The sequence below is a fragment of the Neoarius graeffei genome, chromosome 4 (genome assembly GCF_027579695.1).
Source record: "Neoarius graeffei isolate fNeoGra1 chromosome 4, fNeoGra1.pri, whole genome shotgun sequence".
NCBI classification, from domain to species: Eukaryota; Metazoa; Chordata; class Actinopteri; order Siluriformes; family Ariidae; genus Neoarius; species Neoarius graeffei.
Genome location: NC_083572.1, coordinates 100713562 through 101285671, shown reverse-complemented (window position 1 = coordinate 101285671; position 572110 = coordinate 100713562). Strand labels below are relative to the sequence as shown.

Here is a 572110-nt window from a genome sequence, read left to right as displayed (position 1 = left end):
GGAGATAATGAGATGAGATATATTTATAAAGCTCTCCTTTGTTGTTATTACATCACATCACATATTACATTATATCGCATCGCATTGCATATACCCGTACATCGCATCACTCCTATGGAGGGCGGCCCCATGTGGACAGTTGGGAGTCGCGCCTGGAGGATGCTCTGGACTCTTGCAGTGGTGGTGTAGTGGTTAGTACGGTTGCCTCACAGCAAGAAGGTTCTGGGTTCGAACCCACCAGCTGGCAAGGGCCTTTCTGTGTGGCATTTGCATGTTCTCCCCGTGGGTGTGCTCCAGTTTCCCCCACAATCCAAAGACATGCAGGTTAGGTTAATATGGATGGCCTTGGGCTGAGATGCCCTTGAGTGAGGCACCCAACTCCCAATTGCTCCCTGGGCGCTGTTAGCATGGCTGCCCACTGCTCTGGGTATGTGTGTGTGCTCATTGCTCATGTGCATGTGTGTGTTCACTGCTTCAGATGGGTTAAATGCAGAGAGGAAATTTCACAAGTGTGTGATAAATAAAGTTGTGCTTTCTTTCTTTTGTGGCTGGGGACTGCAGTTGACTTGCTGACTTTGGGACTACAGTTGTCGTGGACAGTTTTGCACTTGGGTTTCCATCGGTGGGGGGTTTATAGCATCAATGAAGCTGACTTTATGCTACCCGCCTTTTGCCTGTAGTCAGCTGGGATACACTCCAGCTTGCCTGCGACCCTGTAGAACAGGATAAAGCGGCTAGAGATAATGAGATGAATGAGATGAAATCTGAAAAGATGTCAATAATTATGGATTGTCGATAATTGTAGCCGCCACTCTAGTTAAAACAGATAATCATGCCCATTTTGTCAGTTTGTGCAAGTGGGTGTGACGTGTAGATGATCTACATTGTCAATTGTGCATAGCCTTAGCGTAGGCTCCTGTGGAGGACGGCCCCATATGGACAGTTGAAAGTCACACTTGGAAGATGCTCTGGACACTTACAGTAATGCTTTTATGGCTGAGGACTGCAATTGTCAAGAACAGTTTTGCACTCAAGTCTCCATCAATGAAGAGATATAACATCAACGAAACAGACTTCATGTTAAAACTGTTAATGTTATAGTCATGTTGTCTGTTGTTACCCAAATGAGGATGGGTTCCCTTTTGAGTCTGGTTCCTCTCGAGGTTTCTTCCTCATGTCGTCTGAGGGAGTTTTTCCTTGCCACCGTTGCCACAGGCTTGCTCATTGGGGATAGATTAGGGATAAAATTAGCTCATATTTTAAGTCGTTCAAATTCTGTAAAGCTGCTTTGCGACAATGTTTATTGTTAAAAGTGCTATAGCAGCGGTTCCCAAACTTTTTTGGCCGCGCACCCCCTTCTATACGCCAACCAGGTTGATACACCCCCAGTTCCCCAGTTTCAAAAAAACCACACACTTTCTTATAAGGGAAGCATCTTTAATCGTGCTAAATGATAACAAACATCGTTTGCCACACCTGCAGGAAACCACAAAAGTGGGGAAAAAAAAAAACACCAAAGCTTTCTTACAAAGGCAGCACGTCATGCTCGAATGAGAACATCGAATCACATTAACATATCATGCGCTCTGGTATTTGAATTAGATAGAATTTGATTGAAATGTAAGTTTTAAAACGTTGCAACATGGTAAATGCGCAAATTCATTACAAAGGGAGATCACATCGAGGCATGTAGTCTACCAGCCAGATATGGGGAAAATATATGATTTTCATCCGTGTTTAAAACACTAGCAACACAACCCTGTCATTACAAGGTTATGAAAATGAATTGAGTGAATTTAATTTGCAAAAAAGTTAACATAATAACAGTAAAAATAGCAATGATAATTATGAACATATGCATTTTAAAGAGATACAACAATTAAGGAGCATATCAGGAACAGATAAAGAAGAGGATCCATCTGATTGTGAAGTGCAGCGCTGGCGGCTCAGTCTGCAGCAAGAGAGAGACAGACAGACAGACGGTGGGTGGGTCAGTAGGCTATATCGGTCCTATTTTCAGTAGCAGTATATATTTTTAGCAAGATCAATGCCATTTGGCCAAATACATACCAATATTAATGCGACGGATGGGCCTGCATCTTGGCACAGAGCTCTCCGATGTTTGGGGTAATTGAAGACAGTCTCAGCCTCAAATCTTTCTCAACATCTCCCAGTCTTTGCCAATGTTTAGTTGCCGATCGGCATTTAGTTTTGCTGATTTCAACCAGTTGAGCATCGCGAATGAATGAATGAATTAATGAAGCCACAAACTACTGCAGAACCGTTACGGCGTAGAAGAAGAGTTAAAAATCGCCATTACATTTTTTATCTTGCGCACCCCCTAGTGACAGCTCGCGCACCCCCGGGGGTGCGCGCACCACACTTTGGGAACCCCTGTGCTATACAAATAAACTTGACTTGACTTGACTTATTGTTTTTTTGTGTAGATCTGGAGGGTCCTCAGACATAGAGTGTTTTGGTAAACTGGGATGTATAGATGCTGTCAGTCCCCCACTCGCTTGCTCACTCGAGTTAGTTGATGGTGTAGTGACTGCTGCTTTATGTCCCGGGGCTCCCTCATGCCTGTTTTACCTTCTGGCTCTCCCCTTTTAGTTATGCTGTCATAGTTAGTTTTGCCAGAGTCCCTGCTTGTACTCAGCGCAAAATGTATACTGTTCTTACTTATTCAGGTGACATTGGGCATACCTAACAACCTGTGTTTTCTCTCTTCTCCCCCCCCCCATCTGTCCCTCTGAGTTACATATCAATCCTGGGATCGAGATTCTGACCTCTTCTGCTCCTCGGACCTGCCTGATCCATCCTGATGCCCTATGCCTGGTTGGAGTCTCATCACATCGCTCCTGTGGAGGACGGCCCCATGTGGACAGTTGAAAGTCACACTTGGAAGATGCTCTGGACATTTAACAGTAATGCTTTTATGGCTGAGGACTACAGTTGACTTGCTAACTTTAGGACTGCAGTTGTCATGGACAGTTTTGCACTCAAGTTTCCATCAGTGAAGAGTTATAACATCAACGAAACTGACTTCATATTAAAACTGTTAATGGTATAATCGTTGTCTGTTGCTGCCCAAATGAGGATGGGTTCCCTTTTGAGTCTGGTTCCTCTTGAGGTTTCTTCCTCTTTTGCTATAATTATTTTTACAGAGATTATTTATTTGTACAGGAAAGCATATATCAGACGCCATCCAGGAAATAAGCCATTGACTAGGAAATGTGGCCAACCCTGATTTAAGAGTAATTATCAACATACTTGCACTCAATTTAAACTAAAATCATGTAGAGCGGCGGCTACAATTATCAACACCTTGATGAGCTTTTGGCCATTGCAAAAGTAGAAAAGACTTTCAATACGTAAATTGTGCATGAATAGTTACTCAAACTTCCACCAGAAAAAAATGAGTTGATTCCCGATTACTTAGCATATCAGATCATGTGACACTGTTCCACAACTATTAGCATCTTTATCCACAGTTATCGACACGGTTCCACAATTATCAACACCCAGATGATTATTTATAAAAAAATTATTGGTATGTGGTATTAAGTTAACAAAACAGTTTTTATTTAAAATTTGTTTTATGTAGACTTATATTTAGTACAAAATATCTTTTATACAACCCCGATTCCAAAAAAGTTGGGACAAAGTACAAATTATAAATAAAAACTGAATGCAATGATGTGGAAGTTTCAAAATTCCATATTTTATTCAGAATAGAACATAGATGACATATCAAATGTTTAAACCGAGAAAATGTATAATTTAAAGCGAAAAATTAGGTGATTTTAAATTTCATGACAACACCACATCTCAAAAAAGTTGGGACAAGGCCACGTTTTTCACTGTGACACATCCCCTTTTCTCTTTACAACAGTCTGTAAACGTCTGGGGACTGAGGAGACAAGTTGCTCAAGTTTAGGGATAGGAATGTTAACCCATTCTTGTCTAATGTAGGATTCTAGTTGCTCAACTGTCTTAGGCCTTTTTTGTTGTATCTTCCGTTTTATGATGCGCCAAATGTTTTCTATGGGTGAAAGATCTGGACTGCAGGCTGGCCAGTTCAGTACCCGGACCCTTCTTCTACGCAGCCATGATGCTGTAATTGATGCAGTATGTGGTTTGGCATTGTCATGTTGGAAAATGCAAGGTCTTCCCTGAAAGAGCCATCGTCTGAATGGGAGCATATGTTGCTCTAGAACCTGGATATACCTTTCAGCATTGATGGTGTCTTTTCAGATGTGTAAGCTGCCCATGCCACATGCACTAATGCAACCCCATACCATCAGAGATGCAGGCTTCTGAACTGAGCGCTGATAACAACTTGGGTCGTCCTTCTCCTCTTTAGTCCGAATGACATGGCGTCCCTGATTTCCATAAAGAACTTCAAATTTTGATTCGTCTGACCACAGAACAGTTTTCCACTTTGCCACAGTCCATTTTAAATGAGTCTTGGCCCAGAGAAGACATCTGCGCTTCTGGATCATGTTTAGATACGGCTTCTTTGAACTATATAGTTTTAGCTGGCAACGGCGGATGGCACGGTGAATTGTGTTCACAGATAATGTTCTCTGGAAATATTCCTGAGCCCATTTCGTGATTTCCAATACAGAAGCATGCCTGTATGTGATGCAGTGCCGTCTAAGGGCCTGAAGATCACGGGCACCCAGTATGGTTTTCTGGCCTTGACCCTTACGCACAGAGATTCTTCCAGATTCTCTGAATCTTTTGATGATATTATGCACTGTAGATGATGATATGTTCAAACTCTTTGCAATTTTACACTGTCAAACTCCTTTCTGATATTGCTCCTCTATTTGTCAGCGCAGAATTAGGGGGATTGGTGATCCTCTTCCCATCTTTACTTCTGAGAGCCGCTGCCACTCCAAGATGCTCTTTTTATACCCAGTCATGTTAATGACCTATTGCCAATTGACCTAATGAGTTGCAATTTGGTCCTCCAGCTGTTCCTTTTTTGTACCTTTAACTTTTCCAGCCTCTTATTGCCCCTGTCCCAACTTTTTTGAGATGTGTTGCTGTCATGAAATTTCAAATGAGCCAATATTTGGCATGAAATTTCAAAATGTCTCACTTTCGACATTTGATATGTTGTCTATGTTCTATTGTGAATACAATATCAGTTTTTGAGATTTGTAAATTATTGCATTTCGTTTTTATTTACAATTTGTACTTTGTCCCAACTTTTTTGCAATCGGGGTTGTATAAATATATCAATGTTGGTGGCGGCACGGTGGTGTAGTGGTTAGCGCTGTCGCCTCACAGCAAGAAGGTCTGGGTTCGAGCCCCGTGGCCGGCGAGGGCCTTTCTGTGTGGAGTTTGCAAATTCTCCCCGTGTCCGCGTGGGTTTCCTCCGGGTGCTCCGGTTTCCCCCACAGTCCAAAGACATGCAGGTTAGGTTAACTGGTGACTCTAAATTGATCGTAGGGGTGAATGTGAGTGTGAATGGTTGTCTGTGTCTATGTGTCAGCCCTGTGATGACCTGGCGACTTGTCCAGGGTGTACCCCACCTTTCGCCCGTAGTCAGCTGGGATAGGCTCCAGCTTGTCTGCGACCCTGTAGAACAGGATAAAGCGGCTACAGATAATGAGATGAGATGAGATATCGATGTTGGTGTTTACGTACATGAGGAAGTAATTCTAATGTTTGTAAATAAATGAACTGATAATGTTTAACCTGTGCCAGAAAATCTTTTTGTTCCACTTTCTCCCCAGTTTCTAAGTATTTTCGTGGATCACATTTTGTTAATCATTTGTTGTTGTTTGTATTAATTTCTAGTTTTATAGTTTACCAATAAATGTCAACAGACAATTGATATTGTAACCACATGAAAATCCAGGTTAAAGGTCGATTTTTTTAAATTGAGATTTTAAATTTACATCAAAACATATACAGTGGTGCTTGGAAGTTTGTGAACCCTTTGAATTTTCTATATTTCTGCATAAACATGACCTAAAACATCATCAGATTTTCATACAAGTCCTAAAAGTAGATAAAGAGAACCCATTAAAACAAATGAGACAAAAATATTATACTTGGTCATTTATTTATTGAGGAAAATTATCTAATATTACATATCTGTGACTGGCAAAATATGTGAACCTCTAGGATTAGCAGTTAATTTGAAGGTGAAATTAGAGTCAGGTGTTTCCAATCAATGGGATGACAATCAGGTGTGAGTGGGCACCCTGTTTTATTTAAAGAACAGGGATCTATCAAAGTCTGATCTTTACAACACATGTTTGTTGAAGTGTATCATGGCACAAACAAAGGAGATTTCTGAGGACCTCAGAAAAAGCGTTGTTGATGCTCATCAGGCTGGAAAAGGTTACAAAACCATCTCTAAAGAGTTTGGACTCCACCAATCCACAGTCAGACAGATTGTGTACAAATGGAGGAAATTCAAGACCATTGTTACCCTCCCCAGGAGTAGTCAACCAACAAAGATCACTCCAAGAGCAAGGTGTGTAATACTTGGCAAGGTCACAAAGGACCCCAGGGTAACTTCTAAGCAACTGAAGGCCTCTCTCACATTGGCTAATGTTAATGCTCATGAGTCCACCATCAGGAGAATACTGAACAACAATGGTGTGCATGGCAGGGCTGCAAGGAGAAAGCCATTGCTCTCCAAAAAGAACATTGCTGCTCGTCTGCAGTTTGCTAAAGATCATGTGGACAAACCAGAAGGCTATTGGAAAAATGTTTTGTGGACGGATGAGACCAAAATAGAACTTTTTGGTTTAAATGAGAAGCGTTATGTTTGGAGAAAAGTAAACACTGCATTCCAGCATAAGAACCTCATCCCATCTTTGAAACATGGTAGTGGTAGTATCATGGTTTGGGCCTGTTTTGTTGCATCTGGGCCAGGACGGCTTGCCGTCATTGATGGAACAATGAATGCTGAATTATACCAGCGAATTCTAAAGGAAAATGTCAGGACATCTGTCCACAAACTGAATCTCAAGAGAAGGTGGGTCATGCAGCAAGACAACGACCCTAAGCGCACAAGTCGTTCTACCAAAGAATGGTTAAAGAAGAATAAAGGTAATGTTTTGGAATGGCCAAATCAAAGTCCTGACCTTAATCCAATGGAAATGTTGTGGAAGGACCTGAAGCGAGCAGTTCATGTGAGGAAACCCACCAACATCCCACAGTTGAAGCTGTTCTGTACGGAGGAATGGGCTAAAATTCCTCCAAGCCAGTGTGCAGGACTGATCAACAGTTACCAGAAATGTTTAGTTGCAGTTATTGCTGCACAAGGGGGTCACACCAGATACTGAAAGCAAAGGTTCACATACTTTTGCCACTCACAGATATGTAATATTGGATCATTTCCTCAATAAATAAATGACCAAGTATAATATGTTTTGTCTCATTTGTTTAACTGAGTTCTCTTTATTTACTTTTAAGACTTGTGTGAAAATCTGATGTTGTTTTAGGTCATATTTTTGCAGAAATATGGAAAATTCAAAGGGTTCACAAACTTTCAAGCACCACTGTAAAATGCCTAATAATATTGTAATATGTGGTAGACATTTACAACAAACTGCAAAAAAAAAAATTCTGATTGGAATAGAAAAATCTGAATATTTCAAGCATGTAATTTTTTATATACTAGGAATTTAATTCTGGTCTAATTCTATTTATTGCAATAGGGTTCCAAATACTCTATAAGCATTCCATTCTGTTATGAATCAGAAAAAAAATTATTATAAATTTCAGGACTTTTTTTTAAAAGCACTTCATCTACTTCAACAATGTTACACAAAGATCAATGCATAACTGTTGTAAGTGTCACTTAATTCCACAGGGTGTCAATAATCGTGGACACCAGTGAAAGTGATCACTATTATCAAAACATCATGTGACTTCTCAAACGCACATTTAGATACAAAATGGTGACTGTCAAATGAAAGAGTAAGAAATAAAGTAGGTTTCAGCAAGGATATCATGAAATATCAGTGACTTTGATAAGTAAAAAGATGTCCACTATCTTTCCTCAACTTGCTGATCATGCTGAAAAAAATTCCATCCCAGGTAACAAGCTGTGTCATCAGGTGACAAGATCAAAGGGCAAGGGGCGGGGGTCTTCTAGTTGATTAATTAACCAATAATAACTGTTGTAACTAAAACTCATCTTTGTAAAATTGTTTTTTATTGGTAAACCTGAAAAGATGGGCGGAACGGTGGTGTAGTGGTTAGCACTGTTGCCTCACAGCAAGAAGGTCCAGGTTCAAGCCCCGTGGCCGGCGAGGGCCTTTCTGTGCGGAGTTTGCATGTTCTCCCCGTGTCCGCGTGGGTTTCCTCCAGGTGCTCCGGTTTCCCTCACAGTCCAAAGACATGCAGGTTAGGTTAACTGATGACTCTAAATTGACCGTAGGTGTGAATGTGAGTGTGAATGGTTGTCTGTGTCTATGTGTTAGCCCTGTGATGACCTGGCAACTTGTCCAGGGTGTATGTACCCCGCCTTTCGCCTGTAGTCAGCTGGGATACACTCCAGCTTGCCTGCGACCCTGAAGAACAGGATAAAGCAGCTAGAGATAATGAGATGAATGAGATGAAATCTGAAAAGATGTCAATAATTATGGATTGTCGATAATTGTACCCGCCACTCTAGTTAAAACAGATAATCATGCCCATTTTGTCAGTTTGTGCAAGTGGGTGTGACGTGTAGATGATCTACATTGTCAATTGTGCATAGCCTTAGCGTAGGCTCCTGTGGAGGACGGCCCCATATGGACAGTTGAAAGTCACACTTGGAAGACACTCTGGACACTTACAGTAATGCTTTTATGGCTGAGGACTACAGTTGACTTGCTAACTTTAGGACTGCAGTTGTCATGAACAGTTTTGCACTCAAGTTCCCATCAATGAAGAGTTATAACATCAACGAAACTGACTTCATGTTAAAACTGTTAATGTTATAGTCATGTTGTCTGTTGTTACCCAAATGAGGATGGGTTCCCTTTTGAGTCTGGTTCCTCTCGAGGTTTTTTCCTCATGTCATCTGAGGGAGTTTTTCTTTGCCACTGTCGCCACAGGCTTGCTCATTGGGAATAGATTAGGGATAAAATTAGCTCATCTTTTAAGTCATTCAAATTCTGTAAAGCTGCTTTGCAACAATGTTTATTGTTAAAAGCGCTATACAAATAAACTTGACTTGACTTGACTAAATGAAAATAGCTACTGACCAAACTAAAACAATAACATATCTCTTTTTATTTGCATCCCTCACTGCCATTTCTACCTAAGGCTATGGTCCTTATTTCATTTAGGCTCCTAAGGCTAATTTACTCCGTTCATTTTTCTTTTTGAATTTGTGCCATTGAGCTTGAGGTGCCACATTCAATATCAAACATGTCTAGACTTTGGCTTTGATCTAGTCTGGGACTTTTCATTGAAAATCTAACGCAGTCAGTGTTCATCCCAGATATCAATGTCAGATTTTCAACAAAAACAAACAAGACGATAAGACAGATTTTCTGGGGGTTTTTTTCTTTCACTCTTGCAAACCATCATAAAATGCTATAGGGGTCCACACAAATGACACTGTGCACACGTGTAAAAATTATCACACACTGTCAATACTCACAGGTGAAATGTCTGTCCACAACTTTTGACTTGACAGTTTGTGCATTTCACTGCAGCACATGCTGTAATTTTTGTAATCTTGTAATTTTTCTCACCAACTACAGAAATAACTTGTGCAGTTTTGTGTAGCTTCCAGTAGCCGAAATGACCATTCCACTCCGCAGTGTGAGTGGTAAGATGGCAGCCAGATGGCTTCACTCTAACAAGCCTATGGGCGCTCCAGATTTTTACGGAGAGCTCAGTGGTTTCACGGCAGTTGGCATCCATTTGTTGCCTTACTGCCCCTTCTGGTTTTATTTGCCCATTACTCTCTTGTGATTAGCCCGGTTGTTTTAAGAAACCTGAATAAATACTTTCTCCCCTCCATCGTGTCCCTGTCCTGCAGCACATATTTAGTCCTGGACGGTTCTTGTCTTCATCTCTGTAGCTCTGTATTAATTTCCCTTCTCTCCTCTTTGTACTTTGCACATGACATCAGGACATGATCCACTGACTCCACTGTTTGACAATACTTGCAGTGACCAGTTGGATGTTTCACCATGATGAAAAATGTATTCATGACTGCTTGTTCCCTTCTGCTAGTTTTGCCAATCCTTGCCCCCACCCCCCCCACCCCCACCCCACCCACACACACACACACTTTATTCTGAATTATATGTCGGTGTCTTCATTTTGTCACACAGTCCCAGTATCGCTGCCATTATTTGATTATTTCCTTCCAGCCAGGGCAGTGGGCATGTGCCATCCTTGACCACCATGCAATGGAGTAGTAAGGCATCTCCTTTCCTCCACTAGTCTGGGGTAGTGCCTTGAGCAAGCACTAGCAACCCCTCGCTCCCCCTGGTCAGGGTTACAACCAAAGACTGGACTCAGCAGATTGCGCAGAGGAGGCCATCACCTGGTGGTTCAACAGGCAGGAAGGCAGACCCAGCAAAACATTTGTGGAGCATGATCAGGGCACAGTGCAACATGTAGAACACTGTTGGCCATCCACTGCATTCCAACCTAGCTCCAGCTGTCTTGATTCTGTCTTTCCCCTGGACCCAATTAGGTCATGATGAGAGAGTGAGGCTGACAGCTGCACAATTCTCCCTCACTCTAATCCAAGTCACATCCAAGTCATAACTTCAAATTCAAGTCCTGTGGCAATGGGCAAGTGGTGAAGCAGCAGGTGTAGAAACACTGGAAGCTGTGGTCACAAACCTGTACACAGGTGGCCCAGGGCATAGGGTCGCTGTCTGCTGGAACAAAGCAGCACCGGAGTTCAGTAGCCCCCTGGCTGTCTGAGCAGCCCTGTTTCGGTGCCCTCTGCTCACCTCTATGAAGGATGAGGCTAGAAAAGGTTCCCCAAACATAGCCTTCTTCACCTCACCCTGGCCAGCACACTGCAGCTGGTGGGGATCCCACTCAGCAGTCAAAATACAACAAATAAGAAAATAAATAAGATAGTGAAGGTACTCAACCTTGGCAAGTGGGACCATGCACACTCTACTGGGGGCTGGACTTCCCACTGTTCTGTAGAAAGACAAAGCCAAATGGACCGGCCATGTTGTCAGGATGCCAGACAGTCAACTGCCCAAACAGTTGTTGTATAGGGAGCTGTGCCAAGGCAAATGCTCATCGGGGATGCAGAAGAAATGCTTCAAGGACAATCTCAAAGTGTCCCTCAAAACCTTAGAAATTGATCTCAACTGCTGGGAGTCACTTTCTCAGGATCATCCAGCATGATGAGCAAAGCTCATTAGTGGCGCACGTGCTGCAGAGATAAAATGCATTGCTGAGGCCCAGAAGAAACGAGCTGTATGGAAGGCTCGAACTATTGCCACCCCCACTACAGCACCTATCCACATGTGCCCGACATGTGAGCGTACCTTCAAAGCCCAGATTGGCCTCATCAGTCACCTCCAGACCCACAACCACCACCCAACAAATTGAAGTCATGGTCTTCTTTGACCATGAAGGATGAACATCATCATTTCCTTCCAAACAATACTTGTCCCCTCTGATTTTGAAAGTTTAATCCTAATTTCCGCACTTCTCTTTTTGCCTGCCTCTTTTGCTAACTTGTCTACTTTTTCATTCCCAGGAATTCCTGAGTGTGCTGGAACCCACATGAACATTACATTTTCCCCTTGGCTAGCTAGTATTGAGTTAGTAAATGGCAGTTTTATTAAGTCTTGATGGCTTCTGGCTGTTCTTGTTTTAATATTTCACACTGCTGACACTGAATCACTACAGATGAGTATATTATTTGCCACCATCTCTTCCACTCACTCTCATGCTAGAGAACTGCAAATAGCTCAATAGCATACACACTCAAATTATCTGATATTCTCCTGCTGACAAAAGTCTGGAGGCTGGGGATCACCACTGCTGCCCTTGTCGCATCTGTAAAAGAATCCTTTAATCCAACAGCAAATACCTGCAGATAACCACTGTAGTTCCTATCCACATGGCTTTAGGGCTCCTGGGCTAGATCTGTTGTCTTATTTCTGTGCTTAATATTCAGTAGTTCCAAATCTAGTATCACCAGCAGCATACAGCATCCATTCTGGTTTTACTAGCCATATCATAGTTGGGCAAAATTCTACTTCAAGCATGTTCATTTGCTCTGCAATGCCATTTCCTGTCCATCCGAGGCTTGTTGTTTGTGCTTTTCCCCTCTCCCAACAGGCCTCTAAAACCTTCTTTGTTGGATGACTTTCTTTATGTTCCTTTAGGTTTATCCAGTAGTTGGCCATGTGTTGCTTCCTACAGAACCAACATGGCATTTCTCCTGCTTCAGCCTGAAGAGCACACACTGGTGCTGTTTTCACTGTACCTAAGCAGGTTCTCAGTGCTCTAGCTTGAATGACATCCAAGTCTGATAACACAGAATTGGTTGCAGAGCCATACACTATGCAACTGTAATCAATTCTTGGTCGAATTAATGCCATATCAATATATTTTCAGTGAAGCAACATTGGCTCCCCAGTCTACCCCTGTCAGACATCTCAAGACATTTATAACTTTCTTACTTTTCTTCACTGTACTTCTTACATACTCTCTCCAAATTAGTCTTGGGTCAAAATGTATTCCCAGAAAGTGAAAGCTTTCTAGTCTTTCCAAATCATTTCCATATAGTTCAAGTTCATCCCTTCCTTTACTTTCCAATTTGTAAAAAGCATAACTTTAGTTTTTTCCACCGAGAATTTACAACCCCTTTCTGTTCCCCATCCTGCCACTTGAATTATCCCTTCTTGCAGTTTCTTGACTATACGTTCCACATTTCATCCCCTTTTCCAAACTGCCCCATCATCTGCAAACAAGGATCTTCCCATGCCTGGTGATATGCTATCATACAGTGGTGCTTGAAAGTTTGTGAACTGTTTAGAATTTTCTATATTTCTACATAAATATGACCTAAAATATCAGATTTTCACACAAGCCCTAAAAGTAGATAAAGAGAACGCAGTTAAACAAATGAGACAAAAATATTATACTTGGTCATTTATTTATTGAGGAAAATGATCCAATATTACATATCTGTGAGTGGCAAAAGTATGTGAACCTCTAGGATTAGCGGTTAATTTGAAGGTGAAATTAGAGTCAAGCGTTTTCAATCAATGGGATGACAATCAGGTGTGAGTGGGCACCCTGTTTTATTTAAAGAACAGGGATCTATCAAAGTCTGATCTTCACAACACATGTTTGTGGAAGTGTATCATGGCACAAACAAAGGAGATTTCTGAGGACCTCAGAAAAAAACATTGTTGATGCTCATCAGGCTGGAAAAGGTTACAAAACCATCTCTAAAGAGTTTGAACTCCACAGATCCACAGTCAGACAGAGTGTGTACAAATGGAGGAAATTCAAGACCATTGTTGCCCTCCGCAGGAGTGGTCGACCAACAAAGATCACTCCAAGAGCAAGGCATGTAATAGTCGGCGAGGTCACAAAGGACCCCAGGGTAACTTCTAAGCAACTGAAGGCCTCTCTCAAATTGGCTAATGTTAACATTCATGAATCCACCATCAGGAGAACACTGAACAACAATGGTGTGCATGGCAGGGTTGCCAGGAGAAAGCCACTGCTCTCCAAAAAGAGCATTGCTGCTCATCTGCAGTTTGCTAAAGATCACGTGGCTCTTTATTGTACTGTCGCTTTCCTTTTTGTACTTTCCACTTTCACTTTCCTTTTTTCGTTTTTTTTTCCGGAAGAATGCCGAGACTGGAAGCTTTCTTTTTCTTTTTTTCTCCTCCTGTGTAAAGACCACAAGTGGAGGCCATCTACATCAGATCTGCTTTAATATCAACAGATCTTCAATTACGGTACGTGAATCTTTTCATCATGGCACACCTTCAGCCTATTCAGTGTGCTGAGTGCAGGATGTTTAGTCATTCTTCCTCCGTCACTGGCGATAGCTTTATTTGTGATAAGTGCAGATTAGTTAGCTCTCTGACGGAGAAGAGTATAGTGCTAGAAGCACGTGTCCAGGCTTTAGAGAAGGTCAGTGAGCGTGAGAACAGTGTAGTTTCTGTAGAGGAAAGTCTGGATGCCCTAGGTGGAATTAGCAATCCCCCAACTCCAGCATTAGAGCCTTTACAGCAGGGCAAATGGGTGACGGCTCTGCGGCATAAGCGTAGAGCCAAAGCTACCACTGAGGCTCGCCCATGGGAGCACCACTCCCCTCCACATCATGTGTCAAACAGGTTTGCTCTCCTTAGTGATGCACCCACTGAGAAACCTGAAAGAGCTCTGGTTATAAAGGACTCTATCATATGGCACGTGAAATTAGCTCAGCCTTTATGGGCACCAGCAGCTTTAGTCAGGTGTATACCAGGAGCCAGGGCGCCGGACATAGCAGGTAATCTTAGGTTCCTAGGCAAGCACAGGTTCTCAGAGATAGTTATCCATGCAGGAGCTAATGATATACGCCTTCGTCAGTCTGAGGTTACTAAGAGTAACTTTGTAGAGGTGTTTAAATTAGCGAAGGTGATGTCCGATGCTGTAGTATGCTCTGGCCCCATCCCAATGTGGTGTGGCAATATAGCTTACAGCAGGTTATGGTTGCTGAACTGCTGGTTGTCCAGGTGGTGCTCTGAAAACAGTGTGGGCTTTATAGATAATTGGGCTAATTTTGAGGGCACTGCTGGCCTGTTAGGGCGGGACGGTATCCATCCCACTCGGGAAGGTGCTGCTCTCATTTCCTGCAGCATAGGTCATAGTCTCAGAACAGGCCTAGTTAATTTCTGACAATCCAGAGCCAAGGCCAGGGAGCAGACAAACAGGCTAAAACAACTGTCTGCTAGCTGCACAGAGTCATCACTCAGGGTCCACTACATCGAGACTATGTCTGTTCCCCAAGCTAAACAAAAAGGTAGAAATATTCAGAGAGTTTGTTCCAGTAACCTAATCAATATAAAATTAGATCATACTGACTGTACAGCTGCTGCCAGCACCTTTGATCTAAAGGTGGGGCTATTAAATATTAGATCTCTTACATCTAAAGTGCTAATGGCTAATGAACTCACTACTGATCAGGAGTTTAATGTACTTTGTTTTACTGAAACATGGATTAAGCCAAATGAATATATAGCATTAAATGAAGCGAGTCCTCCTGGATACAGTTATATACACCAGCCTCATCTAACTGGCAGAGGAGGAGGTGTTGCAGTTATTTATAACGATTATCTAGGTGTAACACAAAAACCTGGTTATAAATTTAATACATTTGAAGTTCTTCATACTCATATAATGTATGTAGCCTCGAAAAATAAGTCTACCCAGTTCATTCCGTTACTTATTATTTACAGGCCCCCGGGGCCTTATTCTGAGTTTCTTTCTGAGTTTGCAGATTTTATCTCAGATCTGGTTATTTCCTTAGACAAAGCTTTAGTTGTGGGAGATTTTAATATTTATTTCGATAACCCAGAAGACCCTTTGAAAACAGTGTTTGTGTCCATTTTAGATACAGTAGGGATTAATCAGAATGTCATCGGACCGATCCACAATGGTGGTCACACCCTCGATCTAATACTAACATTTGGGTTAAACGTAGAAAATATAGTCATACTTCCACAGTCTGAAGTTATCTCAGATCATTATCTCGTCTCATTCAAACTATGTCTGAGTAATAATATATGCACCTCACCACGCTACTGTATTAAATGTACATTCACGTCAACTACTGCACAGAGCTTTATAAATGATCTCCCAGAGTTATCAACTTTGATTGGGTCACTGTCAGCCCCTGCAGAACTTGATCAGGCAACTGAATGCTTAGAGTCAACATTCCGCCATACCTTAGATACGGTAATGTAGCTCTTCTTAAAAGGAAAATAGTCAGAGACAAAAAAATTAGCACCCTGGTATAATGATGACACTTGCACATTAAAACAGATCACTCAAAAATTGGAACGTAAATGGTGTCAAACAAAGTTGGTAGTGTTCAAATTAGCGTGGAAGGAGAGCTTCCTGAAGTATAGAAAAGCTCTTTGTGCTGCTAGATCAACATATCTCTCCTCCCTAATAGAAGATAACAAAAATAATCCTAGATTCCTATTTAATACTGTAGAAAAATTAACCAGGAATAAGTCCACTATAGACACATGCATACCAGTAGTATGTAGTAGCAACGATTTCATGAATTTTTTTAATGACAAAATTGAGAATATCGGACAAAAAATTCAAACTACTAATTTAAGGTCAGACAATTTAAGTGACCCTGTAGTTAACAATATAACTGTATCAGATCATCAATTAGAATGTTTTACTCCCCTAAAAGAAACTGAATTACTTTCATTAATCTCGGCATCAAAAGCCTCAACTTGTGTACTAGATCCCTTACCTACATGTCTATTCAAACAGATAATACCTGAAGTAATTGAACCGCTTCAAAAAATAATAAATTCTTCTCTTACGATTGGCTATGTACCCAAATCCTTTAAACTAGCAGTTATCAAACCCCTGATTAAAAAACCTGACCTTGATCCCTGTCAGCTGTCCAATTATCGGCCAATATCAAACCTCCCCTTTATCTCCAAGATCCTTGAAAAAGCAGTGGCACAGCAGTTATGCTCATATTTACATAGGAATAACATCCATTAAATGTATCAGTCAGGATTTAGACCTAATCATAGCACAGAGACAGCTTTGGTTAAAGTAGTAAACGACCTACTGTTGGCGTCTGATCAGGGCTGTGTCTTGCTGCTTGTGTTGCTTGACTTTAGTGCAGCATTTGATACCATTGATCATTCCATTCTTCTGGATAGACTAGAAAATGTTGTGGGAGTTAAGGGAACGGCCCTCTCCTGGCTCAGTTCTTATTTAACTAATCGCTATCAGTATGTTGATATAAATGGTGATTGTAGCAGCGGGGGCGTGGTCAAGCGTCGCTCTGTGACTGGAGGGCAGAGTCAGGGAAGGTAAGTGGCAGAATCACTGCACCTGATGTTAATTAATGTGTTTGTGTGTCTTCCCTAGTGACCGTGCCCTATTTAAGGAGAGAGAGTGAGAGCAGAGGGAGCTCTCTCCCCAACCAGACGACTGGAGTGTGTGCATGTGTGTGTGGCTGAGAGAGTAAAATTTGCACTGAAAAGTGAAAATAAAAGAGTTTTGTGAACTCAGTTCTGGCCTGCCGTCCTTCTGTTTCTGCGCTCCAAGTCCCGGGTTCCGGCACCACTGTAGCAGTTCGCATGAGTGGGTGGAGCACAGAAGGACGGCAGGCCAGAACTGAGTTCACAAAACTCTTTTATTTTCACTTTTCAGTGCAAATTTTACTCTCTCAGCCACACACACACGCACACACTCCAGTCGTCTGGTTGGGGAGAGAGCTCCCTCTGCTCTCACTCTCTCTCCTTAAATAGGGCACGGTCACTGGGGAAGACGCACAAACACATTAATTAACATCAGGTGCAGTGATTCTGCCACTTACCTTCCCTGACTCTGCCCTCCGGTCACAGACCGACGCTTGACCACGCCCCCGCTGCCACAGTGATATTTCTAGATGCACTGAGGTAAAGTTTGATGTTCCACAAGGTTCTGTCTTGGGTCCACTGCTTTTTTCTTTATATATGTTACCTCTGGGTGATATTATTTGTAAACATTGTATTAGTTTCCACTGTTATGCTGATGACACACAGTTGTATGTTTCTGCAAAACCTGATGAGAGACACCAGCTTAATAGAACTGAGGAATGAGTAAAGGGCATTAGACACTGGATGCTTATTAACTTCCTTCTGCTTAACTCTGACAAGACTGAAGTACTTGTATTAGGACCACATGCAGCTAGAAGTAAGTTTTCTAATTACATAGTAACTCTGGATGACCTTTCTGTTTCTTCACGTGCAGCAGTAAAAGACCTCGGAGTGATTATTGACCCCTGTCTTTCATTCGAAACTCACATTGATAACATTACCCGGATAGCTTTCTTTCATCTCAGAAATATTGCTAAGATAAGAAATTTGATGTCACTACATGACGTGGAAAAACTAGTTCACACTTTCATTACTTCCAGGTTGGATTATTGTAATGCCTTACTGTCTGGATGTTCCAATAAGTGCATAAACAAGCTCCAGTTACAGTGGGGCAAAAAAGTATTTAGTCAGCCACCAATTGTGCAAATTCTCCCACTTAAAAAGATGAGAGAGGCCTGTATTTTTCATCATAGGTACAATTCAACGATGAGAGACAGAATGGGGGGAAAGAATCCAGGAAATCACATTGTAGGATTTTTAATGAATTAATTGGTAAATTCCTCAGTAAAATAATTTGGTCACCTACAAACAAGTAAGATTTCTGGCTCTCACAGACCTGTAACTTCTTCTTTAAGAGGCTCCTCTGTCCTCCACTCATTACCTGTATTAATGGCACCTGTTTGAACTCGTTATCAGTATAAAATACACCTGTCCACAACCTCAAACAGTCACACTCCAAACTCCACTATGGCCAAGACCAAAGAGCTGTCAAAGGACACCAGAAACAAAATTGTAGACCTGCACCAGGCTGGGAAGACTGAATCTGCAATAGGTAAGCAGCTTGGTGTGAAGAAATCAACTGTGGGAGCAATTATTAGAAAATGGAAGACATACAAGACCACTGATAATCTCCCTCGATCTGGGGCTCCACACAAGATCTCACCCCGTGGGGTCAAAATGATCACAAGAACGGTGAGCAAAAATCCCAGAACCACATGGGGGGACCTAGTGAATGACCTGCAGAGAGCTGGGACCAAAGTAACAAAGGCTACCATCAGTAACACACTACGCCACCAGGGACTCAAATCCTGCAGTGCCAGACGTGTCCCCCTGCTTAAGCTAGTACATGTCCAGGCCCGTCTGAAGTTTGCTAGAGAGCATTTGGATGATCCAGAAGAGGACTGGGAGAATGTCATATGGTCAGATGAAACCAAAATAGAACTTTTTGGTAAAAACTCAACTTGTCGTGTTTGGAGGAGAAAGAATGCTGAGTTGCATCCAAAGAACACCATACCTACTGTGAAGCATGGGGGTGGAAACATCATGCTTTGGGGCTGTTTTTCTGCAAAGGGACCAGGACAACCGATCCGTGTAAAGGAAAGAATGAATGGGGCCATGTATCGTGAGATTTTGAGTGAAAACCTCCTTCCATCAGCAAGGGCATTGAAGATGAAACGTGGCTGGGTCTTTCAGCATGACAATGATCCCAAACACATCGCCCGGGCAATGAAGGAGTGGCTTCGTAAGAAGCATTTCAAGGTCCTGGAGTGGCCTAGCCAGTCTCCAGATCTCAACCCCATAGAAAATCTTTGGAGGGAGTTGAAAGTCCGTGTTGCCCAGCAACAGCCCCAAAACATCACTGCTCTAGAGGAGATCTGGATGGAGGAATGGGCCAAAATACCAGCAACAGTGTGTGAAAACCTTGTGAAGACTTACAGAAAACGTTTGACCTCTGTCATTGCCAACAAAGGGTATATAACAAAGTATTGAGATGAACTTTTGTTATTGACCAAATAACAAAATAGCAAGAGTCCTTACTAGAACTAGAAAATATGACCACATCACCCCTGTCTTAACCACACTGCATTGGCTCCCAATCAAATTTCGTATTGATTATAAAATACTACTATTGACCTTTAAAGCACTGAATAGTCTCGCACCACAGTACCTGAGTGAACTTCTGGTCCTCTATGACCCGCCACGCCTATTTAGATCAAAAGGTGTAGGCTATCTGCTGGTACCTCGTATAGTGAAGCCTACATCAGGGGGCAGAGCCTTTTCTTACAAAGCCCCACAGTTATGGAACAGCCTTCCAAGTAGTCTTCGGGAATCAGACACAGTCTCAGTGTTTAAGTCTAGGCTGAAAACATATCTGTTTAGTCAAGCCTTTTGTTAATGGTGTTGTGGCAGTGGGGGCGTGGTCAAGCATCAGTCTGTGACCGGAGGGCGGAGCCAGGGAAGGTAAGTGGCAGAATCACTACACCTGATGTGAATTAACCTGTGTTTGTGTGTCTTCCCAGCAATCACGCCCTATAAGGAGAGAGAGGGCAGAGGAAGGGAGCTCTCTCCCGAAACAGATGTCTTGTGTGTGTGTGTGTGTATGCGTGTGGCTGGGAGAGTGTATGTGTGTCACTGAAAAGTGCAAAAATAAAGAGTTTTTGGAACTCAGTTCTGGCCTGCCGTCCTTCTGTGCTCCATCCACCCGCTCTGAAGCTTACAGTGGTGCCGAAACCCGGGACCGAGCACAGAAGAGAACAGCCCCATGGAGTCCTCCCCCTTCGCAGACCTGATCCACGCCCTCACCACGGCCCAACAGAGCCAGCACCAGGCACTGCTCGCCCTCCGAAAGGAGCAAGAACAACGGTTCGAAGCCCTGGTGCTGGCGCAACAGGAAGATCGTCAGGCATTCCGGCACCTCCTCGCGTCGGCGGGGTCCACCATCTCCACCGCTGCGGGCCCACTCCACCTCACCCCAACGAAGATGGTGGAACAGCGCGCGGCGTGCCTCCTCCCCCTGCTAACGGGCTAGGCGCAGCTGGCCACGCTACAGCTCCCCGCCGACAGCTGGCTGGTCTACGCGGACCTGCGCTAGGCCGTCCTCCAGCGTGTAGGGCGCACCCCCAAACAACATCATCAGCGCTTCCGCGCTCTGCGCCTAGAGGAGGTTGGCTGCCCATTCGCATTTGGCCAGCAACTCCGGGACACCTGCAGGTGGTGGCTGAGGGCTGACAACCGCGACGCCGAGGGAGTCGTCGACCTGGCGGCACTGGAGCAGTTCATCGTGCAACTTCCCAAAAGAATGGCGGAGTGGGTCCAGTGCCATCGCCCACCGTCGCTGGATCAGGCCATCGAATTGGCGGAGGATCATTTGGCGGCTGTTCCCGCGGCAGGATCACAGATCCCCTCTTCACTTCTCTCCTCACTCTCTCTCTCCCCCTCCCCTTCTGTGTCTCGTCCTCGCCCCATTCCCCCACCGCGGAGACGGGGCCGGCTCCCTCACAGCCGGTCCGCCGCACCCGCGGTGTCCTCCCATTTCCCACTTCCGTGTCTGTCTCTCCCCTCCCCTCAGGTGAGTGAGCCCCAGAGTACTAGTGCAGAAAGAAAGCCCGGGCTGGTTTGCTGGCGCTGCGGGGAGCTGGGCCACCTCCAACAGTAGTGCTCGGTGATGGAAGTGGGCACGGTGGTTCGGATTCCCGACACGCCAGGAGCCGCCCTCGATCAGGCCGGAGCGTATCGCATACTGGTGAGTATCCAAGGGGATACATATCAGGCTTTGGTGGACTCTGGCTGTAATCAGACCTCAATCCACCAAAGCCTGGTGCAAGACGAGGCATTGGGGGGAGAACAGGGGGTGAAGGTGTTGTGTGTGCATGGGGATGTTCACAGCTACCCTTTAGTGTCAGTCCACATTTTTTTCAGAGGGGAAAAATTTAGAGTAAAGGCGGCGGTTAATCCTCGCCTCACCCACTCGATAATTTTGGGGACTGATCGGGTGAGATTCGGGGAATTAATGAGTCATTTACTAAAGAGTGGGTCCTGCCGTATTTCAGCAAGGGGAGGTCCTGGTGTCGCTTTGGCGGGAGCAGCTGTAACAGAGTCGTCTACGTCATCTCCGCAGCAGAGTGAGGAGCCACCGGCTCCTCCTCCCTCTCTCAGGGAATCCCTTGCGGATTTCCCGTTAGAGCAGTCGCGAGACGAGACTCTGCGGCATGCGTTTGACCAAGTGAGAGTAATCGATGGTCAAACGCTCCAGCCAAACGCCACCCCGTCCTTCCCCTATTTTTCTATTATGAAGGATAGATTATACCGAGTGACGCAGGACACTCAAACTAAAGAACAAATCACGCAGCTCTTGATTCCAAAAAGCCGCCGGGAATTGGTATTCCAGGCGGCTCACTTTAATCTCATGGCTGGACACTTAGGGCAGGATAAAACACTAGCCCGAATAATGGCCCGGTTCTATTGGCCAGGGATTCGCGGCGATGTCCATAGGTGGTGTACGGCGTGCCGCAAATGCCAGTTAGTAAATCCAGTGGCCATTCCAAAAGTACCTTTGCGCCCTCTACCATTAATCGAGACCCCGTCCGAAAGAATTGGGATGGATCTCGTCGGGCCATTAGATCGGTCAGCACGAGGGTACCGCTTTATATTAGTTCTAGTGGACTATGCAACGTGATACCCGGAAGCAGTGCCTCTTCGCAATATCTCAGCACACAGTATTGCAGAAGCGCTCTTCCGTATTATCTCCCGAGTTGGAATCCCGAAAGAGATTCTGACTGATCAAGGCACCTCGTTTATGTCACGAACACTGAATGAACTTTATGGGTTACTAGGTATTAAGCCGATCCGCACCAACGTTTATCACCCACAAACAGACGGTTTAGTCGAACGATTCAATCGCACCCTCAAAAATATAATTAAGAAATTCATAAGCGAGGACACACGTAATTGGGATAAATGGCTTGAACCCTTGTTGTTTGCAGTGCGAGAGGTCCCACAAGCCTCCACGGGGTTCTCCCCGTTAGAATTGTTATATGGGCATAAGCCGCGCAGCATTTTAGACGTGCTGCGAGAAAATTGGGAGGAGAGACCTTCACCAAGTAAAAATTAAATTCAATACATTATTGACCTGCGCACAAAACTCCACACACTCATGCACCTAACCCAGGAGAATTTGTGGCAGGCCCAAGAACGGCAAACCCGCCTGTATGACAAGGGTATGCGCCTTAGGGAGTTCACACCGGGAGATAAAGTACTCGTACTGTTGCCCACATCGAGCTCCAAATTAATTGCCAAGTGGCAAGGACCCTTTGAGGTCACATGGCGAGTTGGGGACGTCGACTACGAGGTGAGGCAAACGGACAGGGGTGGGGCGCTACACATTTACCACCTCAATCTACTCAAACTCTGGAACGAGGAGGTCCCCGTGGCATTGGTGTCGGTGGTTCCAGAGAAGGCGGAGCTGGGGCTGGAGGTTCAAAAGGGAGCATTGGCATCGCGTACCTCTCCGGTCCCTTGTGGAGACCACCTCTCCCCAACACAACTCGCGGAGGTTGCCCAGTTGCAGACCAAATTTTCGGACGTGTTCTCACACCTGCCCGGCTGCACCGACCTCATAGAGCACCACATTGAGACGCTCCCGGGGGTGGTAGTGCATAGCCGCCCTTACAGGCTACCCGAACACAAGAAAAAAGTGGTTCGGGAAGAACTCGAGGCCATGCTCGAAATGGGCATCGTCGAGGAGTCCCACAGTGACTGGAGCAGCCCGGTGGTCTTGGTACCCAAGGCCGACGGGTCGGTCCGGTTCTGTGTAGACTCTATGTAGACCAGCCAGAGCAGGTCATGATATATTTTTTTACCATATTAACATGCCATTGTTGTGTGTTATGCCTGATGTAAAGACTCTCATCTCTGCGAGCCTACCACACAGATTTAATACTTGTCATTTTTAGGGCATACCTAACAACGTGTTTTCTTTCTCTCTCTCTTCCCCCCCCCCAATCTGTCCCTCTGAGTTACATGTTGGTCCTGGGATTGAGATGCTGGCCTCTTCTGCCCCTCGGACCTGCTTGATCCATCCTGGTGCCCTGTGTCTGGTCTGAGTTTTATCGCACCGCTCCTGTGAAGGACGGCCCCATGAGGACAGTTGAGGGTTATACCTGGAGGATGCTCTGGACTCTTACAGTAATGCTTTTATGGCTGAGGACTACAGTTGTCTTGCTAACTTTAGGACTGCAGTAAAGTTATCATGAACAGTTTTGCACTCAAGTTTCCATCAATGAAGAGTTATAACATCAACAAAACTGTCCTCATGTTAAAACTGTTAATATTATAGTCAGGCTGTCTGTTGTTGCCCAAATGAGGATGGGTTCCCTTTCGAGTCTGGTTCCTCTCGAGGTTTCTTCCTCATGTCGTCTGAGGAAGTTTTTCCTTGCCACCGTCGCCACAGGCTTGCTCATTGGGGATAGATTAGGGATAAATTAGCTCATGTTTTAAGTCGTTCAAATTCTGTAAAGCTGCTTTGCGACGATGTTTATTATTAAAAGCGCTATACAAATAGACTTGACTTGACTATAGAAAAGTCAACACGGTGTCTAAATACGACGCGTACCCAACGCCTCGTATTGATGAGTTGCTCGATCGACTAGGCACGGCTCACTTTTACTCGACACTGGATTTGAGAAAGGGTTATTGGCAGATCCCCTTGACTCCATTATCCCAAGAAAAAATGGTCTTTTCCACACCGTTCCACTTACACCAGTTTGTCACACTTCCTTTTGGGCTGTTTGGGGCGCCCACTACGTTTCAGCGGCTGATGGATGGGGTCCTCTGCCCCCACGCCACCTATGCTGCCACATACCTTGACGACATCATTATTTATAGTAATGACTGGCTGCAGCACCTACAAAACCTGAGGGCCGTCCTTAGGTCGCTGAGGCGGGCGGGTCTCACAGCCAACCCGAAGAAGTGTGCGATTGGGCGGGTGGAAGTACGGTATCTGGGCTTCCACTTGGGCAATGGGTAGGTGCGTCCCCAAATTAACAAGACAGCAGCAATTGCGGTCTGCCCGAGGCCCAAGACCAAAAAGGGGGTGAGACAATTCCTGGGGCTGGCTGGCTATTATTGTAGGTTTATACCTAATTATTCGGATGTCACCAGCCCGCTGACTGATCTCACTAAAAAGGGGCACCAGATCCGGTCCAGTGGATGGAGCAATGCCAGGGGGCTTTTTCTGAGGTAAAGGCTGCACTGTGTGGGGGACCACTGTTACATTCCCCTGACTTTTCTCTCCCTTTTATATTGCAGATGGACGCATCGGACAGAGGCCTGGGGGCTGTTTTGTCCCAGGAGGTGGAGGGGGAGGATCGCCCAGTGCTGTACATAAGTCGAAAGCTATCTGTGCGTGAGGGGCGCTACAGCACCATAGAGAAGGAGTGCCTGGCCATCAAGTGGGCGGTCCTCACCCTCCGTTACTACCTGTTGGGACGCCCTTTCACCCTCTGTTCGGACCACGCGCCCCTCCAGTGGCTCCACCGCATGAAGGATGCCAACGCGCAGATCACCCATTGGTATCTGGCACTCCAACCCTTTAACTTCAAGGTGGTCCACAGGCCGGGGGCGCAGATGGTCGTGGCGGACTTCCCCTCCTGTCAAGGGGGGGGAGTCGGCTGCGGGCCAGATGGCTGCCCGGCCTGAGTTGGGTGGTGGGGGTATGTGGCAGTGGGGGCATGGTCAAGCATCAGTCTGTGACCGGAGGGCGGAGCCAGGGAAGGTAAGTGGCAGAATCACTACACCTGATGTGAATTAACCTGTGTTTGTGTGTCTTCCCAGTAACCACACCCTATATAAGGAGAGAGAGGGCAGAGGAAGGGAGCTCTCTCCCGAACCAGATGTCTTATGTGTGTGTGTGTATGCGTGTGGCTGGGAGAGTGTATGTGTGTCACTGAAAAGTGCAAAAATAAAGAGTTTTTGGAACTCAGTTCTGGCCTGCCGTCCTTCTGTGCTCCATCCACCCGCTCTGAAGCTTACAGGTGTTTATGAGGTAAAGGTGTAGATCTGAAGGGTCCTCAGACATAGAGTGTTTTGGTAAACTGGGATGTATGAATGCTGTCAGTCCCCACTCACTTGCTCACTCGAGTTTGTTGACAGTGTAGTGGCTGGCTGCTTTATGTCCCGGGGCTCCCTCATGCCTGTGCTATTTTCTGGCTCTCCCCTTTTAGTTATGCTGTCATAGTTACTTGCCGGAGTCTCTGCTTGTACTCAGTGCAATATGTATGCTGTTCCTACTTATTCAGGTGACATTGGGCATACCTAACAACCTGTGTTTTCTCTCTCTTCTCCCCCCCCAAAATCTGTCCCTCTGAGTTACATGTTGGTCCTGGGATCGAGATGCTGGCCTGGTCCATCCTGGTGCCCTGTGTCTGGTTGGAGTCTCATTGCATCACTCCTGTGGAGGGTGGCCCCATGTGGACAGTTGGGGGTCATGCCTGGAGGACGCTCTGGACTCTTGCAGTGGTGTTTTTGTGGCTGGGGACTGCAGTTGACTTGCTGACTTTGGGACTGCGGTTGTCGTGAACGGTTTTGCACTTGGGTTTCCGTTGGTGGGGGCTTTATAGCATCAATGAAGCTGATTTTATGTTAGGACTGTTAATGTTATAGTCATGTTGTCTGTTGTTGCCCGGATGGGGATGGGTTCCCTTTTGAGTCTGGTTCCTCTCGAGGTTTCTTCCTCGTGTCATCTAAGGGAGTTTTTCCTTGTCACCATCGCCACAGGCGTGCTCGTTGGGGATAGACTGGGGATAAAATTAGCTCATATTTTAAGTCGTTCAAATTCTGTAAAGCTGCTTTGCGACAATGTTTATTGTTAAAAGCGCTATACAAATAAACTTGACTTGATGTGGACAAACCAGAAGGCTATTGGAAAAAAGTTCTGTGGACGGATGAGACTAAAATAGAACTTTTTGGTTTTAATGAGAAGCGTTATGTTTGGAGGAAGGAAAACACTGCATTCCAACATAAGAACCTTATCCCATCTGTGAAACATGGTGGTGGTAGTATCATGGTTTTGCGGCATCTGGGCCAAGACGGCTTGCCATCATTGATGGAACAATGAATTCTGAATTATACCAGAGAATTCTAAAGGAAAATGTCAGGACATCTGTTCATGAACTGAATTTCAAGAGAATGTGGGTCATGCAGCAAGATAACGACCCTAAGCACATAAGTCGTTCTACCAAAGAATGGTTAAAGAAGAATAAAGTTAATGTTTTGGAATGGCCAAGTCAAAGTCCTGACCTTAATCCAATCAAAATGTTGTGGAAGGACCTGAAACGAACAGTTCATGTGAGGAAACCCACCAACATCCCAGAGTTGAAGCTGTTCTGTATGGAGGAATGGGCTAAAATTCCTCCAAGCTGGTGTGCAGGACTGATCAACAGTTACCGGAAGCATTTAGGCTACATCCACACAACAACGGCAACGAGATGTTATTAAAAAAAATATCGCGTCCACATGGGCAACGGATCAGTAAAATATCAGGTACATACAGTATGGCAACGCAACGCTTGCTGAAAACGATGCAATACATATGCCACACCTCTACTTGCGCTGTAAGACGGTCCCATCGGAGACACCAGAACAATAGAAGAAGTAGGAAGCATGCGCATAAACCCCTTCTTCTACCCGGCGTGACGCACTCACAGGAACAAACACACAACAACAAGAAGATGGCTGCAACTACGCGAGGAAATCGTGCCTTCTGTGTGTACAAATTAGTTTTATTAGTGTGCATAGTTTTATATAACTTAATTTTCTTATTGTGTGTGAACATTTTGAAAAGCATTTTTATATAATTTATATAACTTTTTATATTGTGTGTGAACATTTTGAAAAGCAGTCTTATCCAATAAAAAAAAGAAATTCAAGAAATGGTTCAGTTACTTGTTTATTTAAAAGAAAAGCTGTATACAAAAGTGAATGCAATGCAGTGGTTCATACAAAACAGAGAGAGTGCTGCTTGTTCTAGTCATGTGGTTGTGATGTCATCGTAAACAAATCCGTTCTACTCATCCAGACGACTTCGCAACTCCGCCGTTGCCAGATCTTTCCACTCTAGAACCCGTTCTCAAAAAATTTCGTTTTGGGGCACCCAAAACGCCGGTGCCGTGTGGACGCCAGGCCGAAACGATAAACAATTTTATCAGATTCACCTGAATCCGTTGCCGTGTGGACAGGGCCTAAGTTGCAGTTATTGCTGCACAAGAGGGTCACACCAGATACTGAAAGCAAAGGTTCACATACTTTTGCCACTCACAGATATGTAATATTGGATCATTTTCCTCAATAAATAAATGACTGAGTATAATATTTTTGTTTCATTTGTTAACTGGGTTCTCTTTATCTACTTTTATGACTTGCATGAAAATCTGATGTTTAAGGTCATATTTATGCAGAAATATCGAAAATTCTAAAGGGTTCACAAACTTTCAAGCACCACTGTACCTTCACCTTTTTGCTAAGGTGTGATATGTCTAAGACTCCCTTTGAGCATGGTGTGCACGTGTTTGTTGACAGCTCTTGTTCAAAACCTAATGATTTAATTTTTCTATGTGAATCTTCTATTTATACAGATTCCCATTACACCTTTGGGGTAGCTCATGATTTTGAGAAAATTTGGCACTCACGTGGCTTTAAGGCCACTGATGGTAAACGTACAGAGGCTCCAACTCTCCCCCCGTGGTCGGGAGATCTCCCACTGTAGGGAACATTTAGAAAATCCTCCCGACCTCCTGCTGACAACATAAAAATCTCCCGCCCGCCCTTACTACACATGATTAGTTAAAAAAATATATAACTTGATACATTTATGTTAATGAAAATTAATAGTTAACTTTCCGCTTTTCATGTGTCTGACATTGTATGGGTGGACTCAAGTGTGTACCCCGCGGTATATGGCGATTCCCTGGTAGGTACACCGATCGGCATCACAGGGAGATTGGAGTGAATGCTGGAGGCGTGCGAGCGCACATCAAGTGCGCATTTGAATCGAGCAGAATTCGGTACGCTGCGGGGTCACACTGAGCCACCCAATGTCTTAGCAGTTACCGATAAAGCATACAGATGGCGCCATTAATAATACATGCGAGAGAACGAGAAAACTCACGACACTCAACCATTTTGTTTGTTTTTTTGCATCTGCATTTTGTCTGCATTTCTCACCTGCTCATCTTTAACTTTATGTTCTCTTGAATGAGATAATGAAATGAAGTTCTGTTGGTGGAAATGGTGAAAGCCAAACTATGAAGAAAAAATATCAGAAAATCACCAAGATAAAGTTCGGATTGCCCGCCACAATGGTCGCCAGGGACGAATGGCGGACTATTTTGGACAGCAGCAAAACGACCCTATATCTGACAAGGTTAGATCACCAGACCAGACATTAGATTCTAATGAACTTGTCTGACTTTTTTTGTCTGACTTTTACTAACTTAGAAATAGAATATTATTAGAAGAACATTATCATCAGAGGGTCTACCATTGGCAATTTATAATAGTCATTACTGACATTAACATTGACTTTAGGCATATTAAAGTTTGGTCTATAGTCACTGGATTTATCTAGATCTGTTACTATTAATAAAATTTAATTGACATGAAATGTGGTGAATTATTCATATATATACACGCACATATTATATATATATATATATATATATATATATATATATAAAACTAGCCTTCGTACCTATGGCGCTCAAACTTGTCTCTGAGAGGGAGAATCTCCCTCTTTGCAATTTCCCAAGTTGGAGCCTCTGAACATATCGCATGTCTCTCTTGTCATGGATCTTTTAGAAGCATGCTCCCTGCCCAAAACAATTGTCCATCATCAAAACCAAAGGTCATGTCTTGTGACTCAACTGAGACCAGTGGGAACCACTTGCAGACTAAGTTGCTAAGCAGGTGTCCAAAGAGGACAAACCTTGCTTAACTGTTTCTGAATCACCCATTTATTCAATGTTTTCTAATTTTTCTTTGTCTCATGACAGACCAGACATAACTTTTCTACAGACTCAGGCTACTAAGGCTGACTTGATCTTCTATTGTCCATCCCTTGCAAAATTAGAATACTTCACAATTTGATATCCAAACTGTTTCCTTTGAGGTAATTACGGGCTGACCATTTCCAACCCCTTAGACCAAAAGTAACCCTGTAAATCACCATTTACAGGTGATCTGGACATGATTGTTGGTGACTACTTTAGCTTTGATTGAAAACTTGAACAGTATACTTGATGTCTCCTTGTCGCTCCCTCTGCCCACAGAAAAGCCTACTCGCACATTTCTTCCAGGTGATTGAGTATTAGTGAACTGTCTGAACAAGAACCGCTGATGAAAACAGCCATCCTTGCTGACTCCCAGCCACAGTGGATACATGCCAGTCATCTGAAAAGGTGTCCTCCAGCATCCCTAACTCCTCTCATCTCACCTGAAAAGACAGGGCCAATAGAGCAATCAAAAAGTCCTGAGGGGACCTCATCTCATTTCATCTTTGACAGGAGTGATTCAGCAATCAAGAAGTCCTCTTCTCATCTCACTTTTTCAAATACACATATAGTAATCTTTGTATTAGCTTTCTCATAACACTTACTTATGGCCCGTATGCTGGCATGACTTGTGAATGCCACTTATATAGCCATTCCATTGCAAGACGTCAAACTTAAAGACAAGGAAAGTCCAGAGTGATCAAGCATGCATCAGATCCTTTAAGGATCTAAGAGGTCATTGACAGAAATATATGTTTGACATGCTTGAACTGGTATAGGCTGGTCTGATTGCTACTTGTTCTTGAAACTGGTGCAGACTGTTCTACTTGTTGTGGTTAGTTAAATCCTTGAGATTTATCTTTGCTTGCACATTCTGCTCTCTGCTTAATGAAGGTTATGTTGACCAGTAATGTCTTTCTTCTTTTCATAAGACTATGATCCTAATGGGTAATGTAATGGTACATAATGTCTCTGTTCTTTCATATAGTAGTGTAGTCTAAACTAGTGATGTAATGCTTTGTCACCCATTCATTCAAAGTCCAGGTTCACTGGCAAAGATGGTGGTACGCAAAAGTGCAGTAGCACTATACTCTTTAGTTTGTTGTTTGATTTGATTTATATAATGTGAATCTGCATATTTTCCTATCTATTCATTTGCCATTTGTGTAGAGCAGTGGCGGCTGCTGGTTTTTAAAACAGGGGAAGCCCATTTTACGTATTCATCGTAAAACCTGTAGGCCAGATATCAAAGCATAGAAAGGTGTGCCCCATTAGCATAGTGAACTAGACAACCCTACCTAGTGGCAGAAAGTATTTTTGCTTGTACATTTCATGTTATAGTCTGGCTTGCCAGGCTAGTGCCTCATATCCTTAATCAAAAATATCAAACATCCCAAAATCACTGGCTATTCAACGAAGAGCCTTGAACAATCATACCCTGATATGCAACACAGAGTCTTTAACACAACACCCAGCTGTGCAACACATCCTTGAACATCTTCTGCAACACAGTCTGGAAATTCATAACCAGGTAGGCTATGCAACACACAGAACCTTGAATATCATACCCAGGTATAACCTATAACACAGAGCCCACCATTCTCTTAACATTACTGAACAATATACACACTTCAGATTCATGAACATTATATGATGCACACTATTTATACACAAATTCTGCCCTCCGCTCCTTTTCCAGAAAATGGTCAGTGACCCTGTCATACTAGCTGGTTGTGCTTTCCAGAGACTTCACCAATTTCTGTTAGCAGCTAGCACTGCAGATCCCAATGAGGCTCAAGCTAGCCTACAACCAGATTGAACTACAAATGAAATAAACGAGTGAATTCGCGAATGATCAAACTGATAGAATGGATGAAAGTTAACGGAGCACAATGAGTAATATTTACATTTATTTACAGAGTAATGTACAGAGACATCAATGAGAAGAAACGTTTATATGAAAAGAAATTCGGACAGCACTTTGGCACACGACTACACTTTCTCAACATCCGCTAGGGACTGATCATACTTCCGTGTTCCTCGCCGACGCCGAAGTACAGAGCCCGCCCTCCTCACTACCTCCAATAATCCTTCATCAGCCCGGCTTCTTGTCCCTCCCACTGTCTCGTTTAGTCCCAGAGAAGCCCGGCTTCCCTGGGAGTGACGATTTTGTCAATTTTAACCAATAACAACTAGCCGAAATTGGCTGTTCAGAGCCGTCTCATAGACTGCAACAGAAACCCGGCTGCCAGCGCATAGAGCCCATTGAAATAAGAAAGGTTACAGCGTGTTGCCAGATTGGGCTGTTTTAAGTGCATTTTAGCGGGTTTTGAACATATTTTGGATGGAAAACGTCAGCAGTATCTGGCAACGCTGGTTACAGCCTGGCAGCAAAGGTGATTCTCGTAGCGAACTGCAAGTTCGTCAGACATCACTCAAATAAGTTACAGGATAGTTATGAACGTAAATACAATCTTGGGCATATATTATGTTATGCAAGTTATTGTTTTAATGAGAATTCAACGTCATAGATGCCGCAGTTTGGGGAGAGAATTTTAGGGGAAGCTCGGCTTCCCTTGTTGTCTCTGAGAAATCGCCCCTGGTGTAGAGATGCCTATGTCTCACAAAAACAGCAGTATAATAATTTCCATTTTCCTGTTAATGAAGTATCTGTTGAAAACCTGTAGAGGAGGGACAGGAAGCAGAAAAGATGTATTAGGGAAAGTTTTTTGCTTTTAGGTATAAAAGAATTGATAAAAGGGGGAATGTTTAGAGGAAAATGTAATTTTTAGATTTCTAGAGAGTAGTGATCTTTAGAAGGAAAGAAGGTCAGACACTGTCTCATATTTATATAAGATGAAGTATGTTGTTTTGTGTTACACTGTTCTATCCTACAGGGTTATCTATCCTACAAGGTTATCTTAAGCTTGCATACATAGCAGAGATAAAGATAGCAGAGGAGATGTCCCTGGTTGTGAGAGGAGATAAACAGGGGAACATCTGATATGCAAGTTCATGTTAAGCTGTGTAAAACAGGGTATATGAATTCAGAGGGTGTTACTCTGGGTGAAATGCTGTTGTGGGTTTTCATTTCAGAGAAGCCCTCTTGCAAGGGTATTAATAAACTCATATTTCTGTCTGCTTTCTTCCTAACAGCCTCAAGTCTTATGCTTTTCTACCACACGTCCTGGTCATTAGCCACAGTACCATCCTGCAGAAAGTCATCCACCATAATCCCTGTTACCAAAAAGCCAGTCTCTGTGGACCTGAATGATTACAGTGCAATCATACTCACTCCGGTGGTTATGAAGTGCTTCGAGAAACTAGTGCTTTATCACATCCAAACTAGCCTCCCTGTCATGCTCCGCCCCGGACATCCACTCCGGAGATTACGGATCTCTCACACCAGTGCCGATCCGGATCCAGGACGGGAATTCCATCTCACCTGCATTCACTTCCTGGTTTTCACCACTGCCTATAAATACGCCATTCTCAGACTCTGACTTCGCCAGAATGTCTCATTTTGCTACTCTAGCCATTTCTGTGCCTCATTGCGGTTCATGGTTTTTCTCTCTAGCTTGATTTTCTAGTTCATGGTTTTTTGCACTAAGGTTTTTTTTTTCTTGTTCACTGTTTTTTGCACTAGCATTTTTGTCCTTACCTGTCTCGTGTTTTTGTCAAGTTTTTTGTCTCTTTTTACCCGGACTGTTTTTGCCATTTGTGTTTTTGTCCAGTTTGTTTACTTTTTTGCCATGCCCTTTTTCCCTGGATTAAATCACCTTATTTATTGGATTACTGTCCGTGTTCTGGTTTTGGATCCTTATCTCACCACACCTCCACCACCCCTAACAGTACGTTCTGGCCAACATGGATCCAGCGGAACTCACCCGTCTGAGAACGGCCATTCAGCAACAAGGGACTCTCCTTGGGACCCATCAATAAGACCTCCAGTAGATCACCCAGAACCTCATCACCTTGTCCAACTCACTCAACCTCCTCACCACACAGATGCAGTGCTATCAAGCCGTGCCTACCCCTACCCAGCCATCTCCTACTTCAGCTCCTGCCACTGCTTTTCTCCGTGAGCCGAGACTCCCAGCACCTCAGCCCTATGATGGAGAGCCAGGTATTTGCAGATCGTTCCTATCTCAATGCTCATTGATCATGGAGCTGCAACCTCTGACCTTCCCAACAGAATGCTCCCGGGTGGCATACTGTATATCATCACGCTCCTCACTGGCAAGGCCAGGGAGTGGGGAACAGCGGTCTGGGATGCCGATGCTTCCTATTGCTCCAGTTTCAAAGATTTCTCTGAGGAGATAGGGCGAACTTTCAATCGCTTTCTGTCCGGCCGGGAGGCAGCTAGGGAACTCATGGAGCTGCGGCAGGGGTCCCGGTCTACCTTGGACTATGCCATCAAGTTCAGGATGTTGGCGGCATCATGCAGTTGGAACGAGAGCACCCAGGTCAACATGTTCCTGCATGGCTTGTCCAACGCCATTAAGGACGAACTGATATCGCGGGAACTGCTGTCGGACCTCTCCAGTCTTATGGACCTCGCCAACTGTATCGACGCCCGGTTCCAGCAACAGAGGAGAGAGAAGACCCACCCCAGCTTCACCTCCTCTCCACCTCCCGCCTCGTCTGTTGAACCCATGCAGGTAGACCGGGCACAGGTGTCAGCAGAGGAACAACAGCACCGGCAGAGCACAGGGGCTTGTTTCTACTGCGGTCAGCGAGAACATATCTGCTGAGCCTGCCCACTAAAAGGAACGAGACCACCAGTGAATCGAGGGGCCCTGGTGGGCAACACTCGGAACCAGCCCCCCCACTGATTGACCGTTACTCCCTGTCATTGTCATCCATGACAACCAGCATCACCATCTCCAGGCCCTTGTCGACTCAGGGACGGCCAGGAACCTGATCTGCTCCGCCATCGCCAAACGTCTGGGAATCCCGCTACTCACCCTCTATGTCCCTCTCACAGTCCTGACATTCAATGGCACCGGCTTGACCACCATCACCCACCTTACCGCCCCGCTCACCCTGAGGATTTCCGGCAACCACTCTGAAACCATCTAACTCCACGTCATGAACAACCCCCATGTACCCATCATCCTAGGATTACCCTGGTTAACGCAGCACAACCCCCACCTAAACTGGGCCGATAACACCATCCTAGGCTGGAGCCATTCCTGCCTAGCTTCCTGCCTGAACTCCGCTCTGCCTCCCGCCAAACCACTGTAGCCTTCAGCCAGTGAGTTTCCCAACCTCTCTCACATGCCTCCGAAATACCTGGACTTAAGACTCATCTTCAGCAAGACTCAAGCAGTGTCCCTCCCTCCTCACAGACTCTATGACTGCGGAATTGACCTCTTGCCTGGGACAGTGCCACCCAAAGGGCGACTCTACTCTCTCTCTCTCCCATCGAAAGGCAAGCTATGGAGAAGTACATCTCCGAGTCTCTGGCAGCTGGGATCATCCGCCCTTCCTCCTCCCCAGTAGGGGCGGGATTCTTCTTTGTGGAGAAGAAGGACAAGTCGCTCCACCTCTGCATTGACTATCGAGGTCTCAATGCCATCACGGTCAAGAACTGCTACCCACTACTGCTCATGACCACGGCCTTTGAACTACTCCAGGGAGCCAAGTTGGACTTACGCAATGCCTACCGTCTCGTCAGGATCAGGGAGGGGGACGAGTGGAAGACAGCCTTTAACACCACCACTGGCCACTACAAGTACCTCGTGGTCCCTTTCAGCCTGACCAATGCGCCCACAGTCTTCCAGGCACTCGTCAATGACGTCCATCCCTGCTCCTTCTTCTCTCGCCGGCTGTCCCCTGATGAACAAAATTACGACATCAGCAACAGAGAGCTGTTGGCTGTCAAGCTAGCCCTGGAGGAGTGGAGGCACTGGCTCAAGGGGTCAGATCTCCCCTTCCTTGTCGGGACCCACCATAAAAACCTAGAATACCTCAAGTCTGCCAAACGCCTTAACTCACAACAAGCCCGATGGTCTCTCTTCTTCTCCCAGTTCCGATTCACGCTCTCCTACTATCCAGGCTCCAAGAACGGCAAACCCAACGCCCTGTCTAGGATATTCTCTGCCCGTCAGGAGGAGCCTAGTATGCCCGAAACCATCCTCCCTCCACGCTGTCTGGTGGGGGCCGCCCTACTTGAGGTAGAGACATTGGTGCAGAAGACCCTGGAGCAGGACCCCGGAGAAGGTAATTCAAACAACATACCACCTAACCATCTGTTTGTTCCCTGTTCTGTGCGAACCCAGGTGCTGCAGTGGGGTCATGGCTCCAAGTTGGCTTGTCACCTGGGAGCTGCTTGAACCCTGGCACTCATCCAACAGCGCTTCTAGTGGCCATCCATCAAGGAAGACGTCCAGGAGTTCATGGCAGCCTGCGACACGTGCCTGGAACAAGACAGCCAATCAACCCCCTGCCGGCCTGCTAAGACCTCTCCCGATTCCTCATTGACCCTGGTCTCACATCGCCCTGGACTTCGTCACAAGACTCCCCAACTCAGGTGGCAACACATGCATCCTTACAGTTATTGACCATTTCTCCAAGACAGTCCATTTCATCCCTCTGCCCAAGCTTCCCACAGCTAAAGAAACCACCAAATTACTCATCCTTCACATTTTCCGCCTACGTGGACTCCCCAATGATATTGTCTCCGACTGGGGTCCTCAGTTCACTGCGCAGTTCTGGAGGGCCTTCTGCAAACTCATTGGAGCCTCCTGTAGTCTCTCCTCAGGGTTCCATCCTCAAACCAATGGCCAGGCGGAACGGGCGAATCAAGATTTGGAGGTGGCACTCAGGTGCATGGCATCCAGGGATGCCGGTTCTTGGAGTAAGTACTTACCTTGGGTCGAGTACACTCACAACACTCTCCCTTCATCTGCCACAGGTCTCTTGCCCTTCCAGTGCTCCCTAGGTTACCAACTGTACTCGAGTTGAGGGGGGATGGGGGGGATGCCCCCTGGAATAAAAAATTGTCAAAATCATCCCCCCTCTAAAACGGGCATCCCCCCTCCCTTCCCTTGAGCAATTTTATCAATAAATGTGGACATTACTTCTATTTAACATTGGAATTAGACATTTAACATTGGAATTTAACATTGGAATTGGGTAGGTATGTCAGCCAGGAGACTGACTAAATATGACACGACATCCACACTGTGCATGTTTTACAGTAAAATACCAGTGTATTATGTTTTTTTACAACAATAAAAAGGGTACACAGTGTGTACTACACACTTTATCAGCACAAAATACTGTATGTCTGGTAAATGAACAAGGTCCACAGACCTACGTTGTGTGCAAACCCTCCTAAAAGCAAACCAGTTTCTCACCGACGGACCGACCGATGGGTCGACACGTGACTAAAAATTTCACCATCCCCCCTGGTTTGATTTTACAACTCGACCACTGGTTACCAACCACCACTCTCCCCCAACCAAGAGGAGGAGGTTGCTGTACCCTCAGCCCAGACCTTCATACGCCGCTGCAGGAGGACGTGGGCATTGGCCCAGAGAAGACTCATTCGCTCCGCCCTAGCGTCCAAGAGGCAGGCCGACAAACACCACTCTGAGGCACCCACCTACCGGGTGGGGCAGCGAGTCATGTTCTCCACGTGTCATCTGCCACTCAGAACCATCTCCTGCAAGCTGGCCCCCAGATACCTAGGACCCTTCCTCATCAGCAAGGTAATCAATCCATGTTCCGTCAGACTGGCATTACCACTCACCATGTGACGTATTCACCCCACTTTCCACGTGTCACAGCTTAAACCTCTGGTCTCTAGTTCTTTGTACCTGGAACATCGAGAGAGCTATATCAGGATGTTCTTCATTGACTATAATTCTGCATTCAATACTGTCATCCCAGAAATATTAATCAGCAAACTACAAGACTTGGGCCTCTCCATCCCCACCTGCACATGGATCAAAGACTTCCTCACAAACCACCCGCAGAGAGGCAAAATAGACCCCCACCTCTCCTCTTCCATCATACTAAGCACAGGCACAACCCAAGGCTGTGTCCTGAGTCCAGTCCTTTACTCCCGCTACACCAATGACTGTACACCAGGACACTCAGCTAACACCATAATTAAATTTGCTGACAACACAACTGTCATTGGACTCATCATAGGGAAGACAAGTCAGCATACTGATGAGATGAGAAGATGAGATACAGAGACTGTCAGAGTGGTGTTCAGTGAATAATGCGACACTGAACACTACAAAAACCAAGGAGTTAATACTGGACTTCAGGAGGAAATGAGACTCCGAGCTGGCCCCTCTCTGCCTCAATGGGGCAAGTGTGGAAAGGGTGCAAACTTTTACCGTAAGTTCCTGGGAGTCCTCATATCAGAGGACCTCTCCTGGTCAGCCAACACCAGGGAAAACATCAAGAGAGCACAGCAAAGACTGCACTTCCTGACAGTGCTTTGGAGGCACAACACTGAAAGGAAGCTGCTGGTGGCTTTTTACTGGGCGACCATAGAGAGCCTACTAACCTACTGCATAACAGCGTAGTGTGCAGGCTGCTTTGCTGCAGATAAGAAAGCACTCCAGCGAGTGAAGTCAGCAGAGAAAATAACAGGTTGCCCACTCCCCTCTCTGGAGGACATTGCCACGTCACACTACCTCAGCTGAGCTACCAATGTCATCAAGGACTACACCCACCCTGGCCACCACCTCGTTGAACTGCTACCCTCTGGCAGGTGTTATAGGTCAGCCAAAGCATGCACCTCCAGATTCAGAGACATTTTTTTTTCCAAAAGCAATTTGCACTTTAAAAAATAACAAGCACAAATAAGAATATAATTAATTCATGCTGCTTTGCACCTGCACTTTATTTTTATACAGATTATTTAATTTCTAGTATCACAATTCTCATTTTGTCTTTAGTGTCCTGTGTTTGCACCATGGAGTGGCAATTTTAATTTCATTCTATACATTTACAATGACAGCAAAGGCAATTCAATTAAACTTACATTATACATAGATAATTTAGGCAGCACGGTGGTGTTTAGCACTGTCGCCTCACAGCAAGAAGGTTCTGGGTTCGAGTCCAGTGGCTGACGGGGGTCTTTCTGCGTGGAGTTTGCATGTTCTCCCCATGTCTGTGTGGGTTTCCTCTGGGTGCTCCGGTTTCCCCCACAGTCCAAAGACATGCAGGTTAGGTTAATTAGTGGCTCTAAATTGACCACAGGTGTGAATGAGAGTGTGAATGGTTGTTTGTCTCTATGTGTCAGCCCTGCGATGATTTGGCAACTTGTCCAGGATGTACCCCGCCTCTCGCCCATAGTCAGCTGGGATAGGCTCCAGCTTGCCCACGACCCTGCACAGGATAAGTAGTTACAGATAATGGAAGGATAGATAACATAGCTTCATCAATTAAATCATTACCATCCAATCACATAGCTACAACACACTCTTCAATGTGAATATATATACTCATGTTTGACCTACAATAAACAGAGAAACATCTCTGAGCAACTGTGTATGAGTCAATGACTGCTCTTGGATCGATCCGTGAGGTAGAATCTCTTAGGTGGCATTAGTCTACATTCCTAGATCATACTCTGTCAATTCAACCTCCTTTGGTACAGACAGATCAAAAACTACGGTAATAGACTGTTTCTTGTGCCTCAGCTGAATGTGGTTTACCTTTACACAGAAAGGTTTATCTGGTACCACTTAGACTTAAACCGAATTAAATTAAAAGCAAAACAAAGATTCTGTCCATACTGTTCTTGTGATGTTCAGTGTAGCACCATGGTCCTGGAGAAATGTAGTTTCATTTTATCTGTGTACTGTACCAACTGTACATGGTTAAAATGACAAATAAAAATACTTTGACCTTGACTTCTGATCACCTGCCCAATACAGGCTTCCCATTGGCTGAAGCAGAACTTCCACTGAACTTGAAATAAAACTGACTCGCTCCTATTTCCCACCATATGACATCTTAAGGTTTTAACTGCATAATGGAAAGTCTGTGTTCAACACACTAAGTGTTTTTACAATGATAATCAGTGATGAAGAAACAGAATATGGTGACACACAAGATCCTCTAAGTATGTAAACTCATACATTGTTCCTAGGCTCAGCTTAATGGAGCCTCATGTCAGAAACTTCCTAAGTAGAAAATTAGAAATTCAGCCTAAGTAATCCAACATAATTTCTACATAATCTTAGAAAAATATTTGTAACAATCTAATGCAGTTGTGTGTGTCATGTCCATAAAATACTGGAATGAGAGCGTACTAACTTTGTAAACTGGCTAACAAAGATACATTCCACAGTCTGACCTACTGACCCATATCACATAAAAAGCCTGGCACAAAGATAATTGTGGCCACAGAAACAGAAACCGTCACACATTCTGAAGCTCTAAAGAGTAATCTTGAGGTATAAAATAATACTACAGTCCCATATATAAAATACATATTCATAAAATAAATGTATGTTTTTCTTCCAATATTACAAAAAAAAACAGAATTCAGAAAGATAATTTCTATTTCTATTTTAGAAAGTGTTTTGTGGATACAATAAACATACAATTTTAAAATGCACTTCATTATTGTTTAAAAAAAAAAAGTTCTTCTAAGTCAAAATCAACTCCCAATTTATGTTTCCAAAATGGTTTTTCCAATAGTGTTTGCAACAAGAAGTTGCAGGGCAATGAATCATGTTGAAAAAAATCTGTTACTACACAAATTGTCCTTTATATTGATGCCATTTACCAGGACATCTAGCACTAGTCCAAAGCATAGACATACCTACTCATCCGCATATTTTTCTATATCTGGACTATTTTCTACATTGTAGAACAATACAAAACTGAAGATAGCAAAACTCTGAAATAACATATGGAACATATTTAAAATTATGTAGTAAACAAAAAAAAAGTGTGAAAAAATGTTCACATTTTAGATTCTTCAAAGTAGCCAGCATTTACCTTGATGACGCTTTGCACACTACTGGCATTATCTTAACAAGCTCCATGAGGTAGTCACCTCGAATGCTTTTCAATTAATACGTGCGTCTTGTCAAAAGTTAATTAGTGGAATTTCTTGCCACCTTATTGTGTCTGAGATCATCAAACAGTAAATATTAAATTATAAAAATACAGTAAATATCTGTCTTCCACAACTGTAGTAATCCATATTATGTCAAGAACCACTCAACTAAGTAAAGAGAAATGACAGTCCATCATTACTTTAAGACATAAAGTGACTATCAATTAAGAAAAATAAATAAAAACCATTGACTTAGAAGGTGTCCCCAAACTTTTGACTGGTACTGTAAATGATCCACAAAAAGATCCCACATTTAAATGTTACTACACACATTCTGTGGAAATTGTGGATTTCTCATCACAAATTTTCCTTTCTCTCAAACCCGTTACATTATTAATATGAGAATTACTTCAGCTCTTTGGTGTCATTAGTGTCATGGAAGTCAAGCAACTTTTCAATCATAATTTTTACCTCACAAACATTCATCTGCATGGTCACATCTGCATTTTTACTCACTAAAAAGGAATTTACCTTCAATCCACAGCTATCCAAAGGAATCAGAAGGCATTCATCATTTATTATTTAGACAAGCATTTTCAGGAATATCCAAAAACCTCCACAAGTTGTACAGTCTTCTCCCCAGAGCACTTTTGCGTGTCAGGGCCGACACGCTTTAATTTCATGCCAACACACTTTAAATTTGCCGACGCACTATTTTTTTGCTCCGACACTCGCTGAAAAACCATGTTAGATTTCTACCTTGCAATGTTTGGGGCATAGTTTGAAGGAAAATTAGTGTTTTGGGCTGGTTTGCTGCCATGATGCACTCAAGCAGACTGGAAATATCCCTGGGAAATCCCCAATCACAACAAACACCCTCAATCACTTTGCTGCTGTGCTGGTACCAAGACACTTCAGTGAGCAGGCGAGCACCCTTGCACTGACGTCACATTTACCTTACCAACTGCAGCTACCCTATGCCTGGGGGACAAGCAAACTTTGTTTACATACTGTTCACATACTGAAGCCAAGTGAAGAGGTCCGGTGTCTGTTGCCTGAAGAAAACTACAGCTAAAAAAAGCTCTACTGCTGGATTACTTGGAAAATCTTAGTCAGAAAGAAGCAAAGGATAGATATACATGGAAATTGGAGTTTATTAGCAGTTATGAGCTGTACAAAATTCCTTGAAATGACCGGATTGACACAGAAGAACAATTAATAAAACTACAAAAGCAAGAAAACTTTCTTTGTGTAAAGAATTTTTCCTGACATCAGCTTTTGGGAACATAATGTTGCAAAAGCCAAAGCATTTACTCTCAAAGGACTCTGATCTGAACTGTGGGCTAGATGGTATTCCAGCCCTCCATGTCTCAGCAACTCCACAGACATCTAGTTACACAGCTACAGTGGTGCTTGAAAGTTTGTGAACCCTTTAGAATTTTCTATATTTCTGCATAAATATGACCTAAAACATCATCAGATTTTCACACAAGTCCTAAAAGTAGATAAAGAGAACCCAGTTAAACAAATGAGACAAAAATATTATACTTGGTCATTTATTTATTGAGGAAAATGATCCAATATTACATATCTGTGAGTGGCAAAAGTATGTGAACCTCTAGGATTAGCAGTTAATTTGAAGGTGAAATTAGAGTCAGATGTTTTCAATCAATGGGATGACAATCAGGTGTGAGTGGGCACCCTGTTTTATTTAAAGAACAGGGATCTATCAAAGTCTGAGCTTCACAACACATGTTTGTGGAAGTGTATCGTGGCATGAACAAAGGAGATTTCTGAGGACCTCAGAAAAAGCGTTGTTGATTCTCATCAGGCTGGAAAAGGTTATAAAACCATCTCTAAAGAGTTTGGACTCCACCAATCCACAGTCAGACAGATTGTGTACAAATGGAGGAGATTCAAGACCATTGTTACCCTCCCCAGGAGTGGTCAACCAATAAAGATCACTTCAAGAGCAAGGTGTGTAATAGTCGGCAAGGTCACAAAGGACCCCAGGGTAACTTCTAAGCAACTGAAGGCCTCTCTCACATTGGCTAATGTTAATGTTCATGAGTCCATGATCAGGAGAACACTGAACAACAATGGTGTGCATGGCAGGGTTGCAAGGAGAAAGCCACTGCTGTCCAAAAAGAACACTGCTACTCGTCTGCAGTTTGCTAAAGATCACGTGGACAAGCTAGAAGGCTATTGGAAAAATGTTTTGTGGACGGATGAGACCAAAATAGAACTTTTTGGTTTAAATGAGAAGTGTTATGTTTGGAGAAAGGAAAACACTGCATTCCAGCATAAGAACCTTATCCCATCTGTGAAACATGGTGGTGGTAGTATCATGGTTTGGGTCTGTTTTGCTGCATCTGGGCCAGGATGGCTTGCCATCATTGATGGAACAATGAATTCTGAATTATACCAGCGAATTCTAAAGGAAAATGTTGTCATCTGTCCATGAACTGAATCTCAAGAGAAGGTGGGTCATGCAGCAAGACAATGACCCTAAGCACACAAGTCATTCTACCAAAGAATGGTTAAAGAAGAATAAAGTGAATGTTTTGGAATGGCCAAGTCAAAGTCCTGGCCTTAATCCAATGGAAATGTTGTGGAAGAACCTGAAGCGAACAGTTCATGTGAGGAAACCCACCAACATCCCAGAGTTGAAGCTGTTCTGTACGGAGGAATGGGCTAAAATTCCTCCAAGCCGGTGTGCAGGACTGATCAACAGTTACCGGAAACGTTTAGTTGCAGTTATTGCTGCACAAGGGCGTCACACCAGATACTGAAAGCAAAGGTTCACATACTTTTGCCACTCACAGATATGTAATATTGGATCATTTTCCTCAATAAATAAATGACCAAGTATAATATTTTTGTCTCATTTGTTTAACTGGGTTCTCTTTATCTACTTTTAGGACTTGTGTGAAAATCTGATGATGTTTTAGGTCATATTTATGCAGAAGTATAGAAAATTCTAAAGGGTTCACAAACTTTCAAGCACCACTGTATGTGCACTCTATCATTTATACAGTGATACTTATTATTGTTAAAACAATATCTGAAGTGTTATTTGTAAAATAACAGAGAATTTTGCTCTAGACTTTCAAAAAATATTGTAAGATTTTATTTTAATGTTATCTAATAGTGGATGGTACAATAATTACAAACGCTAATAGAATCAGCACATTCCAATCGTACCGATAGTCATATAGCAACTATAATCACTAGGGTGCATCAGTTGCCCCCTAAAAATGAAAAGTTCCTCTGATCATGATGCATTTTTGTTTTTATGTTCCTTTTGGTAAGAAAACACACTGGGTGAAATATTTTGACAAAATTCAAAAGTTTAATGGTGGCACCAGGAGCTCAAAGTTATGGAAAAAGCTGCTATTTTATGACTTTTATGACAAAATTTCGATCACTTTTCATGAAACATTATGGCACCTTATAGAGTATACCAAATATCTTAGATACACATTTTTAGTACATATTCTAAACATATTATCAAGCACAGTTTGAGTTTTAGCTGTCCATTGAATCATTGTTCAACTACTTTTAAACAATACAAATGTATTATGAATCACATTAATGCTTCTCAATCCCATGCAAAGGTTCTTAACATGATCTCTGGGTCACAAGAAATCAATAAATGGAGTCCAACATTGTGATTCAAACCTTACATGAAAACATAAAATAAGCGTTTTTTGGCAAAAAATGAACCTCATTGTGCCACCATTAGACTTTTGAATATGGTCAAAATTTTACAGGATGCCTTTATTGGTGAAAAGGAACACCCAAACAAAAATGCATCAGATTTTATGAAAGTGAGGGCAACTGATGCACCCTAATAATCACCCTTGTAATAATAATTTCAATAAACAGTTAATGTTCGGGGGGGCGGCACGGTGGTGTAGTGGTTAGCGCTGTCGCCTCACAGCAAGAAGGTCCTGGGTTCGAGCCCCGGGGCCGGCGAGGGCCTTTCTGTGTGGAGTTTGCATGTTCTCCCCGTGTCCGCGTGGGTTTCCTCCGGGTGCTCCGGTTTCCCCCACAGTCCAAAGACATGCAGGTTAGGTTAACTGGTGACTCTAAATTGACCGTAGGTGTGAATGTGAGTGTGAATGGTTGTCTGTGTCTATGTGTCGGCCCTGTGATGACCTGGCGACTTGTCCAGGGTGTACCCCGCCTTTCGCCCGTAGTCAGCTGGGATAGGCTCCAGCTTGCCTGCGACCCTGTAGAAGGATAAAGCGGCTAGAGATAATGAGATGAGATGAGTTAATGTTCGGTTCCCTCTTCATTTATTCTCTATTCAAAAGGCACAACTGAGTCACACAGGTTAATAAGTGTGTAACAGACAATAACAAGTTTATCCAAAAATAGTTTTTCCTGCCTTAGTCGATTTAGTTCCATTTCACATGCGTGCAGCTGTTGTAAAGTTCAGTCTGTTTGTGTACAACTCTCTCAAACTGGAGGTTCATTACTACACTCTGGTTCCATGGTGACATTTTGCACAGGACTGGGATCTTCTGATAACAGAAACAAAGCTTCAGCGCTCTCTGCTCTTAATCTTTTATGTTCTTTCAGGATATATTGTGCATGTCGCTCCTTGTTGGATTTTTTACTGAGTTATGTCTGAGTTGTTCGAAACCAACCTGGGTTTTCCGTGTCGAATAAGGAAGCTGCTTCACTTGTAAGAAAATCAAACACTCATGAAGAAGCTAATTCGAATGTGAGCAGAAAAAATAAAACGTGATTCAAGATGTACTACTATATAGAAAGTTTCAACTAATTTTCTGATCAACTCACATAATAAGCATAGTATACTCTTAACTACCTGATATTGATAACTCTGCTTGCAGATTGCGAAAGAGGTTTCAGTGCCCTGAAAAGAATAAAAAGCAAACAAAAGGAACCGGATGACAGCAAAAACCCTGAACCACCTCCTCATGATCTCCCTATAAGGCCCACCATGTGAGGAGATGGACTACGCTGTGCAGCTAATACTTGGGCTAACAAAAAAAAGAGGAGACTCCAAATGATCAACTAATGGCTTGAACTCTGGGTTGAGGACAGATCATCCAGCTAACCACCTCCGAGTGTTGTATAATTACCCCAGATTTAGTGCTTGTTTCAAGAACCATCTTTTATGGTTTACACCGTCCATATGTGTACTAGTAGCAGTATTACTGCGCAAACAGGTTGTTTATTCTAAGGTGCTTTTGCCGTTTGAAGTGTTAAGTAGGCCTAAGTAGAAAGGGCATTTGTGCAGTAAATGCAGTCTGCAGGGAGTATTATTAATGTTTTTTAAACTGCAACAGAACTCATTTAAACTTTTGGTTAGTGTTCTGGTAGTGCTTCGGTAATAAAACAGCATTATTATATAATACATTGTTGTCAGACGATGACTTTATTTATTGCTTATGTGAACCCCATGCTGCAAACTACAGCATCACAGACCTCCACTTGTTGGAGCAACCTTTTCAACCATGTTAACAGTAAAAAGTGACAGTGTCAGTATTGCCATAAAATACTCCTAAAGGTCACCAGATGCCACCAAATGGGCTCCCTTTTTTTCAAAATTTTCTGGGGGAGGCCCCCAGGACATCCTAACAAGAGGGGGAACACCCCCCCATCATACTCTCCCCCTGTGCACCTACGTACTCTCCAACCTACAGCCCGTGCAGGCCACCCAAAAGTTAGGGCTTTATTTTAATCCTGGGGAGAACACTGTGTATAATGAAAATGTTTATCCAAAGTGGTTCACAGATCCCATTTAACCCAAAATGAACTACTTTAAACGAGGCTCACTAATTACAATACTTGTTTACAAATTACAGCAAAAAGCATAGATGAGTAAATTGGGACTTGCTGTGTATCAGAGTCCTTTGTGATGAATTACCGGTTCTTACCCGATCAAACATTCAGTCTTTTTCAAAATATCAAGTCAAGATCAGGAGTGATATGAAAGGCATAGTTCAGAAATCACGTTTGCAACATACAGGCATTTTAGCCAACTTTGGAGCTCTATTTCTGATTAGAATTTTGTCTCGGGTACTGCTATTTATGCTATTATGTTGCTTATTATGTTTCAGAACATAATTTTTCCCCAGTCAGAGATGTTGTTTATTCAGTCAGATTTCGAGAGAATTTATAAATGTATTTATTCATTTTGAAGATATGGTGAAAGTTTAGCACATTTTGTTTACAATATTAAACATTTTTCATAGCAATTTTTGTTTTAGTTTTATCCAGAAAAATTGTTTTGCATGGTTTATTATTCAGAAATAATAAAGTAGTTTTTTCAGTCAATTTTTCTTAATTCACTGTTGTTCAAAATAACCAATTTGAATTGAATCATGAAGCCAGTAACATGAATCAAAACGAACTGTGTATCATTACACCCTGAATAATAATAATTATATTTCTGACTTAACAAACTCATGTGCTACATACCAACAGCTCCACTGTTATGCACTTGTGTTTCTTAAGTGCACTTGAACAACTGAAGCACAAACCACAATGTGAGCAGTAATACGGCTTCACTCCTGTGTGAATGCGCTGGTGTATTTTGAAACTTCCGACCTGCCTAAAGCTTTTTCCACACTCTGTGCAATGATACGGCTTCTCTCCTGTGTGGATGCGCTGGTGGATTTTGAGTGTTCCTCCATCAGCAAAGCTTTTTCCACACTGTGAGCAGTAATACGGCTTCTCTCCTGTGTGAATGCGCTGGTGTTTCTTGAAATTTGCTCTATCAGAAAACCTCTTTGCACAGTGTGAGCAGTGATATGGCTTCTCTCCCGTGTGAATGCGCTGGTGGTTTTTAAGTGTTTCTCCATCAATAAAGCTTTTTCCACACTGTGAGCAGTGATATGGTTTCTCTCCTGTGTGGAGGCGCTCGTGTTTTTTGAGAGATCCTCTCACCCTAAAGCTTCTTCCACACTGTGAGCAGCGATATGGCTTCTCTCCTGTGTGAATGCGCTGGTGTGTTCTGAGAGATCCTCCATCACTAAAGCTTTTTCCACACTCTGAGCACTGATACGGTTTCTCTCTTGTGTGAATGTACTGATGTCTTTTGAGAGAGCCACCATCACTAAAGCTTTTTCCACACTGGGAGCAGTAATATGGCTTCTCTCCCATGTGAATGCGTTGGTGTTGTTGGAAGGCGTCCTCACGGGTAAAACTCATCCCACACTGTGAGCAATGATACGGTCCTGTGTGAATGCGCTGGTGTGTTTTGAGAGTTCCGAGGAGACTAAAGTTTTTCCCACACTGTGAGCAGTGATATGGTTTCTCTCCCGTGTGAATCCTCTGGTGTTGCATGAAATGTCCTCTCTGAGTAAAACTCTTACCACACTGGGAGCAGTGATATGGCTTCTCTCCTGTGTGGGTGCGCTGGTGCGTTTTGAGATTTCCTCCATTACTAAAGCTTTTCCCACACTCAGAGCAGTGGTAAATTTTCTTTTGCCTTTGTTTGTTCGTGTGGTGAATACCAGATGAAGTTGGCTGACCACTGGAGATTCTTGCAGATACAAAACTCTCATCATTAATCTCTTCCGAGTTCATCATAGTGGATTCTCCTGGCATGTTTGCAGAATTACAAACAGATGAAGACTTGCAAATAGGCATTTATTCCTAGAACAGAAAAAGGATAAACAATTAGTTTGGCATGCTTTTCACATGTGAAAAGCAACAAAATTTTTGAAAGTCAAGAACCTTGACCATGTCAAATTAAATTCTTGTCATATTCTGTGTGCAAATTTGGTTAAGGCCTACGTATAGTTCTGTGGACATGGTTTCACATAACGAGTCTCCAAAATATGCTAAATTTCCCGCTGTTGCGGATGCATCGTAGGGCACAAGCTGAACACTTGCACACTATGGCTCCTGCATCACCCTGTCAGGATTCATTTCTAATAAACTAAGAATCAGATTTCTGAGCACTTCAGAAAGAAGATGTGGTGATTTTATATGTACATATGTAACCACACACACATACCTTGATGTAATCATACAAGCAATAATTTGGTTTACGATGACCGTATTATGATTCAAAGCCAATTATGTTGATTTTCAGTAGTCAATGAAGCTGATATTACAAATAGATTGGTCAAAACATTATACTTTTATGGAACACTGAAGCATGTGTTGAACTAGAATAACTTTAACAAGAATGCTCTAAGAGCACAATATCCTCCGCTGACAATTATGCCATAACTCTGGTAAAATATGACTGAATTGAATGAAATTGCAATATGCCTATTATCGACATATAACAAAAAATCCTGTCAAGTTCCATGAAATTGCTCCAAAAATTGTGAGAGGAGTTTATTTCAGAAGGTAAGTACCCTTCCCAGGACGGACAGACAGACAGACATTGCCATGACATAATTCCCCTTTGGGCCTTTTGGCCAGCGGGGGATAAAAATTGTGAGTCAAGTCAGTTTATTTATATACATACCAGGAACAAGGATCAAGAAACCAGGAAACCACGAACACGGGAAGAAAGGCTTGGTAATGCACACTTAATGTAGCGTAATACTTTGCATCACCTTTGCATCAGCGCAGTCCTTAAGTAGCCATACACATAGTTCTCTAATTGAGTTCAGGTGCGCCTTGTTCATGGCGTGCGTGCTGGAGCTCACGGCGCATGCACAGCCCAAGGCACGCCTTCAGATGCACGCGCCACAGCGCGCAGGACTGACAGAACCCTCTCCCAAAGAGCTCCCTCTGGGAACAAAAATCCATCATAATAGACCCCGATGGGGGCTCAGGCTCTGGAACGACTTGGGTTCTTGGCTAGGAGTAGGCTTGCCCTCGGGACTTGACTTGGACTCTGGACTGGACGTGGGCTCGAGCTCTGGAGATGACTCAGGCTCAAGACTGGACTTGGACTCAAGCTCTGTAGATGGCTCTGGACTCGACTCAAGCTCTGTAGATGGCTCTGGACTGGACTCGGGCTCGAGCTCTGTAGATGACTCAAGTTCTGGACTTGGCTTGAACTGTGGACTTGGCTCTCTTTTGAAATCTGGACTTGGCTCAGGTACAGGTTCGAGCTCTGTCAGCGCACTGCTTTGGTCCGGGTTAGGACCTGGCGACGAGACGACGCAGATGTCTTCGTGGCCAGCTGAGGCAGAGGTCATTTCAACGTCATCTGACACCGGTTCAGGAACAGGCTCAGGTTCTGCCTTAACCCTGGCACCGGCACTGAAGCTGGCGCAGGTGTCGACTCTGGCACTGACTCTGATGCAGGTTCTGATGCTGGCTCTAGAGTAGACTCTGACGCAGGCTCTGGAGTAGACTCTGACGCAGGCCTTGACGCAGGCTCTGGCACTGGAGCGGGCCCTGGCGCAGGCTCTGGCACTGGAGCGGGCCCTGGCGCAGGCTCTGGCTCCGCCTCTGGCATGGGAGCAGACACTGGTGCTGACTCTGGCTCCACCTCTGGCACAGGAGTAGACATTGGCACTGACTCTGGCTCCACCTCTGGCATAGGAGCAGACACTGGTGCTGACTCTGGCTCCACCTCTGGCACGGGAGCAGGCACGAATTCTGATACAGACATGGGTTCAGGCATTAATTGAGGTGCTGGTTCTGGCTGAGAAACCAGCTCAAAAGAGACGGCCTCCAAGAGGGGCTCAGGAACAACAGCCTCCCCTGCTGTCTCTATATCAGCCACTAGGGGGCGCTCTGGAGCAACGGACTCCTCCGCTGAGTCAACCACTGGCATGATTACCCCTCCCCAAAAACTTTCATGGGGTTCCTCCTTTACTAATGATTCAAAGATAAACTTGAGCATGGTAAAGAAAGTCTGAGAGCTCCAAAGACACGAGTGCTCAACATGAATCAGGTAGTCCATCCATCTGCGTGCTCGTCCAGTAATGAATGTTAGGATGAAGCTTACCCAGATGGGTTCAGGTGGCTTGGGCTCTGGAAGACATCATAGAGGACGCCACACTGGATGTGGAATCCACACGGGTGATATTCTTCATCGTAGGGTGTAGGAGGGTAAGCATTGGTACGCCGGCGGATATATGAGGCTAGCAGCAGGGACAGGGAAACTCGGAAGCGGCGCGGAATCATGTATTGAAACAGGTCTGCTATATTCATTGTATGGTGAAGTATTCTGTTAGGTACGCGAGGGAGGCGGATGTACGTGCAGAAGTGTTTAGTTTAATAATAAAATGTGTAGGTGCAATTGGTAATTAAGTGATCAATCTCATTAAATCATTGAATCAGTCTCATTAATAATCTCATTAATTTTGGTGCTTAATAATAAATTACCAAACAGCTAAATTATGGTATATTCCAAATTATTATGATCACTTACCGTATTACATAACTCATACGCACCTTGGAATTCTTTGAGATTGGGTACTTCAAAGATATTGGAACACAAACACAGTTTCAATAATAAATGAATTTATTATAACAAAGATAAAAATGGATAATATCAGTTGGAATCTATATACAGTGTGTGTGTGTGTGTGTGTATGTGTGTGTGTGTGTGTGTGTGTGTGTGTGTGTGTGTCCACATGCCCTGAACAAAGAGTTAGCCTGGATGGCTAGCTAAGGTGTGCCTGTGTGTGTCCACGTGGCCTGAACAAAGAGTTAGCCTGTGTGTGGCCTGAACAAAAGAGTTAGCATGGATTGCTAGCTAAGGTGTGTGTGTGTGTGTGTGTGTGTGTGTCTACGTGGTGTAGGCCTTGTGGTAATCAAAAGGTTAGCCTAGCTTGCTAACGAGACAAAAGAATTAGCCGTGTGGCTAGCTAAGGCCCCAAGAATCCTACTTGGGGGAGTTAAGAACAAAGGAATGTTATCTAAGGTGTATGGGAGGATGACCACGTGTTGGAGACAAAAGATTAGCTCTGTGTAGCTAGCCCCCTAGCTTATAGCGTTACTAAATCCCCTGAAATCTTGATGAGGTCAAAATGTGTGTAAGAATGAAATTAAAAGTGTTAGGAAAGAATAGAGAAAAGCATGCAACCTATCTATTAAACAATTGCGAGATCAAAACAAAATAGAACAATCAATTCAACACCGAGTGTCTACAGTGTACACAATTAAACTGTTCCTGAGTTTAATTCACACTCCTTAATAAAAGCTAATTCCTAAGACTAGGTTTTGCCCAAAATTGCCAGTCTTACTTCAGTATCTCGCCTCTACGCGAGATTATGAGAAGATGTTCCGAGACTTTTGGAGTTTCACCGTTGTGAAGCATGTGAAGTGCAGAGAATTTTTTGGTCCGACACGTGGTCGCTCGTGATGAAAAGAAAGTCTCTGATCAGACAATGTGCACAGCTTTTTAATATTAGAAGGATCCGGTCGCTTCTAACTTTTAAATTAACTGCTTGGCGGCAGTTTGGTACGTACTTGATAATAGACAAACAAACCGGCTGTAGCTCAAGCTGAGTTTAAAATCGCGCGATTCTAAGATCTACCGTGGCCAAAGGTGAAAGAAAAGTGCGAAACTCTGATTCTTGAAGAAAAGAAAAGACGTCTTTATCTGGTTTGCTGGTGCGGGGTATCTCTTTGTGTCCAGATGGCTTGACATCCAAGACGAGAGAGAGACGGAAGCGTTGTTCCGTTACTTATGCCTTCAGGGAGGAAGTGACGTAGGAAATCCCGCCCAGGCGTGACGTGGGTCAATGCCGAAGTTGGCTGATGGGAAATGTAGTTTCTTAAAGAGACGGGCTGTCGTAGTTCTTAGACAGTAGGTGGCGACTGTACCTACAAGTGCATATATATACAAAAACACAAAAGGGAAACAATCCAAATCGGCAGGCAAGGTCATAAATGAGAATACAGGCAAAGGGTCAGTCGAGGCACAAACAGTATGTCGGAGGCAAAACGAGAACGAGAATGAGAAATAGGAACAATGATCGAGAAACCAGGAAACCATGAACACAGGAAGAAAGGCTCGGTAATGCGCACTTAACGTAGCGTAATACCTTGCATCGCCTTTGCATCAGCGCAGTCATTAAATAGCCATACACATAGTTCTCTAATTGAGTTCAGGTGTGCCTTGTTCACAGCGCGCATGCTGGAGCTCACTCGGCGCATGCGTAGCCCGAGGCACGCCTTCAGGTGCATGCGCCACAGCACACATGACTGACAGAGTGATCAGCCAACCAAGATAATAGCTAATGTAATGCCGCTTTTCCACTACAAACGCGGCTGAGCCGTGCCGTGCCGAGTCGAGCTGAGTCGAGCTGAGCGGGGCTGTTGGAGTTGCATTTCGACTACAACCGCGCTGAACCGTGCTGGCTGGAAGTGGGTGGACACATTGGGTGGAGTTAGCGAAAGTGGGTGGACGTGACGTGATGTCGTTAAGCAGCGCAAACAGTGACATCAGTGACAGTGGCGGAACAAGTCAGAGCCGGGCCGGGGGCGGGGCAAATGACCGGGCCCTTTATTAAAGCTTATCATAACATCATTTTAGGCTACAAAATGTCCGCAACTGCGGTGTTTACCAATTTCAACACTACCGGGTGCAACTATGTTATTTAGTACATCAAGTCCTTCAAACGAACATGTAACTCAGAAACAAAAAACATTAGGATACTGTACATGGCTCATAATAAAACATCAATAGCCTATACTGCGCACATTATTTGAAGGGCATACGAATGAGCGCTCAGAAGTTGCAACGGTGACAGGAAGAGTCAGAAATAAAAGGAGGGCGGTGCAAACCTCACTGAATGCACTGTGTTTACCAATTTCAACGTTATTTTGTACATTAAGTCCTTCAAACGAACATGTAACTCAGAAACAAAAAAACATTAGGCGACATACTGTACATGGCTCATAATAAAACATCAATAGCCTACTGCGCGCATTATTTGAAGGGCATACGACGAGCCTTGCGCTCCGCGAACTCGTCCACGATGCTCTGTATGTCACTGATTCAGTGATCTTTTAAGCGGTAGTCTCACGACCCGGATAGTAAACAATAAACATGGATGACATGGAGTCGTTAGTGTTGCTGGTCTTGGTGCTGTGGCTTGTTGTCACCGACAACGCCAACAGATACTGGCAAGAGCGTATAGATGAGGCGAGGCGCATAAGGCTTCAGAAATTCTCGTAATTCGTAATTATTCTTCTTCCGGGTTTGCGGTGTTTACAGATCCCAGCGCGCTCGCGGGGCGTGTGTGGGCATGTGAGGACACGCCTCCTCACCAATCAGTGCGCAGGGGAGTGTCTGCTCACGCCCCCAACCTCAGTCGGCACGGCTTGGCTCGCTTCAGCCCCACTCCAAAACGGTGCGAGTTTTAGGGGCTAAGCAGGGCTGAAACGAGCTGAGTCGTGCCGGTTTTTGGTAGTCGAAACGCGAGCCGTGTCGGGCTGAAGTGAGCTGAAGCGAGCTGAAGTGAGCTGAAAAAGGGTAGTGGAAAAGGGCCATAATAGTCAGTGAGGTTTGCTTTCCCAGGAATTCTTCTTCAAGCTAAATTTCCAAGAATCATTTAAAAGAAAATTTGTTCCACCCATACAAAATACTTGTACAAAATACAAGTAGGTTGGTCAGTGAAACTACTGAAAATCTTTTCTTTATACTTTTGTCAGTTAACTAAAGGTTCACACGAATTAAAAAAAAAAATCACAGCTTTTTGTTTTTATTGCATTTTGGAAAAAATCCCAACTTTTCTGGAAACGGGGTTAATACAAATGGCCAGTGCTCAAGAACAGACTCTGGGCTAATTTCAAACTAATCAGTCATAGATATTTCCAAGTGTGAAATCTCAGCATCACTTCTAACTAATCATTGTGTATTAGGGCCCGATGAATAAATAAAAAGGCTAATAAGATTGGCTGATCATGGTGCTTTATAACCTTATCAGTATCAGCTGGAATGAGGCCAATTAAGGGCTGATAAGATGCCTTGATTCCCAAGTTATGCAGCTGGCCAATTACCCTGAAGGATTCAGTATACAAGCAGCTTTGATCAGCAGTGAGCAGAAATGTGCCACATCCGACAGCAGGTTTGTGAACATCAAGTGAAGGTAAATGCTGTTTTATTTATAAAGGTGATACAGGTTATATTAGATAGGCCTTTTGTATTTACAAGAAAAATACACCGCTTGCATATATTTACAAAGAAGTTTACAAAGTTAGTAAGCTAGATGGCATCCTTTGGCATCAGACTTATGTCATGTTTTATCGCTCTTACGATATTGTGTCAGTAGTTCAAAACGTTTTGAATGCACACTTAGGCCTGCCTAAGTATGTTCATTCTAGTCACAATATTTTCAGACATTTCTATTTGAATGTAATATTTTGAGGGGTGTGGTGGGTATTAGCTGATAATATCGGTTATTGGAAATCGCAGGCATTTATCGTTGCCAATACCAAAAATCAGTCAGGTCCAAGATTATGTAATCTTGTTGTCCTTTTCGTTGTGTAGGTAGCCTAAATGTTTATCCTTCACCCTACCTGGAAATGTAAGAATAAACTTTTGAAAAATATAGATTTTTTTTGTGAGGAAATCAAACATCAGACTGAAGAAGTTGTTGGGAAATGTCAGGTTTGACTAAATGGGAATGGTTCAAACAACACACTCCTCACTTTCACCCAGTGTGTGAACTATCCCACCAGAGAGAATGTCACTGAATTTACTGTATGTTAATATTATAGAAGCATACAGTTATACAGCTATCACACCTCTTGGCAGATCTGACCATAACCTGGTGCACGTCTTTTCCCCTGCACAAGCCACCTGTGAAGAGGCAGCCAGGCACAGTCAGGTCCATGATAAGGTTGTCAAAGGAGGCCAGTGCAGCTCTGTAGGACTGTTTAGACACAAAAGACTGGGATGCTCCTTTACCCCTTTTGACCAACCGGGAACAAGTTTCAGAACCAATTCCATTCAGGATTCATCGAACCTTGGTGCCAGCTAGCAAACCGGCCCACATTTTCACCAGTTTTGAGCAGAACCATTGTAATCAAGGATGTATTATGAATGGATGGCATTGCACAACACACAATGGAAGAAAACAGTAGTGGCAAGATGGCAGAGCACACTGATTACCTGCAAGCATTTGGTCTGTTATTGCAAATATTTATTTTCATTCCAGTTTTTTTTCCTGAAGATGTATCCTTTTCCATTATGTTCTCCGTTGCTGTGCTCTGTTTCCTCTCCAAACTAATGACATGTCCTTTGGTGTCATCATGGTTGATGCTGGAAAAACCAGCTAGATTTTGGTTCCAGCTGGGAACCAACTTTTCAGGTTCTGAACTAATTTATTTTTGGTCAAAATGCTCTGGACGGTTCAACATTTGGTGCACAAACCAGAAAGGAATCTGTTCCCTGTTGGTGGAAAAGGGGCATCAGTGAGATGCACGGTGAGGACAGTGATTATCTCACAGACTGTGTCATGGAAGACATCAACTTTTGTGTCAAACACAGCACCTTTAAAACCTGTACACTGCTTCCCCAACAAGATGCCAAAGGTCACTAAAGACATCAAAGCCCTTCTGAACAAGAAGGAGGTGCCATTTGGGTCAGGTGACAGGGGGGCAGTGAAAAAGGTACAGAAACTGCTGTCAGTGAAGATAAAGGCAGGGTGGGACAAGTCACAGGAGGAAGCTGGAGAAAAGCTTTCAGCAGAACATGATAGAAGTGTGGAGGGCTGTGAAGACAATCACTGGCCTTAAATCCAGCAGCCAGGAGACTGATGGGGATATGGTCCCCATAGGGATATACAGTTAGGTCCATATATATTTGGACACTGACACAAATTTTGTTTTTTTTACCTGTTTACTGAAACATATTCAAGTTATAGTTATATAATGGACATAGACATAAAGTCCAGACTTTCAGCTTTCATTTGAGGGTATCCACATTAAAATTGGATGAAAGGTTTAGGAGTTTCAGCTTCTTAACATGTGCCACCCTGTTTTTAAAGGGACCAAAAGTAATTGGACAGTTGACTCAAAGGCTATTTCATGGGTAGGTGCGGGCAATTCCTTCGTTATGTCATTCTCAATTAAGCAGATAAAAGGCCTGGAGTTGATTTGAAGTGTGGTGCTTGCATTTGGAAGATTTTGCTGTGAAGAAAACATGCGGTCAAAGGAGCTCTCCATGCAGGTGAAACAAGCCATCCTTAAGCTGCGAAAACAGAAAAAAAACATCCGAGAAATTGCTACAATATTAAGAGTGGCAAAATCTACAGTTTGGTACATCCTGAGAAAGAAAGAAAGCACTGGTGAACTCATCAATGCAAAAAGACCTGGACGCCCACAGAAGACAACAGTGGGGGATGATTGCAGAATAATTTCCATGGTGAAGAAAAACCCCTTCACAACAGCCAACCAAGTGAACAACACTCTCCAGGAGGTAGGCGTATCAATATCCAAATCTACCATAAAGAGAAGACTGCATGAAAGTAAATACAGAGGGTTCACTGCATGGTGCAAACCACTCATAAGCCTCAAGAATAAAAAGGCTAGATTGGACTTTGCTAAAAAACATCTAAAAAAGCCAGCACAGTTCTGGAAGAACATTCTTTGGACAGATGAAACCAAGATCAACCTCTACCAGAATGATGGAAAGAAAAAAGTATGGCGAAGGCGTGGTACAGCTCATGATCCAAAGCATACCACATCATCTGTAAAACACGGCGGAGACAGTGTGATGGCTTGGGCATGCATGGCTGCCAGTGGCACTGGGTCACTAGTGTTTATTGATGATGTGACACAGGACAGAAGCAGCCGGATGAATTCTGAGGTATTCAGAGACATACTGTGTGCTCAAATCCAGGCAAATGCAGCCAAACTGATTGGTCGGCATTTTATAATACAGATGGACAATGACCCAAAACATGAAGCCAAAGCAACCCAGGAGTTTATTAAAGCATAGAAGTGGAATATTCTTGAATGGCCAAGTCAGTCACCTGATCTCAACCCAATTGAGCATGCATTTCACTTGTTAAAGACTAAACTTCAGACAGAAAGGCCCACAAACAAACAGCAACTGAAAACCACTGCAGTAAAGGCCTGGCAGAGCATTAAAAAGGAGGAAACACAGCGTCTGGTGATGTTCATGAGTTCAAGACTTCAGGCAGTCATTGCCAACAAAGGGTTTTCAACCAAGTATTAGAAATGAACATTTTATTTACAGTTATTTAATTTGTCCAATTACTTTTGAGCCCTTGAAATGAAGGGATTGTGTTTAAAAAATGCTTTAGTTCCTCACATTTTTATGCAATCATTTTGTTCAACCCACTGAATTAAAGCTGAAAGTCTGAACTTCAACTGCATCTGAATTGTTTTGTTCAAAATTCATTGTGGTAATGTACAGAACCAAAATTAGAAAAATGTTGTCTCTGTCCAAATATTTATGGACCTAACTGTAGAGACAATGAGTTTAACCTGTTCAACAGGTTTGACAACGGGCCTCAGCTCAATCTTCCCTGCAGCCCCACTAGGACCTCCATGGTACCCAAAATATCCCAAGGTTCAAAGTCCAAAATCCAAATAAGAAAAGAAGAGCCAAAAACTCAAACGCTCAGAAGATAAAAAGGTCAAAACAAAATCCACAAAGTCCAAAAGAAAGGAGCAAAAAAACAAGAATACAAAGACACAGGCAAGATACATGGGACAGAGGGAACTAGCACTAACAGCATAGCAAAGGAAAAAGACTCCGTGACAAGGGAACAAACAGAGGGGTATTTATACACACACTAATTAAGGAACAGGGCGGGGCAGGAAACAGGCAATGAAGACAAACACAAAAAACACAGTGGCGGCCTCTAGAGGCCAAAACAAACATGACAAGATGGAAATAACAGCGGCCTCTAGAGGCCAAAACAGTCCCAGTCCTAACAGGACCCCCCCCCCCCCCCCCCAGGAGCGTCTCCTGACGTTCCCAGGGCGAACCGGATGGGCCGAATGGAAGTCCCGGCATAGTCCTTTATCTAGAATGTCCCGGGCGGGGACCCAACAGCGTTCCTCAGGGCCATAGCCCTCCCAATCAACTAGATATTGAAGCCCGCCGCGGACCCGGCGGGAGTCAAGCAGACGATGCACGGTGAACACAGTCTGACCCTGGAAGATGCAGGGGGGTGGGGGGTTCCTAGGGGCAGGGGCATACGTGGATGTCAGTACGGGCCGCAACAGGGAAACATGGAATGTGGGGTTGATCCTCAGAGTCCGGGGCAACTGGAGTCGGTAGGCGACAGGGTTCACCCTGCGCACCACCTTGAAGGGGCCAATGTAGCGAGGAGCAAGCTTGCGGTTCTCCACCCGCAGCGGAAGGTCCTTAGTGGACAGCCAAACCCGCTGCCCAGGGCAGAAAGCATGGGCAGGTCTTCTATGGCGGTTGGCCTGAGTCTGGTTGGTTCTGGAGGTCTGGATGAGGGTCTTCCTGACCTTGCTCCAGGTCTTGCGACACCGTCTCACATATTGGTTGACCGAGGGCACCCCCGCATCCTCCTCCTGGTCCGGGAACAGAGGTGGCTGGAACCCGAATTGGCACTGGAATGGCGACAGCTTGGTGGCTGATGACTGCAGGGTGTTGTGGGCGTACTCTGCCCATGGCAGCCAGGTGCTCCACGATGTCGGGTTATCCATAGCCAGGCCTCGCAGGGTGGTTTCCAGGTCCTGGTTGAGCCTCTCCGTCTGGCCATTGGACTGTGGATGAAACCCAGAGGAGAGGCTGGCAGTGGCTCCGATGACCTTGCAGAACCCGTGCCACACTCGGGAGGAGAACTGGGGCCCTCGGTCTGAGACGATGTCCTGTGGGAGACCAAAGGCTCGGAAGACATGAGTGAATAATAGTTTAGCAGTTTCAAGAGCAGAAGGGAGCTTGCACAGTGGTAAAAAGCGGCAGGCCTTGGAGAATCTGTCAACTATGACCAATATGACAGTGTTACCTTGTGACTCAGGGAGACCCGTGATGAAGTCGACTGCCACGTGGGACCAGGGACGCCGGGAAATGGTCAGAGGATGCAGGAGACCCTGGGGACGCTGTCGCGGGTTCTTGGTTCTGGTGCAGACCTCACAGGACAGGACAAATGACCTTACTTCCTTCTCCATATTAGGCCACCAGAAGTGTCTTTTCAGGAAGTCTAGGGTCCTCTGAGCTCCCGGGTGGGCGGTGAGAGGGGAAGAGTGACCCCACTGGAGAACCTTGGCCCGGGCTTGATGTGGGACGTACAAGAGGCCCGGTGGCCCCGTCCCAGGACCGGGGTCCTGGCGTTGGGCTCGTCGGACGGCCTCCTCAATACCCCAGCGGGCAGCGGCCACAATCCGGGACACAGGGATAATAGGCCCGACTTCACTCTCCCTGTTAGTGGCAGAGAACAGCCTGGACAGTGCGTCAGGTTTGGTGTTCTTGGAGCCGGGGCGGTACGAGAGGGTGAAGTCAAACCGACTGAAAAACAGGGCCCACCTAGCCTGTCGTGGGTTCAGTCTCTTGGCTTGCTGGAGGTACTCCAGGTTCTTGTGGTCTGTCCAAACCAGGAATGGATGTTGCGCTCCCTCCAGCCAGTGCCTCCACTCCTCAAGGGCCAGTTTGACCGCTAGCAGTTCTCGATCCCCCACATCGTACCGGGACTCCGCAGGACTCAGGTGGTGGGAGAAGTAAGCGCAGGGGTGCAGCTTTCCTTCCGAACATTGAGAGAGCACCGCGCCGACACCACTGTCCGAGGCGTCCACCTCCACGATGAATGGTTGGGAGGTGTCCGGGAGGACCAGAATGGGTGCCGTGCAGAAGCGGTGCTTGAGGTCTTTGAACACCTTTTCCGCCTGAGGAGACCAGACATAAGATCCACCTTTCCCTTTGGTGAGGTCCGACATGGGTGCTGCTACAGAACTAAAGTTCCTGATAAACTTGCAGTAGAAGTTAGCAAATCCTAAGAACCACTGAACCTCTTTGACGGACTTGGGAGTGGGCCAGTCCCGGATGGCCAGGGTCTTGGCTGGGTCCATTTGGAGTTGGCCTGTCCGTACAATAAAACCCAGAAAGGAGACCTCGGGAACATGAAATTCACATTTCTGGGCCTTGGCGAACAGATTGTTCTGTAGCAGCCTCTGGAGAACCTGGCGGACATGGTGGCGGTGCTCCTGCACGGTCTTGGAAAAGATAAGGATGTCGTCGAGGTAGACAAAAACGTACAGGTTAATCATGTCCCTCAAGACGTCGTTGATTAGGGCCTGAAAAACAGCTGGTGCATTGGTGAGTCCGAAGGGCATCACCTGGTATTCGTAGTGCCCAGACGGGGTGTTGAAGGCAGTCTTCCACTCGTCTCCCTGTCTGATACGGATGAGGTGGTATGCGTTCCGTAGGTCCAACTTGGTGAAGACGGTGGCGCCTTGGAGCAGGTCGAATGCTGTGGACATCAGCGGAAGGGGATATCGGTTGCGCACAGTGATCTTGTTCAGGCCCCTGTAGTCAATACATGGTCAGAGCCCCCCATCCTTCTTGCCGACAAAGAAGAAGCCGGCACCAGCAGGTGAGGTGGAGGGTCAAATAAACCCAGAGACCAGGGCGTCTTTGAGGTATTCCTCTATGGCCTTGTGTTCTGGCTGAGAGAGGGAAAACAGTCTGCCACAAGGAGGGGTAGTCCCAGGGAGCAAGTCGATGGCACAGTCGCAGGCGCAGTGCGGAGGAAGAACGGCGGCCCTGCTCTTGCTAAAGACCTCTTTGAGATCCCAGTACTCTGTGGGAACTTGAGATAACTCGGTGGGATCAGGAGGCTCGGCAGGAGACACAGGAGAGCTAGAGAGCAGACAAGAGGCATGGCATGCAGGGCCCCATTCCACAACCTGGCTTGTTACCCAGTCTATGCGAGGGTTGTGGCGAGTAAGCCAAGGAAGGCCTAGAATGACTGGGAACTCTGGTGAATGAATAAGGTGCAGGGATATTTCTTCCTTGTGACCTTAAGACTGGAGGAAGACTGGAGAAGTAACTTGGGTGACTCTTCCATCACCTAACGCTTGGCCATCAAGGGCAGACACAGACAGTGGGACTTCAAGAGGCGCAGTCGGGACATTGATGCTTTGGGCGAAGTGGATATCCATAAAGTTTCCAGCCACCCCTGAGTCTAACAAGGCTTGACAAGAGTGGACGGACTCACCCCAGGAGATGGAGACCGGGATGTAGATTCCTTGGCCAGGGAGTCCGGGAGAGAGGGTAGGCCCCGTCACAACCCTCCCTCGGCTGGATGGGGCGGTCCTTTTCCCAAGAGCTCGGGACATGATGCTCGGAAGTGACCAGGCTTGCCACAGTAGATGCAGCACTTGTCCCTCCTTCTGCGCTCCCTCTCGGCTACGGAGAGACGAGTACGGTCAACTTGCATGGGCTCTGGACAGTCACTGGAGGAGGTAGACAGGCTCCATGTAGAGGCAGTGAGGCTGGGGAGACTCAGGACTTGGCGGCGTTCTCTAATCCTGTTGTCCAGACGAATAGCATGTGAGATCAGAGTTTCGAGGTCACTTGGGCATCCAATAGAGGCCAGGCCGTCTTTGATGGGGTCAGACAAACCATGGTGAAAGGCTGAAACCAGGGCAGCCTCATTCCATCCGCTGACTGCTGCGAGCGTCCGGAATGATATGGCGTAGTCTGCGACGCTTCCTCCTTGCCGGATGGACATGAGCTTTCTGGCTGCGTAGGTACTGATGTCCGCCTGGTCGAAGACCCGAGGCATCTCTTCAGTAAACAGTTCAAAATCAGAGCACTCGGGTCCCCGTCTCTGATAGCTGATAGCTCAGATAGCTGTTGCCCAAGCTCGTGCCTTACCAGCCTTACCAGCTAACAAAGGCGATCTTGCACTTTGGTAAGCACTGGGTAAGGAACTCCCGGCACTCACCGTGCTTGCCGTCATACCTCTGTGGTGCAGGAAGGCTGGGTTCGCGAGGTGAAGGAGACAGTGTGGCGGGAGGCACTGGAGCAGGAGCTGGATCAGGAGATGCAGGCAGAGGTGTCAGCTGTGCAGGGTTTTCCCAATTTCCTGAAGCAGTACCTCGTGGCGAGCAAGGGCCTCATGTTGGCTTGTGAGCGTTCGTCCATGGTCGCTCCGAAGCGTGTCAAAGCTGCCATAATTCCCTGAAGGTTGGCCGGGTAGACAGTTGAAGCAGAGTCGGTCATGACGGAGTCTTTCTGTTAGGGTTTTGCTGGGATTCGAACCTGGGTCGCTGGTGTGATAATCCAGCAAACCCCCACTAGGCCACCAGGGGGATGACTAAAGTGCAGAGGCGTGAGGCGAAAGTAGAGTATCAAAAACAGTTTATTTACAATATGTACAATCCAAGGGAAAAAACAAAAAGAATAATCCAAAGCTCAGAAGATAAACAAAAATAAAATATCCCAAGGTTCAAAGTCCAAAATACAAATAAGAAAAGAAGAGCCAAAAACTCAAACGCTCAGAAGATAAAAAGGTCAAAACAAAATCCACAAAGTCCAAAAGAAAGAAGCAAAAAACCAAGAATACAAAGACACAGGCAAGTTACATGGGACAGAGGGAACTAGCACTAACAGCATAGCAAAGGAAAAAGACTCCGTGACAAGGGAACAAACAGAGGGGTATTTATACACACACTAATTAAGGAACAGGGCGGGGCAGGAAACAGGCAATGAAGACAAACACAAAAAACACAGTGGCGGCCTCTAGAGGCCAAAACAAACATGACAAGATGGAAATAACAGCGGCCTCTAGAGGCCAAAACAGTCCCAGTCCTAACACATATATCACAATGACCACATTTCAGAGGGAACTAAATTTCACCGATTGTATGAAATCGAAAGGCCGTCTTGCTTTAACGCCATTAGTATTCCTATTATTATTCACTAAATGTTAGAGCTCGTCGGGGCTCATTGCAATTGGATTGCAACAATTAATTTTTAATTTAAAATACACTTAACTGTTAGGTCTGCCATTAATATTATAATACAGCAATTTCTGGCCTCTCCCAGAAAAGTAAAAAATTTTAGATGCTCTCTGGTTCAATCTGGTGCATTCTAGGCCCCATTTTCACTGCTGATAAGGAACATTTTTATTAGAGTTGAGCCAGATACTTGGCTGAAACGAGTATCCGGTACGGATAAAGCACTTTTGCCAAGTACGAGTATTATACAAGTCAATATCTGTGCTCGGCCTGAATGAAAATCCTCACACAGCGTCACAGCACCCCTCCCCTACACACACCGCTCTGTTCACTCACACAGAGAACAGCTCTCTGTCTCTCCCTCAGTCACTCAGGTTCGCGTGTATTTTCCGTTAGTGTGTCGGGTTTCTTCAGCTTCAAGTTTGTTTTTATTTCAGTTTGTACTTACTTACAACCAGTAGAGTTCTGGTAAACATGGGTTCGTTCAGACGTGGTGCTTGGTAGAAAGCGACTCGCGTTGCGTCTCTGCCTGTCGGAGATTTTTTTTCTTTTTTTAACCGTTGGTTAAAAACAATTTTTTTTACTTCACGCATTGAGTGTCTGACACTTTCTTGCTGTAATTCATGTAAAAATAAAGGTAGTAGTGGTATAAGTATTACAAATTAAGCTACACACACACTCTCTCTCTCTGCTGGTCGTCGGAGTTTTTTTTTTAAACCGTCAGTTGGCTCTCACCAGTTTTATTTTACTTCACGCACTGAGTGTCTGACACTTTCTAGGTAGTAGTGGTATAAATAATATTACAAATTAAGCTACACACACACACACACACACACACACACACACACACACCTGGTGTGGAAATAAAAAAAAATAAAAAAGAACCAAAAAAAAAATCACACTGATCATAAAAAAAATTAAAAGTTAAAAAAAGAAAGTTATGTTGAGTATGAAAACTCTTGTTCATTACATTTCATTTCATAATTGCAACCGCATGCGTTGTATTCATTGTTGCAAAACTTGTTCTGTAAATAGTTCGTTTGCTATCGTGATCAAAACCATTGATCTGAAGCTCAATGCTGATGCTGTCCTGTAAATAGTTTTCTAATCAGCAATAAATATAACAATTTCTGATCAACCCATATCAATTGCATGTTTAAAATAACATACTGGTTAAAGCCCCGCCCGTTTCAAGACAACTAGACCCACTTCCGGGTTAAATCCCGCCCACTTCTGGGTTAGGCCCCGCCCACTCTGAGTACAGCTACGGATACAGATAATTCATATGGTTAACAGATACAGATAATGCTGTACTCGCTCATCCCTAATTTTTATTATCAGTTTGTGCACGAAACTGAGTGTATGGCATAACATAGTCCAAAATAATAACATGCTCGTGTAATTAATAGCCTACACATGCAGTTGGAACGTCAACCAATAAAACATGAATTATTAACTACACCTATGTTGTTTAAATAATTTATTAGCATTAAATTAACCTGCAGAGAGAAAAACGCTTAATTATTCATATTTATTAATAATAAATACAATGCCACATCACTAAAGCATAGATATATGTTCCAGATCAAACCTGAAAATTAGAAGTAGCATGATTAAAGCAGGAAAGGCTGTCCAGAGGGGCCAGGCTCCGTTCAGAGAACAGAATACATACAGCAGGTACTGAAGCTGTCATCTATTCACCATGACTATTGATTGACAAGTCTAAAACAAAAAAAAACTAACTACTGACTAGCAAAAAAAAAAAAAAGGGCACTTAACAAGGAGACACAAATAGATGTCAGTTCCCACCACCAGCAGATTTGGTATCCAGTTGTGAACTACAAGTATCCGGGCAGCATGGTGGTGTAGTGGTTGGCACTGTTGCCTCACAGCAAGAAGGTTCTGGGTTTGAGCCCAGCAGCCAACGAAGGCCTTTCTGTGTGGAGTTTGCATGTTCTCCCCGTATCTGCATGGGTTAGGTTAACATGGGGCAGCCATGGCCTGAGGTTGGGCTGAAGTGCCCTTGAGCAAGGCACCTAACTACTCCCCGGGCACTGTAGCATAGCTGCCCACTGCTCTGGGTATGTGTGTGCTCATTGCTCACTTGCGTGTGCATGTGTGTGCTCACTGCTTCAGATGGGTTAAATGCAGAGGAGGAATTTCACTGTGTGCTTAAGTCTGTGCTTGAGTGTACATTTTCATTTACCTTAACCTTGCAACACTGCCAACAGAACTGTAGTGAAAAACATCGTCCGGCACTGTCACTGTCCCCTGACAGTCTGCCTCCAAAATTATACTGGAAAAAATAAAAAGAAATGTGTCTACACAGTTGTTCATTTTTAAATTAACCTCGGCCTATTAGATAGGATAATCTTATCCAAATGTCCTGTGTTTGTGTGCTACCACCAACGTCATTTCAAAGGAGTAGTTTTTAATTCACAGTCTCACACACACAGACCATCACGGCATGAGACGGTTATGGAAAGACTCAACAACTTCACCAAAGTCAGCATTTTGCATTGGAAGACCAACTAGAAATTCACCATGTTCAAGATCCACGGTCATTACTCTTTCATAAGAATAGTTATTTGTTTACCCATAACTCCTCATTTGGGCACCTTTCTTGCCAAACTTGGAAAGAATCTGGACAAGGTTAGCTGGTTCTGTTGCCTTTTCTTTGGTACTTCTGGAGCCAAGATGACATTCAATTCATAATTAAATAAAAGTTTCACATGCTCGAGCGGCGGCTACAATTATTGACAACTTAATGATCTTTTGGCCGTTGCAAAAATAGAAAAGACTTTCAATACGTACATTGTGCATGAATAGTTACTCAAACTTCCACTGGAAAAAAAATTAGTTGATTCCTGATTACTTAGCGTATCAGATCACATGACACCATTCCACAAGTATTGATACCTTTGTCCACAGTTATCGACACCGTTCCACAATTATTGACACCCAGATGATTTTTTTTTTAAACATTGGTACGTGGTATTAAGTTAACAAAATGTAGTTTTTATTTAAATTTTGTTTTACAAAGACTTATATTTAGTACAAAATATCTTTATCAATATATCGATGTCAGTGCTTACGTAAATAAGGAAGTAATTCTAATGTTTGCAAACAAATGAACTGATAATGTTTAACCTGTTTCAGAAAATCTTTTTGTTCCACTTTCTACCCACTTTCTAAATATTTTTGTAGATCACATTTTGTAAATCATTCATTGCTGTTTGTATTAATTTCTAGTCTTGGAGTTTACCAATAAATGTCAACAAGCAACTGATATTATAACCACATGAAAATCCAGGTCAAAGGTCGATTTTTTTTTTTAATTGAGATTTTAAATTTACATCAAAAAACATAAAATGTCTACTGATATTGTAATACTTGGTAGATATTTATAACAAACTGCAAAAAAAAATCTGACTGGAATAGAAAAATCTGAATATTTCAAGCATGTCATTTTTTTCTATGCTAGGAATTTAATTCTGGTCTAATTCTATTTATTGCAATAGGATTCCAAATACTCTATAAACATTCCATTCTGTTATGAATCAGAAAAAAAAATATTATAAATCACAGCACTTTAATTTTTTTAAAGTACTTCCAGTGCCGTATTAAGCCAATGCGGTGCCCCTGGGCACTATACCTCAAGTGCCCCCCCACCACCACCCTGCGCACACGCGTTCAGTAACCTCCTGCACACACTCACAAACCTTGCCCTTTGCTGTCAAAAATAGTAGCATATACATAAACAATAGTACACATAAATAAGGTCATTCTTCCTCATTGAAAATTTATTAAGTAGGCTACATCAGCCCATAAAATTCACTGAAAACAACCAACGATATGCATGTAGGCATATTGAAATGTCTTATTCAAAAATGAGCAGCATATATTTGTATGTCTCAATAAAAACCTTCAAAGCATCCATACTCTATTCTATCCATATTAAAATGTCTCAATTCAAAATGTGTATCAATTCAAACAGCATCAGCAATTTAAACAGCATCCATCTATATACAATACAGCCTATTCAAATGTGTCAATTCAAAATGTGTATCAATTAAAATAGCATCGATCTAGGCAACATATTCAAATGTCTCAATTCGAAATATAAATTCAAATAACATCCCTCGTCTTCCTTCTCGTCACCATGGTGTGAACTGATCTCTACCTGGCTTAAAGTGGCTTCGCACATATCCTCCTCCCTGGGGTCTCCCTCACTCCCATCTTCCTCAAGGGGATCCTCGTCGTCGCCGACCCCTCGGCTAACACTGGCTGTGGTTGTAGCATCTCCCCGGCTAGTGCTAGCAGGGCCATCTCCCTCACTAGCATCGCTGATTTCACTAGCTTTGGCTTCAGCGCTGGTAGTGACAGCAGTTGTCGATGTTTTTATAAAAAAACAATCTAACACTGGAACATTTTTAATTGCAGCTACACGCCTGGAGTCTCTCTTTTTTTAATTTTCTCTTCGCACAACCACTCAATTGATGTCTGTCCATTTTTCATTTCTACCGCGGTTTTTAAAAAATTGATAAATTTCACCGTAGGTGGACTGGCTCAACTGACAGGTTGAGGAAAGAGGGGTTAATGGTCACATAGGCCACTCTTGCTCAGAAATCAGAATTATGATTATTGTTGTTGTTCTTATGAAATTAGTGTTCATAATGAATTATATATGACTATTTAACAATGTCAAGTGTATAACCATTTTAAGTGTACAAACATTCACGAAAAATATTTTTAAAGTTTCTGTCATGTGGTGCCCCCCCACTGGCTGTAAGTGGTTAGTGCCCCTGGGCACTGTGCCGCAGGCCCATATAGTTAATCTGGCCTTGAGTACTTCATCTACTTCAACAATATTACACAAAGATCAATCCGTAACAGTTGTAAATGTCACTTAATTCCACAGGGTGTCGATAATGGTGGACACCGGTGAAAGTGATCATTGTTATCGACACCTCACGTGACTTCTCAAACACGCGTTTAGATACAAAATGGCGACTGTCAAATGAAAGAGTAAGAAACAAAGCAGGGTTCAACAAGGAGATCATGAAATGGTGAATCTGAGAAGTAAAATGGTGAATCTGAGAAGTAAAAACATGCCCATGATCTTTCCACCATGCTTACCTGTGATGATAACATCCGGGTTTTTCTCAAATTGTTAATCGTGCAAAAAAAAAAATCCATCTCAGGTAACGAGCTGTGTCATCAGACGACAAGTTCAAAAGGCGGGGGGGGGTGTCTTCCGGTTGATTAATTAACCAATAATAACTGTTGTAACTGAAACTCACCTTTGCAAAATTGTTTTTTATTGGTAAATCTGAAAAGGTGTCGATAATTATGGACCGTCAATAATTGTAGCTGCCGCTCTATATGTAATTTAGAGTGGCAAGACAAACCATATGTGGTGCATTGAGTTACTGTTCATTAAACTGATGATTAACAATATAGTGAGTTGACTTATTTTAAATTCTAATATATCTGAGTTTTGACTGATGGGTTCAGTGGATCGCTAGCAGTTATATAATTATTGTCGCTAATCTAGCAGCATAGATTATAGATTAGTGGCATAGGTGGTCATGAAAATTTTCATAGATTTAGATTATAGATTAATGGCAAAGGTGGTCATGAAATTTTTCATAAATTTAGATTATAGATTTAGATTATAGATTAGTGGCATAAGTGGTCCGACAGCACAGTGGTGTAGTGGTTAGCACTGTTGCCTCACAGCAAGAAGATCCTGAGATCGAGTCCAGCAGCTGGCGAGGGCCTTTCTGTGTGGAGTTTGCATGTTCTCCCCGTGTCCGTGTGGGTTTCCTCCGGGTGCTCCGGTTTCCCCCACAGTCCAAAGACATGCAGGTTAGGTTAACTGGTGACTCTAAATTGACCGTAGGTGTGAATATGAATGGTTGTCTGTGTCTATGTGTCAGCCCTGTGATGACCTGGCGACTTGTCCAGGGTGTACCCCGCCTTTCGCCCGTAGTCAGCTGGGATAGGCTCCAGCTTGCCTGCGACCCTGTAGAACAGGATAAAGCGGCTAGAGATAATGGATGAATGGATGGGCATAGGAGGTCATGAAAATTTTCTTAGATTTAGATTATAAATTAGTGGCATAGGTGTTCATGAAATTTTTCATAGATTTAGATTATAGATTATAGATTAGTGGCATAGGTGGTCCGGTGGCACGGTGGTGTAGCAGTTAGCACTGTCTCCTCACAGCAAGAAGGTCCTGGGTTCAAGTCCAGCGGCCGGCAAAGGCCTTTCTGTGCGGAGTTTGCATGTTCTCCCCGTGTCTGTGCGGGTTTCCTCCGGGTGCTCCGGTTTCCCCCACAGTCCAAAGACATGCAGGTTAGGCTAATTGGTGACTCTAAATTGACCGTAGGTGTGAATGTGAGTGTGAATGGTTATTTGTCTCTATGTGTCAGCCCTGTGATGACCTGGCGACTTGTCCAGGGTGTACCCCGCCTCTCGCCCGTAGTCAGCTGGGATAGGCTCCAGCTTGCCTGCGACCCTGTAGAACAGGATAAGCGGCTACAGATAATGGATGGATGGATGGATGGATGGATGGACATAGGTGGTCATGAAAATTTTCATAGATTTAGATTATAGATTAGTGGCATAGGTGGTCATGACCACCTATGCCACTAATCTATAATCTATGCTGCTGGATTAGTGACAATAACTAATCAGTCAAAACTCAAATATATTAGAATTTAAAATAAGTCAACTCACTATAGTGCTAACCATCAGTTTAATGAACTGTAACTCAATGCACCACATGTTCACCAAGGATGAATACAAAAAGGAGCGCTATTGGTTAAATAGTGCACTACATAGGGCGCATAGTGATGTAGTCTACTATACTATTAAATCACAAACTTTCTTTAACTTCACGTGATCTAACTATGCCTTTATAATTCTGCTAAAAATATTGTTTTTATGTTGAAGTCAGAAACCTTACCTGCCTGGACGACAAAATCGTCGCGCTGTTGTGTCCTCTCCACTCAGCTCTACATAAAATGTGGAGAGATCACAGCCCATTCCCGGATGGAGAGAGGAGTGAAGCCCTCTGGCCGCCATCTTACCACTCACATGGCGTGTATTTGGCTTGTGTGTTAAACCATTGTATCCGATCAAATTTGTCCCAAGAAAAGTATCTCCTGACTTTTTCCCCCTTTCATCACCTCCTCTTATTTTCTCCACTTTACCCCATTCCTTACATATCTTTATAGCTCTCCCCTTCACCGTTACTGTTTTTTTTTCTTTCCAGTCCGGTCTCTGATCATTTTTCTTGAACGGCTCTTTTACTCTACTCTACTCATCTCATCTCATCTCTAGCCGCTTTATCCTGTTCTACAGGGTCGCAGGCAAGCTGGAGCCTATCCCAGCTGACTACGGGCGAAAGGCGGGGTACACCCTGGACAAGTCGCCAGGTCATCACAGGGCTGACACATAGACACAGACAACCATTCACACCTACGCTCAATTTAGAGTCACCAGTTAACCTAACCTGCATGTCTTTGGACTGTGGGGGAAACCGGAGCACCCGGAGTCCAAAGACATGCAGGTTAGGTTAACTGGTGACTCTAAATTGACCGTAGGTGTGAATGTGAGTGTGAATGGTTGTCTGTGTCTATGTGTCAGCCCTGTGATGACCTGGCGACTTTTCCAGGGTGTACCCCGCCTTTCGCCCGTAGTCAGCTGGGATAGGCTCCAGCTTGCCTGTGACCCTGTAGAACAGGATAAAGTGGCTAGAGATAATTTTTAACTCTTCTTCTACACCATAATGGTTCTGCAGTAGTTTTGATGCCCTTCGCAACAACTTATCTGGGCGAAGCTGGGTTCTCCGCTTTGGCAGCAATTAAAACTAAACATCGGCAAAGACTGGGAGATGTTGAGAAAGATTTGAGGCTGAAACTGTCTTCAATTACCCCAAACATCGGTGAGCTCTGTGCCAAGATGCAGGCCCATCCGTCGCATTAATATTAGTATGTATTTGGCCAAATGGCATTGATCTTGCTAAAAATATATACTGCTACTGAAAATAGGATCTATATAGCCTACTGACCCACCCACCGTCTGTCTGTCTGTCTCTCTCTCTCTCTCTCTCGCTGCAGACTGAGCCGCCAGCGCTGCACTTCACAATCAGATGGATCCTCTTCTTTATCTGTTCCTGATATGCTCCTTAATTGTTGTATCTCTTTAAAATGCATATGTTCATAATTATCATTGCTATTTTTACTGTTATTATATGTTAACTTTTTTGCAAATTAAATTCATTCTCAATTCATTTTCATAACCTTGTAATGACAGGGTTGTGTTGCTAGTGTTTTAAACACAGATGAAAATCATATATTTTCCCCATATCTGGCTGGTAGACTACATGCCTCGATGTGATCTCCCGTTGTATTGAATTTGCGCATTTACCGTGTTGCAACGTTTTAAAACTGTTACATTTCAATCAAATTCTATCTAATTCAAATACAAGAGTGCATAATATGTTAATGTGATTCGATGTTCTCATTCGAGCACGAAAGCTTTGGTGTGGTTTTTTTTTTCACTTTTGTGGTTTCCTGCAGGTGTGGCAAACGATGTTTATCATCATTTTAGCACGATTAAAGATGCTGCCTTTATAAGAAAGCGTGTGTTTTTTGAAACTGGGGAACTGGGGGTGCGTCAACCTGGTTGGAGTATAGAAGGGGGTGTGCGGCCAAAAAAGTTTGGGAACCGCTAATCTAATCTAATCTAATCTAATCTAATCTAATCTCATTATCTCTAGCCACTTTATCTTGTTCTACAGGGTCACAGGCAATCTGGAGCCTATCCCAGCTGACTACGGGCGAAAGGCGGGGTACACCCTGGACAAGTCGCCAGGTCATCACAGGGCTGACACATAGACACACACAACCATTCACACTCACATTTAGAGCCACCAATTAGCCTAACCTGCACATCTTTGCACTGTGGGGGAAACCGGAGCACCCGGAGGAAACCCACGCAGACACGAGGAGAATATGCAAACTCCATACAGAAAGGCCTTCTCCAGCCGCTGGGCTCGAACCCAGAATCTTCTTGCTGTGGGGCTACAGCGCTAACCACTACACCACCGTGCTGCCAATAATAATAATAATAATAATAACAGATTAATAGATAGGTGGCACAGTGGTGTAGTGGTTAGCGTTGTCGCCTCACAGCAAGAAGGTCCAGGTTCGAGCCCCGTGGCCGGCGAGGGCCGGCGAGGGCCTTTCTGTGTGGAGTTTACATGTTCTCCCCGTGTCCGCGTGTGTTTCCTCTGGGTGCTCCGGTTTCCCCCACAGTCCAAAGACATGCAGGTTAGGTTAACTGGTGACTCTAAATTGACCGTAGGTGTGAATGTGAGTGTGAATGGTTGTCTGTGTCTATGTGTCAGCCCTGTGATGACCTGGCGACTTGTCCAGGATGTCCCCCGCCTTTCGCCCATAGTCAGCTGGGATAGGCTCCAGCTTGCCTGCGACCCTGTAGAACAGGATAAAGCGGCTAGAGATAATGAGATGAGATGAGATGAGATGAATAGATAGGAAGGAAGAAGAAATATATGAAAGAGAAAGATACACTGTATAAGAGAAAAACTGAAATAATCCTCGTAAAAATAATTATAGTAGTAAAAGAGCTGTTCATAAAAAATGATCAGAGTCTGAACTGGAAAAGGAAAAAAAACAATAACAGTGACGGGGAGCGCTATAAAGATATGGGGTAAATGTGAGAAAATAAGAGGAGGTAATGGGGGGGAGTCAGGAGATACTTTTCTTGGGGCAGATATGATCGGATATGATGGTTTAACACACAAGCCAAATACACGCGATGCGAGTGGTAAGATGGCGGTCAGAGAGCTTCACTTTGACGAACCTATGAGCTCCCCAGATTTTATATAGGGCTCATTGGTCAGTGGTCGGCTCTTCTTCTGCTTTCTCTTCTTCTTCTTCTTCTTTGAAGTTTTAGGACAGCTGGCATCCACAATGTTGCATTGCTCCCATCTACAGGATTTTTTTTTAATTCTACATCATTGTCATTTCATTTTAAAGCTGTCTTTCCAGTCCAGTTGTTCTAAAAAATTTAACCGTTTCCTCCTCTCAGCAGTGTCTCCACATTTTAATATACTTTTCATATTGTCCTCTACCTGTCCTGGCACGCTGGTGTAGTGGTTAACATGGTCACCTCACAGCAAGAAGGTTCTGGGTTCGAGCCCAGCGGCCGGCGAGGGCCTTTCTGTGCGGAGTTTGCATGTTCTCTGCGTGGGTTTCCTCCGGGTGCTCTGGTTTCCCCCACAATCCAAAGACATGCGGTTAGGTTAATATGGGACGGCCTTGGGCTGAGGTGCCCTTGACGAGGCACCTAACTCCCAACTGCTCCCCGGGCGCTGTTAACATGGCTGCCCACTGCTCTGGGTATGTGCATGTGCTCATTGCTCACGTGTGTGTGCATGTGTGTGTGTTCACTGCTTCAGATGGGTTAAATGCAGAGAGGAATTTCACAAGTGTGTGATGAATAAAGTTGTGCTTTCTTTCTGTGCTTTCTTCTGTAGCTCTGTCATCATTTCTTGCCTCTTCTTCTTCTGGCTGCTCCCATTAGGGGTCAGCACAGCTGATCTGTTCTGCATATTTTGATTTGGCATAGATTTTACATCAGATGCAACCTTCCTGACGCAATCCTCCCCAATCTCAAGATCTGCACTAAGTACACACTGGCTTGTGCAACCCCACTGGCTGGGTATTTTTACCTAATCTACGTGTCTTTGAACTGTGGGGGAAACTACAGCACCCAGAAGAAACCCATGCAGACACAGGGAGAACACACAAACTCCACAAAGAAAGGCCCCCGTCAGCCATGGGGTTTGAGCCCAGAACCGTCTTGCTGTGAGGCAACAATGCTAACCACTACACCACCGTGCCGTCATCATTTTTGCCTCTCATACTTAAATTTCCTCATCTCATCTCATCTTATTATCTCTAGCCGCTTTATCCTTCTACAGGGTCGCAGGCAAGCTGGAGCCTATCCCAGCTGACTACGGGCGAAAGGCGGGGTACACCCTGGACAAGTCGCCAGGTCATCACAGGGCTGACACATAGACACAGACAACCATTCACACTCACATTCACACCTACGGTCAATTTAGAGTCACCAGTTAACCTAACCTGCATGTCTTTGGACTGTGGGGGAAACCGGAGCACCCGGAGGAAACCCACGCGGACACGGGGAGAACATGCAAACTCCACACAGAAAGGCCCTCGCCGGCCCCGGGGCTCGAACCCAGGACCTTCTTGCTGTGAGGCGACAGCGCTAACCACTACACCACCGTGCCGCCCTACTTAAATTTCCTGCATGATGTAAAGATTGGGGCGGCACGGTGGTGTAGTGGTTAGCGCTGTCGCCTCACAGCAAGAAGGTCCTGGGTTCGAGCCCCGGGGCCGGCGAGGGCCTTTCTGTGTGGAGTTTGCATGTTCTCCCCGTGTCCGCGTGGGTTTCCTCCGGGTGCTCCGGTTTCCCCCACAGTCCAAAGACATGCAGGTTAGGTTAACTGGTGACTCTAAATTGACCGTAGGTATGAATGTGAGTGTGAATGGTTGTCTGTGTCTATGTGTCAGCCCTGTGATGACCTGGCGACTTGTCCAGGGTGTACCCCGCCTTTCGCCCGTAGTCAGCTGGGATAGGCTCCAGCTTGCCTGCGACCCTGTAGAAGGATAAAGCGGCTAGAGATAATGAGATGAGGAATGAGATGAGATGTAAAGATTTGCTCAACTGTCTCAGCTTAAAGGGAGACTGCCTTTCAGATTTTTCAAGTGTAGGTCATAAAAAGAATTATCCCTGACACACAGTTATTTTTGTTTAGTGGACCGAAAGCTACTGAATTTGAATCACAGACTTCCAATTTTATTAGGTTTTTTTCATAGAGCAATTAATGTGCCGCTATTTTTTTTCTTGCTTCACCATGACCCAATTCAAGATACAGCATCATGAATCACGTGGTGGACTTTCCCAGTTCGCACATGGCATTGTGGGATACAAATTTGAAACAGGAGAGAAAAATGGAGGACGCGAGTGGGCGAACGAAACGTGAAAAACCAACTACAGTAACGGGAAGCGAGAAGAAAGTATGTGATGTTGCAAAGGAAAGGAAAGAAACGCAGGACCAAACTAATAAATACTGGCAGTCAGCGAGCACCTTGGTGTAATCAGCTGTTCGTTTAGCGACAGAATGATGCAACTGTCAGTGCACAGTCAAAGGTAAACCTGTAGATGGCAGTAATGCAACATGCCAGCTGCTGTAAAACCCAAAAGAAGAAGAAGGTAAATATGCGCATGTGCACACGGACTTCTTTTGTCTCCTTGACTATGCGAAGCGAGTGATTTCATGTACATTATTTGCTTGGGAATCCCCTCAAATTAAATAACTTCCCAGCCACAGAATGGCCTGTTTGTTTGGTTTTTTGTTTGTTTTTGAGATATTACAGAAATAAACATATATCACAATGACCAAATTTCAGAAATCAAAAGGCCATCTAGCTTTAATGATATAGATTGCAGAAACCTGTTGGATGTTTTCCCATGACGTTAAGTGTGCTGTTGTGATTGCTGTGTCCAATCCTCAGCCTGCTTATTATTATTTGCTCTCTCCAGTTTGATCCCCTACTTCTCAACATACCTACTTTGTTTTGGATTGAGTGCAAATGTTTCCCTTTTGTTTCATTATCCCATTGCTGTTGCCATTGTTGATTTGCCTTTCTCCACATGATGCTTTTCTCCACTGATTTTGATAATTTGATGCTAACTTCAGCAGTTTGTTTTTGACTGCTTCTTTTGCTAGTTTGTTCACTCTCTCATTCCCTTGGATGCCTGAATGTCCTGGGACCCAAATGAATGGGATATTTTTCCCTTGATTAACCATTCTTGAATTGGTAAACAAGATTTCATAAAGCAGATCTTGATGACTTCTGGTTGAACTTGTCTTAATGCTTGTAAGTGCTGACGCAGAATCACTACATATTAATATATTTCTGCAGTCAACCTGTTCAGTCCATTCTAATGCAAATAATATGGCAAACAGTTCCACTGTATATACACTCAAACCATCAGTAGTTCTCTTACTAATTTCCACCTGGTGACTGGGCACAGGGGCGGCACGGTGGTGTAGTGGTTAGCGCTGTCGCCTCACAGCAAGAAGGTCTGGGTTTGAGCCCCGTGGCCGGCGAGAGCCTTTCTGTGTGGAGTTTGCATGTTCTCCCCGTGTCTGTGTGGGTTTCCTCCGGGTGCTCCGGTTTCCCCCACAGTCCAAAGACATGCAGGTTAGGTTAACTGGTGACTCTAAATTGACCGTAGGTGTGAGTGTGAATGGTTGTCTATGTGTCAGTTCTGTGATGACCTGGCGACTTGTCCAGAGTGTACCCTGCCTTTCGCCTGTAGTCAGCTGGGATAGGCTCCAGCTTGCCTGTGACCCTGTAGAACAGGATAAAGCAGCTAGAGATAATGAGATGAGACTGGGCACAGCAACTGCAGAACCCATTGCATCTGTTTGCAAATCCTTTGAACCATCTGGAAATATCTGAATACTGTCTTTATACGGGCGGCACGGTGGTGTAGTGGTTAGCGCTGTCGCCTCACAGCAAGAAGGTCCTGGGTTCGAGCCCCGGGGCTGGCGAGGGCCTTTCTGTGTGGAGTTTGCATGTTCTCCCCGTGTCCGCGTGGGTTTCCTCCGGGTGCTCCGGTTTCCCCCACAGTCCAAAGACATGCAGGTTAGGTTAACTGGTGACTCTAAATTGACCGTAGGTGTGAATGTGAGTGTGAATGGTTGTCTGTGTCTATGTGTCAGCCCTGTGATGACCTGGCGACTTGTCCAGGGTGTACCCCGCCTTTCGCCCGTAGTCAGCTGGGATAGGCTCCAGCTTACCTGCGACCCTGTAGAAGGATAAAGCGGCTAGAGATAATGAGAATGAGAATGTCTTTATACGGTCCCTATAACTATAATCCCTTCGGACACTAGGAAAAATGCTATGGAATTTCATGTGTACAGTTGTACACGTTATGTCCAAAGGGGATAATATTCACTGGTGAGATCGGTATTCTTATTAGTGAGCTTAATCCTCAATATTTCCATATCCACACATGGGTTTTCTAACACCCAGATCAGTCTAACAGGCCACACCACAGTTGAGCAAAATTCTTTGTCATATACTCCCAAATCTTTAGCTATTTGATCTCCTGTCCAGCCAAAGCTCTCTTTTTGTGTCCGCTCCATCTGCCAACATGATTGCAGAACCTTGTTTGTGGGACTTTGTCTCCAAGCTGTCCCTCTAATATGCTCATTTCACATCCTGTCCAACTTTGTCACTCCCAATGAACATCTCAGTATCTTCAACTCTGCTACCTCCAGTTCAACCTCCTGTCTTTTTGTCTGTGCCACTGTCTTCAAATCATACAACACAGCTTGTCTTACTACTGTCTTGTACACTTTTCCTTTCACTCTTCCTGGTACCCTTCTGTAACAAAACACTCCTGACACTCTCCTCCATTCATTCCAAACTGCTTGCACCCTCTTCTTCATTTCTCTTCTGCACTCACCATTATTTTGTACAGTTGACCCCAGATATTTGAACTCCTCTGCTTTGACCACCTCTATTCCTTGTAGCTGTACCGTTCCATGGTCCTCACCCTCATTCATGCACATGTACTCCATCTTGCTCATACTGACTTTCATTCCCTTTCTCTCTCATGCATACTTCCATGTCTCCAAGTTTTCTTCCACTTGCTCCCTGTTCTCACTACAGATCACAATATCATCTGCAAACATCATTGTCCATGGGGCCTCTTGCCTGATGTCATCTGTCAACCTGTCTATTACTACTGCAAACAAGAAAGGGCTTAGGGCCGAGCCCTGGTGCAATCCAACATCCACCTTAAATGCTGCCGTCATTCCCACAGCACATCTCACTACTATCACACTGTCCTCATACATATCCTGCACCAATCTCACATACTTTCCCACCACTCCTGATTTCCTCATGGAGTACCACAACTCTTCTCTTGGCACCCTGTCATATGCCTTCTCTAAATCCACAAACACACAATGCAGCTTCTTCTGGCCTTCTCTATACTTTTCCATCAACATTCTCAAGGCAAATATTGCATCTGCAGTACTCTTTCCTGGTATGAAGCCATATTGCTGCTCACATATCTCCACCTCTCCAGAAGGGGTGGAGATATGGTAGTCCATTATTATAGATAAAAACACACCATAAATATGTTTCCCTTCATGTTTAAGGTGGTAGTACATTGCTATAGATAAAACCACTCCATAAATATGTGGTTCCCTTACTGTTTAAGGTGGTAGATTATTATTATGGATAAAAAACACACAATTTTTTTTTAAAAAGCGACTCGTGGCAAATCTAGGACAATTAAAAGTTTTCTCTACCGCAAGCTGGCCTAGTGGTTAGCATGTCTGCTTCTCAACTGGGAGATCATGAGTTATACTCACGGTCAGGTCATACCAAACACCATCATAATAATAGTGCCTACTGCCATATGGCGAGGCACACTGCAATGCAAATGTTCATAGGGAGTCAAACTCTCATGGTTACCAGAGGACTGGCCCCCCACTGTAACCCTAGCTATGTAATAGGCGAGAGGCTGAAGGTTATAGTTTGGCGCCACCCAGTGTGCTTTAAGGGCCTGGTTAATACTAAGATGGGAGACTGCCTAGGAAGACCAGATCCTGGCATGGGAGGGACTTGGAAAAGGTTTATCTATTAAAGGATTCTCTACTGACTGAAAACAAAACACAATTCTTGTGGTTTGTTACCCAGGACACAAGTTCTTTACTTCCAACACAATTATGTACTATATTGGTTTGCTGATTCTTGTCATAGATACTCCATTTTGTATATTGCATTGTTGAATACATGGACGAAAACAGGTGTTTTATCACTGAAATGTTTAGCAACAATGAAAATATGTAAGGTTTATAATCAAAGTTAATCACAAAGCATTCATGCCCCTTCCAAGGAATTTCATCTGCTTGCTTATCTGAAATCTTAAAGGATGCTGAAAAGTCAGCTTTCCAAGATGGTATCATGCCTACGAGCCCACGGCTCACCAACACATTCAACACTGTGCATCTGTTCTGGTGTATTACAGGATTTCTGTGTCCAGAGAGGCAGAGGTTGTGTGCTGTATGAGGAAAAAATAAATAAAGAAGATATCCTGTCACTTCAAACTTCCTTTCTGAGTGAACATTTTACATATAAATATGGCTGAAATCACAGCACAGACGTTGTCTTTAAATTGTGCTTACAGTGATTTTGCCAGACGATGTTAGAATCAGAATTAAAGCAATGCAGAGCAGCAGCTTGAAAATGACTTGTAAGTGGGTGCTAATTAACATGTAGTCTTAATGGGCCATGTTTCAGTCACTATTTCATACTCATGCCGTTGTCTGACAACAGAAACAGAAAAAATGTAAATGAGAAGTTTTATGGGGAATTTGGCTGTAGATTAAAATACGGTATATGTGAGCAAAGTACGTAGAAGACAAGTAAACAGATGTAAGATGCTGACACCATCTGACACTAGACAGAATGCAAGTATGATGCGATGACATCACCAACATGCTAATTCGTGCATGATAGTGACATTTAGCTCCTTTTCGTGCAGCCTTTAGCTATTTTCCATTGAAAGCAGTTGGCAACACTGTGAATCATACCAAGTCCCAGTGAAGATATTTACAGATCTGACATCAACACAGATGTTGCCAAATTTACAGATATTTATATTAAATTAATCCATACTTATTATTCAGAAAACCCACTGGTAAAGCAACAAACATTATTACACATTAAAACCTCTACACATGTATCACCAATAAATGCTGAAATAATTTGTTCAGCTTAGGGTATATAGATATAGCCACCTAGCTACTTGAACAAGAGCAAGACACTCATGGACAAGAGCTGAGAAGACTGGACTGTTGGAATTCTACTATGCAAGTAACCCCATAGTTACATACAAAGGCTGTGAGACCAGTTGATGCTTTGATACCCAATATCTACAGTAACACCAAAACAACTAGTATCCACAAATGCACACAACTATCTATCACACCTAGAGATTGATGAGATACATCACAAATGCTATGGCAAGGATGAGTCAGGATGCCAGGTCAGGGGGGGTTATCATCATCCCCCAGATTAGAGATTGAGACTGAGAACCCCCCAGCAGCATACCCTTGTGAGCAAGAGCTTAATGCATGAGCAGCTGACCTGAAATTGAAGACACCTTGAACCACAGTGCCTGACAACCACGACTGCATGAAGTACATCCTGAAAATCTCCTAGAAGATGTGAGCGCAGCAGTGTGAACAATCCCTACTACAACCATCACTGAGACCAACAAGCTGATATGCATCGCAGCAACAGTGATCCTGGAAATGCTTAGCAATATCCACCATGGAAGAGAAGGTTAGAGGCCAAGATCAAGGCAACCTGGAGAGAAGTTAGCCAGCTATCAAAACTCCAAAAAGGTATGAAAAGGAAAGGGCTACCTAAGAAATACAGCAAGCTGTCCATACCTGAGGCCCGAGAGGCTGCCAAACAAAAACTCACAGCCCTGGCTACCTGTCTAAGGAGGTGCACAATCAAAGCTGAAAGCAGGAGAATAAATAGGATGTTTTCCACCCAACCATCAAAGGTGTACACCCAGTGGCAGGGTAATAACAACATGATTCCAGATCCACCAAGGCTGGAGACTGAACAATACTAGAAAGGGATATGGGAGAAGGAAAAATCACATCATGACAGTGCTCAGTGGCTAATAGACCTGAGAGCCAAAGACAGCAATCTCCCTGAACAAGATCCCACAACCATCACTGTGGCAGATGTCTGAGAAAGAGTCTCAAAAATGAAGAACTGGACAGCACCAGGCACAGATATGGCTCATGCCTACTGGCTAAAGAAGCTAACCTCACTATATGAGTGCTTGGCAGCACAGACGAACCAGCTGCTAGTAGATGAGACTTACCCGGAATGGCTGAATGAAGGTCAGACAGTCCTGATCCTGAAAGACCCGCAGGAGGGAGCAGTCCCATCCAACTACCACCCGATAACCTGCCTCCGCACAGCATGGAAGCTCCTGTCAGGCATCATAGCAGATGAGTAGGTACATGACTCAATACATGAGCGAGACCCAGAAAGGAATTGGTAGGAGCACCAGAGGAGCAAAACATCAGCTATTGGTAGACAATGCAGTAGCTTGAGATTGCAGAACCAGACGTACCAATCTGTGCACTGCCTGGATTGACTACAAAAAAGCCAATGACTCGATGCCCCACACATGAATTCTGGAATGCTTGAAACTGACCAGCATCAACAGGACTCTCAAAACCTTCATCAAAAACTCAATGTGGCTGTGGAAAACAGCCCTAGAGGCCAACTTCAAACCAATAACACAGGTCACCATCAAGTGTGGCATATACTAAGGAGATGCCCTGTCCCCGCTGCTGTTCTGCATAGGACTGAACCCCCTCAGCCAGATCATCACCAAGATCAGTTATGGATACAGACAGCAAAATGGAACAACCATCAGCCACCTCCTCGATATGGATGACATCAAGTTGTATGCCAGGTCTGAGCAAGACATTGACTCACTGAGCCACACCACCAGGATCTACAGCAACGACATCGGAATGTCATTCGGGCTAGATAAGTGTGCCCGGATGGTAACAACGAGAGGGAAAGCACTCAGAACTGAGGGGGTGGTGCTACCAGATGGCATAATAGGAGATGTGGAAGACAGCTACAAGTACCTTGGAATCCCACAGGCAAATAGCAATGATGAAGAGGCCACTAGGAAAGCAGCAACAGCCAAATACATACAGAGGGTAAGGCAAGTCCTGAGAAGTCAGCTGAATGGGAAGAACAAGGTCCAGGCCATCAACACCTACACCTTGCCTGTCATCAGATACCCTGCTCGCATAATAAGCTGGCCGAAGGAGGCAATAGAGGCCACCGACATCAGGACAAGAAAACTCCTGACAATGCACAGAGGGTTTCACCCCCAAGTCCAGCATCCTGAGGCTGTACACTAAGAGGAATGAAGGAGGCCAAGGGCTAGTGACTGTCAGAGCCACTATCCAGGATGAAGCAACAAAGATCCACGAGTACATCAGGGAGATGGCCCCGAATGATGAAGTGCTTAATGAATACCTCAGGCAGCAGAAACCCAAGAAGGAAGTGCAAGAGGAACCATCAAGGAAAGGCAAACTACTGCACCGGATGTTCCACTGGCAGATAGAAGAAGTGGCTAATATTGAAAAATCCTACCAGTGGCTGGATAAAGCTGGACTGGAAGACTGTACAGAGGCACTATCATAGCTGCACAGGAACAGGCCCTAAGCACAAGATCAATAGAGGCTGGAGTCTACCACAAGAGGCAGGACCCAAGGTGCAGACTGTGCAAAGATGCCCCTGAGACAATCCAGCACATAATAGCAGAGCATAAGATGCTTGCAGAAAGAGCATACATGGAATGCCATAACCAAGTTACTGGCATAGTGTACAAAAACATCTCTGCCAATATGGACTGGAAGTCCCAAGGTCAAAGTGGGATACACCTCCAAAGGTGGTTGAGAATGACCAAGCTAAGACTCTGTGGGGGCGGCACAGTGGTGTAGTGGTTAGCACTGTCGCCTCACAGCAAGAAGGTCCGGCTTCGAGCCCCGTGGCCGGTGAGGACCTTTCTGTGCAGAGTTTGCATGTTCTCCCCATGTCCGCGTGGGTTTCCTCCGGGTGCTCTGGTTTCCCCCACAGTCCAAAGACATGCAGGTTAGGTTAACTGGTGACTCTAAATTGACTGTAGGTGTGAATGTGAGTGTGAATGGTTGTCTGTGTCTATGTGTCAGCCCTGTGATGACCTGGCGACTTGTCCAGGGTGTACCCCGCCTTTCACCCATAGTCAGCTGGGATAGGCTCCAGCTTGCCTGCGACCCTGTAGAACAGGATAAAGCGGCTACAGATAATGAGATGAGATGAGATGAGATGAGATGAGATGAGATGAGATGAGATGAGATGAGATGAGATGAGATGAGATGAGATGAGATGAGATGAGATGAGAAGACTCTGTGGAACTTCCAGATACAGACAGATAAACTGGTAATGGCTAACCAACCAGACATGATAGTGGTGGACAAACGGGAGAACAAGACTGTAATGATAGATGTGGCAATACCAAGTGACAATAACATCAGGAAAAATAAGCTCAAGAAGTATCAAGGGCTGAAAGAAGAGCTAGAAAGATGTGGAGGATGAAGACAACAGTGGTCCCCATGGTGATAGGAGCCTGCGGTGCAGTGACCCCTGTGAAGGAAATTTAGTGAATGAACATTCCTATTCCCTGTGTTTCTGTGTGTTGAGCTCAAGTGGCCTAGTGTACTGAGAAAAATTATTTTCCCACAAGCTGTAATCACTTTTCTGTGTCCTTGGCTCAAAGGCTGGTGATAACAGAAACCAGGCAGCCTGCTTATGTTATGCCTAACCACGCATCTGCTGCACATCTCAGAGCACACCAGGTGCATGCTCTAACAAAGCTTCAAGGGAAAGCCTCAAGCCAATCACGTGAAGATGCGAGCAGTAAAGTGAATTCCTTTAGAGTATAATAGATAACAGCCACTAAGACACAACTTAGAGTGTGCACTCTCGGCATCACCTGAGATGTTGTCTTCTTCTTCTTCTTCTTCTTCTTCTTCTTCTTTCCTTTTCCTGTTTTATATCTCTGTTTTATATGATCTACTATAATAAATAACTGAAAAGACAACTGCTAAGCATTCTGAAGTGTTTATTAGAAGTTTCCATTACACTCCCAAACTGGAACAGTGGCTCCAACAGATCCCAGGAACAACATCAAAGATCTCTGTCCAGAAAAGCACAGTCCTAGGAACAGCTAAGATACTGCACAGGACCTTCAAACTCCCAGGTCTCTGGTAGAGGACCAGAGCTTGAGGGAAAAAAAAATATATCATCCAAAGGAGGAGCGAGTGGGAAATTTTTTATACTGTTTTCTCAAGTCATTTGGCACACCTGGCTATTTGAGAAGGGTCTGGCTGCAGACTGGAGCTCCACTCTAGATAGGAAACACATGACCTACAGCAGCCTGGAGAATGAGTCAGAGCAACTCTTGTAGCCCCACCCAAGAGTTATGTTCAGGATAGGGTTGAAAGTGTCTGAGAAGATATGATAAGGAGATGATCAGTGCAGCTAAGACATATTTGATGCCAGCTCAGGCTCCACATTCTGAGTTCTGGTTCATGGACATTCTTAATATTCATCTGGCACTTGAGCATGGAACACATTTTTTTTGGTTAAAATCATTTATTAGTCCATAAGAAATTGTCTTCTATATAATAAATTTATTAGGAATAAAAATGTCTCATCTCATTAACTCTAGCCGCTTTATCCTGTTCTACAGGGTCGCAGGCAAGCTGGAGCCTATCCCAGCTGACTATGGGCGAAAGGCGGGGTACACCCTGGACAAGTCACCAGGTCATCACAGGGCTGACACATAGACACAGACAACCATTCACACTCACACCTACGGTCAATTTAGAGTCACCAGTTAACCTAACCTGCATGTCTTTGGACTTCGGGGGAACCCAGAGCACCCGGAGGAAACCCACACGGACACGGGGAGAACATGCAAACTCCACACAGAAAGGCCCTCGCCAGCCACGGGGCTCAAACCCGGACCTTCTTGCTGTGAGGTGACAGCGCCAACCACTACACCACTGTGCCACCCAGATAAAAATGTATTAGGGTTAAAATTAGTTCATATGTTTAAAGTCTTTCTTTTTCTGTAAAGCTGCTTTGCAACAATATCCATTGTTAAAAGCACTATACAGATAAACTGACTTGACTTCTCAGCTGATATCTAATTTTAATGCCTTAACATTGAAAATTCAGTTGGTACTTTAACATATAGGCCTGGATTTTGTCTCATTATCTCTAGCCGCTTTATCCTGTTCTACAGGGTCGCAGGCAAGCTGGAGCCTATCCCAGCTGACTACGGGCGAAAGGCAAAAGGCACATAGACACAGACAACCATTCACACCTATGGTCAATTTAGAGTCACCAGTTAACCTAACCTGCATGTCTTTGGACTGTGGGGGAAACCGGAGCACCCGGAGGAAACCCATATGGACACAGGGAGAACATGCAAACTCCGCACAGAAAGGCCACGGGGCTCGAACCCAGACCTTCTTGCTGTGAGGCAACAGCGCTAACCACTACACCACCGTGCCACCCTGGATTTTGTTACTATAATAATTTCATTAGTGAATAATAGAAGAAATATGCCTTTCAAACTGACAGTTTTGATGGTTTTTTTGAAAATTTTAATTCACAGGAGAAAATGTGTGTTCAAAGTTAAAAAATGTCCTATTAAACAATAGTATATGAAACTTTGAACAAAACACGCCTCATCTTTTCTTTTCTTCGGAGCTGCTCGAGAGCCGTCTGAAGCCAGGTCCGGTCAATTACAAAGAATAACCATAAGAAACTGAAATGGACCAGTCAAAAGAACTAAAAATATAGACACTTCAATTTCACGCTACAGTTTAAGCTCTGTGGTCTAGGATGTCGCTGAATTGTTGCAGATTGTTTTTGGAATGGGGCAGCATGGTGGTGTAATGGTTAGCACCGTCACCTCATAGCAAGAAGGTTCTGGGTTCAAGCCCCGTGGCCGGCGAGGGCCTTTCTGTGTGGAGTTTGCATGTTCTCCCTGTGTCTGCGTGGGTTTCCTCTGGGTGCTCCGGTTTCCCCCACAGTCCAAAGACATGCAGGTTAGGCTAATTGGTGGCTCTAAATTGACTGGAGATGTGAGTGTGAATGGTTGTCTCCAAGTGTCAGCCCTGCAATAATCTCGTGACTTGTCCAGGGTGTACCCCACCCCTCACCCATAGTCAATCAGGACAGGCTCCAGCTTACCCACAATCCTGCACAGGATAAGCAGTTACAGATAATGGATGGATGGATGTTTTGGGAATATCACTAGCGTAGACAATGGCTACAGAGCATTCTGGGAAGGGTGAGCCAGCCCCTTTAAAGTAGGGCACTGTTAATCATTTCAGATATACAGTTCCTGTTTATCATTTTCACTCTATAAGCTCCAAGTGTGGCTTTAACATCCAAATCTAGCCACTTTATCCTGTTCTACAGGGGTGCAGGCAAGCTGGAGCCTATCCCAGCTGACTACGGGCGAAAGGCGGGGTACACCCTGGACAAGTCGCCAGGTCATCACAGGGCTAACACATAGACACAGGCAACCATTCACACTCACATTTACACCTACGGTCAATTTAGAGTCACCAGTTAATCTAACCTGCATGTCTTTGGACTGTGGGGGAAACCGGAGCACCCGGAGGAAACCCACGCGGACACGGGGAGAACATGCAAACTCCACATAGAAAGGCCCTCGCCAGCCACGGGGCTCAAACCCGGACCTTCTTGCTGTGAGGCGACAGCGCTAACCACTACACCACCGTGCCGCTCACATCCAAATCCATTCAGAAATATATTTAACATACAGAGGATAAGCAGGAGGACGACTTCTACGGTTTATTCGTAGCTGACTTTTTGCCTGCATTACTGCCCACCATTTTTAGGCCGCTGTCAGAACGCGCTATCGTTCAATCCCGTTCTGAGAATCGGGGCACTACATTTCAAACACACCATGACATTACTTATACCCACAAGAATCGTATATAAAAAGTTCTCCACTTGAAATCCTGCAGTTAATCAAAGAAATTATATTAAGAAGCGAACTTTCTTCAAGTGCGTAAGGTTCCCGATTCAGTCGTTATGCGGCTACCAGTAACAGCTCGGCCAATCAGAGCAAGCCTAATTGGGTTGCCCCAACTAAGTAGGTCAATCATTGCACAGCGAGTTCACACTTGTAAACAAGCATGGCGAGTGACACGAGTGATGAAAATTCAGTTTCAACGTCAGTTTCTAGAGGAAATACAGCTCTATCAACACATACAAATTGTATACTTCATATTGGAGATGGTGCAGAAAAAGATTCTGAGCCGTTCAGGAAGGTTAGGTGGAAGAAATTTCAAGAATGTGCAAGACAGTGGTTGGAAACATCGGACAATCATGAGGTAGATATAGCCAACACGTGGGTTGATTACTTGGATACATCATTTGCCAACATCCCGAACAATTGTGGCTTCCATCCAGCTTGTTATAGACGTTTTATCGACAAGAAAAGGATTACAGGTGCTCTACGTAGGTGTCAGAAGGCTTCCTCCTCCAAAAGGACGGTTTCTGATGTCGACGAACCTGCCCCTTCTCCCAAGAGACTGCGGTCAAAAGTGGGTTTGCTTGGGCAAGTTGGAACTCCACACCGTCACCGAAGTCGTCATGTACTGCCGAAAATTTGCATTATATGCAGGAAGACTGACAGATTTATCACTGTCCACAAAAAGCGTGAGAATGATAGACTGATACAAGCTGAGACAAAAGATGCAGGTAGGCCTATTAGAGACTTTATATATCTTCGCACAGTGAAATAATGAAAAATATATTATCTCACAACTAATCTGTACCATATAATATTGTTCTTTTCTTTACCTAAATACATGTAGTCTTTTCAAAAATAACTTTCCTTACATTACAGTTAGTAAAATGTTTTCTGAATGTTTTTTGATTATTTAATTCTTGAATTATGAATGGGCGGCACGGTGGTGTAGTGGTTAGCACTGTCGCCTCACAGCAAGAAGGTCCGGGTTCGAGCCCCGTGACCGGCGAGGGCCTTTCTGTGCGGAGTTTGCATGTTCTCCCCGTGTCCACGTGGGTTTCCTCCGGGTGCTCCGGTTTCCCCCACAGTCCAAAGACATGCAGGTTAGGTTAACTGGTGACTCTAAATTGACCGTAGGTGTGAATGTGAGTGTGAATGGTTGTCTGTGTCTATGTGTCAGCCCTGTGATGACCTGGCGACTTGTCCAGGGTGTACCCCGCCTTTCGCCTGTAGTCAGCTGGGATAGGCTCCAGCTTGCCTGCGACCCTGTAGAACAGGATAAAGCGGCTAGAGATAATGAGATGAGATGAGATGAATTATGAATTCTGTGTTAAACTCATTCCTTTCTTTAAAAAAAACCTTGGCAAAGCCTAAAACCTTAGTAACCTTAGACGTATTCTTTTTTCAGGGCTTCTCCGTAAAGCAGCCTAAAGAAAGTCTGATGAAAGTATCCTGGCACATATCCGGGACAAAGACTGTGTTGTGATTGAGGTGAAATACCACAAAACCTGCTATAGAGAATATACTCGCTTTCTCAGTAAAAAAGAAAAGGCTGATGGAAAAGAAGGGTATGTAAATGATGTCTATGTAAATCAATTAAGTTATCTGTTAGGGCTACTGAAAGATTCCAATCCAATATTCAAAAGATAGAAATGATGAGATTATTAAGATAATACAGGTAGGCACATATACCAGTATTTCTATTTCTAAAAAGAATATTGTTACTCAGGATGTGCCTGGACGGTGGTGTAGTGGTTAGCGCTGTTGCCTCACAGCAAGAAGGTCCGGGTTCGAGCCCCGTGGCCGGCGAGGGCCTTTCTGTGCGGAGTTTGCATGTTCTCCCCGTGTCCGTGTGGGTTTCCTCCGGGTGCTCCAGTTTCCCCCACAGTCCAAAGACATGCAGGTTAGGTTAACTGGTGACTCTAAATTGACCGTAGGTGTGAATGTGAGTGTGAATGGTTGTCTGTGTCTATGTGCCAGCCCTGTGATGACCTGGCGACTTGTCCAGGGTGTACCCCGCCTTTCGCCCGTAGTCAGCTGGGATAGGCTCCAGCTTGCCTGCGACCCTGTAGAAGGATAAAGCGGCTAGAGATAATGAGATGAGATGAGTAGCCTTATTTCAAGAATGACCAAATAGTGTTGACAGTCAGATTTGCTTTTAATTCTCTATCTTGAATGTGAATAATCAACCTTCTTTTCCTGGAATGAACAATTTGAGATGAGACATTCCTGATAAAATATTATAATACCGTGGATACCAAAAATTAAGATTAGCTGGGTTGATTTCGGTATCACAAGCTAAAAGGTTGTTCTCTAAAACCAGATGACAAATTTTCTTATCTCATTATACCCGACCAGTTAGCAACTATAATGAATATGATTTTTCCTTTGCAGGTCAGACAAGTTAAAAAATTGTCTTCGTCGTGACTTTCCACAACTGCAGTTTCACAAACCATCTCGAAAGAATGTTAGTGAAATGGTATACTGTGAGAGTTTGACAGCAGCTGTATAATAATATTCAAGGTTCTGTGTGTTGCATAGCCTACCTGGTTATGAATTTCCAGACTGTGTTGCAGAAGATGTTGATGTTGAAGATGAACATCATACCCTGATATGGAACACAGAGTCTTTAACACAACACCCAGCTGTGCAACACATCCTTGAACATCTTCTGCAACACAGTCTGGAAATTCATAACCAGGTAGGCTATGCAACACACAGAACCTTGAATATTATTATACAGCTGCTGTCAAACTCTCACAGTATACCATTTCATATTATTGAATGACGAAGTGGAAATTGACACAATTTCCACTTCATCATCAACAGAGACTGAGACTGATACTGGCTCACAAACTCCGGAGGGGCTAGAGCAGTGGCGGCTGCTGGTTTTTAAAACAGGGGAAGCCCATTTTACGCATTCATCGTAAAACCTGTAGGCCGGATATCAAAGCATAGAAAGGTGTGCCCCATTAGCATAGTGAACTAGACAACCCTACCTAGTGGCAGAAAGTATTTTTGCTTGTACATTTCATGTTATAGTCTGGCTTGCCAGGCTAGTGCCTCATATCCTTAATCAAAAATATCAAACATCCAAAAATCACTGGCTATTCAACGAAGAGCCTTGAACATCATGCCCTGATATGGAACACAGAGTCTTTAACACAACACCCAGCTGTGCAACACATCCTTGAACATCTTCTGCAACACAGTCTGGAAATTTATAACCAGGTAGGCTATGCAACACACAGAACCTTGAATATTATACCCAGGTATAACCTATAACACAGAGCCCACCATTCTCTTAACATTACTGAACAATATACACACTTCAGATTCATGAACATGAACACTATTTATACACAAATTCTGCCCTCCGCTCCTTTTCCAGAAAATGGTCTGTGACCCTGTCATACCAGCTGGTTGTGCTTTCCAGAGACTTCACCAATTTCTGTTAGCAGCTAGCACTGCAGATCCCAATAAGGCTCAAGCTAGCCTACAAATTGAACTACAAATGAAATAAATGAGTGAATTCACGAATGATCAAACTGATGGAATGGATGAAAGTTAACGGAGCACAACGAGTAATATTTACATTTATTTACAGAGTAATGTACAGAGACATCAATGAGAAGAAACGTTTATATGAAAAGAAATTCGAACAGCACTTTGGCACATGACTGCACTTTCTCGACATCTGCTAGGGACTGACTGATCATACTTCCGTGTTCCTCGCCGAAGTACTGCCCTCCTCATGTCTTTCAAACACTACCTCCAATAATCCTTTATCAGCCCGGCTTCTTGTCCCTCCCACTGTCTCGTTTAGTCCCAGAGAAGCCCGGCTTCCCTGGAAGTGACAATTTTGTTGATTTTAACCAATAACAACTAGCCAAAATTGGCTGTTCAGAGCTGTCTCGTAGACTGCAACGGATACCCGGCTGCCAGTCAGTGTTGCCAGATACTGCTGACGTTTTCCATCCCAAAATATGTTCAAAACCCGCCAAAATGCACTTAAAACCGCCCAATCTGGCAACACTGCTGCCAGTCCATAGAGCCCATTGAAATAAAAAAGGTTACAGCCTGGCAGCAAAGGTGATTCTCGTAGCGAACTGCAAGTTCGTCAGACATCACTCAAATAAGTTACAGGATAGTTATGAACATAAATACAATCTTGGGCATATGTTATGCAAGTTATTGTTTTAATGAGAATTCAACGTCGTAGATGCCGCAGTTTGGGGAGAGAATTTTAGGGGAAGCTCGGCTTCCCTTGTTGTCTCTGAGAAATCGCCCCTGGGCTAGAGGAGACTGAAACACAGAAGCCTCATGAAGTCTACAGCACTGATAAAAAAAGAACCCTTTACTCTGCTGGTGTCATTGTCCGTCAATCTCTGAAAGGTAATACAGGCATGGAAATACTATGGCCACCTTTATCATGTGACTTGAACATTTCAGAAGCTAACAAAGTGGTGCCTGTAGAATTGTACAATTTGATTGCCTGGATTGTTGGGGCTTCTGATGACCCTGTATTGGCTGATAGAGTTAAAGTTGAAAATGACACAAACACTAGAATACTATCCATTTGCCAAGACATTGCCTATTTAGCATCAAGTGGTAGAAGACCAACACCTAAATCACTAGCCTTAGGACTAACAGTAAGGCACTTAACAGGATCCTCACAGTTGCTGAACATAATCAGTAGATTTGGACACTGTATATCCCCCTCAAGTGCAGTGGGGTATGAGACTGCTTTGGCACAGTACCAGTTGGCGGCCGCTAGTGAAATTCCAAAAGGTATGGTTAAAAAATCACCAACTGTCCTTGTTTGGGACAATATTGATTTTGGTGAAGAGACACTCTCAGGCAAAGGTACGACTCATCATACCAATGGGATCATGGTCCAAGGCAGAGTACAATCTACTGAAAATCCAAGAACAGTCATCATCAAAAAAGGTGCCAGGACACTGAAGCCTCTGACTAGTGTTCTTGAACATTACTACCAAACTAAAAGACAGGGTCCTCAAGATCTTCATCAAGATACTCCACTGTTGGACATGGAATTCTCTCAAGTCCTGAATGTAGCAACAAAGATTGAGTTTATTTATATTGTCCTTAAGTATGCTGCTCATCACAACTTATCTGATGAACCATTGCCAGGTTGGACAGGTTTTAACTATGTGGTCAGTGATGGCTCACTACCCAAGTCAGCACTGTATTACTTACCAGTCATAGAAGCTTCCCCTACTGAGATGGCAACAGTGAACACTATACTATGGAGAAGCGTTAATATAGCTGACCAAATGGAGCTTGACACTACTGTATTGTATTAGTGTTTGATCAAGCCATATATGCTAAGGCACAACAGATTAGATGGAAAGATAAAGATCTCATGCAGCGGACTGTGATACGGCTGGGAGAGTTCCATACATCAATGTCTTTCTTGTCAGTCATAGGCAAAAGATTCAAGGAAGCTGGGCTGCAGGATATTCTCATTGAGTCAAATGTTGTGGCTACTGGCTCAATCAATGGTGTGATGACTGGGCACCAGTACAATAGGAGCATCCGTGCACACAAGTTACTTTTTGAGACTATGGAGATTTTGCGATTGAAGGCATTTCTTCAGTCACTTCCTGTTAATGAACAATCAGACTATTATTCACTGTTTGAGGATCTATTGGAATGCTACTCCTCTCGAGAGTTGTCACTTGACTCTACATCTGAGAAAACTTCAGATTTGCTGTCCAGATACAACAGATATGTTGATGACATGAGTGCCAACAATCCAACGTTTGCACTTTGGAGCTCATACATTTACCTTGTCAAACTTCTGCTAACTTTTATACATGCTACTAGAGAGTCAGACTGGAATCTACACCTAGCATCAGTTAGGAAGATGATGCCCTGGTATTTTGCCTACGATCGTCAAAATTATGCAAGGTATCTTCCAGCTTACTGGGTCGAGATGGTGAATCTGCCAAAGAGCCATCCGCTTAATCACCAAGACATGACATCAAAAGGCAATTGGACCATTCAGCGGAAGAAAATCAACAAGTTTTCATCAATAGCATGTGACCAGGCTATTGAACAGACCTGCAATCGAGATTCTAAGACCAAAGGAGGGATAACTGGTATAACTCTGAATCGTGGTGCTGTCCAACGGTGGATCCTCTCCCATCCTGAACGTGCTGCCATAACCAGACAATGCGAGATGATGGCTGGTATCTTACCTGAGGAACGAGATCATAAAGAGTTAGACAAGACTAGGATGATCAAGGACCGCTTGTCTGTGGAATCTCTGCTGGTGACCGTTGAGAGCATGGTCAATCCATTCCAAACCAGTGAAGATTTGGTCTGTATCAGCTCTGGTGTGGTGGCCTCAAAGAAAGTGAAGGAGGACATTCTGAATGCCTTTGATAAAGGGGAAGTAGCCCTTAAAGACTTTGTACAGGATAGAATCCTATTATCAAAGACTGACTTTTTCTCACCGATAAAGTCCATGAAGCTTGCCACCTTTGGAGATCAGATGAAGAAGTCTACAAAGACAAAAGAGGGAAAGAGTGTGGTCCTGAAAAATGACCACAAGCTGTTTGCCAGACTACTTGTTATCAGCCAGAATCGTGCCATAGACCTACGAGATATATTATCCTATTCTCTTGGGAATATCTCTTTCTCACTGGCAAGTACTGATGGATCTTTAGCCAAAACACGAAAAGCTGCTCTCTTGGCTGCTCTAGAATCCAAGGCTGACAAAGACTGTTATGTGGATTGTGCTGCTGGCTATAATGGAGCCCTCCTTATTGATGGTATGGCTTTGATCCAGAGCCTCAAATCTGTGCCAGAAACATTAGGGGAACTTGCTGATCAGGTTCTTCAACAAGTTATCTGTCTTGCAAGGAAGCATGATTGTATGAGAGTGGATTTTGTGACAGATCGCTATCCTGAGATCAGCATAAAAAATCCTGAATGCTCAAGACGTGCTGGTAGTGGAACCCAGTTGCTGCACTTATACAGTTCCAATCAAAAGACACCCAGCCAATGGAAAAAGTCCCTTTCATCAGGTGAAAATAAAGAAGCTCTGATTGACTTCCTCTATGAGACTTGGAAGGATGCTCACATAGAGGTAGCTGGGAGAGACATAGATATCTTTGTGACACACCGAGAATTGTGCCATTTGATTAAACTTTGTAGTGGTGTTGTGAATGTGACCAAGGTGGACAGTCTGACATCTGACCATGAGGAGGCTGATATGCGACTGCTTCTACATGCTAGGCATGCCTGTGATGAACTCTATGATAAAATCATCATTCGTAGTCCAGACACTGATGTTGCCATCATAACTCTGAGTCTCATGGAAAAGATGTCCTCAGCAAAGCTTTACTTCCTCACTGGCACCAAGGACAAGCACCGTATGATAGACCTTCAAGTGATTGCCAATGCCCTAGGACCTAACCTCTCTGCAGCCCTCATAGGATTACACTCATTTACTGGCTGTGATTCCACCAGTGCTTTCTATGGAAAAGGGAAAGAAAAAGCACTGAAACTAGTAACAAAAAATGACAACTACCTCAGTGCCTTTCAAGCTGTTGGCAAGAACTTCGAGGCAGATAGTGATGTTTTTGTGACAATGGAGAAATTTGTATGTGAACTGTATGGGGAGAAAGTTTCAAGTATCAATGAGGCTAGATACAACAGATTTTGCCTTAGTTCCTCTTCTGAACAGGCCTTACCTCCAACTCAGGATGCTCTTAAGGAACACTTTAAGCGATCTAACTACCAGTCTGCAGTACATAAAAGAGCTCTTCAACCAGTCATCAGTGCTCCTAGTCCAGATGGATATGGTTGGAAGGTAAGGGATTGTGATCTGGACATTGTTTGGATGACCAAGGACCCTGCTCCTAAAACACCCTACACACGATCAAACTTTGTATCAAAATTTTGATGACTTTTTTGAACGTGTATGGGGCCCTTGAGAAAGCCGAGCTGCTGTCCATGGCAAAAGCACGTTTAACTGAGCCGGATGACGAGTACCTCAACCAAGCCAAGACATGGGCACATGAATTGAAATATATGGATACCAGACAAGCGCTGTTTGCAAAGAAAGCCATAACCGACATACTGTTTGAAGGTCGATGTGGCACGCTGCACAGAAATTTGGTGCAAATAAATTGCGAAACCTCCACTCCATCCAGTAGTCATTGCAGTACCCCCCAGGGTTCACTTGGCAACTATCCATTTCAGCCTGAATCTACATCTTCTTTCATGAGCAATTTCCAGGGCAGGCATTTCTCTCGACCAGAAACGGGTGGTGACCAAACCGAAATGTCGGAATTTTTCAGCAGTTTCGATCCCAATGCTTGACTTTCATGACATACCAAGATGAGGTGTGTCAATATTGATATGTCAAGATTGTTCATGTACAGTATGCACATGATTTCGTGATCCTGTAATATCGAACTCAGATTGCCACAGACAGTGCGTATTTTCAATTTTCAATTTATTTTTATACTTAAAATACTATATGTTCAGTTTATTTTTATGTTCATAAATTTGAAACATAATATGAATGTTTCTTGAATAAAAGTTTACTCACCTTTATTGTTTGTTGACGCTTCAGACAAAAGATGATGGCCTCGCAAATTTCAATAACTATCTTTCCAATGGCTTGCGGAGACGTTGCAGTCAGGAATTTCAAGTCTTCAAAAGAATTTCCAGATGCCAGATACCTCAGTGTGATGGACAAGCGTTCACTTGGTGGTATAGATGAACGCATCACAGTGTCTTCTTTCAATATCAATGGCTTGACAAGGTCCAATAATTCATCGAAGGATGGGGCATCCATCCTAAGGAAATTACAGAAGTCCTCTGGTTCTTTGAGACGAAGTTCTCTGAGGAGGTTGACGTGACCGTACGTTCGCCGTTTCAAAAACCAGTCTTTCGACCATTTCCGTCGATGCCGAGGCGGTTCATTGTCCAAAGCGAACACAAGTGCTACGGCCACTGCTGCGTCCATGTCAAAGTTTTTGACAATACTGAATTTTTGATAGAAAAAACATTGAATCGTGTGTGGACATTTTACATCAAAATTTTGACGACTTTTTTGAACGTGTATGGGGCCCTTAAGGCTATCCTGGAATCTCTCCACTGTGCTTGTAAATCGAGTGCTTGCACTGGTGGACGGTGCTCTTGCTACAAGGCAAAATTGTCTTGCACGGACCTTTGTAAGTGTTCAGACCGTGAGAACTGTGACAGATCTGATGTATCACCAGAGGAGACACTTGGGATGGATGAAAATCTATCGGATAGTGACGACAGTGATTTTGACATTTGAACACATACATATTCCAGTGGCTAGTTTACATGTAGATTGTTTTGTTTAAGATATTATTCTCTCTTGTTTTCACTGTAAATTGTTATACTGTGTATATTTAAAATCTAATACCCATTCCACCTCTCTTAATTTGAACATTTTTAAAAGCAATTTGGTCATTGTGCATATGAACTTAATACATTAAATTAACAAGTAGATGATATTGTGTTTCTATGATAGGCCTATAATGATAGCAAACCATCTTTTTAAAGAAATTCTTAATTTGTAATTTTTGCATCCAGCCAGAGAAGTATATTATTTTGTTAAATATTGTGTGTCAGGCCTACTATATACTGGTATTGCTAATATTGTACTATTCGAACTTTGGTTCTTGAGGCAAAATTAATTTGATAAATTCATTAAAGTTTTTATGTTTCATATTTGAAATCTTATGGCAAACTTTTTTTTTCATAGTTCTTTTTTTAGAATCTGATTTTAAAGTGTTTCTGTAAGAAATCTTATAGTCTAGACCATCAGTCCTACTGAAATGTGGAATGAGATTTAATTTCGGTTCACAAGTTATAACTACAATTAACCTTTATTCAATGAATACTTAATTTCAAATGCTAGTTATCTTTCTGAATTAACGGACTGACATTGGTTTCAAGAGATATTCAAAAAATTTGGCCTGGAAAAAATGAGTTGCATAGAGAGTGAAGTTGATCCTGCTCAATCTTGATGGAGTGCCGTATTACACTTTGTGTATCTTTTATTTGGTTAAAGATAATTGACTCGTATTCACAGGATGTATACATGGTGGGATTGGTAATGGCCACAGAAAAAAATCAATGCTGTGCGTTTTATATTAAAAAAAGATATGCACCATCAAAAAGAGATATAGACCCTAAATTGTCAATTTTTTTCGCTAGATCGACAACTTGGGGGATCATTTTCTCAAATACTGCAGGTTTTTTCATGGAGAACTTTTTAAATATGATTCTTCATTCACTTGAGTCTCAGAAAAACCAAAAGTTAGGTAGTGCCCGAATTCTTGGAACGAAACTTCATTTCTAGGCTCATTTTCAGCTTTTGACTGCGGCCTATTTACTTCACCCTTGCCTGCCAGTGTACATGAAGTCAAAATTTTATTTTGTCAACAATATTTGACAACGCTCATAAATGATTCTGGTGAAAAATAGAACTGAGCTGCCAAAACACAGGCTGAGCTAGTCAAGCTGATAGAAAGGAAACAAAGTTTCAGGAATTGCCACTACTAAATGCTAGTAATAGGTGGTATAGTGGTTAGCACTGTAGCCTCACAGCAAGAAGGTCCTGGGATCGAGCCCAGAGGGCCTTTCTGTGCGGAGTCTGCATGTTCTCCCTGTGTCTGTATGGTGGGTTTCCTCCGGGTGCTCCAGTTTCCCCCACAGTCCAAAGACATGCAGGTTAGGTTAACTGGTGACTCTAAATTGAGCGTAGGTGTGAGTGTGAGTGTGAATGGTTGTCTGTGTCTATGTGTCAGCCCTGTGATGACCTGGCGACTTGTCCAGGGTGTACCCCGCCTTTCGCCCGTAGTCAGCTGGGATAGGCTCCAGCTTGCCTGCGACCCTATAGAAGGATAAAGCGGCTAGAGATGATATGAGATGAGATGGGGGGGGGGGGGGGGGGGGAAGCAGACAATATACTGTATATTTTTTTTAATGCTTTATTTAAAAATAACAGGAGGCAACAAAACAGCACTGATTGGCGTTTAGACAGGACAACAGTCATATCTCTGTGCTTTTCAAATGAATATCAAACACATCTTCATAACCAGCACATCATCTCCATCGCTCACCTGGCGTGTCTAAGACGCAAGAATGAGGGAGAGGATCTGTGTGGCTAAGACGCACTTGGTGCCAGCTCAGACATGTTCTGTGTCCAACACTGGTTAGTTTTGTCCTGGAGCTACTCAGCTAGTCTTCCAAAAACTTTTCCAGAAATATACGTCATTAAAACACAGCGGGACTTGCTGTGCATCATATATAAACATGAACAAAATATCAGGCGACTTGGGCAGCCATTTTGGACAACCAGAATTTTATCATTTGAAAGCCTTACAACAGAAAGCTGACATTTTACTGTGGTTTAAACTTTAAACCTCATTTTCTGAATTGTAGGCTATGCTACCCATTTGTTAAAAATGGTGTACTAAAAATGTAATTATCTTTGTCATTTGAGAAAGTATATATAAAAAAAAAAAAAAAATTGTGCGCATGTATACACAGAAAAGCTTTGTGCTTATTAGCAACATTAGCCTTGTAGCTCCAGTGCCAGACTAAATTTGGTGTAAACAATTATTTAATATTCCATCATTTAATTTACTATTACAAACATTGATCACAGAGCCAATCGAATCCAAATTATACGCTGTGCTTCTTTGCAACAGTCCAACATTGTGTAAATCCTGTACAGTACAACACATGGCAATAAATTCATTCAGCAATTTATTTAAGCAATATTAAATGTGATAAATATCTCAAGCCAGTATCTTGGGGACGTTACAAGCCCCGCCTTGTTTCAGTGCATTATCCAATGGCTATTAAAAATGGCACAAAAATCAAGACTTTGCAACAACATACTGTACATACAAGTTTAGTTTACAAAAAAAGAATGACAATTATAAAAATAACAGTAATAAAGCCCAACCAGCAAAAGCGCTGGCCAACTCATGTTTCATTTTGGTTTGGACCATCGCAAAAAGGTTTTAAAAGTGAATCCCTTCTCAACTCACCAAAATAACATTCATTAGCAACATATATTATGAAATATCTCTGCTAAATCAAAGTGCTTCATAAAATTACTTCATGCCACTAGCTTATGGTTACGTTCTCTTGTTTGTAGATACTGTGTCGTAATTTCATAATAAAAATAATTAGGAAAGTGGATTAAAATAAAAAGGTGCATTGAATGGGGGGAAAGAAACATCAACGGCAAAGCACAGACGGTAAAAAGGCAGCACTGCAACCAAGTGTTATGAGAAAGTACCATTCAGACTGGCTGGTATTGATAATCGCTGTGTGTTATGTTCCTGCTCTCAGCTGATCACAACACACTGGATTGAAGTCGCAAAAATTGAGTGCGTTAATGACCTGGTCAGAGTTGTGGAGTATTTGGAGCCTATCCAAGGCACCTGGATGGGATGGCAGGCCATCACAGGGAACAATGAGGACTCCCGAAAGTGAATGACGCATGAAATGGAATGACGAATGACAGGTAGTAAATTTGAACAATAAATGGTCCCTTGTCATCTTACAAATGGAATAACGATTGAAATCTTTAGTTTTAGACCTCCCTAGGATAAGTGGGTGCTTGGTGGGATATCAGCTTTTACAAATGGAATGACAGGGTTTCTATATGTATTGACTTACTTTGAGCTAATGTTGTCAGTGATATCACCTTTTACAAATGGAATGATAAGGTTTCTAGGTGGAATGACATACTTTGAGGCAATGTTATCAGTGATATCAAATTAACAAATGGAATGACATTGTTTCTAGGGTTAGGGTTAGGTTATAGGTGACATCACTGATAACATTGCCTCAAAGTACGTCATTCCACCTGGAAACGCTGTCATTCCATTTGTAAAAGGTGATATCACTGATAACATAACCTAAAAGTATGTCATTCCACTTAGAAACAATGTCATTCCATTTCATGAGCTGAAAGCATGTCATTCCACCTACATTTCAATCGTTATTCCATTTATAAGAATCTGAATGACAAGGGACCATTTATTGTTCAAATCACTAGCTGTCATTCGTCATTCCATTTCATGCGTCATTCACTTTAGGGAGTCCCGAACAATGCAAAAACGCATTTCACACAGTCATTTAGATCTGGGGCGATTTACAGTAGCCAGTCCACCTACTAGCATGTTTTTGGAAGGTGGAAGGAAGCTGGAAGAAACCCACACAGACACGATGAGAAAGAGCATGTAAAACTTCAGGCAGACAGTAACTGGAGCTCAGGATTGAACTACTGTGCCACTGTGTGCGCGCGCGCGTGTAAAAATGTGAAGTAAACTCGTACACATTCCCTTTAGAAAAAACACAATACAAATTAAATATGCACGGTAATTCATCGTCATTTTTTATTACTAGGCTTTTTTTTTTTTTTTAATTCCTCATTTGTATGCGTAACCTCAAATGACATGTAGAGAAAACAAAAACAAACAAAAAAACCCACATAAACAATGGATAATGCCATGGCCTTAGCAAATGTGTATCAAGTCACAAGGAAAACTCATTTGGAAAACCGATTTCCAGTCCGGAACGCTTGTTTGGATATGCTTCCGGTCGGTCATTTTATAAAACACTCGACAGGCCGCCACAGATCCTGGGGGCGGAGCTTCGTAAATATGAGCAGGCACCGTTCAAATGTCGAACCTACCCAATCTTTCGGGAAAAAAAAAAGCTTCTTCCCTAATGCATTTAAATTCCTGATAGACTAGTGATCATGAAATCAGGGTGTAAAATGTGCTTTGGGGTAAAATTATGACTAGGATGGCAGAATGGGTGAGGAGTTACAGACACGGTAACAACATTACGGAAACTAACCGGCAGTGAATTCAAGTACTACTTCCATTCTAGAGGCTCTGCAAGCTCATCATTTCACGTATTCCTTCCATTCTTATTGCTCTTTTTAAATCACGTGTTCCTCTCCTTCATGATCCATCTTTATCTTGCTTCCTGTTCAACTTAACCACAAGCCATCTACGCGTTAATAAATCCACATGAAAAGTACCAATTTTCATTCCGTCACACACTTTCTTTATTCCTTTCAATCACTCCACCCTACATGCAGTATCCCTGATCGACTTTCTCTCACCTTTCTCGACCCGCAGAGCCTCGAGCATACAGTAAACGGACAGCACGAATACAACTGCAGCTAAACTGCGGCTGAGACATTTAAACGTGGAAAGAGTGAATGGTGAACGCAAGAGTCAAATTTGATGGGGGAAAATAAAACGTTAGCGCAAAAATTTCATCAATGGTTCCTGCACATCATCATTCCTGAGTTAACAAGGGCCTCACCAATGGTAGCTAGTCATGTTTACTTACAAGCTAGCGATGGTCAAGTAAGCTATTTAACAAGATACCATTGAGCTAATTATCATATTGTGTGATTAGAACCTGGTACCAAGGTCGCTAGAATGCAAAGTTAGGCCAACATATTGTAGAGTTCACGAGTAAGATAGCTACCATTAGATATTTAAATAATATTGGCTGGCATCGAGTGGTATATCAGATATATTCCATTCAGCTAGCACAATATTGAACAAGTTGCTGAATGGAATATATCTGATATACCACGAAAAAGCCATTATTATTATTATTATTACACATTCCTTTTGGGTGTTCAACGCGTCTTTCTCTTTCAAAATTCTCTCAAAATCCTCTGTATTTAACGACGCAAACCTGGCAGCCATGTTTGTTTACGTACAAATTGTCAGTCACTCGCTAGCGTGGAAGTTTTACGTCTTCGACGCGTGACGTCATGTCATCTTGACGACCATGCAATATCGTAAACCATATTCAACGCTCATTCTCCATTGGATAGAGTGACATAAGACACATAGGATAAGCGATATGCTAACAATATTGCATGCTATCAAACCAAATGAATGAAACCCGCTAGAAGGGAATAGAACACATGTTTTTATTCCATCGTATGTATAATAATATACTGTATTATGTAATGAAACTAGTGTTTATACTAAATGGAAAAAAGATCATGGTGAGGTCATGTGCTCAAAGCTGAGCTCTACCACTTAAATTCCACCCTTGCTGACGTAAATCAGGACATGCAACGTTTCCTGGTGATGCGTACAACTAGACCAAAAACGATGCCAAAACATTATTTACACAATTGTGCTTTTTAAAATAAGCCACAACACAGAAGAGCGGCCGTCTCCTTTTCATGCCTTTTAGTCTGTTAGTTTATAGAAAGGTGAGCAAAGGTCAAGAAAGGTCAGCGATTATCCCATCCATGCCCACAAAATACATTTTTCATCCGATCACCACCAGTCCCTTTTTTGCCCCAAACCCTGAACAACTCTTTAATGCTCATGAGGAAGAGGAGCTTGAGAAAGCGAGGCATGTCTACGAGTTGGACGTGGTTTCAAGTTACCCCAGGGTGGTGTAGGTAGAGCAAGGGAGGTGGGGTGAGGGGGTGGATTAGGGTAGGACGGGCTACGTTGACCAACCATAACAGGTAGGCTTTGGTTCCGTCTCAAACCCACCAATAAGCTTCCTCCTCCTGTTGGTAACAGAGTGGATGGTTGTTGAGCAGCGTCCGAATCCGTCCGAATGACATTTTTGTCCAATCCGAGTTTGCGCAGGCGTTCGACGAGGTCTGGTTTCACACCGTATACGTCTTGCAGGAAGATCTCGGCAGGCCGTGATGCCAGGAAGTTGTCAGAAAGCGTGGAGGTTGAGTCAAAGGGTACAGGGGAAGAGCAGGGGGAGTTGGGAGGGGTAATAGGGGGCAGATGCAGGGGCCGGGGCAGTTTGAAGGGAGCAGGAACTTTCTGGGCAGAGATGCCTTTCTCCAACAGGAGCTTAGCCAAACCAGCAGGGGGCACTGTGGTGCGACGAGGAGGAAACGAGTCACCCAGAGTCAACCTGCACGGAGTGACAGGGGTGGAGGGAACGGAGCGGAGAGAACTCGGGGTGGAGGCACAGCTGAGAGAAGAGAAGAGAAGAAAGAAAGAAGTCATGAAAATGGGGGGGGGAGACGAGGGGAAAAAATACAAGAACAAAAAAAGCAAAAGAAAGAATAGGTGAAAAGGAAAAAAGCAAAAGAGAAAATATGGAACATGAAAAAGAATGAAAACAAGAATGCAAGAAAGAAAAGTGATGGAAATGACAGGAGAAAGTGTCAAAGAAAGAAAACAGACAAAAAGAAGAACAATGAAAGAGAGAATGAAAAGACGAAAGACAGAACGCAACGAAACAGAAAAAGAGAAATATTAGAAAGAAGAAAAGGGACAGCGATTTTAAAAAGTATAAAACAAAAAGAGTGATGAAAAAGAGGAAAAAAATGTTACAGAAAAAGGGACAAATGAGAGAGAAATAAAAAATAAAGCACGAGGCAAAGCAGACGAAAAAGGAAGAGAAGATGAGATAATATTAATAGTAAATTAGTCTCACACATTAATCCAACAACACTAACGCACACAAAAGTCTAGTTGATTAAACACTGCAGCAATAAAAACACCAGCCAATAAGAGAGTAGTACCTGGGTGTGACCTGCGTGACATCACTGGGGTGCAGGATGCGGCAGGTGGTGAAGGTGTAGGTGGAGAAGGTGGTACTCTGAGATTTACCAGGATTCACTGTTTTAGAAAAACAAAAACAACTCACACATACGATCAGAATGAGTGGATTAATATAAACCTGGAATTTGGAGCTGCACTATCATCAGACCTGCTATTAGAACAATAACCTACACCTCACCTACAGAGGGCGCTGCTGTAGTAACACCCAGGCTTGTCTGGGACACGGGAAGTGTCGTTGAACCTGCCGCTGATTTTGCTACGGTGTCCAAGGTCACAGCTGCGGCCACTGAGACAGGAGATGCTGTTACAGATGGCGAAAGAGGCAGGGCTTGAAGTGGCGTGAAAACACTCCTCTTGTTCCTTTCCTCTGGAGTGGAGGACAAGCGCACATTGAATGTGATCCCTTCATCTTCACCCTCCTCTCCTGTCTTCCTCTCATCATGTCCCTTTGTGTTGTCCACCCACGGCACTCTGTCGTTCTCGTCATCCTCCTCCAGGTCGTTCAGGTGATACACGGCATCCTGGGGAAGCGGCCGAAAGCCCTTAGTGACCACACCTGGGTGCAGGTCAAGGATGGAGGCCAAGTGAGGTTTTGCCAGCTGCTGCCAGTGATGCAGGGTCAGAGAGCCTTCAAGAGGACAAGGGAAAACGTCAAAGGGGGTGTGGTTTGGGACACACCCATGGTGTACTGATGATGTGCCCGATACAGTGATTAGGGTGCATGGTTTGGGACACATCATACATAATATATCGTGTATTGATAAGGCTGCAAATACATTCAACTGAATATCTGTTCCCGATATGAGCGAGTACACAATAGTGTTCCACTGTAGGGTGTAGTGAACATGGCACTCATCTCATCTCATTATCTCTAGCCGCTTTATCCTGTTCTACAGGGTCGCAGGCAAGCTGGAGCCTATCCCAGCTGACTACGGGTGAAAGGCGGGGTACACCCTGGACAAGTCGCCAGGTCATCACAGGGCTGACACATAGACACAGACAACCATTCACACTCACATTCACACCTACGGTCAATTTAGAGTCACCAGTTAACCTAACCTGCATGTCTTTGGACTGTGGGGGAAACCGGAGCACCCGGAGGAAACCCACGAGGACACGGGGAGAACATGCAAACTCCACACAGAAAGGCCCTCGCCGGCCACAGGGCTCAAACCCGGACCTTCTTGCTGTGAGGCGACAGCGCTAACCACCACACCACCGTGAACATGGCACTATTTACGCCTTTTTTTTTCTTTAACAAAACAAAAAAAAAAAAAAAACTCACCTTCCATGGGCTTTACAATCTGCAACTTCTCTGGCAAAAATGTCTTAAAGCAGCTCGAGGACACAGAGAACTCCGAGAGGTTGGTGAAGGACGAGCAGACGCTTCCCATTGGAGAGCTACAGCCACTCCCACCACCTTCTGACTCCGCCCTGTCAGACAGCTCATGAAGCTTCCTGTTCCTTTCAGCCTGAAAGTACTGACGTTCACACAGGAAATTCTGCCTCCTCAGAGTGAGGCGACGCAGCGCAGAGACGAGGTCATTTCCTCCAGGAGAGCCCGGGCGGCCCACATTCACACTGCTGAAAGAAAACACGACACACACACATCGGTACAGAACTGTCACACAGAAAAACGTACAATGCACAGTGACCCCACACACACACTCACTCGTCTGTGCCGTGCTGTGTGTCTCTGTCAGGTGTGGGGTGTGTGCTGGAGTGAAACGGCTGTGATGTCATCACCACACTGCAGTGGCAATAGGAGGCATCCCTGCCGCGGCTCGCATTATTGACTCATTTGTTGACCTCACCGTTTGAAACACACGCTTCTGGCTCAACCTGCAACACAGGATCGAAAGTCATGGGTTAATCCTAGGTGTGGAGATGAGCTTGACTATATATATATATATATATATATATATATATATATATATATATATATATATATATATATATATATATATATATATTTAACAGCTATTCCACAAAACTGAGTCGTACATGAGCTGATAGCCGACGAGGCACGTAACACCCAGTTGGCTAGACAGTGGTGCTTGAAAGTTTGTGAACCCTTTAGAAATGTTCTATATATTTCTGCATAAATATGACCTAAAACATCATCAGATTTTCACACAAAGTCCTAAAAGTAGATAAAGAGAACCCAGTTAAACAAATGAGACAAAATTATAATACTTGATCATTTATTTATTGAGGAAAATGATCCAATATTACATATCTGTGAGTGGCAAAAGCATGTGAACCTCTAGGGTTAGCAGTTAATTTGAAGGTGAAATTACAGTCAGGTGTCTTCAATCAGTGGGATGACAAATCAGGTGTGAGTGGGCACCCTGTTTTATTTAAAGAACAGGGATCTATCAAAGTCTGATCTTCACAACACATTTGTGGAAGTATATCATGGCACAAGCAAAGGAAATTTCTGAGGACCTCAGAAAAAGCGTTGATGCTCATCAGGCTGGTAAAGGTTACAAAACCATCTCTAAAGAGTTTGGACTCCACCAATCCACACTCAGACAGATTGTGTACAAATGGAGGAAATTCAAGACCATTGTTACCCTCGCCAGGAGTGGTCGACCAACAAAGATCACTCCAAGAGCAAGGCGTGTAATAGTCGGTGAGGTCACAGAGGACCCCAGGGTAACTTCTAAGCAACTGAAGGCCTCTCTCACATTGGCTAATGTTAATGCTCATGAGTCCACCATCAGGAGAACACTGAACAACAATGGTGTGCATGGCAGGGTTGCAAGGAGAAAGCCACTGCTCTCCAAAAGAAGCATTGCTGCTCGTTTGCAGTTTGCTAAAGATCACGTGGACAAGCCAGAAGGCTATTGGAAAAATGTTTTGTGGATGGATGAGACCAAAATAGAACTTTTTGGTTTAAATGAGAAGCGTTATGTTTGGAGAAAGGAAAACACTGCATTCCAGCATAAGAACCTTATCCCATCTGTGAAACATGGTGGTGGTAGTATCATGGTTTGGGCCTGTTTTGCTGCATCTGGGCCAGGATGGCTTGCCATCATTGATGGAACAATGAATTCTGAATTATACCAGTGAATTCTAAAGGAAAATGTCAGGACATCTGTCCATGAACTGAATCTCAAGAGAAGGTGGGTCATGCAGCAAGACAACGACCCTAAGCACACAAGTCGTTCTACCAAAGAATGGTTAAAGAAAAATAATGTTTTGGAATGGCCAAGTCAAAGTCCTGACCTTAATCCAATGGAAATGTTGTGGAAGGACCTGAAGCGAGCAGCTCATGTGAGGAAACCCACCAACATCCCAGAGTTGAAGCTGTTCTGTATGGAGGAACGGGCTAAAATTCCTCCAAGCCGGTGTGCAGGACTGATCAACAGTTACCGGAAATGTTTAGTTGCAGTTATTGCTGCACAAGGGGGTCACACCGGATGCTGAAAGCAAAGGTTCACATACTTTTGCCACTCACAGATATGTAATATTGGATCATTTTCCTCAATAAATAAATGACCAAGTATAATTTGTTTCATTTGTTTAACTGGGTTCTCTTTATCTACTTTTAGGACTTGTGTGAAAATCTGATGATGTTTTAGGTCATATTTATGCAGAAATATAGAAAATTCTAAACGGTTCACAAACTTAAGCACCACTGTAAGCCATGTACAACAAGACTGAGTCTAATAATTGTTTTATTCTATCCACATTCATTCACTGGATTTTGAGAAACAGAGCATTTTTATATTTTTGCAAATTCGATAAACAAAAACTTGATACAAAATGTCCAACAAACTCATTTCCGCTTAGAATGTAAACAAACCGTCGAAAGGACAGCAACAATTTGTGAACAATGCTAAAATAATTCTTGAAAAAAAAGACATGTTCTTACCATCAAATACTTTTGTTCCATATTTTGTTGCTTTTTTTTGTCTTTTTTGGGGTTTTGTTTTCGAGTAGTTTTTATTTCGTCCTTGGTTGGTTCAGCAACACACTCCGCCATTTTGTTTTTCTTGACTCACGGTATATGAACTGATATCCTAATAGTAGAGTAGCCAATCAATCAATCAATCAGAGTGCGCAATTGTTCATATCCAGTGAATGTGGATAGAAATATTTTATTTTTATATATCGGACGAAAGCCCAATTTTACCAAATGCAGTTTATTTATAGCCATGTGAATCAATATAATGCCAAGTGCTGAATATTTAATCATATAGTCCGAGGACACAGAGGATCTGCTTACAACCTGACTTCGTCACCAAAATTGACCAAAATCTAGGTAATCATGTATGAATGTCAAAGGTTAACAAACAAAAACAAAAATTTGCCCCATTTAAATGTTAATACAGTAGAAGCAATATACAAAATCAGTTTGTTTTAAAAAAAAAAAAAAAAAAAAAAAAAAAAGAGTTATATATTGTACACATGGATTTTTTTTTGGGATGATGACCTCCATCATGAGTACCACCATCATGAAAACACTCCCATCTCTCCGATTTACAGATCACACTTATCCCATCCAAGTCGATCATAATTTCTCCAGACATCCTCCTGCAACAATACTTGAGACATATCTGGAAATCTTATTCCGTCTGAACAGTGTGTCTGTATTACCTCTGGTCCTGAAATGCGATCTCCTCCTCTACACTCAACTCCTTCCTCATGGTGCCTTCAATCTCAGCTGCCAGACACTCCTGAAAAAGAGAGGCAGGCAAACATGACATTTCAAAAAAGTTGCATAAACTATTACAGAAAATAATTAAAAAAAAAAAAAAAAAAAAAAAGTGTGTTTTAACTTTCGGTACTTTTGCTCTGTGGGGTGATGGTGAAAGGTGGGGTTGTAAGAAGATGATAAAGGTATGACAGAAAAACGCCTTTTTTATTCTTGATTGCATTCTGTATAGATGTTGTTGTTTTTCCATTGTTTTACTGTTTTATTTATTGTATTATTTTACTATTTATAGATGGCATTGAGTACCGAGTTGGAGTAGCAGCATAATTTTGTTGTACTTGATGTATAATGACAATAAAGGCATTGAATTGAAACGTTTCTTCCTACTTCCTGCAGTAAAAGGTAAAGTTTGGTTTGTGTAGTATAATGAGAGAGAGAGGTGTAACTCACCATGGGGTACAGGCTGTGTGAGAGATGCCTGCGCAGGCCTGCAGACGGAGTGTTTTTACTGCGCAGCTCCTTAACCTCTTCCTGAGACTCGTGCAGCATCCCAACACACTCTGCATTCCTGTCGGCCAACTCGTTTAGCTAAAACACACACACACTTGACATGCCGCACTGTGCTTTCTTCACCATCCAATCCCAGCCTTACTCCTTTGTCCTTCAGCGTCACACACATTCAGGTTTACATACACAGCTAAATTAGGCTAACGTAGTAGTATTTACTCACAGTACAAAATACTATCTTCAGTATCTTGGTAAATTATTTCCATATTTAATTGCATTAAAGTGCATATCCTGGACCAAATTCGTTTTTTTTTTTTTTTATATGAAAGTATGTCCCTTTACACACTCATCCAGAAGGGTAATTTTGCACAAGGCCATCTGTCTACAGCAGAAAAAAATAAAATAAAACGCGCCTGTAAAAATCCCAAGGGAGTCTGGAGACAGATTCATGACGTCACGTGCAGATCCTCCACCAGGCTGCGCGAGCTTTGCACGGTTTCAGTGCACAGCCTGTGTAGACCAAGCGCTCCCATTTCTCTCTCATTGTCCGGTCTTTTGGGAAACGATGCGTACTAATCCCATCAAGATTACTGTTGCTACACCCTCCTACGATACATCTGTTAACCATTTTAATAATTACGCGATAACGTTGAAGAAATTTGCAGAAAACCACCAGGTCGTTTTCTCATAAACAAACCAGCGCTGACGTAGGATTCAGAAGGAGGCGTCCCGCACGCGACGTCACGAAAATCAATGTTTGCCGGGAAATCCAAATGCCAAGTTTTTTCAGAGGCGGACCAATTCGCCTCAACTGGCTCGATTTCAACTGAATTTTTCTGGTATTGCGCAAGGTAAAAAAAAAAAAAAAAAAGCGCCCAAAATACAAAATGTTACAGATATTTGACCAAAGTTTAATATAAAATAGGACAATTACATTGATCTTGCTCCTGAATTTACCCGTGATATGCACTTTAATGTGTGTGTGTGCGCGCACGCGTACCTCAGCAGTTAGCTGTCGCTGGGCTTCCTTTGAGGCTTGCAAATGAATCCTTAACTCTTCTTTCTCCAGTGCTAACTGAAAACATCAACACACATCACTTTTCTCCATCCTCATCTCCATCTGAATTTCCTGTTTTCTCTCTCAATCTTGATTCCTCTGCCTCTCCGAGTTTTCCCTCTCCATAAGCTCTCCCTTTGTTTTATATACATCTCTCACCTGTCCCCTCTTCATTTCCTTCTTTTCACTCTGTTTTTCACCCCGTCTCTTTTTTTTTTTTTTTAAACAAACATTTTTTAATTAATTTACTTATTTTTTGGTCTGCCCACCTCATCCGTGTTTCTTACCTGCTTGAGGCGCTGTTGGAGCTCCACTATCTGTGACAGGAGCTGGGAGATTTCCTCCTGCTGTTTCATAAGATCCTCATTCTTCTGAGAAAGTTCTTCAGTCAGGCTCACCATCTGACTATTCGACTCGCCTAAGAAAGACACACACACTTAGCTTCAATTATTAGTCACAAAGAGCTACGTTTTTTTACATCCACTCCAGAGGGTTCTGAGATCAGCCTTCCCTCAAGAGTTACCAACAAATGCACCACATTAGACAGACTGTTACCAACTTACGGAGCTCTTTAACACAATCGCTGACCAGCTGCTGCTCTTTCTCCTCATACGTGATGGTCTCCCTCTTTAGCTGACTTGCCTGCAGAGGTACAATTGAAATTATAGGTTGTGATCAAGGGAGAGCAAGATCAAAATTTTCTTCACCATCATGTTTGGCAGAAGTGTGAATAAATTAAGATACACCATTCATTCTTTGCAGCCAGTGGTACAGAGGCAGCATATTTAAACCCAAAACCTGGTTGCCTTAGTTATGCACTGACAGGGCCCTCCCAGGAAAGAGCCACACAGCCAGTCAGAGAGGGCCCCCTGGAGGAGCCACACAGCCAGTCAGAAAGGGCCCCCCTGGAGGAGCCACGCAGCCAGTCAGAGGGGGGCCCCCTGGAGGAGCCACGCAGCCAGTCAGAGGGGGGCCCCCTGGAGGAGCCACGCAGCCAGTCAGAGGGGGGCCCCCTGGAGGAGCCACGCAGCCAGTCAGAGGGGGGCCCCCTGGAGGAGCCACGCAGCCAGTCAGAGGGGGGCCCCCTGGAGGAGCCACGCAGCCAGTCAGAGAGGGCCCCCTGGAGGAGCCACACAGCCAGTCAGAGAGGGCCCCCTGGAGGAGCTACAGTCAGTCAGAGAGGGCCCCCTGGAGGAGCTACAGTCAGTCAGAGAGGGGCCCCCTGGAGGAGCCACAGTCAGAGAGGGGCCCCCTGGAGGAGCCACACAGCCAGTCAGAGAGGGCCCCCTGGAGGAGCTACACAGCCAGTCAGAGAGGGCCCCCTGGAGGAGCTACACAGCCAGTCAGAGAGGGCCCCCTGGAGGAGCTCCATATTGAGGGCCTCCTTTCACAAGTTTAAAGACAGAGCCGTCTCTTCAGATGGTTAACCAATTATTAAACGTGAGGTCCCAAATATTTTGTAACCAGCATCGTGCAGCAAAAATTACCTTTTGCATTAAAATTTAACAATAAAAAGAGTCTTAATTATTAGCAATAGCATTTTTGGTCATTTTCATGGAGGGTGCCAATAATGCTGTCTGTCTGCCCATCCAACTATCTTATTTTACCTGTCCATCTCTCTCTCTCTCTCATCTGTCCTGTGTGTGTTTAGTCATGATGTCCCTCACCTCCACCCGTAGTTTGTTGTTCTCCTCCTCGAGCTCCTGCAGTTTGGCCTGCAGTGCCTCCAGCTGGCTGAGCGTCAGTGTGTGCGCAAGTGTGTGATTCGACGGCACGTGGGGGAGCGCCGGAGACGAGCTGGAGTCCGTCTCACTCTCTTCACTCACACTCGACACCATTCGCAAAAGCTCGTCCTTCTTCATCAGCTCATGCTGCAGCTGATGGACCTGAAGATGACCACAAGACCAAAACCTCCATTTAATACGCAACACTGTCTATGTGGTTATAGCTCTGCTGTGTGTGCACGTGCGCACCTGATCCAGTGCCTGTGCGAGCTGCTCCTCCAGTGATTCGTTGCGCTCTTGAAGGACATGGTTCCTCTGCAGCAGCGACTGACCAATCCGAGCAGCGAGCTCCAGATCCCGATCCCGCTGTCCAATTGAATTGAAACAGAGCACAAGAATCAGAATCGGCTATGAGGAACAGTTCCAGCCGTTCAAACAGTTCAACCGGTTACGCACCTCGGCCAGCAGGTGTGTCACCACGTCGATGTCGTTGTAGGTCTTGGACATCTGCTCCACACGGTCAGAGGTGAGAACTATAGAGAAAGAAAGAGAGAGTCAGATACACACACACAGATATACATGTGCGCATGCACACACACACACACAGGCATGTGCCAACAAATGATTCAGTAAGGAGATTTTATGGAAGGAGTCTCCAGTATCAGTGCTTGGCAACAGTCAGAAGTAAAGCTGTAACCAAAAGTTTAAGCATTTTTTGTATGATTAACTATTGAGGGAACAACTGATAATATCTGCTGAAACATAAATGATATAAAAACTAACTTGTTTTCCAAACAGATATAAATTATAATGCGTCATTGTTTAATACGGTAAATACTGTAACTGTTGGCATGTTGCCATGGTATAACACCACCACCACACTTCGGGGTGTGCGGTTATTAACTACTTATAAACTGAACGTGAAGCCTTTACGGGAAAATATCAGACTGAGGTCTTGACGGTACAGACCGAGCCCTGATATTTTTCCGTAAAGACCGAGGTGAATAAAGAGTTTGTGTCTTTTTTTTTTTAATTTCTAAGATTAAAACAGACGCTTATTATAACGAGGCGTGACGCTGCTTTCAGTCATGTCATGTCATATTCATAACGTAGTCGTGCCACGCATGCACAATAAACGACTAGCGGTTTCAAAACTGAATTTCTGTTAGCGGTTAGCGCTTTCCGGATGCTCTTCGTTCCTTATTTCTTGAATAACTCGGTGACTTGTTTGTCTTTAGGCCATTTTTGATTCCCAATGAATTTTTTTGTCGTTTTGTCTTTTGCAACACTGAAAACCGGCATTTTGGAAAGTCAATCTGTAATCGCCCACGGGCATTACGGGGAAAATTCTGCCCACCAAGGAACCAATCAGAGCGCACGATTTTACTGGAAGTAGCTCGTGCCATATAATAAAGCAAAGTAATCAATTTCCAGGTGGTAACAGTAACTCCGTTTCATTACAGCCACCCGCCGCTGATCATTTTCCTATTTGAGAGACCTAGTATCAGGATTGGGCTGATACCAGCAAACAAACAAACAAACAAATGTGCACTGGATATCGGAAAAAACACATCAAATATCCTGGAACAAATGTCAAAGATTGGAAATGGATTTGGGGGGAAAAAAATAAAATTAAAAAAATAGGACCTGGAAATGTTTACATATAGAGAGATTTGACTTATTTCTTATGTTAAGATTGATTTTTTTTTTGTTATACTTACAATGCAAGATTTTTTTTTTTTGTGTGTGTGTGTGTGTGTGTGTGTGTGTGTGTGTGTGTGTGAGAGAGAGAGAGAAAGAATAAAAGTTTTTGGTCTCAGTATCAGAAAAGAAGTGTGGTATTGTACCATTCCTATTTCCTATCACACTACAACAGTAATCGTTTTATCCCATATATAATACATATTGATCTAAAATCCAAACGTTGAACCGTATAATTCCAGTCACCGAATAAAGAACGTATAAAAACTGCATATTTTACAGCGTTATCGCTCGGCCCTTCGTTTTCTTTACAGATTTATGTTTAAGATGGTAAACGCCGTTTCCGTGGTGACATACTGTACGCCAACTAGCTAGCAGTGATCAAGTAGCTAAAAGCAAAGTTTAAATGAGATACGACAGAGCGGAAATGTAAACCAACTAGAAACATCAAGGCAAATAATGAAATATTATTATTTAAATACGACTTCAGCGAAAAGACCATCGGTAAGCGCAATCATTAAGCTAGCAGATTAGAACAGCTACAGAGAGAACGAAACTGGATAGAACGCTATGCAATGATAACAGACAAAATACTAACTAAAAAGAACAGCTATAAGTAAATGTCTATTAAGAAGAAAAAAAAAAAAGTGTGATAGTGCTGGAAAACTTTACATAATATGAATATTTAATATTGGCACATGCCTGCACATAACATGTACACACACACACACACACACACACACAATACTACCTACAATTCCTTGCATGCAGGAAACAATCTAGGCTCTAAATGCTTCCCACATGCCGGAGTCATGCTGGAAAGAGCTACAATTAACACAAAGCAGCAACGATCAGCTACTAAAACGGTCACTGCGTAGCTACGAAACTATACACAGATACAATTCTAGGAACACGCACTAAACTGAGCATGTGGGCAGAGCCAAGTTACATGCACAACTATAATACAGAGCAGGAGGAGGGAGAGGGAGAAAGAACGAGTGAAGGCGAAGAGAAAGACAGAACACAAGGCGTATAAATAAGAGGAGTTCTAAAGCAAGATACCTTTGGAGAAAGTGCGAGAGCGGGAGAGAGAAGAGGAGGAGGAAGAGGAGGGTTCCAGGGCGAGAAAGGCTGGAGAGAGAGACAGAGATGTTAAATGCTGGGCATTGAGAGTATAATCAGCTGAAGCAGATGTGAGACACCCATTCACCAGAGAGAGAGAGAGAGAGAGAGAGAGAGAGAGAGAGAGAGAGAGAGGATATAAAGAATGGTTAAAGTGTATGTAATGTCCCCAAACCCAATTTTTTTTCCTTGTACAAAGCAACAATCATGCTGACCAGGCATTTTTTAACCATAGCTGATCCAAAAGGCCATAAATTGATGGAAAATCAATAAGATCAGCCAAATTTTCACAGAATCTGCCGAGACTGAACCGGAAGATCCCGAAGGGATGCGTGATGTCACATGTGTAACAATCCAGGTATCGATGGTACACATCGATGGTAAATAATTAAATGATGATTGCACGTGCGCATTTTTCTTCCTGTTAAAGTGCATCAGATATGAGATCGGATGTTGTGAGCGTGTAAATGTTGCTCATAATCCGGCACCTGGTGCACTGTGTGTGTGTGTGTGTGTGCGCGCGCGCGCACGCGCACACGGGAGACAGATAATATGGGACTCGACAAACTGTCCAAATATCAGATCAAATGTCATTTATTAAATAAATGGGTTTCTTTTTTGCTCCAGTAATTCCCATGTGGTCGTTCTGGTGGTGGTGGTGGTGGTGATCACTTGATGAATCAGATTTATTATGAATCAAATTAACACGAAATCTGCCGACTTTGTTTGCACAAACTTCACCCACTGTCGCTTTAGATTAGAGTTATTTCTCGGAAACTTGAGAACTGAATGTCCTGTTGTATATGGATTTGAACATTCAAACACAACACAGCGCTTTCACATCATTATTTTTGTAAGATTTCAACAACAATATCCAATTTCAGTGAGTAAACAAGCACGGAGTCAGATGAACCGAAATGACCCAGATAACTGCGGTTCCACGTGTGACGTCATGCGAGATTAGCCCTGGAGCAAGGCTGCCTTTTTCCGGGATCCGGAAACCGAGATTTATTGATAGATAAATAATAAATTATTTCTCCCCCTATTTTATTAATTCATTTTGTTTGTTACTAATGATATTCATTTTAAAAGCATTACATACACTTTAAGAAAGAGAACAAAGTAAAGAGAGAAAATGGAGGGATGAGAGAGAGAGAGAGAGAGAGAGAGAGAGAGAGAGAGAGAGAGGCTAAAAGTAAAGCCAAGGGAGAGAGGATATAAAAATGGTTAAGAGAGAGAACAAAGTAAAGAAAGAAAGAAAGAAAGAAAGAAAGAAAGAAAGAAAGAAAGAAAGAAAGAAAGAGAGGCTAGAGAGAGAAAGAGGGAGGACGAAAAAGAAAGGGGGGGGCTAGAGAAAGAGAGGGAGGGCGAAAGAAAAAGAGAGGGAAGGCGAAAGAGAGGGGGCTAGAGAGAAAGAGGGAGGGTGAAGAAAGAAAGAAAAAGAAAGAAAGAAAGAAAGAAAGAAAGAAAGAAAGAAAGAAAGAAAGAAAGAAAGAAAGAAAGAAAGAAAGAAAGAAAGAAAGAAAGAAAGAAAGGGAAGGCAAAAGAGAGAGGGGGCTAGAGAGAGAAAGAGAGGGAGGGTGAAGAAATAAAAAGGGGGCTAGAGAGAGAAAGGGAGGGCAAAAGAAAGAAAGGCTAGAGAGAGAGGGAGGGTGAAAAAAAGAAAGGGGGCTAGAGAGAAAGAGAGGGGGTGAAAGAAAGAGGGCTAGAGAGAAAGAAAGGGAAGGCGAAAGAGAGGGGGCTAGAGAGAGAGGGAGGGTGAAAAAGAAAGAGGGGGCTAGAGAGAGGGAGGGTGAAAAAGAGAGAGGGAGGGTGAAAAAGAAAGAAAGAAAGAGCTAGAGAGAGGGAAGGCGAAAGAGAAAGAGAGAGGGGGCTAGAGAGAGGGAGGGTGAAAAAGAAAGAGAGAGAGGGGGCTAGAGAGAAAGAGAGGGAGGGTGAAAAAGAAAGAAAGAAAGAAAGAAAGAAAGAAAGAGGGCTAGAGAGAGGGAGGGTGAAAGAAAGAAAAAGAAAGAAAGAAAGAAAGAAAGAAAGAAAGAAAGAAAGAAAGAAAGAGGGCTAGAGAGAGGGAGGGTGAAAGAAAGAAAGAAAGAAAGAAAGAAAGAAAGAAAGAAAGAAAGAAAGAAAGAAAGAAAGAAAGAGGGGGCTAGAGAGAGAGAGGGAGGGGCTAGAGAGAGAAGGAGAGCGAAAGAAAGAAAAAGAAAGAGGGGGCAAGAGAGAGAGGGAAGGCAAAAGAGAGGGGGTTAGAGAGAGAAAGAGGGAAGGCAAAGAAAGAAAGAAAGAAAGAAAGAAAGAAAGAAAGAGAGAGGTGACTAGAGAGAGAAAGAAGACGAAAGAAAGAAAGAGGGGAGCTAGAGAGAAAGAGGGAGGACGGGTGAAAAAGAAAGAGAGAGAGAGTGTAAAGTAAAGCTAAGGGAGTGAGAGGATATAAATGGTTAAGAGAGAGCGAGAACAAAGAAAGAGAGAAAATGGAAGGATGAGTGGAGAGCTGGAAAGAGCCTCAGCACCTGACCACAGGCTCCGCCCCTCATCCAGAGGGAGAGCACACCTGGGCAAAGAGAAAATTCATCATGTGATATTCATGTAATGCTTATATTAAACTTCAACACACACACACACACACACACACACAAAACTAGGTAGCTAGCTAAAATAAACAAACACACTTTTCTGAAATCTAAAGATTTACAAACTAAAACATGCATGTATGCACGAAGGGGGGGGGACAGAACCCTGCATACACACACCCCTCTGTATGCAATATTAAAACCTCCCCACACACAAACACCCAAAAAAGAGCAAATCTACTTGCTCAGTGTTTACATTTTTCCACAATTATTCTGATTTTATTTTCACTATTACAGTTACATTCTACTGTCTCCTTCCTATAATTAAAGCAAATCAGATAAAGATGCATCCAAACTCAAACACCTCAAGCAAGTGTCAAATGTGCCATTATTTCCTTTTCCTTTGTTTAACTCTGATCACTCCCAAACGCAAGAGATTTTAAAGAGAACTCGGAGCTCGAGAAACTCAGATTTTCCGAGGAGCAATTATAAGCTGGAGTTGGGTTTCTCAGTTCCTGCTTAGTCATGAACACAAAATGACTTTTTGGAATGAAGGCAGACAAACAAAAACCCCGACCCACAATCCCAGTGGAACTGAATCTTTCGCCATGTACAGGGGAAAAAAAAAAAAAAAAACAACAACTGCAGAGCCTCGTCTGTTTCTTTAATCACAGGTCTACCTTTAGAGGATCTTCATCATATATTCTGACCTGTATTACATGACTAGAACACATCTGTTATAAAAGTGTATAACTGGCTGTAGATGCCTCTTATACAAACATTGTGAGAGAATTTTCTCTCTAGCTTGTGGTTTTAAGCTACAGAATGTGTTGGGATTCCCGTAGACTTTCTGTCTCTGGAGGCACCAAAAGGTGTGAAGGTCTCTGCAGCCACGGTCATCTCCTTGAGCCATTGTTGACTAGGTTAGAAAGACTGCTCTCCCATTTCAACATTTTATGGGCCTCATACCTCCAGGTCACATACTGGAGAGAGGCGCACACAGTTTTAGCTTGCTACAAACTTTTTTGAGAGCATGGTGAAGTTGTTGTATTTTTTAGCATGAATTTATGACTGATATACTTGGGAAGTATTTAACCGTCAAGCTCCTTAAAGGAGACATGCAGAGCCATGGCCTCACTTTTTGTTTATAAATGCCTTGAGACCTCAAGAATGACACAGGAATAGTTTTAAGTGTCAACAATAAATCTAATATAGCAATTTTTACGATTAAAGTGATTTATATAGGTAGTGGTCTGAGTGAATGACCTCGACATCCGTAACGTCACAGCAGGAAGTCTATCGGTCTCATCGCCATTTCCGCTATACTAAAACCACAGAGCTGACTGAAACTCCGATCCTCCATTTTGAGCTAATTTATCGCCATGCCATGTAGATGTGTTGCTGGCCAGTGCAGCAACACGACAGAAGGTGGATTTATGTTGCATTCATTGCCCAAGAATGTTCAAACTGCAAAGATTTGGACGCGTTTTGTGAGAAGTTCACGGGCACATTGGGCGCCTACGAAGTGGTCTCTCCTCTGCTCTGCACATTTTACTGAAGACTCGTACGAGACCTCAGATCTGTTGAGGAGCGTTGGCCGGTATTGAAAGAGGGTGCAGTACCAACACTTAAAGGAAAAGAAAACTACAAGAAAAGGAAAGCAAGTTCAGTTGCACCAGTTCTCCCGGAGTGTGAGCCGAGGGTTGTTGGTAAAACCCGGGACGGAACAGGACGTGACATACCGTATTATCGCTCGGGCAGTGACCTCCCTGCGGCTGTTGCTAAAACCGGTGATGTCCCGTTCCGTCCCAGATTTTAGTAATTGCCTGAGCCGAGCAGTAATGGCGGAGTACTCAGTATGGAGAAAATGAAGAATGAGTGAAGCAGCCGTCTGATTTCTCCACTGGATATACTTGCCTCAGCAGCAATATCTCGCCCTTACATGGAAGAAGCGAATGAACGGAGAACTGAAAGTCAGACTGTTTCAAAAACAATCGGCCACAAGATCGGCCTTCAAGAAGCGAGAACACAGACGGGTAAGCTCTGACTCTCATTTGGATACAAAACAACAAAAACGACACGTTGTTTACCTGCATTTAGATTAATACATGTAACTTGTATTGTGTGTTTAAGTTACCAGTATAAGATTATTTAATTTGCTTCAGAATGTGATTGTCTCAGTTCATCTGATTATTTAATGAGCCTTTTACGTTTAAGCAGTGAAAATGCATGCATGTACATGTATGTTGCATAAGTTATAACACCTATCCTGTTTTAATGAGAGTCAACCCACAATCAGTGAAGTCAAAATCAGTCTTAGTTGAACAAGTCGGGGGGCGTCGTGGCTCAGGTGGATAAGGCGCCATACCATAAATCCGGGGACCTGGGTTCGATTCCGACCTGAGGTCATTCCCCGATCCCTCCCCATCTCTCTCTCCCGCTCATTTCCTGTCTCTACACTGTCCTATCCAATAAGAAAAGGTGAAAAAGCCCAAAAAATATCTTTAAAAAAAAAAAAAAGTTGAGCAAGTCGGTAACGGTATTTCTTACCTTCACCATAAATTACTTATGACTTTGATCTATAGCTGTAAAAGGCCTCGGCCTTAAAACCGGCTACCGCTGTGACGTCGTGCACTCAGGGCTGGCTGGCAGCTCGAATGCCAACTTTGAGGTCGATTTTAACTCTCAAAAATATACTTCTTTTAAATTCCCATTCAAGCAGCATACAAGAGTCAAGGATGGAGATACTATCCACTCAGAAACGTATTTAAAAATAAAGGTTCTGCATATCTCCTTTAAGCTGAGCCCAAGTACACAGAGTTTAAATGTTTACAGGACTTCATGTATATATCTTGTATTCTCCACCACTGATCATCACTGGAAAGGCTTTTCGCGTGACAAACACAGACTCATCATTAAAGTAGTTAAACTATTAAAAGGCCATATGGTAAATGCTAGATAGATAGCTTTATTAAACACAAGATCCACTCAGGGGGCGGCACGGTGGTGTAGTGGTTAGCGCTGTCGCCTCACAGCAAGAAGGTCTGGGTTCGAGCCGCGTGGCCGGCGAGGGCCTTTCTGTGTGGAGTTTGCATGTTCTCCCCGTGTCCGCGTGGGTTTCCTCCGGGTGCTCCGGTTTCCCCCACAGTCCAAAGACATGCAGGTTAGGTTAACTGGTGACTCTAAATTGAGCGTAGGTGTGAATGTGAGTGTGAATGGTTGTCTGTGTCTATGTGTCAGCCCTGTGATGACCTGGCGACTTGTCCAGGGTGTACCCTGCCTTTCGCCCGTAGTCAGCTGGGATAGGCTCCAGCTCGCCTGCGACCCTGTAGAACAGGATAAAGCGGCTAGAGATGATGAGATAAGATGAGATCCACTCAGCTGATGCCGGTTTTCATTGGAGATGTATATAAACTTATGCTAATAATCTATATTTACATTATTAAAACGTGTATATAGAATATAAAATAAGCAATACACAATATAGTGAGACAAACATTATTACAATTAATAATGAATACCAGAAAAAGTGTTTCCAATAGTTTGTTCTAAATTTCTTAATAAATCTCCGTTTTTAACATCGTTGGGCAGAGAATTATATAACATGGCAGCTGAAAACGCAAAAGCCCTGTGTCCTGATTTTGAATTTATTTTCATATGAATATTGTTCTTTACGCTTGTGCTATAATTACAGACATCAGAGTTTTTAAACAAAAACTCTAGCATGTCTGTTTTCTTTTGAAAAATAGCAGGAAATTTTTTAGCCAGTCAGAAGTCTGTGTTTCGAACAAAGAAAGTCCTTTTACAAGTCAAGTTTATTTGTATAGCGCTTGTAACAATAAACATTGTCGCAAAGCAGCTTTATGGAATTTGAACGACTTAAAATATGAGCTAATTTTATCCCTAATCTATCCCCAATGAGCAAGCCTGTGGCGACGGTGGCAAGGAAAAACTCCCTCAGACGACACGAGGAAGAAACCTCGAGAGGAACCAGACTCAAAAGGAAACCCATCCTCATTTGGGCAACAACAGACAACATGACTATAACATTAACAGTCCTAATATAAAGTCAGCTTCATTGATGCTATAAACCCCCCACTGACGGAAACCCGAGTGCGAAACCGTTCACGACAACCGCAGTCCCAAAGTCAGCAAGTCAACTGCAGTCCACAGCCACAAAAGCACCACTGCAAGAGTCCAGAGCTTTTACAATGATTTTAATAAGAGCTGCCGTTTTGGTTTGGGGGTGGTCCCGGGGTGGGTCTCCCAAAAAGGGACCCAATTTAAACTTATGGAAAAAAAAAAAAAAAAAAAAATCTTAGAGCTCAGTGTTCTCCTGGGAAATAACTTATGCTTGTATTGGTTCTGTACAATAAAAGCATTTAAGGCAACTTCTTTCATGTAAGTAAGTTTTTGGTTATTTCGGAGTTACAGACTTCCATGACAACATACACCTCTTAACTGCATCACCCTGTAGCACAGCATATACCAATCTGTGTTACCAAGTCATTTTTATGATACAAGTATGTATATATGCATAATTTTATATAATATCTCATCTCATTATCTCTAGCCGCTTTATCCTTCTACAGGGTCGCAGGCAAGCTGGAGCCTATCCCAGCTGACTACGGGCGAAAGGCGGGGTACACCCTGGACAAGTCGCCAGGTCATCACAGGGCTGACACATAGACACAGACAACCATTCACACCTACGGTCAATTTAGTGTCACCAGTTAACCTAACCTGCATGTCTTTGGACTGTGGGGGAAACCGGAGCACCCGGAGGAAACCCACGCGGACACGGGGAGAACATGCAAACTCCACACAGAAAGGCCCTCGCCGGCCCCGGGGCTCGAGCCCAGGACCTTCTTGCTGTGAGGCGACAGCGCTAACCACTACACCACCGTGCCGCCCTTGTATATAATATATATGCATAATTATGATATGGTGTCTGTGTACGTGTGGATGTGTATACTTATAGATGTGTGTATATATGCATGTACTGTATATATGTATTGTATGTGTGTATATATGCATAACATAAGTATCCGTATACCCGTATATGATTTGATCGATATTATACCATGCTGGTATGTCTTGGTATGTTTTCTTTTTTGTTTGTTGCTTTTGTATATATAGTTTATAATGGCGGAAAGTGACGTTTGATTAGTGGTGGTATAGAGGGTTAGGATTGGATAAGTTATTTACTTCTTCCTAATTCTTTCCCAACATTATTATGTTACTGCCTCGTGGCTACGCTATTCTGTTTGTTATGACGATGTTTTGATTATTGCATTTTTTATTTTTATGTCTTCTTTACTGTTCGGAATAAAGCAAAAATCAAAAATCAAGAAAAAATAGTTTAGGTTTTATTAATTCCTGGTTTGTCTTTTTTCCAGTCTCCAAAAATTGCAATTCTGTCCAGGACTGACTCTAAAATGTTGGCTAGTTAGACAGCATAACGCTCAGATTATTAACATCTACAGGCTTGAACATCCAGCATCCTAAAATAACACCCTTAGAATTCTCTCTTTACTTTCGTGTGTGTGTGTGTGTGTGTGTGTGCGCGCGTCAGAATCTCAAATCTTGGCTGGTTATTATTTAGAAACTTGGTTTAACCTTTAAACCTTTGGCTGTGCTTGTATTTATTCCACATACGAAGTCAAAATTTTATGAGTGCACAAAGTTCATCAATGGTCATGTCAGGTTAAGCCCATGAAAGTTCAGTTTGTAGTCCATGTGAAGTGCAGTTATTGTCATTGGAGTCAAACAGATTGTTTCCGGAGCAATTTACCAACATATCAGAGAAATACAGGGCCCCCTACAATTATTGCCCCCCGTAAAGATCGGTAAAAAAGGGTGAGGAAAAAAAAAAAAATCCACCTTTTGGTGAAGTCGCTTCATCTCACACTGAAAAAAAATGAGAAAAATCCAACCTTTCATTGAAATTAATTTATTCTGAGAAAAACAAATCTCTCATCAAGAAAACTGAAAACTGCCACTATTATTGGCACCCCTGGAAATGATAGTGAACAAAATGTAACTGAAGCAGGTTTCCCATTTAAATTGTACATTTCTGAGTTGACTGGAACATGTAGGAACTTTCAAGCTGGAATCCATACGTTCCTGATTAACTGGGGAACAAATATGAGGTGACCCAGGGCCCGTCCACACGAGTACGCGGCCTCACCCAATACACCGTCGTTTTGAAAAAAATCTCCGTAAACACGGCGTCGTTTCCAGAAATATCTGCGGCCACACGGATTCATTGGAAATGACCCAAAACGCTGTAGTACATATGCCAGGCCTGTATGTGGTGCTGTGACGCCGCCACACCAATACACTAAAACTGGAAGAGAAGCCATGAAGCATGCGTATAAAGGTCACGTGCTGTTTACTGGTTACTCCGCGAGGTGGATCCAAGAGCGTGTGGCGAATGTTGTTCTCCATGTTCTTTTGTTGCTCCTCGCAGTAATATAAAAGCAGAAGGTTTTGTTGTACCAGACGTAATAGACCGAGTTGTTTCTGCAGTATGAGCACAAGCCTGTAGTCCGCCATTGTTGTTATGATGCGTCTCGCGGCGGCGGCTGAGGTTAAAGGTTAGAGAGGTGGGGCTTATACGTCATCGTTTCTGAAAAAATCCGCATTCGCCGTCCAGACAACTCCGGGCTATCCGGCGTTTTCGGATTTTCCCCACTCTGGGACCCGTTTTCAAAAAATACCGGTTTCACACCTCGAAAAAGCCAGATCCGTCTGGACACGAGGCCGAAACGATAAAGAATTTATGCAGATTCGACAAAAACGTACTCGTGTGGACGGGCCCCCAGAGGCCAAATTCCATTAACCATCCATCAACATGGGAAAGATAAGAGAACACAAAAACCAAGTGAGAAAGAAGTGTGTTGACCTTCATAAGTCAGGGAATGGTTATTAAAAAAAAGCTGCTCACCTGAAAATGTCCATTTCTACTGTTAGGACAATAATAAAATAAAACTGGACACCAACTGGAATGGGGCGGCACGGTGGTGTAGTGGTTAGCGCTGTCACCTCACAGCAAGAAGGTCCGGGTTCGAGCCCCGTGGTCGGCGAGGGCCTTTCTGTGCGGAGTTTGCATGTTCTCCCCGTGTCCGCGTGGGTTTCCTCCGGGTGCTCCGGTTTCCCCCACAGTCCAAAGACATGCAGGTTAGGTTAACTGGTGACTCTAAATTGACCGTAGGTGTGAATGTGAGTGTGAATGGTTGTCTGTGTCTATGTGTCAGCCCTGTGATGACCTGGCGACTTGTCCAGGGTGTACCCCGCCTTTCGCCCGTAGTCAGCTGGGATAGGCTCCAGCTTGCCTGAGACCCTGTAGGACAGGATAAAGCGGCTAGAGATAATGAGATGAGATGACCAACTGGAATGGTTACAAACTTGCCTGGAAGAGAACCCAAGTTCATTTTGTCCCTCCGAACAGTGAGGACGATTGCAAGAGAGGCAAAAAATAATCATCTCCAAGAAGGCATGAAAAGAAGGATGGCTATAATGAAAAGAACCCAATCCCAACTGTAAAATATGGTGGAGGTTCTATGATGTTTTTCCTCCAAAAGCCCTGGAAACCTTGTTAGGGTACAGGGCATCATGGATTCCATGAAATACCAGGACATTTTAAAATCTGGCTGCCTCTGTCAGGAAACTAAAACTAGGCCATCACTGGATCTTCCAGCAGGACAATGATCTGAAGCATGTGTCCAAATCAACACAACAATGGTTAGCTGAGCACAGAATCAAGCTTCTGCCCTGGCCATCTCAGAGGGCTTCAAATTTCCTGTATGACTTAACACGCAGCCACAGGCTGTCCCTTCAACTGTCTTTGAGCCAGATAATCAAACTTAAGGTACGTACATAATACAACGTACAGATTACAGCAATTTATAACACTCTGCAACAATTATATCCCTCATCAAAAATTCCCATGCAGGGATTGGCCAAGGATGGCTCACGTGACAAAACAGTTCCACCATTGATTAAGCAATGTATCTCAGGATATCAAAAAAAAAAAAAAAAAAAATGGATATGGTGCGAGTCAGTCATGGTATATCCTGGTATATCCCGTGAACTGACATCACAATTTCAAGCTGTATGGCCGACTCGAGTCACAGCTGTGGCTCTGGGAGCATTTCTGTGCGCGTAGATTTATGTACCGTACCATGATCACGCCTAGCGAGGCAGGTGATAGCATGGTACGGTACATTGCACATACGCAGGTTGAAGGTCGCTCTGATGTAAACAACAAACATGGCTGCCTCCGGTATGTTTATGCAGAGATTCAATCTAGGAGACGAAAGTTAACACTTTTAGTTTGGAATTTTTTTGATGAGGGATTTTAGAAGACAGTACCGAAGAGAATCCATAATTTTCAACCGGAGCCTCTCCGTGCATGATGTTAGATTACTATACGTCAAACTAGAAGGGCACTCGGTAGAGTGCATACCGCTGCCAGGCCACATATTTGGATTTGCGTCAAAATCTAATCTATTGTTCCTTAGCCCAATGCTCACCTTTCCTCAAAGTTTCATCAAAATCCATTCGCTCCTTTTTGAGTTACGTTGGGAACAAACAAATGGTGGCGAAAACAACCTCCTCCAACAAAGTTGTTGGAGGTAATCGGTGGATAGCCAGCAGATTCACGGTTATAAGGTTAAATTATAATATAGGTTACACACCCTGTTACTGCAGGTCAACAAACTCCAGGATATCAGTTCGTTGTAAAATAATCCATCTTTCAAAACCAGCTTCATTCCCCGACAATAAAACCAAACAGGTTCAAGGACCGTAAACAAGTTCGGGCTGAGATGATAATCAAGTTTAGAACCGTTTATTGTATAATAACACCACACACCATTTCTGCAAGCCTGAATACTGGAGGAGTTTCAGATTTATGCAACGCACAAACTCTGACCTTAGTCTGACCCTGGTGGTCAAAGGTTAAAGGCAAAACAGCTTTGCAAAACAGATCTTAACCTGCAAAAGCTCTGAATAGGACACTTGGTTCACAAAGTGGATCAAATAAGACGTGAATCACTGACTGGAACACAGTTGTTACACAGTTATTTCACACACTATTTTCATCCTCTTTCATCACCATCCTCCTCCTCCCCAGTTAGCTTTTTATTGTCTTCAAGTTAAAGCTTGACCGCAAGATGGCCTAGTGGTTAGCGTGTCCGCCTCTTGAGCGGGAGATCGCGGGTTCTACTCACGGTCGGATCACACCAAAGACCTGCTGCCGTCTGGCAAGGTACGCTGCAATACACATGCGAGTGGGGAGTCAAACTCTCGCCGTTACCAGAGGACTAGCCCCCCCCACTGTAACCCTAGCTATGTAACAGGCGAGAGGCCGAAACGGAAATCGGCGCCGCCCTATGCGGCGTGGGAAGGACTTTCAAGTTAAAGCAGTGACCTCTATCTTCTCAGCCCCCATTTCTTCCCCGTCCCTCTAGAGTGGTGCATACACAGTGATGGTTCACCCTACTCCATGACCCTGCGCTGCAAACACAACATGAGGTCGATAGAGGACACAACCCCAGATCTTTCTCTGTACCAAAAAACACCAGGTGCCAAAATATGGCATGAGCACAGGTATACATGTACACTACTGCGGAAAAGTCTTCAGCACCCTATTGTTTTTTCATACAAACTTTGTTATAGATTTCTATTTTATGACTTCTACATTGAGTCAAAAACATTTGGAGTTCCAAACATCCGTTTTCCCAGCACAAAATTAAATCTCATCTCATTATCTGTAGCCGCTTTATCCTGTTCTACAGGGTCGCAGGCAAGCTGGAGCCTATCCCAGCTGACTACGGGCGAAAGGCGGGGTACACCTTGGACAAGTCGCCAGGTCATCACAGGGCTGACACATAGACACAGACAACCATTCACACTCACATTCACACCTACGGTCAATTTAGAGTCACCAGTTAACCTAACCTGCATGTCTTTGGACTGTGGGGGAAACCGGAGCACCCAGAGGAAACCCACGCGGACACGGGGAGAACATGCAAACTCCACACAGAAAGGCCCTCGCCGGCCACGGGGCTTGAACCCGGACCTTCTTGCTGTGAAGCGACAGCGCTAACCACTATTGAGGTATTTCACCTGACGTCACAGGGTCACGTGACGCCCCGGTGTCCACCATTTTGGACGGCAAGCTAGCTAATGTCAACAACATAGTAGCTGGTATGTTACTGTAGCAATATTTACGTTCAGTCATTTGGATGACTGTTAAAACCTTTCAGTCTCAAGTTTTTCCTTTACTGGATTTACTAGTTTACTGAGCTAGCGCGCCATGGCTCCGGGCTCGGCCGGAGAGCGCGCCATGGCTCCGGGCTCGGCCGGAGAGCGCGCCATGGCTCCGGGCTCGGCCGGAGAGCGCGCCATGGCTCCCGGCTCGGCCGGAGAGCGCGCCATGGCTCCCGGCTCGGCCGGAGAGCGCGCCATGGCTCCCGGCTCGGCCGGAGAGCGCGCCATGGCTCCGGGCTCGGCCGGAGAGCGCGCCATGGCTCCGGGCTCGGCCGGAGAGCGCGCCATGGCTCCCGGCTCGGCCGGAGAGCGCGCGATGGCTCAGTAAACTAGTAAATCCAGTAAAGGAAAAACTTGAGACTGAAAGGTTTTAACAGTCATCCAAATGACTGAACGTAAACATTGCTACAGTAACATACCAGCTACTATGTTGTTGACATTAGCTAGTGCTAACAGCTAGTTGCTAATACACTGCTACAACTACACCGACCCTAATAATACAGTTCTTGGTCATTGCCTGGTAACAGCAAATTTATAACGGGCCATGTCTCAACAGACTAAGAAGTTATTTCAATGACATTTAATAACATTTTGTTTATCCTGAGGACCGAAAGTAAATGAAAATGTGAACAAACCTTAGCTGTAATCAGATGGCGACCACCGGCTCCAGGGACGACCCGCTGATGTAGGCATGTTACCCAGCCTGACACAAAATATTTGTAGGTATCCAAACTCTTATACGCTTTCAGATCAATACCTGTGTATGGCGATGGGTTTTTAACGGCATAGGTATACAGATCATGTGGTCCGAAGTCAGGTAAAGACGAGGGCTTCGTGTACTTCTGTACGTCAGTGAACAATCCTGGTGGAAGCAGGTAAACGTCGTTCTCTAAGCCTGCTAACCTCAATTTTTGCAAATACCTCTCCCTCTGCTCGCCCTGTAAATGCCCTACGTCGCTGGATAGTGAAGGTGTTTTCTGCATCTCGCTCCTTTTTCTTTTATGTTTTTCGTTTGTCGCCTTCCTCGCATTCAAACTGATTCGAGCCGTGACGTCCAAAATGGCAGCGTCACATGACTTGGTCACGTGAGTGAAATACCTCAATACCACCGTGCCACCCCACAAAATTAAATGTTACAGAAAAAAAAAAAAAAGTTTGTATCTGAGCAGCATATTCCATAAGAGAGCACTTTTCAGATTTAAAAAAAAAAAAAAAAAAAAAAAAAAACACATAACGAAGCCTACTGGATTTTGGTGCAAAATGAAGAAGCGAGTGTGACAGTCAAAGTGTCCAGAAGAACTGTGGCTGGTTCTGGAAGATGCTCAGTAAAACCTACAGCTCATTTCCTTCCATATAAAACTGCGCTCACTGTACCAGAGACTACTTTTTTTTTTTTTTCCTTTTAAGCAAAGGGTCGTCTCACACCAAATACTGACTTTGTTTCATTTATTATGGCTTACTACTTATCGGGGGGGGGGGGTTATGTTGAAACATTTCATTTCATTATTTTTAAGCCATTTTTGGTCGACAGCATTTCTTTAAATGTGCCTAAGACTTGCACAGTACTGTATATAATAATTCATGAGCTATCTGGTTCAAACTGGTAGGAAATTTCAAACTAACATTGTACACTCGCTCAGATCCAGCCAAATGTTACCATTCGTGAAAGTAGCACAGCTACTGCAAGACTCCAAATTTCCAGTCTGACTTAACACGGAACCACAGGCGTCGTAACGACACTTTAAAAAATAATAATAATAATAATATTTGCAACCATCTCTCAGTCAGATGAGAACTTTCTTATAAGCATTTCTGTATTGCTTGTTCTCACTAATGGTAGTAAATATAATTATACACTCCATGGCCAAAAATATGTGGACACCTGCTACCATCAAGAGGCGCTTCTTCCCCAAACTGTTCCCACGTATTTAGAAAAACACATCTGTATAGAATGTCTTGGTATGCTGAAGCATTACACTCTCTCATCACTGGAACCAAGCGACCCAAAATTGTTCCAGCACGACAATGTTCCTGTGCACAAAGCGAGCTCCATGAAGACATGCTGTGTTAAATTTGGAGTGGAAGAACTCGTCCTGCACAGAGCCCCGACTGACCTCAACCCCACTGAACACCTTTGGGATGAACCAGAACACCAAATGCACCCCAGACCTCCTCACCAAACATCAGTACCTGATCTTATTAATGCTCCTCTTGTGGGTGAATGAAAACAAATCTCACTTAAAATAGGACATGGCACCAGACTTGCACCAAAGACAGGCCAAAGTGTACCGATTTTAATGCTTATTCCTCACCACTAATGCAAGTCAAAACACACACACACTACTGGGAGACCATGTAGTGTAACATGATGCATCCAAATACAAACACAAACTCTAACCTTCAGCAACAAAACAGTCGTAAAGCTCCTCATTCTGAAGGTGTAAAACTGCCATGGCTGTTGCTCCTCTCTTTCCAACTCTCTCTTTCTCCGTGTGTCTGTCTGGCTCTCCCTCCCTCCCTCGAGCCCGTGACTTTAGCCCTGGATCTGCTGTCAGATGTACTTAAGAGACCAGCAATAAATTCCTCTGACCTTCCCACACACACACACACTTGACATTGAATAATATGTATATAAATAGCAGACCTCAATGCACCATTTCATACACAGAACAGGGTGCACACACACACACACACAGTACATACACACACAACGAGCAGTGGAGTCCCATTCTTGCCTTCTCACAATCAGACAGAAGGAGAATATAATAGATAAAAAGCAGTTTAAATGACACAGAGCACATACATACCGTACATTACATACATAGCTGGTATAAACAAGCTAGCAGGGCTTTCAAAGATGAAAATACACACACAAAAGGTTCCATCTTCCACCATCCACATCAGATTATTTGCTGTTAACAAATGTGTATTAGTTGGGACTTTCGCGGAACCAATGGTCATAAATGTATGATCAATTGTATGAAGACTCGAGTCTGGGGCCGATTTCTTTCTTGCCCAGACTGTAGATTTAGTGCCACAGTTGCAGATGTAATGATCTTCAACAAGGCAGATTATCTACTCTCATCCATTTGTCTCACAAAATGCATGAGGAGAACGAAAAAGTACATGACTCAATATTAGGGCGTACACGGCAACCCCACTATAAGGAACTCTTACTATGAAATTTTGCAAATAAACTAATTTTGTCCCCCTCACCTTTAATGACGATGACTCAGTTTTTATTTAAAAAAAAAAAAAAACACATCACTGTCATGTCCACGTGCTCAGAGCATACAGCGCGCACCACAGATGATTACAACGCACACGCAGTACCATTAGGACTAATTACTATGCACCTGTTCCAGATTAGAGCGCAATCACAGCGTGCACTTATAAGAACTCTCTAAATACACAGACTTGGCGAAGTATACATGCTGTACCTTGCATCTCACGTTACCAAGCCTTGTACAGTGGCATGCAAAAGTTTGGGCACCCTTACTGAAAATGTCTGTTACTGTGAACAGTTAAGTGAGCAGAAGATGAACCGATCACCAAAAGGCATAAAGGTAAAGATGACACATTTCAGCGTTTTCTGCAGGATTTGTGTATTATTTTTGTTTTGTACAACTGGAGAGTGAAAAAAGAAAAGGAACACCATGCAAAAGTTTGGGCACCCCAATACATTTGAGTTCTCAGGTCACTTTTACCAAGGTTCCAGGCCTTAATTAGCTTATTGAGCTGTGGCTTGTTCAAATTCTTCATTAGGAAAGGTCAGATGATGCAGATTTCAAAGCTGTATAAATTCTCTGACTCCTCAAACTTGTCCCTAAAATCAACAGCCATGGGCTCTTCTAAGCAACTCCCTCGCATTCTGAATGAGAAGGCTACAAGAACGTAGCAAAGTGTTTTCAGGTAGCTGTTTCCTCAGATTGTAATGTTATTAAGAAATGGCAGTTAACAGAAACAGTGGAGATCAAGGTGAGGTCTGGAAGATGAAGAAAACTTTCTGAAAGAACGGCTCGTTGGATTGCTAGAAAAGCAAATAAAAACCCCTGTTTGACTGCAAAAGACCTTCAGAAAGATTTAGCAGACCCTGGAGTGGTGGTGCACTGTTCTACTATGCAGCAACACCTGAACAAATATGACCTTCATGGGAGAGTCATCAGAAGAAAACCTTTCCTGCGTCCTAGCCACAAAATTCAGCGTCTGAGGTTTGCAAATGAACATCTAAATAAGCCTGATGCATTTTGGAAACAAGTCCTGTGGACTGATGAAATCAAAATAGAGCTTTTTGGCCACAACGTGCAAAGGTATGTTTGGAGAAAAAAAAAAAAAAAAGATGCCAAATTCCAGGAAAAGAACACCTCTCCAACTCTGAAGCATGGGTGTGGATCGATCATGCTTTGGGGTTGTGTTGCAGCCAGTGGCACAGGGCACATTTCATTGGTTGAGGGAAGCATGGATTCGAATAAATACCAGCAAACTCTGGAAGCAAACATCACACCATCTGTAAAAAAGTCAAAAAAGAGGACGGGTCCTACAATAAGACGATGATCCAAAACACACCTCAAAATCTACAATGGAATCCCTCAAGAGCCACAAGCTGAAGGTTTTGCCCGGGCCCTCACAGTCCCCTGACCTAAACATCATTGAAAATCTGTGGATAGATCTCAAAAGAGCAGTGCATGCAAGACAGCCCAAAAAACTTGTAGAACTGGAAGCTTTTTGCAAGGACGAATCTGTGAAAATCCCCCAGGTAAGAACTGAAAGATTATTAGCCGGCTACAAAAAGGGTTTACAAGCTGTGATACTTGCCAAAGGGGGTGTTACTAGGTACTAACCATGCAGGGTGGCCAAACTTTTGCTTCAGGTCCTTTTCATTTTTTTGTAATTTTGAAAATGTAACCTCAGTCACTTCCATAACAGACAAAGAAATCCTGTTCGTGATCCTTTAACTCAATCAATGAACTGTGATAGTGACTCAGAAGGAGAACTTTGGGGTAAAGAGAATGTGCTTAAAATTTCGCATATAATGTGAGTGTTTGGTGTGACAAGTAGGTCCATTTCAGTATTGCCAACTTTTCAGTAGAATGAACTATTTGGATGTCTGCCAAGGAGTTTGTTATAGTAGGGTTCCAACGTAGTTAACTTTGCATTAGGACATTTGTGTTTCTCACGCTGGTTACCTAGCTTGGTATGAAAATGCCCATTAGCACATGGGGATCTTTTCCTAAAGCTAGCATCTCTGATACGTGCCATGTTTGGAGATTTTCTATAACACTAGCCTTTTTTTAAATGTCTAGAACTGCCCGTTTTTGTCTTTGAGCTTAGCAAATACAACCCTGATTCCAAAAAAGTTGGGACAAAGTACAAATTGTAAATAAAAACGGAATGCAATGATGTGGAAGTTTCAAAATTCCATATTTTATTCAGAATAGAACATAGATGACATATCAAATGTTTAAACTGAGAAAATGTATCATTTAAAGAGAAAAATTAGGTGATTTTAAATTTCATGACAACAACACATCTCAAAAAAGTTGGGACAAGGCCATGCTTCCCACTGTGAGACATCCCCTTTTCTCTTTACAACAGTCTGTAAACGTCTGGGGACTGAGGAGACAAGTTGCTCAAGTTTAGGGATAGGAATGTTAACCCATTCTTGTCTAATGTAGGATTCTAGTTGCTCTACTGTCTTAGGTCTTTTTTGTCGCATCTTCCATTTTATGATGCGCCAAATGTTTTCTATGGGTGAAAGATCTGGACTGCAGGCTGGCCAGTTCAGTACCCGGACCCTTCTTCTACGCAGCCATGATGCTGTAATTGATGCAGTATGTGGTTTGCCATTGTCATGTTGGAAAATGCAAGGTCTTCCCTGAAAGAGACGTCGTCTGGATGGGAGCATATGTTGCTCTAGAACCTGGATATACCTTTCAGCATTGATAGTGTCTTTCCAGATGTGTAAGCTGCCCATGCCACACGCACTAATGCAACCCCATACCATCAGAGATGCAGGCTTCTGAACTGAGCGCTGATAACAACTTGGGTCGTCCTTCTCCTCTTTAGTCCGAATGACACGGCGTCCCTGATTTCCATAAAGAACTTCAAATTTTGATTCGTCTGACCACAGAACAGTTTTCCACTTTGCCACAGTCCATTTTAAATGAGCCTTGGCCCAGAGACGACGTCTGCACTTCTGGATCGTGTTTAGATACGGCGGCTTCTTTGAACTATAGAGTTTTAGCTGGCAACGGCGGATGGCACGGTGAATTGTGTTCACAGATAATGTTCTCTGGAAATATTCCTGAGCCCATTTTGTGATTTCCAATACAGAAGCATGCCTGTATGTGATGCAGTGCCATCTAAGGGCCCGAAGATCACGGGCACCCAGTATGGTTTTCCGGCCTTGACCCTTATGCACAGAGATTCTTCCAGATTCTCTGAATCTTTTGATGATATTATGCACTGTAGATGATATGTTCAAACTCTTTGCAATTTTACACTGTCAAACTCCTTTCCGATATTGCTCCACTATTTGTCGGCGCAGAATTAGGGGGATTGGCGATCCTCTTCCCATCTTTACTTCTGAGAGCCGCTGCCACTCCAAGATGCTCTTTTTATACCCAGTCATGTTAATGACCTATTGCCAATTGACCTAATGAGTTGCAATTTGGTCCTCCAGCTGTTCCTTTTTTGTACCTTTAACTTTTCCAGCCTCTTCTTGCCCCTGTCCCAACTTTTTTGAGATGTGTTGCTGTCATGAAATTTCAAATGAGCCAATATTTGGCATGAAATTTCAAAATGTCTCACTTTCAACATTTGATATGTTGTCTATGTTCTATTGTGAATACAATATCAGTTTGAGATTTGTAAATTATTGCATTCCATTTTTATTTACAATTTGTACTTTGTCCCAACTTTTTTGGAATCGGGGTTGTACTTTTCTTTGGGGATTTTCTTCAGTGTTCGCCAGCTAGTTTTATTTATGAAATTTTCTCAAACGTCAGACAGTGTTCGGAAATTTTCTGTGATGTTCGCTAATTAGCTTTGTCTGAAAATATCCTCCAACAAATATTAATTTTTTTCTAAATGTTAGCTCGCTACATTTTGGTTGGATTTTAATTCTCTGCCGTTTGTTAGCTAACTCTGGGGGTGTTTCTATTACGCTAGCAAGTTTTTGGAAATTTCCAGTAAGGTCAGTTTTTGATATCGTCAGCTAGCTAGCTTTGTTTTACAACAATCTCTAACAAATAGGAATCTTCTTTAAATGTTAGCTCACTAGGTTTGGGTTGGATTTTATTCTTTTACTCTGGAATTTGCTGCCGGGTTCCTATTGTGTTAGCATGTTTTTGGAAATTTTCCATGATGGCAGTTTTTTTTTGGAAATCTTAGTTGGTTCACTAGCTAGTTTTGTTTATGTGTTTTCTCCAACATCAGCCAGTAAACGTTGTGAGGAATTTTCTATAAGGTTAGCTTACTATCTTTGTCTTAAAATATCCTTTAACAAACAGGGGTTTTTTTTGCTAAAAGGTTACCTAGCTGGCTACCAAGTTTTGGATGCATGTTACTGCTAGCTAACTTTTGGGGCGGTTCGGGAGTTTCTAATACGCGAGAAAGTTCTCTTTGGAAATTTTCCTTGATGCAGTTTTTGTTTAGAAATCTTCGTTTAACTAGCTAGTTCTGTTTATAGGATTTCTGTTATGTTAGCCAGGGTAAAGACACATTGTCTAATCAAAGTTCACAAAAGGACATATTAAAAGTTTCTGGTTGAAACTAAAGGGTTACAAATTTTCTGTTTCGCATGTTTGGTATTCAGAGGAAGCCAGTAGGGCAAGACAGTGATGTGAAACACTTACAAATAACTTCTCACCGGAGCTTTTTTATTTATTTTTTTAATTTTCTCTCCTTTTTTATTTCATTTTTCTTTTTTCTGTATTTGATGTTTGAGTGTTTTGTCCACCGGTTGTGGTGTAGCTCCGGACCCAGTTTTAGGCGTCGGTTCCCTCCAGGCCTTGGTTCGCTGTGCGTGATGCCTGTGCTCCCAGCTATGGACTGCACTGAGCTCGTTGCTCATTTTAACATCGTGGTTGTCCAGCGCTCTGCGCTTTAATGCTTGGCGTGATGTTCCGAGCGATGTTGCTCGGTGGCGTCACAGCGGCTGTGCAGGCGGCTTGGGACACGCCAGCGCTCTGCGTGGTGGTGCTTCTGTGCTCGCTTTGTGGATCCATGGCGTGGTGTTCGAGCGATGTTGCTGGCGGCGTCACGGCAGCTGTGCTGGAGATGTGGGACTTGTTTTTGTGCGCCTTTTGGTGGGACTGTGGCTGCTACACCACTGGAATGATATCCTGACTTCTATTTGGTGGACTTTTTTCTGCCCATTATTGTAAAGCGACCTTGGGTTTTGAGAAAGGCACTATATAAATTGAACTTATTATTAGAAAGAATAACCATTAAACCAGCATCTCCTTCAGCCTTTTCATTTCCTATCCATGTTTCTAATTTTCCACCAAATCATCATTCATGTTTTTGCATTCAAGCCGTCCATCTTTCAACTGGGCGGTTTCTAAAACCAGTTATTAATACAAAACAGTTCTCTGAACAAACACACACACACACACACACACAGATGACTCACTCATATAGCGAAACGTCTCCTCAGCTAGCAGTGGAGAGATGGAGCTATGTTCATCTGGAGAGCAGGCAGGAGAAACCATCCAGTCCTGAGTCTCGTACACATACACAGGGTCTGCACTGCTCACACACACACTACATCCCTCATCTTACAGGGGCGCGTACACACACACACACACACACACACACACACACAAAGGAAGGACATATTACAACCCTTCATAACTGTTTGATTCTTATCAGGACTCAGAACTGCACAGTATGAAAACTATAACCCAATATTTTGTTGTCCCCCAATACATTACAGCAGTGTTTCCCAACCTTTCTTGAGCCACGGCACATATTTTACATTCGAAAAATCCCATGGCACACCACCAAACAAAAATGTCACAAAGTGTGTATATAATCATCTCGTCTTAATTTACTCACAATTTACTTACTCAGTGTGAAACCTGGGCCTGTTTAGTTGAACACAAAGCTGATATACTCGCAGGAATTGAAAGACACACACGAAGATCTTCCTCAACAGCTCTGAGTCACTCTCCTTTTTTAGTTTTTATAGCAGTCATGCTTGAAAAGCCCAGCTCGCATAGATAGGTTGTGGAAAATCACCTTTTTTGCTTTCTTCTGACCTCTACTCATACTAGGGCCTTCATCTGGGTCAGAATTTTCTCCAGGACCCAGTTTGGATTGTGTACTTTTTCTTTTCAAATATTTATCCATCGCCATCACCGCTGTCACACCCGAAGCATTACTAATTCTATTGTTTGAACAGCAGGTAGATACACAGGTTAATTAGCTACCTGCTGCCATCTAGTGGAAGATTATTTAATCGTTCTGCCTGTCACTATACATCGCTGGCATAGACGAACGAAGACACATTATTTGCAGTAAATAAATAATTTTTGGAACAGTTAAGTGAAATTAGATAATTTCCCACGGTACGCCTGATGATCTCTCACGGCACACTAACGTGGTTGGAAATCACTGCATTACAGTACAACTGCTCCAAACTAATCAAAACAAACAAACTCACCTTCCCCTAACTTTACTGACTCACTCCTCTATCTTTAAATTAAATCAGAGTCCGAGCTGTCTGGCTGAATCACCAACAGCAAGTTAGCTGTGCATCAGGACATTTTCTAATGTTAGCTCACTAGCTTTGTCTGAAAATATCCTCAGAAAAGAGGGGGATTTCCCTCTAAAGGTTAGCTAGCTAGCTAGAATTTTACTTTGACATTTGCTAGCTTGCTTTAAGGATTTTCTCCCAGGTTAGCAAGATTTTTTTTTTTTTTTTAAATGATCTGTGGCACCAGTTTTTTTTATTTGGAAATCTTAAGTTTTGTAGCTTAGGTTTGTTTGAGGATCTTTTCGAATGTTATTAGCGAGGTTTTATTTGGAAATCACATTTGAGCTTCACCAAGTAGCTTTTTTTTTTGGACGGAGATTTTCGTCAACGCTAGCCAACTTTGTTTCAAGAAAAAAAAAAAAAAGTTCGCCAGTTTTTGTTTTTGGAAATTGTGTATGAGATTAGCCAGCTAGTTTCCTTTAGGGAGTGATGCTCATGTTGTTAGCGAGCTAGCTTTGTCTTTGGAGTGTTTCTATCATGCTAGCAAGATTTTGAAATTTCTCTTTGATGCCACTTTGCTAGCTAGCCAGTTTTGCATTTGAATTTTCTTGACTGTTATCCAGGGTTTGGACATTTCTGTCATGTTTGCTAGTTTTGTCCAAAGATAGCCTCTAACAAATAGGATTTATAATACTAATGATTAAGATTATTCTTCAAAACGTTAGCTAGGCAGCTGTTGGTTGGATTTTATTTCTCGGACAGTTTTTAGCTAACTTTTGGGGACTTTCTATAATGCTAGCAAGTTTTTTGGAAACTTTTGGTGCAAGTTTTGGTTTGGAAATCTCCACTGAGTTTAGCGCCTTAACTTTGTTTCGGAATTTTCGATAATCTTAGCCTATGTTTGGAAGTTTTCTGGGATGGAAGCGAGCTAGATTCATTTGAACACAAACAACTGGCTAGCTAATATTTTTGTGCAATGTTTCACTGCAAAAATGATGAACTTAGTAAGTGAAAACACCTTAAACAGTCAGATTTATCCGGTATTTCCATGCAAAATATTACTTTAAACTTGTAAACTTATTTCTAGAAATTTTTTTTTACCAATTTCAAAGTTGAAATCGTCTCATGTTCTACTGGCAAATCATTTTTCTATTCTGAAGCATGTATCGATAAAACAAAGCTGCATTCTCATGTAATGCCTCGGTAATCTTTAATATTCAAAAAGTGTTGATTAATTTTCTATAGCAGCAGTTTTGACAGTAGTGTCAGCTTTAATTCAAAATCGCCGGTCAATATTAACGTGCTCATTCCAATATCGTTATCGTTCCTATAGCAACAGATCATTCACAGTAAGTTTTTATTCCTTACCGATTGCTCTTTGTGATCAGTGGTCTATAATACCAATACAGAAACAACAAATTTAGTATTGTATAATGATATACCACTAACATCACAATCCCTAATCAACAAGCGTCCATCAGTTGTGGATGATCTGAGACACAGCACCGTCTTTCTGACTGAAAGACTGTTAATCATGGCTGGGTGAATATGTAGTTCACTGGGGCAAGAGATAAATATAGCTGCTGGCGCATGCATCTCACACACACACACCTGTTCCCACAGCAGTCTCCTTCTTCTCCGTGCTCATATGCTTCACTTCAAGCATCCTGATTGGCTGCTGGGTGGAGAGGGGCGGAGCTCCTCAATCACACCCTAGCACAGGATGGTGCGTTGGAAAAGGTTAATCATGACCTCACATCCTGTCGCGCGGCCACCTCATACACACCCTCATCCACCTGAAAGAGACCAACAACACACTGCAGGTGAAACGATAACGGCAGAAATGATAATGATTTTTAATCACCAGAGTGATAATTAAGTGATAACAGAAATGGATTTGTTTTACAGACGCTCCAAAAACGTTACATGTAACAATCAGAGGTGGACAGTAACGAAGTAGATTTACTCGAGTAAATCTACTGTAGTCCTGGAATACACTGCCAGCTCATATCAGACTGTGTGACAACATCAACACCTTCAAAATGACCCTTAAACAGTGGCTGAAAATAAGCCAGACCTGCTCCCATTAATGATCTTAATTTCCAGGTGTATATTGTGAACTTGGTTTTACTTTCTGTACTTTTATATGCATTTTGTGTTTGTGATGTACGAGTATAATGTCTGCATGTTTTGTGATGTTGAATTGTTTGTTTTATTGTTGTTTGGTTTATGATTTATATTGATGTTTTATACTGATGTATTGATTAATGTGCAATGTCCTAATCAAATAAATGGAATGAAATGAAAACTGTACTTGAGTACACTTTTTGAGTATCTGTACTTTACTCAAGTTTTTTTTTTTTTTTTGAAATTTATGACTAACTTCGGGCGGCACGGTGGTGTAGTGGTTAGTGCTGTCGCCTCACAGCAAGAAGGTCCTGGGTTCGAGCCCCGGGGCCGGCGAGGGCCTTTCTGTGTGGAGTTTGCATGTTCTCCCCGTGTCCGCGTGGGTTTCCTCCGGGTGCTCCGGTTTCCCCCACAGTCCAAAGACATGCAGGTTAGGTTAACTGGTGACTCTAAATTGACCGTAGGTGTGAATGTGAATGGTTGTCTGTGTCTATGTGTCAGCCCTGTGATGACCTGGTGACTTGTCCAGGGTGTACCCCGCCTCTCGCCCGTAGTCAGCTGGGATAGGCTCCAGCTTGCCTGCGACCCTGTAGAACAGGATAAAGCGGCTACAGATAATGAGATGAGAATGAGATGACTAACTTCACTACGTTTGAAAGACAAAATATCGTACTTTTCACTCCACTACATTTCTATCAAGGTCCTCGTTACTATGAAACAGCTTTGAAAGTGGATGTTTTTTACTTTTCTTTTCTAAAATGTGATGGGTTTTTTTTTGCAGGTGACACTGAGACAGCCAATCAGTAATCACTAGGGTCACGTCACGTCCACAGACTGGATAAAATAAAAGTTCAGTGATTTCTCAGCAGCGTTATTTAACACGATCAGTTGATGGCAGAATGGAAGGAGGTGGTTCTTCTGGGGAACGCACATTCATGGCCATATCTAAAACCCATATTTCAGTTTTCTGAAAGGATTAAAAAGTCGTTTTGTTTTAAATGTTTGCCGAAAACAAACAAACCATATCACAGCCTACAAAAACTTGCCGTCCGACCCGTCGAAGCATATCGAGGGACGTAAACGTTTTATTCCAAGAGAAAGCTTGCAGTGACATTGTGTGCTTTTAGAGCTAGCGATAACACTGCAAACGTAGCTATGCAGTCTGGTTAGTCAAATGACTTTCTATGGATTTGCCCGCCAAGCTGCCGTAGCCTTGTCCACGGCTAACGATAACACATAGCTAGTTAACTTGGACACTGTTAGTTAGCATGTAAAAATGGAGTTACGCTAACATGAATAACGTTAACTTATCTGAAGTCCTTTCAGAAATGTGTTTTAGCATAATCTTGCCAAAATGTAGAAATCTTTCTTTTCTAGTAACATTATCTACACAATATGATTTCGACTTTGAAAAGAGTTTGATAGCATGCAGGGCTTAATTTGAGCCGGAACATGACGGAACAAGATCCGTAACCTCCGTTGTCGCATCCGGCAGCTATTTTCATTTCATTCGGTGTTCCGGCAACTATTTAAATGGATCGGGTCACCTCCGTGACCATCACAAAGGGGAAAAAAAATCAAACAAATTAAATAAGTAAATAAAAATTTGCTTAGTGTGCGGTTTTGATTTTGATATCTGTTGTTGATTTCTCTCCTATAACATCCACAAAATCTATGCGAAAGGGGAAGGGGGGGGGGACATGGGGTGTATACTTCCGCTCAATAGAACACCGGGTTTTTTGTAGCCGTTAGCTTGTGCTGTGGAAAAAATGGCGAAAGCTTACTAAAATTTTTAAAATGAATTCTCCAACTTGTTTTGTAAACCCTTTATTTCTTAACTATTACTTGAATTGATTGCACTTATGTTTGCTGGCACTGCTTTTAATGAGCAGGAGAAAAACAGGGAGGGCTCGGAAAATGACCGCAGGTTGGAATCGAACCCGGGTCCCCGGATTTATGGTATGGTGCCTTATCCACCTGAGCCACGAAGTCCCGCTGGCACTGCTTTTAAATGAGTCATTTAACTCATGTCTTGTGTGATCTGATCTCCAATAGTGAAATAAACCAGTTGTGATATGAGTACAGTCTGTTATTTTAGAAGATAAATTTAATATAAAATTTAATATATAGCCTAATAAAAAATAATATTTTATAACATAATATCACGACATATTACTGTCTGTAACTATTCGTCACTAAAGCGTTTTCTAAGATCATAATGTCTGATATATATATATATATATATATATATATATATATATATATATATATATATATATATATATATATATTTTTTTTACACACACAATAGGCGTGTGTGCGTAAAGTTATAGTAAACCACCCCCCGCCTTTTTTTTTTTTTTTGAGTCGCCAGACCCACCCACCTCCTGTGTCCCGGGACCTCCCACTTCACAAATTAATAACTGCTAGCATGTCAGGTGGAGCTTCACTGACTAGCTAGCTTAACATTAAACCACCATGATGGCACAGCATGCGTTCATTTTGTGAATTCACAAAATAATCCAGTAGGTTGCTTCAGAGGCGTGAGGTTTTGTAAGCGTTGTGGCAATAATACAACAATGCATTGACAGAAAACGTACTTTTAATACTTCAGTACTTTAACTTAAGTAAAAATTTGACCGTACAATTTTCACTTGTATCAGAGTAACATTTGACCAGTGGGATCTGTACTTTGACTTAAGTAATGAAGTTGGGTGCTTTGTCCACCTCTGGTAACAATAAATGGATAAAAAGTAGAACATCATCTCATCTCATCTCATTATCTCTAGCCGCTTTATCCTTCTACAGGGTCGCAGGCAAGCTGGAGCCTATCCCAGCTGACTACGGGCGAAAGGCGGGGTACACCCTGGACAAGTCGCCGGGTCATCACAGGGCTGACACATAGACACAGACAACCATTCACACTCACATTCACACCTACGGTCAATTTAGAGTCACCAGTTAACCTAACCTGCATGTCTTTGGACTGTGGGGGAAACCGGAGCACCCGGAGGAAACCCACGCGGACACGGGGAGAACATGCAAACTCCACACAGAAAGGCCCTCGCCGGCCCCGGGGCTCGAACCCAGGACCTTCTTGCTGTGAGGCGACAGCGCTAACCACTACACCACCGTGCCGCCCAGTAGAACATCATTCAAGAAAAAAATTAAAAACTGCAAATATCTCCAAATTGTTGTGGTGTAAGAGGAATAAAACACTTCATGACGTGCTGCTACGGGAAAATAATCAATGTCAGGGTGGTAAGAGTAACTCCATTTCATTACACCACTCGGTCGTTGATTATTTTCCTAAAATGGCATGCACCGCTGGGTTTTATTCTGCATTTAATTCAATTCCAAAGGCAATAATCGTGGTGACTTGTGCAGCCCTGATTAGGACTGAATGCTTGAAAACAAAGCGAACACATTTGGGGGAAATCTTCTACTCAGACAATGTTTCTGTTATGACTCTTCTCTCTCTTTGTTCATTCTCTCTCTCGCTCCCTTCATCTCCCACTCGGTGACATTTATCCATCCACAGCTGTGTATCAGCCAAACAATCGTCCAGCTCTGTGTGCAGGCGCATGTGCGAGAGCTCCCAGAGTCGGGGTATTTCCTGTTTTTGAAGTCTTACCATAAGTCACTGCCACGAGTTAGAAGAGCCACAAGCAGGAAATGATGTCAGGAGCGGTAAAGAAAGGAGAGTGATTTGTGGGGAAGGGAGAGAGAGAGAAACAGACAGTAAGACAAAATGGACACAGAGAGAGAGAGAGAGAGAGAGAGAGAGAGATGGACTAATAGAGAGAGAGCGTAATAGAAAGAAACAGAGATGGAGCTGAAGAGATCACTAGCTAAACAGATCTAGAGAATGAGAGACACAGGGAGACGCCGCCTGAACACACACACACACACACACACACATACACACGAAAGAGGAACAACTGCTATTTTTGTAAATATGTTCAATCTTTCTCATTCATACAGGACGTTGTCAGTGTAGCTCCATGATGCCACTCCCAGACCTTAAAGTGCATATCACGGGTAAATTCAGGCGCAAGATCAGTGTAATTCTCCTATTTTATATTAAACTTTGGTCAAATATCTGTAACATTCTGCATTCTCTGCAAATTTTGTTGTTACCTTGCGCAATACCAGAAAAATTCAGTTGAAATCGAGCCAGTTGAGTTTAATTGTTCCGCCTCTGAAAAAACTTGGCATTTGGATTTCCCGGCAAACATTGATTTTCGTGACGTCGCGTGCGGGACGCCTCCTTCTGAATCCTACGTCAGCGCTGGTTTGTTTGTGAGAAAACGACCTGGTGGTTTTCTGCAAATTTCTTCAACATTATCAGGTAATTATTAAAATGGTTAACAGATGCATCATAGGAGGGTGCAGCAACACCAATCTTGATGGGATTAGTACTCATCGTTAGGGCTGAACGATTTTAAGAAAAAAATTGAATTGCGATTTTTCTGGCAGATATTGCGATTTCGATTTCAACCACGATTTTTTTTCTTTAAATCAAGTTTCAGTGCAAATTAATACAATGAATTCCATAAAGCTAATGCAAGAATGAAAACTGAGGTCAACAGATTTCGAATGTAGGCCTGTTTATTAACATTGAGTGCCTGAGGAACAAGTTATAATAACTTAAAATAAAAAGAGAGCCATCTTTAAGTAAACTTTTGCTTCTTTTACTTTTCCCATCGACAACATATCAGACATAAAAAAAGGTTGATCAATGGCTCAGCAGCATCAAAATATTGCACTTTTGTAAAAGAATGTACATAAGCATTATAAATTATAACTAGAGCCAACAATTCCCCTGTGGGAAATAAGAGTGATGCAGTGGCTGTAGCAGTCGCTATTGCAGGGCCCCTCCCTCCTGTGTGTGTGAGAGTGAGCGAGCAGCCCCTCCCCCACCCACGCGCTCAGACACAGAGACAGAGAAAGCGCAGTTTCTCCTCACAGTGCTCCCTCCAAACAACGGGGATTTACACGAAAACGGAAAGAGATATTCACAAAATTCTTTCACACTGAGTGCCACAAGGCTTTCCTGAACGTAATTTGTTTTGTCTGTAGTGTAAAAAATGAGGACAATTTATTGACGATACAAAACATGGGTCAGTTTAGGAGCACTGAGAAAAACCGCGGCTTTGACGATCCCAAAATCGTGTTGTCTGAGATCGCGATTTTCGGTCGAAAACGATAGATCGTTCAGCCCTATTCATCGTTTTCCAAAAGACCAGAAAATGAGAGAGAAATGGGAGCGCTTGGTCTACACAGGCTGTGCACTGAAACCGTGCAAAGCTCGCGCAGCCTGCTGGCGCTTCCGCAGGTGACGTCACGAATCTGGCTCCAGACTCCCTTGGGATTTTTCCAGACGTGTTTTATTTTATTTTTTTCTGCTGTAAACAGACGGCCTTGTGCAAAATTACCCTTCTGGATGAGTGTGTAAAGGGACAGACTTTCATAAAAAAAAAAAAAAAAAACACGAAATTGGTCCAGAACCTGCAGTGTTCCCAATCTCACATCTGGACCCTAAGTATCACAGGACACACCACACCGATATGAAACTGATGTCGTCATAGCAACCGAGAGAACACTTTGCCAAACTCTAGAGTGATTTAAGACAATCTGTGGGTTCAACACATAAAATACGTCATCAAGTGGATCAAAAGATATCTGGGTAGCTCTTCGGTAATGGAATTATATTCACAGCAAAACGTAGTAACTTTTTTTTTTTTTTTAATTGCAGCCCTCAAGATAATGGTATTAAATAAAAATTTCACACTGTATGGGGCATCTTTTGACCCTAAAAAAAAAAAAAATCGGAAAATTGGCTGTTTAACTCTGAACACAAATCTTTTATGAGAAAAGTCGAATAGAATTACATCAGAAAAAAAATTGAACTTCCATTTCATAAAATTCAAACCGAGATTTCTCCGAAGCGACATGATTATTCTTAAAATATGGTTTTCAGTACATTTTGCCTTGGATTCCATACTTTAGCAACATCACTGAGCTGACAAGTTAAGGCAATCTTAATAATTTCGTAATTCTGGCCTTTCTGCTGAAGAATTACCTACAAACAGACCCCAATCCAGAGGTTTAGAACATTAACCAGACTTGACAGCGACAGTGTCGGATCAGCAAATCAATCATTGGCCCAAGCTTCAGTAAACAGTTTATCCTGGTCAGGGTGGATCTGGAGTCTTTCACCAACATACACGCCAATTCACTTTTGGAAGGTAGGAGAAAACCACATGGTCCATGTTACTTCAGTTCCCCAATAATCAACTTCAGTTCCTACATGCCATCAGTTCCCATTTATGCACTTGCTACACACCCTCAAGAGATGAACAAGTGACGAGTGAGACGACATTCTGAGGTTGCTTCTCTTCCTTCTTAAAGTCTGTCCTACTCAAAATTCAGCACAACGCAACAAACTGACGACTTAATGATGAGCCGCATTGGATATAAAACATCTACACACCCCTGTTATCAATTACGTAACTCGATTTAACCCCAATTAAAGACCACCTCTTTCTCTAGGATTTTTTTGGCATCATCTTGGTTTCATCTGACAAAGCTGGATGGGATTGGAAATGAGAACATTAGAGGGACGGTTCATGTACAGTGGTGCTTGAAAGTTTGTGAACTCTTTAGAATTTTCTATACTTCTGCATAAATATGACCTAAAACATCATCAGATTTTCACACAAGTCCTAAAAGTAGATAAAGAGAATCCAGTTAAACAAATGAGACAAAAATATTAGACTTGGTCATTTATTTATCGAGGAAAATAATTCAATATTGCATATCTGTGAGTGGCAAAAGTATGTGAACCTCTAGGATTAGCAGTTAATTTGAAGGTGAAATTAGAGTCAGGTGTTTTCAATCAATGGGATGACAATCAGGTGTGAGTGGGCACCCTGTTTTATTTAAAGAACAGGGATCTATCAAAGTCTGATCTTCACAACACATGTTTGTAGAAGTGTATCATGGCATGAACAAAGGAGATTTCTGAGGACCTCAGGAAAAGCGTTGTTGATGCTCATCAGGCTGGAAAAGGTTACAAAACCATCTCAAAAGAGTTTGGACTCCACCAATCCACAGTCAGACAGACTGTGTACAAATGGAGGAAATTCAAGACCATTGTTACCCTCCCCAGGAGTGGTCGACCAACAAAGATCACTCCAAGAGCAAGGCGTGTAATAGTCGGCGAGATAACAAAGAACCCCAGGGTAACTTCTAAGCAACTGAAGGCCTCTCTCACATTGGCTAATGTTAATGTTCATGAGTCCACCATCAGGAGAACACTGAACAACAATGGTGTGCATGGCAGGGTTGCAAGGAGAAAGCCACTGCTCTCCAAAAAGAACATTGCTGCTCATCTGCAGTTTGCTAAAGATCACATGGACAAGCCAGAAGGCTATTGGAAAAATGTTTTGTGGATGGATGAGACCAAAATAGAACTTTTTTGTTTAAATGAGAAGCGTTATGTTTGGAAAAAGGAAAACACTGCATTCCAGCATAAGAACCTTATCCCATCTGTGAAACATGGTGGTGGTAGTATCATGGTTTGGGCCTGTTTTGCTGCATCTGGGCCAGGACGGCTTGCCATCATTGATGGAACAATGAATTGTGAATTATGCCAGCGAATTCTAAAGGAAAATGTCAGGACATCTGTCCATGAGCTGAATCTCAAGAGAAGGTGGGTCATGCAGCAAGACAACAACCCTAAGCACACAAGTCGTTCTACCAAAGAATGGTTAAAGAGGAATAAAGTTAATGTTTTGGAATGGCCAAGTCAAAGTCCTGACCTTAATCCAATCGAAATGTTGTAGAAGGACCTGAAGCAAGCAGTTCATGTGAGGAAACCCACCAACATCCCACAGTTGAAGCTGTTCTGTACGGAGGAATGGGCTAAAATTCCTCCAAGCCGGTGTGCAGGACTGATCAACAGTTACCGCAAACGTTTAGTTGCAGTTATTGCTGCACAAGGGGGTCACACCAGATACTGAAAGCAAAGGTTCACATACTTTTGCCACTCACATTATGTAATATTGGATCGCTTTCCTCTATAAATAAATGTCCAAGTATAATATTTTTTGTCTCATTTGTTTAACTGGGTTCTCTTTATCTACTTTTAGGACTTGTGTGAAAATCTGATGATGTTTTAGGCCAGGGGTGTTCAAATTGATCCATAAAAGGCCGTGTGGCTGCAGGTTTTCATTCCAGCCATGCAGCAGCATCCTGATTTGGCTTATTCAATCAACTGACACACCCACCCTTTAATCAAGGGTGGGTGTGGCTGCAAGTATGAGACTGTGTGAAGACAGTTCAGTTGATTGAATGAGCCAAGTCAAGTGTGCTGCTGCATGGCTGGAATGAAAACCTGCAGCCACACGGCCCTTTATGGATCAATTTGAACACCCCTGTTTTAGGCCATATTTATGCAGAAATATAGAAAATTCTAAAGGGTTCACAAACTTTCAAGCACCACTGTAGGACGGCTTGGAGACAAATACCCCTTTTCCACCAAATCAGTTCCAGGGCTGGTTCGGGGCCAGTGCTGGTGCTGGTTCACAACTCGTTCAACTTGCGAGCCAGCTGAGAACCAGTTTGCTTTTCCATAGCTCGTGGTGTTAAGGGAAGCCACATCATTACGTCGCTGTATACGTCAGTTACGCTGCTACGTTTGCATAAACCTTGGCGCGAGTATCGAAGCAAAAACAACACAGAAGAAGCAGCAGCAACAACAGCAATAATAATAATAAATGACTTCGCGTTTGTACAGCTGCTGCTTCTCGTCGCTTAAAAATGGCGACCTTTCGCGGTCTTGTTATTGTTGTTGGTCTTAACAACTCCGCCCCCCCCCCCGCTGACGTAAGCGGTTCTTTCCTCTGGCCCAGCAGAGAGTTGGTGCTAACCTGGAACCGGTTTTTCTGGCCCCAGAGCCAGTTCTTCGTCAGTGGAAACAGAAAACCCGGTTCCAAACTAAGCACTGGCTCCGAACCAGCCCTGGAACTGCTTTGGTGGAAAAGGGGCAAAAGTGAGAGAGGCGAGATTGATATGGTTTGGAGATGTACGGAGGAGAGATCCAGAGTTTATTGGGAGAAGAATGCTGGAGATGGAGTTGCCAGGTAGAAGGAAAAGAGGAAGAGCAAAGATGAGATTTATGGATATAGTGAAGGAGGACATGAGGATGGTTGGTGTGACAGAAGAAGATATGGAGGACAAGAGGAGATGGAGGGACATTATCTGCTGAACAGCCAAAGGATGATGATCTTGGTTTGATCTGTCTGAAAAGACCTTACGAAGTACGGTATACACTGGATCTTACGCTCAACAGGTCGCACTCAGAAGAGGAATACAAAAGATTTGCCAAAACATTAAATTGTATGATGAAACACCGTGAATGTCGTCATTTTCTTGAGAAAATGGAGCGCCGTCCAGATCAGGACGCTTCTCCAAAATTGACAAAACGATCAAGGAAGCTGTCAAGAGCCCTAAAGCAACATTAAAGGAGCTGAAATATTTGACAAATACTGGTCACTCCCTGCATGTGACAACAACCGCTCATATTCTTCACGTCTCCCTAAATAACCCCAAAATGTCTTACGTTCTGATAAGACCACAGTAGAACTCTTTGGGAATAATTCTAAAAAGATACGTTTAGTCCAAAACAAGATGGCTTATCACTCAAACACCACCATATCTCTGGTGAAGCATGGTGGCGGCAGCATCATACTATACAGCTGCTTCACTTCGGTTGGGACTGGGGTTGTATTCAAGATGGAGGGAATGTGACATGATTTACAAAGCAAACACACTCTGTTCTAAGGATATTTGTGCTTTTAAAGCCCCAGAAATTATTTCCACAGCTGCATTTAGCAATCGTTTCACACCTCATGATGGGGAAACATGGGACGCCTTCGAGCTCTTTACCAAAAAATATCTACTTGCTTGAAAATGTGTCAGTGCTAAATACATCACTGTGATTAAAAAGAGCCTACCAAAGCTGAACAGAAATATTACTAACGAAATGCATCAAGGCCAAACATATCATTACATTCAAAACTAGAAGGGCACTCGGTAGAGCGCATACCTCCACCAAGCCTCATGTTTGGATTTGTGTCAAAATCTAATCAGTTGCTCCTCAACCCAACGCTCACCTTTCCTCCGAATTTCATCCAAATCCGTTCACTACTTTTTGACTTATGTTGGTAACAGAAACAAACGGAGGTGAAAACATAACCTTCTCCAGCAACGTTGGCAGAGGTAACAAATCAATAGGAAATGGATCACTGTATCAAAATACATCACTGTATTAAAAATGCATCAGTGCTAAATATAAGTATACCGAGTTGTATAAATGCTACATATGGCCCAAAACTGTATCAAACGCATTACTGCTCAATATATAAACATCCAGTATCCAAAAATGTACTCCGAGTGCTAAATATACATTTATAAAAGCAAAGAACCATCAACTACTGACTAGAGCTTGTTGTGCCGTAATATTTTGTTAAAATGTTTTTTTTCTGCTGTGTGTGTTTGTACGTGATAAAGTACATGTACATTCTGATTACCTCTGCCAACTCTGTTTGACTTTCCCAACGTAACTCAAAAAGTAATGAACGGATTTGGAGGAAACGTGGAGTATGGACAAAGGAACAATTGACTGGATTTTGACGCAAATCAGGATCTGTATGTGGCTCCAGGACCCAGATATACTGTATGTATGCAGATCTCGGAATTTATCATCATGTTTCCCAACATATCTCAAGAAGTAGTGGGCTGATTTTGATGACATTTGGAAGAAAGCTGAGCCATGGGCCAAGGAACAATTGACAACATTTTGATGCAAATCCAGACATGTATGAGGATCCAGTATCCAGATATATATATGTGGATCCAGGATTTTTTTTTTTGGCCTCTTCTCAATGTAACTCAAAAAGCAGTGAACGGATTTTGATGAAATTTGGCGGAAAGGTGGGCCATGGACTAATGAACGATTAGATTTTGATGCAAATCTGGATATGTACGCTAGAGCCCTGCACTCCCGCGGGAGTCCCGCGGGACCCGACGCAAAGCAGTGCGGCGCGGGACAAATTTTGAAAGCTCATTGCGGGCGCAGCCGGGAGGGGGAGTGCACAATGCGGGAGCGGGCGGGAGAGGTGATAAGCTGCAGTCCCGCTAACTAAAAACGTGTTTAAAATAAAATTTATAAATTATTAATTTATGTCTATAATATATAATTTGTGCTGGATATTTCATTTGGCATTAATAAAAACATTTTAAGATGCCTAAATTTGCAGATGTGGTCTAATCTCGCGTACGTTTCCGATTCCTTTCCGCTCTACCGTGTTTGAGATCTACAATCATGGCAGAAAAGCAGAGCTCCTCTAGTGAAGCTCACAGTGCTTCAGAAGTAAGTGCTGCTTTAAAAAGAGGTACATTTACCGTTAAAAAGTCAAGAGTCCTGAAATCAGACATTTGGACGTCGTTCTCACTCGTGTACGACGCAGAGGGAAATCAGCTGCCCTTTGCTTGTTGTGATAAGTGCCAAAAGGTTCTGACATACAACGGCCATAAATCAGGTACATCAGGCCTGAATCGCCATGTATGTACTGTGTTAAAAGGACAACAATTGTTGGAGTTCAGAGGGAACAACGCAAAAGTGACAGATGCGTTGAAGGCAAAGACCGTGGAGAAATGCGTTGATTTTGTTGCTGCGGACCTCCGACCGTATGACAGCATCGCTGGTCGGGGATTAGTTCAGTTAGCCCAACACTTAGTTGACATGGCAGCCACAATAGGCAAATTCGATGTGCGAGATATTCTGCCCCATCCAACAACTGTGTCACGTCATGTAGATGATAGAGCACTCATTTAGAAGAGCTGTTGTTGATGACATGAACAATGACAAGAACTTTCGTGAGAAATAACACGAACATCTGCATCATGCAGGATTTACGGACAGGAGCGGGACAAAATATGGCAGGCGCGGGCGGGAGCGGGACTGAAAATCATAATTCTTTGCGGGAGCGGGACTGCACAATGCGGGAGCGGGACTGAAAGTCATAATTCTTTGCGGGAGCGGGACTGCACAATGCGGGAGCGGGCGGGAGCGGGACTGAAAGTCATAATTCTTTGCGGGAGCGGGCGGGACTGCACAATGTGGGAGCGGGACTGAAAATTCTGTCCCGCGCAGACCTCTAACGTACGCAAACACAGTAAACATCTGGATATTCTCATATGTGGCTTGGCCGAGGTATGCACTCTTCCGCAGGCCTTTCAATTACATGAAACCTGCGACATGAAACAGCTTTTAGGTGCATTACCGCCACCTTCTGGACTGGAGTGTGAACCAGAATGTTTCACGCCCTATTGTGCCAAATTCTCCTAATAATTCCTGTATCACTTAAAAACCTAAAAATAGCCCTATATCCCACATTATCAGACCTCAACTGCAATATCTCTCCGATACCTAGTATCATATGATTTAAACCAGGTAAAAGACTGAATAAAAGAGAGCTATTCGGGACAACTGTGTGTATTTAAGATACAGCTTGCATCTTAAACCCACACAGTTGTGTAGGTGTGGGTGGAATCAGTGACTTGGAGCTCAGTCCGCTTGCTGATGACAGTCTTAGACACTGGCCTTCCATTTAAATTAAGATCTTTTACCTGACTACATGCTGTGAATTGCGCTGCCGAGTCTTGTGATGTGACTGAAAAACCTTTTGTGTCGCACGTCTGCTACAGGTTTGTCTCTCTTGCAATTTTTCATTCCCAGGCTCCTTTCCTCAGGCCCAACACATCTTTTAAACACTAACTGTATTCTAATCATTTTTGTCATGTACATCAAAAGGGATTAATGCTGTAGACACTTTGCAATAAAGGTAAAAATAACATTCATAGATTTCTTGATTTATTTATCCATAACCTTGTAGTTAAAAAAGCAGCAGCAGCAGGTTTAAACACAGAACACGGGGAAAACAGCACTTTGCGCGTGCAGAAAAGCCCAACGACGGAAAAAGCCCAAATTCAGAAATACAGGGTGTAGCCCAAATTATGTAATTGAAAGGCCTGTTCTGAGTGCTGTTCTTGCTGCCTTTTGCTTTTAATTGGCCGAATAACTGATATATGCTAAAGCGCACACTGAATCTGGAAAAGAAAAAAAAAAAACATTCAGATCTGAACGCAAAACCATAAACCAAATTCAGTATAAATATAACACATCTAGACCAATTCCTGTGCATTGCTTTAAATTAGGAGGAAAGGTGATGGGTAAAACACTGCATGTGCCATGCGTTGGTGTACGAATTTATGGAATAGATGTTTTACATGCACACAATACCATACTTACAATATCAATACGAAATATATTTATCGACTGGTGCGCCGAATGCAGCTGTGGTGGTATTTATTTGTTTACACATGGTGCATCCAAGTGTGACTAAGTTATACAGTATATGAGCAATTCCAGCGTTATGGACGTGACACTTGAACTCAAAATGGCAACAAATGACCCCGTGCATGTTTTATTGTCTCCCAGTATTTAAACAGGTGTTGCATATTTTAAGGCTGTACCATACTGGAGAAGTGATAGAACAAGAACAATTCCCATAGTACATCTACGGCATGCCAGAAAATGCCAATAAAAGATGCGTTATGGATGTGACAGAAAAAGTATCACTTTTCTTGGGTGACTGTACATTTTTATCAAACTCTGTGAAATCGTAAACCTAATGTCGAAATGGAGATATCCATTTGATAGAGGGGTCCAAGGTGAATATTAAAAAATCTTTGTTTAAAATATTTTGTATTTCATGCAGAGTTTCGGAAGGAAAAGTCAGCGTTATGGATGTGACGAAATTTCGTTATGGATGTGACGATATGCAAAGCAAAAAAAAAAAAAAGTTTCTAATGTGTGTTAAAAAAAAAAAATTGTGAATACAAATAATAGCGCGCAGTTGTTTCAGCTCCTAACTGGCTCTTTAAAACCACTTTCTAGTGTGAACACAAAACTACAAACCTAATTCAGCACAAATGGTCCAATGCTACATATAAACGGGTCCATCTCAGAAACTGCTCTCTCATTTGGGACATTATGGTCAAAAGATAAATTTTCTAATTTTTTTTTTTTTTGCATTTCCCTAACACTCAATGGTTTCTTTTGTCATGTTTAATAAGAATAAAGATAGCGTCTTGCTTTACCTGGCCTCCACTGTGGAAATTTTTTTGATTACAATTCAAATGCTTTTGTAAAATTGATTTCCATATAAAATAACTACACCATGAAGAATTAAAGCCCGTCCTTCACAAATGAGTGAAAATATTGAATAAATTTCCTCTTCCTGATTGCTTTGGTTAAAAATGCCAAGTTATGATGACTGAATTGATTATTCACTTAAATATGAATAATAGGATACATTTTGGGGATTTGATATGGCGAAATAGGACACGATGGAAAAATCAACACCACGCCGGAAAGATGAGAATAACGGCGGTGGTAAAAGAACAGCGACTGTACCGGCTGAAGGTCACGCGGGTCTCTGCTGCGGCGCATGAGCAACGGGACATCACTACCGCACCGGACGGAGCGCGAGGCGGGGGCGGGGCAAAACGACTGGCCGTAGATTCTATCAAAAGTTCGATCTAAATTGACCGTGGTTGCACAATATTGGCCAAAAATACGCAAACACTACGAAATATGAAAGCATGGATTAAAGCAAAAAAAAAAAAAAAAAAAATCATCTGACTGAAAAAAAAAAAGCTCCATGTCGTTGGCCCCTACCACGTCAGCGATGCGTCAAATTTTAAACGCCGTGTTGTCCATTATCCCCTCGGCCCCTACTTATAGTACATTTACATAATTTTAACAATGACTAAAGCTAAGGCAAGACTTTACCATTGTCATTACTGGCTATAAATGATGAAACATCAAGTTTTCAGCACAAAGTGCAAATTTATTTCAACAATACTTTAGTAATGCACAACAGTGGTTAAGAGAAAAGTGCAAGTGCAGTCGAACTTGAACCATGCTGTGCCTTCATTTAAAAGAAGCGCGTCCATGCTGGCAAAACCGAAGTAATTTGACGCGCTCTAGTGATGGAAATCGAAGGGCCTATGTCTGGTGAAATATGGCTTTATACGCAGTACTCGAGTTGAGGGGGGATGTAGGGGGAGGCATCCCCCTTCTGAAATAAAAATCTCAAATCATCCCCCTTATAAAACGGCCATCCCCCCATCACATCCCTTGTGCCATTTTACCAATTAATGTGGAAATTAGCCTACTATTATTTTAACAAATATTACTACCATTTCAACATTAGAGGCTTTGCGCAGTGATAGCCTACATGTAGCCGGATAAAAAAGACGCATATTTATTTATTCGGTTGCACCTCTCATTCACACCTACAGTACCAGTCAAAAGTTTGGAAACGCCTCTAATTCAGTGGTTTTTCATTATTTTAAAATTTTCTGAATTGTAGATTAATACTAAAGTCATCGACATTATGAAGAAATATATATGGAATTATTTGGTAAACAAACAAACAAAAAAAAGTGTTAATCAAACCAGAATATGTTTTATATTTTAGATTCTTCAAAGTAGGCACCTTTTGCTTAGATGACAGCTTTGCACATCTTGGCATTTTCTCGGTCAGCATTACGAGGTAGTCACCTGGAATGGCTTTCAGTTTACAGCTGTGTCTTGTCAAGAGTTGATTTCTTGAATTTCTTGACCTCTTAATGTGTTTAAGACCATCAGTTGTGTTGTGAAGAGGTAGAGTTGGTATACAGTGAATGGCCCTATTTGAGTCCTGCTCTAATCCATATTATGCCAAGAACTACTCAACTAAGCCCATGTTTACATTAGACCGTATCAGCGGATCATCAGATTAACGTTTTTAAAACGATTAGTGTGCACACAGCAACACCAATACACGATTTGCGTGCACACAGCAACACTAATACACGGATACGCTCGGCTCCGCAGGCATCCTGCGCTCCAAATCACTCCGCCCTGAACAGCGAGTGCCCTCTGGAGGGTGCGCACTCCGGCCCTGCGCAGCTCACAGAGCGCGCGAGTGTAGTGCACAAGCTGTGATTCGGGACTGAGCCGCTGTGTGTGTGATCCCAGCGCATATCACTTACCACTTGCAAGTGTTAGGATGGCAAGCCTAAAGACAATCATAACCACACAATGGGCAGTATTTGCATCAGTATTTGCAGTATTTTCATACTTTTATACTCTTTAATGAAAGGTGATACAAGGCGGAAGTCCGCGCCGTTTTTCAGCAGTCGCATCACATGACCAACGCCAGCGAATCAGGAAGGTGGATGTCACAGTGACGTTGTCCAATGACGACGCCAGCTAGAGCTCAGCACAGCGTATTCGCGTATTCTCAATGTTTACACAGCACCGGAGCTGACACGATCTGGATTGAATACGTGGACCCTGGCGGATTCCCGTTTCCCGGCGTTTCCAGGCGGTTTAATGTAAACGGACAGTGCATCCGCGAAGAAAACGAGACAGATACGGTCTAATGTAAACTTGGCCTAAGTAAAGAAAAACGACAGTCCATCATTACTTTAAGAAATGAAGGTCAGTCAGTCCGAAAAAGTTTGAGAGGAGTTGGACCACAGAGTGAAGGCAAAGCAGCCAACGAGTGCTCAGCACCTCTGGGAACTCCTTCAAGACTGTTGGAAAACCATTTTGAGTGATTACCTCATGAAGCTGATTGAGAGAAATGTCAAGAGTGTGCAAAGCTGTAATCAAAGCAAAAGGTGACTACTTTAAGAATCTAAAATCTAAAACATATTTTGGTTTGATTAACATTTTAAAGTTTACTCAATGATTCCTTACGTATTGCTGCATAGTCTGGATGACTTCAGTATTCATTTACAATGTAGGAAAAAAAATGTAAAATAAAAACATTGAATTTGAAGGTGTTTCCAAACTTTTGACTGGTACTGTATACGGAGGTTTCAGTCACTGAAAACAGCTACTTTCGCAAACTCGAGGCAGAGTGGAGATTTCTGAAAACTCCATCTTCAGACACTCGTGTAAATCGGGAAAACGAAGCAACAGTGGGCGAGAGGGCGCGCGCGAATATAATGAGTCATAGGTGTCAATCTTTCACTGAATGCCAATTGTTCTGGTTCTTCATGAAATCGCACGCGCACGCACAAATTCATCAGGTTAACTTTCAAATAACTGTTCTTGTGCACTTGCGGCACCGGAGCCACTTTCCTGAATTTTGAGCTTCGGAGTATTCGCTTCTTTATCTATTTAATCAATGAATTTATTTGTCACATATATTAAATTACTAATGTAAAACATTAGTAGCCTATTTAAGCAATAGCTGTTTTCTCCACTGTTTTCCGACCTTTTGTGCTTAGTGAATGAGACACTTCATTACACTCCACTGACCGACTTCCAATTCCGGACTTTTTTGAAAATGTAAAATATAGGCCTACGAGATGGTTTTTTGGGACTTAATTCGCGTTGCTCCTTCACTATTAATTTCTGAGACTGACGAGGCACTAAATACTGTGGAATTATTTTCTCCTTACGATGAAGTTTGGCATCTTAAACAAGTGTCGGGAAATCTTGCAGCCCGACTCTGCAGCCTCCAATGTTTAAGCAACTGCTGAAACCATAATGTTTAAAGGTTAAATCGTAGGCTAATCAAACCAAAGAAAAACACAGCCTTTCCAGAACGTTGTCTGCCGAAGCCTGTTTAACCTACAAAAGGCTTAATAGCATAGATCTTGTTGCGGCTTCAACAGGGCGGTTTAGATTTTTCACCTGATCACCTTTCAATAGGCAAATATCATTATTACTACTACAACAACAGGCCTAGTATTAGTAGTAGGCAAGTAGTTGCCTAGTAGTAGGACAGCCAAATTGTTTCATCAGTGGCCTACACCGAGCCTCCCCGGGACTAGACAGTAGCGGAGGCTGTATTTATTTATTTAGGCCTATCTAGCACAACAACTTATTCCTTTACATATACTCAAAAACATAGCACAAGAAAGGCTTCAACAACAGGCAATCACAGCAGCTTGGTGAAGTTCTAAATCACATTGGTGTCAGACCTATGGACCTACCCCCCCCCTTTTTTCCCTCGGATCTGCTTTATCTGCTTTATCGCTCCCAGTTGACGGAAATCCGTCATAGTGACGGAAAACTTTAATCCATGTGAAAGTAAGATGAAAAAGAAACATTCTATTGCCTTATACTGCATGACTAAAACAAAATAATGTCAAAACTCACCTTTTCGGTGATAACGTCCGAACAGATCACCCGCGTAACACAAAGACCGCAAATGGAAGCACGATCAACTTCTAACTGTTGGAGTGGAAAATTCCATTCTACACATGCAAATTGTTAATGTGTGTCCTTCCCCGCACACAAATAACACGATACAGTAAAAAATAGACCACGACTCATTTTATAGCTCAGAAATTCATACAAGACCAGCTACCATCGTAACATAGCCTATTCTATACCTAACTTTCAGCTTTCATTTTAAAAAACAAAATCGCAAATTTATAACAATTTTTATACGGTATAGTGATTTTAAGTTACTGCTTTTGGTGAGGTAGTGACCTTGAGGTAGTGAGGCTTTCCGTTTAAATCAAAACACACGATCGTATTGGGTTTGGGTTTGGGTTTGCGGAAAATGGAGTTACGACGGTGATGAAATATTTTGCATGATGTTTTATTACGGTTATGATTATTCTGTGAGCGCACCAATCTTTAGATGGATAAAGTTACAACTTAAAATACAATTAGTGATAACTGTAGACTTTTCAGTGGACTACAACCTTTTTAAGGGAATGCAATGTCATCAACCATTTATCATGTCCCAGATCAAGCCGCCATTTTTCCACAAATTTGCAGAATTTTTGCCAAATTCTGAATAGAGTATTCACATCAAAGATTTAGTTTTATCTGTATTATTTCTTTCATCATTTTATTTCAAATTAAAACCAACATCACCATTCAAAACCGTATAGTTTATTGACTGAGTATATTTAGTGGGGGACCCCCACAGTACCCAGTTTCTGAGACAGACCCAGATATTACTGGGTTGTTTTACAATCAGGGTACAAAGTTTGTGTCACAGGGGTCCAAAATTCAAATTGATTCAAACTGGTTCTTGTACCAGTTTTTAAGTGAAGGACAAGTTAAAGAACAGATTTCAGGTAATTTTTTGACATAATGTGTCTGGTAGTTTTGTGTAATCTGCTATAAGATGGGAGAAACAAATGAAGTGATTCTTGGAGAGGACTTTTTTTTGACAATTGAGAATCCACTACTTCCATAGTGCTTTTAAATATAAGGCTGTAAGATTTGTGTTAGTTGTGTCTAATATTTATGTCCCAATATCTTGACCACATTTTAGGATGAAAATAATCATTTTAGATATGTTATTTTATATTGAAAAATTAGCTGTCTCGGAGAGGACTTTTTTTGACACAATTACATACTAATTTGATCAAAATAGTCTGAAAACTTACTGGCATTCAACATTAAAACTTAACTATGTTTCCAATGATATGGAACCAAATATTTGTTTTATGGTATAAAGAATGATTTAAGTGCATCCCTTTTGGAGCTACACTACCGTTCAAAAGTTTGGGGTGACTTTGAAATGTCCTTATTTTTGAAAGAAAAGCACTGTTCTTTTCAACGAAGATCACTTTAAACTAATCAGAAATCCACTCTATACATTGCTAATGTGCTAAATGACTATTCTAGCTGCAAATGTCTGGTTTTTGGTGCAATATCTCCATAGGTGTATAGAGGCCCATTTCCAGCAACTATCACTCCAGTGTTCTAATGGTACAATGTGTTTGCTCATTGCCTCAGAACACGAACTCTACGTTCACACTGCAAGGCTGAATGCTCAATTCTGATTTTTTGTGAAATCCGATTTTTTTTGTGAGGTCGTTCACATTAACAAATATATGCGACTTGTATGTGATCCTCAGTATGAACGAAAAGCGACCTAAAAGTGTTCCGCATGCGCATTGCAGGATACGACGACGTCACACGCAGTGAGCATGGCCAGTGTTTACGGAAGTAAAACCGCCCGGTTGCGGTATGACCCATCTAATCTAGCTTGAATAGCTGTATCCCCCCAAATGGAAATCAGCTCCCTAACCTCTGCGTCCTTCCATTGAGAAGATTCAGAACCTTCACAGCCCGAGGCGTCCCTTGCATTGATGTCATGCGCCATGTTGTTGTAACTTTTTTTGAGAGACCCGCCCCCTACTTCAGCGCAGAATAGTGACGTTTGTGGCTTGTTGATGACGTGTAAGTCAGATGAATGCGACCTGGCAGTTCAGACTGAAGTCGCATATGAAAAGATCGGATAGGAATCATTATTAGGACCACATATCCAAACGGCCTGGGTCGGATTTGAAAAAATCGGATCTGTGTCGTTCATATTGTCAATAAAAGATCGGATACAGGTCACATATGGGCGAAAAGATCGGATTTGAGTCACTTCAGCCTGCAGTGTGAACGTAGCCTAATGGATGATTAGAAAACCCTTGTACAATCATGTTAGCACAGCTGAAATCGGTTTAGCTCTTTTCACTACGTTCACACTGCAAGGCTTAATGCTCAATTCCGATTTTTTTGTGAAATCCGATTTTTTTGTGAGGTCGTTCACATTAACAAATATATGCGACTTGTATGTGATCCTCAGTATGAACGAAAAGCGACCTAAAAGTGTTCCGCATGCGCATTGCAGGATACGACGACGTCACACGCAGTGAGCATGGCCAGTGTTTACGGAAGTAACCTAAAGTTTCCTGTGTATGACAGTAGCCAACATGGAGTACCTGGCGATGATGCAGTTGTTGTTGCGACGGAGCCAGAACATGCACAATAGCCTGATGTTAAGGAGGAGGTTGAGAAGGAAGAGGGCAAGGGTTTTGGCTCAGGCGTTCTGCGGGGTAGTGACTGCAACCTCCGTTCAAAGGAACATCAAAGCCATGTTGTTGTAACTTTTTTTGAGAGACCCGCCGCCTACTTCAGCGCAGAATAGTGACGTTTGTAGCTTGCTGATGACGTGTAAGTCGGATGAATGCGACCTGGCGGTTCAGACTGAAGTCGCATATGAAAAGAGCGGATAGGAATTGGAATTAGGACCACATATCCAAACGGCCTGGGTCGGATTTGAAAAAATCGGATCTGTGTCGTTCATATTGTCAATAAAAGATCGGATACAGGTCACATATGGGCGAAAAAATCGGATTTGAGTCACTTCAGCCTGCAGTGTGAACGTAGTGTTCGAGAAGCTATAAAACTGACCTTCCTTTGAGCAGATTGAGTTTCTGGAGCATCACATTTGTGGGGTCGATTAAATGCTCAAAATGGCCAGAAAAATGTCTTGACTATATTTTCTATTCATTTTACAACTTATGGTGGTAAATAAAAGTGTGACTTTTCATGGAAAACACTAAATTGTCTGGGTGACCCCAAACTTTTGAACGGTAGTGTACCTGTGGTAAAAAAAAAAAAAAAAAGCACTTTTTCTAAATGACACGAGTAATTTTGCTAAATATGACATGTATTGCCATACATTCACCAAAAATAACGTTATCACCCAATTTTTTTTTTTTGCATGGTAAATAGAGCTATCACAGGGCTACAATAAACAACCAAGTTTATTTAGTCAAGCCTTTTGATATTGAAGATAATAAGTGTTAAATGTGACTTTTAGCTTGCCTACCCTGATTGTAAAACAATATTGCATTCAGAATGTAAGCATGCATTTATACAAAAATTATACACAGAATGAGAATTATTAGGAGGTGGTCCACACTGTATCTATCTGTGTACCATGCATGAGTGTATTCATCCAAACTGGATCTATATTTAATATAATAATAATAATAATAATAATAATATAATAATAATAATAATAATATAGACTCATGCAGAATATATATATATGTACAGTCTATTTGAGTTGCATCACTGATTCGCACGAGAGCAAAAGCGAAACATCCGGGTCCTTAGTACTGTCATCCTCCTTTTATTCGCATTTATAAACTCGGACACATTCAGATTTAAATTATTATTTAAAAAATAAGCACAATAAACAAACAAACAAACACACACTAACCTTCAGTAAAGCCCTTTTAATAGAGCCGTTTTCCGACTTCCGGTCGCGCGCGAGACACCACTGCTGTCAAACCCAAACCATGAACAGACAAAGCGCGAGCAGGGCGGAAGTCTGCAAGGAGGAGTCTGCGCGTGCTTCTGATGACGACATCAAAAATGGACGCCGTGGCGTTTCCAATGGTTATAACGGCTCTGAGAGTAAGAGTCCTGAGTCTAAATCTCAAAAACTATTTCAGGCCTCTGTTTTTAACTAACTAACTAACTAACTAACTAACTAACCTGTAAATAAAATCGTATGGTTCCAAAAAATAAATTCTATCCATCCATCCATTATCTGTAGATTGATTGATTGATTGATTGATTGATTGATTGATTTTCATTCTCATCTCATTATCTGTAGCCGCTTTATCCTGTTCTACAGTAGAGATGGGATTTATGGCTCTTTGATGGGATCCGCATCTTTGTGATCCGTTCTTTGAAAAGAGCCGTTCAAAAGACTGGCTCATTTGGCTCTTTTTTAAAATATTTATTCAGTTTTAAGAAGACAGCGTCTAAAGGCCAATCAGATCTACCAGATCAAAACAGAAAAATTTACTATTAAAACCAGTTGTTAAAACAAAGTGTGGTGAAGCAGCTTTTAGCTACTATGCAGTACAGCTATTGCCGCTTTTCCACTACAAACGCGGCTGAGTCAGACTGAGCCGTGCCGTGCTGAGTCGGGCTGAGCGGGGCTGTTGAAGTTGCATTTCCACTACAACCGCGCTGAACCGTGCTGGCTGGAAGTGGGTGGACACACTGGGTGGAGTTAGCGAAAGTGGGTGGACGTCAGGTGATGTCGTTAAGCAGCGCAAACAGTGACATCAGTGAGCTTTTAAGCGGTAGTCTCACGACCCGAATAGTAAACAATAAACATGGAGGACATGGAGTCGTTAGTGTTGCTGGTCTTGGTGCTGTGGCTTGTTGTCACCAACAACGCGGACAGATACTGGCAAGAGCGTATAGATGAGGCGAGGCGCATAAGGCTTCAGAAATTCTCGTAATTCGTAATTATTCTGCTTCCGGGTTTGCGGTGTTTACAGATCCCAGCGCGCTCGCGGGGCGTGTGTGGGCATGTGAGGACACTCCTCCTCACCAATCAGTGCACAGGGGAGTGTCTTCTCACGCCCCCAGCCTCAGTCGGCTCGCTTTGGCTCGCTTCAGCCCCACTCCAAAACAGTGCGAGTTTTAGGGGCTAAGCAGGGCTGAAGTGAGCTGAGTCGTGCTGGTTTTTGGTAGTCGAAACGCGAGCCGTGTCGGGCTGAAGTGAGCTGAAGCGAGCTGAAGTGAGCTGAAAAAGGGTAGTGGAAAAGGGCCATATGGAACCAACTGCCAGAGGACATTAAAAATGCTCCTGCTGTTGGCAGCTTCAAATCTAGGTTAAAGACCAAGCTGTTTTCAGATGCTTTCTGTTAAATAATTAATATTTTTACATTTTTTATAATCTTTACTTTCTCTGCATGTTTTAAATTTACTTTAATTTTATTCTATTTTATTCCGCTGGTTTCTTTTTCTTTTCTCCTTTTTTTTTCTTTTTGGCATTTTATTATTTTAGTTCTACTGTTGTTTAATTCTTATTATTTTCTTTTAATTCTTTTAATTAATTGTTTTAGATTAAAAATAAAATTATTTTATGTAATTTTATTTCTCTATTGTTTACTGTTTTTGTTTTTGCTTCTGTAAAGCACATTGAACTGCCATTGTGTATGAAATGTGCTATATAAATAAACTTGCCTTGCCTTGCCTAAAGGCCCGGTCCCACTGCACTTACGGATGCAAAGAGGATGTAAAACGTAAAAAAATCTTTGCCATCCGTTGGAAAACGCTATGCATCCGTTGTGTACTCATTGCATACGTGCTTCATACGCTCTATCCATCGAGCATCCGTCCACTGTGATTTCATCCGCGCAAAAAGTTTTGAGCTGCACAAAACTTTTAGAACGGATGAACTTTCCGCCGTGTACGATGTAAATCCGCGACATATACGAGCAACAAACGTTCTATGTCCGTCATCATCCGTTAAACGTCTGCTGTATCCTCTCTGCATCCTCTGGGCATCCTCGCAACTCACATCCGCTGCAGCTGAAAACGGAAAGAGGGAGGAAAGATAAGGTATATGAAACGTCTATTCATCGTTAGTAGCATGGAAATAGAAAGGATGTAAGCGTATGCATCTCGTATATAAAGTATTCAAAACGGACAAAGCGTTTATATCTGGGATGTATCTCGTATATTTAGGATGTCTGGAGTATGTCTAGAGTATGTAGAAGGACACCTAGCGGACAATCGATATTTTGTATAAAAAGGGGGAGAAAATCATCTGGATCTCTCGATGTAGCCGCCAGCACGTCTTTCCGCTTTATGCTGACGGCGTGCGTGCTGCATCCCTTTATATCCGTGGAGCAGACGCAATTCATACCCCCCGCATGCGCAGTGAACGGTCTGCATCCGATATACATTCGCGCAACATCCCCTTTGTTTCCGTTAGGCGTACGTGATGCATCCCCTTCATCCGCTATGCATCCGCTCTTTCTGCTATGCGTCCGCTTCTCAGTTATCACCGGTAACCCCTTCGGAGCTGTCATCCACTTCCATCCGCTTTCATCCGCTAGGCTTCCTATGAACATGCGTTTAACATCCCCGCTATATACTACCCACGTCCGTTCTTTTCCGTTCTGTTTTCGCAAATTTTCGCCAATTTTGTCCATTTCTGGAGCGGATGAAAACGGATAGAGCCACCCCCGAAATTTTGCTCGTCCGCTGTGTCCTTTTTGCATACGTTTTGTGTCCATCGGCCAGTGGGACCGGGCCTTAAAGAAGCCAGATCCCTCTGCTTAGACAGTGACATCAATATTTCTGGACATACCTTTTATATAAAGCAACCTAGACTTACATTATTGTAACCCCTAAACGCTCATAAATAACCATTAAAAAACAATGAGGGCTTCAATGAATGTCCATGCAGAACGGCTTTTCTGTAAAAAAAAAAAAGAACCCACTCAAGAACATAGTTACCAAGAACGCAAGAATATTTTATAGAAAAACACTTGTTTTACAAAAATATTTAAGTCTGAGATACAAAATAGATACAACTAGACAAACAGATAAATAAATAAAATACACAAAAATAGAACAAACAAAATGACGATAGAATAAATTAAATGAACGTCCGTGCAAAGTAGTTTTCCCACAATATTATCATTAATATCACACAACAACATTATAAACTATCTGAAACACAGTACAGAAAAAGAACGACAGAAAGAACGGCTCCCCCAGCTCGAGACTCGGTTCTCATCGTTCATGCCTAGGAGCCGTTCAAAAGAATCGGTTCGTTCGCGAACGTCACAACACTATTCTACAGGGTCGCAGGCAAGCTGGAGCCTATCCCAGCTGACTACGGGCGAAAGGCGGGGTACACCCTGGACAAGTCGCCAGGTCATCACAGGGCTGACACATAGACACAGACAACCATTCACACTCACATTCACACCTACGGTCAATTTAGAGTAGGGTGACCAGACGTCCCGGTTTTACCGGGACAGTCCCGATTTGGGGTTGTGTGTCCCGAGTCCCGACAAAAGTCTGTCGGGACACGGATATGTCCCGGTTTTCGCCACTCGCGATGTTTGCGACTGAGCAGCGTGGGAATCATTAGCGGAGAAATGTCTGCATTTACTATTTTGATGAATTGACAGGAATCGCAAACTTTCCTGGTTACTGCCCCCTGGCCCTGTGGCATGGGTGTTTATTTAGCCACATTATTCCAGACAACAGAACGTGTTGCCATGCAACAGTAAAATAAACATTAACTGGCGCAAATGTTCTTTGTCTAGCAGCTAGCAGCAGTAATGCCGCAGCAATTATGCCGAAAAGAAAATGTACCTTTTCCAAAGATTTACAGGGCACCTACCCCTTCCTCCGAGAGGTGCAGAACAATGCGCACGAAGCCGACTGCACACACTCTAAGTGCTTTGTTCTTGTACTGGTAGCCTGTGTTGCAAATGCTGTGCGCTCCTGTGGGGGCTTTCCTCGGGCTGTCGCCCCTCTCCTCCTTTATTGCTGAGAGAGGCCCTTCATATAATCTTTTTTATTCACCTTGTTATCCCAAGATAACGACATAATTAATTCAGGATCTCGAGAAAACAACACAACTAATTCGAGATCTCGAGAAAACAAAACCGTTATTCCGAGATCTCGAGAAAACAAAACAATTATTTCATGATCTCAGCTGGATCACTGTATCTCCGTCGGTAGAGACGAAGCCGGGCCAGTCTTCTGCAGAGGTGCCGCGGACTAATTTTGAAATGATCCCTTATTAAAAGACTTAATGCAATCTCTCCCTGTGTCAACCCCTGATCAGAATATTGCCTTATTAGGTGATCGATTATTCCAGACATTCTATTGACCGTCAGCATATCACAAGTCTCTTGGCGCACCTGAATGAACCATTTCTCAGCTGTTTACTCGAAATCATGAAATAATTGTTTTGTTTTCTCGAGATCTCAGAATAACTGTTTTGTTTTCTCGAGATCTCGAATTAGTTGTGTTGTTTTCTCGAGATCCTGAATTAATTATGCATGGATTAAAGCAAAAAAAATATATATATTATTTGACTGAAAATTTACGGGGGGGTGTTATGGGTAGATTTCGATGAAATTCTAAGAATGGTTAACTTAGAACTGATAACTTTATTATCAATTAATTAACGGATTAATATATTCAATTTATTGCACTTTCTTTCCATTGCTTCCGTATATTATTTTTTTGTGGCAAACCACACAAATGCAAGCGCCTGGAATGTTTAGTTTTTTGCACCATGAACTAAGGTGGGGTTTACATTAGACCGTATCAGCGGTTCATCAGATTAACGTTTTTAAAACGATTAGCGTGCACACAGCAACGCCAATACACGATTCCCGTGCACACAGCAACGCCAATACACGGATACGCTCGGCTCCGCAGGCATCCTGCGCTCCAAATCACTCCGCCCTGAACAGCGAGTGCCCTCTGGAGGGTGCGCACTCCGGCCCTGTGCAGCTCACAGAGTGCGCGAGTGAAGTGCACAAGCAATGATTCGGGACTGAGCCGCTGTGTGTGTGATCCCAGCGCATATCACTTACCACTTGCAAGTGGAAGGATGGCAAGCCTAAAGACAATCATAACTACACAATGGGCAGTATTTGCATCAGTATTTGCAGTATTTTCATACTTTTATACTCTTTAATGAAAGGTGATACAAGGCGGAAGTCCGCGCCGTTTTTCAGCAGTTGCGTCACATGACCAACGCCAGCGAATCAGGAAGGTGGATGTCACAGTGACGTTGTCCAATGACGACGCCAGCTAGAGCTCAGCACAGCGTATCCGCGTATCCACGTATTCTCAATGTTTACACAGCACCGGACCAGACACGATCTGGATTGAATACGTGGACCCTGGCGGATTCCCGTTTCCCGGTGTTTTAATGTAAACGGACAGTGCATCCGCGAAGAAAACGAGACAGATACAGTCTAGTGTAAACTTGGCCTAAATGGCTTTCTGTTTTCACCTATATCGTACAGCCAAGCCCACCTCCACTTGTTTTTTACACCTTTATCGATGGCAGACACATCAGTGCCTTTTTTCATGTAAAGCACATCCATGCTGCCGAAACCGAAAGCAGAACGACATGCTCCTCTATGCTCGACGTCAATATAGAAAAAAGTTTGGATCTTCGCTTAAATTAAAATTGGGGTTTGACCTTACTTTGTGTTGAATACGACTTCAAAAACAATTCAAGATTTTATTAAGAGAAATATTGTGGCCAACACGAGTGTTAAGTTACCTAAAAGATGGCGTGAAGTTGGCTGCTATCTACTTTGCGTTCGTTCTCATTTTCCTCCATCATTTCATAGGCCAGAAACAGATGTTTTGACGTAATTTAACTTAGTAGGCTATGATTATTATTTAACCGTAGTCTTCTAGACATTTTGACTGTTTGGGGCATTGAACGCTGGTGTATGATTTTCAGGGAATAAAGTTTAGCGCATGTCGGAACATCATTGCGCTCGCAGCCTCCAACTCCTCAAACATCCTTTAAATTGTGATATAATGTAGGCTATAAGCCACGGTTCTAACATACCTTACAAACTGGCCTAACGAAAATAATAATTGTTGGGGCGTCTGCTGATTTGTTAGCTATAAATTTAGGTCTAATTACTTCTGACAGTCTACAAGCATTGCACCGTCGAGTCTTCAAGTCTGGCTGAAGCAGAGGAGCGGGCTTTCCGGGGTTTATTTTTTCGTTTTTTTTAACATGCTCCATTTCTATATGTCCAGGTTTGAACTAAGTCATTTTGGCAAGATTTGATTTAATACAAAACAGAAATGGTCAGACACAAGCACGCCAAGCACATGGGAATGTATTTTGCCAATTTTGACAGCGCATGTTTTTTTTAATGCCGCACCGTAGACAGCGAATGTTTAAACATGATCAAACATAGGAAATGAACGACACAAAGCATGGCTCAAAAACAAAAAAGTTAAATAAACCCTGCTGATAGTTGATGGTGTTGCAACACATCAGTGTTATAACCCAATCTCTACCCAACCACCCGTCATTTTAATTCTCCTCGGATCAGCACCAACCTCACATTTGGCCTTGGGAGAGTTCAGTTGATGGAAATCCGTCACACGACGGAAAACTTTAATCCATGATTATGTCGTTATCTCGGGATAACAAGGTGAATTTAAAAAAAAGGATTATATGAAGGGCCTCTCTCGGCTTCCGTAGTATATATTCTCAAATCACTTGTCTCTTTTTTGTTTCTGTTTAACATACCATTCTGACAGTTTGGCCATATTGCTGTGTTGAACAGCTTGTTGCACCTTCCGTTAAAGTGTTTACTTTTGTACACATCTTCTTGCTTTATTCATTCAGTTGTGGGGAATGGTTAGTAAGGTTGATTCTGACCTAGGCTATGTTGAGGTCACATATCTACTTTTTAAGTTCATGCTATAGTGCATACAATTTTAGAGATATAGCCTACATGTGCATATGCATTCTTCTTGGTGTTCTCACAAACAGGTGAAATAAATCAGTTTAAATTTGGCCTATGGACATAGCCTGGCCTATTCTCAGCCATTACAAAATCTGTTGTCTGACCATAATTTAACTGATCTGTATACCACTATGCTACTAGATAACAAAATGCCTGTTTGTTTTATTTCATGTGAGATGCTGATAAATGTGAGCTTCAACAAAATGATAAGAGCACCTCTCTGAGTGTCACGTTTACGCAAAAAAAAAAAGGTGTGCGTGCACGAGCGCGCGCAAAAGTGTCCCGGTTTCAGACTAGGGAAATCTGGTCACCCTAATTTAGAGTCACCAGTTAACCTAACCTGCATGTCTTTGGACTGTGGGGGAAACCAGAGCACCCGGAGGAAACCCACGCGGACAACATGCAAACTCCGCACAGAAAGGCCCTCCCCGGCCACGGGGCTCGAACCCGGACCTTCTTGCTGTGAGGCGACAGCGCTAACCACTACACCACCATGCCGCCCCCAAAATAAACTCATAATACTTTAACAAAAGTGGTAAATACTGTGTCAGAGCAATGTTTGTGTGTGTTAGTGATGTTGAGGATTTGGTGAACTTTTGGAGGAAATATTTCATCACTCTGGCACATCAACACCAGATTATTATTAGTATTAGAACTTTTGAAACGTTGTGTAAGAAAAATATTCCCACTTATTTATTCTCATACTATCAGATAGAACAATTTTTTTGAGAAATATCAAGTTTATTCTTGAATTCTGGTATTTGTTTAAAAATTATCCATAAATTGTACACCACATTGCCTCCCTAGTACACTATAAAATACTCTGGGAAGGGGAATTATGTTAAAAGTAGACGGCCTTTCGATTTAAAAAAAAAGGTGAAATTTAGTTCCCTCTAAAATTTGGTCATTGTGATATATGTTTATTTCTGTAATATCTAAAAAAAAAAAAAGGAAAAAAAGGCCATTATGTGGCTGGGAAGTTATTTAATTTGAGGGGATTCCCAGGCAAATAATGTGCATGAAATTGCTCGCTTCGCGCAGTCAAGCAGACAGAGGAAGTCTGTGTGCACATGCGCACAGGCGTCATCATCTTCTTCTTCTCTTGGATTTTATGGCAGCTGATATCCAGTGTTGCATTACTACCGTCTACAAGTTTACCTTTGACCGTTCCATCATTCTGTCACTAAACGAACAGCTGATCACACCGAGGTGCTTGCTGACCGCCGATATTTATTAGTTTGGTCCTGCGGTTCCTTTCCTTCGCAACATAACGTCTTTTCTTCTCACTTTCCGTTACTGTAGTCGGTCTTCCACGTTTCATTTCCGTCCTCCATTTTCCTCTCCTGTTTCAAATTTGTATCCCCCAATGCCTTGTGCAAACGGGGAAAGCCCACCAGGTGATGCATGATGTAGTCTCTTGTATTGCGTCACAGTGAAGCAAGAAATAATAGCGGAGAATTTTGGGCCACGGTGCCCTAAATTCATGAATTGTTCTATTTTAAAAAAACGAATAAAATTGGAAGTCTGTGATTTGAATTCAGTAGCTTTCGGTCCACAAAACAAAAATAATTGGGTGTCAGGGAAAATTCTTTTTATGACCTAAATCTGAAAGTCAGACTACCTTTAAGATGCTGCTTGTGGACTATAGTTCTGCATTCAACACAATAATCCCCTCAAAGCTCTTCACAGAGTTGAAGGATCTGGGACTCAGCAAATTACTGTATCATTGGATCCTCAACTTCCTTTCAGATAGCCCACAGGCAGTAAGGGTGAGGAAACACATCTCCCCCATCACCCTCAGCACTGCAGCCCCCCAGGGCTGTGTTTTGAACCCCCTGCTGTCCTGTCTGTACATGTACGACTGCGTAACCTCAGCAGACTCCACCACCATTGCCAAGTTTGCTGACAACACTGTTGTGGTGGGGCTGATCTTATAATAATAATTCTAAAGTCTGATTCTAATAATCAGACTTTATTTTCAGAAGGTTAATAACCAGTTTAGCTCACGCTAATCTTACATTGGGCCTTCTATATCTATCCGGGCTTGGGACCAGCACTAAGTATGCACTGCCTTGTACAACCCTAGTGGCTGGGTATTTGACCTAATCTGCATATCTTTGAACCTACACCCTATGTAGTATACTACGGAGCCCCTAAATGACAAAAAGGTGAAAAAAATTGTTTGTGAATGTTTCTTGTGTGCACAAAAAATGACCTGAGAGAAGTATCCATCCATCCATCCATTATATCTAGCCGCTTTATCCTTCTACAGGGTCGCAGGCAAGCTGGAGCCTATCCCAGCTGACTACGGGTGAAAGGCGGGGTACACCCTGGACAAGTCGCCAGGTCATCACAGGGCTGACACATAGACACAGACAACCATTCACACTCACACCTACGGTCAATTTAGAGTCACCAGTTAACCTAACCTGCATGTCTTTGGACTGTGGGGGAAACCGGAGCACCCGGAGGAAACCCACGCGGACACGGGGAGAACATGCAAACTCCACACAGAAAGGCCCTCGCCGGCCACGGGGCTCAAACCCGGACCTTCTTGCTGTGAGGCGACAGTGCTAACCACTACACCACCATGCCGCCCCTGAGAGAAGTATGAACTCCATAAATATGATGAAGCGTTCCTGAAAGGAGAATAACCGTACAGCGGGATATATGCAAGAATGGGAAATGTACCAGAAGATATCATAAATCAACTCACAGGTGATGTGTGCACCAGATACTCGTGCAATTAGAAACTCTCCAAAAAAAATTATTATTTTTTTTTTTTACACATCAGGGCTCCGTGGTGTCTGTGTGTGTGTATATATATATATATATATATATATATATATATATATATATATATATATATGGATGGAAGGTTCTTTTTTGACATTGATGAGAATATTTTGGAAATTTACACTGATTTATCTTGCAGTTGTGAGTTAGTATTGCACAACTGTGTGTGCGTGTTTATCTCAGTGAGTTACTATCTTGCTCGGTGAACTAATATTGAACAATCAACACTGACTTAGTTGTGGTTTTTGGCATTTTCCCCATTTTCTCCACAATTTCACCTTGCCAATTCTCACTCACTTGCTAACTCTCTCCCGTATCGCAAAACAGCTACCAACACACTTGAAAGAAAGTGCTATCTACCCTCTTCCACATACACGAGCTCCCAGACACTTAAGATTGGCTCGTGTTATTGTCATTGGCAGGGGATAGACATTAATGCCGTGTCTTTCACTCACAGACCACAGCCCATTTTGATCTCTGGACTCTTGAGCATGGATGATGGCATTGTTAGGATTCAAACCTGCAATCTCCAGAAGATAGAGCAAATGCCTTTCTGTTGCACAAGCATGGAGTTTCACAATGACTTGCATGCATCACAAAATTGTGACTTAGTGCTTAGTGCTTCATGAATCAAACCACAACATTACAAGCAAATGTAGACGTGTGTAAACAAAGAATATATTCAACTAGAAGTTTGGTGGGGTTTTTTGGACTTATTTTTGCTTGTATTCTTGCTGTCATTAAAATAATACACAACACTAGGAAGTGCAATTTATGCTGTTTCTATCATTTATTTATTTATTTATTTAAGGCGGCACAGTAGTGTAGTGGTTAGCGCTGTCGCCTCACAGCAGCCAAGAAGATTCTGGGTTCGAGCCCAGTGGCCAGCGAGGGCCTTTCTGTGTGGAGTTTGCATGTTCTCCCCGTGTCCGCGTGGGTTTCCTCCGGGTGCTCCGGTTTCCCCCACAGTCCAAAGACATGCAGGTTAGGTTAACTGGTGACTCTAAATTGACCGTAGGTGTGAATGTGAGTGTGAATGGTTGTCTGTGTCTATGTGTCAGCCCTGTGATGACCTGGCGACTTGTCCAGGGTGTACCCCGCCTTTCGCCCGTAGTCAGCTGGGATAGGCTCCAGCTTGCCTGCAACCCTGTAGAACAGGATAAGCGGCTACAGATGATGGATGGATGTTTAATGATGAGGGTGGTGTAGTGGTTAGCACTGTCACCTCATGGCAGCCAAGAAGGTTCTGGGTTCGAGCCCAGCGGCCGGCGAGGGCCTTTCTGTGTGGCGTTTGCATGTTGTCCGCATGGGTTTCCTCGGGTGCTCCGGTTTCCCCGACAGTCCAAAGACATGCAGGTTAGGTTAACTGGTGGCTCTAAATTGACCGTACACCACCTTTCGCCCGTAGTCAGCTGGGATAGGCTCCAGCTTGCCTGCGACCCTGCACAAGATAAGCGGTTACGGATAATGGATGGATGGAGATTTATTTATTTATTTATAATTCTGAAATATCCCTGTGGATATCTTCTATATCGGGCAAAGGCCAAGACATTTACTACTCCTACTGCTACTGTTACTATTAATAATAATAATAATAATAATAATAATAATAATAATAATAATAAGCTTTCTAGCCTTGGGACTTTTATTGTGTCTTGTTTGTGACGTCACTATGTGAGATCAGCTGCGAGGAGGAGCACTTTTGTGTGTGTGTGTGTTAAGGACACACACAAGCTCCCTTTTTGTTCTCATGGATGAGTCCTGATTTAACATCATAATCTAGATTATCCTTCAAGCCAGACTACAAGGTAGGTGTGTGTGTGTGTGTGAGAGTGAGTGAGTGAGAGAGAGAGAGAGAGAGAGAGAGAGATGTTCAGCTGTTAAAGGTTAAGATCTTTGCCACTTGATGTGATATCAGTAATGTCATTATCCCAGAATGTGATATCATGTAACTTGTGTCTGTGCCTGTTTTATCTCGAAACCTGACCGTGACCAGCCTGTAGTCCAGAATCCACGGTTCTGAAGTGCTGTAGTCATCATTTTTGAGGGCAGATTTTCTCAGCTCTCAGTGTAAAGGTGAGGAATGAAGGTGGAAGTTGTGCAAACATCTCTCTTCCATCACGTCGAGGGACAAAGTGGACAAACTTCTCCTCACTCAGACTTCAGGTTTCTTAAAACGAAGAGATCACAGCAGAGTGACAGAGTATGGAAGCGTATTGCTGCTGTGCCAGAAACAGCAAACCGGATCAGTATCACGTCATCACGTGAAAAGTTGATTGTTATAACAAGATATTTTCATGTTGTTATGACATACAAACTTATCAAGAAGAAACTTTTCTTGTTATAACAATATAAGGGAGCGCAGGGAAACTTGCAGTGAGGGAGACTTGGGACAGTTTGTATTCCCATCAATTCATTTCAACCAATCAGGTTTCAGATGACGTTCGAAGTTAGATGTTGGCCCTTAGAGTCACTGACTTCTTTTGGAGCCATGAAGCAGTACGCTTTGTGCAGTTCGATATTTTATCAACCAAAACTTGTATTTTCTACTTCGCCTCTGTCTCTGTTCCATGGTGTAATATACAATGGTGAATTGGGGATATGTTAGGAATTAAAGTATGTCGCCTAGAGTGACCAGATATCATATTATTTATTAAACTTAAATTCTGGGGAAAAACATGAAAGGATTTATTTTTTTCCGAATGGCCAGATGGGGAGAGTTGGGACAGTTGGTCGTGTTCCAGTTTTGTTTTCTTGTAGTTTACAAATATAAAATTGTTGAAAAATGTTTGTTAAAAATGTGGGCCTGTACCTGCATGAGGATTAAACTTATTTCATTCCTTCTTGAGAATGAACTGTTTTGTCGAGTCGGGTTTTGGGTAAAATTACATTTTCTATCGCTGTCCCAGCATTGCGTTCATACAGTTCATATGGGACAAGTTTTGATAATAAATACAAATTAAACATGTAGGATTAAGCTAGGTATTTTATTTTTGTTCCATGTCTCCCTATTATGTCCCAAGTCTCCCAACATAATGTCCCATGTCTCCCCTCAATGTCTCATGTCTCCTTACAAAAAATAATGACAGAAAAAGTGAAGCCTGAAGGCCAGTATCCACAACTTTCCCGAAATCTGACCTTTCCCACGATTTATTCCTGCGTCGTAGCAGAAGCTGGGATCTTTCTTCCACTCCACTGTCTTGACGTTTGTAGCTAATGCTAGCTGCTAGGTAGTTAAGCTCAAAGATGACTAAAAGATGGTTACACGGGTCCGATTTTCTGACGTGCTCTGGGGATAATGCGATCAAAAGGGGTGTTCACACGGCACATATTTGCATCGATGCTGCACCGATGTATTTTGTTGCGATATATCTTACACCGGTGTAAATTTTGTGGGGCGTTCACACGTCACAAACCTGCTTACTAGAGAGAAGCGTGTTAGCACCGGTGCAGCCCCACTTGCGTTCACACGGCAGTTTATGCGACCGTGCTATACGATAGTAATAATGCGGAAATGAAATATGCGCATGCGTGAAAATGTACTTCCTTTTCCCGGTTGTCATGGCATCACCAAGCACCGGGAAAACAACGTGGATGAAGACACCAGTGTTGCCAGATACTGCTGACGTTTTCCAGCCCAAAGTATGTTCAAATCCACCAAAATGCACTTAAAACCGCCCAATCTGGCAACACTGGAAGACACGCAGTTCTGTTGTTGTTGATATTTGCCATTTTGGAAGCGCAAAATACCAGGATGCAAATTATGCAATGCCCGTATGTAATCAACTCTCCTCACGCGTAGCGAGTCTACCCCTGTAGCGTTCAGACGTCCCATTTTATATCGGTGCTGCCCCGCAAACTAGCATTTACTCCGGAGTAAGTTTCTTAAACCACCTCCCGAGCAGGGTTAGATTTGCAAATTATGCAAATTATGCAATGCCCGTATGTAATCAACTCTCCTCACGCGTAGCGAGTCTACCCCTGTAGCGTTCAGACGTCCCATTTTATATCGGTGCTGCCCCACAAACTAGCATTTACTCCGGAGTAAGTTTCTTAAACCACCTCCCGAGCAGGGTTAGATTTGCACCGGTTTAAGCAGCTTTCAGGGGCTACACCAGTATAACTTTGTACCGTGTGAACGCTCTACCGGGGCAGCCCCGGTGCTACACCGGAGTAAAAGTTGCCGTGTGAACACCCCTAAAGTGCCCCATTTGTCTACCCTCACGGAATGGCTAGACGACATGAAGTTGTGGCCCGACGTTGGCTACACTGACATTGTCAATTATTTTATTCTTAGCGAGAGCGTTGATGGCAAGGACCTAAGGAAGTACAAAAGCATGGCAGCGTACAATTGTCTACACAGTCATAAAACTGGCAAAATCATGTGCAAAAGAGAGGGCGAGTTTGTTTGCTTAAAGCCTGAGGTTGAGCCTAGCCAGAGCAAAAAAAAAGGGGATTGTATTGGTTTACTAATAATGTAGTGTTTCTATATTGTAAGTTTCTTTGGACAAAAGCATCTGAGAAATACCATATAGGCTCAATCAGTGTTGTAGTCGAGTCACTAAACCTCGAGTCAGAGTCCAGTCTCGAGTCCCCAGTGTTGAAGTCCGAGTCAAGTCCAAGTCATGAAAAAAAATTTAGAGTCAAGTCCACTGTTGATCCGAGTCAAGTCCGAGTCAAGTCCAACACTCCGACTGCACCATTTGATGGCATTAACGTTAGTTTGTTCCTGAACAGGTGAACGTGCTTCTCTTTGTCAGGGAGTGTGAAGTATTCTGTCAGAGATGGTTGGGAGACGGATGTAAATGCAGAAGGTGTGTTTATTAATACAAGTGAAGACGCGCAAACAATCCAGAACGGCAGGCAAAATCGTAAAACAGTGAAACAGGCAATAGGTTGAGCGAGGCACGAACAGGCTATCGTAGACTCGGCAGAATCAAAGACAAGAAACAGGAAATCAAGGATCAGGAAACCAAACAAGGAAATAAGACTCAGTAATGTGTCAGCAATGCAACTCAATACTTCGCAAAATAAGTGCATTTTCACAGTTTTTATATCGGCGCGCTGATTGCGCCTTAATCCTGTGCAGGTACGAGTCATTTACGGTGCGTGCGCGAGATTCCGCTTGGTGCGCGTGCTGTCCGGAGCGTGACCGAGAGTCTATCTGGTGCACGCACCAAGGCGCGGAGGTGTGACACTCTGACACGAAATTAGTACAAAATTAATGTAGCTATAAATATCCATCCATCCATTCATTATCTGTAGACGCTTATCCTGCCCTACAGGCAAGTCGGAGCCTATCCCAGCTGACTATGGGCGAGAGGCGGGGTACACCCTGGACAAGTCGCCAGGTCATCACAGGGCTGTAGATATAAATATCTTATGCCAAATTATTATGACGTTACCAAAAAAATAAAGAAAAAATTTGAGTCCTCGTCTCCATTTTCCGAGTCCTAATGCAGTTAATGCACAAGTCCAAGTCATCAGTACTCAAGTCCAAAGTCCGGGCATGAGTCAGACTCGAGTACTATAAGCCTGGGCTCAATATGTATCTGTATAGACTCAAGATGCATAGGCTAACCATTTTAAAGGGCATATCCTGGACCAATTTAGTGTTTTTTTTATTATTGGATAGGACAGTGTAGAGACAGGAAATGAGCGCGGGAGGGAGAGACGGGGAGGGATCGGGAAATGACCTTGGGCCGGAACCGAACCCGGGTCCCCGGATTTATGGTATGGCGCCTTATCCACCTGAGCCTGTCTGGTTTTTGGTGCAATATCTCCATAGGTGTATAGAGGCCCATTTCCAGCAACTATCACTCCAGTGTTCTAATGGTACAATGTGTTTGCTCATTGCCTCAGAAGGCTAATGGATGATTAGAAAACCCTTGTACAATCATGTTAGCACAGCTGAAAACAGTTTAGCTCTTTAGAGAAGCTATAAAACTGACCTTCCTTTAAGCAGATTGAGTTTCTGGAGCATCACATTTGTGGGGTCGATTAAATGCTCAAAATGGCCAGAAAAATGTCTTGACTATATTTTCTATTCATTTTACAACTTATGGTGGTAAATAATTTTCAGCTGTGCTAACATGATTGTACAAGGGTTTTCTAATCATCCATTAGCCTTCTGAGGCAATGAGTAAACACATTGTACCATTAGAACACTGGAGTGATAGTTGTTGGAAATGGGCCTCTATACACCTATGGAGATATTGCACCAAAAACCAGACATTTGCAGCTAGAATAGTCATTTACCACATTAGCAATGTATAAAGTGGATTTCTGATTAGTTTAAAGTGATCTTCATTGAAAAGAACAGTGCTTTTCTTTCAAAAATAAGGACATTTCAAAGTGACCCCAAACTTTTGAACGGTAGTGTATACTAAAACCAAATATTCAGCTTTTAAAAACGTTTCCGAAGCTTTATAGTTTGAACGCTCAAAATATTTCACGGAAAGTCCATGAACATGAAAAGTAAGCAGGGTTTTTTTTTTCAGATTAAAATGCAACATTTGTTCATAAATTCAAAATCTTTCTCATTGGCAAATTGCGGAGGTAAAAGTCGTGTAAAAGGAACGCATTTCAGTGTTTCACTGATTACTTTGTTTTTTTTAAAATTCTTCATTATGACTATTTAAGTATCATGTGATATGATCGTGTTTATTCTTTGTAATACTCTGCTTCTCTGTATTTTCCAGCTCATCAAGTCTGTTTCTGTAGCTGGGTTGTGGTTGATGTTTAAAGCAGATCCTACAGGCACTGTGAGAAACTGATGAATGCACTGCAGCTCAGCGGGTCTGCCATCACACGTACCTCATGTCGTTCTTGGTAAAGATGAGCTCTTGTTCTTGTGCTTATTTTTTTTTCTGCGCTGGTGAAAAGCACGTCATCTCTGTCCTGATTCTTCAGGTTTCAAGAGACCTCAGCGTTTAAGAATAAACGTCCTCATTAATCTTTTCCATCCCTTGGAGGTTGCTTCCTCTTTTCGACATGCTTAAAAATGCCATTTCTGCACTTAACCTCTTCTCGACTTTCTTTTCCTCAGACACCTTTAAGTTATTAACCTTGCATGGTGTTTATTTATTGCCCTGAAAGTCGTTCAGGTTTATTCCCCCCCCCGAGTCGTCATCCTGCTTCTCATTTTCATCCAGTTGGCTATGAAAGTCTGTTTGGACGACTAAAACTCTTCGAGATTTTATCAGTTATAACTACCGTTCAAAAGTTTGGGGTCACCCGGACAATTTTGTGTTTTCCATGAAAAGTCACACTTTTATTTACCACCATAAGTTGTAAAATGAATAGAAAATATCGTCAAGACATTTTTCTGGCCATTTTGAGCATTTAATCGACCCCACAAATGTGATGCTCCAGAAACTCAATCTGCTCAAAGGAAGGTCAGTTTTATAGCTTCTCTAAAGAGCTAAACTGTTTTCAGCTGTGCTAACATGATTGTACAAGGGTTTTCTAATCATCCATTAGCCTTCTGAGGCAATGAGCAAACACATTGTACCATTAGAACACTGGAGTGAGAGTTGCTGGAAATGGGCCTCTATACACCTATGGAGATATTGCACCAAAAACCAGACATTTGCAGCTAGAATAGTCATTTACCACATTAGCAATGTATAGAGTGGATTTCTGATTAGTTTAAAGTGATCTTCATTGAAAAGAACAGTGCTTTTCTTTCAAAAATAAGGACATTTCAAAGTGACCCCAAACTTTTGAACGGTAGTGTAAATAAATAAACTGTTCAGGCAGCAGTAGGTTCTTGGTGATGTTTGGAATAAAAGTGTGTCATGACTTCATGTGAAGCTTCATGTTACCAAGAGAGAGTCTCTGAGTCAGAACTTTTGACTCACCACTCGGAATCAGAGTCGAGTCTTTCGGCTCCCGAATTGCCATTTCGTCTTAAACGGAATAACGTTCGCAACATTTTGACAAGTTTGAAAGGTTTCCGAATAAACAATAACATAAGGAATGTAAGTCGCATGTTTCAGCGCTGTGTCGAAACATGGATTTATTCGACATTTGATGATATGAGAAAAAAAACCTCTCATATTCTCTGAGATTGCATTTGTCAAAAAGGTTGTCATTTGCAAGAAAAAAGTCACAAATTTACAAGAAAAAAATCACAAATTTATGAGAAAATAGTCACAAATTTATGAGCAAACACTTGAATATTCTCTAAAATGGAAAAGTCATACGTTTGCAAGAAAAAAATCACAAATTTATTAGAAGTCACAAGTTTATGAGAAAATAGTCACAGATTTACGAGAAAAAACTTAGATATTATGTAAGACTGCAAAATCATACATTTGCAGGAACAAAGTCAGAAATTTGCAAGAAAAAGTCACACCTTTACGAGAAAATAGTCACAAATTTACTAAAACACTTGGATATTCTCTAAGATTGCATTTGCAGGAAAAACGTCACAACTTTATGGGAAAATTGTCACAAATTTATGAGAAAAAACTTGGATATTCTCTCAGATTGCAAAAACATACGTTTGCAAGAAAAGTCACAACTTTACAAGAAAAAGTCACCCACTTTATGAGAAAATAGGCACAAATTTACTAAAAAACTTAGATATTCTCTAAGATTGCAAAATCATACATTTGCAAGAAAAAAGTCACAACTTTATGAGATAATTGTCATAAATTTACGATAAAAAACTTGGATATTCTCGAAGATTGTAAAATCCTACATTTGCAAGAAAAAAACTCACAAATTTACAAGAAACAAAACTCGTGACAAATAGTATTGTTTTGTCAAGGAAGCACATTGACGACAAAATCTAAACATAAACATGTCCACAGAGGACACACAGAGGACACTCGGAGGACACACACACAGACGACACACACAGAGGAGACACTCAGAGGAGACACACACAGGGGACACACTCAGAGGACACACTCAGAGGACACTCAGAGGAGACACTCAGAGGACACACAGGACACACACAGAGGAGACACTCAGAGGACACACACAGAGGAGACACTCAGAGGACACACACAGAGGACACACTCAGAGGAAACAGTCAGAGGACACACACAGAGGAGACACTCAGAGGACACACAGAAGACACTCAGAGGACACACACAGAGGAGACACTCAGAGGACACACATAGAGGAGACACTCAGAGGACACACACAGAGGAGACACTCAGAGGACACAGAGGAGACACTCAGAGGACACACACAGAGGAGACACTCAGAGGACACACAGAGGAAACACTCAGAGGACACACAGAGGACACACTCAGAGGACACAGAGGAAACACTCAGAGGACACGCACAGAGGAGACACTCAGAGGACAAACACAGAGGAGACTCAGAGGAAACACTCAGAGGACACACACAGAGGAAACATTCAGAGGACACACTCAGAGGAGACACTCAAAGGACACACAGAAGACACACAGAAGAAACACTCAGAGGACACACTCAGAGGACACACAGAGGAAACACTCAGAGAACGCACACAGAGGAAACACTCAGAGGACACACAGAGGAAACACTCAGAGGACACACATAGAGGATACACTCAGAGGGGACACACAGAGGAAACACTCAGAGGACACACACAGAGGAGACACTTAGAGGACACACAGAGGATACACTCAGAGGGGACACACAGAGGAAACACTCAGAGGACACACACAGAGGAGACACTTAGAGGACACACAAAGAGGATACACTCAGAGGACACACAGAGGAAACACTCAGGGGACACACAGAGGAAACACTCAGAGGACACGCACAGAGGAGACACTTAGAGGACACACAGAGGATACGCTCAGAGGACACACACGGAGGAAACACTCAGAGGACACACAGAGGAAACACTCAGAGGACACGCACAGAGGAGACACTCAGAGGAAACACACAGAGGACACGCACAGAGGAGACACTCAGAGGAAACACACAGAGGAAGCACTCAGAGGACACACACAGAGGAAACACTCAGAGGACGCACTCAGAGGACACACACAGAGGAGACACTCAGATGACACACTCAGAGGACACACACAGAGGAAACACTCAGAGGACACACACAGAGGACTCACTCAGAGGAGACACTCAAAAGACACACAGAGGAAACACTCAGAGGACGCACACAGAGGAAACACTCAGAGGACACACGCACAGAGGAAACACTTAGAGGACACACAAAGAGGATACACTCAGAGGACACACAGAGGAAACACACAGAGGAAACACTCAGAGGACACGCACAGAGGAAACACTCAGAGGACACTCAGAGGACACACACAGAGGAAACACTCAGAGGACACACACAGAGGATACACTCAGAGGACACACTCAGAGGACACACTCAGAGGACACAGAGGAAACACTCAGAGGACACACACACAGAGGAAACACTTAGAGGACACACAAAGAGGATGCACTCAGAGGACACACAGAGGAAACACTCAGAGGACACACAGAGGAAACACTCAGAGGACACACAGAGGAAACACTCAGAGGACACACTCAGGGGACACACAGAGGAAACACTCAGAGGACACACACAGAGGAGACACTCAGAGGACACACACAGAGGAGACACTCAGAGGACACACAGAAGACACTCAGAGGACACACACAGAGGAGACACTCAGAGGACACACATAGAGGAGACACTCAGAGGACACACAGAGGAGACACTCAGAGGACACACACAGAGGAGACACTCAGAGGACACACAGAGGAAACACTCAGAGGACACGCACAGAGGAGACACACAGAGGAGACTCAGAGGAAACACTCAGAGGACACACACAGAGGAAACATTCAGAGGACACACTCAGAGGAGACACTCAAAGGACACACAGAAGACACACAGAAGAAACACTCAGAGGACACACTCAGAGGACACACAGAGGAAACACTCAGAGGACACACAGAGGAAACACTCAGAGGACACACATAGAGGATACACTCAGAGGGGACACACAGAGGAAACACTCAGAGGACACACACAGAGGAGACACTTAGAGGACACACAGAGGATACACTCAGAGGACACACACGGAGGAAACACTCAGAGGACACACAGAGGAAACACTCAGAGGACACGCACAGAGGAGACACTCAGAGGAAACACACAGAGGACACGCACAGAGGAGACACTCAGAGGAAACACACAGAGGAAACACTCAGAGGACACAGAGGAAACACTCAGAGGACACGCACAGAGGAGACACACAGAGGAGACTCAGAGGAAACACTCAGAGGACACACACAGAGGAAACATTCAGAGGAGACACTCAAAGGACACACAGAAGACACACAGAAGAAACACTCAGAGGACACACTCAGAGGACACACAGAGGAAACACTCAGAGGACGCACACAGAGGAAACACTCAGAGGACACACAGAGGAAACACTCAGAGGACACACATAGAGGATACACTCAGAGGGGACACACAGAGGAAACACTCAGAGGACACACACAGAGGAGACACTTAGAGGACACACAGAGGATACACTCAGAGGGGACACACAGAGGAAACACTCAGAGGACACACACAGAGGAGACACTTAGAGGACACACAAAGAGGATACACTCAGAGGACACACAGAGGAAACACTCAGGGGACACACAGAGGAAACACTCAGAGGACACGCACAGAGGAGACACTTAGAGGACACACAGAGGATACGCTCAGAGGACACACACGGAGGAAACACTCAGAGGACACACAGAGGAAACACTCAGAGGACACGCACAGAGGAGACACTCAGAGGAAACACACAGAGGACACGCACAGAGGAGACACTCAGAGGAAACACACAGAGGAAGCACTCAGAGGACACACACAGAGGAAACACTCAGAGGACGCACTCAGAGGACACACACAGAGGAGACACTCAGATGACACACTCAGAGGACACACACAGAGGAAACACTCAGAGGACACACACAGAGGACTCACTCAGAGGAGACACTCAAAAGACACACAGAGGAAACACTCAGAGGACGCACACAGAGGAAACACTCAGAGGACACACACACAGAGGAAACACTTAGAGGACACACAAAGAGGATACACTCAGAGGACACACAGAGGAAACACACAGAGGAAACACTCAGAGGACACGCACAGAGGAAACACTCAGAGGACACACAGAGGACACACTCAGAGGACACACACAGAGGAAACACTCAGAGGACACACACAGAGGATACACTCAGAGGACACACTCAGAGGACACACTCAGAGGACACAGAGGAAACACTCAGAGGACACACACACAGAGGAAACACTTAGAGGACACACAAAGAGGAAACACTCAGAGGACACACAGAGGAAACACTCAGAGGACACACAGAGGAAACACTCAGAGGACACACTCAGGGGACACACAGAGGAAACACTCAGAGGACACACACAGAGGAGACACTCAGAGGACACACACAGAGGAGACACTCAGAGGACACACAGAAGACACTCAGAGGACACACACAGAGGAGACACTCAGAGGACACACATAGAGGAGACACTCAGAGGACACACAGAGGAGACACTCAGAGGACACACACAGAGGAGACACTCAGAGGACACACAGAGGAAACACTCAGAGGACACAGAGGAAACACTCAGAGGACACGCACAGAGGAGACACACAGAGGAGACTCAGAGGAAACACTCAGAGGACACACACAGAGGAAACATTCAGAGGACACACTCAGAGGAGACACTCAAAGGACACACAGAAGACACACAGAAGAAACACTCAGAGGACACACTCAGAGGACACACAGAGGAAACACTCAGAGGACACACATAGAGGATACACTCAGAGGGGACACACAGAGGAAACACTCAGAGGACACACACAGAGGAGACACTTAGAGGACACACAGAGGATACACTCAGAGGACACACACGGAGGAAACACTCAGAGGACACACAGAGGAAACACTCAGAGGACACGCACAGAGGAGACACTCAGAGGAAACACACAGAGGACACGCACAGAGGAGACACTCAGAGGAAACACACAGAGAAAACACTCAGAGGACACAGAGGAAACACTCAGAGGACACGCACAGAGGAGACACACAGAGGAGACTCAGAGGAAACACTCAGAGGACACACACAGAGGAAACATTCAGAGGAGACACTCAAAGGACACACAGAAGACACACAGAAGAAACACTCAGAGGACACACTCAGAGGACACACAGAGGAAACACTTAGAGGACGCACACAGAGGAAACACTCAGAGGACACACAGAGGAAACACTCAGAGGACACACATAGAGGATACACTCAGAGGGGACACACAGAGGAAACACTCAGAGGACACACACAGAGGAGACACTTAGAGGACACACAGAGGATACACTCAGAGGACACACACGGAGGAAACACTCAGAGGACACGCACAGAGGAGACACTCAGAGGAAACACACAGAGGACACTCACAGAGGAGACACTCAGAGGAAACACACAGAGGAAGCACTCAGAGGACACACACAGAGGAAACACTCAGAGGACGCACACAGAGGATACACTCAGAGGACACACACAGAGGAGACACTCAGATGACACACTCAGAGGAAACACTCAGAGGACACACACAGAGGACTCACTCAGAGGAGACACTCAAAAGACACACAGAGGAAACACTCAGAGGACGCACACAGAGGAAACACACAGAGGACACACTCAGAGGACACACACAGAGGATACACTCAGAGGACACACTCAGAGGACACAGAGGAAACACTCAGAGGACACACACACAGAGGAAACACTTAGAGGACACACAAAGAGGATACACTCAGAGGACACACAGAGGAAACACTCAGAGGACACACAGAGGAAACACTCAGAGGACACACAGAGGAAACACTCAGAGGACACACTCAGGGGACACACAGAGGAAACACTCAGAGGACACGCACAGAGGAGACACACAGAGGAAACACTCAGAGGACACACTCAGATGACACACACAGAGGAAACATTCAGAGGACGCACACAGAGGAAACACTCAGAGGACGCACACAGAGGAAACACTCAGAGGACACACACAGAGGATACACTCAGAGGACACACACAGGAGACACTCAGATGGCACACTCAGAGGACACACACAGAGGAAACACTCAGAGGACACACACAGAGGAGACACTCAGAGGACACACAGAGGACTCACTCAGAGGAGACACTCAAAGGATACACAGAAGACACAGAGGAAACACTCAGAGGACACACTGAGAGGACACAGAGGGTACACAGAGGAAACACTCAGAGGACACACTCAGAGGATACACAGAGATCACACAGAGGAAACACTCAGAGGACACAGAGGAAACACTCAGAGGACACACACACAGAGGAAACACTTAGAGGACACACAAAGAGGATACACTCAGAGGACACACAGAGGAAACACTCAGAGGACACACAGAGGAAACACTCAGAGGACACACAGAGGAAACACTCAGAGGACACACTCAGGGGACACACAGAGGAAACACTCAGAGGACACACACAGAGGAGACACTCAGAGGACACACACAGAGGAGACACTCAGAGGACACACAGAAGACACTCAGAGGACACACACAGAGGAGACACTCAGAGGACACACATAGAGGAGACACTCAGAGGACACACAGAGGAGACACTCAGAGGACACACACAGAGGAGACACTCAGAGGACACACAGAGGAAACACTCAGAGGACACAGAGGAAACACTCAGAGGACACACACAGAGGATACACTCAGAGGACACACTCAGAGGACACAGAGGAAACACTCAGAGGACACACACACAGAGGAAACACTTAGAGGACACACAAAGAGGATACACTCAGAGGACACACAGAGGAAACACTCAGAGGACACACAGAGGAAACACTCAGAGGACACACAGAGGAAACACTCAGAGGACACACAGAGGACACACTCAGGGGACACACAGAGGAAACACTCAGAGGACACGCACAGAGGAGACACACAGAGGAAACACTCAGAGGACACACTCAGATGACACACACAGAGGAAACATTCAGAGGACGCACACAGAGGAAACACTCAGAGGACGCACACAGAGGAAACATTCAGAGGAGACACTCAAAGGACACACAGAAGACACACAGAAGAAACACTCAGAGGACACACTCAGAGGACACACAGAGGAAACACTCAGAGGACGCACACAGAGGAAACACTCAGAGGACACACAGAGGAAACACTCAGAGGACACACATAGAGGATACACTCAGAGGGGACACACAGAGGAAACACTCAGAGGACACACACAGAGGAGACACTTAGAGGACACACAGAGGATACACTCAGAGGACACACACGGAGGAAACACTCAGAGGACACGCACAGAGGAGACACTCAGAGGAAACACACAGAGGACACTCACAGAGGAGACACTCAGAGGAAACACACAGAGGAAGCACTCAGAGGACACACACAGAGGAAACACTCAGAGGACGCACACAGAGGATACACTCAGAGGACACACACAGAGGAGACACTCAGATGACACACTCAGAGGAAACACTCAGAGGACACACACAGAGGACTCACTCAGAGGAGACACTCAAAAGACACACAGAGGAAACACACAGAGGAAACACACAGAGGACACACTCAGAGGACACACACAGAGGATACACTCAGAGGACACACTCAGAGGACACAGAGGAAACACTCAGAGGACACACACACAGAGGAAACACTTAGAGGACACACAAAGAGGATACACTCAGAGGACACACAGAGGAAACACTCAGAGGACACACAGAGGAAACACTCAGAGGACACACAGAGGAAACACTCAGAGGACACACAGAGGACACACTCAGGGGACACACAGAGGAAACACTCAGAGGACACGCACAGAGGAGACACACAGAGGAAACACTCAGAGGACACACTCAGATGACACACACAGAGGAAACATTCAGAGGACGCACACAGAGGAAACACTCAGAGGACGCACACAGAGGAAACACTCAGAGGACACACACAGAGGATACACTCAGAGGACACACACAGGAGACACTCAGATGGCACACTCAGAGGACACACACAGAGGAAACACTCAGAGGACACACACAGAGGAGACACTCAGAGGACACACAGAGGACTCACTCAGAGGAGACACTCAAAGGATACACAGAAGACACAGAGGAAACACTCAGAGGACACACTGAGAGGACACAGAGGGTACACAGAGGAAACACTCAGAGGACACACTCAGAGGATACACAGAGATCACACAGAGGAAACACTCAAAGGACACACACAGAGGAGACACTCAGAGGAAACACACAGAGGAGAGACAGAGGAAGCACTCAGAGGACGCACACAGAGGAAACACTCAGAGGACGCACACAGAGGAAACACTCAGAGGACGCACACAGAGGAAACACTCAGAGGACACACACAGAGGATACACTCAGGGGACACACACAGAGGGGACACTCAGAGGAGACACTCAGATGACACACACAGAGGGGACACTCAGATGGCACACTCAGAGGACACACACAGAGGAAACACTCAGAGGACACACACAGAGGAGACACTCAGAGGACACACAGAGGACTCACTCAGAGGAGACACTCAAAGGATACACAGAAGACACAGAGGAAACACTCAGAGGACACACTGAGAGGACACAGAGGGTACACAGAGGAAACACTCAGAGGACACACTCAGAGGATACACAGAGATCACACAGAGGAAACACTCAAAGGACACACACAGAGGAGACACTCAGAGGACACACACAGAGGAGACAGAGGAAACACTCAGAGGACACACAGAGGATACACTCAGAGGAGACACTCAAAAGAAAACACACAGAGGAGACACTCAGAGGACGTTGTTCATACAGATGAAGAAACAAAAGTTTTATTCAATTTTATTAGCCGAAGAAAGGAAAGGTTTCCCTGGTTTTTACACAAGGTGGATGCTACAAAACAGCTCAGATGTTGAAAAAACGTTTCTGTTCTTCAACATTTTGATTAAACGACTCTGCAGCAGTAATGGCATTGCCTGTATTTACAAAAGATAAAAAAAAAAGTAAAACATGGTTCATACTGTACACGTGAGCTGGCTCTCGACATCACTACTCGAAGTGCTGTAACATTACGTGAGCAGCATTTTCAAAAAGAACAAAAACAATAAAACAAAAAACACAGTGCCAAAAATGTGAGGTGAAAACTATGAGTGTGTGGGCTTAGTTGATGATGACTGAATTGGGAAAAATTACACGAGCCATTCCACCGAATCGGTGCCATTTCCGTCCCTAGAAAATGATATGTATAAATGCACATAAAAATGTACTTTAAAATACATTTCCTTATTACGCAGAATGTCCTGCACATTGATCTGATTTCAAATTTAAGTTATATAATTGTAAGGATTAATAAAAACTACCTAAAACACTGAAAAATAGCATGTGTTACCTGTCCCCGCACTCTAACTTTATACTTAACTATGAAATATTATGATTAAAACCCTTCAGAAACAGTATTTCTTTTGCACTGTTGTGTGACTCCATATCCTATCCATGGTTTAAATATATTTTTTTCATAAGAAATCCACAATATCTTGGTTAAAATACACATTTTAGTCGTGTCCCTGGGTTTTCACTCAGTCCTGTTACCCAAACATATTACCCCATCTGACAAATTTGGAACATTCCATAAATCACGTGCTCAACAGGAAGTTACATCAGTTGTGTCTTCTGAAGGCCATGGGAAGACCAAAAGTTAGTTCTCTCATTTACTTTTCTGTATGATTTTTTTTAACTTTGACTGATAAGTTACTTTCAGAGTTTTGGTAACAGGACTGAAAAAAATGCAGCCATCTTTGACTTCCAAACCTTGTAACGTAGCCTGAGGTTGACCAATACACATTTTGAATAGTTAAATATGTGTGTTATTATAATCAGTGTTGAAAAGATATAATAAATTAAGTTTAATTTGGGAGTGGTACAACAAGCAAATGGCACCCATTTGGTGGAATGTACACATCCATGATAGGAATCCTTGTATGAAACTGAAATAAGTTTTGAAAAGATGTTTACTATTCAGACTTGAAGGCTCGCTCTTCACGACGAACACATGATATTGATGAAGTCTTGTTGTAGTGCGTTCAGACAATTGGACTTTTCGTGTTGTTGTTGTTGATGATGTTCATGTTTCTCCCAGGACTGCTCCTGTATCTCCGCCCACTCTCAGGTCCAGCCAATCAACTGTGAGGATCAGTATGAGGACATCAGTGGGTCGTACCTGGTCAGTAAGAGACAAGGCTTAACTGTGTACAAAAGAAACCAGGACAATCAGGAAGAAAGATGACGTACAAGACATTCGACCTGCAGTAAAAATTACAGAGTGACTAAATAATAAACAGAGCTGATGAAGTGTAAACACTGTCACATAAACCGGTTCGTTAACTCACCTACCGAGTTTTTGAATAATGCTCGGTAATTAATGCACAACTTGTGGTTGGGACTTTTAAAGTGAGCAGTTAAATCAGGTTTTATTGGGAAAACCTTCGTCTTTTCCTCTCAGCAGTACCTCTGGCCTTATTACAGGCAAATAATGTCAAAGTGATGTTTAATAATAATGAGATTATAAACAGTAATTAGAAGCCTAAAGCTTGTGAACAAACTTTGGTGTTGTTTATCGGAGCATGTTGAACAACATCAGAGTGGTTACTAGGGTGTTGCTAGGCAGTTGCTATAGTCATCCATGTGGTTGTTGAAGTTTTGCACAGCGGTTGCTATGGTACTCCATGTAGTTGGTACAATGTTGCTAGACGGTTGCTGTGGCAATCCATGTAGATGTTATGATGCTGAGAGCTGGTTGCTGATTGCGATAGTAATCCATGTGGTTATGATGTTGCTCAACGGTTGCGATGGTAATCTACGTGGTTGTTACAATGTTGCTCGATGATTGCTACGGTAATTCATGTGGTTGTTATGCTGTTGCTAAATGGTTGCTATAGTAATTCATGCAGTTGTTACGATGTTGCTCGATGATTGCTATGGTAAGCCATGTAGTTGTTATGATGTTGCTAGATGGTTGCTATGGTAATCCATGTGGTTGTTATATTGCACAATGATTGCAATGGTAATCCATGCGGTTGTTACAGTGTTGCTCGACGATTGCTATAGTAATTCATGCAGTTGTTACGATGTTGCTCGACGATTGCTACGGTAAGCCATGTAGTTGTTATGATGTTGCTTGATGGTTGTTGTGGTAATCCATGTGGTTGCTATGATGTTGCTCAGTGATTGCAATGATAATCCACGTGGTTGTTATGATGCTGCTCAACAATTACGATGGTAATCCATGTGGTTGTTACAATGTTGCACGACGATTGCTATGGTAATCCATGTGGTTATGATGTTGCTAGATGGTTGCTATGGTAATCCATGTGGTTGTTATATTGCACAATGATTGCGATGGTAATCCATGCGGTTGTTACAGTGTTGCTCGACGATTGCTACAGTAATCCATGTGGTTGTTATGATGTTGCTAGATGGTTGCTATAGTAATTCATGTGGTTATGATGTTGCTCAACGATTGTGATGGTAATCTACGTGGTTGTTATAATGTTGCTCGATGATTGCTATGGTAATCCATGTTGTTGTTATGCTGTTGCTAAATGGTTGCTATAGTAATTCATGCAGTTGTTATGATGTTGCTCGACGATTGCTACGGTAAGCCATGTAGTTGTTATGATGTTGCTTGATGGTTGTTGTGGTAATCCATGTGGTTGCTATGATGTTGCTCAATGATTGCGATGATATCCACGTGGTTGTTATGATGCTGCTCAACAATTACGATGGTAATCCATGTGGTTGTTACAATGTTGCTCGACGATTGCTATGGTAATCCATGTGGTTATGATGTTGCTAGATGGTTGCTATGGTAATCCATGTGGTTATGATATTGCACAATGATTGCGATGGTAATCCATGCAGTTGTTACAATGTTGCTCGACGATTGCTATGGTAATCCATGTGGTTATGATGTTGCTAGATGGTTGCTATGGTAATCCATTTGGTTGTTATGATATTGCACAATGATTGCTACGGTAATCCATGTGGTTGTTATGATGTTGCTAGATGGTTGCTATAGTAATTCATGTGGTTATGATGTTGCTCAACGATTGTGATGGTAATCTACGTGGTTGTTTCAATGTTGCCCGATGATTATTACGGTAATCCATGTGGTTGTTATGATGTTGCTAGATGGTTGCTATAGTAGTTCATGTGGTTATGATGTTGCTCAACGATTGCAGTGGTAATCTACATGGTTGTTACAATGTTGCCCGATGATTATTATGGTAATCCATGTGGTTGTTATGATGTTGCTAGATGGTTGCTATAGTAACCCACGTGGTTGATATGATGTTGCTAGACAGTTGTTATGGCAATCCATGTAGTTGTTACAATGTTGCTAGATGGTTGCTGTGGTAATCCATGTGGTTACGATGTTGGTAGACATTTGCTATGTGGTAGTTACGAGGTTTCTAGATGGTTGCTATGGTAATCCGTGTGGTTGTTACGATGTTTCTAAATAGTTGCTATGGTAATCCATGTGGTTGTTACGATGTTGCTTGACGGTAGCTGTGGTGACCCATGTGCTTGTTGCTAGATGGTTGCTATGGCAATCCGTGTGGCTGTTACGATGTTGCTAGATGGTTGCTAAAGTCTTCTGGATGACTGGTTTCTCCGAAACATGACATGCTTTTGGACTATTACCTTCAGGAGAGGGAAAAGAGAGAGGCTCATAAAACAAAAGTGATAACAGGAACGACCTTCTCTCATGGATGTTCCGCAGCACGTCGCAGCGGTAACAGTTTCTCCAGTTTATCACGCTGCCTAGTCGCTGATTAGTTTCCTATAACAGCACACAGTGTTGCGTTTTATTCCTGACAGAAGGGGGAGAAAAGAATTCGTGTAGTCATTTATTATTGTTCAGTTTCAATCAAGCGGAGGAGACACGATAAGGGAACGTCTCCGATTAGTGTAACAGGAATCAGTTCGTAGTCCAGAATTTCTGTAAATATTATTAAAAAATTAAAACGTCTTCAGATGGAGAGATGTATGAATATATAATTACGTGAAACCGCTGCTTCATTTCAGAACTGTAGCTATTTGTATTGTGTGTGTGTGTGTGTGTGTAACAGAGCAGCGATGGTTCTTTTTTCGGAGTTGATGATGACCTCTCCGGCTTGTCTGCTGATCCTGCAGACTATCAGCTGCTCTCAGTCCTCGGTACGTCTCATTCCTGTATATTTTTCATAAATAATTTTTCATCATTATAACACAACATAAAAAAGTTCTTATTTCAAAAACAAAAAGACACGCCGCAGATCTGACCCAAATACACACAGAAAAACACTCAACTAAATAAATATTACAGTGCACAAAGTTATAACGTGTGTGTGTGTGTGTGTGTGTGTGTGTGTGTGTGTGCAGGGCGGGGCTTTAATAACCTAAGCCAGGTGAGCATGGCTCGTCACAGACCGTCGGGTCGACTAGTGGCAGTGAAAAACACCAATCTGGATGAGTGTACGGAGGAGGAACTGCTGCAGCTGATGGTGAATAGACTCCTCCTAGAGCATCGGTTCCGGAAATATTGGCACCCTTTATAAAAAAAAGGGGGGGGGGTTTGTTTTAGCTGAAAAACAAACACTGTTTAAAAAACTGTAATGCAACGTAAAATTAAGCTCGAGAGTGTTGTTTAAGGTTAAATTCAGCATATATACACGTCATTTAATTCCTGTTGTTAGAAATAGGAGGTTATTTGGTGTGTGTGTGTGTTCAGAATGAGGCGCTGTTGTCCAGATTGTTTCGCCACCCAAACCTGCTGACATCCAGGTTGGTTTTCAGTTCCTGTTGCCAGCTGTGGGTGCTCTCTCCACTAATGAGCTATGGTATACACACACAAACACACACACACACACACACACACACAACTTTTACTGTTACTGTGAGTCAGTAACACTTTCTATAAAGGTCATATTTATTTCACTATGAAGACGTTCATGTCATGTTATAATACATTCGTAAGACTTTTTACACGTTGTTAATATTACTGGAGAAAATATATTATATAGACACGAGTGTTTTACTGGGAAAGACACCACATGTATTTTTCATCCGAGCTCCATCCGGGACATGGAGAACCAAAACCGTGACATAAATCTCTATATGTCAGTCGTGAGGAATTCGATGAATTGTTTTGATAAATTTGGGGACTTTTTGTTTGTGAATGTGTCGATATAGAAAATCACACGTTGGCTTGAAGATATGAAGTTTATCTTCTCGTGTTGAAAAACTGGCATTTTTCATGCAAAGTACATCGCGGATCTGAGTGACATGTTTAAATAATATTGGCTGGCGTTGAGTGGTATATCAGATATATTCCATTCAGCTAGCAGGATACTGAACGAGTCGAGGACAAGTAGCTGAATGGAATATATCTGAGAGACCACGAGAGAAAGCCAGCCAATATTATTATTATTATCATTATTATTATTATTATACATACACCAGAGGGGAACCATCAGGGCCTTCTAGGTTGTCAGAGAAGCCCAAACATATCAGCATTTCAAATGTTATATTTAATTTCTTTCATTCTTTCATAATTTCATAATAATGATTCTTTTCTAATTCTAATTTGACGTCATTTTCTATCAAATTTGCTTCAGAAATGAAAGGGTTCCTGTCCTGAAAACATTAAAATCGAGTTATCCAGTGAGATGTTGTAACAGTTTGTATGGGTGGGTGGAGCACAGAGGACGGCAGGACAGAGATCAGGTTCGATAACGGGGTTTTATTGCCACACTTTGCAGTGAACAACTTCATAAACTTAAACAGACACACAACCGGCGTCTGGTTCGGGGAAGAGCTCCTCTGCTCTCGCTGTCCCTCCTTAAGTAGGGCGCGGTCACTGGGAAGACACACAAACACAGGTTAATTGACATCAGGTGTAGTGATTCTGCCACTTACCTTCCCTGACTCCGCCCTCCTGTCACAGACCGGCGCTTGACCACGCCCCCGCTGCCACATACCCCCACCGCCCGACTCAGGCCGGGCGGCTGTCCGGCCTGCAGCCGACTCCCCCCCCCGACGGGAGAGGAAGTCCACCACGACCATCTGCGCCCCTGGTCTGTGGACCACCTTGAACTTAAAGGGTTGGAGTGCCAGATACCAACGGGTGATCCACGTGTTGGCATCCTTCATGCGGTGGAGCCATTGGAGGGGCGCGTGGTCCGAACAGAGGGTGAAAGGGCGTCCCAGCAGGTAGTAACGGAGGCCGAAGACCGCCCACTTGATCGCCAGGCACTCTTTTTCGATGGTGCTGTAGCGCCCCTCACGCACCGACAGCTTCCTGCTGATGTACAAGACTGGGCGGTCCTCCCCCTCCACCTCCTGGGACAAAACAGCCCCCGGCCCTCTGTCTGACGCATCCGTCTGCAACATAAAGGGGAGAGAGAAGTCAGGGGAGTGTAAAAGTGGCCCCCCACACCGTGCAGCCTTTACCTCAGAGAAAGCCCGCTGGCATTGCTCCGTCCACTGGACCGGATCTGGTGCCCCCTTTTTAGTCAGATCAGTCAGCGGGCTGGTGATGTCCGAATAATTAGGTATAAACCTACGATAATAGCCAGCCAGCCCCAGGAACTGTCTCACCCCCTTTTTGGTCTTGGGCCTCGGGCAGGCCACAATTGCTGCTGTCTTGTTAATTTGGGGACGCACCTGCCCTTTGCCCAAGTGGAAGCCCAGATACCGTACTTCCACCCGCCCAATTGCACACTTCTTTGGGTTGGCTGTGAGACCCGCTCGCCTCAGCGACCTAAGGACGGCCCTCAGATGTTCGAGGTGCCTCGGCCAGTCATTACTATAGATGATAATGTCATCAAGGTAGGCGGCCGCATAAGTGGCGTGGGGGCGGAGGACCCGGTCCATCAGCCGCTGAAACATAGCGGGCGCCCCAAACAGCCCAAAAGGAAGTGTGATGAATTGGTGTAATCCGAACGGTGTGGAAAAGGCTGTTTTTTCTCGGGATAGAGGAGTCAAGGGGATCTGCCAGTACCCCTTTGTTAAATCCAGTGTCGAATAAAAGCGAGCCGTGCCTAGTCGATCGAGCAACTCATCAATACGAGGCATTGGGTACGTGTCAAATTTAGACACCGCGTTGACTTTTCTATAGTCCACACAGAACCAGACCGACCCGTCGGCCTTGGGTACCAAGACCACCGGGCTGCTCCAGTCACTGTGGGACTCCTCGACGATGCCCATTTCGAGCATGGCCTCGAGTTCTTCCCGAAACACCTTTTTTTGTGTTCGGGTAGCCTGTAAGGGCGGCTACGCACTACCACCACTGGGGGCGTCTCAATGTGGTGCTCTATGAGGTCGGTGCGACCGGGCAGGGGCGAGAACACGTCCGAAAACTCGGTCTGCAACTGGGCGATGTTAGGACTAGGACTGTTTTGGCCTCTAGAGGCCGCTGTTATTTCCTTTTCGTGTCATGTTTGTTTTGGCCTCTAGAGGCCGCCACTGTTCCTGTGTTTTGTGTTTGTGTTAATTGCCTGTTTAGTCCTGATTATTTTCACCTGTGTTCAATTTAGTTTGTGTATTTATACCCCCTTAGTTCAGTCCTCTTGTCACGGAGTCTTTGTGCTGTTATGTTTATCTCCAGTTTCCTCTGTACCGTGTTCTTTGTTTTGCACTTTGCTTTTCTTTTGGACGTAGTAGTTACTGTGTTTTTGGATCTTCTGAGCTTTGGTATTTTTGCCTTTTCTTTTCTGGTTTTTTGGCTTTTGTTTTGTATTTTTGGATTTTTTATTTTTTCCCTTATATCTTCTGAGCGTTTTTGGATTATTACTTTTTGGATTTTTTTGTGTATATATTGTAAATAAACCTTTTGATACTTTTTTCTACTTCTGCCTCACGCCTCTGCATTTGAGTCATCCCCCTGGTGGCCTAGTGGGGGTTTGCTGGATTATCACACCAACAAACCAGGTTCGAATCCCAGCAAAACCCTAACAGGCGACCTCCGCGAGTTGGGTCGGGGAGAGGTGGTCTCCACAGGGGACCGGAGAGGTACGTGACGCCAATGCCCCCTTTTGAACCTCCGGCCCCAGCTTCGCCTTCTCCGGAACCACCGACACCAACGCCACGGGGACCTCCTCATTCCAGAGTTTAAGCAGATTGAGGTGGTAAATCTGTAGCGCCCCACCCCTGTCTGTTCGCCTCACCTCGTAGTCGACGTCCCCAACTCGCCGTGTGACCTCAAAGGGTCCTTGCCACTTGGCGATCAATTTGGAGCTCAATGTGGGCAACAGTACGAGTACCTTATCTCCCGGTGCAAACTCCCTAAGGCACGTACCCTTGTTGTACAGGCGGGCTTGCCATTCTTGGGCCTGCCGCAAATTCTCCTGGGTTAGGTAGGTGAGCGTGTGGAGTTTTGCACGCAGGTCCATAATGTATTGAATTTCGTTTTTATTTTGTGAAGGTCCCTCCTCCCAATTTTCCCGCAGCACATCTAGAATGCCGTGCAGCTTACGCGCATGTAATAATTCAAACGGGCAGAACCCCGTGGAGGCTTGGGGGACCTCTCGCACTGAAAACAACAAGGGCTCGAGCCACTTATCCCAATTACGTGTGTCCTCACTTACGAATTTTTTGATTATATTCTTGAGGGTGCGATTGAACCGTTCCACTAAACCGTCCGTTTGTGGGTGATACACGCTGGTGCGGATCGGTTTAATCCCCAATAACCCATACAGTTCGCGCAGTGTCCGTGACATAAACGTGGTGCCTTGATCAGTCAGAATCTCTTTTGGGATTCCAACTCGGGAGATGACGCGGAAGAGCGCCTCCGCAATACTGCGTGCTGAGATATTGCGCAGAGGCACTGCTTCCGGGTATCGCGTTGCATAGTCCACCAGAACTAATATAAAGCGGTACCCTCGTGCTGACCGATCTAATGGCCCGATGAGATCCATCCCAATTCTTTCGAACGGGGTCTCGATTAATGGTAGAGGGTGCAAAGGCGCTTTTGGAATGGCCGCTGGATTTACTAACTGGCATTCGCGGCACACCGTACACCACCTACGAACATCGCCGCGAATCCCTGGCCAATAGAACCGGGCCATTATTCGGGCTAGTGTCTTATCCTGCCCTAAGTGTCCAGCCATGGGATTAAAGTGAACCGCCTGGAATACCAATTCCCGGCGGCTCTTTGGAATTAAAAGCTGCGTGATTTGCTCTTTCGTCTGAGTGTCCTGCGTCACTCGGTATAATCTATCCTTCATAATAGAAAAATAGGGGAAGGACGGGGTGGCGTTCGGCGGGAGCATTTGACCATCGATTACTCTCACTTGGTCAAACGCATGCCGCAGAGTCTCGTCTCGTGACTGTTCTAACGGGAAATCCGAAAGGGATTCCCCGAGAGAGAGAGGAGGAGCCTGCGGCTCCTCACTCTGACACGGAGATGATATAGACGGCTCTGTGACTGCTGCTCCCGCCAAGGTGACACCGGGACCTCCCCCTGCTGACGTATGGCAGGACCCATTCGTCACTAAACGGCTCATCAACTCCCCGAATCCTGGCCAATCAGTCCCCAAAATTATCGAGTGGGTGAGGCGAGGATTAACCGCCGCCTTTACTATAAATTTTTCCCCTCGGAAAAAAATGTGGACTGACACCAAAGGGTAGCTGTGAACATCCCCGTGCACACACAACACCTTCACCCCCTGTGCTCCCCCCAATGCCTCGTTTTGCACCAGGCTTTGGTGAATTGAGGTTTGATTACAACCGGAATCCACCAACGCTTGATATGTATCCCCTTGAATACTCACCAGTATGCAATACACTCCGGCCCGATCGAGGGCGGCTCCTGGCGTGTCGGGGATCTGAACCACCGCACCCACCTCCATTGCCGTGCACTGCTGTTGGAGGTGGCCCGGCTCCCCGCAGCGCCAGCAAACCAGCCCGGGCCTCCTCTCTGCACCGGTGTTCTGGGGCTCACTCACCTGAGTGGGGGGAGAGACAGACACGGAAGGGAGAAACGGGAGGGCACCGCGGGTGCCGCGGGCCGGCTGGGGTGGTGCCGGCCCCCGCCTCCGCGGTGGGGGAATGGGGCGAGGACGGGACACAGGAGGAGAGGGAGAGAGAGAGAGAGAGAGAGAGAAGAGGAGAGAAGAGAAGAGGCTGTCTGCTGTCCTGCCGCCGGGACAGCCGCCAAATGGTCCTCCGCCAGCTCGATGGCCTGATCCAGCGACGCCGGGCGATGGCACCGGACCCACTCCGCGGTTCCTGCTGGCAAGCATGCGATGAACTGTTCCAGTACCACCTGGTCGACGATCTCCTCGGCGTCGCGGTTGTCGGCCCTCAACCACCGCCAGCAGGCGTCCCGGAGTTGGATCGACGCAAACACCAAACGCAAACGGCCGGCCGACTTCCTCCAAACACAAAGCGCGGAAGCGCTGGTGCTGCTGTTCAGGGGTGCGCCCGACACGCTGGAGGACGGCCCGGCGAAGGTCCGCGTAGGCCAGCCGGCGGTCGGCGGGAAGCTGCAGCGCGGCCAGCTGCGACTCTCCCATTAGCAGGGGGAGGAGGCGCGCCGCACGCTGATCCATCGGCCACCCCGAGGTCTCCGCAACTTGCTCAAAGAGCGTGATAAATGCCTCGGGGTCATCCTGCGGGCCCATCTTTGTTAGGGTGAGGGGGGACAGGCCCTCAGTGGGAGCGTTGGTGGACCCCGCCGACGTGAGGAGGTGCCGGAACACCTGTCGATCCTCTTGCTGGGCCAACACCAGGGCCTCGAACCGCTGCTCCTGCTCCTTACGGAGAGTGACTAGCGCCTGGTGCTGGCTTTGCTGGGCCGTGGCGAGGGCGTGGACCAGGTTGGCGAATTGGGAAGACTCCATGGGGCTGTTTGGAGCACAGAGGACGGCAGGACAGAGATCAGGTTCGAAAACGGGGTTTTATTGCCACACTTTGCAGTGAACAACTTCATAAACTTAAACAGACACACAACCGGCATCTGGTTCGGGGAAGAGCTCCTCTGCTCTCGCTCTCCCTCCTTAAGTAGGGCGCGGTCACTGGGAAGACACACAAACACAGGTTAATTGACATCAGGTGTAATGATTCTGCCACTTACCTTCCCTGACTCCGCCCTCCTGTCACAGACCGGCGCTTGACCACGCCCCCACTGCCACAGATGTTTTTGTTTGTTGTCTCTAAGCTGAGAAGAGTTTAGAGCTGCTCACTCATTGGTTAGGACTTCATTGCCGGGACAGAAGGCCATGGCAGTGTATGTTTATGTAGGAAGTGACAGATGACTGAGTAACCAATCAGATGACTGAGTAACCAATCGCCGTCAGCGCAGCAGTGAAGTCACCTTCCAGCCAGTGTAGCGTTCATCAGTAGTGTTAGCGAATGCTAATAAAGTGGTCAAGCCAGTGCTATCTATCGAGAGCAAGTAGCACAGGCTAACGACCGAGAAACTAAGATTTCTGTCTCCAGACTCTTCGTCCACGCTGCACGTTCGCTACAGTGTTTTTCACTCAGACTTAAGTATTCATTTTCCTGTATAATTTACTGAGTTACTTTTAAAATCAACATCGACAGCTACACACAAAAGGAGCGACCTGACACCCTGGCGCTAATCCCTTGCGAAATCCTTCACCCTGTTGCTTTTTTTGGTGTCTGGCTAAGTTTTGGCTGAGCTCAAGTCCCAGCTCTAATAGTTACGGCTCGCCACTGACATACACACTCTCGTTTCCAGTTTTTCGATGTCTGTTGGTATGTTTTTCTCTTGTAAATATGTGTGAAGAATATCTAATGAAGTTTTGGTAGCCTTTCGGGTTTTCAACGCCTCTTTCTCTTTTCCGGTGAACAAAGAAATGATTGTGCGCATGCGCAGCAGAAAACTTTCTCACTGAATGTTCGCATCAGCTCCAAGGTGTGATGTCATGTCGTCTTGACAACCATGCAATATCATAAACCATATTCAACACTCATTCTCTATGTGACGTGATACACATAGGATAAGCCATATGCTAACAATATTGCATGCTATCAAACCAAATGAATGAAACCTGCTTGAAGGGAATAGAACACATTTTTATTCCATGGAAAAAATGTCCTGTATGGATAATAATAAATAATAATAATAATGCATTTTATTTAGAAGTGCCTTTCAAAACACTCAAGGACACTATACAAACAGTAAAAACAAGAGTAAAAACAACAGTAAAACAAGACACAATAAAAGCACAGAGAATATAAAGATGGTAAGAGTCACAGTGAATATGCTAACTGAAACAAGTGAGTTTTCAGTCTGGATTTGAATAGAGGTAGAGAGTCAATATTACGTATGTCGGGGGGAGTGAATTCCAGAGTTGGGGAGCAGAGCGACTGAAAGCTCTACTCCCCATAGTACTGAGATGGGCAGAGGAGACAGTGAGGAGGATGGAGGAGGAGTATCGGAGGGAGCGAGAGGGGGTAGTAATGTGGAGAAGATTGGACAAATACGGAGGGGCAAGATTATGGATGGCCTTGAATGTGTGGAGGAGAATTTTGAAGTTGATCCTGTATTTGATAGGGAGCCAGTGGAGAGTCTGTAGTGTTGGGGTGATGTGATGAAAAGAGGGCGTATTGGTGATGATACGGGCTGCTGAATTCTGGACCAATTGGAGCTCATGAAGGGATTTTTGAGGGAGACCAAAGAGGAGAGAATTACAGTAGTCAATGTGGGAGGTGACAAGACTGTGTACAAGGATGGAGGTGGTGTGGGAGGTGAGGGGGGGTGAAGACAATTTATGTTGCGTAAGTGAAAATAAGCAGACCGTGTAATGTTATTGATATGAGAGAGGAAGGATAGAGAGCTGTCTAGGATGACACCCAGGCTCTTGACCTGAGGATTTATTTAAATAATATTGGCTGGGGCGGCACGGTGGTGTAGTGGTTAGCGCTGTCGCCTCACAGCAAGAAGGTCCGGGTTTGAGCCCCGTGGCCGGCGAGGGCCTTTCTGTGCGGAGTTTGCATGTTCTCCCCGTGTCCGCGTGGGTTTCCTCCGGGTGCTCCGGTTTCCCCCACAGTCCAAAGACATGCAGGTTAGGTTAACTGGTGACTCTAAATTGACCGTAGGTGTGAATGTGAGTGTGAATGGTTGTCTGTCTATGTGTCAGCCCTGTGCTGACCTGGTGACTTGTCCAGGGTGTACCCCGCCTTTCGCCCGTAGTCAGCTGGGATAGGCTCCAGCTTGCCTGCGACCCTGTAGAAGGATGAAGCGGCTAGAGATAATGAGATGAGATTAATATTGGCTGGCTTTGAGTGGTATATCAGATATATTCCATTCAGCTATCATGATATTGAACAAGTCGAAGACGAGTAGCTGAATGGAATATATCTGATAGACCACGAAAAAATCCAGCCATTATTATTATTATTATTATTATTATTATTATTATTATTATTATAATTATTATAATACATTCAATGGAACAATTATAGATTTTACAAAAAGTTAAGAACAGGGGGGTAACTTACCAATACTGAATGTTGATTCTGATCGAATGTAATTCAATGTTCTGTCGATCCAATGTACAAAGTCAAAGTTCTAACAATAAAAATGGTACAAGTCCAAAAAGCCTGAACAACCCAACTGCTGTCCAAGCTATATCCAGGTTGACAGTTCAAGTTCAGAGTTACTTTTGGTCGTAGTTAATTGTTCTATTGCAGTTGTTCAAAACAAAAGGGTTTTGCTGAGTGAAGTCCACGAGTGAAGTCCTCTTGTAAAAGTCTCCGTCACTTTTCCTCACCTCCAACGAGAACTTTGACAATATTTCCGCTATTGCTCTCTTTTCCAGTTTTTTGATGTCTGTTGGTATGTTTTTCTCTTGGAAATATGTGTGAAGAATATCCAGTGAAGTTTTGGTAGCCTTTCGGGTGTTCAGCGCGTCTTTCTCTTTAAATCTTCGGCTTTTAATGAAGCAAACCTCACAGCCATGTTTGTGTACAAACTGTTACAGTCACTCGCTAGCGCAGAAGTTTTACATCTCCGACGTGTCTCTTTTCCAGTTTTTCGATGTCCGTTGGTATGTTTTTCTCTTGTAAATATACATGAAGAATATATAATAAAGTTTTGGTAGCCTTTCGGGTGTTCAGCGCGTCTTTCACTTTCAAATTTTCTCTAAATCTTCCGTTTTTTAATGAAGCAAACGTCGCAGCCATGTTTGTGTACAAACTGTCACAGTCACTCGCTAGCGCGGAAGTTTTACATCTCCGACATGTCTCTTTTCCAGTTTTTCAATGTCCGTTGGTATGTTTTTCTGTTGTAAATATGCGTGAAGAATACATAATGAAGTGTTGGTAGCCTTTCAGGTGTTCTTTAGTTTCAGTTTCCAGTTTTTTTATTTCGTGCTTAAATTAACTAGCACTGGATTAACCTCGTCTTCTCACTTTCCTGGCCGACAAAAAAAATGATTATGCGCATGCGCAGCAAAAACGTTTTGTCGTTGAATCTTCGTACAAGCTCCAATGTGTGACGTCGTGTTGTCTTGACAGTGTGCAATATTAGAACAATATTGCATGCTCGTTCTCCATTGGGGAGAGTGGCATAATACATGGAGGATAAGCGATATGATAACAATATTGCAGGCCATCAATAAACCCACGAGAAGGGAATAGAACACGTTTTTATTCCATGGAAAAAGTGGTCCGTATGTAGAACAATTCCTGATATTTCACTCTGATGATGTCACTCCCAGTGTTTTGACGTTGTCAAAATGGTGAACTGGTTCAAAATGAAAATTCTTTGGATTAACTTGCATATTTTTGTGTGGATGTGTCCGTATAATATAAAGAACATTACACGGTGGTGCAAAGACATGAAGTTTATCTTCCCATATTGAAAAATATATGACTCTTTCACTTCACTCACTTGTGATATCTGGGTCTGTCTCAGAAACTGGGTACTGTGGGGGTCCCCCACTAAATATACTCACAGTCAATAAACTATACGGTTTTGAATGGTGATGTTGGTTTTAATTTGAAATAAAATGATGAAAGAAATAATACAGCTAAAACTAAATCTTTGATGTGAATACTCTATTCAGAATTTGGCACAAATTCTGCAAATTTGTGGAAAAATGGCGGCTTGATCTGGGGCATGATAAACGGTCGACTACATCGCATTCCCTTATAAAGGTTGTAGTCCACTGAAAAGTCTACAGTTATCACTAATTGTATTTTAAGTTGTAACTTTATACACCTAAGGATTGGTGCACTCACAGAATAATCATAACCGTAATAAAACATCATGCAAAATATTTCATCACCGTCGTACCTCCATTTTCCGCAAACCCAAAACCAATACGATCGTGTGTTTTGATCTAAACGGAAAGCCTCAGGGTCGAGGTCACGACCTCACCAAAAGTCGTAATTTAAAATCCCTACACCGTATAAAAATTTAGTTATAAATCTGCAATTTTGTTTTTTAAAACGAAAGCTGAAAGTTAGGTATAGAATATGTTTCTTACAGAATATGTTACGATGGTAGCTGGTCTTGTATGAATTTCTGAGCTATAAAATGAGTTGTGGTCTATTTTTTACCGTAGCGTGTTATTTGTGTGCGGGGAAGGACACACATTAACAATTTGCATGTGTAGAATGGAATTTTCCACTCCAACAGTTAGAAGTTGATCGTGCTTCCATTTGCGGTCTTTGTTACGCGGGTGATCTGTTCGGACGTTATCACTGAAAAGGTGAGTTTTGACAGTTTTTTGTTTTAGTCTTGCAGTATAAGGCAATAGAATGTTTCTTTTTCATCTTACGTTCATATTTCGTAGTGTTTGCGTATTTTTGGCCAATATTTTGCAACCACGGTCAATTTAGATCGAACTTTTGATAGAATCTACGGCCAGTCATTTTGCCCCGCCCCCGCCTCGCGCTCCGTCCGGTGCGGTAGTGATGTCCCGTTGCTCGTGCGCCGCAGCAGAGACCCGCGCGACCTTCAGCCGGTACAGTCGCTGTTCTTTTCCCACCGCCGTTATTCTCATCTTTCCGGTGTGTTCTTGATTTTTCCATTGTGTCCTATTTCGCCATATCAAATCCCCAAAATGTTTCATATTTAAGTGAATAATCAATTCAGTCATCATAACTTGTCATTTTTAACCCAAGCAATCAAAAAGAGGAAATTTATTCAATATTTTCACTCATTTGTGAAGGAGGGGCTTTAATTCTTCATGACGGAGTTATTTTATATGGAAATAAATTTTACAAAAGCATCTGAATTGTAATCAAAAAAATTTTCCACAGTGGAGGCCAGATAAAGCAAGACGCTATCTTTATTCTTATTAAACACATCAAAAGAAACATAATGTCCCAAATGAAAGACCAGTTTCTGAGACGGACCCAAATACATTCACTACTCAAAGATCAACTTCATATCTTCACACCACCGTGTAATATATATATATATATATATATATATATATATATATATATATATATATATATATGACACTTTATATCTTTATTGCTATATTCTGCATTATGAATGTTCACCTGGTTCATTATAACACATCGTAACACCAATATGAAAAAAACCAAGCTCACCTTCTTATAGTGCATCGTGACAGCTGTCTTACTGGTGTTATAAAGTGTCATAAACTCGTTATATGCTTATGATGCATTCTCTTAGCAATTTTTTCATCATTACTGAACAGTGCTACAACCCATAATGCCTTTTCATGAATAATTATCACAATGTTGTGTATTAACTGCTTTATGACATGTTATGAATACGTTCATAGGTCATTATACTGTACATATGACCTTCATAGTAATTGTTGCTGAATGATCTTATTATTGATCATTTTTTAAATACAGCAGTCTGCTAACTGATCAAGTAGATGTAATTGATGAAGGTGTGTGTGTGTGTGTGTGTGTGTGTGTGTGTGTGTGTGTGTGTGTGTGTGTGTGTGTTCTAGGCTCTGCAGATTCGTTACTCAGGTCGTTTTTCCCAGATGGAATGAGTGAATCCCTGGTTGCGTATCTGCTCTACGGGGTCCTCAACGCTCTGAAGTACCTGCACCACATGGGCTACATACACAGGTACACACTATCAGTTTCAGTTTTTACTGCTTGAGCAGGAGAAAAAGGAGTCGAGGCGATAAAAAGAAATGAATCGGTGCAAAAATACTAAACACGTGCGTCGTATTTCATGTGTATCGGCCGAAACTGCTGACTCTGTCACTGAGAATGAATGGAAGCTCATGTCCATCAACAGAGCCATCCTTCGAGCTCAGTGACTGATTTCCCATGGACTGAGGTTGCTATGGCGGCAGAAAAATCTGGGAGGTTTTTCTGCCATGTTCGACTCTGTCGCATCTGAAATGTGTCTCTGCGTGTGGAGTTATAATGTAATGCTCTGCTGCTAGCATCACCTGTCCATGATCATCACACACACACTCTCTCTCTCTCTCTCTGTGTCAGAGGTGTGAAGGCGAGTCACGTGCTGCTGTCAGCAGGGGGTCTTGTGTGTCTTTCCGGCCTGCAGTGTGTGTACAGCCTGATGAGAGACGGGAGGAGGATGGAAGTCGTGTTCGATATGCCGCAACACACACCCTCACTGCTGCCCTGGCTTAGCCCCGAGCTCCTGAGACAGGTACACACACACACACACACACACACACACCAACACACACCCTCACCGCTGACAGGAGCTCCTAAGACAGGCGTACACACACACACATACTTTTTTCTTCTCCCTTCATTTTCTCTTGATTTCTTATTTGTACTCTTTCTTTCTTTCTTTCTTTCTTTCTTTCTTTCTTTCTTTCTTTCTTTCTTTCAATCCAGCCATTACCCAACGCAGAGCTCATCTCATCGTGTGTGTGTGTGTGTGTGTGTGTGTGTGTGTATGTTGTTGCAGGATCTCCATGGTTACGGAGTGAAGTCTGATATCTACAGTGTGGGTGTGTTGGCGTTAGAACTGGTCAGTGGAAGAGTTCCATTCCAGGACCTGCCCCCCACCCTGGTACACACACACACACACACACACACACACACACACACACACACACAATACAAGTATAATACAAGTTATGAGAACTTTGCCTGTCTCTGAATATAGTGTTATAGCAGTGTATGCTGTGTGTGTGTGTGTGTGTGTGTGTGTGTGTGTGTGTGTGTGCGTGTACAGATGTTGCTGCAGAAGCTGCGTGGCTCTCTGAGCTGTATGCTCGACGGCGCCCCCTACGCTCTGGGAGATTTCAGTGCTCTGAAGGTGTCTCGCTCTGGAGTGGACTCGGGGATCGGAGAGAGCGTCGCTGCAGGAAGTCTCACTCGCACTGCTACTGCAGAGAGACCGCAAAGCCCCGCCCCCAAAAACCACTCCGCCTCCTTACACAACCTGCTCCAGCTCTGCTTACAGCAGCAACCTGAACGCAGGTCAGTCTCTCTCTCTCTCTCTCTCTCTCTCTCTCTCTCTCTCTCTCTCTCACACACACACACACTCATATATTACACCCCAAATATAAACAGACATGTTTTCTTTGTATTTCTGTCTCCCAGGCCATCAGCATCAACTCTCCTCACTCATCCCTTCTTTAAACAGGTGATCTCTCTCCCTCACTCTTTCTTTCTCTATCATTTACTTCCTGTCAATCTATCTTTCGACTACTCTTTCTCTCTTTCACTGTCCATTTCTCTCTCCCGCAATCTCTGTCTCTCTCTTCCTCTCTTTTTCTTTCTGTGTCACTATCCATTTTTCTCTCCCTGTCTCTGTCTCCTTTCCTTCTCTCGCTTCCTCTGTCATTCACTTTCCGTCTCTGTCTTTCGATCTTTCTCCTACTCTCTCTTTCTTCTTCTATCATTCACTTCCTGTTGATCTTTCATCTACTCTTTCTTCATTTTTCTCTCCATCCTTCCCTTTCTATCTCTCTCTGTCTCCCTCTCTTTTTCCTTCTCTCTTTCTTTCTCTATTGTTCACTTCCTGTCTGTCTCTCTCCATATCTCTTTCTTATAATACCCATAATGAGAATGACAGTGATTTTGTGTGTGTGTGTGTGTGTGTGTGTGTCTCAGGTGAAGAAACACACCCCGGACTCGTTCCTCAGTCTGGTGTATCCAGCCGTTCCTCTCTCCTGCCCCGTGGACATTCCGCCGTCTCCCCCGCTGCTCCGCACTGACACACACACCAACACAAACCTTGAGCCTGCAGATGGAGGAGTGTGGGATTTCTCCTAATACACACTCTGTACACTTATACACACTCTTTTAGCTCGACAGGACACACTTCCTCACAGTATTACGCAGTATCTCTCTATCTTTCTCTGTCGTATCGGTCAAACTGGAGATCAGTCCACAGTTCACACCTTTCCCTCTACACACACTCTTCTACTGTGAGCCTCTATAGTGGCTGATGGTTATAGATCTACAGTGAAAATCTTCACATCATCATCCGATCTTTGCTCCACTGTGTTCAGAAATCATGGCCAGACTGACAGGAAAAGTTTCCTCAGCTATACGGATCTTAAAGTGCATATCCTGGACCAAATTCTTTTATATATATATATATGAAAGTATGTCAGGGCGGCACGGTGGTGTAGTGGTTAGCGCTGTCGCCTCACAGCAAGAAGGTCCGGGTTCGAGCCCCGGGGCCGGCGAGGGCCTTTCTGTGTGGAGTTTGCATGTTCTCCCCGTGTCCGCATGGGTTTCCTCCGGGTGCTCCGGTTTCCCCCACAGTCCAAAGACATGCAGGTTAGGTTAACTGGTGACTCTAAATTGACCGTAGGTGTGAATGTGAGTGTGAATGGTTGTCTGTGTCTATGTGTCAGCCCTGTGATGACCTGGCGACTTGTCCAGGGTGTACCCCGCCTTTTGCCCGTAGTCAGCTGGGATAGGCTCCAGCTCGCCTGCGACCCTGTAGAACAGGATAAAGCGGCTACAGATGATGAGATGAGATGAAAGAATGTCCCTTTACACACTCATCCAGAAGGGTAATTTTGCACAAGGCCATCTGTCTACAGCAGAAAAAAATAAAACAACAAAACGCATCTGGAAAAATCCCAAGGGAGTCTGGAGCCAGATTCGCGACGTCACGTGCGGAAGCGCCAGCAGGCTGCGAGAGCTTGCACAGTTTCAGTGCACAGCCTGTGTAGACCAAGTTTAGCAGCGAGCGATTTTGCATTGAAATGTGGAATTGTCGCCTGAGCTTCTAAACCCATGGATTCATGCATCAATGCTCATCTATCTATTGCTACATAAATCATATTTTTTCTAATTACTATTATGTATTTATATATTTCTTCATTTAGAAGAGTACTGGCTACTGTAGGAGAAAGATTTCATAAGCGACACACATGGAATCGGCTAAGCAGGGCTGTATATACATTTAATGTGTTTGACAGGTCCCAAGATCTGAAGCCCTGACACACCATATATCCCTCGATACGTGTGAAGTCAGTGTATTCTCGCCCAACGCTTTCGTGTTGTTTACTTTTGCGTATGTCAATAAATAACATTATCCGTGTACCACACAAACACAGGAGCACCTAATTTAGAGTATAGTCTGTTTTATTTCTTACCCTGGCAACAGTCGACTTGTGAATTGCCGATTTTCTTGGTCTTTTTCTCGGCTCTGCTTGGTCCTCAGCTTCCGGGTGCCTCGCATGAAGCGCTCCCATTTCTCTCTCATTGTCCGGTCTTTTGGGAAACGATGAGTACTAATCCCATCAAGATTGGTGTTGCTACACCCTGCTACGATACATGTATTAACCATTTTAATAATTACACGATAACGTTGAAGAAATTTGCGGAAAACCACCAGGTCGTTTTCTCATAAACAAACCAGCGCTGACGTAGGATTCAGAGGGAGGCGTCCCACACGCGACGACACGAAAATCAATGTTTGGCAGGAAATCCAAATGCCAAGTTTTTTCAGAGGCGGACCAATTCGCCTCAACTGGCTCGATTTCAACTGAATTTTTCTGGTATTGCGCAAGGTAAAAAAATTGCGCAAAATGTGACAGATATTTGACCAAAGTTTAATATAAAATTGGAGAATTACATTGATCTTGCTCCTGAATTTACCCGTGATATGCACTTTAAAGAACTGAAAGTTCACATGACTGAGGAAAAGTTAGACAGGCCACAGAGACTGAAAAATTGGAAAAGTACCATGCAAGTTCTGGAATATATACTACTGTGCAAAAGTCCTAGGCACCCTAGGTGCTAAAGAAGGCACCTGGACTTGCTTGAAATTCTTCAAGACGTTTCACCTCTCATCCGAAAGGCTTCTTCAGTTCTGTCTGACTAGTTTGGAGTTCCAGGTATTTATCCTCTAGTGAACCAAAAGCAACCCTAAGGACAGTCGTTGAGGTCACATAGGTTGCTGACCCTCTCATACCCCTTTTCCACCAAATCAGTTCCAGGGCTGGTTCGGGGCCAGTGCTGGTGCTGGTTCACAACTTGTTCAACTTGCGAGCCAGCTGAGAACCAGTTTGCTTTTCCATAGCTCGCGGTGCTAAGGGAAGCCACGTCATTACGTTGCTGAATACGTCAGTTACGTCACTGTATACGTCACTGTTAGAACCTGCGTCTGTCCTAGTTCAGATGCGTCGACATAAGAGCGCTCTGGAGCAGGGCTAAAACGAACCACACGAATGAAATCAATCTGGTTTATTCTTGCACTGCTCAGTGATACATAGAAAAAGCAGGGTTTATATACATTCAGAAGCTTGCGTGACAAGACAAGGTGAAACTCGCCAGATAAGGAGTCGTTTTTGTTATACATGAAAGAGCAGACCATACACCCCCTAGAACAGGAGGAACCAGGAAGGTGGTTTCAGCGAAACTAGAAGGTACAGAGAAAACAAAAGAGTATGTTCTCGCGATTATGCACGTTTACCAGGGTGTGAAAGGGTCATAAAGCTCAGGACAGCTATGCACGAGAACACACACAATCTTACAATCCCCTCTTTTATACTTTGTTTACAGAGTATAACTACAGTTTAGACTCTAACGTATTGACAGACATAACAAGACTGATTAGTATGTTGTTTAGCAGTCCAATTGGCAAATCGCCAAAAAACGTTGTCCTCGTGGCTGGCTTGAGCGGGATTCCCTGCTCCAAGCGCTAAGACCAATACCAGAAGGAAAGTCATACTGGTCACTGACTTTGTTCTTTCTGTGTCCACAGGATGTAGATAGTTGAAGGTAGCCCAGGCTCACGTGTCTTCCAGATTCCTCAGTTCAGAAGTCTGCGGGACGCACCGACCATCCCCTCTTTGTAGATCAGCCGAAACCGGATCACTCCGGATGCTGGAAAGGGGATCCCTGAAAAGGCCGTCAGCTATTGTCACAACAACCTTCTGTAACACAAAAACCTGTTAGACATCATCATCATAGATTCAATTTACTATTGGAGCCTTCTTGATTCGGCTGGCGTGGATCCACTGTGGAAAAAGGTCAGTTAGTACAGCCGTTCGAGTTACAGCGAGCACATCCGTGGGTTCACTGTAGGGTGGTTCCTCTAGAGGAGTGCCTAATTTAGCGAATTTCTTTACCAACACTTTATCCCCTACCTCAAAGGGGTGAGTGGGTGCCTCAGGAATGGGAGGCTTTTTGGAATTTAGTCTCGTCCAGTACTCATCCAACACCCGCATGAGACCCACGGCGTACTCACTGAGATGTACATCAAGATCACTCGTTCCTATAGCCTGCATACCTCTGCGCCAGGGTGTAGGAAAAGGCCGGCCCATCACGAGCTCATACGGAGACAGGTTGTCGAGGGCCACTTGAGCGGTCATTCGCATGTCAGCGAGAACTAAAGGCAAAACTTGTACCCAATTTTTAGTACCAGCTTCTTGCATGGCTTTACGCAGCTTACCCTTGATTGTTCTGTTTGCGCGCTCCACAATGCCGGAGGACTGCGGATGGTACGGGATGTGGAAACGCCAATGGATTTTTAGGTCCTTACATAGTTCTTGGGTCACCTTAGAGGTGAACGGCGTACCTTTGTCAGAGTCTATCCCTACCGGGAGACCATAACGCGGAATGATTTCTTGCGTCAATTTGTTTACCGCCGTGCGAGCGTCTTCTTTCCCACAGGGGAAAGCCTCCACCCATCGTGAAAATTTGTCGACCATGACCAAGAGATACTTAAAGGGGCCCTGTTTTGGCATGTGAGTAAAGTCAATCTGCCATTCCTGGAACGGCGTGTCAGGTATGGGAAGGTGCTGATGTACCGCGCCTGGTTTAGATGGATTATTCTGGGCGCACGTTAAACATCTGTCTAGAATGTGATGTACATCGGTGTGTATTTTGTCGATGCAAAATATTTTGGATAGATCCTCCACTACCCCTCTTCGGCCGCGGTGAGTGGGACCATGAAACTCGCGGACGAGAAATGGAGTACAATGTCTAGGCAAACAAAGGCGGCCCTGAGCATCGATCCGAACGCCGTCAGACGGCTGCGCGCCGCATGAGTCCCAGAAATGGTTGTCTGAGGCCGAAGCGGAGGCCTGGAGGGAGATCAAGTCAATGTCTGGAAGAACGGCACTAATCATACGGCTGGATGAGACCAGGGAGAGAGTAAGCGAAGGCGGAAAAACACCGGAGGCAGCCGCGGCTTTGGCAATGCGATCGGCGAGAGAGTTTCCCCTGATCTCAAAAGAGTCCCCAATACAATGAGCACGAGTCTTAACAATGGCTAAAGAGCGCGGGAGAAGACACGCTGTAATAAGATCAGTAACAAGCGAAGAATGAGAAATGGGCTTACCGTCTGCAGTGGTGAACCCACGCGAAGCCCAAATCCGACCAAAGTCGTGAGCAACGCCGAAAGCGTAACGTGAATCAGTGTAGATAGTGACGTCTGTGTCCTGGGCGATAACACATGCACGGGTTAGAGCGTATAGTTCGGCAGCCTGAGCCGAGGAGAAAGGAAGAGAAAAAGCTTCAACAGTTTCATCAGGAAGGCGGCACACAGAATAACCACACACAAAAACGCCGTCAGAGGGGCGTGAACACGAGCCATCCACGAACAGTGAATCACCTGAAAGTAACGGGGTGGAGCGTAAGTCGGGGCGGATACTTGTCTCGAAAAGAATGCTAGAAATGCAGTCGTGTGTTTCAGAAGGAAGAAAATCATCCTGTGAATTGAGGAGGCGCTGAAGAGCGTGTGCGAGAGAATCAAAGGAGGAGGAGGGCTTAACAGTAAGGTTTTCGGTGGCCAAAAGAATAGACTCGTATCCAGAGCGACGCTGAGCAGATAAATGCTGGGTACTGAGGTTCTTTAAAACGTGCACTACATCATGTGAGGTGTGGAGAACGAGCGGGTGAGATAAGACCAGCCGTTCAGCGTCCGTGACCATGACAGCACATGCAGCCACCGCCCTGAGGCAAGCAGGGAGACCCTGAGCCACAGAATCGAGAGTTTTAGAGAGGAACGCACAAGGCCGCATACCCCCCCCCGTGCTCCTGCGCCAAAACCCCAGACGCAGTTCCCTGCTGGTTGCACACATATAAATGAAACGGCAAACGGTAATTCGGAAGTCCGAGAGCAGGGGCCGAGCATAAAGCCTGTTTCAAGGCCCTGAAGGCCGACAACATCTCGTCAGACCATACCAAGGGCTGAGTCAAAGGGTCCGAGTGCAGAATTGCAGAGCGCAGACACTTGTCATAGGTGGAACAGTCAGGAATCCACTGGCGGCAGTAATTGATAAGTCCCAGAAAAGCCATGAGGGCGTGTTTGGTGGCAGGCACCTGAGTGTCTAGGATGACCTGCACACGCTCGGGGCTGAGCCTGCGGGAGCCCTGGGAGAGATCGTGACCCAGATATCGAACAGTGGGGAGGCAGAACTGAAGCTTAGTTCGTGAGACCTTGAAACCTTCTTGCGCCAGAAGAGAGAGGAGAGCGAGTGTAGCTGTAGCGCAAATGTCCTTATCCTCCGCCGTTACCAGAAGATCATCCGCATACTGGAGCACGGAGGAGCCCGAGGGGAGGCACAAATCGGCCAAGGCGTCCCTCACTACGGCTGTAAAAACCGCAGGAGAATCAACATACCCTTGGGGTAACCTAGTCCAGGTGTACTGCTTACCCCTATGCGTAAAAGCGAACAGGGGCTGCGTGTCGTGGCCCACAGGGACGCTGAAAAAGGCAGAACAGAGATCAATTACAGAGAAAAAAGCATGTTCACACGGAATCGAGGCCATAAGAGAGGGAACGTCTGGAACTAATGGGGCGACTGGGATAATTAACTCATTAATCTTACGCAAGTCCTGGGTGAAACGCCACGTGCCGTTGGGCTTCTGCACCGGGTTCACTGGAGTGTTATAAGGGCTAACACAGGGAACAACCACACCTTGCTCTAGGAGAGAACACAGAACATCATCAATGCCAGATAGTTTAGCGGGGGAAAGGGGGTACTGTTTCACATACACAGGCGAGGAATGTTTAATGACCGCCTCGTAAGGGGTACACTTAACAAAGCCCACCTCGTCCTTATGTTTCGCCCAAAGAGAATCTGGAAGGTCAGAAAGAGAGGGTGTGAGGTAGGTAGCGGCACAAGCAGCATTAAGAAGATTATGAGGAAGGGAAAGGGAAGTGAGAGCTTGGGCATCCGATGGAGCGTCGTCAGGTATATCCACACGCATGTGCGAACCACTGAAGGAAATAGAAAGCCCCAAAAAGCTCATGAGGTCCCGTCCTAGCAGATTGAAAGGGCATTCAGGCATGCAAACAAAAGAGTGAGAAAACGTTAGTAGAGGATCAAGGGCACAAGTAACAGAAAGGGGGGGCGTGCAACTGGAATGGAAAGGAACCCCTTCTATTCCCACAGAGCTTACAGACCGTGTAGATAAAGGACCCGCATATTCCCTCCCCACCGAAGACATCGTGGCCCCAGTGTCAAGTAAGAAAGAATACTCAGTCCCTGCTAGGCATAACACAATGGTAGGGAGATCTTCGTTAAGGGGGGAGCTGAATGAAAGATTTAACATAACAACGGTCGGGGTTTCATCGCTCTGAGGGCAGCCCTATGGGCGGGAAAAATCCCTCTGCCCAGAAGGGCTCGGGGCAGCGTGAATGACAGGCTTTTCACGTTCCCGTTCATCACGCTGTCTCGCATGGCACTCTCTTATCCAATGTCCCTCTTTTCCACAATAGTGGCACTTTCCATTTCTCCTCCCTCCCCCGCCGCGCGGCCCCATTCGGCGACCCCTCTCCTGTCGTCCATCCACCCGTCCGCCCGGCACAACAGATAAACATGCTTTATTCATCTTACAGTCTAGGAGACCATCGCTCTCCAACGTGCGCACCCGCTCCCCGGCCTGACGGAGGACCAGATTATTCCGGTCACTCCAGTGATGTTTTAATACGCTCTGTATTTCGGGGCGACAATTAGACAGAAAGGTGGACAAGAACATTGGGTTCGGGTTTGCCAAATCAAGTTCAAGACCTCCCAAGTGTTGCCAAACTTCCCCAAAGCGCTTCCAGAAAGCCGACGTCAGCTCAGAACGCTCCTGTTTGCAGTTAGTGACCTGTGACAGGTCTCTATTTGCTTGTTTTAAGGCGAGCAGGTATCGCGTCAACTGCTCACGAAGCTGCTGCAGTGCGTTCGGCGTGTCCTTCCAAAAGAAGGTAGTCACGGTGCGCCGACGCGGGCGACCGTCATCCCCTTCATACTCTTCCTTAATATTTTCAGCTTGATCATTGACGGGGGCGAGAACCTGAACGTTTTCTAACAGGGCTGTCTCATCATATGCGCCTCCTAATTTATTTTGCAGAATAAACCGGTAATCAGCTCCCGTAAGCTGACAATTACGAGATATATTTTAGGAATCGTTTTTGCAGCTGACGGCGATTTACCAGTAATTTTTCCAGCCTTACTATAAGGTGGAGGTTTACTATCTAACGAGGCTGGAGGAGCAGAATGAGATTTGGATTTTCCTAGCGCCGCCTCCTCCGTTTCCTTGGTGACGGGTGCAGCCCGAGGCTTCGGGATGGATTTCAGGACTGAACGGGGAGTATAAGCCTGTTTAAAATTATCCCAAATCTTCTTCATATCATACCATTTGGCATATCCATCCCGCATATACGGGCGATCCCAGCCGGGGTCCCCTAATCCCTCATAAATCATGCGATAGGCCGATGCAAGATAACCAGGATCGAAAGTACCTTGGCGAGGATATGAAGGAATTTGAGGGTTGGCCTCGGTCCAACCTGCCAAATTATCGAGCCAAGGAGAAACATAATAAGCGAAACCGCACCTAGTCATCCATTCGGCCGGGGTTTCCCCTGGCGCAGGCTTAGGGAACGAGCTTCCCATCGTACAATGACAACAGACGGATCTGAAGAGGAACAGACGGAAATGTGTCGTAAATTTGTATAGCGCGCTCTTCCTGGACTCGAACCAGGGAAAACAAAATCGAAACTACTGCCAACCAGGTAGTCAATTAAACATGTCTTACCTGATTGAGAGTATCACGTCGGGGTCACCAAATTGTTAGAACCTGCGTCTGTCCTAGTTCAGATGCGTCGACATAAGAGCGCTCTGGAGCAGGGCTAAAACGAACCACACGAATGAAATCAATCTGGTTTATTCTTGCACTGCTCAGTGATACATAGAAAAAGCAGGGTTTATATACATTCAGAAGCTTGCGTGACAAGACAAGGTGAAACTCGCCAGATAAGGAGTCGTTTTTGTTATACATGAAAGAGCAGACCATACACCCCCTAGAACAGGAGGAACCAGGAAGGTGGTTTCAGCGAAACTAGAAGGTACAGAGAAAACAAAAGAGTATGTTCTCGCGATTATGCACGTTTACCAGGGTGTGAAAGGGTCATAAAGCTCAGGACAGCTATGCACGAGAACACACACAATCTTACAGTCACTTACATCGCTGTATACGTCAGTTACGGCGCTACGTTTACATAAACCTTGGCGCGAATATCAAAGCAAAAACAACACGGAAGAAGCAGCAGCAACAACAACAACAACAACAATAATAATAATGGATGACTTCGCGTTTGTACAGCTGCTGCTTCTCGTCGCTTAAAAATGGCGACCTTTCGCGGTCTTGTTGTTGTTGGTCTTAACAACTCCCCCCCCCCCCCCCGCTGACGTAAGCGGTTCTTTCCTCTGGCCCAGCAGAGAGTTGGTGCTAGCCTGGAACCGGTTTTTCTGGCCCCAGAGCCAGTTCTTTGTCAGTGGAAACAGAAAACCTGGTTCCAAACTAAGCACTGGCCCCGAACCAGCCCTGGAACTGCTTTGGTGGAAAAGGGGCAACAGTCATCCTGTCGGTGTGAACGGTGTTAGCAGCCTAGAGGGTCGTTAGGGTGGTCTGTGGGTCGTTGGCTCTCTCTGCCATCATGTGAGTCATTGAAGTCAACCTGAAACCGCCATTACTGAACAGACGAGGTGGTCTGAGGCTACGTTTACATTACGTCGAATCAGCGGATCATCAGATTAATGTTCTTAAAACGATTCGCGTTTACACTAAAACCGTTAGCCGTGCACATAGCAACGCCAATACGCGGATACGCTCGGCTCCGCAGGCATCCTGCGCTCCAAATCACTCCGCCCTGAACAGCGAGTGCCCTCTGGAGGGTGCGCACTCCGGCCCTGCGCAGCTCACAGAGCGCGCGAGTGAAGTGAACAAGCCACGATTCGGGACTGAGCCGCTGTGTGTGTGATCCCAGCGCAGATCACTTATTACTTGCAAGTGGAAGGATGGCAAGCCTAAAGACAATCATAACTACACAATGGGCAGTATTTGCATCAGTATTTGCAGTATTTTCATACTTTTATACTCTTTAATGAAAGGTGATACAAGGCGGAAGTCCGCGCCGTTTTTCAGCAGTCGCGTCACATGACCAACGCCAGCGAATCAGGAAGGTGGATGTCACAGTGACGTTGTCCAATGAGACGCCAGCTAGAGCTCAGCACAGCGTATTCGCGTATTCTGAATGTTTACACAGCACCGGACCAGATACGATCTAGATTGAATACGTGGACGCTGGCGGATTCCCGTTTCCTGGCTTTTCCAGGGGGTTTAATGTAAACGGACAGTGCATCCGCGAAGAAAACGAGACAGATACGGTCTAATGTAAACGTAGCCTGAGACACCACTTATCAGCCACCTACAGTGCACATTTCCCAGAAAACTGAATACACATCCACACCAAGACTCAGCTGACTTCAACGACTCACATGATGGCACAGACAGCCAGCGATCCACAGATCACCCTGAAGACCATTTACACCCAGCCTCCGGTGACCCTAACACCTACAGGATGACTGAAAGGCTCAACAACTCATGTGATCTCAACGACTCTCCTTAGGGTTGCTTTTGGTCCACTAGAGGATAAATATCTGGAACTCCAAACTAGTCAGACAGAACTGAAGAAGCCTTTCGGATGAGAGGTAAAACGTCTTGAAGAATTTCAAGCGAGTCAGTTCCAGGGCTGGTTCTGGGCCAGTGCTGGTGCTGGTTCACAACTCGTTCAACTTGCGAGCCAGCTGAGAACCAGTTTGCTTTTCCATAGCTCACGGTGCTAAGGGGAGCCACGTCATTACGTCGCTGTATACGTCAGTTACGTTGCTGTATACGTCAGTTATGTCGCTGTATACGTTAGTTACGTCGCTGCGTTTGCATAAACCTTGGCGCGAACATCGAAGCAACAACAACACGGAGAAGAAGAAGCAGCAACAACAATAATAATGGATGACTTCGCGTTTGTACAACTGCTGCTTCTCGTCGCTTAAAAATGGCGACATTTCGCGGTCTTGCTATTGTTGTTGGTCTTAACAACTCCGCCCCCCCGCTGACGTAAGCGGTTCTTTCCTCTGGCCCAGCAGAGAGTTGGTGCTAGCCTGGAACCGGTTTTTCTGGCCCCAGAGCCAGTTCTTTGTCAGTGGAAACAGAAAATCCGGTTCTAAACTAAGCACTGGCCCCGAACCAGCCCTGGAACTGCTTTGGTGGAAAAGGGGCACGAGAACCTTCACAGCCATCTTAGGCACCCTTTTTTTTTTCTTTTTACAAACTTTGTTATAGATTTCTATTTTATGACTTCTACATTATCGAGTCGGTACAAAAACATTTTAGAGTCCAAACATTCGTTTTCCAGCACAAAATTAAATGTGACAGGGGAAAAATTTTTGTATCTGAGCAGCATATTCCATAAGAGAGCACTTTTCCGATTAAAAAAGAAAACATAATGAAGGCTGCTGGGTTTGGGTGCAAAATGAAGAAGCGAGTGTGACAATCAAAGTGTCCAGAAGAACTGTGGCTGGTTCTGGAAGATGCTCAGTAAAACCTACAGCTCATTTCCGCATAAAACTGCACTCACTGTACCTGAGACTACTATTTTTTTTTTAAAGCAAAGGCTCGTCTCACACCAAGTATTGACTTTGTTTCATTTATTATGGCTTATTGATTACTGTGTATAGTATTTTTTAATGTTGAAACATTTCACTTCATTATTTTTAAGCCATTTTTGCTCGACAGCATTTCTTTACATGTGCCTAAGACTTTTGTACAGTACTGTGTGTACTGTATATATATATATATATATATATATATATATATATATATATATATATATATATAAAAGGCGAGACCTTACTTTTTTTTTCGTTTTTTTTAATATTAAATTTAATACCAAAAAAAACCACGATACACTAAAGCCTTTAAACTAGTAAAATAAATATTTTTCTTAAATAAATAAATAAATAAATAAATAAATACCTACATAAACACAGCAGTTAACAAAAAAAGGAAAGGAAAGCAGTAAGAAATAATAATAATAATAATAATAATAATAATAATAATAATAATAATGCCTTATTTAACCCCTTAAAGTGCATATCCTGGACCAATTTCGTGGGGTTTTTTTTCATATGAAAGTATGTCCCTTTACACACTCATCCAGAAGGGTAATTTTGCACAAGGCCATCTGTCTACAGCAGAAAAAAATAAAATAACAAAACACGTCTGGAAAAATCCCAAGGGAGTCTGGAGCCAGATTCGTGACGTCACCTGCGGAAGCGCCAGCAGGCTGCGCGAGCTTTGCACGGTTTCAGTGCACAGCCTGTGTAGACCAAGCGCTCCCATTTCTCTCTCATTGTCCGGTCTTTTGGGAAACGATGAGTACTAATCCCATCAAGATTGGTGTTGCTACACCCTCCTACGATACATCTGTTAACCATTTTAATAATTACGCGATAACATTGAAGAAATTTGCAGAAAACCACCAGGTCGTTTTCTCATAAACAAACCAGCGCTGACGTAGGATTCAGAAGGAGGCATCCCACACGCAACGTCACAAAAATCAATGTTTGCCGGGAAATCCAAATGCCAAGTTTTTTCAGAGGCGGACCAATTCGCCTCAAATGGCTCGATTTCAACTGAATTTTTCTGGTATTGCGCAAGGTTAAAAAAAAATCGCAGAGAATGCAGAATGTTACAGATATTTGACCAAAGTTTAATATAAAATAGGAGAATTACATTGATCTCGCTCCTGAATTTACCCGTGATATGCACTTTAAGGTTCCGCTTTCATGAAAAAGTCACGAGGTAAAATTTTCTGTTTGGTACTTCTTCAAAATAGCCTTGCGTTATTAAATTATTAAACCTCAGTGACTTCAGACACACCACTGTAATCATGAAACCGATATACTGAGCCTCCTACGCTGGGAAAATGAAGTGTGCGTGACTGTATTTGTGTGTGTGTGTGTGTATGTGTGTGTTCATGCACTTTGAACGACCTCTCCAAAACCTCCGATTTTTCTTTCCCAGTGCAGAAACCCGAACCTCGTGTTAACAGAACCTGTGAAGAAACACAAAGTCACTTGTATACTGTTGAAGAACTGAAGACTGTGATTGACTCCTTATGGACTGAAGTCATGTTTATGTTTTTTATGCTGTGATGTAAACCGTATGAGTCATTATAATGGTTTATAAATATAATCATACCCACTTTCTTAACAATTGCTCTACTGTCTTTCTTATGTAGGAGTAAACACGTGGGGGTGTGCTGTTAGAGGAAAATTATCAACAGTGGGTTGCTCTGATGAAGTTACTTTGAACACCTTATTTTTAACAAGTTGATACATTTTCTACAACAGCATCCTGCAGTCTTATTTTCCTCTTATCCCACAGCAATTTGCCAAATTGTTCCTTATTTTTGCGGATGCGCTGCCTCGACACTTTGTCTTGAACAGTAAAGATTTACTGTATGGCTGGGAGAATTCTCAAAAATCAGGACAATACCACAGGCTGGTTAACCAACCGTGGACATCAAATCTATGAGGAAAAACCAAAACGAGAACGTCAATGACGGCGTAGCTCATTCCGGCCCCATCTAAGTCCAGAAGGAACGGTCTAAAGTGGGCCGCCTTCCTTGCGTAATAAATGTCGCAAGCTACCGGTATATACACTATATACAGGCGATATATAGTAGCTATATGCACCCGAGGAATACCGACCTATTTGCCAGAAAGAATTCAAAACGGTGAGGAATTGACCGAGAAGAAGCGATTTTTGTTGAACTGCTCATTGAGGCTTAATTAGTCCATAACTTCATTAATAATTGTAATTAAGCAAATCTGGGTAGAAGTTACACTACCGTTCAAAAGTTTGGGGTCACCCAGACAATTTAGTGTTTTCCATGAAAAGTCACACTTTTATTTACCACCATAAGTTGTAAAATGAATAGAAAATATAGTCAAGACATTTTTCTGGCCATTTTGAGCATTTAATCGACCCCACAAATGTGATGCTCCAGAAACTCAATCTGCTCAAAGGAAGGTCAGTTTTATAGCTTCTCTAAAGAGCTCAACTGTTTTCAGCTGTGCTAACATGATTGTACAAGGGTTTTCTAATCATCCATTAGCCTTCTGAGGCAATGAGCAAACACATTGTACCATTAGAACACTGGAGTGAGAGTTGCTGGAAATGGGCCTCTATACACCTATGGAGATATTGCACCAAAAACCAGACATTTGCAGCTAGAATAGTCATTTACCACATTAGCAATGTATAGAGTGGATTTCTGATTAGTTTAAAGTGATCTTCATTGAAAAGAACAGTGCTTTTCTTTCAAAAATAAGGACATTTCAAAGTGACCCCAAACTTTTGAACGGTAGTGTATATACACCCTACTGTAGGTACCCCACCTTCATGCCAGAAAGAATCAAAATCGGTGAAGAATTGAGGGAGAAGAAGCGATTTGTGTGGAAACTGCTCGTTAGGGATTGATTAATTATTCCATATCTTCATTATTAATTGCAATTATGCAAATTTAGGGAGAAGCTAGCTATATGCACCCCAGGCAGACCTACCTTCCTGCCAAAAAGAATAAAAATCAGTGAAGAATCGAGAGAGAAGAATCGATTTTCCTGAAATGTGGACGACACCGGATGGATGAATGATGAACAACACGTGATGGCATAAACTCATCTCCTGTCAACCGGATGAGCTCACAAACCCTCCATCGAAAGTTAAAAATAGGGAAGGCATAGGGATTGAAGAGTGGTGCCTCTATTTTGAAGATCTCCTTAATGTTCAGGGGGCTGTCGACATTCCCCCGTCTTCTTCTTCTTTCAGCTGCTCCCATTAGGGGTCGCCACAGCCGATCTGTTCTGCATATTTGAATTGGCGTAGGTTTTACACCGGATGCCCTTCCTGATGAAACTCTCCCCAATCTATCCAGGCCTGGGACCAGCACAAAGTATGCACTGGCTTGTGCAACCCCAGTGGCTGGGTATTTTACCTAATCTACAGGGTCGCAGGCAAGCTGGAGCCTATCCCAGCTGACTATGGGTGAAAGGCAGGATACACCCTGGACAAGTTGCCAGGTCATCACAGGGCTGACACATAGACACAGACAACCATTCACACTCACATTCACACCTACGGTCAATTTAGAGTCACCAGTTAACCTAACCTGCATGTCTTTGGACTGTGAGGGAAACTGGAGCACCTGGAGGAAACCCACACAGATACGGGGAGAACATGCAAACTCCGCACAGAAAGGCCCCCATCAGCCATGAAGTTCGAATCTGGAACCTTCTTGCTGTAAGGCGACCGTGCTAACCACTACACCACCATGCCACCCTGACCCCTGCTGGTTGTGATCTACCTATTTCCACAGATGATTTCTCTCTTCAGGAAGTGAGAACTACCTTACTGAACTTCAACAATGGCAAGGTTCCTGGTTATGACACTGAAATTTGTGTAGAAGCCTTGAAGTATGATGGAGCTGTTCTCCACTCCAAACTTGTTACTACAATGGAGCGCCATTATTAGACAGTAGTTGGGATCCAAAGAATCTGATCGTGTATTGCTGGGTTTCAGTCACGTGACTTTTCTTCGCGGTTTTACCGGAAGTGAAATAGCTGGTGGTCTAAATGGCTGCCGTAGTGCAAACAACTAGCGATAACTTATCAGAGCATGCTCGTAATCTAGAAGGCACTGCTCACTTTAGATCTATTCAGAAGATTGCTATGTGCAATGGAATCGACCCCTACAGTCTGGGAAAGAAGGATTTGTCATACGATCTTGAAAACTACCCTTCAGTCAAGTTCCCCGACATCTCGAACTATCTGGTGTTGCAGACGTCCTTCTACACTGCAAAACAGATGAAAGTGTGGAAGAGTATGGAGGCTTACAACTTTTTTGTATGTGGCTGGGTAAAGGACCTCGGTATCAAGTCGCTGCCGAATGAATCCTGGATTGCTTTTACCCGTGTAAGTATGTTTTTTTTAGCTTTTCGTTCGCGTCTTTACAACAAAGTACTGCAAGTTGAAGTGTAAACAAACAACAGTTGGCTTGATTCTCACTTGTGTTGGCTCTTATTTCTCAGGTACCTTACATCATTCACAAAGATCATCAGAAACCCCTTTAAAGACCTGGATCTTAGTCAGTGTTGTATAAAGTACTGGGAAATCACACTCAAGTAAAAGTATTGGTACCCTTCCAAAAAATGACTTTGGTAAAAGTCAAAGTCACTGACTGAAATGTTACTTGAGTTAAAGTCTTGAAGTATCTGACATTTCTTGCACTTAAGTATGACAAGTAATGCAAAAATAAATGTACTCAAGTAATGTAATTAAAAGTACACATAAAAGTAAACAAGCAAAGGCAATCTGAATTTGTAATATTTTTAATATTTTGGTAAACTGAAGGTAATTTGTCACCAATGGTTCATGACAAGCAATTACACTGCTGAAAATAGAGGTGCACACACAACCATTATAAACAAGAAAAAAATAAACTGGGAGAAAAATGAAGCTGCCTATCTGGCATCTGAAGATGGAGACCACAGTTTTGACACTTTTTTCTCATTTTTTCCCTTTGTTTTTTAAACTAAGAGAAAGTACTGAAAATTAGGCATACATCACACCATTAAGAAAAAAAAACAAAAAAAGCTGCTACTGTTATTGCACTTTATAAACTATGGAGGTGCATACGCGACCAATTGCTGTCATAATAATCAAAAGAAAAAAGTAATTTGGAGAAAACTGAAACTTATCTGGCATCTGAAGAGGGTGACCACAGTTTGAAACCTTTTTTTGAAAAATAAAATAGTACGGCCAGGGGTGCTCATCATCAGGTTCCTCTTCATTTGTAGCCGAAGTAGCTGCTGTCTCCGTCTCCTCTTCCATCAGGGCTGTTGATTGCGAAGCTAGCTTTCTGCTTACTGCGTGAAACCAACAGGTGTAGCCTACTGGTTGTCATGCGCAAGTGGTGAACAAGCCCAGGCACTGACTTCGTTGCAGTCAGTGGGGTTAAAACACGTTTTTTTCCCTTTCTTTTTTTGTAACGAGTAACTAAACGGCTCTTTGAAAATGTATCGGAGGAACAGTATGCAATTAAGTTAAAAAATATAGTGAAGTAAAAGTGAAAGTTCTCAAAAATTTGAAAACTCAAGTAAAGTACAAAATCTCCCAAAATGTACTTAAGTACAGTAGTGAAGTATTTTTACTTCGTTACTATACAACACTGATCTTAGTTAAACAAGACGGAGAAGTGATCACAACGCATTGTAACTGTACGGCTGGGTAAGAATTTTGTCGTAACCTTCATGCAAATGGACTTTGTGTGGAGGGAGGAGTAAACAAAGAAACAGCTGGGAACTTTAGCGCTTCGTGACAAAAAAAAGTACCGTAAAATAACGACACATAGCAAGAAAAGTACTTGGAAAACACTAAGGCCATAGCTGAGAGAGAAATACAAACCTTTCACCAAGTGATCACTGCAAACTCGAGCATGCTTCAACTCGGCTTCCTTCGATTTCAGTGAGAGGTTCAAAAGCCACCTTTCTCGTGAAATCTTGGATTCGTTCACCCTTTTTAATGAGTTCATGGTGAACCCTGAAGAACTTTTATCAATTTCACAGTTTGATCGAGTCAAACAACCTAAAACAACGCAAGCGTAAGGCATTTTTCATGCCAGCAGTGCACCTTCTCCATACAAACACTTTGTCAACTGAGCTTTGGTAGACCACCAGCACGCCCGGATCACCGCACAGGCTTCATATGGCTTCAGCCTAGGGGCCCCCATGCCTCACAGGAGGGCCCCCAATTGGTCAAAAGAAAAAAAACCCTTCATATTCATTGGCTCAAAATGAATATTTAAATAAACGGACGCTGATTGGGTGAGGCAAATCCGCCTTCCATATATAAACGTTAGACGTCACGCACGATGTCACTCCACAGTCGAACAGTGAACATGTGTGACAGAAAATACGAGAGCGGGGCTCAAAAGCGCAAGGCGCAACGGCAAAAAAAACAACGTGACAAAGCTCTATTGAGCAATATACCAAAACTAACAGGGTTTTTTAAACCTAATGAAACCCAACTGGCAAGAGCAAGTCATCATGACACTAGTGTAGCAAACGTTATGTTAGCTGCAGCTGCAGCCAGTAGTACTACTAGCTCTGCTGAGGGTGAAGGACCATCCCTTTCAGACCCCGTCCCATTTGTGGATGAATGTGCCACTGCCACTAGTTTCACAAACGCTGGCCCAGCTGTACAAAGTTTAATAATGAAAGAAAACAAAAAAAACAAAAAACAAAAAAAAACCCTTTAAAATGTAGAAAATAGACAGTTCTTTACAGGTAGATGGGATAAGATGGTGGTGGCCGGGGGGGGGGGGGGGGGGGGGGGTGTTACAGCAACTTGTAGCCTAGGGGCCCCTGGCCATGTTAATCCGGCCCTGACCACCAGCTAAGGTTTTGAATAACTAATGAGGCGGATGTGACGTCACGTGAAACCCAGCAATACCTGTCTTAGGAGCTTGTGAGTGAATCCGTGTTGAATCGAGTAGAAAACATTCTATGAGCTTTATTTTTCAGATAGCCCAGTCCCCTGAAGATATCCGACCAAGAAATTGCAAGCAAGAATTCCAATCGTTTTGACCATGCTGATGGCTCTTTTTTTTTTTAATTGTTGAGTGTCAAGGTAACAAATGTCATAAAATATTTTAATATTATATTGCTACTGATACAATCGCTCGTTCTCAACAAAAAACAATGGATGCTTCTGCATGTTATTTAAATAAATGTTATTTACATATCTAAAATAAATTCCTTCTTGACAAAACTTTTTTTTTTTCTATCGCGACATCCTATGTTTGCATTGCAGGATATTAAAATTACAAGTTTTAGCCTTCTCTGAACAATTCTAAGCATAATTCTATACAGCGTCGTAGCACCGGTGAGGTAATTACAAATAGTTATACAATTACAATAGCAGTGAGAAGAATATGGACGATCGTGTAATAATTAACTGCATGTCATCTATCTGTACGACTAAAGGAAGTCTGTCTCTCTCTCTGCCTGTTCAGCTATGCAAATCGACACGGCTGGACGCAAATACTCCATACTTTGCACATGGACTGGTGACGCCCCAAGACAACATTTTCGATTTTCCAAAACATGGGATTAGTACTAATCCAACACACTATTCATTTCCCATAGGCTACGTGCTTACGCTAATACACTGTGCACAACCTTGGTGGGGAATCCCCTCCCCCACTCGCCTGGGAGTTTCGATTGTATGGGATCTCACAATCAGCGCTCCTCGCCGGAGACTTCCGCTAGGACCGAGTCTACGTCTTCATGGTGACAAGCAATAACTACTATGTCTCCTCTCTCCCATGGGCAATAACTGCTAGTTACAAGTAAACAAGAAGTGTTCAAAGAACCGAACAATGATTATCGTACAACAAGCACAGTTCAGGCATCACACATACGGTAACACAGCACATTTTAACATTTGTTGAACTCTCGTGTGGGCCTGGAGTTGGATGAAATGAAGCATGTTTCGTTGATGCGTGACATTCGCTGCATTCAAACCATCTTAATGCATTTTCAAGTGACTTGACGACCTTGTGAGTGGTTCTGCGATGTCGTCCTTATCCTCGTCGACTTCTTCACCAATCTGTTCCGGGTGCTGCTGGTTCTTGGTAGCTTGCCGCCAGTGAACTGTATTTGAGAACATAGTTAGTCGTGTCATTAAATTTCAAACAAAGCACTTATGTACACGCGGTCAACACGGAGCCATGAGTAACGGGGGACTACGGTAGCTCAAATGTTAGTGCTCACTTAGCATGTGAGAGGTAGTGGGATTGAGTCCCACATCCTCCAAGTTTTGGGACAACATGGTGATGCAGTGGTTAGCACTGTCGTCTCACAGCAAGAAGGTCCTGGGTTTGAGCCCAGTGGCCGACAGGGGCCTTTCTGTTTGGAGTTTGTATGTTCTCCCTGTGTCTGTGTGGGTTTCCTCCTGGTGCTCCGGCTTCCCCCACAGTCCAAAGACATGCGGTTAGGTTAACATGGGGCAGCCTTGGGCTGAAGTACCCTTGAGCGAGGCAGCTAACCCCTAACTGCTCTCCGGGCGCTGTTGCATAGCTTCCCACTGCTCTGGGTATGTACGTGTGTTCACTACTTCAGATGGGTTAAATGCAGAGGACGAATTTCACTGTGCTTGAGTGTGCATGTGACAAATAAAGGCTTCTTCTTTTTCTTCTTCTAATAGCGATTTGTATTATAACAGCACTCCACTATATCTGTAACTGTAACAGGATTCCGACAGTCTAGAAGCTGTTCTGAGCACATAAACATCTTGAGGAGAATGATACTAGAAGGTGCTTCAGATAAAAACCTTCTTCTTATTGCGACATTTCATTTCATAGATTTCAAGAAAGTGTTTGATAGTGTGAACAAGCGATATCATGCGAAAGATCCTTCGAGCGTATGGCGTTCCCAAAAGGACTCGATAAGCTCGGTCATTGTTGATGGTGAAACGTCTTCAGAGTTCACTGTGACAACTGGAGTTCTCCAATGGGACACTTTGGCACTGTTCTTGTTTATTGGGGTCTGAGACTTTGTTCTCATTCATGCCCCTTTTCCACCAAAGCAGTTCCAGGGCTGGTTCGGGACCAGTGCTTAGTTTGGAACCGGGTTTTCTGTTTCCACTGACAAAGAACTGGCTCTGGGGCCAGAAAAAACAGTTCCAGGCTAGCACCAACTCTCTGCTGGGCCAGAGGAAAGAACCGCTTACGTCAGCGGGGGGCGGAGTTGTTAAGACCAACAACAATAACAAGACCGCGAAAGGTCACCATTTTTAAGCGACGAGAAGCAGCAGCTGTACAAACGTGAAGTCATCCATTATTATTATTGTTGTTGTTGTTGCTGCTGCTGCTTCTTCCGTGTTGTTTTTGCTTCGATATTCGCGCCAAGGTTTATGCAAACGTAGCGACGTAACTGACGTATACAACGACGTAACTGATGTATACAGCGACATAATGACGTGGCTTCCCTTAGCACCGTGAGCTATGGAAAAGCAAACTGGTTCTCAGCTGGCTTGCAAGTTGAACGAGTTGTGAACCAGCACCAGCACTGGCCTCGAACCAGCCCTGGAACTGATTTGGTGGAAAAGGGGTATCAGTGTATTAGGTCAGAAGCTCATGGCTTCACCATAGTGCCTGGGAAATCTAAGCGCAATCCAGAAGTGAAGCTCAGTGACATGGAATTCTCAGATAAACAGGAGCAATTAGACTTGCGAGCTACTTTACCTCAACAGGTTGGCCTGACTATCAGCACAAGCAAAACAGAGGTATTCAGCAAAAACGTTCAGCGAAATCAAAAACCCCAGTTCAATGGTGTTCGATGATTTCAAATCCCTTGGTCCGTATATACAGTGCTGAGCGTAAATGAGTGCACCCCCTTTGAAAAGTAACATTTTAAACAATATCTCAATGAACACAATCAATTTCCAAAATGTTGAAAGGACAAAGTTTAATATAACATCTGTTTAACTTATAACGTGAAAGTAAGGTTAATAATATAAACTTAGATTACACATTTTTCAGTTTTACTCAAATTAGGGTGGTGCAAAAATGAGTACACCCCACAACAAAAACTACTGCATCTAGTACTTTGTATGGCCTCCATGATTTTTAATGACAGCACCAAGTCTTCTAGGCATGGAATGAACAAGTTGGCGACATTTTGCAACATCAATCTTTTTCCATTCTTCAACAACGACCTCTTTTAGTGACTGGATGCTGGATGGAGAGTGATGCTCAACTTGTCTCTTCAGAATTCCCCAAAGAAAATAATTTCTTTACACCACAAAGGTGAAGGCTACAAGAAGATCAGCAAAGCTTTACTTATCAGTCAGAATACTGTAGCAAAAGTGGTACAAAAATTTAAGAAAGCTGGAACCGCAACCATCTCACAGAGACGTCCAGGTCATCCATGGAAGTTAACACCTCGACAGGAGCGTCTTCTGATGAGAAGGGTTGAAGAAAATCGGCATGCAAGTTCACTGCAGTTATCTAAAGAAGTAGAAAGCCAAACTGGGGTGACTGTTTCCCGTGACACAATACGGCGTACACTGCAGAGGAATGGCATGCGTGGATGCCGTCCACGAAAGAAGCCTCTCCTAAAGCCCAGGCACAAAAAAGCCCGCCTAGAGTTTGCCAGGGCCCATGCTGACAAAGATGAAGACTACTGGGACTCTATACTCTGGAGTGATGAGACCAAGATAAATGTTTTTGGAACTGATGGCTTCAAAACTGTATGGCGTCGCAAAGGTGAGGAATACAAAGAAAAATGCCTGGTGCCTACAGTGAAACATGGTGGTGGCAGTGTCCTTATGTGGGGCTGCATGAGTGCTGCTGGTGTCGGGGAGCTGCATTTCATTGATGGCATCATGAATTCACAGATGTATTGCTCTATACTGAAAGAGAAGCTGCTACCATCACTCCGTGCCCTTGGTCGTCGTGCACTTTTCCAACATGACTAAACACACATCTAAGGCCACTGTTGGATTTCTGAAGAAGAACAGGGTGAAAGTGATTCAGTGGCCAAGTACGTCTCCTGATCTGAACCCAATCGAACACCTATGGGGAATTCTGAAGAGACAAGTTGAGCATCACTCTCCATCCAGCATCCAGTCACTAAAAGAGGTCATTGTTGAAGAATGGAAAAAGATTGATGTTGCAAAATGTCGCCAACTTGTTCATTCCATGCCTAGAAGACTTGGTGCTGTCATTAAAAATCATGGAGGCCATACAAAGTACTAGATGTAGTGGTTTTTGTTGTGGGGTGTACTCATTTTTGCACCACCCTAATTTGAGTAAAACTGAAAAAATGTGTAATCTAAGTTGTATTATTAACCTTACTTTCCCGTTATAAGTTAAACAGATGTTATATTAAAGTTTGTCTTGTCAGCATTTTGGAAATTCTTTGTGTTCATTGAGATATTGTTTAAAATGTTACTTTTCAAAGGGGGTGTACTCATTTACGCTCAGCACTGTATCAAGTAATCTGGCTGACTTTAAGTGGTGGAAAAGCAAAGCTTGGGGCACCTTTTGTACCCTGGAAAGGTTTTGGAGGTCGACAGCTGAGATCACGCTCAAGATCTCATTGTTCAAAGTGTCTATTCTTTGCGTGCTAGTCTATGGTTTTGACATCTAATCTATGGGAAATTCTAGACGTCTTTCAAAGACACTGCCTCCGAATCATGTTGAATATCAGACAGCAAGATCACGTGAGTTATGAAGATTTATATGCGCAGGTGCAAGAGAAACAATTGTCCCGAGCAGTCATGGAAAGACAGTTTCGTTGGTGAGGCCACCAGCTCTGTCAGCCTCAGAAAGATCTTCTTCCCAAGTTCACTCTTTGGACCCCTGAACATGGTCAACACGTGAGAGGTGGGAAGAGGATGCTCTACTCAGCATATAGCAAAGATTCTACATCCTGATTCCGAAGTAATGTGGTGGACTACGAGAAGCCGCACGAGCCCAAGCAGCCTGGGTGAGACTTGTGTGGCTGCTGCCTGCAGATCATGGTCCCTGTGAACAGCAGCCAATGACGACGACTGTATTCTGGCACCACTGTAGATTTTCCTCAGAACAGCGCGAGCTCAGATTCTGACCAAGAGGTGGCGCTATATCGTAAAAGATCAATTATCCATTAATTATTCACGAGTGATGATGAGAGTGAATTACATGTACAAAACAATACAGTGCAGTACAGAGCATACAACATAAACACTGCAAACTGCAGACACCCCCCCGAGTACTCAAATTTACTTATGGACAACAACGACAATAAAAATAATAACAATAAAAATACTACCACCACACCACTAAGATAAGATAAGATAGCCTTTTATTATCCGGGTTCGAGCCCCGTGGCCGGCGAGGGCCTTTCTGTGTGGAGTTTGCATGTTCTCCCCGTGTCCGCATGGGTTTCCTCCGGGTGCTCCGGTTTCCCCCACAGTCCAAAGACATGCAGGTTAGGTTAACTGGTGACTCTAAATTGACCGTAGGTGTGAATGTGAGTGTGAATGGTTGTCTGTGTCTATGTGTCAGCCCTGTGATGACCTGGCAACTTGTCCAGGGTGTACCCCGCCTTTCGCCCGTAGTCAGCTGGGATAGGCTCCAGCTTGCCTGCGACCCTGTAGAACAGGGTAAAGCGGCTAGAGATAATGAGATGAGATAATAAATACCACCACCACCATCACCACCACTAATAATAATACAAATATAAAATAATAGCAACAACAATAAACATGCCACCACCAATAATAATAATAATAATAATAATAATACCACCACTAATAATAACAAAAATACTACCACCACCAATAATAATAATAATAATAATAATAATAATAATAAATAACAGTAAAAACAATAAACATACCATCACCACCACCACCACCAATAATAATAACAATAAAAATAATAACAAAATGCCACCATCACCACCACTACTACTACTACTAATAATAATAATAATAATAAATATAAAATAACAGCAACAGGGCAGTACGGTGGTGTAGTGGTTAGCACTGTCACTTCAAAGCTCGCTTTGTGGATCCATGACGCGGTGTTCTGAGTGATGTTGCCCGATGGCGTTGTGGAGGCTGTGCAGGCGGTGTGGGATTTATCTTCGTGCGCCTGGTGGGACTGTGGTAGGTATGCCATTGGAATTACATCCTGACTGTCTTTTGGTGGACTCTTTTTTTTCACCCTCAACTGTAAAGCAACCTTGGGTGTGAGAAAGGCGCTATATAAATTGAACTCATTATTATTATTATTAGTATTATTATAGCAGATTTATAACTAAATTTTTATACGGCGTAGTGATTTTAAGTTACTACTTTTGGTGAGGTAGTGACCTCGACCCTGAAGCTTTCCGTTTAGATCAAAACACACGATCGTATTGGTTTTGGGTATGCAGAAAATGGAGTTACAACGGTGATTAAATATTTTGCATGAGGTTTTATTACGGTTATGATTATTCTGTGAGGGCACCAATCCTTAGGTGTATAAAATTACAACTTAAAATACAATCCGTGATAAGTATAGACTTTTCAGTGGACTACAACCTTTTTAAGGGAACGCGATGTTGTCAACCATTTATCATGTCCCAGATCAAGCCGCCATTTTTCCACAAATTTGCAGAATTTTTGCCAAATTCTGAATAGAGTATTCACATCAAAGATTTAGTTTTATCTGTATTATTTCTTTCATCATTTGCTGTCGCCTCACAGCAAGAAGGTCCGGGTTCGAGCCCCGTGGCCGGCGAAGGCCTTTCTGTGTGGAGTTTGCATGTTCTCCCCGTGTCCGCGTGGGTTTCCTCCGGGTGCTCCGGTTTCCCCCACAGTCCAAAGACATGCAGGTTAGGTTAACTGGTGACTCTAAATTGACCGTAGGTGTGAATGTGAGTGTGAATGGTTGTCTGTGTCTATGTGTCAGCCCTGTGATGACCTAGTGACTTGTCCAGGGTGTACCCCGCCTTTCGCCCGTAGTCAGCTGGGATAGGCTCCAGCTCGCCTGCGACCCTGTAGAACAGGATAAAGCGGCTAGAGATAATGAGATGAGATGAGATAAATCCGTGTGTGTGTGTTTTTTTTAAAATAAATCTAACTTTAAACCCTCTTGATCAGATCAAGTCCACTAACTAACAGCCCAGATTGGAACACAACCCAGATTGGAACACAGCCCAGTGTGCAGATTGGAACACACCCAGGCCACGCCTCTTGCAACGCGACTAGGGCGCTCCAGGTCCACATCGGCACCGTAAAGGAGTCAGAGACTGTCGTAAAGCAGTGAAGCGCTGTTGTAAAACGAACGTGAGAAATAAATAAATAAATGAGGGGAAAAGGAAAAACAGGAGCGCTGCTGCTTCTTTAGACTCGTGGTATCTCAGTGAGCATGGGGTTAACTCTCCTCCACGCACTTAAACAATCATTTCAGTGTGCTGTCAGCTGGAGGCTCATCAGGCGAGCTGCGTGCGGGCTGTTCATGGAGCTTTACGACATTTAGGTCGCTACCGAAGAGGAATCCAGTGCAAGCAGGGATTATTCTATTCTATTCATCCGGGAGCTGGTGGATCCATCTGGGTAAGGGAACTAACTCATCCACTCAATAACCTGCCAACAAGAACAAGCTGTCATGGCTGTAGTGCTGATTCTCCAGCAGTGTGTGCGTTCAGAACGCTGGTGGTTACCGTTGCTATGGCAGGCAGAGCTGCTGCTTATTCTCGGCTGAGTAAATACAGGGCTGGGGATCTGAAAATACCTCTCTGAATTCACACTTTTACACCTCAAGTTTATTCCCTAGCACACCTCTCCTGACGGGTTTCAGAGCAGAATAAATGCGGGTTAATGATCTGATGGGAATGAAACTGGCACTGCACACACACTCCCAGGGTCCAACTCCTGGCAAACCTCCAGCTCTTTGGTCCTAATCGTGCTTCACTGCTTGTGCTTTTATATATTTATATATTCTTTATTCGATTTCTGCAAATAGGTTTGTTATGACTTAAAAACTTCATGATATGATGACGTAGTCTTCGTAAAACAATATTAACCAAGAAAGGCACTGGGTAGACTGGATACTTCGGCCATGTGACATATTATCAAGATCAAAATCAGATTATTTGAAGCTAGGGTAATACTAAAGCTGTCCACCAAATTTCATCCAAATCCGTTCACTAGTTTTTGAGTTATGTTGGGAAGAGACAAAAAAAAAAATCCTGTAGCTGGACTCTGGATCTGGATTTGGATCAAAATCTAATCTATTGTTTCATGGCCCACCTTTCCACCAAATTTCATTCAAATCCTTTCGCTACTTTTTGAGTTACGTTGGAAAAAGTAAAAAAAAAATAAAAATCTGGGATCTGCATACAGTACATATCTGGATTCTGGATCCGCATACATATCTGAATCTTGGATCCACATACATATCTGTATCTCATCTCATCTCATTATCTCTAGCCGCTTTATCCTGTTCTACAGGGTCGCAGGCGAGCTGGAGCCTATCCCAGCTGACTATGGGCGAAAGGCGGGGTACACCCTGGACAAGTCGCCAGGTCATCACAGGGCTGATACATAGACACAGACAACCATTCACACTCACATTCACACCTACGGTCAATTTAGAGTCACCAGTTAACTTAACCTGCATGTCTTTGGACTGTGGGGGAAACCGGAGCACCCGGAGGAAACCCACGCGGACACGGGGAGAACATGCAAACTCCGCACAGAAAGGCCCTTGCCGGCCACGGGGCTCGAACCCGGACCTTCTTGCTGTGAGGCGACAGCGCTAACCACTACACCACCGTGCCGCCCACATATCTGTATTTGGATCAAAATCTAATCTATTGTTTCATGGCCCATGGCCCACCTTTCCACCAAATTTCTTCCAAATCCATTCACGACTTTTTGAGTTATGTTGGGGGAAAAAAAATCTGGATCCGCATACATATCTGAATCTTGGATCCACATACATATCTGGATTTGGATCAAAATCTGATCTATTGTTCTTTGGCCCATGGCCCACCTTTCCACCAAATTTAATCCAAATCCATTCACTACTTTTTGAGTTACGTTGGAAAAAGTTTAAAAAAAAAAATCCTGGATCTGCATACAGTACATATCTGGACTCTGGATCCACACACATATTTGGATCAAAATCTAATCTGTTGTTTCATGGTCCACCTTTCCACCAAATTTCATCCAAATCCATTCACTACTTTTTGAGTTATGTTGGGAAAAGTAAAAAAAAAAAATCCTGGCTCCACATACATATCTGGATTTGGATCAAAATCTAATCTATTGTTATTTGGCTGTGGCTCATCTTTCTACCAAATTTCATCCAAATCCATTCACCATTTTTTGAGTTACATTGGAAAAAGTAAAAAAAAAAATCCTGGATCTGCATACAGTACATATCTGGATTCTGAATCCACATACATATCCAGACTTGGATCAAAATCTAATCTAATGTTTCATGGCCCATGGCTCACCTTTCCACCAAATTTCACCCAAATCCTTTCACTACTTTTTGAGTTGTGTTAGGAACAGTCAAACAAAGAGAGGTGAAAACATAATCCCCTCTAACAAACTTGGTGGAAGTAAAAAGCATTTATTTATCGACGTGCAAATGACCTGGTGGTGAAAATTAAAAGTAAAATTTCTGACTAAGTCTTTGGACAAAACTGACTTTGCAAAACAAGCAAACAAAAAAGTCTCCTAAGTCTCTCTAAAAGGCTTGTCGTTCTTGTTGTTTCTGTGCAGGAAAGATTTCTAATGTTACCAGACAGGGTTGCCAAGTCTTAGCAAAACCCCGAGTGCTCTAATGTACATCTGAGAAATTGCACAATGAGCCAAAAACATTTGATCATTAGAAAACAGAGCCGTATTGTTCTTGTGTTTCTTTGTTTGCCTGTGAAACACTTTCACTGTGGCATGCACGCATTTCTAATTTAAAGGGCACATCTTGGGTATATTTAGGAGCAAGATCAATGTTATTCTCTTATTTTATATTAAACTTTGCTCAAATATCTGTCGCATTTTGTATTTTGTGCAATTTTTTTTACCTTGCGCAATACCAGAAAAAATTCAGTTGAAATCGAGCCATTTGAGGCGAATTGGTCCGCCTCTGAAAAAAACTTGGCATTTGGATTTCCCGGCAAACACTGATTTTCGTGACGTCGCGTGCGGGACGCCTCCCTCTGAATCCTATGTCAGCGCTGGTTTGTTTATGAGAAACCGACCTGGTGGTTTTCTACAAATTTCTTCAACGTTATCGCGTAATTATTAAAATGGTTAACAGATGTATCGTAGGAGGGTGTAGCAACACCAATCTTGATGGGATTAGTACGCATCGTTTCCCAAAAGACCGGACAATGAGAGAGAAATGGGAGCGCTTCCTGCGAGGCGCCTGGAAAAACTGGCAACGTGCAACAGACCACAGCATCATACGCGGGGCTCGCTTCATAAAGCCCGACGACTTTGAGAACTATTTGCAGTGGGAAATGGGCTTCAAGAAGCAACTTGATCTGAAAAAAAGATGCAGTTGCATCTGTTAGAATGCCCAAAGCAACACCGTCTCCATTTATCTCAGCGTCACCAAAGGAGCCAGCCGTGTTCGTCTGCCCTGACAGAAGGCGAAGTGCCGCATCCACTGAGGCCCTCGCAGCTGAGGACCAAGCAGAGCCGAGAAAAAGACCAAGAAAAACGGCAATTCACAAGTTGACTGTTGCCAGGGTAAGAAATAAGAGAGACTATACTCTAAATTAGGTGTTCCCGTGTTTGTGTGGTACACGGATAATGTTATTTATTGACGCACACAAAAGTAAACAACACGAAAGCACCGGGCGATAATACACTTACTTCACACGTATCAAGGGATATATGGCGTGTCAGGGCTTCAGAGCTTGGGGCCTGTCAAACACATTTAAATGTATATGGGTCTGTCTCAGAAACTGGCTACTGTGGGGGCACCCCACTAAATATACTCAGTCAATAAACTATACGGTTTTGAATGGTGATCTCATCTCATCTCATCATCTCTAGCCGCTTTATCCTGTTCTACAGGGTCGCAGGCAAGCTGGAGCCTATCCCAGCTGACTACGGGCGAAAGGCGGGGTACACCCTGGACAAGTCACCAGGTCATCACAGGGCTGACACATAGACACAGACAACCATTCACACTCACATTCACACCTACGCTCAATTTAGAGTCACCAGTTAACCTAATCTGCATGTCTTTGGACTGTGGGGGAAACCGGAGCACCCGGAGGAAACCCACGCGGACACGGGGAGAACATGCAAACTCCACACAGAAAGGCCCTCGCCGGCCACAGGGCTCGAACCCGGACCTTCTTGCTGTGAGACGACAGCGCTAACCACTACACCACCGTGCCGCCCCTTGAATGGTGATGTTGGTTTTAATTTGAAATAAAATGATGAAAGAAATAATACAGCTAAAACTAAATCTTTGATGTGAATACTCGATTCAGAATTTGGGAAAAATTCTGCAAGTTTGTGGAAAAATGGCGGCTTGATCTGGGACATGATAAACGGTCGACTACATCGCGTTCCCTTAAAAAGGTTGTAGTCCACTGAAAAGTCTACACTTATCACTAATTGTATTTTAAGTTGTAACTTTATACACCTAAGGACTGGTGCGCTCACAGAATAATCATAACCGTAATAAAACATCATGCAAAATATTTCATCACCATCGTAACTCCATTTTCCGCAAACCCAAAACCAATACGATCGTGTGTTTTGATCTAACTGGAAAGCCTCAAGGTCGAGGTCACGACCTCACCAAAAGTAGTAACTTAAAATCACTACGCCGTATAAAAATTTAGTTATAAATCTGCGATTTTGTTTTTTAAAACGAAAGCTGAAAGTTAGGTATAGAATATGTTTCTCACAGAATGTGTTACGATGGTAGCTGGTCTTGTACGGATTTCTGAACTATAAAATGAGTTGTGGTCTATTTTTTACCGTAGCGTGTTATTTGCGTGCGGGGAAGGACACACATTAACAATTTGCATGTGTAGAATGGAATTTTCCACTCCAACAGTTAGAAGTTGATCGCGCTTCCATTTGCGGTCTTTCTGTTACGCGGGTGATCTGTTCGGACGTTATCACCGAAAAGGTGAGTTTTGACAGTTTTATTTTGTTTTAGTTTTGCAGTATAAGGCAATAGAATGTTTTTTTTTTTTTTTCATCTTACTTTCATATTTCGTAGTGTTTGCGTATTTTTGGCCAATATTTTGCAACCACGGTCAATTTAGATCGAACTTTTGATACAACCCCGATTCCAAAAAAGTTGGGGCAAAGTACAAATTGTAAATAAAAACGGAATGCAATGATGTGGAAGTTTCAAAATTCCATATTTTATTCAGAATAGAACATAGATGACATATCAAATGTTTAAACTGAGAAAATGTATCATTTAAAGAGAAAAATTAGGTGATTTTAAATTTCATGACAACAACACATCTCAAAGTTGGGACAAGGCCATGTTTACCACTGTGAGACATCCCCTTTTCTCTTTACAACAGTCTGTAAACGTCTGGGGACTGAAGGCCAATTTATGCTGACAACCCAGTCCTCGCAGATAGCATCGCAGACAGTGTCTGCGTAGCCCCCCCACCTTCGCAGACGCTCTGCGCGCACCTCCCAAAAATTGTGACCACCGCAGAAGCCTCGCAGACAGCCTCGCAGACAAGAGGGCTCTGATTGGTCCACTCTACATCTGCTGTACACGCACTTCCGCTTCCCTACTTTCCCGGTTTGGTTTGTTTTCACGACCGCCATTTTTAAAAACACGAGCGAAGATGGAGCAGCACAAAGAGCGGTTGATCGAGGAAGTGAGGAAGTACGTACATCTATACGACTCCAGTTCTAGTCATTATAAGTAACCGGAGGATAAACACTCCACTAACCACACCCACCAACTACTCCTAGCGACTTCGCGCCCCCTTGCGTTGTGGCAGTGAATAACATCGCGCATGCCTATTACTCCCCGCTCAACGATAAATTACAACTGTCTGCGAAAAGCTATCTGCAAAAGCCTTGTCGCAAGAGCATGCAGAGGCCTTGAGGAGACAAGTTGCTCAAGTTTAGGGATAGGAATGTTAACCCATTCTTGTCTAATGTAGGATTCTAGTTGCTCAACTGTCTTAGGTCTTTTTTGTCGTATCTTCCATTTTATGATGCGCCAAATGTTTTCTATGGGTGAAAGATCTGGACTGCAGGCTGGCCAGTTCAGTACCCGGACCCTTCTTCTACGCAGCCATGATGCTGTAATTGATGCAGTATGCGGTTTGGCATTGTCATGTTGGAAAATGCAAGGTCTTCCCTGAAAGAGACGTCGTCTGGATGGGAGCACATGTTGCTCTAGAACCTGGATATACCTTTCAGCATTGATGGTGTCTTTCCAGATGTGTAAGCTGCCCATGCTACACGCACTAATGCAACCCCATACCATCAGAGATGCAGGCTTCTGAACTGAGCGCTGATAACAACTTGGGTCGCCCTTCTCCTCTTTAGTCCGAATGACACGGCGTCCCTGATTTCCATAAAGAACTTCAAATTTTGATTCGTCTGACCACAGAACAGTTTTCCACTTTGCCACAGTCCATTTTAAATGAGCCTTGGCTCAGAGAAGACGTCTGCGCTTCTGGATCGTGTTTAGATACGGCTTCTTCTTTGAACTATAGAGTTTTAGCTGGCAACGGTGGATGGCACGGTGAATTGTGTTCACAGATAATGTTCTCTGGAAATATTCCTGAGCCCATTTTGTGATTTCCAATACAGAAGTATGCCTGTATGTGATGCAGTGCCGTCTAAGGGCCCGAAGATCACGGGCACCCAGTATGGTTTTCCGGCCTTGACCCTTACGCGCAAAGATTCTTCCAGATTCTCTGAATCTTTTGATGATATTATGCACTGTAGATGATGATATGTTCAAACTCTTTGCAATTTTACACTGTCGAACTCCTTTCCGATATTGCTCCACTATTTGTCGGCGCAGAATTAGGGGGATTGGTGATCCTCTTCCCATCTTTACTTCTGAGAGCCGCTGCCACTCCAAGATGCTCTTTTTATACCCAGTCATGTTAATGACCTATTGCCAATTGACCTAATGAGTTGCAATTTGGTCCTCCAGCTGTTCCTTTTTTGTACCTTTAACTTTTCCAGCCTCTTATTGCCCCTGTCCCAACTTTTTTGAGATGTGTTGCTGTCCTGAAATTTCAAATGAGCAATATTTGGCATGAAATTTCAAAATGTCTCACTTTCGACATTTGATATGTTGTCTATGTTCTATTGTGAATACAATATCAGTTTTTGAGATTTGTAAATTATTGCATTCCGTTTTTATTTACAATTTATACTTTGTCCCAACTTTTTTGGAATCGGGTTTGTAGAATCTACGGCCAGTCATTTTGCCCCGCCTCGCGCTCCGTCCGGTGCGGTAGTGATGTCCCGTTGCTCGCGCGCCGCAGCAGAGACCCACGTGACCTTCAGCCGGTACAGTCGCTGTTCTTTTCCCACCGCCGTTATTCTCATCTTTCCGGTGTGTTCTTGATTTTTCCATTGTGTCCTATTTCGCCATGTCAAATCCCCAAAATGTTTCATATTTAAGTGAATAATCAATTCAGTCATCATAACTTGGCATTTTTAACCCAAGCAATCAAAAAGAGGAAATTTATTCAGTATTTTCACTCATCTGTGAAGGAGGGGCTTTAATTCTTCATGATGGAGTTATTTTATATTTTATATGTAAATCAAAATTTTCCACAGTGGAGGCCAGATAAAGCCAGATACTATCTTTATTCTTTTTAAACACGACAAAAGAAACATTGAGTGTTTGGGAAATGCAAAAAAAAAAAGTAAAATTAGAAAATGTATTTTTTGACCATAATGTTCCAAATGAGGGAGCAGTTTCTGAGACGGACCCGTATACAGCCCTGCTTAGCCGATTCCATGTGTGTCGCTTTTGAAATCTTTCTCCCACAGTAGCCAGTACTCTTCTAAATGAAAAAATATATAAATACATAATAATTAGAAAAAAATATGATTTATGTAGCAATAGATAGATGAGCATTGATGCATGAATCCATGGGTTTCGAAGCTCAGGCGACAATAAGCGAAGTGCGCAACGCTTGTATGCATGCGTGGCTTTTCTAGGTCAACTATTTCGGCTACCAAACGAACTACCGACGCGCTGAAGTTACTATAGGAAGACAGGTAGCGGATTGGGAACTTTAAAGCTTTATAGCGATTGGGCAGAAATATGCACTTTTATCTCATACATGTTGGGTCCCCATTACCTAGCCTCATGGGCCCTAATGTTATACGTGTTATTTATCAAAATATCAAAACAACTCACCTTCCTTGTAGTCATTTCGAAGCCGATGGTGTAGCGCTTTTTCGTCCCTGTCAAGTAAATATTTGGCAATATCGACTGACATGCACAGCTTAAGCCCCTGGGCTTCGTCCAACCACCCGTCGGTTGTCTGCAGAGGGTCGGGAATTTGTTTGCCTTCAGCTGTCAACAAGGACTTGTAGTCGTTTTTGACAGCTTGTCTCTCCTCATCCTTCGTTAAAACGCATGGTAAGTTCTGGACTGATGCTGCATAGGCAAGGGCAACCAGTTCTTCTTTACGTTTTGCCCTAGTGCCAGTCGTGGTCTTGGTTGTCACAGGCAGTCCACGACGACTGCAAAACCGTTTCAAATTGTCAACTTTCCAAAGTTTAAACTGATCCAAATCATAGTTGTCAATCCTGCTTTCCGCCATTTTGAAGTGCTGTTTGGTAGCCAAAAAAATTAGCGATCCCATAATGCACTGCGCGGGCCGAGATTCGCAATTCGCTTATTCGATATTTCAATGCGGGCGGCACGGTGGTGTAGTGGTTAGCGCTGTCGCCTCACAGCAAGAAGGTCCGGGTTCGAGCCCCGTGGCCGGCGAGGGCCTTTCTGTGTGGAGTTTGCATGTTCTCCCCGTGTCCGCGTGGGTTTCCTCCAGGTGCTCCGGTTTCCCCCACAGTCCAAAGACATGCAGGTTAGGTTAACTGGTGACTCTAAATTGACCGTAGGTGTGAATGTGAGTGTGAATGGTTGTCTGTGTCTATGTGTCAGCCCTGTGATGACCTGGCGACTTGTCCAGGGTGTACCCCGCCTTTTGCCCGTAGTCAGCTGGGATAGGCTCCAGCTTGCCTGCGACCCTGTAGAACAGGATAAAGCGGCTAGAGATAATGAGATGAGATGAGATATTTCAATTCAAAATCGCTAGCTGCTAAACTTGGTCTACACAGGCTGTGCACTGAACCCATGCAGGGTCACGCAGCCTGCTGGCGCTTCCGCACGTGACGTCACGAATCTGGCTCCAGACTCCCTTGGGATTTTTTCAGACGCGTTTTATTTATTTATTTTTTTCTGTTGTAGACCGACGGCCTTGTGCAAAATTACCCTTCTGGATGAGTGTGTATAGGGACGTACTTTCATATAAAAAAACACTAAATTGGTCCAGAATATGCACTTTAAAGTACCTATCTCTCCTAATACAGATATCATCCTCTAGTCACAACTAATCTTTGGAATAATTTCGAATGTATTTCGAGTATTTACCTGCCGTTCTAACGACATGCGCAAAGAAACTTGTAGAATTAATGAAGACTAGCTTTGCTACTTTGTTTGAACATGCGCTCGTGCAAAAAAAAAACGCAAACGCACATCCTTGGCATTCCTCTTGCAGAAAGACATCTGTAGTAATTTTAAGAAAGATTCAGAATGCATAAATCCCAGAGATGGGAATGTCTTCATCATGATCCGCTTCATACACCTCATGTGTTGAGTCATTGGGAGGTCACATGACCATAACATGTACGTATGCTATCTAAAACCCCTGGTAGCGTCATGTCTCGGACATTGTGTATATTTTATCGTTCTGTGTTCTAATCTCAGACGATAGTCGGCTTGGTTTGGTTTCTGGTGGGAGATGATGATGATAAAGTGGATCTTTCCATTGAAGAAAAGTGACACCTCTTTTCCCACAGGATAGAATAGAATCTTTATCAACACGTCACTTTATCTGTGTTTTTTACCTGAAGTTATTTCTACTGCACATTTTATCAAAGATAAAACACGGCGTAATCTTTCCAGGCACACGAACGCACAGTCCAGAGAAATTCTCTGACATGACACATTCGGATGTGATCCAGATCCTTCAGGAATTATTACACAAATGAATTCCGTCTGAATCGAGCTTTAAGGCCCGGTCCCACAATACCGATAACTATAGCGATAGAAATGAATCAGCCCCGTGTAGTTCATGTGGTTGGTGCTCACACCAGACCGATAAAGATCCCTATAGCCCAGGCCTGGGTTTATCCGTATTCTGGAGCGAATTTTCCAGGCCTGGACCTGATCCGACAAAACATCTGACCAATCAGGTCATTGTTTACATGTGATGTTGTCTGAGCACGTGCTGTTTTCCCCCGGGCATCTTTATACATCCTTGTTGCATCATGAGGTCATGGGGGAAAAAAGAAAAAAAAATGTGTGTGATATATATGTGCGTAAGATATTTTAATTATGAACTTTAATTATGAAGTCTTATTTTATCCATGAAGCATCAACCGTATGAAATCGGTAACCAATCTGTAATCTACTGAAACGTCCGTGACCAATCTGTAAATTATTAGCATCCGTGATGGAGCCATATTAAAATCCATAACCATTCCTTGTTTTTTTTTTTGCGGTCCAAATCCTGCGCTCTGATTGGCTGGCGAGCAGGTCCGTATCCTACGGTACGGACCCCGGTTACGGACCTCTGGTGACTCGCTCGTTCACAACAACAACAAACATAGTAGCATTTTTTGTCAACGTTTATCTTTTTTTTTTTTTTAAATAAGATTTATTTATAAGATTATTAAGAATCTTATAAATTTTTGCCAGCATTTCAGGAGAGCAGCATTAATTTTACAGCACGGGCAGGGATAACGACAGTGTTCACAGCGAAAGCGAGTTTTACTACCCTGAGGAAGACGAAATAAAAGAAAACATTTCAGGAGAAAGCTAAAACCCTGTAACTGTTGCTAACGCCGAGCAAAAACATGGCTGAATCCTGAATGACTCAGTTTTGTATAAATAGGGGACGACATAGGCAGCAAAATGTAGTTTTTTTCCTGCCATGGAAGTGCACTTGTATACCGAGGAGGAAGCAATTTGCATTACAGCTGTGAATGAGGATTCAAAATGGCGCCTCGGCTCGGTTTTCCCTTTCGGGCGCTCTCGTTTTCTGTTAGAATTTGGTAAAGAAAAAAATAAATATATTATTTACCAGCTTAAGGTCGGTCCGTATGGTGAAATACCGTGACCTCGGCCTTGAATACTGACCTCAGTCACGGTATTTCATGATACGGACCTCCCAGCTGGTAAATGTATATGTATTTTATATCATTAAAACATTTTTTTTTTCTCGTAATCTGTGACCTATCTGTATTTTATCAACCACCGGAGTACGTACATGGGTTGTTTTGAAGTATTGACCTGGAATAATGTGCTCCTACTTGGGAAAAAAACTTCCATGACTATTCCTAATTTGCATGCATTTATCTCCCTGAGTGTCAGGACCAAGCGATATTATAGTTGTGGTGTGTCTGCTCCAGACTGGAACTAAATTCAGGCAGAGGTATAGTCATAGTTGTAATTATAGTTATCGATGTTGTGGGACCGGGCCCTTATGGCCCTTTTCCACTACCCTTTTTCAGCTCACTTCAGCTCGCTTCAGCTCACTTCAGCCCGACACGGCTCGCGTTTCGACTACCAAAAACCAGCACGACTCAGCTCGTTTCAGCCCTGCTTAGCCCCTAAAACTCACACCGTTTTGGAGTGGGGCTGAAGCGAGCCAAGCCGTGCCGACTGAGGTTGGGGGCGTGAGCAGACACTCCCCTGTGCACTGATTGGTGAGGAGGCGTGTCCTCACATGCCCACACACGCCCCGCGAGCGCGCTGGGATCTGTAAACACCGTAAACCCGGAAGAAGGAGAATTACGAATTAGGAGAATTTCTGAAGCCTTATGCGCCTCACCTCATCTATACGCTCTTGCCAGTATCTGTTGGCGACAACAAGCCACAGCACCAAGACCAGCAACACTAACGACTCCATGTCCTCCATGTTTATTGTTTACTATTCAGGTCGTGAGACTACCGCTTAAAAGCTCACTGAATCAGTGACATACAGAGCATCGTGGACGAGTTCGCGGAGCGCAAGGCTCGCCGTATGCCCTTCAAATAATGCGCGCAGTAGGCTATTGATGTTTTATTATGAGCCATGTACAGTATGTCGCCGAATGTTTTTTTTGTTTCTGAGTTACATGTTCGTTTGAAGGACTTAATGTACAAAATAACATAGTTGCACCCCGTAGTGTTGAAATTGGTAAACACAGTGCATTCAGTGAGGTTTGCACCGCCCTCCTTTTATTTCTGACTCTTCCTGTCACCGTTGCAACCTCTGAGCGCTCATTCGTATGCCCTTCAAATAATGTGCGCAGTATAGGCTATTGATGTTTTATTATGAGCCATGTACAGTATCCTAATGTTTTTTGTTTCTGAGTTACATGTTCGTTTGAAGGACTTGATGTACTAAAGAACATAGTTGCACCCGGTAGTGTTGAAATTGGTAAACACCGCAGTTGCGGACATTTTGTAGCCTAAAATGATGTTATGATAAGCTTTAATAAAGGGCCCGGTCATTTGCCCCGCCCCCGGCCCGGCTCTGACTTGTTCCGCCACTGTCACTGATGTCACTGTTTGCGCTGCTTAACGACATCACGTGACGTCCACCCACTTTCGCTAACTCCACCCAATGTGTCCACCCACTTCCAGCCAGCACGGTTCAGCGCGGTTGCAGTCGAAATGCAACTCCAACAGCCCCGCTCAGCTCGACTCGGCACGGCACGGCTCAGCCGCGTTTGTAGTGGAAAAGCGGCATTAGAAAGAGATTTTTGAGAGCGATTTTGCAAGCCTACATTGGCATCCAAACACATTTATTGGTCTTGTTGGTCGTGGTAATCCTGACCTCGGCTCCTGACCTAAGTGCTTCCTGGTTCTAGATCAGTGAGGTGTTGGTGCCGCTCTGGAACCAGTTCTTTGGTTGTCAGAATGTTTTCAGATCAGGTACCGGCTCTGAACTTGCCCTCCAACTGCCTTGGTGGAAAAGTGGTACTGGACATGACTATCATCGATCTGTGAAACCGTGACGACCCCAATGAACAAATCAACATCCGTTTATCTCTTTTTTTATTGTGCTGAAAGTTCTGGGTTGTTGTTGTTATCCCCTGCTGGCTGAAAGGCCCGAAGGGGGATTATGTTGTGGCGATGTCCGTCCTGGGACGGGTGCTCACCTTCTGAAATCAACTCCTCTCCCAATTTTTGGAAGAATTTCACAAAACTTGGCAGGATTCTTTATTATATGTCGGTAATACGCATGTTGTTATTTTGTTCAATTTGGTCGCATTTTACCAGAGTTCCAGCCCTCGATTAACAAAATTATACTTCAGCAATTTCATGAAGGTGTGCTCACCTTCTGACATCAACTCCTCTCGCAATTTTTGGACAAATTTCACCGAACTTGGCAAGAGGCATTGTTATATGTCGGTAGTATGCATGTTGTAATTTTGTTCAATTCGGTCGCATTCGGTTGCCAGAGTTCCAGCCCTTGATTAACAGCCTTGTACTTTCACAATTTCATGAAGGTGTGCTCGCCTTCTGACATCAACTCCTACAATTTTTGGACGAATTTCTCGAAGCTTGGCAAAAGGCCTTGTTATATGACGGTAATACGCATATTACTGTTTAATTTCGTTTGTGAAAATTTGACCAGAGTTTTGACCCTCGATTAAGTAACTTGTACTGTGACAATTTCATGAGGGTGTGCGTTCTTCTGAAATCAACTCCTCTCACAATTTCTGGAGGAATTTCACAAAACTTGGCAGGATTCTTTATTATATGTCGGTAATACGCATGTTGTTATTTTGTTCAATTTGGTCGCATTTTACCAGAGTTCCAGCCCTGGATTAACAAAATTATACTTCAGCAATTTCATGAAGGTGTGCTCGCCTTCTGACATCAACTCCTCTCACAATTTTTGGACAAATTTCACCGAACTTGGCAAGAGGCATTGTTATATGTCGGTAGTACGCATATTGTATTTTGTTCAATTCGGTTACCAGAGTTCCAGCCCTTGATTAACAGCCTTGTACTTTCACAATTTCATGAAGGTGTGCTCGCCTTCTGACATCAACTCCTACAATTTTTGGACAAATTTCTCGAAGCTTGGCAAAAGGCCTTGTTATATGACGGTAATATGCATATTACAGTTTAATTTCGTTTGTGAAAATTTGACCAGAGTTTTGACCCTTGATTAAATAACTTGTACTTTGACAATTTCATGAGGGTGTACATTCTTCTGAAATCAGCTCCTCTCACAGTTTCTGGAGGAATTTCACCAAACTTGGCAGGATTCTTTATTATATGTCGTTAATACGCATATTGTTATTTTGTTCAATTTGGTCACATTTTACCGGAGTTCCAGCCCTCGATTAACAAAATTATACTTCAGCAATTTCATGAAGGTGTGCTCGCCTTCTGACATCAACTCCTCTCACAATTTTTGGACAAATTTCACCGAACTTGGCAAGAGGCATTGTTATATGTCGGTAGTACGCATGTTGTAATTTTGTTCAATTCGGTCGCATTCGGTTACCAGAGTTCCAGCCCTTGATTAACAGCCTTGTACTTTCACAGTTTCATGAAGGTGTGCTCGCCTTCTGACATCAACTCCTACAATTTTTGGATGAATTTCTCGAAGTTTGGCAAAAGGCCTTGTTATATGACGGTAATACGCATATTACAGTTTAATTTCGTTTGTGAAAATTTGACCAGAGTTTTGACCCTTGATTAAATAACTTGTACTTTGACAATTTCATGAGTGTGTACGTTCTTCTGAAATCAGCTCCTCTCACAGTTTCTGGAGGAATTTCACCAAACTTGGCAGGATTCTTTATTATATGTCAGTAATACGCATGTTGTTATTTTGTTCAATTTGGTTGCATTTTACTAGAGTTCCAGCCCTCGATTAACAAAATTATACTTCAGCAATTTCATGAAGGTGTGCTCGCCTTCTGACATCAACTCCTCTCACAATTTTTGGACAAATTTCTCGAAGCTCGGCAAAAGGCCTTGTTATATGACGGTAATATGCATATTACGGTTTAATTTCGTTTGTGAAAATTTGACCAGAGTTTTGACCCTTGATTAAATAACTTGTACTTTTGACAATTTCATGAGGGTGTACGTTCTTCTGAAATCAACTCCTCTCACAGTGTCTGGAGGAATTTCACCAAACTTGGCAAAAGACTTTGTTATATGTCGGTAATGCGCATACTGCAATTTCGTTCAATTCCGTCACATTTTACCAGAGTCATGGCAGAGCTGCCAGCGGGGGATATTGTGCTCTCAGAGCACTCTTGTTTTTTCTACGGTAATGGCTGACAAAAGGATTTTGCATGCACGCAACAGTATATTCATACCCCATGGAAACAGAGCATGCTTAAATGCCCTCATTGCCCTTTTGTGAAATTTCAGACTTTCTTGAACACGTGTCTTTTGGAGGATTTAAGACATACTTTCCAGTGGTTATGGCAACGTCTTGTCTGATATTTCATTGAGACTCGATCAGCTTTAGGTCTACGTGCATGCGTGTTCAGTTAAGACGGACAGACAGAACGGACAAAATCTTAAAATTGTATGAAACATGAGGGTTATTAGAAACTGACAGAAAATAATGATGTTGCTGCTGGTTTATGAGGAGCGAATCGCGATCCAACCTGATATGAGATCAGTTCTGCGTGTAATATTCATAATTTTATTTATTTTTTTCCCCCAAGCTTGATAAAGTCTGTCCCATTCGGATATCAGATGTCTTGCGAGGATCCTTCATTGAGGATGAACGCCTTCTTCAGCAGCTCAGCTTCTTTTCCAGTTAAAAGGATGCATGTTGAAGGAAAACTCCTCCCTGAAACACGTTAAATGTGAATGAAATGTTTGGGGTTCTTCCTGGAAGAAGTTAGTGGTTGTATCCCACGTAGGTGTCTCAGGTGGACGATGCTGGCGCAGTTATAATGGCGTTTAACAGGAGAAAAATATCTCGATATATTTTTTGGATTGATGTTCAGTGCTGTACGGTGGTATGCAAAAGTTTGGGCACCCCTGGCCAAAATTGCTGTTACTGTGAACTAAAAGCAAGTTGAAGATGAAATGATCTCCAAAAGGCATAAAGTTAAAGATGACTCATTCCCTTTATATTTTAAGCAAAAAAATTTTTTTTATTTTCATTTTTTACATTTTCAAAATGACAAAAAAGGAAAAGGGCCTGAAGCAAAAGTTTGGCCACCCTGCATGGTTAGTACCTAGTAACCCCCCCCTTTGGCAAGTATCACAGCTTGTAAACACTTTTTCTAGCCAGCTAATAATCTTTCAGTTCTTACCTGGGGGATTTTCACACATTCGTCCTTGCAAAAGGCTTCCAGTTCGACAAGTTTCTTGGGCTGTCTTGCATGCACTGCTCTTTTGAGATCTATCCACAGATTTTCAATGATGTTTAGGTCGGGGACTGTGAGGGCCCGGGCAAAACCTTCAGCTTGGGCCTCTTGAGGTATTCCATTGTAGATTTTGAGGTGTGTTTTGGATCATCATCTTATTGTAGAACCCGTCCTCTTTTTAACTTCAGCTTTTTTACAGATGGTGTGAAGTTTGCTTCCAGAATTTGCTGGTATTTATTCGAATCCATGCTTCCCTCGACCAATGAAATGTGCCCTGTGCCACTGGCTGCAACACAACCCCAAAGCATGATCGATCCACACCCATGCTTCAGAGTTGGAGAGGTGTTCTTTTCCTGGAATTTGGCACCCTTTTTTCTCCAAACATACCTTTGCACATCGTGGCCAAAAAGTTCTATTTTGATTTCATCAGTCCACAGGACTTGTTTCCAAAATGCATCAGGCTTATTTAGATGTTCATTTGCAAACTTCAGACGCTGAATTTTGTGGCTAGGACGCAGGAAAGGTTTTCTTCTGATGACTCTCTCATGAAGGTCATATTTGTTCAGGTGTCGCTGCATAGTAGAACAGTGCACCACCACTCCAGGGTCTGCTAAATCTTTCTGAAGGTCTTTTGCAGTCAAACAGGGGTTTTTATTTGCCTTTCTAACAATCCAACAAGCAGTTCTTTCAGAAAGTTTTCTTCATCTTCCAGACCTCACCTTGATCACTGTTTCTGTTAACTGCCATTTCTTAATAACATTACGATCTGAGGAAACAGCTACCTGAAAACACTTTGCTGTGTTCTTGTAGCCTTCTCCTGCTTTGTGAGCATCAATTATTTTATTATTCAGAATGCGACGGAGTTGCTTAGAGGAGCCCATGGCTGTTGATTTTAGGGACAAGTTTGAGGAGTCAGAGAATTTATACAGCTTTGAAATCTGCATCATCTGACCTTTCCTAACGAAGAATTTGAACAAGCCACAGCTCAATAAGCTAATTAAGGTCTGGAACCTTGGTAAAAGTGACCCGAGAACTCAAATGTATTGGGGTGCCCAAACTTTTGCATGGTGTTCCTTTTCTTTTTTTCACTCTCCAGTTGTACAAAACAAAAATAATACACAAATCCTGCAGAAAACGCTGAAAAGAAATGTCTCGTCTTTAACTTTATGCCTTTTGGTGATCGGTTCATCTTCTGCTCACTTAACTATTCACAGTAACAGACATTTTCAGTAAGGGTGCCCAAACTTTTGCATGCCACCGTGTTAATAAAATCTACACTCACCGGCCACTTTAATAGGAACTTGTTCTTGATTCTAAGATCCCTGTTCTTGGCTGCAGGAGTGGAACCCAATGTGTTCTTCTGCTCTTGCTTGTTGAGATGCTTTTCTGCTCACCATGGTTGTAAAGAGTTGCTATAATCCTTCCTGGGGAAAAAAAGCTCGAACCAATCTGGCCAACAAGGTGTTCGCTGGATGTTTTTGTTTGTCGCACCATTCTCTCTGGTGTGTGTGTGTGTGTGTGTGTGTGTGTGTGTGTGTGTGTGTGTGTGTGTGTGTGTGTGTGAAAACCCCAGGAGATCAGCAGTTTCTGAAATACTCAAACCAACACCCATGCCACAGTGAAAGCCAGTCACACTTTGAGATCACAATTTTTTCCCATTCTGATGTTTGAAGTGAACATCTCATTATCTCTAGCCGCTTTATCCTGTTCTACAGGGTCGCAGGCAAGCTGGAGCCTATCCCAGCTGACTATGGGCGAGAGGCGGGGTACACCCTGGACAAGTCGCCAGGTCATCACAGGGCCGACACATAGACACAGACAACCATTCACACTCACATTCACACCTACGGTCAATTTAGAGTCACCAGTTAACCTAACCTGCATGTCTTTGGACTGTGGGGGAAACCAGAGCACCCGGAGGAAACCCACGCGGACACGGGGAGAACATGCAAACTCCGCACAGAAAGGCCCTCGCCGGCGCGGGGCTCAAACCCGGACCTTCTTGCTGTGAGGCGACAGCGCTAACCACTACACCACCGTGCCGCCTGAAGTGAACATTAATTAATTAATTATTTATTAAAAAATTAGATGTTAATTTTAGATATAAAAGCTGAAGTAATATTACAACGGAACATCTGTAATTATTATGACTGATTTACAGCTCGGTAACGTAAGAGATTTCATGGTGAGGTAAACCTAATCTCTCTCTCTCTCTCACACACACACACACACACACACACACACACACACACACACACACACACACACACAGGTTACTGTGTAATATGTAGCTTCTATAAAACTTTCCATCCATCCAAATATGGAGAATATTTAGCTGTACTTTATTTATTACCAGCAGGAAATATTAAACAAGGGCGATTATGAACTCGACTTTCCGGTTGTCAGTCTAAAGTTATGCCGTAACATGACTTAATCATATCTCTAATACAAACCCATTGTTCCGTTCTTTATTATAAATACTGCTGTTATGTAGGTTGGGCTTGATAATGAGGAAACTATGCGGTGATAAAAATGCAAACCGAATCTTCCTGTTGAACGTCGTGTGTTTCACTGTTCAGAGATTTAAACTTGACTAATTGGTCTCAGTGATTTCGGGTGGGAGACGATATAAAAGAGCGCATACTCCTACGTACTTCCTGTGAGTTTGACAGACTGTTTGGTTCACAGAGTACTTATGAAATGTCAGTTTTGCATGGGATGTACTGTTCTTGCCAGGATTATTCATGAAAATGAGTATCAGTGATTTTATTCTATCCACGTTCACTGGATGGGAGCAATCGCTCGCTCTGATTGGCGACTCTACTACTAGGATATCAGCTCGTATACCGTGAGTAGAGAAAAACAAAAAGGCGGCGCGTGTTGCTGAACCAACCGAGGACGAAATTTTAAAAACTACCCAAAAACAAACCACCAGGAAATACAAAAAAAAAAGGCAACAAAATATGGAGTGAAAGTATTTGATGGTAAGAACATGTCTCTTTTAATTTTTCAAGAATTATTATTTTTATCGCATTTTTCACAAATTGCGACGGTCATTTCGCCGGTTTGTTTACATTCTAAGCGGAAAGGATTCTGTCTGACGTTTTGTGTAAAGTTTTTATTTATCGAATTTGCAAAAAATAAAAATGCTCGCTCTGTTTCTCAAAATCCAGTGAATGTGGATAGAATAAAACAGTTACTCCATTCAATCTCGTCGTACACGGCTTATAGCCAACTCGGTGCCACGCGCCTCGTCGGCTATCAGCTCATGTACGACTCGATTTCATGGAATAACTGTTAAATGTACCTGTTAAAATGTCAATAAATACAGAATCTGGTAATTTGCAAATCATGGAAACCCTATATTTCATTGAAAATAGTCCAAAGACAACATATCAAATGTTGAAACTGCAAATTTTTTTTTTTAAATATATGGTCATTTTGAATTTAGTGTCAGCACCATGTTTCAAAAAAGTTGGAATAGAGTCAACAAAAGATTGAAAACGTTGTGTAATGTTAATTTAAAAAAAAAACTAATTTGGTTAATTGGTAACAGGTCACTAACATGATTGGGTATAAAAAGAGCATCCCAGAGAGGCGGAGTCTCTCAGAAGTAAAGATGGGGAGGGGTTCACTGCTCTGTGAAAGACTGCATGGGCAAACAGTGCAACAATTTCAGAATAACGTTCCTCAATGTAAAATTGCAAAGAATTTGGGGATCACATCATTAAAAGATTCAGAGAATCTGGAGAAATCTCTGTATGCAAGAGACAAGGCTGAAAACTGACATTGGATGCCTGTGATCTTCAGGCCCTCAGGCGACACTGCATTAAAAGCAGACATGTGTCTGTAATGGAAATTACTGTATGGGCTCAGGAACACTTCAGAAAACCATTGTCTGTGAAAACAGTTCATTACTGCATCCACAAATGCAAGTTAAAACCAAATATAAACAATATCCAGAAACACTGCCACCTTCTCTGGGCCCGAGCTCTTTTACTGAGCTCGGGCCCAGAGTCAGACTGAGGCGAAGTGGAAAATTGTCCCGAGGTCTGACGAATCAAAAGTAGAAATTCTTTTTACGAATCATGGACACCCCGTCCTCCAGGCTAAAGAGGAGAGGGACCATCCGGCTTGTTATCAGTGCACAGTTCAAAAGCCAGCATCTGTGATGGTATGAGGGGGCATTAGTGCACATGCCATGGGTAGCTTGTACATCTGGGAAGGCATCATTAATGCTGAATGATATAAACACGTTTCAGAGCGACATGCTGACATCCAGGCAAAATCGTTTTCAGGGAAGGCCTTCCTTCTTTCAGTAAGACAATGCCGAACCGCTTTCTGCACATATTAAAACCGCATGGCTCTGTAGTAAAAGAGTCCGGGTGCTAAACTGGCCTGCCTGCAGTCCAGACCTGTCTCACATTTAAAACATTTGGCGCATTATGAAGCGCAAAATATGACAAGGGAGACCCCGAACTGCTGAACAACTGAAATTGTAAAAATCAGGCAAGAATAGGACAACATTTCTCTTTCAAAACTACAGCAGTTGGCCTCCTCAGTTCCCAAATGTTTACAGAGTGTTTGTTTAAAAGTAGAGGTGATGCAACACAGTGGTAAACATGCCCCTGTCCCAACTTTTTTTGAAACGTGTTGCTGACCTCGAATTCAAAATAGGTGTATATTAAAAAAAAAAAAGGAAAAAAATTCAGTTTCAACATTTTGGCATGTTGGCTTTGGCTTAATTTCAACAAAATATAGAATTTCCATTCTTTGCAAATCATTGCATTCTGTTTTTATTTATGTTTTACACAGCGTCCCAACATTTGCAATTGGGGTTGTATAAGAGAGCAGTTCAAGTCAGCGAGCAGTTCAAGTCAGCGAGCAGTTCAAGTCAGCGAGCACTGAGCGCTTGAGCTTTCTTTCGTCAGTGTCTACGCTTGGAGGAGTTTCATTGCTCGCAACAAACAGCAACCAACATCTCATCTCATCTCATTATCTGTAGCCGCTTTATCCTGTTCTACAGGGTCGCAGGCAAGCTGGAGCCTATCCCAGCTGACTATGGGCGAAAGGCGGGGTACACCCTGGACAAGTCGCCAGGTCATCACAGGGCTGACACATAGACACAGACAACCATTCACACTCACATTCACACCTACGGTCAATTTAGAGTCACCAGTTAACCTAACCTGCATGTCTTTGGACTGTGGGGGGAAACCGGAGCGCCCGGAGGAAACCCACACAGAAAGGCCCTCGCCGGCCACGGGGCTCGAACCCGGACCTTCTTGCTGTGAGGCGACAGCGCTAACCACTGCACCACCGTGCCACCCAGCAACCAACATAAACAGAGCTAAATGCAGTGCTTTATAATGAGTTTCCTGATTGATTAATACTCAGGAGGTTAATCAGTTCGGTATTGATATTGAGGAGCTGCAAAAAAAAAAAAGAAGCCATAGAACGTTTATGGAAAAAATTTTATTGATGTTTTAGTAATAATAAATTGAAAAACACGGAATAATTTTTATATTTGAGCTCAAAATGAAAAACAGGAATGGTAATACAGTTTATTTCTTCAAATCTCTAGTTTCAAAGAATAGAATAGAAAGCCTTTATTGTCATTATACAAGTACAATGAGATTTAAAGCTTCACCAGAAGAAGAGAGCGGCACTGTTCGAGCGATCTTGCTCCACTCCTTCATGCACGGCTGAGGAAATTTTATTTTTTTTGGAAATTCTCTCAGGAAGTATTTTAATGCTTTCAGTCATTCAAGTGGCTGTTGACGGTCCTGTAAATACCAAGTTGTTCTCGCAATACTTTCTGAAAAGTCTTCAGAGGCAGCTGAATATATTTTTTTTGTTTGTTTTTGGGTACAGTCCTGTGCAAAAGTCTTGGCACCCTAGTTTTTTTCCATACAAACTTTTGTCATAGATTTCTATTTTATGACTTCTACATTATCGAGTCGGTACAAAAACATTTTCGAGTCCAAACGTTCGTTTTCCAGCACAAAATGAAATGTTACAGGGGAAAAAAAGTTTGTATCTGAGCAGCATATTCCATAAGAGAGCACTTTTCTGATTAAAAAAGAAAGCATAATGAAGGCTGCTGGATTTTGGTGCAAAATGAAGACGCGAGTGTGACAGTCAAAGTGTCCAGAAGAACTGTGGCTGGTTCTGGAAGATGCTCAGTAAAACCGACAGCTCATTTCCGCATAAAACTGCACTCATTGTACCTGAGACTACCATCCATCCATCAAAATGTGTTATTTACCAGCTGGGAGGTCCGTATCGTGAAATACTGTGACTGAGGTCTTGAAAGTATTCGAGGCCGAGGTCACGGTATTTCACCATACGGACCAACCTTAAGCTGGTAAATAATATATTTTTCTTTCCCAAATTCTAACAGAAAACGAGAGCGCCCGAAAGGGAAAACCGAGCCGAGTCGCCATTTTGAATCCTCATTCACGGCTGTAATGCAAATTGCTTCCTCCTCAGTATACAAGTGCACTTCCATGGCAGGAAAAAAAACTACATTTTGCCGCTTATGTAGTCCCCTATTTATACAAAACTGAGTCATTCAGGATTCAGCCACGTTTTTGCTCGGCGTTAGCAACAGTTAGAGGTTTTTAGCTTTCTCCTGAAATGTTTTCTTTTATTTCTTCTTCCTCAGGGTAGTAAAACTCGCTTTCGCTGTGAACACTGTCGTTATCACTGTCCGTGCTGTAAAATTAATGCTATTCTCCTGAGAAATGCTGGCAAAAATTTATAAGATTTTTGATAATCTTATAAATAAATTTTATAAAAAAAAAGATAAATGTTGATAAATTCTACTGTTTGTTGTTGTGAACGAGTGGGTCACCAGAGGTCCGTAACCAGGGTCCATAAGTGGGGCCTGTACCGTAGGATACGGACCCGCTCGCCAGCCAATCAGAGCGCAGGATTTGATGGAAACCGCACCGCGAAAAAAAAATATATATTTTAAATGTATTTATTTTTAAGCAAGGGAATTTTGTCTCGCACCAAATATTGACTTTTTGTTTCATTTATTATGGATTACCGCTTCCTGTTTATTGTAATTTTTAATGTTGAAACATTTAATTTCATTATTTTTTTTTAAAGCCATTTTTGGTCTCCATCATTTCTTTACATGTGCACACGACTGTAAGACATTTTATGGCAATGTTTATGTAGACAATTGCCTCATTTCTGTTTTCAGCTTTGATTTGAGAAATCGGTGCTGTGAGAAAGCTTCCAGAACTCATAATTCCTACTTATATAAAAATAATCCCCGTCCAAAGGTGGGAATTGTGTTTGTCCCCCCCCCCCCCCCCCCCATGACATGATGACCTAGTTTAAGCAGATTTGTAATACTGACTAAAAATGTAATTTTTTTTTCATGCCTCCGCCACCGTAAGGTGCAGGAGGCATTATGTTTTCAGGCTGTCCGTCTGTCCGTGCGTCCGTCCGTCCCGGAACCTTGTGAACGCGATATCTCAAAGTAGGGATGTTCCGATCCGATCACGTGATCGGAAATCGGGCCCGATCACATGGTTTCAGACTCGATCGGAATCGGGCATTGCTTCCCGATCAGGGATCGGATATATATCTATATAATATATTCTCATTTTTAACACATCAATAGCTATGCGTTGGCACGGAGTGAGACCAGACCTCTTGTCTCAACACAGCAACATCAACGCGTGCGGCATGACATCACTTTGTAGCGGAGACGCTATTGGTTATTGGCTGCCTGTTGCCGGCAAAGTTGAACACGGAAGCAGTTCGAAGCGGAAAGCAAAGCATGAGATCATTTTTTTTTCATTGGATGACAAAAGAAACAGGCTCAAACCTGAAAGGGTAGAAATGCTTGTTTTCATCAAGAAAAACGTTCATTTCCTTAATTGAAATTACTGTACACCACTGTGAGATGCGTTCTTAAAAGCAAATTACCGGCACTGTGGCACTTTATTTTTTTTATTTGTATACATTCCTGCCAGGTATTTTAAGGTTATTTTTTTTTAATTTGTTATTTATTGTTCAAACTGCCTCACGTAAGTGCTCTGTTTGCTAACAGAGTTGTTGGATGTTAAAATAAGGTGTTAAATAAAAAATGAGGAACATTCTGGATCCGTTTCTTTCCTCGTCTTTATTTTTTATGGATTATAAGAAGTATCGGATCGGGACTCGGTATCGGCAGATACTCAAAATCAAATGATCGGTATCGGATCGGAGGCCAAAAAAACCTGATCGGGACATCCCTATCTCAAAGGCTAATGAAAGGAATTTCACCAAACTTTCACCATTTGTGTGCTTTGGGACAAATATGAACTGATTTAGATTTTGAGATCAAAAGGTCTAAGGTCAAGGTCACTGTGAGGTCAAATGTCTATCCGAAAACCTTGTGAACGCAATATCTCCAAGGCTGACACACGTAACTTCACCAGGTCAAGATTACTTTTTTTGGGGGGGCTTTTTTCACCTTTATTGGATAGGACAGTGTAGAGACAGGACATGAAACGAGCGGGAGAGAGAGACGGGGAGGGATCGGGAAATGACCTCGGGCCAGAATCGAGCCCGGGTCCCCGGATTTATGGTATGGCGCCTTAGCTACCTGAGCCACGACGCCCCAGGTCAAGATTACTGTGAGGTCAAATGTCCATCCCCAAATCACAACTTAATAAGGCGTGTAGTCTACCGGGCGGAGGCATCCCCATCGACTCCGTTGGCGTCGAGTTCTATCTAGTTTCCTTTGTGCTTGAATACACACACTGTCTTCCGTCATTTTAAATGTGTTTTTTATATATAATTATTCTGTGGAGCTGCTCACTAATTTCCAGCTGGCGTGTTTCATTTTCAGGTGAAGGAGAAGACAGACGCAGTCCAACTCATCCAGGACTCGTGACCTCCATCATCGCTCTCCATGGAGCAGTACGCTCCTGACAGCCTCACACACTCGACTCTGACACTCTGAGAGGATTTCCCCCGCTGCGTTGAATATTTCACTCGCATGCCACAGAGAGAAAGATAAAGAAAGAGAAAGGGAGAGAGATGGGCTGTTGATGCATAGCGGCCCTGTCTCCTGATCAAGCTCCCCTGAGACGTTCCCGCGGAGAGAGCGGATCGGACCATGTGGAAGCCACACTGCTGACTCCGGGTTAGCGTTTGAACGTTTGCGCCTGCATGCTGGCATCACTTTCACACACCAGCGTGCAGAATGGCATCCAACGAGAGACTGTACGAGGTCTGGATGTTGTACTGCAACAAGGTAAAGCGTGCATCTCTCCCAAAGTGTACTTTGAACCTTTTTTTTTTTTTTAAACAAACAGTAGTGACCATGTAATGCACTTCCATGCATTTAGAAAGCAGGCGATCCATTTGGAGATATAGTGTACATAGGGTGTACATAATTTTAGAAAAAGGAGGTTTTTACACCCTATCTAGTGGCCTTGGATCAATCTATTTCACAGCAACTATGATTTCATATCCTGGAATAAATAATAGCCATTTTGAATGTTGTTTTGGTACGGAAATAGATAAATGGTGACGAATTTGAATGACCTTAACGGAATATTCCGGATTAATATAAGCAGTAAATGGCTAGCTGCGGGCCCCCCCCCCCTTCCCCCCTCACACTTGGCTAGCTTGCTAGTTTAATTCAAACGCCTGGGACAGTTACTCATGAATACAGCATCAGTAAACTAGCTAGAGTTACAGTGGTGCTTGAAAGTTTGTGAACCCTTTAGAATTTTCGATATTTCTGCATAAATATGACCTAAAACATCATCAGATTTTCACACAAGTCCTAAAAGTAGATAAAGAGAACCCAGTTAAACAAATGAGACAAAAATATTATACTTGGTCATTTATTTATTGAGGAAAATTATCCAATATTACATATCTGTGAGTGGCAAAAGTATGTGAACCTCTAGGATTATCAGTTAATTTGAAGGTGAAATTAGAGTCAGGGGTTTTCAATCAATGGGATGACAATCAGGTGTGAGTGGGCACCCTGTTTTATTTAAAGAACAGGGATCTATCAAAGTCTGATCTTCACAACACATTTGTGGAAGTGTATCATGGCATGAACAAAGGAGATTTCTGAGGACCTCAGAAAAAGCGCTGTTGATGCTCATCAGGCTGGAAAAGGTTACAAAACCATCTCTAAAGAGTTTGGACTCCACCAATCCACAGTCAGACAGATTGTATACAAATGGAGGAAATTCAAGACCATTGTTACCCTCCTCAGGAGTGGTCGACCAACAAAGATCACTTCAAGAGCAAGGCGTGTAATAGTCGGCGAGGTCACAAAGGACCCCAGGGTAACTTCTAAGCAACTGAAGGCCTCTCTCACATTGGCTAATGTTAATGTTCATGAGTCCACCATCAAGAGAACACTGAACAACAATGATGTGCATGGCAGGGTTGCAAGGAGAAAGCCACTGCTCTCCAAAAAGAACATTTGCTGCTCGTCTGCAGTTTGCTAAAGATCACATGGACAAGCCAGAAGGCTATTGGAAAAATGTTTTGTGGACGGATGAGACCAAAATAGAACTTTTTGGTTTAAATGAGAAGGAGAAAGGAAAACACTGCATTCCAGCATAAGAACCTTATCCCATCTGTGAAACATGGTGGTGGTAGTATCATGGTTTGGGCCTGTTTTGCTGCATCTGGGCCAGGACGGCTTGCCATCATTGATGGAACAATGAATTCTGAATTATACCAGTGAATTCTAAAGGAAAATGTCAGGACAACTGTCCATGAGCTGAATCTCAAGAGAAGGTGGGTCATGCAGCAAGACAACGACCCTAAGCACACAAGTCGTTCTACCAAAGAATGATTAAAGAAGAATAAAGTTAATTCTTTGGAATGGCCAAGTCAAAGTCCTGACCTTAATCCAATGGAAATGTTGTGGAAGGACCTGAAGCGAGCAGTTCATGTGAGGAAACCCACCAACATCCCAGAGTTGAAGCTGTTCTGTATGGAGGAACGGGCTAAAATTCCTCCAAGCCGGTGTGCAGGACTGATCAACAGTTACCGCAAACGTTTAGTTGCAGTTATTGCTGCACAAGGGGGTCACACCAGATACTGAAAGCAAAGGTTCACATACTTTTGCCACTCACAGATATGTAATATTGGATCATTTCCCTCAATAAATAAATGACCAAGCATAATATTTTTTTGTCTCATTTGTTTAACTGGGTTCTCTTTATCTACTTTTAGGACTTGTGTGAAAATCTGATGATGTTTTGGGTCATATTTATGCAGAAATATAGAACATTCAAAAGGGTTCACAAACTTTGAAGCACCACTGTAGCTAAACGGCAGCAATCGGGGCACGTGTGGAGGTGCAGTGAAAAATTGGCGCTTTGTGGTATTTTTAACGTGTGTGAATGTGTCTATGTTTAATGTTGGTGCTTATCCTTCTCAGTGTGAAAAAGGTCCATAGAGATGAACACACAGTGGGCTGAATCCCAAATGGCTCGCGATTGGTCATATAGCGAGCACGTCGTGTTTCATATCGTCAAATTGATCATATAGTGTAGGTTTAGGGACGACTCTTACTACCCCATCTAGTGCACTTGGTGTATATAAGGAGTCGGTACTTGCTGTGAGTGCTGTTGGAAATATAGTGCACTCCTTTCGTACCCTTGCTTGTAGTCCACTTGGTCGAGTGTAGTGAGCTGGACGTGTGTGTTTGCTGCTTGTAAATCTCCAGCTCGGTTCATTGACCCTGTGGATGGTGTATACTCTCGGGAGGAGTTAAGGATTGACGTTTGTGCAGAAGTTTGTACACCCCTATGGTTTTTGAATGGAAATTCATAATGTTTTAGGTCAGAAGGAGTTCTGTTTAGATGTGGGGTTTTTTTTTTCGTTGTTGGGATGTGAACATTCAGTGTTTTTGATCATGTGATCGTGAAGGAGCGTGTGTGAAACATAAGAATATAATCCTAAATGCCTTGAGATGAAATGCGTTTCTGTGTCTTCTTTGTTCTGAGACGGGTTACACGCGCACTTAAGTTCTACACATGTAGATTTGCTCCTGTTCACTGCGTGGTTTGTCATATTTGTCTTGGATGGATGTGTCAAAGACGGGGTTTTTAAAAAGCGCTTTGACCACCGCCTTTAAACAGCAAACGTCAGGAATAGAAAATGCAAATTAAAATAAGAACTGGTGTGATTTTCTTTGCTGTCAAATGCAATACAAGTGGAGACGGCACCGATTCGATACCCAGGATCAGTCTCGGACCAATACGGGCAAAAAAGGGTTGATCTGACATTGGAGGGTAATTAAATGATTTGTATTTTTAAATACCTTGATTGTATTGTTAAATTTGCACGAGCAGTGCTGGTGCAAAGTGTTACTCTCGCTCAGGATCTTTCTACTTTCTTCTCCTTCTCCTAACGTTTTTTTTAGGATGCTATTTCTCCCTCAGTTTTCAACCAATCATTGCCACATTTCACATGAAGAATACCTCTGGGCTGAATTACATTGCTCTGACTTTTGGTGCTGATCTGGATCACAGAACCAGAATGATCCATGAAAATCACTTATAACTCTGTCAGTTTTCATGATTTTCAGTTAGGTGTTTTTATTTTATTTTTTTATTATTATTATTATTATTATTATCTCATCTCATTATCTGTAGCCGCTTTATCCTTCTACAGGGTCGCAGGCAAGCTGGAGCCTATCCCAGCTGACTACGGGCGAAAGGCGGGGTACACCCTGGACAAGTCGCCAGGTCATCACAGGGCTGACACATAGACACAGACAACCATTCACACTCACATTCACACCTACGGTCAATTTAGAGTCACCAGTTAACCTAACCTGCATGTCTTTGGACTGTGGGGGAAACCGGAGCACCCGGAGGAAACCCACGCGGACACGGGGAGAACATGCAAACTCCACACAGAAAGGCCCTTGCCGGCCCCAGGGCTCGAACCCAGGACCTTCTTGCTGTGAGACGACAGCGCTAACCACTACACCACCGTGCCGCCTTATTATTATTATTATTATTATTATTATTACAGTAAATCCTCTAATACTGGCCTGTATTCCATTACTGGCCGGGACTCTAATATTGGCCGGTCTCAATGTCGGAGGAGGTAAATAATGGCCGGACTCTAATACAGGCCGGGGCTATAACCAACGATGTTTCTGAGATCATAGTGGCCTTACACAATCGTTCCGATCTGAAAGACAATTGTGATCAGTGGCGCCGCCAGGCGTATGGCCGTACGCACTAGGCGTACCTTGGGGAGAGAGATTTTTTTTTTAAATTATAATTGTTACCTGAATGCTTTGGCAATGCAACATAATTTGAGAAAGAGAGAGAGAGAGAGAGAGAGACGTGTGTGTGCCGGCGCATTTGTGTGCTTCAGGAGTGGGCGGGGTGTGCGTGACCAAGAAAGCTCATTGGTCAGTGCAGATATACTTTTCTTGCACCACTGAGATTCTCTCCAGTTTTGAGAAACGGAGACAGACAATCGTCAGTAGTCAGAGCTTGTGCGAGAATTTATTGAGAAGCGAGTCAAAAATGAGTAAACGAACCCTGAAACAAACGAGCTTGTTTCAGACTTTTACGAAAAAGTCCAAAAGCAGTGATCCAGGGGTGTCATCTGCTTGCCAGTCCCCTCCAGTATCAGCTAGTAACACGGCACCGGCAGCTTCCACTCCTCCGCAACCTAGCAGCAGTACGCTGCAGCTGGATGCGAGCTCAGTTCCTTTGAGGGAATTGCCTTCATCTACCTCTGAGTTTGAAACTAGCCATACAGCCAGTGAATTTCATATAAGAACACCTACATCTCCCCATGTCCCTTACGATCAGAAGTAGATGGTTGCTCCACCTTGCTGACAAATGAGCCATCAGATAGCTTTACTAATGAGCCACGAGTCAGCCCGCTATCACTGACATCAGATTTATCAGACATAGGTAAACTTCAACCAGATGCCTTAAAATGTGCACCGGACTCTGTAAAGCTCAATGTCCTACAGAACCGCTTCAAACCAGACAGAGGGTGGGTGGCTCCTTCTACTCTGATTTTCGGTAAACTCAGAAAAATACCCGAGGAGTTTTTCAGCGAGTCTATGTACCCCACGTTGCGCTACAGTGTGTGTCAGAGTCGTGCGTGCGGTAGTGCTGAGCAAGTTCACTAGATTCTAATCGAGGCTATAAAGAGTTTATTGTTTATTGTCGTGTGTCCCCGGCCTATATTAGAGGATTTACGGTAGTTCACATATGTTGTTCAAATATCAGCCTGTGTTCATGGAAGGCTAATAAATGAACCTATTTTATAGGTTCAAATAGACACAAAATCTCGTTTTTATTCATTCCACTGGTAGTCTGTTTTGCTCAAATAGAAATAGAGGCCTGCCTCTAATTCTGGCCTCCTTCCAATAATGGCCTGGACCAAGATGCACTTGAGTGAAATAAAGGCCCCGGCCTATATTAGAGGATTTACGGTATTTAAATTTTGTTCAGGACGCAAGTTGTCCTCACTAAGCGTCATTCTCTATCTCTTACCGTTCCGGATCTATAGGTTGCAGTGAACAGACATCCCGCTTTGTAACAGCTAGCGCAAATTACTGTGACTTTAGTTCCAATCTCTATCTAGTGTTAGGATTGCTTTTCCTATATTTATATTTTTTATTATATGTGCCATATATATGAAAGAGTTTAATTAAATAAAAAAACAAAAACTGTGGTTTTATGCATGTAATATTTAAGCTATGCATTTTTCCTGTTTTTTTTTTTCCCATTGGACTTTTTACAAAAAATATAATTTCAAGCTTGATTTTTTAAATTTTTTTTTATTAAAAGAAAAACATAGAACAGGTATCGATATCAGCTGATACTCATGCTTTCGGTATTAGTATTGCTGTCGGAAAAGAAAAAGCGGTATCGTAATTACAACGTAACATATAAAAGCAAAATGAAAAAGATATTAAAAATAAAAGACTATTTAGTCTTTTGTGCACAAATAGTATAAAATTAACAATATGGCTTCCACATTGATTAATTCAGCAGCTTATGGAGAGCACTTGATCCAGCACAAGTCAAAATACAGCCATTTATTTTAGGGGATGCAAACTTTTGCACTCGTGTAGTGTCTGGGCTATTAATTCACACAAGATTATTGAGATAAGGAGCAGTTGATGGGGTTTTGGCTCGGTCTTTATTTTGAGGAACTGGAGAAACTAGAGATTGTTTTGTCTCTCTCTCTCTCTCTCTCTCTCTCTCTCTGTGTGTGTGTGTGTGTGTGTGTGTGTGTGTGTGTGTGTGTGTGTGTGTGTGTGAGAGAGAGACAGAGTTTGTTCTTCATGCAGTGGATGAGTTAGTGAGGTTGCTCTCAGCGTTACAGAATGAAGCTTGTAGACACCTTGACTGTACTGAGCGACCGAACGTTCCTGCACTAAACTATGGAACAGAATGGGCGGAGCTTGTAGCAGTTAACTTACAGAGCTGATATTTCTATTAACGAGCTGTACGTTAAAATCGAAAATGCTCTGCTCGTGCGATAACCTCAGGTAGCACTGAGTGCAGTCTGACCTGCATTTTTAACATCATTTCAATGGCTTTGTGTTGAATGTAGAGAACTATGTGGGGTGTAGGGTCCACTCTGTAATACCCTTAGTAGGAGTAGAATCCCAAATGGCTTTGTGTTGAATGTAGAGAACTATGTAGGGTGTAGGGTCCACTCTGTAATGCCCTTAGTAGGAGTAGAATCCTAAATGGCTTTGTGCTGAATGTAGAGAACTATGTAGGGTGTAGGGTCCACTCTGTAATGCCCTTAGTAGGAGTAGAATCCTAAATGGCTTTGTGTTGAATGTAGAGAACTATGTGGGGTGTAGGGTCCACTCTGTAATGCCCTTAGTAGGAGTAGAATCCTAAATGGCTTTGTGTTGAATGTAGAGAACTATGTAGGGTGTAGGGTCCACTCTGTAATGCCCTTAGTAGGAGTAGAATCCTAAATGGCTTTGTGTTGAATGTAGAGAACTATGTAGGGTGTAGGGTCCACTCTGTAATGCCCTTAGTAGGAGTAGAATCCTAAATGGCTTTGTGTTGAATGTAGAGAACTATGTAGGGTGTAGGGTCCACTCTGTAATGCCCTTAGTAGGAGTAGAATCCTAAATGGCTTTGTGTTGAATGTAGAGAACTATGTGGGGTGTAGGGTCCACTCTGTAATGCCCTTAGTAGGAGTAGAATCCTAAATGGCTTTGTGTTGAATGTAGAGAACTATGTAGGGTGTAGGGTCCACTCTGTAATGCCCTTAGTAGGAGTAGAATCCTAAATGGCTTTGTGTTGAATGTAGAGAACTATGTAGGGTGTAGGGTCCACTCTGTAATGCCCTTAGTAGGAGTAGAATCCTAAATGGCTTTGTGTTGAATGTAGAGAACTATGTAGGGTGTAGGGTCCACTCTGTAATACCCTTAGTAGGAGTAGAATCCTAAATGGCTTTGTGTTGAATGTAGAGAACTATGTGGGGTGTAGGGTCCACTCTGTAATGCCCTTAGTAGGAGTAGAATCCTAAATGGCTTTGTGTTGAATGTAGAGAACTATGTGGGGTGTAGGGTCCACTCTGTAATGCCCTTAGTAGGAGTAGAATCCTAAATGGCTTTGTGTTGAATGTAGAGAACTATGTAGGGTGTAGGGTCCACTCTGTAATACCCTTATGGCCCTTTTCCACTACCCTTTTTCAGCTCACTTCAGCTCGCTTCAGCTCACTTCAGCCCGACACGGCTCGCGTTTCGACTACCAAAAACCAGCATGACTCAGCTCGTTTCAGCCCTGCTTAGCCCCTAAAACTCGCACTGTTTTGGAGTGGGGCTGAAGCGAGCCAAGCCGTGCCGAGTGAGGCTGGGGGTGTGAGCAGACACTCCCCTGTGCACTGATTGGTGAGGAGGAGTGTCCTCACATGCCCACACACGCCCCGCGAGCGCGCTGGGATCTGTAAACACCGCAAACCCGGAAGGAGAAGAATTACGAATTACGAGAATTTCTGAAGCCTTATGCGCCTCGCCTCATCTATACGCTCTTGCCAGTATCTGTCCGCGTTGTCGGTGACAACAAGCCACAGCACCAAGACCAGCCACACTAACGACTCCATGTCCTCCATGTTTATTGTTTACTCTCCGGGTCGTGAGACGACCGCTTAAAAGATCACTGATGTCACTGTTTGCGCTGCTTTACGACATCACCTGACGTCCACCCACTTTCGCTAACTCCACCCAATGTGTCCACCCACTTCCAGCCAGCACGGTTCAGCGCGGTTGTAGTCGAAATGCAACTCCAACAGCCCCGCTCAGCCCGACTCAGCACGGCACGGCTCAGCCCGACTCAGCCGCGTTTGTAGTGGAAAAGCGGCATTAGTAGGAGTAGAATCCTAAATGGCTTTGTGTTGAATGTAGAGAACTATGTAGGGTGTAGGGTCCACTCTGTAATACCCTTAGTAGGAGTAGAATCCTAAATGGCTTTGTGTTGAATGTAGAGAACTATGTAGGGTGTAGGGTCCACTCTGTAATACCCTTAGTAGGAGTAGAATCCCAAATGGCTTTGTGCTGAATGTAGAGAACTATGTAGGGTGTAGGGTCCACTCTGTAATACCCTTAGTAGGAGTAGAATCCTAAATGGCTTTGTGTTGAATGTAGAGAACTATGTAGGGTGTAGGGTCCACTCTGTAATACCCTTAGTAGGAGTAGAATCCTAAATGGCTTTGTGTTGAATGTAGAGAACTATGTAGGGTGTAGGGTCCACTCTGTAATACCCTTAGTAGGAGTAGAATCCTAAATGGCTTTGTGTTGAATGTAGAGAACTATGTAGGGTGTAGGGTCCACTCTGTAATACCCTTAGTAGGAGTAGAATCCTAAATGGCTTTGTGTTGAATGTAGAGAACTATGTAGGGTGTAGGGTCCACTCTGTAATACCCTTAGTAGGAGTAGAATCCTAAATGGCTTTGTGTTGAATGTAGAGAACTATGTAGGGTGTAGGGTCCACTCTGTAATACCCTTAGTAGGAGTAGAATCCTAAATGGCTTTGTGTTGAATGTAGAGAACTATGTAGGGTGTAGGGTCCACTCTGTAATACCCTTAGTAGGAGTAGAATCCTAAATGGCTTTGTGTTGAATGTAGAGAACTATGTAGGGTGTAGGGTCCACTCTGTAATACCCTTAGTAGGAGTAGAATCCTAAATGGCTTTGTGTTGAATGTAGAGAACTATGTAGGGTGTAGGGTCCACTCTGTAATACCCTTAGTAGGAGTAGAATCCTAAATGGCTTTGTGTTGAATGTAGAGAACTATGTAGGGTGTAGGGTCCACTCTGTAATACCCTTAGTAGGAGTAGAATCCTAAATGGCTTTGTGTTGAATGTAGAGAACTATGTAGGGTGTAGGGTCCACTCTGTAATACCCTTAGTAGGAGTAGAATCCCAAATGGCTTTGTGTTGAATGTAGAGAACTATGTAGGGTGTAGGGTCCACTCTGTAATACCCTTAGTAGGAGTAGAATCCTAAATGGCTTTGTGTTGAATGTAGAGAACTATGTAGGGTGTAGGGTCCACTCTGTAATACCCTTAGTAGGAGTAGAATCCCAAATGGCTTTGTGTTGAATGTAGAGAACTATATAGGGTGTAGGGTCCACTATGTAATTCCCTTAGTAGAATCCTAAATGGCTTTGGGTTGAATATAGAGAACTATGTAGGGTGTGGGGTCCACTGTGTAATGCGCTTCATTGGAGCTGAATCCATTATGTAATACCCTTAGTAGGAGTTGGGTCCTAAATGGCTTTGGGTTGGTTGTAGAGCACTGTGTAGGGTCCACTGTGTAATACCCTTCATTGGAGCTGAATCCCAAAGGGCTTTGTGTTGGATATGGAGCACTATGTAGTGTGTAGGGTCTATGATTTAATATCCTTAGTAGGAGTGGAATGCCATATGGCTTTGGGTTGGATGGAGAGCACTATGTAGGGTGTAGGGTCCATTGTATAATACCCTTCATTTGACCTGAATCCCAAAGGGCTTTGTGTTGGATTTTAGAGCACTATGTAGGGTGTAGGGTCTATGATTTCATATCCTTAGTAGGAGTGAAATGCCAAATGTCTTTGGGTTGGATGGAGAGCACTGTGTGGGGTCCACTGTATAATACCCTTAGTAGGAGCAGAATCCCAAATGGTTGTTTTTTTTCTTGGATGTAGGGTGTAGGGTCCACTGTTTAATACCCTTCATTGAAGCTAAATCCCAAATGGATGTGTAGATTTTAGAGCTCTGTGTAGGGTCCATTGTATAATACTCTTAGTAGGAGCAGAATCCCAAAGGGCTTTGGGTTGGATGGAGAGCATTATGTAGGGTGTAGTGTACCCTTGGTATGAGAAGAATCCCAAATGACTTTGTGATGGGTGTAGAGCACTATGTAGGGTGCACTGTTTAATACCCTTAGTCGGAGTGGAATCCCAAAACTCTGTGTTGGATGTAGGGGGTAGGGGTACACTGTTTAATACCCTTCACTGGAGCTGAATCCATGGTGTTGGAGTGCTATGAAGGGTGTAGAGTCCACTATGTAATACCCTTCGTAGGAGTAGAATCCCAAATGGCTTTGTGTTGGATGTAGGGGGTAGGGGTACACTGTTTAATACCCTTCACTGGAGCCGAATCCATCGTGTTGGAGTGCTATGAAGGGTGTAGAGTCCACTATGTAATACCCTTAGTAGGAGTAGAATCCTAAATGGCTTTGTGTTGAATGTAGAGAACTATGTAGGGTGTAGGGTCCACTCTGTAATACCCTTAGTAGGAGTAGAATCCTAAATGGCTTTGTGTTGAATGTAGAGAACTATGTAGGGTGTAGGGTCCATTCTGTAATACCCTTAGTAGGAGCAGAATCCTAAATGGCTTTGTGTTGAAATGTAGAGAACTATGTAGGGTGTAGGGTCCACTCTGTAATACCCTTAGTAGGAGTAGAATCCCAAATGGCTTTGTGTTGGATGTAGAGGGTAGGGGTACACTGTTTAATACCCTTCACTGGAGCCGAATCCATCGTGTTGGAGTACTATGAAGGGTGTAGAATCCACTATGTAATACCCTTCGTAGGAGTAGAATCCCAAATGGCTTTGTGTTGGATTTTAGAGCACTATGTAGGGTGTAGGGTCCACTGTATCAAAGTTGTCAGTGGTGTTATGTGAACCAGTTACCTTTACCCATGGAACAACTCCTTGTGAATTATGAACACAAATATGACTCGTACCACCAGTAAAAGTGACTCAGTTAGTTTGTAAATGACTCCTCGGTTCAATCAACGGTTCCGTCCACCATCTTCGTCGAAACTGTCATGGAATTATGGGACGTCCTGTACATCTGAGGACGCCTTCAGTTCAAATGCTGAGTCTGAAGCTTTGAATCGTATCGGGTTGGATTCCCTCTGCTGCTGTGGCACGGTCTCTGCAGGATTGTGTTGTGGTGATGATGATGATGATGATGAGATGATGACTGGTTCACCCCATATCATCCACGTCAACACAAATGGACTTGGCTCTGTTCGTATCAGATCCGTTTTGGGTATTGTCCGATATCACAGCTTTGATATTTTAGTTATGGATTGAAAAATTTCCAAAAATGGGATTGGCACAGGCTTTATATCTTGGAAACCTGCTGCTGTGAACACAAGTACAGCGTCTGGATTCTTGACCCTTGTGTCTCGTGGTGTTTTTTTACCTTTTGTACTTGAATTGAATCATGACTCAACCTTGAATGCGTGAAAGGTCATAAACATAATACTCACATAATACTCCCCTTCAAGGAGAGTTTAATATTTAATTTATCAGCTTGCTGGAGTCTGGCAGGAAACACACTGAACACGGGTATGGTGTGTGTTCTAGTCTTCTATGCGCACACTTAAAAAAAAAAGTCCCTATTTTATAATCGCTTCTGAGCCGTTTAATGACGTGCCACAGTATTTGACTGACTTGCACGACAGACTGTAGCGTTCGAGATGCAACACACCCTCACGGAATCTTAACAAAGAAGGGTTATGAAGTTGGTAAAACACCTCTGAAAAGCACCAGGCACATAAACACCACTTTGGGAGATATCAACCGACTCCGAGCGATGCTTAAACACACAGCCAATAATATGAGCTGCTACTGGAGATTAAGATGTCTGCATCCAGAGGCGGGATATACAGGATTGTGTCAAGTCTTAGTCGCATAAATAATGAAATTAAATGTTTCTACATTAAAAAAAAATACTAAACTAATAAATGAAGCAAAGTCAGTGTTGTAGTCGAGTCACTAAACCTCGAGTCCAAGTCCAGTCCAGAGCATTCAAGTTCGAGCCAAGTCGTTCAAGAAAATTTCGAGTCGAGTCCATTATTGATCCGAGTCGAATCTGAGAACAAGACTCAATCCGCACCATGTGACGGTGGCTGTTGCTGCCTTTACGTGAAAGCGTCTCTGCTACTGTGTCGGACTAACGTTCCTGCTCGACTGCCCCGTTTTAGTTAACAGGCTACAGATAAAAAGCTTGTTCATCGCTCAGCAAGCCCCGCCCACTATCAACAGGGCAAATAACACGAGAGAGGGTTAACACTAGCTAGTTCATCGCTCAGCAAGCAAGCCCCGCCCACTCTCAACAGAGCAATGAACATAGCGTGTCGCTTCCTTCTCTGGGTGGAGTCTCGCCAAATGACGATTGAAGTTCGAGGTCGTCCCTGCCGTCTCCTCGATAGTTTTACATATAGAACACACAGCAGTGCGTGTTTTTTTTTTTTTTTTTTTTGGCCACTCTGTATAAACAAAGCGGGCAATCCTAGGGGCGTTCTCTCCAGGCATTTTAGCGCCATTAACGTTAGTTTGTTCCTGAACAGGTGAGTGTGCATTCTCTTTGTCAGGGAGTGTGAAGTATTCTGTCGGAGACGGATGTAAGTGCAGAAGGTGTGTTTTATTAATACAAGTGAAGACGGTAAACAATCCAGAACAGCAGGCAAAATTGTAAAACGGTGAAACGGACAATAGGTCAAGCGAGGCGCAAACAGGCTGTCGTAGACTCGGCAGAATCAAAGACGAGAATCAGGAAACCAAACAAGGAAATAAGGCTCGGTAATGCGTCAGCAACGCAACTCAATACTTCGCAAAGTAAGTGCGTTTTCACAGTTTTTATACAGGCGCACGGATTGCGCTTTAATCCTGTGCAGGTGCGAGTCGTTTACGGAGCGCACACACGAGAGTCTGTCTAATGCACGCGCCAAGCCGCGCAGGCGTGACGCTCTTGCACGAAATTAGTGTAAAAATTAATGTCGATCATAAATATCTGATGCCAAGTTATTATGGCATGTTAGAAAAAAATCCGAGTCCAGACGCAGTTAATGTACGAGTCCGAGTCATCAGTGCTCAAGTCCAAGTCGAGTCACAAGTCAGACTCGAGGACTACAAGCCTGGTATGATGACTCTCTTGTCTTAAATTGGTCTCTGGGACGGTGAGTGCAGTTTTATCAGGAAATGAGCTGGAAGTTTTACTGACAATCTTCCAGAACCAGCCGCAGCTCTTCTACAAACGTTGACTCTCACGTTTGGCTTCATGTTTTTGCCGCAAACCCCAGCAGCCTTCATTCTGTTTTGCGTTAGAAAAGTAAAAGTGGTCTCTTATCAGGGCTGTGAAAAATCTGCGGATCCGCGGAATTCCGCGAATTTGGCCGCCAAAAATATCATTTTAGTAAATCATCTAATTTTGCAATAAAAATTGTGGGGGGGGGTTCTTTTGTGACAATGACAGAGCGGTTTACGGCATTTGCGCCATGCTTACAAACCATGGCACGAATCTTGTGCTCTTTAAACACGCTTTCGATATCAACGGTTTTGAAAAGGAGAATTTCGCGGTATGTCCGTGTCACGGAGGGACATCATTCAGAGGGAGGACGGGAAGACCGACGATGTCAAAAACATTTGACAAGGAAAACGGCATCAAAAATCCATGGAATTGGCGATGGCTGGAGTTTAAAGTCGGTAGTGAATGAGCACGTACAGAAGATAAAAGAACCGGGGAAAGCTTACCGCATCTTGTGCCATCAGGATGTGAAGTACGGTTCTGGTGGAAGAACGCGTTTGGTTGACAATGTTAAAGGAAAAAAACATGCGGAATTGGTGAAATTGAAGCTGTCGAACTATAGATTACCAGGTAGACCATCTTGTTCACATTTTATATATTCAATTTATAATAATAATAATAATAATAACAATAATAATAAACAGTTCAAATTAAATGGCATGGTTGAGAAAATATTTGCTTTCAGGAGATGCTTCAAATCTATCAATATACACAAAATCTGTTCAGCTTCTGGGGCCTTGCGGGCCCCAGGCCCCTGGCTCCTGGGGGGCTGCTCCTCCCAGACTCCCTGCTAAAATTGTTTCCTCGGATTTTGTCATTTCTATTTCACAGCCCTGCTTATGTACAGTGACTTGCTGCTTTCTTTACTGACCGAAACCTTTTGTCACGTTTTGATTTTGTGTCGGAAATAATGCAAAAAAAAAAAAGGAAATGGGGCGCCAAGACTTTTGCACACATTTTCAAAGTGCTGAAAATGTTCGATTTCTATCGCTGTTGGAGTTTTAAGACGTTTTGTTGCTGTGCACCCACCCCCGTGTATCCTGTGTGTAAATGTTTTGCCGAGATAAAAAGCGTCCCGCATTTTACGATTCCGGAGATCGCCGAAGCAAGAGAGCAACAATATTAAAAAAAAAAAGAAATTGACCACCGTGGGGCGTGTTTGCTTGAACCAAAACAAGTCGGCGTGGGCAAACATGGCGGACTCGGCTCTCCCTCCAGTGGAAAAGAGAGAGCCTGTGTAATGAGCGCAACTGCAAGCTAGAGCAAGGTGAGATGACGCGTCCTTTTTCTGGACAGATAACTAAATCATTCTAGCTAGCGCTTAGCTATCTTAGCCTTAGAATGCGTGAGCTCGACTCGGGCACAGTAGCGAGTATGGAGTTCCACACCCAGTGTTTTGATATTACAGAGAAAGAAACGATAACAGAAGCAGTAATGGAGAAAAGATATATCTTCGTCTTTTTTTTTTTTTAATGGATCTATTCGCAAACGTCAACCACTAATTACATCCCTGCGACTCAGAACTCTCGATGTTTTCCGCAGGTTGCCATCTTGGTGTGACGCAGTTCCATAGCAATGCTAATTAGTTAAAGCTCCTCCCTCGTCCCTCGCGTTTGGCTGTTTCCTGTTTCCGTCGGGTCCTACGGTTTGCCTCAAGAGGTAAGAAAACGCTCCCAGGATGGTGGAAAGCGACCCTCAGGACATCAAAACGATCACGTCTCGTCCGCCTGAGAAGTGTGGGGGGGGGGATGCACAATTTAAAAAAAAAAAATCTTTGAAAATTTCAGATGACTTTGCAGTCAGTACTTTTAACTGGACGATCAAAGTTTTGACTAGTTATGCATTAAAAAAAATAATTTTTCCTGGAAGTGATGAATTATGAAATAAAAAGATCAGCAGTGTGTCTGTGTGTGTAGTGCAGTGGGTGTTGGGAATCAGAAAGACTAAACCGTGCGCTATGGTTACAGCGCCAGAGTGTCTTGTGCCGCCATTTTGTTTCAACATGGACCCCAAATATTAAAGGGGAACTAGGATTCTAGTTGCTCAACTGTCTTGGGTCTTTTTTTGTCGTATCTTCCGTTTTATGACGTGCCAAATGTTTTCTATGGGTGAAAGATCTGGACTGCAGGCTGGCCAGTTCAGTACCCGGACCCTTCTTCTACGCAGCCATGATGCTGTAATTGATGCAGTATGTGGTTTGGCATTGTCATGTTGGAAAATGCAAGGTCTTCCCTGAAAGAGACGTCGTCTGGATGGGAGCATATGTTGCTCTAGAACCTGGATATCCCTTTCAGCATTGATGGTGTCTTTCCAGATGTGTAAGCTGCCCATGCCACACGCACTAATGCAACCCCATACCATCAGAGATGCAGGCTTCTGAACTGAGCGCTGATAACAACTTGGGTCGTCCTTCTCCTCTTTAGTCCAAATGACACGGCGTCCCTGATTTCCATAAAGAACTTCAAATTTTGATTCGTCTGACCACAGAACAGTTTTCCACTTTGCCACAGTCCATTTTAAATGAGCCTTGGCCCAGAGAAGACGTCTGCGCTTCTGGATCATGTTTAGATACGGCTTCTTCTTTGAACTATAGAGTTTTAGCTGGCAACGGCGGATGGCACGGTGAATTGTGTTCACAGATAATGTTCTCTGGAAATATTCCTGAGCCCATTTTGTGATTTCCAATACAGAAGCATGCCTGTATGTGATGCAGTGCCGTCTAAGGGCCCGAAGATCACGGGCACCCAGTATGGTTTTCCGGCCTTGACCCTTACGCACAGAGATTCTTCCAGATTCTCTGAATCTTTTGATGATATTATGCACTGTAGATGATGATATGTTCAAACTCTTTGCAATTTTACACTGTCGAACTCCTTTCTGTTATTGCTCCACTATTTGTCGGCGCAGAATTAGGGGGATTGGTGATCCTCTTCCCATCTTTACTTCTGAGAGCCGCTGCCACTCCAAGATGCTCTTTTTATACCCAGTCATGTTAATGACCTATTGCCAATTGACCTAATGAGTTGCAATTTGGTCCTCCAGCTGTTCCTTTTTTGTACCTTTAACTTTTCCAGCCTCTTATTGCCCCTGTCCCAACTTTTTTGAGATGTGTTGCTGTCATGAAATTTCAGATGAGCCAATATTTGGCATGAAATTCCAAAATGTCTCACTTTCGACATTTGATATGTTGTCTATGTTCTATTATGAATACAATATCAGTTTTTGAGATTTGTAAATTATTGCATTCTGTTTTTATTTACAATTTGCACTTTGTCCCAACTTTTTTGGAATCGGGGTTGTATTACGATACGCATGTACGCATTACCGAGCCTTTCTACCCATCGTCTTGATTTCCTGTTTCGCGATCCTTGTACCTGTTTCTTGTTCTTGTCCTCGCTTAGCCTTTGATGTCCTGTTTGCGCCTCGACCGACCCTTTCACCCATATTCTCGTTTTTGATCTAGGCGGCTGTTTTGGATTGCTTGCCTGTCTATGTTTTATTCTGCACTTTATTAAACCGTATACTTCTGCACATGCATCCGACTCTCTTGCGGACGTGACATGGAGATTATTCCATACGACTTGGAACCAACGTGGAGTCGAGAAGAGTTGGAAAGACGACAGGATAAGGACGAGTCTGTCACGCTGGTATTTACGTCATTACTGTCGCACAATTAAAACGTGCCAGATCAGGCGGCTGATGGGGTTTCAAAATAATAAATACGTATTATACCGAGCGCATTTTCCCATATAATCGCGACAAAATGGCGTCCACACTATATAGTGAGTAAGGAGCGATTTTGGACACCGGGAAAACTTCCGGCTGGATTATGTCAGCATTCGAAAGAGCGTCTTTTGACGATGTTGGCAGATGTCGGTCGCTTTGGTTTCCGCTGTATGATGTCTCGCACAGGTCTCAACGAATCTCGTTTACGGCCATCGCTTTGACCGATATGTTACATTAGCGTATTTCAAACGCTCATAACTTGCTCTAGCAGCGACAAAATGGCTATCAAAAACGCGTTCCGATATTTAAGAGATTGAGAGAATTTGGCTGATTTAAAAAACAAAACAAAACTTGCCTTCAGTTCTCCTTTAACGTAAGCAAAGGCGCAAACGAGTATTATTAAGAAAGCGAGACAGTTCAGAGAGCTTCTGCTGTCTTGTAGTTTTCACACACAACTTTAGCCTCACACACTTTCAGGCGAGGCAGAGAATCACCCGACCATCTCTAACGCCCTGAAACGCGAAGAGCCGAGTTCTCGTCTCGTGCACGTTAACTTGGCTGTGATGGAGGGGGCGGAGTCAGGCATATGTGTGTGTGTGTGTGTGTGTGTGTGTTTCATCTCGCACTGGGTTTAAACCACAGCTTTAACTGTAAGTGAAATATGAGTGCGTTTGAGTGAAGAAAGAGGAAGATGGACGGACGTGCACGCACGCACGAAGTGATGAGTACAACCCCGATTCCAAAAAAGTTGGGACAAAGTACAAATTGTAAATAAAAACGGAATGCAATAATTTACAAATCTCAAAAACTGATATTGTATTCACAATAGAACATAGACAACATATCAAATGTCGAAAGTGAGACATTTTGAAATTTTATGACAGCAACACATCTCAAAAAAGTTGGGACAGGGGCAATAAGAGGCTGGAAAAGTTAAAGGTACAAAAAAGGAACAGCTGGAGGACCAAATTGCAACTCATTAGGTCAATTGACAATAGGTCATCAACATGACTGGGTATAAAAAGAGCATCTTGGAGTGGCAGCGGCTCTCAGAAGTAAAGATGGGAAGAGGATCACCAATCCCCCTAATTCTGCGCCGACAAATAGTGGAGCAATATCAGAAAGGAGTTCAACAGTGTAAAATTGCAAAGAGTTTGAACATATCATCATCTACAGTGCATAATATCATCAAAAGATTCAGAGAATCTGGAAGAATCTCTGTGCGTAAGGGTCAAGGCCGGAAAACCATACTGGGTGCCCGTGATCTTCGGGCCCTTAGACGGCACTGCATCACATACAGGCATGCTTCTGTATTGGAAATCACAAAATGGGCTCAGGAATATTTCCAGAGAACATTATCTGTGAACACAATTCACCGTGCCATCCGCCGTTGCCAGCTAAAACTCTATAGTTCAAAGAAGAAGCCGTATCTAAACATGATCCAGAAGCGCAGACGTCTTCTCTGGGCCAAGGCTCATTTAAAATGGACTGTGGCAAAGTGGAAAACTGTTCTGTGGTCAGACGAATCAAAATTTGAAGTTCTTTATGGAAATCAGGGACGCCGTGTCATTCGGACTAAAGAGGAGAAGGACGACCCAAGTTGTTATCAGCGCTCAGTTCAGAAGCCTGCATCTCTGATGGTATGGGGTTGCATTAGTGCGTGTGGCATGGGCAGCTTACACATCTGGAAAGACACCATCAATGCTGAAAGGTATATCCAGGTTCTAGAGCAACATATGCTCCCATCCAGACGACGTCTCTTTCAGGGAAGACCTTGCATTTCCCAACATGACAATGCCAAACCACATACTGCATCAATTACAGCATCATGGCTGCGTAGAAGAAGGGTCTGGGTACTGAACTGGCCAGCCTGCAGTCCAGATCTTTCACCCATAGAAAACATTTGGCGCATCATAAAACGGAAGATACGACAAAAAAGACCCAAGACAGTTGAGCAACTAGAATCCTACATTAAACAAGAATGGGTTAACTAGTGCTGTCAAGCGATTAAAATATTTAATCGCAATTAATGTCGCGACTGTCATAGTTAACTCGCGATTAATCGCAATTTAATCGCACATTTTTGTCACATGAAAAACCTTTGTAATTCTCTTATCAGCATAAAAAAGTGAATGGGCTTGCTCACCATTCGAACTACGGGGGTACTCGGGGGATCCAAGATCCCCTGAAACAGACATGAGATCCCTTGAAAACATGATTTGGGAAATGTTGGGGGGTCTCTAAAATATTGGCAAAATGATGTTTATTGACATAGCAATCGTGTGTAACGGGAAGCATTTGCATATCCGAAGTGAGCGCGCGATGGAGAGCCGCGCTCTGAGACAAGCGCAAGCACCCCCCCAAGGGAAAATAAGGGACCCCCCCCGAAAATATCGGCATAGTTCGAACACTGGTTGTACCAATGTTTTTTTTTTTTTTTTTTAATTGCAGAGCATAACACATCTTGTCACAGCCACTGCAAAGTGGGGCTGGAGCCGCCGATGGGAAAACGGGCTCTTCGGGGGAGGGCAGAGGACTCTGGCTGTGCGGGGCGTGGCATCATGTCACAGAGCGTTAATCTCGCGATAAAAAAATTATCGCCGTTAAAATTGAGTCAAGTTAACGCGTTAATAACGCGACATTTTTGACAGCACTAGGGTTAACATTCCTATCCCTAAACTTGAGCAACTTGTCTCCTCAGTCCCCAGACGTTTACAGACCAGGGCTGTGAAAAATCTGCGGATCTGCGGAATTCCACGAATTTGGCCACCAAAAATATAATTTTAGTAAATCATCTAATTTTGCAATAACAAATTGGGGGGGGGGGGGGTAGGGGTTGTTGTCTACAGACCGCTAGTAGTCTCGTACAGCGAGTGTCACTGAGCCGGCGAGTCTGGGAAAGAGCCTACCGCAAATTGTTCTTTCTGTAACGACACTGTAATTTTTTTGGTATCTTTTTTTTCTTTTGCGACAATGACAGACCAGTTTACGGCATTTGTGCCATGCTTACAAACCATGGCGCGAATCTTGTGTTCTTTTCGTTTTACCATTGTGCTCTTTAAACACGCTTTCGATATCAACGGTTTTGAAAAGGAGAATTTCTCGGTATGTCAGCGTCACGGAGGGACATCGTTCAGAGGGAGGACGGTGAGACCGACGATGTTAAAAACATTGACAAGGAAAACGGCATCAAAAATCCATGGAATTGGCGATGACTGGAGTTTAAAGCCGGTAGTGAATATCTCCATGAGCACATACGGAAGATAAAAGAACTGGGGAAAGCTTACTGCATCTTGTGCCATCAGGATGTGAAGTACGGTTCTGGTGGAAGAACACGTTGACCATGTTAAAGGAAAAAAACATGCAGAATTGGTGAAATTGAAGCTGTCGAACTATAGATTACCAGGTAGACCATCTTGTTCACATTTATTATTTATGTAGTTTTAACTTGTTATTGTTCATAATGTTCATTGTTATCATGAATACGTAATGAAAGAGAGACCAAAAGAGCAAGGAAAAGCCAGATAGAAAGTCAGAAAGAAAAGAGTAGGCTTTCTAAGCTGAAGAAACTGCTAACAAAGAAAAGGAAATAAATCTAAATATTGACTTGTAAATAGTTGTATATAGTTTTTGACTAGAATCTGTCTAACATGAACAAGAAAGACATTTTGGTATTGAATCAGTTCAAAAACAAGAACATTAGTGACTATTATTTAATAGTCCGTCTAGAATGTCCCCCCTGGAAAAGACATTATGGTACCCAATGAATTGATGCAAATCGACACAAGAATATAAGTGAATTTACAATATGAGGTATGTTATTGATATATTTTCATTCTTCAAGTGAACCCTTATCAGTTAAAAGGTAAATCAGTTCAAATTGTATTATTTCAACATAATAATAACGGTTCAAATTAAATGGCATGGTTGAGAAAATATTTGCTTTCAGGAGATGCTTCAAATCTATCAATATACACAAAATCAGTTCAGCTTCTGGGGCCCTGCGCCCCCCAGGCCCCCTGCTAAAATTGTTTCCTCGGATTTTGTCATTTCTATTTCACAGTCCTGTGCAGACTGTTGTAAAGAGAAAAGGGGATGTCTCACAGTGGGAAACATGGCCTTGTGCCAACTTTTTTGAGATGTGTTGTTGTCATGAAATTTAAAATCACCTAATTTGTGACCCCCTCACCAAATCCAGGGACGCATGTCGGCCGAAACGAATCCGAGATACTCGCAAAAGAAGCATTTTTTTTTCGAAATTTGTGATTTTTGTTTTTTTTTCCATCATGTGCAAGTTGAGATCTTGAAGGATGCAATCAGTATTTCAGATAATAGATTGTTTTGTTGGAAAAGCATACATTTTTTGTTGCAAATTGTCTCGTTTTTGTCAGGACTGTAGCCTGCTGGGGGGTGTGGCTAAATTACCATATGGGCCATTCACATGATGATTTAAGTCTTTTTTTTTTTTTTTTCCGCGAATCAGCTGTATGATACGAGCTGAGCTCGTGGCTACTTAACTGCATACAGGCGTGTGATTTCACTATGGAATGAGCAAGCTAAACAGAGCGCAGAGGAGCTGAAACACCACGAAGCAAACAGACACACGATATTTACATCGGAGATGACCATTTCTAGCAAAAAAAAAACCCCGCAACCTCGTTTTCCAGATTGAATGGAATACTTGAATGATCGGATGATACACGGACCGTTCTAGGATTACGTTCCATCGGAGGCATTGGTGTGTGCAAGGCGCCGTTTCTCTTTCTGATGGGGTGAGTTTATTAATCTAAGGCTGTGTGGTTATTTTTGCATGTAACGGAGAGTGTTGTGGTTTGGTTAAGCCTAGGTCACAACCGGACGTACGATTTTTTGGCCGTGTGATTTTTGGCGTTTCCCAAATTGCTGCGTTTTTTTTTTTTTTGTTCACGGAGAAAGACGCGCGTTGGCCGTAATTTTGTCTTGCAACCTGAAAAAAACGTAAGCGCCCGTAGAGTTTGTTTGACATGACAAAGAACCTCTGCGGCCGGTCTGCGGCTCGAAAATCAACACATCACACGCGCGCTCTCGTGCGTTTCACGCGCACCCTCCGTGCGTTTCTTGCGTTTTTTGCGTGTAGACCGGCCGTAGGAGCACGGTACGGCAGGTTGTGACCGAGGCTTTACATGAAACTAGTGTTGTGTTAGTTGTGTCATCATCGTGCTATCTTTCTTTCTTACAGTGTGAGTAATTTTTCAACCACAAAGCGTTAAAGTATAGTTTAGGACTTATTTTTGTACTTCATAATTGTTTTGGGCATACTTTACATGGAAGGAAAACTGACGTGGTGATCTTTGTTTACATGAAAGTAGCATCGTGCTAGCTCGTAGGGGGTAGGGCTTTCCTTAATGTCATGCAGATGAGCAGCATTATGTGCCCGCCCTGCACCCAGAGTAGCTCAGATGGAAAACTTTGAGGGCGATTTTCTCCCTTTTCTGTTTTAAGAAGTATACACTTTCAAAAGGCCACACATTCTTCAAATATTGTCAGATCTCCACATGGAAGGCATCATTGGAAAGCTTAGAAACTGTACTTTCTGAATCTGGCAATAACTCAAAATGCCCCCGGGCCGACATGTGTCCCTGGATTCTGTGATCTGCCACATTTTTCTCTTTAAATGATACATTTTCTCAGTTTAAACATTTGATATGTCATCTATGTTCTGTTCCGAATAAAATATGGAATTTTGAAACTTCCACATCATTGCATTCCGTTTTTATTTACAATTTCTACTTTGTCCCAACTTTTTTTGGAATCGGGGTTGTATTTCAGCAAGTGAAAACGAAGCATAAAAATCCAGTGGACAGCGAGATGAAGCGAGAGAGGCAGATAGAATGATCGCAACCATGTGACACTGAAAGAGACAAAGTGAGAGATGGAGGGAGAGATAGTGGTGTGTGGGTGTTTACTGACGATTAGACCTTTGGTCTCGCGCTGTGCATTTGCTCCATTTCCTTTTCGTGCAACCAGCGTGTGGCTTTTAACACACACTGCACTTCGACCACCCACTACATTATTACACTCGCATACAGACCGAGAGCAACGGAAAGAAAGACGTTGACTGACGGGTAGAAGGAGAGCGACAGAGGAAAAGTGAGAAGGACCGAGACAGTAAGAGAGACAGATGGAGTGAGCGAGACAAAGTGGCTGAGTTAACAAGACCGAGCTAGCGAGAGACAGACGGCTCCACAAGCAGCTGCTCTCGCGTCTTTAATCAGTTTTAACGTAAAGTCGTCATCACGACAAACTGAAACAGCAGCTGATGGAGACGCAAGCGTTCACACACTACACTGAGCGCGCTCGCTGCGTGTGGGAATGAGACACAGTCGCTCGAAGGGCACCCTCCCGCCTGGTCTGGCCTGTTTTGCAAGATTGGTGAAGGCGTCACACACACACACTGTGGTTTAGCAGTCATACACAGGCGAGGGCTGAACCCACAGCAGAGTCACAGAGTAACGTCCCGCAGTTTCTAATCTTCCCCGTTGTTATTTCGACGCTGTATAATCGCACAACCACATTTAATGCAACTTTTTATCCGTCAGTGCGCCGAGGCGTTCGATCGCCGAGCCGAAGTATACCAGGGTGGTTCTCCACTATGGTTGCAAATTGGTGTCACCTCACTTAACAAGTATTCTGAGACCAGGCCTTTAAATAAAATCAGGGTGTCTGTGTTCATATGCCTTCCTATTGATTATAAAAATTAATTGATATATTAAATTTTATCCACTCAAATATAATAGTGTTGGTAGAATTTTTCATTGGAAGTACCCAAGGGGGTCCAAAATGCGTGTCTCATACATCCCAGAAGGAAAATAAACCCTTGCTGAAAAATATTTATCGGTGTTATTATTTTGTGTCACCCGTTTAAATATGATCAATATTGTCCATGCAGCATGAAGAAAAGCACATTTTGAAAATATTTCCAATACTAGTCAGAAATTTTCCCGCCAAGAAATTGATTTTTGGTGTCCCAAGTAATTAAGTCAGTACACTAATGGCCCTTTTCCACTACCCTTTTTCAGCTCGACACGGCTCGCGTTTCGACTACCTCAGAGCAGCACGACTCAGCTCGCTTCAGCCCTACTCAGCACCCAAAACTCGCACGGTTTTGGAGTGGGGCTGAAGCGAGCCAAACCGAGCGGAGTGGGGCTAGGGGCGTGAGCAGACACTCCCCTGTGCACTGATTGGTGAGGAGGAGTGTCCTCACATGCCCACACACGCCCCGCGAGCACGCTAAACACCGTAAACCCGGAAGAAGAAGAATTACGAATTACAAGAATTTCTGAAGCCTTATGCGCCTCGCCTCATCTATACGCTCTTGCCAGTATCTGTTGGCGTTGTCGGTGACAACAAGCCACAGCACCAAGACCAGCAACACTAACGACTCCATGTTTATTGTTTACTATCCAGGTCGTGAGACTACCGCTTAAAAGGTCACTGATGTCACTGTTTGCGCCGCCTAACGACATCACGTGACGTCCACCCACTTTCGCTAACTCCACCCAATGTGTCCACCCACTTCCAGCCAGCACGGTTCAGCGCGGTTGTAGTCGAAATGCAACTCCAACAGCCCCGCTCAGCTCGACTCAGCACGGCACGGCTCAGCCCGACTCAGCCGCGTTGGTAGTGGAAAAGCGGCATAACAGTACTAACTAGAGACACCTGGGGAAAATGGACAGAACTATTCTAATGAGATGACTGCAGTGCATTGTGGGAATCCCACAAGTTTAAGGGAGGGAAACATTGAGTTTCATATTGTGGTAGTTTTCCAGCATTGTTCAGGTTTGTATGGCAATTTTTAACCGAATTTATAATAGCAGTCAATACACTAACACTTCTAGAATGATGTAGGCCCAGCTTTGTCATGAAAACATGTTTGTGCCATGAATGCGAGTTAGAAGACCTTTCAACTAGACTACAATGCACAGGCATCATATACACATCTGCACCCTGGTGACCAGATGATGAACTATTTGTCCATACACTAATAGTCCATACACTAACACCGGGGTCTGTTTGTGTACTGACTATTGTGTTCGTGTATTGACCGATTTGATAGGATGACAGTTTGATGTCTCTCGATCCCTTTTGTCAACCTACTAGTATATAGGCCTATACCTAGTACATGTATCCTACCAGGATATCTTTAAAGGTTTTCTGATTAGGCCTAGTCAATTTCTGAGAGTGTCTGTGGCCAAGTTTACATTAGACTGTATCTGTCTCGTTTTCTTCGCGGATGCACTGTCCGTTTACATTAAAACGCCGGGAAACAGGAATCCACCAGGGTCCACGTATTCAATCCAGATCGTGTCTGGTCCGGTGCTGTGTAAACATTGAGAATACACGGATACGCTGTGCTGAGCTCTAGCTGGCGTCTCATTGGACAACGTCACTGTGACATCCACCTTCCTGATTTGCTGGCGTTGGTCATGTGACGCGACTGCTGAAAAACGGTGCGGACTTCCGCCTTGTATCACCTTTCATTAAAGAGTATAAAAGTATGAAAATACTGCAAATACTGATGCAAATACTGCCCATTGTGTAGTTATGATTGTCTTTAGGCTTGCCATCCTTCCACTTGCAAGTGGTAAGTGATATGCGCTGGGATCACACACACAGCGGCTCAGTCCCGAATCACTGCTCGTGCGCTTCACTCGCGCGCTCTGTGAGCTGCGCAAGGCCGGAGTGCGCACCCTCCAGAGGGCACTCGCTGTTCAGGGCGGGGTGATTTGGAGCGCAGGATGCCTGCGGAGCCGAGCGTATCCGTGTATTGGCGTTGCTGTGTGCACGCGAATCGTGTATTGGCGTTGCTGTGTGCACGCTAATCGTTTTAAAAACGTTAATCTGATGATCCGCTGATACGGTCTAATGTAAACCCCACCTGTGTACTGACTTAAAAATTTGAATTTGCCCCTCCTCCCCCGTACTCACCTTTTCCAAACTGTTAATTTTACTTCCAGCTTCCCCTACTTACTACCTGGTTGAATGATTGATCTTTACTGTTCTGCTCAAATAATCAACTTCGTTGTCTTATTTTTGAACATGTCAGTACACAAACACTGCACCCTTTTAATACATATATTTATTGTTCTATTGTGATAAATATACATTTTCAAATAGAATTATTTATAATAAGGCCCAGATTTGTAATTGGGGTCAATTACATTTTGATTTTGGTCAGAGATTATGGATTTATTAGGCATTTCAGAGACCTGTTTGTGTACTGACAGAGACAAGGGCAACCTTGACCTTGAAATGACCTTGACCTTTGACCTTGAATTTTGCCATATCGAGCAATAAGAAGATACTTTGATAAAACTCCAAAACTGGCTACCAGAATTCTGACTTATGAACTTATCAGTTTGCTCAAGGTCCATATCCCAATTTGCAACTATAGTGGAGAACCACCCACCAACGTGCCGGTTGATAGGAACGGACACGGATGGATTTGCAAAGGAGTCTTGGGTATACAATCCAAAACGGCACACAGCTGTCGTAACGAGGAACGGGTTAAGGGTCGGGCGAGGCACAAACAGGCTAAACAGGGCTCGACAATATCCGAATCCAAAACGCGGAAGAGGAATCGGGAAACCAGGAAGACTGCACGGTAACAAGGCTTGGTAATGTGTGACTCGCGGCACAGCGCTTTTGTGACGTGAAGGAGTCTTCAGCGTCCTGATATGAGCGCGCTGACGGCTCCTTAATCCGAGAGAGGTGTCAGTGATTAGAGGCGCGCGCTGTCGAGGGCGCGAGAGTCAGTGCGTTGTGCGTGCTGTTCAGAACGCGCGCGAGGGGAAGTCTGTTGCGTGTGCCAGTGCCTGGGGGTGTGACGTTATTTCAAAAATATCCCAACACAGCATTTATATCATATAAAACAAAAGCAAATCAGCTCTGACAAAAAGAAATTGATGAGTAAACTCTAAGGATCGTAAACGATAAAGTAAAACCGTGTCTGTGTTTTATTCCTCTTATACCACCACAAGTTGCCGATAATTAATTTGTGCGAGCAGCGCTGGGACAAACTGTTACTCTCACTCGGGACCGTTCTACTTTCTTCGTCGTCGTCGTCGTTGTTTTCATCTTCGTCGTCTTTGTCATCATTTTCTTTGTCTTTGTCGTCGTTGTTTTCTTTGTTGTCTTCGTTGTCATCATCTTTGTCGTCACCGTTTTCGTCGTCTTCGTCGTCGTTTTTGTCATCGTTTTCTTGGCCTTTGTCGTCATCGTTTTCTTCGCCTTTGTCATCGCTGTTTTCGTCATTTTTGTCTTCTTCGTCGTCATCTTCTTTGTCATCATTTTCGTTGTTGTCGTCTTCATCATTTTCATCGTCGTGGTCTTTGTCGTCATCGTTGTCATCTTAATCCTCATTATACTCCTTCTAACATTTTTCGGACGCCATTTCTTCCTCAGTTTTCAACCAATCATTACCAAATTTCACATGAATACCTCTGGGCTGAATTACATTGCTATGACTTTTGGTGCTGATCTGGATCTTTCTGCATTGTCGTCGTTTTCTTCGTTGTTGATTTTGTTGTCGTCTTTGTCGTCGTCGTCATTGTCATCGTCACCGTTTTTGTCGTCGTTGTTTTCTTCGCCTTTGTCGTCATTGTTTTTGTCGTCTTTGTCGTTGTCTTCGTCGTCGTCTTTGTTGTCATCTTTGTCATCATTTTCTTCGTCTTTGTCGTCATCGTTTTCGTCATTTTCGTCGTCGTCTTTGTCATTTTCTTCGTCTTTGTCATCGTTTTCTTTGTCGTCGTCGTCTTTGTCGTCACCGTTTTCGTCTTCGTCGTCGTCTTTGTCATCATTTTCTGTCGTTGTCGTTTTCTTCGCCTTTGTCATCGTCTTCTTCGTCGTCGTCTTTGTTGTCGTTTTTGTCATCATTTTCTTAGTCTTTGTCGTCGCCGTTTGTCATTTTTGTCTTCTTCGTCGTCGTCTTTGTCATCATTTTCTTTGTCTTTGTCGTCGCTCTTTTCATCATCTTTGTCGTCGTCGTTTCCGTCATTTTTGTCATCGTCTTTGTCATAATTTTCTTTGTCTTTGTTGTCGTCGTTCTCCTTGTCTTTTGTTGTCATCATCGTCTTCTTCGTCATCATTTTCATCGTCATGGTCTTTGTCGTCATCGTTGTTGTCTTAATCCTTATTATTCTCATTCTCCTAACATTTTTAGGATGCTATTTCTTCCTCAGTTTTCAACCAATCATTACCAAATTTCACATGAATACCTCTGGGCTGAATTACGTTGCTATGACTTTTGGTGCTGATCTGGATCTTTCTGCATTGTCGTCGTTTTCTTCGTTGTTGATTTTGTTGTCGTCTTTGTCGTCGTTGTCGTCACCGTTTTCGTCGTCTTTGTCGTCGTTGTTTTCTTCGCCTTTGTCATTGTTTTTGTCGTCTTTGTTGTTGTCGTCTTCGTCGTCATCTTTGTTGTTGTCTTTGTCATCATTTTCTTCGTTTTTGTCATCATTTTCTTCGTCTTTGTCATCATCGTTTTCTTTGTTGTCTTTGTTGTCGTCGTCGTCATCTTTGTCGTCACCGTTTTCGTCGTCGTCTTTGTCATCATTTTCTGCGTCTTTGTCGTTGTCATTTTCTTCGCCTTTGTCATCGTCTTCTTCGTCGTCTTTGTTGTCGTTTTTGTCATTTTCTTCGTCTTTGTCGTCGCCGTTTGTCATTTTTGTCTTCTTCGTCGTCGTCTTTGTCATCATTTTCTTTGTCTTTGTCGTCGCTCTTTTCATCGTCTTTGTCGTCGTCGTTTTCGTCATTTTTGTCGTCGTCTTTGTCATCATTTTCTTTGTCTTTGTTGTCGTCGTTTTCCTCATCTTTTGTCTTTTGTTGTCATCATCGTCTTCTTCGTCATCATTTTCATCGTCATGGTCTTTGTCGTCATCGTTGTCGTCTTAATCCTCATTATTCTCATTCTCCTAACATTTTTAGGACGCTGTTTCTTCCTCAGTTTTCAACCAATCATTACCAAATTTCACATGAATACCTCTGGGCTGAATTACGTTGCTATGACTTTTGGTGCTGATCTGGCTCACCGAACTTGAATGAGCCATGAAAAACGGGCTTTTTTTTTCAATCGCTTATAACTGTCAATTTTCATTTGTTTTTTTTGTTTGTTTGGTTTTTATTCAGTTTTTTTTTAAATTTTGTTCAGGTTGGCAGGGCGCGACTTTTCCTCACTAAGCATCATTCTTTATCTCTTACCATTCCGGATCTAAGGGTACCGTCACGCGTGCTGGATGACTCGCTCGTGCGCGCCCTCTGGATGGCGTGCGCTGCAAACTGATTCACGTGCGCACGCCACAGATGACTCATACCGACACTGAATTAAGGTACAATCAGCGTGCGTATATAAGGACGCCAAAGACCAACTCGGGTTGAGATGTTTTGAGTTGTTTAGACACATTACCGAGCCGTGTGTTGTTTTGATTTCCTGGTTTCCAAGTTCCCAGTTCCTGTTCATCGTCCTTTGATTCCGCCTTCGTCTGTGCCTACGATATTCTGTTTGTGCCCCGCCCAGCCTACTGCTTGTTTACCGTTTCTGATTTATGCCTGCCAGTTTGGACTGTTTGCTTGATCGCACTTTTCTTAATAAATATCTTCTGCACATGCATATGTCTCCGCCCGTCCCTGATGGGTACGGTGGCTGGACGTCCCGCTTTGTAACAGCTGGCGCAAATTACTGTGACTTTAATCACAGTCTGTATCTAGATACATTTTTGTAGATTCAAGAACGACTGACTTTTTTTTTTTTAATCAATTTATTTTAAAAAATGCTACGTTATAGCAGCTACAAACAGTCGTTCCCTGACCAGACTCTCTACCTCCACGACCCAGAGCTGACACTGGAGACTCCTTCCTTCAAGAAAACTTCAGCTTCACACGTTTTGAAATCTGTTCATGTGAAGCATTTATCATGCAAGTCTCCAAGGAAGCCGTTACTATAGAAACGATAACATATTAGAACAAGTGCATGAATGGAAACCTGGGATTGGCAGCTGCACTACATGACCCGTAACACCGCGACCAATCAGAATCGAGAATTCACCAGTACTGTGGCGTGAACCCAGCTAACGACACACGAATATAAAATACGACGTGATGTGAACTGTAATTCAGCAATTAATGAAATGTGATGCTGCTTTTATACAAGTTCTATAAAGTCGTGTTTTGAACCCAATATGACGGAGTGTTTTGTTTATTTTTGCGCTGCGAGTGTAAATTCTCCCTCATGTAGATTTTATGAATTCCATGAAAGGTGCGTCTGGTGAAATGGGCTTCCCTTCTGAGGTTTCATCTCCATCTGACAAGCTTTCATCCTTGCCGTTCTGTTCATGAGCGGTGTATGGTGTGCCGTTTGGCGTGGTGAACACAGACGAGTAGAGTGATGCGCAGGAGTGCGGTCCCTGTGAGGTGATGGTGAATAGGAATGATATTGGAACGCAGCTTGAACAATTAGATTAGTGGACAGGAACTAGCTGCTGTAGAAGAGCGGTGGTGATGATTATGATGATGAAGCATCCTGAACAGAAATGTACCTAAAATATGGAATATAAACATTTCTAAAGCTCTATATTAATACTGACGGACTAAAAGGAGGCATTTGATGAGTTTACATTTAAAAATCATTCGACATTGAAATTACCATCACAATATTTACCTTCATTCTGTACATCGATTAATCACTGAGTTTAGAGGACTTGACTCAGATTGGTCTCTCTCTCTGTCTCTCTCTGCCTGTCTCTCTCTTTCTCTTGTGTCTGTCTGTCTTTCTCTCTGTCTGTCTGTGTGTCTCTGTTTGTGTGTCTGTCTCTCTGTCTCTGTCTCTCTCTCTCGCTCTCTTTCTGTGTCTCTGTCTGTCTGTGTGTGTCTCTCTCTGTGTCTCTCTCTCTCTGTCTGTCTTTTCTCTCTCTGTGTGTGTCTCTCTGTCTGTATGTGTCTTTTCTCTCTCTGTCTGTCTTTCTGTGTGTCTCCGTGTGTGTGTGTCTCTCTCTCTCTCTCTCTCTCTCTCTCTCTCTGTGTGTGTATCTCTCTGTCTGTGTGTCTGTCTCTCTGTGTGTGTGTCTGTCTCTCTGTCTCTCTCTCTCTGTGTGTGTCTTTTCTCTCTGTCTGTGTGTGTGTCTCTCTCTCTGTCTGTGTCTCTCTCTGTCTGTGTGTTTGTGTCTCTGTCTGTGTGTGTCTTTTCTCTCTCTGTCTCTCTCTGTCTGTGTGTCTCTCTCTGTCTGTCTCTGTCTCTCTCTGTCTGTCTGTGTGTGTGTTTGTGTCTCTCTCTGTCTGTGTGTGTGTTTGTGTCTCTGTCTGTCTCTTTTGCTCTCTCTCTCTCTGTGTGTGTCTGTCTGTCTGTCTCTCTCTCTCGCGCTCTCTCTCTCTCTCTCTCTGTGTCTCTCTCTGTCTGTCTGTGTGTGTCTTTTCTCTCTGTCTGTCTGTCTGTCTGTCTGTCTGTCTGTCTCTGTCTGCCTCTCTCTGTGTGTGTCTCTCTGTCTCTCTCTCTCTCTCTCTCTCTCTCTCTCTTTCTCTGTCTGTCTCTGTGTGTGTCACTCTGTGTCTTTCTCTCTCTCTGTCTGTGTGTCTTTCTCTGTCTCTCTCTCTCTGTGTCTCTCTTTCGCTCTCTCTCTCTGTGTGTGTGTGTGTGTGTGTGTGTGTGTCTCTCTCTGTGTATTTGTTCTAAAAATATTGTGAGAGCCACAGTGATGTCATAGGCCTTGAACACTGACCGCGCCTGTGTGTGTGTACCGTATTACTATTAGTGTTCCTATTACCACAACTACCCTTTCTATTACTGTTACTACAACTACTATTATTACTGTTTCTATGACAACTACTACAGGTATTACTGTTACTATGGCTACTACTATTACAACTACTATTACTGTTACTATGGCAATGACTACCATTACCCTTTCGATTACTGTTAGCGTTACTGTTACTCCCCCACCACTTCTCCTCCTTTACTCTCTTACTACTGTTAGTCCTGCTGTTATTATTTAGCTACTGCTAATATTACTGTTACTCCTTTTCCTACTTTTGTTTCTATTACCGTGATGGAATAATAATTTAAGCACAGTGAAATTCCTCTCTGCATTTAACCCATCTGAAGCAGTGCACACACACACACACACACACACACACACACACACACACACACACACACACACCCCCAGAGCAGTGGGCAGCCATGCTACAGCACCCGGGGAGCAGTTGGGGGTTCGGGGCTCAACAGCAACTCAGCCTAAAGCTGCCCCATCTTAACCTAACCACATGTCTTTTGAATCTTATTATTATTATTATTATTATTATTATTAGCTACTACTAATATTGCCATTACTACTACTTTTGAATATGACTAATATTAATAATAGTAATATTAGCAACAGCCAATAATAATATTACTGCTGCTCCTACCATTCCCACTATTACCGGCATTATTCCTGCTAACTGTGCTGTGACCTTCACTGATGCTGCTACTAGTAAAAGTAAAGGGACTGAAATGTCCGAGTGAGCAAACCCATGGAAAGCGTTACTTGTATACATAATAAGCAGGAGCGTGAACTGGTTATGGACTGAGGATGAAAGTGACGTGAGCCGATCTCTACAACTGAATTCAGTTCAAACTGAAGCTGATTAAATGTTTCAGCTGGCTGGAAATCCAGTGAACAAGAACGACCGACCAACCGACCGACCAACTGACAGTTATGAAGAGTGTTTCTGAAGGCGTGAACCAAAGTTCCAGCATCCTGTGAGTTCAGTTAGTGGAAAAGTCGAGCAGCGTTCCTGCAACGTGAGGCTTGAGGAGGGCAGTCAGTGTTGAGCTGGACAAGGAGAAGGTTTCAGATGAAAGTGGACTTTAATCGGCGCCGAGTTTTAGAAAATGTGTGTTCATCCGTGGCTGGATTCATCTGCTCTTGATGGCTATATGGGCGAGGAGTTCGGATTCCCGTACAGCTGGGTATCATCTTTCTAACGGTGGAAACTGACAGACTGATTGTGATGCTGTCTTTCATCAGCATAGCATTTAACAAATACATTTAAAAAAATAAGAAGAATAAAAGTGGGCCAAGGACTGATCCCTGGGCAACATGTTGAGTTACGGGAGCAGGAGCATGCTTGTGTTTAGAAAAAACATGATGTAAATACAGTACTCAGGATCCCAGGGTTTGTTTAATGTGAACACACACACACACACACACACACACACGGTGGTGCTCTGTAACATAGCCGGAGTTGCGGATTCTTAAAATAAGCAGGGTGTGTACGCCTAGTCCAAAACCTCACTGGGCATCTGTGTGCTGCTAGACACACACACACACACACACACAATGGCAGACGGCTGGAACGACCTCACCTGAGGAATTTTTGAGCATGACTTCGTGTGAGCTCTGCACACGCACCAGATCTCCTCAAGTAGTGACGGATGGAGGATCAGCACGCTAGTACCCCTGTCCCCTCCCCTTTTTTTTTTTAAACATAATCTCAGGCACATCAATCAAGATTAAACATGAGTATCGTCACACCATCTTTTATTAATTACTTGAATCTGTGAACTCTTTGTAATTCTCCCGATTGAGGAGTCTCCAGTATCAGCGCTTCCTTTGTAACAGTAGTTTTTCCTCCACGTGAAAGTCTTCAGGACAGACGAGTTTATGCTTTCTGGTTTCATTTTAACACGACAAGCTGCATTTTTGCGTCTGATTTACTTCGAGATGGAGAGAACGACTGTTTATAGCTGCTATAATGAAAGTGAGAACAGGAACTAGACAGGGACACTCTAACGAGTGCAAACCCCGCCTTTTCCCTATTAAAATACATTGGGTGAAAATTTCGAAGTTCTGCCATGACCTTGACCTTTGACCTTTGACCTCCAAAATTTAATGGTTTCCTTCCTGGGTGATTGGCAACACATGTACAAAATTTGGTCCAAATCGATCCATTGGTTCTTGAGATATCTTGCAGACACAGACAGACAGATACACACACACACAGACTGACGCAGGTGAAAATAATAACCCCTCCGACTACTGTCGGCGGGGTTAACTAGCATGCGTGCTTGACGGGTATTCATGGACAACATTAAGCGTACTATAAATGGAGAGAAAAGTATGATGTCACTCTGGGGGGGGGATATGATTGTTGGCAGATTATTGTGATGTAAAAGGGGTGAACACTTGTGTGCTGTTTGCTGGGAAAATAATCAGCGGTAGGGTGCTGTGATGCAGTGGCGTTACTGTTCTCAGCCGAAAGTCTGTCTGTTTTCGTTCCTCCGGTCCTGTTTTTCTGGAATGTTAGGAATGTGTGTGTGTGTGTGTGTGTGTGTGTGTGTGTGTGTGAGAGACACTCACATGAGTACTGTTGAATGTGATCAAGCCTGTTTTTTTTTTTTTAAACTATACACACACACACACACACACACACACACACACACACACACGTGCGTTGAGGTGAGATAAGTGAAACTTTCACACCCAGAAAGAGTCACACTGAGCTCTGAATCATAAACTCACCTTTCATGTCTCTGTATCAGTGGGGGAGGGGCTTCAGCTTAAATTGGATCAGCCAATCACAGGCAGACATTCACTACGTTTACATGTACATAGAGAATCGAATTTCTGCCGTTGCTCGACTGAAATCGAAGTTCAAAATGCCATGTATACACCTTAATTCGGCTGAAATTGAACCGAACTTGATTTCTCGGAATCGAGCTACACGACCTAGTTTATGCGATTTCTGCCGAGCTACTTTGTGCATGTAAACCCTATCGAGCTAGTTGTCGAGCTACTTCCGGGAGTGACGAGACCACAAGTGGGAAACACAACAGCCTCGGTCGGCATGACAACGGCATGAATCTTTTCTTTTTGTGGCATTGTTTGCACTGTTAAAATTTAGCTCACTTACTGTATCACCAAATACATCTGTACAGCTGTTGCATAGCTGTGAATTGTGTACATAAACAAGTCATTGTATTTGTGTGTGTGTGTGTGTGTGTGTGTATATATATAATATATAATATGTATGTATATATATATATGTATATATATGTGTGTGTGTGTGTGTGTCCAACATCTGAAGAATGTCAATAAAAACAAAACAATTGAACTTTGTGTGTTTATTAAGACATAAGTTAAATTGTAAGCAAAAAAAAAATATTTTTTTGTAAGCAAAAAATGGACTTTAGAAAAATATTATTGTGCAAAATAAGTTGTCTTACAAAACAGTGGTCTGCGCCGGACAGTTTGTAGCCATACAGTCTGTTAGAGCAAGCCTAACAGCTTGAACACGGAACTGCTAGTGTTGCCAGATTGGGGGTTTTTAAGTGCATTTTAGCGGATTTGAACATGTTTTGGGCTGGAATACGTCAGCAGTATCTGGCAACACTATAGCTCTTCATGACGACAACCGGAAGTGTACCAACACGATGGGGCGTGTAGCGCCACGTGTGGCTCGGGTGCACAATGCACCTTGCACAATAGCCCGATTTCACTTGTGCATGTAGGATTGGATTTCTCTGGCACCCCTGCTGGGACCCTTTGCTCAATTACCGACAGCAGCTCGATTTGGACGGTGCATGTAAACGTAGTGATTGTGACTGACATCACCATTAACCTTTTGTTAACCTTGACATAGAAACACAAGCATGTTACATTCCAACATCATGAGACGCGCGTGTGTGTGATTGTATTCATTGTAAATGACTTTATTAAACACTGTCTGTGATAAAGCCCCGCCTGTTCGTTAAGATTCTAGTCTTGGGCATGAGGAGGGTTTTCTGGTTACCATGACAACTTGCTGCTCGCTTTGGCTGTGTCTCAAATCACATGAAGCTAATAATATGGAGTGGTGTGTCATGTATTATAATTAACTCCCCTCTTTCTCTCTCTCTCTCTCTCTCTCTGGAATGTATATCTTTCTTTCTTTCTTTCTTTCTTTCTTTCTTTCTTTCTTTCTTTCTTTCTTTCTTTCTTTCTTTCTTTCTTTCTCCATCATTCACTTTTTCTGTCTTTTTTTGTCTCTCTCTTTTTCTCTCTCTCTCTGTGTCTTTTCCCCTGTCTCTCTCTCACGCTTTTCCTCTCTCTCTCTCTCTCTCTCTCTCTCTCTCTCTGGTGTGTGTTTTTCTGTCGGTTTCTTTGTGTCTTATCTGTCTGTTTGTGTCTCTCTTTCTCAATCATTCACTTTCTCTCTCTTGCTCTTTTCCTCTCTCTCTCTGTATTTTGTGTGTTTTTCTTTGTCTTAATATCTGTCTCTTTTTGTCTCACTTGCTTTTCCTTCTCTCTTTCTTTCTCCATCATTCAATTTCTCTTCTCTTTTTCTGTCTTTTTTTTCTTTGTCTCCCCCCCTCTCTCTCTCTCTCTCTCTCTCTCTCTGTATATGGTGTGTGTCTCTATCTTTCTGTCTTAATATCTGTGTCTGTCTCTGTCTCTCCCATTTTTTTGTGTCTTAATATCTGTCTTTCTTTCTTTTTCTTTCTCCATCATTCACTTTTTCTGTCTTTTTTGTCTCTCGGTCTTTTTCTCTCTCTCTGTCTTTTCCCCCTGTGTCTCTCTCGCTCTCTCGCGCTTTTCCTGTTTCTCTCTCTGTCTTTTCCCCCTGTCTCTCTCTCGTTCTCTCGCGCTTTTCCTGTTTCTCTCTCTCTCTCTCTCTCTCTCTCTCTCTCTCTCTGGTGTGTTTCTCTGTCGGTTTCTTTGTGTCTTATTATCTGTGTCTTTGTGTCTCTCTCCATCATTCACTTTCTCTCTCTTGCTCTTTTCCTGTGTGTGTCTCTCTTTCTCTCTCTGTATTGTGTGTCTGTGTTTTTCTTTGTCTTAATATCGGTCTCTTTTTGTCTCCCTCGCTTTTCCTTCTATCTTTTTCTCCATCATTCAATTTCTCTTTCTTGTCTCTTTTTCTGTCTTTTTTTTCCTTTGTCTTTCTTTCTATATCTTCCCCCCCCCGTGTGTATGGTGTGTGTCTCTCTATCTTTCTCTGTCTTAATATCTGTGTCTCTGTCTCTCTCCTTTGCGTTTTCCTTCTCTTTTTTTCTCTATCATTCAATTTCTCTCTCTTGTCTCGTTTTCTGTCTTTGTCTCTCTTTCTTTATCTTTTCCTCTCTCTCTCTCTCTCTCTCTCTCTCTTAATCTGTCTTTGTGTCTCTCTCCTTTGCTTTTTCCTTCTGTCTGTCTTTCTCCATCATTCAATTTCTCTGTCTCGCTTGTCTCTCTTTTCTGTCTCCTTTTTATGTCACTCTTTGTCTCCTCTCTCTCTCACACAGAGGGATCCTGATTATCTGAAGCTGTGGTTGGAGATTTTCATTGGCTCGTACGATCGCAGTCTTGATGTGGACTTTGAGAAACAGCCGATCAGGTACGGCGGCCGTGTTTACGCACAACTCGTGTTTATTATACGCAACATTTCACCCTAATACCAAAATACATGAAAATGCATTGTATAATAACTTCATGTGGAAATTTGAACCTTAACGCCATCTGAAAAGTTTTTTTAATATACAACCCCAATTCCCAAAAAGTTGGAACGCTGTGTAAAACATAAATAAAAACAGAATGTGAAGATTTGCAAATCATGGAAACCCTGTATTTCATTGACAGTAGTACAAAGACAACATATCAAATGTTGAAACTAAAGAATATATTTTTTTAAATGCTCATTTTGAATTTGATGCCAGCAACACGTTTCAGAAAAGTTGGGACAGAGGCAACAAAACCCTGAAAATGTGTAATGCTAAAAAACAAACAAACCACATATTAAAACTGCATGGCTCCATAGAGAGAGAGGGAAAACAAACAAACAAAAAAAGAGTCCAGGTGCTAAACTGGCTTGCCTCCAGTCCAGATCTGTCTCCCATTTAAAACATTTGGTGCATTATGAAGCGCAAAATATGACAAGGGAGACCGCGAATTGCTGAGCAACTGAAACTGTATGTCAGGCAAGAATGGAAGAACATTTCTCTTTCAAAACTACAGCAACTGGTCTCCTCAGTTCCCAAACGTTTATAGAGTGTTGGTAAAAGTAGAGGTGATGCAACCCAGTGGTAAACACGCCCCGTCCCAACTTTTTTGAAACGTGTTGCTGACATCAAATTCAAAATGAGCGTATAGTTTAAAAAAATTTAAAAAACAATAAAATTGTTCAGTTTCAATTTTTGACATGTTGGCTTTGTACTTTTTTTCAATGAAATATTGGGTTTCTGTGATTTTACAAATCCTCACATTCTGCTTTTATTTACAGTTTACACGGCGTCCCGACTTTTTATCTCATCTCATTATCTGTAGCCGCTTTATCCTGTTCTACAGGGTCGCAGGTGAGCTGGAGCCTATCCCAGCTGACTACGGGCGAAAGGCGGGGTACACCCTGGACAAGTCGCCAGGTCATCACAGGGCCCGACTTTTTATATAAAACCAAATTATCTTTGTCTTAAACAAATCAAACAGAGTTTAAGCAGAAACTTGACTCTCTAGATATCTTTATTGTTTTGTGGCCTGATAGCTGAGAACCGTTTCACACAGTGCGTCAGGAAATCAAATGATTACTGTGAGAAAAGTAAAAGTACCATGATATCTCCGATCCACTAGAGGCTTGGATCATTCAGATGCATGTAATATATACGTATTCGGTGTGTGTGTGTGAGAGAGAGATAAAAAGGAGACAGAAAAAGAGAGACGAGAGAGAGAGGGAATGAGGGAGAAGGAAAAAGTGAGGGAGAGAGACACAAATACACCATACAGAGAGAGGAAAAGAGAGAGAGAGAGAGAGAGAGATAGACAGACATAAAATGGAGACATAAGACAAAAAGAGAGATAAGCAAGAGAGAAAGTGAATGAGAAAGAAAGAGAGAAGGAAAAAGCAAGGGAGAGAGACCGATATTAAGACACAAAGAAAGATAGAGAGACACACCATACAGAGAGAGAGCAAGAGAGAGAGGAAAAGTGAGAGGGAGAGACAGACAGGAAGAGCATGCGCACATGCGAGAGAGAGAACGAGAGAATGGGGAGAGAGAGGAAGAGAGCGTGAGGGAGAGGGGGGAAGAGGGCAAGAGAGGGAGAGAGAGTGAGGGGGGAGAGAGAGGAAGAGAGCACGAGGGGGGGAGAGAGAGGAAAAGAGTGAGGGGGAGAGAGAGAGAGAGAGAGAGAGTGTGGGGAGAGAAAGGAAGAGAGCGTGGGGGGAGAGAGAGGAAGAGAGCGCGAGGGGGGCGAGAGAAAAAGAGTGAGGGGGGAGAGAGAGGGGTGAAGAGGGCGAAAGAGGAAGAGACACACAGAGAGAGAGAGGAAGAGGGTGAGGGAGGGAGAGAGAGGAAGAGAGAGAGGAAGTGTGTGTGGGGGGAGAGAGAGGAAGAGTGTGCGAGGGGGGAGAGGGCAAGAGAGAGAGAGGGGTGAAGAGGGCAAGAGAGGAAGAGGGGGAGAGAGAGGAAGAGAGTGAGGGGGGAGAGAGAGGAAGAGAGTGAGGGGGGAGAGAGAGGAAGAGAGTGAGGGGGGAGAGAGAGGAAGAGAGTGAGGGGGGAGAGAGAGGAAGAGAGTGAGGGGGAGAGAGAGGAAGAGAGTGAGGGGGAGAGAGAGGAAGAGAGTGAGGGGGAGAGAGAGGAAGAGAGTGAGGGGGAGAGAGAGGAAGAGAGTGAGGGGGAGAGAGAGTAAGAGAGTGAGGGGGAGAGAGAGTAAGAGAGTGAGGGGGGAGAGAGAGGAAGAGAGTGAGGGGGGGAGAGAGAGGAAGAGAGTGAGGGGGGGAGAGAGAGGAAGAGAGTGAGGGGGAGAGAGAGGAAGAGAGTGAGGGGGAGAGAGAGGAAGAGAGTGAGGGGGGAGAGAGAGGAAGAGAGTGAGGGGGGAGAGAGAGGAAGAGAGTGAGGGGGGAGAGAGAGGAAGAGAGTGAGGGGGGAGAGAGAGGAAGAGAGGGAGGGGGGAGAGAGAGGAAGAGAGGGAGGGGGGAGAGAGAGGAAGAGAGGGAGGGGGGAGAGAGAGGAAGAGAGGGAGGGGGGAGAGAGAGGAAGAGAGGGAGGGGGGAGAGAGAGGAAGAGAGTGAGGGGGGAGAGAGAGGAAGAGAGTGAGGGGGAGAGAGAGGAAGAGAGTGAGGGGGGGAGAGAGGAAGAGAGTGAGGGGGGAGAGAGAGGAAGAGAGTGAGGGGGGAGAGAGAGGAAGAGAGTGAGGGGGGAGAGAGAGGAAGAGAGTGAGGGGGGAGAGAGAGGAAGAGAGTGGGGGGAGAGGGCAAGAGAGAGGGGGTGAAGAGGGCGAGAGAGGAAGCGACACAGAGAGGAAAAGAGTGAGGGGGAGAGAGCACGAGGGGTCAGAGAGAGAGGAAAAGAGTGCGGGGAGGGGGTGAAGAGGGCGAGAGAGGAAGAGAGTGTGAGGGGGAGAGGGCAAGAGAGGGAGAGAGAGAGGGGTGAAGAGGGCGAGAGAGAAAGGGACAGAGAGAGAGAGGAAAAGAGTGAGGGGGAGAGAGAGTGAGAGAGGGCGCAAAAGAGAGGGAGAGGGAGGGAGAGCGTTTTTTTTTTTTAAGTGTTCACATTTGGTTCGTTTTAAAAGCACAAAAGTAAATCGCTGTTAAATTCCCTTTTTCATTTCGAATAGATTGCGCACTTTATCCTCAGACCGCTGCGCTGTGGAGAGGCGGAGTTTCCCCAAAACATCACACCATCGCCACACCTCCCTTTCTACATCACATTCACAACCTCTCCCGCTGTCTTCCCATCATGCCCGAGCCAGCGCGCGACGTCATAGCTGTACGCTCCGTTACAGTACGTACACGACATCATCGCTTTAGTACCACACGTCCTGTATCCGAGTGCTCGTACTGTACACGCCGTCTAATCACATGACGAATAAAATACAGCCGCTGTGGATAAAAGCAGCCGCTGAGCTCAGGGTTTCCACGCTTTCCCCGACTCCTCACAGACCGCTCGGGCTGGAGTTCATCTCCACAAACTGCACGGCTAAACGCCTTCTGTTTTCCGAAATCAGATATTTGGACTCGATCTGTCCATTTCTCAACATACAGCTACAGCGGTGCGTGTCTGGAGTGAAGATTGATGTTTTTTTTTTTTTTCCCAACCAGAAATGCTGTAGACTATAAACTCGTCCAGAGTTCCTCAATCGTCCGAATTAATCTCCAACTGGAATTATACTGTACACTGACCACTTTAATAGGAACACCTGGAAACCTGCTCATTCATGTAATTCTCCAGTTAGCCAATCATGTGGCAGCAGAGTAAGGAAGAAACCAGTCGTGATCTCCGTGACGGTGGAATGGTTGCTGGGGTCAGTTTGAGGTTTTCAGAAACTGCTGATGTCTTGGGATTGATTTTTTTTTTTTTTAAATTATAGTGGTGCTTGAAAGTTTGTGAACCCTTTAGAATTTTCTATATTTCTGCATAAATATGACCGAAAACATCATCAGATTTTCACACAAGTCCTAAAAGTAGATAAAGAGAACCCAGTTAAACAAATGAGACAAAAGTATTATACTCGGTCATTTATTTATGGAGGAAAATGATCCAATATTACATATCTGTGAGTGGCAAAAGTATGTGAACATCTAGTATTAGCAGTTAGTTTGAAGGTGAAATTAGAGTCAGGTGTTTTCAATCAATGAGATGACAGTCAGGTGTGAGTGGGCACCCTGTTTTATTTAAAGAAGAGGGATCTATCAAAGTCTGATCTTCACAACACGTTTGTGGAAGTGTATCATGGCACAAGCAAAGGAGATTTCTGAGGACCTCAGAAAAAGCGTTGTTGATGCTCATCAGGCTGGAAAAGGTTACAAAACCATCTCTAAAGAGTTTGGACTCCACCAATCCACAGTCAGACAGATTGTGTACAAATGGAGGAAATTCAAGACCATTGTTACCCTCCCCAGGAGTGGTCGACCAACAAAGATCACTCCAAGAGCAAGGTGTGTAATAGTCGGCGAGGTCACAAAGAACCCCAGGGTAACTTCTAAGCAACTGAAGGCCTCTCTCACATTGGCTAATGTTAATGTTCATGAGTCCACCATCAGGAGAACACTGAACAACAATGGTGTGCATGGCAGGGTTGCAAGGAGAAAGCCACTGATCTCCAAAAACAACATTACTGCTCATCTGCAGTTTGCTAAAGATCATGTGGACAAGCCAGAAGGCAATTGGAAAAATGTTTTGTGGACGGATGAGACCAAAATAGAACTTTTTGGTTTAAATGAGAACCGTTATGTTTGGAGAAAGGAAAACACTGCATTCCAGCATAAGAACCTTATCCCATCTGTGAAACATGGTGGTGGTAGTATCATGGTTTGGGCCTGTTTTGCTACATCTGGGCCAGGACGGCTTGCCACCATTGATGGAGCAATGAATTCTGAATTATACCAGCAAATTCTAAAGGAAAATGTCAGGACATCTGTCCATGAACTGAATCTCAAGAGAAGGTGGGTCATGCAGCAAGACAACGACCCTAAGCACACAAGTCGTTCTACCAAAGAATGGTTAAAGAAGAATAAAGGTAATGTTTTGGAATGGCCAAGTCAAAGTCCTGACCTTAATCCAATCGAAATGTTGTGGAAGGACCTGAAGCGAGCAGTTCATGTGAGGAAACCCACCAACATCCCAGAGTTGAAGCTGTTCTGTACGGAGGAACGGGCTAAAATTCCTCCAAGCTGGTGTGCAGGACTGATCAACAGTTACCGGAAACGTTTAGTTGCAGTTATTGCTGCACAAGGGGGTCACACCAGATACTGAAAGCAAAGGTTCACATACTTTTGCCACTCACAGATATGTAATATTGGATCATTTTCCTCAATAAATAAATGACCAAGTATAATATTTTTGTCTCATTTGTTTAACTGGGTTCTCTTTATCTACTTTTAGGACTTGTGTGAAACACTGATGATGTTTTCGGTCATATTTATGAAGAAATACAGAAAATTCTAAAGGGTTCACAAACTTTCAAGCACCACTGTAAACACAATGGTTTGTACAGAATGCTAAGAAAAGAAAGAAACAAAAATCCAGTTCTTCAGGAAGAAACACTTTGCTTTGGTAGTCTAAATAACGACTCTTTGCAACCGTGGTGAGCAGAAAAGCAACTCGGAACACATCAAACCTTCAGACTACAGCAGACGATCATGTCCGTTTCCACTCCGCTAGGAACCTGAGGCTACAGCGAGCACAGGATCATCGAACCTGGACAGTTAAAACTGGATGCTGGTGTTTTTCCTGTCCCGTTTCAATCCCTTATTTATTTATTTTTTTCCCCTCTGTATGGTGTTTGATGGGAACAGTACGATGACGTATGTAAAACAATAAATAAATATTACAACTCCGGGAGGGGGATAATATTCCAAGGAAAATAAACTCAGAATTTCTGAGCTTAAAGTCGGAAATGTATTTTTTGAAGGGGCTCTGATATTCTCTGAGATAGCAATGTCATGCATTTGTGAAGGGGGGGATCAGAAATTTTGAGGTTAAAATTTCAGACAGATTTATGAGTAAAAAAAAAAACCTCCAAGATTAAAGGGCATATTCTGGACCAATTTCATGGATTTTTTTTTTTTAATATGACAGTATGTCCCTTTACACACTCATCCAGAAGGATAATTTTGCACAAGGCCATCTGTCTACAGCAGAAAAAAATAAAATAACAAAACACGTCTGGAAAAATCCCAAGGGAGTCTGGAGCCAGATTCGTGACGTCACATGCGGAAGCGCCAGCAGGCTGCGAGAGCTTTGCACGGTTTCAGTGCACAGCCTGTGTAGACCAAGCGCTCCCATTTCTCTCTCATTGTCCGGTCTTTTGGAAAACGATGAGCACTAATCCCATCAAGATTGGTGTTGCTACACCCTCCTACGATACATCTGTTAACCATTTTAATAATTACGCAATAATGTTGAAGAAATTTGCAGAAAACCACCAGGTCGGTTTCTCATAAACAAACCAGCGCTGACGTAGGATTCAGAAGGAGGCGTCCCGCACGCGACGACACGAAAATCAATGTTTGCCGGGAAATCCAAATGCCAAGTTTTTTCAGAGGCGGACCAATTCGCCTCAAATGGCTCGATTTCAACTGAATTTTTCTGGTATTGCGCAAGGTCTCATCTCATCTCATTATCTCTAGCCGCTTTATCCTTCTACAGGGTCGCAGGCAAGCTGGAGCCTATCCCAGCTGACTACGGGCGAAAGGCGGGGTACACCCTGGACAAGTCGCCAGGTCATCACAGGGCTGACACACAGACACAGACAACCATTCACACTCACATTCACACCTACGCTCAATTTAGAGTCACCAGTTAACCTAACCTGCATGTCTTTGGACTGTGGGGGAAACCGGAGCACCCGGAGGAAACCCACGCGGACACGGGGAGAACATGCAAACTCCACACAGAAAGGCCCTCGCCGGCCCCGGGGCTCGAACCCGGACCTTCTTGCTGTGAGGCGACAGCGCTAACCACTACACCACCGTGCCGCCCAAAGTTTAATATACAGTAAAATAGGAGAACTGCATTGATCTTGCTCCTGAATTTACCCGTGATATGCACTTGAAAGTCACAAATTTTACGAGAAAAAAAATCTTCGAAATCCTGAGATTTAAAAAGTCAGAAACTTGCAAGAAAAACCAAGCTTAAGCGAAGTTTAGAAATTACAAGCTTAAAGGAACAGTCCACCGTACTTCCATAATGAAATATGCTCTTATCTGAATTGAGACGAGCTGCTCCGTACCTCTCCGAGCTTTGCGCGACCTCCCAGTCAGTCAGACGCGCTGTCACTCCTGTTAGCAGTGTAGCTAGGCTCAGTATGGCCAACGGTATTTTTTGGGGCTGTAGTTAGATGCAACCAAACTCTTCCACGTTTTTCCTGTTTACATAGGTTTATATGACCAGTGACATGAAACAAGTTCAGTTACACAAATTGAAACGTGGCGATTTTCTATGCTATGGAAAGTCCGCACTATAATGACAGGCGTACTAACACCTTCTGCGCGCTTCGACAGCGCATTGATATCTGAGCTCCATATCAATGCGCTGCCGAAGGTGTTAGTACGCCTGTCATTATAGTGCGGACTTTCCATAGCATAGAAAATCGCCACGTTTCAATTTGTGTAACTGAACTTGTTTCATATCACTGGTCATATAAACCTATGTAAACAGGAAAAACGCGGAAGAGTTTGGTCGCATCTAACTACAGCCCCAAAAAATACCGTTGGCCATGCTGAGCCTAGCTACATTGCTAACGGGAGTGACAGCGCGTCTGACTGCGTCTGACTGACTGGGAGGTCGCGCAAAGCTCGGACAGGTACGGAGCAGCTCGTCTCAATTCAGATAAGAGCATATTTCATTATGGAAGTACGGTGGACTGTTCCTTTAAAGTCATAAATTTACAAGACGAAAAAAAAGAGAGAAAAACCTCAGACACTGAGATTAAAATGTCGCAAATTGATGAGGGGAAAATTTTTTTCTTTTTTTAAATTTGGAACGCCATCTTTCCTCCTCAGTCGTGCAGTGTAAAAGAATAAAGTGCGAGGAGATTTTCTTCGACATGACCCAGAATGCACTGCAGCCAGGAAGCAGGGAAGCGTGTGGGGGGGTTGTGTGTTTTTTTTTTTTAATTAATTTTTTTCATTCATTCATTCATTCATTCATTCATTCATGCATTCAGCCCCCCAGTCATAGATTTGTGACTACTTAATCTTGGAAGTTGAGTTTGTTTGTTTGGCAGATTTATGAGTTTATAATCTCTGATAGTATCTGATGGGGGTTATTTTCTCTTTTTATTTTATTTTATTTTTTACATTTTTGTCAAAAATTTATTTATTTATTTATTTATTTATTTATTTATTTCAATTTTATTTTTTAAATTAATTTTTTCCCCCCAGAAATCTCCGAGTTTAATCTTGGACATTTCTGAATCCCCCCTGAATGCTCCCTCAGCTCCATTTGTGCGTGTTTTTGGCTGTAACACGCCGTCATGGAGCACGACCTCCATCTTTTTGACCTGCATCTACATCATTAGCTTCACTGCACATCAGTTACATGATCAGGTGATCGGATAACTGCATGGATGAGCAGGTGCTCATATATAAATGCCCCTGTAACACACAGCCCATAATATTTATCAGTTAAATATGTGAATGTTGTGATGGAATAAGTATCCCCCCCCCCCCCCCCCCCCCCGCCCGCCCCCCCAGCGTTCTAAAACCTCGAAATGAGTTCCAGGTTGTTTTGGTTGCTTCTTGTTTGTGTGTGTGTACTTTAGACATGCATGATGGCACATTTTGTGTGTGTGTGTGTGTGTGTGTGTGTGTGTGTGTGTGTGTAGGGTGGAGGAGGTGCCTCCGGTCCTGTCTCTGCTCCCCGATAACATCCTGCAGGTTTTACGTGTGCAGCTGCTGCAGTGTGTTCAGAAAGCTTCAGTAGGACTTGAGCAGGAACAGCAGCACCTCGCTCTGCTGCTCCTCAAGTTCCTCATCATCGTCTGCAGGTGACACACACACTCATGTATACTCACACGCAAATCCAATTATACACGCTCCAGAATTGCAGAGAGGTGACTTCAGATGTATACAACAAGACTAACGGGGTAATGAATAAATGTTTATTCTTTGAATAAATATCACATTCTCGCCGTGAAGTGGGTCGCGGACTACAGGAGCACAAAAACGTGGCTGCAAAGGTCAACTTCACTGCAAAGGCTGTGACATTTACACTTCTTCCTGTCCTTTGTGGCTCATGGCTTACATTCACATCATCAGCGTCGTCATCATTATTATTAATATTAATATAAGTCGAGATAATAATACTGTGTCACGTTAGAAGATCTGAAGCCTGAAAGGTCAGGCTGAAGGTTTAGACGACTGTATTACTTCTAATTACACCACAGTGCCGCTGAAGACTCCATTCTGATCGGTCAGAAGGTGTTAATGTTCTTTAACAACAGCAGTGATAATAGTGTAGCTGCCAGTCACAGGTTTATATTAAAGGAGAACTGAAGGCAAATTTTTTATCATCAGAATTCTATTTCTTTCATTTTATTAGATATTGGAACGCATTTTCGATCGCTATTTTGTCGCTGCTATAGCAAGTTCTTGAAATATGCTCTGGAATACACTACCGTTCAAAAGTTTGGGGTCACCCAGACAATTTATGGAATCAATTTTGTGCCGAAATGTTCGTACAATACTTTTAAAATATCAAACAAAAACGACAAATCAAAATACAAAAAAAGGGAAAAAAAAGTCTTTTTTTTTTTTTAGACTGGCAAACAAATTATTCGTGTAATCGTGCAAAATATCAGTCTATTACTCTTCAGAAACCTTTTATTTTTGTTCCACGTCTTTCTCAGTTTTGTTTGACGTAATTTATTTTGGTTGCGATTCCAGCTTTCTCGTTTGCGCTCCCTGACTTTTTGCTTGCAGTTTTGGCACAAACTTCACGTGTGGGTGGGCTGTCCAGGAATGCATTCCCATTGGCTAACTTGTGTTTGACTGACAGCTCCGCTCAGCCATTCCCTACTCGGATTCTGGCGGACTGTTTGACGAGTGACCGATCCATTGACGGTAAACAAGGATGGAGTGGACTTCAGTGGCGACTATGATATTGAATTTACACTTTGTTGAATTAATTCGAAAATGGAAGTTTTGTTTGTTTTGACGGCAATCAGGAAAGTTTGAAAAAAGTCGTCAGTAATCGTCATTTAAACTCGTTTTTGTGCAGTACTTCGTTTGGAAAACAGTTTTCAAAATGGCGGCGCCGACACTTCTTCACGTTTGGAAGTCTCGCACAAGTCTCGTGAAGATCGCACGGATAAGCGACGCCTGCTGTGGACCAAACGCACTAAATTCAGCGATGTAAGGTTACTAAAACCGAAAACGTAATCGAATAACACGTTAATTAAGCAATAAAGCAAGTTTAAAAATGATTTCAGTTCTCCTTTAATGCACGCGGTCTAATCATAACGACTTGCACTGGGACTCGTATGATGGACGATCTGGATAAACAGATTTTAAAAAAAAATTGTTTTTTTGATGCACGAATGCAGTTGACACGATGAAATATAAAAAAATCTAAAAGCATATTTTTCTATCCACATTCACTAGATATGAGCAATCGCGCGCTCTGATTGGCTACTCGACTACTAGGATATCAGCTCATATGGAGCACTTGCATGTGACGTCACAGCCGATCCAGATTGTGACAGACGCCATCTTGTCGGTCAAACGCCATATTCCGCCTTCTACTTCTGCTTCTACTTCTGCCTTTTCTTCTGGAAAACCCTACTATATACAATTCTACTACAACGGCTGCGGCTACAAGCTCTCCCTACCTGTGCACGGTTTTTATGTTTTTTGTGTGTATTTTTGCGCGTTGTTCGTCTGTACCGGACTTCAATATCCACTAAAACCGTATGGACTTACTGGACATTGGTTTCCAGCAGAAAATGACGGTTTGTAGCGATTTCCATCGCATGCACAACATTCCGGATGAGAAAAAAAAAAAAAAAACATTCCGGACGAGATAGCGAGACCAGCGGGGTCTCCGTGGATTGTTATCAGAAGCAAAGCGAAGGAGGCGGCGCCGGGAGCAGAAGCAAAAGCGAGGCTGCAGGCAGAGCCGGCCTGTTGACTAAGCTCAGAAAACAGCTACTGAAATCTCCACTGCCAAGCCTCTACCTCTCCAACGCCAGATCCATGTAAACAAGACGGACGATTTGGAATTACAGCTGGAATTACCTTATTCTATTCTATAATCGGCTGGTCAGTGCTATACTCAATACTTAAGTGACTTACCCATCCAATGAGGATTCTTGTTTACAAGATGCCACATCTGAGTCGCTGACAAATCCTGAATTTCTGTAGAGATAACTGTCCAGAGATTTATAAGCACGCAGTGCTTCACCACTGAACAGCGAGGGAAAGTTGATGAGGTAATCATACACGTCCGGGTATTCCGCTGGCAGTTCAAAATCCGGTCGTGAAAACTCCGTCCGGAAAGCCATAAGGGTCACAAATCTGTAGATTGTTTATTTTAGACATATATCTAGTTATCTGTTCATTAGAAAAATGAGCCGTGTAGTCCGTCGGTTGAAATTGATCCATTCTGTACACGAGTGCAGCAGTATTCAGCGGTGTTTTTGACCGACAAGATGGCGGTTGTGTACTTTCCGGTCACGTGACTGCAAGATCTCTATACCGTGAGGAGAGAAAAACAAAATGGTGGCGCGTGTTGCTGAACCAGCCGAGGACGAGATAAAAACTCTCCTTGAAAAACAAAACACCAAAAAATATTTTAAAAAAAGCAGCAAAAAATGGAATGAAAGTATTTGATGGTAAGAACTTTAGGTTTTTTTTTCAGTAATTATCATATTTTTTTCACAAATTGCGACTGTCATTTCGCCGGTTCGTTTACATTCTAAGCAGAAATTATTTTGTCGGACGTTTTGTATAAAGTTTTTATTTCTCGAATTTGCAAAAAATAACAATGCTCCGTTTCTGAAAATCCAGTGAATGTGGCTAGAATAAAAGTTATTCCCCTCGATCTCATCGTACATGGATTACAGCCGACTCAGTGCTACGCACCTTGTCAGCTATCAGCTCATGTACGACTCGATTTCATGGAATAACTGTTAGTCTGTCAGGGAACTGTTTTATGGATGGTGGATGATTTCCCAGCATGCCTCAGTGCCAAGTGAATGAATGTGATCTAAAGTCGGAGAGTACTGCTTTTTCTCTGTATTAATAATTAACGTCGCTGGAGTCACTGGTGCTTTCCACCTTTTGCACACCTGCTGTGAGCATGCTGTGCTCTTAAACACACACACACACACACACACACACACACACACACACACACACACACACTTGCTATTTTGGCTTTCAGTGTATAACTGAAGCTATATGATCATGTGACTCACACTAACCATCATTAAATACACTGATCACCTGTCAGAAGGTCAAGACTTTCATGGAGCCCTTGCTTTTTTTTTTTTATATTTGATCCAAATAAAAAATATGTGTTCAAAAAAATGCTGTATGTATAAAAAATAAAATGGCTGTCAAAAAGTTTAGACGCACCAAGTCGCTCATCAGGTTTTCTGTATTTTGTATTTCCGACATTTGTAGAACGATATTGAAGACCTCGAATCGACGAAATAACACATGGAACATTTATGGACTTATGTGGCAAACAAAAAAACCCCTAAAAACATGTTAAAAGCTAGACTGCCCTTCAGATTTTTCAAGTGTAGGTCATAAAAAGAATTTTCCCGACACCCAGTTATTTTTGTTTAGTGACCGAAAGCTAATGAATTCGAACCACAGACTTCCAGTTTTGTTAGTTTAAAAAAAAATAGAATGATTAATGAATTTAAAGCCATGTGGCCCTAAATTCTCTTCCGCTATTTTTTCCTGCTTCACCATGACCCAATTCAAGATACTACGCCATACATGACGTGGTGGGCTTTCCCCGTTCACGCAGGGCATTGTGGGATACAAATTTGAAACAGGAGAGAAAAACCAAGGACGTGAGTGTGCGAATGAAACATGAAAGACCGACTACAGTAACGGAAAGAAAGTGAGAAGAAATGTACGTTATTTACCAGCTGGGAGGTCTGTATTGTGAAATACCGTGACCGAGGTCTTGAAAGTATTGAGCGAGGCCCTCTGGGCCGAGGTCAGTATTCAAGGCCGAGGTCACGGTATTTCACCATACGGACCGACCTTAAGCTGGTAATTAATATATTAATTTTTTTCTTTACCAAATTCTAACAGAAAACGAGAGCGCCCGAAAGGGAAAACCGAGCCGAGCCGCCATTTTGAATCCTCATTCACGGCTGTAATGCAAATGGCTTCCTCCTCGGTATACAAGTGCACTTCCATGGCAGGAAAAAAAAAACTACATTTTGCTGCCTATGTAGTCCCCTATTTATACAAAATTGAGTCATTCAGGATTCAGCCATGTTTTTGCTCTGCGTTAGCAACAGTTAGAGGTTTTTAGCTTTCTCCTGAAATGTTTTCTTTTATTTCTTCTTCCTCAGGGTAGTAAAACTCGCTTTCGCTGTGAAGACTGTCGTTATCGCTGTCCGTGCTGTAAAATTAATGCTATTCTCCTGAGAAATGCTGGCAAAAATTTATAAGATTTTTGATAATCTTATTAAAAAAAAAGATAAATGTTGACAAAAATTACTACTGTGTTTATTGTTGTGAACGAGCGAGTCGCCAGAGGTCCGTAACCGGGGTCTGTACCGTAGGATACGGACCTGCTCGCCAGCCAATCAGAGCGCAGGATTTGATGGAAACCGGACCGCGAAAAAAATAAAAGACATTATGTTATATATGAAAGAAAGGAAACGCAGGACCAAACTAATAAATATCAGCGCTCAGCGAGCACCTCGGTGTGATCAGCTGTTTGTTTAGTGACAGAATGATGGAACTGTCAGTCACTGCACGCTGAAAGGTAAACCTGCGCATGCGCGCACACACACACACACACACACACACACACACACACACACATGGACTTCCTCTGTCTGCTTGACTGCATAAAACAAGTGATTGCATGTACATTATTTGCTTTAATCCCCTCAAATTAAATAACTTCCCAGCCACAGAACGACCTGATATTTTGTGAGATATTACAGAAATAAACATCTATCACAAACACCGAATTTCAGAGGGAGCTACACTACCGTTCAAAAGTTTGGGGTCACTTTGAAATGTCCTTATTTTTGAAAGAAAAGCACTGTTCTTTTCAATGAAGATCACTTTAAACTAATCAGAAATCCACTCTATACATTGCTAATGTGGTAAATGACTATTCTAGCTGCAAATGTCTGGTTTTTGGTGCAATATCTCCATAGGTGTATAGAGGCCCATTTCCAGCAACTCTCACTCCAGTGTTCTAATGGTACAATGTGTTTGCTCATTGCCTCAGAAGGCTAATGGATGATTAGAAAACCCTTGTACAATCATGTTAGCACAGCTGAAAACAGTTTAGCTCTTTAGAGAAGCTATAAAACTGACCTTCCTTTGAGCAGATTGAGTTTCTGGAGCATCACATTTGTGGGGTCGATTAAATGCTCAAAATGGCCAGAAAAATGTCTTGACTATATTTTCTATTCATTTTACAACTTATGGTGGTAAATAAAAGTGTGACTTTTCATGGAAAACACAAAATTGTCTGGGTGACCCCAAACTTTTGAACGGTAGTGTAAATTTCACAGATTTTATGAAATCTAAAGGCCGTTTAGCATTAATGTTTAAGTCTTGTATCGATGCATGCAGGAAGGTATGTAAATTTATTTATTTATTTATTTATTTATTTTTAAGCATCTAAATTATTTACAGAATTACACACAATCCCAAATCAGAAAAAGTTGGGACGGTATGGAAAACGCGCCAAAAAAAAGTGATTTTTCTAAATTTACTTGGACTTGTATTTCATTGCAGACAGAATGAACCGAAGATATTTCATGTTCATTTCATTTGTTAATATCCATCCATTCATATGTTTCAGGCTTGTTCCAAAAAAAAGTGGGACGGGGGCAATAATGCATGACGGCAAGTAATGAGGTTAAACAATTAAAGAATGATAATGATGTGATTTGAAACCGGTGATGTCAACAGCCGACTGCAATCATAATTTGGTACCAAATCGGTATCCAGGAAAAGCCGAGTTTTAGAGGAGCGAAGACGGCTGAGGATCTCCAGTTTGTCAAGAAATCTGCAAGAGAATTATTGAAAGGTTTAAAAACAATTTCCTCAAAGAAAGATATGAAGGGATTTGGATATTTCACCCTCTACGCTGCAGAATATCATTTAACGATTCAAGGACTCTGGAGGAATTTAGTGCATAAAGGGCAAGGGCACAAGCCTAAGCTGAACACCCACGATCTCCGATCCCTCAGATGGCGCTGCATCAAGAACAGTCATTCATCTATACCAGGGGTGTTCAAATTGATCCATAAAGGGCCGTGTGGCTGCAGGTTTTCATTCCAGCCATGCAGCAGCACCCTGATTTGGCTTATTCAATCAACTGACACACCCACCCTTTAATCAAGGGTGGGTGTGGCTGCAAGTATTTGACTGTGTGAAGACAGTTCAGTTGATTGAATGAGCCAAGTCAGGTGTGCTGCTGCATGGCTGGAATGAAAACCTGCAGCCACACGGCCCTTTATGGATCAATTTGAACACCACTGATCTATACGGTGGTATGCAAAAGTTTGGGCACCCCTGGTCAAAATTGCTGTTACTGTGTACAGTTAAGCAAGTTGAAGATGAAATGATCTCCAAAAGGCATACAGTTAATGACTCATTCCTTTTATATTTCAAGCAAAAACAATTTTATTTTCATCTTTTACATTTTCAAAATGACAAAGGAAAAGGACCTGAAGCAAAAGTTTGGCCACCCTGCATGGTTAGTACCTAGTAACACCCCCTTTGGCAAGTATCACAGCTTGTAAACACTTTTTCTAGCCAGCTAATAATCTTTCAGTTCTTACCTGGGGGATTTTCACACATTTGTCCTTGCAAAAGGCTTCCAGTTCGACAAGTTTCTTGAGCTGTCTTGCATGCACTGCTCTTTTGAGATCTCTCCACAGATTTTCAATGATGTTTAGGTCAGGGGACTGTGAGGGCCCGGGCAAAACCTTCAGCTTGTGGCTCTTGAGGTATTCCATTGTAGATTTTGAGGTGCGTTTTGGATCATCGTCTTATTGTAGGACCCGTCCTCTTTTTAACTTCAACTTTTTTACAGATGGTGTGATGTTTGCTTCCAGAATTTGCTGGTATTTATTCGAATCCATGCTTCCCTCGACCAATGAAATGTGCCCTGTGCCACTGGCTGCAACACAACCCCAAAGCATGATCGATCCATACCCATGCTTCAGAGTTGGAGAGGTGTTCTTTTCCTGGAATTTGGCCCCCTTTTTTCTCCAAGCATACCTTTGCACATTGTGGCCAAAAAGTTCTATTTTGATTTCATCAGTTCACAGGACTTGTTTCCAAAATGCATCAGGCTTATTTAGATGTTCATTTGCAAACTTCACACGCTGAATTTTGTGGCTCGGACGCAGGAAAGGTTTTCTTCTGATGACTCTCCCATGAAGGTCATATTTGTTCAGGTGTCGCTGCATAGTAGAACAGTGCACCACCACTCCAGGGTCTGCTAAATCTTTCTGAAGGTCTTTTGCAGTCAAACAGGTTTATTTGCTTTTCTAGCAATCAAACGAGCAGTTCTTTCAGAAAGTTTTCTTCATCTTCCAGACCTCACCTTGATCTCCACTGTTTCTGTTAACTGCCATTTCTTAATAACATTACAATCTGAGGAAACAGCTACCTGAAAACACTTTGCTGTGTTCTTGTAGCCTTCTCCTGCTTTGTGAGCATCAATTATTTTATTATTCAGAATGCGAGGGAGTTGCTTAGAGGAGCCCATGGCTGTTGATTTTAGGGACAAGTTTGAGGAGTCAGAGAATTTATGCAGCTTTGAAATCTGCATCATCTGACCTTTCCTAACGAAGAATTTGAACAAGCCACAGCTCAATAAGATAATTAAGGTCTGGAACCTTGGTAAAAGTGACCCGAGAACTCAAATGTATTGGGGTGCCCAAACTTTTTCATGGTGTTCCTTTTCTTTTTTTCACTCGCCAGTTGTACAAAACAAAAATAATACACAAATCCTGCAGAAAACGGTGAAAAGAAATGTCTCGTCTTTACCTTTATGCCTTTTGGTGATCGGTTCATCTTCTGCTCACTTAACTATTCACAGTAACAGACATTTTCAGTAAGGGTGCCCAAACTTTTGCATGCCACTGTAGCTGATCTAGCCACATGATCTTTCTTCACTTTACTGTGAAGAAAGGAAGCCTTATGTTAACTATGTTCAGAAGCGCCGTTGACTTCTCTGGACTCGGAGGTATCTGGGATGGACCATCACACAGCGGAAACGTGTATTGTGGTCAGATGAATCAATATTCCAGGTCTTTTTGTTGGAAGAAATGGACACCATGTGCTCCAGACCAAAGACAACAAGGACCATCCAGACTGTTACCAGGAACAAGTCCAAAAGCCAGGGTGTGTCCTGGTATGGGTTTGTGTCAGTGCCCTTGGCAAAGGTAACTTCCACTTCTGTGATGGAGCATTAATGCAGGGAAGTACAGTGAGATTTTGGAGCAACATACACTACCGTTCAAAAGTTTGGGGTCACCCAGACAATTTTGTGTTTTCCATGAAAAGTCACACTTTTATTTACCACCATAAGTTGTAAAATGGGCGGCGCGGTGGTGTAGTGGTTAGCGCTGTCGCCTCACAGTAAGAAGGTCCGGGTTCGAGCCCCGTGGCCGGCGAGGGCCTTTCTGTGTGGAGTTTGCATGTTCTCCCCGTGTCCGCGTGGGTTTCCTCCGGGTGCTCCGGTTTCCCCCACAGTCCAAAGACATGCAGGTTAGGTTAACTGGTGACTCTAAATTGACCGTAGGTGTGAATGTGAGTGTGAATGGTTGTCTGTGTCTATGTGTCAGCCCTGTGATGACCTGGCGACTTGTCCAGGGTGTACCCCGCCTTTCGCCCGTAGTCAGCTGGGATAGGCTCCAGCTTGCCTGCGACCCTGTAGAAGGATAAAGCGGCTAGAGATAATGAGATGAGATGAGAAGTTGTAAAATGAATAGAAAATATAGTCAAGACATTTTTCTGGCCATTTTGAGCATTTAATCGACCCCACAAATGTGATGCTCCAGAAACTCAATCTGCTCAAAGGAAGGTCAGTTTTATAGCTTCTCTAAAGAGCTCAACTGTTTTCAGCTGTGCTAACATGATTGTACAAGGGTTTTCTAATCATCCATTAGCCTTCTGAGGCAATGAGCAAACACATTGTACCATTAGAACACTGGAGTGAGAGTTGCTGGAAATGGGCCTCTATACACCTATGGAGATATTGCACCAAAAACCAGACATTTGCAGCTAGAATAGTCATTTACCACATTAGCAATGTATAGAGTGTATTTCTGATTAGTTTAAAGTGACCTTCGTTGAAAAGAACAGTGCTTTTCTTTCAAAAATAAGGACATTTCAAAGTGACCCCAAACTTTTGAACGGTAGTGTATGCTGCCTTCAAGACGACGTCTTTTCCAGGGAGATTTCAACAAGACAATGCAAAACCACATTCTGCACACATTACAAAGGCATGGCTGTGGAAGAAGAGGGCGTGTCCTCTCTGTCTAGAATTTCGAAATGAAAAATACGATCGTGACGACGCCGTACTGTTCCACACCCTAAGACCTGTTTGCAGGAAGAACGGGACAAAATAACACCTGAAACACTCCATCACTTGGTGTCTTCAGTCCCTAAACATCTTTTACCGTACGTGTTGTGAGAAAGAACAGAAATATTATATAAACTAGTAAATGCTTTACTGTGCCAACTTTTTTTTTTTTTAAATGTGTTGCAAGAAATTAAATAGAAAAAATTTTTTTTTCCCCAAAATAAAATTCATGAGGTAAAACCTCAAATAATGTGCGGTTGTATTGTTTTGAGTGAAATACAGGTCAAAGACTATTTCCAAATCATTGTTTTGAGAGTTAATTTCAATTTCAACACACCGTCTCGACTTTTTCTGATTTGTGTTTGGAGAATAGCGTTTAATGCACAGACAGTCCTCATGAAAATGTCAGTGCAAATATACACACGTCATTTCTGTCTGAGAAATTGTCTATTTTTGCTTGAATATTTCGAAAGCCAGAAGTGTTCCATTACCTCATCATCACACACACACACACACACACACACACACACACACACACACACACACAGAGTCTTCTCCACAAACACTCATGTTCCACTCCAGCTGCTGTTTGTGTGTGAATTATGATCATGGCGTGAAAATGCGTCTGACTGCTGGAACTAATGACCTGTCATCCTGCAGCAGTCTGCATCTCTCACACACACACACAAAACATGACACAAATCTTTCCACTGAACTGGCGTGTATGTGTTGTGTCTGATGTCTCCGACAGGAACCTGTCTAATGTGGAGGAAATCGGCACCTGCTCCTACATCAATCATATAATCACCATGACGACGCTCTACATCCAGCAGGTCGGTCTCGCACCCCCCCCCCTCTCTCTCTCTCTGTCTCTGTCTTTCTAATCAAAGTATATCCATGAAAAGGTGTGTGAATGTGACTGTATGAACCTGTCTGTCTCTCTGTAGCTGAAGAGTAAGACGAAAGAGAAAGAGCTGGTTGATCAGACACAGGCTGAGGAGTTTGTGCGACATGCACTGGCTTTCTGTGAGAGTCTGTATGATCCATACCACAACTGGAGACACCGAATACATGGGTACACCTCCACCACACGCCAGCGTTCTCCGTAAACCTCCACCACACGCCAGCGTTCTCTGTAAACCTCCACCACACGCCAGCGTTCTCCGTAAACCTCCACCACACGCCAGCGTTCTCCGTAAACCTCCACCACACGCCAGCGTTCTCCGTAAACCTCCACCACACGCCAGCGTTCTCTGTAAACCTCCACCACACGCCAGCGTTCTCCGTAAACCTCCACCACACGCCAGCGTTCTCTGTAAACCTCCACCACACGCCAGCGTTCTCTGTAAACCTCCACCACACGCCAGCGTTCTCCGTAAACCTCCACCACACGCCAGCGTTCTCCGTAAACCTCCACCACACGCCTGTGTTCTCCGTAAACCTTCACCACACGCCGGCGTTCTCCATAAACCTCCACCACACGCCGGCGTTCTCCGTAAACCTCCACCACACGCCGGCGTTCTCCGTAAACCTCCACCACACGCCGGCGTTCTCCGTAAACCTCCACCACACGCCGGCGTTCTCCGTAAACCTCCACCACACGCCGGCGTTCTCCGTAAACCTCCACCACACGCCGGCGTTCTCCGTAAACCTCCACCACACGCCGGCGTTCTCCGTAAACCTCCACCACACGCCGGCGTTCTCTGTAAACCTCCACCACACGCCGGCGTTCTCCGTAAACCTCCACCACACGCCGGCGTTCTCCGTAAACCTCCACCACACGCCGGCGTTCTCTGTAAACCTCCACCACACGCCAGCGTTCTCCGTAAACCTCCACCACACGCCGGCGTTCTCCGTAAACCTCCACCACACGCCGGCGTTCTCCGTAAACCTCCACCACACGCCGGCGTTCTCCGTAAACCTCCACCACACGCCAGTGTTCTCCATAAACCTCCACCACACGAACATTTCATAAATGATTTTCTTTTTATATTAGTGCAAATGGAGGGTAACAGTCTCGAAACACACACACACACACACACACACACACACACACACACGTAAAACTCACCAATCAGGTGTTTCGGCATATATTTTGGTTTGTGATGTCATACTGTACTGCCTTGTTTATAATCTGTTCATAGAGCAGAATGAGAACTCTCTTTATTTTAAGGCGCGTTCCTCAAACTCAGTCAGTCAGGATTATTTCTTCACTACATTTTGAAAGGCAACAATGTTGACTCCCTTATCCCGTGATTCCTCGCTGCTCCGGGCTGTTATAATGGTGAACACGGGCATTTATCTTTTTCCACAAACACAGAAACCCACATGTTTACTGACCATCGTGCTGCACAGGTGTCCTCTGTATTACAGTGTATGCTTTAGTGCTTCGTGCTAATCCAGCACACCTGTGTTTTTGTTATTTCACGAATTGCCCCAACAGTTCTGTAATCTGAGACACACACACACACACACACACACACACACACACACACACACACACACACACAGATTAAACTGATTAGCCACACCTGACATGTTTGGTGCCAAACAAAATGTGGCTTTCGTTGTTGGTTTTTTTTTTTTCTTCCTGCTTCTGTTCCAAAAAATCCCACCTGTGGTGTGTTGATGTGACTGACGTCTCTCTGATGTCTGACTGACAGTCCTGCTCATACTGTACCGTTTGGTTTAAACAAACAGGAGGGTCACACCGATCTCATCATACTGAGTCATTTAATGTTGATTTTGAATAATAATATTGGAACAGTAATTGTTGATTTTTATCTCATACTGTGTGTGTGTGTGTGTGTGTGTAGGCAGCAGATCAGCACCGTTGAGAAGAGCAGACAGAAGTTTAAAGCAGCTCCTCTAACTGTAGAATTTGTTCCTTTTTTCTACCGTGAGTAACACATTTCATTGTTCTCCATAAAACATCACCGCACACCAACAGACACCATCGAATGCCACCTCACATCATCAAACACCACCTCTCACTATCAAATGCCATCAGACGATACCTCACACCATTAAACACCATCAAATGCAATCCAACACCATCAAATGCAACTTCACACCATCAAATGCCATCAAACTCCATTATATGCCATCAAATGCCGCCAAACGCCACCTTTCACTATCAAATGCCATCAAACGGCATCATGCGCCATCAGACGGCACCTGTCGTGCCATCTCGCCCCATCAGACGGCACCTCGCCCCATCAGATGGCACGTCACGCCATCATGCGCCATCAGACGGCATCTTGCGCCATCAGACGGCACCTCGCCCCATCTCGCGCCATCAGATGACATCTCGCGCCATCAGACGGCACCTCACGCCATCATGCGCCATCAGACGGCACCTCGCGCCATCATGCGCCATCAGACGGCACCTCGCGCCATCAGACGGCACCTCGCGCCATCATGCGCCATCAGACGGCATCTCGCGCCATCAGACGGCACCTTGCGCCATCAGACGGCACCTCGCCCCATCATGCGCCATCAGATGACATCTCGCGGCATCAGATGGCACCTCACGCCATCATGCGCCATCAGACGGCACCTCACGCCATCATGCGCCATCAGACGGCACCTCGCGCCATCAGACGGCACCTTGCGCCATCAGACGGCACCTCGCCCCATCATGCGCCATCAGATGACATCTCGCGGCATCAGATGGCACCTCACGCCATCATGCGCCATCAGACGGCACCTCACGCCATCATGCGCCATCAGACGGCACCTCACGCCATCATGCGCCATCAGACGGCACCTCACGCCATCATGCGCCATCAGACGGCACCTCGCGCCATCATGCACCATCAGACGGCATCTCGCGCCATCAGACGGCACCTTGCGCCATCAGACGGCACCTCGCCCCATCATGCGCCATCAGATGACATCTCGCGCCATCAGACGGCACCTCACGCCATCATGCGCCATCAGACGGCACCTCACGCCATCATGCGCCATCAGACGGCACCTCACGCCATCATGCGCCATCAGACGGCACCTCACGCCATCATGCGCCATCAGACGGCATCTCGCGCCATCAGACGGCACCTTGCGCCATCAGACGGCACCTCGCCCCATCTCGCGCCATCAGATGACATCTCACGGCATCAGACGGCACCTCACGCCATCAGACGGCACCTCACGCCATCATGTGCCATCAGACGGCACCTCACGCCATCAAGCGCCATCAGACGGCACCTCGTCCCATCAGGCGCCACCTCTCGCCATCAGACGCCAAATGCCACCAAACGCCACCTCACACCATCAAATGCCATCAAACTGCATCAAACTCTGCCACACGCCATGAAACACCAACATCAAACCTCAGTCAGCACCATCTATCACGTTCTAAATTTGGACCCTGTCTCTTTTATTTGTCTTCTGGAACAGCCTGATTGCTGTCAGCCAATCAGAACACACTGTACTGTTCTCAGCCAATCTAAACACATTGTACTCGACAAGTGTTCGATAATAGAACAGTTCTCTCTCTCTCTCTCTCTCTCTCTCTCTCTCTCTCTCTAGATGAAACTGTTCTTTGTGTGCCATATTTGCAAGCTGCACTGAGCTGCTGATAAAGTTTCAGCCCTTACACAAAGCAGCCTGTGTGTGTGTGTGTGTGTGTGTGTGTGTGTGTGTGTGTACGTACGTGCGTGTGTGAGAGAAATCATTGTCCCACCTTTCTGTCTATCAGCTGGGACACACAGAGAAGCCATTGATTGAACAAGTGCAGCTCCAGAGGGCACATCTAACTGCAGGTTTTTCTTTGCACAGACAACATGATGCCCCAGTAACTAATTACTTGTGTGTGTGTGTGTGTGTGTGTGTGTGTGTGTGTGTGTGTGTGTGTGTGTTCAGAGTGTTTTCAGGAGAGTGAGCATCTGAAGGACAGTCTGAAGTGTTGTCTCCTCCACCTGTTTGGATCCATAGTTGCAGGTGGACAGGTGGGGATGTTTACTTTTGCACTACGGTATCCTCAACAGTAAAAATCAGTATTGCGTGATTTTTTCACTGCCCTTTGTGTTGCTCGGATCACTCTGTATTGGTCGCTAGTGAGTGGGGATGTGCAATAAGGGGGTGTTCCTGTGTTGGAGAACAGGGTGGGCGGGGCTTATTTGGCCACTCGTATGTGACGTTATTAAATTCATAATTAGTTCAGACAGCACTGGAAGCGTCGCCTCACAGAGCTCTCTAATGACCTCTTAGTGTTTCCTCTCCCACTTTTGCCCCCACAGCGTAATGCTCTCCTGGCCATCTCTCCTGCCACCATGGAGGTGCTGTTGGGTGTATTGGGTGCTGGTGAGTGCATAGGGGAAGGTGAGGAAGGAGAGGATTGGGACGGAGCCGCCCCAGATCGGAAGGCGGTGCTCACTCTGTGCTGTCTGAGGGAGGTGGTGCACAGCCTGCTGGCCAGCAGCTCAGATCAGAGACAGGTGGAGATCAGCACCGTGCTCGACAGCTACTTCAAACTGCTCAACTACGACCCCAACACGGCTGGGGTCAAAGGTCACCCAGCCCCACCCCGTTCCCACCATTGGGAGAGCCGGTTGGTGGCGCTGCAAGTGAACATGCTCGGTGAGTGGAGTGGAGAAAGTGTGCTACTCAGGGCGATCATCAGGTTCGTATTGCCCACCTTCATCCTAATTCCTTCATCGTCTCTTCCTTTCTTCTCTGTCTCCGGATCAGACACAATCCAGGACATGTTTGAGTGTTCTGACCGGCCCGTTCTTCAGGCCATCTTCCTCAACAGCAACTGTTTCGAGCACCTGACTCGCCTCTTACAGAATAGCAAGGTGAGAACCAGAACCCGGCACGCACCTCAAACCTCATACAGAACCTGGAGAATTCAGAACACAATAACCCATAACCTGTATTTCAGAACTTGTAAACTTAATCGAGAACCCAGAACTGTAAACTGCATTTATTCAGAGTTCAGAAAGGAGACGGTGTTTTAAAAATCAGAGATGGGAGATATTCACATATTCAGAACCGAACCCAAACTCAGAATTCAGGACTAAATTATACAACCCCAATCCCAAAAATGTTGGGACACTGGAGAACTGTAAATAAAAACAGAATGTGATAATTTGCAAATCATGGAAATCATTGAAAATAGTACAAAGACGATATCGAATGTTGAAACAATGATTTTATTGTTTTTTTTTTTTTTTTAATTATGCTCATTTTGAATTTGATATCGGCAACACGTTTCAAAAAAGTTGGGACAGGGGCATGTTTAAAATTGTTGCATCACCTTGACTTTTACCAACACTCTGTAAACGTTTGGGAACTGAGGAGACCAGTTACTGTAGTTTTGAAAGAGAAATAATGTCCCATTCTTGCCTGATTTTTACAATTTCAGTTGCTCAACAGTTCGGGGTCTCCTTTGTCGTATTTTGCGCTTCATAATGCACCAAATGTTTTAAATGCGAGACAGGTCTGGACTGCAGGCAGGCCAGTTTAGCACCTGGACTCTTTTACTACGGAGCCATGCACTTTTAATATGTGCAGAAAGCGGTTTGGCGTTGTCTTGCTGAAAGAAGGAAGGCCTTCCCTGAAAAAGATTTTGTCTGGATGGCAGCATATCGCTCTGAAACGTGTATATATCATTCAGCATTAATGATGCCTTCCCAGATGTACAAGCTCCCCATGTCATGTGCACTAATGCACCATCGTACCATCACAGACGCTGGCTTTTGAACTGTGTACTGATAACAAGCTGGATGGTCCCGCTCCTCTTTAGCCTGGAGGACGTGGTGTCCATGATTTCTCAAAAGAATTTCTACTTTTCAGACCTCGGGACAATTTTCCACTTCGCCTCAGTCCATCATAAAAGAGCTCAGGCCCAGAGAAGGTGGCGGTGTTTCTGGATATTGTTTATATCTGGTTTTAACTTGCATTTGTGGATGCAGTAACGAACCGTTTTCATAGACGATGGTTTTCTGAAGTGTTCTTGAACCCATACAGTGATTTCCACTCCAGACACGTGTCTGCTTTTAATGAGGACCTGAAGATCACAGGCATCCAGTGTCAGTTTTCAGCCTTGTCTCTTGCATACAGAGATTTCTCCAGATCCTCTGAATCTTTTAATGATATTATGGACCATAGATGATGCGATCCCTAAATTCTTCGCAATTTTACCTTGAGGAATGTTATTCTTAAATCGTTCCACTGTTTGTTTCTTTACTTCTGAGAGACTCCGCTTCTCTGGGATGCTCTTTTTATACCCAATCATGTTACTGACCTGTTGCCAATTAACCAAATTAGTTTTTTTTTTTTTTTTCTTTAAGCATTACACAACTTTTTCAGTCTTTTGTTGCCCCGTCCCAACTTTTCTGAAACGTGTTGCTGGGATCAAATTCAAAATGAGCATATATATATATATTAATATATATAATAATATATATATATATTATTTTTTTTTTTTCCAAAAAACCAGTGAAATTTTGCAGTTTCAACATTTGATATGTCGTCTTTGTACTTTTTTTTTTTTTTGTACTGTAAGGAGTGTTCACACGGCACATATTTGTATCGATGCTGCACTGATGTATTTTGTTGCGATATATCTTACACCGGTGTAAATTTTGTGGCGCGTTCACACGTCACAAACCTGCTTACTAGAGAGAAGCGTGTTAGCACCGGTGCAGCCCCACTTGCGTTCACACGGCAGTTTTTGCGACCGTGCTATACGATAGTAATAATGCGGAAATGAAATATGCGCATGCGTGAAAATGTACTTCCTTTTCCCGGTTGTCATGGCATCACCAAGTGCCGGGAAAACAACGTGGATGAAGACACCAGTGTTGTCAGATACTGCTGACGTTTTCCAGCCCAAAATATGTTCAAATCCGCCAAAATGCACTTTAACCGCCCAATCTGGCAACACTGGAAGACACGCAGTTCTGTTGTTGTTGATATTCGCCATTTTGGAAGCGCAAAATACCAGGATGCAAATTATGCAATGCCCGTATGTAATCAACTCTCCTCACGCGTAGCGAGTCTACCCCTGTAGCGTTCAGACGTCCCATTTTATATCGGTGCTGCCCCGCAAACTAGCATTTACTCCGGAGTAAGTTTCTTAAACCACCTCCCGAGCAGGTTAGATTTGCACCGGTTTAAGCAGCTTTCAGGGGCTACACCGGTATAACTTTGTACCGTGTGAACGCTCTACCGGGGCAGCCCCGGTGCTACACCGGAGTAAAAGTTGCCGTGTGAACACCCCTGTAGTTTAGCTGCCAAAGAGACAAATCCTCTTCCTCTCTTGTGCATACTGCTTGTGTGATATATGTAAACATTTGGTAGTGCACGTGGTCTTTTGAACCCATGCCGTATTTATTGAATGAATTAATTTTTTTTCCTGTGTGTGAGTGATGTTAATTAGTATAATCATATTAATCAGTCTTCGTAGGTCTCGTGTTGTGTTTATAGTCTGTCTTCTCTGTTCGTAGATCTTCTCGAGGTCACGTCCACACTGTCTCTCGAGTATAAACTCCCGTCTGCTTTCTCAGCATGCATGTTTTTCTCTCCTTAGGAATGGAATGCTTCAGGCACTTCATGCCGTAACCTTTGACCTCTCGACCTTTTTTGTAAAGTTTAACCCTTTTGCACTTGTTTCTTCTCCTCCTGTCTAACTGTGCGTGCGGGCTGCAGCTGGTAAACGTTAGGTTCGCCGCAGCAGACAAAGAACAGAAAGATTTAACCAACAGATTACTGACAGGAGAGATTGAAAGCCAGGTACCGCCCACCTGTCACCTTGCACCTGCCACTCCGCCCACTGGGCCACTCCAGGACGAGGCCACACTTTCTTGCATTCCTACTGTCTCGCTGTATTCAAAGGCTCCGCAACACCAACCGGCTTAAATGAACCCAACGTGCATGTGTAAGGCGTGTACTGACCATGAGATGCCCCAAACACCTGTGTGATCTGATCATGTCCCGAACCGGAATCGACGACGTCTAAAAACCATCCATTTAAACCGAACATGAGAGCCAAAGAACCATCGCACAAGCCCGAAAGCTACACCCACCTCCAATAAAAACTCAAACTAAATCCCCACCCCTTCACCAACCACCGATTCGAACATGGTGGCCTCTAATGGAGTGGTCTGTTGCTTGGTCGTGCATACTGCCTATGATGATCATCATCCATCCTGCTTCTTTCGCTTTTATTTCCTCTTTGTTTTCCAGAAGGGCGTTTCCTTCATCATATTGTCTGCTGGAGCTTTTTAAACTGCACTGTGTGTACCGTAGCTTCCAGTCCATGCTGTATATCTGTCCCTGTCCATCCAGCGCCAAAACACTTCCTGCTTTCTCTAACAGCTGATCATGTGACCCTTCAGGACTAATCAGGGTGAAATGTTGGGAATGTCTGTGCATGGCTGAATGTGGTATGTGTGCGCGAGCGCTTCTTTTGCATGGCTATATAAAAGAAAACGCTTCATTGTCCAGTTCACTGCTCTTAAAACCAGCAGCCATTTTGTGCGCGGGTGTGTGGGTTTTGTTCCCTACACAGATGTGTGTCTTCCATCCACCTGTTTGTGGTGTTTCCTGAATAAAGCAATCAGATGGAAACTTCGTGTTGAGTTTGTGTTCCAACACTGTGTGTGTTTTTTCAACACCGAGACAATAAACCTTGTTTATCTTTTCGTAAAGTTGTGTGGAAAAGCGTGCGCCAACCCAAGCTAAAAATTCCCACCGCATTCGCAAGTGTTTAGCTCACGCTGATTTTCTTTGTACTTTCATGCTTACGTTGATGAACTTCGCTCAGCTGGAAGCACTGTGAATGTGACCGCTGGGTTACTTTCACGCTCAGGTCACACATAGCCGGTTGATTGGAGGACCGAGGCTGGGGCCTACCGTGGCCAATCTAGCAGATTTTGGGCGGAGTAAATATATCAGTAAAGCCATGGTAGCTGTCGTGGAAGACGCCGGTAAAACCAGTGGTGGCAGGGACGTATAGCGACTTGCAGCAATGACGGCAGCGTGTGCGGTTTTCACGACTGCAGTATGGCGAAATAAGCCATGCCCTTAACGGTTGCCTTAACGGTTGTCTCATCTCATCTCATTATCTCTAGCTACTTTATCCTGTTCTACAGGGTCGCAGGCAAGCTGGAGTCTATCCCAGCTGACTACGGGCGAAAGGCGGGGTACACCCTGGACAAGTCGCCAGGTCATCACAGGGCTGACACATAGACACAGACAACCATTCACACTCACATTCACACCTACGGTCAATTTAGAGTCACCAGTTAACCTAACCTGCATGTCTTTGGACTGTGGGGGAAACCGGAGCACCCGGAGGAAACCCACGCGGACACGGGGAGAACATGCAAATTCCGCACAGAAAGGCCCTCACTGGCCACGGGGCTCGAACCCGGACCTTCTTGCTGTGAGGCAACAGCGCTAACCACTACACCACCGTGCCGCCCGCCTTAACGGTTGTGACAGATGAATTCATCCAAGTTTCATCAACACGATGAAACTTGCCAGGGATGGAAACCACACCCTCCTGGTTGTCAAAGTAGCTCTCAGGTATTCCGACGGAAGGGCCCAGAATGCATGTTACTTGACCCCCTCCGGAAGGCTCAAAATTGTCTACCATGAAGTGATTCCGGCTATGTGAGACCTTAGCGTTAGTGACTAACGCAAAACTTCCTCAAAGGCAAAGCTCACATGCCCCTTTTCCACCAAAGCAGTTCCAGGGCTGGTTCGGGGCCAGTGCTTAGTTTGGAACCGGGTTTTCTGTTTCCACTGACAAAGAACTGGCTCTGGGGCCAGAAAAACCGGTTCCAGGTTAGCACCAACTCTCTGCTGGGCCAGAGGAAAGAACCGCTTACGTCAGCGGGGGGGCGAAGTTGTTAAGGCCAACAACAATAGCAAGTCCGCGAAAGGTCGCCATTTTTAAGCGACGAGAGGCAGCAGCTGTACAAACGCGAAGTCATCCATTTATTATTATTGTTGTTGTTGCTGCTGCTGCTTCTTTCGTGTTGTTTTTGCTTCGATGTTTGTGCCAAGGTTTATGCAAACGTAGCGACGTATACAGCGACGTAATGACGTGGCTTCCCTTAGCACCGTGAGCTATGGAAAAGCAAACTGGTTCTCAGCTGGCTCGCAAGTTGAACGAGTTGTGAACCAGCACCAGCGCTGACCCTGAACCAGCCCTGGAACTGATTTGGTGGGAAAGGGGCATCAGAGACTAATTGACGACTAAACGGTGAAAGAGTGCCCCCTAATGGCCGTCTGTGTTAAATCTTGTAGTGATGCAGCTCTCGGTGCGTCTTCCCCACTCCTGAGAGCGCCCTGGTCATGTACATGTTGGTATGCAGGGAGAAATGGAATAAACGGTCCTGAAACGTGTTAGAGAAGTGAAGGAACCGGACTGAGAACCACTGCTGTAGCCTCAGATTTGAGAAACGAGTGGATGGAACACACCTAAACCACATTTGTTTGTTTATTAAGGAGCTCATTGTTGGAGCAGGAAGCTGGGACTTTCTGGTTGAGGGAACAAACTTATTCAAAGACGAGTCATAATCAGTCACTGATGCTCTACAATTGCTCTCAAAACCCCTAAACGCAGTCGGCTCTGATAACCTGATGAATTATCTAAGGGTTTAGTACAGTGTTCTTCACATTACAGGTTAGAATCATTTACCTGAATGTACGTAGTTACTATGGTGATGACTGTATGTCACATGCATTAGTTCTTTTTAAATGACAAAAAGATGAGTCCATACTTCATGCACACGTAGCATGCGTACATGTATATGAATATTGTACTAAACCTTTAAATAATTAAGGACATGTAATAATAAGAGGGACTCTCCTCTTAAGAACCACTCGCTTTCTAATGCTGCCTTTCTCATGTGTCCAAAAGATGCATCAGAATTTTAATAATTATGGTTCCTCGTTACAGTGGTGCTTGAAAATTTGTGAACCCTTTAGAATTTTCTATATTTCTGCATAAATTTGACCTAAAACGTCATCAGATTTTCACACAAGTCCTAAAAGTAGATAAAGAGAACCCAGTTAAATAAATGAGACAAAAATATTATACTTGGTCATTTATTTATTGAGCAAAATGAGCCAATGTTCCATATCTGTGAGTGGCAAAAGTATGTGAACCTTTGCTTTCAGTATCTGGTGTGACCCCCTTGTGGAGCAATAACTGCAACTAAACGTTTGCGGTAACTGTTGATCAGTCCTGCACACCGGCTTGGAGGAATTTTAGCCCGTTCCTCCGTACAGAACAGCTTCAACTCTGGGATGTTGGTGGGTTTCCTCACATGAACTGCTCGCTTCAGGTCCTTCAACAACATTTCGATTGGATTAAAGTCAGGACTTTGGCTTGGCCATTCCAAAACATTAACTTTATTCTTCTTTAACCATTCTTTGGTAGAATGACTTGTGTGCTTAGGGTCGTTGTCTTGCTGCATGACCCACCTTCTCTTGAGATTCAGTTCATGGACAGATGTCCTGACATTTTCTTTTAGAATTCACTGGTATAATTCAGAATTCATTGTTCCATCAATGATGGCAAGCCATCCTGGCCCAGATGCAGCAAAACAGGCCCGAACCATGATACTACCACCACCATGTTTCACAGATGGGATAAGGTTCTTATGCTGGAATGCAGTGTTTTCCTTTCTCCAAACATAACGCTTTTCATTTAAATCAAAAAGTTCTATTTTGGTCTCATCCGTCCACAAAACATTTTTCCAATAGCCTTCTGGCTTGCCCACATGATCTTTAGCAAACTGCAGACGAGCAGCAATGTTCTTTTTGGAGAGGAGTGGCTTTCTTCTTGCAACCCTGCCATGCACACCATTGTTGTTCAGTGTTCTCCTGATGGTGGACTCATGAACATTAACATTAGCCAATGTGAGAGAGGCCTTCAGTTGCTTAGAAGTTACCCTGGGGTCCTTTGTGACCTCGCCAACTATTACATGCCTTGCTCTTGGAGTGATCTTTGTTGGTTGACCACTCCTGGGGAGGGTAACAGTGGTCTTGAATTTCCTCCATTTGTACACAGTCTGTCTGACTGTGGATTGGTGGAGTCCAAACTCTTTAGAGATGGATTTGTAACCTTTTCCAGCCTGATGAGTATCAACAACGCTTTTTCTGAGGTCCTCAGAAATCTCCTTTGTTCATGCCATGATACACTTCCACAAACGTGTGTTGTGAAGATCAGACTTTGATAGATCCCTGTTCTTTAAATAAAACAGGGTGCCCACTCACACCTGATTGTCATCCCATTGATTGAAAACACCTGACTCTAATTTCACCTTCAAATTAACTGCTAATCCTAGAGGTTCACATACTTTTGCCACTCACAGATCTGTAATATTGGATCATTTTCCTCAATCAATAAATGACCAAGTATAATATTTTTGTCTCATTTGTTTAACTGGGTTCTCTTTATCTCCTTTAGGACTTGTGTGAAAATCTGATGATGTTTTCGGTCATGTTTATGCAGAAATATAGAAAATTCTAAAGGGTTCACAAACTTTCAAGCACCACTGTATTGAGGATTTAATTTTCCAACAAACTAAGCAAAGGCAGTAATAGAAGGTGCTGAAACGCTTTTGGCCGTGTCAGTTGATTTGACAGGTGTTTCCCCCTCGCAGGTCTTTGAAGGAAGGCTGGACTCTCTCGCCGTGGCAACGATCAAAACCCTCACCACGGTGATGCATAAATCGCCAGCTGCCAAGGTCAGTCTCGCAGACACGCATATACAAGTCATATTGCCAAGTCGTAGCACTGGTTTACTCATAAGCTCCGCCCATTCAGGAAGTGTTTAAGGAGCGGATTGGCTACACCCACCTGTACGAGGTGCTCGTCTCTCTGGGACAGCCGTCCAGGAACCTACTGAAGGAGCTCATGAACATGGTGAGAGAGACACCTGCCATGTTTGTTCACCTCAGCGTGTTCGACATCCGAAGTTGCCTTTTCCGCAGTCCGTGTCGTCCACATGTGAGGCTTTAACGTGTGCATTTGTGGCTGTCTGTGTAGGCGGTGGAGGGCGATCACTCCTCTGTGGGGTTTTTGGGGATCAGTAACGTGGAGCCGCTCCTCCTCCTGATCCGCTGGCTGCCGGAACTCGACTCGGCCGAGCTTCAGGTCTTCGCGGCCGATCGGCTCCGGAGGATCTGCGCCTTAAACCGGCGCACACGGGCCGCCTGCGTCAACGCGCGCATGCCAGAGTGTGTTCTCTCTACGCTCGAGACAGACGCTCGTCTGCCACGCGTATGCGCAGAGAGCCTTCTGGCTCTTCTTGGCGCTCTGGGGGCGGAGTCTCTGAGCGGCGCCGAGCTCCAGCGGCTTCTGAGCCTCCTGAGGAACCCCGAGAACCGCCCTCATCCTTACATTGAGCCGGTGCTGCGCTCACTGCTCGCCATGCTCCGGAAACACACGCTCCACAGCGCGACTCACTACTTCGATCTGACCCCGCCCATGGCAGGTATCGCCGTGCCGACCATTTCCAGGTGGCCAGGCTCCGCCTTTAGCTTCTTGGCCTGGCTGTCGTTGGATCAGGACCAAATGGAACCAGCCGGCAAGGGTGAGAAGAGGAAGCAGTTATACAGGTAGGACAGGTGTAGGGGAACAAGGGGCGGGGCCAATCAGAGTGTCATAATGGTTTCCCTGCAAACAAATCACGCATGTTTTCTGTCTTTCTGTTTGTGTGTAGTTTCTTCACGCCAGGAGGTACAGGATTCGAGGCCTTCATAAGCTCCTCTGGCTCTCTGGTGGTGGCGGTGTGCAGTAAAAAGGAATACGTCACCGTCACGCTGCCTGATTACTGCTTCTGTGACTCCCTGTGGGTCAGTGACATCACTTGGCACCAAAAACTACATATCTCAGCGTTCCCTCTTACAAAACCCAGCATTCACTCTGAGAGAAGAGGACTGGGCATTTAGCCAGATGGACAGACAGATAGACGTATAAACGGGTACAGTCGTGAACATATAGACAGATGGGCGATTTAATGACCGTCGGATGATCCAGACGGCTAGTCAGACAGACAGGTGGATGGAAAGTCTGATGCATAATAAGACGCATTGTCAGTCAGTCTAGTAGCTGGACAGCCAGTGAGCGGGTCAAGCGGAATGAATGGGACGTGTGCTCAGGTAGAAGAATAGACAGAAAGATGCACAGTTTCCAGTCTATCAGTATATCTGAGGATTATAGAAAACAAAAACGCTTTATTTTGTCTTTCAGCATTATATTGGCGTGGTGCATGTCCCTGGGAAGAGACCGTTTGGACAGAGTCTCGTCTACATCTACGTGGACGGCCAGCTGAAGTTATCAGCACCGCTGAAATACCCCAACATGGCTGAGGTGCTGATGAAGTATACATTCTCTGTCCTTCACACACTAGCGTAACAGGGCATTAGCATCGTGAACAAATCTATCAGATAAATATGAGGTGGAGAATATTCCATTGTTCCTTCAGATAAATATGAGGTGGAGAATATTCCATTGTTCCTTCATACATATATACATATATATAAAACGTGTGTATGTATATATATATTTTTTATTTCACTCTGGTTCTCTGTCAGAATGTTACGCTGAAAAAAAAAACATGTAGGATGCAAAAAACCGGTTTTTCTCCAAGAAGAAATTTAGCCTTCATGCACCAACTCTTTGTAACGGCAAGAATCGAGACACGAATAGATGCGGATGGAGATGATGATGATGTCATCTTGTCGTTTTTGTTCAGAACGTTGTGTATGACAGGAAGTGATGGAAACACATGATGACTGACAGATACAGCATGTGTCCAAACAGACAGACAGGTGTCTAGACTGGCACGCTGACAGACGCGTCCAGACGTGCAAAAGAAAACGTGACCAGACTGACAGCCAGACAAATAACAGATAGTTTGTCGAGGCAAAAACACACAGTCAGTCAGTCTAGACAACTGTCTGTCTGATAGACAGCTGTCTAGACAAATAAACACAGACAGGACAGTCACCTGACTGGCTGACTGACAGATCCTAGACTGTTGTCTAGACAATTAAATACACAGATCGACAGACAGACACATCCTAGACAGTTGTCTAGACAATTAAATACACAGCCAGACAGTTGTATAGACTCTTGTACAGACAGACAGATTATATACTGTTGTCTGGACGATGAAATGCACAGATTGATAGACAGGTGTCCACACGAACAGACAGATAAACAGCTGTCCAGACAGATAGACATACAGGTGAATTGACAGTTGTGTAGACAAATGCACACAGACAGACAAGCAGATGGGTGTCTAGACGAATAGGTGGATGGATGCATAGATAAACAGGTGGACAGTTCGACCGATAGACTTGCATGTAAAAATTAATTGATAGAAACACGCAGTGATGCATGTTCTTGTCTGTCTCTCCTCCCAGGTGTTCACGTCGTGCTGTATTGGCTCGGCAGGTCAACGCACCACCACCCCTCCCCCTTCCCAGATCGCCGACCCCCCTCCATCCCGCACGTCTGTGTGGGGGGGACTGTCCAGGCTGGCTCTGATTTCCCCGGGGACGCAGGACAGCGAGTGGGGACGACCCACATCGCTTCAGGGACACCTGAGCACTGTGATGGTGTTTAGTGAAGCTCTGAACACCAACACCATCAGAGCGCTGTACAACACGGGTATGGTATACAGCTGGACAGAGAGACAGACAGTTAGGCAGATAGACGGATATTTACTTGCAAATAGACCGATACAAGCTGTGTAACTGGGAGCCAGAGACGGACAGACAGACTGCTAGACTGAAATGCAGACAGACAGGTAGAACAGAGAGAGACATGTATACATGTTTGGCAGTATGGCTTGCTCCCAGGTTTCCGTGAACCGGAAGTGTCCTGTCTCTGAGACATCATGTCCACGTTTACAGTCTGAGTGTAAACTCTTCGACTCCTCGTTTCAGGGCCGAACTGCATTTCACCCTTCAAAAGTCAAGAGGCGGAGCTCGGTGACCTCAGCACCAAACTCCTCCTACACTATTCGCCAAAGGTGAGTGGATGGAGCACACAGACCGGGAACAGAACAAGTGGTGAAAGAAACCACCATCCACTGTGGATGTGTCCCAAACCACACGCCCTATTTAGTATCTAGGCTCCATGCCCTGACTGCCCATCATGCCCGGTCGCACATAGCGCAGCAACAATGCACACCATTCCAAAACCCCTTACTGTTATCCGTCCATCATGGACACGTTCCAAACCACACACTCTAGTCAGTATATAGGCCACCCGAACGAGACCCTAAATGTCTCATCATCAGAAACTCATTTTGGACACGTCCCAAACCATGCACCTTACTTTCACTGCATTGTGGGTATTCGGTGCTTTCTGGGGTGTGCTCACACACAAACATACTGCACTATTGAGGTTTTTCACCCACGTGACCAAGTCATGCGATGCATCGTTAGGCTGCCATTTTGGACGTCACGGCTCGAATCCGTTTGAATGCGAGGAAGGCGACAAACGAAAAACATAAAAGAAAAAGGAGCGAGATGCAGAAAACACCTTCACTATCCAGCGACGTAGGGCATTTACAGGGCGAGCAGAGGGAGAGGTATTTGCAAAAATTGAGGTTAGCAGGCTTAGAGAACGACGTTCACCAGGATTGTTCACTGACGTACGGAAGTACACGAAGCCCTCGTCTTTACCTGACTTCGGCCCACATGATCTGTATACCTATGTCGTTAAAAACCCATCGCCATACACAGGTATTGATCTGAAAGCGTATAAGAGTTTGGATGCCTACAAATATTTTGTGTCAGGCTGGGTAACATGCCTACATCAGCGGGTCGTCCCTGGAGCCGGTGGTCGCCATCTTATTACAGCTAAGGTTTGTTCACATTTTCATTTACTTTCGGTCCTCAGGATAAACAAAATGTTATTAAATGTCATTGAAATAACTTCTTAGTCTGTTGAGACATGGCCCGTTATAAATTTGCTGTTACCAGGCAATGACCAAGAACTGTATTATTAGGGTCGCTGTAGTTGTAGCAGTGTACTAGCAGCTAGCTGTTAGCACTAGCTAATGTCAACAACATAGTAGCTGGTATGTTACTGTAGCAATGTTTACATTCAGTCATTTGGATGACTGTTAAAACCTTTCAGTCTCAAATTTTTCCTTTACTGTATTTACTAGTTTACTGTAATTATGATCCGGCAGGATCACTCCAGGAGCAAGCCGGAGCGCGCTGCTTAATTTGAGGGGGAGCAAGCCGGCGCGCGCTCCGGAACCTCGGCCGGAGCACTCCGGGAGCAAGCCGGAGCGTGCTGCTTAATTTGAGGGGGAGCAAGCCGGAGCGCGCTCCGGCAGCTATTTACACTGGATCCGGTGTAAATAGCTGCCGGATCATAATTACAGTAAACTAGTAAATCCAGTAAAGGAAAAACTTGAGACTGAAAGGTTTTAACAGTCATCCAAATGACTGAACGTAAACATTGCTACAGTAACATACCAGCTACTATGTTGTTGACATTAGCTAGCTTGACCTTCAAAATGGCGGACACCGGGGCGTCACGTGACCCTGTGACGTCAGGTGAAATACCTCAATAGATTGAGTGTGTAGCCGAGTGCACTACAGTGCGATTTGAGACGTGCAGGACTGAAATGTGTCCCTCGCTCCTGTTAGGCCTGTCGGAACCCGATCTGTGTGGATCTGTCCCCTAATCTACTGCACGGACGACTGACTGGGAATAAAGTGGTGAACTGGGACGTCAAGGTGGGAGAGGAGACACACGCACACACACATACACACACAGACACACGTCTTCATTTAATTCGTTTCACTGATGTGTGTGTGTGTGTGTGTGTGTGTGTGTGTGTGTGTGTGTGTGTGTTTAGGACATCATTAACTGTATCGGAGGACTTCCTGTGCTTTTCCCCATTCTGGAGCAGTTGACCTTGTTGACCCCTGAACAGCACACTGGCTTCTCAGGGTCAGAAGGCGTGACCCCTGAGTCTGCCACGCCCACTGATGGAGACTGGGTCATACTGCCTTCCAGCAGAGCCTCAGGTGTGTGTGTGTGTGTGTGAGAAAGAGAGAGGGAGAGCTTTGTTCTTGGATCTCATTAACATCTTGTAGTGCTGTTAATCATTGTTTGTGTGTGTGTGTGTGTGTGTGTGTGTGTGTGTGTGTGTGTGTGTGTTTCAGAGGCCCGTCTGGAGAAGAACCTTGCTGCGACCTTCCTGTTGGTGTTGAAGCACTTCCTGCACCGACACATAATAAACCAGGAGACACTGCTACACACACACGGCGTGGCCACACTTGCTGCCCTGCTGCAGAAGGTACACACACACACACACACACACACACTGTCCGTCTCGTCATTGCAATTAGTGTTAAGATAATCCATATTACAATAAGATCATTTAATGTGTGTGTGTGTGTGTGTGTGTAGCTGCCTGCTTTTCTGGTCGACGTGAGTGTGTTGGTTGCAGTACAGCTCCTGATCGAGCAGGTGACCTACGAGAAGAATCCCCACCTCCTGCAACAGCTGCACACACACCTACTGTTCAACTTCAACATCTGGAACCAAGGAGACTTTCCCCTGCGCATCGGTCAGTCTCTTTAGTGTGTCTGTGCGCACGTGTGTATGTGGACGAGTGTTTTAAAGTCTCCTTTCTCGTGTGTTTATTTGTAATAAAGGTCACATCCAGTACATGTCCACCGTCATCAAAGACAGCAGGAAGCAGTTCAGGAAAAAATACGGAGTGCAGTTTCTGCTCGACACCGTCCGCCTTTACTATAGGTGAGGACGGATTTCCCATCATGCTTCACTCCGGACACTGATAGTGTCCGTGCTGATCAGAGAAGCCTGTGTTATTGGTTACTGTTTCTAATACACCCTCCTCTGCTTCCTGTCTCGGCTGTGAATGGCTTTTCAGTCATGTGATTGTCGAGGACCGCGGCTCTGACAGCTGTAATTCAGTTACAGGTTTATATCAACACACTTGCTCGAATGCGTAATCCAGCTCTAATACGGAGGAAGCGGATGATGGTGTGTTACTGACTATTGAAACCCAGGCGTTTAATAAATCATTATATTAATTAAAGGAGAACTGAAGGCAATTTTTTTTAAATAAATTTATTAAATATTATTAGGAATGCATTTTTGATCGCTATTTTGTCGTTGCTAGAGCAAGTTATGAGTGTTTGAAATACGCTCTGTAATATATCAGTCCATATGTCAAAGCGATGGCCGTAAACGAGATTCGTCGAGACCTGTGCGAGACGTCAAACGTACAGCGGAAATCAAAGTGACCGACATCTGCCAACGTTGTCCAAAGACATGTCCGCGCGCCCTCTTTCGAACGCTGACGTAATCAAGCCGGAAGTTTTGTTTGTTTTGATGGCAATCAGGAAAGTTTGAAAAAAGTCGGCAGTAATCGTCATTTAAACTCGTTTTCGTGCAAGAGTTCGTTTGGAAAACGGTTTTCAAAATGGCGGCGCCGACACCTGGTTGACACTTGACGTTTCGAGGTCTCGCACAAGTCTCGCGAAGATCGCGCGGATAAGCAACGCCTGCCGTGGACCAAACGCACTAAATTCAACACGGCTAAAAACCGAACAGGCCGATAAGTATAATATTTAATTGCCAATCCGAGTCACGATATAAGGTTCCGAAAACCGAAAACGTAATCGAATAACACGTTAATTAAGCAATAAAGCAAGTTTAAAAATGACTTCAGTTCTCCTTTCATAAATCATTCTCTTCTTCTCACATCTTCCTGTCATTTTCCCGATCCTGCCATTTCTCTTGGAGCAGCGGGAATCGCGAGGGCGACATGAGCGAGGATGATGTTCGCACCATCAGAGCTTCCCTTTGTGGCCTTCTCAAATATTACATCAGCAAAGGCACGAGTCAGGAGGAGATCCAGAGCATTCTGGGATACATTGCTGCGATTGGGGATGAAGAGCAGGTGAGGGGTAGGGCAAGCAGGAGCAGGTTTGTTTGTTTGTTTGTTTGTTTGTTTGTTTGTTTGTTTGTTTGTTTGTTTGTTTGTTTGTTTGTTTGTTTGTTTGTTTGTTTGTTTGTTTGTTTGTTTGTTTGTTTGTTGTGAAAATAAATGATGACCATCAAAATAATTATCCATTTACATACGGTATTAGTCTTGGTGTGCAAACCTCTTAGGCACATGTAAAAAAAAAAAAAAATGCTGTCGACCAAAAATGGCTTAAAAATAATGAAATATTTCAACATTAAAAAATACTGTAAGTAGTAAGGCATAAGAAATGAAACAAAGTCGATATTTGGTATGTGTGTGTGGGGAAAATAGTAGTCTGAGGTACAGTGAGCGCAGTTTTATGCGGAAATGAGCTGTCGGTTTTACTGAGCGTCTTCCAGAACCAGCCGCAGTTCTTCTGGACACTTTGACTGTCACACTCGCTTCTTCATTTTGCACCGAAACCCAGCAGCCTTCATTATGCTTTCTTTGTCAGGGGTCCTCAACCTTTTCTACTTTAAGGCCCACCTATTCATACAACCCCGATTCCAAAAAAAGTTGGGACAAAGTACAGATTGTAAATAAAAACGGAATGCAATAATTTACAAATCTCAAAAACTGATATTGTATTCACAATAGAACATAGACAACATATCAAATGTCGAAAGTGAGACATTTTGAAATTTCATGACAGCAACACATCTGAAAAAAGTTGGGACAGGGCAATAAGAGGCTGGAAAAGTTAAAGGTACAAAAAAGGAACAGCTGGAGGACCAAATTGCAACTCATTAGGTCAATTGGCAATAGGTCATTAACATGACTGGGCATAAAAAGAGCATCTTGGAGTGGCAGCAGCTCTCAGAAGTAAAGATGGGAAGAGGATCACCAATCCCCCTAATTCTGCGCCGACAAATAGTGGCGCAATATCAGAAAGGAGTTCGACAGTGTAAAATTGCAAAGAGTTTGAACATATCATCATCTACAGTGCATAATATCATCAAAAGATTCAGAGAATCTGGAAGAATCTCTGTGCGTAAGGGTCAAGGCCGGAAAACCATACTGGGTGCCCGTGATCTTCGGGCCCTTAGACGGCACTGCATCACATACAGGCATGCTTCTGTATTGGAAATCACAAAATGGGCTCAGGAATATTTCCAGAGAACATTATCTGTGAACACAATTCACCGTGCCATCCGCCGTTGCCAGCTAAAACTCTATAGTTCAAAGAAGAAGCCGTCTCTAAACATGATCCAGAAGCGCAGACGTCTTCTCTGGGCCAAGACTCATTTAAAATGGACTGTGGCAAAGTGGAAAACTGTTCTGTGGTCAGACGAATCAAAATTTGAAGTTCTTTATGGAAATCAGGGACGCCGTGTCATTCGGACTAAAGAGGAGAAGGACGACCCAAGTTGTTATCAGCGCTCAGTTCAGAAGCCTGCATCTCTGATGGTATGGGGTTGCATTAGTGCATGTGGCATGGGCAGCTTACACATCTGGAAAGACTCCATCAATGCTGAAAGGTATATCCAGGTTCTAGAGCAACATATGCTCCCATCCAGACGACGTCTCTTTCAGGGAAGACCTTGCATTTTCCAACATGACAATGCCAAACCACATACTGCATCAATTACAGCATCATGGCTGCGTAGAAGAAGGGTCCGGGTACTGAACTGGCCAGCCTGCGGTCCAGATCTTTCACCCATAGAAAACATTTGGCGCATCATAGAGCAGAAGATACGACAAAACAGACCTAAGACAGCTGAGCAACTAGAATCCTACATTAGACAAGAATGGGTTAACATTCCTATCCCTAAACTTGAGCAACTTGTCTCCTCAGTCCCCAGACGTTTACAGACTGTTGTAAAGAGAAAAGGGGATGTCTCACAGTGGGAAACATGGCCTTGTCCCAACTTTTTTGAGATGTGTTGTTGTCATGAAATTTAAAATCACCGAATTTTTCTCTTTAAATGATACATTTTCTCAGTTTAAACATTTGATATGTCATCTATGTTCTATTCTGAATAAAATATGGAATTTTGAAACTTCCACATCATTGCATTCCGTTTTTATTTACAGTTTGTACTTTGTCCCAACTTTTTTGGAATCGGGGTTGTAGAAACCACTCAATGGGATTAGATCCTTACACGCTAAGAGAGAAGGATTTTTCCTACGAGTTGGAAAATTTATCCATCTGTTGAGTTCCCCGACGTCTCAAACTACCTGCTGCTGCAGACATTGTTCTACACGGACACGCACATGAAAACCTGGAAGAGCATGAAGGAGTACAACTTTTGATATGTGGCTGAGTTAAAGATCTGGGCATCAGGACACTACAAGATGGACAGCGGTAGACGGATCCAAGTACAGGAAGAGTGTTTATTAGCAGGCGTGATGTTTTTTACAAAAACAAAACACAAACGAACGCAGAGTATTCAAACAGCGTTATAAACATGGTGAGAAACAAACGTGACCCTGATAACGATAATGCTTTGCAACGCTTCTGTGTAAACAGCATCCGTATCTGCGTGTGCCGATTACGTTCAAATCAGTATCAGGTGTTTCCCATAATGACTGGGTCCCGAGAGCACGCACGGCCGCTCGAGCTGCGCCAGACTCGAGCGCGCAAAGGTGTGACAGTCAAGTGCTCGCCTGGTGTGTGACTACAACTTTTAGCTCACGTGTAGATCGCCACCAAAATGCTTCATTTTCATCGATTAAACATCGCAAGCTGTAGCTTGACCGTAGCTCAATGAGGCGGACGTGACGTCAGATGCAACCCAGCAATTGTACCTGACTTAGGGCTGCGTACCTAAACGTAACATCAGGTACAGGTACCAGTACAGAGGTTTAGGTACAGGTCCGGACCTGTACCTGTACCTGAACAATTTGACAAATTAACACGTGTTTTTCTGAACTACTTCAATAATGACAGAAACATTAATAAACTGTTGACAACTTGTCCATCTTTATTCAAAGAAAACCGAACATAACTAGGTTTCCTACCTCACTTCTCAGTCACCCTCTCAGTCTCACACTTAGGCTACATCCACACGACAACGGCAACGAGATGTTATTTAAAAAAATATCGCGTCCACATGGGCAACGATCAGTAAAATATCAGATCCATATGGCAACGCAACGCTTGCTAAAAACGATGCAATACGCATGGCTCACCTCTAGGGGCGCTGTAAGACGGTCCCTTCGGAGACACCAGAACAATAGAAGAAGTAAGGATGCATGCGCATAAACTATTATGCACGAGACTTCATATTAGCCACAAAGTCAGAAAAATCTGTTCGTAAAATTACATTATAATGACCAAATACAATGAAAAGTATTTTTCCAGTCTCACCTGTGAAAGGTAATCCCATGTGATCTCATTTGGACGGTAAACCTGTTTGGTACAGTTAAACGCAGCACATGAATGAGGCATCTTTATTCTCCGCTTTGACCCATCCAATATGGCGGCGAGGATGACGTATGATTCTACGCGGAAGGCGGCATCTTTAATGGTCCGGAATAAATTGAATGCTACACGTCGATGGATTAATTTGTTCTTCTACGCCCTTTTTGAGGAATGTATTGTAGGACTTAAACCAACATCTGAAGAGGTGAGATCGCTCCTTTTTTTCCCTATTTTTGCTGGCGGGATTGACTCTGCCCTAAGGGCTATTCTCTCTCTCTCTCTCTCTCTCTCTCTCTCTCTCTCTCACTTTGCACCATTACACAATAAATATTCACAGTGAAAATATTTTGTAAGCGCGTTTCATGAACCAAGTTATAGGATTTGTTGACAACTTGCATCGAGTTCGTTACACTTCTACCCGGCGTGAAGCACTGACAGTCATGTGGTTGTGACGTCATCGTAAACAAATCCGTTCTACTCATCCAGACGACTTCGCAATGGCGCCGTTGCCAGATCTTTCCACTCTGGAACCCGTTCTCAAAAGATTGCGTTTTGGGGCACCCAAAACGCTGGTGCCGTGTGGACGCCAGGCCGAAACGATAAACAACTGTATCGGATTCACCTGAATCCGTTGCCGTGTGGACAGGGCCTTAGTTAACTTGGGACAAAAAGTCATAAATTGTCTCACAGCGAGAAGTGACTACACTAGAGTCCTACAGAGTACAGACAACATATAGTTCAAACTTTCAAAGTACCTGAGAAGTTGTCTCACAACGAGAAGTGACTAGAGTAAACAAATTCACTCCGCGCAGTCCGCGGCCTTTAACTTGCGCGGCAAAATTACACAAAGCAACAAAGGCCGCCAATGCCAGCAAAGGAAAAATGGCTGACCTGATTTTGAGTCTTTTTGACCAATCGGAACGCTGGATCAGCCAAGCTCTCGCAATGTCTCGTGAGACTGTGGCGAGAGGATCTCAAATCAAAGATGGCTCTGATTTCAAGTTTCAGCGCGGCATTTTACGTCTTTTCCAGTGCTAAATTTTCGTCTTTGTGGTAGGATTTACGCATCTTCAGTCACAAAATAAGCAGATACTTGGTGTAAATTTATATTGGTACAGTACCGGTACTTCATGATCCGGTATTTTGGACCTGTACCGAATCGATTTTCACTGTACAGTACCGGTACACAATACCGGTACGCAGCCCTAACCTGACTACAAGTAAAAAAATTAACTTCAACTTGAGAAAAAAAGGTTTGCGGCCCACTAGATGGCGCTTCGCAGCCCGCTAATGGGCCGTGGCCCAGTGGTTGAGAAACACTGTCTTATGGAATATGCTGTTCAGTGTGTAACAATGAATTTTGTGCTGGAAAACGAAGGTTTGGAACTCCTAAAATGTTTTTGTACTGACTCGATAATGTAAAAGTCATAAAATGGAAATCTCTAACAAAGTTTGTATAAAAAAAAAAAAAATTGGGTGTCTAAGACTTTTTGCACTGTACTATGTATATATTGTGTCTTTTTTTTTTTTTTTTTTAATATTTTATGTATAATACTATATGAAGTGTAAAGACTATATTAACATTGAGTATTAACCCTTGTGTGGTGTTCGTATTTTTGTTACTCTGGTGGACCCGCTGCATTTTGGTGCTTTAAATTCAGCACAGTCAAACTATTTTACATTAAATACTTAACAGATGTTTACTTCACCCCAATTACAAGCAACATAAACAGCATTTATTTTTTTCGCGGTGCGGTTTCCATCAAATCCTGCGCTCTGATTGGCTGGCGAGCAGGTCCGTATCCTACGGTACGGACCCCCAGTTACGGACCACGGTTATGGACCTCTGGCGACTCGCCCATTCACAACAGCAAACATAGTAGCAATTTTTGTCAACGTTTATCTTTTTTATAAGATTTATTTATCAGATTTTTATCAAAAATCTTATAAATTTTTGCCAGCATTTCTCAAGAGAATAACATTAATTTTACATCATGGATAGCGATAATGATAGTGTTCACAGCAAAAGCGAGTTTTACTACCCTGAGGAAGAAGAAATAAAAGAAAACATTTCAGGAGAAAGCTAAAAACCTGTAACTGTTGCTAACGCTGAGCAAAAACATGGCTGAATCCTGAATGACTCAATTTTGTATAAATAGGGGACTACATAGGTGGCAAAATGTAGTTTTTTTCCTGCCATGGAAGTGCACTTGTATACCGAGGAGGAAGCAATTTGCATTACAGCCGTGAATGAGGATTCAAAATGGCGGCTCGGCTCGGTTTTCCCTTTCGGGCGCTCTCGTTTTCTGTTAGAATTTGGTAAAGAAAAAAATATATATATATTATTTACCAGCTTAAGGTCGGTCCGTATGGTGAAATACCGTGACCTCAGCCCAGAGGGCCTCGCTCAGTACTTTCAAGACCTCGGTCACCGTATTTCACGATACAGACCTCCCAGCTGGTAAATAACATATATATGGTTAATATTTGCCCTTTACCTTTGTTAGATTATATTTATTTAAAAAAAAAAAAGTGCTACTCATTTTTTTTGTTTGTTTTTCAATAAAATGTAATTTTACAAAAAGAAAATCAATTACAGTCAAGATATGAGTGGAAAAAAGATGTTTATGTTCAAATTTACAAATGAAGTGAGGTTTTTCATAACAACTGATTTTTATTTCTTTGAATTTCATTAGAAATTTAACCCATTCAGTTCAGTTTACACAACGCAAGCTGAACACATACAGTAACCATGTCAGTCTGTACAACACATCAGCCCCATGCTCGTCTTCGTTTCGGGACCGGCTGATGCTCCGTCTCATCCTCTTCTTCAAAGTCAGACTCAAATTCAGACTCTGAATTTTCAGAAATGGGATCCTCACGTTCTGAAACGTCTTCCTCTACATCATCAAAAGCTTCTCTCTCTTCCAAAATCATTCGCAAGTCCATCTGAGCACAGAATCTTTCGGCCATCTTGATCAGTTGTGATAAGGAGCCACATTAGAAAAGCTATATTTATTGTGTCCCAGCCCCAGTTTATGGGAACTTCTGTCTTGGTTCCCGCGAGACAGAGGGTAAAATGTACAGGAATGTGAGAGCAGACAGGTGTCGGTGCTTGAACGGCAGGGGCAGAAACACAAAACTCACACACTAACAGCAGGAGGAGGACAGAGTGAAGGTCCACACTTTTATTAGCGCCGGGTCCAGTGGACTCGAACATCCTGTATGTAATATAAATGTGTGTACAGTGTGTGGTCATCGAAAATGTGTTCTGATGTATGTTCTTCACAGAAAATGAGCCAAGGCCAGCGAGTCTGAGTTTGAAAAAATAATTAATCGTATCATTGTTCCTTTGATAAAGAATGAAAACGGGTCCCACAGACCTGAACACCATACAAGGGATAAATATTGAAATTTTGCCTGATTTGACTCCATTGTTCATCATCTTATTACAAGCTACCTGGCCATTATCCACCACAAAGCGACATTTTGCCATTAAACACCAACCTCAGCTACTCAGCCCCAGCATTCTACATCACACTCCAACACAGGGTGTGTTATGTATTCTGAGCAGAATCGTTGCCTTTGATGGTTTTGATATCCGTCTTGGCTGAAGTGAAAATTAAAAGCAGGTCGCCTGGGTTTTTTTTTTTTTAAAGTAGGTCTCTCTCTATTCCACTAAACCCTTTAATCTGGCATTTAATTAACCGTGTCTTTCCTGCAGGCTTTCCTGCCTTCTCTTCGACACGTGTCACTAATTCAGTTGGAGCAGCATGCCACTCGAGTCAATAACTGGGTTTCATTCTGGAGACAGCCGCTTTATTCAGCTTCCTGTCCACAAAGGTTACGATTAACTGGTGGACAATTAACTGTGATCAAAAAGGATACGCTTTACCATGGGGGTTGTTTGTCTCTCATCTAGAAGCCTTGTGATCCAACTCGTAACCCAAAGTCTTGAAAATAGTGTTGATGCAGAACATAATTCAAACTTGCAGCCCCGACAATTCAAGGTTCTAGCTTAACGCTGGTAGTTCTCATGGCCACGGAGCTTCGGAATGTTATTAAATCATTTACAGTATCAAACTATATACAGCTCTGATGAACAGTACAGTTATGTTTCCTAAACCGAGTATGAGAGAGCACAGAAAAGAAGCTTCGTCATTGTGGAGGACCAAAGGAATGTTCTGAAATCCTATCCATGTTATGTCTTTATCCTTCCATAGTTCCTAATAATAAATTCGGAAATAAAAACGGTACATATTCCTCACACTATATAATCCGACCATAAAATCTTCCAATGTGGCGTCGCTGTTCTTTTCTCTTTTGGCCGTGTTGTAATGAAGATGCTGCTAAACCGCTGAGTGATTTGAGCAACTGCAGATTGACATGATGTCGCTTTAATATAAAATAAACATAATATTGAAAGCGGCAATAAACTGTTATGTAGTTGCCATCATATGAAAATTTATCGACACCTGCGTTTCTCCCCATGCTGTCATGTATATTTTTGCAGAGCATGTTTTCTGGAAGCTGAATTGGTTGTTTATCTGTAATGTTGATTAGAGTTGCTGATTGTGTTTTTGTGTGTTTTGTAGTTGTGTAGTATTTTTGAGCTGCTGCTGAATCTTCTCCAAACGAGTGCATCACGCGATCAGCTTTTTCTGCTGCTGTTCGAGCCGGGAGCCGCTGATTCCTGCTATGCCCTGCTGTTCAACCCCAAACACTCTGACCGCCTCCGAGAGCTCATTTTCAAGGTCACACACACCAACGTTCACCATCTTAGACCAACGTTCACTATCATAGGCCACCATTCACCAGCTTACACCAAAGTTCACCATCTTACACCAAAGTTCACCGTCTTAAGCCACCATTCACCATCTTACACCAATGTTCACCATCTTGGGCCACCATTCACTATCTTGCACCAAAGTTCGCCATCATAGGCCACCATTCACCATCTTGCACCCAAGTTCACCATCTTACACCCAAGTTCATCTGAGACCACCGTTCACCATTTTGCACCAATGTTCATCATCTGAGGTCACCATTCACCATCTTACACCAAAGTTCACCATCTTACACCAAAGTTCACTATCTTACACCAGTGTTCACCATCTGAGTCCACCATTCACCATCTTGCACCAAAGTTCGCCATCATAGGCCACCATTCACCATCTTACACCCAAGTTCACCATCTTACACCCAAGTTCACCATCTGAGACCACCGTTCACCATTTTGCACCAATGTTCACCATCTGAGGCCACCATTCACCATCTTACACCAAAGTTCACCATCTTAAGCCACCATTCACTATCTTACACCAATGTTCACCATCTGAGTCCACCATTCACCATCTTGCACCAAAGTTCGCCATCATAGGGCACCATTCACCATCTTACACCAAAGTTCACCATCTTAGGCCACCATTCACCATCTTACACCAACGTTCACCATCTTAGGCCACCGTTCACCATCTTACATCAATGTTCACCATCTTGGGCCACCATTCACCATCTTGCACCAACGTTCACCATCTTAGGCCACCGTTCACCATCTTACACCAATGTTCATCTTCATCAGCCACCATTCACCATCATAGACCAAAGTTCACCATCAACCAATGCTCACCATCTTGCACTGACATTGACCAATTTATGCCAGTGCTCACCATATTAGACCGACTTTAACCATTACACACACCAATATTTATCATCTTCAACAAGTGTTCACCATCTTAGACCAACATTCACTATCTTAGGGTGTACTCACACTCAGTAATCCATACTGCACCTGAGCATGTTTGACCCCAAAATCTGGTTCGTTTGACAAGCATGATCGCTGCATACCATATTCAGGTGCAGTTCACTTGGACTGCTTAGAAGAGGTGTGCTTGGGCGTGTTTAGTTGGGTTCCTGCACAGTGTGATCACTAAGTGCATAAAACTCAAGCAATATAGTGTGAACTTTTCAATTCATGTGTTATTAAGGGGTCTGGTGCTTAATGATGAATGGGAATTGTAGTTGGCCAGTAAAGCTGCATTGTGATGACTTAAGAATACTCAGGACCAAAATGTTAAACGCAGTATGAGTGCAGGCCAGTGGGGGGGGTCTATCTTGGGAGTGGTACCAGGCAATTGTTCCTAGTGTGAGTACGCGCTTGCGCCAACAATCACCATTACTTACACACACACACACACACACCAATATTTACCCTTTCAGACCAGTGTTCACCATCTTGCACCAACGTTCACTCATCTTCCACTGACATTCACCATCTTGCACCAACTTTCACCATGTTGCACCACCATCTTACATTAGCACTGACCATCTTGGTGTAGTGTTCACCAACTTACACCAATGCACACTATCATACGGCAACATTCATCATCTTACTCTAAATTTCATGGTCTTGCACCAACGTTTACCATTTTACACCATTCTCCATCACACATACCAGTGTTCACCATCACATAAACCACAGACTGATTTATTGTGTATGGAGAACGCCATTGTGTGTTGGTATCTGACTGCTTACAATCCTTTATTGGAACACCTATACACTGATCAGCCATAAAATTAAAACCACTGAGAGGTGAAGTGAATAACATTGATTAACATTGAAGGGAAGCCATGGCCTAATGGTTAGGGAAGCAGTTTTGGGACCAAAAGGTCACCGGTTCGCTTCCCTAACCCCCAACTGCTCCCTGAGCTGCTCTGGGTATGCTGTACGTCGGCTTTGCATAAGAGTGTCTGCTAAATGCCTGTAATGTAATGTCGTTATCTCAGGACAGTGGCACCTGTCAAGGGGTGGGATATATTCAGCAGCAAGGGAACAGTCAGTTCTTGAAGTTGGTGTTTTGGAAGCAGGAAAAATGGGCTGAGCAACTTTGACAAATTGTGATGTTCCCAGTATGCAGTGGTTAGTACCTACCAAAAGTGGTCCAAGAAAGGACAACCGGCGACAGGGTCATGGGTGTCAAAGGCTCATTGATTCACATGGGGCATTGTCGCGGCGAGCGCCCTTTTTGTCAGCCGGTATGCAAGCGCGTTAATTACTCACCTGCGCACAATCAAGGAGAACAAAGCGACACGCTGACTTCCTGGTCGGGTGCGAGGACTGAACAGCAAAAAAATAGGCTGCTGCAGCGCGAAATACAAACTCGATCACTTGCCGAGCATTTTGTGAAGCTGTGTAGAAGTTTTGCCATTGTCAAGATCTGAACAGACAGCCGGTAAGCTCGCGTTTATTTTTATTTTGTTGTGAATGCGAAGAAATTATTGCGCTGACGGGGCATTGAGATGCGTGGAAAATGTTTGTGTTTGTAGCGTCTTAAGGTTCAAATATTCACATGGTGCTTTGTGTAATTGTTGGCTGGTAAGGGTTATTGCAACTTGCTTTGTTTGGGCCGGTAAAAGGTGTGGCAACTTGCTTGGTCTCATGTTTGAAATGGCCCAGTTTAGATGTGGTTTGATGCGTGGATAATATTGTGCTGAATCCTTGGGTGACAGTGAAGACATGGTTTAAAAGCATGTATCTTTTTCTGCTTGCATACAGTGCATGTTTAAAACGAACTGAAAGTATTTAATTGCTAAAATGTTCATGGTGGATATGGTTTGTAAATATGTAGGTTGGCTTGTTACTTGGTAACTCATTTATTGGGTTTAGTAACTTGCTTAATTCATTATGGCCCCCGGGGTTAAAATGTATTTTAATATTTTGATGCATTTACATTGAAACAGTTCATTCAAAATCTGTCTTAAGTTAAAGTAAATTCTGTCTATTTTCACATTTAATGGGCGGCACGGTGGTGTAGTGGTTAGTGCTGTCGCCTCACAACAAGAAGGTCCGGGTTTGAGCCCCGTGGCCGGCGAGGGCCTTTCTGTGTGGAGTTTTCATGTTCTCCCCGTGTCCGCGTGGGTTTCCTCCGGGTGCTCCGGTTTCCCCCACAGTCCAAAGACATGCAGGTTAGGTTAACTGGTGACTCTAAATTGACCGTAGGTGTGAATGTGAGTGTGAATGGTTGTCTGTGTCTATGTGTCAGCCCTGTGATGACCTGGCGACTTGTCCAGGGTGTACCCCGCCTTTCACCCGTAGTCCGCTGGGATAGGCTCCAGCTCGCCTGCGACCCTGTAGAAGGATAAAGCGGCTAGAGATAATGAGATGAGATGTATTTAATGTTAAGTAATTGGTAAATGGATGGTGTTTTGTCTTTTAAGGTTTTTCACCTGCAAAGGAAAAAGATGGAATAAAGGCCTGGTTTGAGTGAATTCCAGTTTTAATGTTCAGAATTGGTATTACCCTTCAAGTGTGGGATAAGCACAGCAAAGGAGTAAAACACTTGACAGGCATGAAGGCTAGCCTATATGGTCCAGTCCAGAAGAGCTACTGTAGCACAAACTGCTGAAAAAGTTAATGCTGATACTGTTCTGTTTTCACCAGCATTAACGTTTTCAGTAGTTTGTGCTCCAGTGACAGGTGCCATCGTAACATCATCCGCGTAATTCATTTTACCCGTCAGTGTTTTTAATTTTATGGCTGACCGGTGTGTGCTGTTACCTCATACTGACTTCTGGTGTGTGTGTGTAGCTGTTTGAGCGCATGCTGAGGTGTGACCGCGTGTACGAGAAGAGTAAGCAGCGGCTGAGACTGCGAGACGTGGGGTACTCTGGCCTCCCGCTCCTCTTCCCCGACCTTCAAATCACCCCCACGCTCATCAAGTGCCTCCTCAACCAAATCCTCCACACAGGTCTGTGCGAAAATAATAACCCTCTGTGTGGCACGTCTATGATGTCGTCATATAGCCTGATGAGACGTGAACGTGCACCAAACGGTTTCATTTTTATCCTTGACTGTTTTTGTTTCCTTTCCTCACTTCCTCAGAGAGAGGAGTTCAGAAGCGAGGAAAGGAAATGAAGAGGTGCAGTTAGAGTTATAAGACGCACCGCCTCGATTTACTCTGTCTGACCTTCTGCCTTTTTGTGCCCTTTTGACCTCTGACTTTTAGATTCTGTGGTAAAATATAAGGATCTGATGGTTCTTGTGCAGATGACTCACCGGGCTGAACTGAGTGTGCGCCTGCTCATCTGCAAGATGGTAAGAGTTCGGAGGAGCTCTCTCTCTCTCTCTCTCTCTCTCTCTCTCTCTCTCTCAGCTGTGTTTAATAGTCTAATAGTGTTCTTACATACTCTTCAGGTATATAAAGTTATAAATTGCCATTTAAAATGTATTGTAGCTAATTTATATTAAGTGTGTGTGTGTGTAGTTATATTCCCTGGTGCAGTCTCAGGCAGACGCAGCGCTGCAGATATCCCGTCAGCCATGTTGGCAGGACACCCTGATCCGTGTGTTGGTGCGGAGCTGCAGCGGTGACTCCTGGTCCGGTTCGGGGCGGGGTGATTCGGCCAGCCTGGGCAGTATCGGCTCGAGCCGAGCGGAACTTCCTGTGAGTGTAGAGAGTCTAGAGGAGAACGGAGACGTGCTGTCTCTGTCTGAGACACCCAGCGAGACCTCACAGAGCAGGGGGCTGAGTCTGGACCTGAGCCAGGTCCCTGTACTCGAGCAGGGTGACAGTGGGAGTCAGACTCCCTCACCACTGGAGAATGCCAAACCTTTCCCTGGTACCGCCCCCGAACGAGAAACCACTTCCTCTCTGGGAGATGACAGCTTCCTGTTCAGCGATAATATCTCTCTGGGAGAATCTTTTAACAGTACAGAGGTAAAATGGGTTTTTGCGTGTGTGTGTGTGTGTGTGTGTGTGTGTTTTATGAGAAACGGGATAATAAAATTGCTCATCCATCCACCCGTTTGTCTGTTCGCCCACCCGTTCATCCATCCATCCATCCATCTACACATCTGCCTGTCCATCCATGACCCCATCAATATGTCCATCCATGACCATCATTAAATCCGTCTGCTTGGATATTCGTTCCATGCCTTCATCAGTCCATTCCTCCATCCATCAGTACCGTCTTCCATCGGTCCATTATTCCATCCTTTCATTCGTCAATATATGTGCCCAAATCCAGAATCCAGGGACACATGTCCGCCCGGGGGCATTTTGAGTTATTGCCAGATTCAGAAAGTACAGTTTCTAAGCTTTCCAATGATGCCTTCCATGTGGAGATCTGACAATATTTGAAGAATGTGTGGCCTTTTGAAAGTGTATACCTCTTAAAACAGAAAAGGGAGAAAATCGCCCTCAAAGTTTTCCATCTCAGCTACTCTGGGTGTAGGGCGGGCACATAATGGTGCTCATTTGCATGACATTAAGGAAAGCCCTACCCCCTACGAGCTAGCACGATACTACTTTCATGTAAACAAAGATCACCACGTCAATTTTCCTTCCATGCAAAGTATGCCCAAAACAATTATGAAGTACAAAAATAAGTCCTAAAGTATACTTTAACGTTTTGTGGTTGAAAAATTACTCACACCGTAAGAAAGAAAGATAGCACGATGATGACACAACTAACACAACGCTAGTTTCATGTAAAGCCTCGGTCACAACCGGCCGTACCGCGCTCCTACGGCCGGTCTACATGCAAAAAACGCAAGAAACGCACGGAGGGTGCGCGTGAAACGCACGAGAGCGCGCGTGTGATGTGCTGATTTTCGAGCCGCAGACCGGCCGCAGAGGTTCTTTGTCATGTCAAACAAACTCTACAGGCGCTTACGTTTTTTTCAGGTTGCAAGACAAACTTATGGCCAACGCGCATCTTTCTCCATGAACAAAAAAAAAAAAACGCAGCGATTTGGGAAACGCCAAAAATCACACGGCAAAAAAATCGTACGTCCGGTTGTGACCTAGGCTTAACCAAACCACAACACTCTCCGTTACATGCAAAAATAACCACACAGCCTTAGATTAATAAACTTACCCCATCAGAAAGAGAAACGTCGCCTTGCACACACCAATGCCTCCGATGGAATGTAATCCTAGCTTCCTTTTGGTTGGGTTTTTTTGCTAGAAATGGTTATCTCCGATGTAAATACCGTGTGTCTGTTTGCTTCGCGGTGTTTCAGCTCCTCTGCGCTCTGTTTAGCTTGCTCATTCCATAGTGAAATCACACGCCTGTATGCAGCTTAAGTAGCCACGAGCTCAGCTCGTATCATACAGCTGATTCGCGAACAAAAAAAGACTTAAATCATCATGTGAATGGCCCATATGGTAATTTAGCCACACCCCCCAGCAGGCTACAGTCCTGACAAAAACGAGACAATTTGCAACAAAAAATGTATGCTTTTCCAACAAAACAATCTATTATCTGAAATACTGATTGTATTCTTCAAGATCTCAACTTGCACATGATGGAAAAAAACAAAAATCACAAATTTCGAAAAAAAATGCTTCTTTTGCGATTATCTCGGATTCGTTTCGGCCGACATGCGTCCCTGGATTCGGTGAGGGGTCACATATCCATCTGTCAGTCACATCAAATGTCAATCCATCCGTCCATCTACACATCTACCTGTCCATCCATGACCCCATCATTATATCCATCCATTCACACACCTACCTGTGGATCCATCCATCCACCTGTCCATCCATGACCATCATTAAATCCATCTGCTTGGATATTCATGCCTTCATCCATCCGTTCATCCATCTGTCAATACCTTCTTCCATCAGTCCATTATTCCATCCACATATCCAGCCCTCCACCTATTCATCAATCTCCATCTCTTAGTCCATTACTCCATCCATCAAGCCATTCATTCATACACCCATCAGTAACTTCATCTATCAGTCCTTTATTCCATCTGTTAATCCATTCACTCCTCAATGCATCCACCAGCCAATCACATCAACCGTCAGTCCATTATCCCTTCCATCTATTGGTCCATCCAGCCATCCGTCCCCTTCCAATTAGCAGAAACTACCAAACTTTAAGTGGTGTGTGCGTGTGTGTGTTTTTAGCGCATGGAAGAAGAGTTGTCGCGGATGATTTTGGAGACCGTGCTGTGTGTAATGTGGAAGGGCGTGTCTGGTTCGGATGATGCGGCATGGCTGGAGAGGGGACAGGTATTCTCAGCTCTCACCAAACTGGGCACCGCAAACGAGCTCCTGCTGCCTGTCGACCACATCAAACTCAGGTACTCCTCTCCCACTGTTCCGTTCAGTGATGCCTTCCTTTTTTATCGGATTATAACCGTCACTGCTGTGTGTGTGCAGTCTGTTGGAGCGGATGCTCGAGTGTGCTGTGAGCGATAATCGAGAGTGTGCGGCAGCCATGCTACCGGAGCACACGGAGAACGCAGTGCGACTGCTGCATGTGGTTCAGGACTTCCTGCAGGCAGAGGGGCTGATAAACCCGGCGCTGTGGAGCGAGAGGCTGCTGGAGGACACGGTCACGCTGATGGACGGCCTCATGGTGTGGTACACTGCCGGAACACAGTGGCTCCAGCTCTCACAGCTCGGCCTCAGGCTCTTACTCGGGTTTATGGCCCAGCCTGACCCTCAGGTCAGTGTGTGTAGAGTCCAGCACTCGGAGTATGATGTTTTTCACTTCCTCACATGAAGCTGAAAACTTAGTTTAAAGACGAGGATCTGTGATAGAGACGAGACGGTAACATCTCAAGCCTAAGCCTTGGTGAGAAACTCATCAAATCGTAATGCATGTGTGTGTGTTAGGTGTGTGCCATGGCAACGGCGAAGCTGAACGGAATCCTACAAATGAAAACGGTGGAGTCTCAGGACGAGGCGTGTTTCCTGTTAGGCCGGGTCGAGTGCATCCTTCAGCGCTCTCTTGGCGAACACAAGGAGACGGACGGGATACGGACGGACGAAGAGGCGGACGGGAGAAGAAAGGAAGAGGAAACGTACGTGTTCTTGGTCCCTCTGCTCCGAACGCTCCTCTCCAAAGTGCACAAGCTGCTGTACATGGAGTTGCACCTCCCCTCGCTCCCGAACTGCAACGGCAGCCCCTCCTTCTTTGAGGACTTCCAGCTGTACTGTAGCTCACCTGAATGGAGGGTGTACCTTGATAAATATGTGAGTCGGTGGATGAGTGCATGGTTTATCAGTCCTTTAGATGAGTTCAAAGTGGCAGGTGTGTGACTGTAACCGCGTCCGTTTCTCTCCTCAGATCATCCCGTATATGAAGCAGTACGAGATCGAGACGTTCAGTCAGGGACATGAGAACATGGCTCTGTACTGGAAAGACTGTTACGAAGCCTTTATGATGAACCTGCACCGCCGGGAGAGGGAAAGAGGCGAGAGCAAGATCCGATTTCAGGTATCATGTACGCCAGGGGTTCTCAGCCTTTTCTAATTTAAGGCCCACCTATTCATACTTGTAACGAGTCAGGGCCCATTAAAAAAGATCCCCAATTATTTGGGCTCATCTATTCTATTAGAATCTAATAATCTATTGTAAAGTGTATTAATGGGATGTGACATCACTCCGTGTTACAGATGGGAGCCCAGGAATTAAATAAATGCAATAAAAACAAACTGTTTAATTGTAGGTTTTGTATTTAAAACTGTATGGATGTGCCAGAAGCCAAACCATGCATGCATGCAGGCCATTCTTAGTCAAAAGGGATTAATGATCCAAAAGTGGAGTCTGGTTTATTAACACAAGAACTTCTTGGCATGTTTGTGTTCAGCAAACAAACAAGTTATTAAAACCAAGAAGTACACTCAGAAGAAGTGGATATAGAAACCACTCAATGGGATTAGATCCTTACACGCTAACAAAGAAGGATTTTTCCTACAAGTTAGAAAATTATCCATCCGTTCAGTTCCCCGACGTCTCAAACTACCTGCTGCTGCAGACATCGTTCTACACGGACACACAGACGAAAACCTGGAAGAGCATGAAGGAGTACAACTTTTGATATGTGGCTGGGTTAAAGATCTGGGGATCAGGATACTACAAGATAGACGGGGGTAGACGGATCTACAGTTAGGTCCATATATATTTGGACACTGACACAAATTTTGTTTTTTTACCTGTTTACTGAAACATATTCAAGTTATAGTTATATAATGGACATAGACATAAAGTCCAGACTTTCAGCTTTCATTTGAGGGTATCCTCATTAAAATTGGATGAAGGGTTTAGGAGTTTCAGCTCCTTAACATGTGCCACCCTGTTTTTAAAGGGACCAAAAGTAATTGGACAATTGACTCAAAGGCTATTTCATGGGCAAGTGTGGGCAATTCCTTCGTTATGCCATTCTCAATTAAGCAGATAAAAGGCCTGGAGTTGATTTGAGGTGTGGTGCTTGCATTTGGAAGATTTTGCTGTGAAGAAAACATGCGGTCAAAGGAGCTCTCCATGGAGGTGAAACAAGCCATCCTTAAGCTGCAAAAACAGAAAAAACCCATCCGAGAAATTGCTACAATATTAAGAGTGGCAAAATCTACATTATAACAGAATAATTTCCATGGTGAAGAGAAACCCCTTCACAACAGCCAACCAAGTGAACAACACTCTCCAGCAGGTAGGCGTATCAATATCCAAATCTACCATAAAGAGAAGATTGTATGAAAGTAAATACAGTGGGTTCACTGCACGGTGCAAGCCACTCATAAGCCTCAAGAATAAAAAGGCTAGATTGGACTTGGCTAAAAAACATCTAAAAAAGCCAGCACAGTTCTGGAAGAACATTCTTTGGACAGATGAAACCAAGATCAACCTCTACCAGAATGATGGAAAGAAAAAAGTATGGCGAAGGCGTGGTACAGCTCATGATCCAAAGCATACCACATCATCTGTAAAATACGGCGGAGGCAGTGTGATGGCTTGGGCATGCATGGCTGCCAGTGGCACTGGGTCACTGGTGTTTATTGATGATGTGACACAGGACAGAAGCAGCCGGATGAATTCTGAGATATTCAGAGACATACTGTGTGCTCAAATCCAGCCAAACTGATTGGTCGGCGTTTCATAATACAGATGGACAATGACCCAAAACATAAAGCCAAAGCAACCCAGGAGTTTAAAGCAAAGAAGTGGAATATTCTTGAATGGCCAAGCCAGTCACCTGATCTCAACCCAATTGAGCATGCATTTCACTTGTTAAAGACTAAACTTCAGACAGAAAGGCCCACAAACAAACAGCAACTGAAAACCGCTGCAGTAAAGGCCTGGCAGAGCATTAAAAAGGAGGAAACACAGCGTCTGGTGATGTCCATGAGTTCAAGACTTCAGGCAGTCATTGCCAACAAAGGGTTTTCAACCAAGTATTAGAAATGAACATTTTATTTACAATTATTTAATTTGTCCAATTACTTTTGAGCCCCTGAAATGAAGGGATTGTGTTTAAAAAATGCTTTAGTTCCTCAGATTTTTATGCAATCATTTTGTTCAACGCACTGAATTGAAGCTGAAAGTCTGAACTTCAACTGCATCTGAACTGTTTTGTTCAAAATTCATTGTGGTAATGTACAGAACCAAAATTAGAAAAATGTTGTCTCTGTCCAAATATTTATGGACCTAACTGTAAGTGCAGGAAGAGTGTTTATTAACAGGCATGATGTTTTTACAAAAACAAAACACAAACGAAAGCAGAATCATAAAGCAGAGTATTCAAGCAGTGTTATAAACATAGCTGGAAACAAACTTGACTATGATGATACTTCGCAACACCTGTCTGAAAACAGCTTCCGTATCTGTCTGTATTTTTGCTGATTGCATTCAAATCGGTATCAGGTGTTTCCCATAATGACTGGGTCCCAAGAACTGTGAGCGTGCGCACAGCCGCTCAAGTTGCGCCAGACTCGAGCGTGCGAAGGCGTGACAGTCAAGTGTTCACTTAGTGTGTGACCACAACCTTTAGCTCACATGTATATCGCCATGCATCGCCACCAGAATGCCTCATTTTCATCCATAACCCATCGCGAACTGTAGCGTGACCGTAGCTTAGTGTGACATCAGATGCAACCCAGCAATTGTACCTTACTACAAGGAGTCAAACTCTCACGGTTACCAGAGGACTAGCCCCCCACTGTAACCCTTGCTATGTGCTAGGCGAGAGGCCGAGGGCTACGGAAACGGAGATCAGCGCCGCCCTATGCGCCACACGGCGTGGGAAGGACTTTGACTTGACTTGACAAGTAAAAATGAGCTTCAATTTGGGGGAAAAAAAATTCACGGCCAACTAGATGGCGCTTCGGCCCAGTGGTTGAGAAACACCGACGTACACGGCAGAATATTGCACCATGAAGATCTGGGAATGGATTATTGAGAAAAGGCTTAGAAATGAAACTTCTATTAGTGAAGAACAGTTTGGCTTTATGCTGGGTAAAGGGACTATGGACGTAATAGTTGCTCTGAGGCAAATTATGGAAAAACGTCAGGAAAAAGAGAAAGGACTTCATATGTTTTTTATCGATCTGAAGAAGGTGTTTGATAGAGTGCCATGCTAAGAAGTTTGCGAGAGAAAGGAGTGGCTGAAAAGTACGTGAAAATTGTCCAGGATATGTATAAAGGAACGAGAACCCAAGTAGTGTCGGTTCAACAGATTGGATCCCTGTCCAAGTTGGATTGCATCAAGGTTCCTATTTAAGTCCATAACTTTTTGATCTATGGATGATCAGTGAAGTAAAAGATGGGCCTCCATGGTGCATAATGTTTGCAGACGTCATTCTTTGTTTGTTGATCGGTGATGAAGTGGAAGAAAAATTGGAAAAATGAAGGAAGGCAGTTGATTAAAGATGAGCTGAAAGAAAACCGAATACCTTCGTTTCAACAACGATCGAGATCTCAATCAAGCTGCAAGGAGAAAGACTGAAGAGAGTGGAAAAATTCAAATAGATATCTGGGTTCAGTCGTGTCAAGAGATGGTGAATTGGATGAGGAAGTGATGCATCGAATACAGTACGGATGGAGAAATTGGAAAAAGAGTGTCAGGAGTGTTGTATGACCGGAGGATAAGTGCGAGAGTGAAAGGACAAGTCAGTGCTTAGACCAGCGATGTCTTCTATTCAGCAGAAGACAGATTCAAATTCAGCAGAAACATGGCCCGTGAAGAAGGTTCATGAGAAGAAGCTGGATACCACGGAAATGCGGAGTGATGAGGAGGGATGGAAAGGATTAGAGGGATAATGAAAGTGGGGAAGATATCCGAGAAAGTACAGGAAAGGAGGTTGCAGTGGTCTGGTCATGTGATGAGGAGAGAGGAGGAGTATGTTGGTAGAAGAGTGATGAACATGGAGGTGGAAGGAAAAAGAAAAAGAAGACGACCGAAATGAAGCTTGTTGGAAAGTATGAGAATGGACCTAAGAGAGAGAGGCCTGTCTGGACAAGAAGTGAGCAGTCGTGCAGTATGGAAGAGAGTCATCAAATCCATCGACCCCACAAAGAAGTGGGAGATGATGTCAGTAGAAGGTTCATTTTTACTTGTTGTGTTGCGATACCCCTGCTCCGAAGGGAGGGGGATACTGGTTTACCTCTGTCCATCCATCCATCTGTCCGAAACACCCTTTTTCTTAGCAACCACAAATCATAGCCACTTGGTACCAAACTTCAGCTTGGGGTTTTAAACCGTGTATACCGTTTTCAGGTCTGTCGCACATCAACTTCCTGTTTAGTGACAATGTATTTACGAAACAGAGAGCATGGATTTCCAAAATTTTCGTAACATTTTTCTCAGCAACTATAAATCACACCTGCTTGATATTTGGTATTCAACTTCAGCTTGGGGTTCTATACTTGTGTACCGTTTTCAGGTCTGTCGCACGTCGACTTCCTGTTTAGTGACTGAATGTATTTACGAAACACATACGGTGGATTTTGACGCTATTTCAAGAAGCAAAATGCTATTTCAAAAATGACAGTTTACCAGGATGCTATTTGAAATCCCTGGGGAGAGACACTGCTCTTTACTTACTTGTTTCAGGGTTCATTATTTGTTGAAGTCAGCATTCATATACAACCCTGATTCCAAAAAAGTTGGGACAAAGTACAAATTGTAAATAAAAACGGAATGCAATAATTTACAAATCTCAAAAACTGATATTGTATTCACAATAGAACATAGACAACATATCAAATGTCGAAAGTGAGACATTTTGAAATTTCATGCCAAATATTGGCTCATTTGAAATTTCATGACAGCAACACATCTCAAAAAAGTTGGGACAGGGGCAATAAGAGGCTGGAAAAGTTAAAGGTACAAAAAAGGAACAGCTGGAGGACCAAATTGCAGCTCATTAGGTCAATTGGCAATAGGTCATTAACATGACTGGGTATAAAAAGAGCATCTTGGAGTGGCAGCGGCTCTCAGAAGTAAAGATGGGAAGAGGATCACCAATCCCCCTAATTCTGCGCCGACAAATAGTGGAGCAATATCAGAAAGGAGTTCGACAGTGTAAAATTGCAAAGAGTTTGAACATATCATCTACAGTGCATAATATCATCAAAAGATTCAGAGAATCTGGAAGAATCTCTGTGCGTAAGGGTCAAGGCCGGAAAACCATACTGGGTGCCCGTGATCTTCGGGTCCTTAGACGGCACTGCATCACATACAGGCATGCTTCTGTATTGGAAATCACAAAATGGGCTCAGGAATATTTCCAGAGAACATTATCTGTGAACACAATTCACCGTGCCATCCGCCGCTGCCAGCTAAAACTCTATAGTTCAAAGAAGAAGCCGTCTCTAAACATGATCCAGAAGCGCAGACATGTTCTCTGGGCCAAGGCTCATTTAAAATGGACTGTGGCAAAGTGGAAAACTGTTCTGTGGTCAGACGAATCAAAATTTGAAGTTCTTTATGGAAATCAGGGACGCCGTGTCATTCGGACTAAAGAAGAGAAGGACGACCCAAGTTATCAGCGCTCAGTTCAGAAGCCTGCATCTCTGATGGTATGGGGTTGCATTAGTGCGTGTGGCATGGGCAGCTTACACATCTGGAAAGACACCATCAATGCTGAAAGGTATATCCGGGTTCTAGAGCAACATATGCTCCCATCCAGATGACGTCTCTTTCAGGGAAGACCTTGCATTTTCCAACATGACATTGGCAAACCACATACTGCATCAATTACAGCATCATGGCTGTGTAGAAGAAGGGTCCGGGTACTGAACTGGCCAGCCTGCAGTCCAGATCTTTCACCCATAGAAAACATTTGGCGCATCATAAAACGGAAGATATGACAAAAAAAGACCTAAGACAGTTGAGCAACTAGAATCCTACATTAGACAAGAATGGGTTAACATTCCTATCCCTAAACTTGAGCAACTTGTCTCCTCAGTCCCCAGACGTTTACAGACTGTTGTAAAGAGAAAAGGGGATGTCTCACAGTGGTAAACATGGCCTTGTCCCAACTTTTTTGAGATGTGGTGTTGTCATGAAATTTAAAATCACCTAATTTTTCTCTTTAAATGATACATTTTCTCAGTTTAAACATTTGATATGTCATCTATGTTCTATTCTGAATAAAATATGGAATTTTGAAACTTCCACATCATTGCATTCCGTTTTTATTTACAATTCGTACTTTGTCCCAACATTTTTGGAATCGGGGTTGTAATAATAAGTGTCCTATTCCTTCGATTGCTTGCATTCTCATATAAGCGAGAGAGGAGGGATACGCAAGTAGCTCATAGCTGATCTTGTTAAAATGATGGATTCGTATAGATTTGTCGAATATCCCTAAAAAACAAACTTCGCAGATGAGTTGTAAAGTGTAATGCGTTCTCATACAATATTCTGACGAGCCTTTCTGGAGTCCTGATGAAATCTAACGAGTGTAAACAGACTACGCTTGGAAATAAACGAACCGTTTCATGTAACGCGCACAGGATCAGTTTGTGGAGCCGTTTAGCCGGCGAGCTCGTCAGGAGAACCTGAGGTACAACAGCATGCTGAAGCAGATGCACGCGCAGAACAGCACCATCGTCAGGCAGTGGAAGGCAGCACGGCGATCCCTCCTGGGCGACCGAGGACCTTGGGCTAACAGGTGAGTGTGTGTTCTCGGGTTTTGGAACATTTATGCTTCGCAGAAGCAGACGGGCTAAAGGGTAAATCTGTATCTGTTTATTTTTATACTTGAATATATGCGCATGAATAAATATTGTGTGCATTGGTTATTGGAACGTTTGGAAATGCGATGGTATGTCCACTACACTGTGTGTGTGTGTAGGCAACAAAAGGAGATGCACTGGAAATTGTCGAGTGCGGAGAATTACTCCCGTATGCGTCTGAAGCTAGTGAGGAACTACAACTTCGACCCTCACAGAGAGGCTAGTGCTCTGAGAGACAACCTGGGTAACACACACCACACACACCACTTTATGTAAACATGTTTTTTATTGTTATATTTGCATTACACATCTACAAGTGTCGTGTGTGTGTGTGTGTTTTACAGGTGTGCAGCATCAGCACGTGAACACTGAGTCTTTGTTATTGGAGGCTGTGAAGCAGGTGAAAGTCAGCGACCTCGAGGACGAAATTCTGGAGCTGCCAGAGGAGGATCCAAGCGGGAACACACAGTGAGAACACACACACCCATTATTCCTTCCATCCATCGATCCACTCATAAACCCATCCATCCCTTCATTCACCCCTCTATCAATACCTTCTTTCCATCAGTCCATTATTCCATCCACCAACCCATCAATCAGTTCATCTTTCAGTCTATTGTTCCATTCATACATCCCTCAGTAACTTCATCCACCAGTCCATTATTCCATCCATCCTTTCTTCCATTCATCAATACATCCATCAGGCAGTCACATCAACCATCAGTCCATTGAACAGTGTGCTGAGGAGGAGTGTGGTTCAGCTTCTGATGGAGCGATGACTGACTGTTTGAACTCTGAGAGGACTTCTGGTCCACTGTTCTAGCTGACGGTTCTATTGAGACACTGAACAACTCCACAAAGCCGTCTGAAGCGAGCGTGTGATTATTTCAGCCCGCAGTTTGCACAGGGCTCGTCTGGAGGCTTTACATTTCTCTGACTGACTTTGTAGTGAGAGTATAAAATTAATCACAGTAACACACACACACACACACACACGTGTGTAACTGCCCACTCTGTCGTGCTGTCAGGGCGGATGATGAGGACGCGGGTCAGAAGGAGAAGTTGGTGATGATGGAGGACTGTGAGCTGGTCACTGTGGTGGATGTTTATCCCGGTCGGCTGGAGATCACCAACCAGCACATTTACTTCTATGACAGCAGCACCGAGAAAGAGGAGGGTGAGTGTGTGTGTGTGTGTGTGTGCACACACGTATGTGGTAATATTTCTGTGTACATCCAACAGTTTGTATTTGATTTGAACCATCCACACTTTTGCACTCAATAGCCTTAAATGTGTAAAGAATAAATAAAATATAGGTGGGGCATGCTGTTATAGGAAAATTATCAATGACTGGGTGGTGGGATGAAGTGGAGTTAACTGTCAAAGTCAACATCCAATATTAATAGTTGTGTGTGTGTGTGTGTGTGTGTGTGTGTGTGTGTGTGTGTGTGTGTGTGTGTGTGTTGCAGGTGTGGGTCAGGATTTTAAATGGCCGCTGTCTCAAATCAGAGAAATTCACCTGCGCAGGTATAATCTCCGCCGCTCAGCCCTCGAGATCTTCCTCATTGATCAGACCAACTACTTCCTCAACTTCCACAAGGAGGTCAGACACTTTCCCGGCTCTGCCCTAAATGTTACTTATCTACAGACGCTCTCTCTGCACTGCCCTAAATGTTACTGATCTACAGACGCTCTCTCTGCTCTGTACTAAATGTTACTGATCTACAGACGCTCTCTGGGCTCTGCCCTAAATGTTACTGATCTACAGACGCTCTCTCGGCTCTGCCCTAAATGTTACTGATCTACAGACGCTCTCTCGGCTCTGCCCTAAATGTTACTGATCTACAGACGCTCTCTCGGCTCTGTACTAAATGTTACTGATCTACAGACGCTGTCTGGGCTCTCTCCTAAATGTTACTGATCTACAGACGCTCTCTCGGCTCTCTCCTAAATGTTACTGATCTACAGACGCTCTCTCGGCTCTCTCCTAAATGTTACTGATCTACAGACGCTCTCTCGGCTTTGTACTAAATGTTACTGATCTACAGAAGCTCTCTCGGCTCTCTCCTAAATGTTACTGCTCTACAGACGCTCTCTGGGCTCTCTCCTAAATGTTACTGCTCTACAGACGCTCTCTGGGCTCTCTCCTAAATGTTACTGATCTACAGACGCTCTCTCGGCTTTGTACTAAATGTTACTGATCTACAGACGCTCTCTCGGCTCTGTCCTAAATGTTACTGATCTACAGACGCTCTCTCGGCTCTCTCCTAAATGTTACTGATCTACAGGCGCTCTCGCGGCTCTGCCCTAAATGTTACTGATCTACAGGCGCTCTCTCGGCTCTGCCCTAAATGTTACTGATCTACAGACGCTCTCTCGGCTCTGCCCTAAATGTTACTGATCTACAGACGCTCTCTCGGCTCTGTCCTAAATGTTACTGATCTACAGGCGCTCTCTCGGCTCTGTCCTAAATGTTACTGATCTACAGGCACTCTCTCGGCTCTGTCCTAAATGTTACTGATCTACAGACGCTCTCTCGGCTCTGCCCTAAATGTTACTGATCTACAGACGCTTTCTCGGCTCTGCCCTAAATGTTACTGATCTACAGACGCTCTCTCGGCTCTCTCCTAAATGTTACTGATCTACAGACCCTCTCTCGGCTCTCTCCTAAATGTTACTGCTCTACAGACGCTCTCTCGGCTCTGTACTAAATGTTACTGATCTACAGACGCTCTCTCGGCTCTGTACTAAATGTTACTAATCTATAGACGCGCTCTCTCGGCTCTGTCCTAAATGTTACTGATCTACAGACGCTCTCTCGGCTCTGTACTAAATGTTACTGATCTACAGGCGCTCTCTCGGCTCTGTACTAAATGTTACTGATCTATAGACACTCTCTCGGCTCTGTACTAAATGTTACTGATCTACAGACGCTCTCTCGGCTCTGTACTAAATGTTACTGATCTATAGACGCTCTCTCGGCTCTGTACTAAATGTTACTGATCTACAGGCGCTCTCTCGGCTCTGTACTAAATGTTACTGATCTACAGGCGCTCTCTCGGCTCTGTACTAAATGTTACTGATCTACAGACGCTCTCTCGGCTCTCTCCTAAATGTTACTGATCTACAGACGCTCTCTCTGCTCTGTACTAAATGTTACTAATCTACAGGCGCTCTCTCGGCTCTGCCCTAAATGTTACTGATCTACAGACGCTCTCTCGGCTCTGTACTAAATGTTACTGCTCTACAGGCGCTCTCTCGGCTCTCTCCTAAATGTTACTGATCTACAGACGCTCTCTCGGCTCTGTACTAAATGTTACTAATCTACAGGCACTCTCTCGGCTCTGTACTAAATGTTACTGATCTATAGACGCGCTCTCTCGGCTCTGTCCTAAATGTTACTGATCTACAGACACTCTCTCGGCTCTGTACTAAATGTTACTAATCTACAGGCACTCTCTCGGCTCTGTACTAAATGTTACTGATCTATAGACGCGCTCTCTCGGCTCTGTCCTAAATGTTACTGATCTACAGACACTCTCTCGGCTCTGTACTAAATGTTACTGATCTACAGGCGCTCTCTCGGCTCTGTACTAAATGTTACTGATCTACAGACGCTCTCTCGGCTCTGTCCTAAATGTTACTGATCTACAGGCGCTCTCTGGGCTCTCTCCTAAATGTTACTGATCTACAGACGCTCTCTCGGCTTTGTACTAAATGTTACTGATCTACAGACGCTCTCTCGGCTCTGTACTAAATGTTACTGATCTACAGGCGCTCTCTCGGCTCTGTACTAAATGTTACTGATCTACAGACGCTCTCTCGGCTCTGTCCTAAATGTTACTGCTCTACAGACGCTCTCTGGGCTCTCTCCTAAATGTTACTGATCTACAGACACTCTCTCGGCTCTGTACTAAATGTTACTGATCTACAGGCGCTCTCTCGGCTCTGTACTAAATGTTACTGATCTACAGACGCTCTCTCGGCTCTGTCCTAAATGTTACTGATCTACAGGCGCTCTCTGGGCTCTCTCCTAAATGTTACTGATCTACAGACGCTCTCTCGGCTTTGTACTAAATGTTACTGATCTACAGACGCTCTCTCTGCTCTGCCCTAAATGTTACTGATCTACAGGCGCTCTCTGGGCTCTGTACTAAATGTTACTGATCTACAGACGCTCTTTCGGCTCTGTACTAAATGTTACTGATCTACAGACGCTCTTTCGGCTCTGTACTAAATGTTACTGATCTACAGACGCTCTCTCGGCTCTGTCCTAAATGTTACTGATCTATAGACGTGCTCTCTCGGCTCTGTCCTAAATGTTACTGATCTATAGACGTGCTCTCTCGGCTCTGTCCTAAATGTTACTGATCTACAGACGCTCTCTCGGCTCTGTACTAAATGTTACTGATCTACAGATGCTCTCTCCTAAATGTTACTGATCTATAGACGCTCTCTCGGCTCTCTCCTAAATGTTAATGATCTACAGATGCTCTCTCGGCTCTGCTCTAAATGTTACTGATCTACAGACGCTCTCTCGGCTTCTTCTTACAACTTTTCTCAAAATTGAGTAATAGATGTTGTGTTTTCAGTATAATATGTTCTTCCTGTCTGACCTATTATTATTATTTATTCATTTTTATTTTAATTTCTTTACCTATCAGGTGCGTAATAAAGTCTACACCCGGATGCTGCTGCTCTGCTCTCTCTCTCTCCACGGCACTCGCTCGCCTCAGGAGCTCCTCAAGGCCTCTGGACTCACACAGGTCAGAGGTTAAAGGTCACGCACAACATTCCACTCATAACTGCTTCATTGAGCTGTTGGTCAAATTCCCTTTTTTGGGGTTGGCCATCATGTCTGATAAATTTACCCAAGAGACTCGGAAAAGTATGTCCGTCCATCAGTCCTTTATCTCTCAGTCTATTATTCCATCCATCCAATGATCTTTACATTTATTAGTTCATTATTCATTCCATCCATCCATCTAATCAACCCATCAATCCAGCCATCTGTTTTTCCATCCACCCATCCATCCAATAATCTCTTCATTCATCAATGTTATTTCATCCATCAGTTCCAGACATCCATCCATGAATCTGTCTCTTCACCAAATTCAATTCATCCATCCATTCTGATCATTCATTATTCCATTTATCCATTCGTCAAACAGTCCCTTCATCCATCAGCATATTATACCATCCATCCATCCATCCATCCATCCATCCATCCAGCAAGACCTTCATCTGTCAGTATATTATTCCATCCATCCATCTCTTCACCAAAATCAATTCAGCCATCCATTCATTATTCTGTTCATTCATCAGTCCATTTTTTCCATCCATCCAACAGTCCTTTCATCCATCAGCATATTATTCCATCCATCCATCCATCCATCCATCCATCCATCCATCCATCCATCCATCCATCCAGCAAGCCCTTCATCTGTCAGTATATTATTCCATCCATCCATCCATCCATCCATCCATCCATCCATCTCTTTGCCAATCAATCCATCCATCCATCCATCCATCCATCCATCCATCCATCCATCCATCCATCCATTATTCTGTTCATTCATCAGTCCATTTTTTCCATCCATCCAACAGTCCCCTCGTCTCTGTGCATATTATACCATCCATCCATGACTTCATCACTGCATTAATCCTTCCATCCATTTATCAATGCATTTATCTTTTAATCCATTATTCCATCCAACTCTTCATCCGTCAGTCCATCCATCCTTGTCTGCACCTCTCTATCTGTTATGGCGGTCACTGATCCCTCACACCATCACTTCACTTTTAAACACATGTTGAGCAAAGCAGAAGAAATGATCCGGACTGAAGCAGCGGTATTTTTTCAAAGCGGCATTAAAGCTCAGAGGCAACGGTTTTAATTTTATGCACATTTGAAACTTTATATGTTAAAAAACCCTCTGTAATTTTCTTATGGTCCCAAGAAGTATTGTTAATAAGTAATAATTAAAATAAGTTAGCGCGGATCGTGGCGAATTTCTGTTCGGCTATTTTCGTGACCACTCGGCGCGTGACGTCATTTTAAGCCAAACAAACCGCTTGAGTTGAGTCCACTTCCGTTTACTTACACTGCCGTTCTGCTTGAGTGCAGACGTGCGTTCGGAAATTTCCAAAAAAAAAAACATGCCTTATTGTTGTGCAGTGAACTGTAACAACGGGACTGGCTCAGGAAGAAGTTTTTACCTTTTTCCGAGAGAGGAGAAGAGGCGGAGAGAGTGGATTGTGCGCGTGACGCGAGAGGGTTGGCAGCCGGGTAAATGCGCCACTCTGTGCTCCGATCACTTCGAGGAGGATTCATCTTTGAAGAATCCCCATCTGTTGGAGAGTTTAGGTGTCAGTGTCGGACAGAAAAGGCTCAAACCTGACGCTGTTCCGACAAAATTCGAACACAAAATCAAGCAGTCAAAGAAGAAACGGAGCAGCAACACTCAAGCAAAAAGGAGAAGATTGAAAGTAAACATTTTTACCTTTGCTTGCAATTTTTCAAGTCAAGAATCCTGAGGGATCCTGTACAGTCGTTGTGGAAATGAGACAAAAGGGATATTTCCTTGTTTAGAGTTGGCTATAAATAGTATAATGCTTGTATTAATATTAGCAATTAATTATATTAGCAATATAAACAAATCCGTGTTCTATTATAGGGATTGTGTGTGTGTGATCAGAGTCGTCCGATTCCGAGGCCGCACGGGCAAACCAGTGAGCCACATTCACCGATTGCTTCACAACGGCCATAGGTTCATACAACCCCGATTCCAAAAAAGTTGGGACAAAGTACAAATTGTAAATAAAAACGGAATGCAATAATTTACAAATCTCAAAAACTGATATTGTATTCACAATAGAACATAGACAACATATCAAATGTCGAAAGTGAGACATTTTGAAATTTCATGCCAAATATTGGCTCATTTGAAATTTCATGACAGCAACACATCTCAAAAAAGTTGGGACAGGGGCAATAAGAGGCTGGAAAAGTTAAAGGTACAAAAAAGGAACAGCTGGAGGACCAAATTGCAACTCATTAGGTCAATTGGCAATAGGTCATTAACATGACTGGGTATAAAAAGAGCATCTTGGAGTGGCAGCGGCTCTCAGAAGTAAAGATGGGAAGAGGATCACCAATCCCCCTAATTCTGCGCCGACAAATAGTGGAGCAATATCAGAAAGGAGTTCGACAGTGTAAAATTGCAAAGAGTTTGAACATATCATCATCTACAGTGCATAATATCATCAAAAGATTCAGAGAATCTGGAAGAATCTCTGTGCGTAAGGGTCAAGGCCGGAAAATCATACTGGGTGCCCGTGATCTTCGGGCCCTTAGACGGCACTGCATCACATACAGGCATGCTTCTGTATTGGAAATCACAAAATGGGCTCAGGAATATTTCCAGAGAACATTATCTGTGAAGACAATTCACCGTGCCATCCGCCGTTGCCAGCTAAAACTCTATAGTTCAAAGAAGAAGCCGTATCTAAACGTGATCCAGAAGTGCAGACGTCTTCTCTGGACCAAGGCTCATTTAAAATGGACTGTGGCAAAGTGGAAAACTGTTCTGTGGTCAGACAAATCAAAATGTGAAGTTCTTTATGGAAATCAGGGACGCCGTGTCATTCGGACTAAAGAGGAGAAGGACGACCCAAGTTGTCATCAGCGCTCAGTTCAGAAGCCTGCATCTCTGATGGTATGGGGTTGCATTAGTGCGTGTGGCATGGGCAGCTTACACATCTGGAAAGACACCATCAATGCTGAAAGGTATATCCAGGTTCTAGAGCAACATATGCTCCCATCCAGACGACGTCTCTTTCAGGGAAGACCTTGCATTTTCCAACATGACAATGCCAAACCACATACTGCATCAATTACAGCATCATGGCTGCGTAGAAGAAGGGTCCGGGTACTGAACTGGCCAGCCTGCAGTCCAGATCTTTCACCCATAGAAAACATTTGGCGCATCATAAAACGGAAGATACGACAAAAAAGACCTAAGACAGTTGAGCAACTAAAATCCTACATTAGACAAGAATGGGTTAACATTCCTATCCCTAAACTTGAGCAACTTGTCTCCTCAGTCCCCAGACGTTTACAGACTGTTGTAAAGAGAAAAGGGGATGTCTCACAGTGGTAAACATGGCCTTGTCCCAACTTTCTTGAGATGTGTTGTTGTCATGAAATTTAAAATCACCTAATTTTTCTCTTTAAATGATGCATTTTCTCAGTTTAAACATTTGATATGTCATCTATGTTCTATTCTGAATAAAATATGGAATTTTGAAACTTCCACATCATTGCATTCGGTTTTTATTTACAATTTGTACTTTGTCCCAACTTTTTTGGAATCGGGGCTGTACATCTATGGTTTCACCTCTCGATATTCAATTTGGAGAGTTCCTGCTTCAACATCGTGATCGCTTTCAGACATTTTACACGACCAAAGTCCGTACACATGTGCTCGGTTTGCAAGTAAACACAGAGCTGCTCCCGGTCTGTTTGGCTTAAATGACGTAACGACGACGACAGTATATTTTAAGCATTTTATTCAATTTTAGGGTGCAAATTAGACACCAGGAAGATTTAATTCGCTTTTTGGGTCGTTCTTCTAGACCAGGGGTTTTCAAAGTGTGGGAGAGTCAGCCCCCCCTCAGAGAGCAAATAAACAACAGCGCCCCCCCTTGCAATTTTTGTTGTTGCTATACTTAATGTTCCATTCGTATTTAAAAAAATGGTTGTTGTACACATTATTTTTTTCTTTTACACATTTTAAACATCTGTGCTTTTTTAAAACATCTTTTTTACACATTTTAAACATCTGCTTTTTTAAAACATCTTTTTTTACACATTTTAAACATCTGCTTTTTTAAAACATCTTTTTTACACATTTTAAACATCTGCTTTTTTAAAACATCTTGTGTTACACATTTTAAACATCTGCTTTTTTAAAGCATCTTGTTTTACACATTTTAAACATCTGCTTTTTTTAAAACATCTTGTTTTACACATTTTAAACATCTGTGCTTTTTAAAACATCTTTTTTTACACATTTTAAACATCTGTGCTTTTTTAAAACATCTTTTTTTACACATTTTAAACATCTGTGCTTTTTTAAAACATCTTTTTTTACACATTTTAAACATCTGCTTTTTTAAAACATCTTTTTTACACATTTTAAACATCTGCTTTTTTAAAACATCTTTTTTTACACATTTTAAACATCTGCTTTTTTAAAACATCTTTTTTACACATTTTAAACATCTGCTTTTTTAAAACATCTTGTTTTACACATTTTAAACATCTGCTTTTTAAAACATCTTATTTTACACATTTTAAACATCTGCTTTTTTAAAGCATCTTGTTTTACACATTTTAAACATCTGCTTTTTTTAAAACATCTTGTTTTACACATTTTAAACATCTGTGCTTTTTTAAAACATCTTTTTTTACACATTTTAAACATCTGTGCTTTTTTAAAACATCTTTTTTTACACATTTTAAACATCTGCTTTTTTAAAACATCTTTTTTACACATTTTAAACATCTGCTTTTTTAAAACATCTTTTTTTACACATTTTAAACATCTGCTTTTTTAAAACATCTTGTTTTACACATTTTAAACATCTGCTTTTTTAAAACATCTTGTTTTACACATTTTAAACATCTGTGCTTTTTTAAAACATCTTTTTTTACACATTTTAAACATCTGCTTTTTTAAAACATCTTTTTTTTACACATTTTAAACATCTGCTTTTTTAAAACATCTTGTTTTACACATTTTAAACATCTGCTTTTTTAAAACATCTTGTTTTACACATTTTAAACATCTGCTTTTTAAAACATCTTATTTTACACATTTTAAACATCTGCTTTTTTAAAACATCTTGTTTTACACATTTTAAACATCTGCTTTTTTTAAAACATCTTGTTTTACACATTTTAAACATCTGCTTTTTTAAAACATCTTTTTTTGCACATTTTAAACATCTGTGCTTTTTTAAAACATCATTTTTTACACATTTTAAACATCTGCTTTTTTAAAACATCTTTTTTTGACACATTTTAAACATCTGTGCTTTTTTTTTTTTTTAAACATCTTGTTTTACACATTTTAAACATCTCATAGCATCGTTAGCTAGCACCTCTTGGCAGACAACACACTGTGGCAGTGGAGCATCTTCAGATCCAGTCCATGAAAATTCAAACTTTAAATAATCGTTGTCATACTTCCTTCTTTTTTTGCTTGGCCCAGACTCTGTCTCCTCACTCACTGTAGCTTTAGGTACTAAAAATCGATCCATTTTGTCTCTGGCAAAGGCTAGCTGAAGTTCGCTAAATGTCCGCAATAGTAACTTATTCTGGTTTATTTTTCCTCACGTTGCGCCCCCCCTGAAGAACTCTGGCGCTCCTTAGGGGAGGCGTGCCCCACACTTTGAAAAGCCCTGTTCTAGACCAGTGTTTCGCAAAGTGTGGTCTGCGAGAGACCTCAAGTGGTCCGCGAGGCGATCTACAAATGTAGTCGGTGTTTTCAAGATAAGCTAGCGTATGCTTTGTAACATTATTAGAAAGTTAAATTTATCCGATCTTGTTTTTAACGGCAATCAAACGGGCCTGTAATTTCATCATTATTATTATTATTTAAAAAGCGTTCTGCATCTGAATTTGCACCACATAAAACTTGTAGTGTGCACGTGCTCTTATTCCGCCTCTCGTCTCTAGGCAACAGTCACCTCACAAATCTCTGCCTCACAGGCAAACAGGCAGGCAGACCTGAAAACAAGCAAACGAAAATTCTGAACATATAATAGGCTAATCCTAACTAGCTCGTGCTTGTGGCGATTTTTTTTTAATTTACTGAAAGTGAAACAACAAGGATGGAGAAGTGGCTGACAGGTTCAGTTAAGAGGAAAAAACCTGACACTACCGACACAAGCATCAATAAGGATTTTTAACCTTTTGAATTTTAAACCTCCATACTTTTGCCTTTAAAAACCACGGAGGATATGGAATGGACAGGCCTTTGATGTATTTAGTTAACCATAATTTTTTCAATTAAAAACACCTAATAGTACACATCTCTGTATGGTCCATGTGTGTGTGTAGGGGGGCGGGTGTTGACAGGTGGTCCCTGAAATTTTTTTTGGGGACAAAGTGGTCCTTGGTCTGAAAAAGTTTGAGAAACACTGTTCTAGACAATAAAGTTGATATTCTACGTTTCACTTCCGACCGTTGCCTATGACCTTTAAGAGAACAACATGACTAATGGACCAACATTCAGTTCATTTCCAACTGGGTGAGAGACCTGGTGGTGTTTTAGAGTGTTTACGGAAGCAGAAGGATAAACGAGTGGATAAATAAAAAAACCAACTCTGTGTTTCAGAAATGGGTGAACAGAGAAATCTCAAACTTTGACTACCTGATGCAGTTAAACACCATCGCAGGCAGAACCTACAACAATCTGGCTCAGTATCCTGTGGTACGACACACACACACACACACACACACTACATCACTCTGTGTGTTCTCAGTGTACTGGACATGAACCATTCATATATTACAGCAGAAAAGTCACACATCCATCAGCTGAGTTGGGGTTTACATTAGACCGTATCAGCGGATCATCAGATTAACGTTTTTAAAACGATTAGTGTGCACACAGCAACGCCAATACACGATTCGCGTGCACACAGCAACACTAATACACGGATACGCTCGGCTCCGCAGGCATCCTGCGCTCCAAATCACTCCGCCCTGAACAGCGAGTGCCCTCTGGAGGGTGCGCACTCCGGCCCTGCGCAGCTCACAGAGCGCGCGAGTGAAGCGCACGAGCAGTGATTCAGGACTGAGCCGCTGTGCGCAAGTCACTTACCACTTGCAAGTGGAAGGATGGCAAGCCTAAAGACAATCATAACTACACAATGGGCAGTATTTGCATCAGTATTTGCAGTATTTTCATACTTTTATACTCTTTAATGAAAGGTGATACAAGGCGGAAGTCCGCGCCGTTTTTCAGCAGTCGCGTCACATGACCTACGCCAGCGAATCAGGAAGGTGGATGTCACAGTGACGTTGTCCAATGACGACGCCAGCTAGAGCTCAGCACAGCGTATCCGCGTATTCTCAATGTTTACACAGCACCGGAGCTGACATGATCTGGATTGAATACGTGGACCCTGGCGGATTCCCGTTTCCCGGCGTTTCCAGACGTTTTAATGTAAACGGACAGTGCATCCGCGAAGAAAACGAGACAGATACGGTCTAATGTAAACTTGGCCTGAGCGTCAGCAGTAATGTAAGGCCTGATGTACTGGATATGTGTTGTGTGCTCAGTGCTGTTTTTGCTCCTGAGTTAATCACAGTGTCCTGTAGAATCACTCTCTTTTTTTTTTTAAATCCCCGACTGGCCAAAAGGCCCGAAGTGGGATTATGTCGTGGTGATTTCCGTTCATCCGTCTGTCCGTCCCGGGAAGGGTGGTGACCTTCTGAAATCAACTCCTCTCACCGTTTTTTCGACAAATTTCACACAACTTGGCAGGATTCTTTGTTCTATGTCGGTAATACACATATTGCAATTTCGTTCAATTCAGTCGCATTTTACCAGAGTTCCAGCCCTTGATTAACAAAATTATAATTTGACAATTTCACGAGAGTATGTTTTTCCTTCTGACATCGACTCCTCTTACAATTTTTGGACGAATTTCTCGAAGCTCAGCAAAAGGCCTTGTTATATGACGGTAATACGCAGATTACGGTTTAATTTCGTTTGTGAAAATTTGACCAGAGTTTTGACCCTCGATTAAATAGCTTGTACTTTGACAATTTCATGAGGGTGTACGTTCTTCTGAAATCAATTCCTCTCACAGTGTCTGGAGGAATTTCACCAAACTTGGCAAAAGGCTTTGTTGTATGTCGGTAATGCGCATACTGCAATTTCGTTTCATTTGGGCAGATTTTTCCAGAGTTACGCCCTTGATTATGAACAAACTTTGGTGATTTCATCAAGGTGTGCTTGATTTCTGAAATCAACTTCCGTCACAATTTGTATTATTCCCTGCTGGCCGAAGGCCCGAAGGGGGATCGTGTCGTGGCGATGTCCGTCTCAGTAAGGGTACTCGCCTTCTGAAATCAACTCCTCTCTCAATTTTTGGAGGAATTTCATGAAACTTGACAGGATTCTTTGTTATATATCAGTAATACACATATTGCAATTTCGTTCAATTCAGTCGCATTTTACCCGAGTTGCGGCCGAGTTGCCAGCGTGGGAGATTGTGCTCACAGTGCTCTTGTTACAGGATCTAAAACACAGCGTCTGTAATCTGTGTAGACAGAAATGCATTAATAGAGCTAGTTTTTATTTTCACGCTGATTGGGGTTTCACTTTCATTTGCAACAGAGAGCTAATTTTTCAGCTTAACCTGTGTGTGTGTGTGTGTGTGTGTGTGTGTGTGTGTGTGTGTGTGTGTGTGTGTGTGGTGTTCTCAGTTCCCATGGATTCTGTCAGATTACACGTCAGAAGAGCTGGACCTGTCTGATCCACGAGTTTTCCGGGATCTCTCCAAACCCGTCGCTGTGCTTAACGAGAAAAACGCCAAAGCAGTAAAGGAAAAGTAGGTTTCCCAGATTCATTCATTCTCTCTCTCTCCATCTGTCTGTCTGTCTGTCTGTCTGTCTGTCTGTCTGTCGTGCCAACAAAGGACTGTTCTCCGTAGTGGACGATAACAAACTGGATTTTCGCTGTTGATCAGTGACCTTTAATAGAATCCTTTTTCATGCTGTAAATATGTAAATAATTTTCTTTTAACTATCACAGTTGTAAATAAAGAGCGCGTAAAAGTCAGTCTCCTTGTGTCTCTCTCTCTCTCCTTCTCTCTCTGTCCTTCTCTCTGTCTATCTCTGTCTGTCTGTCTCTCTATCTCTCTCTCTGTTTGTCTATCTATGTCTCTCTCCTCTCTCTGTCTATCTCCATCTCTGTCTCTCTCTCTTTCTCCTCTTTGTCTCTATCTCGGTCTCTGTCACTCCCTCTCCTTCTCTCTCTGTCTATCTCCATCTCTGTCTCTCTCTCTCTCTCCTTCTCTCTATCTCGGTCTCTGTCGCTCTGTCTCTCTCTCTCCCCTTCTCTGTCTGTCTATCTCTTTCTCTCTCTGTCTTCCTCTCGCTGTCTATCTCTGTCCTCTCGCTGTCTCTCGCTCTGTCTATCTCTGCCTCTTTCTCTCCTTCTCTCTCTCTATCCGTCTTCCTCTGTCTATCTCTGTCCTTCTCTCTGTGTCTATCTCTGTCCTTCTCTCTCTCTTTCTCTGTCTGTCTATCTTTGTCTCTATCTGTCTTCCTCTGTCTGTCTCTGTCCTTCTCTCTCCCTCTCTCCTTCTGTCTCGCTCTGTCTCTCTTTCTCTGTCTGTCTATCTCTGTCTCTCTCCTTCTGTCTTTCTCTCTCTCTCTCTCCTTCTCTCCTTCTCTCTGTCTCCTCCAATAATTCTGATAATTTATGACACAATGCTGTTTACAGTACTATGATAATTACAGTACTGTGATAATTGAGAGATAATTATAACCCGATAATTATGATGTTCTGATACAATAACTACGATAAATAAATAAACCATTCAGGATCACGCTGCTCGAGGGAAATATTCAGGATGAGGTCATGTGATAAAGCAGAATTTCCGTTACCAGTCCAAAGTTCTTGGATGATTTTCCAATAAAAGCGTGACCTGATTCCTTTTATTACTCCGTCACAGCAGTTTTTTATCGAGTGATTACGACGACACGTCACACTGTTTATCCGTTTATATTTACGTTTGATGTTGTGGATCGTATATGAAAGAAGTTAGTTCATGTATTCACTCACATTATTAGCAGCTATTTAACAGTTATTCGCCGAAGATGAAGTGAATATCGGTGAAGAATAACCAAGAAGAAGTCAACGTTGTTATTTAATTCAATAATATCGGCTGGTGTTGAGTGGTCTATCAGATATATTCCATTCAGCCAGCATGATACTGAACGAGTCGAAGACGAGTAGCTGAATGGAATATATCTGATATACCATGAAAAAAAGCCAGCCAATATTATTATTATTATTATTATTATTATTATTATTATTTTTATTATCATTATTATACGGACACATTCCTTTCGGGTGTTCAACGCGTCTTTCTGTTTCAAAATTCTCTCAAAATCTTCCGTATTTAACAAACGAAGTAAACCTGGCGGCCATGTTTGTTTGCAAATTGTCACAGTCGCTCGCTAGCGCGGAAGTTTTACGTCTCCGATGTGTGACGTCATGTTGTCTTGACAACCATGCAATATCATAAACCATATTCAACGCTCATTCTCCATCGGGGAGAGTGACGTAATACACGTAGGATAAGCGATACGCTAACAATATTGCACGCTATCAAACCAAATGAACGAAACCCGCTAGAAAGGAATAGAACACGTGTTTTTATTCCATCGAACAAGTGTCCTATATGTATAATAATCTTGCTATTTCACTGAGCCTGAGGCAGATAATTGTTTTTGTATAAATGCACAGGTGATTTTTTTTTTTTTTTTTGTATTTATAAAATAATTCGTTTCAAACTTCAAAAGCGGTGTGTAAATGTAATAACGGCGCGGCGCAGACTTGTCACTTATCTACGCCGAGTCACATAAAATCCTTTGTTTTGAAATCGATAAAATAAATCACAATTCCACCGTACCTGTGAAAAGTTTTCGACCAAACTTCGCAGCATCTTTAGTGCTTTTAGGAACAGCATTTTCTTTCATGATGTGTAATTGTTCGTCACTTACAGTGACGACGCGATCGGCCGCCATTTTGCCGAGTCGAATTTCTCAACCAATCAGCGCACGCGGTTTTCTATAAGGCCAAACAAAATAATATATGTGCTTCCGGTTACCCGACCGACCCTGTAAAAACACTGTGACCCTTCAACTTTTTATGACCACGATAAACAAACTATTTCTCGTGCCCGACCCTACCTGATTGGCAGCCACTTGGTGAGTCAAACGAGAACCGCTGGGGCGTGTCATTCACCTTATGAGCGTACATCACGACCTCGGAAATATGGCGTCTGCTAACACCCCAATCGACGATGGTAGGTATAGAAATCACTGGACATCGTTGCTATAACGAATTTCAACTGATATATCATATTTGAAATAGATTATATGATGATTATTCAGCAAATGTGGGTAGGATCGATTTGTGTTGCCTGTGTGGAATTGAGGAGTTACAAGTCAATGTAGAACTTAAAAAAAAAAGTATAAAACGGTTCTGCCAATTTGTAATGATTGTGATTTGGCTGGAAGATCAACAGTTGTACAAAGACCATATGGTAAAAAAAATCAAGTAAATGACTTGGTGTGATGAAAAGATATGTACCCAAATCCAGAATCCAGGGACACATGTCCGCCCGGGGGCATTTTGAGTTATTGCCAGATTCAGAAAGTACAGTTTCTAAGCTTTCCAATGATGCCTTCCATGTGGAGATCTGACAATATTTGAAGAATGTGTGGCCTTTTGAAAGTGCATACCTCTTAAAACAGAAAAGGGAGAAAATCGCCCTCAAAGTTTTCCATCTCAGCTACTCCGGGTGTAGGGCGGGCACATAATGGTGCTCATTTGCATGACATTAAGGAAAGCCCTACCCCCTACGAGCTAGCACGATACTACTTTCATGTAAACAAAGATCACCACGTCAATTTTCCTTCCATGCAAAGTATGCCCAACACAATTATGAAGTACAAAAATAAGTCCTAAAGTATACTTTAACGTTTTGTGGTTGAAAAATTACTCACACCGTAAGAAAGAAAGATAGCACGATGATGACACAACTAACACAACGCTAGTTTCATGTAAAGCCTCGGTTACAACCTGCCGTACCGTGCTCCTACGGCCGGTCTACATGCAAAAAAACGCAAGAAACGCACGGAGGGTGCGCGTGAAACGCATGAGAGCGCGCGTGTGATGTGCTGATTTTCGAGCCACAGACCGGCCGCAGAGGTTCTTTGTCATGTCAAACAAACTCTACGGGCGCTTACGTTTTTTTCAGGTTGCAAGACAAACTTACGGCCAACGCGCATCTTTCTCCATGAACAAAAAAAAACGCAGCGATTTGGGAAACGCCAAAAATCACACGGCCAAAAAATCGTACGTCCGGTTGTGACCTAGGCTTAACCAAACCACAACACTCTCCGTTACATGCAAAAATAACCACACAGCCTTAGATTAATAAACTCACCCCATCAGAAAGAGAAACGGCGCCTTGCACACACCAATGCCTCCGATGGAATGTAATCCTAGCTTCCTTTTGGTTGGGTTTTTTTGCTAGAAATGGTTATCTCCGATGTAAATACTGTGTGTCTGTTTGCTTCGCAGTGTTTCAGCTCCTCTGCGCTCTGTTTAACTTCCTCATTCCATAGTGAAATCACACGCCTGTATGCAGCTTAAGTAGCCACGAGCTCAGCTCGTATCATACAGCTGATTGGCGAAAAAAAAAAAGACTTAAATCATCATGTGAATGGCCCATATGGTAATTTAGCCACACCCCCCAGCAGGCTACAGTCCTGACAAAAACGAGACAATTTGCAACAAAAAAATGTATGCTTTTCCAACAAAACAATCTATTATCTGAAATACTGATTGCATTCTTCAAGATCTCAACTTGCACATGATGGAAAAAAACGAAAATCACAAATTTCGAAAAAAAAATGCTTCTTTTGCGATTATCTCGGATTCGTTTCGGCCGACATGCGTCCCTGGATTCGGTCAGGCGTCACGTATATTGTGGTGCTACAGTATGTTCTGAATATATTTGTTGATTTGTAGTCTAGTTGATAACGTTTTAATTTCCTGATGTTTAGAGGTACCGTAAAATACCAAATAATAGCCGAGTTCCAATTAACCGCCGAGTTCCCTTTAACGGCCGGGTGTACGCGTGTGTTGTGACAAATAAAGGCCGGTTCCGAATACTCGCCGGGGTCTTTAAAAAAAAAAAAGCGTCCGAACGTTCTATCTAGAATCTTGAGGCCCAGCACTTTTCTGGTTTTCTGGTGTTTAAACGATTTTGCATTGCATAGTTTTCTACCGAAACAATATGAATGAATGAATGAATGAATGAATGAAATTATTTCTATAATACTGTTTACAACATTTTGTTACGTGATAATAAACATGCCATTTCAATGTTATAATCTTGGTCTACCGTAATATTTCTTGAGGAATGCAACTCCGTAACTTTTGACAGATGTCTTAGCCACCCCTTTGGGTATTCACCCAACAAAAGCCAGCGTGTGTGGTGACATTGAGGACTGCGGGTTTCCAAGGTTGGACTGCTGCTTCTGTTAAACGACCTAAATTGCCGAATGCATGCGTCAAAGCACACACTGAGTTTTATTAAAGACCTTATACCATTTCACTTGCCCTTACCCATTCGGATCTGGAAGACGCTTTACAAAAAAGGTGAGAGCGTTCTAACATGCATTTCAGTCTGCTCGCGGCCAATCTAATCCAAGGGGCCTTTTCAACAAGTAATCTGTCGTGCAAGTTGGGCAGAAGCACGCGTCAGGCAGGCAACATGTAGGCCTACAAGTCAGTAACCTATTCAACTAACTTTCATCCGAACTTTAAGTTTTCTACGGGGTCGAGCCACCGTACCAACTCACTCGGGGAATAGGCTCATATCCGCCAAATAGGGAGACGTCTTGGAGAGAAACGTGATGCAAGATGACAGTATGTAGCCACTGCAGGTCACTTATTTTTCAGCATAAGAAAAAACCCTTTGGTTTGACACTTCGCACCCTAATTATGTTGCTTCAACGTCGCGCCCTCCATGCAATTTCAGATTGACAGACATCGCGAAGCGCAAAGGGTGGAGGCTGCATGGGTGAGGGTGATAGCAAGTGACCATAACTTTGCAGAGTAATTAAATCACAGTGCTGCGCACAGACAATGGTGTGGTTTCTTGATTATTTTGTAAAGCATGCGCTTAACTAGTCATTAACAGGAAAAGGTGTGTGATTTATCCTTTATCCACCCCGACTGTGCCATGCGAAGATGCATTCTGCGTCTTCAAAATTCCCCGAAGTCGGCACCGTGCTATCTGTAATCTAACTCTAAACAAACTGTAAGTTATACTGGTTAAAAGTAGGCCTATCTGAGAATGATTTTTTTCCCCGTTTTGAGGTAGATTTTGGGGAAGGTATTTGTGAAGAAGGAATTAATCGCCTGTTCCAAATAGCCGCCTAGTCTCTAATACGTGCCGGGTCTCTTACGTGATTGAGACAAATAATCGCCCGGGCTATTATTTGGTATTTTACGGTAGTCTGACATTCAAGGTACTGGTCAATGAGAGAAACTGCTGCATGTTGACTGATTTTCTTCAAACTTGTATAGGAGTAACAAATGACCCGATAGATAATTACCATCTACCATGTTCTGAAGTTCCATGTGTAAATTTGAAGGAGCTGTCATAAAAATATATGTCAAAACTTATTATGACTCTGAAACAAATGTATACCTTGCATAATAAATTTTTGGTGGAGTAGGTCACAAAAAATATACTATTCATACTGTTCAACCTGTTATTGTGAGAATAAACAGTTGACCTTTCTGGAATTTGTACTTGAATAATCCCAAAATACAGTTGTTCATTCTGTAATTTCCCAACTCTGGGAATATGTAGATGGCACTCACATGACATGCAATGAGGTCCGGGTTCAAGTCCACCGTTCCTACCTTGGTATAATTCATCTTTCATCTCTCATAAATGGGTGCCGGTCAGTCCTGATTCAACCTAATTAGTCCGGCAATGACTATGTGGAGAAGATTCACTAGAAAAGCCCCATTCTATTATTTCCAACACCACTAAACATGCATGTAGCCAAGTTGATGATATTGATGGACATTGTGTTGGTGGTTTTGGGTACATGCAGGGACAATAATTTAGTGTGGATATGGCTAGATAGTGATTGAAATAATGCACACATCACAAGGAACTGTTTGCTCAGGGTATAAATCAGGTATTCAACACTTCCAATGCTACTCTATACTCAACTTAAGATATCTGAATTGATAATAAATCTGAAATTGGAGGAGTTTGTGTCAGTGAAATGATACATTCCTTGATTTCCTCCTGATTTAACCCTTTGGTGACTGACCCCTTGAAAATGGTTCCTCCAGGAACGATGACGTTTCAGTTGTCAAGACAACGGAAAAACTAAACTACAAGAGCATTTTGTTTTGTGCACAAGAGCATTGTGACGTATCTTTCTGTTTTTGTATTTTAGTTTTTCCGTTGTCTTGACAACTGAAACGTCATCGTTCCTGGAGGAACCATTTTCAAGGGGTCAGTCACCAAAGGGTTAAACCTTAGAGCAAATACTATGAACCATGGACTAACAGGGCTGAAAAATGAAAGCATTTGCATTTATTTTGCAACACAATTTACAAACACACAATAGGAAACTTAAATATAGGAAATTTAGTTTCTTTATTTGAAAAGAAAATGGCACGGAGCAGTTGTATTCATTAGAACAACATAAGTGAATCAAGTTTCAAATCAAATCAAGTTTATTTGTACAGCGCTTTTAACAATAAACATTGTCGCAAAGCAGCTTTACAGAATTTGAACGACTTAAAACATGAGCTAATTTTATCCCTAATCTATCCCCAATGAGCAAGCCTGTGGCGACGGTGGCAAGGAAAAACTCCCTCAGACGACATGAGGAAGAAACCTCGAGAGGAACCAGACTCAAAAGGGAACCCATCCTCATTTGGGCAACAACAGACAGCCTGACTATAATATTAACAGTTTTAACAGGTATAACCCTCAACTGTCCTCATGGGGCCGTCCTTCACAGGAGCGGGGCGATAAAACTCCGACCAGACACAGGGCACCAGGATGGATCAAGCAGGTCCGAGGGGCAGAAGAGGCCAGCATCTCAATCCCAGGATCAACATGTAACTCAGAGGGACAGATTGGGGGGGGGGAGAGAAAGAAAACACAGGTTGTTAGGTATGCCCTAAAAATGACAAGTATTAAATCTGTGTGGTAGGCTCACAGAGACGAGAGTCTTTACATCAGGCATAACACACAACAATGGCATGTTAATATGGTAAAAAATATATCATGACCTGCTCTGGCTGGATGCTTGATTGGGTGATGGGAGCACACTCCTCAGCAATGATGAGATGCAGATGGGACCCTTAGGCCTGGCCAAGACAATTCAGTTACATTTCACCGTGTCTGGGACATGCGACAGAATGTCTGACGGCCGATTCCCTGCAGGCTACGATAGCCAGTCGAGGTCTCCACCCTCTCCACCAAAAGATTTCCTGTTGACTCCATGTAACTCAGAGGGACAGATTTGGGGTGGGGGGGAGGGAAAGAAAACACAGGTTGTTAGGTATGCCCAATGTCACCTGAATAAATAGGAGCAGTATACATATTGCACCGAGTACAAGCAGGGACTCCGGCAACTAACTATGACAGCATAACTAAAAGGAGAGAGCCAGAAGGTAACACAGGCATGAGGGAGCCCCGGGACATAAAGCAGCCAGCCACTACACCGTCAACAAACTCGAGTGAGCAAGCGAGTGGGGACTGACAGCATCCATACATCCCAGTTTACCAAAACGCTGTATGTCTGAGGACCCTCCAGATCTACTCCTTTACCTCATAAACAGTGAACATTGCATTCATAGACAGAATAAGAAAAAACATGAAGCAAATATAATGTCATTAAGGCCTAGATGTTAGGCACGCACCCAGTTTTGATAAACACACAAGACATCAGTTTTAAGTATGAAAGTCCCCACTAGTATATAAAAATATATTTTGGAAATGTTCAGAACTGAAGGGATAGATCTAGGTACTGTACTGGACCACCACCACCACTCTGGCCACCACCAAATAGATCATCCACCAAAATATTCCCATTTTACCTGGAAAATGAAAGTATGCCATCATTATTAGAACAATTTATATACAAGTGCATCCTTATGTCATCAACGATATCTGATGACTAGGTTTAGTTTTGAACGAGTATTTTGCAAAAAAAAAAGTTTTCAAAGGAAACTTCTCACTTTTTCCTACCTACCCTAGAAAATTTGTCGTAAACTTTTGGGTTAAACAAATTTTTTTTTCCCCTACCTACAGTGGGGCAAAAAAGTATTTAGTCAGCCACCAATTGTGCAAGTTCTCCCACTTAAAAAGATGAGAGAGGCCTGTAATTTTCATCATAGGTACACTTCAACTATGAGAGACAGAATGGGGGGAAAGAATCCAGGAAATCACATTGTAGGATTTTTAATGAATTAATTGGTAAATTCCTCGGTAAAATAAGTATTTGGTCACCTACAAACAAGCAAGATTTCTGGCTCTCACAGACCTGTAACTTCTTCTTTAAGAGGCTCCTCTGTCCTCCACTCGTTACCTATATTAATGACACCTGTTTGAACTCGTTATCAGTATAAAAGACACCTGTCCACAACCTCAAACAGTCACACACCAAACTCCACTATGGCCAAGACCAAAGAGCTGTCAAAGGACACCAGAAACAAAATTGTAGACCTGCACCAGGCTGGGAAGACTGAATCTGCAATAGGTAAGCAGCTTGGTGTGAAGAAATCAACTGTGGGAGCAATTATTAGAAAATGGAAGACATACAAGACCACTGATAATCTCCCTCGATCTGGGGCTCCACAGAAGATCTCACCCCGTGGGGTCAAAATGATCACAAGAACGGTGAGCAAAAATCCCAGAACCACACAGGGGGACCTAGTGAATGACCTGCAGAGAGCTGGGACTAAAGTAACAAAGGCTACCATCAGTAACACACTACGCCGCTAGGGACTCAAATCCTGCAGTGCCAGACGTGTCCCCCTGCTTAAGCCAGTACATGTCCAGGCCCATCTGAAGTTTGCTAGAGAGCATTTGGATGATCCAGAAGAGGATTGGGAGAAGGTCAGATGGTCAGATGAAACCAAAATAGAACTTTTTGGTAAAAACTCAACTTGTCGTGTTTGGAGGAGAAAGAATGCTGAGTTGCATCCAAAGAACACCATACCTACTGTGAAGCATGGGGGTGGAAACATCATGCTTTGGGGCTGTTTTTCTGCAAAGGGACCAGGACGACTGATCCGTGTAAAGGAAAGAATGAATGGGGCCATGTATCGTGAGATTTTGAGTGAAAACCTCCTTCCATCAGCAAGGGCATTGAACATGAAACGTGGCTGGGTCTTTCAGCATGACAATGATCCCAAACACACCGCCCGGGCAACGAAGGAGTGTCTTCATAAGAAGCATTTCAAGGTCCTGGAGTGGCCTAGCCAGTCTCCAGATCTCAACCCCATAGAAAATCTTTGGAGGGAGTTGAAAGTCCTTGTTGCCCAGCGACAGCCCCAAAACATCACTGCTCTAGAGGAGATCTGCATGGAGGAATGGGCCAAAATACCAGCAACAGTGTGTGAAAACCTTGTGAAGACTTACAGAAAACGTTTGACCTCTGTCATTGCCAACAAAGGGTATATAACAAAGTATTGATTTGAACTTTTGTTATTGACCAAATACTTATTTTCCACCATAATTTGCAAATAAATTATTTAAAAATCAGACAATGTGATTTTCTGGATTTTTTTTCTCATTTTGCCTCTCATAGTTGAGGTATACCTATGATGAAAATTACAGGCCTCTCTCATCTTTTTAAGTGGAAGAACTTGCACAATTGGTGACTGACTAAATACTTTTTTGCCCCACTGTACCTACCCTATTTTGAAAACACAGGAAACACAAACACTACGTTCAGACTGCAACCTGAAACGACCCATATCCGATTTGTTGTGAAATCCGATTTTTTTGTTAGGCCGTTCACATTACCAATTATATGAGACTTGTATGCGATCTCCAGTATGAACGGAAAACGACCCAAAAGTGTCCCGAATGCGCAAATTGACACGTAATAAGCACATCTACGTAATACGTAAACAAAAAAAAAAAGCGCACTCTTCAAGTTTGCAAGTAAAGCATGGAGATGAGGCGAGACCTGGCGATGTGGTTTTTGTGGCGGCGGCGGAGGAACTCACACAATAATCTGATTAATGTGGGCAGCAGACTAATGAGACCGAAGGTGTCAAATTACTGGAAATTTCCAGAACAATCTTATAATCTTGTAATACAGGATGGTTTAAGTTATAAATCAGTTATAGAAACTGTTTTATTTAATCAGGCTAACAGATCAACATCCAGGTCCCTACCAAATCCACCATTAGCTTGATCAATTCTATAAAAGTCTATTTAAATTCTGAAAACTGTACAAATGTTGTTGTTTTCCACCAAAGAGGCGGGATTAGCCAACGCAGAACAGTGATGTTTGTCTCTTGTTGATGACGTGTAGGTCGCATGAATGCGACCTGTCCGGTCAGACTGCAGTCGCATGTGAAAATAACGGATATGCATCGGATTTAGGACCACATATCCAAGCGGCCTGGGTCGCATGTGAAAAAAATCGGATCTGTGTCGTTCAGATTGTCAATAACAAATCGGATACAGGTCGCATATGGGCAAAAAAATCGGATATGGGTCGTTTCAGGGTGCAGTCTGAACGTAGTCATATATTATTTTGTTTGGCCTAATCACCTGCGTATTTATCCTAAAGGCAGTTGTTCCTTCTGCAGCCTCTCTGCCACAGTTAATAACAAAAAACTGCTCGACATGTTACAGAGAAACTGGAAAGTGTAAACTCCTCCTGAAGAGTGTTCGAGCTTTACCTCTGACTGTTATAAAGTGATGACACTGGAGACTCCTGCTATAAACAGTGTGTGTGTGTGTGTAGGTATGAGAGTTTCGAGGACCCCACGGGTACGATAGACCGCTTCCACTACGGCACTCATTATTCAAACGCTGCAGGAGTGATGCACTACCTCATCCGAGTCGAGCCCTTCACCTCACTGCACATCCAGCTGCAGAGCAACAGGTGAAACACCTTTCTGTATCCCTCTGTACTCATCCCTCGCTCTTTATCTAACCCTCTGTCTCTTTCTCCTTTTAGTTTAGTCTGTTTCTCTCTCTGTAGCTCTGTGCGACAATAACAGTCTCTCTTTTTCACGTTCTCTCTCTTGCATGCTCTCTTTCTCACGCTCTCTCTCTCTCACGTGTGCTATCTCTCTTTCTTTCTGTCTCTCTCTCTGCTGTAGGTTTGACTGCGCAGACAGACAGTTTCACTCCATCCCAGCAACATGGCAGACGCTCATGGACAACCCCAACGATGTTAAAGAGCTCATCCCCGAGTTCTTCTACTTCCCCGAGTTCCTGGAGAATCAGAATGGTGAGGAACGATTGTGGGCGGGGCTTCATCCTGATGATGTCACTGTGATGTCTGTAAATGGTAGCGATGGAATGAGTTGGATTCAATTTTGGGGTCGGGATTAATTTGTTTTTTGAGCTCGTGTGTTACAAATGTGTTAATTCTCCAGAGCGCTGTCTCTCTCTCTCTCTCTCTCTCTCTCTCTCTGTGTCTCTCTCTCTCTCTCTTGGCCAGGCTTTGACCTGGGTCGTCTGCAGATCTCCAAGGAGCGTGTCAACGATGTCATTTTGCCAAAATGGGCCAAATCTCCCGAGGACTTTATTTACAAGCATCGCAAAGCCCTGGTGAGTGTCGCATGTTGATGACATCATCATCACTCTTCTTGACCTACTAAGTGGAATACGAGGCTTTGATGGAAGACCGTGTGGATAAAGAACGGTTCATGAGATGTGGGAAAGGAAGTGATCAGATCAGTCTTCCAGCGGCTGTGTAAAGGACAGGATGTGATCAGAGAGAAGGCGGCTCGTATCAAATACTTAATTTTTTTTTTGCTGTTGTTGTTGTTTTTTGTGTGTGTGTGTGTGTGTGTGTGTGTAGGAATCGGAGTATGTCTCCGCCCACCTCCACGAGTGGATCGATCTAATATTCGGGTATAAGCAGAGAGGCCCAGCTGCAGTCGAGGCCCTCAACGTCTTCTACTACTGCACGTACGAAGGTAGTCGAGCTGCTGTGTTGATGCCACGCAACACGAATGAACCCTGAGCTCCGTTCAGCTGTGTTTCTGTAGTGCACAGGGCAGCTTTACACAAATCCCCATGTGGATCAGGACACAGCCCTGCCTTTATTGCTTTTCTAACCTGTGACAACTGTTTGAATTTCTGGACTGACTGTCTGTCTGTCAGTCTGTCTCTCTATCTGTCTACCTCTGTCAGGCTGTCTTGTCTGTATGTATATCTATCTATCCGTGTCTGTCTACCGCTCTGTCTGTCTGTCTGGAGATCTATCCACCTCTGTCTGTCTGTCTACCTTTGTCTGTTGGTCTCTGTCTGTTTGTCTATCTATGTCTGTCTGTTTACCTTTCTCTGTCTGTATGTATGTCTGTCTATCCACATCTATCTATCTATCTATCTATCTATCTATCTATCTATCTATCTATCTATCTATCTATCTATCTACCTCTGTTTGTTTGTCTGTTTGTCTATCTCTGTCTGTCTGTATGTATGTCTGTCTACCTCTCTTTCTGTCTGTCTGTATGTATGTCTATCTATCCACCTCTGTCTGTCTACCTTTATCTATCTATCTATCTATCTATCTATCTATCTATCTATCTATCTATCTATCTATCTATCTATCTATCTGTCTCGGTCTGTATGTACAGTGCAATGCAATAATGAGTACACCCCCCCTGAAAAACGACATTTTTCACAGTATTAAAATGAACACACACAATATGTCCCAAACAGTTCCTTGATGATGTTTATTACACTATGTTCTTACATTATAACTCAAGCAGAAAGGTGAAAAGATGCCTTAAATTACATATTTTTCTGTTTCCGTGAAAGTGGGGTGGAGCAAAAGTGAGTACACCCCACAACAAACTCAATTACATCCAGTACATTTAATACTTTGTATGGCCTCCATTATTTGCAATGACAGCCCCAAGTCTCCTTGGCATGGAGTGCACAAGTTGACAACATTTGGCTACATCAATCTTTTTCCATTCTTCAAGGATGACATCTTTCAGAGCCTGGATGTTGGATGGAGAGTGATGCTCAACCTGCCTCTTCAGTATTCACCAAAGATGCTCTATAGCAGGAGTGTTCAAATTGATCCATAAAGGGCCGTGTGGCTGCAGGTTTTCATTCCAGCCATGCAGCAGCACCCTGATTTGGCTTATTCAATCAACTGACACACCCACCCTTTAATCAAGGGTGGGTGTGGCTGCAAGTATTTGACTGTGTGAAGACAGTTCAGTTGATTGAATGAGCCAAGTCAGGTGTGCTGCTGCATGGCTGGAATGAAAACCTGCAGCCACACGGCCCTTTATGGATCAATTTGAACACCCCTGCTCTATAGGGTTCAGATCAGGTGACATACTTGGCCATGGAATCACTCTCACCCTGTTCCTCTTCAGAAAGTCAGCAGTGGCCTTAGATGTGTGTTTTGGGTCATTGTCATGTTGAAAAATGGCACGACGACCAACGGCCCGAAGTGATGGAAGCATCTTAGCTTTCAGTATAGATCAGTACATTTGAGAATTCATGATGCCATCAATGAAATGCAGTTCTCCAACACCCGCAGCACTCATGCAACCCCACATAAGAACACTACCCCCTCCATGTTTCACTGTGGGCACCATGCATTTTTCCTTGTACTCCTCACCCTTGCGACGCCAGACTGTTTTGAAGCCATCAGTTCCAAAAAGATTGATTTTGGTCTCATCACTCCAGAGTATAGAGTCCCAGTAGCCTTCATCCTTTTCAGCATGTGCCCTGGCGAACTCTAGACGGGCTTTTTTGTGACTGGGCTTTAGGAGAGGCTTCCTTCGGGGACGACACCCATGCATGCCATTCCGCTGCACTGTACGGCATATTGTGTCACGTGACACATTCACTCCAATTTCAGTCTCTACTTCCTTAGATACCTGTTGTGCACTTGCATGCCGATTTTCCTCAACTTTTCTCATTATAAGCCGCTCCTGCCTGGGTGTTAATTTTCTTGGCCGGCCTGTACGTCTCTGTACTTTGGCTGCAGTTCCATCTGTCTTGAATTTTTGGATCACTTTTGCAACCGTGTTCTTACTGATAAGTAAGGCTTTACTGATCTTCTTGTAGCCCTCACCTCTCTTGTGTAAAGCAATAATCCGCTTTCTCAGATCCAGAGACATTTCCTGGCCATGAGGTAGGGCTGCTCGATATTGGAAAAAATCAATATCATGATTTTTTCAGTAAATATCGATATCGCGATTTTTAAAACGATATTTATACACCTTTTTTTTAAAGCCCCGATCATCAACACCCGAGGCACCGGGCCACATTTTTATAGTACAGGCCTCATAGGCTACCTGTCAACCCTTCCTGTTGTACCCTGAAACGCCTTTTACTTAAACTATTTACTGTGCAAGCGCGTACTTTGCATAGGTCCTATCGCCTGCACAAGGCTCACGTTCTCCTCACTCAACATTTCCGATCACAGAGGATGGAGCCAGCGCTGGTATTACCAGTGATTACTGCGTAACGTCCACACTGGCTCGTAGCCAGCCAAGGATAAAATCTCTCTCTCACACACACACACTCACACACACACTACAACGTAAGCTTGTGTGTTGTTAAGACACCAACATTAAACACGCACACGGACTGGCCATCGGGAGTAGCGGGAGTTTTCCCGGTGTGCCGGTGATTCAGCGTGGGCCGGCGGAGAAAAAACAAAACAAAACAGTTGCACGCTGGCCTTTAATATGATAAGCAATGTTAACAGTTTCTTAAAGAAACTGTTAACATTGCTTATCATATTAAAGGCCAGCGCGCAACTGTAATAAGCAATGTTAACTGTTTCTTTAAGAAACTGTTAACATTGCTTATCATATTAAAGGCCAGCGCGCAACTGTTTTGTTTTTTTCTCCGCCGGCCCACGCTGAACCACCGGGAAAACTCCCGCTACTCCCGATGGCCAGTCCGTGTGTGAACACGCACAATATAGAGACAAGTCCTTAAGAATTAACATACATGAAAATAGCTCAGCGGCATGTAAACATTCCCTGAAAGTGTAGGTGGCACTGCGGCTAGATGCTACGTGAAATGGCACAAGGCAAACACCATGCTTCGCTCAGTCAACAGACAAAATCCACGAACCCAGTAGTCCTCCTACTACTGTGGGTTAGTGTTCTGTGGCCAAAAACACCCTATGCACAGTCATTCCAAAACATCCCCACGAGTTGCAGGTTATGTCTCAAATACAGATATGCGTTGTGGATTAAGCGATCTATTTTCAAGCATCAGGCTTCTCTTCCTTCATCTTCCAAATGTGGACTCCGCTATCTTTTTGGCATGTCAGCATTGAAATACCATTTGCAGAGATATTTCACTCGCCATTAGGAAAAGTAAAAGCAACACATGATTAGGGCTACATGATTAGCAGGGGGGGCGGCACGGTGGTGTAGTGGTTAGTGCTGTCGCCTCACAGCAAGAAGGTCCTGGGTTCGAGCCCCGGGGCCGGCGAGGGCCTTTCTGTGTGGAGTTTGCATGTTCTCCCCGTGTCCGCGTGGGTTTCCTCCGGGTGCTCCGGTTTCCCCCACAGTCCAAAGACATGCAGGTTAGGTTAACTGGTGACTCTAAATTGACCGTAGGTGTGAATGTGAGTGTGAATGGTTGTCTGTGTCTATGTGTCAGCCCTGTGATGACCTGGCGACTTGTCCAGGGTGTACCCCGCCTTTCGCCCGTAGTCAGCTGGGATAGGCTCCAGCTTGCCTGCGACCCTGTAGAAGGATAAAGCGGCTAGAGATAATGAGATGAGATGAGATGAGATTAGCAGGGGGACACCGTTTTAAGCGCACGGAATTTTAAAAACAATGTAATTACATCTGCGTCCGTCTACATCGCGCAATAAACCCGTCCTTAGCAGAACCTACTTCAAAGCATGATGCTAGCTGCAGATGCACAAGTCAAAATCAAATGAACCCAAGTAAACATGCCGCGGCGGGCAACATTAATAACCAAATTGCCTTACCTTAAAACGCTGCCTTGACCACAGGACGACTCGCAATTATTCCACTTAAATCCACACGGTTTAACACATCTAACACAGCTAGCAAGCTGGATATGTGCTAATATTGTTGTGCTTGTTTTCTTCCGTAGATGCCATTTTTACATTACCCAGTCCCACATCCAAAAATATGACGTAAATATATGTTAATTGTATTATTATAACTATTAGCAAGCAAATCAAACAACATATTAACAAATCAATATATCAAATCACCCAACACGTATGAAAACAGAAGAACTGATTTTTTTTTACTGTTGCGGAGATATCGCAGGAGTAGAATGGATGACGTATACAAGGCTACGGTGTGCCTTAGGGGACAGAAGGGTTGTTTTACCTTACAAATGACAAAAAATCGTTTCATATCGATATTATGAATTTTGATATCGTTTGACACCAATATCGATATCGTGATAAAAATACGATATATTGCACAACTCTACCATGAGGTGCCATTGCTGACAGCAGGAAATGGGAAAGGGTGGTTTGCTTTAGGTAACAGCCTTTTGTAGCCAACTGCCTAATTAACACCTGTGTAATGACTAATTAGACTCACCTGTGGTTAATTGTTTGTTCAGGTCCACACTGGTAGCCTAAAAAGTTGCTTTACTCGGAGCCCTTCAGTGGGGTGTACTCATTTCTGCACCACACAAATTTCACTAAAACTGAAATAAAAATCATTTAAGTTATATTATTAGCCTTTGTTTTGAGTTCAAAAGCTCAACAGAACCTGTGTTTAACTTAGTCTGGGAACATTTTGGAAATATATCTTTGTGTTCCTTGTCATATTGTGTGAAATGTTACTTTTCAAAGAGGGTGTACTCATTATTGCATTGCACTGTATATCTAGACAGACAGACAGGTGGGTGTCTGTCTACCTTTCTGTCTGCCTCTGTCTATCTACCTCTGTCTGTCTGTCTGTCTGTCTGTCTGTCTATCTATCTATCTATCTATCTATCTATCTATCTATCTTTGTCTGTCAGTCTCTGTCTGTCTGTCTTTGTCTGTTTATCTATCTATCTACCTCTGTTGGTCTGTATGTATGCCTATCTAGACAGACAGACAGGTGGATGTTTGTCTATCTACCTACCTTTGTCTGTCTGTCTATCCACCTCTGTCTGTCTGTCTCTACCTATGTCTGTCTGTCTATGTCTGTCTACATCTGTCTGTCTGTCTATCACCATAAAATTAAGTAAAGTTGAAAAACAGACGAGTGATGGACCGGAGACGAGTTTTACTCAGTGTGAAGTTGAATAAATGACGCTACAGTACCAGGCGAAAGTTTTTGTGCATTCCTGTGTTAGAATTTTTAGTTGTATTGGGGGAATCTAGATGCATCATGATTGCTCCGATGTGATCCTTGTAGCACAACACACATTTGTGTTAATGTTAGTGTTCTGTACTGGCTATTATATTACACACTCATCGGCCACTGTATTAGGAACACCCAGACATCCACCTGCTGTTTAATGCAGTTCTCTAATCAGCCGATCCCTCGACAACAGCACGATGCATCAAATCACGCAGATACAAATCAAGAGCTTCAGATAATTAATGTTCACTTCAAACATCAAAACAGGAAACATTTAATTGTGATCTCAATGTGTGACTTTCTTTCACTGTGGCATGGGTGTTGGTTTGAGCCAGATGGTTTGAGTTGGTTTGAGTATTTCAGAACCTGCTGATCTCCTGGGGTTTTCACACACAACAGTCTCGAGAGTTTACACAGATAGAATGGTGCGAAAAACAAAAAACATCGCTTGAGCGACAGTTCTGTGGGCGGAACCGAACGCCTTGTTGATAAGAGAGGTCCGAGGAAAATGGACAGATTGGTTCAAGCTGCCAGGAAGGATATAGTAACTCGTATAATCACTCTTTACAACCGTGATGAGCAGAAAAGCATCTCAGCATGCAAGAGCAGAAGACCACACTGGGTTCCGATCCTGCAGCAAGAACAAGTTCTTATTAAAGTGGCCGATTTATAATAACCTACAGACTTGCACCTACAGGACTGCTTCACCAAATAAATGCCCTCATCTTTGTTCGAATCTGAGAGTGGATGATGAACAAGTCCTTAAATGCAGATTTAGATTTTAGGATGAAACACTCGTTGTTTTAATTTCCAATATTGAGAAAACTGTTTAATTTTTAAAACGTATTCGAAAACCTGAAGAATTAATCAGCTAGACCAGCTCTTAAACTTTTTTGAGAGCGCGAAACGTCAAATCAATCCCACACGCCCTTTCAGTAGAGATTTAGAATAATATAAGTAAAATCCAGGGAATAAATTAGACAGTTAATCCCTGAACGAGACGACTTGTTAGCTGACTTTGCTAAAATCAAGATGTGGGATGAGTAGAAACAAGTTCAGGACGGTCACAGAAAAGCTTTAAAGCGTCACTCTGTTAACATCTGACGTCCCACGTGTAACAAAAGGGGCTTCTCTGGTTTTAGGTGCCGTAGATCTTGACGCCATTATGGATGAGAAGGAGAGGAAGGCTTTAGAGGGAATGATCAGCAACTTCGGACAGACGCCATGCCAGCTGTTGAAGGTACAGTCGTGGTGTGTGTGGGGGGGTGCACAAGTAACGTTTTGGGTGTTGTAGTTCTCAGGTTCTTGTGTGCGTGTTTAGGAGCCGCATCCTGTCCGTCTGTCTCTGGAGGAACTGGAGAAGAGGAAATCCCGCCTGGATACGTGTCCACTTAACATCTTCGAACATCTCACCGATCTCAAGTCATTCTTCGTAGAGGTGACGGAGTTTGAATTAGAGCAATTTGTTAAAGGAGATACACAGAACCTTTTATTTTTCAATAAATTTGACTCTTGTATGCTGCATAAATGGGGAATTTTAAAAAATATATTTTTGAGAGTTAAAATCGACCACAAAGTTGGCATTCGAGCTGCCCCGCTGACCCAGCCAGCCCCGAGTGCGTGACGTCACAGCGGTAACCGGTTTTAAGGCCGAGGCCTTTTCCAGCTATAGACCAAAGTCATATAAATAACAATTTATGTTGAAAGTAAGAAATCCCATTACCGACTTGCTCAGCTAAGACTGATTTGACTTCACTGATTGTGGGTTGACGCTCGTTAAAACAGGATGGGTGTTATAACTTATGCAACATATACATGCATGCATTTTCACTGATAAACCCATTGACGCCTGAAACGCCTGCAAAAAAACGTCTGCAAATGCCTAAGCCAGTTTTTAGAAAAGGTCCACATCTGCCTGAGGGTTTTCTGAAATAAAAATAATTAATTGAAAACGCCTATGAAAAATTCAATATCTCAGCCTCTGAAGCACATAAAGACATGAAATAAGTTGCATTTAAAAGATAAAATTTTCTGCTTTTATTGGATCATGCTCATTCAGCATTAACACTAACACATTTTTATAAAAAAAAAAACAAATCTGGCATGCGTCTTGAAAATAATGACAAATCAACAGTGCTGCGTTATGCAGCAACCAGCATTTGGGGCAATGTTGCGTTATGCAACAACCGGCGTTAGGGGCAATGTTGCACGACGCAGCATCCGGCGTCAATGGGTTAAACGTAAAAGGCTAATTAAATAATCAGATGAACTGAGACAATCACATTCTGAAGCAAATTAAATAATCTTATACCGCTAACTTAAACATACGGAAGCCGAGAGAGGCCCTTCATATAATCTTTTTTTATTCACCTTGTTATCCCGAGATAACGACATAATTAATTCAGGATCTCGAGAAAACAACACAACTAATTCGAGATCTCGAGAAAACAAAACAATTATTCCGTGATCTCGAGAAAACAAAACAATTATTTCATGATCTCAAGAAAACAGCTGAGATTTCTAGCAGAGCTGTGCCCCCCTGTGGGTCAGACAACGAAGACTTAGAAATTGGCGGACATGTAACAGAGCAGAAATGGCTTTTTACGATGCCTTGAGAGAGAGGGGGGCCAGTCTTCTGCGGAGGTGCCGCGGACTAATTTTGAAATGATCCCTTATTAAAAGACTTAATGCAATCTCTCCCTGCATCAACCCCTGATCAAAATATTGCCTTATTAGGTGATCGATTATTCCAGACATTCTAATGACCAAAGTTGCGTCTATACAGAATGAGAAATAGCCCCAAAGTCAGCATATCACAAGTCTCTTGGCGCACCTGAATGAACCATTTCTCAGCTGTTTACTCGAGATCATGAAATAATTTTGTTTTCTTGAGATCTCGAAATAACGGTTTTGTTTTCTCGAGATCCTGAATTAATTATGTCGTTATCTCGGGATAACAAGGTGAATAAAAAAAAAGGATTATATGAAGGGCCTCTCTCGGCTTCCGTATAAACAAACAATGCAAGTTACGTGTATGAATCTAAATGCAGGTAAACAACGTGTTGTTTTTGTTGTTTTGTATCCAAATGAGAGTCGGAGCTTACCCGTCTGTGTTCTCGCTTCTTGAAGGCCGATCTTGTGGCCGATTTGTTTTTAAAACAATCTGACTTTCAGTTGTTCGTTCAGTTCTCCGTTCATTCGCTTCTTCCACATAAGTGCGAGATGGCTGCGATATCCAGTGGAAAAAAAATCGGACCACTGGTCCACTCATTCTCCATTTTCTCCATACTGAGTACTCCGCCATTACTGCTCAGCTCAGGTAATTACTAAAACCCGGGACGGAACGGGACGTCACCGGTTTTAGCGACAGCCGCAGGGAGGTCACTGCCCGAGTGATAATATGTCACGTCCTGTTCCATCCCGGGTTTTACCAACAACCCTCAGCTCACACGCCGGGAGAACTGGTGCAACTGAACTTACTTTCCTTTTCTTGTAGTTTTATTTTCCTTTAATTGTTGGTACTGCACCCTCCTTCAGTACCAGCCAACGCTCCTCAACAGATCAGAGGTCTCGTACGAGTCCTCAGTAAAATGTGCAGACCACTTCGTAGGCGCCCAATCCATGAATTTCTCGCAAAACGCATCCAAATCTTTGCAGTTTGAACATTCTTGGGCCATGAATGGAACGTAAATCCACCTTCTGTTGTGTTGCTGCACCGTCCAGCAACGCATCTACATGGCATGGCGATAAATTAGCACAAAATGGAGGATCGGAGTTGCAGTCCGCTCTGTGGTTTTAGTATAGCGGAAATGGCGATGAGACCGATAGACTTCCTGCTGTGACGTTACGGATGTCGAGGTCATTCACTCAGACCACTACCTATATAAATCACTTTAATTGTAAAAATGACTATATTAGATTTATTGTTAATGCTTAAAACTATTCCCGTGCCATTCTTGAGGTCTCAAGGCATTTATAAACGAAAGTGAGGCCATGGCTCTGCGTGTCTGCTTTAAATGCAAACTTTCACAGCTTCTTATTCTTGATATTAATAGTATATACACCGGTCAGCCACAACATTTAAAACACTGACAGGTGAACATGTGAATAACATTGATTATCTCATTCCAGTGGCACCGGTCAAGGGGTGGGATATATTCGGCAGCAAGAGAACAGTCAGTTCTTGAAGTTGATGTGTTGGAAGCAGGAAAAATGGGCAAAAGTAAGGATCTGAGCAACTTTGACAAATTGTGATGGCTAGATGACTGGGTCGGAGCATCTCCAAAACAGTACGTCTTGTGGGGTGTTCCCGGTACGCAGTGCTTAGTACTGAACAAAAGTGGTCCAAGGATCCAAAGGACAACCGGTGAACCGGCAACAGGGTCATGGGTGTCGAAGGCTCGTTGATTCACATGGGGCACGAAGGCTAGCCCATATGGTCCAATCCAGAAGAACAGAAGTGCTCCTGTAGCACAAACTGCTGAATAAGTTAATGCTGATACCGTTCTGTTTTAGCCAGCATGAACTTTTTCAGCAGTTTGTGGTCCAGGAGCTCTTCTGGATTGGACCAGACGGGCTAGCCTTCGTGCCGCATGCGAATCAATGAGCCCAAGACACCCATGACTCTGTCGCCGGTTCACCGGTTGTCCTTTGGATCCTTGGGCCACTTTTGGTAGGTACTAACCACCGCATACCGCGAACACCGCACAAGATGTGCCATTTTGGAGACGCTAAGACCCAGTCTTCCAGCCATCACAGTTTGGCCCTCGTCAAAGTCGCTCAGATCTTTATTTTTCGTGTTTCCAGCATATTGATATGGGTAATAAAGTAAAAGTTATGGTACTTCTGATGATAATACTAGAATAAGGAAGGTTGTTTAATGATGCATTATGAAGCATGATGCTGGGCTATAATGCCGAGGTGTGTGTGTGTGTGTAGGGGATCAGTGATAACACCGCCCTGGTGAAAGCAGTGGTCCCGAAGAACCAGTCTCACTCGTTCATCTCTCAGGGCAGCCCAGACACTCTGGTGAGTCTGAACTCCGGTAGCTATCAACAATAATAAACAATTAGCCACACCCCCAGTGATGTCATACTAGCACGGCTTATGCATGCTCAAATTATAGCACGCGACACTGATGCTCATACTATGTGGGCGTGGTTCGCAAATGTCAGTGTCACGATGTGTCAGTCTGATGATGACGTGTGCGGTGATTTTGCAGGTGACCGTCAGTTACAACTGCCTGATCGGAACTCACGGCTGGCTCCCTTACGACAAAAACATCTCCAACTACTTCACCTTCATCAAAGACCCCACTGTAGCCAATCAGAAGTGAGCGTTTGTTCTGACGACACAGGAAAATAATCAACCACGTCGAATCAATTCTCGTTTGCGTTTCTAGTTTCTAGTCCGTTCTTCGAGGCCGTCAGCGTGTTTCGGATTGACACTTTCCTGTGGTTCCTGCCGCTCTGTAGGACCCAGAGGTTCGTGGCGGGGCCGTTCTCTCCAGATGTGGACGTCTCCACTAAGCTGTTTGTTGTGTCTCATGACGGGAAGCTTCTGTTCAGCGGAGGACACTGGGACAACAGTCTCCGAGTCACATCACTGCTGAAGGGGAGGACGATAGCGCAGCACATCCGCCACATGGGTAACACACACGCATCTAACTGTACACTACATTATATAATATTTAAGTTTTTCCAGGAAATCCGAGTCGTACATAAGCTGATGGCTAACGAGGCGCGTAGCACCGAGTCGTCTATAATCCGTGTACGACGAGATTGAGTGGAGTAACTGTTTTATTCTATCCACATTCACTGGATTTTGAGAAACGGAGCATTTTTATTTTTTGCAAATTCCGTCAATAAAAACTTTTTATACAGAAGGTCCGACAAAATCATTTCCGCTTAAAATGTAAACAAACCAGCGAAATGACAGTCGCAATTTGTGAAAAATGCAATGATTATGATGATTCTTGAAAAAAAAAAGATACGTTTTTACCATCAAATATTTTTATTCCATATTTTTCTGCTTTTTTTTGGGGGGGGGGTTGTTTTCGAGGAGAGTTTTTATTTTGCCCTCGGTTGGTTCAGTAACACGCGCCGCCATTTGTTTTTCTTTACCCATGGTATATGAGCTGATAGCTTTGTAGTAGAATAGCCAATCAGAGCACGCGATTGCTCATATCCAGTAGGGCTGTAACGATACACCCAACTCACGATTCGATTCGTATCGCGATTTTTGACCCACGATTCGATACACCCACGATTTTTTTTAAATGTATTTTTAAAGTAGTAAATTTGACTTATTAACATTTACTTACTTACATTAACTATTTAATAACAAATAATTCAGACCACTGCAGAGAATGAGTAATATGTATGCAAAAATGAACAAATGTATATCCAAAGATTGTTTTATTTCTCAAAATAATACTGTTGAGCCGGAAGCTCTGTTTTTTTCGGTTCTGAAAAAGTCATTTTTCCAAATCGTGTAAATCCGTTAAGATTTTTTTTTGGGGGGGGGGGGCTCTCACTGTCTCACTCTCATAGGGCCAGTGATTTTCTGTGATCGCAGAAAACAGATGGAAATTACGGAATTTTTATGGTGAAACATTGCTCGCGTGTCAAAATGTAACTGTCGCAGAAGGCTTCCGCCCAAGCAGACATGCCTTCAGTGTTGCCAGATATTGCTAACGTTTTCCACCCCAAAATATGTTCAAAACCAGCCAAAAAGCACCTAAACCCGCCCAATCTGGCAACACTGCATGCCTTTCCGGTCAAGTGATTGTGATTGGCTTGTGGCACACCTAGCCAGCCAATGAGCTGCTTGTTTACAGATTCGCTCCCCGCGTCGCAACCAGAATGGCGACCGCTTAAAAGAAATGAATGCTCTGCCAGTGGCGAGTGTGGACGTTGCGTGACTCGCAGAAGATTGTCGCAGGTCGGCGAAAAAATGACTTACTAATAGATATAAAAAAATAAAAGTAATTTAAGTAAGTTTAAAATGTAATTTAAATAAAAAGTAAAGTATTCATAAATTGAAGTTTGGAAGCGCCTCTGTTTTTGGGCTGAGGAGAAGTTTGGAAGGGTGTACCGCGATTCTGCCTTCTTGTATCGCGATACGGATCGTGGCTCTGCGTATCGCGATTTCGATTTCGATACACATATTGTTACAGCCCTAATATCCAGTGAATGTGGATAGAATAAGTACTGATATTCTCTTGTTCCATATGAGCAATAAAGTGTGTGTGTGTGTGTGTGTGTGTGTGGTGTCCCCCACCCCATAGATGTGATAACCTGCTTGGCTACGGATCACTGCGGGCTTCACCTGATCTCCGGTTCCAGAGACACCACCTGCATGGTGTGGCAGGTGCTGCAGCAGGTGTGTGTGTGTGTGTGTGTCAGAGCAGAAATGCATATTGTCTTATCACGAGCCTTCAAATTTAAGAAGCTATTAAAAATTAAAAACTGAAGGATTGTGTGTGTGTGTGTAGGGCGGGGCTCCAGTGGGTCTGAGCCCTAAACCAGTGCAGGTGCTGTATGGACACACAGACGAGGTAGTGAGTGTGTGTATCAGCTCGGAGTTGGACATGGCCGTCTCAGGAGCACGGGTAAGACACACACACATACCATGCTTCCATTTGTGTGCTATTTATTTAAATATAGAGTGTATAGTTGATTTGTTGTGCAAAGGTGCATCCTGGGCAGGTCGAGCAACCGTTCACACTCGCGTACACACCTCTAGGCAATTTATACCCTGTCCACACTAGGGATTTTGTACCGATATGAAACTACTTTCGTACCGCAACACCTGTTCACACTAGCAACTATACCGGTACTGTAGCGGTATAACTGTATCAGTACGAAACCCACAAATGTATGGGTTTCGTACCGGTACGGTATCGGTACTGTAGCGCTTCGCTGTAGTGTGGACAGATGAAGCTGCTCTGTATCGATACAAATATAATGCGCAAGCGCAATGAACCATTCCTACATCTTCCGGGTTTTTCATACAATACAATACGCCCGTGCTTTCCAGCTGTAAATAAAACGTCAAAATGGCTCAAAACGACCGTGGAGCTACATGGAGCAAAGAAAGGAGGGAGGGAGGGAGGAAGGGGGAAAGAAGGAGGAAGAGGGGAAAAGGGAGAGAAAGGGAGGGGAAGGGAAGGGAAGAGGGAGAAAGTGAGGGGGAGAAAGGGAGATTCGTTTTCTTTGTTTCTTTCTCAACTGCCTCGCGCGTTTTATACGAGTCGACTGAATAAATGACCACCAGAAATACAGACTGTACATTGACAACAAAAAGCACACACACGTCGTTTCATCCGCCATATTCTCGGAAGGAAGTTACTCGGAAACATTTCGCGCACGCGCATTTCAACTTCCGTGAAAGAAAACCGCAAACATTTCTCGCTAGTGTGGACAGATGCACTAAACTGTACCGGTATACTTTGTATCGATACAGTTATACCACTTTCGTACCGGTATAAGTGTGAACACAGTATTAGAGTAGCCAGTTGACCGATTCTGCAGGTCTTTGGACTGTCGGAGGAAACCGGAGCACCCGGAGGAAACCCACACAGGCGTAAAGAGAACATGCAAACTCCACGCACTCGTCCGTGAGGTTCGAACCCAGAGTTCTGACGCAGCAGTGCTCAATGTATTTTGGCATTCGGGCAGCATCCAGTCTGTTCCCCTTACATAAACTCACCTGATGTCACAACAGTATTTCAGCACACAGTCAACAGCAACGATTTTATTCAAGCAATTAGACCCTTGTGACTTTCATCCTTATGAGCAAAAACGAGAGGTCAGTAAATCTTTCTTATCTTGTACTTTGTGTCTCATCGGTAATTGCATGCACACAAATACTTCTTTATATAGAGCTTATTAAAATGTTTTTCAAATTCATAGACTAGTTACAGTATGTCTGTGAAGGTTCTCCGTCATTCAGGTCATGACTTGCTTGAAATCCTTGAAGACGTTTCACCGCTCATCCGAAAGGCTTCTTCAGCTCCGTCTGACCAGTTTGGAGTTCCAGGTATTTATCCTCTAGTGGACCAAAAGCAACCCTAAGGAGAGTCGTTGAGGTCACATGGGTCGTTGACCCTCTCAGTCATCCTGTCGGTGATGACAGAGAGTCAACGACCCATGTGACCTCAACGACTCTCCTTAGGGTTGCTTTTGGTCCACTAGAGGATAAATACCTGGATTGCCAAACTAGGTCATATTTATGCAGACTTTTCTATATTTCTGCATAAATATGACCTAAAACATCATCAGATTTTCACACAAGTCCTAAAAGTAGATAAAGAGAACCCAGTTAAACAAATGAGACAAAAATATTATACTTGGTCATTTATTTATTGAGGAAAATGATCCAATATTAGGGCGGCACGGTGGTGTAGTGGTTAGCGCTGTCGCCTCACAGCAAGAAGGTCCTGGGTTCGAGCCCCAGGGCCGGCGAGGGCCTTTCTGTGTGGAGTTTGCATGTTCTCCCCGTGTCCGCGTGGGTTTCCTCTGGGTGCTCCGGTTTCCCCCACAGTCCAAAGACATGCAGGTTAGGTTAACTGGTGACTCTAAATTGACCGTAGGTGTGAATGTGAGTGTGAATGGTTGTCTGTGTCTATGTGTCAGCCCTGTGATGACCTGGCGACTTGTCCAGGGTGTACCCCGCCTTTTGCCCGTAGTCAGCTGGGATAGGCTCCAGCTTGCCTGCGACCCTGTAGAAGGATAAAGCGGCTTGAGATAATGAGATGAGATGAGATCCAATATTACATATCTGTGAGTGGCAAAAGTATGTGAACCTCTAGGATTAGCAGTTAATTTGAAGGTGAAATTAGAGTCAGGGGTTTTCAATCAATGGGATGACAATCAGGTGTGAGTGGGCACCCTGTTTTATTTAAAGAACAGGGATCTATCAAAGTCTGATCTTCACAACACACGTTTGTGGAAGTGTATCATGGCACGAACAAAGGAGATTTCTGAGGACCTCAGAAAAAGTGTTGTTGATACTCATCAGGCTGGAAAAGGTTACAAAACCATCTCTAAAGAGTTTGGACTCCACCAATCCACAGTCAGACAGATTGTGTACAAATGGAAGAAATTCAAACCATTGTTACCCTCCCCAGGAGTGGTCGACCAACAAAGATCACTCCAAGAGCAAGGCGTGTAATAGTCGGCGAGGTCACAAAGGACCCCAGGGTAACTTCTAAGCAACTGAAGGCCTCTCTCACATTGGCTAATGTTAATGTTCATGAGTCCACCATCAGGAGAACACTGAACAACACTGATGTGCATGGCAGGGTTGCAAGGAGAAAGCCACTGTTCTCCAAAAAGAACATTGCTGCTCGTCTGCAGTTTGCTAAAGATCATGTGGACAAGCCAGAAGGCTATTGGAAAAATGTTTTGTGGACGGATGAGACCAAAATAGAACTTTTTGGTTTAAATGAGAAGCGTTATGTTTGGAGAAAGGAAAACACTGCATTCCAACACAAGAACCTTATCCCATCTGTGAAACATCATGGTTTGGTCCTGTTTTGCTGCATCTGGGCCAGGATGGCTTGCCATCATTGATGGAACAATGAATTCTACCAGTGAATTCTAAAGGAAAATGTCAGGACCCAAAACATCATCAGATTTTCACACAAGTCCTAAAAGTAGATAAAGAGAACCCAGTTAAACAAGTGAGACAAAAATATTAATGAACTGAATCTCAAGAGAAGGTGGGTCATGTCGCAAGACAACGACACTAAGCACACAAGTCGTTCTACCAAAGAATGGTTAAAGAAGAATAAAGGTAATGTTTTGGAATGGCCAAGTCAAAGTCCTGACCTTAATCCAATGGAAATGTTGTGGAAGGACCTGAAGCGAGCAGTTCATGTGAGGAAACCCACCAACATCCCAGAGTTGAAGCTGTTCTGTACGGAGGAACGGGCTAAAATTCCTCCAAGCCGGTGTGCAGGACTGATCAACAGTTACCGCAAACATTTAGTTGCAGTTATTGCTGCACAAGGGGGTCACACCAGATACTGAAAGCAAAGGTTCACATACTTTTACCACTCACAGATATGGAATACTGGATCATTTTCCTCAATAAATAAATGACCAAGTATAATATTTTTGTCTCATTTGTTTAACTGGGTTCTCTTTATCTACTTTTAGGACTTGTGTGAAAATCTGATGTTTTGGGTCATATTTATGCAGAAATATAGAACATTCTAAAGGATTCACAAACTTTCAAGCACCACTGTAAATACCTGGAACTCCAAACTAGTCAGACGGAACTGAAGAAGCCTTTCGGATGAGCGGTGAAACGTCTTCAAGGATTTCAAGCAAGTCCGGTTGCCTTCTTTATCTCCTGTGGTTTAATAGACTAGTCGTACAAATATGACCTTGCGCTCGACATCGAAAAACATCGACTGTGTAAAATTGACTTGGAGTTCTGAGCGTAATCGTGAAACCGCGTTCGAATTAACTCAGAAGTGAGAACTCGGAATTCCGTCATTTTCAAACTGGGGAAAAACACAGATGCCTTCAGATTCGTCTTTGAAGCTGTCAGTGTTATCGATGGAACAAATTAACGTGTGCGCGCGTCTGTGGTCGATCTAAAGCAAACGCTTGTGCGGGCAGTGTCACTCGTTTAAAGGTTGATCCTGCGAGCGGCCATTTTATCTTGATGTGTGTCGAAGTCATGTGGTGACCTTCCGGACTTTACAAGTCGGAATTCCGAGTTGAGGGAGTGTTTTCTTTGGGGGTTTCCTCGTCTTTAGTATCATGCCAGTTGCAGTTTTGTTTTGTTGTTTTGAAAAGGAAAAAAAAAAAACTCCAAATACGTACGGAATGGTTTATAAACTATCGAATCGTGCTGTTTTTTCATTGTCTTCCAAAGGGGGGTGCAAACTTTTGCACTCATTTACATCCTCATTAATTGTAAAAGCCATATCTGCTTAGATGTCTGGTACAAAGTGTTGGGGTGTGTGTGTGTGTGTAGGACGGCACAGTGATTATCCACACAGTGAGGAGAGGACAGTACCTGCACTTGCTGCGTCCCCCGTGCGAGAGCTCTCTGCCTGTGTGTGTCACACACCTGGCCATGTCCTGGGAGGGCCACGTGGTGGTACACACCTGTGTGGAGGGCAAGGCCACACTGAAGGTAACACACACACTGATGTTATACAACCCCGATTCCAAAAAAGTTTGGACAAAGTACAAATTGAGAATAAAAATGGAATGCAATAATTTACAAATCTCAAAAACTGATATTGTATTCACAATAGAACATAGACAACATATCAAATGTCGAAAGTGAGACATTTTGAAATTTCATGCCAAATATTGGCTCATTTGAAATTTCATGACCGCAACACATCTCAAAAAAGTTGGGACGGGGCAATAAGAGGCTGGAAAAGTTAAAGGTACAAAAAAGGAACAGCTGGAGGACCAAATTGCAACTCATTAGGTCAATTGGCAATAGGTCATTAACATGACTGGGTATAAAAAGAGCATCTTGGAGTGGCAGCGGCTCTCAGAAGTAAAGATGGGAAGAGGATCACCAATCCCCCTAATTCTGCACCGACAAATAGTGGAGCAATATCAGAAAGGAGTTCAACAGTGTAAAATTGCAAAGAGTTTGAACATATCATCATCTACAGTGCATAATATCATCAAAAGATTCAGAGAATCTGGAAGAATCTCTGTGCGTAAGGGTCAAGGCCGGAAAACCATACTGGGTGCCCGTGATCTTCGGGCCCTTAGATGGCACTGCATCACATACAGGCATGCTTCTGTACTGGAAATCACAAAATGGGCTCAGGAATATTTCCAGAGAACATTATCTGTGAACACAATTCACCGTGCCATCCGCCGTTGCCAGCTAAAACTCTATAGTTCAAAGAAGAAGCCGTATCTAAACATGATCCAGAAGCGCAGACGTCTTCTCTGGGCCAAGGCTCATTTAAAATGGACTGTGGCAAAGTGGAAAACTGTTCTGTGGTCAGACGAATCAAAATTTGAAGTTCTTTATGGAAATCAGGGACGCCATGTCATTCGGACTAAAGAGGAGAAGGACGACCCAAGTTGTTCTCAGCGCTCAGTTCAGAAGCCTGCATCTCTGATGGTATGGGGTTGCATTAGTGCGTGTGGCATGGGCAGCTTACACATCTGGAAAGACACCATCAATGCTGAAAGGTATATCCGGGTTCTAGAGCAACATATGCTCCCATCCAGACGACGTCTCTTTCAGGGAAGACCTTGCATTTTCCAACATGACAATGCCAAACCACATACTGCATCAATTACAGCATCATGGCTGCGTAGAAGAAGGGTCCGGGTACTGAACTGGCCAGCCTGCAGTCCAGATCTTTCACCCATAGAAAACATTTGGCGCATCATAAAACGGAAGATACGACAAAAAAGACCTAAGACAGTTGAGCAACTAGAATCCTACATTAGACAAGAATGGGTTAACATTCCTATCCCTAAACTTGAGCAACTTGTCTCCTCAGTCCCCAGACGTTTACAGACTGTTGTAAAGAGAAAAGGGGATGTCTCACAGTGGTAAACATGGCCTTGTCCCAACTTTTTTGAGATGTGTTGTTGCCATGAAATTTAAAGGTCCCATGGCATGGTGGTTTGTTGATGCTTTAAACGGGCTCGTGGAGGTTTCCGGATGTTATATCCGCAGCCTTTCTCGAAATGAACCCTCGGCACGTAGATATAGCCTCCTGGGAGAAAGCCCCATTTCAGCGCTTTTTCCAGTGCGTTGTTTTGCTAATGAGAAGCAGGAGGCGGGGAAGGGTAGAGGGTAGGGACGGGTCTTATCATTAATATTCATGGCATGTAAACGTGTTACCTCTGATTGGCTAACAGCACTGTGACGCTACCTCCAGTGGGTCAGAACAAGCGGATGTGGGTGTCTTACTATGGCGAGAGAGAAGGAACAAACCGCGAAGGGAAAAATACAGCGCGCTGACGTCATTAAGGTGCGACGCGAGGAAATAAAATAAATTCGACAAATGTTTGGGTTTTTACTGAACAAACAAACAAATAAAATGAACGAGTGACTTAAAAAAAAGTGTGTGGGTGTCTTTGTAAAAACTGTTTTGATTGGCTATTATAACAGAGCATGCTGCGTGCTTTTTGGTTTTGTAGCGCAGAGTACCTGGCTAACTGCAGGAAGCGGTTAGCTGCACAGCTAATGTAGCCATTGCAAGGCTAACGTGGCACCGATTTTAAAACACGGCAAAACGACTTAACAGTTATACACTTACTTGTTCGCTGTTTGTGGCTGATGCGGCAGGGATGCTTGGTACGGACCCAGGCTTCAGTGACAGTTGATGTGCAAAACCTGCACTGTACTGTCCCAAGTTGTGGAAACATTCATCAGGAAAATGCTTCCGACAAACATACACCGTCTTAGGTAGACTCGACGGCGTATTATTGGAGTAAATAAAATTAAGCCACTGCATCTTCAGGGGCTCTCCCGTCGGCAGTAAAAACAGACTCCTTTCTGTGTTGTCACATCCATGTACAGCACAACTTCCATGTTTCGCTCGCTTAGGTGATGCCATGTTGTGTCCTCTATGGTCTCCTCACTACAACTGGGCGGGCAATCCATACAGTGGGTGGGAATCCGGGGGGGGGGGGCGTGGGGATCATCTCTCTTGCTGACGTAGTAAAGGGAAGAGCTTATCAACGCGCCGTTTTGACGCGCCATTCTCAAATGTTGGGCATAGTTCGGTTTACACATTATGAAATTTCTAGCCACTGGGGTGACTTAAGAAGGTCAGAGGAACTCATTTTAACGTTAAAAAAACCTCAAAGTGAAAATTTCATGCCATGGGACCTTTAAAATCACCTAATTTTTCTCTTTAAATGATACATTTTCTCAGTTTAAACATTTGATGCGTCATCTATGTTCTATTCTGAATAAAATATGGAATTTTGAAACTTCCACATCATTGCATTCCGTTTTTATTTACAATTTGTACTTTGTCCCAACTTTTTTGGAATCGGGGTTGTAGTTGATGTTAAACCAACTGACCAATCAGCACCTTGGTGTAAACTCAGTCTCGGTGGAATCACACACTCATTAGAATCCGAACACACACTCGTTATCAACACACACAAGTGTTTTCCTCATTGGAGCAGCAGCGATGTGGATTTGTGCGACGCCGGTGGCATGCGCGTGCGACAAAGCAGCAACCGACAGTTGAGTTTCTTCATTCTGTGCAAACTAGCGATGATGCAGTGAAGCAACAAATCCGAGCGACTGGCCTCGCGTGATTGGTCGGACCAGTCGTATGGCTTCCGTGGTCCGTTTCTTCACTTCCGCACTCAAGTTTACGTACTTCCTACCTGCAAATCATTTTAAAACGGATGATAATCTGATAACCATAGTTTTATCTCATCCTGATCTCATGTGACCTTTCTTTACGAAAAAAAAAATATATAAAACTCGGAAGAAAACAGCAGATGGTTGACGGACGTGCGCTTGCTAATCTGCTAACAAAGCTAAATCCGACATGATTTTCACACTGATAAGTGCGTTAGTTAATCTAGAAACACATGTATATCTCACACACACACACAGCTATGCGTAGCTATTGTTAACACTGGACAGGCCACGCCCACAATAAAGAACATCATCAGTTGCTACATGAGCGTGAGAGAGAGACGCGTTTTCCTGTTATCACGCAAAGGTTCGATTTTATAGCAGCTTCCTGAGCGAGGCAATAAAACACACGGTTGCAAGTAGTTTTCACGTGTGGACGAAACCGAACTTTAGACTAAAACAAGCGTAACACGTCTGCTCGGCCTGAGGAGGAGGAGTAATAATAATGATGATGATTATAGTGAAGCGGGAGTAACGTCGGGGGTTTCGTTCCGAGCTCCTTTTCCCCGAGCAGTCTCCTGCAGTGCATTATGGGATTGGTGTTGATGTGGTTGCTGTGGTGATGTTCAGGATAAGAACACGCTGCACCTGTACTCGGTGAACGGGAAACACCTGTGCAGCGAGCCGCTGAAGGAGCAGGTGACGGACGTGTGTGTGTCGGGAGAATTCATCATCACCGGCAGCGAGCAGGGCTTTCTGTCCATCCGAGACCTGTACAGGTACAACCTCTCCTCCTCTCCTCCTTTATTCCTCCTCTCCTCTCCTCCTTTATTCCTCCTCCTCCTCTCCTCCTTTATTCCTCCTCTCCTCCTTTATTCCTCCTCTCCTCCTTTATTCCTCCCCTCCTTTATTCCTCCTTTCCTCTCCTCCTCTCCTCCTTTATTCCTCCTCTCCTCCTTTATTCCTCCCCTCCTTTATTCCTCCTTTCCTCTCCTCCTCTCCTCCTTTATTCCTCCTCTCCTCCTTTATTCCTCCTCTCCTCTCCTCCTTTATTCCTCCTCTCCCCTCCTCTCCTCCTTTATTCCTCCTCTCCTCTCCTCTATTCCTCTTCTCCCCTCCTCCTTTATTCCTCCTCCCCTCTCCTCTATTCCTCTTCTCCCCTCCTCCTTTATTCCTCCTCCCCTCTATTCCTCCTCTCCTCCTTTATTCCTCCTCTCCTCTCCTCCTTTATTCCTCCTCTCCTCCTTTATTCCTCCTCTCCTCTCCTCCTTTATTCCTCCCCTCCTCCTTTATTCCTCCTCTCCTCTCCTTTATTCCTCCTCCTCCTTTATTCCTCCTCCTCTCCTCCTTTATTCCTCCTCCTCTCCTCTTCTTTATTCCTCCTCCTCTCCTCTTCTTTATTCCTCCTCTCCTCTCCTTTATTCCTCCTCTCCTTTATTCCTCCTCTCCTTTATTCCTCTCCTCCATTCCTCTCCTCCTCTCCTCTATTCCTCTCCTCCTCTCCTCCATTCCTCTCCTCCTTTATTCCTCTCCTCCTCTCCTCCTTTATTCCTCTCCTCCTTTATTCCTCCCCTCCTCTCCTCCTTTATTCCTCCTCTCCTCTCCTCTATTCCTCTTCTCCCCTCTCCTCTATTCCTCTTCTCCCCTCCTCCTTTATTCCTCCGTCCCTCTATTCCTCCTCTCCTCCTTTATTCCTCCTCTCCTCTCCTTTATTCCTCCTCTCCTCTCCTTTATTCCTCTCCTCCTCTCCTCCTTTATTCCTTGTCTCCTCTCCTCCTTTATTCCTCCTCTCCCCTCCTCTCCTCCTTTATTCCTCTTCTCTCCTCCTCCTTTATTCCTCCCCTCCTCTCCTCCTTTATTCCTCTCCTCCTTTATTTCTCCTCTTCTCTCCTATTTTAGTTCTCATTTTTCTTCTCCTTTATTTCTCCTCTTTTTTATTTATCTCCTTTATTTCTCTTTTCTTTCTCTTTTCTTCTCCTTTATTTCTTTTCTCTTTTATTTCTTTTTAATTTCTGTCCTTTATTTCTTCTTTTAGTTCTCCTCTCCTTTATTACTCCTTCTCTCCTCTTTTAGTTCTCCTTTGTCTCCTCTTCTCCTTTATTTCTCTTCTCTCCTCTTTTAGTTCTTTATTCTCTCCATTTCTCTTCTTCCCCTTTTATTTCTCTTTAATTATTCTTTTCTCTCCTGTTTCTTCTCTTTCTGTTTTTCTCTTCTTCTTTTTTCTTTTCTCCGCTCTATTCCCCAGTCTGTTTGTTTATCCAGCCTGTGTATTCTGACTGACATGTTGTTTCCTGTGGTTGCTATGGCAGCCTGGCGCTGTGTGTGTGTCCCGTGGCGATGCGTGTGCCGATCCGATGCGTGTCCGTGCCGAAGGAGCAGTCTCACGTGTTACTGGGGCTGCAGGACGGAAAACTGATTGTGGTGGGAGTGGGCAAACCAGCCGAGGTAACACACACACACACACACACACGCACACACACACACACACACTCTGAGCGATAAAGGGAATAAAACATCACTAAAAATAGATGGAAATTTAATCTGAAGATAATTCCATAAAGCTGATGCGTTTAACTGAAACCGGTTTCATCTGATCTTCGCCTCACTCCTCTCTTTATCTCCTTTTCCTTCACCTCCTTTCTTTTCTCTTCCTTTTTCATACTTTCTCCTCCCTGCTGCGATTCCTTTCATCTCCCTCATGCCTCCTTCATCCTTTTTCTCATCTCCTTTCTTTATTCTAATCTCCTCATTCTCTTGTCTTCCTTTTCTGACCTCTATCCATCTCTCCTTTCTTCTCTTTTTCTTCTTCTTCTTCGCTTCTCCTTCTTTTTTTAATCAACTTGTCCTGCTCATCATCTTTTTCTCTTTCTCTCCCTCCTCATCCTCTGCTCATCTTCTGTCTCTTCTTTCTTCCCGTTTCTCTCCTTCCCTTTTTTCTGCACTTTCTTCTTTTTCCTCCTCTTCCTCTGCTCCTTCTACCCGTTGCTTTTTTTTTTTATTTGCCTCCTGTCCCTTTCTTTGTTTTTCCGTCCTCTGTCTCTTCCTGTGATCATGTTCGTCATGTTCTTTTCTTCTTCCTCTCCATTTCATCCTTGGCTTCTTTTCTCTTCATCTTGATTTCCCCTGCATATTCTCTCTCTCTCTCTCTCTCTCTCTCTCTCTCTCTCTCTCTCAGACGCGTTCGGGTCAGATCACACGGAAGCTCTGGGGTTCCAGTAAACGCGTGACTCAGATTTCATCCGGAGAGACCGAGTATCCCACCCAGGAGCAGGTCTGACTCCGCCCACTGCCCAGCCATTCACCAATCGGGATGGAGCGAGGAAGGAAGTGCGGTGTGTGTTGTGCACTTGGAGACGAGTGTGTTGGACTGGCGCGGGCGCTGACGTCCAGCTGAGTGTGTCGGGTTCCATTACTACCCTAATCATATCTCTCTCTCTCACACACACACACACACACACACACACACACACACACACACACACACACACATATCATTAATGCCACTATGAATGCATATTGTGTGTGTGTGTGGTGAATATTCCATTTGTTTTCAGTGGCCTTTTGTTTCTTAAACACACACACACACACACACACAATATGCATCCATAGGAAGGCTGGGCACTGTCGTGTGTGTGTGAGAGAGAGAGACTGTCTGAATGTCTTTGATTTGTTACTTGAATTCTCCATTATTTATTTGAATGAAGGTGATTTTGAACTCGACACTACAGTGATGAAGGGCTTCACTCATAACTCTCAGCAGTAAAGCAATAACCCCGCCCCTCCCCTGCCCCTCCCCCAAAGACTGCTCATGGTACATTCCTCTCCGTAACACGACGACTGTCCAGTCGTCCGAGTCTTCCCACGATACAGCATGAGAACTGCCACGTACGCCACGCTGTACGCTCCGGGGGAGGCGCCGCCGCCGTCGCAATCGCCGTTACTGTCACTATCGCCGTCGCTGCCCTCGTCCTCGTCCTCTTTATTCCAGTGTGAAGCCATGCACTCGGCGATGGTTTACTATGCAGGACAGTCTACTTCCACACGACTCAGTTACTCAACTGCTTTTCAGTCTCGTGTGTGTGTGTGTGTGTGTGTGTGTGTGTGGACTTCCTCTTCCTTAACTGAAGGATTCAACTTGATTCTTATCATCAATGTTAAGACACAGAGACACACCGAGTCCTGTTTTTTCTTTTTTTTTTTCTTCTTCTCCTCAAATTTACGTTCAGCTCACCGTGGTTTGTCACGACCGACAGACTTCCGGACTTTTCTTTCACCTGATTGGTCGAATCGGAATATGTAACACGTTATCGTTTCTATGGTAACACCTAAAGCAGGGACTTGTACACGATGGACGCCGCACGTGATCAGCGCAATCTAAAGAGGATTACAGTACGTGTTCTTGTTTAACAGCGAAACCGTCTGGTCGTCGATATGGTCGCGTTTTCTGTCCGAAGGTTATTTAAGATTTCCCGGAAGGAGTCGGTAAAGCGTCGGCGCGTTGGGACAGTACATGTTTTTGCGCTTTGTTTTATGTTTACTCTCGAGAGGAAAACAAAACGGCGAGAGGCTGATCATAGAAGGGTTGCGGAGGAATGGTTTGTTGTTGTAAGTGAAAACAGGAGCGTCTTCTTCGGATTTTCAGCGTAGCTGTAAATGGATAGAAAGTATGATGTCGTGAAATAAAAGACTTCAGGATGTGCTGTCATGGTGTTGATTGATTGTTTTCCAGTTAGAACACAACCTCAACGTTTTATTCCTTAATCTTTCAAATATGTCTAGATTTTTTTTCCCCCCAAGTAAAATGAAATGTCAGATGTTTCTCAGTTCACTTGGATATTTTTTTTTTTAAGAAAGATTTAGATTTAACATGAACACTTTTTTTAAAATCTAATTAATACGGTGTGTACAAAAGATTTTGAAGCCAGTGTATATAAATATTACAGACGACCTCTATGTGTATTTCTGTGCGTTTTCGGGTCGCGGGTGATTTTGTTTCTTTAATCCTGAAATCGTAGAAAATGACGTCACAGTGCACTTTCTGTAAGTAACACACACACACACACACACACACACACACACAGGTCGTATTTCTCCAACACTAACCTCCCATCCCGTCCCTCACACAGACTCCAGTCTGCATTTTTAAACAAGGAACAACTTATTTTTTAGAAAGTATAATATTAATGTCGTAGGTTTGGGTTTTTTTCTTTAAACACTAGCTTTTGCAGATACATTTTTAATAAAACGGGTTTCTTGTGCAGGTCTTAAAGACGAAGAGATCAACTGTCATTCGCAAACCTGGGAAAATATATTTTTTTAAAAATGGTTTTTAAAAATATATGGGTTTCTTTTTTTATTTTAATTTTTTTATATTATTGGTTTTTTTTTAATTGGATAAACGTAACTAATGAAAATATCACTCAAGAAATGAAGCTCTGCAGTCTGTATAATGCACGTCACAGTTCATTCTCCTTGTGTGACGCACTTCATGGCCTTTTCTTTTTTTTTGGCCTATTTATTAACCCTTTCATGGATCAACTCCGAAAACACACATCCAAAAAAAAAATAAAAATAGATATGGTGAGACAGTTGATCGAGAGAGAGACAGATCTATCTATCTATCTATCTATCTATCTATCTATCTATCTATCTATCTATCTATCTATCTATCTCTGTCTCTCTTTTGATCTGTCTCTCTCTCGATCAACTGTCTCACCATATCTATCTATCTCACTATCTTTCTCTCTTGATCTAACTGTCTCACTATCTTTATCTCTCTTTCTTTCTCTCTCTCGATCTAACTGTCTATCTATCTATCAATCTGTCTCACTATCTTTCTCTTTCTGTCTCTCTGTCTCTCTATCTCTCTATCTATCTATCTATCTATCTATCTATCTATCTGTCTCACTGTCTTTTTTTTCTCTGTCTCTCTTTTGATCTGTCTCTCTCTTGATCAACTGTCTCACCATATCTATCTATCTCACTATCTTTCTCTCTTGATCTAACTGTCTCAATATCTTTATCTCTTTCTCTCTCTTGATCTGTCTGTCTGTCTCTCAATCTGTCTCACTCTCTCTCTCTCTCTCTCTCTCTCTCTCTCTCTGTGTCTCTCGATCACTTTTATTTATTTATTTATTTTTATTAATTAAAATTGCATGTCATTTGAATTTAGTGGATTTTTCGAAAATGGATTGTCCGTGAGTAAAAATAAATAAATTAAAAAATAAAATATAACTTTACCCAAAATTAAAAAAAAAAATTACAAACAAATTAAATGATAGAAAATATAATTTAAAAAAAAAAGAAATGGATTTTTTTTTTAATTGCCAGTGTGTTCATTGGAGACTGAAATAATAATAATAATTGAAAAAAATAATAATTTGCTATGCTGTAGAAAGTTTTTGTATGATACTAAATAGAGTTCTGATTTATGTTCAATTAAAGTGATTTGGAGGAGTTACTGTATATTTTTCCTGAAAACCTCCAGGAAACTGTAAAACTAAATTCGGAACAGTTCATCTCGGGACGGATATTTTTTCACGAAGAAAGGAGGCAAAAAAAAGTCGAAGATCTTTTTTTTAACTCTAAATATATTTTGTATCATGAAGGATCTTCTGTCGTATCTGTATCGTATGATATGCTGTGATTTTATATTTTTGGTGTCTCATCCAGCCTTAATGTTTACACACTGTGTATATATTATATATGAAATATTTCAGATTTTTTGGGCATCACATATATTTTTCGCATCCTGTATTCTGGATGCGAAACAGAACGTGGCGTGTCGATGTGCTGTTATCGGATCGGTGTGTCTCTAGTCTCTTATCAGATCGTGTTTAGTGTGAAATGCTCGCTCGCTGTCTCTCTCGTGATGATGTCAGTGATGCCGTGTGCTTCCCGTGTGGCGGCATGATGCCCTGATGCTTACTCTGGTTTAAAGGGCGTATCCCAAAACGCTGGATCGTGCTGTCGCTCTATTAATCCACATCGTCCCACAAAATCTCTCTTCTCAGCTGTCCCGAAGCCCATGTTCATCATTCATAAACCTTTATAACCGTTTATCAGTAATTCCTTGATTGAGGTAACATTTTCTGTGAAGGTCATATCAGCATGAACAAGCCCGTGTCATGTTATATCGCAATGAGCATTACAGTCTACATTTATACTTTATGGTTTAAATCAATAACACGAAGCATTATGAGGAGATAGAATGTGTTCTGACTTGTATCCATTCATACGTGCGTTATAAACAGTGCTGTAAATGTCATGGAGTCTTATAAAGAATTAAATGGAAGTGTTTGGTGTTTTATAAATGCATGATGGCATGTTATGAATGGATTCATACGTCATATATGGCCTTCATAGAAAGTGCTACGGTGTTTGTTTGTTTGTTTATCTATAAAAGTCTGTAATAATGCCTCATAACGCTCCCGTGATGTCCTCGAGTCCGTCAGGTATCTCTGTTCAGCATCGCTCCGTCCTGTGGCCTGTACAGCCTTCATCATTAATAATGACCTGGGTAGAAAGCCCACAGATCAGCGTCAGGGTTACGAACCGCCCGAAATGAATTCTAAACGTTAAATCTGAGTGTTTTAGTGACCTTCACTTCTCCCTGAGTCTGTTTAAACTGTAAAACACCATCTGTTTATATTCACTAGTTATTTATTGACACTTTTTTTTTTTTGTAACATGGAAATTACTGATTAATGACTGATGAAGACACGTGTGTTTAATCTAGGAGGGACAGGAAGTAAGCGTGTGTGTGTTCATAATTTGTTTTTGTTTTTTTTGTCAGATTGCTGTTTATTAATGACATTAGGGTGTATAATTGTTCAGAATATTGCAGGTGTGTTATATTTGAGTTGTTATTTATTCAGAGGTCATTATTAGTTGTAAAGGTTGTTCAGGACACAACATGGGGTTACAGCTACAGGAGGAACACCAAGAACTTCACAAGTCTCTCTCTCTCTCTATCGGTCTGTCTATCTTACTCTCACCATGTCTGTCTATCTCTGTCTCACCATCTCTCCCTCTCTCTCGATCTAACTGTCTCAGTATCTCTCTATCTCTCGATCTGTCTCACTATCTTTCTCTTTCGATCTGTCTCTCTTTTGATCTGTCTCTCTCTCTCGATCTAACTGTCTATCTATCAATCTGTCTCACTATCTTTCTCTTTCGATCTGTCTCTCTTTTGATCTGTCTCTCTCTCTCTCGATCTAACTGTCTATCTATCAATCTGTCTCACTATCTTTCTCTTTCGATCTGTCTCTTTTGATCTGTCTCTCTCTCTCGATCTAACTGTCTATCTATCAATCTGTCTCACTATCTCTTTCTCTCTGTCTCTATCTATCTATCTATCTATCTATCTATCTATCTATCTATCTGTCTCACTATCTTTTTTTTCCTGTCTCTCTTTTGATCTGTCTCTCTCTTGATCAACTGTCTCACCATATCTATCTCACTATCTTTCTCTCTTGATCTAACTGTCTCACTATCTTTATCTCTTTCTCTCTCTCGATCTATCTATCTATCTATCTATCTATCTATCTATCTATCTATCTATCTATCTATCTATCTATCTATCTGTCTATCTGTCTCACTATCTTTTTTTCTCTGTCTCTCTTTTGATCTGTCTCTCTCTCGATCAACTGTCTCACCATATCTATCTATCTCACTATCTTTCTCTCTTGATCTAACTGTCTCAATATGTTTATCTCTCTCTCTCTCTATCTAACTGTCTATCTATCAATCTGTCTCACTATCTTTCTCTTTTGATCTGTCTCTCTCTCAATCAACTGTCTCACCATATCTATCTATCTCACTATCTCTCTTGATCTAACTGTCTCAATATGTTTATCTCTCTCTCTCTCTATCTAACTGTCTATCTATCTATCAATCTGTCTGTCTCTCAATCTGTCTCACTATCTTTCTCTCTCTCTCTGTGTCTCTCGATCTAACTCTCTCTCTCTGTCTGTCTGTCTGTCTGTCTGTCTGTCGCTCGCATATTATTCCACAGAAAGGGTGGAATGTAAACGACAGGTTTATATGAATACGTTCTCGTTTCTATAGTAACCGCTCAGGGGTTCAGAGGGACTCGTATGATGGACGCTGTACATCATCTAAGCTGAAGTGAACGGAGTTGAGAGACTGGTCATTGCTGACGTCGTGAAGTTTTCTGTAAAGTGAGACTCATTTCACATTTATGGAAGGAGTCTCCAGTGCCAGTGTAACAGTCTTTAAAAAAAAAAAAAAAGAGAGAGCAAGAGTTTGCACTTTTGGTTTCTCGGTAACATGACAAGCTGCGACTTTTTTTCCCCCTTCCTATGAGAGCTGGGGAAAAGAGAGACTGTTTGTTTATAGCTGCTGTAATGTAAGTGATAACAGGAACTAGGGTCTCGTGGACGGTGCAAAACATGAAATTTAATGATAAATGGTTAAAAAAAAAAGTCGTTCATTAATAAATTCATTTACAAATCGTAATCATTGGCAGATCGCTGTGGTGTACGAGGAATAAAACGCTTTTTTTATAGGAAGAGAACGCACTTGGGGTTGGAGCTGGAGCACCGTTTCATTACACTACATCATCTTTAATTGTTGTTTTTTTTCCAACAGCACCACTCTGATTTATTACAGCTTTATGAGACATTATTAGAGTTTATAAAATTATTTCTGATGTATGAGTCTGGGCTTCGTAGAAATCGGCAGCGTTTGGGATGCAGCTCTTGGGTGTGTGTGGTGGTTTTGGGGTTTTTTTGTTTGTTTTTGTTTTTTCTGTAACCTGCTCAGTTGAAGTGCTTCCTGTTTCTGTCGTCAAGCTGCAAATGGGGACGAAGCTAATAAACACTACAAGACCAGTCATCGTAAACAACTTTTTAGACGCCTCTTTTTTTTTTTTTCTTTTTTTTTAAATGGTGAATGATGTTCTTACACTTGAGAGTCTTTTGGATGATGATGATGTTTATTGTTGTTTATTAGCTTTTAATTTCTTAAATTCCTTTCCCATGTTAAGTGCCTTTTTAATTCCCAGACTTCCTGTCATGATTTAGAGCCATGACCTGCTCATGACCTTTCAACTCCAGCAGCATTCCACAAAGTAAAAAAAAAAAATAATCTATTTAACAAATCCGATTCAGTCGTATCAGACCTGTGATTTAAACATCACCAATGGGTGTGTGTGTGTGTATCTGTGCTTATTTATATATACTGTATGTACAGCATGATTTTTGTTTCAGTCTGAATTGTAATTTTTTTTTTTTGCACTTTCCAGGTACGAACAGTTGTGAGATGCTTTTGAAATAAATGTTTCCCTGATCTGTACAGATTAAAAACATGCTTTGTATACACACTTGGAAAATGATTATTAAAGTTGTGTTGAAAGTAAGTCGCGTCATCTGTGTATCGTGTGTGTTGGGTTTTAACATCTAGTACAGCAGCTGACCAATCAGGAGCTTTGCTTCAACACGCGCTCAGTAGAGCCCCACACTCAGTCATCACACAAAATGAACAATACACACTCACTGGCCGCTTTAACAGGAACTTGTTCTTGGCTGCGGGATTGGAACCCAATGTGTTCTTCTGCTGTTGCGTTCTGAGATGCTTTTCTGCTCACCACGGTTGTAAAGAGTTGCTATGAGTTACTATATCCTTCCGGGCACAAAGGCTCAAACCAATCTGCCCATGTTCCTCCGACCTCTCTTATCAACAAGGCGTTTGTTTCCACCCACAGAACTCTCACTCACTCGATGTTTTTTGTTTTTCGCACCATTCTATCTGTGTAAACTCTAGACACTGTTGTGTGTGTGTGAACCCCAGGAGATCAGCAGCTTCTGAAATACTCAAACCATCACCTGTGCCACAGTGAAAGAAAGTCACAATTTTTCCCATTCTGACGTTTGACGCAGCCACGAAACCTCAAGTCCGAGTCCAGTCTCGAGTCACCAGTAATTTTGAGTCGAATCTGAGAACAAGACTCCAACCGCACCATTTGATGGTGGCTGTTGCTGCCTTTATGTGAAAGCGTCTCTGCTACCGTGTCGGACTAACGTTACTGCTCGACTCCATTTTAGTTAACAGGCTACGGATAAAAAGCTTGTTCATCGCTCAGCAAGCCCCGCCCACTATCAACAGGGCAAATAACATGAGAGAGGGTTAACACTAGCTAGCTCATCGTTCAGTAAGCCTTGTCCGCTATCAACAGGACAATGAACGTACCGTGTCACTTCCTTCTCTGGGTGTGGTCTTGCCAAATGACGATTGAAGTTCGAGGTCGTCCCCGTCGTCTCCTCGATAGTTCTTCTACATATGGAACACATAGCGGTGCATTTTTTTTTTTTTCCCCACTGCACGAGAAGCCTGTATAAGCAAAGCGGACAATCCTAGGGGTGTTCTCTCCAGGCATTTTAGCGCCATTAACGTTAGTTTGTTCCTGAACATGACGTATGAACAGGTCCATACGTTATGATCCGAGTCCTCGTCTCCAGTTTACGAGTCCGAGTCATCAGTGCTCAAGTCCAAGTCAAGTCACGAGTCCTTAAAATTAGGGCACGAGTCGGACTTAAATACTACAAGCCTGGTTTGAAGAACATTACCTGAAGCTCTTGATTTGTATCGTCATGATTTGATGCATTGTGCCGCTGCTGTCAGGGGATTGGCTGATTAGAGAATGCCATCAAACAGCAGGTGGATGGATGGATGAAATGGATGGATGGATGGATGGATGGATGGATGTTCCAAATAAAGTGGATGGTGAGTGTATACATTCATTTATTCAGGACCATGTTTGTGTCAATGTTCAAAAAAGGAACTCTCCCGCCTAAAACATATTAAATATGTTGTGTTTATCGAAGCATTTCTGACACGTCTGTAGTTTCTGGTGTTGATCTGTGGTATGAATTATTGGCGTGAATTCCTTGCTTGGTTACAGTCGTGTTGAATAATAGAAGACATTTCTGGTTTCGTGGGGAAGCCATGGCTTAAAGTGCATCTCACGGGTAAATTCAGGAGCAAGATCAGTGTAATTCTCCTATTTTATATTAAACTTTGGTCAAATATCTGTCACATTCTGCATTTTATGCAATTTTTGTTGTTACCTTGCGCAATACCAGAAAAATTCAGTTGAAATTGAGCCATTTGAGGCGAATTGGTCCGCCTCTGAAAAAACTTGGCATTTGGATTTCCCGGCAAACGTTGATTTTCGTGACGTCACGTGCGGGACGCCTCTGTCTGAATCCTACATCAGCGCTGGTTTGTTTATGAGAAACCGACCTGGTGGTTTTCTGCAAATTTCTTCAACGTTATCGTGTAATTATTAAAATGGTTAACAGATGTATTGTAGGAGGGTGTAGCAACACCAATCTTGATGGGATTAGTACTCATCGTTTTCCAAAAGACCGGACAATGAGAGAGAAATGGGAGCGCTTGGTCTACACAGGCTGTGCACTGAAACCGTGCAAGGCTCTCGCAGCCTGCTGGCGCTTCCGCACGTGACGTCACGAATCTGGCTCCAGACTCTCTTGGGATTTTTCCAGACGCGTTTTGTTATTTTATTTTTTTCTGCTGTAGACAGACGGCCTTGTGCAAAATTACCCTTCTGGATGAGTGTGTAAAGGGACAGACTTTCATATTTAAAAAAAAAAAGAATTTGGTCCAGGATATGCACTTTCAAGGTGAGAGAAGCAGCTTTGTGACCAAAAGGTTGTCGGTTCGATTCCCTGGACCAGCAGGAATGGCTGAAGTGCCTTTGAATAAGGCACCTAACCCGCAACTGCTCTCCACGCTGCTCTGGGTATGAGGTATGTCGCTCTGGATAGGCACTTCAGTAATACCACATCTACGCGCCAAAATCCAGTGACGTGTCTTACGCATTGAAACTTGCGCGCTGTTTGCGCTGCATTTCCATTCATAAAAAATATGCAAATTCATCCAGAGTACACACAACCCAATTTTTCAACCAACCACAGTGTGGGCTGATGTCACATGTTGTGTTTTTTTTTTTTTTTTTCTCTCTTTTCTTTTCCCCAGACGTTCTAGAGTGGAATTCTAAGCATTTTGGGATACAACGTTGCCAGGTTTGTTGTGAATTGAGTAAATTACCGCCAGATTTCGACCCTCGTTATGCACAGTCCAGTACTGTAAGGCCTTCAAGGTCATTTAAAGGTCACTGTCGAGCCTTGTTCTGTGTAGCTCGTAACTCCTTGCCTGGTACAGAGTGTAAATCTTCGTGGTTTGAGTGTTTGTGGCTGAAAACTTTGATTCCGAGATAGAAAAACAAACTTGTCGTGATGGGCGAGACACGTCGGGTCAAGGTCACCAGAGGTAAATGACCTTTGTGATATTCAAATCCCCATTGTTCAGTGATTCTAAATATGTCTGGTTTGTGGTGTGTAAACCCAATAAATAATGCTACACCTCACATGATACGGTAAAATGATGGAAATAAATGCTAATTATTGCACATCTTTTTGTTTATACTGTACCTTATATGATTGTTTTATCAGCCTGGGTGGCCGTACTTGGAAAAATTCAAATATCTTCAACCTTTTTTTCAAAATTCCAAAAGGGTTGAATTCCAAATGTTCTCCTCAGAACAATCAAATGACTTTTTGAAATTTTCGCTGAAGTGCTGACTCTGGATAAGAGTGTCTGCTAAATGCCGTAAATGGAATCTAATTTCCGTGACTTTAATAATCGGTAACAACAAATGCGATTTTCTTCTGAGTTCTTAGCTTTGAAAAGCAAAAGAGTAAGAGTTCCTTTTCTCATGCACCATTTCCCACATCATATTCATGAGACGTCCGGTGTGGAAGTAGTGGAGAGACATTGGAGCAATTACTGGACTCAAAGTCCCAGAATGCAATGCAGCGATCTGCCAAAGGTGCACCAAGTTATGGATGGGTGAGTTAGTGATCTACGAGATGACAAGTAAAATGACAGGAGTGTTCGTGCAAAGGTTAAATCTGACCTCTCTAAAACATTAAAGCCCTGCCGCATCGCTCTCTTCAGGTAGAGATGAAGCGAGGGCGAATTCCACCTGCACCACTGTCAGCAGGTCATCAAGCGGCATTGTGGGTAATGTATGTATGGAAGTGTTAATCAAACTGAACAGACAGCAACATGTCCTGAACTGGATTACTGTCTCGCCTGACATCAGTGCCTGATGCTCTTGTGGCTGAAGAATCAAAAGCCCCCGTCGAAATGTTCTTCCCAGAAGAGTGGAGCTGCTCCCTGTGAGACCCACGGGGGCCTACCGTATACGCTCCCAAAAATCACATCGTCTTTAGAGCGACATAATTTGCATTTGGTTTGTGCTGGAGACAAACTGTTTTTTTTTTCCTCTCTTAAACTAGAGAAATCGATCTAAAACATAAGCCCAAGTTTGTGTGTGTTAGTCACTGACTTCTGTTGATCAGTCTAAAGTGAAACGGAAATATCTGGATAAGTCTCGTGTCAGCCTTGCGATAACCTGGTGACTTGTCCAGGGTGTACCCCGCCTCTTGCCCGTAGTCAGCTGGGATAGGCTCCAGCTTGCCTGCGACCCTGTAGAACAGGATAAAGCAGCTACAGATAATGGATGGATGGATGGATAAGTCTCCCCACAATGGCTGCCTGCCTGACACCTCGCTCCATCTCTCCATATGTGTGTGTATACAGATCAGATCTCATTCACCGTCCAGCTTGGAATGATTTTGAAGAATAAACGTAATGAATTTCTAATCAACAATATCATTATCAGGGGCAGCACAGTGGTGTAGTGGTTAGCGCTGTTGCCTCACAGCAAGAAGGTCCGGGTTCGAGCCCCGTGACCGATGAGGGCCTTTCTGTGCGGAGTTTGCATGTTCTCCCCGTGTCCGTGTGGGTTTCCTCCGGGTGCTCCGGTTTCCCCCACAGTCCAAAGACATGCAGGTTAGGTTAACTGGTGACTCTAAATTGACCGTAGGTGTGAATGTGAGTGTGAATGGTTGTCTGTGTCTATGTGTCAGCCCTGTGATGACCTGGCGACTTGTCCAGGGTGTACCCCGCCTTTCGCCCGTAGTCAGCTGGGATAGGCTCCATCTTGCCTGTGACCCTGTAGAACAGGATAAAGCGGCTAGAGATAATGAGATGAGAGAATATCATCATCATCATAACCAAATACGATATACGTAAATGTCACCATGTCAACCCCCCAAATTGTGGACTGTAGTAAAAAATGAATTGTCTCTATTTAATAGATCTATAAAAACGGTCAAAAATGCCTACACCAGAAAATTGTGTACACTTATTTACTGTAACCCTTTTTTTAATTGTGTACAATTGTGAACAATAGCAAGATAGAATACAATTCCACTTAACCAATCATCTGGTTCACTGTAGCTCATCTGGTAGTGGGAGGAGTGGTCAGAAGATGCCTGTGGACCCTGCATTTAAAGGCCTGGGGGCCCGTGTCTACGGGTCCAACTACATGTTCTGGAAGGCTATTCTGTACCCAAACAGCAGTGTGGAGGAAGGTTCTGTCCAGGGTGCGAGTATTAGAGTATTAGTATGGCTGGGAGGTCCAGGGAATGATCTGGCATAGCTGTGCATAGGCAGGTGGTTCGCCATCTAGGGTATGGCGGGGGGGAGCAAATCCCATTTGTTCTGTTTTTTTTATTTATATTATTATTATTATTATTGTTCGAATGGCTTAATTTTCTCAAGGCAGCACGGTGGTGTAGTGCTTGGGTTCTTGCTGTGTCTGTGTGGGTTTCCTGCTGGTGCTCTGGTTTCCCCTACAGTCCAAAGACAGATTAGATTAGATTTGATTTGATTTTTATTGATCCCTCTGGGGGTGCAGCACGGTGGTGTAGTGGTTAGCGCTGTCGCCTCACAGCAAGAAGGTCCGGGTTCGAGCCCCGTGGCCGGCGAGGGCCTTTCTGTGCAGAGTTTGCATGTTCTCCCTGTGTCCGCGTGGGTTTCCTCCGGGTGCTCCGGTTTCCCCCACAGTCCAAAGACATGCAGGTTAGGTTAACTGGTGACTCTAAATTGACCGTAGGTGTGAATGTGAGTGTGAATGGTTGTCTGTGTCTATGTGTCAGCCCTGTGATGACCTGGCGACTTGTCCAGGGTGTACCCCGCCTTTCGCCCGTAGTCAGCTGGGATAGGCTCCAGCTTGCCTGCGACCCTGTAGAACAGGATAAAGCGGCTAGAGATAATGAGATGAGATGAGATATGGGGGAGGGGGACCAGCAGGAGAGGTATTGCACATTGTCCGGTATTGCTTATTGTTAGGCTAGGCTCCTTCCCGTCCTCTGTCCTCCTGTTACCCCTCCTCCCCCTCAGAGAGGAGTTGTACAGTCTGATGACATGAGGGACAAAGGAGTTTTTGAGTCTGTTCGTCCTGCACATGGGAAGGAGCATTCTGTCACTGAATAGGCTCCTCTGGTTGCTGATGACGGTGACTGGCATCATCCATGATGCTCAGTAGTTTCTCCATACACTGTAAAAAAAAATTTGTTGTTTTAACTTAAAAAAGTTAGTGCAAGGGCTGCCTTAAAATTTTGAGTTCACTGGGATTCACATAGTAAGTTAAATTGTTGTGAACTTACTATATTAATTTCAGTGAACTCAAAATTTTAAGGCAGCCCTTAAGGCAACCCTTGCACTAACTTTTTTAAGTTAAAACAACAAATCATTTTTTACAGTGTAGTCCTCTTCTCTGCCACCATCACCAGAGAGTCCAGCTTCATGCCAACCACAGAGCCTGATCAGTTTGTCCAGCCTGGACATGTCCTTCTTGGATGTGCTGCCCCCCCAGCACACCACGGTGTAAAACAGGACACTGACGACTACAGACTAATAGAACATCCACAGGAGTTTCCTGCAGAAGACATGCAGGTTAGGCTAATTGGTGGCTGTAAATTGACCATAGGCAAGGCAAGTTTATTTATATAGCACATTTCATACACAATGGCAGTTCAATGTGCTTTACAGAAGTAAAAACAAAAACAGTAAACAATAGAGAAATAAAATTACATAAAATAATTTTATTTTTATTCTAAAACAATTAAAAGAAAAGAAAATAATAAGAATTAAACAATAGTAGAAATAAAATAATAAAATAAAGTAGAAATAGGAGGAGAAAAAAAAGAAACCAGCAGAATAGAATAAAGAATAAAATAGAATAAAGTTAAAATTAAAGTAAATTTAAAACATGCAGAGAAAGTAAAAATTATTTAAAAAAAAAGAAGACAATATTAATTATTTAACAGAAAGCATCTGAAAACAGCTTGGTCTTTAACCTAGATTTAAAACTGCCAACAGCAGGAGCATTTTTAATGTCCTCTGGCAGTTGGTTCCATAGCTGTACTGCATAGTGGCTAAAAGCTGCTTCACCACACTTTGTTTTAACAACTGGTTTTAATAGTAAATTTTTCTGTTTTGATCTGGTAGATCTGATTGGGTTAGGCCGCTGCAACATATCAGAGAGGTAATTGGGCCCTGTACCATTTAGAGATTTGTACACCAGCAGCAATACTTTAAAGTCAATTCTGTAGCTTACTGGAAGCCAGTGAAGGGACCTTAGAATTGGAGTAATGTGCTCTGTTCTTTTTGTTCGTGTGAGAACCCTAGCCGCTGCATTTTGAACCAGCTGAAGTCATTTGATGGTCTTTTTTGGCAGGCCTGTGAAAAGGCCATTGCAGTAATCAACCCTACTAGAGATGAAGGCATGTATTAGTTTTTCCAGATCATTTTTTGACATAAGTCCTCTTAGTTTGGAAATGTTTTTTAGGTGATAAAATGCTGTTTTAGTGATTGCTTTCATGGGACTGTCAAAGTTTAGCTCGCTGTCAATGAAAACACCAAGATTTTTAACCATTTCTTTAGTTTTCATCCCTTTTGTGTCAAGAATAGTGGTAATCCTGAGTCTTTCATCTTTTTTTCCAAATAGAATTACCGTATTTTCTGGACTATAGAGCGCACCTGTATATAAGCCGCATCCGCTCTATTTTAAAAAAATAAATAAAAAAAGATATACAAGCCGCACCGGGCTATAAGCCGCAGATATCTATGTTGAAAAATTAGATATTTACTGCATGTACAGAACGATTTTGTACTGTAAATGTACATGTATGTACCTGAACAGATTCTTTCCGAACAGTGCCTTTTAACACGGCAGCAACTTTGCTGATTAAAACGGAACAGAACCAAGAGAAAATAACCGGTATTTATTTACCTTCATTTCTCCTGTGTTTGAAACCACAAGTCACTTTAATCATCTTCGCTGGATTTGAAAATAATTACCAGTTAGTAATTTGTTGTACGTGTTCTATCTGCTAAAGATCTGCTAATTCTTCTTTGCATTGATTTTTCGTCTATCTTATTTTTGATTCTACTTCCGGTTAGAGCGCCCCTAGCGGTGGAAGAAAAATCCACAGAATAGCCGCACCTTTGTATAAGCCGCATGGTTCAAAACCTAGGAAAAAAGTAGCGGCTTATAGTCCAGAAAATACGGTACTTCTGTTTTATCTGTGTTCAGCTGAAGAAAATTTTGTGACATCCAGCTATTGATTTGATCGATACACTGGTAGAGACATTCAAGGGGGGCATAATCATTAGGTGATAGAGCGAAATAAATTTGGGTGTCATCTGCATAGCAGTGATACAAAATTGAATTTTTATTGATAATTTGCCCAAATGGGAGCATATAAAGTTTGAAAAGTAATGGTCCAAGAATTGACCCCTGGGGGACACCACAGGTCAAGGACATTGACGTTGAGGAACAATTTCCCAGGGTAACAGAGAAGCTTCTATATTTTAAGTATGAATTTAACCAATTGATAACTTTACCAGTCAATCCAACCCAGTGTTCAAGTCGATATAGCAGTATGTTGTGATCAATAGCATCAAAAGCTGCACTGAGGTCCAGTAATACCAGGACCGATGTTTTGCCTGCATCAGTATTAAGACGTATGTCATTTATAACTTTAATCAGCGCTGTTTCAGTGCTATGATTGGCACGAAATCCTGACTGAAAATTATCAAAACGGCTGTTTGCTATCAAGAAGGCAGTTAATTGATTGAAGACAATTTTTTCAAGGATTTTCCCAATGAATGGTAAATTTGATATTGGCCTGTAGTTATTTAATACTGAAGGATCCAGATTATTTTTTTTAAGAAGGGGCTTTACAACAGCTTTTTTTAGGGACACAGGAACAACACCAGTCTCCAGGGATGTATTTATAATTTGAAGCACATCTGTAATTATAAGATGAAGAACAGATTTAAAAAAGTTGGTGGGCAGAATGTCCAATTCAGATGTTGAGGAACTGAGATTTTGTACAGTTTTTTCAAGAGTCTCATAATCAATTAAACAAAATTCTGACATTGTGTTGAAGTTATCTATCTGTGTCATTGGTGATTGCAGTTTTTCAATTTTTTGCAACTGAGATATATTATGAGGAATATTCTGCCGTATTTTATCAATTTTACCTTTGAAAAAGGATGCAAACTCATTGCATTTATTAACTGAGAGAAGTTCAGGTGCTAATTGTGGTGGGGGATTAGTTAGCTTCTCTACTGTTGAAAATAGCACACAGGCATTGTTCATATTCCTGCTGATGATGTTGGAGAAGAAAGACTGTCTTGCTTTACGAATTTCATAATTATAATTACAAAGCATCTCCTTATGGATTTGATAATGGATGTGAAGTTTAGATTTGCGCCATTTTCTTTCAGTCTTTCTACATTCTCTCTTTAGCAGTTTAACAGCTGGGTACTGCTTCCATGGTGCTTTCTGCTTATCATTGACTCTTTTGATTTTGAATGGAGCAATATCATCCATAATTTGGGTCATATTTAAATTAAAAATTTCCAGTAAATCATCTACAGAGTCTGACATTTTGGTTGATTTCTGCGAGAGAGCTTGCTCAAAGAGAGCACACGTGTTGTCATTTATGACTCTCCTACCTATAGTCGTTGAGCTATTCTGAATGTGAGGAGACATAGAAACATCAAAGAAAACACAGAAATGATCAGATAAGGCCAGGTCAACAACAGTGTTAGAAACAGTAAGACCCTTTGTGATAACAAGGTCAAGAGTATGACCACGAGAGTGGGTCGGCCCCTGTACATGTTGTACTAGGTTGAAGTTGTCGATAATTGCAAGTAGTTCTTTGGCATAAATGTTATCAGTATTATCTACATGCAAGTTAAAATCCCCAGATATAATAAGACAATCAAACTCTAAGCAAATGACTGATAACAGTTCACCAAACTCTTCAAGAAAGACTTTGGCTGAATGTCTCGGAGGCCTATAAATAGTTAATAATAATATGTTAGGAGAGCATGTAACAAGTGCACATAAGTGTTCAAAGGACATAAAATCACCAAGTGAGGATTGTTTACATTGAAAAGAGACTTTGAATATATTTGCGATCCCTCCACCTTTCCCTTGTCGGGTAACATTCAAAAAATTAAAATTTGGGGGAGCTACTTCAATAAGGGTGGAAGCACTATTTGCTTGATCCAGCCAGGTTTCAGTTAGAAGCAAAAAATCAAGATTGTGTTTGCAAATAAGATCATTAATTAAAAATGACTTGTTTAAAAGTGATCTAACATTCAGAAGAGCTAGCTTTACAGAAAGTCTAGAAGTAGTATCTGCTTTTGCACTCTGATGTTGTTTTAAAACAGGAAGGAGATTAGATTGGTTCACCCCCAGGGTTAAATGTGCTCTATGTAGTCTGTTTCTTATCAACACAGGAATAGAGCTGGATGGCATAGGCACATTGGGTCCTAGCTGGTTTTCAACACTACACCCATTTGCAGGGACCCAGAGTACATCAAACAAGACTTTCTAAATGTTCCATTTGGTTTGAGGGTGAAAGGATTGGAGATGACATGTATCTTTTGGATGGTGAAAAAGATTTGTAGCCAGCTGAAAGTCCTGGGCGAACTGGGTACACTGCTTGTCGCGACAGATTTGGGCTGGAAAAAGAGTGTGTAGCCATTGGGAGCAATTTTTTCATGCTATTTGGGAAATCCATCTGAGGAGAAGTGGAGTCGTCTGTCCTTGAATGTTGGGAGTCTTGCAAGTCAGATGTTTGTGTGTCCTTGATGACGACTTGCAAAGATGATTGTTTAGGCTTTGTAACTATGTCAGTCTGCGACATCTTATCAACTATTTTCCTCAGTGCTGGCTGAGAAAAGATTGCAAGTTTGTAGTGGTCTGCTAAGACTTTGGCTCCAATCCAGCTGAGTTCAGTGCTATTTGGCTTGTAAAATTCTCTGCGATTCCAGAAAAGGTTAAAATTGTCTATGAAGTTCATACCAAATGAAGAACAAGTTTTTCAAAGCCAGGTGTTAAGACTGAAGAGTCGAGAAAAAGCAAAACTTCCTCTCGCTGGGAGTGGGCCACTGATAAAAGATTGAATTCCAGTCTTATAGAGCTCAGAAAAAGGTTTTCTGAAATCATCTTGGACAAACAGCTGTTCTCTGAAAACATCATTTGCTCCCACATGCACAACAATACGTTTAATAGTTTTATGCTCGTACATGAGCTTCAAAATGCTGTCTTTGGTGTCAGAGATGGATGCATTTGGGAGACAACAAATAATCATCCCATAACCTTTTAATTGTCTTGCAGTGGAATCACCAAGAACATAGGTATGAATGTGAAGGTGTGTGAATGGTTGTTTGTCTCTGTGTCAGCCCTGTGATGATCTGGGAGTTTGTCCAGGGTGTACCCCACCTCTCACCCATAGTCAGCTGGGACAGGCTGTAGCTTGCCTGTGACCCTGTAGACCAGGATAAGCGGCTACAGATGATGAATGGATAATCTCATCTCATCTCATTATCTCTAGCCGCTTTATCCTGTTCTACAGGGTCGCAGGCAAGCTGGAGCCTATCCCAGCTGACTATGGGTGAGAGGCAGGGTACACCCTGGACAAGTTGCCAGGTCATCACAGGGCTGACACATAGACACAGACAACCATTCACACTCACATTCACACCTACGGTCAATTTAGAGTCACCAGTTAACCTAACCTGCATGTCTTTGGACTGTGGGGGAAACCGGAGCACCCGGAGGAAACCCACACGGACACGGGGAGAACATGCAAACTCCGCACAGAAAGGCCCTCGCCGGCCACGGGGCTTGAACCTGGACCTTCTTGCTGTGAGGCGACAGTGTTAACCACTACACCACCGTGCTGCCCCTGAATGGATAATAATAAACTTTATTTGCCATGCATGTGAACACACACGAGGAATTTGACTCCGGTTTCACTTAGCTCTCTTAGTGCAAACAGATAAAAAGCGTAGAAAAAAACAAAAAGCTATGTACACGTAGAAGGGTAAATATATGTATAGACCAGTGGCGGCTGCTGGTTTTTAAAACAGGGGAAGCCCATTTTACGCATTCATCGTAAAACCTGTAGGCCGGATATCAAAGCATAGAAAGGTGTGCCCCATTAGCATAGTGAACTAGACAACCCTACCTAGTGGCAGAAAGTATTTTTGCTTGTACATTTCATGTTATAGTCTGGCTTGCCAGGCTAGTGCCTCATATCCTTAATCAAAAATATCAAACATCCAAAAATCACTGGCTATTCAACGAAGAGCCTTGAACATCATACCCTGATATGCAACACAGAGTCTTTAACACAACACCCAGCTGTGCAACACATCCTTGAACATCTTCTGCAACACAGTCTGGAAATTCATAACCAGGTAGGCTATGCAACACACAGAACCTTGAATATTATACCCAGGTATAACCTATAACACAGAGCCCACCATTCTCTTAACATTACTGAACAACATACACACTTCAGATTCATGAACATGAACACTATTTATACACAAATTCTGCCCTCCGCTCCTTTTCCAGAAAATGGTCTGTGACCCTGTCATACCAGCTGGTTGTGCTTTCCAGAGACTTCACCAATTTCTGTTAGCAGCTAGCACTGCAGATCCCAATAAAGCTCAAGCTAGCCTACAACCAGATTGAACTACAAATGAAATAAGCAAGTGAATTCATGAATGATCAAACTGATAGAATGGATGAAAGTTAACGGAGCACAACGAGTAATATTTACATTTATTTACAGAGTAATGTACAGAAACATCAATGAGAAGAAACGTTTATATGAAAAGAAATTCGGACAGCACTTTGGCACACGACTGCACTTTCTCGACATCCGCTAGGGACTGACTGATCATACTTCCGTGTTCCTCGCTGAAGTACCGCCCTCCTCATGTCTTTCAAACACTACCTCCAATAATCCTTTATCAGCCCGGCTTCTTGTCCCTCCCACTGTCTCGTTTAGTCCCAGAGAAGCCCGGCTTCCCTGGAAGTGACGATTTTGTTGATTTTAACCAATAACAACTAGCCGAAATTAGCTGTTCAGAGCCGTCTCGTAGACTGCAACGGATACCCGGCTGCCAGCCAGTGTTGCCAGATACTGCTGACATTTTCCATCCCAAAATATGTTCAAAACCCGCCAAAATGCACTTAAAACCGCCCAATCTGGCAACACTGCTGCCAGTCCAGAGAGCCCATTGAAATAAGAAAGGTTACAGCCTGGCAGCAAAGGTGATTCTCGTAGTGAACTGCAAGTTCGTCAGACATCACTCAAATAAGTTACAGGATAGTTATGAACATAAATACAATCTTGGGCATCTATTATGTTATGCAAGTTATTGTTTTAATGAGAATTCAACGTCGTAGATGCTGCAGTTTGGGGAGAGAATTTTAGGGGAAGCTCTGCTTCCCTTGTTGTCTCTGAGAAATCGCCCCTGGTATAGACAGCATAGTGCAAGGATGAATTAGTAAATATAAATATACAGTGTGCATAGAATGATGGTATGAGTGTGCAGATATTTCACAGTTGATGTTACTGATATTTGAGTCCGGTTTTAGCTGTTCATCACAGAGACAGCCTGAGGGGAAAAAACTATTCTTGTGTCCAATTGTTTTTGCGTACAGTGATCTGTAGCGTCTCCAGAGGGGAGAAGTTTAAACAGTTTGTGACCAGGGTGTGATGGGTCTGCAGAGATGTTACCTGCCCATTTCCTGACTCTGGACAGGTACAGGTCTTGGATGGATGGCAGGCTGACACCAATAATTTTCTCTGCAGATCTTATTGTCCATTGCGGTCTGTTCTTGTCCTGTTTGGTGACCGATCCAAACCAAACAGTGATGGAAGAGCAGAGAACAGACTGAATGATGGCAGAGTAGAATTGTGTCAGCAGCTCCTTAGACAGGTTGAGCTTCCTGAGCTGGCGCAGAAAATACAACCTCTGCTGGGCCTTTTTGATGATGGTGACTGTGTTGGTCTCCCACTTCCAACACAGTATCATCTCATCTCATTATCTCTAGCCGCTTTATCCTGTTCTACAGGGTCGCAGGCAAGCTGGAGCCTATCCCAGCTGACTACGGGCAAAAGGCGGGGTACACCCTGGACAAGTCGCCAGGTCAAGTCAAGTTTATTTGTATCGCACTTTTAACAATAAACATTGTCGCAAAGCAGCTTTACAGAATTTGAACGACTTAAAACATGAGCTAATTTTGTCCCTAATCTATCCCCAATGAGCAAGCCTGTGGTGACGGTGCCAAGGAAAAACTCCCTCAGACGACATGAGGAAGAAACCTTGAGAGGAACCAGACTCAAAAGGGAATCCATCCTCATTTGGGCAACAACATACAGCATGACTATAACATTAACAGTTTTAACATGAAGACAGTTTCGTTGATGATGTAACTCTTCATTGATGGAAACTTGAGTGCAAAACTGTTCATGACAACTGCAGTCCTAAAGTTAGCAAGTCAACTGTAGTCCTCAGCTATAAAAGCATTACTGTAAGAGTCCAGAGCGTCCTCAAGGTGTAACCCTCAACTGTCCTCATGGGGCCGTCTTCCACAGGAGCGATGCGATAAAACTCCAACCAGACACAGGGCACCAGGATGGATCAGGCAGGTCCGAGGAGCAGAAGAGTCCAGCATCTCAATCCCAGGACCAACATGTAACTCAGAGGGACAGATTGGGGGGAGGAGAGAGAGAGAAAACACAGGTTGTTAGGTATGTGCTAAAAATGACACAAGTATTAAGTCTGTGTGGTAGGCTCGCAGAGATGAGAGTCTTGACATCAGGCATAATACACAACAATGGCATGTTAATATGGTTAAAAAATATCATGACCTGCTCTGGCTGGATGCTTGATTGGGTGATGGGAGCACACTCCTCAGCAATGATGGGATGCAGATGGGCTGGCCAAGACAATTCAGTTACATTTCATCGGGTCTGGGACATGCGACAGAATGTCTGACGGCCGATTCCCTGCAGGCTACGATAGCCAGTCGAGGTCTCCACCCTCTCCACCAAAAGCTTTCAGGGCTGACACTTATGCCGCTTTTCCACTACCAACGCGGCTGAGTTGGGCTGAGCCGTGCCGTGCTGAGTCGAGCTGAGTGGGGCTGTTGGAGTTGCATTTCGACTACAACCGCGCTGAACCGTGCTGGCTGGAAGTGGGTGGACACTATGGGTGGAGTTAGCAAAAGTGGGTGGACGTCACGTGATGTCGTTAGGTGGTGCAAACAGTGACATCAGTGATCTTTTAAGCGGTAGTCTCATGACCCGTATACTAAACAATAAACATGGAGTCGTTAGTGTTGCTGGTCTTGGTGCTGTGGCTTGTTGTCACCGACAACGCCAACTGATACTGGCAAGAGCGTATAGATGAGGCGAGGTGCATAAGGCTTCAGAAATTCTCATAATTCGTAATTCTTCTTCTTCCGGGTTTATGGTGTTTACAGATCCCAGCGTGCTCGCGGGGCGTGCTCGCGGGGCGTGTGTGGGCATGTGAGGACACTCCTCCTCACCAATCAGTGCACAGGGGAGTGTCTGCTCATGCCCCTAGCCCCACTCGGCTCGGTTTGGCTCGCTTCAGCCCCACTCCAAAACCGTACGAGTTTTGGGTGCTAAGCAGGGCTGAAGCGAGCTGAGTCGTGCTGCTCTAAGGTAGTCGAAACATGAGCCATGTCGGGCTGAAGTGAGCTGAAAAAGGGTAGTGGAAAGGGGCCAATAGACACAGACAACCATTCACACCTATGGTCAATTTAGAGTCGCCAGTTAACCTAACCTGCATGAACCTAACCAAAAAGGCTCAGATCAATGACCATAAGACTATCCACACAAGATCCAACAAGAATTATAGCAAAGAACTGTTTGAAGAGATGCTTTCATCTGTAAGCTGGCAAGAAGTGTATGACAGTAATTGTGTTGAAAATGCTTGGTGCACTTTCAAATATCTATTTATGTCTGTGGTGGATAAAATAGCGCCACTCAAAACTATCAGAGTAAAACAAAGAACTGCACCCTGGATGCATGGAGAATTGTTACGGTGTATCCATGAACGAAACTGTGTATATCGCAAATTCAAGAGGTCAAATCAAACACAGTGTTATAATCAATTTGTCTGTCTCCATAACAAAGTCAACTTGCTAAAGAAATCTGCCAAATCAGACTACATAGCCAGTAAAATAGACGAATACAAACAGAACCCAAAGAAAATGTGGCATGTTTTAAAAAATTTAGGAACATCATCTAAAAGCCAAACAAAGTTAGGAAACATTGGTCTCAATATTGATAATACAGTATGCAGGGACAAAGCCAAAGTTTCTGAATGTTTTAACCAATATTTTACCTCAATAGCTTCTAATCTTGTTAATAAACTGCCTCAAAGTTCAGGTTTATTTGGCAAATCTCACATCGACTCATTTTACCAAGACAAAGTTACAAATAGTTTTACTTTTAAAAATATCTCTGCAGAAGAAGTTGAAAGGATCTTGACTACTCTCAACCCAAGCAAGGCTACCGGTTTGAATAATATTTCCCCACGTTTTATGAAAGACGGAGCCAAGCTTATCTCGTCACCTCTTGCACATATTGTGAATTTATCATTGACATCTGGTACCATCCCTCTTGATTTTAAAAATTCAAAGGTGACCCCTCTCCACAAGAAAGGTTCCAAAACAGATCCTGGCAACTACCGTCCCATATCGATTCTCAGCACTATGTCAAAATTACTTGAGAGAGTGGTATACAATCAACTCAGTGAACATCTCTCTCAGAATAATCTTATCTATCAGTTCCAGTCTGGTTTCAGGCCCTCATATTCTACTGAGACCTGTTTGATCCACCTTTGTGACTACATCAAATCCGGAATGGACGCAGGCAAATATGTTGGTATGGTTCTGTTGGATCTCCAAAAAGCCTTTGATACGGTGGATCATGAAATTCTTCAGCTGAAACTTCAAGCAATGGGTCTTGATAATTCAGCATTGGACTGGTTCAGCTCTTATATGGAGCCCAGACAGCAGGTTGTAGAGATAGGTGGCACCCTGTCTAATCCAGCAAGTATTACATGTGGGGTGCCTCAAGGGTCAATATTAGGACCACTGTTGTTTCTCATCTATGCCAGTGATATTACCTCTGCTGTTACATGCAAATTGCTACTATATGCTGACGACTCTGCCCTTATTGTGGCTGATAAGAGTACAGAGGTAACAGAGCATAGATTAAGTAGGGAAATGAATTCGATCAGGGAATGGCTGACCGATAATAGATTATCCCTACATTTGGGCAAGACAGTGTCCATCCTCTTTGCTTCAAAAAGGAGGCTATGCAATTTTAAAACCATTCAGGTGCAATGTGCTGGCAATATTTTATCCAGTGCTTCTGAAGTGAAGTACTTAGGTCTAACTTTAGACCAATCCCTAAATGGAGATGGCATTGTGGACAAAATAGTCAGCAGATCTAATGCCAAACTAAAGTTTCTGTATAGACAGGCTAGCAACCTGAGTCAAGACACTAAGAAACTTCTTACTTCAGGCCTACTACAAAGTCATTACGACTACGCCAGCACAGCATGGTATTCTGGCACAACTAAAAGGAGCAAGTCACGGCTCCAGTGTGCACAGAATAAAATCATCAGGTTTATTTTGAATGCACCGTTCAGAACACACATAGGAGCTGATGAATTTAGACGGGTCGGTATGTTGCCAGTTGATTTTAGATCCAAACAACTCAAAGCCCATATGATGTTCAAAATTCAAAATTCCTCAGCACCTCAATACTTGTCTTCTGCAATTCAAAATGCTGCCCATAACTACAGTACAAGATCCAGTCACTCTTCTCTTCAGCTCCCCCGGTGTGGTCCTTTTGGAAAAACTTCTTTTCTGTACACTGCAACCAAAATTTGGAATGAACTACCTTCAGAAATAAAATCAGTAAAAAATTTTCCCCTGTTCAAGAAGAAGGTAAAACAGCACTTTTTCAGCATTTGATTTGATGAGGAAGCAGCAGATTGTGTATTTTTAGTTTCTATATTCTTTAATTTCATTCTTTATTTATTTTTATTATTATGTGTTTTTTTCCCTTGCTTTTCTTGTTTTTCTATTATTATTAACATTATCAATATTGTTCAGTAGTATTTGTTATGGTATTAGTTTTCACATTTTTGCTATGCTTCCCCATGATATTCAGTTATACAGTATTGTCAAATTATTTTTATTTTGTTATTTTTTTAATTTGTGTGTAGCTATTTTTTGTCTGTGATAAGGGACCACAATGGAAACAAGTTTTTATGCTTTTTTGTGTCATCCCTGCCACACTTGTACCGTTTTTATTGTACGTTTATGGCCAAATAAACACAACAACAACATGTCTTTGGACTGTGAGGGAAACCAGAGCACCCGGAGGAAACCCATGCGGACACGGGGAGAACATGCAAACTCCGCACAGAAAGGCCCTCATCGGCCCCAGGGCTCGAACCCGGACCTTCTTGCTGTGAGGCGACAGCGCTAACCACTACACCACCGTGCCACCCCAACACAGTCACCATCATCAAAGATGGATGGATGAGAATGTCCTTGTGTAGAGTAGGATAGTCAGGTGTCCACAAACTTTTGGACCCACAGTGCATCTATCTGCAAATGAATGAATGAATGAATCCTACACTAGCTTCTCTCCACCATATTGATTCATGTTCTCGCGATATCTTCCAACGAGAACAAGCCGAGTGCGTACTCTCGCGATATTTCACAACGTGAGTAAATAGTCGCCATTTATCGAAACTGAGCAAAGCGAGGAAAAATCGAGAAAAATAGTGGCGATATTTTCGAGACGTTTCCTCACCAAACTATCAGATATCATTTTTTTTAATCAAGGGCGAATGTAATTGTGAAATATCCTGCTCTGTCCGCTTACCCTGCTCTTAAAAAAAAAATCAGATGTTTGGAGTCATCAGGAAAACTGCGCCTCGTTTGGCCGTGTAGCATTAGCATCCCTGGGCCTGGTGTGTTCTTAGCTTAGCACTTTTTCTCAGCTATTTTTTTTTGTTTAACTTCTTTTTTTTTTCCTGGAAAAAATGATAATTGAAAACCTCGATGCCTTGAAGACGTGGCTCTCCAAAACCCTCGAACCAATGTAAGTATCCGAGTTAGCCTAGCCGCTAGCATAGCCACTCTTCGTTAGCATTATGAAGCTAGAAATGAGGTTGTGTTGCTTATTGCGTTTAAAACCAGTGAGTTCAGTCAGCAGTGCTCTGTATTTTCTGCTTCACTGGATGGTTAGATGAACTGAAGAGAGAAATGAAAAATGTTGTGAAATAATAATCATAGTAATGGAATAGATTTGTTTAGATCAGACTAATGATGTGCACAGTTCACAATCTCCTACAGTGCCACCATAGACATCTTTTCAATTCACTGTACAATAACACACTTGAAAGTCAAGAGAGTTACGAATTAAAATAATAATAATAATAATAAAAAACAAGGCCCTGTGTAGAGTGTAGATTAGAACTCGAATAAGAACCGAGTTTACTGCCAGGTCCTTTCTCACATACACTACCGTTCAAAAGTTTGGGGTCACCCAGACAATTTTGTGTTTTCCATGAAAAGTCACACTTTTATTTCCCACCATAAGTTGTAAAATGAATAGAAAATATAGTCAAGACATTTTTCTGGCCATTTTGAGCATTTAATCGACCCCACAAATGTGATGCTCCAGAAACTCAATCTGCTCAAAGGAAGGTCAGTTTTATAGCTTCTCTAAAGAGCTCAACTGTTTTCAGCTGTGCTAACATGATTGTACAAGGGTTTTCTAATCATCCATTAGCCTTCTGAGGCAATGAGCAAACACATTGTACCATTAGAACACTGGAGTGAGAGTTGCTGGAAATGGGCCTCTATACACCTATGGAGATATTGCACCAAAAACCAGACATTTGCAGCTAGAATAGTCATTTACCACATGGCCGGCGAGGGCCTTTCTGTGTGGAGTTTGCATGTTCTCCCCGTGTCCGCGTGGGTTTCCTCCGGGTGCTCCGGTTTCCCCCACAGTCCAAAGACATGCAGGTTAGGTTAACTGGTGACTCGAAATTGATCGTAAGTGTGAGTGTGAATGGTTGTCTGTGTCTGTGGTGGGGTTTACATTAGACCGTATCAGCGGATCATCAGATTAACGATTTTAAAACGATTAGTGTGCACACAGCAACGCCAATACATGATTCGCCTGCACACTAGGGCTGTGCGATATGGGAAAAAATGAATATCCCGATACATTTTCTCCATTTCACGATATACGATATATATCTCGATATATTTAAATCTCCTCTAAAGGACCCCATGGAATCTAACTTTTACTCTTTACTGTTTTCACTACAATCCCTGCAGGTTAAATAACATTCTTGGTTAACTTTACAGGTGGTTTTCAACAACACATTTTAAAATTTCATGTTGGTGATTAATCACAATTGAGTTGAAATAAGACTATTTTTATTCAACAAAGATGCAGCACAAACTGCAAAAACAATCTTGAAAATTGCAACAAAGGGGCAACACAATACAGAGCTGCTCAGAGCTCAAACCAATAAAGTGCAGCTCAACACTGAGAAAGACATTTAGCCTAAATAAGAAAAGTGCTCATTCATTAAATTATTTTAAAAAATAGATCTCCAAGCTATTAACCTGACTACTGAGAACCACTGGAACATTCGCAATAGAGAGAGAGATTGAGGGAGAGAAGAGAGAGATCTGCAAAACATCATTTTTCTCTTTGCACACTTTTGAACTGAATGTTTTCTGGCTCTGCCTCTCAGATGTGTAGAATTCCGGTATCGCTTTCTCTGTAAAATGTCTGCGACCAGGCAACTCGTATTTGGGATCGAGTGTGTTTAGTAATTTTTGGAAGCCTGGTTGTTCCGCTATACTAATTGGGATCATGTCTTTGGCAATGACGTTAGTGATTGCATCCGTTATAGCTCTCCATCTCTGACTCGGTTTCTCATATGGGGGGCTTTGGAGAACGAGGCTGCTATGGTCGTTTGTTTAGCTTGTGGGGGGTTTTAGCTCATGGGCAAGTAGTTCGGAGTTTAAGAGACTCTGCATACTGTACCGGGTGAGTTTCAGGTGATGGAACAAATTTGTAGTGCTGCTGCCTTTCGTGATGACAGGTTTTTTTTTTTTTTTTGCACACTTTACAAACTGGCATTTGCTGTTCCATGTCCTCCTCGCGATATCCAAAACATGCCAGTTGACTGACCCCTTACTAGTTCTTTTAGGAAGTAATTTGTCGCTGAAATTGACAGAGCTTACACGGTAGCCTATGCAACACCAGTGATTGCACGAACTGAGTCAGCGCTGTAAACCGGAACCAGGAAATCTTCCCGCTGGCAGTGTTGCCAGATACTGCTTACGTTTTCCAGCTCAAAATATGTTCAAAACCCGCCAAAATGCACTTAAAACCGCTCAATCTGGCAACACAACCGAAACTAGAAAATCTTCCCGGAAGTTCCTTTCAGCACTGAGATGTCGCCCGGGATTGGTTGGTGAGTGCGTGACGTTATTGTTTTCTTTACCCTTAGGCAGCCTCTCGCGTTACTGCCTGAGGGACAGAGAGAAAACCACCGGAAAAGGTTTTAAACAAACGCAAGTCGGAAGATGACCATAAAATACTCGATAGTTACGATATAATAATTTTATGTATCGCGCACAGAATTTTCGCGATATATCGAGTATATTCGATATATCGCACAGCCCTACTGCACACAGCAACGCCAATACACGGATACGCTCGGCTCCACAGGCATCCTGCGCTCCAAATCACTCCGCTCTGAACAGCGAGTGCCCTCTGGAGGGTGCGCACTCCGGCCCTGCGCAGCTCACAGAGCGCGCGAGTGGAGTGCACGAGCAGTGATTCGGGACTGAGCCGCTGTGTGTGTGATCTCAGTGCATGTCGGGCATGTGCGTCACTTACTACTTGCAAGTGGAAGGATGGCAAGCCTAAAGACAATCATAACTACACAATGGGCAGTATTTGCATCAGTATTTGCAGTATTTTCATACTTTTATACTCTTTAATGAAAGGTGATACAAGGCGGAAGTCCGCGCCGTTTTTCAGCAGTCGCGTCACATGACCAACCCCAGCGAATCAGGAAGGTGGATGTCACAGTGACGTTGTCCAATGACGACGCCAGCTAGAGCTCAGCACAGCGTATCCGCGTATTCTCAATGTTTACACAGCACTGGACCAGACACGATCTGGATTGAATACGTGGACCCTGGTGAATTCCCGTTTCCCGGCGTTTCCAGGCGTTTTAATGTAAACGGACAGTGCATCTGCGAAGAAAACGAGACAGATACAGTCTAATGTAAACTTGGCCTAAGTGTCAGCCCTGTGATGACCTGGCGACTTGTCCAGGGTGTACCCCGCCTTTCGCCTGTAGTCAGCTGGGATAGGCTCCAGCTTGCCTGCGACCCTGTAGAACAGGATAATGAGAGCAGCTAGAGATAATGAAATGAGAAAACAGAACACATGACTTTGAAGAAATTTGCAGAAAACCACCAGGTCGTTTTCTCATAAACAAACCAGCGCTGACGTAGGATTCAGAAGGAGGCGTCCCGCACGCGACGCCATGAAAATCAATGTTTCCCGGGAAATCCAAATGCCAAGTTTTTTCAGAGGCGGAACAATTAAACTCAAATGGCTTGATTTCAACTGAATTTTTCTGGTATTGTGCCAAGGTAAAAAAAAATTGCACAAAATGCAAAATGTGACAGATATTTGACCAAAGTTTAATATAAAATAGGAGAATTACATTGATCTTGCTCCTAAATATACCTAAGATGTGCCCTTTAATGATCTTTTGGCATCACAAAAGTAGAAAAGACTTTCAATATGTAAATTGTGCCTGAATAATTACTCAAACTTCCACTGGGGGGGGAAGGGTCGATTCCCGATTACTTGGGGCAAATGTGCGCAGCTTTCTGATTTACTGTTTTCTTCTCATACTTATACTTCCTATGTTTCATGGACTGTAACGGCATTTGCTTATTTAGTAATTTTAATACAGAATGTACTTTGATGAAATTATAATCAGACACTTCCAATGCCCCCCCCCCCAAAAAAAAATCGGATCTGCACGATTCAGCCATGAAAAAGTCGGCATCTGCGCCTTTAGTTTGTGTGGAGAGAGATGATCTGCAATAACATGCATTGTTGGCTACAGACCGAAACGTACTTTCAGAATGCACTGGCCAAGGCAGGACTAAACTCGATGTGCTTTATAATAATAATTAAAAAAAAAAAAACAATAGCAATTCAGTGTTTCCCACAGAAATTTTGGAGACTATGGGGGCAGCCCATTGGGGGGGGTGTCCAGTTGAATTGCAGGGGTGCGCGGGGGTTGTTTAAAATTGAGTGATATGTTAAATATTAAGTTATTACTGAAAAACTATTGATTAAAAAAAACAAAGACACTGAGAAATGGTCCTATAAACATCTTTACCAATATAAAAGATTACCAGGACTACAAAAATGCAGAAAAATAGGCTTTACTTATCCAAATGCACCTGTTGGTTCAAAAGTTAAAGTGCAGAGAACCTCACAGCACAACATGAAGTTACCTTAAAATATAATATAAATGCCTCAGCTTTCATGTAAGAAAAAAACACTATTAATACTAGTACTGTGTGCAGGCAGTCTCTCCTGAAGACTAAATTAAACAATTATAAACTAATAAAATAAATGGCTCAGGCTTCATAGAAGAAAAAAAAAGCAATTTGAACAGAATCTCACAGTTATGATGCTGAAGCTGCCTAAACAATGGAAAATAAAATACCATTTTGGCAAAAACGTTGGCATCCATTAATTTCTTGTATTAAAGTTCTGATGACACGAATATGACTATATGCAATTTCTTAAATAAACTATACAACATGGCAAGCATGTTAGATTTCTGTTATAATTACGTGAAAAGAAGCTGTTGTTACGCAAATATCCAACTTTTAATTGCACAGCGCAAGAAAACTGGGTCCGTGGCTCGCGGCCATGTTGTGACGTCAGCGGGAGAACACGCTGCGGTTCACTGGCTGTTCTACTCATAGACATCCTATGGTTCTACTCTGGTTCTACTCAATGGAAATGGCGCATGAAAACGCCGGTGAACTCTCTAGTGCTAGCGCTTCCTCTTCTGGGAGTCTAGAATTGTGTTGATCTCTTCCGAATAGAATCTATGATAGCCTACCCTCTTTACCCTTTGCCTCTCGTTGCTAGGCGGCAGTTACATGAAAGCCGCAAGCTTTCACAAGCAAATACATGACTATCACGCTGACTTTATGATTACATTTATGATTATCATGTAGAATCTATAGCTCTACGTACCTTTATCTTGTGTCGTTTCACAACACATGTTCTGACAGGAGGACTGTCTTTGGATCCGGCATAGCTACTAGTAGACCCCCTCCGGAATACTGGCAGTGTTGCCAGATTGGGATTTTTCCCGCCCAGTTGAGCGGTTTCAAGTGCATTTTGGTGGGTTTTGAACATATTTTGGGCTGGAAAACTTCAGCAGTATCTGGCAACACTGCGTGGCACATGCTGCTTCTCTTGAACGGAGGAAGTAAGGTGGAAGGTAGTTTGTCAGCGTCACCTCAAGACGACGCCAACGATTGGTCAAATTTGCGGGAAAGTTGCGGTGATTGGATATAATTGCAACACCGCCCTGAATTCTCGGGGATTGGTTGAATTTGCGTTGAAGTTGCAAATGGCAACATCGCGAAATCCTGGAGGGTGTAATCAGTGCGCTGTCCATGCGCCTATAAAGCACAATAGCGTAGCCTAAATGTCACCTTCTCAATCGTGTCAAAGGCTACATAAAGTTGTATAAACTTACCTTAACATGTAGATGCAGACAGGATGTAGCTAATCAGAGTTGTCTCCTCACGCTGTCTCAGATAGGCAACGCACGCAATGTCAGACCGGGTGTGCCAGTGTCGCCATGCGTGCGTGTGGGCGGGCGCGGACAGACTATGGCGGCCCAAATTAGACTATGGCGGGCCGCCATAGTCTCGTCAATGTGTGGGAAACACTGCAATCTGTAAGCTAAAAACACTTCTTTTCTTTCGCCGAGTGGCAGCGGTCTTCAGCTGGGGCGGGAGGGCGGGACATGACTGAGTGGGTGTTTCTGATTTGTCAGCTGTCTTCAACTGGGGTGGGAAGGCGGGACATGACTGAATGGGTGTTTCTGATTTGTCAGCTGTCTTCAACTGGGGCGGGACATGACTGAATGGGTGTTTCTGATGTCCGCTGTCGTCCTTACACCGCATGGCACGCCCCAAGCGTTTACAACACAGAATTCCAGGTTCTCCGCTCCAAAATCGCTCCAAACTGATTACACGCTTCTCTCCTAGTGCAGTGGGTAGGGCTGACGTCACGGTCTTTTAAAAATGGCGACTCTTGTGCCGTTTAGCATACCGACTATTATATTTACAATTACCAAGATATTTTGTTGTTTTCTAGTATATAAATTTGATAGAATACTTAAGAATACGTTACTTTGTCACATCAGCAACTGTATGTATTATATTTTATTATATTTCTTCAGTGCTGGATTTGTTAGAAAAATAAGTCCAGTTTTTGTCGAGGTCTTTTCAGTGATCGCTAAATAATTGCTGCTGTAAGAAATGAAAGACAAACGCACCTCGTCGTTCGGTAATATTTGTGTCATGTTACCAAGCTTTATTTTCACGTGCGCCATTTGTCCCCTTTTTAATCGGCTCTGGACGTCTTGCTGGCCTGTTATGCCGTGTGCAGATGTGACGCTGACCCATCTGCGCTTGCTAAATACGTGGTGGCCTTGGTGAAGAAGGACAAGTCGGAGAAGGAGCTGAGAGCACTATGCATAGACCAGTTGGATGTATTCCTCCAGAAGGGTGAGAATCGTTCTTCGGGTTTCTGTGCAGCAACAATGAGTGAGTGATCGAGCGCTGTAGGTTTCTGAGTAAACGCTGTTGTTTGTGCAGAGACTCAGACGTTTGTGGATAAACTTTTTGAAGCTGTGAACACAAAGAGTTACCTACCTCAGGCTGAGACACTGAGCTCCACAGGCAGGACCGAGAGCCACACGCGCGCCGACAAAGACGAGCAGAAGAAAGAAGAGGTGAGAGAAGTGTAGATGCATGCGTGTGTGTGTGTGTGTGTGTGTGGCTGGTTTATGATTGTTGTGTTTGTGTAGCAGTTGAGTCGGGATGATGAACGGGAGAAGAAGTTCTCCAGGAGAGTGAACCACAGCCCTCAGTCCAGCTCACGCTACGGCCGAGACAGCAGGTAAACTTGTAAATAAATCAGTTATCAGTAATTATGATCGGTCGACTTGAGTGAACCTTCAATCTTCTCGCTGGCTGATTTCGCAGGAGGAGTGACGAGCGGAAGAAAGACGATCGGTCCAGAAAGCGAGAGTACGAGCGTCCTCCGCCCAGACGCGACTCGTATCGTGAGCGCTACAACCGGCGCAGGGGGCGGAGCTACAGCCGTAGCCGGAGTCGCAGCTGGAGTAAAGACAGAGTGCGAGACCGTGACCGAGAGAGAGAGCGTGAGCGAGACCGAGAGCGCGAGAGAGATCGAGAACGCAGCAGGACGCGCTCTCGCAGCCGCTCGAGGTCGAGGAGTCGAGGTTGGTGCACGTACGCACGCACACTGCGGTTAGCTTATTATATTCATATTGATGGAACTGACTGAGGCAGAGGCCGCGCCTCCTCTACTGGGACTGATTGAAGCAGAGGCCATGCCTCTATTGGGACTGACTGACTGTAGAGGCCGCGCCTCCTCCTATGGAACTGACTGTAGAGGCCGCGCCTCCTCCTATGGAACTGACTGACTGCAGAGGCCGCGCCTCCTCCTATGGAACTGACTGACTGCAGAGGCCGCGCCTCCTCCTATGGAACTGACTGACTGCAGAGGCCGCGCCTCCTCCTATGGAACTGACTGACTGCAGAGGCCGCGCCTCCTCCACTGTGACTGACTGACTGCAGAGGCCGCGCCTCCTCCACTGTGACTGACTGACTGCAGAGGCAGCGCCGCCTCCACTGTGACTGACTGACTGCAGAGGCCGCGCCGCCTCCACTGTGACTGACTGACTGCAGAGGCCGCGCCTCCTCCACTGTGACTGACTGACTGCAGAGGCCGCGCCTCCTCCACTGTGACTGACTGACTGCAGAGGCCGCGCCTCCTCCACTGTGACTGACTGACTGCAGAGGCCGCGCCTCCTCCACTGTGACTGACTGACTGAAGCAGAGGCCGCGCCTCCTCCACTGTGACTGACTGACTACAGAGGCCGCGCCTCCTCCACTGTGACTGACTGACTGCAGAGGCCGCGCCTCCTCCACTGTGACTGACTGACTACAGAGGCCGCGCCTCCTCCACTGTGACTGACTGACTGCAGAAGCCGCGCCTCCTCCACTGTGACTGACTGACTGCAGAGGCCGCGCCTCCTCCACTGTGACTGACTGACTGCAGAGGCCGCGCCTCCTCCACTGTGACTGACTGACTGCAGAGGCCGCGCCTCCTCCACTGTGACTGACTGACTGCAGAGGCCGCGCCTCCTCCACTGTGACTGACTGACTGCAGAGGCCGCGCCTCCTCCACTGTGACTGACTGACTGCAGAGGCCGCGCCTCCTCCACTGTGACTGACTGACTGCAGAGGCCGCGCCTCCTCCACTGTGACTGACTGACTGCAGAGGCCGCGCCTCCTCCACTGTGACTGACTGACTGCAGAGGCCGCGCCTCCTCCACTGTGACTGACTGACTGCAGAGGCCGCGCCTCCTCCACTGTGACTGACTGACTGCAGAGGCCGCGCCTCCTCCACTGTGACTGACTGACTGCAGAGGCCGCGCCTCCTCCACTGTGACTGACTGACTGAAGCAGAGGCCGCGCCTCCTCCACTGTGACTGACTGACTGAAGCAGAGGCCGCGCCTCCTCCACTGTGACTGACTGACTGAAGCAGAGGCCGCGCCTCCTCCACTGTGACTGACTGACTGAAGCAGAGGCCGCGCCTCCTCCACTGTGACTGACTGACTGAAGCAGAGGCCGCGCCTCCTCCACTGTGACTGACTGACTGAAGCAGAGGCCGCGCCTCCTCCACTGTGACTGACTGACTGAAGCAGAGGCCGCGCCTCCTCCACTGTGACTGACTGACTGAAGCAGAGGCCGCGCCTCCTCCACTGTGACTGACTGACTGAAGCAGAGGCCGCGCCTCCTCCACTGTGACTGACTGACTGAAGCAGAGGCCGCGCCTCCTCCACTGTGACTGACTGACTGAAGCAGAGGCCGCGCCTCCTCCACTGTGACTGACTGACTGAAGCAGAGGCCGCGCCTCCTCCACTGTGACTGACTGACTGAAGCAGAGGCCGCGCCTCCTCCACTGTGACTGACTGACTGAAGCAGAGGCCGCGCCTCCTCCACTGTGACTGACTGACTGAAGCAGAGGCCGCGCCTCCTCCACTGTGACTGACTGACTGAAGCAGAGGCCGCGCCTCCTCCACTGTGACTGACTGACTGAAGCAGAGGCCGCGCCTCCTCCACTGTGACTGACTGACTGAAGCAGAGGCCGCGCCTCCTCCACTGTGACTGACTGACTGAAGCAGAGGCCGCGCCTCCTCCACTGTGACTGACTGACTGAAGCAGAGGCCGCGCCTCCTCCACTGTGACTGACTGACTGAAGCAGAGGCCGCGCCTCCTCCACTGTGACTGACTGACTGAAGCAGAGGCCGCGCCTCCTCCACTGTGACTGACTGACTGAAGCAGAGGCCGCGCCTCCTCCACTGTGACTGACTGACTGAAGCAGAGGCCGCGCCTCCTCCACTGTGACTGACTGACTGAAGCAGAGGCCGCGCCTCCTCCACTGTGACTGACTGACTGAAGCAGAGGCCGCGCCTCCTCCACTGTGACTGACTGACTGAAGCAGAGGCCGCGCCTCCTCCACTGTGACTGACTGACTGACTGCAGTGGCCGCGCCTCATCGACTGGGGCTGGCTGATTTGGTGGCCGCGCCTCCTCCACTGTGACTGACTGACTGAAGCAGAGGCCGCGCCTCCTCCACTGTGACTGACTGACTGACTGCAGTGGCCGCGCCTCATCGACTGGGGCTGGCTGATTTGGTGGCCGCGCCTCCTTATAAGATGCCATTAGTTTAAATTGATATGCAGAGAGGACATTTTCATCAGTTTAATTGAGTTTTAATTAGTCTTTATTTTAATTCTACAGAGAGGGAGTCTGGAAAACCAAAGTATGACCACGAGCGGCCAGAGGGCGGAGTCACTGAGCCCTATGTACCCCCACCCCTCGCCTCTGCTCCTAGCTCCTCCCACTTCCCTGTACCCACCCTCAGCAGCACTATCACAGTCATCGCTCCCACTCACCATGGCAACAGCACCACAGAGAGCTGGTCTGAATTCCACCAAGACCACGTCCCCTATGGGAGAGCGGCTCCGCCCCCTGCACGCAAGCGTTGTCGTGACTATGACGGTAAGGAGGAAGGAGGAGTGTACGGGTCTGAGATATCAGTCAAATTCTGTTCGTTATGTATGCAGCATTTAGTAAACTGTCTTAGTTGATAATGAAAACACTTCAGTATCCCTTTATTGTCCCAAAATGAAACTTGACACAAAGAGAGATTTATTTATTTGGATGCATTATTTCACCATCATAAGTAACTTAACTAACGAAGGGACATTAATTTTCGGCAACAGTTCTGTTGTTGTAATTTCTTACAAACTACAATTCAGATCATATTTTGAAAAATAATTAATCACTGGTTACTGGTGTGTGTGTGTTCTCACACAGAGAAAGGTTTCTGTATGCGAGGTGATATGTGTCCATTCGACCACGGCAGCGATCCAGTGGTGGTGGAAGACGTCAACCTTCCCAGCATCCTCCCCTTCCCGCCTGCTCCGCTTCCTGTCGGGGATGGTCCGCCCCCTCCGGGTCTACCGCCACCTCCCGCTCTACTCCCACCTCCACCGGTTAACCTCCGCCCCCCTGTGGCACCAGGCAGCCTCCCCCCTGTCACAGGTAATGCTCCCCCCCCCTTCACCATATACCTTCAGCTACGGTACTTCATATGAGGATTGAGCTACCTGGGCATTTAGCAGCCACAATAAAGCTTGCTTTTTTTTTTTTTTTTTTTTTTTGTATCGTGCAGGTCCTCCTCCACCTCTCCCAGCACTGGATGCTCCTCCAAACTCCATGACCAGCTCCGTCCCCTCCATCGTCTCCACGTCTCGTCCTCTCCTCCCTCAGCCTCCACTTCACCTGGTCACTTCAGGGATCCGACCCCCACTCGTACAGCCACCACCGCCCCTCTTCACCTCCGGTAATCACTCTCACTTCCGTGTATTTGTAAATAAATTGTAAAATGTTCATCAGATTTGTTCTTAAACATGACGTAATCTGACGACTGCTAACTTTCCCAGTTAGTGCACCCTCATGAGGGGTGTTCACACAGCAACTTTTACTCCGGTGTAGCACCGGGGCTGCCCCGGTAGAGCGTTCACACGGTACAAAGTTATACCGGTGTAGCCCCTGAAAGCTGCTTAAACCGGTGCAAATCTAACCCTGCTCGGGAGGTGGTTTAAGAAATTTACTCCGGAGTAAATGCTAGTTTGCGGGGCAGCACCGATATAAAATGGGACGTCTGAACGCTACAGGGGTAGACTCGCTACGCGTGAGGACAGTTGATTACATACGGGCATTGTATAATTTGCATCCTGGTATTTTGCGCTTCCAAAATGGCGAATATCAACAAGAACAGAACTGCGTGTCTTCCGGTGTTGCCAGATTGGGCGGTTTTAAGTGCATTTTGGCGGATTTGAACATATTTTGGGCTGGGAAACGTCAGCAGTATCTGGCAGCACTGGTGTCTTCATCCACGTTGTTTTCCCGGCGCTTGGTGATGCCATGACAACCGGGAAAAGGAAGTACATTTTCACGCATGCGCATATTTCATTTCCGCATTATTACCATCGTATAGACCCCTTCGCATGTTTGTAAACAAACCGACCGTTGCCAGGATGCGCGCGCAGCCTGGACCCAGAAACGATGGCGCTGCCCATAGACCGGCATTATGAGGTGTCAGATTATGCCAAACAATTGTCGTTACAAGATCGAGAATGCTACATAAATAAGTTAACTCTAACAAGTGGACATCGCCTACCGGATCCGTATTTAATTAAAGAGTGGACGGACGATGTTAGTAAGTTCCCTGGTATACAATGGCCAGATATATACTCGTACCTTATTGACAAGACTTCAGTGTTAGTTACACCCACGAAAAACTTCGTGCCTACAAGTCTTCAGACGCATATGATTTTGTTATGTGCGGGCATGTACAACTTGATTAACAATGGGATATTCATTTTGTTTTAATCAAATTATGCCAGTGATGTGATGGCAATGTGGCTTTAGCTACAACAGCAATTACCAACACTAAACAGCAATTTGCAGGAGGGAATGGCATGAAAGGAATGATAGTGTAAAGAGTGCAGCTAAGAGAAATCAGAGCTGCGTAAAAAGCGAGAGGCAGAGAGCAGAAATGAAACTGAACGGGGCGGGAGCTAGGTTAGAGCAGTCAACGTAAGTTGGCATTTAGAGCGAGGGCACACAATTTTACCTTTCCATCCTCGCTTTAAAATTGTGATTTTCGGCATACACAAATAATGATGGCACAAAATCTGGACTGCTTGAGTCAAGCGAGAGCTCTCCTACAAACAAAATTGCATGCAAAGCTAAGCTAACATGCTAACAATATTCATGACATTGTGTAACTCTGACCCAGCTAATCAGACAAACGTTACCAAAGTATTTTGCTACATCAATAAACGCAGACTAGAAAGAATAAACAAGAAAGATTTAATAAATAGCCTGATCTTACCTGTGATGAAGTGGGCGCTGCAAACCCGGCATTTTTGATAGTGCTTTCATCCCAGTCTACACGTTTGATGGCTTGTAGCCATAGACGTCGGCGATTTTTTTGGAATGGGTGAGATCCTGCTGGAATTCTGAACATTTTAACCCCATCACTGCTACGATTCTGACACCCCACAACACAACTAGGCATTTCTGAGTCCTTTTTGGGTCCAGGTTGCGCGTGCAATTTCCGCTTACGTATGAATGACGTTTACTGCGAAGGGGTCTATAGCACGGTCGCAAAAACTGCTGTGTGAACGCAAGTGGGGCTGCACCGGTGCTAACACGCTTCTCTCTAGTAAGCAGGTTTGTGATGTGTGAACGCTCCACAAAATTTACACCGGTGTAAGATATATCGCAACAAAACACATCGGTGCAGCATCGATGCAGATATGTGCCGTGTGAACACCCCTGTGAGAGACTGAGTGTTAAATTCTCAATGATAAATAAATGAGTCTAAGTCAGGAGGGATTCATGCAGCGTGAAGGACAGGTGTCTTCTGATCATCCTGCTTTGTTGTTGTTTATCTGTAGATTCATTTGAACCGGACATGTATAACCCCGAAGCTCCTAGTCTGACCTCTCGTCCTGCGTATCGACCCCGGGTCAACGTGCAGAGACCCAACCTCATCGGCCTCACCATGGGAGACGTGGACCTTCCTCCACGAGGTAACGTCCTGTATTTGGCCGATGTAAAACTATTCCTATCGGGACTAAGACATAACACACCTGTGTCATGCTGTTGTCGGAAAATAATCAGCCACGGTTGAAGCGGATTTCCCGTTGCTACCCTGAAGTTGATTATTTTTCAGTAACAGCACATCCTGAGGCGTTTCTTTTATTCCTGTTATACCACTGCACTTTGTCAACGGCAACTTTTTTTTTTTTTTGATGAATTTGTTGGTGAATATTAGGGCTGTAACGATATGTGTATCGAAATCGCGATACGCAGAGCCACGATCCGTATCGCGATACAAGAAGGCAGAATCGCGGTACACCCTTCCAAACTTCTCCTCAGCCCAAAAACAGAGGCGCTTCCAAACTTCAATTTATGAATACTTTACTTTTTATTTAAATTACATTTTAAACTTACTTAAATTACTTTTATTTTTTTATATCTATTAGTAAGTCGTTTTTTCGCCGACCTGCGACAGTCTTCTGCGAGTCACGCAACGTCCACACTCGCCACTGGCAGAGCATTCATTTCTTTTAAGCGGTCGCCATTCTGGTTGCGACGCGGGGAGCGAATCTGTAAACAAGCAGCTCATTGGCTGGCTAGGTGTGCCACAAGCCAATCACTTGAGCGGAAAGGCATGCAGTGTTGCCAGATTGGGCAGGTTTAGGTGCTTTTTGGCTGGTTTTGAACATATTTTGGGGTGGAAAACGTTAGCAATATCTGGCAACACTGAAGGCATGTCTGCTTGGGCGGAAGCCTTCTGCGGCAGTTACATTTTGACACGCGAGCAATGTTTCACCATAAAAATTCCGTAATTTCCATCTGTTTTCCGCGATCACAGAAAATCATTGGCCCTATGAGAGTGAGACAGTGAGAGAGCCACCCCCCCAAAAAAAAAAATCTTAACGGATTTACACGATTTGGAAAAATGACTTTTTCAGAACCGAAAAAAACAGAGCTTCCGGCTCAACAGTATTATTTTGAGAAATAAAACAATCTTTGGATATACATTTGTTCATTTTTGCATACATATTACTCATTCTCTGCAGTGGTCTGAATTATTTGTTATTAAATAGTTAATGTAAGTAAGTAAATGTTAAGTCAAATTTACTACTTTAAAAAAAACATTTAAAAAAAATCGTGGGAGTATCGAATCGTGGGTCAAAAATCGCGATTCGAATCGTGAGTTGGGTGTATCGTTACAGCCCTAGTGAATATTCTCATTAACCCCGCCCGAACGAAGTTATACAAACGGGTTCCGTCCAGTCACGTTTTCCTTTCCAGGCCATATCTTTAAATCTAGTGAAGATATCTTCATGAAACTTTGTATACATATCAAGCAACCTGTGAACTGACACCTTTTGCTATTTTGGATTTTTGGAGATAAAAAAAAAAAGTATTTTTCAAATTTTTGCATAAAATATAGATTTGGACTTTGTTTCTAATGGTGATGATACACGGGGCAACTTTTTGGGCAATGTTGCCGAGCAATGTTGCTGGGCAATTGCGTTTTGACTCTTTTCTATTGAGATTGGGCAACATTGTTTCTTTCTGAATGGTTTTGATAATCTCTGGCAACTTTTTGAGATAAGCCAATCAGAACGCGAGTATCGAGTCATGTGACCTCCGGTGAGGTTCGGATCAGAAATTTCAAACAAATATGGCGGCCGCTCAGTGTCAGTGGAGTGAAGAGATGGAGAGACTCCTCATCTGTTTTTACGCCGGTAAGTTATTTTAATATTCTATATGGAGGAATTTACCTCACCAAAGCTCTAAAAAACAACAGACAGTTTGATTAAATGGTCACAGCAAAAATTAAGACATCGATTTTTTTTAGCTAACTGTTGCTAACTGTTGTTGCCCATTGTTAGTTGCCCTGAAAAGTTGCCCTGTGTCTCACCTAGTTGCCTGTTGCCAGCAACATTGCTTGGCAACATTGCCCAAAAAGTTGCCCCGTGTATCATCACCATAAGAGCAATGTTTGTTTCCGGAGCATATATCCAAAACTGTTCATGATACGGATTTGAAACTTGGTTTATATGTTAACAAAGTGATGTAGATGTGCCTTTTCATACTGAGAAATTTTAAATTTTTCATGTTTCCATGGGAACAGTTTCAGACTTCGTCTCTCAGGTTAGTCTTAGGGGTGGGTTTGGTTTCCGGAGTCTACTCTTTGTAGGCTCATGATAATGAAAATTATGGATGACCCCTTAAGTCAGGGGTGGGCAGTTGTTTTTTCCATGGGGCCACATGAAAAACAGAAAATTTTGTGGCGGGCCGGACCAAAAGGCTGAACTAAATTCTGCATAATATTAATTGTATTTCTTTATATAAAGCAATAAATAACATTGTTTTTACAAGCTGCTAAGACGGGTAAGAGTATGGAAAAAACGAGGTTGCCTTACAAAAAATGTCATTTATTCAATCAAATTTCCCAAAACAATGGTTAACAAAATGTGAACGTTTGTACCTTTTTTTTTTTTTCAGTCACATTCACCCCAAAACACAATAAAGACATCACAATATTGTCTTTCTATTCCAAATATCAAGCAAGATACATCATATTATAATAATGATGCCCACATTTGTAGTCTAATCACCTCATTTGGTGCTTTTCGCCGGAGATCGGCTCCGGCGCCTGCTGGTGATGTCACGCGATGCGATTGGCTGGACCGTTTGAAGGATGATGTACAAGTTTGTGGTTGGTCTGGACAAATTACGGAAGTAGTTATCGCGGGATTAGGTTTCGTGGGATTTCATGTCATTTTCATGTCGTGCGCATTGCGTTTTTGTTGAACACAACTTCGAAATAAAAGCAATGCACGTTCAGTCCATGCATGAGATAAAATTAGAAAATACGTTTATTTTGTAATTTCTCATAATAATAATAATAATAATAATAATAATAAGTTTAATTTATATAGCGCCTTTCAAGAAACCCAAGGACGCTTTACAATTATAGACTAAATAAATAAATAAAGGGAAAAAAAATAGTAAATAAATGAATAAATAATAAAAAGTAAGAAGTCCACCAAGTAAGGGTCAGGATGTAATTCCCATGGTGTAGCAGCCACAGTCCCACCAAAAGGCGCATGAAAACGAGTCCCACATCTCCAGCACAGCCGCCGCGACGCTGCCAGCCACATCGCCCGAACACCACACCGTGGATCCACACAGCGAGCACAGAAGCTCCGCCATGCAGAGCACTGGTGTGTCCCAAACCGCCCGCACAGCCGCCGCGACGCCACCGAGTAACATCGCTCGGAACATCACGCCAAGCGTTAAAACGCAGAGCGCTGGACAACCACGCATGTTAAATGATCAGCGAGCTCGCTGCAGTCCACAGCTGGGAGCGCAGGCATCACCCACAGCGAACCAAGACCTGGAGGGAACCAACACCCAAAACTGGGTTCGGAGCCACACCACAGCCGGCGGACAAAACACTCAAACATCAAACTACACAAACGCACAGAGAAAAAAAAATGAAAATTGAAAAATAAAAATAAAATACAAAAAGCTCTGGTGAGAAGCGGCAGCCAGAATGCGCACGACGTACTCCTCAACCGGAAACGGAAAAAAAAAAAACAGAATATTAACCTTACGCGGGCCGGTCAGAATGAACCAAAGGGCTGAATGCGGCCCGCGGGCCGTAAAATGCCCAGGTCTGCCTTAAGTTTACTGTTCTTTGAAAGGGTGTATTTGCATGAACATTATTTTACTCGTGGCATAAACTTGCCTTGAAAAGACGTCAACAGTATCGTTTACCGCAATAATGTCTGAGACAATATATCGTCTAACAAAATTCATCATCGTGACAGATGCAGATAAAGATGTTCATCATTCAGGAATCCATTCACTGATTGCATCCGTTAATTAAATAAACCTCTGTTAGGGAAAAGTTTGAAATGAAATGTGGCCAGATGTATTGTGGTGATTTTATGTTTTTGTTCTGTGTGATCTCCACAGAAAAAAACGCTAAACAGCAATACTGCACGGATTGTTTTGGAATCTGACTCCAGGAAGAGAGGGGCGGGGCATCATGATGGGGGCCTTCCTTCTAAAAAACCTTGGTTTGATAAGTAAGATTTTTTTTTTTTTCCCCCCATCGTGTGTGCGTGCGTGCACACGCATGCATAATATCTGGGTCTGTCTCAGAAACTGGGTACTGTGGGGGTCCCCCACTAAATATACTCAGTCAATAAACTATACGGTTTTGAATGGTGATGTTGGTTTTAATTTGAAATAAAATGATGAAAGAAATAATACAGATAAAACTAAATCTTTGATGTGAATACTCTATTCAGAATTTGGCACAAATTCTGCAAGTTTGTGGAAAAATTGCGGCTTGATCTGGGGCATGATAAACGGTCGACCACATCGCATTCCCTTAAAAAGGTTGTAGTCCACTGAAAAGTCTACAGTTATCACTAATTGTATTTTAAGTTGTAACTTTATACGCCTAAGGATTGGTGCGCTCACAGAATAATCATAACCGTAATAAAACATCGTGCAAAATATTTCATCACCGTCGAAACTCCATTTTCCGCAAACCCAAACCCAATACGATCGTGTGTTTTGATTTAAACGGAAAGCCTCACTACCTCAAGGTCACTACCTCACCAAAAGCAGTAACTTAAAATCACTATACCGTATAAAAATTGTTATAAATCTGCGATTTTGTTTTTTAAAGCGAAAGCTGAAAGTTAGGTATAGAATGTTTGTTACAGAATATGTGTCAGATCACAGAATCCAGGGACACATGTCGGCCCGGGGGCATTTTGAGTTATTGCCAGATTCAGAAAGTACAGTTTCTAAGCTTTCCAATGATGCCTTCCATGTGGAGATCTGACAATATTTGAAGAATGTGTGGCCTTTTGAAAGTGTATACCTCTTAAAACAGGAAAGGGAGAAAATCGCCCTCAAAGTTTTCCATCTGAGCTACTCCGGGTGCAGGGCGGGCACATAATGCTGCTCATTTGCATGACATTAAGGAAAGCCCTACCCCCTACGAGCTAGCACGATACTACTTTCATGTAAACAAAGATCACCACGTCAGTTTTCCTTCCATGTAAAGTATGCCCAAAACAATTATGAAGTACAAAAATAAGTCCTAAAGTATACTTTAACACTTTGTGGTTGAAAAATTACTCACACCGTAAGAAAGAAAGATAGAATGATGATGGCACAACTAACACAACACTAGTTTCATGTAAAGCCTCGGTCACAACCTGCCGTACCGTGCTCCTACGGCCGGTCTACATGCAAGAAACGCACGGAGGGCGCGCGTGACGTGCTGATTTTCGAGCCGCAGACCGGCCGCAGAGGTTCTTTGTCATGTCAAACAAACTCTACGGGCGCTTACGTTTTTTCAGGTTGCAAGACAAACTTGCGGCCAATGCGCGTCTTTCTCCATGAACAAAAAAAAAACGCAGCGATTTGGGAAACGGCAAAAATCGCACGGCCAAAAAATCGTACTCCCGGTTGTAACCTAGGCTTAACCAAACCACAACACTCTCCGTTACATGCAAAAATAACCACGCAGCCTTAGATTAATAAACTTACCTCATCAGAAAGAGAAACGGCGCCTTGCACACATCAATGCCTCCGATGGAATGTAATCCTAGAACGGTCCGTGTATCATCCGATCATTCAAGTATTCCATTCAATCTGGAAAATGAGGTTGGGTTTTTTTTGCTAGAAATGGTTATCTCTGATGTAAATACCGTGTGTCTGTTTGCTTCGCGGTGTTTCAGCTCCTGAAACAGCTCTGCGCTCTGTTTAACTTCCTCATTCCATGGTGAAATTACACGCCTGTATGCAGCTTAAGTAGCCATGAGCTCAGCTCGTATCATACAGCTGATTTGGCGAAACAAAACAAAAGACTTAAATCATCATGTGAATGGCCCATATGGTAATTTAGCCACACCCCCCAGCAGGCTACAGTCCTGACAAAAACGAGACAATTTGCAACAAAATAATGTATGCTTTTCCAACAAAACAATCTATTATCTGAAATACTGATTGCATTCTTCAAGATCTCAACTTGCACATGATGGGAAAAAAACGAAAATCACAAATTTCGAAAAAAAAATGCTGCTTTTGCGATTATCTCGGATTCGTTTCGGCCGACATGCGTCCCTGGATTCGGTGAGGGGTCACGTATGTTACGATGGTAGCTGGTCTTGTACGGATTTCTGAGCTATAAAATGAGTTGTGGTCTATTTTTTACCGTAGCGTGTTATTTGTGTGCGGGGAAGGACACACATTAACAATTTGCATGTGTAGAATGGAATTTTCCACTCCAACAGTGAGAAGTTGATCGTGCTTCCATTTGCGGTCTCTGTTACGCGGGTGATCTGTTCGGACGTTATCACCGAAAAGGTGAGTTTTGACAGTTTTATTTTGTTTTAGTCTTGCAGTATAAGGCAATAGAATGTTTCTTTTTCATCTTACTTTCATATTTCATAGTGTTTGCGTATTTTTGGCCAATATTTTGCAACCATGGTCAATTTAGATCGAACTTTTGATAGAATCTACGGCCAGTCATTTTGCCCCGCCCCCGCCTCGCGCTCCGTCCGGTGCAGTAGTGATGTCCCGTTGCTCGCGCGCCACAGCAGAGACCCGCGTGACCTTCAGCCGGTACAGTCGCTGTTCTTTTCCCACCGCCGTTATTCTCATCTTTCCGGCGTGTTCTTGATTTTTCCATTGTGTCCTATTCCGCCATATCAAACACCCAAAATGTTTCATATAATTCATATTTAAGTGAATAATCAATTCAGTCATCATAACTTGGCATTTTTAACCCAAGCAATCAAAAAGAGGAAATTTATTCAATATTTTCACTCATCTGTGAAGGAGGGGCTTTAATTCTTCATGATGGAGTTATTTTATATTTTATATGTAAATCAAAAAATTTTCCACAGTGGAGGCCAGATAAAGCAAGATGCTATCTTTATTCTTTTTAAACATGACAAAAGAAACATTGAGTGTTAGGGAAATGCAAAAAAAAAAAGTAAAATTAGAAAATGTATTTTTTTACCATAATGTCCCAAATGAGAGAGCAGTTTCTGAGACGGACCCGTATATATTTTTAATAGCCGTCCCTCGCGTCACCTTTTTAACAAATACCATTTTCAAGCTTGTCTTTACGATTTTTTGTTTACCACTTATTTCCTTTTATTTATGATTTTTAAAAACATTTTTTCTACACAGGCCAAACTTCACCAAGCCTAACCATCACGGTTACCATAAGAAAGTGCCACTCCTGCTGCCTCTGCCGAACACTAAGCTGACCATCCGGCAAATCCCTCCTGAGCTCAACAACATCAGCAAGCTCAACGAGCACTTCAGCAAATTTGGGAAAATCGTCAACCTGCAGGTGAGCTGCGTTTCATGCTGGATCACTTTGTTTAGCTTTATAATTTTTTTTTTTTAAAAAGCTCGATGCAGCATGTCCTGTTTGAGCAGTGTCTCGGTAGGTCAAGTTTGTGCTTTGAGGTGAAGTCTGTCCCATCTGGGATGGTCAAAGGGGAATCATTTTTCAAATTTTGAAATTACTCCTATTTTTGTTTCACTTTTCTCAGAATTGCCTTTTCTCGATCTTTTTTAAAAAATGTTTTATCCTAATTACAGTAAGCCCTCAGTATTCGCAGGGGTTAGGGACCAAACATGGCCGCGAATAAGCCAAAATCGCGAATACTTGTAACACCCCCCCCCCCCCCCCCCGTAGTGACAAGCCACTGCCGCAAAAGCCTTCCCTTCCTTTAGCATATCGAGAAGTCCTACCTTCTCCTGCAGCGTCATTACCTTCTTCTGGCGCTTAGGTTCCTTGGCAGGAGCCTTAGAAGATGCAGAGCGTTTAGGAGCCATTGTAGGGCGTAAAAATTATTCAAAAATAGTAAGAACGCACAACACGTGAACAAGTCTGAACTAGGGGAACCGCGAGACTGTACTGTACAATGCGCTCATTCGTATCAGCCAATGAGCAGTAGCCCACCATTCAAACTTCAGCCAATAGCGAGCGAGTATTCAGCTCCGAGAATGTAGCAGTGCGTAAACGTTCGCAGCGCGTAAACGTTCGATATGTTCGCCGCAAATGACCGCGAATCGCTGAGATTTCTGCGAATGTATAGGAGATATGTGGCAGATCACAGAATCAAGGGACACATGTCGGCCCGGGGGCATTTTGAGTTATTGCCAGATTCAGAAAGTACAGTTTCTAAGCTTTCCAATGATGCCTTCCATGTGGAGATCTGACAATATTTGAAGAATGTGTGGCCTTTTGAAAGTGCATACCTCTTAAAACAGAAAAGGGAGAAAATCGCCCTCAAAGTTTTCCATCTCAGCTACTCTGGGTGCAGGGCGGGCACATAATGGTGCTCATTTGCATGACATTAAGGAAAGCCCTACCCCCTACTAGCTAGCACGATGCTACTTTCATGTAAACAAAGATCACCACGTCAATTTTCCTTCCATGCAAAGTATGCCCAACACAATTATGAAGTACAAAAATAAGTCCTAAAGTATACTTTAACACTTTGTGGTTGAAAAATTACTCACACCATAAGAAAGATAGATAGCACGATGATGACACAACTAACACAACACTAGTTTCATGTAAAGCCTCGGTCACAACCGGCCATACAGTACCGTGCTCCTACGGCCGGTCTACACGCAAAAAACGCATGAAACGCACGAGAGCGCGCGTGTGATGTGCTGATTTTCGAGCCGCAGACCGGCCGCAGAGGTTCTTTGTCATGTCAAACAAACTCTACGGGCGCTTACGTTTTTTTTCAGGTTGCAAGACAAAATTACGGCCAACGCGCGTCTTTCTCCGTGAACAAAAAAAACCCGCAGCGATTTGGGAAACGCCAAAAATCACACGGCCAAAAAATCGTACGTCCGGTTGTGACCTAGGCTTAACCAAACCACAACACTCTCCGTTACATGCAAAAATAACCACACAGCCTTAGATTAATAAACTTACCCCATCAGAAAGAGAAACGGCGCCTTGCACACACCAATGCCTCCGATGGAATGTAATCCTAGAACGGTCCGTGTATCATCCGATCATTCAAGTATTCCATTCAATCTGGAAAACGAGGTTGCGTTTTTTTTGCTAGAAATGGTTATCTCTGATGTAAATACTGTGTGTCTGTTTGCTTCGCGGTGTTTCAGCTCCTCTGCGCTCTGTTTAGCTTCCTCATTCCATAGTGAAATCACACGCCTGTATGCAGTTAAGTAGCCATGCGCTCAGCTCGGATCATACAGCTGATTCGCGGAAAAAAAACAACAAAAGACTTAAATCATCATGTGAATGGCCCATATGGTAATTTAGCCACACCCCCCAGCAGGCTACAGTCCTGACAAAAACGAGACAATTTGCAACAAAAATGTATGCTTTTCCAACAAAACAATCTATTATCTGAAATACTGATTGCATTCTTCAAGATCTCAACTTGCACATGATGGAAAAAAACGAAAATCACAAATTTCGAAAAAAATGCTTCTTTTGCGATTATCTCGGATTCGTTTCGGCCGACATGCGTCCCTGGATTCGGTGAGGGGTCACGTATGTTCTATATAAAATCCCGCGAATATGTGAATTCGCGGCAGCACGTTGGTGTAGTGGTTAGCGCTGTCGCCTCACAGCAAGAAGGTCCTGGGTTCGAGCCCCGGGGCCGGCGAGGGCCTTTCTGTGCGGAGTTTGCATGTTCTCCCTGTGTCTGCGTGGGTTTCCTCCGGGTGCTCCGGTTTCCCCCACAGTCCAAAGACATGCAGGTTAGGTTAACTGGTGACTCTAAATTGACCGTAGGTGTGAATGTGAGTGTGAATGGTTGTCTGTGTCTATGTGTCAGCCCTGTGATGACCTGGCGACTTGTCCAGGGTGTACCCCGCCTTTCACCTGTAGTCAGCTGGGATAGGCTCCAGCTTGCCTGCGACCCTGTAGAAGGATAAAGCGGCTAGAGATAATGAGATGAGATGTGAATTCGCGAATAGGCGGGGGTCTACTGTATATATATTTCTTATTTGAAGAATCTCACTATTTAAATCCAGAGATGTCCATAAGCGCCAGCGACCGGCGGTTTTCTCCGCTTACGCAGACAGTCTGCGCCGGCTACTCAATCCCAGGAGGAAAAAAAAGCCCAAACGAAAACCCTGCCTTTCAATGTTCAAGCGATTTTTATATCATCTCCGCTGCCCGTAATTTGCTGCAAATCTAATTATTTCACCACGGAACGATCTTCAATTCGGGTTTAGCGTGATTGGAAATGACGCCATATTTGTTGATCGATTCTCACGCTCCGATTGGCTGAGCCGGATCATGTGACCATGCCGTAGCGTATGTGGTTATGATGCAGAGCCAGGCAGGCCTCTCGACCCGTCTAGCATTAGCGCGCGGCCGCTTCGGATTTTCTAGAGAACCCTGTAAACTGTTGCATTTGTATTTAATTGTGCAGTAAATTCAGGTTTTTCTTTGCAATTCTGTTTTAATTGTCCTTTTCGAAGCTGTTTAATTCAGTTCATGTTTAAATGATGATGCTAATTGGTTACAGATGTATCATAGTGTTGTCAGTATAGCAATGTAGTAATTATTTGTTATTCCACGAAATCGTGTTGTACATGAGCTGATAGCCGATGAGGCGCGTAGCACCGGGTTGTGTCTAATCCATGTACGAGTGGAATAGCTGTTTTGTTCTATCCACGTTCACTGGATTTTGAGAAACGGAGCGTTTTTTGCAAATTCGGTACATAACTTGATACAAAACATCCAACAAAATCGTTTCTGCTTAGAATGTAAACAAACCGGCGAAATGACGGGAGCAATTTGTGAAAAATGCGATGATTATGGGGGGGAAGATGCGTTCTTAGCATCACATACTTTTATTCCATATTTTTGTGTTTTTTTTGGGGGGGTTTTGTTTTCGAGTAGTTTTTATTTCATCCTCGGTTGGTTCAGCAGCACGCTCCGCCATTTTGTTTTTCTCTCCTCACGGAATATGAGCCGATAGCCTTGCAGGAGAGTAGCCAATCAATCAGAACGCACAATTGCTCTCATCCAGTGAATGTGGATAGAATAATTAAATAATATTAGCCGGCGTTGAGTGGTCTAATCAGATATATTCCATTTAGCTAGCTGAATGGAATATATCTGATAGACCATGAAAAAAAAAGCCATGATTATATATACACCCTCTTCATATCGGCGTTCTTGAAGGTCAATGCTAGCTTACCTGTAAGTTGGCGCTGTAAGCGCGGCAGTGAAGTCACCTCCAGCTGGTTCTAGGGTTCATCAGCGCGGCACTGAATTCCCCTTCATCAGTAGTACAGACTAACGACCGAGAAGCTAAGATTTCTGTCCCAGGACTCTTCTTCCACGCATGCTCACTCGCTCGCCGCAGCATTTTTCACTCCTGCTTCAGGATTCCTTTCCCTGTGTATTTGACTTCGTGACCTTTTAAAATCGACATCGGCAGCTACACACACAATTCTCTCAAATTCTTCCACGTTTAACGCAGCAAACCTGGCGGCCATGTTCGTTTACAAACTGTCAGTCACTCGCTAGGATCGCCGACATGTCTCTTTTCCAGTTTTTCAATGTCCGTTGGTATGTTTTTCTCTTGTAAGTATGCGTGAAAAATACCTAAGTTTTGCTCGCCTTTCGGGTGTTCAGCGCGTCTTTAGTTTCAGTTTCTTTCTTTCGTGCTTAAACCTAGCACTGGATTAGCCTCGTCTTCGCTCTTTCCCGGCCAACAAAGAAATTATTGCAGGGTTTTTTCTAGAAAAATCTAGTATGAGGGCGCTCACCATGGCGAAGGAACGAAGCGACGGGGTGTTGGTGGTGCCGGTTGTCCGTCTCATTTGGACTAAAGAGGAGAAGGACGACCAGAGTTGTTATCAGCGCTCAGTTCAGAAGCCTGCATCTCTGATGGTATGGGGTTGCATTAGTGCGTGTGGCATGGACAGCTTACACATCTGGAAAGACACCATCAATGCTGAAAGGTATATCCAGGTTCTAGAGCAACATATGCTCCCATCCAGATGACGTCTCTTTCAGGGAAGACCTTGCATTTTCCAACATGACAATGCCAAACCACATACTGCATCAATTACAGCATCATGGCTGCATAGAAGAAGGGTCCGGGTACTGAACTGGCCAGCCTGCAGTCCAGATCTTTCACCCATAGAAAACATTTGGCGCATCATAAAACAGAAGATACGACAAAAAAGACCTAAGACAGTTGAGCAACTAGAATCCTACATTAGACAAGAATGGGTTAACATTCCTATCCCTAAACTTGAGCAACTTGTCTCCTCAGTCCCCAGTCGTTTACAGACTGTTGTAAAGAGAAAAGGGGATGTCTCACAGTGGGAAACATGGCCTTGTCCCAACTTTTTTGAGATGTGTTGTTGTCATGAAATTTAAAATCACCTAATTTTTCTCTTTAAATGATACATTTTCTCAGTTTAAACATTTGATATGTCATCTATGTTCTATTCTGAATAAAATATGGAATTTTGAAACTTCCACATCATTGCATTCCGTTTTTATTTACAATTTGTACTTTGTCCCAACTTTTTTGGAATCGGGGTTGTATAATAATAAGGAATATTCTTGTGGTGCTGTGGTTGATGATGAAACTGATTCTTGGTGTATCTGGGAGAACACTGGCGTATTCTAGGTGTGTTTGTGTGTGTAGGTGGCTTATAACAATGACCCAGAGAGCGCACTGATCCAGTTCGAGTCTCCAGAGGAAGCCAGGCGCGCTATGCAGAGCACCGAGGCCGTCCTCAACAACCGATTCATCAAAGTGCAGTGGCACAGAGACGACGCACTGCCTGGCACACAAGCACCCCTCCCGCTCAATGTGGTACACACACCCCGCATTATCCTACATATGCTGTACACAATCTCTCCATGATGTGTGTGTATTTGATTTATAAGGACTTGGAATAGAAATCATGATCATGTGATCGGCATTCACTCAGGCATGTTGTAGAAGACGTCGGATGTGTTTTGTTTCCTGTTGTGTCAGTGTGTGCAGCAGCCTGAAGCCACCAGTCTGAAGCAGTCGGTGAAGGATCGTCTCGGCCCCCTGCCCTCTCACAGCGCAGAGCCTCTGCAGGACGCCACGCCTCCATCACAGGTAGCAGCAGGGTTGGATTCTATACTCGGATCAGTAACACTGCATAATTCACATCTGTGTAACTTCCACGTGCGTTTCCAGTCTTCACAGAGCGCCACCCGATCGTCGGTTAAGGAGCGGCTGGGCTTCATGAAACCAGCGCCGGCCGAAGGAAAGGTGCTCCTCTGAACTTTGGTTATCGCTCTGATATGTGCGGTTCGGGTCTTTTGAGACAGACTGAACACTTTGCTTCATCTCTGCAGGTCTTCTCCACCTCCACCGGACTCACGAAGACGTTTTATAACCCAGCTGCACTCAAGCCAGGACAAAAAGGTGTGGCCCCCAGCTCTGAGGACGCACTGAAGAAGCAGCAGGTTAGTCATGAGGAATAGATGTTTGATATTGATTTTTTTTTTTAAAGAACGGCATGTTCCCAAGCGTTTTATTCCTTAATTCTAGCTATAAAAAAAAAAACTAATCTCGACGACGACTTGGATCATTTCTGAACCGGCTTTTCTCTGATAGGAGGCGCTAAAACTCCAGCAGGACGTCAGGAAGAAGAAGCAGGAGATTCTGGAGAAGCACATTGAGACTCAGAAAGTGAGTCTCTGACAAACACACAACCGTTCATGTTTTACTGTTGGAGATTTATTTATTTTTTTCCTGAGATCTGCTTACTGCTTGAGAAACATTTTGATCGTGTGTGTGTGTTCAGCTGCTGATTTCCAAGTTGGAGAAGAACAAGTCAATGAAAGCGGAAGATAAGTCTCAGCTGATGCAGACGCTGAACACGCTGACGAACAGCATCAGCAAATTGCAGGAGGAGATCAAAGGCCTGTCCAACACACACACGCTGCACAGCGGCGTCAAAACCAAGGCTCAAGTATGTGTGCGTGTGTACACACATACACACACACACACGTTACATTGCGGTTTCTTCCCTGTAGTCGTGATGTGCTCATTAGTGACTGTGCCAGAGAACCCACTTCTGTAGACTGGTTCTGTCTCTCACGGTGTGTGTGTGTGGGTCAGGGATGAGAATTTTCCGCTTTTCGGCGGATTTCCGCTTTTTCTGAGCGAAAATCGATATTATGCCAAATCCGTTGAGATGTTTTTTTTTTTTTTTTCATTGAGGGGGGTTGGGGTATGTTCCTTCGTGATACTCAAGCGTACGACGATGTTACATGTTTACATTTTCGCCATTTTTAGTCTCGCTAACACTACGTTCAGACTGCAACCTGAAACGACCCATATCCGATTTGTGAAATCTGATTTTTTTGTTAGGCCGTTCACATTACCAATTATATGAGACTTGTATGCAATCTCCAGTACGAACGGAAAACGACCCAAAAGTGTCCCGCATGCGCAAATTGACACGTAATAAGCACATCTACGTAATACGTAAACCAAAAAAAAAGCGCACTCTTCAAGTTTGCAAGTAAAGCATGGAGATGAGGCGAGACCTGGCGATGTGGTTTTTGTGGCGGCGGCGGAGGAACTCGCACAATAATCTGATTAATGTGGGCAGCAGACTAATGAGACCGAAGGTGTCAAATTACTGGAAATTTCCAGAACAATCTTATCTTGTAATACAGGATGGTTTAACATCCAGGTCCCTACCAAATCCACCATTAGCTTGATCAATTCTATAAAAGTCTATTTAAATTCTGAAAACTGTACAAATGATGATGTTTTCCACCAAAGAGGCGGGATTAGCCAACGCAGAATAGTGACGTTTGTCTCTTGTTGATGACGTGTAGGTCGCATGTGAAAATATCGGATATGCATCGGATTTAGGACCACATATCCAAGCGGCCTGGGTCGCATGTGAAAAAATCGGATCTGTGTCGTTCAGATTGTCAATAACAAATCGGATACAGGTCGCATATGGGCAAAAAAATCGGATATGGGTCGTTTCAGGGTGCAGTCTGAACGTAGTCTAAGGCCATGTACACACGTAGCCGGGTATTTTTAAAACCGAACATTTTCCCCCCCTCCGTTTATAAAAATGTTTTATCCACACCACCTCGTCTTCGAAAAAAATCCCTTCCACACATAACCGAACATCTGCGTTTTCCATCACATTCATAAGCATTCCAAACCTGTAGATGGCATTATTTCCCCAAATCCTACCCCCTAATCACATCAGCAGTAGTTGGGCTTCTAAAATTAAACATGTAAATAGCACCTGCACAATAATTAACGCTTTCAAGGCACTACTGCGATCCATTACTCTTTGTCCATGCTTAATCTGGCTTCTGCAGTAAACAAAGGTCGCACGTTTGACGTCAGGGCAGATTTGTTGTCATTTTTTTGGCGCAGATTGTGACGTTCTAAACCGCAAAACTCCGGTTATCTCTGTCTACACGAAAAGGCATACACGGAGTTTTCAAAAATCTTCACTTTGCCCGGAGTTTTTTTAAATATTCGTTTTTGATGTGTTTTCATGTGGATGACAGGCCAGAACGTAGAAAAATATCTTCGATTTAGCAGATACCCGGCTACGTGTGGACGGGGTCTGAGTCTCGCGGTAGAATGCGTGTTATCTACAATGTAATCGGCCAAAACATCGCTGGCGAGAGCATGATAGCCAATCATAACAGTTCTTACAAGAGCGTGGGAGAGAACAAAAGCCAATCATAACAGTTCTTACAAAAGTACCCGCATCGTTCTATTTTCTCGAAACTTGCACATGTTCATCGTCGCTGCGCTTCAAAAATACGCTTCTCTTTCGTATCGGCTTTTTTACTCAAAATGCCGAATACAATTGACAAGCGAGACGAAGCGAAGGTACGTGAAATCGATGCTGGTATAAAAAACAGAGGACTGACAAGCTTTTGGCTTTGGCCAAAAAGCTGAAGAAGTCGTTGAAATGATCAAATGAAAATGAGAAGTAACTGTGAACTATAAATAATTGTATAAAGTGTACACAGACATTATCCCGTAAACTTAGCATTAGTTTGATTTAATACATTGAACATGTATATGATGGTCAGTAAATCTGAATTAATGCTGACAGTTTTGAAAACTTAAATATTTCAAAAGACTTTGAAATCATATGCAACTAATGAGGACACAGAGTGACTGACCTTTTCTCCCTAAGAAATTTTATTTACTATATGAACATTTTGATAATTAATAAAACTTGCGTTTAATGTGAATTTAGTTTGTCATTTTTGTTGATCATAAATTATAACCATACCCTTGAATGTAGAATGTGATTTTATTTTGAATTCAGACAATACTCCTATTGATTTGAAGCATATTTTCATGTAAATATATAAAAAAGACAACAGATTTTTTTTATCTACTACAGCTCAGATTGCAGGAAAAGTGGTTTGTAAGGTCTTATTTTTCAAAATTTTCCTGGGGGGGGGGGTATCCCTCCCAGACCCCCGGCTTTGGGCGCCATCTTGTTTTCTGCTTTTTTTGGTGACCACCCACTCTCATCCCTGGTGTGTGTGTAGGCCCAGAAGGAGTTGTTGGACACCGAACTCGATCTGTACAAGAAAACCCAAGCTGGAGAAGATACAGCTCAGCTCAAACTCCGATACACACAGCTGCAGCTTGAGGTACACACACACCACAGCATATATACTGTACGTTCTGCACATTGCTTCATGTAATTCCTGATGCTTCCACTAGGAGGCACCTGTGGATTTAAAAAAAATATTTTTTAAAATCTCTATGGAGACCAAGTGTTTGTGCGAGTAGGGGTGTGAGGATAGTCCTCTCATTCACCCATTGTGTGTGTGTGTCTCTTTCTCCTTTTCTCCCTTCCCAGGCAGCTAAGCGGGGTATTCTGACCCCAGGGCGAGGGAGGGGGGCCCATGCCCGGGGTCGGGGGTCAGCGCGGGGACGTGGTCGGGGCATTCGAGGCAGACCGAGAGGGGTTCCTACCCACTCTGTAGTGGATCATCGACCCCGTGCTCTGGAGATCAGCGGCTTCACCGAGGCGGACCGAGTGGATCTGCTGCCTCACTTTGCTGTGAGTCGGACACGCACGCCATCATCACCACGCTTTCCACTCGCGTTTCAAAATCCCTGACGTCGTTTGAATTCCGCAGTTTATACTGTTAAAATTCAGGCTCTTCGATGTGGCGGAATTATTGATATCTGTAAATAATATTTTAGATAGTATACGTAAATGTCTATGGGAACGGGGAAGGCAAGTGAAAATGTGAGTAGTTTTGTTTACGGGTGCTGCTAACACCAATTGGATCTCCGTGTGTGTCCGAGTTAAATGTGTGTGTGTGTGTGTGTGTGATTTTGGTGTCTCTTCAGCAATTTGGGGAGATTGAGGACTGTCAGATGGAGGACTCCAACCTCAGTGCTGTCATCACCTTCAGAACCCGAGCAGAGGCGGAACAGGTAACCCACCCACTCGCATTCTTTCTTCTCTCTCGCGCTCTTTTGGATGCTCCTGACCTTTCGTTCCTCCTTCAGGCTGCTGTTCATGGCGTGAAGTTGAACAATCAGGATCTGCGTCTGTCCTGGTACAAACCAGCCGTCCCGCTCAGCACGGCCGACACTGACGAGGCCGAGCCTGAGGAAGAGGAGGTCAGCTTCATGTCCCATTCACACAACAGTGTGTCTGTTAGGTTAGATTTAGATTAGCACGCTGCTAAACGACAGTGATGATCCTCATTCCAAGCTAAAGGAGTCTGTGATTGTCAGCCTGATGTGAGGAACTAGTGCGTGGCTGGTCTTCATGAAGTAAAGCTTTGTTTAGTGTACACGTCTGTGCTTGATGAGGATGTAACAGTACATCATGACGATGCATTGTGCTGTGAAAATATCAGCATTCTCTTCACGTTGCTTCCAATCCAGTTGTAGTTTGGACACCCAGTCGGAATGGATTGTAATGTAATGTGACTCCCCAGAGTCACATTGCGTTGCGTTACAGGAGACGCTCTTATCCAGAGCGATGTACAGCATACCCAGAGCAGTTGAGGGTTAGGTGCCTTGTTCAAGGACACTTTGGCCATTCCTGCTGGTCCAGGGAATCGAACTGGCAACGTTTTGGTCCCAAAGCTGCTTCTCTCACCTTTAGGCCATGACTCACATTCTTTCATTGTACCGTTACCAGTATGGGAATCTTGTGAAATGACCAACAGTCTGATCACTCCAGGGATGAGAATTTTCCGCCGATCGGCGGATTTCTGACTTTTTCAGACCAAAATGATCGTTTTTGAGCGTGTGCGCGCAACATTAAGGTCTGCATCACGCATCTTAGAATGTGCGCGCGCGAGGGAGACTGTGTGCTTGTTCATGTAGCGCATGCCAGACAAAGAGCATCCTGATTGGGTTACTCAGCAAAATAAACCAATCAGCTTTCAGTGTGGGCGGGCTTTTATCTCTTTTCTCGAGGACCGGAGTTTTCAGCTGAGTCAGCGCAGCCTACAGGATCGGCATGGCAGAGAGAGCACGCGCGCGCCCCAAAAAATCAAAGCACAAAACCCACTTCAGCTCAGATTACACAAAAGAATCTCCCTGTCTAATAATAATCTCCCTGTCTAATAATAATCTCCCTGTCTAATAATAATCTCCCTGTCTAATAATAATCTCCCTGTCTAATAATAATCTCCCTGTCTAATAATAATCTCCCTGTCTAATAATAATCTCCCTGTCTAATAATAAAGAAAATAAATAAATACATAAATAAATAAAATAGCCAAAAATCATTAACCCCTGGGCCCCGCCCCCCTGGGCCATGGGCCCCGCCCTGGTTTTTTCAGACTTTTTAAATATTTTTCATTCTCATCCCTGTCACTCCAGATTTTCACATGTCTCTGCAGTCTGCAAGAAAGAGGCATTAGAAGTAGGGCATTTTAGCCCCTTTGGAGCTCTATTTCTGGTTAAAATGACACCCTGGGCATATATCTTACTCCAGAGCTCATTATGTTTCAGTCACTTTCCCCAAGTCGTTGATGTTTAGTCAGTTTTTTTGGAACAACTTATAAATTTTCAACCCCAATTCCAAACAAGTTGAGACACTGTGTAAAAAAAAAAAAAAACAGAATTTGAAGATTTGCGAATCATGAAAACCCTATATTTCATTGAAAATAGTACAAAGACAACATATCAGATGTCGAAACTGTGAAATTCTGTTTTTTTTTTTTTGAAAAATGTGCTCATTTTGAATTTGATGTCAGCAACACATTTCAGAAAAGTTGGGACAGGGCAACAAAAGACTGAAGAAAAAAGGTTAATTGGCAACAGGCCAGTAACATGATTGGGTATAAAATGAGCATCCCAGAGAGGCGGAGTCTCTCAGAAGTAAAGATGGGGAGGGGTTCACTGTTCAAAAGCCAGCATCTGTGATGGTATGACGGTGCATTAGTGCACATGACATGGGGAGCTTGTACATCTGGGAAGGCATCATTAATGCTGAATAATATCTACACGTTTCAGAGCGACATGCTGCCATCCAGGCAAAATCGTTTTCAGGGAAGGCCTTCCTTCTTTCAGCAAGACAATGCCAAACGGCTTTCTGCACATATTAAAACTGCATGGCTCTGTAGTAAAAGAGTCCGGGTGCTAAACTGGCCTGCCTGCAGTCCAGACCTGTCTCGCATTTAAAACATTTGGCGCGTTATGAAGCGCAAAATACGACAAAGGAGACCCTGAACTGTTGAGCAACTGAAATTGTAAAAATCAGGCAAGAATGGGACAAGATTTCTCTTTCAAAACTACAGCAACTGGTCTTCTCAGTTCCCAAACGTTTACAGTGTTTGTTTTTTTAAAAGTAGAGGTGATGCAACACAGTGGTAAACACACCCCTGTCCCAACTTTTTTTGAAATGTCTCGCTGACGTCAAATTCCAAATGAGCGTATATTTAAAAAAAAAAAATTCTGTTTCAACATTTGATACGTTTCTGTACTATTTTCGATGAAATACAGGGTTTCCATGATTTGCAAGTTAGCGCATTCTGTTTTTATTCACGGTTTACACAGCGTCCTGACTTTTTTTCTTTTTGGAATTGGGGTTGTATTTATTTAGTTTTAAGGTTCTGGTGACTGTTCTGTTTTTTGTTCACAGTATTAAAAAGTACTCCATTACTACTATTATTAAACCTCCGTTCTGTTCGTCGCAATTTTTTTGCTTTATTTAGTTTTATGCAGACAAAAATGCATATTTGCGTTGTTTATGATCCAGAAATAATTCTTTTTAGCTGTTTTTTTTTTTTCATTAAAATTTTTGTTCAAAATAAATAATTTGAGAATTGAATCGGATTGCAAAGCCAAGTATCGCGAATCGAATTGAATCCTGTATCGTTACACCCTTACGAGTAGTTAATACAGCATACGGCAGTTTGGATTTGTTGAGACATTGGAGGATCAGGACACTTACTGATGATCTCATCAGATAAGGGCAAGTCTACCCCTTTTCCACCAAATCAGTTCCAGGGCTGGTTCGGGGCTGGTGCTGGTTCACAACTCATTCAACTTGCGAGCCAGCTGCGAACCAGTTTGCTTTTCCATAGCTCACGGAGCTACGTCATTACGTCGCTGTATACATCAGTTACGTCGCTACATTTGCATAAACCTTGGTGCGAATATCGAAGCAAAAACAACACGGAAGAAGCAGCAACAACAGCAACAATAATAATAATGGATGACTTCGCGTTTGTACAGCTGCTGTACAAACAAAACAAACAAAATGGCGATCTTTCGCGGTCTTGTTATTGTTGTTGGTCTTAACAACTCCGCCCCCCCCCGCTGCCGTAAGTGGTTCTTTCCTCTGGCCCAGCAGAGAGTTGGTGCTAGCCTGGAACCGGTTTTTCTGGCCCCAGAGCCAGTTCTTTGTCAGTGGAAACAGAAAACCCGGTTCCAAACTAAGCACTGGCCCCGAACCAGCCCTGGAACTGCTTTGGTGGAAAAGGGGCAGTCCAGGACACTGCCAGTAGATGGAGCCAAACTATAACTGTAGTGTATTAAACAGGAACCAAGAGACGTAAGGTTTTGATTTCAACCTGTGTGAGATGACATGAAACTCGCTACGGTCACATGACCGTTTTTGGAGTCCAGTCTCTGCTGGAGGGAATAAGCATGTCGATGACCTGATGAAGCACAAATTTGCGTGTGAAATAAAATTCTAAACCAGATTATTTGACAATGGTGTGAACTTGCGTTCAAGATGATTCATGGTCACGTGATCATGCCGATGCGCGTCTCTGCTTTTGATTTCCTGCAGTTCCAGGAGGACACCCTGGTGGACGACGCGCTGCTGCAGGACGACGACGAGGAAGATGACGATAACGAGTCACGCTCCTGGCGCAGATGAAGATGTCTCTCGGCCTCGCCCCACCTCCAGCGTTACATCACTTCCTGTTTTCATTTCATTTTTTTTTTGGGGTCAAATGGTTGTTTTTAATGAAGACGCGCTTTACCATGAGTCTGCCATTAATGTTTTATGTATTAGCAGTAACACTGAGCTGACGTCTCTCTCGGCGCGGTTCAGGATTTCTTTCACAGTGTAAAAAATGACATTGAATGACCTTTTGTTGAATCCGGTCTATTATGAGACGCCACGTTTAATTTGTAAAAAAAAAAATCCGGATATGATAACTGTTTTAATTTCAAAGAGCATGTTGGGGTCACATGTAGGATGCCTTCATTTAGCACAGGTAGCCTTTTGAGCTAGTTTGTGTTTGTGTACATATTTTATGTATGAGTTTTAATGATTTGTATGACTGCTTTGCTTCTCCTGGGTTACTCTGAAGTGTCCAAAAAAATAAAGAATTGAAATGGTCTCGGAAAAAAATCAGCTGGAAAAAAAAAGAAAAAAAAATGCAAGCTGCTGCTGCAGAACTGCTTTAAAAAAAAAGGAAAGGAAAAAAATGTATAAAATGGCTGAAAATATAAAGACCATTTCAAAACAAACCCCCCACCCCCAATTCTCACAAAAAGAGCAAATTTCCTGTTTTTCCTGAGAACAAAAAAAAAAAAGTGACTGGTAAGTGACAGGATTTCAGAGGAAGGTAAGAGAATTACGATTTTATAAAAGTGTATTTATAAAATCTGAAAATGTATTTAGTTTATCGCATCAGTAGCAAAATTACTTTTTTAGCAATTCTCCAAAATGTGCAAGGTTTGCTTACGTGACTATAAATTATGTTTTTGATTCATTTTTGTGTCCTTTTCAAGAGTCATTACCAGATGGAGTCGTGACACTTTGTCCTGAGACTGAGGATGGCTGGACATTTCGGACCTCCAGACCATCAGATGTCAGTATCTCCACCAACACAGACCTCCAAACTTGCACACACTTTTTTTTTTTTCTTCCAACAAGCGAAAGAACATTTGTGTATTTTCAGTGCTAAGTACGGAAGCCGAGAGAGGCCCTTCATATAATCTTTTTTTATTCACCTTGTTATCCCGAGATAACGACATAATTAATTCAGGATCTCGAGAAAACAACACAACTAATTCGAGAGCTCGAGAAAACAAAACCGTTATTCCGTGATCTCGAGAAAACAAAACAATTATTTCATGATCTCAGCTGGATCACTGTATCTCCGTCGGTAGAGATGAAGCCGGGCCAGTCTTCTGCGGAGGTGCCGCGGACTAATTTTGAAATGATCCCTTATTAAAAGACTTAATGCAATCTCTCCCTGTGTCAACCCCTGATCAAAATATTGCCTTATTAGGTGATCGATTATTCCAGACATTCTAATGACCAAAGTTGCGTCTATACAGAATGAGAAATAGCCCCAAAGTCAGCATATCACAAGTCTCTTGGCGCACCTGAATGAACCATTTCTCAGCTGTTTACTCGAGATCATGAAATAATCGTTTTGTTTTCTTGAGATCACGGAATAATTTTGTTTTCTCGAGATCTCGGAATAACGGTTGTGTTTTCTCGAGATCTCGAATTAGTTGTGTTGTTTTCTCGAGATCCTGAATTAATTATGTCGTTATCTCGAAATAACAGTTTTGTTTTCTCGAGATCTCAAATTAGTTGTGTTGTTTTCTCGAGATCCTGAATTAATTATGTCGTTATCTCGGAATAACGGTTTTGTTTTCTTGAGATCAGAATAAGTTGTTTTGTTTTCTCAAGATCTCAGAATAACGGTTGTTTTCTCGAGATCCTGAATTAATTATGTCGTTATCTCAGAATAATGGTTGTGTTTTCTCGAGATCTCGAATTAGTTGTGGTGTTTTCTTGAGATCCTGATTGTCGTTATCTCGGAATAACGGTTTTGTTTTCTTGAGATCACAGAATAAGTTGTTTTGTTTTCTCAAAATCTCAGAATAACGGTTGTTTTCTCGAGATCCTGAATTAATTATGTCGTTATCTCGAAATAACGGTTTTGTTTTCTCGAGATCTCGAATTAGTTGTGGTGTTTTCTCGAGATCCTGAATTAATTATGTCGTGATCTTGAATTAGTTGTGGTATTTTCTCGAGATCCTGATTATGTCGTTATCTCGGAATAACGGTTGTGTTTTCTCGAGATCTCGAATTAGTTATGTTGTTTTCTCGAGATCCTGAATTAATTATGTCGTTATCACGGAATAACGGTTTTGTTTTCTCGAGATCTCGAATTAGTTGTGTTGTTTTCTCGAGATCCTGAATTAATTATGTCGTTATCTCGGGATAACAAGGTGAATAAAAAAAAGGATTATATGAAGGGCCTCTCTTGGCTTCCGTAGCTAAGAGCTTTTAAGCCATCATTTTTGTGACTTGGTTTTAACTCCATTTTCTTCCAGTTTGGTTGTTTATCTCTGGGCGCACACTGAGGAAAGCAGTGTCGTCATCCCCCAATCTGTCCCTCTGAGTTACATGTCAATCCTGGGATTGAGATGCTGACCTCTTCTGCTCCTCGGACCTGCCTGATCCATCCTGGTGCCCTGTGTCTGATTGGAGTCTCATCGCATCGCTCCTGTGGAGGACGGCCCTGTACGGACAGTTGAAAGTCACACCTGGAGGACGCTCTGGACTCTTACAGTAATGCTTTTATGGCTGAGGACTCCAGTTGACTTGCTAACTTTAGGACTGCAGTTATCATGAACAGTTTTGCACTCAAGTTTCCATCAATGAAGAGTTTATAACGTCAACGAAACTGACTTCATGTTAAAACTGTTAATGTTATAGTCATGTTGTCTGTTGTTGCCCAAATGAGGATGGGTTCCCTTTTGAGTCTGGTTCCTCTCGAGGTTTCTTCCTCATGTCGTCTGAGGGAGTTTTTCCTTGCCACCGTCGCCACAGGCTTGCTCATTGGGGATAGATTAGGGATAAAATTAGCTCATGTTTAAAGTCGTTCAAATTCTGTAAAGCTGCTTTGGGACAATGTTTATTGTTAAAAGCGCTGAATGACTGAGGAAAGCGCTGTCTGCCCTCTTCCACATACCTTACTCAGCAGACTCCGATGATCAGCTAGCATCTCTGTGATTGACGAGAGAGAGAGCAGTAATTTTGCTTTGTTGGACTCCTGGCCACGGATGGTGTCGTCGTCCTTGAGATTTGAACTTGTTCTACTCAGGAACAACGTGGCCTTTTTTCTTTTAATTCTTTCTCCGGTAGCTGAGAGAACTTTTGTAACTATGTATTAACGTATCAGCTGCTCATCTTGTCTGAACTGTAAATAGCTTTGATAGAAGTGTCTGCTCAATAAACGAGTGTCAACATGAAGAGGGGTGCAGTGAGAATTTACTAAAACTGAGACTTTATGAATACCTTTTATTGAAACTAATGTCTTGTAATCAAATGCGTCCTTCAGTGGAAGTGGTATGAAATCTTTTAAACGCAGTTTTCTTTCTGTTAGAGTTTTACTTGTAGGTGAGAGACTTTTTTTTTTTTTTTTAAAAGAGACACATTTCAGTTCAGGAAAGTGTGTGGTGTTTAAAATGGAGCGGTCAATCGATTTAAAATATTTAATTACATTATTGTCCATAGTTAACAAGTGATTAATTGCAAAAAAAAAAATCTGTTTTAAATGTACCCTAAAGGGATATTTTCAAGTTTTTGCAGGGATGAGAGTTTTCCGCTTTTCGGCGGATTTCCACTTTTTCTGAGCGAAAATCGATATTATGCCAAATCCGTTGAGATGTTTTTTTCATTGAGGGGGGTTGGGGTATGTTCCTTCGTGATACTCAAGCGTACGACGATGTTACATGTTTACATTTTCGCCATCTTTAATTTTGCTAAGTCTCGTGGTAGAATACGTGTTATCTACAATGTAATTGGCCAAAACATCGCTGGCGAGAGCATGATAGCCAATCATAACAGTTCTTACAAGAGCGTGGGAGAGAACAAAAGCCAATCATAACAGTTCTTACAAAAGTACCCGCATCGTTCTATTTTATTGAAACTTGCACATGTTCATCGCTGCGCTTCAAAAATACGCTTCTCTTTCGTATCGGCTTTTTTACTCAAAATGCCGAATACAATTGACAAGCAAGACGAAGCGAAGGTACAGTTGAACTCAAAATTATTAGCCCCCCTTGTGGAATTGAACATAATTCTTGATTTCTCCATGAAAATGACCATTGACAACAAATGTTTTTATTCTTGAAATAAATGCACTATGAAGACATTGTCCAACAAGTTTCATTACGATATCTTATTATCACACTGAGTTTCAACCAAAAACAGCAAAAGTGAGATGTTCAAAATTATTAGCCCCCTGACCATTAGTAGTCAATTGTGTACCCTTTTTGACCCACAACTGACAACAACCTCTTGGAATAGTTTTTCACTAGGTTGGCACAGGTCTCCTGAGGAATTTTGGCCCATTCCTCCATTGCAAACTGTTCCAACTGGCCCAAATTGGATGGTTTTCGTGCATGGACGTTCTTTTTCAGCACTTGCCACAGGTTTTCTATTGGATTGAGATCTGGGCTCTGTGCAGGCCACTGTATGACGTTGGTCTTGGTATCCTTGAAGTATTGCTGGACTATTTTAGATGTATGCTTTGGGTCGTTATCTTGCTGGAAGACCCAACGACGACCTAAGCGCAAAGTGAGAGCAGACTTCTGCATGTTTTCCTTCAGTATTTTTAGGTAATCTTCCTTTTTCATGGTGCCATGCACCCGAACCAGACTGCCTGTACCTGAGGCTGCAAAACAGCCCCACAGCATGATGCTGCCACCACCATGTTTAACTGTGGGAACTGTGTTCACAGGGTTGAAGGCCTCTCCCTTTCTTCGCCATACATAGGCAATGTCCATATGCCCAAACAGCTCCAATTTCGTCTCATCTGACCAAAGCACAGACTTCCAAAACTCATCTTTCTTCTTCAAGTACTCACGGGCAAACTTTAGTCGGGCTTTGATGTGACGATGTTTTAGTAAGGGGGTTCTTCTGGGACGATAGCCCCGAAGCCCATTCCGATGAAGAGCCCTCACAACAGTGTGCCTTGACACACAAACTCCAGAAGAGGCCAGGTCAGCAACAATTTCCTTTGCAGATGTACGGGGCTCTTTACTGACATCTCTGACAATTTTTCTTTCCAGAGTTCTTGAGATCTTACACTTGCGTCCACGACCAGGTTTGTTCTTGACCGAATTTGTCTCCTTGTACTTGGCAATGATGCACCGAACTGCAGTTCTGGAGACTGTAAACCTCTTCGAAATGGCAGTGTAGCCTTGGCCCTTGTCATGAGCCTCCACAATCTTTTGTCGGAGTTCAAGACTTATTTCTTTAGTCTTCGGCATTGTGACAAATAGTAATCCTCCTCATTCATTCAAATGCCCTGTTCCTTGGAGTCCTTTTAAACTGTTGAATGGAGCCAATTGACTACAGGTGTTGCTAGGAAGCCAATTGATTGCACAGGTGTTGTTTAAAAGCTGATTGGTTAATTAACTGTGTTTTAAAAGCAAGAATCCACATGGGGGCTAATATTTTTGACCAACTCATTTTTACCATATTTCATATAAAGACAGCCTAAAACTAATTTCATATTCCAAAATGCACCACAAACATCTGAATAGTACTGGTGATTGTTTGTGTATATCAATTTTTATCAATGCTTTAAACATTTGGAGGATATTTGGGAAAATGTTCCAAAATTTAAGGGGGGCTAATAATTTTGAGTTCAACTGTACGTGAAATCGATGCTGGTATAAAAAACAGAGAGAGGACTGACAAGCTTTTGTCTTTGGCCAAAAAGCTGAAGAAGTCGTCGAAATGATTAAATGAAAATGAGAAGTGACTGTGAACTATAAATAATTGTATAAAGTGTACATAGACATTATCCCATAAACTTAGCATTCGTTTGATTTAATCCATTGAACATGTATATGATGGTCAGTAAATCTGAATTAATGCTGACAGTTTTGAAAACTTAAATATTTCAAAAGACTTTGAAATCATATGCAACTAATGAGGACACAGAGTGACTGACCTTTTCTCCCTAAGAAATTTTATTTACTATATGAACATTTTGATAATTAATAAAACTTGCGTTTAATGTGAATTTAGTTTGTCATTTTTGTTGATCATGAATTACAGTGGTGCTTGAAAGTTTGCGAACCCTTTAGAATTTTCTATATTTCTGCACGAATATGACCGAAAACATCATCAGATTTTCACACAAGTCCTAAAAGTAGATAAAGAGAACCCAGTTAAACAAATGAGACAAAAATATTATACTTGGTCATTTATTTATTGAGCAAAATGATCCGATATTACATATCTGTGAGTGGCAAAAGTATGTGAACCTCTAGGATTAGCAGTTAATTTGAAGGTGAAATTAGAGTCAGGGGTTTTCAATCAATGGGATGACAATCAGGTGTGAGTGGGCACCCTGTTTTATTTAAAGAACAGGGATCTATCAAAGTCTGATCTTCACAACACGTTTGTGGAAGTGTATCATGGCACGAACAAAGGAGATTTCTGAGGACCTCAGAAAAAGCGTTGTTGATGCTCATCAGGCTGGAAAAGGTTACAAAACCATCTCTAAAGAGTTTGGACTCCACCAATCCACAGTCAGACAGCTTGTGTACAAATGGAGGAAATTCAAGACCATTGTTACCTTCCTCCGGAGTGGTTGACCAACAAAGATCACTCCAAGAGCAAGGCGTGTAATAGTCGGCGAGGTCACAAAGGACCCCAGGGTAACTTCTAAGCAACTGAAGGTCTCTCTCACATTGGCTAATGTTAATGTTCATGAGTCCACCATCAGGAGAACACTGAACAACAAGTGTGCATGGCAGGGTTGCAAAGAGAAGCCACTGCTCTCCAAAAAGAACATTGCTGCTCGTCTGCAGTTTGCTAAAGATCACGTGGACAAGCCAGAAGGCTATTGGAAAAATGTTTTGTGGATGGATGAGACCAAAATAAAACTTTTTGGTTTAAATGAGAAGCATTATGTTTGGAGAAAGGACAACACTGCATTCCAGCATAAGAACCTTATCCCATCTGTGAAACATGGTGGTGGTAGTATCATGGTTTGAGCCTGTTTTGCTGCATCTGGGCCAGGATGGCTCGCTATCATTGATGGAACAATGAATTCTGAATTATACCAGCAAATTCTAAAGGAAAATGTCAGGACATCTGTCCATGAACTGAATCTCAAGAGAAGGTGGGTCATGCAGCAAGACAACGACCCTAAGCACACAGGTTGTTCTACCAAAGAATGGTTAAAGAAGAATAAAGTTAATGTTTTGGAATGGCCAAGTCAAAGTCCTGACCTTAATCCAATGGAAATGTTGTGGAAGGACCTGAAGCGAGCAGTTCATGTGAGGAAACCCACCAACATCCCAGAGTTGAAGCTGTTCTGTACGGAGGAACGGGCTAAAATTCCTCCAAGCCGGTGTGCAGGACTGATCAACAGTTACCGCAAACGTTTAGTTGCAGTTATTGCTGCACAAGGGGGTCACACCAGATACTGAAAGCAAAGGTTCACATACTTTTGCCACTCACAGATATGTAATATCGGATCATTTTCCTCAATAAATAAGTGACCAAGTATAATATTTTTGTCTCATTTGTTTAACTGGGTTCTCTTTATCTACTTTTAGGACTTGTGTGAAAATCTGATGTTGTTTTAGGTCATATTTATGCAGAAATATAGAAAATTCTAAAGGGTTCACAAACTTTCAAGCACCACTGTATAACCATACCCTTGAATGTAGAATGTGATTTTTATTTTGAATTCAAACAATACTCCTATTGATTTGAAACATATTTTCATGTAAATATATAAAAAAGACAACAGATTTTTTATCTACTACAGCTCAGATTGCAGGAAAAGTGGTTTGTAAGGCCTTATTTTTCAAAATTTTCCTGGGGGGGTATCCCTCCCAGACCCCCGGCTTCGGGCGCCATCTTGTTTTCTGCTTTTTTGGTGACCACCCACTCTCATCCCTGTTTTTGGGAAGTGGGAGTGGACAAATGCATTGCTTTATGTACAGTAAATGTATGTGGCCAGGTCAGGAAGGATGAGGCTGGAAACAGCAGCAATTATTTTTGTGGGTATTTTATTCCCTTGCTGCATTTTTAAAAATAATTAAGTAGCGCTAACTTTGATTTTGAGGGTTTCGCACAATTCAGTGTGAACAAAGCAATATAGGATTTTCCTCGAGTTCGGTCCTTAAAGTGCTGATGACACGTTTTTGACATCTTTGGCGATGTTTTATAACATAAAAAGTAATTCCTGATGATCCATATATTAATTCACGAAGGTGCCTATTTTACAAGTTATGATGATTAACGCGGCTATTTGGGCAAATTTGACAGGGCTGCAGCACCCAGGAGACGGAGGAGGAGGAGGAGGAGCTATATGACGTCAGCGAAAGAACCTTCCTCCTAACTTACCAGTTTGTTGTTGATGCGAGAGGTGTTCAGTTTATCATTATTAGTATTATTATTATACATTATTATAATAACTATATATATATATATATATATATATATATATATATATAAATAATATTATGCCTTCGCGTTGTGTTGCCGGCTTTTGCTCCAAAACCCACAAGGATGGGGTAAGTTTATTCAAGTTTCCCAGAGATCCCGAGCTGCATGCGAAGTGGGTGAAGCAAGTCAGGCGCACTCATGACAAGTGGGAGCCCTCACCAACATCCGTCCTGTGCTCTGAACACTTCGATTTGGATTGTTTTGACACCCTTCCCAGCTTAAAAGAATCTCTTGGGTGTTCAGTTCAGCACAAACGTGTGCTGCTACCATCAGCAGTGCCTACAGTATTCCGGAGGGGGTCTACTAGTAGCTATGCCGGATCCAGCAGTCGCCTGGGACAAGGTGACTCCTCCAAAGACAGTCCAACTGTCAGAACATGTGTTGAGAAACGACATAAGATAAAGGTACGTAGAGCTATAGAGTGCTCCGACATGATGCTAAAAATAGTAACCATGCGGTCTGCGTGGCCATCTTGGAAGTGACTCGCTCCAGAGCGCTCATAGAGTACACATCATAGAGTACACATTCATGATAATCATAAATGTAATCATAAAGTCGGCGTGATATCAGTCATGTATTTGCTTGTGAAAGTTTGCACTGTCTTCGATGGTGTTAGATGGTTTGTTTACGTCGTCTTAGTACTAATACAAAAAAAACCCCTGATCTATGGGTATGGGCATCATATCGCCTAGTCTTCCTCCTCACTTGCTGGTTTGTTGATGTGACAGATTTGTAGTAGCAGTTGTAGTATTTTGCCTTTGCATTGTGGTCTCTTATTGCCAAGTTGAAAGAATTTGTTTCTCAAAGCAAACACTGAGGGAAAGCTAACTTAGCCAGACGAGTAGGCTACAGATTGTCATTTGCTTACGCTGATGTAGGTTATCAAATATTTTGCTTCATTCAAGGATAAAACTAAGAAGCCATAAACTAGAAGACGTGCCTGCCAATATTATCCTAAATGTATCACGGATCAGGCATAGTCGTAAGCTTATTATGTTAGCTGTTTGCATGCTCCATTAGGAACTATGTATTCAGTGTAGCATACGGCTTACATGATATAAGCAGTGTTTACACATGCAAGACAACGATACACAATATTAAAATATTGATTCCGTAACATTTTGAACAAATACGGGTTGACCTACCAATCCTTGTTGTCCAACCTTGTGGTGTTCAATGCTGGGCTGTGTGCCTGTCTGCTGTCCATCTCGGAGTCGGAGTCGCTCTCAGATTGCACAGTAACCGGTTCAAACCTGTACGGTTGGATGCACCCGTGTTCGTCATCACTTGATTCTTCCGATCTGTCCCACTCAACACAATTCTAGACTCCCAGAAGAGGAAGAGCTAGAGAGTTCACCGGCGTTTTCATGCGCCATTTCCATTGAGTAGAACAGCCAGTGAACTGCAGCATGTTCTTCCGCTGACGTCATAACATGGCCGTGAGCCACGGACCCAGTTTTCTTGCGCTGTGCAATTAAAAGTTGGATATTCGCGTAACAACAGCTTCTTTTCACGTAATTATAACAGAAATCTAACGTTTGCCATGTTGTATAGTTTATTTAAGAAATTGCATAGAGTCATGTTCGTGTCATCAGCACTTTAACTTCCGGCCTCAAACTATACAGCAGTGTTGCGGTCGAGTCCCCAGTGTTCAAGTCCAAGTCACGAAAGAAAATTTTGAGTCGAGTCTGAGAACAAGACTCCAACTGCACCATTTGTCGACGGTGGCTGTTGCTGCCTTTATTAGGCATATTGGGTGAAAATTAAAATTCAGTCCAAGTTGCTTGAAACTGCTCTCATTGAATTCAGAACTGAATGCAGAACAACAGACTTTTTACAGAATTAAAATGTTTTATCCGTTCTTAAGGTATTACAAACCAAAGATTGAAAGAACGGCTTAATTTTTAGAAAACTGCTGTAATATTCTGTACGAGGGTCACAGGGTCCAAAATGGGCCTCATTAACCAATGAGATCAAATATTTCTTCTTAACTTTTATTTTTCAAGATATTTACGTATTTTCCGGACTATACGTCGCTCCGGAGTTTCAGGGCCTCTGCATGCTCTTGCGACAAGGCTTTCGCAGACAGCTTTTCGCAGACAGTTGTAATTTATCGTTGAGCGGGGAGTAATAGGCGTGCGCGATGTTATTCACCGCTACAACGCAAGGGGGCGCGAAGTCGCGAAATCGCTAGGAGTAGTTGGTGGGTGTGGTTAGTGGAGTGTTTATCCTCCGGTTACTTATAATGACTAGAACTGGAGTCGTATAGATGTACGTACTTCCTCACTTCCTCGATCAACCGCTCTTCGTGCTGCTCCATCTTCACTCGTGTTTTTAAAAATGGCGGTCGTGAAAACAAAACAAACCGGGAAAGTAGGGAAGCGGAAGTGCGTGTACAGCGGATGTAGAGTGGACCAATCGGAGCCCTCTTGTCTGCGAGGCTTCTGCGGTGGTCACAATTTTTGGGAGGTGCGCGCAGAGCGTCTGTGAAGGGGGGGGGGGGGGGGGGGGGCTACGCAGACGCCATCTGCGAGGACTGTGTTGTCAGCATAAATTGGCTTTAAGTCGCATCAGCCAAAAAATGCATTATGAAGACGAAAAAAACATATACAGTTATGTTCAAAATAATAGCAGTCCCTCAACAGTAGCAAGATAAATCACTGTTTTTGTTAAAATTTCAACCTTTACACCGCAAGCAAGTTTCTGGAGGGTATAGTAAAGGTATAGAAAACCAACAGACCCAACAGGCCTGCCGTGCATGCTACTGATTCTGTGAAATTGAATGATTAGCTGAAAGGGGTGTGTTCAATTAGGGAGGGCATTGATTTTGTGAAAAAAAAGGTGTTAACAGGTGGTCCTTATTTAAGGATCAAGGCAACTGACATTGCATATGCTGGCTGTCCTGCATTGGTCCTGAAAAACCAAGTAAAATGGGTCGTTCAAGACACTGTTCTGATGAAGAGTGGCTTTTAATCAAGAAATGGATAAAAGAGAGGAAAACCTACAAAGAAGTGCAGAAACTTATAGGCTGTTCAGCTAAAATGATATCGAACGCTTTAAAATGGCAGCCAAAACCAGAAAGACGAGGAAGAAAAAGAAAAACAACAACTCGAATGGATCGGAGAATAACCAAACTGGCAAAGGCTCAGCCAATGATCAGCTCCAGGAGGATCAAAGAAGATCTAAACTTGCCTGTGAGTACTGGTACAATCAGACGACGTCTATGTGAAGCCAATCTACCAGCAAGAAGCCCCCGCAAAGTCCCACTGTTAAAGAAAAGGCATGTGCTGAAGCGGCTACAATTTGCCAAAGAACGCATTGACTGGCCTGAAAAGAAATGGCGTAATATTTTGTGGACAGATGAAAGTAAGATTGTTCTTTTTGGGTCTAAGGGTCACAGACAGTTTGTCAGACGTCCTGCAAACACAGAATTCAAGCCACAGTACACAGTGAAGACTGTTAAGCATGGTGGTGCAAGCATCATGATATGGGGATGTTTTTCATACTACGGTGTTGGTCCTATTTACCGCATACCAGGGATCATGGATCAGTTTGAGTACATCAGGATACTGGAAGAAGTCATGTTGCCATATGCTGAAGAGGAAATGCCTTTGAAGTGGGTGTTTCAACAAGACAATGACCCCAAACACACCAGCAAGCGAGCAAAATCATGGTTCCAGACAAACAGCATCCAACTAATGGAGTGGCCAGCACAATCCCCGGACCTCAATCCCATAGAAAACTTGTTGGCTGACATAAAAAATGCTGTTCATGAGGCAAAAGCAAGAAATGCAGAGGAATTGTGGAACGTAGTACAATTGACCTGGGCTGCAATACCTGTTGACCGTTGCCAGAAGTTGGTCGACTCCATGCGCCACAGATGCGAAGCAGTTATCGGAAACCATGGTTATGCAACAAAATATTAGTTTAGGATACTCAGCAAAGTTGAATTTTCAAGAATTTTAGTTTGTATGGTACATTTTTGAGTTTCCAAAGAAAGATGTCAACACTGCTATTTTTTTGAACATTACATTTCTTGACTTTCTGTGAAATATTATGAAATGTAATTACTTTTTCTAATTTTCTTGCTTTGAAATAGAATGTGCAGTATGCCCAATGCATTTGTGTTCATTAAAGTACAATTTATTTGAAGAATTTTGACATTTACTCGCCTTTTTAAAGACACTGCTATTATTTTGAGCACAACTGTACGTCGCACTGGACTACGAGTCGCACTTTTTTGAAGGGTTATTCTATCCATAGAATCTGTGATTCTATCTGATAAGCGGCGCATGGTTACTGCACGACTGCATTGTTTATTTAATAAACGAACAGCTGAGCAGTGATAACACGCCCTTTGCCCTGTAAGTAGCCTAGTCTGATTATTTTAAATATCTACTAACTATCTTCAATACTATCACTGTCGTTATTACTAATAGCCTATATTATTTATTATTATTATTATTATTATTATAACTAATATTAGTAGCCTATTACTGATGCATTAATCAGTTTGCTTTTAGAATATTTTTACCGGTAGGGCTTATTATCGCCCCATGGCTCTTTCATCTTTGTTATTAAAGCTGTAGTCATCATCGAGGAGTGTCATTCTTCATTTTTGTCGAATTTTATTTCATCAAATCAGAGGCCAAGTAGGCTATAGGTATATCATCTCCAAAGACAGGTACGGTAGTAAAAACAACCGTCTAGTGAAAAAAAAAACCCCAACAACAACCGCTCAGAGAAAAAAACAGGCAGAAAGTGCGCCTGCCAGTTAACGTCATATCAGATAAAAACATTATTCAGACCATGAACACCATAACATCAGAGACGAAGAATAAAGTTCATCTTGGAAGGAGAGTTATTTTTAAAAATCTCATCTCATTATCTCAAGCCACTTTATCCTTCTACAGGGTCGCAGGCAAGCTGGAGCCTATCCCAGCTGACTACGGGCGAAAGGCGGGGTACACCCTGGACAAGTCGCCAGGTCATCACAGGGCTGACACATAGACACAGACAACCATTCACACTCACATTCACACCTACGGTCAATTTAGAGTCACCAGTTAACCTAACCTGCATGTCTTTGGACTGTGGGGGAAACCGGAGCACCCTATTTTTAAAAATGCAAAACAAAATCATTTATAATAACCCAGAGAAAAACTGGCTGAATATGTACCGTAACATCAAGTTATTCAATAGCCTATAGGCCTAAAATCATTACATAACTTATTTAAATAACCATAGGCCTATCATTTAATAATAAAACACAGGTCAATCAAGTTTATCAAGCTGACGATTTCACTCCAAATCAGCAAATCCATTGAATTCCTCATCCTCGGTGTCGCTTCTGAACAACTCTGCCAACTCCAGTGGCAGACAAAGCGCCGTTTCCTCTTCTGCGTGGCTGTCGTCAGACTCGGCATCAGCTCCAGTTATTCCGCGGTGAAAAAAAAAAAATGTATACGTCGCACCGGAGTATAAGTCGCATGGCCAGCCGAACCATGAAAAAAAGTGCGACTTGTAGTCCGAAAAATACTACATGGAAATTGGCAGCACATACACTACCGTTCAAAAGTTTGGGGTCACTTTGAAATTTCCTTATTTTTGAAAGAAAAGCACTGTTCTTTTCAATGAAGATCACTTTAAACTAATCAGAAATCCACTCTATACATTGCTAATGTGGTAAATGACTATTCTAGCTGCAAATGTCTGGTTTTTGGTGCAATATCTCCATAGGTGTATAGAGGCCCATTTCCAGCAACTCTCACGCCAGTGTTCTAATGGTACAATGTGTTTGCTCATTGCCTCAGAAGGCTAATGGATGATTAGAAAACCCTTGTACAATCATGTTAGCACAGCTGAAAACAGTTGAGCTCTTTAGAGAAGCTATAAAACTGACCTTCCTTTGAGCAGATTGAGTTTCTGGAGCATCACATTTGTGGGGTCGATTAAATGCTCAAAATGGCCAGAAAAATGTCTTGACTATATTTTCTATTCATTTTACAACTTATGGTGGGAAATAAAAGTGTGGTGACTTTTCATGGAAAACACAAAATTGTCTGGGTGACCCCAAACTTTTGAACGGTAGTGTAGATGGTTGTATACTGAATACAAAGTTAAAAAAAAAAAAAAGTAAAAACTAATTATGCAGATTAGTGTTTAATTAGTGTTTATGATGCTAATTAGGTAAAATGTTAAACCGGTACACTCTCGTCTTCAAAGTTTCACCAACTGGCTTTATTTGTGCGATATAAAGTTGAGCTTAACTCTCGCTTATACATCACAAAGAAAGAGAAATCAATGTTAATTATAAAATATGCATCAATAAGCACTGAACATCATTCACACCTACCGTCCTCTATCAAAATAAAAAAAAAAAAGTTTGTCAAAGATTATTTCTAATACCCTCTTTGTGCTCTGTAGGGTTTTGTATTTCTAAGTCGGACCTACTAGTGTTTTATATGAAATAATATAAATGATTATTTTGATTTAATATTCACAGCTTTCAAGGCGAACCTCGAAAAAACTGTCTGATCACATTAATTCACATTAATTGCATTGAAATTGACACTCGCATTTCTGACTTCCGGTTTTTAAAAATTTCATTCTGACCACTAAGATCTCAATATTTTTCATCAAAACAACTCCAGTTATATTCTAAAGTGGCTATTTGTTTACAGGAATCTGTTTGATTTGACAAATAAGTAGGTAAAGCTATGAAAACCCAGTTCAAAGTCTCCCGTGAATCATAACATCAAAACTAGCAGATGGAAAATTTTGCTGAATCCTTCATCAGAAACAGTGAGAGCGAGAGAACATCACTATAAAAGTTATGATTGATATTCATGAGTAATCCAGTTGGAAACCGATCAGGTGAGAGAGAGCCTGACCGCTTTCCTGTGATTCAAAAAGAAAAGCGCCGGCAGTTTCCCGACGTCCTGTGAGCAGAGTTTTTACTCTGTTGTACCGACTTCAACCTACCGTTACTCCCAAAGTACTGAACAGATCTTAACGAGATATAATCTCTGCTTTACAAAGAAATGTAAGCTTTTTAATGAGAGTATTCACAATAGGAAATATTCAAGAGTTAAGCAATGACAGATTTGGAAAATTAGATGAGCGTCTGCATGCACAATTTTCACAGCACGGCCAGTGAGCGTCTGATACGCCTACGTTTATGTGAAACCGTTTATGGCCCGTGCGCGGCAGTCTGCTTGACGCGTGCGCTGTTTGGAGCACGCCCAAGAGTCTATCTGATGCACGTGCCAAGGTGCGGGGGTGTGAGACTCTTGCACAAAATTCATTGAGAAATTAATGTAGATACAGTGCCTTGCAGAAGTATTCATCTCCCTTTGTGTTTGTCCTGTTTTGTTGCATTACAAACTGGAATTAAAATGGATTTTTGGAGGGTTGGCACCATTTGATTTACACAACACGCCGACCACTTTAAAGGTGCACATTTTTATTTTTTTTTATTGTGAGACAAACAATAAGATGAAAAAACAGAAATCTGGAGTGTGTGTAAGTATTCATCCCCTTTGGTATGAAACCCCTAAATAATTGACTTCATAAGTCCCATAATTAGTTGGTTAAGATCCACCTGTGTGCAATCAAAGTGTCACATGATGTCTGTGTAAATCAACCTGTTCTGGAAGGACCCCGACTCTGCAACACTACTAAGCAAGCAACATGAAAACCAAGGAGCCTCCAAACAGGTCAGAGACAAAGTTGTGAAGTATAGATCAGGGTTGGGTTATAAGAAATATCCCAAACTTTGAATCTCCCAGGGAGCGCCATTAAATCCATTATAGCAAAATGGAAAGAATATGGCACCACTACAAACCTGACAGGAGAAGGCCGCCCACCAAAACTCACAGACCGGGCAAGGAGAGCATTAATCAGAGATGCAACAAAGACACCAAAGATAACACTGAAGGAGCTGCAAAGATCCACAGCGGAGATGGGAGTATCTGTCCATAGGACCACTTTAAGCTGTACACTCCACATAGCAGGGCTTTATGGAAGTGTCTCCAGAAAAAAATAATTGCTTAAGAAAACATGTTTGGAGTTTGCCCAACAGCATGTGGCAGACTCGCCAAACACATGGAAGAAGATTCTCTGGTCAAATGAGACTAAAATTGAACTTTTTGGCCATCATGGGAAATGCCATGTGTGGCGCAAACCCAACACCCTGAGAACACCATTCCTACAGTGAAGCATGGTGGTGGCAGCATCATGCTGTGGGGATGTTTTTCATCTGCAGGGACAGGAAAGCTGGTCAGGACTGAAGGAAAGATGGATGGCACTAAATACAGGGCAATTCTGGAGGAAAACCTGTTTGAGTCGGCCAGAGGATTGAGACTGGGACGAAGGTTCACGGTCCCGCAGGACAATGACCCTAAACATACTGCTAAAGCTACACTGGAGTGGTTTAAAGGGAAACATTTAAATGTCTTGGAATGGCTTAATCAAAGCCCAGACCTCAATCCAATTGAGAATCTGTGGTATAACTTGAAGATTGCTGTACACCAACGCAACCCATCTAACTTGAAAGAGTTGGAGCAGTTTTGCCTTGAGGAATGGGCAACAATCCCAGTGGCTAGATGTGCTAAGCTAATAGAGATGTACTCCAAGAGGCTTGCAGCTGTAATTGTAGCAAAAGGTGGCTCTACAAAGTATTGACTTTGGGGGGGGGGGAATACTTATGCACACTCCAGATTTCTGTTTTTTCATCTTATTGTTTGTCACAATAAAACAACAATGTGCACCTTTAAAGCGGTAGGCATGTTGTGTAAATCAAATGGCGCTAACCTTCCCAAAATCTATTTTAATTCCAGCTTGTAATGCGACAAAACAGGACAAACACCAAGAGGGATGAATACTTTTGCAAGGCACTGTATAAATATCATATGCCAAATTATTATGGCATGTTACAAAAAATAAAGAAAAAATCAGAGTCCGAATGTAGTTAATGCCACGAGTCTGAGTCAGTGCTCAAATCCAAGTCGAGTCATCTCATCTCATTATCTCTAGCCACTTTATCCTGTTCTACAGGGTCGCAGGCAAGCTGGAGCCTATCCCAGCTGACTACGGGCGAAAGGTGGGGTACACCCTGGACAAGTCGCCAGGTCATCACAGGGCTGACACATAGACACAGACAACCATTCACACTCACATTCACACCTACGGTCAATTTAGAGTCACCAGTTAACCTAACCTGCATGTCTTTGGACTGTGGGGGAAACCGGAGCACCCGCAGGAAACCCACGCGGACACGGGGAGAACATGCAAACTCCGCACAGAAAAGCCCTCACCGGCCACGGGACTCGAACCCGGACCTTCTTGCTGTGAGGCGACAGCACTAACCACTACACCACCGTGCTGCCCCAAGTCGAGTCATGAGTCCTTAAAATTAGGGCACGAGTCGGACTCGAGTACTACAAGCCTGCGAGACGATAAAATAAACTAAAGAAACGAGGTGGTGTGGACTCTGGACAACAGTAGTGGCGATCTTTAAATAAAGAAAAAACCTCCAAAACCCAAATAAATACATTTGTTCAGCCACACAGTGCATGAAGATGTTTTCCAGTAAAATGCAAAAACTCACTGGGACATGCACAATACATTCATGAGCAAAAACTGCATTTATAAACACTTTTACATCACTCACACATTTCTCAGAATAAAACAAACTCTTTCTCTCTCTCTCACACACACACACCTCGACCTTAACATGTTGCCTTTTCTCCCCTGTGGACCATCAAAAGCATACAGTGGTGCTTGAAAGTTTGTGAACCCTTTAGAATTTCCTATATTTCTGCATAAATATGAACTAAAAGATCATCAGATTTTCACACAAGTCCTAAAAGTAGATAAACAGAACCCAGTTAAACAAATGAGACAAAATATACTTTGTCACTTATTTACTGAGGAAAATGATCCAATATTACATATCTGTGAGTGGCAAAAGTATGTGAACCTCTAGGATTATCAGTTAATTTGAAGGTGAAATTCGAGTCAGGTGTTTTCAATCAATGGGATGACAATCAGGCATGAGTGGGCACCCTGTTTTATTTAAAGAACAGGGATCTATCAAAGTCTGATCTTCACAACACCTGTTCGTGGAAGTGTATCATGACACGAACAAAGGAGATTTCTGAGGACCTCAGAAAAAGCGTTGCTGATGCTCATCAGGCTGGAAAAGGTTACAAAACCATCTCTAAAGAGTTTGGACTCCACCAATCCACAGTCAGACAGATTGTGTACAAATGGAGGAAATTCAAGACCATTGTTACCCTCCCCAGGAGTGGTCGACCAACAAAGATCACTCCAAGATCAAGGCGTGTAATAGTCAGCGAGATCACAAAGGACCCCAGGGTAACTTCTAAGCAATTGAAGACCTCTCTCACATTAACATTAGCCAATGTTCATGAGTCCACCATCAGGAGAACACTGAGCAACAATGGTGTGCATGGCAGGGTTGCAAGGAGAAAGCCACTGCTCTCCAAAAAGAACACTGCTGCTCATCTGCAGTTTGCTAAAGATCATGTGGACAAGCCAGAAGCCTACTGGAAAATGTTTTGTGGACAAATGAGATCAAAATAGAACTTTTTGGTTCCAATGAGAAGCGTTATGTTTGGAGAAAGGAAAACACTGCATTCCAACATAAGAACCTTATCCCTTCTGTGAAACATGGTGGTGGTAGTATCATGGTTTGAGCCTGTTTTGCTGCATCTGGGCCAGGATGGTTTGCCATCATTGTTGGAACAATGAATTCTGAATTATACCAGCAAATTCTAAAGGAAAATATCAGGACATTTGTCCATGAACTAAATCTCAAGAGAAGGTGAGTCATGCAGCAAGACAGCAACCCTAAGCATACAAGTCGTTCTACCAAAGAATGGTTAAAGAAGAATAAAGTTAATGTTTGGAATGGCCAAGTCAAAGTCCTAACCTTAAGCCAATGGAAATGTTGTGGAAGGACCTGAAGCGAGCAGTTCATGTGAGGAAACCCACCAACATCCCAGAGTTGAAGCTGTTCTGTACGGAGGAATGGGCTAAAATTCCTCCAAGCCGGTGTGCAGGACTGATCAACAGTTACCGCAAACGTTTAGTTGCAGTTATTGCTGCACAAGGGGGTCACACCAGATACTGAACGCAAAGGTTCACATACTTTTGCCACTCACATATGTAATATTGGATCATTTTCCTCAATAAATAAATCACCAAGTATAATATTTTTGTCTCATTAGTTTAACTGGGTTCTCTTTATCTACTTTTAGGACTTGTGTGAAAATCCGATGATGTTTAAGGTCATATTTATGCAGAAATATAGAACATTCTAAAGGGTTCACAAACTTTCAAGCACCACTGTATACACATTTTATGTAAGCAGTCAGAATACAACACTATAAAATGATTCTGTATATAAATCCACTTTATCACCGACCAGCTACTCACTACATCACTCACTCGCTCACGCTACGTCACTTCCTGATTTCCCAAACTCTGGGGGAGGGGCACAGAACATGCATGCGTTCATCGCACGTCAAAAAAATGAGTGGCGTTAAAAGGAATTTGCGTAACGCGTTATCTTCGACAGCTCTAGTTGAAAACTCGATAATGTTCATGTGAACAAGAGAGGAATGAAGGTCTCTGAAACATCATCTGAGTGCTCTTCAAGAACAAGGAGCGCTGCTCAGTATTTTCGGCTTTTATTCATAAACCTGATTGTTTTTTTCTTACCTCTTGCTTATTCGGCATGCTCGGTTGGCCTTCGTATAAGGAAATGTTTATGACGGGTCATATTTGCTGGCTGGTTCTTTTTTTTCCTGTCCCACAATTCCTTGCGGTCACATTTGCATGGCGCAAGAGAGGAGTGATAACCCAATCAGGGTGGCGGTGTGGCGCTCTCACCCGGGAGCCTGTCACCTAAAGTCAGTTAATTGTGAGGAATTCGGTTTGGTCTCTGCTAAAGGCCGGCTCGGTTTCAAATTGAGGTTGTCTGGCTCAGCGAGGGGCCTTTTAAGTGGACACTAGGCCCACGCAAGACGTGCTGCTTTGTGTATGGGGCATTCTTCATTTTTTTCATCTGACCTTTGACCTCAACCTGGGGTTCTAACAAGCATTGCTGGCTCGGACGCGCTGCAGATTAGCACGCTGTGAAGAAAAGTGATGGGTATTAAATTAGGTTTTTTAAACATGGCTGTATTTCCCAGCGAGCCCGGTCCTGTCCCAGCTGGAGCTTCCCATAATGCCGTGATGGATTTGTTAAGCGCTGGAGCTCAGTGTGAGCTTTGCACGCAGGGGTCAGATGAGTTTCTGTCTAACTCGTTTAGCTTGGAAAATATTGGCTAACGAGGTTAGCGCGTGTTGCGGGGTGTTGGATAACGCGTTTATGGCGCGCGCCTCGTTTGTTTAGGACTCTTCGTTTCTCATTTGCGTCAACAAGATGAATGGACGACTCTCTTAACGAGCAGCGCGAATGATGTGTGACTGTACAGGTTGTGATCTCTGAGTGTAATTGATCGTGCTTTCATTGTGATGATGTTCCACGACTGAGGCCTGCGTTCGAATGCCAGGAGCGCAACATGGTGAATCCAACGGTGGAGTTGCTGATACAGCGGGCAGAAGTCCGTCGAGTCCGTTTTATCACCATCGCATGGACCACGACATGCACAACTATGTGTTTCTACTTTTGTTTTGTTTAATGACACGGTTTTATCACCACCACTTCGTAAACATGTAGTTTGTTAGAATCTTGTCTGTATATCTGTTTTGTCAAAACAAAGTGTCTTCGCTCATCGTGTGGCAGCAGAATGGAAAACCCCGACGACTACGAACATGACCTATTGTGGAATGTTAGTGAAAGATGAGTTAGTTCCTGGAATCACTTATGTTCTCACAGCTTTCTTCTTATTATTATTGGAACATTTTTTAGGACGCTATTTCTCCCTTAGTTTTCAACCAGTCATCACCATATTTCATAGGAAGAATACCATCCATCCATTATCTGTAGCCGCTTATCCTGTTCTACAGGGTCGCAGGCAAGCTGGAGCCTATCCCAGCTGACTACGGGCAAAAGGCGGGGTACACCCTGGACAAGTCACCAGGTCATCACAGGGCTGACATATAGACACAGACAACCATTCACACTCTCATTCACACCTACGGTCAATTTAGAGCCACCAGTTAACCTAACCTGCATGTCTTTTGGACTGTGGGGGAAACCGGAGCACCCGGAGGAAACCCACGCGGACACGGGGAGAACATGCAAACTCCACACAGAAAGGTCCCCATCGACCACTGGCCTCGAACCCAGAAGCTTCTTGCTGTGAGGCGACAGCGCTAACCACTACACCACCGTGCCGCCCCATGAAGAATACCTCTGGGCTGAATTAGGCTGCTATAATAATAAGAAACCTTTTTTTATTATTATTTGTCACATGCACACTTCAAGCACAGTGAAATTCATCCTCTGCATTTAACCCATCTGAAGCAGTGAACAGCCACGCCCAGAGCAGTGGGGAGCCACACCAGAGCGCCCGGGGAGCAGTCAGGAGTTCGGTACCTTGCTCAAGGGCAACTCAGCCCAAGGCCTCCCCACATCAACCTAAATGCATGTCTTTGGACTGTGGGGGAAACCGGAGCACCCCGAGGAACCCATGCAGACACGGGGAGAACATGCAAACTCCACACAGAAAGGCCTTCGCCGGCCGCTGGGTTCGAATCTGGAACCTTCTTGCTGTGAGGTGACCGTGCTAACCACTACACCACCGTGCTGCCAATAATAATAATAATAATAATCAGTTCAATTTATAGGGGCGGCACGGTGGTGTAGTGGTTAGCGCTGTCGCCTCACAGCAAGAAGGTCCTGGGTTCGAGCCCCGGGGCCGGCGAGGGCCTTTCTGTGCGGAGTTTGCATGTTCTCCCCGTGTCCGCGTGGGTTTCCTCTGGGTGCTCCGGTTTCCCCCACAGTCCAAAGACATGCAGGTTAGGTTAACTGGTGACTCTAAATTGACCGTAGGTGTGAATGTGAGTGTGAATGGTTGTCTGTGTCTATGTGTCAGCCCTGTGATGACCTGGCGACTTGTCCAGGGTGTACCCCGCCTTTCGCCCATAGTCAGCTGGGATAGGCTCCAGCTTGCCTGCGACCCTGTAGAAGGATAAAGCGGCTAGAGATAATGTGATGTGATGTGTGTGAGTTCAATTTATATAGTGCCTTTCTCACATCCAAGGTCGCTTTCCAGTTGAGGGGGGAAAAAAAAAAAGAGTCCACCAAAAGAGGGTCAAGCTGTAATTCCAATGGCATACCTACCACAGTCCCACCAGGCGCACGGTGATAAATCCTACACCACCTGCACAGCCGCCACAACTCCATCGGCCAACATCACTCGGAACTCCGCGTCATGGATCCACAAAGCGAGCACCAGTACGTATGTCTCAAACCACCTGCACAGCCACCGCGACACCACCGAGCAACATCACTCAGAGCACCGTGCCAAGTACAAAAGCACTGCCACACAGAGCGCTCGACAACCCTGATGTTAAAAGAGCAACAAGCTCACTGCAGTCCATACCGAGGAGCACAGCCATCACTCATAGCAGACCAAGGCCTGACAGGAACTGGCATCAAAACAGGGTCCAGAGCTACACCACAACCGGCGGACAAAACACTCAAACAAAAAACGAGCATCAAACTACACAAATGCACAAAAAAAAGAAAAATGAAAAGCTACAGTGAGAAGCAGCAGCCAAACGCTATGACTTTTGGTGCTGATCTGGATCACTGATCTGAAATGATCCCTGAAGAATGGAATATTTTTTCAATCACTTCTAACTCTGTCAATTTTCATGATTTTTTTTTAATCAGGTGTGGGGTTCCCAAAAGCATCGTAGCACAAAGATCATCATTATATGGTAGAGCGAGCATCACAATGAACACTCTCTCTCTCTCTCTCTCTCTCTCTCTCTCTCTCCTAGTTAAGATGCTTTTCGCTTTAAGAGGCTTTTGGGAAACCCACCCATTTTTTTTTATTTATTTTGTTCAGGAATATGACCTCCACTTCGACCTTCAATCAACAAAGGTCAGCTAGCGCAAGTTACTGTGACTTTATTCACAGTCTATCTAGTTATAGTTGTTTTTCCTCTCTCTTGAAGTGAAGGAAATACAAAACACAGCTTATGTTGCCAAAACGTTACCAAGAAACGTGTTGGAAAACGTCCAGCTTTTAACTCCGACTCTTACAAAGCACTGATGCTGGACACGTCTTCCTTCTTCCTTCAATCTTGAAGAAAACCTCGCTGTATGAACCTTTATACAGTTTTTATATCCGGTAGTTTGTTAAATAAAATAATTTTCCTGGAGAAACTTATCATTTGAATTTGCTGCTCAATGTGACACACTTCCCAAAACAGGGGTTCAAAACAAGCACAAGTTATGAAAATAACACACTTATTTTAATGAATTTATTCATTTCAAAATTATTTGACATTAGATGGATAAATATACTCTGCATGACACATTTGCATGTTATTTCTTCATTAATGTGTGTGGGGTTTTTTTTTGGGTAAGTTCACAAGAGAACTGTGAGTCTGAGTGGATTTTTTAAAATTATATAAATTTTCTGCAGCACGCTTATTTTAAAGCTAGACGGCTTTTCGATTTCATAAAATCAGTGAAATTTAGTTCCGTATGAAATGTGGTGATTGTGATATATGTTTATTTCTGTAATATCTCACAAAATATCAGGCCATTCTGTGGCTGGGAAGTTAGTTAATTTGAGGGGATTAAAGCAAATAATGTGCATGAAATTGCTCGCTTCACACAGTCAAGCAGACAGAGGAAGTCCGTGTGTGTGTGTGCGCATGCGCAGGTTTACCTTTGAGCGTGCACTGACAGTTCCATCATTCTGTCGCTAAACGAACAGCTGATCACACCGAGGTGCTCGCTGAGCGCCGATATTTATTAGTTTGGTTCTACGTTTCCTTTCCTTCGTATATAACATAACGTCTTTTCTTCTCGCTTTCTTTTTGTTCCTGTAGTCGGTCTTTCACGCTTCATTCGCACACTCACGTCCTCTATTTTTCTGTCGTTTCAAATTTGTATCCCACAATGCCTTGCGGGCGGCACGGTGGTGTAGTGGTTAGCGCTGTCGCCTCACAGCAAGAAGGTCCTGGGTTCGAGTCCCGGGGCCGGCGAAGGCCTTTCTGTGTGGAGTTTGCATGTTCTCCCCGTGTCCGCGTGGGTTTCCTCCGGGTGCTCCGGTTTCCCCCACAGTCCAAAGACATGCAGGTTAGGTTAACTGGTGACTCTAAATTGACCGTAGGTGTGAATGGGAGCGTGAATGGTTGTCTGTGTCTATGTGTCAGCCCTGTGATGACCTGGCGACTTGTCCAGGGTGTACCCCGCCTTTCGCCCGTAGTCAGCTGGGATAGGCTCCAGCTTGCCTGCGACCCTGTAGAAGGATAAAGCGGCTAGAGATAATGAGATGAGATGAGATGAGACAATGCCTTGCGCGAACGGGGAAAGCCCACCACGTGATGCACGATGTCGTATTTTGTATTGCATCACGGTGAAGCAGGAAAAAATAGCTGAGAATTTAGGGCCATGTGGCCTTAAATTCATTAATTGTTCTGTTTAAAAAAAAAACTAATAAAACTGGAAGTCCGTAACTTTCAATCCACTAAACAAAAAATAATCGGGTGTCGGGGAAAATTCTTTTTATGACCTACACTTGGAAAACCCGAAAGGCAGTCTAGCTTTAATGAATAATTCTTTTATTTTTTAAAACATTTGACATTGGATATATAAATATGCTCTGAATGACATGTTTGCACGTTATTTGCATGTAAATTTTTTTTCTTTTTTTGTAGGTTCACAAGAGAACCATGAGTCTGAGTGGATTTTTACATTATATTTATTTTCTGTAAAAATAAATTAATTCAAATGTTTTCCTTCCTCTCTGTTTCACCCACATTTTATACAGAAGCTGTTTACTCCTTCCTGTTTCATCAAAACAAACTGTGTGTGTGTGTGTGTGTGTGTGTGTGTGAGAGCACCCAATCCACACTGCTAGTAGAAAAAGCTGTTAATATTTCATGTGATCACGAAGCTCCATAAGCAAATTTGGCTCGTGAACAAACATGATTAATTTAGTGTTTATGGGCGACGTCTTCCTCCCAAACACAACCCCTTTGGTCAGCACAGTTTGAGACTAAACCTCCAGCTCTTCATCATCATGAACACTCGAGGAGTCGCTCCACATCAGCTCAGCTACTTATTATTTTACCTCCTTTATTTAATAACAGGATGCGGGGTGGCGCACGTGTGTGTGTGTGGGCGTGTGCACCAGTGGGCCGGAGGAGCTCCCTGAAAAATGGCTCTCATTGTGTGATCGAGCCGAGGCGGGACATTTCTCTCTGTCCCAGCTCCATCCGTCTCACTCTGCTCTCTCTAACTTTCCCTGATCATGTGGCCGAGTGCCCTCAGCCCAACCACAAATCCCAGCTTCCCCAGTGACCATGTGAAATTACCAGCATAAATCAGAGAGGCTCATGGGAAAAGGCCGCATGTCACCAGAGCAAATGGATCATGGAGCACGTGACTTCGTCGTACACTCGTTATTTTGTCTTAAACGTCCTGAAATGAAATCGTGAACGGTGTGCGTGTGCACCAAACTCATAATTGAGCCCCCTCTCTTTCTGCGTGCCTCTGTCTTCGTGTCTCCCTTTCTGCATGTCCCTCTCGGCGTCTCTCTCTGTCCGTGTCGCTCTGTGTCCTTCTGTGTATGTCTCCTTCTCTGCATGTCTTTCAGTCTGTCCCTCTGTGTGTTTGTCCTTCTTTGCATATCTCCGTGTATCTCTGTGTATCCCTCTCTCTGGTAATCTAGTGGCTAGGATTCAGCGCTCTCACCACCTGGGTTCGATTCCCAGTCAGGTAAAGACTTTGGGACAACCATGGCCTAAAGGTTAGACAAGCAGGTCACTGGTTCGAATCCCTGGACCAGCAGGAAAAAAATGTGTCAGGAGTGAATGAACAGAGCTTTCCTTTCCCTCTACATCGATGACTGACGTGCCCTTGTGCAAGGCACCGAATACCCAACTGCTCTCTGGGTGCTGTAGCATACGGTGGTGCTTGAAAGTTTGTGAACCCTTTGGAATTTTCTACAACCCCAGTTCCAAAAAAAGTTGGGACGCTGTGTAAACTATAAATAAAAACGCAATGCGATAATTTGCAAATCATGGAAACCTTATATTTCATTGAAAATAGTACAAAGACAACATATCAAATGTTGAAACTGACCAATTTTATTGTTTTTTGAAAAATATATGCTCATTTTGAATTTGATGTCAGCAACACGTTTCAGAAAAGTTGGGACAGAGGCAGGTTTACCACTGTGTTGCATCACCTCTACTTTTACCAACACTCTGTAAATGTTTGAGAACTGAAGAGACCAGTTGCTGTAGTTTTGAAAGAGAAATGTTGTCCCATTCTTGCCTGATATACAATTTCAGTTGCTCAACAGTTCGGGGTCTCCTTTATCATATTTTGCGCTTCATAATGCACCAAATGTTTTAAATAGAAGACAGGTCTGGACTGCAGGCAGGCCAGTTTAGCACCCAGACTCTTTTACTACAGAGCCATGTAGTTTTAATATGTGCAGAAAGCGGTTTGGCGTTGTCTTGCTGAAAGAAGGAAGGCCTTCCCTGAAAACGATTTTGCCTGGATGGCAGCATATCGCTCTGAAACGTGTAGATATCATTCAGTATTAATTCTGTCTTCCCAGATGTACAAGCTACCCATGTCATGTGCACTGATGCACCCTCATACCATCCCAGATGCTGGCTTTTGAACTGTGCACTGATAACAAGCCGGATGGTCCCTCTCCTCTTTAGCCTGGAGGACATGGTGTCCATGATTTCTTAAAAGAATTTCTACTTTTGATTCGTCAGACCTCGGGACAATTTTCCATTTCGCCTCAGTCCATCATAAAAGAGCTCGGGCCCAGAGAAGGTGGCGGTGTTTCTGGATATTGTTTATATTTGGTTTTAACTTGCATTTATGGATGCAGTAATGAACTGTTTTCACAGATGATGGTTTTCTGAAGTGTTCCTGAGCCCATACAGTGATTTCCACTACAGACACGCATCTGCTTTTAATGCAGTGTTGCCTGAGGCCCTGAAGATCACAGGCATCCAATGTCAGTTTTCAGCCTTGTCTCTTGCATACAGAGATTTCTCAAGATTCTCTGAATCTTTTACTGATATTATGTACCATAGATGATGTGATCCCCAAATTCTTTGCAATTTTACATTGAGGAACGTTATTCTTAAATTGTTGCACTGTTTGCCCACGCAGTCTTTCACAGAGCGGTGAACCCCTCCCCATCTTTACTTCTGAGAGACTCCGCCTCTCTGGGATGCTCTTTTTATACCCAATCATGTTACTGACCTGTTGCCAATTAACCAAATTAGGTTGTTGTTTGTTTTATTTCACATTACACAACTTTTTCAGTCTTTTGTTACCCCATCCCAACTTTTCTGAAACGTGTTGCTGACATCAAATTCAAAATCAGCATATATTTTTCAAAAAACAATAAAAGATTTTCAGTTTCAACATTTGATATGTTATATTTGTACTATTTTCAACGAAATATAGGGTTTCCATGATTTGCAAATTTTCATACGATGTTTTTATTTATAGTCTGCACAGCGTCCCAACTTTTTTGGAATTGGGGTTGTATATTTCTGCGTAAATATGACCTAAAACATCATCAGATTTTCACACAAGCGCGAAAAGAAGATAAAGAGAACCCAGTTAAACAAATGAGGCAAAAATATTATACTTGGTCATTTATTTATTGAGGAAAATGATCCAATATTACAGATCTGTGAGTGGCAAAAGTATGTGAACCTCTAGGATTAGCAGTTAATTTGAAGGTGAAATTAGAGTCAGGTGTTTTCAATCAGTGGGACGACAATCAGGCGTGAGTGGGCGCTCTGTTTTATTTAAAGAACAGAGATCTATCAAAGTCTGATCTTCACAACACACATTTGTGGAAGTGTATCATGGCACGAACAAAGGAGATTTCTGAGGACCTCAGAAAAAGCATTGTTGATGCTCATCAGGCTGGAAAAGGTAAAAAAAAAACATCTCTAAAGAGTTTGGACTTCCCCAATCCACAGTCAGACAGATTGTGTACAAATGGAGGAAATTCAAGACCATTGTTACCCTCCCCAGGAGTGGTTGACCAACAAAGATCACTCCAAGAGCAAGGCATGTAATAGTCGGGGAGGTCACAAAGGACCCCAGGGTAACTTCTAAGCAACTGAAGGCCTCTCTCACATTGGCTAATGTTAATATTCATGAGTCCACCATCAGGAGAACACTGAACAACAGTGGTGTGCATGGCAGGGTTGCAAGGAGAAAGCCACTGCTCTCCAAAAAGAATGTTGCTGCTCATCTGCAGTTTGCTAAAGATCACATGGACAAGCCAGAAGGCTATTGGAAAAATGTTTTGTGGATGGATGAGACCAAAATAGAACTTTTTGGTTTAAATGAGAAGGAGAAAGGAAAACACTGCATTCCAGCATAAGAACCTTATCCCATCTGTGAAACATGGTGGTGGTAGTATCATGGTTTGGGCCTGTTTTGCTGCATCTGGGCCAGGACGGCTTGCCATCATTGATGGAACAATGAATTCTGAATTATACCAGCGAATTCTAAAGGAAAATGTCAGGACATCTGTCCATGAACTGAATCTCACGAGAAGGTGGGTCATGCAGCAAGACAACAACCCTAAGCGCACAAGTCATTCTACCAAAGAATGGTTAAAGAAGAATAAAGTTAATGTTTTGGAATGGCCAAGTCAAAGTCCTGACCTTAATCCAATGGAAATGTTGTGGAAGGACCTGAAGCCAGCAGTTCATGTACAACCCTGATTCCAAAAAAGTTGGGACAAAGGCCAAATTGTAAATAAAAACAGAATGCAATAATTGACAAATCTCAAAAACTGATATTGTATTCACAATAGAACATAGACAACATATCAAATGTCGAAAGTGAGACATTTTGAAATCTCATGCCAAATATTGGCTCATTTGAAATTTCATGCAAGCAACACATCTCAAAAAAGTTGGGACAGGGGCAATAAGAGGCTGGAAAAGTTAAAAGTACAAAAAAGGAACAGCTGGAGGACCAAATTGCAACTCATTAGGTCAATTGGCAATAGGTCATTAACATGACTGGGTATAAAAAGAGCATCTTGGAGTGGCAGCGGCTCTCAGAAGTAAAGATGGGAAGAGGATCACCAATCCCCCTAATTCTGCACCGACAAATAGTGGAGCAATATCAGAAAGGAGTTCGACAGTGTAAAATTGCAAAGAGTTTGAACATATCATCATCTACAGTGCATAATATCATCAAAAGATTCAGAGAATCTGGAAGAATCTCTGTGCGTAAGGGTCAAGGCCGGAAAACCATACTGGGTGCCCATGATCTTCGGGCCCTTAGACGGCACTGCATCACATACAGGCATGCTTCTGTATTGGAAATCACAAAATGGGCTCAGGAATATTTCCAGAGAACATTATCTGTGAACACAATTCACCGTGCCATCCGCCGTTGCCAGCTAAAACTCTATAATTCAAAGAAGAAGCCATATCTAAACATGATCCAGAAGCGCAGATGTCTTCTCTGGGCCAAGGCTCATTTAAAATGGACTGTGGCAAAGTGGAAAACTGTTCTGTGGTCAGACGAATCAAAATTTGAAGTTCTTTATGGAAATCAGGGACGCCGTGTCATTCGGACTAAAGAGGAGAAGGACGACCCAAGTTATTATCAGCACTCAGTTAAGAAGCCTGCATCTCTGATGGTATGGGGTTGCATTAGTGCATGTGGCATGGGCAGCTTACACATCTGGAAAGACACCATCAATGCTGAAAGGTATATCCAGGTTCTAGAGCAACATATGCTCCCGTCCAGACAACGGCTCTTTCAGGGAAGACCTTGCATTTTCCAACATGACAATGCCAAACCACATACTGCATCAATTACAGCATCATGGCTGCGTAGAAGAAGGGTCCGGGTACTGAACTGGCCAGCCTGCAGTCCAGATCTTTCACCCATAGAAAACATTTGGCGCATCATAAAACAGAAGATACGACAAAAAAGACCTAAGACAGTTGAGCAACTAGAATTCTACATTAGACAAGAATGGGTTAACATTCCTATCCCTAAACTTGAGCAACTTGTCTCCTCAGTCCCCAGACGTTTACAGACTGTTGTAAAGAGAAAAGGGGATGTCTCACAGTGGGAAACATGGCCTTGTCCCAACTTTTTTGAGATGTGTTGTTGTCATGAAATTTAAAATCACCTAATTTTTCTCTTTAAATGATACATTTTTTCAGTTTAAACATTTGACATGTCATCTATGTTCTATTCTGAATAAAATATGGAATTTTGAAACTTCCACATCATTGCATTCCATTTTTATTTACAATTTGTACTTTGTCCCAACTTTTTTGGAATCGGGGTTGTAAGGAAACCCACCAACATCCCAGAGTTGAAGCTGTTCTGTATGGAGGAATGGGCTAAAATTCCTCCAAGCCGATGTGCAGGACTGATCAACAGTTACCGGAAACGTTTAGTTGCAGTTTCACACCAGATACTGAAAGCAAAGGTTCACATACTTTTGCCACTCACAGATACGTAATATTGGATCATTTTCCTCAATAAATAAATGACTAAGTATAATATTTTTGTCTCATTTGTTTAACTGGGTTCTTTTTATCTACTTTTAGGACTTGTGTGAAAATCTGATGTTGTTTTAGGTCATATTTATGCAGAAATATAGAAAATTCTAAAGGGTTCACAAACTTTCAAGCACCACTGTAGCTGCCCACTGCTCTGGGTATGTGTGTGCATTCACTACTTCAGACAGGTTAAATGCACAAAAAGAATTTCACTGTGCTGTAATATACAGTCTTAGGCACAAGTAAAGAAATGCTGGCGACCAAAAATGGCTTAAAAGTAATGAAATGAAATGTTTCAGCATTAAAAAAATGCAGTAAGCAGTAATCAATAAGCCATAATAAATGAAACAAAGTCAATATTTGGTGTGAGATGAACCTTTTGTTAAAAAAAAATTGTCATTTCCAGTACAGTGAGTGCAGTTTTATGCGGAAATGAGCTGTAGGTTTTACTGAGCATCTTACAGAACCAGCCACAGTTCTTCTGGACACTTTGATTGTCACACTCGCTTCTTCATTTTGCACCAAAACCCAGCAGCCTTCATTATGCTTTCTTTTTTAATTGGAAAAGTGCTCTCTTAGGGAATATGCTGCTCAGATACAAACAACAAACATTATTTTCTTTAACATTTAATTTTGTGCTGGAAAACAAACATTTGTACTGTAAAATGTTTTTGTACTGACTCGATAATGTAGAAATCATCAAATAGAAATCTATAACAAAGTTTGTATGAAAAAAAATAGGGTGCCTAAGACTTTTGTACAGTCATGTGTATGTGAAAAATAAAGGCCCCAAAGCCCCCAATCATCATCATCTGTGTCCCTCGGCCTGTGTCCCCCTCGGCCTGTGTCCCCCTTGGTCTCTGTGTGTCCCTCAGCCTGTGTCCCCCTTGGTCTCTGTGTGTCTCTCGGCCTGTGTGTCTCTAGGCCTGTGTGTCCCTTGGCCTGTGTGTCTCTCGGCCTGTGTGTCCCTTGGCCTGTGTGTCTCTCGGCCTGTGTGTCTCTCGGTCTCTGTGTGTCCCTCAGTCTGTGTCTCTCAGCCTGTGTGTCCCTCAGTCTCTGTGTGTCCCTCGGTCTGTGTGTCTCTCGGCCTGTGTTTCCTTTGGCCTGTGTGTCTCTCGGCCTGTGTGTCCTTTGGCCTGTGTGTCTCTCGTCCTGTGTGTCTCTCGGCCTGTGTGTCTCTAGGCCTGTGTGTCCCTCGGCCTGTGTGTCCCTTGGCCTGTGTGTCCCTCGGCCTGTGTGTCTCTCGGTCTCTGTGTGTCCCTCAGTCTGTGTCTCTCAGCCTGTGTGTCCCTCAGTCTCTGTGTGTCCCTCGGTCTGTGTGTCTCTCGGCCTGTGTGTCCTTTAGCCTGTGTGTCTCTCGGCCTGTGTGTCTCTCGGCCTGTGTCCCCTTTGGCCTTTGGCCTGTGTGTCCCTCGGCCTATGTGTCCTTTGGCCTGTGTGTCTCTCGGTCTGTGTGTCCCTCGGCCTGTGTGTCCTTCACACACTGACTGATGTACAGGACGAACCTGGTGCTCTTTTGCTTCCTGACCTCTGGGTGGCACCGTGCTGTTTCAAACCACAACACCTCTCTCTCTCTCTCTCTCTCTCTCTCTCTCTAACACACTCACTCAATGCTCAGGGAAGTCCATTAGATTTAATATTAATTAATGAATTCAATAATTAATTTAATTAATGCAATTTAATTATTATATGTAAAGGTGCTAATAAAGAATTAATCATAATGAATGAATATAAAATAAAATATTGAGCTATAATATATTGAATAAAAGCGAACAGGTTTGACTATAATAGTGTACTGTGTTTCATCATCACTGAACTAAAGTGTTCCCTTTTAACTTAATCTTTGAATATCTCATCTCATCTCATCTCATTATCTCTAGCCGCTTTATCCTTCTACAGGGTCGCAGGCAAGCTGGAGCCTATCCCAGCTGACTACGGGTGAAAGGCGGGGTACACCCTGGACAAGTCGCCAGGTCATCACAGGGCTGACACATAGACACAGACAACCATTCACACTCACATTCACACCTACGGTCAATTTAGAGTCACCAGTTAACCTAACCTGCATGTCTTTGGACTGTGAGGGAAACCGGAGCACCCGGAGGAAACCCACGCGGACACGGGGAGAACATGCAAACTCCACACAGAAAGGCCCTCGCCGGCCCCGGGGCTCGAACCCAGGACCTTCTTGCTGTGAGGCGACAGCGCTAACCACTACACCACCGTGCTGCCCATCTTTGAATATAGAAATACAAATCTATTAAAATAGGCAGAATTCACAAAATAAAAAAAAAATGCATGGTTATAATTTGAAAAAAATGTCAGTATTTAATTATCATTATGTACACATGCAAACGTTTGTTTGTGTGTGTGTGTGTGTGTGTGTGAGACTGAGAGAGAGAGAATCCTCATCTCATTCTGTAATGTCTCAGATGGGATTGGTTAAAGACAGTCATGTGACAGGCGGAGTTGAACCTAACTGGGGTTAAACACCCAAATCTCGTAACATGCTAAAGGTCATGACCTCAGGGTGGTTGGGCTGAGTGTGTGTAGTGTGTAAACACTTTGACTACACACTGCACTGAGTGCAACACTGAGTGTGTGTAGCGTTGATTCATGAATGAAACTGTTACTACCCCTGCTACACACACACACACACACACACACACACACAGAGAATGGCTCTTTATTTATATTTGTTTATCCTAACTTTTGCTGACAGTCTCTCTCTCTCTCTCTTTCTCTCTCTCTCCCTCTGTATTGTTCTTAATAATTAAATTATTTTCGTTGCAGCTTTTTACACGTACAGTGGTGCTTGAAAGTTTGTGAACCCTTTAGAATTTTCTATATTTCTGCATAAATATGACCTAAAACATCATCAGATTTTCACACAAGTCCTAAAAGTAGATAAAGAGAGCCCAGTTAAACAAATGAGACAAAAATATTATACTTGGTCATTTATTTATTGAGGAAAATGATCCAATATTACATATCTGTGAGTGGCAAAAGTATGTGAACCTCTAGGATTAGCAGTTAATTTGAAGGTGAAATTAGAGTCAGGTGTTTTCAATCAATGGGATGACAATCAGGTGTGAGTGGGCACCCTGTTTTATTTAAAGAACAGGGATCTATCAAAGTCTGATCTTCACAACACATGTTTGTGGAAGTGTATCATGGCACGAACAAAGGAGATTTCTTTTTTTTTTTTTTTTTAAAGATATTTTTTTGGGCTTTTTGCACCTTTATTGGATAGGACAGTGTAGAGACAGGAAACGAGCGGGAGAGAGAGAGACGGGAAGGGATCGGGAAATGACCTCGGGCCGGAATCGAACCCGGGTCGCCCGCATTCATGGTATGGCGCCTTAACCACCTGAGCCACGACGCCCCCACAAAGGAGATTTCTGAGGACCTCAGAAAAATTATTGTTGATGCTCATCAGGCTGGAAAAGGTTACAAAACCATCTCTAAAGAGTTTGGACTCCACCAATCCACAGTCAGACAGATTGTGTACAAATGGAGGAAATTCAAGACCATTGTTACCCTCCCCAGGAGTGGTCAACCAACAAAGATCACTCCAAGAGCAAGGCGTGTAATAGTCAGTGAGGTCACAAAGGACCCCAGGGTAACTTCTAAGCAACTGAAGGCCTTTCTCACATTGGTTAATGTTAATGTTCATGAGTCCACCATCAGGAGAACACTGAACAACAATAGTGTGCATGGCAGGGTTGCAAGGAGAAAGCCACTGTTCTCCAAAAAGAACATTGCTGCTCATCTGCAGTTTGCTAAAGGTCATGTGGACAAGCCAGAAGGCTATTGGAAAAATGTTTTGTGGACAGATGAGACCAAAATGGAAATTTTGGTTTAAATGAGAAGCATTATGTTTGGAGGAAGGAAAACACTGCATTCCAGCATAAGAACCTTATCCCATCTGTGAAATATAGTGGTGGTAGTATCATGGTTTGGGCCTGATTTGATGCATCTGGGCCAGGACGGCTTGCCATCATTGATGGAACAATGAATTGTGAATTATACCAGCGAATTCTAAAGGAAAATGTCAGGACATCTGTCCATGAACTGAATCTCAAGAGAAGGTGGGTCATGCAGCAAGACAACGACCCTTAGCACACAAGTCGTTCTACCAAAGAATGATTAAAGAAGAATAAAGTTAATGTTTTGGAATGGCCAAATCAAAGTCCTGACCTTAATCCAATGGAAATGTTGTGGAAGGACCTGAAGCGAGCAGTTCATGTGAGGAAACCCACCAACATCCCAGAGTTGGAGCTGTTCTGTACAGAGGAATGGACTAAAATTCTTCCAAGCTGGTGTGCACGACTGATCAACAGTTACCAGAAACATTTAGTTGCAGTTATTGCTGCACAAGGGGATCACATCAGATACTGAAAGCAAAGGTTCACATACTTTTGCCACTCACAGATATGTAATATTGGATCATTTTCCTCAATAAATAAATGACCAAGTATAATATTTTTGTCTCATTTGTTTAACTGGGTTCTTTTTATCTACTTTTAGGACTTGTGTGAAAATCTGATGATGTTTTAGGTCATATTTATGCAGAAATATAGAACATTCTAAAGGGTTCACAAACTTTCAAGCACCACTGTATATCTTTTCTCGTCACCTTTCCTTCTTTTTGCTTTTATTTAAAATATATATATTTCTATAATAATTTTTCTTTTAAGTCTAAATATTTCTCTTGAATTTAAAATTTCATTTTTTGCTTTGATGTATAAAATTCCATTTTTTCCCATTCAGTTTTTCATCATGCTTTCTTCTTTCAATACATCTTTCTTTCTTTCTTTCTTTCTTTCTTTCTTTCTTTCTTTCTTTCTTTCTTTCTTCTCCTCAGCTGTCCATCTCTCTCAGGTGGTTGGCGTCTCAGCAGATGATCCTCAGTGTTAGTGCTATCCAATGTGAGTTCAACACACACACACATTACAACACAAGTCTCGTATGCATTCAGGGCAATATGACAAGGTGTATATCAGTCCTGCAGCACAGTTTGTGTGTGTGTGTGTGTGTGTGAGAGAGAGAGAGAGAGAGAGAGAGAGAGAGAGAGAAGTGTGCTGTAATGAAGAGACAGTGTGAAGCCCCTGAGGGCCACTCATCCTCTTGTCCCCTCGTCCCCTCCCCTACGGTCCTATCGCTAAATTAGCTGACTCCCTGACCCGGCCTGTAATTGCATTAGTTTATCAATGTAGCTCACAATTTATTACCCCCGGCAATACACACGCGCGCGCACACACACAAGCACGCACACACACTGAGCATGTCAGGTCTCACACTGCACAGACTAATTAGAGAAATACAAGTGTCTGAACAGAGAAGTCTATGCATGTGTGTGCGCGCGCGTTGCTCAGCTTCACTGTTAGTGAATAAAAACTACTTTTCAGCAGCCGAAAATATGAAAAGTACTGTTTGTAACCCTGTTTACATTGTTAAATCAGGAAAGGTTGTCTGTCACTGCTCATTGTCACACTCTCTTAATCCCATCATGACACAATCACAGCACAATAACACTCCAAAAACAATAACACTATTACACCATAACAAAGCAATATTACCATCATAACCCCGTCACACCATAACATTCCAACACCATCATAACCCCGTCACACCATAACATTCCAACACCATCATAACCCCGTCACACCATAACATTCTACCACCATCATAACCCTGTCACACTGCAACATTCTACCACCATCATAACCCCGTCACATCATAACATTCTACCACCATCATAACCCCGTCACACCATAACATTCTACCACCATCATAACCCCGTCACACCATAACATTCTACCACCATCATAACCCCGTCACACCATAACATTCTACCACCATCATAACCCCGTCACACCATAACATTCTAACACCATCATAACCCCGTCACATCATAACATTCTACCACCATCATAACCCCGTCACACCATAACATTCTACCACCATCATAACCCCGTCACACCATAACATTCTACCACCATCATAACCCCGTCACACCATAACATTCTAACACCATCATAACCCCGTCACACCATAACATTCTACCACCATCATAACCCCGTCACACCATAACATTCTAACACCATCATAACCCCGTCACACCATAACATTCTACCACCATCATAACCCCGTCACCCCATAACATTCTAACACCATCATAACCCCGTCACACCATAACATTCTACCACCATCATAACCCCGTCACACTGCAACATTTTAACACCATCATAACCCCGTCACACTGCAACATTCTACCACCATCATAACCCCGTCACATCATAACATTCTACCACCATCATAACCCCGTCACATCATAACATTCTACCACCATCATAACCCCGTCACACCATAACATTCTACAACCATCATAACCCCGTCACACCATAACATTCTAACACCATCATAACCCCGTCACACCATAACATTCTACAACCATCATAACCCCGTCACACTGCAACATTCTACCACCATCATAACCCCGTCACACCGTAACATTCTAACACCATCATAACCCTGTCACACCATAACATTCTCCCACCATCATAACCCCGTCACACCATAACATTCTAACACCATCATAACCCCGTCACACCATAACATTCTAACACCATCATAACCCCGTCACACCATAACATTCTCCCACCATCATAACCCCGTCACACCATAACATTCTCCCACCATCATAACCCCGTCACACCATAACATTCTCCCACCATCATAACCCCGTCACACCATAACATTCTAACACCATAATAACCCCGTCACACCGCAACATTCTAACACCATCATAACCCCGTCACACCATAACATTCTCCCACCATCATAACCCGTCACACCATAACATTCTACCACCATCATAACCCCATCACACCATAACATTCTAACAGCATCATAACCCCGTCACACCATAACATTCTACCACCATCATAACCCCGTCACACCATAACATTCTAACACCATCATAACCCCGTCACACCATAACATTCTACCACCATCATAACCCCGTCACACTGCAACATTTTAACACCATCATAACCCCGTCACACTGCAACATTCTACCACCATCATAACCCCGTCACATCATAACATTCTACCACCATCATAACCCCGTCACACCATAACATTCTACCACCATCATAACCCCGTCACACCATAACATTCTACCACCATCATAACCCCGTCACACTGCAACATTTTAACACCATCATAACCCCGTCACACTGCAACATTCTACCACCATCATAACCCCGTCACACCATAACATTCTAACACCATCATAACCCCGTCACACCATAACATTCTCCCACCATCATAACCCCGTCACACCATAACATTCTAACACCATCATAACCCCGTCACACCGTAACATTCTAACACCATCATAACCCCGTCACACCGTAACATTCTCCCACCATCATAACCCCGTCACACCATAACATTCTCCCACCATCATAACCCCGTCACACCATAACATTCTAACACCATCATAATCCCGTCACACCGCAACATTCTAACACCATCATAACCCCGTCACACCATAACATTCTCCCACCATCATAACCCGTCACACCATAACATTCTACCACCATCATAACCCCATCACACCATAACATTCTAACACCATCATAACCCTGTCACACTGCAACATTTTAACACCATCATAACCCCGTCACACTGCAACATTCTACCACCATCATAATCCCGTCACACCATAACATTCTACCACCATCATAACCCCGTCACACTGCAACATTTTAACACCATCATAACCCCGTCACACTGCAACATTCTACCACCATCATAACCCCGTCACACCGTAACATTCTAACACCATCATAACCCCGTCACACCATAACATTCTCCCACCATCATAACCCCGTCACACCATAACATTCTCCCACCATCATAACCCCGTCACACCATAACATTCTAACACCATCATAACCCCGTCACACCGTAACATTCTAACACCATCATAACCCCGTCACACCATAACATTCTCCCACCATCATAACCCCGTCACACCATAACATTCTAACACCATCATAACCCCGTCACACCATAACATTCTCCCACCATCATAACCCGTCACACCATAACATTCTACCACCATCATAACCCCATCACACCATAACATTCTAACACCATCATAACCCCGTCACACCATAACATTTTAACACCATCATAACCGCGTCACACTGCAACATTCTAACACCATCATAACCCCGTCACACTGCAACATTCTAACACCATCATAACCCTGTCACACCATAACATTCTCCCACCACCATAACCCCGTCACACCATAACATTCTACCACCATCATAACCCCGTCACACTGCAACATTTTAACACCATCATAACCCCGTCACACTGCAACATTCTAACACCATCATAACCCCGTCACACTGCAACATTTTAACACCATCATAACCCCGTCACACTGTAACATTCTAACACCATCATAACCCCGTCACACCGTAACATTCTAACACCATCATAACCCCGTCACACCGTAACATTCTACCACCATCATAACCCCGTCACACCATAACATTCTACCACCATCATAACCCCGTCACACCATAACATCCTAATACCATCATAACCCCATCACACCGTAACATTCTACCACCATCATAACCCCGTCACACTGCAACATTCCAACACCATCATAACCCCGTCACACCGCAACATTCCAAGACCATCATAACCCCGTCACACCGCAACATTCTAACACCATCATAACCCCGTCACACCGCAACATTCTAACACCATCATAACCCCGTCACACCGCAACATTCTACCACCATCATAACCCCGTCACACCGCAACATTCTAACACCATCATAACCCCATCACACCGCAACATTCTAACACCATCATAACCCCGTCACACCGCAACATCCTAACACCATCATAACCCCGTCACACCGTAACATTCTACCACCATCATAACCCCGTCACACCGTAACATCCTAACACCATCATAACCCCGTCACACCATAACATTCTACCACCATCATAACCCCGTCACACCATAACATTCTAATACCATCATAACCCCGTCACACCGTAACATTCTACCACCATCATAACCCCGTCACACCGCAACATTCTAACACCATCATAACCCCGTCACACCGTAACATTCTAACACCATCATAACCCCGTCACACCGTAACATTCTACCACCATCATAACCCCGTCACACCGTAACATTCTACCACCATCATAACCCCGTCACACCGTAACATCCTAACACCATCATAACCCCGTCACACCATAACATCCTACCACCATCATAACCCCGTCACACCGTAACATTCTAACACCATCATAACCCCGTCACACCGTAACATTCTACCACCATCATAACCCCGTCACACCGTAACATTCTACCACCATCATAACCCCGTCACACCGTAACATCCTAACACCATCATAACCCCGTCACACCATAACATTCTACCACCATCATAACCCCGTCACACCATAACATTCTAATACCATCATAACCCCGTCACACCGTAACATTCTACCACCATCATAACCCCGTCACACCGCAACATTCCAACACCATCATAACCCCGTCACACTGCAACATTCCAAGACCATCATAACCCCGTCACACTGCAACATTCTAACACCATCATAACCCCGTCACACCGCAACATTCTAACACCATCATAACCCCGTCACACCGCAACATTCCAACACCATCATAACCCCGTCACACCGCAACATTCTAACACCATCATAACCCCGTCACACCGCAACATTCCAACACTATCATAACCCCGTCACACCGCAACATTCTAACACCATCATAACCCCGTCACACTGCAACATTCCAATGCCATCATAACCCCGTCACACTGCAACATTCCAAGACCATCATAACCCCGTCACACCGCAACATTCTAACACCATCATAACCCCGTCACACCGCAACATTCTAACACCATCATAACCCCGTCACACCGCAACATTCTACCACCATCATAACCCCGTCACACCGCAACATTCTAACACCATCATAACCCCATCACACCGCAACATTCTAACACCATCATAACCCCGTCACACCGCAACATTCTAACACCATCATAACCCCGTCACACCGTAACATTCTACCACCATCATAACCCCGTCACACCGTAACATCCTAACACCATCATAACCCCGTCACACCATAACATTCTACTACCATCATAACCCCGTCACACCATAACATTCTAATACCATCATAACCCCGTCACACCGTAACATTCTACCACCATCATAACCCCGTCACACCGCAACATTCTAACACCATCATAACCCCGTCACACCGTAACATTCTAACACCATCATAACCCCGTCACACCGTAACATTCTACCACCATCATAACCCCGTCACACCGTAACATTCTACCACCATCATAACCCCGTCACACCGTAACATCCTAACACCATCATAACCCCGTCACACCATAACATCCTACCACCATCATAACCCCGTCACACCGTAACATTCTAACACCATCATAACCCCGTCACACCGTAACATTCTACCACCATCATAACCCCGTCACACCGTAACATTCTACCACCATCATAACCCCGTCACACCGTAACATCCTAACACCATCATAACCCCGTCACACCATAACATTCTACCACCATCATAACCCCGTCACACCATAACATTCTAATACCATCATAACCCCGTCACACCGTAACATTCTACCACCATCATAACCCCGTCACACCGCAACATTCCAACACCATCATAACCCCGTCACACTGCAACATTCCAAGACCATCATAACCCCGTCACACTGCAACATTCTAACACCATCATAACCCCGTCACACCGCAACATTCTAACACCATCATAACCCCGTCACACCGCAACATTCCAACACCATCATAACCCCGTCACACCGCAACATTCTAACACCATCATAACCCCGTCACACCGCAACATTCCAACACCATCATAACCCCGTCACACCGCAACATTCTAACACCATCATAACCCCGTCACACCGCAACATTCCAACACCATCATAACCCCGTCACACCGCAACATTCCAACACCTGGGGACTGAGGAGACAAGTTGCTCAAGTTTAGGGATAGGAATGTTAACCCATTCTTGTCTAATGTAGGATTCTAGTTGCTCAACTGTCTTAGGTCTTTTTTGTCGTATCTTCCGTTTTATGATGCGCCAAATGTTTTCTATGGGTGAAAGATCTGGACTGCAGCCTGGCCTGTTCAGTACCCGGACCCTTCTTCTATGCAGCCATGATGCTGTAATTGATTCAGTATGTGGTTTGCCATTGTCATGTTGGAAAATGCAAGGTCTTCCCTGAAAGAGACGTCGTCTGGATGGGAGCATATGTTGCTCTAGAACCTGGATATACCTTTCAGCATTGATGGTGTCTTTCCAGATGTGTAAGCTGCCCATGCCACACGCACTAATGCAACCCCATACCATCAGAGATGCAGGCTTCTGAACTGAGCGCTGATAACAACTTGGGTTGTCCTTCTCTTCTTTAGTCCGAATGACATGGCGTCCCTGATTTCCATAAAGAACTTCAAATTTTGATTCGTCTGACCACAGAACAGTTTTCCACTTTGCCACAGTCCATTTTAAATGAGCCTTGGCCCAGAGAAGATGTCTGTGCTTCTGGATCATGTTTAGATACAGCTTTTTCTTTGAACTATAGAATTTTAGCTGGCAACGGTGGATGGAACGATGAATTGTGTTCGCAGATGATGTTCTCTGGAAATATTCCTGAGCCCATTTTGTGATTTCCAATACAGAAGCATGCCTGTATGTGATGCAGTGCCGTCTAAGGGCCCGAAGATCACAGGCACCCAGTATGGTTTTCCGGCCTTGACCCATACGCACAGAGATTCTTCCAGATTCTCTGAATCTTTTGATGAGATTATGCACTGTAGATGATGATATGTTCAAACTCTTTGCAATTTTACACTGTCGAACTCCTTTCTGATATTGCTCCACTATTTGTCGGCGCAGAATTAGGGGGATTGGTGATCCTCTTCCCATCTTAACTTCTGAGAGCCGCTGCCACTCCAAGATGCTCTTTTTATACCCAGTCATGTTAATAACCTATTGCCAATTGACCTAATGAGTTGCAATTTGGTCCTCCAGCTGTTCCTTTTTTGTACCTTTAACTTTTCCAGCCTCTTATTGCCCCTGTCCCAACTTTTTTGAGATGTGTTGCTGTCATGAAATTTCAAATGAGCCAATATTTGGCATGAGATTTCAAAATGTCTCACTTTCGACATTTGATATGTTGTCTATGTTCTATTGTGAATACAATATCAGTTTTTGAGATTTGTAAATTATTGCATTCCGTTTTTATTTACAATTTGTACTTTGTCCCAACTTTTTTGGAATTGGGGTTGTAACACCATCATAACCCCATCACACTGCAATATTCCAACACCATCATATCCCCGTCACACCATAACATTCTAACACCATCATAACCTCACCACAACACCATAATAACACCATCATAACCCCAACAAAACACCATAACACCATCATAACCCTGCTCCAAACTCCCTAAGAACACCATTACAACAACCTAATAACACTCCTACCACAAGGACAAGACAATCACCCCATCATACCATCACAACACCATAATACCACCATCATAGCTAGGCATCCATCAATTCCAGGGGATTATGGAGTTGTGCCCTAGGCATCTATCTGGGAACAGCGTCTCTTGTGACTGTGGAGTCCAATACGGTAGTGACAGTCCCTGCCACAGTGGCCGAGGTGGAGGCTGAGGCAGTTCTCTCCACTGGTGGCAGGGCCTTCCTCTGGATTTGTTTCTCCTCAGCTTGCCACATCAGCTCAGTTTTGACTTATGTGAGTCTCTTTCACACTTTGCACTTCTAGGCGTGTCTGTCTGCAGCGACTGCCTCCCAGGTGTTGGTGTTGATGCCAAGTGCCTTAAGGTCATGTTTACAAGTGTCTTTGAAGCACAGCTGGGGCCTTCCTGTTGGCCTTTTTCCTGCTGCTAACTCTCCATAAAGGAGGTCCTTGGGGATACAGCCGTCCTTCATGCGAGTGATGTGTCCCAACCAATGTATGTGCCTCTGTTTCAGGAGGATAAACATAGACAGGACCCCTGCTCTTTGAAGCACTATGCTTTTGTGTACATGGTCTCTCCATGAGATGCCCAGGATGGTCCTCAAGCAGTGCATATGAAATGTGTTGTCTTTTTTCTTGGCAGGAGTGCAGGGACCATGATTCGCTGCCATAAAGGAGCATGATCACCACACATGCCATGTAAACCTGGGCTTTGGTGTGCTCTGTCAGCTTGCTCTTTGCCCAGACTCATTTTGTCAGCCTAGACAATGTTGTTGCAGCCTTTCTAATGCATCTGTTGAGCTCAGCCTCCAGGGACAGGGTGTCAGACATTGCATACATGAACTTGTGGACTACCTCTAGCTTGTAGTCATTATTGCTGACAGAGGGTAGTTCATCTATGTCCTGTCCCATCATCTGCATTTTCTTTAGGCTGATGGTGAGGCCAAACGCATTGCGGTCTGCTGCAAAGTGATTCAGGAGCTGCTGCAGGTCTTCTGCTATGTGGGTGATGAGTGCCACATTGTCAGTAAAGAGGAGGTCCCTGAGGAGTCTCAACTGTACTTTCATCTTGGCACGGAGTCTGGACAGGTTGAAAAAGTTACCATCAGACCTTGTGTGAAGGTAGATGCCCTCTGTGGCTATTCCAAAGGTGTGCTTCAGCAGGACAGAGAAGAAAATATCAAACAGGCTTGGAGCAAGGACACAGCCCTGCTTGACTCAGCTGTGAATGTCAAATGGCTTGGATGTTGTGCCGTTGTATATGATGGTTCTCTTCATGTCCTCATGGAAAGATCTTACCAAACTGAGCAAGGTGGGAGGACATCCAGTCTTTGCCAGGATCTTGAAGAGACCATCCCTGCTCACGAGGTCAAAAGCCTTGGTAAGATCAATGAAGGCAATATACAAGGCCTTTCTCTGCTCCCTGCATTTTTCTTGGCATTGTCTCAGGGAGAACACCATGTTAATGGTCAGTCTCTCAGCTCTGAAACCACACTGTGACATGAGGTATACTCTTTCAGCAAAGATCTGAAGTCTGGCCAAAATGACTCTGGCAAAGAATTTCCCCACAAAGCTGAGCAGTGAGATGTTGCGATAGTTGTTGAAATCGCATCTGTTGCCTTTGTTTTTGTAGAGAGTGATGTTCACATCGCTCATATCTTGGGGCACTGAGCCTTCTCTCCAACATAGGCACAGAAGTTCATGCAGCTCCTGTGTGAATGTCTCCTTGGCACACTTGAGAATTTTGGATGGAATGCCATCGCCTCCTGGGGCTTTTCCAGAGGAAAGTGCATCCAGTGCTTTCTCGACTCCTTCCAATATAGGTTCACAGTCAAGTTCGATCATTGTAGGCAGGCTCAGCACAGCATCCAAAGCTTCTGTGCTAACCAAATTATCTCTGGAGTACAGTTCTGAATAGTGCTCCATCCAGCAGTTCATCTGCTGTTCACGATCCTTGAGAACTTCTCTGGTGGCTTACTTCAGAGGAGCTGTCTTGTTCTGGGTGGGTCCTATTGCCTGCTTGATCCCTTCATACATGCCCCTTATGTTGCTGATGTTAGCAGCAGTCTGTATGCTGGAGCAGAGCTGGAGCCAGTAATCATTGGCACAGTGCCTTGCGGTCTGTTGGACTCTGCTTCGGGCAGTACGGAGTACCTGCAGGCTTCTCTCTGATGGCAGATTCTTGTAGGCCAAGAGGGCTTGTCTCTTTTCTTCAATCAAGGGTAGTAGTTCTGCACTGGCCTCAAACCAGTCGGCTGACATAACCTGCCTCTTTCTGAAGGTGAACATTGCAGCGTTGTAGATGGTATCCCTCAGGTATGACCATCTCTCACTGGTGGTGCCACTGGGTGGTCCAGGGAGGGCATCCCCCAGTGCCTGAATGAACTCTTCCACTTTATCAGGATTGCGAGTCTTGCTGGTGTCAATGCGTAGCCTGCCTTCCTTCTTTGCTCTATATATTTTCTGGGGCTGGAACTTTATTTTGCTGACCACAAGAGTGGTCAGTGTCGCAGTCTGCACTTTGGAATCTATGGGTCAGTTTGACAGTGCTGAGGTCACCACATCTTGTGGGCAGCAGATTGATCTGGTGCCAATGTTTGGACCTGGGATGTCTCCAGGAGACCCTATGCTGGGGCTTGGTGTTGAAGGTGTTTTTGATGCACAGGCTGTGATGGCAGCAAAACCCCAGGAGCCATTGTCCATTTTTGTTCATCTTCCCAACCCCAAACTGACCCAGGCAAGAGGGCCAAGAGCTGTGGTCGGGACCAACCCTGGCATTGAAGTCTTCAAGGAGGAACACTGGCTCCTGCTGGGGAACTTTGCTGATAATGGAACTGAAATCATCATAAAATTTGTCCTTTGTTTCTACTGAGGAGGTCAGAGTTGGTGCATAGGCGCACTGATAAGGCTGACCATTTCTGCTGCTGTTTGGAGCTGGATCTTGAGGATCATTTCGGAGCCCTCTGTGGGTGGTACAATGGAGCCAAGTAGTCTGTTCCTGATGGCAAAGCCATGAACATGCTCCCTGGTCTCTTCATGTAGTTTGCCTTGCCAAAAAAAGTAAAGTCCTTTTCTCTGATGCTGCCAGATAAGGAAAGTTTTGTCTCCTGAAGGGTGATAATGTCCATCTTGAGCCTGCTCAGTTCGTTGTTAATCACAGTGGTCTTATAAGCATCGCTCACTTCCTGTAGATCTTCTGAGAGGCTGGGTGTCATGGTCCTTACACCACCATAACACCATCACAACACAATAATAACACCATCACAACACTATAATAACACCATCACACCATAATCGCACCATCACAACACCATCATAACCCCATCACACCATAATCGCACCATCACAACACCATCATAACCCCATCACACCATAATAACCCCATCACAACACCATAACACCATGACACATCACACCATAATAACACCATCACAACACCATAATAGCACCATCACAACACCATAATAGCACTATAATAATGCCATCATAAACCCATCACAACATCATAACACATCACACCATAATCGCACCATCACAACACCATCATAACCCCATCACACCATAATAACCCCATAACACCATAATAGCCCTATAATAACACCATCATAAACCCATCACAACACCACAACACATCACACCATAATCGCACCATCACAGCACCATAATAACCCCATCACAACACCATAAAAACACCATTACACCATAATAACACCATCATAGCACCATCATAACACCATAATAACACCATCACAACACATCCTAGCACCACCACACATAATAACACCATAATAACCCCATCACAGCACTAAACACCATCATAACCTCATCACACCATAATAACCCCATCACAACACATTCTACCACCACCACACTAGAATAACACCCTAATAACCCCATCACAACACTATAATAGCACCATTATAACTCCATCACAACACCATAACACATTAAAACACCATCAAAACTGCATAATAACACCCTAATAACCCCAACACATTATAACACCGTCACAACACCATAATAACACCATCATAACATATCCTAGCGCCACCATACCATATCCTAGCACCACCATACCATAATAACACCCTAATAACCCCAATCACAGCACTATAATAGCACCATTATAACTCCATCACACCATAATGCCATTAAAACACCAACACTCCGTAACACCCTAATAACCCCATCACATTATAATAACACCATAATAACACCATAATAACCCATCACAACACCATAACACCATCACAACACATCCTACCACCACCACACCAGAATAACACCCTAATAACCCCATCACAACACTATAATAGCACCATTATAACTCCATCAAAACACCATAACATTAAAACACCATCAAAACTCCATAATAACACCCTAATAACCCCATCACATTATAATAACACCGTCACAACATATCCTAGCACCACCATACCATAATAACACCCTAATAACCCCAATCACAGCACTATAATAGCACCATTATAACTCCATCACACCATAATGCCATTAAAACACCAACACTCCGTAACACCCTAATTACCCCATCACATTATAATAACACCACAATAACACCATCATAACACCATAATAACCCCATCACAACACCATAATAACACCATCACAACACATCCTACTGCCACCACATCAGAATAACACCCTAATAACCCCATCACAACACTATAATAGCACCATTATAACTCCATCAAAACACCATAACATTAAAACACCATCAAAACTCCATAATAACACCTTAATAACCCCATCACATTATAATAACACCGTCACAACACCATAATAACACCATCATAACATATCCTAGCACCACCACACCATAATAACACCCTAATAACCCCAATCACAGCACTATAATAGCATCATTATAACTCCATCACAACACCATAATGCCATTAAAACACCAACACTCCGTAACACCCTAATAACCCCATCACATTATAATAACACCATCATAACCCCATCACAACACCATAATCACACCATCGCAACCCCGTCATAACATAATAATCATCTGGCAGTAACACCACCACAAACATCCAAATAGCACCATCATAACTCCACAGTACCACTATCACAAATGCACTAATGACACCATAGAGCACTTTAATCGTACCATAATAACACTAACATAACTCTTTCTTTCTCAGAAGAAAACTGCAGTATCTCACTCCTCACTCTTTCTTTTTTTTCCCTGTTTAAATTATATAACTTTTCTATTTATTTCTCTCTAACTTTTCTTTTATGGTTTCAAGTCTCTTGTTTTTCTATTTTCCTTCTGTCCTTTATTATTTATCACTTTTTGTCAGATTTGTATTATTTACTCTTTATCACCAGATGAGAAGAAAATCTTCAGCGTCTTGCTCCATTTCTCTCCTTTTATTTCTTCTCTCATGAAAAGTATCATCCTTGTCCTTCTGCTTCAGTCAAGTTTCTTCATTCTTGCGTGTGTGTGTGTGTGTGTGTGTGTGTGTGTAGATAATGGCTATGTGTATCTGGCCCTATATTACACACACGTCCTCTGATTGCCTCATGGCCATCGCCCCTCCATTTTGCATATTTACTGACTATGAATCACATGCTCGGCTCTCCAGCTGTCTCCACACACACACACACACACACACACACACACACACACACACACCTTAAAGCCGTTTAATTAAAGCATGTATTATTAATCGGGCTATATTTGAGTCGTTTTTCTGCTTGGGCTGTGCAGACGAGTGCTACATTAAGGGTAAATAGTTTTGCAGTAATTCCCCTTTAATGTTTCTCTTATAGTCATCCAGTGTTATGGAGGAGGTGATGATGATGATGATGGTGATGATGATGGAGGAGCCGACGCCATGTCACTCTTACAGTAACTCACTCCTGATGTGAGCAAGTGCAGATTTGGCCTTTAATTAGGTCTGTTTTACAAGTCAAATGCGACAGAGTCGAAATATGAGCTTAATAAAAAGTGCCAGCTGAGATATTTCTCTCTCTCTCTCTCTCTCTCTCTCTCTCTCTGAATATCAGTTCCTCTCTCCAGCTTGCGGGCAGCAATGATTCTCACCCTGCCGTTTGTCACGCTAATATACGATGGGCTACATATTGCAGACATTAGGATCATGAATGTGATGCATGGCGGGACGCAGAACATCACCGCATGGTGAAGTGAAGTGACGGCTGATGAGCAGAGCGCCGATACGGCTGCACTCAAATATTATAATCGGTACGCAATCAGTACAATCATCACATAATGGCTCGATTACACCTTTATTCCATTTCACTCGCATAATAAAGTCAGAGCACATAGCAGTTACCGGGTCAGTTTTTAAAGAAATAATAAAACACTTGTGGTTGAGCTGTTCTCGGAAAATAATCAACCACAAGGTGATGTAGTGTGGTGCAGCCCGGTGATTACTTTCCTATACCGGTATGTCTGAAGTGTTTTATTCCTCTTGTACCACAATGATAATCATTTTTATTTAATACTAAACAACATGCCTCGGATCACATTATTGCTCCGGTTAATGTTACTGAACGTCCATGAAACAAATAAGTTACTGTTATTGCTCATGTTATGAGAGCAGTAAACAATCATTCTTTCACCAGCAACTCTTTTTTTTTTTTAGAGAAAAAACAGATTCTCATGTTATGGCAAGAAATCTCAAGGGGATTTGTTTGGTTTTGTTTTTAGGTTTCTTGAGTATAATGGTGTATTAAGGCCATTGTAGGTAAAAAAAACAACAACAAACAAAACAAGAGTCATCAGGAGATGACACATCCCCCTGGCCCCCACGTGAAACCCCACTCCAAATTTTCCGAAGTTGAATTGGTTGCCATGGAAATATGGAAAAAATAAAAATCACAGAAATCCCAAAATGTCAAAAGGCACAACTCCTCCAGTCACTTAACCATAACTGTGAGGTTTCGTGAAAAAAAAAAAAAATCCTAATAGTTTTTGAGTCATGCTCTGGAAACTAAAATGTTTACAGACGGACAGACAAACGGACAGAGCGATAGCTATATCCCCCTGCATTATATGCCGAGGTGATAAAAAGAGCTGAGGGAGGGAGTAGTATTCTGATATTCTGGGAAAAAGACTCAATTTTTCTTCTGTTTGATGTTCCATCTTTCTAAACTGCCAAGAATGCGGTGTAAAAGGGAAGTAAAGAGGAAAAGGGAAAAAATGAGGAAAAAGAAAAGGGGAGGCAAAATAGATAAGGAAGTGTGTGTGTGTGTGTGTGTGTGTGTGTGTGTGTGTGTGTGTGTGAGAGAGAGAGAGAGAGACCACATAATTAGGGCTAGAGTGTTTCCTAAAGGAAGAGGAAACACTTTCCAATTCTCCAAAGTGGAAAGGAAATGAAGGGAAATAGAAAAAGGGAAAATAAAAAGGAGAGAGAAGGACTGGGAAAACAAAACTAAATGATGAAAGGAAATAACAAAGAAAAGATTAAAGTTCTAAATGTACAATAAAAAAACCCCTCAGATATTCTCTGAGATTATAAAGTTAGAAATTTATGAGAAAAAGAATAAGAAATTCTGAGATTTAAAAAGGCACAAACTGAGACACCAGTAAGATCCTGACCTCTTCTGCTCCTCGGACCTGCCTGATCCATCCTGATGCCCTACTTCTAGCTGGAGTCTCATTACATCACTCCTGTAGAGGACGGCCCCATACGGACAGTCGAAAGTCATACAACCCCGATTCCAAAAAAGTTGGGACAAAGTACAAATTGTAAATAAAAACGGAATGCAATAATTTACAAATCTCAAAAACTGATATTGTATTCACAATAGAACATAGACAACATATCAAATGTCGAAAGTGAGACATTTTGAAATTTCATGCCAAATATTGGCTCATTTGAAATTTCATGACAGCAACAGATCTCAAAAAAGTTGGGACGGGGGCAATAAGAGGCTGGAAAAGTTAAAGGTACAAAAAAGGAACAGCTGGAGGACCAAATTGCAACTCATTAGGTCAATTGGCAATAGGTCATTAACATGACTGGGTATAAAAAGAGCATCTTGGAGTGGCAGCGGCTCTCAGAAGTAAAGATGGGAAGAGGATCACCAATCCCCCTAATTCTGCGCCAACAAATAGTGGAGCAATATCAGAAAGGAGTTCGACAGTGTAAAATTGCAAAGAGTTTGAACATATCATCATCTACAGTGCGTAATATCATCAAAAGATTCAGAGAATCTGGAAGAATCTCTGTGCGTAAGGGTCAAGGCCGGAAAACCATACTGGGTGCCCATGATCTTTGGGCCATTAGACGGCCCTGCATCACATACAGGCATGCTTCTGTATTGGAAATCACAAAATGGGCTCAGGAATATTTCCAGAGAACATTATCTGTGAACACAATTCACCGTGCCATCCGCCGTTGCCAGCTAAAACTCTATAGTTCAAAGAAGAAGCCGTATCTAAACATGATCCAGAAGCACAGACGTCTTCTCTGGGCCAAGGCTCATTTAAAATGGACTGTGGCAAAGTGGAAAACTGTTCTGTGGTCAGACGAATCAAAATGTGAAGTTCTTTATAGAAATCAGGGACGCCATGTCATTCGGACTAAAGAGGAGAAGGACAACCCAAGTTGTTATCAGCGCTCAGTTCAGAAGCCTGTATCTCTGATGGTATGGGGTTGCATTAGTGCGTGTGGCATGGGCAGCTTACACATCTGGAAAGACACCATCAATGCTGAAAGGTATATCCAGGTTCTAGAGCAGGTTCTATGCTCCCATCCAGATGACAGCTCTTTCAGGGAAGACCTTGCATTTTCCAACAAGACATTGCCAAACCACATACTTCATCAATTACAGCATCATGGCTGCATAGAAGAAGGGTCCGGGTACTGAACTGGCCAGCCTGCAGTCCAGATCTTTCACCCACAGAAAACATTTGGCGCATCATAAAACGGAAGATACAACAAAAAAGACCTAACACAGTTGAGCAACTAGAATTCTACATTAGACAAGAATGGGTTAACATTCCTATCCCTAAACTTGAGCAACTTGTCTCCTCAGTCCCCAGACGTTTACAGACTGTTGTAAAGAGAAAAGGGGATGTCTCACAGTGGTAAACATGGCCTTGTCCCAACTTTTTTGAGATGTGGTGTTGTCATGAAATTTAAAATCACCTAATTTTTCTCTTTAAATGATACATTTTCTCAGTTTAAACACTTGATATGTCATCTATGTTCTATTCTGAATAAAATATGGAATTTTGAAACTTCCACATCATTGCATTCCGTTTTTATTTACAATTTGTACTTTGTCCCAACTTTTTTGGAATCGGGGTTGTACATGGAAGATGGCTCTGGACACACAGTTTTGCAATGATGGCTGAGGACTACAATCACCATGATAACTTAAGGACTGCAGTTGTCATGAAGAGTTTTGCACTCAAGTCTCCATCAATGAATCATTTATAACTTCAACAAAGCAGACTTCATGTTAAATCCATCCATCCATTATCTGTAGCCGCTTATCCTGTGCAGGGTTGCGGGCAAGCTGGAGCCTATCCCAGCTGACTACGGGCGAAAGGCGGGGTACACCCTGGACAAGTTGCTAGATCATCGCAGGGCTGACACATAGACACAGACAACCATTCACACTCACATTCACACCTACGGTCAATTTAGAGTCACCAGTTAACCTAACCTGCATGTCTTTGGACTGTGGGGGAAACCGGAGCACCCGGAGGAAACCCACGCAGACACGGGGAGAACATGCAAACTCCACACACTCCATCGTCAGCCGCTGGGCTTGAACCCAGGACCTTCTTGCTGTGAGGTGACAGTGCTGCCCCTTCATGTTAAAACTATAATGAATTTCCTGGTTACACAATTATACTTTGTGACTATATAGGACACTGTTATAGAAGCAAGTTATATATAATCACGTTGTCTGTTATCACTCAAATGAGGATGGGTTCCCTTTTGAATCTGGTTCCTCTCGAGATTTCTTCCTCATGTTGTCTGAGGGAGTTTTTCTTTGCTACTGTCACCACAGGCTTGCTCATTGGGGATAAATTAGGGATAAATTAGCTCATGTTTAAAGTCTTTAATTTTCTGTAAAGCTGCTTTGCAACAATGTCTATTGTTAAAAGAAAGCAAGCGCAACTTTATTCATCACACACTTGTGAAATTCCTCTCTGCATTTAACCCATCTGAAGCAGTGAACACACACATGAGCAACGAGCACACACACATACCCAGAGCAGTGGGCAGCCATGCTAACAGCGCCCAGGGAGCAGTTGGGAGTTAGGTGCCTCGCTCAAGGGCACCTCAGCCCAAGGCCGTCCCATATTAACCTAACCTGCATGTCTTTGGACTGTGGGGGAAACTGGAGCACCCGGACTGAACCCACACAGACACGGGGAGAACATGCAAACTCCACACAGAAAGGCCCCCGCTGGGCTCGAACCCAGAACCTTCTTGCTGTGAGGCAACCATGCTAATCACTAACACCACCGTGCCGCCCAAAAAGTGCTATACTTGAGACATTTTTGAGAAAAAAACCCCTCTGATATTCTCCATGACAGCAATCACTTGCTTCCTGGCTGCACTGCATTCTGAGAAATGTAGTTGAAAATATCTTCACATTTTATTTAAATAATATTGGCTGTCTTTTTTCATGGTATATCAGATATATTCCATTCAGCTACCAGGATATTGAATGAGTCTAAGACAAGTAGCTGAATGGAATATATCTGATATACCACAACAAAAAGCCAGCCAATATTATTATTATTATTATTATTATTATTATTATTATTATACATTCCTTTCGGGTGTTCAACGCATCCTTCTCTCTCAAAATTCTCTCAAAATCTTCCATATTTAGCAAATGAAGCGAACCTGGTGGCCATGTTTGTTTACAAATTGTCACAGTCACTCGCTAGCATGGAAGTTTTATGTCTCTGACGTGTGACGTCAAGTTGTCTAGACAACCATGCAATATCTTAAACCATATTCAACGCTCATTCTCCATTGGGTAGAGTGATGTACAGTAATACACGTAGGATAAGCGATATGCGAACAATATTGCATGCTCTCATCTCATCTCATTATCTCTAGCCGCTTTATCCTGTTCTACAGGGTCGCAGGCAAGCTGGAGCCTATCCCAGCTGACTACGGGCGAAAGGCGTGGCACACCCTGGACAAGTCGCCAGGTCATCACAGGGCATATTGCATGCTATCAAACCAAATGAATGAAACCTGCTAGAAGGGAATAGAACATGTTTTTATTCCATGGAAAAAGTGTCCTGTATGGATAATAAACTTTTATGTTGCATGATCGAGGAGGAACGATGACATTTCCTATAACTTTTGGCTCAGCCGTGGTGTCTATGGTGTGATGATATTGATCCAACCTCGCAAAGTGAAGCGATCAGGTTCCTTGAACGCCCACACACACACTCTCACACTTTGATGATTTTTTCTTGTAAATTTACAACTTTAATCTCAGACATTCTGACTATTTTTCTCGGAATATTACCCTTCTACCATCTCTATATTTCTTTCTTTCGTTTTTCTTCTTCTTTTTTTTAACTTACAATGACCCTAATATGCCATCATATCTAATGCACCTAATATCTTTTTTTCTGTTTTGTTATTTTGTTTCTTTTTTTTTTGTTTTGCATTTGTTTTATTATTTATAGATTATATTTATTTCTTTGACTTGGACTCGTCCTGTCTTTAACAATGACAGAATCACATTAATGCTAATACTAATGTCACCCAGAACCAGCACTGATGATGTCAGCTAACTAATTTAATCGAATAGTAAGAAAGAGGCACGTTAGATAAATGTGCGGCGGTATGACATGGGGACGGTTTTCTCTGTATGTCACCATCTCGCTCTTGCTCTCTCTCTCTCTCTCATTTATCAGGCCCACAGCACCTGCATCCACTATATTGATTCTATGGAGGCAATTTGCTGAGAAACGGTCGTAAAGTGTGGGATTTATCGCACGGCCACTTGGCTGTCAGATGATGGGTGTAAAACGCGGCTGTAAAGAGCAGAATGGTTCAGGATGCGACGCTTTCTCGTAAATAAATGTGGCCTCTTTCAATACGAGTCCAGTACAGAAGATTATCGAGCACAAGGAAGGTCAGACATTAATAATGTCCCACACTTTACCTATTGACGTGGATCTGTCCATTTCTAATAAAGCTATTGGTCCTCATGGCATGTTTAGGGTCCTGGTGGGCAGACACCCAGCTTCCCACACACACACACACCCTCCCAAAACCACTCTTAATATTGTTTTATCAGTTTAAAAGTATGAAATTTCAGAATGCCATAACACAAATTGAGATGATCCAGTTCGGATCACCATCAAACAAACCCTGAACATGTATGTATGATAAGGGAGGATATGAGATGGGTTGGAGAAAACACACACACTTCAGAGTTGTTATCTCTCACCACATCTATACCGTTTATCCATTGCAGGTCATGGGGAAGCTGGAGCCAATCCCAGCTGACATTGGGTAAGAGGCAGGGCACATCCTAGATGGGTCATCAATCACAGGTCTCACATACAGAGACACACTTTTATACACATATATGGGCCACCAATTTGGAGTAACCACCTGAACTAACCTGCATGTCTTTGGACTGTGTGGGGAAACATGAGGAGGATGAGGACTCCACACAGAAAGGACCCTGTTGGCCAGGGGGTTCAAACCCAGAACCTTCTTGCTGTGAAGCAACGGTGCTAACCACTAGACTAACCTAGCACTAACCTTAAGGCTGTTTCTGTTCCTGACCATTGTGTCTCAGAGAGCATTACTGCAGTCTTGTTGATTTTAATTCAGATACATCCTTACTACTTTAATAAAATGAATTGTTTACGTATAAACTGAATATTGTCTAATATATAGCATAATCCGGCGGCACGGTGGTGTAGTGGTTAGCGCTATCATCTCACAGCAAGAAGGTCCGGGTTCGAGCCCCGTGGCCGGCGAGGGCCTTTTTGTGTGGAGTTTACATGTTCTCCCCGTGTCCGCGTGGGTTTCCTCCGGGTGCTCCGGTTTCCCCCACAGTCCAAAGACATGCAGGTTAGGTTAACTGGTGACTCTAAATTGACCGTAGGTGTGAATGTGAGTGTGAATGGTTGTCTGTGTCTATGTGTCAGCCCTGTGATGACCTGGCGACTTGTCCAGGGTGTACCCCGCCTTTCGCCCGTAGTCAGCTGGGATAGGCTCCAGCTTGCCTGCGACCCTGTAGAACAGGATAAAGCGGCTAGAGATAATGAGATGAGAATGAGATAGCATAATCATTTACGTAGGCTGGTTATTATACTTCCATTCCAACATGGTGAATATTTTAGAGCTGAGTTTTTCCTTATGCAAATTATAAGACGCAACAGACCGTGCTGTTAAATGAATATAATATAAACCAAGGTGGTGTGTTACAGCCTGAAACATCACTTTATCACCATGGAGTGGATTCGTTTTGTATGACAGGATGGACTGGAGTGTGTTACCCCACAGTAATCACCAATGATTATAAAAAATTATTAATGAATGTTACATTGCAACTTTGAACAGTTTATGTTTAATGTTGTTTTGTAGACAGGCTACTTCCTGTTACATTACATCACATCACAGGCATTTAGCAGACGCTTTTATCCAGAGTGATGTACAGCATACCCAGAGCAGCCTGGGGAGCAGTTGGGGGTTAGGTGCCTTGCTCAAGGGCACTTCAGGTATTCCTGCTGGTCCAGGGAATCGAACCGGCAACCTTTTGGTCCCAAAGCTGCTTGACCATCAGGCCATGGCTTCCCCATCCACTTATTTCAATGATGAACAGCCATTCCTTCACAAACATCATCATTCTCTCTCTCTCTCTGTCTCTTTCTGTTTCTCTGTCTCTTTGTCTCTCTCTCTCTCTGTCTTTGTCTCGTTCTCTGTCTCTCTCTCTCTCTGTCTTTGTCTTGTTCTCTGTCTCCCTGTCTCTCTTTGTCTCTATCTCTCTGTCTTTGTCTCTTTCTTGGTCTGTCTCTTTGTCTCTCTCTGTCTCTCTGTCTTTGTCTCTTTCTCTGTATCTGTCTCTCTCTCTCCTGAACTGAAGACCGAAGTGTAAACTCCTCTGTTAAAACTCCTTCCATTAATGTGACTGATATCTCTCCTTTACAAAGCCTTCATCACATCAATCATGATACATATTACTTTAACACATTTTATAAACATTCCCTGTGTTATTAGTCTTTGCTTATACAGACCGTCTGCCGTAGAAGTCCCTGTGTCTGAGCCGTTGCTATAGAAACAATAATGTATTAGAATCTCATTATCTCTAGCCGCTTTATCCTGTTCTACAGGGTCGCAGGCAAGCTGGAGCCTATCCCAGCTGACTATGGGCGAAAGGCGGGGTACACCCTGGACAAGTCGCCAGGTCATCACAGGGCTGACACATAGACACAGACAACCATTCACACTCACATTCACACCTACGGTCAATTTAGAGTCACCAGTTAACCTAACCTGCATGTCTTTGGACTGTGGGGGAAACCCGAGCACCCGGAGGAAACCCACGCGGACACGGGGAGAACATGCAAACTCCACACAGAAAGGCCCTCGCCGGCCACGGGGCTCGGACCCGGACCTTCTTGCTGTGAGACGACAGCGCTAACCACTACACCACCGTGCCACCCCACGTATTAGAATGAGTGCGTTAATATAAACATGTTACACAAAACCTATCTGACCAATCAGAGACAAGAACTCAGCTTCACTGTGGAATAAAAGGAAAGAACTCACACCTGCCACCCAGGCAGAGGTTTTTTTTTTTTTTTTAGCTTAGTTTGTGAATCTTTTTTGGCACATTAGAAAAAAAAAATCCATATGTATTCATCCAGTGTACAGCCCATAGAAACCTTAATCCATGTGATGATGATTAATCCGCATTCATGGATGGAAAAGTGATAAAGATGTACAGGAAACACTGAGATATCTCAGACTGCTCTCTCGGCCAATCAGAGCACACCGTACTGGACTCATATTAGTCTGAGAAATATCATTTAACTAAATTATTAGTATTTAATAACTGGTAGAATTAAAATAGTTCCAGCTGGTGGATTCGGCTGTGGCAAGGAGAGAGAGAGAGAGAGAGAATGAGTGAGTTTTTGCCCTTGGTTGCCTGAGCGTGTCTCCTTAATGACGAATGATCCAGGTGACTTATGACCATCGCATTAGCGGAGGTGAGACTCCGGTAATATCATAAAGCAGTGTTTAAATATTTTAATTTCATTCATCAGGAACCGCTGTGACGCACCGCTCCTGTTCTGCTCATCGCTCATCAGCTGAACGAGTGCATTATTCATTAGTACTAATTATTTTCCCATAACGCCTGCCCCGATATATTTAACCCTCCTATCATATCGGCCTGTAATGACCCTGTAAAACTGAATTGCTGTGAGAAGAGGAGTTGGGAAGCTCATTTAGAGAACATCAGTGTGTGTGTGAGAGAGAGAGAGAGAGGTAATTTAGGATGAGAGTCTCTTTTCTAATTTGAGGAAGGACATTTGTTCTAGTCTGCTTTACACACTGAGGGAGATTTCCTTATTTGATAAGTGTGTGTGTGTGGGGAGCTATAAGTTTTTTAGCATACTGTGTTTAATCCACACCCATATTACGTATACCAAAGATGGAAAGATAAGAAAAACAATGAAACGTAGCCTATTAAATATACAAATATAGGAAGATTTTAATATCTATTCAAATTAAACATGTTTTTTATTTTTTATATAACCGTAACCAATTCTTCTGATTATCCTTATCCATTTAGCGTGATGTATCAGCCCAGGTTCCAGCTGTGGACATTTCTTCATGCTGTAGGCAGCGGTTCCAGCTGTGAGCATGGGTTCCAGATGTACCAGGTTTGTGAGATTCAGTTCTTGTCCACGGAGGTGACTGTAACACTAACAATTAGCATCCGTAATCTTTGCGACGTAGCCCACTGTAACACTGTCCCTCATTAAATTGCTAACCGATAGCTAGGATAAGGTTCACTAAAAGTTTTTGAGTTGACTTAAAACTAAAAAAGAAAAAAAAACAGTATTAATTGTACAAAAGCAGAGGCGGGAAGTAACATAACAGGGTTTTTTATTTTAAAAATAAATAAATGGGACGTCATTAATATGTACATACAAGCAGGAAGAAGATCAGAGCGTAAATTTTTGGTTCAATGTGAAAAAAACCCCCAAAACCCCAACATTTCCACACAACTTCACTAATGGTTTGATAATTGAGGCCTGTTGTATGTCTGAACGAACACGAGCTAGTGAGTTAATCGACCTAGCAAGTTACTGAAACTTAGCATTTAGCTAAGTTAGCTAGCTAATGTAGTTAACGTAATTCTCATCTTTCTTTATATTCTCTTGATGAACATTTTGGAGTTAATTGTCAGTTGCAGATGCCAGAAACAGTTACACAAGTCGTTTTCATCAGATGACGTATTTATGCTTACTCAAGTCATTTTCTTTTACTACATCAAAACGTTTCCTTTTAGTTCCTGAAGTGAACTCCTCCTCCTCCTCCGGCAGCAGTGTGTTTACTCGTCAGTGTGCATGTTTTCTTTCCATTGCTGCGTAAAAGACGAATAATGCTTTCATTTATCTGGAATCTTCTGTGAAATTCTAATGACGTTTTTCTTTCACATTCCTCCCTGGATTCCTAGTTACCATGGAAATGTTATATTTGGGGGGGGGGGATTAATACTTTGTTTTTTACATTTTTGATCTGGTTAGAATGGAAATATTATTATTATTATTATTATTATTATTATTATTATTATTATTATTATGTTCACGGTACTGAAACCCCTCAGTTTGATTGGAGAAAAGCTGAATAAATTCTCACTTCCTGTTCAGTCATCAGGTCTTTTGAAAATATTAATAATTTCAGAGAAGTGTTTAAAATTATATTTTAAAAATATTTATTTTATATTTTCTTTTGCAAGTGCAGCATTTTCCAAAGTTATACTTCCTTTCCTTCATAATATTTTTATATTTTAATTCTTTTTGTTCTTTTGTTCTTTCTTTCTTCCTTCTATTTATCTATTTATTTATTTCCCCCTTTTCTTTCCATTTATTTATTTCCCCCTTCTTTTCTTTCCTTATTTTCTGCTTTTCATTCTTTCTTTCTTCTATTTATCTATTTCCCCATTTTCTTTCCTTTCTTTCCATTTATTTATTTCCCCCTTCTTTTCTTTCCTTATTTTCTGCTTTTCATTCTTTCTTTCATTCTTTCTTTCTTCTATTTATCTATTTATTTATTTCCCCCTTTTCTTTCCTTTCTTTCCATTTATTTATTTACTTCCCCCCTTCTTGTCTTGCCTTATTTTCTTTCTTTCTTTCTTTCTTTCTTTCTTTCTTTCTTTCTTTCTTTCTTTCTTTCTTTCTTTCTTTCTTTCTTTCTATGAATGCTTATGAATAGGACACACTTACATATCTGTACACACCTTTACACAGTGGCTTTATTGGGTGGATGAAGCATCAACATTATGATCTATAATAATAATAATAATAATAATAATAATAATAATAATAATTTTTATTTAATTTATATCACACATTTCACAAATTCAGCTCAAAGTGTTTTCCAGAAAAAAAGAAAATAAAATCACCATAAGGGAAAATGCTAAACAATCGACAAAGAATTAAAAATGTATTATAAAATAACCAAAAAATCAAATCAGTCATTAAGATGGAAAATAAAAAATAATAATGTTGCATTGTGGAAAATCAGGATCTTGTAGCTCAAAAAAAAAAAAAAAGATTAACATGCTTTGCATTTGAATTTTCAAACACACACCAGAAGCTACAGATGTACATTAGCGACACTTTTATTTCTGATAGTACACATCTTTGTAAAACGTTGCGACTCCCCGCTGGAGTATTGTCATACACTTGCATTTGCACAGGGCTGTGTGTGAGCACTCACCTGAGCTGTTTATTCTGTCACTCTGACGTCTTTATTGTGTGTGTGTTCTCTGCGTGCTGCTGTTTAATTGCGTTAGAACGTTGCGTTGCTGTCCTCGGGCCAAATCCAACACGCGTCTGAAGTGAGATGTGACAGTGAGGGTGCAGTGGGACTCGCTCTCTCGACTCTTTCTCTTTTGTATTTTTTTTTCTGCTTATGTTTATCTGTGCAATACTCGAGCTTGATATAAGGTGACTTTTCTTCAAAACATCAAGCAGTTGTGGTAAAATCACCTGAGGAACATCATCACACCTACAACAAACACACACATCAAGTTTCCTCTCGATTTCCTTACGTTACATTACACTGAAATAAATCAAACTAAACACTGAAATTAATCTAGTTTTGGTGACACGGTGTCCTTTTAGTAGTACAGCAGTCAGTAATGACTGTTAATTGATTGTGATTTCTTGATGTTTTTCACTCAGTAGTTATTTTAATAAGATTGAAGGATGCTCTGATCCAAGTTTATACATTCAAGGGCTTTGAATCCTTCGTGAGCTCGAATCCTGATCATGCCACAGCTATATGTGGCCAAGACAACAAATTTGGTCGTGCTGTCTGGGCAGGAGGGATAACGTTCTCCCTCGTTTGCACCAATCACAACAACACTGTCCAATCACAGGCTTCTGTGAGCTTATGGATGTAGAAGAGGGCAGATAGAGAGCGTCCTGGTCAAGAAGGTACAGCTGGCTGTTTAACGGGTCTCAGAGGAAGCATGAGTAATGATAGAGAAGAGCTGGTTGGAGGTTGGGAATCAGACAAGACCAAATTAGAGAGAAAAATAGTGAATTAAAAAAACCCAAAGTTTCATTAGGTATGAATATGAACACTCTGAATATCGGCTGAATGTCAGACACTTATATTCAATGGCAACTTTTTTTTTTAAACACTTTTGCTGTTTAACTATTTGAGCCTTTCAGAATTATTCCCTGAAGGTGAAGTGAATATCACTGAGCCTGAGGTGGATAATTGTTTTAGTATAAATACACAAGTGATTATTGAAAAAAAACCTTATTAAAAATTGTTTATTTCAAACTTCAAAAGTGGCATGCAAATGTAATAATGGCGCAGTGCAGATTTCTGTCACTTTTCTATGCCGACTCACATAAAACACTTTGTTTTGAAATCATCTCCTCATCTCATTATCTCTAGCCGCTTTATCCTGTTCTACAGGGTCGCAGGCAAGCTGGAGCCTATCCCAGCTGACTACGCGCGAAAGGCGGGGTACACCCTGGACAAGTCGCCAGGTCATCACAGGGCTGACACATAGACACAGACAACCATTCACACTCACATTCACACCTACGCTCAATTTAGAGTCACCAGTTAACCTAACCTGCATGTCTTTGGACTGTGGGGGAAACCGGAGCACCCGGAGGAAACCCACGCGGACATGGGGAAAACATGCAAACTCCGCACAGAAAGGCCCTCGCCGGCCCCGGGGCTCGAACCCGGACCTTCTTGCTGTGAGGCGACAGCGCTAACCACTACACCACCGTGCAGCCCGTTTTGAAATCAATAAAATAAATCACCATTCCACTTTACCTTTGAATAGTTTTAGGAATAGTTTTAACTTCACAGCATCTTTAGTGCTTTTAGGAACAGCATTTTCTTTCATCATTTTAAATTCTTCCTCACTTACACTGACAAAGTGATCAGCCACCATTTTGCCGAGCCACTCGAAGGGATTATCGAGAAATAGTCCGAATTTCTCAATCAATCAGCGCACCTGATATCCTATAATCACCTGCATATTTATACTAATATTAGTTATTACCAGGTGGCACGGTGGTGTAGTGGTTAGCACTGTCACCTCACAGCAAGAAGGTTCTGGGTTCGAGCCCAGCGGCCAGCGAGGGCCTTTCTGTGTGGAGTTTGCATGTTCTCCCCGTGTCCGCGTGGGTTTCCTCCGGGTGCTCCGGTTTCCCCCACAGTCCAAAGACATGCAGGTTAGGTTAACTGGTGACTCTAAATTGACCGTAGGTGTGAATGTGAGTGTGAATGGTTGTCTGTGTCTATGTGTCGGCCCTGTGATGACCTGGCGACTTGTCCAGGGTGTACCCCGCCTTTCGCCCGTAGTCAGCTGGGATAGGCTCCAGCTTGCCTGCGACCCTGTAGAACAGGATAAGCAGCTACAGATAATGGATGGATGGATAGTTATTTTCTCCACCAACTTTGTTGGACTCCAAACATGTTTTCTTAAGCAATTATTTTTTTCTGGTCACGCTTCCATAAAGCCCCACTCTGTGGAGTGTACGGCTTAAAGTGGTCCTATGGACAGATACTCCCATCTCCACTGTGGATCTTTGCAGCTCCTTCAGTGTTATCTTTGGTGTCTTTGTTGCACCTCTGATTAATGCCCTCCTTGCCTGGTCTGTGAGTTTTGGTGGGTGACGTTCTCTTGTCAGGTTTGTAGTGGTGCCATATTCTTTCCATTTTGCTATAATGGATTTAATGGTGCTCCCTGGGATATTCAAAGTTTGGGATATTTTTTATAACCCAACCCTGATCTGTACTTCTTCACAACTTTGTCTCTGACCTGGTTGGAGGCTCCTTGGTTTTCATGTTGCTTGTTTAGTAGCGTTGCAGAGTCAGGGTCCTTCCAGAACAGGTTGATTTACACAGACATCATGTGACAGATCATGTGACACTTTGATTGCACACAGGTGGATCTTAATCAACTAATTATGTGACTTATGAAGTGAATTGGTTGGACCAGCTCTTATTTAGGGGTTTCATACGAAAGGGGGTGAATACCTATGCACACTCCAGATTTCTGTTTTTTTCATTTTAATTATTGTTTGTGTCATAATAAAAAACACTTTTCACCTTTAAAGTGGTAGGCATGTTGTGTAAATCAAATGGCGCTAACCCTCCAAAAATCCATTTTAATTCCAGCTTGTAATGTGACAAAACAGGACAAACACCAAGGGGGATGAATATTTTTGCAAGACACTATGTGGAGCCAGGATTTGTTTGTCTTTTCCCAATGTAGTTCAAAAAGTACTGAACAGATTTGGCTGAAATTTGGTGACAGCTTTAGTATTATCCTAGGTTAAAGTGGTTTGATTTTGATGTTGATATGATGTGGCTTGGCGGAGGGACACACTCTACCATGCACCTTTCTAGTTTCATTGTCATACCCAAATTCATCTACAGTATAGCCATATAGAAAATACATCACAAGAATCTGTGAATCCCAAAGTTAACCTTTGTAACTTTTCAAAATCTTACTTTGAATTGTTTTATGTTTAAGCATCAGATCATGTACTAAGAATATGTTCTAACTTACAGTATTTAATAATTTCAGTAAAAACTAGAAGGGCACTCTGCCAAGCCATGTATTTGCATCAAACTGTCATCAATTGTTCCTTGGCCCATGGACCATCTTTCCTCCAAATTTCATCAAAATCCATTCAGTACTTTTTGAGTTATGTTGGGAACAGGCAAACAAATGGAGGCAAAAACATAACCTCCTCCAACAAAGATGGTGGAGGTAATAATTGACTTTTGAGGGTGACACAGTGTTCTCACTTCACAGCTCCAGGGTTCAAACCTAAGCTTGAGAGTGAATGTGTGAAGGTGCATGATAGACTGGTGTCCCATCCATCCAACGTGTATTCCTGACTTGTACCTGTACACTACCGTTCAAAAGTTTGGGGTCACCCAGACAATTTTGTGTTTTCCATGAAAAGTCACACTTTTATTTACCACCATAAGTTGTAAAATGAATAGAAAATAGAGTAAAGACATTTTTCTGGCCATTTTGAGCATTTAATCGACCCCATAAATGTGATGCTCCAGAAACTCAATCTGCTCAAAGGAAGGTCAGTTTTATAGCTTCTCTAAAGAGCTAAACTGTTTTCAGCTGTGCTAACATGATTGTACAAGGGTTTTCTAATAATCCATTAGCCTTCTGAGGCAATGAGCAAACACATTGTACCATTAGAACACTGGAGTGATAGTTGCTGGAAATGGGCCTCTATACACCTATGTAGATATTGCACCAAAAACCAGACATTTAGTAGAATTTAGCTAGAATAGTCATTTACCACATTAGCAATGTATAGAGTGTATTTCTGATTAGTTTAAAGTGATCTTCATTGAAAAGAACAGTGCTTTTCTTTCAAAAATAAGCAAATTTCAAAGTGACCCCAAACTTTTGAACGGTAGTGTAGTTCATGGGAGTCCAGATCCACCATGACCCTGACCAGGATGAAGCTCTTGCATGATAAAATATGGATGATTTTACTTTTAATACATTTAATTAAGAAGACTTTTGGGACTTGGGCGGCATGGTGGTGTAATGGTTAACACTGTCGCCTCACAGCAAGAATGTTCTGGGAGAACATGCAAACTCCACATAGCAGGTGATGGGGGCCTTTCTGTGTGGAGTTTGCATGTTCTCCCCGTGTCTGTGTGGGTTTCCTCCGGGTGCTCCGGTTTCCCCCGCAGTCCAAAGACATGCAGGTTAGGCTAATTGGTGGCTCTAAATTGACCGTAGGTGTGAATGTGAGTGTGAATGGTTGTTTGTCTCTATGTGTCAGCCCTGCGATGATCTGGTGTCTTGTCCAGGGTGTACCCCGCCTCTCGCCCGTAGTCAGCTGGGATAGGCTCCAGCTTGCCCGTGACCCTGCACAGGATAAGTGGTTACAGATAATGGATGGATGGATAGATGGACCTTTGCCACTTGTCACGGCACAGGCAGTTTGTCAGACTGGTCTAACCCACTTGTTAAAGTAAAAAACAAAAAAAGAATGGTAATCTTGCCTCACACTGATGTTAAAGTACACTGTCCATACTTTGTGATTTAAACTAATCTCCACTGCTTTGCTTTGATGCCTATTATCCCACTATAGCGAATCGCTAAAGGTCCAATTTTATGTAATTTATGGACTATTTGAATGTAATCAATCTACAAATCTTTTCAAGCAATCATTGACAAAAGCACATGAGTGTTTCTGTGAATCCTGAGAAATTTGTGTCCCAGAGCCATCTCTAGGCCTGTGTAATGTGGAGAGATCTAAAACCTCTATGTACAGTAAGAACTCCCTGGGGCGGACTGTGAAAAATTCAGCAGACCTCTCTGACATTTCTTAGTTGTTGGAAAAAATTGAAATAAAGGTGAAAATGGCCAACTTGGCTTGTCCCACCTGCAACCTTGGTTTGAACTAACAGGGTTATTTCTGCACTGAAAGCCAGAAGACAAGATTACCCTCTGTGCATGTCATGGATAGGAATGTTTTTAAAGAAACACAACCAGTCAACCAGTGAGTCACTAAACCTTGAGTCCGAGTCCAGTCTAGAGTCCCCAGTGTTCAAATACAAGTCATTAAAGAAAAGTTTGAGTCGAGTCCAAGTCGAGTCCACTATTGATTGGAGTCAAGTCCAAGAACAAGACTCCAACTGCACCATTTGACGGTGGCTGTTTTAGCACCATTAACATGAGTTTGTTCCTGAACATGATATATGAACAGGTGAATGTGCATTCTCTTTGTCAGGGAGTGCAAAGTATTCTGTCAGAGATGGCTGGGAGATGGATGTAAGTGCAGAAGGTGTGTTTATTAATACAAGTGAAGATGGTAAACAATCCAGAATGGCAGGCAAAATCGTAAAACGGTGAAACAGGCAATAGGTCAAGCGAAGCACAAACAGGCTATCATAGACTCGGCAGAATCAAAGATGAGAAACAGAAAATCAGGGATCAGGAAACCAAACAAGGTAATAAGGCTTGGTAACGTGTCAGCAACGCAACTCAATACTTCGCAAAATAAGTGTGTTTTCACAGTTTTTATACTGGCGCACTGATTGCACCTTAATTCTGTGCAGGTGTGAATCATTTATGACATGCACGAGAGTCTGTCTGATGCACACACCAAGATGCGCAGGTGTGACACTCTTGTACAAAATTAGTACAAAAATTAATATGGATATAAATATCTTATGCCAAATTATTATGGCATGTTACAAAAAATAAAGAAAAAATCAGAGTCCTCATCTCCAATTTACAAGTCTGAGTGCAGTTAATGTACGAGTCCGAGTCCAAGTCATCAGTGCTCAAGTCCAAGTCGAGTCACAGGTCCTTAAAATTAGGGCATGAGTTGGACTTGAGACTGAGTCCTGGACTCGAGTACTACAAGCCTGTGGTCAATTATGTGAGGGTGCTGAATTTGGCCCCTTGACTCATATTATCTGGCAGGGCAACAGAACAACATTTTGTGCACACGATCGTGTGTACTGTTTTGGTATGTGTTTCGCGTGGAGGTGAGCGTGTAAAAATTGAAGTGTACCTTTTTAAAGTGTCAACTATGTGATGGTGATTACATCTGCGTGATTAACTGTGGGAAGTAGTCAGTATGATGAAACAAAGTGGCAGCCCACTCCCTTCACGCACATGACCCTGGGCGATAATAGGTAGATACCAGTGAACATGGCAAACCAAAAAGCCCAAAATTTATCAACTATGTGACATCTAATTTAAGCTAGATTTCGCATTGCTGATGCTGCTGGATACTGCAGTGCAGGCTACAATTTCACCAACAATATCTACTGAAGCCAAATTCTAGACAAGCCGTTTAATTTTGACTTTAAAGGAGGGGGTGCACAAAAAGGAACAGGCCTAGCTTAGTTATCCATCCATCCATCCATTATCCATAACCGCTTATCCTGCGCAGGGTCACAGGCAAGCTGGAGCCTATCCCAGCTGACTACGGGCAAGAGGCAGGGTACACCCTGGACAAGTCACCAGATCATCACAGAGCTGACACATAGAGACAAACAACCATTCACACCTACAGTCAATTTAGAGCCACTTTGGACTGTGGGGGAAACTGGAGCACCCAGAGGAAACCCACGCAGACACAGGGAGAACATGCAAATTTTACACAGAAAGGCCCCCCGTCAGCCACTGGGATCGAACCCAGAACTTTCTTGTTGGGAAGTGAGAGTGCTAACCACTATACCACCATGCCGTCCCTGGCTTAGCTATTATTAGCTTAAATATTTTGACTACATTTAGTCTCAAATTAAGATAAAAAAAAGTTATTCCAAGTTATTGTTTTCTGTCATTTATACAAATACTGAAGGATTACCGCCACCAGGATTGTATTACAGGAATAGATAGTAGCTGGTCTATCTGTCACAGAGTTGACATCTCACAAAACGATGTATGTGATTCGTATTTTATCCTGAAAAATATAAAAACGTTTGAATGCGGCTCTGCTGTGGACCTTTCACTTGGGATGATGTTGTACTATCATTTGGCAGTATTTATAACAAAACCCAACATACAGTGCCTTGCAAAAGTATTCATCCCCCTTTGTGTTTGTCCTGTTTTGTCACATTACAAGCTGGAATTAAAATGGATTTTGGAAGGTTAGTACCTTTTTTTTTTTGCACAACATGCCTACAGCTTTAAAGGTGAAAATTATTGTTTTATTGTGACACAAACAATAATTAAGATAAAAAAACAGAAATCTGGAGTGTGCATAGGTATTCACCCCCCAAAGTCAATACTTTGCAGAGCCATTTTTTGCTGCAGTTACAGCTGCAAATCTCTTGGGGTGTGTCTCTATTAGCTTAGCACATCTAGCCACTGGGATTTTTGCCCATTCCTCAAGGCAAAACTGCTCCAACTCCTTCAAGTTAGATGGGCTATGCTGCCACAGATTCTCAATTGGATTGAGGTCTGGGCTTTGATTAGGCCATTCCAAGAAATTTAAATGTTTCCTTTTAAACCAATCCAGTGTAGCTTTAGCACTATTTTTCAGGTCATTGTCCTGCTGGAATGTGAACCTTCGTCCCAGTCTCAAACCTCTGGCTGACTCAAACAGGTTTTCCTCCAGAATTGCCCTGTATTTAGTGCCATCCATCTTTCCTTAAGTCCTGACCAGCTTTCCTGTCCCTGCAAATGAAAAATATCCCCACATCATGATGCTGCCACCACCATGCTTCACTGTAGGAATGGTGTTCTCAGGGTGTTGGGTTTCACCACACATGACAGTTCCCATTATGGCAAAAAAGTTCAGTTTTAGTCTCATTTGACCAGAGAATCTTCTTCCATGAGTTTGGGGAGTCTGCTACATGCTGTTGGGCAAACAGCTCTCCTTGCCCGGTCTGTGTTAATGCCCTCCTTGCCCGGTCTGTGAGTTTTGGTGGGCGGCCTTCTCTTGTCAGGTTTGTAGTGGTGACATATGCTTTCCATTTTGCTAAAATGGATTTAATGGTGCTCGCTGGGATATTCAAAGTTTGGGATTTTTTTTTAAATAATCCAACCCTGATCTATACTTCTCCACAACTTTGTCTCTGACCTGTTTGGAGGCTCCTTGGTTTTCATGTTGCTTGATTAGTAGTGTTACAGAGTCAGGGTCCTTCCAGAACAGGTTGATTTATACAGACTTCATGTGACAGATCATGTGGCACTTTGATTGCACACAGATAAATCTTAATCAACTAATTTTGTGACTTATGAAGTGAATTGGTTGGACCAGCAAATTTAGGAGTTTCATATGAAAGGGGGTGAATACCTATGCACACTCCTGATTTCTGCTTTTTCATCTTTAATTATTGCTTGTGTCACAATAAAACAACACTTTTCACCTTTAAAGTGGTAGGCATGTTGTGTAAATCAAATGGTGCTAACCCCCCCAAAAAATCCATTTTAATTCCAGCTTGTAATGCGACAAAACAGGACAAACACCAAGACGGATGAATAATTTTGCAAGACACTATACTTCATTTCTGCCAAATTGCCCACCCCAAATTTCTCAGTATTCGCAGAAACCCTCACATCTTAACATTTCGAAGATTTCTTTTGTCTCTTAGTCACCCGTTCCTTCCCTACAATAATACACTCCATTTTAATTCCTGTCCATTCCTGTTTTATTACAGTGGGTTAAAGAGCTTGGAGCTGGACACACATTTATTAACACTCATATACAATGTGTCGAACCTGTAATGGCTCAAAATTGGACTCATGCAGTATTCTGTCATTTATATACTGTAGAATAAGCATGTTAAAACCATTATATATTTCATCTCCTACCACCCAAACACACCACACAGTACGTTTAGCTTTATTATACTGGTTAATTTTGAAATCAAAGTTAATAATAATTTTTGAAACATATGATGCACTAGTCTGTCTGCGTTTTTCGGGACCCTGCTCTGACCTCAGGACTCCAAATTAGCGTGCGCTCCCTTGAATCTGTCGAGGAGATTCAGATTATTAAATATTCAGACTTCAATTTTTCCTCCATCAGGCATTTGAAGGGTTCATAATTACAGCAGGATTGGAGCTGTCATTAATTGTCGGGACCGCGGGCAGGGCAGGGTTTCTGTCTGATACACTCAATCATTTTCTGGATGGAAGACAGTCTGGTGGTGCTTAGTGATGAGCGACGGATAGAGAGGATATTACACGGTTGCATGAAGATATTTAGTTTATCTTTGAGAGGTGAACAATATTTTCAACACGAGAAGATAAACTTCATATCTTCACACCACCATGTAATGTTTTTTTTTAATATTATATGGACACAGCTACAAAAAATAATGTGCAAGTTAATCAAAAGAATTTTAATTTTGAACCAATTCACCATTTGAACAATGCACATCTAGTCAGCAGGAAAACACTGGGAGTGACCTCATCGGAGTGAAATATCGGGAAATATTATACATACAGGACACTTTTTCCATGGAATAAAAACGTGTTCTGTTCCCTTCTCGCGGGTTTCATTCATTTGGTTCGATAGCATGCAAGATTGTTCGCATATCGCTTATCCTACGTGTATTACGTCACTCTACCCAATGGAAAATGAGCGTTGAATATGGTTTATGGTATTGCGTGGTTGTCAAGACAACATGACGTCAAACGTCGGAGACGTAAAACTTCTGTGCTAGTGAGCAACTGTGAAAATTTGTTAACAAACATGGCTGCCAAGTTTGCTTCATTAAAAACGGAAGATTTTGAGAAAATTTTGGCTGCCAGGTCACTCCGTTGTGTGTAGCTGTCAATGTTGATTTTAAAAGTAACTAAGTAAGTTACACAGGGAAAATAATAATAATAATAATAATAATAGGGGCGGCACGGTGGTGTAGTGGTTAGCGCTGTCGCCTCACAGCAAGAAGCTTCCGGGTTCCAGCCCCGTGGCCGGCTAGGGCCTTTCTGTGCGGAGTTTGCATGTTCTCCCCGTGTCCGCGTGGGTTTCCTCCGGGTGCTCCGGTTTTCCCCACAGTCCAAAGACATGCAGGTTAGGTTAACTGGTGACTCTAAATTGACCGTAGGTGTGAATGTGAGTGTGAATGGTTGTCTGTGTCTATGTGTCAGCCCTGTGATGACCTGGCGACTTGTCCAGGGTGTACCCCGCCTTTCACCCGTAGTCAGCTGGGATAGGCTCCAGCTTGCCTGCGACCCTGTAGAAGGATAAAGCGGCTAGAGATAATGAGATGAGATAATAATAATAATAATAATAATAATCTGCTTGACTGCGCTAGCATTGGGCTTCGCTAACACTACACCAGCTGGGAGGTGACTGCACTGCCGTGATAACAGCACCAAGTCATGGGTTAGCTAGCGTTGGCCTTCGAGAATGCTGATATGAAGAGAATGTGTATGTATAATAATAATAATAATAATAATATTGGCTGGGTTTTTTGTGGTCTATCAGATATATTCCATTTAGCTAGCATGATGTGTCTGCGACTCTTTCAATATCATGCTAGCTGAATGGAATATATCTGATATACTACAAAAAAGCCAGGCAAAATTATTTAAACGTGTCACTTAGAAAATGCGAGTTTTTCAACACGAGAAGATAGACTTGATATCTTCAAGCCAACGTGTGATTTTCTTTTTATTATATTGACACATTAAAAAACAAAAAGTACCCAAATTTATCAAAACAATTCATCAATTTCCTCACGAGTGACATATAGAGATTTATGCCATGGTGTTGGTTCTCCATGTCCCGGATGGAGCTTGTATGAAAAATAGGAATGGTGTATTTCCCAGTAAAACACTCGTGTCCATATAATACTGTATACTGCTTTATTTCATTTAGTTGTGAGACTTACCTGTTTTCTGGACATCACTATAGTGATTTGAACAATTTAGTTGCTTGGGATCTCGAACTAATATTATAAACACTGACATACCTGGCTTGAAAGATGTCTTTGTTGGGATATGTACAAATTTATACAAATAAATTCTTCTTCTTCTTCTTCTTCTTCTTCTTCTTCTTCTTCAGGAAAAGACTTTACAGCCAGCATACTGATGCTGTATCTTGGAAATTGTATCTTGGAATGTTAGCTCGTCATGAGTGCTAACGTGCTAACCTGAATTAAACCTTGGAGAGTTGCTTAGTAAGGAGTGAAACACATGTGGATGTGATGTCTCATCTCATCTCATTATCTCTAGCCGCTTTATCCTGTTCTACAGGGTCGCAGGCAAGCTGGAGCCTATCCCAGCCGACTACGGGTGAAAGGCGGGGTACACCCTGGACAAGTCGCCAGGTCATCACAGGGCTGACACATAGACACACACAACCATTCACACTCACATTCACACCTACGGCCAATTTAGAGTCACCAGTTAACCTAACCTGCATGTCTTTGGACTGTGGGGGAAACCGGAGCACCCGGAGGAAACCCACGCGGACACGGGGAGAACATGCAAACTCCACACAGAAAGGCCCTCGTCGGCCACGGGGCTCGAACCCAGGACCTTCTTGCTGTGAGGCGACAGCGCTAACCACTACACCTGGATGTGATGTTATAGGAAAATAATCTAACCAACACCCAGGTGCTGGGATGCAGCCCAGTGTAGAGTTGCTGATTACAATATTTTACTTATTGTCCATTCTCAAGAAGGAATGAAAGAAGCTTAATCCGCATGCAGGGACACGCCCACATTTTCAACAACAACAACAACACAGTTTTATATTTATAAACCACAAGAATAAACATGTAACATGATGAACTGTCCCAACTCTCCCTATCTGGCCATTTTGAAAAAAAAATCCTTAAATGTTTTTTCCCCAGAATTTAAGTTTAATAAATAATACTATATATGGTAACTCTAGGTGGCACGGTGGTGTAGTGGTCAGCACTGTTGCCTCACAGTAAGATGGTTCTGGGTTTGAACCTCACAGCTGACCAAGGCCTTTCTGCATGGAGTTTACATGTTCTCCTTGTATCTGCATGGGTTTCCTCTGGGTGCTCTGGTTTCCCCTACAGTCCAAAGACATGCAGATAAGGTAAAACACCCAGCCACTGGGGTTGTAGAAGCCAGTGCATACTCAGTGCCAGTCCCAAACCTGGATTGATTGGGGAGGGCTGCGTCAGGAAGGGCATCCAGTGTAAAACCTATGCCAAATCAAATATGCAGAACAGATCCACTGTGGCAATGCACCTAATGTACGGGAGCAGCTGAAAGAAGAAGATATCTGGTAACTCTACTTTAATTCCGAACAAATTCACCAGTGTACATTGCACCATACGGTAGAATGGAGGTGGAGGAGAACTGCACAAACAGTTCAGAGAATATTGGTCGAGAAAAACATTGAATATTGAACTGCACAAACCTTACTGCAGTGTCCAGCTTCATGGCTCCAAAGTCGGTTACTCTAAGGGGCAACATCTAACTTCTGATGGAGTCTAAAACCTGATTGGGTGAAATTAATTTATGGGAATACTACAAACTGTCCCAAGTCTTCCTCCATCCCAAGTCTCACTGCTCTTCCTTATATTTTTGCTGGATATTTTCATTTATTATTGAGTAGGCCTTTGACACACTTTTCTATACTTTCACTTAAGTATCATTTCTCAGTATGGATTTTATCCAGCACTGGTGAACTGGAGTGATGTAGCTGAGGTTGAGGAATTTGTAGAGCCAGAATTCACACACCATACTGACACTGGGGGCAATTCTACATTATTCAGCACCTTCATTTTGCAGTCTTTCCAAGGAATAGTGGTATGGTTCATAATTAACCCTATCATCCATCAATTATTTTACAACTGCATGTCGTAAGAATTTTGGCTTCTAAATATCATATAAAAAAACTAACAGATTTTCATGTGAATACCATAATTAATAAGTAAAAAAGTGTAAAATATTGTGTATTAAAAATAATAAACAGTTATTCCACAAAATTGAGCCGCATAAGCCATGTATGATGAGATTGAGTGGAATAACTGTTTTATCCACATTCACTGGATTTTGAGAAACAGAGTGCTTTTATTTTTATTTTTTGCAAATTCTATCAATAAAAACTTTATACAAAACGTCCGACAAAATCACTTCTGCTTAGAATGTACAGTGGTGCTTGAAAGTTTGTGAACCCTTTAGAATTTTCTATATTTCTGCATAAATATGACCTAAAACATCATCAGATTTTCACACAAGTCCTAAAAGTAGATAAAGAGAACCCAGTTAAACAAATGAGACAAAAATATTATACTTGGTCATTTATTTATTGAGGAAAATTATCCAATATTACATATCTGTGAGTGAACCTCTAGGGTTTGCAGTTAATTTGAAGGTGAAATTAGAGTCAGGTGTTTTCAATCAATGGGATGACAATCAGGTGTGAGTGGGCACCCTGTTTTATTTAAAGAACAGGGATCTATCAAAGTCTGATCTTCACAACACATGTTTGTGGAAGTGTATCATGGCACGAACAAAGGAGATTTCTGAGGACCACAGAAAAACTGTTGTTGATACTCATCAGGCTAGAAAAGGTTACAAAACCATCTCTAAAGAGTTTGGACTCCACCAATCGACGGTCAGACAGATTGTGTACAAATGGAGGAAATTCAAGACCATTGTTACCCTCCCCAGGAGTGGTCGACCGACAAAGATCACTCCAAGAGCAAGGCGTGTAATAGTCGGTGAGGTCACAAAGGATCCCAGGGTAACTTCTAAGCAACTGAAGGCCTCTCTCACATTGGCTAATGTTAATGTTCATGAGTCCACCATCAGGAGAACACTGAACAACAATGGTGTGCATGGCAGGGTTGCAAGGAGAAAGCCACTGCTCTCCAAAAAGAACATTGCTGCTCATCTGCAGTTTGCTAAAGATCACGTGGACAAGCCAGAAGGCTATTGGAAAAATGTTTTGTGGATGGATGAGACCAAAATAGAACTTTTTGGTTTAAATGAGAAGTGTTATATTTAGAGAAAGGAAAACACTGCATTCCAGCATAAGAACCTTATCCCATCTGTGAAACATGGTGGTGGTAGTATCATGGTTTGGGCCTGTTTTGCTGCATCTGGGCCAGGACAGCTTGCCATCATTGATGGAACAATGAATTCTGAATTATACCAGTGAATTCTAAAGGAAAATGTCAGGACATCTGTCCATGAACTGAATCTCACGAGAGGGTGGGTCATGCAGCAAGACAACGACTCTAAGCACACAAGTCGTTCTACCAAAGAATGGTTAAAGAAGAATAAAGTTAATGTTTTGGAATGGCCAAGTCAAAGTCTTGACCTTAATCCAATCGAAATGTTGTGGAAGGACCTGAAGCGAGCAGTTCATGTGAGGAAACCCACCAACATCCCAGAGTTGAAGCTGTTCTGTACGGAGGAATGGGCTAAAATTCCTCCAAGCCGGTGTGCAGGACTGATCAACAGTTACCGGAAACGTTTAGTTGCAGTTATTGCTGCACAAGGGGGTCACACCGGATACTGAAAGCAAAGGTTCACATACTTTTGCCACTCACAGATATGTAATATTGGATAATTTTCCTCAACACAGAAATGACCAAGTATAATATTTTTGTCTCATTTGTTTGTTTGGTTCTCTTTATCTACTTTTAGGACTTGTGTGAAAATCTGATTATGTTTTCCATCACATTTATGCAGAAATATAGAAAATTCTAAAGGGTTCACAACCTTTCAAGCACCACTGTAAACAAACTTGTGAAATGACAGGAGCAATTTGTGAAAAATGTGATAATAATAATTCTTAGTAAATAAAAAAAGATACATTTTTACCGTCAAATACTTTCTTTCCATATTTTTGTTGCTTTTTTTGTATTTTTTGGGGTTTTGTTTTCAAATAGTGTTTTTATTTCATCCTCAGTTGGTTCAGCAACATGCTCCACCATTTTGTTTTTCTCTACTCACGGTATATGAGCTGATATCCTAGTAGGAGAGTAACCAATCAGAGTGCGCGATTGCTCATATTCAGTGAATGTGGATAGAATAAGAAAATAGCAAACGTAATTCCATTGTATAAATCTGGGGACAAACACAAGTTCACAAAATACAGACCTGTTTCTTTACTTCCTCAATTCTCCAAAATTCTTGAAAAACTATTCAATAACAGATTGGATAAATTCATTGAAAAATACAAACTACTCAGTGATAGTCAATATGGATTTAGAGCAAATAGATCAACAGAGATGGCACTAATGGAATCAATTGAAGAAATCAGTAACTCTATAGGGCGGCACGGTGGCGTAGTGGTTAGCGCTGTCGCCTCACAGCAAGAAGGTCCGGGTTCGAGCCCAGTGGCCGGTGAGGGCCTTTCTGTGTGGAGTTTGCATGTTCTCCCCGTGTCCGCGTGGGTTTCCTCTGGGTGCTCCGGTTTACCCCACAGTCCAAAGACATGCAGGTTAGGTTAACTGGTGACTCTAAATTGACCGTAGGTGTGAATGGGAGTGTGAATGGTTGTCTGTGTCTATGTGTCAGCCCTGTGATGACCTGGCGACTTGTCCAGGGTGTACCCCGCCTTTCGCCCATAGTCAGCTGGGATAGGTTCCAGCTTGCCTGCGACCCTGTAGAACAGGATAAAGTGGCTAGAGATAATGAGATGAGATGAGAATATGGGATAAGGGGAGTTGTATTAAATTGGATAAGAAGTTATTTGAGCAACAGGACCCAATTTGTGAAGTTGGGTGACTCTGTCTCAACTCATTTGAATATTGATTGTGGTGTCCCCCAGGGGTCAGTATTGGGTCCTAAACTGTTCATTCTTTATATAAATGATATGTGCAATGTATCAAAGATATTTAAGATGGTATTATTTGCAGATGACACAAATATGTTTTGTTCTGGAACAAATTTACATGAGTTAGAAAACATAATCTCTTCAGAATTGTGCAGGTTAAAAAGTTGGTTTGATCGAAATAAATTATCATTAAATCTGTCTAAAACAAAAATCATGTTATTTAATAATTATAAAATAAATAAGGCAATAAATGTACAGGTAGATGGTGTTGATATTGAAAGAGTTTCTAATAATACATTACTTGGGGTAATAATAGATGATAGAATTAATTGGAAATCACATATAAAATACATACTAATTAAACTATCAAGAAGCATATCTGTGTTGAGTATAGCTAAGCACGTCCTGGACTATAATTCACTCCGCATTCTTTACTGTTCCCTGGTTTTACCGTACTTAAATTACTGCTCAGTGGTGTGGGGAAATACGTGTAAATGTTCACTTCATGCAATAACTATACTTCAAAAAAGAGCTATAAGAATAATTCATAGTGCTGGTTACCAAGATCATACTAATTCACTATTCTTAAATTCAAAATGTTTAAAATTCAGGGATATTATAGAATATAAAACTGCCTTAATAATGTACAAAGTAAGGAATTATAAAGTACCAAGGAATATTCAAACAATGTTCTCAGACAGAGAGGGGGGGCTATAATTTTAGGGGGAGATTGAAATTTAAAATTCGCAGTGCTAGGACAACGTTAAAAATGTTCAGTATCTCTATTTGTGGAGTAAAGCTATGGAACAGTTTGAATGTGGAGCTCATGAAATGTACAACTATAAACCAGTTCAAAAAAAGGTATAAGGAACAGATCTTTATGAGGTATAGGGAGGAGGGATTACAATAACATGCTATTGATCATATAAGTGTATATATGTGGGTATGGATACGTATACGTATGGATATATATATATATATTTATATCATGAGTATTGTGTGTGTGTGTGTGTGTGTGTGTGTGTGTATATATATATATATATATATATATATATATATATTAGTGCTGTCAAAAATGTCGCGTTATTAACGCGTTAACTTGACTCAATTTTAACGGCGATAATTTTTTTATTGCGAGATTAACGCTCTGTGACATGATGTAGGTTTTTCATAAGCTTTTGAAACTGCCAGGAACTTGGAACAGAGACTTTGCTTAGAAAACTGATAGCAGCTAGACTGTAATGCCACGCCCCGCACAGCCAGAGTCCTCTGCCCTCCTCCCCCAAAGAATCAGCGCGGGCAGGGCGCGCTAGTAGAGATGGGATTTATGGCTCTTTGATGGGATCCGCATCTTTGTGATCCGTTCTTTGAAAAGAGCCGTTCAAAAGACTGGCTAATTTGGCTCTTTTTAAATATTTATTCAGTTTTAAGAAGACAGCGTCTAAAGAAGCCAGATCCCTCTGAACTGTAAACTCAATGCTATCCCAGAAATCCTTCCTGTAATATGCAAATTTGGTCACCTCTGATTGGACAGCACGACGCATCAACAGGCAGAAAGTGTAAAAGTACAAAATGTGTTAAGTGAGCTGAAACAGTAAAGATCAGATTCAATGCAATATTTATCAACGAACAACTTAAAGTTAATATAATAGTGCACTTTATATTATAATCAAGCATGTCAAGGCTACCGTCACTGTGTAATCTATCTCTCTGATTAGAGTTGTAGACACTCAAGCAGTAGATCACTTCACTCATGGTTCTCTTGCTAGCCCCGCGCCAGTGCTCGGCTTAGGTTTCACTTTGTAGTGGCTGTGTCAAGACGTGTTATGCTTTGCAATAAAAAAAAAACATTGGTACAAAGCAAGCCCATTCACTTTTTTATGCTGATAAGAGAATTACAATGTTTTTTTATGTGACAAAAATGCGCGATTAAATTGCGATTAATCGCGAGTTAACTATGACAGTCGTGACATTAATCACGATTAAATATTTTAATCTCTTGACAGCACTAATATATATATATATATATATATATATATATATATATATATATATATATATATATGCATAATTGTAGATAATAAATATGCATAATTATGATATTATGAGTGTCTGTGTATGTATGGATATGTGTATAGTTATAGATATGTGTATATGTACTGTATGTGCTGTATATATGTATTATATATGTGTATATATGTATAACATATGTATCTGTATAATATATGATTTGATTTGGTCAATATTATACCATGTTGGTATGTCTTTGTATGTTGGTATGTTTTCTTTTTGTTTGTTGCTTTTGTTTTCTTTTGTATATATAGTTTATAATGGCGGAAAGTGACGTTTGATTAGTGGTGGTATAGAGGGTTAGGATTTGATAAGTTATTTACTTCTTCCTAATCCTTTCCAAACATTATTATGTTACTGCCTCGTGGCTACGCTATTCTGTTTGTTTATGACGATGTTTTGATTATTACATTTTTTATTATTTTTAATATTTTTTATATCTTCTTTACCATTCGGAATCAATCAATCAATCAATCAATCAATCAATCAATCAATCAATCAATCAATCAATCAATCAATCAATCAATCAATCAATCAATCAGTATGAATTATTCAGGTCTAAAATATGTCATGTTTGTGACCAAAACTATAAAAAGCAAAATGAAACATGTTTTGTTTTAATTTCAAATTTTGTGTTGAAAGTTTATAAAGAGACAGAGTGCAGTGAGAGTGAACACAGTCTTGAGAGGAACAGAAATCAAGATAAGGATAATGTTGTTAAATTACAGAAATGCTGTGAAATAATTCTGGAGGTGAATTATAACTTAAAAAAAACTAGCTTAAATTGACAGTCCATAATTGTGGATACTATGCATGAAATATATACATATGTTAATTTAAAATAATAAAAAAAGAATTATGACATTTGTAGTTTGGGTTTAAATCCAAAATAATGACACATACAGATAATATCATTGTGTTCCCCGACTAGACTGCAGTTAGGGATCGTCTTCCAATTGGGCGTTGGGAGGAAAATGCTGGGTGTAGAAGACATGACATATGACTGTATAAACCCAACATTATAAAAGACAATGAGGATATTTTAACGACTGAACCGTGAGATGTGATGTCGAGATCAAGCTTGAGATCGAGTCTGTCAGCGTTAAAGGTCAGAAATGTCGCCGCTGCTTTATGGCTCTTTGTTAAACTGGCATGATGGGAAATTGAGTTTTCACAAAGTGCGTCAATGTTTGCTTTGGTTTTTATTGGCTCATGAAACCAAACTAAATAAAAAAATCAGATGATGAGATGATGGATACTGCAGTCTTGTTTTGACGAAACGCTGTTTATTAGGTTCGGATTGTAAAATATGAATTGAAGGTCCACCGCATGCTCAGCTTGTTAAAACATCTACGTTGTCATGAAGGTGTGATATACAGGTGTGTATATTAACCTAATTTGGCATTTACTCACCAGGAACTCTGACGATTTTATTTTGTTCATAAGTTTGATGACTTTGATGACGATAAACATTGTGTCAGTAATTGTCAGATGGACAGACCAGAGTCTACAGACAGATTATATTCAGTCGGACTCATTTTATGCACCGGAAAGAACATTTTTCTCTGCGTTATAATAAAAAAGGATCCTCGCTTCATTCTCTCAATATGACTGTGAGATAAATCAAAGTGGAAATATTTCAGTAGGATTTAGCCCAAGGAGAGGTAATTTAAATAATATCCCTCACCGAGCTGCTTCCGAATAAAAATTACGTCTTGGGCAATATTTCATCCGACGTGAAGCGGAGAGAAAGAGAGACAGACCGAGGGAAAGAGAGATTTCCTTCCGAAATAACAAAAGTGCAATAATTCAAACGGGCAACCTTTCCTGTGAACAAGGTTAATTATGGTGACGATGACGAACATGCAGAAACAGACTGCGTGTCGTTATTTAACCAGGCCTTGAAGAGATGATGGCCTACAGATAACCAAACACACTCCTGGAAATATATCTGTGCTGTGTGTGACAGGATTAACACTGTCATGACGATGTTCAGGAACCATTAAGTGTCTAATGGGAATTTGAATTCTAATATCTAATTCTGTTTTTAATATCAGGTTTGCTATGATGCTAATAATAATAATAATAATAATAATTCTTACTTCGGAGTCACATTGCATTTGAAGCCTATCCCAAGAACACTGGGCATGAGGCAGGAACACACCCTGGATAGAACCACCAGTCCATCACAGCACACCACACACACGTTCACACACTCATTCACACCTAAGGGCAATTTAGATTAACCAATCCACCTACTATCATATTTATGGGACGTAGGAGGAAACCGGAGAACCTGGAAATAACCCACATAGACACATGGAGAACGTGTAAAACTCCACACAGACACTAACCCAAGCGACGGAGCGATCCAGGAATCCTGGAGCTGTGAGACGGCAACACTAGTGCTGCCATTGTGTTCCTCATAATGTATACGGTGCCTTTTGATATCCTGTACACTATACAGGCTGTTTTCCCACTTCACACCTGGTGTTCCAGGAATAGGCTCTGATTCACTTCCATCCTCATCAGGATAAAGTGCTTCCTGAAGTTCTGCACCTGGAGAGTCATTAGAAACCTTAATTATTTATATTCATTGGGGGCACAAACTTTTGAGCTTGTTAAAAATGTCTCATTAGCTGTAATATATAGTATGTTGTAACAGGTTGTCAAATGTAAAACATCTTTATGTGAGGACGGGATTCTGTTTCGTAGATAAGTGTGAAATCATGCTACGGTCTTTTCTTTCGTTCCATTCAGAAAGCAAGGGGTGCACAAACTTTTGCACTCCACTTGCTATGACTTCGTGACTTGGTCTAAAAAGTGATCCCAAAGAAATGCATTATGAAATAAATACATTATCAAATAGCTATAGTATATGGCATGTAGCTCTGGCGCTCACGTTCCGTCGACGTGAGAGGATTTGACACGTTAATACAGTGACTTCACGTGTGCGGAATGAGAAGTGATAAAAATTCCCGACTTAACAAATCATTTAATGAGGACGAGGTCACATATATTATGTTGTAAAATAAATCTTACCCTCATCTTTTATTCTCTGTGTGTGGAGGGCATGAGGAGAGCGAGAGCCTGTCCTGTCAATCACTCGCGGTCGAGCGGAACACCTGCGAGACGCAGACAGACAGAGACAGCCAGACAGAAAGACACGCACACACTCATGGATACACACACATTACAGTCTCATGAGTGTTTAATTGGCCGGAGGCGGGCCGGAGGCCGAGGCAGAGAGCTGTCACTCCGTGTCACGCTGAATGGAGGCCCGCACTCGTTCTCCAGGCAAGAGAACTTCGCTTTGATGGAACTGCTGCAGCTGAATAACGACAACATGGCCTCGTGTTCTTCACTGTGAGAAGAGCAAAAGTCCCAGTTTACACCCGGAACCATGCCGGCCTTCTGTACACACACTTCCTCTGCCTTCTTCCTCTGGCACATTGCCTTGTTTTCTTCTCCTCCATTTCTTCCTGTTGAAGCTGATTCTTCAATCTCCTTCTGTCCCGTACTTTACCTTTTGTCCTTAACGTTTTCTTTTATTTCCTTTCCATTCATTTCCTTTTCTTTCTTTTAAGTTCAAAGTTTCATTTAATCTCTTCACTTTCATTTTCTCCTGCTTGAATTTTCCCTTTATTTTCAGTTCCTTTCACATTTCCTGTTTTCTCCTTTCATTTTGACGAAGTTTGCCTTTCCTTTCAGTTTTGATTTTTTCTATTCTAATTAACTCCTTTCTTTTTAAGATTTCTTTTTTCAAACCCTCTTTCTTTTCCTTCCCTTCAACTTCCTTTCCTTTTCTGACATATTTCCTTTCCTTTCCTTTCCTTTCCTTTCCTTTCCCTTTCCGACATCTTGCCTTTCCTTTCCTTTCGTTAACTTTTCTGACATCTTTCCTTTCCTTTTCCAAGATCTTTCTTTTTCTGACATCTTTCCTTTCCTTTACCGACCTCTTTCCTTTTCTGACATCTTTCCCTTTCCTTTCATTTGCCAACATCTTTCCTTTTCCGACATCTTTCCTTTCCTTTCCTTTCCTTTCCTTTCCTTTCCTTTCCTTTCCTTTCCTTTCCTTTCCTTTCCTTTCCATTTCCAACATCTTTCCTTTTCTGACATCATTCCCTTTCTGACATCTTTACTTTCCTGTCTGTTCTTTTCTTTTTCTGACATCTTTCCTTTCCTTTCCTTTCCTTTCCTTTCCTTTCCTTTCCTTTCCTTTCCTTTCCAACATCTTTCCTTTCCCTTTCCAACACCATCCTTTGCTTTCCTTTTTCTGATATCTTTCCTTTTACAATATCTTTCCTTTCCTTGTCTGACATCTTTCCCTTTCTGACATTTTTACTTTCCTGTCTGTTCCTTTCCTTTTTTGACATCTTTCCTTTCTTTCCTTTCCAACATCTTTCCTTTCCTTTAATTTCCTTTCCTGTCGCAACATCTTTCCTTTCCGTTTCTGACATCTTTCCTTTTCCAACATCTTTCCTTTCCTTTTCAGATATCTTTCATTTCCCAGCATCTTTCCTTTCCTTTTCCGATGTCTTTCCTTTCCTTTTCTGATGTATTTCCTTTTCCGACATCATTCCTTTCCTTTTCTGACATCTTTCCCTTTCTGTCATCTTTACTTTCCTGCAGGGGCGCAGATAGGATTTTTGAACTGGGGGGGACTGAGCTGTCAGCAAATGATTCCATTTTGTGTATGCATGTATGTGTACGTGTGTGTGTGTGTGTGTAAATATATATATATATATATATATATATATATATATATATATATATATACTACCGTTCAAAAGTTTGGGGTCACTTTGAAGTCTCCTTATTTTTGAAAGAAAAGCACTGTTCTTTTCAATGAAGATCACTTTAAACTAATCAGAAATCCACTCTATACATTGCTAATGTGGTAAATGACTATTCTAGCTGCAAATGTCTGGTTTTTGGTGCAATATCTCCATAGGTGTATAGAAGCCCATTTCCAGCAACTATCACTCCAGTGTTCTAATGGTACAATGTGTTTGCTCATTGCCTCAGAAGGCTAATGGATGATTAGAAAACCCTTGTACAATCATGTTAGCACAGCTGAAAACAGTTGAGCTCTTTAGAGAAGCTATAAAACTGACCTTCCTTTGAGCAGATTGAGTTTCTGGAGCATCACATTTGTGGGGTCGATTAAATGCTCAAAATGGCCAGAAAAATGTCTTGACTATATTTTCTATTCATTTTACAACTTATGGTGGTAAATAAAAGTGTGACTTTTCATGGAAAACACAAAATTGTCTGGGTGACCCCAAACTTTTGAACGGTAGTGTGTATACATGTTATTTCACCTCCCTCACTGCCATCACCAGGAACTACCTGCAGGCCAGGACAATGATAACATTTTAACATAGCCTATGGAAATCCAAAGTTTACACATTATCATCACGCACAGAAATTGCAAAACTGCAAAACTAGTTTTAAAACCGCTAAGTTCCAACTGTTAAACATAGCGAGAGGCTGGGCTACGTGTGTGTGTGTAAAGTGTAAACCAGTGCATCCTGACTTTCTAACTATGCCTGTGTGTTGCGTGAGCGGCAGTCAGTCAACAACTCTTCGCAAAGTTTCCTTATGAAACAATATGCTCGCTGAAATTATGGCAGGGAACGCCAGATTAAACATTAAAACTGCCTTCTGAGCACTGTATCTACAGGCTACCACCGAAAGAAGGAGGCTACCAGAAAGGCATCTCTACTCCGTATGATTTTACTTTCACTACGACATTACTTTGAACAGACTATCAAAAAATTGCAAGGTGATATGATAAAGTAAGGCACAGTTTACTTACAGTCGTTTTTTTTTGTTGAAAAAACGATGCAATCGTTTTCTGCCTTTTGGCACCCTTCATCATGCCGTGTTGGGGTCCTGAACTAGGAGGCGCTGTCCCCGATATGCCTGTCAAACTTGTTGTGGGTAACCATAGCAACCAAGCTCGAGCTCGCAACCTGTGCAGTCTGCGCAGTTGCAACTACGTCTGTACTGCTGTGCACCTCAATAAACCGAATGGTAATTAGTCTTTTGATTTTTCCGTGAGGTTTGCCTTATGCAAAGAAAGACAGCATAGACGTTTTTTCCTCCCTATAATTGGGGGGGGACCGAACAAGGTGAATTTAAATCTGGGTGGGATGAATCCCCCCCGTCCCCCCTCTATCTGCGCCCGTGCTTTCCTGTCTGTTCCTTTCCTTTTCTAACATTTCCTTTCTTTCTTTTCCAACATCTTTCCTTTTCCAACATCTTTTCTTTTCCGACATCTTTCCTTTTCCAACATCTTTCCTTTTCCAACATCTTTCCTTTTCCAACATCTTTTCTTTTCCGACATCTTTCCTTTCCTTATCTGACATCTTTCCTTTCCTTTCCTTTCCTTTCCTTTCCTTTCCTTTCCTTTCCTTTCCTTTCCTTTCCTTTCCTTTCCTTTCCTTTCCTTTCCTTTCCTTTCCTTTCCTTTCCTTTCCTTTCCTTTCCTTTCCTTTCCTTTCCAACATCTTTCCTCTCATTTTCTGACACCTTTCCTTTTCTGATATCTTTTCTTTCTTTTTCCAACATCTTTCCCTTTCCGAAATGTTTCCTTTCCTTTTCTGATTGCTTTACATTCCTTTTCGACATCTTTCCTTTCTTTTTCTTTCTGACATCTTTCCTTTCCCTTTCCAATATCTTTCCTTTGCTTTCCTTTTCCACCATCTTTCCCTTCATTTTCTGACATCTTTCCTTTTCTGATATCTTTCCTTTCTTTTTCCAACATCTTTCCCTTTCCGAAATGTTTCCTTTCCTTTTCTGATTGCTTTGCTTTCCTTTCTTTTCTTTTCTGACATCTTTCCTTTCCTTTCCCTTTCCAACATCTTTCCTTTGCTTTCTTTTTCCAACATCTTTCCTTTCATTTTCCAACATCTTTCCTTTCCTGACATTTTTCATTTACCAACAACTTTCCTTTCCCTTTCCAACATCTTCCTTTGCTTTCCTTTTCTGATATCTTTCCTTTTACAATATCTTTCCTTTCCTTTTCCGACATCTTTCCCTTTCTGACCGTTTTACTTTCCTGTCTGTTCCTTTCCTTTTTTGACATCTTTCCTTTCCTTCCTTTCCAACATCTTTCCGTTCCTTTAATTTCCTTTCCTGTCGCAACATCTTTCCTTTCTGTTTCTGACATCTTTCCTTTTCCAACATATTTCCTTTCCTTTTCAGACATCTTTCAGTTTCCAACATCTTTCCCTTCCTTTTCTGACAACTTTCCTTTCCTTTCCTTTCTGACATCTTTCCTTTCCTTTCCTTTCCTTTCCTTTCCTTTCCTTTCCTTTCCTTTCCTTTCCTTTCCTTTCCTTTCCTTTTCCAACATCTTTTCTTTTCAGACATCTTTCCTTTCTTTTTCTTTCCAACATCTTTCCTTTCCTTTTCCGATGTCGTTCCTTTTCTGATGTATTTCCTTTTCCGACATCATTCCTTTCCTTTTCTGACATCTTTCCCTTTCTGTCATCTTTACTTTCCTGTCTGTTTCTTTCCATTTCTGACATTTCCTTTCTTTCCTTTCCAACATCTTTCCTTTTCCAAAATCTTTTCTTTTCTGACATCTTTCCTTTCCATTCTGACATCTTTCCTTTCCTTTCCTTTCCTTTCCTTTCCTTTCCTTTCCTTTCCTTTCCTTTCCTTTCCTTTCCTTTCCAACATCTTTCTTTTCTTTCCAACACCTTTCCTTTCCTTTTCTGATGTCTTTCCTTTCCATTCCAACATCTTTCCTTTCTTTTTCTTTCCAACATCTTTCCTTTCCTTTTCTGACATCTTTCCTTTCTTTTTCCTTCCAACATCTTTCATTTCCTTTTCTGACATCTTTCCTTTCCTTTACCTACATCTTTCCTTTTCTGACATCTTTTCCTTTCCTCTCCTTTCTGACATCTTTCCTTTCCCTTTCCAACATCTTTCCTTTCTTTTTCTGACATATTTCCCTTTCTGACATCTTTTCTTTCCTGTCTTTTCCTTTCCTTTTCCCACATCTTTCCTTTCCTTTTCCAACATCTTTTCTTTTCAGACATCTTTCCTTTCCTTTCCTTTCCTTTCCTTTCCTTTCCTTTCCTTTCCTTTCCTTTCCTTTCCAACATCTTTCTTTTCTTTCCAACATCTTTCCTTTCCTGATGTCTTTCCTTTCCATTCCAACATCTTTCCTTTCTTTTTCTTTCCAACATCTTTCCTTTCCTTTTCTGACATCTTTCCTTTCTTTTTCCTTCCAACATCTTTCATTTCCTTTTCTGACATCTTTCCTTTCCTTTACCTACATCTTTCCTTTTCTGACATCTTTTCCTTTCCTCTCCTTTCTGACATCTTTCCTTTCCCTTTCCAACATCTTTCCTTTCTTTTCTGACATATTTCCCTTTCTGACATCTTTACTTTCCTGTCCGTTCTTTTCCTTTTCTGACATCTTTCCTTCCTTTCCAACATCTTTCCTTTCCTTTTCTGACATCTTTCCTTTCCTTTTCCGACATCTTTCCTTTTCCAATATCTTTCCTCTCATTTTCTGGCACTTTTCCTTTTCTGATATCTTTTCTTTCTTTTTCCAACATCTTTCCCTTTCCCAAATGTTTCCTTTCTTTTTCTCATTGCTTTCCTTTCCGATATCTTTCCTTTCTTTTTCTTTCTGACATCTTTACTTTCCATTCTGATATCTTTCCTTTCCTTTCTTTTTCATTCTGACATCTTTCCTTTCCCTTTCCAACATCTTCCTTCGCTTTCCTTTTCTGATATCTTTCCTTTTACAATATCTTTCCTTTCCTTTTCCGACATCTTTCCCTTTCTGACATTTTTACTTTCCTGCCTGTTCCTTTCCTTTTTTGACATCTTTCCTTTCTTTCCTTTCCAACATCTTTCCTTTAATTTCCTTTCCTGTTGCAACATTTTTCCTTTCCGTTTCTGACATCTTTCCTTTTCCGACATCTTTCAGTTTCCAACATCTTTCCTTTCCTTTTCTGACAACTTTCCTTTCCTTTCCCAACATCTTTTCTTTTCAGATATCTTTCCTTTCCTTTCTTTTACTTTCCAACATCTTTCCTTTCCTTTTCTGACATCTTTCCTTTCTTTTTCTTTCCAACATCTTTCCTTTCCTTACGTCTTTCCTTTCCTTTACTGACATCTTTCCTTTTCTGACATCTTTCCCTTTCCTTTCATTTGCCAACATCTTTCCTTTTCCGACATCTTTCCTTTCCTTTCCTTTCCTTTCCCTTTCCAACATCTTTCCTTTCCTTTACTGATATCGTTTCTTTCTTTTTCCAACATCTTTCCCTTTCCAAAATGTTTCCTTTCCTGATTCCTTTCCTTTCCGACATCTTTCCTTTCTTTTTCTTTCTGACATCTTTCCTTTCCCTTTCCAACATCTTTCCTTTGCTTTCCTTTTCCACCATCTTTCCCCTCATTTTCTGACATCTTTCCTTTACTGATATCTTTCCTTTCTTTTTCCAACATCTTCCCCTTTCTGAAATGTTTCCTTTCCTTTTCTGATTGCTTTGCTTTCCTTTCCTTTCTGACATCTTTCTTTCCTTTCCCTTTCCAACATCTTTCCTTTGCTTTCTTTTTCCGACATCTTTCTTTTCATTTTCCAACATCCTTTCCTTTCCTTTCCTTTCCTTTCCTTTCCTTTCCTTTCCTTTCCTTTCCTTTCCTTTCCTTTCCAACATCTTTCCTTTGCTTTCCTTTTCTGCCTTCTTTCCCCTCATTTTCTGACATCTTTCCTTTACTGATATCTTTCCTTTCTTTTTCCAACATCTTCCCCTTTCTGAAATGTTTCCTTTCCTTTTCTGATTGCTTTGCTTTCCTTTCCTTTCTGACATCTTTCTTTCCTTTCCCTTTCCAACATCTTTCCTTTGCTTTCTTTTTCCGACATCTTTCTTTTCATTTTCCGACATCCTTTCCTTTCCTTTCCTTTCCTTTCCTTTCCTTTCCTTTCCTTTCCTTTCCTTTCCTTTCCTTTCCGTTCCTTTCCTTTCCAACATCTTTCCTTTGCTTTCCTTTTCTGCCATCTTTCCCCTCATTTTCTGACATCTTTCCTTTACTGATATCTTTCCTTTCTTTTTCCAACATCTTTCCCTTTCTGAAATGTTTCCTTTCCTTTTCTGATTGCTTTGCTTTCCTTTCCTTTCTGACATCTTTCTTTCCTTTCCCTTTCCAACATCTTTCCTTTGCTTTCTTTTTCCAACATCTTTCCTTTCATTTTCCGACATCCTTTCCTTTCCTTTCCTTTCCTTTCCTTTCCTTTCCTTTCCTTTCCTTTCCTTTCCTTTCATGACAGCTTTCCTTTTCCGACATCTTTCCTTTCCTTATCTGATATCTTTCCTTTCCTTTCTTTTTCTTTCTGACATCTTTCCTTTCCCTTTCCAACATCTTCCTTTGCTTTCCTTTTCTGATATCTTTCCTTTTACAGGATCTTTCCTTTCCTTTTCCGACATCTTTCCCTTTCTGTCATCTTTACTTTCCTGTCTGTTCCTTTCCTTTTCTGACATTTCCTTTTTTCCTTTCCAACATCTTTCCTTTTCCAACATCTTTTCTTTTCTGACATCTTTCCTTTTCCTTTCCTTTCCTTTCCTTTCCTTTCCTTTCCTTTCCTTTCCTTTCCTTTCCTTTCCTTTCCTTTCCTTTCCAACATGTTTCCTTTCTTTTTCTTCCCAACATCTTTCCTTTCCTTTTCTGATGTCTTTCTTTTCCTTTCCTTTCTTTTTCTTTCCAACATCTTTCCTTTCCTCATCTGACATCTTTCCTTTTCCAACATCTTTCCTTTCCTTTCCTTTCCTTTCCTTTCCTTTCCTTTCCTTTCCTTTCCTTTCCTTTCCTTTCCAACATGTTTCTTTTCTTTTTCTTCCCAACATCTTTCCTTTTCTTTTCTGACATATTTCCCTTTCTGACATCTTTTCTTTCCTGTCTTTTCCTTTCCTTTTCTGACATTTCCTTTTTTTCCTTTCCAACATCTTTCCTTTTCCAACATCTTTTCTTTTCTGACATCTTTCCTTTTCCAACATCTTTCCTTTCCTTTCCTTTCCTTTCCTTTCCTTTCCTTTCCTTTCCTTTCCTTTCTTTTCTTTTCCTTTCCTTTCCAGCATGTTTCCTTTCTTTTTCTTCCCAACATCTTTCCTTTCCTTTTCTGATGTCTTTCTTTTCCTTTCCTTTCTTTTTCTTTCCAACATCTTTCCTTTCCTCATCTGACATCTTTCCTTTCCTTTCCTTTCCTTTCCTTTCCTTTCCTTTCCTTTCCTTTCCTTTCCTTTCCTTTCCTTTCCTTTCCAACATCTTTCCTTTCCTTTACTGATATCTTTTCTTTCTTTTTCCAACATCTTTCCCTTTCCAAAATGTTTCCTTTCCTTTCCTTTCCTTTCCTTTCCTTTCCTTTCCTTTCCTTTCCTTTCCTTTCCTTTCCAACATCTTTCCTTTCTTTTTCTTTCTGACATCTTTCCTTTCCCTTTCCAATATCTTTCCTTTGCTTTCCTTTTCCGCCATCTTTCCCCTCATTTTCTGACATCTTTCCTTTACTGATATCTTTCCTTTCTTTTTCCAACATCTTCCCCTTTCAGAATTGTTTCCTTTCCTTTTCTGATTGCTTTCCTTTCCTTTCTGACATCTTTCTTTCCTTTCCCTTTCCAACATCTTTCCTTTGCTTTCTTTTTCCAACATCTTTCCTTTCATTTTCCGACATCCTTTCCTTTCCTTTCCTTTCCTTTCCTTTCCTTTCCTTTCCTTTCCTTTCCTTTCCTTTCCTTTCCTTTCATGACAGCTTTCCGTTTCCGACATCTTTCCTTTCCTTATCTGATATCTTTCCTTTCCTTTCTTTTTCTTTCTGACATCTTTCCTTTCCCTTTCCAACATCTTCCTTTGCTTTCCTTTTCTGATATCTTTCCTTTTACAGGATCTTTCCTTTCCTTTTCCAACATCTTTCCCTTTCTGTCATCTTTACTTTCCTGTCTGTTCCTTTCCTTTTCTGACATTTCCTTTTTTTCCTTTCCAACATCTTTCCTTTGCTTTCTTTTTCCGACATCTTTCTTTTCATTTTCCGACATCCTTTCCTTTCCTTTCCTTTCCTTTCCTTTCCTTTCCTTTCCTTTCCTTTCCTTTCCAACATCTTTCCTTTGCTTTCCTTTTCTGCCATCTTTCCCCTCATTTTCTGACATCTTTCCTTTACTGATATCTTTCCTTTCTTTTTCCAACATCTTTCCCTTTCTGAAATGTTTCCTTTCCTTTTCTGATTGCTTTGCTTTCCTTTCCTTTCTGACATCTTTCTTTCCTTTCCCTTTCCAACATCTTTCCTTTGCTTTCTTTTTCCAACATCTTTCCTTTCATTTTCCGACATCCTTTCCTTTCCTTTCCTTTCCTTTCCTTTCCTTTCCTTTCATGACAGCTTTCCTTTTCCGACATCTTTCCTTTCCTTATCTGATATCTTTCCTTTCCTTTCTTTTTCTTTCTGACATCTTTCCTTTCCCTTTCCAACATCTTCCTTTGCTTTCCTTTTCTGATATCTTTCCTTTTACAGGATCTTTCCTTTCCTTTTCCGACATCTTTCCCTTTCTGTCATCTTTACTTTCCTGTCTGTTCCTTTCCTTTTCTGACATTTCCTTTTTTCCTTTCCAACATCTTTCCTTTTCCAACATCTTTTCTTTTCTGACATCTTTCCTTTTCCAACATCTTTCCTTTCCTTTCCTTTCCTTTCCTTTCCTTTCCTTTCCTTTCCTTTCCTTTCCTTTCCTTTCCAACATGTTTCCTTTCTTTTTCTTCCCAACATCTTTCCTTTCCTTTTCTGATGTCTTTCTTTTCCTTTCCTTTCTTTTTCTTTCCAACATCTTTCCTTTCCTCATCTGACATCTTTCCTTTTCCAACATCTTTCCTTTCCTTTCCTTTCCTTTCCTTTCCTTTCCTTTCCTTTCCTTTCCTTTCCTTTCCTTTCCAACATGTTTCTTTTCTTTTTCTTCCCAACATCTTTCCTTTTCTTTTCTGACATATTTCCCTTTCTGACATCTTTTCTTTCCTGTCTTTTCCTTTCCTTTTCTGACATTTCCTTTTTTTCCTTTCCAACATCTTTCCTTTTCCAACATCTTTTCTTTTCTGACATCTTTCCTTTTCCAACATCTTTCCTTTCCTTTCCTTTCCTTTCCTTTCCTTTCCTATCCTTTCCTTTCTTTTCTTTTCCTTTCCTTTCCAGCATGTTTCCTTTCTTTTTCTTCCCAACATCTTTCCTTTCCTTTTCTGATGTCTTTCTTTTCCTTTCCTTTCTTTTTCTTTCCAACATCTTTCCTTTCCTCATCTGACATCTTTCCTTTCCTTTCCTTTCCTTTCCTTTCCTTTCCTTTCCTTTCCCTTTCCAACATCTTTCCTTTCCTTTACTGATATCTTTTCTTTCTTTTTCCAACATCTTTCCCTTTCCAAAATGTTTCCTTTCCTTTCCTTTCCTTTCCTTTCCTTTCCAACATCTTTCCTTTCTTTTTCTTTCTGACATCTTTCCTTTCCCTTTCCAATATCTTTCCTTTGCTTTCCTTTTCCGCCATCTTTCCCCTCATTTTCTGACATCTTTCCTTTACTGATATCTTTCCTTTCTTTTTCCAACATCTTCCCCTTTCAGAATTGTTTCCTTTCCTTTTCTGATTGCTTTCCTTTCCTTTCCTTTCTGACATCTTTCTTTCCTTTCCCTTTCCAACATCTTTCCTTTGCTTTCTTTTTCCAACATCTTTCCTTTCATTTTCCGACATCCTTTCCTTTCCTTTCCTTTCCTTTCCTTTCCTTTCCTTTCCTTTCCTTTCATGACAGCTTTCCGTTTCCGACATCTTTCCTTTCCTTATCTGATATCTTTCCTTTCCTTTCTTTTTCTTTCTGACATCTTTCCTTTCCCTTTCCAACATCTTCCTTTGCTTTCCTTTTCTGATATCTTTCCTTTTACAGGATCTTTCCTTTCCTTTTCCAACATCTTTCCCTTTCTGTCATCTTTACTTTCCTGTCTGTTCCTTTCCTTTTCTGACATTTCCTTTTTTTCCTTTCCAACATCTTTCCTTTTCCAACATCTTTTCTTTTCTGACATCTTTCCTTTTCCAACATCTTTCCTTTCCTTTCCTTTCCTTTCCTTTCCTTTCCTTTCCTTTCCTTTCCTTTCCTTTCCAACATCTTTCCCTTTCCAAAATGTTTCCTTTCCTGATTCCTTTCCTTTCCTTTCCTTTCCTTTCCTTTCCTTTCCTTTCCTTTCCAACATCTTTCCTTTCTTTTTCTTTCTGACATCTTTTCCTTTCCCTTTCCAATATCTTTCTTTTGCTTTCCTTTTCCGCCATCTTTCCCCTCGTTTTCTGACATCTTTCCTTTACTGATATCTTTCCTTTCTTTTTCCAACATCTTCCCCTTTCTGAATTGTTTCCTTTCCTTTTCTGATTGCTTTGCTTTCCTTTCCTTTCTGACATCTTTCTTTCCTTTCCCTTTCCAACATCTTTCCTTTGCTTTCTTTTTCCGACATCTTTCCTTTCATTTTCCGACATCCTTTCCTTTCCTTTCCTTTCCTTTCCTTTCCTTTCCTTTCCTTTCCTTTCATGACAGCATTCCTTTCCCTTTCTGACATCTTTCCTTTTCCGACATCTTTCCTTTCCTTATCTGATATCTTTCCTTTCCTTTCTTTTTCTTTCTGACATCTTTCCTTTCCCTTTCCAACATCTTCCTTTGCTTTCCTTTTCTGATATCTTTCCTTTTACAGGATCTTTCCTTTCCTTTTCCGACATCTTTCCCTTTCTGTCATCTTTACTTTCCTGTCTGTTCCTTTCCTTTTCTGACATTTCCTTTTTTTCCTTTCCAACATCTTTCTTTTTCCAACATCTTTTCTTTTCTGACATCTTTCCTTTCCTTTCCTTTCCTTTCCTTTCCTTTCCAACATGTTTCCTTTCTTTTTCTTCCCAACATCTTTCCTTTCCTTTTCTGACGTCTTTCCTTTCCTTTCCTTTCCTTTCCTTTCCTTTCCTTTCCTTTCCTTTCCTTTCCTTTCCTTTCTTTTTCTTTCCAACATCTTTCCTTTCCTCATCTGACATCTTTCCATCTTTCCTTTCCTTTCCTTTCCTTTCCTTTCCTTTCCTTTCCTTTCCTTTCCAACATGTTTCCTTTCTTTTTCTTCCCAACATCTTTCCTTTCCTTTTCTGAAGTCTTTCTTTTCCTTTCCTTTTCTGACATCTTTCCTTTCCTTTACCAAGATCTTTCCTTTTCTGACATCTTTCCCTTATCTTTCCTTTCCTTTCCTTTTCTGACAACTTTCCTTTCCTTTCTGTCATCTTTCCTTTCCTTTCCTTTCCTTTCCTTTCCTTTCCTTTCCTTTCCTTTCCTTTCCTTTCCTTTCCTTTCCTAACATCTTTTCTTTTCAGACATCTTTCCTTTCCAACATATTTCCTTTCCTTTTCCAATGTCTTTCCTTTCCTTTTCTGATGTATTTCCTTTTCCGACATCTTTCCTTTCCTTTTCTGATGTATTTCCTTTTCTGACATCATTCCTTTCCTTTTCCAACATCTTTCCCTTTCTGTCATCTTTACTTTCCTGTCTGTTCCTTTCCTTTTCTGACATTTCCTTTCTTTCCTTTCCAACATCTTTTCTTTTCCATCTTTCCTTTCCTTATCTGACATCTTTCTTTTCCATTCTGACATCTTTCCTTTTCCAACACCTTCCCTTTCCTTTCTTTCCAACATCTTTCCTTTCCTTTTCTGATGCCTTTCCTTTCCCAACATCTTTTCTTTTCAGACATCTTTCCTTTCCTTTCCAACATATTTCCTTTTCTTTTCCGATGTCTTTCCTTTCCTTTTCTGATGTATTTCCTTTTCCGACATCATTCCTTTCCTTTTCCGACATCTTTCCCTTTCTGTCATCTTTACTTTCCTGTCTGTTCCTTTCCTTTTCTGACATTTCCTTTCTTTCCTTTCCAACATCTTTTCTTTTCCGACATCTTTCCTTTCCTTTTCCAACATCTTTCCTTTCCTTTCCTTTCCTTTCCTTTCCTTTCCTTTCCTTTCCTTTCATTTCCTTTCCTTTCCTTTCCTTTCCTTTCCTTTCCTTTCCTTTCCTTTCCTTTCCTTTCCAACATGTTTCCTTTCTTTTTCTTCCCAACATCTTTCCTTTCCTTTTCTGATGTCTTTCTTTTCCTTTCCTTTCCTTTCCTTTCCTTTCCTTTCCTTTCCTTTCTTTTTCTTTCCAACATCTTTCCTTTCCTTTCCTTTCCTTTTCTGACAACTTTCCTTTCCTTTCTGGGATCTTTCCTTTCCTTTCCTTTTCCAACATCTTTTCTTTTCAGACATCTTTCCTTTCCTTTCCTTTCCTTTCCTTTCCTTTCCTTTCCTTTCCTTTCCTTTCCTTTTGTTTCCTTTCCTTTCCAACATATTTCCTTTCCTTTTCCAATGTCTTTCCTTTCCTTTTCTGATGTATTTCCTTTTCCAACATCTTTCCTTTCCTTTTCTGATGTATTTCCTTTTCCGACATCATTCCTTTCCCTTTCCAACATCTTTCCTTTCCTTTTATGAAGTATTTCCTTTTCCGACAGCTTTCCTTTTCCGATATCTTTACCTTACTGATATCTTTACTTTCCTGTCTTTCTTTCCTTTTCTGACGTCTTTCCTTTCTTTTCGAACATCTTTCCTTTTCCAACATCTTTCCTTTTCTGATATCTTTCCTTTTCTGATATCTTTCCTCTCTTTTTCCAACATCCTTCCCTTTCCTTTTCCAACATCTTTCCTTTTCTGATATCTTTCCTTTCCTTTTCCGACCTCTTTCCTTTTCTGATATTTTTCCTTTCCTTTTCCGACATCTTTCCTTTTGTGATATCCTTCCTTTCTTTTCCCAACATCTTTTCATTTCCTTTCCCCTATCTTTCCTTTCCTTTTTCCAACATCTTTCCTTTCCTTTCCTGATATCTTTCCTTTCCTTTTAGGAATTATTTCCTTTTCTGACAGCTTTCCTTTTCTGATATATTTTCCTTTCTGATATCTTTACTTTCCTGTCTGTTTCTTTCCTTTTCTGACATCTTTCCTTTCTAACATCTTTCCTTTTCTGATATCTTTCCTTTCCTTTTCCGATATCTTTCCTCTCTTTTTCCATCTTTCCTTTCTAACATCTTTCCTTTTCTGATATCTTTCCTTTCCTTTTCCGATATCTTTCCTCTCTTTTTCCATCTTTCTCTTTCCTTTCCTTTTCCGACATCTTTCCTTTTCTGATATCTTTCCTTTCCTTTTCTGACATCTTTCCTGTCTTTTTCCATCTTTCTCTTTCCTTTCCTTTTCTGATATCTTTCCTTTCCTGACATCTTTCCTTTTCTGATATCTTTCCTTTCCTTTTCCGATATCTTTCCTTTCCTTTCCCCAACATCTTTCCTTTCCGACATTTTTCATTTCCTTTCTTTTTCTTTCTGACATCTTTCCTTTCCCTTTCCAACATCTTTCCTTTCCTTTTCCAATATTTTTCATTTCCTTTTATGAAGTATTTCCTTTTCCGACAGCTTTCCTTTTCCGATATCTTTACCTTTCTGATATCTTTACTTTCCTGTCTGTTTCTTTCCTTTTCTGATGTCTTTCCTTTTCTGACATCTTTCCTTTCCTTTTCCAACATCTTTCCTTTTCTGACATCTTTCCTTTCCTTATCTGACATCTTTCCTTTCCATTCTGACATCTTTCCTTTTCCAACACCTTTCCTTTCCTTTCCTTTCCTTTCCTTTCCTTTCCTTTCCTTTCCTTTCCTTTCCTTTCCTTTCCTTTCCAACATCTTTCCTTTCTTTCCAACATCTTTCCTTTCCTTTTCTGATGCCTTTCCTTTCCCAACATCTTTTCTTTTCAGACATCTTTCCTTTCCTTTCCTTTCCTTTCCTTTCCTTTCCTTTCCTTTCCTTTCCTTTCCTTTCCTTTCCAACATATTTCCTTTTCTTTTCCGATGTCTTTCCTTTCCTTTTCTGATGTATTTCCTTTTCCAACATCATTCCTTTCCTTTTCCGACATCTTTCCCTTTCTGTCATCTTTACTTTCCTGTCTGTTCCTTTCCTTTTCTGACATTTCCTTTCTTTCCTTTCCAACATCTTTTCTTTTCTGACATCTTTCCTTTCCTTTCCTTTCCTTTCCTTTCCTTTCCTTTCCTTTCCTTTCCTTTCCTTTCCTTTCCAACATGTTTCCTTTCTTTTTCTTCCCAACATCTTTCCTTTCCTTTTCTGATGTCTTTCCTTTCCTTTCCTTTCCTTTCCTTTCCTTTCCTTTCCTTTCCTTTCCTTTCCTTTCCTTTCCAACATCTTTCCTTTTCTTTACCGACATCTTTCCTTTTCTGATATCTTTCCCTTTCCTTTCCTATTCCGACATTTTTCCTTTCCTTTCCTTTCCTTTCCTTTCCTTTCCTTTCCTTTCCTTTCCTTTCCTTTCCTTTCCTGACAACTTTCCTTTCTGGCACCTTTCCTTTCCTTTCCTTTCCTTTCCTTTCCTTTCCTTTCCTTTCCTTTCCTTTCCGTTCCTTTCCTTTTCCAACATCTTTTCTTTTCAGACATCTTTCCTTTCCTTTCCTTTCCTTTCCTTTCCTTTCCTTTCCTTTCCTTTCCTTTCCTTTCCTTTCCTTTCCTTTCCAACATATTTCCTTTTCTTTTCCGATGTCTTTCCTTTCCTTTTCTGATGTATTTCCTTTTCCGACATCATTCCTTTCCTTTTCCGACATCTTTCCCTTTGTCATCTTTACTTTCCTGTCTGTTCCTTTCCTTTTCTGACATTTCCTTTCTTTCCTTTCCAACATCTTTTCTTTTACAACATCTTTCCTTTCCTTTCCAACATCTTTCTTTTCTTTCCAACATCTTTCCTTTCCTTTCCTTTCCTTTCCTTTCCTTTCCTTTCCTTTCCTTTCCTTTCTTTTTCTTTCCAACATCTTTCCTTTCCTGACATCTTTCCTTTCCTTTCCCGACAACTTTCCTTTCCTTTCCAACATCTTTCCTTTCCTTTTCTGACATCTTTCCCTTTCTGACATATTTACCTTCCTGTCTCTTCTTTTCCTTTTCTGACATCTTTCCTTTCCTTTCCTTTCCTTTCCTTTCCTTTCCTTTCCGACATCTTTCCTTTCCTTTTCCGATATCTTTCCTTTTACTAAGTATTTCCTTTTCTGACAGCTTTCCTTTTCCAATATTGTTTCCTTTCTGACATCTTTACTTTCCTGTCTGTTTCTTTCCTTTTCTGACGTCTTTCCTTTCCAACATCTTTCCTTTTCTGACATCTTTCCTTTCCCTTTCCAACATCTTTCCTTTCCTTTTATGAAGTATTTCCTTTTCCGACAGCTTTCCTTTTCCGATATCTTTACCTTACTGATATCTTTACTTTCCTGTCTTTCTTTCCTTTTCTGACGTCTTTCCTTTCTTTTCGAACATCTTTCCTTTTCCAACATCTTTCCTTTTCTGATATCTTTCCTTTTCTGATATCTTTCCTCTCTTTTTCCAACATCCTTCCCTTTCCTTTTCCAACATCTTTCCTTTTCTGATATCTTTCCTTTCCTTTTCCGACCTCTTTCCTTTTCTGATATTTTTCCTTTCCTTTTCCGACATCTTTCCTTTTGTGATATCCTTCCTTTCTTTTCCCAACATCTTTTCATTTCCTTTCCCCTATCTTTCCTTTCCTTTTTCCAACATCTTTCCTTTCCTTTCCTGATATCTTTCCTTTCCTTTTAGGAATTATTTCCTTTTCTGACAGCTTTCCTTTTCTGATATATTTTCCTTTCTGATATCTTTACTTTCCTGTCTGTTTCTTTCCTTTTCTGACATCTTTCCTTTCTAACATCTTTCCTTTTCTGATATCTTTTCTTTCCTTTTCCGATATCTTTCCTCTCTTTTTCCATCTTTCCTTTCTAACATCTTTCCTTTTCTGATATCTTTCCTTTCCTTTTCCGATATCTTTCCTCTCTTTTTCCATCTTTCTCTTTCCTTTCCTTTTCCGACATCTTTCCTTTTCTGATATCTTTCCTTTCCTTTTCTGACATCTTTCCTGTCTTTTTCCATCTTTCTCTTTCCTTTCCTTTTCTGATATCTTTCCTTTCCTGACATCTTTCCTTTTCTGATATCTTTCCTTTCCTTTTCCGATATCTTTCCTTTCCTTTCCCCAACATCTTTCCTTTCCGACATTTTTCATTTCCTTTCTTTTTCTTTCTGACATCTTTCCTTTCCCTTTCCAACATCTTTCCTTTCCTTTTCCAATATTTTTCATTTCCTTTTATGAAGTATTTCCTTTTCCGACAGCTTTCCTTTTCCGATATCTTTACCTTTCTGATATCTTTACTTTCCTGTCTGTTTCTTTCCTTTTCTGATGTCTTTCCTTTTCTGACATCTTTCCTTTCCTTTTCCAACATCTTTCCTTTTCTGATATCTTTCTTCTCTTTTTCCAACATCTTTCCCTTTCCTTTCCTTTTCCAACATCTTTCCTTTTCTGATAACTTTCTTTTCTTTTTCCAACATATTTCCCTTTCCTTTTTCCAACATCTTTCCTTTTCTAACATCTTTCCTTTTCCGACGTCTTTCCTTTTCCAACATCTTTCTTTTCCTTTTCTGACATATTTTCCTTTTCCAATATCTTTCCTTTTCTAGCATCTTTCCCTTTCTAACATCTTTCCTTTCTTTTTCCAATATCTTTCCGTTCCATTTCAGACATCTTTCCCTTCCTTTCCTTTTCTGACATCTTTTCTTTTCCCTCATCTTTCCTGTCCTTTTCTGACATCTTACCTTTCTTTTCCTTCAAATTATTTTCCTTCCTTCTTCATGTCTTTTTCCTTTCAGTTCCTTTCCTCTTCTTTTTCATGTCCTTTGATTTTTTTATTCCCTTTCTCTTGACCATCAATTTATTATTTCTTTGTTTTTGCCTTTCCTTCCACCTTCTTTTTTCCTTCTCCTTTATTTCCTCTCCCTTCAAATTTTCAAAACTTCCTTCTTCTTCCTTTTGGTATTGTTCATGCTCCTTTCCTTTACTTCTTTCATTTTTTTCTTCTGTTATTTCTTTTAAACCTTTAGTTTTGTTATCATTTAATCCCAGTCTTGTCTCTCTCCTTTTTAATTTCCCCTTTTTCTATTTTCTTTCATTTCCTTTCTCTCTGCCATTAAATCCTCTCCTTCCCGCTTTTGGGAATTGGAAAGCTCCTTTAGGAAACACTCTAGCTATAGTTCTGTTTTTTTTTGTCTCTCTCACTTCCTTATCTGTTTTGCCTCCTTTCCCCCACCCTTTTCTTTTTCCTCATTCTTTCTTTCTTCCTCTTTACCTCTCTTTTACACCACATTCTCAGCAGCTTGGAAAGTCGGAACGTTAAACATTGTGGAAGAGTGCAGGGGAATGTGGCTCACAGTCGGAGTTATATGCAGAAACTCGTAACACCGGAGCCGGGGCTATGACATCACACTGACATGGCAGCATGCAGAGCGAATCACCTCTCCTTTTCTTTCCTCTTCTCCACCCCTCCTCCCTTCTTTTCCTCCTCTCCTCTCCATCTCTTCCCTCCCTTGGTGTCAGAACAGCAGCTCTGTATGCCGACACTCAGCAGCTCCAAATTATCCTGGGAGTTTCCTCTGTGTCCAATTTGGCCCGTTCCTTTGGGTCAGGTCTTTAAAGTGTTTGACCGATTACATTCACTGACACACACACACACACACACACACACACACACAGATAAAAAAGAAAAGTCAGCAGGTTAGCATTTAGTACAGCAGACTGAATGTGTGTATTAGCGTTACAGCTCTTCCAGAACACACACACGGTGACT

The 572110-nt window shown here is 43.0% G+C and overlaps 5 protein-coding genes across 11 annotated transcripts; 3 read left to right on the top strand and 2 right to left on the bottom strand.

The window, feature by feature from the left end:
• Window positions 1-47037: 47037 nt before the first annotated feature.
• On the bottom strand, window positions 47038-65762 carry LOC132885418 (zinc finger protein 501-like). Its single transcript, XM_060920078.1, has 2 exons — window positions 65692-65762; window positions 47038-48302 (listed from the first exon to the last, which is right to left on the bottom strand). The coding sequence occupies exon 2, from the start codon at window positions 48294-48296 to the stop codon at window positions 47109-47111; it is 1188 nt and encodes a 395-aa protein (XP_060776061.1). The 5' UTR covers window positions 48297-48302; window positions 65692-65762; the 3' UTR covers window positions 47038-47108.
• Window positions 65763-98304: 32542 nt separating this feature from the next.
• On the bottom strand, window positions 98305-161655 carry trak2 (trafficking protein, kinesin binding 2). Its single transcript, XM_060920053.1, is given in 17 exon segments — window positions 98305-103340; window positions 103897-103993; window positions 104115-104564; window positions 105222-105520; window positions 105609-105693; window positions 105696-105778; window positions 108542-108621; window positions 109050-109187; window positions 110107-110181; window positions 110451-110581; window positions 110727-110805; window positions 111831-112049; window positions 112137-112253; window positions 112344-112420; window positions 136188-136331; window positions 138864-139048; window positions 161549-161655. Coding segments are annotated over 16 exon segments (2754 nt in total). The 5' UTR covers window positions 138919-139048; window positions 161549-161655; the 3' UTR covers window positions 98305-102715.
• An 11478-nt stretch (window positions 161656-173133) lies between these two features.
• Window positions 173134-220452, top strand: stradb (STE20 related adaptor beta). Of its 5 annotated transcripts, XM_060920067.1 has the most exons (14): window positions 173134-173227; window positions 173416-173495; window positions 178121-178250; window positions 189635-189718; window positions 192627-192714; window positions 192919-193040; window positions 193268-193376; window positions 205449-205572; window positions 205954-206125; window positions 206393-206497; window positions 206663-206910; window positions 207034-207076; window positions 207547-207690; window positions 220266-220452. In XM_060920067.1, the coding sequence occupies exons 3-14, from the start codon at window positions 178239-178241 to the stop codon at window positions 220389-220391; spliced, it is 1377 nt and encodes a 458-aa protein (XP_060776050.1). In that variant the 5' UTR covers window positions 173134-173227; window positions 173416-173495; window positions 178121-178238; the 3' UTR covers window positions 220392-220452. The 5 variants fall into 5 exon arrangements, with proteins under 5 accessions (XP_060776050.1, XP_060776048.1, XP_060776051.1 ...); XM_060920065.1 differs by lacking the exon at window positions 173416-173495; XM_060920068.1 differs by lacking the exon at window positions 173416-173495 and having other exon boundaries at window positions 220261-220452.
• Window positions 220453-233089: 12637 nt separating this feature from the next.
• On the top strand, window positions 233090-409498 carry nbeal1 (neurobeachin-like 1). Of its 2 annotated transcripts, XM_060920051.1 has the most exons (55): window positions 233090-233390; window positions 258259-258666; window positions 295985-296076; window positions 304998-305159; window positions 315681-315762; window positions 315877-316004; window positions 317746-317828; window positions 319796-319881; window positions 320173-320512; window positions 320624-320730; window positions 323588-323671; window positions 328561-328644; window positions 328724-328822; window positions 328946-329517; window positions 329622-329754; window positions 330152-330271; window positions 331330-331576; window positions 331855-331940; window positions 333577-333666; window positions 333789-333960; window positions 334099-334232; window positions 334346-334505; window positions 334594-334696; window positions 335714-335867; window positions 343893-344051; window positions 347885-348044; window positions 348303-348391; window positions 348561-349013; window positions 351216-351391; window positions 351471-351759; window positions 351930-352289; window positions 352384-352533; window positions 359053-359210; window positions 359394-359518; window positions 359619-359742; window positions 360303-360451; window positions 360744-360877; window positions 363939-364040; window positions 370680-370775; window positions 372782-372906; window positions 384131-384271; window positions 384492-384622; window positions 384836-384945; window positions 385199-385316; window positions 391820-391917; window positions 391999-392115; window positions 395616-395705; window positions 395899-396008; window positions 396152-396324; window positions 397966-398060; window positions 398173-398289; window positions 402672-402833; window positions 406644-406792; window positions 408323-408458; window positions 409189-409498. In XM_060920051.1, exons 2-55 carry the CDS (start codon window positions 258616-258618, stop codon window positions 409288-409290), a joined length of 8067 nt encoding a protein of 2688 aa, XP_060776034.1. In that variant the 5' UTR covers window positions 233090-233390; window positions 258259-258615; the 3' UTR covers window positions 409291-409498. The 2 variants fall into 2 exon arrangements, with proteins under 2 accessions (XP_060776034.1, XP_060776035.1); XM_060920052.1 differs by lacking the exon at window positions 323588-323671.
• Window positions 409499-435072: 25574 nt separating this feature from the next.
• On the top strand, window positions 435073-473710 carry rbm26 (RNA binding motif protein 26). Of its 2 annotated transcripts, none has more exons than XM_060920049.1 (23): window positions 435073-435454; window positions 442124-442242; window positions 442333-442469; window positions 442548-442636; window positions 442723-442982; window positions 445574-445834; window positions 446153-446380; window positions 446511-446681; window positions 448807-448941; window positions 452916-453027; window positions 456161-456326; window positions 461650-461820; window positions 461986-462096; window positions 462178-462252; window positions 462339-462449; window positions 462601-462675; window positions 462791-462958; window positions 465543-465647; window positions 465860-466063; window positions 466360-466446; window positions 466522-466635; window positions 470273-471305; window positions 472789-473710. In XM_060920049.1, exons 1-22 carry the CDS (start codon window positions 435396-435398, stop codon window positions 470360-470362), a joined length of 3048 nt encoding a protein of 1015 aa, XP_060776032.1. In that variant the 5' UTR covers window positions 435073-435395; the 3' UTR covers window positions 470363-471305; window positions 472789-473710. The 2 variants fall into 2 exon arrangements, with proteins under 2 accessions (XP_060776032.1, XP_060776031.1); XM_060920048.1 differs by having other exon boundaries at window positions 442545-442636.
• The last annotated feature ends 98400 nt before the right edge of the window (window positions 473711-572110 follow it).

What these genes read in the sequence shown, in the direction of transcription:
- nbeal1 (XM_060920051.1), top strand. Translation starts at nt 258,616, where the DNA reads ATGGCATCCAACGAGAGACTGTACGAGGTCTGGATGTTGTACTGCAAC. An exon ending in TGGTGAACTGGGACGTCAAG is followed by an intron (nt 333,667 to 333,788) that starts GTGGGAGAGGAG and finishes GTGTGTGTTTAG; the next exon opens with GACATCATTAACTGTATCGG. An exon ending in CGCCATGCCAGCTGTTGAAG is followed by an intron (nt 391,918 to 391,998) that starts GTACAGTCGTGG and finishes GTGCGTGTTTAG; the next exon opens with GAGCCGCATCCTGTCCGTCT.
- rbm26 (XM_060920048.1), top strand. Translation starts at nt 435,396, where the DNA reads ATGATAATTGAAAACCTCGATGCCTTGAAGACGTGGCTCTCCAAAACC. An exon ending in CTCGAGGTCGAGGAGTCGAG is followed by an intron (nt 442,983 to 445,573) that starts GTTGGTGCACGT and finishes TTAATTCTACAG; the next exon opens with AGAGGGAGTCTGGAAAACCA. An exon ending in GCGTTGTCGTGACTATGACG is followed by an intron (nt 445,835 to 446,152) that starts GTAAGGAGGAAG and finishes GTTCTCACACAG; the next exon opens with AGAAAGGTTTCTGTATGCGA.
- LOC132885418 (XM_060920078.1), bottom strand. Translation starts at nt 48,296, where the DNA reads ATGCCTATTTGCAAGTCTTCATCTGTTTGTAATTCTGCAAACATGCCA.
- stradb (XM_060920065.1), top strand. An exon ending in AGGAACTGCTGCAGCTGATG is followed by an intron (nt 193,041 to 193,267) that starts GTGAATAGACTC and finishes GTGTGTGTTCAG; the next exon opens with AATGAGGCGCTGTTGTCCAG. An exon ending in CACATGGGCTACATACACAG is followed by an intron (nt 205,573 to 205,953) that starts GTACACACTATC and finishes TCTCTGTGTCAG; the next exon opens with AGGTGTGAAGGCGAGTCACG.